This window comes from Mercenaria mercenaria, chromosome 19 (assembly GCF_021730395.1).
Source record: "Mercenaria mercenaria strain notata chromosome 19, MADL_Memer_1, whole genome shotgun sequence".
Lineage (NCBI taxonomy): Eukaryota > Metazoa > Mollusca > Bivalvia > Venerida > Veneridae > Mercenaria > Mercenaria mercenaria.
In genome coordinates, this window is record NC_069379.1 from 30,987,194 (window position 1) to 31,531,185 (window position 543,992).

Sequence of the window (543,992 nt, forward strand, 5' to 3'; positions counted from 1 at the left end):
TGGTATGTGACAGGAGATAGATAGAAGTTACAGTGTATGAAAATATAAGACCTGTTTTATAGCTGTAAAAAGTCTATAAAAGACATGTACTTTGAACTGCTGCGAATGACCTGTACGTGAAAAATTACCAAAAATACATTAGAAATTAAAAATGTATAAAACATGCGTGTCTCAAAAATACAGCTGAATGCGGAGAAATGGTTAGTGTTTTGTTTGAACTCTAATCACACAACGTTGTGATGGTTTTGAACCTTGCTACATCAGAAACAGTCTTCGACTTCAGTGGTCTTAAACTCACAGCCACGCAGACACCTTCGACCTGCATATGATTTAAGTCTGATTGATTCTCTTGAAGTGAAACACCCGATCCCTTTGAATTTGAGATATTAACTTTCAGGGCTAGGTTTCTTTTTTCTGTTAACACGAGAAATATACCTTGGCAGTAAATTCCAGTTGAATCTAAATCATATCCATCTTTGCAGAAGCAAACCGATTTATTGTCTTCTTTGGTGCAACCGTGTGCGTTTGAACACATATTCTTCTCAATGTCAGTACATCTGCCATCTGAACAAAGATATTGACTCATCAATAACGTAAGAAAGATACAGAAACATATATAATTTTCTACTTGAATAAGATGCAAAGCGAGTAGAAAATTACTAGAATAAAATTTAACATTTCTCGCTTGACTTTCAGCCCCACGAATTAACAGTGTGTATCTAAAAGAACTCTTTTCAAGTACATGTAGCACATCAATTCTCGATTCTCCTTAGAAATATTCTTTTCAGTGATATATCTATCGAATTTTAAATATTACCCGACGTCTGTTGACAAGTCTGTGAAGTCGTATTAAATTCATAACCGGCGAAGCATTGACATGTAAAGTCACCTTCTGTATTATTACATATATGGTCGCAATTATGCGTCGCTTCTTCACATTCATTTATATCTGCAAATAAATTCAATTGGTCGAAAATTGTTTATAATATATATCGCGTTGTCGTCCTATGCAGTTAATCGTCAAACATCTTTTTCTTTGCTGTCATACTATAATATCTAATAAAATCTTATAAGTGGCTTTAGTCAAAGTAAAATCTGTTGCAACTAAACATTTCTCATGTACAAAAACTATTATAGATCAAATTGCAAATAATTTATGTTATCTTATATGGTAGGACCTAATCAGTCACACATGATAGATCAGTGGCCGTATTCATAAAGCATCTTAAGTATAAGTTTTGACTTAAGTTGAAGATTTTACTTAAGTTTGTGGTGATTTAAGCTTAAGTTTAAGTAACAAACCTAAGTCCTATTAATAAAACAGCTTAAACTTAAGATACGTATGAAATGACTTAAGTCAGAAAACAAAATGGCGTCGTGAGTACGAGTAAGTGTTGTTTTTCCAGATAAAAGCACTTCAATCATATTTGTGCATGTTGTATTTGTCTGAAATTAATGTTGTCCCTTTTTTAATGTTTTCGTCCACGATAAAAGCAAAAAATTACTTACTAAGTTGTTTTATAAATAACAAATATACTTAAGTAAAATAAATTTCTTACCTAAGTAATACTTAAGTAAATAACCAATTTCTTATACTTATGTTTAGGATGCTTTATTAATACGGCCCCTGAGGGCTTTTTTCTCTGAATTACAATCACTTAAAACGTCTTTATACACACATATATGCTGACATTTCTAGGGTTTAAGTGCACGATACTTTACCTTTACATGCACTACTGTCTCTGCTGTCAACTCTGTATCCACTTTTGCATGTACATTCAAAACTGCCGTCTGTGTTTGTACAATTTTGATCACAGCCACCATTGTTTACTTCACATTCGTCTATATCTAAATAAATGATTCAGCATTTCGTTATGTATATTTCATTTTACTGGTGCATTTTCAAACAACCTCTACGTTCTATTTATTATTTCATCGCAAAACATGTATTTGAAAATTTATTAAAATTATTACAACATTTTATGTTGTAACGTTCTATTCTTTCGAACGTCAAAAGAAGTGAATGTTATTGATTTTTTACTATTACGATGTGTGCCCTCATACCTATACATTCGTCATCGTCGTCATCCTCAAAACCAGTCGGGCACGGGTCACAGACGTACGATCTATTTCGTTGAATTTGTTCCTCAGCCGTTAGAGTTGAACAGTTTCTGTCTAAAGAACAGGGATTTGCCGCACATCCGTCAAACTCATTTTCACAATCAATGCCTGTGTATTTAGATAAAGGAAAATTGTTATCGATATAATTTTACTACCTAAACAAATAAAGTTGTTAGATACGCGAGTCTTTAAAATAAAGAATGTACTATTAGCTTAAAAATATTCGGTTATGTAGACATTACATCTAAATTCAAAAAGATGCAGCAAAATACGATGCAACATGCTAAAAGCCACTTTCAATCAGTTAAATGACATAACCTAAACCTAGTTCACATTTTACTTGCGATGTGTCCGCGGAGCCCGGATACTGCTGCCCGTATTCGGCTTTCCATGCGGACGCTGGATGCAGAAGTGCAATTTTCATACGGATTCACGGACTCCGCAGCCTCTATTATTTTATTTAGCGAAAATGTATAGAAAAAAGTCATAAAAGGGACTCGGGCTTTTAACTCATACACAAGGCAGATATGCGGCTTCTTGTTTCATCTGTTGTTTGACAATCATGACTTCGCGTAAATGCCGTTATTGCCGATTCTCTAACTACGAATGTAAAACAGGCATTCAAACAATTGTACAAGAAATTCTTTCCAATCAATATTTACATAACCATTCAAAAATACATTTATAAAGAATAAATCAGTTATTTACTGCGAAAATGGCAGATTTTAATGTTTCTTAAACAGCATTAATTACTTTATTATACCAATTAATACTGAATACGAAATCAAAAAGTCTATTGGACTTCAAATACCAACTGACGCCAAAAGTGTTACATTCATTTAACGTCAAAAATAAAACAAGGGCACGGAAGCCGTTCGGACGTAACGCAATATACGTGAGAAGTGAGGTACCTGCAGGGCAACTGCACTCAAATTTCACTATAGAGAGTCTATACAAAATATAACACGATGCCCTTAGCCACATACGATGTAAAAACACGTACAAAAAGACAATCGTAGACTAATGAATCGCATGGTGCTAGGGTCAAATATGGATTACGCATCATAGCTTTCCGGAGTTTATCCTTAACAAAAGTCATTAAAATATTTAAATGACTATTTCTAGACCCTGTCGCATTTTCTTACAAGAGAAATTAATAGTGTTTATAGAATCATTGTCATCATAATAGTGCTGATTTATATAAAATATGTAAAACAGATAAAATTGTATTAGCTTGGAAGTCAAGTGTTTGTAATTGTGATGTGGTTGGTGTAACTCATATCCCTGGCCAGTTCCTGGATTCAGTCTTGTTAATTCGCCAGTTCCTTTGAGAACAAAGTTTATATTATGTACCAAAGGGTTAAGATCAAACTTCTTCGCAGCTAGTTTTGCATTTAAACAAAATGAACCAAGAGATAGCATTAAGTTCATGCTAATTGTATTATTATTTAATACGAAAAGGTACGAAATCATTTTTCGTAAACATTGTTTTATGATCTAATTTGTGACTGCAATTGAAATCCATTAAAAAGATTAATTCGAAACAGAATCGTGTCTGACTTTGATAACAGTTAAAAAAATTAGTGTAATCAGAAATTAAACCTTCATATTCAGGGTCGCATTCGCACGCGGAATAGTGAAAGTATTCATTTTCCCGTGGATCGCTTCTTGGAACACCTGTACATACTCCATGCCCGTTACATGCTGTACACAGTAATACACTTACAGCAAAAGTTGGAGAGGATCGGCCATTTTCGTTTTCCGCCATCACACTGTAAAATATAAAACCCTGCACACATTTGTTTAATTTGAAGCTTTTATGGAAAAACTGTAATTTTCATTTCTACATACATATATACTGTAGACACAATAGACATACAGTGCTCAGGCTAGGATTAAAAAAGGGCAGGTTGCTTGCACTGAGAATGGCCCTTCTAGGCGTCCATGAAGCATGCTCCGCCGTGAAATATTGTAACTGGTCTATGCATCCGGTGCATTTCAACATTCTTTAGGCATTGGATTTTGCATAATTTAGGCATAGTATTTGACGCTCTATAGGCATGTTTAGGGCATATAGGCTATGTCTGTCATCTAATACACCTATTAACTAAAATGTTGCTGCTATTTCACTTCGCATTGATTATCAACTTGAAACAATTCTTTTTCAATTGTATATTGATTGTATATTCGTTAAAGAAATAAAAACTTGAAGTTATTTCTGTTGCAATAACATTTTAATAACTTTTTAGGCTTATGATAATTTTTACTATTTTCCATGTACTTGACTATAATTTTATACGTGCAAAACACAGAAGATAAAATTTATCCTCCACTAAAATAAATGAAATAAGGCAAAGCCTTGTACTTACAAAAGTATAAATGCAAGTTTAGCACTTATTATAGAACGTATTCCGGGTATCCAAAATTCTATATCCAGGTATGGTTACACTTTTCTAAAAGTCGTTTATGTTAAGTCAGCATTTTACAGTATCTGACATTAAACTTTACGTTGTCATTACATCTTATTAAACTAAATTCAAAGACATTTTCATGAAAAATCGTCACTTTTACACGGCAGACTACAATCCACTTTCGATTTTTAAAACTTGTAAAACACTAAAGTCTAAATATTTTCCTATTTAAATTTGATTGTGATCGATTCTTATTAATTAGATATAAATGTTTGTTGTCTGTATTTAAGTTTCAATTGTGTAGAAACGGACATTTACGACTATGACTGAAAATGAAAGTACACTTCGACAGGTTAGGCGAAAATGAAGAAAATTTTCAGACTGGTTTGCAAATTGTTTTAAAACTAAGTTCCGGTGATTTTAATGCTAGTGGAGCGGTCTAAAGTATCACAGTCCGCCTCGGGCACGATTACAGCAGCTAATTATTTGTTTACTATGACTAAGCCCCCACTCCATGGCGTGTATCACTCGATATAAAGGGGTCAATAAAGTAGTATATTTTACCCACTGAGGCAAAAAAGTGAAGGTTGGCTAAAAGGAAATTAACTTAACAGTTGTAAAACGGAGAGGCTGTCTGGCGGGGCAACAGGGCGAAACGAAGTTCGGAACGGGCGATGCGCTCTGCTATAAATATTAACATATATATCGCTAATTCTTAAGTAGGATTTTTACATTGTATTTAATATCTTTACCTTATTTTGTTGTGTTAAAAACTCATGAAAACATTAAAAAACGAATTATGAAGATATTTTGATGTCTGATAGTATCAATGACACTTTTCAAACTCTACAGTTCAACTTGTAATTACGAGCATTTTCAATCTTTTATCAGGATTAATTATAATTGTTGTTTTCCTATAGACTTAGATGAAGCTAACCGAAAAATATTTTATGACTTTCATAGAAATGAATACGCTCGAATAATGCTATTTTCATAACATATAGCCTTTACGTTTACAAAGCAAAGAATAGCCAGAACAGTTTACCGAATTGTAACGGGTTCATCTGTTTCAGGTACGAATGTAATTGTTGATGACCCCTGATCAATCTCAGCACTGACGTTACTTGAAACAATCTTTACTGAGTCACCGTCTCCAACATTAAGTTTACATGACGCTTTTTGTCCTTTTGTCACATTAACGGTTGAACATCCTTCAAGTGTTGGCACAATTTCGTCTGATACACAATAATTTTGAAATTATTATGTTTGAAAATAACGCTTGACAACCGATAAAATTTAGAGTTTGCATATAATCATACTTCCTAAGCGTTGGAACTAAAATGGAAACTTCAAGTAAACATTTAGATGTATGCCTAGGTGGCTATGTACATAATGTCTTATGCAAAGCATCAACTTTGTACCTCTAGCGCGAAAACCTCATGCATAATTACTGCAAATGGCATCTCTTTGTAAAGAACAGTAAGTTAATATTAAATCTTTTCATTGCCCAGGAGGACAGTGTGACGTTCTTGTGTGAAATTCGTTAACGAACAGACATTCTTTTTATTTTTTTAAACCCACAGCATTGTAAAGGTAAAACATGTTGAGAACTATGTTGCTGGAAAGAGAATGATCTATTACACCAATATGTTTTCTTTAAAATATGGGAAATATCTAGAGATACGAGAAATCAAAGGAAACAATATTAAACTGTTAGATATATTACTGTGTTATCGTACATAGCAGAAACATAGCTACCTTCTTTTCCCAATACACTGACATAATATGGACAGGATTATAATTGAAAAACGCTGTTCACGTAACATTTCACTTTATAAAGTGGGCAAGTCTTTATATTACCTATATTAATTCTTTTATGAAACATGGTCATTCCAGGTTTATCTGGTTACAAATGTTTAAGTTTAATCATGCAAATTGGATACATAGCCGCTACATAAAAATATTACAAGCGTCATGTTATACATTATCATGATATGTAATAGCTGGTCTACCTGATGTGTTTTCAAGTAAATGTACTTTAGTTTCGTAATTACTTAAATTTTTCATTATTCAAGAACTATCATAATATGTTTGGCAAAACCGTACACAAACTTGATGTGAATATCATATTATTTTAAGAATCAGGTAAGAATTGTTCCCTGTGTAGGCAGGAAAATCATGCGTTGCATTATTGAATTTCTAAGTAAAAGCTGGCTTTATATGTCTTTGAGTATAAACAACTGTTTACCTTTAATCAAATTTATGCTTTGAAAGCAAATTTAATGTCAAATAAAGATTTACACGTAAAGTTCATAGATAATGTTATGCTGGTATATCTTAAAGAACACATAAATTGATAAATATTTCATTTGTTTAAATATCTATAGACAAAATTTACCGATTTCTGCTTTGTCTGCATCTGACTGTCCTCTAACCTTTTTGGTTTCCTCTGCGATATCTGGTTTCTCCGTAAAAACATAGTCAAACACACACTCAGTATTACTGGAACCGTCGCATACTTTTTCAGCTTTCGCAATGAGCTCAGGGTCAGCTTCGTCCAAAAATCTTGGAACGTACGTTTCATTTTGGAAATCGAAATAGGATTTTCCATCGTCATAAACGAATGCCGAGTTGTTCGGATTTATTGCCCCTATTTTTAGAATATTTTTGTTATTTTACTTTGCAATGCATTATTAATGCTTCTTTTTTCAAAAATGAAAAAAAGACAAATACAAATTGTCATTATAACTTTTTTCAGTATATTCCAAAGTTTAAGGAAATGCATGTAACTTTACATTTATTATTTCAAAAAGATCATCTTATTCAAACATATAAGATACTTGCATGTTTGGCCATATGCAAATATTTCTCTTTCGGTAATGTTTTCCTGTAGGACTGTTCCATTTGGCATCGTAAAATCGTCGCTAGAATCTCCGTTGTAGTTTCCAAGAAGTCCGTTTGTTAAATTTTGAAGATTATCAGGGACCAACGTGCGCAAAGTCAACATTTCAACATTGATTGATACGATCAGCGATATGTCTAAAATGCAGCAAATATATATGTATAAACCATAATAACCCCGCTGAAATTAAACTCATGGGTCTACGCACTAACATTATTGTGTTTCATGGATATTCTGTCTTTTTGTTCTAGTAGTGTTTTGTGTGCTCTGTGCTTTTTGGAATTGTATCAAAGCCTTTTGATATTAAAAATACAGATTAATTGTTTAAAAGTATATATTGAAAACCATTGTAACATATGAAAATAACGTCGAGTGGTTCAAAGTAATTTAACCAGTAAAATAATTTTTAGGATCATATTAACATTCCCATCTATTCAATATTTATTTATATGCAAAGGTATATAAAAATGTCAATGATTGAATAATCACATTTCTAAAAATGCAAAACTTAATCTAACTGGATCTGCTTTTGAGGGAAATCTACTACCTAAGTCTGTAGTCAAATGAATTTGATTCTTACTACAAATAGGGAAATATACATCCACACTGCCATTTCGTTTGGTAATGGTCAAGTTATTGTCACTTGAAGACCACACAAAAGGATCAGTTTCATTTGTATTTGAGTTATACTGCTCTGTCAGATCAGCGCCATTTCCATACAAATTGATACCTGCGATCGATATACATTCATCATATTTACTTTGTCAAACAACTAGCTTTATTTTATTAAAATATTGTGCAAAAACTATTTTCATAAGGCAAACAGTGCGGGTTATTTTCAAAAGCAGCAACAGAATTACTACTGTCAAATTATGTTATTTATATGTGAAATTTTACAATTATCCATTGGTATTGATTAGGTATTTTATCAGCAGATTTTCAGGTTTACAAATACTGTTATGTTACCATTTCTCTTTTTGTTGCGCTCTACATGTACCGATGAACTTGTTGAATCTTTGGCGGCGAAAGCAGCAAAGACTGTGGCGTCAGACAAATTACCATCCTCTTTTAAAGCTCGTTCAGTTCTGGCTTGTAGATCAAAATTACACTTGTCTGTATTTATTGTTAGAAGTGTATATTCTCCAAGTCCATTGAATGTGAAATTCATACTATCCAATGTGCTGAAATGCGGGTCTCCCCAGAATGTTCCTTATGTATGAAAAGTATAAAAAATAATCAATCATAATCAAACACGTATCAAACACGTATGTAATTTTAAATGTAGAGAACAGTTAATTTACATTCAATATATCTAAGATAATCGAAATTTAAAGATCAAAATGTGCAGAAAAGGCAGTCAAACTAAATAAAGGCGTATATTGCAACATTGAGGTACCAAATATAGACAATTCTTACATAAAACTCAAAACTGTTTTTAAATTATCACTGAATCTGGGCATTATCAATCGGGGAAACATGGACTGTTAACGCGGTATTGCTGCAATTAGTTTAATGTATGTCTAATATATAATTTAATTAAGAAACAATGCATAGAAAAATCGTGTTTTAACGTTATTAATATACAAACAAGAGGACAATGATGGTCCTGAATCGCTCACCTGTCCAAACATGGCCCAGTTTTGAACTGAGTATTACGTCGTTTTTTATCTATTATTTGACATAGTGACCTAGTTTTTAAGCTCATGTGACCCAGTTTTGAACCTGACCTAGATATCATCAAGATGAACATTCAGACCAACTTTCATACAGATCCCATGAACAATATGGCCTCTAGAGAGGTCACAAGGTTTTTATATTATTTGACCTACAGACCTAGTTATTGATGGCGCGTGACCAAGTTTCAAACTTGACCTAGATATCATCAAGGTGAACATTCTGACCAATTTTAATGAAGATCCATTCAAAAGTATGGCCTCTAGAGAGGTCACAATGTTTTTCTATTTTTAGACCTAATGACCTAGTTTTTGACCGCTACTGACCCAGTTTAGAAACTGACCTAGATATCATCAAGATGAACATTCAGACCAACTTTCATACAGATCCCATGAAAAATATGGCCTCTAGAGAGGTCACAAGGTTTTTATATTATTTGACCTACTGACCTAGTTTTTAATGGCACATAACCCAGTTTCAAAATTGACCTAGATATCATCAAGGTAAACATTCTGACCAATTTTCATGAAGATCCCATGAAAAATGTAGCCTCTAGAGAGGTCACAAGATTTTTCTATTTTTAGACCTACTGACCTAGTTTTTTAACACAGTTGACCCAGTTTCGAACTTTGCCTAGATATCATCAAGATGAAGATTCAGACTAATCTTCATACAGTTCCTATGAAAAATTTGGCCTCTAGAGAGGTCACAAGGTTTTTTTATTATTTGACCTACTGACCTAGTTATTGATGGCACATGATCCAGTTTCGAACTTGACCTAGATATCATCATAGTGAATATTTTGACTAACAGTCATGAAAATCCATTTAAAAGTATCACCTCTAGAGAGGTCATAAGAGTTTTTAATTTTTAGACCTACTGACCTAGTTTTTGATCGAACGTGACCCAGTTTCAAACTTGACCTAGATATCATTAAGATGAACATTCTGACCAACTTTCATAAAGATCCCATGAAAAATGTGACCTCTAGAGAGGTCACAAGCAAAAGTTTACGCACCGACGCACGGACGCACAGACGACGGACGCTGCGCGATCACAAAAGCTCACACTGTCACTTTGTGACATGTGAGCTAAAAAGAGATCAAACGTCCACGAAGGCATAACACGAGTGAATTATCTTTGCATCGTAAAATCGATTTTGAGCACATTTATTGAAGTAAAACACGGGTGTCTTACATTGTGTATACACTATTTTGATTCTAAAATGCCCTTTATCTCAAACAAAGACAAAATATAGTATTCTTGGTCGCAACAAAAGAAATGTCATCGCAAGTGAACCTGACTTCATTTAAACGTACGTGTGGTTTCGAAGAAACAAGAATACTAAAGTTGTATACTTTGTGTTTATCGGTTTTGAAATTTACTTAAAATATTACATATTAATAGTGACTGTCATTTCGTAGTTTATCAGGCTCATTAAGTTATTTCGAAAGAAAAGAGCAAACATAAATAAATGAGCTTACCAAAATTATACGGTGATGTCTTATAACAAAGTCCAGTCGGCCTCAGTTCGTAGTAGAGATCGCAATAATTTGACAATACACAACATTTAGTTTTCGGCTCCACGTCGTTTAATATGTGTTCAGAAGGGTGCCGTGAGTTATACAGGTGAAAATTACCGGCAAGTGGTCTTTCGTATACCCATAGCCAAGTTTTCAAGTCGTAACAACATGTCTAAATAATGCAATAGATGTAATCTATTATTAAGTATTTACTGCAACATCGATTGACAACTTTCCAGGGCTCTGTGTGGCGAGTGGTTAAGGTCACCACAGACTTCCAGTCACTTGTCCCTCGGCGATGTGTGTTGAATTCTCCATTAAAAGAAAAAAGATACTAGAAACTATAATTGTGATTTGTTAATGCGTCGGTGTTACATGTAACCTAACGGAAACAAAACTTGACTAAATAACATATAATGCATATGTTGAAAACAAAGTGTAAATGATTCGGTTACCTGTGATATTTTAAAAGGTTACTGTTATTTAATTTTGGTCTCTATTCGTACTTTCAATTATACAATTCAAACATAAAATCTTGGCTATAAAATAAAATTATGCAGTTTACACTAGTCATTACACAAGTACAAGATAAAAATTCAATGCCTTTCCATAATGTCCGAAATTTCCAACGTGCAGCATATCTACACATTTATAATTCAAATCTCGGCGCCATCTGTAGAGTCCAATCATCCAAAACCAAGGATCAAATCGTGAAAGGCGTATATCACAAGGGCATTTGGGTGCAATACTGGCGATGTAAGCAATGTTCTGTTTCTCTTTGTAGTTCTCATTATACCATTTTATACAGTCAACAGCAGCATTCTCGTGTTTCTTTCCTTGTGTATTTAGTGATCTCACGACTAGTCCCGAAACATCTGAAACAATATATATATATATATATATATATATATATATATATATATATCAGCATGACCGTATGTGACAGTCTTAGAGACTAAAACGAACCGTATTTCTTGAACCCTGGAATTCGGAGCTAATTTGCGTTTAAATGTGATCTGAATAGTATTTCTTCTTTGTTTATTAACTCCACACGTCTAGCGGACTTCAAAATCCGAAACGTTTTTCTTTTCATATAAAGCACTTCCGAATTTTGTTTTATAAAACCTTGCTCAGCTACGTTTAAACTGAGACTACAAATTGTAATGTTCCGAGTAAAATTAATGTTATCAACAATTATGTAAATTCTAATGCATTTAAATTATTGTTATCTTATTATCTCCCTTAAACTGTTGGTGAAATTTATGTATTTAATTTGATATTACCCTTTTCATAATTATCTAGTGGGTTAGGTTAGCATTTGATACTTTGATTTGCAGTATCTATCTATCTATCTATCTATCTATCTAATTGTACGTATAATAACATATATTATATATTATAGATAAATTTATCGCAACATTAAGATTATTCTTAAAGGTAAGTGTACCTCGTTCGGACTTTGAAACGGTCAGTTTAACATCTAGCTTGAAAGCTGCATTAGAAAAAGCTAACGGATGCGAGTAGGTCAATGTATCCACTGTTTCTCCAATCCAGATGGGAGGACGAGTGGAAAGATTATTTACCCAGTTCATCATACCATTTCCGTAAATATAAAAGGCGTACGTGGACTTTCCGTCTGATGCTAAAACAACTTGAAACGTTGCTGTCTGTAAAGAAAATAAGAATACATAGGCAAAATAACAGGTCCGTCCAAAAAGATTAACTAAATAGCGATTTGTCTAGAAGTTTTCTTGTAATACTGTATTGTCTTAACATAGATAGCGCAAAATAAATGTATTCATTTTACAAACAAAAGATATTGCTTTGGCGATTGTATTTGATGGGTTTAAATGAGAACTCATGGCGGCCATTTTACATAAGGAAACAAATCGTATTTCTACTGTCAAGAACGAAACAAATAAGAGAGTAAGGAGTAGGGTGATACCGTTTTTGCATGTGATTGAAGCAGACCTGATCAATGCTTTGTTCATTAATCTATGTTTGTCGAGAAGTATGTAATCGCGTATATGTGTATATAAGTCGATATATAAACGTTGGAAAAGTAAATCCATGCAGTGTCACAGCTACAAAAAATACAAGAAATAACCATTGACCTTAGTTCATATGTTTTATTGAACTAACTCTTTCAAGAATGCGTCAAACAATTAACAAAATACAATTCAATTTTCTTTTGCCTAGTCTCTCATTCTTTGCGTTAATTTAATTTTCTCATCAACGTTTGAAAATATATGTAAAATGGAAAAATATGTCTCTTGACGAACAAAAATTTTTCGTGTTAGAGATAACCTTGTCTATTTATCAACGCGCGCGTTTATAGTAGAACTGTATTAATCGCAAGCAAAACGACTACTAGTTCTCTTCCAGCAGATTAACGTTTTTTCCATGTGTCTTTTTTTTTTTTTTTTTTTTTTTTTTTTTTAGTTCGAACTGAAGATCAATTAATTTTAATAGATATTTGTCATTGTTAGGATTTGTCTAGAAAATCTCAAGGTAATATATGTACTTTATATTGTGATCATATTAAAGACGACATAAGTTTGGGAAACAAAATGCAGTTTAGTTCTTATATTGATATATATTACGTCTGCATATCAAGACAAATCTTATTATATTTCAGTTTAAATAAATATTTGGATTAACCGTTCATTTTTGTACAACTTATCATGTCGTGGAAAAGGGATAGAAGCAAAATACTGATATATTACTTTCACGATAGCAGATTTTATTTTTGGCATGGCATCAAATGATATACAGTATTGCTTAAATTATTGACCGTTTACTTTACAAGTCTCATTATTGTAGAATATGCACACAGTTCTCTGCTATATAAAAACGTGTTCAAGATATACATATTTAAAGTCAACGAGACAGGTCAGAATTAAGACAAAAGTAGTCAAAAAAAACTACAAACCTTTGTTTGGTCAAATCCACGTCTTGCAGGTATTTGCTCATACCAAGTTGCAATCAAAATAAAGCTTGCGTGAAACGAATCAAGATTTCCAAATTTTCTCACGATATTCTCGATGTTCGAAATAATGTTCGTATTGTCAATGAATTCTTTAATATTAAGTATGTGATAAGTTCTATAAAACACCGGCCCCGACTTCATGCGGTCTATTGGTGCATAAAAAGGTGCAAGTAACAATCTCTTCTGACCAAATCTTTTGACTGCCCTCCTGTTACTGGGAGATGTTGGATTGCTGAATTGAGTATCAAAGCTCACATAACCAAACGAGCAAACCTACAAAATATTGAATTTGATATAACATCATTCCCTGAATAATCACTTTACACATCAGAACATTCATTTTACAATCATAAATTAATGTTTTGTCAGACATTTGTTCGCATAAAAGATTAGGAATAGAATATACTCGTTTTTTTTACATTAGCTTCGAAGTAACCCAGCAGCAGTACAAAATCTATTTTACCAACTGTCTGCTATTGCAAGTCAATACAATATTACTTATATCGACATCTAGCTGCATAGAACAAAAAATGCAGAAAATATTTGTCAGTTAAAACAAATACGACTGAGATGGTTTATGGTTCATTTAAAACATATAGTGCTATTCACCTAACAACTGAAAATAATCAATGGCAAATGTTCTGCCCGTAAAGTCAAACACAGTATGGATACAGCAAAATGCTTTAAATAATCCTAGACAAACTTTATATTAAACAAAATATTGATAACTATAATTACTTAAGCATAATACTGCTAAATGATTGTTTCGATATTTCTGGACTGATCATCAGTCTTGGAAATACTTGCTTAGCCCCAACTCAAACCTTTGTTCATATGCTGCGTTCATCTGCGAGAAGAATTAGCATTTACTTACATATAAGTCGGTGTGCATTTTGCCATAAATTGGAAACCCTGCTGCAAATGAAACCTTTGGTCCACAAATAGATCTTGTTTTAGGTATGGTTTTATCACCTACGTCAGTCCCAAATGGCATCAGTGGCACTAAGTGTTTAAATATATATCATGTTATGACTTAGCTAACTGAAGGTAGTACACCAGCTACGTAAAGTCACAAATTCAAATCCACACTTGCGTTAGCTAGCCTGAATGCGTCATCTGATTAGACAAGATTGGTGTTTACATATCATGCATATTATTCATTTACATTCAGTTTGGTTTTCATTATATATATACAGACCTAAGATTTCTTATCTTAGGCTATGATGATTCCGAAATGCAAATATCACCATATAAATGACAAAACATTTCGAGAAATATCAAACGGTTTTGTATAATTAGACTTTAGCACAACTATGTTGGTTGAAATGTGTGTAAAAACAACAGTATATATATTATATAACTGAAGTAAAAAGAATATGCAAATGATTTATATGCAATGTGTATCCTGAAAATTAAAGCACTCACTTGTATCACATTTATTTGTGCGAGTGTCATAAATTCCGGTAATACATGTACAGACAAAGTTGATGCAGTTTGAATCCTCAAGTAAACAATAATCTTTGTTTTGACAATATCCACCTGCAGCAGCTTAAATAAACGAGTCAAAAAGAAAACAATATTAAACTATTGCAACTAAAAATAAGGATTTTTTAGCAGGGTAACATTCTTTTCTTATTTATTCTTCAACACTAACGTTTCATTGGAGAACTTTTTAATAGTACAAACTAAATGTGCGATAGCTGAAAACAAGGTTACATGAAATAAATGAAAAACATACAAGAAAACATTTTGGTCAATTTTGGACATTTTTAGTGTTTACCGTAAGCTTCTTCTTAGTCTTTTGTTTGTTTTGTTTTGGGTTTAACGCCGTTTTTCAACAGTATTCCAGTCATGTAACGGCGGGCAGTTAACCTAATCAGTGTTCCTGGATTCTCTACCAGTACAAACCTGTTCTCCGCAAGTAACTGCCAACTTCCCCACATGAATTATCAGAGGTGGAGGACTAATGATTTCAGACATAATGTCGTTTATCAAATAGTCACGGAGAACATACGCCTCGCCCGAGGATCGAACTCGTGATCCCGCGATCCGTAGACCAACGCTCTTACCTACTGAGCTAAGCGGGCGGGCTTCTTCTTAGTCACTTCTTTATTATGGATTAATAAAGTACAAGTTCTATTTGTACATGAGTTTACGTGATTTGGCGGGAGTGCAACTAGATCAATGTGAAAGAGTTGTGACTGTGATCAAAATTTTACAACTGTGTTACAATCGAGCCAGACGAAACTTGGCTTGTACAATGTAATAACGATGAATACATTTGTCCATATTACAAATCTAAATCTTAGTTTCATTATACTCACATTTAGCCACACATTCCGGAGCGTCATTACTCCAGTCTCCGTTTGCTCCACATACGGAGTATTCTTCGCCAACAAGCAAAAACCCTTCGTCACATTTGAATCTTATTTCAGCATTGTACATTGTGCCCTGAATATCATCAATGTCTCCATTTGCTGGAGCAGTAGGTGGTCCGCAATCTTACCAAAATATCAATTACTAAGTATAATAACATCATAAACAAACACAGCAAACGTATTTGATATATTTCACGTTTTTCGTGTGTTTGATTAATGGGTTAAAACCGACTTACACAATGTAACGTCTTTGCCGAAGGAACACTTGTGTAATAATACTGTTATACCAAAAGAACTTAAAAATTGGAGAATGTATGAACTTTAAACATTATAATAATTGAAACCGTTAACATTAATGAACCAACAACAGTCTTGTAATAGGGTTTAGATTACATGTAAAATTTGGTTCACACTTTACGTTCAATGGTCGGTCACAAGATCAAAATTTAATACACCCATTTTGCCGTAATTTTATCTTAGGCAAAGGGTAGCAAATTTCAAGATGACATGGTCTTTGGAAAATGTAAAATTTCATTTTATAGCAGTTTCCTGGTTAAATGTTAAATGTTTTTTACTGATATAATTTATGTCAATGTATAAATAGTTTGCGTAGTTTAAATTAAAAAAAAGATGTATTTATCAGTTGTTTATTTGCCCGAAGCAAAAAAAAAAAAAAAAAAAAAAAAAAAAAAAAACAGCACGTTTCTAAACATTTATTATATAGAATATTTCCAAGCGTTCGTTCTTAATTGCTATAAAGCTCGGTTGAATTTATAGATTTGTAAAAGTAGCACCTTTGATCAATGTATAAATAAATGAATGAATGAATAAAGTACAACAATAAACTTCATCAAATTATGATATATTTAAAAATGTTTTGAATTATATTCTTTAGAAACATATAAATTAGCCCTACCAAATAAATTACAAGTTGGTTCATCACTCCACAAACCGCCATTATTACATGTAATGAGACTGTCTCCCTTGAGTTCATATCCAGTATTGCATTCTATCTTCGCAGTACTTCCAAAAACATAGCTATTCTTTCCATCAGACTCAGTTGTACGTCCATTGCTGGGCGTGGGATCACTGCATACTTAAAATGTACCGATTATTTCGAATGAAGCGAGCAGTTAATGCGCTCGTAAACAACGCTCGAAAAAAAATTAATATAATTCATTTTTATTCCACTACTTTGTCCTTAAATGTATGAGAATGTTGCTACGTTAGAAAATCACTATCATTTGAATCAGAAGAAATAAAAAACGTGGCAGAGAAACAATTTTACAAAAATAGGAGATGCGGAAGACATGATTATTATAATTACACATATAACGTCATGTTGAAACAGGTCCCGGGAATCCTAAAACTGGTGTAATTGGAGTATTTTAATATTTTCAGCAACAAGACTATCAGTCTACAACGAACAAACCTTAGTTACATGCAAGAAAGTTTGCACAACAAAGTAGAGAGAAAGTTCATCAGGACGTTCTTTTTTAAACGCTATTATATTCAAAAATTGAAACCGTTCGGATATTTCTTTTCATTTTAGAGTCAGTGATCCATATATTCAACGAAGTGGAATGATACGCACACGTTGAAATAAATTTCTATAGATAGATATTGTTTACGTTCTATAGCACGTTTCTGTGCAGATCTTGTTTAAGTAATTTGACTTATAGCAACGCCTGAGCGAAACAAATCGGATCCGTAAGCCGGGTCAATTATTTCACGAAAGGTCTATTATATTGTAATAGTCTGGTAAAACATTCTATGACAAGATATATAGAATATCATTTTGCTGTTCCATCCTTGAAAAAAGTCGTAGCAGAACCGTTGGTGTTGATCTAAATGTTGTAGACAACTTTTTGTGGATATCAAAAAAGACGGCAAACATGACGAATTCTGGACGGTATTTTTTTTATTTTTCTTTTGTATGACTTGAAACATATTCAAGCAAGCAAGTTAAGCACCGTGATATATGTTCTACTCAAAAGCTGTCTGACTTACCTTGCAATTCGCAAACCGAAGAATAGTTCCAGTCAGCACGTTCCCCTGTTCCAGTACAAGTAGCAATTGATGAACCATTTAGATCATACCCGTTATCGCACTCTATAGTGGCAATAGAACCCACTGATGTCCCCTGAGATGTATTCACATTTCCATTTGGTACTGACAGCAAACCACAATCTAAAAGCAATACTTGATTGTGCAAAGCAGTGCTCTATTATGTATATCTTGTTTTTAAGCAAATATCAGTATCAATCAAAACAAGTGAATTAATTATTACCATGCGAAACGAAATCCCCTAAAGACAGATGATGAGTTTTCTTAACTGCAGGATAAACTACTGATGTGATGTCTACCATTTATGTTGTACAATAATATTGTACTGTACTATATATGTACTTTGTTATAAGATACATTGTTTGGGTTTGAAGTGTACATGCATAAAACTCTACATCATTAGCATTTAAGTGTATCACAAAAATGCTGTTCAAGTATTGTAAACATTAAATGGTCATAAATCGGTCAGTTTTTTCTAAGCCCGCGTTGTATTTGTTTGCAAATGTTCTTCAAAATTTAGTATTTGTATTAGTTTCAAAATAAGCTCTTTGAACACATCAAATTACAATTAATATTTAATAAAACTGTAACTTTTACCCGTTGCATCACAGACTGGAATATCGCTCCATGTTCCATCCCCTTGGCAAATTATTGTCGCATTTCCAGAGATATTGTAGCCTGTTTCACAACTTATAAATACCAAAGAACCATATGTTGAATCAGAACTGTTCCTGGATCCTCTTTTGGGAGTCGGGTCTCCACAATCTTCAAATATGACGTTGTTTAAATTGATTAAAATGAGATGTTAAGATATATGCGATGACAGAGTGCATTGCAAATTATAATTTTCATTTCAAGAGACACACTTCTGGATTTATATCACAATTAGGAAGTACTGTCAATTGTGTGTATGAAAAGTAAAAAAAAATCAAATCTAATTTAATGAGTTCAATGCTAAACATATTGATAAAATTCTTAAATAGTCATTTAGTCTGTAAATATGTAGAACATGTATATTCTCAACTGAGTTAAACTTTAGTTTCGTAGTATAAATGTAATAAAATATAACAGTTATTTATCGATATATTTAGATAACAGCTTCATTTTACGTGTTTGAAATTATGACATTTATAAATGTTCTTTTACGCTTAATTGCGATGTCAGACACTTTGAATACACCTATTTTCACAGCTGGCATACGGTTGTTATGATTCTTGTATATATGAAACATTTTTTAATCTTTATATTTTAAATATACTTTCAAATGCGCTACTCTTGTTTCGGTGAATCCTTAGAAAATAAAAATTCTGCTTTTCGATTCTCAACAGTAGGAAGTTCGTCGTTCAATGAGAAAAACGTCTGAACTTCAAAATAAACATCATGTTATAATTTCGTCTAGGTCAATATAATACCGATTAATTCACAGGCAGGCCACTCTTCCCACGTGCTATTTTCCAAACACGATACTGTTACACTTCCGTCTGGAATGTAACCATTGACACAGCTGACAACTGCATTCTCACCAAATGTCGTTTTATTATTGTATAATGTTACAACGGCATTTTCTGGTTCTGGTAGACCACAATCTGCAACAAATAGTTAGTGCAAATGGGATGAAAGTCATGTAAACTAAGACTTAAAATATGAATAAGATAAGTAAGAATAACACACTAAAAGAATTTTTACAGTAAATTTCTCATTCCGATCAAATTTTGAGGTTTTGTAAACTGTAAATATAACAAACTATGAAATTCGTGTCGTCCACTCGCTGAAACTAATCTACCGTTGTTTCTGAAATATTTTAAGACATCTATTATTTAATATATGAACTATTATATAATGATTGATGTAAATGGTAATAATTTCTAATTATGCAGATCATTTAGACTAAATATATCTATTGAGATTAAATTACCAAGTAGTTATAAAAAAGTAAAATAAATAGTCTACAACGAAGTATAGATACATTCGTACCGTTAATTTCACATACTGGGTTGTCAGTCCACGATTCATTTGCCTGACACGTAATGATCGCATCACCAAAAATTGTATACCCTGGTTTGCACCAAATATTTACAACAGCTCCATTAGTTGAATCTGTGTCATTTCGGAACCCATTTTCAGGTGTTGGGTCACCACAGTCTTTGTTGAAAAGAGAAAGTCAGAAATATAATCAACTTTATCCATTACGGAATGTTTGTAAACTTTCTTGCTTTTATAGACACCGAGGTTCTACATGTATTATTTCACATGCTGGAATACCCTTTTCTATTCTGAATGCGTCTGATAATGTTAAATATTAATCAGACATTGCAAACATTCGATCGTCGACATCAATAATTGTACACAATTTTCAAGTGAAACAACCATAAGTATAAAGAAGTATAAATAGGCGAATGGTATCAAGCTCCATTTTTGTATAGCACTTCATTCTGTGCTTGAAATTTATATCGGTATCATGTTTACAAAAGCAACATACTATTTTAAAACACCGCCTTTCAATGAATTAAAATTTGTATGATGTTTTAGGTTTTTTAGTCATATTGACATGAATTTATAGTTTAACTGAATAGCCCAATCTCAGTTTATTGGTAGAAGATAAACCTATGTGAGTTTTTACAGAATAATTCAAGCATAGTGGTTATATTTAATACTACAAGCAAACCAGGCAGATTTCTCAGATAACATGTTCATTTAAATAGGTGGTTAGTGCCTACTAAATTCTGTAAAAAGATCCTTTGGAAGCAAAGAATGCAACCGAGAAGTATAATAACAGACTCGATTTGATTGAGCCTGTTCATGAGAGGTAATGAAATGCGCCTATAAGCACCGACTTAAGGCGAATTATATCACTCATATGTTGAATGAACTCAATGATCCAAACAACACTCATAAAGGGACAAATGATGCAATGTTAGGGACCCCTCGTTTTGTTGAAAGATAATCTTATATACTACATATGACCTGTTTAGGCCACCATATTGTGATACAGTATCAACTGTAAAATGTTTCACTTGAACTCTGATTCTATTATTGTTATCCATCAATCAAACATTCATTGATAGTAAAATTGAAATTACCTATTAATTTACAAGTTGGTTGGTCACTCCATGCGCCATTTTGACATGTTATTATCGAATCACCAATAAGAATGTAATTCTCATTACAATATATTCCTATTACAGCTCCTTCGTTCGACATGGTTGAGTTACTATATCCGTTTGCAGGTATCACATTTCCACAGTCTAAATGTAACAAGCATGTTTAATTTATTATAAATCAACATATTTAATATATTAGAAATTTAAAGATAAAAACAAAACAATCACAAGATATCATACATCCAAATGTTAAGGAAAAAATTCAAATAGAGCTACTCTGTTAAGGTTTTGCTCCGCAGTATAATTTATACTCCCTACCTGTACAAACAACGGATACGTCATTTGAATGATAACAGTTATCATACGTAACGTAAGAGCAATTGCTGATGTGGGTCGCATTTTCATCACAGCTGAGATCATCAACAAAAATAGGGCCTGATCCTTCTCCAAAATGTGCACCAGGATAAAATGCTATCGCACCTCTATATTAAAAATGTCAAAGTAAAAGAGGTTATTAATTATATCTAATTTCTTACCTTAGAAACATCTGTTGCAATATTTGTTTTCAGTGTCGATTTCATTTCAATTTATTTTAACATGATCTTTCGTTAATGTAGTAATTCGTTTGATATTACATGCCTTTTCTTAATAAAAGTATAAACAACTTGCTTTTACCTATTACATAAATATGATACAAAATCTGTGCAAATACTACATTTGAAAACATTCTAGCACATAGCAAATTATATTTTGCAGAGTAGAAAAGGTCAGTTCTCAAAATAAAACACTATTCTGTGTCATTCTTTTTGAGATGTTACATACTTACATGTGCTTATGATTACAATGATGATACAGGCGAGAATATTTTGAAAAAAAATATATGATGTCAATGAAAATTCTCTTTAGCGAAAATAATATAAAGACTTCCTGATGTAGTAGTTTTTGAAATACCAACAATTCAACTTACGCAAAACCAGCCATTGAACAAATTACTTCTGCTTCATTCATTCCAAATGAATGATCACAGACTGTTCCCCATGTATCCATTGAATTGATTTCAACACGTCCACGTGACAAAGATTCCCCGCCAACAAGACGAATGCCGGTTATTGCTAGCGGATAACCTGAGAGAAACATTGAAGTATCAAGAAAGGCTTTGGAAATTAACATGTTTTGACGTGTTCGATGTAATTAATCTTAGGACATAGGATTTAAAGCAGTCTCAAATCTGACCACTGTTTCAACAATGAGGCGATGCTTTTTTCGTAACTGTATCAAGTACGCATACACCTACATGAAAGACAATTCGCTGCTATTGTGACAGGCTCATTTTTATGAGCATGTTCCATAAATCAAGACAATTGCAGATTATGTGTAGCTTGTGCTGATATCTCGTTTTTGTGGTGAATTACTCAATATGTTTACGCTTCGCAAATTTGGCAAACCTTGATGCATTTAGACTTAACATGATTTTGGTCAGTTTTGAAAACAGAAACATTTACATAAAGCTCTCCCTAAAAGGACATTACTCATTATGCTAGAAAATAGTTATTTCATATGAAAGGGAAATAAAATTTCAATCTCAACAAAAATGTTAATTTTTACTGTTGCCAGTTCATACACAATATGGTTTTTTATATGTATCACATGTCACAAAGATATTTTTTCATAAATATGAGTTTCGCTGTTTAGAAGAGATTATTGAAGAAAACTTATTATAAAGTTGCAGTACGTACTGTATTCTCTGCATTCACCTTCTGTTACCCATTGGTTGGTATCATTGTTACACGTCAGTGTAAGGGTACCAACATATGACTTGTAATATGAGCAGTCTGCATATAAGGTGGATCCATTAATAGTAAAGTATCCTACGCCCCAATGTGAGTTGTCCGGTTCGCCACAGTCTAGATATTTAAGCGTAATTTGGTGTTATTCGTAAATAGAAGAAAAAGAATTCTTATTGTAATCGGCTTACTTCAATGTGTCAATGCATGTTTTTTGTAGACAAGTTATATGAATTAGTATTCAGTATTCTCCTGCCTACAAACACAATATAAATGATTGGTGTTTTAAAGGTCATTATCTCTGACACTGCAGGTGAACATAATGCTTTAATCAATCGTTTGAACAAAACGGTCCTTCCAATCATGACTTTTTATATCTAATGTCGTAAGATAAATCAATGGTATCTTATTTGTATCATAAATGTGATTCAAAATAACAGTAAAACGTGTTTTACACATGTTTCCTCATTTCAGTATTTTTTTATGAAAAGAAATATATTCCTTATCATGCTTGTAAATAATGATACAGAGAAGGACGAAATTGATCATTCCATACCGTTGCATACAACAGACGTGTCTTGTTCATGGGTGCACCTGTCCGCTATCTCGTATTGACAGTTACTGATAAAACTACTTGAACAATATACGTAATACACTGGACCACTGCCTTGACCATATCTGGCACCAGTAAAGTATTGTGTGGCCCTAGGATAAACAGGAAAGTGTAATATTAAAATAAGTTTAAACACAAGTTCGAAAGCTGCACATCCCCAGATGTGTGCCCTTTGTTTCAACACATTCAACGGGTTTTCATTAGTTAGTAAATGCTATACAAAAACTTTCCACAGTGTTTCCGTGTGTTGACACTTTTTTTATTTATTACAGCACTCATTTAATCAATGTATGATACGTAGAAAATTTTCAAAAACGTTAGGCATGCATGCTGTTGAACTATATCTTATGCATAATCCAGTGGTTAGAAATCTTTACTTTTATTACTTCATATGAAATTGGATATTGATAGCTTAATGGGAGGTAAACAAAGACAACAGATTCCATAAAACCTTCTTCAATGTTCAATAACACTTAAGCCTTTGTCAAACATTAGAAACACAATGTACATTTAAAACCCTGAAAACCGGACCCCGTCCGGAACAAGTCCCAGTTATGTTTTAAAAGGGTATACAAAGAAATTAACATTTTACGGTGATGACAAAATATGTGACAGCCACATTGTAAACAAAGGCATTATGGGTATTTAACTACTTAAAATACATAGCCAGAAGTAAATATTTAAGTGCTTCATTTGTTTCGACTTGTGAAACTCACCGTTTTCCTAGCATGTCGCAAAAGGCGTTCGCTTGTAAAAGCTCAAAATTGTGGTCACATATAGTACCCCAAGTACCATTTACTTTGATTTCCGCTCGACCATCGAAAGGACCAGTCCCATTTACAAGTCTGGCGTCTGTTACATTAAGATCCTCTGCAAATAATTAAACAGATAATTAAACATTTTACGTGTGGTGTATTAGATTTGACTTTACGGCTAGTTAACACTTTAAAGGTAATTGATTTTGTTATTGTTACTTTTTAGGTAAATTTGTTCTTATTTATTGATAAAAGTTGCTAGTTTTTTTTATCTGTTATCTTAAGCATTTTAAGTAACAAGCAGTTGTTAAACTTAGAAGTAACAATAGATACATACAATGAAATTCTGTCTTGCTAAGTTTCTGTCATTAGAATTGATATTACTTTAACTGGTGTTAATAATTCTTTCTTATATTAGAAACGGTTTCAGCTTGAAATGACAGTTGTTTCACAGTTATATGTATTTTTCTGAAAATGTATGCATTAAATTACTATACAATATGTCTACATACAAACAATTCCGTTTTAAAAATGCAGATGCTAAATCAAAAGCGTAATGCTAATTAAAAGTAATTTACCAAGGCATATAACTGATACGTCTTCAGAATGTCCACAGTTATGGTCAGGTGAATAGTCACATTCATGTAGATGATATTCATCACCATTGCACGCAAGGTCGTCGATAAGTATTTCTCCAGTTCCGCGTCCAAAATAAGCATTATAGAAATAACGAACGTTTCTGCAAAACAAATAAAAACATACTATAATAGTTTTGTGAAAGCTCTTTTCCAAACGTTTTTCAATAAATGTCATCAATGTAACATTTACACCTAGATATTTAAAAACTAACATTTCATTTTTCAATGATAAGTGTTAATATTACTAGTCGGTTTCAAGTCTCATTTAATCCTGTAACTGTACATGATATATATATATATATATATATATATATATATATATATATATATATATATATATATATATATATATATATATATATATACAGTCGAATACCGTTACCTCGATATTCAAGGGACTATAAAATTTGCATCGACGTATCCGAAGTTCGACGTAACGATATCGACTATCTGGGACTATTTTGTACTTGTGTCGGACGTCTATATTGTCATTATATCCAATGCTTTTTTAAGAGGGCTTGACAGGGGAAATGAATAATATAAAACGTAAATACGATTTTAGTTTTATTTACAAATAAAACATCTCAATTAAATACATACATAAAGCATTTTAATTTTTCAAAATATACATTTAAACATTAGCATTTTTGTTCCTTCCCTAAACAAGTCTGAAACGTTCCTAGTTGATTAGTCATTTTGACTGTGCTTCAATAACGAAAATTTGCCAGTTAAATACGCATATTGTTACTCAATCCTAAATAGCAGACTTTACTGCGTCAAACAGAAAATATTTCATCCAAATTAGTTGTTATATTTGAAAACAGTTTTCCTGCTTACTTTATAAAACTAATTATTGAGAATTAAATGCAAACTTCCTGACATTTAAATTGGATTAAAGATTAAATAACAAACAAAACAAGCACACAAACTAACTTGAATATGATTAATACATCGCCGGACAACAATAGATTGATTTTCACACCTTACAAATAACATGGATATTTTTTGTCAAGCTGTGATATCGACGAAACCAGGTGTAAAAACAGTACAGGTAAGTTTACGGGACTGAAAAATCTCATCGAGCTAAACAAAATATCGAGCTAATCATATCGAGGTAATGATAAATAATTACATTAAGATAAATAGAGAAAAATCGGGACCGACTCAAACACATCGTGCTAACCGGAGTATCGAGCTAACCGATATCGAGGTAACGATATTCAACTGTATATATATATATATATATATATATATATATATATATATATATATATATATATATATATATATTCAAGTCAAAAACAGAAAACAGGTAGTCAATATAATTAAAATTACATGAAAAAAGGAACTAATAACTACACACAGGTATATTTAATTCACATGGTCACGGATAGAAACGTAGTAATCCGTATCGATCCGTACATAAGCCGTACGGATTGGTACGGATTGAGACGGATTACTACTTTAAGGTACGGTTCAGGTACGGATCGATACGAATTACTACGTTTCTACCCGTGGCTAAACGTAGCTATCCGCGCCGTATGTGTGACTGTTGTATTACTTACGTTCGGTAAACAGATTTCGTACATAAAAAAGACAGATGCACCAGTCAATAATTATTACTTCTGGTATTCTTCATCCAGATGTAAACAAAAACACAGCTATCAAAATATTTGTTCAGATATCTTTTCTCAATTTCTATAAACAATTAATATGAAATAAATCATACAATGACAAACTCACGAGTACGAGACATTATATCCAAGCATTCGACAAACAACTAATGCATCTGTAGAACCAAAGCTGTCATCACATACTGTTCCCCATTCACCTCCAATTTCTACTTCTACGCGTCCCTGTCGACTACTTATAGTACTATTAAGACGAATGTTGAATGGATATTCTAAAATTCAGACGGAAGTGTCAGTTATCTATATTAAAGCTAGTTAAAAATATTTCACAATGCCAGTTAAAATTATTTGTCTCGCGGACTGATGATTTGATATCACTGTAAAAGCAGAAATTTTCGCGAGAGTTTAATTTTCGCTACAGTTGTGATGCGCTACATATCGTGTCATATATTCACCATTAAGATAGTTCAAAATCAAGTACATGTAGCATACCATTTACAATTTCGCTAATATTTAAACCTCGAGAACATACTCAAAAGTTCAAATTCGCGAAATTTTGACCTAGCGAGAATATGTGCATTTAAGTATGGCGTTGCTTATATCATCAAATAGTCGCATGATGCTTGATACATAAAATTACGACGGAAAAGTTTAAACTCTTTCGTCATATTTTAATAGGCATTGTCGAATAAAAAAAATCAAGACCATCTTGTCGTTTTCTATAATGTCCAACTCCAGGTTGACAAGTCCTAGGACCATGTTCTTAATGCTAAGCGCAAAGCGAGAAAGCTATTGATACAATTTTTCACGCCTTTTGCATGTCTCTGCAAGGGATCGAACTAGGCCTGTCATTGATTTGGTCTTAGGCATATCCACGATACCAATATATCAGAAGACAAATATCGACGATACATCGATATATCGATTATTACGTTAGATTAACAACCTATTTGTTCCTGTAAATGCTATTTTAAGTTTTATTGCCTACTTTTCATATTACTGTTTGATTGTGTTGTACTTGTTTCTATGAAATAAAAGAAATAAATAAAAAATAATAAAATCTTTCATTTTTATTTTACCTTCACTTCTCTTTTACAGTTATCTAACTTTACAACTTTGTGAACTTAATTGTTTTTGAGGGTCTAAGTGTTTATCTGGATAGTTTTGTTCTCTCTGTAAAATATCGATTTTTGAAAATGGGAATCGATAATCAATCGACAAAAATATCGTTGATACATCGTTATCGTTTCTATCGATGACAGCCCTAGATCGAACCCACGACCTCTGCACTGGAAGCTGGCGCTCTACCACTAGTCTACCATTGTGAGAAAAGCAGGACTAAGAGCACGTGAATTATAGAAAACTGGCAATATTTCTAAGGTATATTTAGACTATGAATAAATTGCTTGCAGTTGTCAAAGTTTTAAATAAGACGTGTTAAAAGCAAATTGTAAGATAAAACATCGAACATCGAACTAATATTTTAGATATATCACATTCAGCCAACTTGAAGATGTCTAGGTCAGGAAGGGTTGCAATGTCACTAGAAAATTCGTTCAAAGGGTTGATATTTTAAAAGAACGAGTACATGTAACTGTCTGAGGTAGCTTATAACTGTCAGACTGAGTGAGAGTGAATGCATATACCTGGTAAGTCTGACAGACATTTGTATGAAAGATGGAGGGTTAAGTGCTACAACGTTGTGGTAAAGTTTTTACAACCTAATGACTCTATGGTATATAGACATCCTTATTTTTCGAATATTATATGCATTAGATAAGTTTACATACGTCTGCATATACACTTCTTTGTTATAAAAGTGTAATTATTATATCAATTACATAATACCACGATACTTTACCAGAGCATATAACTGATACGTCTTCATTATGCTTACAAGTATGTACATAGTTACACTCGTTTAGGTGACATTCATCACCATTGCACTCAAGATTATTAAAATATATTTTTCCACTTCCGGGTCCAAAATAAGCTCTACCAAAATACTGAACGTGTCTGTAAAACAAGTAGAAGTATTTTATGAAAATGTTGTCAGAGTAGTTCCTCGAACGTTTATTTTTTCGATGAATCAAGTTTTGCATTAAATCTATTCAGGTATATAGAAATGTTTCCTTTTCCTAAGATAAGCACCAATGTTTACAAGTTTATTAATTTTGGTGTCTTGTTAAACCACTGGTACTGTGGAAAATGATGTTTCCTTATCAATGTCTTGAAAAACAAGAATCCAAAATAATAGAAAACGGGTCGTCATTTGAAAGGAATACGTTATGTGCAAACGTTAATAATTAAATACATGTATTTACAAATCACGCGACCGATTGCTGAAAAACAAAATCCTCGCCTATCAACCAAAAATTGCTCATTTTTCGGATATCTTAGAAATTATACAAAATTACACCTTTGAGTATAGCACTCAAGAAGTAAGTTAAATTGCCCTATGAAAATAGTAATATTTTTTTTTCTACTGGTGTTAATGATGTTATATTTATTACATCTATCCAAGTCAAGGTTAAGGGTCGAAAAGCGATAAAGCATATCATAGAGAGAGAGATATATATCCTTCATGGTATTCTTCAAATTAACGGCATCTATTACAATTTAATATGACATGATATGTTATGTCAAACTCACGAGTACATGTACGAGATATAAAATCAAAGCAGTCGAGATACTTCAAACGCATCTGCAAGACCAATGCAAGTCCATTTATGGAAACAAAAAAAATATGAAATAAAGCATGTTATGTCAAACTTATGAGGCCGAGATATTAAATCCGAGCATTCGGCATACAATTAATGCATCTATATGATCAAAATAGTCATCACATATTGTTCCCCATACACCTCCAACTTCTACTTCCACTCGTCCCTGTCGACTACTTATAGTACCGTTAAGACGGATATCAGTAATAATCAATGGGTATGATACAATTGAAACACAAAAACTAGCTTTATATATTTTTATGTAACCCAATTCAAAGTATCTTATTTTGTATGTAAACAATGTTTGTCTCGCAAACAGGACATTATAGCCACATAAACGCATTATGCCTGATTCATACGACTACGATGAATAAGATTTAAATGATCATTTTCGAATAAAAATTAACGAGAACGTTTGGTTCATTGTCTGAATTACTACGGCTCAACGTTTGATGCTACTGTCGAATCGCACTAATTAACATCAACTTCCTGGTTTAGCTGTGTATCTGCACTTTGAGCCATGGTATATCAGAAATAAACTACAGGAAGGCCTAGATTGTTATAATAATTACCCCACTTATCAGGTTATAATTTATATTATACTGTTACCACGTCAGCTTTTACAAAATGAAATACTTAAAGAGTTTGTGGAAACGAGGATCATCTACACGAACAAAATCAATCCGTAATACCTCTGTATAATACATATTTTGTAAATTGTGTCAAAACATATACTAGTAACAAGCGCGAATTTGGAGTTTGAAACGATATGCTTTCGTTCTTTCCCTTCATACCATTCTTTTGCAATAGCTGCTTTATTTCTATTTACGTTTTCACTATGATATATATTAAGTGGATCGTTTTCAATATTTTTATTGTCTAATATCCATATGTCTGTCAGTCAATTTTTGTACAGGAACAATATGATTAAGATGACAAATTTATTTTGCAATAAACCAATAGTTGATGTATAGATATAAAGTGCTTTTAAAATTATGCACACAAAGGTTCTTAGACTAATAACAGAGGCAATGTATAAGAATTGTCGAATGAAATAGAATTTGATGAAATTCACTTTTATTATAAGTCCACTAGGTGGCGTTCATTCATCGTTTTTTTTTTCTTCTTGTTTTACATGACGCTAAAAGTTCATTCGTAGACGACAATATTCATAAAATTGTTATGCATCCTTCGAGTTGCTAACACACAAATGTTATATTTAACCCAGTTATATTTAAACAGCTCATTTTTCAATACATTTTGCTTCGAAGATATATCGCATCTTTATATACCTGGTATATCTGATCTATAACCTTCAAAGAGACCGTTTGAAGAACAAGAATAAATCATTTTGCTTCATAAAACATGTAGGTAGTGTTTTCTTACTTCTGTTTACACAAATATCAAGAAAAAGGTGGAGTATATTAAAAGAAATTTGGGAGAGTCATCCACGTGCATTTATAGTGAAGCAGCAAATTAGCGTTCAAAAAGTTGACATTGTTGGTCAACTACATATTAAATAAAAAGGTAAATATCTTATTGATCAACATGAGAGGAGAGTTTATGTGGTACGCTTAAAAATTTGATCTCTGGAGATGACGTCATCAATTTAGGATCAGTTGTTGTACCACTTGCAGTGTTTAGATTATAAAAAATGTACATAACATTATTTGTTTTATAAAATTTAAAATTAATAAATTAAATTGATTTTTAACAATCATTCATTATTTTTTAATGCAGGTATTTCATCATAATTAAATCAATAAAATGTCGGCATCTTTCGTAAAAAAGCTTTTCCCCATTTTTGTAGACTGGTCAAGGGTCCTCTTTTTGAACAGTGAATCGATTTATTTGAATTAGTAATGTTTGTGAATTTCACATTTTTATAGAAAAATTAACATAGGTGAAAAATGTAGATATATCTATAAGGGTGTAGGATGTTTTAATTGTTATTCTGCGCGCAATATTAGCTGTTGAACTTTTTACCCTCTTAAAAAAAGTACATGTACGAATGCAAGTCTATTTAGATTGGTTTTCGAATTTATCCGAACAACAATATTATAGAAGAGTAATTACCGGGAACCATTACAAGTGACGCTTTTAAACAGCCAATGACAAGAGTTTTATCACGTGACAAAAAGTACGCGAAATCTTTGCCGCCATATTTTGTTAACAAGCGAGCGCACTAAAGTCAGATAAAATGGTAAGGGGTATTTTGGGGAATTTCTAGTTCTATAAATAAACGTCGGACTTCAATATTTTACGATTTTGACATTTCATATAGTCCGATGTTTTATCGAAATTATAAATTTCCCTTTAGAGCGTTCCGCAAAATATCTTGCGGGAGGTTTTACAAGTTCAATGTGGAACTGACTGAAAAGCGATAACAAAATACCAACAACGGACAAAGAAACCTAGTTTACACACCAATTGAACATACTGTCTTACTGAAAATATTGAAGATATGTCCGCACTCTCAAAGTGAAATTTACATCCATACACTTTCACAACACAACACGAAACTGTCAAATCTTCTGTATTATAAAGAATGATTTTAGACGAAAAAAAAGTCTCATGGTCGGCTTTGAAAAAAAATGCGGCCGGTTACTAACGTATTGTCTATCTAGTATGCATATGTTTATTATCGATGGATGTAACCAGCATTTATTGGTTTTAATTTAATTAGAAGTTATTTCAATAAATTATTAGTTCATATCAAAGCAGTTTGAAAGGCTAGTCCACGTGTATTCGGCGGTACCCATGAGTTAAATAATGGCCGCAGATTTTTCACTAGTGCCGTAGGCTAAACGTTTTTTTCGTCTAAGCATGTACAATTGATTCTATACATTTATTCAGTGTTGTATTGTTCATGATATTTCATTAAATTACGCTAGAAGAATCTATGTAATGTGTCGGGGAAGTGATTGGAGGTGCAGTTTTCATTACGGAAAACCAATATATCACGTGTTGAGAGTTTTCCTACATTACACTTCAATAAAATAAGGTCGAAATCTGTGCTATGCAAATAGCTGTCATTCGATTAAACTTGACACAGGGACAGGTTGAACGTCCAAATATTAAAAGGCGCCCTGTGCAAGTTTAATGTTATTGAACTAGGGAATTTCCACCTGGGATCAGTATCACCAGTCAAATACAAGAGTGAAGGAACACTGCCAGTACGCTGTCTTAGGTTAAAAGACGAAAGTGGGTTTGCAAAGGTTGCTCTTTTTTACCGACCTAGCCGAAAAGCCATACCAGGCCACTTCTGTTGTAGAATTGGCAGGTGTGTATAAGAAAACACACAATCGGAAGCCTCAACTTGCAGCTTCAAGGGATACATCACACCAGATATATAGGTTTATTTTGTATGCAGGTGTAGTGCAATAAGCTAAATGCTTCAGGCAAACGCATGGTTCACATTACCCAGATGTAGCTGAAGAAATCTAAACCTATGAATATAACACACCAAAATAAAAAATGCAACTCATTGAGCCATAAGTAAGCATAAATTGTTGTTTTCTTGTGTTTTTTTATTGTTTTTTATGTAACTTTCCTATTCTTATAAAAGCATGCAACTTGCATATGTCATAGATAAAATGTGTTTACAGACTTGCATGTAGAGTCATAGTCCAACTAATTGTACGTGATCCACGTAGTCCAAAATATTAGACATGTACATGCTCATTTTACCTTCAACTTTCATTATTTTATTATTTTACATTTCATTTTCAATCTGTATTGTAACGTCTAAAAGGGCCCTAATCAGTAGAATGTAGCATTTTCTCACACGTAAAATATACGATGTACGCAGGTTTAAACAGTTTAGCCTACCGTTATTTATCATATTCTAGTATTATATCGTTTAAATTTACCTTTAAAACCCCTTATATCCAATATATGTCAATTGTGTACAGTTTTGAATACACATTCCGCCATTTTTTCAAGCATATTCAGCAGGTTATAATATATATAGAATCGACTTAGACGAAAACAATTTTCCATGTGAACTATTTGCCAGGTGATCTAGAGGGAAACTATTTCGTCTAAAATTGATTCTCAAAATAAACTGTGTTTACACAACATTCGGAATAGACCGGCAATGTTGCACACCATAAAACAGATACACGGCGATACATACAGTGGAAAGAAACAACTCGATATTTATACATGAAAAGTAACTTTTATTTTGTAATTATTCACATATGCAGTTGAAAAAAGGATTATTTTCGGTGTAAGTAGTGTTCTTTCACTTCGGATTGGGTTATGTTGTTCATAATTTGAAGATTAAAGGCGACATGAAGTGTGTTCGCTTCTCACTACATGTTATAAATGGCGATCCGATAAGACCTGACATAACCGATAGACGTCAAAATGTTAAAATATGTTATGTCAGGTCTTATTGATAGGACTAGTGATCCACGATATTGTGATATTTTTTGCATAGGTCAATATCTTTCCTCCACGTACAACATAGAAAGTACATTTTATGTGTTGAGCCTTCCGCGCTGTTTTCTGGCCATTATTATGTAAAAAAAATCATACTATTACTACTCCCTAGACGAGTAGTTATATTAGTATGATTTTTTACAGAATTACATGTATGGCTCTAGGACTCAAAAATAAGCCATTAAACATAATCCATTCATGTGCCGGACCCTTTTGACACAGACAAGGTGATTTTTAAATCGCATTCTATTAAAAAACAAAAATATTAGTGAAATTTAAAGATACCTGGAAAGAATATCCATTTCTTCCTTCTATTCAATTAATGTTTATATGAAAAAACGGCTAAACACGAGTTTGTCACAGTTTTAAACAACACACCCTAAGGTTTACACAAATTTTACATGGCTCCGATTCGTGTCACGCGATCGATAACGACCAACCGCACTGTCAGCGTGTACTGAGTGTAATGGCGGACGTGCAAATACAGCGACTTAGCCAAACTGAAACATATAGTGTTTACGCTTTATTAACGTGTTTTACTGTTATGTTTAAACCGTAAAATGATTCAGTTTTATTATGTTTTATGATTTCATCGTGTAAATATATTGCCTGATCGTGTTTTTACCTAAATCTAATTTCAACACAGGAAAGGTTGTTCTTGGATTTGACGTAAAGAGAGGGATTATGACCTATCTCGAAAATATCTCAGAATCACTTTTGACGTCAAATTAATTAGACTAGTAGAGTGAATACTCTGGGAACAAAACTAAGACTCTGCATATACATTTTCCAGCTTAATTTGATGTCGTATAGCGGGTTTATTCTCCTTGCAAAACATTCTGCGGTTTTCCCCTAAAATGAGAATAGTTCATTTCTGCATATTATTCATTTCTTGCGACCTTTGAGAAAATCAAGAATTAACTTTTGTATTTTGAAGTAAATTCTGTGCATAGAAAATAGCTGCCACTTTTACTACGCCATAATGAAAGATTCAAATGCATATCGTTCTCTTCAGTTAGGTCTTGGTAGCATTATTTAGGTCGGGATTTTGGACAGTGAAGCTGGCGCAGCTGATTTATGTTAAGTGTGATTTCCTTTCACTACAGTACATAATCAAAACTCAGAGTTAAAAATAAATACTGTAGGTCTAGTGCCGGTAATTCATTTTGAAAGACATTTTCATAAAATGTAATAATTTTGGTAGAGAAATTTACAATTTATTTACAAATATATACAAATGCATAGTCAGTTAACAGTCCATTCAGTTACAACAGTTAAACACATCTTAATTAGTTTGTTTGACGATGATAGTTATGACGATGAGCTGTATGCTTACTTTAAAACCCTTGTTACCCGGATAATACAAAATGATGTGATAACTCCAACATGCTATAAAATGGCCGATCAACGATTTTGAAAATTTCACATCACAAGTGTAAACGTTGGTGGGTGTGACGTAAAATGCGTCGATCACGTCAGAGACCTAGGTGTAACTATGACCAATACACTCAACTTTGACCATCACATTCAGAAAAAGTGTCAGATAGCTCATGTACAGTTACGAAACCTTAGGGCTATATGGAAACATCTCACACAGAAGTCAACTGAATCATTAGTGCATGGATTGGTTCATTCTCACATTGACTTCTGCAACAGTTTATTTACAGAAATTCCAGCCTACCAAATCAATAAACTACAGCGAGTCCAAAATCATGCCGCTAGAGTAGTCAAGAATGCTTCCTATGAAAAACCAAGTACCGAACTTCTGAAAGAATTACACTGGCTTCCAGTTAAGGCTAGAGTCATGTTCAAAGTTTTAGTAATAGTCTTCCGTGTCATCAATGGTACAGCTCCAGTATATCTGAGGGAAATGTTTGTACCTACTCGACAACGATACAGACTTCGCTCACAAAGTGACACTAACTTTAACATCCCTAGACGGCGAACAAAACTAGCAGACAGATCTATGGCAGTCGTTGGTCCCAAATGGTGGAACGATCTGCCTAGCTATCTGAAAAACATTCAGTCTGAAGCCAGCTTTAGATCAAAACTGAAAACACATTTATTTAGGCAGTTTTATGAACAATGAGTGTAGTCTTGTTAAAATACAAAATATTCAGAAGTGGTGTAAAATAGTATTTATATATGTCCAAATCTTTAAATCTAAGTTCTAGAATCCTGTTCATATTTTGTATGTATATATGTTAAATGTGTGTTATGTAATTGTAAAGCGCAATAGAATATTTTATAATTTTTGCGCTATATAAATGCCATGTATTTGTATTTGTATAACTATACTAACAACCTATATACAGATATTTTTGTGAGCAAGTGTCATGCGCAAACCTCAGATTCCTATCTCAAAGGTCAATGTCACACAGGTGAAAGGTCAAGTTAAAAAATAACTGTCTGGAGCATTTCTTTTTCATGCATGGAGGGATTTTGATGTAACTTGGCACAATTGTTCACCATCATGAGTTGGAGTGTCATGCACAAGAACTAGGTCTAAGGTCAAGGTCAAACTTGGAGGTCAAAAGTCAGATACAAAAATGACTTTGTTTGCAGCATTTCTTTTTGATGCACAGAGGGATTTTGATGTAACTTGGCACAACTGTTCATCATCATAAGACGGAGTGTCATGCGCAAGATCCTAGAATTACTTCCTTTTGTTGTTACTATAAATAGATATTCGTAACGTTTTTATTACAAGAATGACAACTTTGTCCGGAGCATTTCTTCTTCATGCATGGAGGGGTTTTGATGTAACTTGGCACAAATGTTACCACTATGAGGCAGAGTGTCATGCGCAAGAACCAGGTCCCGAGGTTTTAAGGTCAGGGTCACAATTAGAGGTCAAATGTCAGATACAAAAATGACTTTGTTTGGCACAACTGTTCATCATCATAAGACGGAGTGTCATGCGTAAGATCATAGAATTACTTCCTTTTGTTGTTACTATAAATAGCTTATATTCGTAACTTTTTCATTTCTGGTCATAGGGAAAAATCAAGACCACTTTTCTGTAGTACAACATGCATGTTACATCCCATTTTCAGGTGTATTTTAACCTATCTCTGGTGGTGAGAATTTTTGTTTGAACTTAGAATTGTTTTTTTTTTTTTTTTTTTTTTTTTTTTCTTTTTCTTTTTAAGATTTACTACGTCCCTTTGTTGTTACTTTAAATAACTTATATTGTAACTTTTTGCAATCTCTTTATTATTTGGCATAATGTTTGCCTCAATGAGACAAGGAGTGTCATGTGCAGCTGGCGGGCAAGACCTGTTGCCCGTGGCATCTAGTTTTTCCTTCAGCTCACCTGATCCGAATACTTATGTTGAAGTATTGTAATCACCCTGTGTCCATTGTCCATCCATAGGTCAATTCAATTCATTTGAGTTTAAACGAAATCTCTCAAACCACTAAATAGATTTTGATGAAACTTGGCCATGATGTTCCTTGGGTGATCATCCACCCAAGTTGTTCATACGGTTCTGCTTAGTTGCACATAGGGGCTGTCAAAGCTAAAAATTGCTAAAAAAACTTAATTTCTCCTAAACCATTTTGATTTTAAAATAATTTTATTGCAAATTATTGCCCTAGGTTCAAAAGTGTGTGTGTGACATATAGTAAGTTAACATAGAAGGAACCTTACTCTAAACTTACTCAAACACACTTGAAGCCTTGCACACAGGTGAGTGCTTTAGGATCATTGACCCTCTTGTTTGATTTTGATAAGAATACATGAAAAACTAGCTATTATACCTGAAAGTAAATTTGAAATTATGCTTGAAATACCTCAGAATGTGGTTTTGTTTTTCATATTGCCCTGCTTTGTTTGGCACTGTTTTCATTTTATGAATATTTTTATATATTGTTTGTTAAATACTTCAGTTTATCTCATTATCTACATCTTCTAGTCCATTATTTGCTAATAACAGTTCCAGCTTAATATGAACTCACATGTTCATATGCTTGCATAAGGAAATCCCATCCTTTTTTATATTTATTTGGCTTAATCTTTAATATCAGATCTTTCTTTCATCTACATCTGTGTGTTGAAAAGATCATATAGATGTATTTTGTCCAGAATAGCTAATAATACAACACAGAACTAGCTTATTTAAGCTTAATTAAAAAAAATATAACAACTTAATAGAACAGGTAAATGTTTTAGTTTTGAGGTTTGTGTGTCAATATGTTTGACAGTTTTTTTGTCTAAAAAATGTATATATCTGTCTTACATCAATTTTCTCTTCTCTGTTGCCTTTGTGCTATTGTTGAAGGAATGATCTTGGTTAATATAATTGTTAAACAACTGCCCAAACCTCGATATTTAGTTGTAGTTGATTCAAATACTAAAGGTTGTTACTATACTTTTCTTTCATCATTAAAAGTTTGATTTTTAGCTAGTTTATCGTTGGTCGTTTCTTTTAAGTTCCTGCAGGTAGACATTTTAAAATCGCACTGTCTGTCCTTGTAAACTCTTTTGACTGCAACTCCACTTTCCATGAAAGAATTTTGAAATAACTTTGAATTAATGTTCAACACAGTGTGACATGTCATGATCGCAAGACCCACACCTCTAGGTTAATTTTCGAGGTCACTATTAGAATATAATGTGGAAAGTAGATTATTTGAAAGCACCGGGAACAATGCAAACAGTGAACATTGCAAATTCAGTTCGATTGAGACTGTTCAAGACTCAACGTAAAAACAGTCTGTAGGATGTCGTGCCCAAATCTATGCCATGTAAGAAGGGAATTTGCAGTGTTCATATAAACTTCTTAAAATCAAACGTACTGTGTAAAACCAGACCAATTGCTCCATAGTCAATGTCTCTGGTAAATTCAAAGGTTAATGGTTTGTTTCTTGTTTAGTCTATAACTTTCATCCATCCAGGGAATATAAAACGATTTGGCATCGATATATCCTCGTGCGCAAAACCTGGACTTTCACAGAATGTACGCACAAATTATGACTTTAACATGCATGTAGCAATCTTATTTGTATTTGACCTGAAAATTAACTCCAGTGAACTAGTGTCATAACTTTAACCCCAAAATAGTATCTCAAAAAGTTTAAATCTTGTCTGGACTGTAACATAGCCATGCATTGCTTTTATCTAATTTAAATAAATGTTGGCCTCAATGTGCTGCTTTCGCTTACAATTTCCAGACCAACACTTCACTTAGTGTTATTAATCCCCCGCCACAAGTGGTAGGGGTTATAGGAATGGTCCCCGTCCGTCCTTCCGTCCGTAACACATTCGTGTCCGCTCCATATCTGCTATCTTTGAAGGATTTTCAAGAAACTGGGGTCAAATGATCACCTTATCAAGACGATGTGCAAAACCCACGAGTCAGCCTTGTCGTCTCATTTTGTGTCCGTTCTATATCTCCTAAACCCTTGAAGGATTTTCATTAAACTTGGGTCAAATGATCACCTCATCAAGGTGGTGTGCAGAACTTATGAGTCAGCCATGCCGGCTAAAGGTCAAGGTCACAACTGAAGGTCAAATTTTTGAGCGTTCAATTTTGTGTCTGCTCTGTATCTCCTTATTCCCTTGAAGGATTCATATGAAACTTGGGTCAAATGATCACCTCACCAAAGTGATTTGCAGAACTCATGAGTCAGCCATGCCGGCTGAAGGTCAAGTTCAAAACTCAAGGTCAAAGGGTTTAGCCTTCCATTTCGGTCCGCTCTATATCTCCTAAACCCGTTGAAAGAATTTTATAAAACTTGGATCAAATGATCACTTCATTAAAACGATGGGCAGAACTCATGAGTCAGCCATGCCGGCTCAAAATCAAGGTCACAACTTTGGGTCAAAGGTTTGAGCTTTCCAGTTTGTGTCCACTATTTATCTCCTAAACCCCTTGAAGGATTTTCATCAAAATTGGGTCAAATGATCACTTCATCAAGAACTCATGAGTCAGCCATGTCAACTCAAGGTCAAGGTCACAACTCAATGTCAAAGGTTTGAGCTATGTATCTTTTAAACCCCTTGAAGATTTTCATGAAACTTGGGTCAAATGATCACTTCATCAAGACGTTGTGCAGAATTCATGAGTCAGCCATGTCAGTTCAAGGTCAAGGTCACAGTTTAAGGTCAAAGGTTTACCCTTTCACTATCCATAGCAGTTGCAGGGGATTTAGCTGTCTTTTAGACTGCCTTGTTTTTTCTTTGTCACCTGGTTAACTTGACATGTTGCCCAAAAGAGTCCAGTTTGAGTGTAAAAACAATTTCGAAAATAATACCTTTGATTCCTTGTATTACATAAATGCAGCTAGTATTGTCACCTGTAATGGACAGGTAAAAAGTATAAGTCCAATGATTGGAAGTTAAATCGTCCTTGGCATCCCTGTGACTGATCACAGTTTCACATCGTTCAGTCCTCTAAGCATTTATTCTGCTCAGCATTATATTTCATAGACATCTTTCTTATCTCTATGTCTAACACATTCTAAGGATAAAGAAATCGCGGCTTCTTTGATGCCATGCATCAAAAATTCGTCTTGTTACCAATTCTGATAAGAAACTACCTCCGAAAAGGAGTCCTAAATTAAGCTTTTCTTATCATATAATTGAGCCGTGTCATGAGAAAACCAACATAGTGAGTTTGCGACCAGCATGGATCCAGACCAGCCTGCGCATCCGCACAGTCTGGTCAGGATCCATGCTGTTCGCTTTCAAAGCCTATTGCAATTAGAGAATCTGTTAGCGAACAGCATGGATCCTGACCAGACTGCGCGGATGCGCAGGTTGGTCTGGATCCATGCTGGTCGCAAACCCACTATGTTGGTTTTCTCATGGCACGGCTCAATTTATGTTCACCTTATCCACTTTTTTGATGATTTTTTGGTTGAAGTACGGTTTTTCTGTGTTTTGCCTGATATTTTCAATTGTTTTTTTTTTTTTTTGAAAAGATAACCACTGGGTTTTTTTTCGCTCAAATATCATCAATATTTATATAGTTTAAGTTAGTAATTTACAATTTAAAATCATTAACGATATACTTCATATACATATAAACAGGACTTAACGTCTGTGACATTGACCCATATGTCTTCAATTAGTTTTAAATGAAAAAAAATAATTTGTTTGCATAACTTGATACAGTAAAGGTATGCATTAATTTGCATATGCTGTCTGCAATACGAACAGCTTAAGATTGCTCTCATTTTGAATTCTAAGGGCTTGCTCATGCACAGGTCACTGATCATTTATGCCATGTAGCCTGAATTACATTTCATATATTATGAGATACATAGTTCACATCAGTTATACGTAATGACAAAGACATCAGCATTTTCACCTAATCTGAGTTAATGTCGCCTTAGCGACGTATGCACTTTTCCGGGTAGTATAACTCATATCTTGATTATTTTAAACAAACAAGTGGATTCTATACCTATACAAAATGGCAAACAATTAAAGATATATTAATCATATCAGGATAAATTCACCTAAACCATCTTGTGATGGCGTTTAATCCCAAAATAAGACACCTTTTCGTTTATCGACATCTGCAACACACTGTATATATAGGTTGTTCAGAACTCAGTAGTTTAAAACGTAAAAAAGGAATGAAGCGTAAAATCTCTTTACCCTTCCTGAGGTTATAACACTTGTAATTTAAAGGTTATCGGGACATATTTTGTCGTAAATGGTAACGTTTAATTCTTATTGTTGTTACAACCACTTACCTGTACAGTAAACGCCAGCAACATATCTATGTGTACAACTGTTGAGAACGGTGTAGTTACATTCATTTATGTGTGACTCTGACCCATTACACATCAAATTATCTATGAAGATAAGCCCATTTCCATACCAATAACTTCCGTATGACCTGTACCTTTGATAATTAAAACACACCATTAAGACATTAGGTGTTAGATTACGACCCAGACCTCAATAATAATGTGATATTGAAACATTTCTAGGTAGAAGTATAACGTCTCCAATACAATAGAAACAATGAATGTTAGGACATTCTTAATATAAAGGTCATTTTGTGAGAGGGTACAATATGAAAATGTTACTGTAGCCATGTGTATAATCAGTCATTCATTTAATTACAAGTATCTTGTTAACACAAGACAAAGATTTATAAGGAAAACCAACGTTTCAAAAATGCAATCGAAACGACGCAAACTTTGTTGAGTTATACACTAAATCATATAGACATACAAAAAAACAATAAACAGTCAATGGCAAATCACATCTAAAAACAGGTTTTATGATCTCACTCTTTATCACCACTATGCTCTTTTGTTTCTTTCGTGTCAGTACACTACAGTTACTTTTAAGTTAGCTCTGATCGAGATTCTCCATCTTTAATACTTACTTCAATCCAAACATTTTACAAATAACAGTCGCACCATTCGAATCAAAGCCACCGTAGCATATAGTTCCCCATTCTCCCTTAACCATGATATCTATGCGACTTCCAGCACCTCGAATATCGGTGATATTGAGTGGATAACCTAGGAACAAATCAACATGACTACACCATAATACCTAGCTATTTCAGAATTCAATAAAGCATTTGGCTTAGTTGTTTTAGTAGCACGATATAAGTTCACAGAGAAAAAGTGATAAAAAAAGACAAGGACCATTAATGCATTCCCACAGTTAAGCACTATTAACCTTAATTTGCCGGAACCGATTCTGTTTTCTGGACAATAAGAACATTAATGGCTCAATTTTATCCACTTTAAAATCATCAGGTCAGTAGATTGTAAGTTAGGTCGAGGAGTAACTAATTATAGTGTATAAAAGAATTGAATATGAGCTAGAAATGAGGTAACAGCTGTAAATTGATAGTAAAGTAAATTTTGCGTTGGTAGCTATTGAAATTCGACCTCACTCACAATAATCTGATACTCGTTGAACGAAACCATATAGTGATGTTGAAGGATACTTTAAAATGTAAATATAAACTTTAAGATAATACTTGTTTGTTGTAGTGTAATATTGGAATATATTTCACATGTATGTTTCCTTTATTTTTTCAGTTTTTGTATAAATGGATTAACGGAATTACATCCATCGGCTCAATTTCATAAACTTGTATTTTGATCTGACGTCATAATGTCACGACGTCACGAACCCTATGCAAGAAATTGTTTAAAAAAATTTGAAGCTTCCAAATACCTTACCTTTTATTACGATGGAGTGTATACATTTATGTTCGTGTAAGTATTCATATACATATGTACATCTATATCTTCATTGGAACATATTTTGCAAAAATTCTGATTTAATTTTATTCATATTTTTTACAATGAAGTTTAGTATCGAAACAGTGAGAAATCAAATTGATATTTTCACTGCATTTAAACAGTGAAAGTATCAATTTATATTCCACTGACATACTACATTATTACTTCGAAAATGATAAAACAAACGGAGCAAACGCACATTAAATACAGTCCATAAAATAAAGAGGGACGTATTAACGGAAGGGGAAGAAGCATTTTACAGAGAAATTTCGATGGCTAAATACAATACATACCTGTAGCTCTGACCAATTTATAAACCGGGCAAGTCTATTTTATAAGTACAACAACACTGTTGACCCAGTTAAACGAGCTGTACTTACATGATGTGTATATAAAATATTCATAAGATACAATATTTATAAAGCGATGAAGAAAGCATCTGAGAAACTGAAGTAAATTAAGGTCGTAATCAGTGTAAACAGTTTCTTATTGTTGAAAAGTCCAAGGATGGTAAGACTAGCATTAATAACAGATTAATTATTTTTTCAACATGTTGTCTTGCTTTACCAAAAGAAATATAAATTAACTAGAAACCGAATACTTTGTTTTATATATTTATTAAGCTATGTTCTTTTACAAAATAACATCACGAGCCTTTGGGACTAAACTATCAAATACTGATTTTTTTCCAGATTTTTTTTAATAAATATTTTCAATTACCGATAGAAGGTTTTTATGGATTTTTCTGAACATAACAAAAGTACTCCAATTAATATCCAGTCATAATTGTAAAAAGGTGTTAATAATCTTTTTATCTTTAAAATGTATCAAACCCGAATAGTTTTAATAGTAATAATTCAACATTCCTATTATGATGATTCGTTTAAGTCTATAAAGAGTTTAAAGAATAATACAAAATCACTTCCTGAGATATTTACAATATGACCTGGTAACAGTAACACAACTTGATCGTGTTTCGTCTGGTATGTAAACATGTTGCAATATTGATTGTAAGATTACGTGTATTGTTAAATTAATTGCTTACTATATTTTGATGTGCACACATCCTTGTAGAAAACAGTTCCGTTTTCAAAGCATTGTAGATAAGTTTGTTCCGGTTCATATCCATCGTCACATGTAATAGTAAGATTTGTCCCATTGAAAGCAGTCAAAGAGCCATGTTCAAAATCAAGATTGCACGCTGAAAAAAATAGATGTTAAGAGATTATTTACTGTTACATTTGGCAGTCTACTAAAAGCGCAGTCGAACATTTTGACAAACTTAATTATAACAAAACCATGAAATCACGCGTTGCAAAGAATAGCATGATATTGTGAGTTACTGTAACCCTAGAAACGTTCGTGAACATTACATCAAGGTTTTATCAAAACAGGCGTAAGGTGGTAGTTTCGCGACAATAGAATTTCGCACAATTCACATAACTACTGCGAATGTCGTAAACATAGGTAGCGCTAAAACAATTTCAACGTTAGCAGTAATATAACAAAAAAACCTCGAATATCAATGGTCTAGCATCAATGTTTAAAGTATATAAAACACAATCAATGGTAATCAGAAACTAGATAGGTAGGTTCAAACTAAAAGAGTATTAGTGTAGCTGCACTTACAAAGTACTTACGTAAACAATACAGAGATAAAACATTGCTGTGTGCACAATACTGCTTTCTGGGCGAGTAGTAGTTGCAGTCATTAATATGGTCTTTCACCGGATAACAATCTATGGATCCTATCAACACAGGAGTAGTCTCTTCAGCCAATACAGTCGATTGAAAATATGTACCGAGGCTAAAATTCAGATGAGTATATATTTAAGCAACGGATATCCACACTAGTGAAGTAATATACTCATAACACAAATTAAAGTGATGTCCTATGTGTCAATCGATCATAGAGAAACATTAAAAATTTTCAATCTCAACTTCTGTCAAGTTTGCATCCGCATCCTCGTCACATGCCTTTTATAACTAAACAAGCTTTAAATTTCTTGTAATTAGTTTTTTACATTTTATAAGCTTTTATTTTGTCACAATTATACCCACTGGATGGTCAGAGATTTTGATGATATATAGCAGGCAATCAGGTTTGACATCAAGTGCTCGACCAAATGCTTTCGTATAACATACATAGCTTCTGTATTACAGCAAGTACTTAAGCTCTACCTTTAATTTGTTGAATTATGCCTTATTTAGAGCCTTTCCTGCAAATCGTTGTTTTCATAAAATACATGGCAGGTTTAAGAAAAATACTTGAATTCGGCATTATTATGCTACTGTGCGAGGAATTTTACAAACACCTTTATAAGTGACTAGGTTACTTAGTTACAGTTCTGGTTGTACTTAAAGAGAATTCCTAAAGTTATTTTCCTTTCATACATTTTTTTTTTCAAATTCACATATATGATAGGAACATTTGTACTGAAAACAATGAACAAATAAAAACAATGGGTCACCAGGCGTGTTTTTGTGAAAAATTGTTTAAACACACCCACTGTTGCTGAAACTTCCAGCGATTTTTCAACATTTTCATAATGTTAGGCTTTTTTAAAAGTACCAACCAAAATATACATCAGGACAGCACAGAGTTGATTCCTTTTACAGATTTTATTATATACTTATTAGATATCATAGTCATATATGTAATACTATTTCCTTACAATAATGGGTACAAATGAGAAAAAAAAAATGTTTCCTTTTAACATTTGTGAACCTTTTCTATGAAAAGTACCCATAGTGAAGAATATATTTTTAAATATTGAAATAAAAACTATATCATAGAATATTTTCCTGATTGTTTTTCTTGGGTATGAATAATTGTATTGTGAGCATAAAAATGGCTAACATATATGAGTCACCAGGCTAAATTTTATGTTAAGACTGCTTGAAAACAACACCTGTTCGGACGAAAAATGGCGCGAACCAGACCAAATTTATTACATGTATATCTGCTAGAAGTTAAGTTTTAAAATTTCATAATTCTTTCTATAATTGAATACTAAATAATCTGAATGGTGATATGGTCTTACCAGTACTAAATCAATTGTCTTACATTGTATGAACAACAGTGTCTTTGTACTAAAATGTGATGTGAAAACACAACCACAAAAGTTACAAGATACCTGGCAGGCATGATACTTGTCAATATAACATAAACCAGTATAAACATTTGATAACTGATCAAAACTTATCAAAAATGTTATTTCATTCAAGATTCCTCATATTTAAGGTTGTCTGTCACATGTTTCAACAAATGTTCACTTTATTTCAGTTTTCAATAGAAAGTGTCAGCTGCGCAGAAAGATGCACATAAAAAACTATAGAAATTCTCTTTAACGCTTTTAAACTATTTATAAACCGCCGGAATCATTAAATGGCCATTCTGTGTCAGTCTCTATTTCCGATGAGAATAATTCCAGTGGTAGGTTTGATTATGTAATAACTATAACGTTTGAGACTTATTTTATGTCCAATGCATATTACAAAATATCTAAAAATGCACGGATGGTTGTATTAATAAAGCAAGTTCCCGTGTATTTGTTACCTTTGGTTCATCATACGGCATAATGTACTGGCTTCTTCTTTGCCGATAAATCTAAAGCACAGTGCTCCCCATACACCTTCTGTCAATAGTTCAACACGACCCTCGTATGGTCCAGTGCCATTTACCAAACGTATGTCTGAGATATTAAGAGGGGTATCTGTAATAGGCAGAACTTGTTATACAAAAGTAATGAAGGTAACCTATTTCATTTTTATTAATTTTTTTTATTTGATAAATATGCACTCCCCGAAATGTGATAATTTCATTTACAATCATTATGACACTTTGAAATTTATGACAGATAAAAAACTTTCATGGGTTTTATCTTGTATAAAAGTACATGATAACAGATTTAAGATTAATTTTAGTAATTAAAAAAGTTAAAGTAATCCGGTATGTAAATATTAATTTAAAGAATATGTCATGTTCAGTGGATTTGAGATCATCTAACTGTGCAATGATATCAATTTGAATTCAAGCTTCGTCTATAAATAAAAAATATTATCAGACAAAAGTATTTTATAGGAGCTTTTTCGATTTAATTCGTTTTGGATATTAAACCCCAAAAACATATGCACATGTATTACAATATAGAAGCTGATATCATTATTGCGTTACAATGATAATATCAAAGTGATCATAATGGGCCAATTCGTTTCACTCAACCCGGGGCACGCCGGTCACGTGGGCGGCAAGAAAAAAAATATTGCCGGTTTATTTATAAGCGAACGTTTCGGCGTACGCCGGCCACATGAGCTGCAAATACAAAAAAAAAATAATTTCCAATTTATTATGATTTTCTTTTGCGGCATGTTTCAAATAAGTTAGCAAATAGTTCTTTCAGTATGTTTCTACAGCTACTGGTACTAACCCAAATTTCCAAATGTTTACCCGATTTTATATCGCGAAAATATTTGATTTGCCGCTTTGCCTATATCGCAAGACCGGCGCACATCGGCATACACCGGATATACCCGGGCAGTGCCTAGAAGCCAAACAAACGCATAGCCGGTTGCACGCGGCGAACCGGCGTACGCCGCAAAAGTAAAACGAATTGGCCCTCTATTACTTGTTATCGAACTTCCTTTAAACAGTCATAATTTGTAGTGTACATATATTAGTACAAAATCCTAGCATCATCCATAGAAACACATAAAAAACTTGCACTTACTATTACAGGCAACAGCAACATCTCTATAATGAGTACATGTATTATCAACAAAGTATGTGCAGTTGCTGAAATCAATGGCCTGATAGGGACAATCTAGATAATTTACGAAAATCGGACCAGTCCCTTCTCCATATGTATTTGCATTTGTATGATATGTTCTGTGTTCCCTGTAATATATAACAATTTTATATTTACACCTTTTTGTACAATACGGCGATTATTTGGCAGGAATATGTAAAATAATCCATAGAAAAGCCTTAATCAACTGTACAGAAGTATACAAAAGTCAATGTCACATTATAGAATGTGACAGAACGTGTGCGTGCCTGCCTGCGTGTGGCTGAGCACATAACGTAATAGTATTTTCAATAGATATTTTGTCATGCTATTTATTATTACAAAACACATATAATAAATTGTTTTATAACAAGAGAGATTTGGCAATGTATTTTTTAATATGAAATAATTCGTCTCTAATTTCTGATAAGGGTTTCCCTGTTTAGAGAAAAAAACGCAAAATGAGAGAAAATAAGAGAAAATTGCACCGAAAATAATTATCAATAGATCTCACAAGTTTACAATATAAAACAATAACATAGATTGAAGTTAGTACACTTAGTACATTCGCTAAGCAGTCAGTGATTTCTGAGCAAGTACGGTATTCGTATTATAATTATTCGTCGTGAGTTCGAATTTCAGACCCACTATTTTCATTTCTTTAAAAGTACTAGTTTATTTAATTTCCTTTTCTCAAATACGATTTAATAAAGACAAAAGAGTTAGCAAATCTAGCTTCTAACCGCCATAATACTGTGCACTGCCTAGTTCGAGTTTGAAGTCAGCGAAGTTTTTGTACTTTTAAAAATGGAATGATACGTTGACTAAGTAATGTTTTTCAGAACTATAACGGTTCTTTCCTAAACAAAGGCAACGTAACTTATGCCGACTTCCCTAATCGGTTAACGAATGTATAAACTGAACCTAAAACAGCATGCACAGTTTTTGTTTGCTGCCCACGTAATAATAGGGCCTAAAGATACTGTTGCGTCCCGTTCTATATTTATTATTTTTAACAATAATGAACCGTTACAACAGTTCATAAAAGTTCATGAGAAAATCTCCAAAGGCTCCAATGTTCCCGTAATTCTGGAAACTATAAACTGGCCAACCATTATATTTCATGTACATACATGACAAAGTGACGGTATTTTGCCTTTCAATGATTATTTTAAAAACCGCAAATCACAATGTGTTAGTCGCTTTAACATTAAATTGACAAACGAATGTTTAGTAACTAACTTGTATCCAAGTATACTGCAAATAGCGTTTGCTTCATAATATCCAAAAGAGGTGGAGCAAATAGTCCCCCAGGTGTCGTTAACTAAGATTTCTACTCGACCATCGTATAAACCAATGCCATTTACCAATCTTATTCCAGAAATATTAAGAGGATAACCTTGAAAACAAGAATATATGAAAATAAGTTTATTTGATGTTCTTTTCCTTAGAAAATATCAAATGAGATGCTATTTGCAAATTGTTACCTACTTTACCGAGACAAATCGATCAAACATTTCTCAATGAATAAGCAAATGACTAATAATTATGATAGAAATGCTTAGTAATTGAGTCATACTTTCATATGCAAAATATTTAAATCGACAAGTCTCGTAGATTATGCAAAAAAAATTTGTCAATTACAATTTATTTGATATTACCTATTGGCAAACACGTAACAGGTGTCCATTGTCCATTACTATCACAGACGCTAATATACGTGCTAGATTCGTATCCTGTATCACATCTGGCTGTAATAGTTGTCCCATTAGCAGACACCGTAACGACTTCTCCATTAGGTATTGATACCTCTCCACATTCTGAAAAATAATGATGGTTTCATGTCCATCGTCGCATGTAATAGTAAGATTTGTCCCATTGAAAGAAGTCACAGAGCCATGTACAAAATCAAGATTTCGCGCTGAAATATAGATGGTTAGAGATTATTTACTGTCACTTTTGGCAGTCTACTAAAGGCACAGTCGAAAATGTTGACAAATATAATTATAATAAACCCATGAAATCACACGTTGCAAAGAAAATCATGATACTGTGAGTTACCCTAGAAACGTGCGCGAACTTAACATCGAGGTTTTATTAAAACAGGCGTAACGTTGTTTTGCGACAATAGAATTTCGCATAATTTACATAACTGTCGTCAACATGAGCAGCGATAAAACAATTTTGACGTTGATAGTAATATAACAAAAAAAATCCTCGAATATCAATGGTCTGGCATTTATTTTTAAAGTATATAAAACACAATCAATGGTAATCAGAAACTAGATATGTCGGTTCAAACTGAAAAGTATTAGTGTAGCTGCACTTACAAAGTACTTACGTAAACAATACAGAGATAAAACATTGCTGTGTGAACAATATTGCTTTGAAGGCGAGTAGTAGAAGGAGCAGTCATTAATGTGGTCTTTTACTGAATTACAATATATGGATCCTATCAACACAGGAGTACTCTCTTCAGCCAATACAGTCGATTGAAAATATGCACCGCTGCTAAAATTCAAATGAGTATATATACAAGCAACGGATATCTACACCTGTCCAGTGAGGTAATATACTCATAAAACAAATTACAGTAAAATGCAATGTCCTATGTGACATTTTCAAACTCAACTTTTTTATGTTTGTATCCGCATCCTCATCACAAACCTTTTATTACTAAACAAGCTGTAAAGCTATTATTTTGATACAGTTTGTCTACTGGATGGTCAGAGTTTTTGCTGATACATAGCAGGCAACCAAGTTTGACATCAAGTGCTCGACCAAATGGTTTCGTATAACAAACATGTCTTCTGTATTACAAGGTATACCCTTATGGTAAGTACCGAAGTTTGTTAAATTATGCCTAACTTAAAGCCTGCATAAGCGTTGTTTTCATAGAGTACATGGCAGGTTTATAACAAATGCTTGAATTCTGGACTTCTTGAATTATTATGCTACTGTGCGAGGAGTTTTACCAAAACATTTGTAAGTGAACAGGTATCTTATTTACACTTCTGGTTGTACTTAACGTTTTTCAACTGTTCATAAACCGCCGGAATCATTAAATTGTCATTCTGGGTCAGAAAAAAAATCCTGTGTCAGATCTGATTTTGTAATAACTATAACGTCTGAGGCTTGTTTTATGTCCAACACATATTACAAAATATCTCAAATATACGGATGGTTGTATTCATAAAGCAAGCTCCTGTGTATTTATTACCTTTGATTCATCATACGGCATAATGTGCCGGCTTCCGCTTTACCGATATATCTAGAGCACACTGCTCCCCATACACCTTCAGCCATTAGTTCAACACGACCATCGTATGGTCCAGTGCCATTTACCAAACGTATGTTTGAGATATTTAGAGGGGCATCTGTAATATGTAGAACTTGTAAGATAAAAATAATGGAGGATGAAGGTAGACGCTTTCTTTCCATTTTCTTCTTTCTTTTTTTCGGAAAACATGCGCTCCCCAAAATGCGATCATTTAATTTACAATGCCACTTTGAAATTTATGACAGATAAAGAAAAATGCACGGGTTTTTAATCTTGTATAAAAGTACATAACAACATATTTAAGAATTTAAGATTTAGTAATTAAAAATAATCGTGTACGTAGAATATGTAATGTTCAATGGATTTGAGATCATCCAACTGTACAATGATATCAATTTGAATTCAAACTTCATTTATAAATAAAAATATTATCAGACAAAAGTATTTTATAGGAACTCTTTCGATTTAATTCGTTTTGGATTTTAAACACCAAAAACGTATGCACATGTATTACAATATAGAAGCTAAAGCCATTATTGCGTTACAATGATAATTATTATATCAGTGATCATGATATTACTTGTTATCGAACTTCCTTAAAACAGTCATAATTTGTTGTGTACATATATTAGTACAAAATCCTAGCATCATCCATAGAAACACATAAAATATTTGCACTTACTGTTACAGACAACAGCAACATCTCTATAATGAGTACATGAATTCTCAACTAAGTATGTGCAGTTGTTGAAATCAATGGCCTGATACGGGCAATCTAGTTGATTTACAAAAATCGGACCAGCCCCTTCTCCATATGTATTTGCATTTGTATAATATGTTATGTATTCCCTGTAATATATAACAATTTTATATAAACAAGTTTTTGTACAATACGGCGACTATTTGGCAGAAATATGTAAATATTCCAAAAACCTTAATCAACTGTACAGAAGTACACAAATGTCAATGTTATAGATAGAATGTGTGTGTGTGTGTGTGTGTGTGTGTGTGAGAGAGAGAGAGAGTGTGTGTGTGTGTGTGTGTGTGTGTGTGTGTTTATTTGTGTGTGTCTTAATGAGACTGAGATTGATAACATGCCATAATTTTCAATAGATATTTTGTCATGCTATTTAATATTAAAAAAACATATTTAATGAACTGTTTTATAACAGAACTAAGACACATTTGGCGATATATTTTCTTATTTGATTTTAACGTACTAAGAGACCTTAAAGCGAATATTTCACACATCGTTGTGCCAGATCTGTAAGAAAATATCTCCTATATGCTGCATATTCGATGTTCTAACAATGTATTTTTTCAAATGCTATAGACCCCTAACTATTTTGATATGAAATCATTCGTCTCTAATTTCTGATAAGGATTTCCCGGTTTAAATAGAACGGAATGACAGAAAGTAAGTGAAAATGACACCATACATGATTATCAATAAATCACTGAGTTTATAAATATATAATAATAATACAAAATGAAATTAGTACACTTAGTACATTCGCCGTGCAGTCAGTGATTTGTGAGCCATTACGGTATTCGTAATATTCTTGTTCGTCGTGAGTTCGAATTGCAGACCCGTTATTTTTTTTAAATATTTAAATAATTTTCTTTTCTCAAATATGGTTTAATGAAGACAAAAGTGTTAGTAAATCTAGATGATGCTTTGCGCTGCCTAGTTCGTTTTGAAGTTAGCGAAACTTTTGTACTTTTAATAATTGAAGGATACGTTGATTAAGTAATGTTTTTCAGAACTATAGCGGTTCTTGCCTAAACAAAGGGAATGTATTTCATGCTGACTTCCCAGATCGGTTTACGAATGTATAAACTGAACCTCAAACAGCATACACAGTTTCTGTGTGCTGCCCATGTGATAATAGCGTCTAAAGATACTGTCGCGTCTCGTTCTATTATAATCAATTTGTACAATAACAAACCGTTACAACAGTTCATAAAAGTTCATGAGAAAAACTCCAAAAGCTCGAATGTTCCCGTTATTTTGGAAACTATAAACTCGCAAACCATTATGTTTCATGTACATACATGACACATTTACGGTATTTTGCCTTTCAATGATTATTTAAAAAAGCGCAAATCACAATGGGTTAGTCGCTTTAACATTAAATTTACAAACGAATGGTTTGTTACTTACTTGTATCCAAGTATTCTGCAGATAGCGTTCGCTTCATAATATCCAAAAGAGGAGGAGCAAATAGTCCCCCAAGTGTCGTTTATTAAAATTTCTACTCGACCATCATATAACCCAATGCCATTTACCAATCTTATTCCGGAAATGTTAAGAGGGTAACCTTGAAAACAAGAATATATATGGAAATAAGTTTATTTGATGTTCTTTTCTCTTAGAAAATATCGAATGAGAGGCTTTTTGCAAATTGTTACGCACTTTATCGAGACAAATCGTTCAAACATTTCTCAATGAATAAACAAATGACCAATTATTATAATAGAAATGCTTAATAATTGAGTCATACTTCCATATGCTATATTTAAAATCGACAAGTCTCGTAGATTATGCAAATAAAAAGTTTGTCAATTACAATTTATTTGATAGTACCTATTGGCAAACACGTAATAGGTGTCCATTGTCCATTACTGTCACAGAAGCTAATATTTGTGCTAGATTCGTATCCTGTATAACATCTGGCTGTAATAGTTGTCCCATTAGGAGACACCAAAACGACTTCTCCATAAGGTATTGATAGCTCTCCACATTCTGAAAAATAATGATGGTTTCGTGTCATTCTCAACTTCTTCAACGATATATTTTGAATTTTTAATGTATTTTTAGAATACAAATTTGTTTAAAACTTTTAAAAAGTGTCTAAAAGTGATGGTTACTATTTGAGGAAAGACTGGTAGAGTGTTTTTAGACCTGCAAGAGGATCTGTGCATTACTGTATACACCATTTATTATTCATCGAGTGTGATAACTAATTTACCTACGTGTTCCTCTATTTTAGGTAATTCTGTTTGGTTTCAGGATTTTAAATATTTGTTAATATTTGTATATGTACGTTTATAACAAATAGATGCAAGAGAAAACGACACCACGTGCTAACAATTGTCTGGTACTGTGCAAAATTTAGGGCATTACATTTGCACAAGTATCCTTAGAATGCATACATATCATGGGCTTTACGTCTTTGCTTCGATTTACATAAGCATCAAATGTAAGTATTTAATCTACACAATTTTATTCATATTACAATCTAGAAGTGTCATTGATGCTACACGTTCATTTCAGCGCACAATTAACATTCGGTTGCCATACATAACGTTGGGTAGATTTGATATGTTTAAAATAAACATTTGTTTAAAAAAAATACCTGTACAAGTGATCCCAACGTCTCTTTCATGCGAACATATGAATTCATTTGGAACAAATGTACACTCTTGAAGAGTCGATTCATATCCACGGCAATGGAATTCCCTCGCAAAAACCGGCCCTACACCTTCTCCAAAATGGGATCCAGTATGATAGAATGCCGCCCTGATTCAAAAGTATTTCATTTATTAGATTTAGTATGTGTCACAGCTTTTGAAAATACAATATTAGTTCACCTTGTAATAGTATTATTCGATGTAATTTCAACAAATCTGCTTTAAAATATAAAACGTCTATAATACGTACGAAAGATTCATCATACGGCACATAACAATTGCATCAGCCAAATCAAAAGAGTAATCGCAAACTGTTCCCCACACCCCATCTATGTTTATCTCCACACGTCCTTGATATGTTCCTTCTCCGTCTGCCAGCCTTATGTCATTGATATTCACTGCATTGGTTCCTGTTAATCACGAATGTTCTGTAGTAAGTATTAAGATTGATGCTACTATACTTTTATCTCCCCTAAAGTCCGCACAACTTCTCAAGAAAGATTTTTGTATATATTTTCTTAAACGGTAATAGTCCAAAAATATCAAATTTAAGAATTAATATGCACTTTGGAAAAGGTAACCAAAAAACAGTATTTGATTCTTAATCTTTAACTTAACGTAATACCAAGAGCGATCTGTATTTTCAAAAACTTTCTGTCATATGATGTCAAAAAATTTCTGTTGAATTATAACTTGAAAACATATTGTCACTGAAACAATGACCACCTACCTGAAAATAGATACGCTAATGTGTATAAACATACACATTGAAAGTATGTTTCCATTTTCCTCGTTGTCAGTCCATTGTCCTGCAAAAACAGGGATTGTATTGATGTGATATAAGAAATTAAAGGTAAGTGTATATAACCTGGAAGCATGAAACACACGCTATTGCAGCCAAAAAGTCATGCATTGCACAGTAGGAACGCAACAAAAAGAAACTGTAATAAAACGTCGGCAAGCAAACCCCATTACAAATATACTTTACATTGGGTTTTCATAAAAGTTTGCAAATGATATAAAAGACGTGAAACGGTTAATTTATTAAGAAACTTTGACTATGAGTCAGTCATCGTGCCCGCCTTAATTTTTGCTACGGGCCGTCCTTAGGCGGTGCCCGACTGTTGTTTTTCCTGCCTGCTTATGTGTGTGCGTATGTTGCTTGTGTGTAGGTTTGTCTGTGTGTCTTGGGCGGTGCCCCACAGTATTGTTATATCTTACTTGTCTGTTTGTTAATTTATGTTAGTTATGTGTGTGTGTTTCTCTTTTGTACGTATGTGTCTGCGCTGCTTTGGTTTACGTTGTAGGATAACTGTTTTTAATGAACTTAGCATTCCCTTTTTGAACATTCATCCTTGTTCCACTTTCCCCCTCCACTCACCCCTTTTTCTACCCATACCACTTCCTCCCCTCCCCCTTTTCTGTTTTTGCGTAAAATTAAAATGTACATGTTGGATGTTTCAAGCAATTCATCTATAATATTTTTCAGTTACAGATTATTGTTTGTTGTGGGCCTGCTTTGCAAATGCGTGCCTCTGTAACTGTGTTTTAGGTGCTCTGTGCTTCTAGAAAATCTACCCTTACCTTTTATCTTCTATGTAAGCCGTTGTATACACAGCTCTTTCAATGTTGACACGGAATACTGTCATGTGTTAATAGTAGTATATTATTTTTCCTGTCAATACTATTTGTTTTTGTCATCAATGTTTCACTTATGCTGAATGTTGTAATTGTTTCCTGATTTTGGAACATGAAGTCAACTAAAGTTTATTTCTATTAGTGTTCAGTACAGTAATATAACCAAAAATATAAACAAATGTGTGTGGGCTTGAGGAATATTGCATACACTGTATCACGGTAGTAAAATCAAGCTAAATATATCTACTTAGTTCATGACGATGGTAACCCTGTTAATGTTGTTTACTTGTATTTTAATTATGTTCATGGCAATCCTCAGCAGGACAAGCTCTGTCTATTCAAAACGCTAAGGAAATATCCCCTTTAATTTATTTTTGTTCAGGTCAATCCTACTCTAATTGTGGGAAATTTAATAATCATTTTTCGCCATATAGTTAGCTTTGATATTATTTTAATACGTAAAGAAGGAAATGCAAATCCAAAATACATGTGCAAAAAAAAATGCTAACATGGTTTACAATAATGTATAAGAAGGAAGTAAGAACATAAATTCGAGGGAAAAAGACAAATGTTGTACTTGCTCCAACATGCGGCGTACCCTCAGATATACTGCATGTACCAACTGACTCTCCGGCAATTTAAAATAAGACCTAAAAAGTCCTGTTGTATACGCATAATGATTAATTTTGTCGATCAAATTCGCGCCTAAATATATTTTTAAGTAAGGTTTACCTTAAACATATCAGTAGTGTTGTCTATTACCGAACTACTTGAACATTGTCTTTATTGGGCGTTATGGGTGTCAAGTAAGCATAAATATTCCGTAACATATCCGTCTCAACCAAAAGAAAATACATTGTATATACAACATCGTTTCTTCCCTTTCAAGCAAAATATCTAATGACAATAGAATTTATAGAGCGTACTTTGCAATTCTTAACACATTTGTATATTCTTGTTATAAACATAAAATAGAAAACACAACAAAAATGAAAATGGTTTAGGCTGTTCATTGACGGTGATGGAAATTCATGCTACCATCTACGCTCTCTAGCCCCGGGTTATGCAGAACTCAACATCTACACATGTTACAACTACCAAAAAGCAATTAAGAGGCATTAAATCTATGAAAAGTTTAATAGCCCATTCAGTCCTGAGTTTAAGGCCCTTAATTAATAAAACTTGCGAAAATTTACAGTGTCCGAATAATAACTTTAACACTTCTAATCAATATTACACAAACTTAGTCAGAACGTTTTTTTTTTTTGCATTTTATCTTGGCCATCTTTGATATCCCACAAGAGAATGTTAGTCGCTGCGCAGTAATGACCCTGGAATTAGTCGAAATTCGACAACTAGTCATTTCAGTGAGTAATGTACTAGTATTTTAGAAGTCAAAAGAAAGAGCGTATTTTTCAACGTTTTGTTAGTTATCGGCTTACAAGATTTAGCTCGGCTGATAGAAAGAAAACAAAAAAGAACAACACAACTTCCTTTGGTTTCCGAAAGCAGTTTTTCATAGTGATACCATCAAACATAAGGCGAATAAAAGTTGTTCTAGAACTACAAGTAATACTAATGGTTTCATTAAAATCTTTACAATTACTTTCTTGAATTTTTCTTTATGAAACATTCAGTTAAAGTTTACGTCAAAACAATTTGTAGATTTTTTGTTAATTACTTCTTGGAAAAATATTGAAATTTGGTCGGCCTTCTGTCACCATATTTATCATTATAATACCCCATACGACAACAATTCTTTCTTTGTGCAACTGATGCCGATAGTTATCAAGATGAAACAGTCTGCACTTTGATCACCCGTAATCACCACAACGGTCACATTTGTGCAGGGTGTATCGGACTTAAAATGTTGTATAAATGTAAAAAAATCATTTATTTGGACACCATTAGATAATTGTTAAACATATAATATTAAATCGATTCTTAAAGGCGCTCGCGATAGTTTTTCCGGACGGGTCGATATTTACCCCAACACCTTGCCAATTTGGTCGAGGTAGCATATTGCAGAGTTGGGGCGGTCTTCTGCGCATGCCGGAAGTGATTATCTAATGTCGCGTTCGGCAAAATTGCGCAAATTATTGCATATTCACACGCATTTAGTTTATAATACCTATGATATACTGACTAGAGGTTAGGGTTAGTATCACCAGGGTTACAAAATATATATACGTTTAAAGTACTTTTAGTTCAATCCGGCATATACCCGAGTCTGTAATTTAAACCGGCGCTCCAACTATGCATTGAGTCACAGCCGTACCCATACCGTACATACGTATTCGTAAACTATACGTTTTGGTTGGAGAAAGGCGGACGCTTACATCGTTCTATGACATCAACATACTTCAGAAACACGTTAATAGCCGCTTATTAAGAAATCTGCCGTTTTATATATCTCACAGTCATTTGCTCAAACACTGAAAGTGTTTCCGTGGCATTTGTTGAGAAACCTTTAACCTGTTCTTTTCAAACTTAGTGGGATGATTGGCTAAATGGAGTGGATCATACCTATTGCTTTTAAAGTCAATATGTTAAAGGTAAAGGATGCGGCAGCCGAAATGATAAAATGATTTCTTCCTATATTTAAGAAAAAACAAGTTTCCACAATCACACTTTCAGCGAGTTTATTCCAAATGTTCCTAAGGTTAGCGACCTTGGGCCATTTGATCCCCTTGTAAAACATCTCTGCCTTAAGCTGTGGACAAACACAAAATACTGTCAAGAGTTTGGCTGAATATATGCACTTGTTTGAAATAAAAATTGATTACGTATTTCTTACAAACCTGCGCTGTATAAATGCCCGCCACACATTACCTCGTTGTAATTTGATTAAAGCGAAATCTAATATGGTGACCTATCAATGTTCTTTTTGTTTTAGATTAGGAAGACATAACCAAAGGTATGTGTAGAGTTTGATTTAATTCTATTATGTGAAACTCGATAAAATAGCAGAAGTACCAACTTGAAATTGACAAAAATATGCAAAATAGCCCTTGGGTCTGCTGAACAAGTACTCCTTTCTTTACAAAATCACATGCTTCAAATATATATTCAGTGGAACTTCTGAAAACCGGACCTTCTAAAAACCGGAAACCTTTGAAAACCGCAAGAAACTCAAAGTCCCGAATTTTTTCATTGTTATTTTCATTTTTAACTTCTGAAAACCGGAACTGCTGAATTCTGAAAACCGGACGATTTTTGAAGGACCGTTTACATTTCAAAACTAAAGTTGACTTCTGAAAACCGAACAACAAAATATTTGCCGGATTAAAAATGTCACCTGCCTTTAATCCAAAAACGCCTTGGCAAGTTGTCAACATGTTCTTTGTTTATCTATTAGCGACACATGTTTACCTTAACACGCATTATAATCACAACGATCATTTGATGCAAAAGTAAGGAAATAATAGGCGATTACTTTAATTTGTTTTCAATTTATGAAAACGTGATGAATAAAATATCTTACATGTGGAAAACATTCTTAATGTTTGAATGAATGAAGGATCTTGGTTTTCATTGATTTAGTTACATGGATTTACTATGCATTATCAACATCATTAAAACTTGACACTTCAAAGATGGTAAAATGTAAGTAGAAAATGTTTGAGTAAATAATAATTATTTTTTCATATACAAAACCGGAAATTCATTATTATGTACTTGGTTAACCTTAATGTTTGTAACTAACTAATTAATCACTTTATACAAACTTGTACAATTATAAACAATAATAATCCCCTTCATCCTAAGAGTAAGACAATATAACTATAGTGCACCACGTCCAATTGGCCTGCAAAGTTTCAAAATTCTGAATTCCGGAAACATCTAAATACCGAACTTTTATATATTGTTTTCCGTTATAAATATGCTTAGATATCAGATTTGTGCTGGTTATTGTACTTTACTGAAATATATTTTAGGAGCATAGAAATTTTGAAATTTCATCAACATATATTAATGGGAAAAACATACGAAATTGTAGCGAGCGTCTTTATATCAGACTTATAAGATAAGAAAATTAATATTGCACATTTCTAATGTTTATTTACTCGAAGCAAGTACTAGTATTATTAAACAAACAATAGCTCTGCTACATACATGTAGAAACAGGATGCATCTAAGTGACTTGAAAGTGATTTCCTTCTTTAATAACAAAGAGCGTGTATGTATTAATAGCATGAAACATGATGTAACGAGATTAGCTTCCTAAAGTTTTCCATATTTGAAAAAAGAAATGACGGTGTCGTTTGGAGTATGAATAAACCATAATTCACCTGCGCTTTTTTAAGTCTACCTGTGTACCATTAATCTGCTATCTAACCGAGACAGCATTTATTTCGTGATCAAATTAAACCGGTGATGATTCAGCGGATAAGAGAGGATGTAAACAAAAATACTTATAAACGACCATATGATTTTGAAAAAAAAAAGTTGTGAATCATTTTTAGTTTCTTAAACCATTTTAAAGGCATGTTTTAACTGAAACCAAAACAAATCAAATAGATCAATTGGATTTTGCATAAAATCTTTTATGAATGAAACTGACTTTGAATTCGATGGTATTAAAGATAATTCAATTCCAGATACACCCCAAGGACCCTTATTTCTACAATTCTTTTTGATATGAAAACTTCATTTAGAAAGTCTGAAACAAACCCTGAAATTTTCAAGTCCAAATATCACGAAATCAATTTAACATAAAAGGACTATTTTGCAATTTACACTGACGGTTCAAAAGATGAATCAGAGGTTGGGTGTGCTGCTTTCATTCACCTTCATCAATCAAAATAACGTTTGCCAAAAAATGCAACAATATTTTCAGCCGAGGCAAAAGCTATTGATTTAGCCCAAACCATATATAAAAATATAGTGAAGATTTTTTTGGATCTTTTCCGACTCGCTTTCTGTTTTACAGTCAATTCATAACCGAAATATGAAAAATCCTTTCATTCAAAATATTCTTCGCAGGGTTCATGAACTATCTTCAAAAATGTCTATCATATTTTGTTGGATTCCCAGTCATGTTGGTATTTATGGAAACGAGGATGCAGATACTGCAGCAAAGAAATCCCTTTCATTATCACAATCTAATTTGAAATTACCACATACCGATTTTAGGCCAAATATAAACAAATACATTTATCTAAATGACAATCGTCATGCAACAATGCTTCCTTCAATAAACTTCATGATATTAAACCTTCTCTAGGGGAATGGAACCAAGGGATCTGTTCGCAGGGAGGAAGTTGTTCTTTCTCGTAGTCGAATAGGTCATACCCGTTTGAGTCATTCTTATCTTTTGAATAAAGAAGATCAACCCGAATGTGTACCATGTCAAACACCGCTAACTATTAAACATGTTTTAATCGACTGTGTAGACTTTGCCCCACAACGCAGTACATACTATGATGTTCAATTTTTGAAAGAGTTTTTTGAAAAAAGTTTGATAATATAAAAAATTATTTTATCGTTTTTAAAGCAGATAGGAATTTATAAAAAAAATCTGACATTTCATATTTTTATTCACATCTTTTGCAATATGTTTATGTTTGCAGCTGATATTTTAACACATATGTATATACATTTTTATATAAATGATTTAAGATATGCTTTACATTTTTACGTAATGATTTTAGATATGCTTTACATTTTTACATAATGTGCTTTACATTTTTACATAACTGATTTAAGGTATGCTTTACAGCAGGCGTTTTCAATATAACTTCTTCTCGACGATATATGACAATTTTATGTCGATTTGCCAACCCAACTCACTCACTCACCTAACTGGGAAAAAAAAGCAACAATTATTTATTTTCATTAATCCATATTTAATCTACAAAGGATGGCATATATGCCGCACCCGGATTGAGTTCGCGAACCCCCGACTAAAAGTGAAAACTGATTATTGCATGACTGAGCTATGTCACGAAACAGGTCAGAATTTCCAACAGTCAAAATCGATAGATTATGATTATTAAATGATTGATCTTTCTATTTTCATGAATAAAACAAACAATATATTTGCTACGTAGAAACACGATATAACTAAACGTTTTTCGCAGATATACTTGAAAGAGATTTCGTCCTTCAATAAGGAGCGTCCTTAAATGCATGCTTTAAAAGCCCATTGATGTTTTGATGAAACTAGTTAACGAGGCTAGGTAAAAGTTTTCCTTATTTAACAAAAGAAACGACGGTGTCGCCTTACTTATTCTGAAGTATGAATAAACCGCACATTAAAGCGCGTTTTTTTTTTTTTTTTTTTTTGGTTTTTGTTTTGTCTACCTGTGTACGATATCTTTGTATGTAATCTAACCGAGAAAGCATTCATTTTCGTTAATTTAGTTATGATTCAACGAATGAGACAGGGTGGGAACAGAAATAATTATAAACGACCATGTGATTTTTTTTTAATCTTGTGAATCAAACAATTGCATGATGATTTTCTTGTTTCTTAAACCATTTTACACCACATACTTTCATTGTAGAAACCACTTTTATTAATCCATACTTAACATATGAAGGATGTCATACGCTTTGCATCCGGACCAAACTCGTGGACCTTTAATTCTAAGTCTTTAGTTAAGCCATGAATTTAGTCTATATATTGTATAAATGGAATACACCTAGCTTTGTGGTTGATCATTAATTGTAAAACATTTAGCTTTTTGTTTAAAGAAAAAAACAATAAAACTATGAAAGTGACTCTTATTAGATAAAGAAACTTACTTTTCTTATTTTAATGTTATGAGCTTACTCTTTGCATTTCTTTCGCTATTTCAATATTTTAAAGTTTTCTAAATTTTTAATCATTTAATAATTGTTATTTTTGTTTCATACATTTCTCATTATATTTTATATGAAAATAGTTCACTGTATTACAAAAACAGTGGAATATAAAGTTACAAAAACTGTTGAAATCTATAATAATATTTTTTCTTCATAATGATCTGATATTTTCTCAGAGAAGTCTATATTCTGTGGGGTCATCTCAGAGATAAGACATATTGCATTTGTTTTAGAAAATGAGACGATTATATTTTAGAGATATTTATTTTAAAAGTCTCTAACGAATGATTCCAGACTAAGGCAGATATAATGGAGATATATACAAATGAAGCATTTGAAAACATCATTTTTATACGTAGAAACCGATTATTTCACGATTGAGCTATGCCACGAACTAACGATACGGCCAGAATTTCCAATGGTTACATTCGACAAATTGTGGTTATTAAATAAATGATCTAGCAAAATTCAGTTTCTTAAATATATACTTTTATTTTATTTTATTAAAGTTAACTTTATTTATTTAACCATACAAAATACAAACATGGGTTAAGTCAAAAGAAACAACCGGTAACTGCGGGTCTCGAGCATCATTTTTCGCGAATCTACAATAATGCTAGGCTTCTCTATACAGTACTATTGAAGCTCTCCTTTTAGTGAGATATACATTATATTTTTTTTGTCTTTTTATTGGCTGTGTGTTTTCATTTTATAGTTATCTTAAAAGAATCATTCCGTAAAGTAAATATCGATGCTGTGCTATCAAAGGATATTTAATATTCAAGTGGGTTTTGTTGTTGTTGGTGGTGTTGTTTGTAGGCCTCTTTTTCGGTACAAGGTTGCATCAAATTATGTCTGTCACCCTTTACGATTGGCGGGTTAAAGGTAGTCAAATACGTGACGAAATTAATATCCAGTACGGAATATTCGGGGAGGTACCCTGAGTCACAAGTTGGACTAAGAATTTAATGACGATCATATGGAAGATACCATTAAAAATCAGGAGCATATACGTTAAAGCCCGAGCTGATTTCGAAAGGAAAACAAGGCATCGTTTCGGATCGATGTATATGCGCAAATGGCCTTAAAATAAGTTCATCACTTTCAACACTAAAATGTTAAGCTTGATATGTATGTGCACGTGTCCAACACTTTTTTATAAATAATAGTCTCGTCATAAAACAAAGGTTTATGCATATAGCCAAATGGTTTACACTCGTCAAATATTCGTGTCTTTGCACAGCCATTTATTGCCGTAAATATCTTGAAAAAAAAATGTATTTTCTGATATAAATATTAGAGCTCCGTGGAATCTACCATACCAAATTAGCACACGCATTCATATTTCCAGAGTCTTTTCAGAAAGCATCATTATATACAGAACATTACGATCACCAAAGGAAATTCGAAAGCAAGGGACATGTAATAGGCTGTGTAACAAATACAGAACAACATTTTTCAACATACATGTAAAATACTTTGATTTTCCTGCGAAAACGTGAGAAATGTCTACCTTTTCCGTAATATAAAGTCACGTGATTCCCCGCACTAGATCTGACAAGATTAAAAAAAAACAACAAAAAAACAATCACTTTCTATTACACTAAAACATAAAGGACAAATGCTTGATATAGATATTAGCATTTTCAGAAAATATATTTAGCATAGTACTTTTCATGTTTGAGACCTTAGATTATTCTATATATTTGTTTTTGATACCACAAGTCGACGAATAGTACAACTGACAGAGCGTTGGATTTTAGATTCGATGGTCTGGGTACGATACTAGACCTTGCTGCTTTTTGTAGTATTTAACTTATTTTTTCCTTGTTAAATTAATGATGTAATGAAAGGAAACAATATCTGAAACATGTACACAATAGATTAGTTATGAATTTGATATCACCAGAGACTAGATGAGCAGGGTATCGAACTTATAGATATTAATCTATGCTAGAACATGGGTATACGATTCAAAATACACTAATGGGGCATGTTTGGAGCACACATTGAAAATCAGATACGTGATCACGAATCTCGTTTTATCTTATGAATATTGATTTCACGTCCAATTATAAAATATATATTTTTTTTATTTTGTATTCTTGCTTTTGAAAAAAAAAATGAATATAAAATATGACACCAATTTCTAACAACATTTTCTCACGCACAGCTAATCGAATAAATACACAACCTTTATTCTGATAGTAAAGGCTATGATTTTGTCATGTTTCCTGAACGTATAGAACCAAAAAAAATCTTGATAAAATGGACTAAATTGACATTATAAAAACTTGATCAAATGAATAAACTATTCGTTTTTATATTAAACGAAATTAATAACATTCATACAACTGTAAAAGCAAATATTTTTGCTGGGTCAAAATTTCGCGAATTTGAAATTTTGAGTACATGTGTATGTTCGCGAGGTATAATAATATTTGCGAAATTGTTAAAATGGTATCCTATTTTAATTTGATATATACTAAAGGTAAATATTTACGCGAGGATAAATTTTCGCGAGAGGTAGGGCCTTGGGAATATAGCGAAAATTAAACTTTCACGAAAATTTCTGCTTTTACAGTATTTCAAAATTGTATCTCCTGTTTAAAACTTATTGCAATACACACTGCTGGGAATAATGACATAAAACAACCCACTAAATATTTCTGATTTGCTTACTATGGTAGCATTTTCTGTCACTATTCACAGCAGTGAACAGAAAAAAATACTGTCGAAGTTTCAAATTTGATATTTTTGATATCAGATCTGCAGCTTATTCTTGTATTTAAGCATTAAAGAATATGCAACTTTACCTTGTACAAAATATCCAATTGTATATTTCTTATTACGCACAATATTAACGTATGTCTGAAACGCTTCAATGTGTCTAAAATATTAAGACGCATACAAATTACAAACTAGGAAGAAAAAATATACCGTCGTTATGCATTTAAATGAAATATCGTATACAAGTAACTTGGTAAGATCAGATTTCGTATTATATCTAATACTGACATAAGACTAATGGTCGTAGTATTTGATATTATCTTTTGTTATGTCAGTGCGTTTCAATGCAATTTTACACTTATAATGAAGGAAAAATGTTTAAAGGCACGAAAGTATTGCATAGTATCATATTTAGTAATTATGATTTCGATGATATCAAATTCATTCATGTTCATACTTTAAATTCTTTTTTTTTTCTTATTAGTTGATTAATTAGATTAACTGATGAGGAATTGAATTGTAAATCAGGATATGAGTTTCTCGGTAACATTAAACTTAATCGAAGATCAAAACTATTTGAGCCGCGCCATGAGAAAAACCAACATAGTGGCTTTGCAACCAGCATGGCTCCAGACCAGATAATCTGCGCAGTCTGGTCAGGATCCATGCTGTTCGCTAATGATTTCTCTGATTGCAATAGGCTTTGAAAGCGAACAGCATGGATCCTGACCAGCCTGCGCATGCGCACAGTCTGGTCAGGATGCGCATGCTGGTTTGGATCCAAGCTGGTCGCGAAGCCACTATGTTGGTTTTCTCATGGCGTGACTCATTTGTATGTATACTATTTCTTTCATTATGATATCAACTCCGTTCACAGATATACTTTAATTATTATATAGAATGTACACATTATGTGACGGTGGTTCAAGTAAAATTTTGAAATTTTCTGACAAGTGATTTAAATGTGTTTCACGTCATGAAGGTTTGTAATCAATATAAAAATATCTGTAAAATGATCCTTTTGAAGCATAGAATGTAGCCAAGCAAAATAATAGTAGGATCGGTTTGACTGAGTCTGTTCATGAGAGATGATGAAAAGTGCAACATCCTTCCGTCCTAAACGGAATTCCATTACAGAGACATTGAATGGACTCCATGATCCAAAAGGACAAGCAAATGTAACAACACTGAATCCAAGTATGGTGGAACTTTTAGCTGCCTTCATCCGGCACTTTAAGCTTGTTGTTGTGATAGATGCATGTAACTGACTGAATAGCGAAAAGTGCAGATCTTGATCAGACTGCAAGGATGTACAGGCTGATCATGATCTACACTAGTCGCAAAAGCAGAATAAATAGTGCCCTGAATAATAAGGGTTAAAGGGAATTCCTATAGTTTTTATGCGCATCTTTCTGCGCAGCTGACACTTTCTATGGACAATTGAAGTGAAGTCAACATTTGTTAAAACATGTGATTTAAAAAGCGGCATTCTTTTACACATTAGCAGTGGAGTTTAACTTAGGGTTACGTTTTATGTATACATATGTATGTATATTCCGATTATTATCTTCGGTTTAAACCTATTCAATGTGAGCGATTTATAAAGATTTGAAATTCAATAGAAGGTATCATATTACGTCATATAAGTTGTCTGCTTTGTATGAATTATTGTCAATTAGGCCTAAAAAAAATTATTTGTTTCCGGTAACATGCTAAAAAAAATAGGGTAGGTAGGTCGGAAAAAAATTTTTTTTTTTGGATTTTTTTTTATTAAGGGAGACTTTTCGGAAATTATTTTTGTGTCATAAAATGATTACAAATAAGGGGGTTATGCCTTTAGAGCATCAGTAAGTTGATTTCTAATATCACTGGTCATGTTTAAAGCATAAAAAGTGCAGTTCTGCAACTTTTTGTTAAAAAGTTGAAAAAAGTATTCTCCAAGGCCATAAAAACATTTAGGGTCGGGCCAAAAATTTAGGGTAGGTCGGGATACCGGAAACAAACATTTTTTTTAACGCCTTATTGACTTAAATATTAAAAGGTAGTTTCAAAAGTTTTGTTATTTGATAAATAACATTTTAGACATTTTTTTCTACCATGTCTTATATTTTACATGTAGCTCACCTTGTCCTCAGAATATAAGAAATTATGGTTCTTAAAACGTATGTTTAACGTGCTGTCACACAATTATAAAATCAAAATGCACAAATAAATCGCTTTACTTGTCCGCCATAAGAGACATTAAAATGCTTCATTTAGTCAATATAATAGAATAGTAAATGCAGCAATATTTATATTTTATATTTCAATTATTGTTCAGAAGAGTTTTCCTATTTTTTTATTTTTAAATCATCACCACTTGAATGCTTTCAAATGTATGTTTAACGTCTGCACTTCAGGTAAAATTGTATTTATTCCTGATATAAAGTAAAAATTTAATACCCCATTGCATATATAGGAAATCAACTGTCCGTTTGTCTGTACGTAGGAAGCCGTTTATCTCGTTTCGCCTGCAGTACACCTTAATGACTCGATTTAGTTAATATTCACGCTTTACAAACCTTGAGGCATGACAGTCTTGCATATAATGGCATTGACCATCATTTGACCTTTACTTTCAAACTTAAACTTTAATAAACAACATTTTTGGGTTCTACAGCCCACTTGAATTACCCAATTCAGTTCATACACTCATACTCAACAAACATTGTGACCTACAATCTGACCCATATATAAATGACATTGACAGTCATATGATCTTCAACGTTGAACTTCAACAAAAGAATATTTGAACATAGATCTAGGGAAATAAGTATGAGTTTTGAAAGTTCTAATATCTAATTAAAAGTTCTGATCTGCAAAAAAATGACAATTCGTGCCTTAGGTTATAATTTTTGTTGACTTCCTTTGCAATTACACAATTAAATGAAAAATGAATACGGTTTTATTCCCCAGTCACACATACGGCGCGGAGAGCTACGTCTAGCCACGGATAGAAACGTAGTAATCCGTATCTGAGCCGAACCTTAAAGTAGTAATCCGTACCAATCCGTACGGCTTATGTACGGATCATTACGGATAACTACGTTTCTTTCAGTGGCTAGAAGTAGCTATCCGCGCCGTATGTATGACTGGACTATTAGACACATTATGAAACATTTTTGTTCAACAAAAACTTTCAGGATTTTTTCATTATCATTATTTGATTTACCCATTACAATTGCTTAATATATGTTTTTGTCAGCATCCTATGATAGTACTTGTATCAAAATGTCACAATAGAAAATGTTTTGTGAAATATTTGTTTGTTTAGGGTTTAACGCCGTTTTTCAACAGTATTTAAGTCATGTAACGGCGGGCAGTTAACCTAACCAGTGTTCCTGGATTCTGTACCAGTATAAACCTGTTCTCTGCAAGTAACTGCCAACTTCCCCACATGAATCAGAGGTGGAGGTGTAATGATTTCAGAAACAGTGTCGTTTATTAATAAAATAGTCACGGAGAACATACGCCCCGCTCGAGGATCGAACTCACGACCTCGCGATCCGTAGACCAACGCTCTTACCTACTGAGCTAAGCGGGCGGGCTGTCTGTGAAATAAGACAGGTAAAAGGACCTCGGACATTTTCTTATTCAGATTGCCAATCAAATTAAGTAAAAACTGACCAAGGGCTAGACTTCTGAGATACCATGTTAGCAAAGACATTTAAAGACCATTTCTTGATATCTTCGACTAAGTCTTACCCCTCAGTGACGCAACAAAATATTTCACATGCTTTTGTAAATAATTATTCTATGTTTATTCTGCGAAAATGGTACTTGGTCACAGGGGGGATCGTGTTAAAAATTGAAAACAAAACTACATCTAGGATGTCAGAAAATGAATTTTGCATAAAATATTTTGACATTTATTGCATGGGTTTCGTAAACCTTTCATATAAACAGATTTATTCGTTTTTTGTTTGTTTTTATTTTGTAAATATTTCAAACATAGAAAACACTACAATAAATAAATAATGGACATAGAAAGTCAAGCTTGAAAGCAGACTGATTTTGATAAGTATATCTTATGATTTTTTTTTTAATCAGGTCTGCTGCCTTTTGACAATCTAAGTCGGTCGACTGAGTGTCATCAGGATGAGACAATTGCGTCTGTCGCAAGTCATGGACCAATCAAGTTGCTTAGAAATATACAACCAGATGTATGTGTCTTCAACCTAAACATCACAATGAGATATTAACGAACTTTCGGAATAGTGCCACTGTGGTGCAAATGCCTTTTAATCCTTTGTAGGATACAGTAATGGCACACCTAGAATGTATTTTAAGAATAATCTTTGCTTTAATTCGAACCAGAGAATCACTGGATCCATCACCCTCACAGAACTACACCAGACACAAACTCCTGAACTGACTCTGGTGCCTTCAGAACTAACACTGACACCCCCATAATTAACACCAATTCACCTACACATCTGAAAGTTATTCCAAAGCCGCCGCAGATAATAGTAACGACTTTCAAGGAACTAACACTGACGCCCTAAGAATATTTACATAGATGTTGATTGTTGATACAAGCTAGTGAAGTTCTGTTCCATTGATATATTGGACCAATCAGAATTCTATTACTACATTGTATTATTATGACGTTTTATTCTTTTTTTACATTGGTGTAACAGAAAGCGCATATTTAAGTGTTTGATATGCATTAAAACGTAAAGGCTAAATGTGCATGACTCTGTGGCGTAGCCGCTATTATTTAAGCACAAAAGGACTGTGCCTACAGATAATTTCGGAAACGGAAGAACCAAACACACAAAGGGACCTTGAAAAGAGCTATCGATGCATCTAGAACGTGCCCAGATGGGACATAAAATGCTAAATCCCAGGCACCCCTGAATCGACAGTGACAGCTGTCCCCTATACACCTTCGCTGAAAAAGACAAGCTACTCAAATGTATGTAAAACATTTTGAGGCCAGGTACACCACTGCGTGCATTCAATATATAATCCTCCCCATAATACCCGGTCACTGTTGTACTATCCGACAAGAGATACCTGACAGTGACGTCATATTGTGTCTTTGTGATTTGAAGTCAGCGACCTTAACCACGGAAGCCCGTTACTTTACATTTAGCGTGCATGGATAGGTAGCTCAGAGGATAACGGCACTGCCGTTGTAATCAGAATGTACGGAAATCGTATCCGGTCAATATACTTTTTTCCCCACACGGTATTTATTTAGTTATATTCTTATCCATATTTTCTCATGCTTCACAAAGTACGTGCACAGAATAGATTGTGTAAAAAACGTTTGTCTTCACTGTTTGCTACAGCGACGGGGATACCGACAAAGTGAGTGACACAGGTTGCTTTGACAGTGAGACGGACACAGCTGACTGTGACAGTGAGAAATCACAGCTGACTGTGACAGTGAGACAGAGACAGTGAGACAAACACTATTGACTTACAGTGAGACAGAAACAGTTGACTGACAGCGGAACAGACACATTTGTCTGACGGTGAGACAGACACATGTTGCATAACATTTGGTACATTTCATAATGAAATAAATGACTGATAATAAAACACTAAAAACATAAAAAGATCAACAACAATGCAAAAAAAGACATAAAAAACGTAAAAAAAAAACAAACATTTTCCCCCAAAAAGCAAATATTTCCAACTATCTCAATTACATATTTTGCTGCAAAAATGCATAAATATAACTAGCTTTTCACCAGTTTCGGACAAGCATCACCTGCTTGACAAGCAGCCAACACATCCACTGGGCTTTACCTTACTTGAATCTTCTCAAAAGATAAGGACATATTTCGTTTTATTATAAGTATACATCTGTTTAGGATATACCATGCTTATATTTACCATGTTGACAAAATGACGCCACTGTTAAAAATCGTTGGTGGATTAGTACATGTGTACTGTATGTGTCACTACGGTATAATATTAGGTGTATAGCAAACAAACAATAGGCAATGTCATGGACACTCAGGTGGAAAGAACAGAAGTACAGTTGTGCCATCAAACGTTTTGTTCTACTTATATTTTTTGCTTTTATGTTATTTCTTTTTTCAAATGTTAATAACACTGATATTCGGTAAAAGTTTATTCATTGTTTTAAAACCGTTTATAATAGGCATACGTTAAAATGCATATGTTTATTTCACTAAAATGCACATTTTTATTTTTTTTATAAAATATGACCCTCAGTCACAAACTGTTCGAATTTCAAGACAACAAACATTAAATAAACTTATTTTTGGTGACAGCTTGATAGGTATTTAACTTATTTATGAGTATTTGAAGCTATTTCATAAAACTATCAGATACTGAAATCATGAAATGGCATTGAAATTTGGGCAAAATCCCTAACATTATGTCCGATGTTCTTTGCTAATTTGCAACTGATCTCCGTTTCTTATATATATTGAGCAAATTATCCCTTCATTAAAAAGAAGTGATGAAGCTACTTTAGATTAATTTCTTTTATCAAAAGTAGTTTATGTTATTGTTCCTTCTCAAGGGAAGGAACACTTACTGTGAATATGTCACGCTTGACTGAGCATGTAACGGATACAAGGGTATCGTCAAAGGAATCCAAAATTTCCGTAGGGTGCCGCCATCTTTGACTCATGCACATTCATTACAAATAACCTCTAGCCCATTATGTGTTTACTGCATAATCAATCTTTTTTTCAATCGATAGTGCACTACAACTACGTAAAGTAACAGAACAACAAGACAAAATAATAAAGATTAAATCATGTAACTCCTCAACTGAGTATATCATAGTAAAGAATGGAGATTAATGAAATGAATATGCATCATCCTAAAATAGTAAAATAGACTCCCGCCAAAAATACGTAATGAAATTGCCACTGGTCATGTGATTTTTTTTTAGTTTCTAACATTTTAATATACAAGTTTCAGACTTGCAAGTGCTTTCTCCTTTTGCGTACATTTTTACCCTTATTTATTTTTCGAATCGTAAATGCATGTATGCAATGTCTTTATGTTAAGTGCGCAGGTACTCGCTGGTGTAGTCGCGTTATGGAAATATCAGGAATTGAAATACAGACTGCAAGACAAATGCTTCCAAATAGCATACTATGTACTGCACTTGCTTATATTAAAACAAAAAAAATTGGATTATGATAAAACTGTTAATACTTATATTAGTTCTTAAACAGTTAAGTTTGCACCAAAAATGACAGCTTCTTACATATTTTTCTCATTGCATTATTAAACATTTGTAACATTATGCCAAAACAATATCCCTTAAAAAGAATATTTTATATGCGCTAAAAGGGACCTTTTGGTAAGCTAAATATTGTTACAACTGTTATGTTGTTTCTTATGTATTAATTTACATTTCTTTTAAGGATATAGTTAAAAATATCAATTTAATTACCGTGTTGAAATTATCCCACTGTATCTTTTATGCTAACACTTATTCCTAAACGAGTACGACATACTAATTTGGTTACAATTTTAACCTTATTTTGAGTACTGCAAACTAGGACGATCAATAAGGTTGTCGCTGAGCATATACTTCCTTATTTGATATTTTGTTAAATACGCGCTTGTATAATTTGGCATTTTGGTATCAATAGCCACTGGTATGAAATAACCGTAATTGCAACGATAATAATACCAATGTTACAATAACAAACAATAAAATTAAAATAACATGCTGTATCTGATATGCTGAACAAAGAAAAGTTACTTACTTTAAGTGCAAATACACGTAAATATGAAGACAAAGATACTTCATATGTATAGCAATTTGAAATCGTGTGGAAAATTTAATCGGAAAACTGATGAAATGGTTCATTAAATGGTGTTGGGGACGTACCCTAAAATCACACATTGATAGAGGGTATGGCAACCTTGAGCATCGAGGACTGCCTGGCATCGTTTGCACATAAAACCAACGAATGTGTTGATTTCAGTCTGTAGAACATTATTGTATTTATTTATTTATTTTTTTTTTTTTTTTTGGGTTTATTGTCGCACCGACACAATTTTAGGTCATATGGCGACTTTCCAGCTTTAATGGTGGAGGAAGACCCCAGGTGCCCCTCCGTGCATATTTCATCACGAGCGGGCACCTGGGTAGAACCACCGACCTTCCGTAAGCCAGCTGGATGGCGAACATTATTGTAGGCTACTCCTGAAGGTCATATGAGGTTCTAGGTCATCTGTATATAGATTAGTTTGTAGGTCTTCCTTAAGCTTTGTTGAGTGTTAGTGTAAACTTATTTTAAGTCATTGATCCAAACGGTAAAATCTGTTTCGTACGGACGGACGGAGAGACACACGGACATTTCAGATGCTTGTACCCGGGGATAGAAATGTTCTTTACATTAGGAATTAATATGATTTTGCATGCATAACATACATTAAACATGCATTTAAAATATCTAACTGTCGACAATTGAAAAATTAGAGTAAGGTAGATACTTCTGAAGAACATTTGAAATATAAAAATCGTTGCATTTATGTTACTTTTTATTAACCAAATGTCTTTAATGACCATATCATAGACCTGTATAGCGACTAACTTTTGATTTTATAATTGAGTGACAGCATGTAAATCGTAACTATTTTTTTTCCAAACCATTCTTAAATGTGGATCATTTCTTGGCATCATAGCTGAACTCGAATATAAAACTTAACTTAACAGAATGTTGATGTTTAAAGTGTTATTTATTTATATGCAAATCGTTTGAAAACGTCTTGTTACTATTGAGGTATACAGCCATATTGACAATCGTTAATACAAAGCGGAAAATGTAAATGAGGTAATGCGATACCTCCTATTGATCTTCAAATTTTTATATATCGTTCACTATGAATGATTGGGTTTAAATGTACAAAGATAATGATAGAGATATTGATCAGACTTTACATGCAAATCTATTCATACAACGTAAATCTAAGTTTAAGCAATTATGTTAATGTTAAACAGAATTAAGCTTAATCCGGTACTAGCAAGCATATAACATAAGCTTGTATGCAACTGGGATGTTGAGTGTGCTAGACGTTGTCATATTTATATGAAAATAATTGAAGTTCTAATTGATACTTGGATTTGAGAGTTAAATCGACTTAAAACTCCATTGTTTAATTTTAGCAAAACTGGTATATGAATTTATTATGTCATTTTGAAGATACTTCGTAAGTAGAAACAAATTGTCCTAGTGATTAGCAAAAATAATATTTTTATCTCTTTGGTCATGAGCTCTAAGCGAAACCACATTTTAAATTACAGAGGAGCGTGGAGGGGATGTGGTGTTTCCGTGCAAAATGGTTAAGTTCAATGACTTCAAATAACTTACCCCTCATCGATGTGGGTTAGATCCTCAATCCGGGCGTTGAATTCATTAAGTGAAGACGCTGGTTTTATCCAGGTGCCCGCCCGTAATTAAATAATCTACGGTGGACATATTGGGCTTTACCTCCGCAATCAAAGCAAGAAAGTCGCCACCTATAATTGTGTCATTACCGCATTAAATCAAACAAAATAGATAAGTAAATAATTTGCCAAGGACACTGGCTTCAGTAAATAAAAACACGTGGCCTAGTATTACCTGCAAAACTCTAAAAAAAATCTGAAAATAGAACATATTTGAAGTACATAGCACACGTACCAGCATACGTAACATAGGTACCAGAACTGGCTGCTCAAGAAACTTTTTATCGTATACATTTACACGCAACATCTTTATCAGTTCTTTAGTTAGTGACTAATGCGATATTTGTTGTTGTTTTCCTAACCTCTTTAAGAATATTAATCCTACATTGATCAGAGTCAAACACACATACAAGTATTTCTTCTGCTGTGATTACACCTGGTGAGCTAGTGAAATATCAAGTTCAATTACCACGACAGCCTTATGCCACCCACGGCAATTTGACAGAAGACAACGTGTCTAAAATACAGCCTCCTCGATCACATTTCCTTTTCCTTACATTGTTGATTCAATGAGTTCTGTCTTTAGTAGTGAATGTACATAATAATACGGGAGTTGTATGTACTTGATTACAGGTATTTTCTTAACATACTTTGTAATATCGATTCAATTTAGTTACAATTGTAAAAGTTATCCGAGGTTAAATTACATTCATATACAATGTCTTTATTTGAATGCTATAATTAGACGTGATGAAAAGAAAAGAAAACAGGAATAACATGCATTACATTTCATTATTCTCTGTGGATATCTCCAAAATTCCTAATTGTGTCGCATCCATTATGATAGTTCTGAAGCCACGTTAAGAAAAAAAAATATTTATATATATTTTTTGTTGGGGGTTTGGGGGAGGGGGTTAGGGGTAACATTTCAATGGAGTCAAAATATTGTTCATGAGATTAAAATCCAAGGCAGGCCTGGAGTTGCAAGAAACAAAGAAAAATATTGCAACCGTTCTGGGCATGGTACATGTAGAAAGTGCCATACGTTTTTCCAAGTAGCTCAAACTATAGGCTTTTCAGGAAAGACTGTCGATAAAATTCTGACTGACTGTTTGATTTATGAAAAGAAGAAGCCTTCTTGATGGGTCCCTGTAAAGTCCAATCGTTCAGACTGCGCAAAAGAAAATGCTGAAAACATACAAAAATTGTAACACAAAAATAAAAATAATGTAATCTTTAGAACATTTCTGTGTTGCTCACTGGAGAAGAAACATATTTTGATCCTAAAAAGAAAAATTAAAGCACTAAACAAACAAACAAGCAAATAACACATGTCAGTGTGGGTGTTATTAATATTGTCAAACTCTTTAAAATATTTTTCTGGTTGACAATATCAATAACACCCTCCCTGCCATGTGATATTTATATAATAACTTTTACAGGAATGAAAGAATTGCACAATATCATATTTGATAATAATGATAAGGTATTATAATTTTCATGATTACCCTAAGCTTGACAGAATAAAAGGCAGTATCAAGTATCACGATAATTTGTCTTTTGTCAATATCAGATGTGAAATCTTATCTTTTTAATACATTTTTATTTAAATGCATTAAGAGGATATAAATTGTCTTCCAACTTTCAGATCAAAGAAAGCTGCAGAGCGGATATTGAAAAATATCAAATATTAACAGCAACCAGGATGTCTTTGCAAAACCAGAAATTTTGCAAACTTCACTACCATTTCTAAGTGACTTAGAAACTTCTGCTTTAGCTTAGATGGTAGTTTAGGGGCCAAGGAGCAATAAATGATATAGTTTTGCATTGTTTTTAATTTCCTTATGTACCAAAATGATGATTAAAAACTTTTGTCCAATTGGATTTTTCAAAAATCCAATCGGATATATCCTTTCGACTACCGCTATCGTACACCGATGCACTACCTGAGAAGCCAAATGCAGACTGTATATTTTTGGGGTTCTCCGTTACCGCTACTGTTTTGCAGACGGGCTACCGCAGACGACTAATACGTACCAGAAAAATGGGGATACTCATTTCCATAGCGTATAATGCAGTATTTAGGTAAAAATTGTATATTTTCGCAGTTGAAAATAGAAGGAATTAACAAAAATATACTACATTTTTATGCTGCGGTATTGTTTATGTAAAACGGTTGCTACACTATGGTAGTTATGTCCATTGTGTGGTTATTGGTATAACTACACTGTGGCACAACTTACAGTTTCTTGTTTCCTGCAATAGTCTACTATGGTATATAAATGCAGATAAAACAAACAGTTAATGTTATTTATTAAAAGTCACATATTTAAACGGCCACTGCATCACTGCGGCAGTACATGCTATTTTGTGTGAATATGTATTAATACACTGTGGCACTCCCTTTAGTTTCACATGCCCTGCATTAAACTACTGTGGTAATCGAGGGAATAAATAATGCCTACAGGATAAGCACTGCCTTAAAATTCAAGTTTCTCACAAAAGTCTACTATAGTTCTTAGTAACAGGACGAGTAAAACTACACTGCGGTACTACATTGAAATTCGTTCTTCTTGCAAACGTCTACTATGGTAATAATTTGCAGAGTGGTTTGGTTGCTGTACCACTTCCTCCCTATGTCAGCCACTCTCCCTCCCCAATCCCGTCTAACAAGACATATGCATCCCCACTCCTATACCTAGATCCTCACTCCCTGTAATTACTATTTACTAAGTACTCTTTTCTCCAGGCATCATAGTGCTTAAGAATTCCCTTCCAGTACAACTTTTGCAAGACCCAACCCTGAACCAGTTTAGGCATGGTGTAACCAAACTTGCACACAATGCTTAACATGATAGACCTGTTTCTTTAAACTGCTTTTATCTGTAAGCCCTTCTTGTTTTTAACACTATCAACTGTATTCATGGCTGCAATACACATCGTATATTACTTTTATTCTCCTGTCCATTCTACTTTTAAAATTATTGTACAGGCGCGCAGCTGCACGTAATACTCGTAAAGAGGAGTGATGCAGTATAAAAAGATAAATAGATAAACATTTAGTTAATAGCATGTATTAAAGAGAAGCTTTAAAATATTCGTTTTAGCAGATGCAGTTTCTGCATATCTTTGGAAGTTTAAAGTTTATATTAAAGGAAAAAAAAGAAGTAGAACTAACGAGTAAGGTTGTTGAACATCTGGTTGAACGTATAGTGCTTCTAGACACATTCTACACATCAATCCCTTTGCCAGCTCAACCCATCTTCGTGTGTCTTTTAATAAGGGCGAACATTCTTGCCGTATGGTTTGAAACCACAGAAATTAGTCCGACAGAAGGATGTGTCGGCAGGAATAATGTAATACATGTAATACATTATAATTTCTGGTTTCGGTTATACAATGAACAAAGGACAGCATATGACACGTTAAATTAAAGATGGAAACATGGTAGCTAGAGTATGGAAGGTTACCGTTCAGGAATTAGGAAACCCAAACAAACGCAGGTTGTTGATACCATTGACCGAGAGTTTTCAGACTCACACGAAATTACTTCACTGTCAGGGCGAACAAATGCTTGTCAGTTTTGCAGTATGAAGGAACTAAAGACCGCCGGTGGTCTCCGAACACCAACGTCATCATTTGGTTGTAAGCAGTAAAAAGACAATTTACACAGATATAACAATACTCTTCTTATTAAAAAGTTATATTGATCTAATAAGTAGTTTTACAGATGTCATAGTATTATTGAGTCATTGCTATGTTACGTGAACGTAGTTTCTTTTACTCCATATATATAAATTGGGTCTGAGTCAAGAAGTCGCTCAAATCCAAAAATGTACTCAAATTATCGCTCTGTGTCAAATTTCCCGAAATATTGAAGCATGTCAGAAGAGGAAAAGTATGTTATTGTATTATATATTCGACTGCTCTTAACAGGTTAATCTTCTTAGTACAGGATAAAATGTTTCGAGAAATCCAGCACTTAAGTACAAAAGCCAGTTCCAGAGAAGTTGTGCAATAACTGTAGTTGAAAATCAAAATGTCTTGCTTACATAAAAATATTTGTCATCTATTTTCAGGGTTAATCCCCGTGATCTTTTAAACTTTTAAATAATACTTTCAGGGAATGCTTTCTTTCGTATCATGCGTCCAGAACTGGGATTGGCTAACTAAAGAACAAGTCCATACAGACCTCCAACCCGAAAACGTCCGTAAAACTTATGGCAACAAGACCATAATTGGAAACTCCAGAAAATCGATTTTAGTATATATATAACCATTGCAAATCACTAAATGTTATAATTTGATACGTTTTATTATTGCTCATTATAACTACATTTTAATAAGAAATCCCTTCCTTCGATTTAGCTGCATAACGGTTGCAAAAAAAAAAATCACCCAGGAAGGTAAATATTAAAATAGAAACACCCCGTAAAATGCCAACAAATTATGTTGGAAATCGACGAAGAAGAAATGACTGTCTGACTAGCGGACACTAAGCACAAACTGGAGAAAGAAACAGACAGTGTCTAAGACTAGTGACAACATTACATGGTATACACATTTTTACTATGTGTCGTGTGTATATGTACGTTATGTTTTAGTACAAATGAGAAAGTTTGATTGATTCATCTTTTGATAATTAATTTTCACATGCAATATACTTTTCTAATATGAGCTGTCTCAAGGGAAAAGGTGTTCGGAGTTAAAGTTTTGATATTCAAGAAAAACATGTTTCATAAAGTTTGGTTTCTTGTGAATTTTGATACATTGTAATATGGTATAGAAATAATAATCATACAACCGGGCATATTAAATATAGACACATAACTAATTTATTAAACAGTTTTACCGATGACATGTTTTTCACAGTAAATTTTGGACATTTTATCTTTCTATGCGTCATTAACATTGTTAATTACCCTACCCCCACCCCGTTGCCTTTAGATGGCTATTCAAAAAATACATGTATATATAGATTAACGCTTATTGTCGTAAGTTGTTGACAAAATTGTTTCATTCTTACTCAGTTTAAAAGGACTACAGTACAAATTCAACAAAAAACAGAAATTATTTTCAGTGAACTTTTTGTGTAACATTACGTATGCTCTATGTTACCTTTTGCGATGATTTGTAAGTCATGAATGATCCTCATCTGTTATAGCTTTTACAACGTGCTTTCATTTAAATATATATATATTTTTTTATTTTCTGTCAAATGTTGTTGTTTGCTTTTAATGTTTTACTTTAAGTCTCCTACCTGTTTCTCCGGATCGGAGTATAGGTAGACTGTAAATTTAGTCCAACATACGCTGTTCAGGTTGTGTAGGATTTGATATATGATTCTTCTTACTCATACCCGTTCATAGGAGATGGCCTGTACTGTAGTGTTTTCATTCAGTTGTTAATTTTATTATTATATCTTATTATTTTCTGTTATAAAAATGTTTGTGTTCCATTTTACTTTTAGTCACCTACCAGTTATGTCAGCGGATCGGACCATGTAAACGCGTGAACTATACTTTATTAAGGTTCATTTAAATCTATTCATATTCATATTTTGTTTTTATGGTGTATACGATGCAAGTGCCAAAACAAAACTAAAGATGTCGAATGACACCGTGGTAAAACTTATAATAGTAGCAAAAAGTGCCTTTTTCTTAGTTTGTTATGCCTTACTGAGTTTTAAACAGATTTTAAAATAACTGAATTTATTAATAGCATTATATCTAAATTAGAGCGTATCCCAGTTGCGAGCTGTATTCCATTGATACTTTTCTTTAAAGTCCCAATTAAGGTATCAATTGTTTAATCATATAATGAAGAATTGTATCTCGTTTCACCGAAAGCACATTCATGTACGGTTTTGGAATCATTTTAGAGTCTGTTTTTGTTTGAATTTACGGCCATTTTCAACATTATTCCAGTTATATCAGACAGCCAGTTCAACTAACCAACGTTCCTGGGAAAGACCAGTACTAGACGCCAAAGTTCGTTAGCAACTGCCTACTTTCTCACATAAAAAATCATAGTCAGTAGCACAGCTCGAACCTGCGACCCTCCGTCAGTGAGAGAATTCAGAGATTACAATTGCACGAATGTATCTCCTACATTACGGACCCGGACTATAAATTAATATAATAAGTATACAAAGGCACATGTTAAATACTGAATACTGTACCATTTATTATGGAAAGCCGTAGTTCACTCCCGGAGTACTATTCATTTTTTCTATACAATCATATATAGCTGTTCTTCTACTTCCCTTACTCATTGCCGGAGAAGAAGTATCTAGACTATATCGTGTTCTTCTCCGCCGATTTTATAAAAGGACGAAGAGCAACCAACACCGATATTGTACATCTCCCCATGATTTTCCGACGAAGCATCTAAAATGCTTCTTTTTATTTAACCCTAACTAGACTCGCGTAAAATATAACAGTTCACTCTTATTTAATGAACAAAATTAGCGACGTTTGGTATCAAACGCTCACCAGATATTTACACTTTGGTATTCAAAACTGTTATGAATAAATTTCGACGGTACATGTAATAAATAAAGCAAAGGCGACGGTGATTGGTCAATATAATACGCATTAGTGTTCTGATTGGACACCATGCATTCTGACTGATCATTCATGAAACGTGTAAGTTAAAGTAAATTTCATTCCACAGTCCACTACCATCACCACATCCACCTCCATCACCACATCCACCACCTCCACCACCAGCACCGCTTCCATCCACCACCCCCACCACCACACCTATCATCACCACATCCACTTCCATCATCACATCCACTTCCACCACATCAAGCCCCCAATACCACCACCACCACTACCATCCATCCATCCATCCACCACCACCACCACTTCCATCCACCACCACCACCACTTCCATTACCGCATCCACTTCCATCCACCACCACCACCTTTACCTTAACCACCACCACTCCCACCTTCACTTCCACCATCGCTACCATGCCACTCCACTACCACCACCACTACCTCCCCTTGCACCACCACCACCACCACATCCTATCCACTACCGCCACTTCTGCTATCACCACAAGCACCACAACCACTACATTCGTACTACCACCTCCATTTCCACCAGCAACAAAGTCTGTCTGAAAAGCGTAAGAATGTCTAACAAAAATTGTAAGAAGGTAAACAGCGTCTTTCTGCATGAAAATCATTTAACGTCTGTCACACAAATGAATAAGTGTCCTGATTTGCAGTCATTTTCCAGGCGCGAGGGTCTGTTAAAGACCTAGTGGTAGCAGAAAAACGGATGGACCAGAAAACTGCTCTTATCAAATCTTGTTAGACCTCAGCCTCAACGTATCGTGTGGTGTTAAGGGCAATGCAACCTTGTACGATGAACTTCAGCGCGAAATTCTTAGGGTCGAATTTGTACACGATATTCTGGACTACTTACATGATCCCCAATATATAGATGACAATCGAAGGAACCTGCTGGTCTTTGACGACTTAATGACCGAAGCTAAATGCGATCAAAGAATCATTGACCTCTTTACTAAAGACGGTCACCACGAAAACATATCCGTCGTAACTCTAATGCGACATTTGTTCCCTCAAGGTAAAGCTTGTAGAGATATCGCTTTGAATACGCAGTATCTGGTGTTATTTAATAATCCTATTGACATACAGAAAGTAGCCACAGTGACGAGGAGAATTTATCCTTTCTCAAGTAACATATGTATGAAACGGCTTGAACAAGCGACATGTAGACCACAGGGCTAATATACCTAAAATTGAGTACACCTGAACAACACCGTTTACGCGATGATATTTTTAAGGCAAAACTAACAGATACGGAAAATAAATCAGAAGACTATTTACAGGGCGAAGGAAACTTGTCCAAAAAGAAGGATGATTATAATGATGATGAAATACTAAATAGGAATAATGACACAGAGATACGACCTTTGTTTAAAGGAGTTCATCACAATACTTTGTGCACAGCTCCATCGCGCAGCAAGCGATAACCACTGCAAAGTTCAGGATTCGCCGTCGAAAGTGCATAATTGTCGGATATGCAGTGCACTCGCGCAAAAAAAAAATCGTATGTACTGACATTGTAGGTCGTGCATCCATATTTTACCTTTAAAAGTGATGGTGTTTTATTGGAAGAGTAGTCGTAGGAAGAGTTCGAATCAAATACATTGTGAACAGCCAATTTGAAAGTAAACTATTTCGTCCAGTAATGATGCAGCCGACTCTATGTCAAATAAAATTCCAGAAAATCCTAACGTAGATCTATCTCCTTCAAGTTCAAATGTGACTTCTTAAAAATGTTGATATACTTTTTGTGTGTCCCATCCCGCATTTCACGTAGTAAGACCAGAGTTATAGCCCTTGATAGTCAGATTGTACATAAAGGGTCTAAATATTTGTGTCTCATGTACCTCAAAAGTGTATGTGCCAAGAGACATGAAACCACACAAGAATTAAATACAGCATACGAAGTTGTGCACCAGTGCTTTAATTTGAGGTTTCACTCAGTAAAAACAGATTTATGTCCCTTGACGTGGTCAAATATATACGTAAATGGCATGTGAAAGCTTGTGTAGCACGTATCTCAAAGTATTTGACCTAGAGGCATGCAACCTTAAAGGAGCATTATTCCGCATGCGAGAAAGAAAACTGGTTAAGAAACTGATAATAACATTGTGCAATTTGTTTTGTAAGACAAAAAATGTTCATAATTTTTAGGTGGGTGGGGTAATGAAAAAACACTTGTGGGTGGAGTGAATATTTTTTAATTTTTCTTGAAAAATACCAGATGTTTAAAGCACTGGTATTGGCAATAGGGGTAAAACGACCTCGGGGGTGGGGGTGCGGTCATGGCTGTTTGTTACAATAAGGCTGTAAATATTATCATTGTTCATTTATGATATTGTTGTTATAACTATTATTTTTTATTATTATGTACAATAATATGTCATGTTTTGTTATTTTCCTACATATCTGCGATGTGTCACATGTTTAATTGTAAAGCGCCTTTGAACGTATATTACATATGAAAAGGGCGCTCAACAAATCTGGTATAATAATAATAATAAAAAAACAAGCACGAGTTGATATCATTTTTTTGGTTTAGATTATATTGTCTTAGTTCTAGCTTACGTAAGATAAAATTTGGTAAAATTCTATCCGCTAGAGTTTTCGTATCCTTAAGAAATACTTCGTGTTTTTCTCAGTTTCAAATACATTCGACATCTGTCAAGAGTAATTTTTCTGAGTTAGTACATCTATATGTTGACATTTTATACATAGTTATAGTTGTTTCAATTTGGGTGCATAAACAGTAACATCAGAGTGAAATTTTAAGTAAATAGTTGTTTGCAGTAGTTTTATTACGACATGTATGTATTGTTTCTTCAGACAAAAATACCGATTTCGTGTTTTTAATAAACTTTGAATGTTGAAAAAAGAAGCACGGGTTCCTATCATTTTTATTTTTGATTTTAATTTGTCATACATCAATCTATAAATATGCAAAGTTACAAAAAATTCTGTCCGCTAGAAATAATTGTGAAAAACATCTTTAAGGGAACTCCCGGTAAATGTAGAAAGGTTGAGATCAAATAGAGCGATCACGCCTTGAAATATAGGATAAGCGTTTCCAGGATCCTCTTAGACGATCCATTAAAACACATTTTAAAGCTAAAGTAAACGCCTATACGGAACAAGGACTCTCTTTCCAAGAAGCTTACCGTATCACCGCTATTGACGTGCTGCCTCAGAAAGAAACTCTTGACTTTTATGAGCTACAACAGATCCTACTCAGCAACAGAGTCTACAGTCGGCTAAGAAACTTAGAAGTTACCACGACATGACTGTCAAAGAATCTATTACACTTAGAAAAGACCTATTTGATGAGTTGTGGCCCTATCAAGAAAGCAAAGAAGAATATTCCACGGAGGATAACGATAGAGAATCGGATGATGATGATGAATAAACCTTGTAAGAATGATCGCCTCGCTTTAATTTTCACAACGCTAAAATGGGCTCAATAGAGGTGAACGAATATAAACAACAAAAATGGGTACCGTACGTACCGGAATCGGAAAATGGATACAGCCTTTTAAAGACTTGTGAGACGGGCACGTACGTCCTGATTATAAAGGCCGTTACATTGTGGGTAGCGGCGCAGTTCTAAAAAAACAGGAACAAGAAAAGGAAGGAGAAAAACTTCCCGTAGTAAAACTAGTGACACCCGTACCTCAAGCGGTCGATATCGTTAGGTCGGACATAAGACGGCCACAAAAGCATAGCGATCTAAAGCGACATAGGTCCGAAATGGGCACAACTATATGTTGCGATTTGGTCATTCCCAGACGTAAGAAATATCACGAAAGCGTGACACAAGATATTGTGAATTGGAACACCGATATATTTTAAAATGAATAACTATGACCTCGAGGAAATGTTAAAAGAGTACCCCGTAACTTTATATGCTGCGGACCAACTGCAAATACGTAGGAGGCAATACGCAAATTCAAAGCCAGGGATCGGGAAAGCATTGGGTAGCCTTTTATTTTCCTAAGAGATGACCCTACGAATTTTTCGATTCACTGGGTAAAAAACCGGAGCACTGCAAAGTTCATTTTGACCGAGCGTTAAATAAGCCTTTTTAAATAAACTGCAGTCGGATACAGGATATATATTCAGACACCTGCAATTCTTCAAAAGTGTATCTGGATATCCCCAGATGCACTTTTCTGAAATGCGCTTCATTAATCGATACTTTGTGATGTACTGTGTACGCTTCATTTGAGTTCCACAGTGAATGAATTAACCATTGTCTCGTACATTGTTGTGCTACTTTCCATGATTTGAGTTCTAAATGATATTTTGTCCATTGAAAGCGTTCTTAAATACTTTTCATCGGGGATAATTTTAGTAACGTATGTCATTCCTTTCCTTTTTTGCTTTTGATTGGATACTAAATATAGGAGTACCGGTTTATTCCGGATCATACCTGCTTTCATAGACAGAGGCGTCATTTTCTGTGTGTCCGATGTCATATTAGAATGGATTACGAAAGTGTCAAGTTCAGATGATACATTTGACTTTAAGAAAATAAAAAAATGTAACATCTATAGAAGGCGCCAAGTTTTAAGGCGCTTATATTGATAATTTATAACACAAGGTACTCGGTTGTTTAATTATTTATATTTACGGGAATTATGTTCAAACGAAATCAAGGGAGGCGATACTCTTGCAAATAGTCCATCATCTAGTTGACTTGGTTTCCCTTTATTCTATGTACAGTTTTTCGATAAACTTATTCGGTTCATTATACTCTACAAACTGACTTCATTAGCACGCGAATCAAATAAATACAACATTATAGTTTCGGACTATATCGGTGTACAGTTATCTAAATATAGCTTATCATTCAGTCGAACGTTCGAAATTCAATTATTCTCATACATAGTTAATAATTCGTTGGGTCCTTTTATTAGAATTATGGACACAGCGCGCGTAAATTGCGTCATATAGTAATTAGACATAGTATCCTCTTGAAGGTAGCGTGCTATAAAATTCCATTAGATCAATTTAAAGTACTTATGATGAAAAGAGCCGATCACTTGCAAAAGGATAAAGTTTTTTGTTCGGATTCAATTTTTGTTAGCGCACGTTAACTCTTTGGTCAAATTAGCTCTAAATGATAAATCTGTAGGTTTAAAATGTTTCACCAGAGGGAGTTATGACCCGAAAGATTATTTCGCTAAATATCAGTTAAATGACTAATTTGCTAAAAAAAAACGATTTGTCATTAATAACAAGTGAGATCAAATCGATATAGCAACATTTGATGAACGTCTGGTATTCAATTGGAAACCTTTCATGGATATTGCCAGGTGCTTCACTGAACATATCTTCCAGGATATTAACTTTCCAGAAAATGCTCCTACGTAGAGGTTCGCAAATGCTGTGAAAGTATTAGCTTGGCTAACTTCTTTTATTTCGGGCTTGAGGAGACGTTAAACACATCGTAATCCCATGAGTAGCTGTTTATGCTATTATTCATGTCATCCTAGATCACACTACTGTACTTTTCACCGTAGTCGCCATGATTACGCGTGGAAGGCCGTAATGAGGCACCTGTGGATGTCCGACAATTGTATGAGAAAGAATCAATCAAAATAATAAAACTGTTATTTTTGTAGAAATGGACAGCAATGCAGACTCAAAACAGGTATGATAATATTTTGTATCACTTTTTCATTTCGTTAATACCGTCTATGATATTTATCCATTTTTATGCGTTAAGATATTGGACCCGTAATAGTAATGTTTAAACAATGGCATTTGCTCGGAATATTCTTAAAGTTGACCATATTTTGCACTGCGTGGCATATTTTAAACAACTTGTACCGTGACGTTTTAGGTAAATCTTGAATAATTTCTGATATTTCCTCAAGCTCAAGTAGAGACAAAATTTCAATGTGAAGGCCACTATGTAAAACGTTTGCAGAGAATTCATTACAGCGTTAATTTTGATAAAAGAAACGTCAAACTACTGTTAAACAATTATAAAATACAAAATAAAACTGTAAATATCATTTTTTCTAGGCTTCCTCAAGTAAACAGATTTAACGAGACAGATTTCTAACTCCAACGTTGAAAAAATAAGATCGAATCATGTGGGTCTGTATTGAATTTTGCTCACTTAATTAAGAAATAACATTGAGGCAGAAGTACAATACGTAGTCTAATGAATGAAGGCAAAATAGAGAACCGTTACCGCATATATTTTTAAAGATGTCTAACTCTACCATTCCTGATTCAGAGGTAAACTCACTTTGAACAGCAAGAAATCGCTTATAAAATGAAAATTTTTCACTTTTGAACAAAACATCTATAATAATATCCCCCGAAAATTGCAGTCAAAGTAGGTTTATGGTACGAATTGAATACTCTTCAAAAAGGAGGTACTCTATTACGCGTCCAATACCTTAAATCATGGAGGAATATAATTTTATTTACAAATTAATGGTTAATTCGTGCCATATTTCCAATATCTCAGTTATAGAACAAACACATAAGTTAACAGATAACGGAAAGGTAAATGGTAAAGGCAACAAAACCTCGGCGTATGAAGCAACAACATTAGGTATCGATGTACTCACTTTTCAGCATGTTTTATGTAATTTAATTACTATTACCTGCGTAACATTTTCTGCGTATGTGTTACTGCAGACGTGAAGTGGTCTTCTCCGCATGCAAAGAAAGGTTTATCAGTCAGAACATAATCATATAAAGTTTGTTATTTTTATAAATTTAATCATTATATTCAAGCGTTGTTTTCAAGTCACATGCATATGATATTTCTAATATTTCAGTTACGGAACAAACATATCAGTTACCACATCATGGACGGTAGAAGAAACATTGACTCGTCGGATATGACATCAACACCAGGTACCGGTTAACTCAATACATTTCATCATCTTTATGTAATTGAATAACTTTTACGTGCGTGACAAGTTCTGCATACTTGTTAAGTTACTCACTACAGACATGGAGCTTTCGTCTCCGCATGTCTGGAAGTGATTATCAGTCAGAACATAATAATACAAAGTTTGTCTTTGTAATACAATTAATCACTACCGATATATTCAAGAACTGTTTTCAAGTCATGTGTCAATGATATTTTTAATATTTCAGTTACAGAACAAACACATCAGTTGCCACATCATGGACAGGTAAATGGTAAAAGAAACAATAATTCGCCGCTTAAAGCATCAACACCAGGTACCAATTTACTCATTTTTTCAGCAGGTATTATATAATTAAATAACTTTTAGGTTAGCGTTCTTGTTACCTAATCTACGATCGATGTTACTCCCTGCAGACGTGGAGCGGTCTTCTTCGCATGTCCGGATGTAATTATCAGTCAAAACATATGTATGTAAAGTTTGTTATTTTTTATAATTAATCATTATATTCCAGAGTTGATGGCAAAATAATATTTCAATTACAGAACAAACACATCATGGACAGGTAAATGGTAAAAGAAACAATAATTCGCCGCATACAGCATCAACACCAGGTTCCGATTTACTCAGTACATTTCAGCATGTATTATGTAATCGAATAACTTTTACCTGCGTAACAAGTTCGGCGTTTTAGTTAGCTAATCTATGATCGATATTAATCATTGAAGACTTGAAGCGGTCCTCTGCGCATGTCTGGTAGTGATTATTAGCCAGAACGCATAACAAAAATACGCAAAATATTGCATTTCCACACGCATTTGGTGTAATATATGTATAACATACAGACTTAAGGTTAGAACAAAGATTACGTACCATGATTTTTATTCATTAAAGATACTTGTTAGTCAAATCGCTTGAACCAAGTATATTATAGAGTCTGTAATTTATCACAAGCGTTCCATATCTTTTTAGACACAAGCATGTGCGAAAATGTTCTAAAGATCCAGAAGAAATGTGTCAGAATGAGAGTAATTTTAACTTATGTTCTCATTAACTGTCGCAGTTTATTTAGACACTATGTTTCCTCATAATTTCAGATTCTGTCTATGTGACTACATCATAATGAAGAGTTAACCAGGAGCGTTACGGATTTAATACTTACAATCCTATTGGTTGTAACAATTTCAGTAATTTAAAAGCGGAACATATTTTTGTCGCCTGTAATAGAGTATTTTTTTCAGAGTCAATAATGTTTTCTCTTTGCCATATCCTCGTACTCTTTTTGCACATATTTGTATCACTGATGTGTAATAATTACTGTGAAATATGTAAATAAAGGTCAAAAAATCTGAGTAAATTTACGATTTTGCTTTTTTACAAGACAATAGTGTTAAAAATTAATATTTGTACTGTTACATCAGTCTGTGTTTGTTTATAAATACACTATATCCTATAAGTATGTAGCAATTTGTCTGCCTCAAGCTTTAGAAGTTTTTACAGCTTTACCAAGCAATCTGAGGTATTTTCAGGCAGAAAATTGTGTTTGCATTCACGATAAAATATGCAGAAAAATAAGCACTATTTTGAGCATAACTATTATTGTGGGAGAGTCGTTGCATTCCTTTTGCAAAATACATTATTATTCCAACACTTATCTTGAATAAAACCAAATCTTCATCAATTCAAATGTGCGGTTGAACTCTGCACGTCGGGAGAATACCTCAGAACTGAGATATCCTATATGTTCATTAATTGCAAACGAGCTTAGGAAATATAACTTTTATTACATTTGTTACACGTTTCCAGCAAATATATAATAGAAAACAAATATTTACTGCCTGTTTTATCAAAAGAAATATCAATATAAAAATATTATTTGATACGATTTCTATACGGTTTTGGATACCGAATTCCACTAGAATTAAGACCGTTACTGCACATGTCAGTGTTGTTTTGTAATGTGGTGTATTTGGTCAAAGTTTGCACCAAAATAACTGAAATAATGCAAATTGCCTGATACACTCTGTAGACGTATTTGTTGATAAGATCGACGCTGCTGATGTCTGTAAATGCAGGACAATTGCATATTAGTAGCTACTGTTATATATCTAGACAAACTAACACAGTCCTGAACAGCTTCAGATGATGACAATAGCAAGCAAATGTTTTATATGTCAAAGGATTGTTGTTTTTCTTTTGTTGTGACGTTTTAATAAGCTAGTTGTCTTTTTAAGTCACATCAACATTATACAAGTTCTCCACATACTTTTCGTATTCTCCTATGAACAACTTTTAAGTCGATTCGACATCAATATGCAGCTGCAGAACCACGGGCTCTCCCGAGGACAACTGGATAGTTGTCATAAAGAACAAAGTTCTGTATGTATGACAAATACTAGCACGATCCGCAGCAGTTGCTATATAAACATATAGCAAAATCGCCTATAAATGAATCTACGATACAATATAGCTGTTTTCTGCGATTTGAACATGAGTGCGAGTCCATAATATGGCGAGTAAATACTCGACTTTTACAATAAAAATAGCAGTAATAAAAAGTACATCAAATCTTCTGAAAAAAAAAAGAATTTCTTACTGATGAATTTATTTGTCTATATCTTTACGGTAAAGGAAATGCTTCAGCCACACTTGACACCGGTAAGTTTCAAGTTCAGTATCAGTTTTTCTATATCTGTTCGTGTACGTAGCGTTGTAGGCACCACAAATATCAACTAAATTCTACCTTTACAGTAAATTAATTATAATTCATGCTCCAATCTTCTAGAATTTAGTGTTCATTTGTATATATGCCGTAATGTGCAGGACAGTTCTGGTGTGTATGTTGCACTACTTATTATATCATTTTAACTATTTTTAGAAACTGCATTGATAAACATTGAATAAAGTATTTTCTTCAGATTTCTTTTATATTAAACTTTAGATGTTATTTAAAATCGCCTTTTCACAGCAGTGACTACATAATGCTTTAATCAAAATTTATTGCATATTTGAAAATCTCGTTATGCAACGCTTTCAAATCATGGAGAGGGTTATATAATAGCATACGGTCAGCTGAACGACGTATCGAGCCAAAATTTAGTGATGTAATATGCGAAAAATTTGCGTGGTTACAATCAAAATGATAAATATGCTCCAATAATTTCATCAGTTATTAAGATATGGGCAGTCTTTTGGATGCAAATATTAAATAATTCGTGCTAAACACTCTTGAATTAATTATTACGCATCTGAATTCCTGCCCATATTATATTACCTGATAGCATATGTATTTATTATTTCTGAAATATTATATAAATTCTAGAAGATTTGTTTCTGACAGCGTGTTGATTAGATCATGAATCATGATTTGTATGTGCTATTTAGTTACATTAACAGCCAGTCTGAGAATATCTCAGTAAACAGACCTTGATGATCTTTATGCAAGTTTTGTGTACTTTCCTGTGATCATGAACTTAATCAAATTCTAGTTGCGGATATGCGGAAATGTTAGTTCACCACGACTAAAGTGTTGTTGATGAAGCATTAAGTGTCTCATGGAGAGATTGTCAGACGTTGTCTGTGTGGGTTCACTACTTAAGGTGACCATGTCTTAATAACTTGGAAAGGGACTTGCTACATTCGGTGGACTTGCTACATTTCTCGGACTTGCTGCGCTTCCTTGACTTGCTGCGCTTCTTGGACTTGCTGCGCTTCCTGGACTTGCTGCGTTTCCTAGACTTGCTGCGCTTCTTGGACTTGCCTCGCTTCCTAGACTTGCTGCGCTTCCTTGACTTGCTGCGCTTCCTAGACTTGCTGCGCATTTTGGACTTGCTGCGCTTCTTTGACTTGCTGCACTCCCTGGACTTGTTATGCTCCCTGGACTTGCTGCACTGCTTGGACTTTTTATGCTCCCTGGACTTGCTGCACTGCCTGGACCTGCTGTACTCCCTGGACTTGTTATGCTCCCTGGACTTGCTGCACTGCCTGGACTTGCTGCACTCCCTTGACTTGTTAAGCTCCGTGGACTTGCTGCACTGCCTGGACTTGCTACTCGATGTGAAGACTTGCCCCACACTAGGAGACTTACTTTGCAAATAATGCAAAGCTTCTGACAATACTGAGGAGATATCTTTTTCGGGAACAACTTTGTTTTGTTTTCCCGATATTCTGTCATTAAACATCAGGTTTCTTTATTTCTCTCAAAATATATATAGCAACGGCACGAACCGGATAGAAAACAATTGAGGTTACGTCACAATACAAACGACGTCAAAGTAAATTAAAACAAAAGTGTGCTTCTTTTAGCGCCCCAAAATACTTATAACTTGAGTTTGGAAAATCATATCGACATGAAATAACCTGCAAATAAAAGCTGAGCCAAATTTCTATTAATTGACAAAATAGTTTTATCTGGTTCGTGCTGCCAAAACAAAAAAATTACAATACAATTACAATAAAACAATGAGGTGAAAGTAATCTTGACACAGATTGTGTTCTGTCTTTGTGATTTATGTAAAAAAAACGTTTCAAATGTTTGAGAACTCGTGTAAAAGATTACAATAAATACAATGAAGAAAAATATATACAATGCATATGTAAACTGCATGAAAGTATACAGTAAGAAAATTATAAATTGTTAAACTTCCTAAGAATAATGGTCTTGCTTCCCAAATGTCATGAAAGACTACAATTAATAACACAACATATCTCCAATACAGATGCAATGAAGGAATCTGTTGTGAAGAAGCAATCAAGCCTGTCCGAGCTTGAAGTAAAGCGATGATACAAAATTATCTAAATAGAGTCTGTGTGTTTTAAAGACCAAAAGACAGTCACTATGAACATGATTTCAGGATTTTCAGATTATGCATATTCGGATGAACAACTTCAAGAATATTATGCGAAATGTATGAATATTATTTTTGAAAATTAAACGGTTTAAACATCTTTATCTATGATGACTGCGAATATGTACTTACTCGTCCTACAAACATTTTGGTTTAAAATCGTCAGGGGCGGAGGATAGGGATGTATGTATTGAACCTACGTGTCTTTGTCTGGATCATCTTCAAAAGAGGTTAAAGGAAAGTTGATGAAACGTTATAGAGCAGTTATGTTTGACAAAGATAACTGTCGAATGGAACAGCTTAATAATATTCAGCATGTAGAATATTTTATATCTCCATTGTATAAGCATTTTGAATTGAGATAATTCAGCAGGTAAAGTGTAAACAAGCATTTTGTTTGTTTCATTTAACTTTGAGCAATTCTGTGAAATGCTCAATGTCTGTACTGTATTGATATTGTTTTTCTTATTATTTTAACTATTAATCTTAAATAATATTTTATTACAATGATATTATACAGTATTTCTTTTTTTCAATAGAACAGTTGTTTTCATAATTTTAAGTACATGTAACGGAAATATATTTTAGTTATAAACCGTCGTAAAATTCAGGTAGAGTATAAGAGAAGGGGCCTCCGTGACTTAGTGGGTAAGAATCACTTGCCTGTCAACTGTGTGGGTTCAAGCCTCCCTTGGGTTGTAGAATTATGTAAAATGAGTAATTCAGCTAACTAACGTTAGGTCGGTGGTTCTACCAAGGTGCTCGCCAATGATGAAACAGTGCCCAGAAAGTACACCTGGGATATTTCTCCACTATGAAAAGCTTGGAGGTTGCCATATAACTTTTATTTGTGTCAGTACTACGTTCAGCAAAAAATTAAAGACATGTTTTACAGAAAAAAACAACGACAGAAAACTAACCATATATTTATGACATATATAAATCAAAACCTTTTCCAATGAAAACTGACCCTTTATACCTAAAACCAATGAAAATGTATATATCACAAAACAACAAAAAATAGTAGTAAACAAACAGCATCTTGACAATATTTTTCTAATCTGTCAAATACAGTTTTTACTGTTCTGTCCAATAGAACTGGATACTTCAGAAGGAGTTGTCTCCCTTTAAAAAAGAACTAAATATATATGTATAAAGAACTAAATGTTAACAATTATTATAAAAAAACAATGTTTTACTAAGTTTAAACACTCGTACGTTGTTACAAATGCATCAAAACGAAAACATGTAAACAGCTTTTTAAACTGAACTGTCCGCCCCTCTGGTCCCTTCATGCAATCCATTTCCAGATTTCTATACATATATGAACAAATATTGATAATGCTTTGTAGAAAAATATACATATTTACATGCTGTTTAACTTTCATGTAGAACAATGCTTTTGTTCTGTGATTTGGTGATGTTCAACTTTTTTCTTCGAAGCATGAACATTACTCTTAATAGCAATTGTCAAGGAAATAAGAAAATTGCTTCAAAAATGATCCGTTGATGCATTTTGTCTGGCTAAATACTCTACTGTAAGCATTATTGACCATTACAAATATTTCTTGCAAAGTAAAGACACCAACTATACTATCATATGTACAACGACAAATCTTAAACACTATGGAAAAAAAAACTGATGAAATTATATATCGTTTAAGTAACAGTAACAAATGTAGCTGCAATGTTACATGAGTCAACATCGTAAGAACCACATGTCTCAGAAGGGTCTGGCACCATTATGAGTCTTAAAAGATATCCTCTTTAAAACCAATTTGCACGTGAATTTCTTGAGGCAACAGTTGAATCTGCAAGCGAACTATTAAATGGCCGGTTACTCTGAAAAAAAAGGATCAGAAACAGTTAACAAGTGAATTGTATTGATATTGATTGAGATCATGTATCAAGTATTTAAGTTTGAAATAATATAACAATACACGGCAATCATTATAGTACAGGTTCAAAAGGGCCGATGATATTTCAGTTCGAAGACTGGCAGCGTCAGTACTGTGGGGTATGTTAGTCTTAAGATTTCATAATCAAACACTGGCATACTGTTCCATCCGAAAATAGGAACAAAGTAAAATCAAAATACGTTAAGTAGTGTTTGCCACGTTCTGTCTTTCTTATGTATGTAATGTTAATCTCACACTTTTAAACTTGTTGCAGATTTTAAAACATTTTAAATCTATAGATACAAGAATTAAGGTAGGTGTTTTATAAAATACAGCTAAAAGTTACTGAGAATAGTAAAGAAAACAATTTATAAAATTCAACTATTAGTAAGACTGCAAATCTATCATGGCATTCAAGATTTATCTCAACTTCCGATTGTTTTAAAATACACTTTAATATATAACAGTTTATATTTATTTTCAGAAAATCTCTGTACAACAAAATTATAGTAGTCCATAACACTAAATCAATGCAGCTTTAAAGAAGTGGGATATGCATTTTGGCATAGTTTGTTCTTACTGAAATAGAATAGGAATATTTTTATCAACCATTTCACTCGACTTATGTGTGAAATTTCATTGTGATCCCTAATTATACAGTTATTTAATGCATAAATTTAGTTAAATATATGAAAGAATAGTCCATTTTGACACGTTTATACCTGCAAAAATGGAGAAAAAAAATAGTGTAATCGAAGGTTAGAATTACCAAATTCTGATCGTTAAGGAAACTTGCTGTAGTTTGTTTAAAGAGAGATTTGTTAAAATTTACAAATAATAGACTTTGTTCAAACGTTTTATGTGAACACACAATTCCATGTAAGAAACAGAAAAGTGCAAAAGCAATCACAGATTACCGTGCTTGTTTATGAGTTATCTGCCCTTTAAACTAAGTTTGTCTTCAAATTTGCATATTCAGGGGCAGATAACTCCTGAACAAGCATTGTGACTTTCAAAGTTTACATAATTCTGTTTCTAACATGACACTGTGTTCATAAAAATGTTTGGAAAAGTCTTAGACTATAATTGTTTCTTGTTTTTTTGTTTTGTTTTTTGTTCTTTTTTAGCCAAAAACTGTCGCATGCGTCCTCAAAACAATCGAGTTTTTATTGGTTTCAGACATGTTAAAATAAACAACAATTTACTCTATCATAATGTTTAAGATATAGAGGGAAATGATTTTGCGAAATTAAGACTTACGGGACCTGTTATGTTTACTTACAAAATATATCTGTAAGCATTCCGGAAACGGGACGGGCCAAAGTCACTCCAGTTATAGCCAGTTTGTCCTTGATAAATTTGTTTGGGGACGATAACAAAAGCATTAACAAGACCGGCACAGGAATGTTAATACTTACTCCTCTTAAATTATCAGGTACCGTGAGCCTGGGCAACCGATACCCCATTGCTGGATATCTTAATCCTGCTTTGACCCCCTTATCTGGAAAGAAAGAACATTTATAACAGGAGTAAAGAAGCAGGCAGATAACTGACGTGTTTTCTAAAGATGAAACCTTCATATTTATACAATTCAATTGATACATTTTGTTGTGTTTATTCATGTTTTAAGCGATTTCAAATACACAGTTCTCTGCTTTGATAAGTTACTGAAGTAGGTCTATTGTGTACAATGTCTCCAAAGATGCCGCGGATTCAAATCAAAATGGCGTTCAGTTTTAATTTTATAGCATGATTACGGTAACACAAAAGCTTTCAGTGTACATTTCCGACAAACGTCTATTTGCTAAATTGCCATGACAGAATAAGGTTTAAATATATCTAAACCTACTTTAAAGAGAATTATATTGCTAGAATATTAAATTTCTTGCATTTCTATCCATGAGTAGGAGTAGATAAATCAACGATCACCCCGAAGTGATTTATGTCGCAACTCGTCTCATAAATACCATCAGCAATTCTAAAACCTTAGAATTTTATTCAGTAGTAAGGATAGCAAAATATTTGACGCTTTCAGCGCAATAAACAGGGTTTAGTTCACAACTCCCGTTCCAAACCGATTCCTCAATTTGCTCTTTCAGGTAACCAATACGTTATGGCACTTTACAATTTCCGCGCAATAAGGAAATGCCAATACCGCATAGGGAAAAATCATAATTAAGAAATGAAATAATTTTTCGATGCTCATGCGAAATGAACGTCAGAATAGGATCGGCAAATTCATGAATCAGGTTAACCATCGATGACGTAACTTTGGCGCCTTTCCTTTTGCTGTTCATGCCAAATGAACGTCAAAAGTTTCGATGGAAAAAAGTAGGGCGAATATAAGTATTCAAACGTTAATTGTCAATTACATATTCCAAGTCCGTTGCCTGTATGAGTTAGCTTTTATCTCGTCTGCAATTGTTTTTATTGTTAATTTCCTATGTGTGTATGTGTACAGTTTACACATCCATTCCTGCGCTGCTGTGTGAGTTTGTTTTTGGATACTGCGTTTAGGGAATGGTTATTTCTGTAAGATCATTTTCCTTGTTCAATTCGTTATGTCCTGACCATTTGTCTAAAAGCCCTTCCGGTAATGATACATTTTCATTTCGGGCCTAGTACACTGACTAGTGACATTTCTCTATAACAGGATAATGTTCATTTTATTTACAATTAAAAGGTCACAAACCTTTCAACATTTTAGAAAACTAATGCAGGTTCATGATATGCCAACTTAATGTAACATTTACAGCAGCAACTATCTTGTAACGTACCATCTTTCCAACTGAAATATCTGTTAAATCCAGATGCTTCGTCATCTCTTCTTTGTCCAGTTTGGTCCATACGATCTCTGAAATAGTATCATATCGAAGAATTATTCGATTCATGCAACATGGAGTATTCGTGTGTTTTTCTTTTATTTAGAAAGTTCTAGTTATAAAATATATGTTATCCTACAAAACATGTTGAGGATGTAGTAGCTATATTTTGAATTTGGATCGTTTGATTATATTGGCAAACCTGTTTTCATCGGGATATCCCTGTGAACATGGTTGGCGTGTGAAGGCTAGAGATCTTTCACTTGAGTTATTATGAAAATGTCACATGGGTCCAACGTAAAAAGGAGTCATAATTTAGTGTTCAGAATCGGCTAAGATTATTATAAGAAACTATTTTAAACATAATTATTGATCAACAAACTCAAACTACTCGAGTTATGGGGAAAGTTTTAAAGCAATCATAGAACACGTATGTAAACAAGGGCAAACCCTTGATATGGAAACGCGTTTCATGTCATACTGTATAATCATTTAATTTCGTGGGCATAAGATTTCGTGGTATTTTGGTCAAAACCGCAATGTTTACGGGATATGAATTCATGGATTTCAACTTTTGAAAATTAAATGAATGGGAAGTTTACTTGTTTGTTGGGATTAAATTTCTTGGAATGAAACAACCACGAAATCCACGAAAATTAGTTCCCCACGAATATTAATGATTTCACAGTATTATAATGTTTCCTCACAAATGGTGTTAGACATATGAATAAAATGCACGACAGAATTTGTCCACAATAAGTCAGTCCAGTAGGAATATAGCAAGACAACAAGCAAAAAAGTATTACCCTTCTTACAATAATGGTGACTTTTGTCTTGTGTTGGTATCAAAATGATCAAGTAGTTAATACTTTAGCGTGATATCTTAACTTTCAGGTCATGATTATCCTTACAAAGCTGGACAAGGTTTATAAATTTACAAAACAACAGTAATGATCATATAAATTATATAACTGAAAACAAGTCATTATATAGGATTATGTATTAAAAGCAGCATCTATAAGAATTTTTTAAAAGCATTACTCTCGTTCAAAATAGTTGTTCCCCTTATTTTTTCTACTTCTCCTGAGTCTATGTACAGACACAGCTAACAACGCAGCAACGATCAGAGTAAACAGTCCAGCAGCCGACAGGCCAATGACTAATTGCCACTTTACTGAAAAAATGTAAATGTGGCATGTACTTAACTCAAAATGAGAAAGCTGAATATTTGTTACAATAATTACTTGAAAATTATGTTTCTAGTGAATATGCTCATCATCAGAAGAGTAAAACATTATGTTATGTAGATACGTAAGGGCTATACTATGAATATTTCGAAAAGTTTCAAATCGTATCAAGTTGTTTACCATCTCTGTATACTCTTCATTAATCTTTGTCATAAATATTGGAAAAACTGCTTTCAAAAAAAATTACTTGCTCACACTGGTAAAATCTGAACTATATCGTTCAAACTTACCATTTGACTGATCCGTCTGTAGGCTGAAATAAGAAAATCAAACTTAATCATTATTTTGAATGCCAATCCTTAGTGGATAGTACCAATCTTTTATAAGACACAGAAATACATCTGTTGAAGACACATTCAAAACAGTGACCAACCCTAAAGAACTGCTAAAATGTCATTATATAATAAACGAACGCACTTGTATTGCTATGACGGACTTAACAAAAACAAAAACAAACAGAAATTCAAAAGACTTACTTTACAATCGTATTTAATGGTACAGTGTAGTATTTTAGATTCATAGTTGCATATAAGAAAGATACTATATCTAGGGATAGCGTATTTCATGATGGCATAAGGGAGGGACGGATGTTGGATATCAGAATTTATTTAGAAACTGTCTATCACCAAACTGGATTAAACCAGTTCTCGTTTGATCTTCGTATTTATTTACCTTCAATGAAATGGCAGCTTAAAGGTTTATAATACTTTTATTTAAATTTTTCGCCATGATAATCACAACTAAGAATTTGTTGTTCAATCCTATTTTAAATAATTGTTTTGTTTGTGTTTTTCTAATATTTGTATGAATATTGATGAATATAGAAGAAAGTGAATTTGAATTTATTTGAATTTAAAGCTTTTGGCTACCTCCGTCTATGTCTCTAGAGTAAACTTTCATGGACATATCAAAAGAAGGTATATTTGACCATGTCATTGTGCGTATGTCTATTTCGACAGCTATTTCATTTGTTTTAACATAATATTTTAAGCATTATGGGACTTTAAGGGACATGTGAATATCACACCGCCCAGTATGTGTGCTTGGATTTTGTGTTTATTTCAGAGATATCATTGGGAAAAAAAAATTATAAGACGACTGGACTAGCATCAATGCACCCTGAAACTTGAATGATTACTTACCTACAGACTGGAATATCATTTTCCACATTACATGTATACCCTTCTCCACAACTTCCAATAATCGTGTACAGAATCTCACATGGCGCCATATCTTTATAAGAATCTAAATTAATAATAATTTTACAAGTTGTTTAAGCACAAGTTGAATGTTATTAATAGTAATAGTTTTTCACTGTTACAACGTAAATAGGAAATCTGTTACCATACCATTGAATTCAAGCACGTTTAAAAAATCAATAAATAATAATGAATAATAACAGTCACGCCAAATAAAACCATACTTCATTTCATGCAATACCTCCCAGTATATTCATCAGATGTATGAGACAAACTTTGATCTTGTTGACATTGGTAAGGAACAAACAATATATTCATTTCTTGAAATAAGATATTGGAAAAACAGAAACTCTTCTTTATCTTAATATGATTTTTACTTCTGTTTTGTTTTTCTAATACTTGCTTATTTATGGCAGAAATAAAAATGAATGTTTGATAACTTCAAGCATTCTTATCGCCTAGAGGTTTTTCAGTCCGAATAAAAGTCTGAGAATTCACCTGACGTAGCGTTGGCAGTCCGTCCATCAAATACAAGTTCAGCACCCTTATGCAGTTCGATGATTGCCTGTACTACTTTGATAGCAACATTTTTATCAGCCGTACCATACCGGACAGAATAATTGGCAATGATGCTACCTACACTATTGAAAGATCATAAAATAATATTACAAATGGTGTGCAAAAATATTTTTTAGTAAAGTTAGTTAAGAAATAAAGTGTCTTAAGTTCATAAAGTAAAATTATAAACTTACATCAAAATAATATGAAGCACGGAATCAATCAAAGATAAAAAAAAACCATTTTTAACGCACTAGTTACTACATTTTCTACTTTATTATCATTGATCTTTGTCAGAATGTTTGTCCCTATGAGATCTAGGTCAAGTTTGAATCTGGATTCCTTAGGTTAAAACTAGTTCATTAGCTTAGGTCAATTCATAGAAAGACATTAAAATTCTGAATGGTCAAAGGGCTTCTTGTCTACCTGATCTTCATAAGACTTAAGTTAGATTTGTTTGTCTGTTTGCCTGGGTCAGTTAGGTTAAATGAGCGATACAGGGCTTTCAGGATCCTCTTGTTTTAGTAGATATTTATATTGTCTTTCTGATCAAAATGTATAAATACTATTCAAAAAGCAAAATATGAATTAAAAGTAATATTATACGATCATTACATATAAGCTGCGGGGAAATTATAAAAACGTTGGTTTATAATTCCATTATAATTTATCTGTAAATTTTAGCACACATAAAACAAAACGCTGGTATTCATGACAGATGTATTTTCGCACATAACAGAATCTTCTTGATATTTAGTAAAGTAAAGCGATCAACATATCATTTTATTTGTAACCCAGTTTTGGGCCATTTTTTATTTCACTCATCGCATTGTAACCCAGTTAGGGACCATTATCCATTTCGCACCATCATATCACATGTTCATAAATATGTTTATTTTAATGTTCGTTGTTGTATGTCTGTTAATATTTCTAATTATTGGAGTTAAAAAGTTTTAAAGTGATGTTTTATTTTTCCTTTTGTTTCCTTTTGAACTAGAATTCATACAACTCCAATAATTTTCCGTACTAATAAACCAGCTTCTCGCTTAATATAGATTTCAATTTGTATTTGTTAAGCCCTTAAGGCAATGCATATATATATTAATGTGTGTTACTCATTCAGTTTTCTAATAGTAATAAATCATGATAACAGACTTTCGGTGATTATTCGTATTATATATTACAATCAGGACTTTATATGTAAATTTTTACTAATTCAAAGATCTTACCATTACCATGATTCTTGTTTGAATATCTTCCATTTATTTCTTTTGAGAGGCAGGTTGCACAGCCGCATTACAAAATGTAATTATGGTTAATAAATTCTATTAAAAACAAAAAAAAAAACATGGATGCACGTTGCCTAACCGGTGAAACAAGGAAGTTTCTCGTAATTGTCTATTCATATCATTATCAACGATGTCAGCTGGCAAAAAAACTGAAATCATCAACATTTTGATCAGTTTTGTTGAAATGTGTAGCCACACCACTACTATTAGCAGTATCGTGTTAAATCTATGACTGTTCATGAATACGTTTAGAAGCCTGTTGTTCTGTTTGGCCTACATATTGCATGTTACATATTTTACAAGTTGTGAGATAAATGACATGTGATGATGTGCAGTCTGCATCAAATTTAGGTTTGTACATTGACGAATTTGAAGAACTAACGAATTTGTCAATTTCTACTATCATAGCAAATTGTAAATTTGCGAATTAGTTCAAATTGATAAAAATGTGATAAAAACGACTCAGAGACTTGTTATTATATACCAACCTGTTTATGGTATTCCCGCGGCTTAGATGTTATAATTGTATAACGTTATTTTTAATCTATATACTGACTTATAAGTAATAGTTTTATACTGTGATAAAGACATTATACCCGGGATCCAATTTCTACTGTTTTGATATTTTATTGCCAATCTATAACCTCCTAATAGTATCTAGTATATTTTCCGTCGCTTGACTGCAGGTATTCTTATTAAGTTTATTATCTATTTGTTTGTTTCAGCAATCGATCTTCATAAATTTAAGAACTTTGTTAGAATAATAGCTTATATCATTTGATAATTTTTCACTTTTTCAGCTTGTTCGTAAATTTACGAACTGTATCAGGTTTACATTTGTATCATTTGTTAATTTAACAGTTTAACTGCTTGTTTGAAAATTTATCAACATTGTATGAACATTATGAAATAAATGCTTATAAATGCGAAATTTACACACTAAATGTATGTCCTTTTCTACACTAAATTTTTACAAAGTTTATACACAGACTGAATGAATAAAAGAGCGTAAAATTGGGGGTTTCAAATGAAAAACTAGGGAATTTGGAAACGGATTTCCTTTTAAAAAAGAACAATGCATAAAATAGCATTGCTTAATGTTAGCAGAATATACATAATGAACTTTGTTTATATCTAGTTCATGTGTGTTTTACATATTTGATGTTAAAGTCAAAAAAATGTAGTATAATACGTATGGCCCGATTCGTTAATAATTCGGTTCCATAAAAATTTTTTAAATATAAGTGCTTTTTTTTTTCTTTTTTTTTTCATTTTTAATCCTTTTTTGCATAATTATTTTAAGTTTTGGAAAGTAAAAAAATTTGATATTTATATTTAATCTGCATATTTTCTCATTTTCGGTAATGAAAAACTCTAAAGAGGTCCGAAAAATCTTTAAAATATGCCGCAACTGAAAAAATTTTGTTTTTTATAAATATTAAAATGAAACATTATTAAAAATGAGTTTAAATTTAATTTTGCATAAAAAAAGAAAAAGTAAGTATTGTTTAATGTTCAAATTTAAATGTTCTATTAAAAACTTAAAATCACTTGATTGAAATGATAAGGAACGTGTTTAAAGTGTCCCCCCGAAAGCCGGTTGTTTACTGGATCTTGCGTTCATTCCCGGGGGAGGGTTGCTCCCCCTTTCGATTGTGCGTGAAAACATTCGTCTATACCTCCGTATTTTTGGGAAAATTACAGTTCTACGAAAAAGGTCAGTGCTAATTCAAAAACCAGGGAAAATGTTAAGGGTTTTTGTCACCATTAATTACTGAAATTTTTTAACAAAAGGGGGCTTAAAAAAACAAAACAAAATAAAACAAATGATTGTAGTGAGAATTTCATTTGAACATTTAAAAAAAAGTACTTGTTAACTTACTGTTGTCAAAAAACTTATTTGCAACGCGATGTTTAAACCCGCGGGGTTGGGTTTGTTTCCAACAGGAAGATCTATTCGATTTAAAAACTGTACAATCAGCATGCCCAATCTATGAATTTTGGGGGAATAGCGATTGAATTTTTAGAATTTAGTCAAAGTTTGGGCTGTTATGATTTACAAATATAAGTAAAAACAGGTAAATTCCTTTATATATAGTCATACTTGAAATCAGCTAAATAAATGCAAAAAAATATAAAAAAAAAATGAAATATGGGGACATCCATTTAGCACTCTCTTATGAAATATGTCTTCACGTTTTGAGGAAAAAAAAAAAGATGATTTTCAACACCCTTAAAAAATCTTCAGTTTACCAGTTTACCTATAATAAAGCAGAAATCAATGGAACTGATCAGTATTTGTAGAGAATGTATAGATAAAATATTTACCTGGCTTTAGCGTAGTTGTGGGAATACCTAAAGCAGAAAAGAAAGGTTCAATTTCAAAGACGAAACGATGAGTAAGATAATAATCCTAACTCATACAAAATGTTTAAATATATGAAATAATTATTCTGACAAAATACATTATTTGTGTTTACGTTTTGTTGCTTTCTTTTACAGAAATGTTAATGATATAAAAACGTATTTAAACAATCACTTTCATTTTTTTTACCTGATACACAATTGTCGCCTGTTAGTTTCTCATATCCTCTTTTACAGTCGCATCGATACCACCCTACAGTATTAACAAAAGTTGCATTCTCATCTCACTACAAAGCGTGCCACTTTTTCCATTCGTCAACATCTTCTTCAAAGTGTCACCTTTCCAGTTCGATTTCAATTACAAATTCCTGTTACAATATCGCAGTTTGGACCTCATTTGCTGATTCTTGGCATGGCGTTCCCCGACAGTAAAATTTGTACCTAATATTGCACTGCATTCTAATTGAAAAAAAATAAACTATAAAAAACTTTGTTTAAAAATCACTTTTTTCTGTTATAAACCAAGTACGTATGATTCGACTACTATTTTCCATTACATTTAAATGATACTATATTTTTCTTTAAAATTATGTTTCCGTTTATAAAGCTGACCTGCTAGACTTAAATTGTAGGTCTTCACTTATATTTTACAATGTTAATTATTTTTTTAAAACTATGCATAAATTTTGGAAATAAAGTATCAAATTTGTGAAGCTATCAACACGAACCAAAAATTAATTGCATACGTAAGCACATGTCCTTCTGTTCCCGAAAGCCAGCATTGCATGTGCAATGAAAAGAACCAATGCTGTTTTCACAGGTAGAATTCATTTTCGTATTGCAAGTAGTACTGTCCTCTGTGCATTCGTCAACATCGTCAGAGCAGTCTCTGCCTGACCATCCCTTAAAAGTGAATTATGTTTTGTATTATCAGGCATCAACTTGTTTGACAAGATAAAAGCGTTAACCAATACTTAAAAATCGTTTTGCTTCTAGAAGTAACCATACGAATTTTGTAAGTTTTGTGTTATTGTCATTATTTGATCTGGACACTCATTTTAAGGAGAGGTCAATATATGACTCATGAAGGATTATATTGAATCTTGTAAAATTGGTTTAAATTACATTTAAGTCATTGCTATGCTTTTCTTACTATCACATTTTGTATGAAGAGAACTCGAAGTTGTTCGTTGGGTAATATTGACATAAATACCTGAATGATTTAACAGACGGCCCAAATAGCAGTATTATATTTCAAAGCAAGTTTGAGTAAAAAAAAGAAAAATTATACCTGTGTCTTGATATATTACTCCGTCAATATTATGAAATATCTAAAACCTGTGCGATAACATTTGTTTCTGTATCAGCAAAATTCCTCGACTTAACGTTTTGAAATATAACAGAAATGATGTCATGAATTTACAAAGACGGTTATGTGTAAAAGGTCAAATTTTAACGTAAAGTAAATGATCGTTCACACGTTTTCAAGGATAGTACAATTTGATTTTTAACGAATTTTAACGAATATTTACAAAATATGAAGCATACTTGAAATGTGAAGATGTTACTAATAAATAATATAACCGAAACATACAGTTATGTGGAGACAGTTTGAAAATGCATTTAACTGAATGAATATCTTAAAAATATGAAGTGTTCGAGTATTTGAAATAAGAAGATGTTACTAATATATAATATAACTTTTTATTCAATTAATGTAGGCTCAAAAGTGTACGAGCTTGTTTAATACATGTAGCCATGGAAACCTTCGTTAAGTTTTGGAAATATATTTTAGACAGGTTTTACGAGATTTTTATCATGTTATTTACTTACTCAAACAGAAACTGTTTAAACTATCTAAGGTCATTTTCTTCATAATAAGTAGCTAATGAAGTCCTTACCGGAACACATGAGCAATTGCCTGATACATGATGACAGGTTTTTGTATGATCAAAATTACACATGCATTCTTCGCTGCAGTTGTCACCATAGTGTCGTTCACCACATTCTAAATCAAAATTCTTCCATTAATTATTTGTACGGTTGCAAATTGTGTACATCATAACAATGCAGTAATATTCAATATAATACTGCACTGAAGACGACTAGGTCACAGTGACGTTGTTCTTTACCAAATGTAATTTGTCTTATAAAATTCTATCTACTATTTGAAAGAAAGTACACATTGACGTTACAGCGTTGCAAGTTAAATATATCAGTTTTTAATTTGTAATGCCATGAAACGGTCTTATACAACAGTAAAAAGGTCTAGGATACCTTTACAAGTACCAAGTTCCATGGTAAGATAACCTTTATTGCATCTGCAATTAAAAGTTCCAAGGGAATTTTCGCATGTTGAATTGTCTGGGCAAATATTTTCTTGTTTACATTCATCTATGTCATTTTCACAGTTTACTCCGTTCCTACCAGCTTTACAAGTGCAAACCCCGTTAACTGGGTCACAGTATTCAGATTTTGATATATTACATGTACAATTTGATTTACAATCATGTCCATATTTCCATATATCGCAATCTGAAATAGATACAATCGAAGTAAATATATGATTTTAGGTACTGGACCCTATAATTAATGTTCATAGAACGGCATTTGCTCGATGTATTCTTAAAGTTGACCGTGTTTCGCTCTGTGTTGCAATTTTTAAACATTTTTACCGAGTCGTATGTTTTGATTTTTTTTGTCAATTTTGTTAGTTCGTGATATTTCATCAAGCTCAAGTAAGGCCAAATTTCAAAGTGATGGCCACTATCTAAAACGTTTGCAGAGAATCATTTTACCATCAATTTTGATAAAAGAAACTATTAGTACACAATTATAAAACAAAAAAAAAACTGTCGATATCTTTTTTTCTAGGGTGCCTCAAGTAAACGGATTGAATGAGACAGAATTCTAAGTCAAACATTGAAAATTTAGGGTAGAATCCTGCGGGTCTGTTTTGAAATTGTCTCACTTCATTCAAAAATAGCCATGGGGCAGAAGTGAAACCTACCTACACTTCTTCTACGATATGTAATCTAAAGAGTGACAAATGTATAAAGGGTTACATCAACACACCGCTTTGGACTTGTCAGCGTAAAGATATCATCGGAGATCTTATCTTATCAAAGTCTGAAGCTGTTATAAAGATCTAGCTACCTGTACATATGTTTCCTTGTTCACGTAACCCCTCATTACATCTGCACTTGTATGACCCATTCGTATTCTCGCAAGTTGAGTTTTCTTTGCTCTGACACAAGGTCGAGTTTTCTTCGCATTCATCTATATCTTCAGAACAGATCGAACCAATCCAACCCTACAAATACATATTTGCATTCACGGTCCAGTCAAATCAAAAATCTCTACCACTGCTTACAACAGTTAATTTGTATTGTAAAGCAGCTTTTATTTGCGCATCGTCTAGTATTAACAAGTAATGTTTTAATTGAAACAATCTGTTTATGCTATTCGACAACATTAGCTACACTTAAGTATATACAGTAATGTCGATATAAAAAACACAAATCGAAATTCGTTTAGTGAACCAAAACAATGAACTAACCTCTTTGCAAGTGCAATTCCCAAAGACGTGATTGCAAGATTTCGAATTTAGTTTATGACATTTACAGTCCCTACTGCAATTAAATCCGTATCTTCCTTTTGGACATACTGCAAAGTATATGCATAGGAATACATGTACTTAATATGTGGAATGAGAGTCGAGTAATTCATATTGAAAAACAAAAATGAATGATTCCATGCCTAAATACTTGTGTCTAAAGAATAAATGGTCAGTAGTCTGATACTTTCGATAAAAGCCTACTGCACCACAGACATGTTGTTACATCTACTTTTTATGTATGTTGTAACTATAATTATAAGTACAATATTGCCGAAATTACTAAAATATTTTTTTTGATGGATTGTACTTGTTTGCACAAAAGTACATACTTTCACAGTTTCCATCAAACATCATTCGGTAACCAGTATTGCAAGTACAATTATAGCTTCCATCGGAGTTATTACACATGGAGTGTGTAGGACAAGTTGTTTCATTTTCGCATTCATTTATGTCGTTTTCACAGACGGTTCCATTCCAACCCCCTATACAAACGCATGTTCCTGTCTTAGCATCACATGTTTCTGTGTTTGTTTTGTTACAATTGCAATTATACAGGCAGTTGTCACCAAAAGTCCAGATGGGGCACTCTGAAAGCATAGAGCATTGAATTTCCGTACTGTCTACGTTTAATTAAGAGTCTTTGTTCATATGCAATGGCATTTTGTAAAATTATAAAAGCCAGTGCACTTTGAAAGCAAGAGCACTGATTTTTTTGTTTAGGTTATGTGCTTTTGTTACATAAACATATGTCTCCCTTCTGTGTATACCTTTAGCTCTGGTGGACATATTGAGCAGCGAAGCAGGAAATGTCGGCGATATGCACAACTAGGTTTGGTATTGATCTTTGTTGTGAAGTTTCGTCGATATCTGTCCAAGAGTTTTACCTGTAAAAGCTAGAGAAGTGTTTTCAGGTTTTAGCTCTGGTGGCCTATTTTGTGAAGTGAAGCAGAATATGTCAGCGATATGAACAGCTTGGGTTGGTACTGATTTCTCCTTTGAATATTCGTCGAAATCTAGTCAGCAATCTGACCTGTGAAAGATGTACAAATTTTTATCTTAGCCCTCAGCATTAGTTTTGGAGATAGTAACTTTAACCAGAATTTTCTAAGTCCAAAAGGGGGCATAATTTGCTCAAAATACATGTCAGAGTTATGGGACTTGACCCAGCGAGGTTGGTAATTGATCTAGAAAAAGAAAAAATAAGTTTCAAAGCTATATGCCTTTAAATGATAGCTGTATGTACTTGCATGCAAAAACTTAACCAAGGTGTGACGCCGACGCCGACGCCGACGCCAGGGTGAGTAGAATAGCTAGACTATTCTTCGAATAGTCGAGCTAAAAACGGGCGCAATTTTCTTTTGTACAATACAAATAGAAAACTTAAATACAACTAATTCTTACCGAGTCCTTTTAGCAAGCCATCGATAACGGGGATAACTTTTATTTACACTGTCCTTTAACTTTGGAATATGGTGGGGGTAAAAGTGAGGTTAGGTGCACCATAAACCGGCTTAAGCTCCCCAGCGGTGGTTTTGCCACTGACCGTTTCAAGGCGGTGCCCACACTGTGTTCCAATATTTGTTTGTCTTGTCCTTGTGTGTTTACTTTGTGTGTATTGGACGTGTGCACGTCCGTGCGCTTGGTTTACGTTTGGAGAGGCTGCGTTTTTAGAACTTGGCTTTCCCTGTTGGATATTCATCATTGTTTTTAAGTTTTTATCAATGTGAAAGACAACATGTATGAGAATGCGGCCGGATTTTTAACGTATCACATGAGTAATAAAGTCTTTAAGAAGATAAGATGATTTAGAAGCGCAGAATGCAACCAAGCAAGCACAATAACAGCAGACTCAGTTTGACAGAGTCTGTTCATGCGATGTTATGAAAAGTGCCACATCCTCACGTCCCACTAGCACGGCTTCAGCGGAATTCTATTAAACAGATATTGAATGGGCTCAATGATCCCAAAGGACCAGAAAATGTAACAACACTGACTCCAAGTACGGACAGACTTGCAAACGTCTGACATGTTGAAAATTCTTTATCCAAAGTGTGGCTGATAATTATGAAGAAACACAAGTAACTAAATGTCAATAACAGGAAACTAAGACACGAGACTACTTTTTGAAAAAGTGCATGACCCTTATACTGCTTCATTTGTATGAAAGTGGTAACTATGTAATATCTGGGTAAATGTTTGATCAAATCCATCCTTGAAGGACAAAGTTAAAGATCGGACACGCATTCAATAAAGGGAAATAATTCAAGAAGTAAGATGGTTAGATTATAGTCCATGTACACTGAACGTCATCTAGATGTTCTCTACCAATATGTGCAATTTGCATACATTCCCTAAGTAGTTTTAGAGTTATACCCTAGACAAAATCATTTATACAGGAAAATAACTAAAAATGGAAGAAGGCTAGAGTTATGGTTCTTGCACACGTCATATTATAATGTCATACTGAAGATTGGTGCCAAGTGTTTTGAAATCCATCCATGAATGGCAAAGTTACAGACCGGACAGGAAATCCTGATGAACATTCAATAAAGGGAGAACATTCAGAAAGTAAGAGTTACTGATTAAAGGTTCTTTCATGCGACACATTTTCATGTCATGCTGATCACTGGTGCAAATTTGTTTTCGAAATCCATCCATGAACGACAAAAATACTGAGAGGACACGAAATTGGGATGCGAATTCAATGCAGGGAGATACTTCATAACGTAGGATGGATACAGTCATGGTTCTTGCACTTGCACGCAACACATTGTCATGTTATACTGGTTGTGCTAAGTCTTCTTGAAATCCATCCATGAACGAAAAAACTACAGAGCGGACAAAAGGCCTAGTGTCCCAGCTTAGACAAACTTGGGGGAGGACCTTAAATGTGATGATTCAGACCCCGTTTGAGGAAGATCTGTTAACGGGTTCATGAGAAGATGTCTTTTTTTTCTATTTCAGTTCTAGCGACCCATAAAAGGGACTAAGTGCCTCCGTCGTTTAATGTTGTTTTTTTTTTCATTTGTATTTCCAGAAGCCCTTAAAAGGGGGTTAAATGTCCCTATTTGGACACATTTCAGAGAGGACCTTACATTGATGCTACAGACCAGGTGATGAATATCCTTCTAGCGGTTTATGAGAAGTCGTTTACAGGTATTTCTACTTTAGCTCTAGCAGCACCTAATATGGGCCAACTGCACCATTTTTTAAGAATAAATTTTTCAGAGGACCTTATAACGACGCTATAGACTAGGAGTAATGAAGATCCATCAATTGCATCATGAGTAGAAGTAGTTTAAACGTTGTTCTGTTTTTAGCTGTAGCGGCCTATAAAAGGAGCAATGCAAGCGGCCCTATTTGGATTAATTCGAGGGAGGATCTTACAATGATGCTACATATCGGGTTTGTTGAAAATCAACCAAGCGGATCATGAGAAGAAGTCATTGAAATGAATTTCTATATCTTACTAGAAGATGCTTTTGTAGAAAAGCGCATGTCTCCCCCAATGCATAGGTAAGAAGTCAATAAGGGACAGTAGCAAAAATCCAAGAGACACAGATGGTTGCGTGCAATAGGGATCATCTACTCGGCATGTCATCCCAAGAAGTTTCAACATTCTTGACCTAGTGGTTCTCAAGTTATTGATCGGAAATGGATTTCCATGTTCTGGCCCCTGTGACCTTTACCTTTAATAAGGTAACCCCAAAATCAATAGGGATCATCTACTCTGCAAGTCCAATCATCCTATGAAGTTTCAACATTCTGGGTTAAGTGGTTCTCAAGTTACTGATCGGAAATGGTTTTAAATTGACTTTTGATTTTTAACAAGAGATCATAGAGTGATCTTGGCGCCCACCATTGAGCCATTTTTGAACGTTCCAAATTTCAAGACTAGCTCAAGGTCAAAATCAAGGTCAAAGTTCATTTCGGTACACAAAGCTGTGCATGTGGTCCATGCATGTGGTCCAAATTTGAAAGATGTAGCTTGAGAAATGTGAAAGTAGGTCACTAGATCAATTTCAAGGTCAAAGTTCATTTTGGTACACAAAACTATGCATGTGCTTCAAATTTGAAGGCTGTAGCTTGAGAAATGTGAAAGTAGGTACTAGGTAAAATTCAAGGTCAAATTTCAATTCAGAACATAAAACTATGCAAGTGGTCCAAATTTGAAGCATGTAGCTTCAGAAATGTGAAAGTAGGTCACTAGGTCAATCTCAAGGTCAAAGTTCATTTCGGTACACAAAACTATGCAAGTGGTCAGAATTTGAAGGTTGTAGCTTGAGAAATGTAAAAGTAGGTCACTAGGTCAAAATCAAGGTCAAATTTCATTTCGGAACACAAAACTATGCATGTGGTCCAAATTTGAAGCTTGTACCTTCATAAATGTGAAAGTAAGTCACTAGGTCAATGTCAAGGTCAAAGTTTGTTTCGGTACACAACCCTATGCATGTGGTCCAAATTTGATGGCTGTAGCTACAGAAATTTGAAAGTAGGTCACTAGGTCAAGATCAAGGTTAACTCATGTCAAGGTTCATCTTGCCGCTCAAAACTATACATGTGGTCCAAATTTGAATGTTGTAAGTTATGGACAAGAAGATTTTAAAAGTTTTTCCCTATAAGTCTATATGAACCATGTTACCAACAAAAGGCCACAACTCATTAAAAATTGTTGAACCAGTCTGATTTTCAGGGGGACACAACTTGGGTACCTATACATCATTCTGACAATGTTTGCTAACCTCCCCCCCCCCCCACCAGGTAGTTTCTGAGGAGATGCGATAACGAGAAATTGTTAACGGACGGAAGGACGGACGGACCATGGAGCAGAGTGATTTGAATAGCCCACCACCTGATGATGGTGGGCTAATAAAAATAAATAATCAACCAAATTATAAAAAAAAACAAGAGATCACAGAGTGATCTTGGCGCCCACCATTGAGTCATTTTTGAATGTTCCAGATTTCAAGACTAGCTCAAAATCCTTATAACTAATTATTAAACACATACACTAAACAAGAGAGATGGCACCATTAATGAGTTGTATGCAATTTTTTTTCTTATTATGGAAACAAAGAATGCACATATAATTTCTTATAACTAATAATTAAACCCAAAAGTTTGAGTACTAAACAAATCAATCATCAATCTACCAGGGTAGTCCATTCACTGCTGAGGTGTAATTGGAAAATAATGGACAGCTTGAGTCATTATCTCTTTAGTGTCTGCAGACTTTATGACCCTTCTACAGGTAAGGCCATAAAAACCAATTAACTACTTTGAGGGCCACTGGATATAAAATTATATTAGAAATCAAAATAAACAAAGGGCCATAACTCACTCAAAAATTGTTGAACCAGTCTGATTTCCAGGGGGACACAATAAGAGGGCGAATAAATCATTCTGACAAAGTTTGGTCAAAATCCCCCCAGTAGTTTCTGAGGAGATGCGATAACGAGAAACTGTTAACGGACGGAATGACGGACGGACGACGGACCACGGACGCAGAGTGATTTGAATAGCAAACCATCTGAAGATGGTGGGCTAAAAACGCGTTTTAAGGTATTGGACCCGTAATAGAGTATCTCCTTTTTGAAGAGTATTCAATTCCTACCATAAACCTACTTTGACTACAATTTTCAGGGGGGCGTAGGTTCAAACCCCACTGGGACCAAATTTTTTTTTCCATGTTTTCCATTTTTCTAGCAAGTTTTTGCTTCTTTCAAGACTAATTATGGATGATTTGTACAAAAGTGGAAAATTTTTCATTTTATAAGCAATTTTTTTGCAGTTCAATGTGAACTTACCTCTGAATCAGGAGGGGTAGAGTTAGAAATCTTTAAAAATACAGAGTTACGTGCGGTAAAAGTTCTCTATTTTGCCTTCATTCTTTAGATTACATATTGTGGAAGAAATGCAGGTAGGTTTTACTATTGCCCCAAAGTTATTTTTGAATGAAGTGAGCAAAATTCAAAACAGACCCACAGGATTCGACCTTAATTTTTCAATGTTGGAGTTAGAATTCTGTCTCATTAAATCTGTTTACTTGAGGCACCCTAGACAAAAATTATCTTTACAGTTTTATTTTGTGTTTTATAATTGTTTAACAATAGTTTGATGTTTCTTTTATCAAAATTAATGCTGAAATGAATTCTCTGCAAACGTTTTAGATAGTGGCCATCACATTGAATTTTGTCTCTTCTTGAGCGTGAGGAAATACCATAAATTATACAAAATTAACAAAAAAAACGGCACGGTAAAAGTTGTTTAAAATTTGCAACACAGTGTGAAACATGGTCAACTTTAAGAATATACCAAGCAAATGCCATTTTTAAACATTACTATTAGGGGTCCAATACCTTAAATATAGAAAACCACTAAATGGTAAGGAAAACATTCAACATAAGACTAAATATAGATATGCTTTATTACGTCATATGCTTTATTACGTCATAAGGAGTGAATATTAAACAGTGAAATAATGAAGTATTATACAAATTCAAGTATATTTTTGACATATCTGGCCGTGCCAATACGCCATATAAAATATGTAAAATACTATTGACAAGAACACTAAAACGTTCTGGATAAGTGATACAACATTAAGACTAAAAATAAACTAACGAAACCAATACAGAATGCCCTTTAAAAACAGAGTGCGGTTGAATGGGTAAAAAATTGTGATTCTTTCTCAATAAACATTGACTGATTGCAATCAATATCTTAGCTTACTATAGATTTATAGTTTATTTGCGGATACAAATAAAATTATATATATATATATATAAAAAAGTACTTGATCTTCCTATAAACGAAGATCTAAGGATGACCTATTCACATTTATGGCAAATGTCAAACGTTGCTTAATTATATATGTATGTTATTATTATTGTATGATTGTTATTCTTGCATAAAACCTTTGTTTTTTGCCGATTTTGGGCATGCACAAACAGGGAAAAAACGTGTACAAACAAGGAGATTCTCGTGAGCACGCGCTGTTGGTGAACGTTTTGAATATGCTGTTGTGGGTCCAACGTAAGCAAATTATGGATCCCAAATCAATTTTGGCCGAAGTCGAAAGGTCCGAGATTTATGAAATCTTTTCATCTGCATATTTATTAAAAATATCATTTTTCAACCTAACTTTACTTTAACTTGTAATAAGCGCTACCTCTCTTGATACGCGACTGAATTGACGTTCCTTATTATTGTATTATTACGCGTATTAGACTCAAAGTAAGTTTACACGCCGCGATTTAATCCCTGAAAATGATAGGCAAACAACAATTTACAAAAATACAATTTCGTTTTCCAAATTAATTTGAGTCGAGAAAGTTGACATGCTAACTTTAAATCTACACTAAAACTTTTAAAAAGAAGATCCTTTGGAAGCATAGAATGTAGCCAAGCAAAATATTTACAGAATCAGTTTGATTGAGCCGGTTCATGGGAGATGATGGAAAGTGCAACACCCCTCACGGCCTCTAGCACCAGCTACAGAGACATTGAATGGACGCCATGATCCAAAAGGAAAAGCGAATTTAACAACTCTGTGTATGTGGAAACGTTCAGCAGCCTTCACTCGGCACTTTTAGGTTGTTGTTGTAATAGATACATGTAATAGAATATATAAGATTATCTTTTGGGAGCATAGAATGTGACCATGGCAAGTAATACAATAACATTTGGGTTTGAATGCGTCTGTTAATGAGAGGTAATCGAAACTGCGACGTCCTCGGTGCACACTAGCAGCCTTTAGCGAAATGCTATTAAAGAGATGTTAGATGAACTCCATGACCCTTTACAACGTGTCCATCATTTCAGTTTGGACAGTATCATATCTGCTTAAAAGTTGTGCATACCAAAAATATAATGACTGAGTTGCGAACAGTCGAAAAGGCAGAATATATCGTGCCTAGCATGATAAGGGTTAAGGACCAGAAAATGCACTAATTTGAAATAACCTTATTTGATTGTTGGATTGTTTTGTGTGCGTGCGTGCGTGCGTGTGTGAGTGCGCTTGTTTGTGTTTTTGTTGTGTTTTTTGCTTGTTAGTTTGTTTGTGTACGTTTGTTTACTTTTTCTTTAGTTGTTTTTTGTTTGTTTGCCTGTGTGTATCTGTTTATTATACCACCACAAAACGAACTTTGGAAGAGTGGGGGTGGTGGTGTGTGTGTGGGGGGGGGGGAAGTGGGCGGGTATATAGGAGTGACCTTGTCGGTCGGTCTGTCTGTCTGTCGGTTCGTTGGATTTTCATAATTTCCGGACGATAACTCATGAAAGGCTTGACCAATTTAAATAATTTTTGGTACACAGGTGTAACATCAGAAAATACAGGTCAAGTTCGACTTTGGGGTCAGTAGGTCAAAGGTCAAGGCCACAGTGACTCGGAAGAGTCAAACAGTTTCCGGAAGATAACTTGAGAACATTTGGGTCTAGAATCATATTTTTTGTACACAGGTGTAACATAATAAAATACAGGTCAAGTTCGACTTTGGAGTCAGGTGGTCAAAGGTCAAGGTCACAGTGACCCTGAACAGTAAAACGGTTTCCGGATGATAACTTGAGAACGCTTGGACCTAGGATCATAAAGTTTTGTACATAGGTGTAACAGCATAAAATAAAGGTCAAGTTTGACTTTGAGGTTAGTAGATCAAAGGTCAAGGTCACAGTGACTCGGAACAGTTATACGGTTTCTAGTTGATAACTTGAGAACTCTTGGGTCTAGGATCATAATGTTTTGTACATTGGTGTAACATGATGAAATACAAGTCAAGTTCGACTTTGAAGTTAGTAGGTCAAAGGTCTAGGTCACAATGACACGAAACAGTTAAACAGTTCCCGGATGATAACTTAAGAACACTTGGGCCTAGGATCATGAAAATTGATAGGGAGTTTGGATGTGACCAGCAGATGACCCTTCAGGATTTTGAGGTCAGTAAGTCACCGGTCAAGGTCACAGTGACCTGGAACATTTAAAATGGTTTTCGGACAATAACTTCAGAATACTTTGGACTAGGATCACGAAACTCCATAGTGAGATTGGTCATGACCAGCAGATGACCCCTATTAATTTTGAGTTCCAAAGGTCAAAGGTCAGAATGACCCAGAACATTTAAACCTTTTCCGGACAGTAACTTGAGAACGCTTGGGCCGAGGATCATGAAACTTAATAGGGAGGTTGATCATGACCAGCAGATGACCTGTATTGACAAGGCTATATTGGGGGGATATAATTCGTCACTCCTGTGACAACTCTAGTTTGCTTTTATTGCTGTTGTTGTGGTTCTTACTTGCTTTCTACGAATGACTCAAACCTTTTCCATGTGTATACGAGGGGTGCTCAAAACGTTTTTGTTATTTATCTTCGTAAGTTTGAATTCTCAGTTGGATCAAGAGAATAATTAACTCTTCATCACATCAAGGTAAACTCCCTGCACAGAAACATACGTTTGGAGGAGTCTTGCTGTCTATTAACTGAATGCCGCCCGCAATGTAGTCTCATCCATTCTTTTATTTTTGCTTTTTTTTGGGGGGGGGGGGGGGGGGGGGGGGGGGGGGTTAAAGACGGTTTGTTACTCTTTATTGGATCCCTACACTTTATTGGATCCCTAAACTTCACACAACTCCATATAAAGTTCGATTCATTGCACATTCAACCTTATGCACTACAGAAAACATTTAAACATTTCTCTATTTTTGACTTCTTGTCTGCAATAAAAGACCAGGCAAAGACAGAAATATTGCTCTAAGGTATTTGAGAACTCGGGTGGTAATCTGTTTTGGGCCATCAAGAACTCTGGATATGTTATCAAAAAGCTAAAAAAAAAAAAGCTTCAAATGTTCAAATATAGGTACTTACGACTTGTCTACTCTTTATACTAATTTTCCACATGATCTAATTAAAGACAAACTAGTAGCTTTAATTTAGAAAGCATTTGCAAGAGAAAAGGTCAATTATTTGGCTTGCAAAGAAACTAGAGCATTCTTTTCTAACAGTGCAATTAAGAGATACAACTTGTGAAGCTTTAAGGTTTCTACTAGATAACATATTTATCAAATTTGGCAATAAAGCTTACAGAAAAGTAATCTGTATTCCGATGGGAACCAACTCATTGCTGGCTCATTTTTATACTGTTATGAACGAGATTTCATGCTTAGTTTATCTACTGAGACACAATTTGAAATTATTGAAGCTTTTGATAGAACCTCAAGGTATCTTGATGATATTTTAAATATGGACAACCAATATTTTTCAGAAATAGTAAAACATATTTATCCAAAAGAGTTACCGCTTAACAAGGCTAATACTTCAGATTTAGAAGTGTCATTTTTGGATTTAAATTTAAGAGTTGTGAATAATAATCTAGAAACCAAAATATATGATAAAAGGGACGATTTTAATTTTGAGATTTTCAACTTACCCCGATTGATATTTTTCCTGCTTATATGGGTGCGTTTGTGTGCTTGTGAGTCTAAAGCGGTTCCCTATTGTGTTCTTGTCTCTTACGTGTTTGTTTTTTTATGTTATTTAGCTGGGTGTGGTAGTGTGTTTATCTTTGGTACGTGAGTGTCTGCGCTATTGTGGTTTACGTTGTAGTGTGATCGTGATTAAGGAACGTAGCATTCCCGTTGTATATTCATCCTTGTTCTACTTTCCTCTTCAACTTCCTCTCCCACTCCAACTCCCAACCCCATTTTACCCCTTACCACTTCCCCCCTCTATCTATAGTTGACATAAATTAATATGGACTTGTTAGATTTTTCAAGCAACCCGTCTGTAATATTTTTCAGCTACAGCTTCTTTTTGTTTGGGACTACTTTGCAAATGCGTGGCTCCGAGGCTGTGTTTTTTTGTGCTCTGTGCTTCTGAGAAATCTACCCTTACTTATTATCTTTTGTTTGTGCATTGCTCGGGCTAAAATAGTAAGCATACTATTTCGCCCCCAATGAGCAACTCAGAAATTTCATTGGGATTGCAGTTTTGTATTTTTGTCAGCATTTTATTCTTTGGCACAATCTAAACGCTTGTAATTCTGGGGGACAAATCTTGTCAGCACAAACGTGCTTTAACATTTCAGATGGCCAGTCTGTTTGTTATACACAGTCCCTTCTGAAATGAAGTTTTAGATATTTAGAAAATAGTATACCATCTTGTACTCTTAACGGTGACAATATTTTCATTTTGGCTGCAACAAGAGGCCTGCCCTGACTGTTACTGTCATAAATAAACTTTTTACCCCATTGAAAGGTTAAACCCAACACAAACCTCTTTTAAAGCGGAAAAGGTATTACAATGGATGCGATCAAATTCAGAATTATCTCTTTTGGAAATATCCATAAAGACTGAAATGTAATGCATATAAGTCCTATTTGCTATTTTTTCACGTTTAATCATAGCATTGAAATATAGACACAATGTATAATGGGGTATAATTCAACAGTAGACAACTTTATCAATTCTATCTGATGTAAATTGAATTTTCAAAGTATGTTAAGAAAACAAATCGTTAATTTTAAATGAAATTCCTTAGTTTTTTATGTACAATGATCCTATGGAAGGTGATTGGAAAGACAGAATAATATTGCACCAACTTCGTTAGAAAAGGGAAGCTATTTGAGGAGGATATATTTTAGACGCATTGTCTTCCTACAAATCACAAAGTATAGCATACTTCTCGATTTCAATAGCTCACTTAATCATAGTTAAACGAATATTTGCTTTTATGTGATCAATAAATGATATAGAAGACGTAAAGATAGAGACTTAAAGACCAACAACAAAAAATCGTGTAAGTCACTGAAGCACTGGTAGAGACATTGGTTGTAAATATATATGATTATATTGAGTGGCCTGTGCGGGCAGGTATTGCATGTATTTCAAATATGTTTTAGACTTTTATTTCTGATCCGTAAAGCAGACTGTGCATTACTGTGCCTTATTATTAATGCAAACTGATATCCTCTGCAAATAACTCCAAGATGCTGTTACTTGGAGAAGTATGTGTGATACACAAAAGGCTCTATGAAAATAAAAACTGAGATATTGTTTCTTTCTGCTGTGATCACCAGGATGACCCATTTTTATTGATAAAACATTTTCAAAATGCCATAATAAACGTATTTAACAGTAATTGCTAAAGTTCAATGATGGAGTTTTAAAAAGATGTAACTAGTACTAAAGTTTAAGTATCAGTTATAACTATAATCATTTCATATGCGAACGGCTTACACAATCAACAACACAGTGAATATACAAATTGATTTTGTATTTTGTCCCTACTAAATGAAAAAAAAACAAACACTTCTGTACGATTCATTGTACACTTGATTGTTTACTTGAGTGTCATTGAAATGTTCAACGTTCCTAATATCGTCTTATTTAAAAAGCGGCATTCTTTAATACATTAGCAGTGGAGTTTATGCATACATATGTATGTATATTCTGATTAATATCGTCGGTTTAAACCTATTCAATGTGAGCGATTTATAAAGATTTGAAATTCAATAGAAGGTATCATATTATGTTATATAAGTTGTCCGCTTTGTATGAATTATTGTCAATTATTTACTTTAATATTAACAGGTAGTTTCAAAAGGTTTTATTATTTGATGAATAATATTCTAGACATCTTTTCTACTATGTCTTATATTTAAGCTCACCTTGTCCTCAAAATGTAAGAAATTATGGTTCTTAAAACGTACATTTAACGTGCTGTCACACAATTATAAAATCAAAATGCACAAATAAATCGCTTTACTGGTTCGCCATAAGAGACAATAAAAGCTTCATTTAGTCAATATAATAATAGAATCGTAAATGCAGCAATATTTATTTTTAATATTTTAATTATTATTCAGAAGAGTTTTCCTAGTTTTCTTTTTAAATCATCACCACATGAATATTTTCAAATGTATGTTTAACGTCTGCACTTCAGGTAAAATTGCATTTATTCCTGATATAAAGTAAAAATTTAATACCCCATTGCATATATAGGAATTGAACTGTCCGTTTGTCTGTACGTAGGAAACAGTTTGTCCCGTTTCGCCTACAGTACATCTTAATGACTCGATTTAGTTAATATTCATGATTTAAACCTTAACAAACAACATTTTTGGTTCTACAGCCCACTTGAATTACCCAATTCAGTTCATGCACTAAAACTCAACAAACATTGTGGCAAGACCTACAATCTGACCCATATATAGATGACATAGACAGTCATATGATCTTCAACATTGAACTTCAACAAAAGAATATTTGAACATACATCTAGGGAAATAAGCATGATTTTTGAAAGTTCCAATAGTTTTTGTTAAGTAACAAAAATGGAAATTTTGATATCTAATTAAAAGTTCTGATCTGCAAAAAATGACAATTCATGCCTTAGGTTATAATTCTTGTTCTTCCTTTGCAATTACACAATTAAATGAAAAATGAATACGGTTTTATACCCCAGTCACACATACGGCGCGGAGAGCTACGTCTAGCCACGGATAGAAACGTAGTAATCCGTATCGATTCGTACCTGAGCCGAACCTTAAAGTAGTAATCCGTATCAATCCGTACCAATCCGCACGGCTCAGGTACGGATCATTACGGATAACGACGTTTCTTTCAGTGGCTAGAAGTAGCTATCCGCGCCGTATGTATGACTGGGATATTAGACACATTATGAAACATGTTTGTTCAACAAAAACTTTCAGGATTTTTTCATTATCATTATTTGATTTACCCATTATAATTGCTTAATGTATGTTTTTGTCAGCATCTTATTTTCGGTAGAAAACTGTTAACATGCTAGTAACTTGTATCAAAATGTCACAATAGAAAATGTTTTGTGAATAGAATATTTGTTTGTTTTGGGTTTAATGCCGTTTTTCAACAGTATTTCAGTCATGTAACGGCGGGCAGTTAACCTAACCAGTGTTTCTGGATTCTGTACCAGTACAAACCTGTTCTCAGCAAGTAACTTCCAATTTCCCAACATGAATCAGAGGTGGAGGTCGAATGATTTCAGACACAGTGTCGTTTATTAAATAGTCACGGAGAAAATACGCCCCGCCCGAGGATCGAACTCACGACCCCGCGATCCGTAGACCAACGCTCTTACCTACTGAGCTAAGCGGGTGGGCTGTCTGTGAAATAAGACAGGTTAAAGGACCTCGGACATTTTCTTATTCAGATTGCCTATCAAATTAAGTAAAAACTGGCCAAGGGCTAGACTTCTCAGATACCATGCTAGCAAAGACATTTAAAGACCATTTCTTGATATCTTCGACCAAGTTTTACACGTTTGTTAACAAAAAGGATGACGTTGTAGACATTTCTCATTCTCATTTCTATTGAAATATGAACATTAATCATTTTTACGTTTCAAACATCTTACCCCTCAGTGACGCAACAAAATATTTCACATGCTTTTGTAAATAATTATTCTATGTTTATTCTGCGAAAATGGTACTTGGTCACAGGGGAGAACGTGTTAAAAATTGAAAACAAAACTACATCTAGGATGTTAGCAAATGAATTTTGCATAAAATATTTTGACATTTATTGCATGGGTTTCGTAAACCTTTCATAAAAACAGATTTATTCGTTTTTTTTTGTATATATTTCAAACATAGAAAACACTTCAATAAATAAATAATGGACAATCATAGAAAGTCAAGCTTGAAAGCAGACTGATTTTCATAAGTATATCTTATGATTTTTTTTTCAATCAGGTCTGCTGCCTTTTGACAATCTAAGTCGGTCGACTGAGTGTCATCAGGATTGAGACAACTGCGTCTGTCGCAAGTCATGGACCAATCAAGCTGCTTAGAAATATACAACCAGATGAATGTGTCTTCAACCTAAACATCACAATGAGATATTAACGAACTTTCGGAATAGTGCCACTGTGGTGCAAATGCCTTTTAATCCTTTGTAGGATACAGTAATGGCACACCTAGAATGTATTTTAAGAATAATCTTTGCTTTAATTCGAACCAGAGAATCACTGGATCCATCACCCTCAACCCTCTCAGAACTACACCAGACACAAACTCCTGAACTGACCCTGGTGCCTTCAGAACTAACACTGATACCCCCATAATTAACACCAATTCACCTACACATCTGAAAGTTATTCAAAAGCCGCCGCAGATAATAGTAACGACCATCAAGGAACTAACACTGACGCCCCAAGAATATTTACATAGATGTTGATTGTTGATACAAGCTAGTGAAGTTCTGTTCCATTGATATATTGGACCAATCGGAATTCTGTTACTACATTGTATTATTATGACGTTTTATTCTTTTTTTACATTGGTGTAACAGAAGAAAACGCATATTTAAGTGTTTGATATGCATTAAAACGTAAAGGCTAAATGTGCATGACTCTGTGGCGTAGCCGCTATTATTTAAGCACGAAAGGACTGTGCCTACAGATAATTTCGGAAACGGAAGAACCAAACACACAAAGGGACCTTGAAAAGAGCTATCGATGCATCTAGAACGTGCCCAAATGTGACATAAAATGCTAAATCCCAGGCACCCATGAACCCACAGTGACCTAGGCTGCCCCCTATACACCTTCGCTGAAAACGACAAGCTACTCAAATGTATGTAAAACATTTTGAGGCCAGCTACACCACTGCATGCATTCAATATATAATCCTCCCCATAATACCCGGTCACTGTTGTACTATCCGACCAGGGATACCTGACAGTGACGTCATATTGTGTCTTTGTGATTTGAAGTCAGCGACCTTAACCACTCGGCCACGGAGACCCCTTACTTTACATTTAGCGTGCATGGATAGGTAGCTCAGAGGATAACGGCACTGTCGTTGTAATCAGAATGTACGGAAATCGTATCCGGTCAATATACATTTTTCCCCACACGGTATTTATTCAGTTATATTCTTATCCATATTTTGTCATGCTTCACAAAGTATGTGCACAGAATAGATTGTGTAAAAAACGTTTGTCTTCACTGTTTGCTACAGCGACGGGGATACCTACAAAGTGAGTGACACAGGTTGCTTTGACAGTGAGACGGACACAGCTGACTGTGACAGTGAGAAAATACAGCTGACTGTGACAGTGAGACAGAGACAGCGAACAGTGACAGTGAGACAAACACTATTGACTTACAGTGAGACAGAGACAGTTGACTGACAGCGGAACAGACACAGTTGTCTGACGGTGAGACAGACACATGTTGCATAACAATTGGTATATTTCATAATGAAATAAATGATTGATAATAAAACACTAAAACATAAAAAGATCAACAACAACGCAAAAAAAGACACAAAAAACGTAAAAAAAAAAAAAAAACATTTTCCCCCAAAAAGCAAATATTTCCAACTATCTCAATTACATATTTTGCTGCAAAAATGCATAAATATAACTAGCTTTTCACCAGTTTCGGACAAGCATCACCTTGTAGGTATCACTACGGTATAATAGACATTTACGGATTAAGTCTACGTGGACTGTGAACACCTAAGACGATAGATTTTTCAAGGGGACCGTCTCAACATGATAATTTTAATTCATGTTTGGTAGGAAAACATTCCTATAATGATGGTAAGGTCTGGCTTAATATGTCACTGCACAGGATAATATTTGGATTTGTCTGTCCGTCCGTCTGTTCGCCAGAGAAATGTTTTGTTATACATATCGCAAAAAGTATTTGATCTAGCGTCATAACACTTTCTGAAATGTTCTTCATATTATAAGTTGCGCATCTGCGACAAAGTTGAAAAGATGAGCTAGTCTGATCGCAATGTATCCGTTTTCCATCGTCGTTGTCGTACAGCATGAAAAAATCTAAACTGGATCAGTTGGGATCAAATGTAGGTCAGCAGGTAAAACATTGTGAAAACTGTAGAAAACGTAATATCTTGCTTTCTCCATTCCTTTGTTGTTATTATACGCCCGAAGGGACGTATTTTGGGATACCACAGGTGTTCATCTGTCTGTCTGTCTGTTGTCTGTCCTTTTGTCTGTCTGTCCGTCTGTCCGTTAACAATTCGTGTCGACTCCGCTCCTTGAAGGATTTTAAACAAACTTGACACAAATGTTATCCACATCAAGAGGACGTGCAGAGCGCCTGTATCAGGTGGCTTGCTTTAAGGTCAAGGTCAGACTTAGGGGTCAAGGTCATATGACTTTGTTTCGTGTCCGCTCTGTAACTCTTGATCTGTATGAGGGATTTTTTAAAAAAAAGGCACAAATGTCCACCACATCGAGTCGACGTGCAGAGCGCATGTTTTGGATGGCTAGATACAAGGTCAAGGTCACACTAAGGGGTCAAAGGTCATATAACTTTGTTTCGAGTGCGATGCGTAACTGTTGAACTGCTTGAAGGATTTTAAAGAAACTTGGCACAAATATTCACCACATTGAGACGACGTGCAGAGCGCATGGCTCGCTTCAAGGTCAAGGTCACACCTAGAGGTCAAAGGTCACATGACTTTGTTTTGTGTTTATGTTGCTTTGCATTGCGGTGCTCTTGGTTTTATTTGGCATATCCATTTTTTGTTCACTTACATTTTTTTTATTGAATTACTTCCCTTTTATGTTACTATAAATAGGTTATTTTGTTACATTTTTATTACTGGTCGTAGGGAAAAAACCGATACCACTTTTCTGTGGTACAACATGGATGGTACCTGCCAAAGTTAAGGTGTATTTTGACATATCTGTACCTGGTAATGATTTTAGTGGACTTAGAATTTTTCCGGGAATTTCTTCCCTTTGTTTGTCTTTTTCGTTTGTGCTTCAACAGTAAAGTTCTTTAAATTTTGCTCCCATCCCCTGATATAACCCTTCGGGCGTATATTGCCCCGCTTGGCGGAGCACTTGTTAGTTCTGTATTAGCGTTAAAGGGACTTGTATTCGTATTACTTTATTGTTTTAATTTGTCAGTAGTGGATGGACGAAGAGATGGACAGCTTTTTTACTAGATAAATGAATGGAAGATAGGAAAATAATCAAAATAAAAAAATCTTCCCATTTATACTGTATTATGGCATAAACGTGAATGAAATGAAATTCATTTCTTGTTGACAGTTTTCAGTTTATACAATCAATCCGATATGTTTTCTTCTACACACAAGGGATGCACAGACATGTACGGTTCTTGAAAGTCGCTGTCGTGAGTGCCTCCATACAGAGCTTACGCTCTTGTAACACTTCAATTCTGCGATTAAATTTGTTCTACAGTTATTCTGTAATGACATACATATTTGTTCAATTTAGTACATTTAATTAAAAAGGGGCATAATTCTGTGAAAATCCAATCAGAGTTATGGGGATTGCTTTTCTTGGTGTAGATTTCGATAGTAAATAACTATTTTAAGTTTCAAGTCAATAGCTTTGATAGTAACAGAGATATTTGACTTTATCAAAAACTTTAACCAAAAATTCTAAGTTAAAAGGGGGCATAATTCTATCAAAATTCAATCAGAGTTTTGCGGATAGATTCTCCTGGTAAAGCCTTTGATGGTAATTAACTATTTTAAGTTTCAAGTCAATAGCTTCGATAGTAACAGAGATATTTGCCTTTAACAAAAACTTTAACAAAAAAATCTAAGTTAAAAGGGACATAATTCTAACAAAATTCAAATCAGAGTATGGGGATTATTTCTACGCGTGTAGACTTAAATAGTAAATTAGTATTTTAAGATTCAAGTCAATAGCTTTGATAGTAACAAAGATTTTTGACTTGATCAAAAAAAATTAACAGAAAATTCTTAATTAAAAAGGGGCATAATTTTGTAAAAGTTCAAACCAGAGTTATGGGGATTGTTTTTCCTTGTGTAGACTTCGATAGTAAATAACTATTTTAAGTTTCAAGTCAATAGCTTTGATAGTAACAGAGATATTTGACTTTATCACAAACTTTAACCAAAAATTCTAAGTTAAAAGTGGCATAATTCTATCAAAATTCAATCAAAGTTATGGGGATTATTTTTCCTGGTGTAGACGCCGACGCCGGAGCGAATGCAATAGCTCTACGTTTTCTTCGAAAAGTCGAGCTAAAAACTGGCACATCCAAATTTATATCACCTACCGCATAGTGATGATATAATAACTCAAACCCTATTGCCGTTATAAACTCTTTCATATCGTACATAATATAATTAAACTATGTTGAGACGGTCCCCTTGAAAAAGCTATCGCCTTAGGTGTCCACAGTCCACGTAGACTTAATCCGTAAATGTCTAATATTAGGTGTATAGCAAACAAACAATAGGCTATGATCAATGCATCAGTTATCATGAGCACTCAGGTGGAAAGAACAAAAGTACAGTTGTGCCATCAAACGTTTTGTTCCACTTTATTTTTTGCTTTGAAGTTATTTCTTTTTTCAAATGTTAATAAAACTGATATTCGGTAAAAGTTTAGTCATTGTTTTAAAACCGTTTATAATAGGCATACGTTAAACGCATATGTTTATTTCACTAAAAATGCACATTTTTATTTTTTTATAAAATACGACCCTCAGTCACAAACTGTTTGAATTTCAAGACAACAAACATTAAATAAACTTATTTTTGGTGACAGTTTGATAGTTAAAACTATCAGATACTGAAATCATGAAATGGCATTGAAATTTGGGCAAAATCCCTAACATTATGTCCGATGTTCTTTGTTAATTTGCAACTGATCTCTGTTTCTTATATATATTGAGCAAATTATCCCTTCATTAAAAAGAAGTGATGAAGCTACTTTAGATTCATTTCTTTTATCAAAAGTAGTTTATGTTATTGTTCCTTCTCAAGGGAAGGAACACTTACTGTGAATATGTCACGCTTGACTGAGCATGTAATGGGTACAAGTGTATCGTCAAAGGAATCCAAAATTTCCGTAGGGTGCCGCCATCTTTGACTCATGCACATTCATTACAAATAGCCTCTAGCCCATTATGTGTTTACTGCATAATCAATCTTTTTTTCAATCGATAGTGCACTACAGCTACGTAAAGTAACAGAACAACAAGACAAAATAATAAAGATTAAATCATGTAACTCCTCAACAGAGTATATCATAGTAAAGAATGGAGATTAATGAAATGAATATGCATCATCCTAAAATAGTAAAATAGACTCCCGCCAAAAATACGTAATGAAATTGCCACTGGTCATGTGATTTTTTTTAGTTTGTAACATTTTAATATACAAGTTTCAGACTTGCAAGTGCTTTCTCCTTTTGCGTACATTTTTACCCTTATTTATTTTTCGAATCGTAAATGCATGTATGCAATGTCTTTATGTTAAGTGCGCAGGTACTCGCTGGTGTAGTCGCGTTATGGAAATATCAGGAATTGAAATACAGACTGCAAGACAAATGCTTCCAAATAGCATACTATGTACTGCACTTGCTTATATTAAAACAAAACAAAATAATTGGATTATGATAAAACTGTTAATACTAGTTCTTAAACAGTTAAATTTGCACCAAAAATGACAGCTTCTTACATATTTTTCTCATTGCATTATTAAACATTTGTAACATTATGCCAAAACAATATCCCTTAAAAAGAATATTTTATATGCGCTAAAAGGGACCTTTTGATAAGCTAAATATTGTTACAAAATGTTATGTTTTCTTATGTATTAATTTACATTTCTTTAAGGATATAGTTAAAAAATATCAATTTAATTACCGTGTTGAAATTATCCAACTGTATCTTTTATGCTAACACTTATTCCTAACGAATACGACATACTAATTGGTTACAATTTTTCCTTATTTTGAGTACTGCAAACTAGGACGATCAATAAGGTTGTCGCTGAGCATATACTTCCTTATTTGATATTTTGTTAAATACGCGCTTGTATAATTTGGCATTTTGGTGATCAATAGCCACTGGTATGAAATAACCGTAATTGCAACGATAATAATACCAATGTTACAATAACAAACAATAAAATTAAAATAACATGCTGTATCTGATATGCTGAACAAAGAAAAGTTACTTACTTTAAGTGCAAATACACGTAAATATGAAGACAAAGATACTTCATATGTATAGCAATTTGAAATCGTGTGGAAAATTTAATCGGAAAACTGATGAAATGGTTCATTAAATGGTGTTGGGGACGTACCCTAAAATCGCACATTGATAGAGGGTATGGCAACCTTGAGCGTCGAGGACTGCCTGGCATCATTTGCACATAAAACCAACGAATGTGTTGATTTCAGTCTGTAGAGCATTATTGTATTTATTTATTTTATTTCTTTGGGTTTATTGTCGCACCGACACAATTTTAGGTCATATGGCGACTTTCCAGCTTTAATGGTGGAGGAAGACCCCAGGTGCCCCTCCGTGCACTATTTCATCACGAGCGGGCACCTGGGTAGAACCACCGACCTTCCGTAAGCCAGCTGGATGGCGAACATTATTGTAGGCTACTCCTGAAGGTCATATGAGGTTCTAGGTCATCTGTATATAGATTAGTTTGTAGGTCTTCCTTAAGCTTTGTTGAGTGTTAGTGTAAACTATTTTAAGTCATTGAGCCAAACGGTAAAATCTGTTTCGTACGGACGGAGAGAGACCACGGACATTTCAGATGCTTGTACCCGGGGATAGAATGTTCTTACATTAGGAATTAATATGATTTTGCATGCATAACATACATTTAAACATGCATTTAAAAATATCTAACTGTCGACAATTGAAAAATTAGAGTAAGGTAGATACTTCTGAAGAACATTTGAAATAAAAAAATCGTTGCATTATGTTACTTTTATTAACCAAATGTCTTTAATGACCATTCATAGACCTGATAGCGACTCTTTTGATTTTATAATTGAGTGACAGCATGTAAATCGTAACTATTTTTTTTCCAAACCATTCTTAAATGTGGATCATTTCTTGGCATCATAGCTGAACTCGAATATAAAACTTAACAGAATGTTGATGTTTAAAGTGTTATTTATTTATACGCAAATCGTTTGAAAACGTCTTGTTACTATTGAGGTATACAGCCATATTGACAATCGTTAATACAAAGTGGAAAATGTAAATGAGGTAATGCGATACCTCCTATTGATCTTCAAATTTTTATATATCGTTCACTATGAATGATTGGGTTTAAATGTACAAAGATAATGATAGAGATATTGATCAGACTTTACATGCAAATCTATTCATACAACATAAATCTAAGTTTAAGCAATTATGTTAATGTTAAACAGAATTAAGCTTAATCCGGTACTAGCAAGCATATAGCATAACCTTGTATGCAACTGGGATGTTGAGTGTTGCTAGACGTTGTCATATTTATATGAAAATAATTGAAGTTCTAAATTGATACTTGGATTTGAGAGTTAAATCGACTTAAACTCCATTGTTTATTTTAGCAAACACTGGTATATGAATTTATTAGTCATTTTAAGATACTTCGTAGTAGAAACAATTGTCTAGTGATTAGCAAAATAATATTTTTATCTCTTGGTCATGAGCTCTAAGCGAAACCACATTTTAAATTACAGAGGAGCGGGAGGGATGTGGTGTTTCCGTGCAAAATGGTTAGATTCAATGGACTTCGCGAATAACTACCCCTCATCGATGTGGGTTAGGCTTCGCTCAATCCGGGCGTTGAATTCATTAAGTGAAGACGCTGGTTTTATCCAGGTGCCCGCCGAATAAATAATCTACGGTGGACATATGGGCTTTACCTCCGCAATCAAGCCAGAAAGTCGCCACCTAAATTGTGTTATTGCAGATTAAATCAAACAAAAATAGATAAGTAAATAAATTGCCGGAACTGGCTTCAGTAAATAAAATACACGTGGATAGTATTACCTTGCAAAACTCTAAAAAAAATTGAAAATAGAAACATATTTTGAGTACTAGACACGTCCCAGCCGACGTAATAGGTACCAGAACTGGCTGCTCAAGAACTTTTTATCGTAAATTTACAAGCACATCTTTATCCCCCCCCCCCCCCCCCCCCCCCCCCCCCCCCCCCCCCCCCCCCCCCCCCCCCCCCCCCCCCCCCCCCCCCCCCCCCCCCCCCCCCCCCCCCCCCCCCCCCCGCCCCCCCCCCCCCCCCCCCCCCCCCCCCCCCCCCCCCCCCCCCCCCCCCCCCCCCCCCCCCCCCCCCCCCCCCCCCCCCCCCCCCCCCCCCCCCCCCCCCCCCCCCCCCCCCCCCCCCCCCCCCCCCCCCCCCCCCCCCCCCCCCCCCCCCCCCCCCCCCCCCCCCCCCCCCCCCCCCCCCCCCCCCCCACCTCCCCCCCCCCCCCCCCCCCTCCCCCTCCCCCCCCTCACCTCCCCCCCCCCCCCCCCTCCCCCCCCCCCCCCCCCCCCCCCCCCCCCCCACCCCCCCCCCCCCGGTTCTTTAGTTAGTGACATGAGATATTGTTGTTGTTTTCCTAACCGCTTTAAGAATATTAATCATACATTGATCCAGAGTTCAAAAACAAACATACAAGTAGTTTCTTCTGCTGTGATTAGCACCTGGTGAGCTAGTGAAATACAAGTGCAATTACCACGACAGCCTTATGCCACCCACGGCAATTTGACAGAAGACAACGTGTCTAAAATACAGCCCTACTCGATCACATTTCCTTTTCCTTACATTGTTGATTCATGAGTTCTGTCTTATGGTGAATGTACATATAATACGGGAGTTATGTCTTGATTACAGGTATTTTCTTACCATACTTGTCAATCGATTCAATTTAGTTACCAATTGTCAAAGTTTCCGAGGTTGAAATTACATTATATGACAATGTCTTTATTTGAATGCTATAATTAGGTGATGAAAAGAACAGAAAAACAGGAATAACATTGCATTACATTCATTTTCTCTGTGGATATCTCAACCATTACTCATGTGTCGCATCCATTATGATATTCGGAGCCACGTTCAAGAAAAAAAATATTTATATTATATTTTTTGTTGGGGTTGGGGGAGGGGTTAGGGGTACATTTCATGGAGTCAAAATATTGTTCATGAGATTAAATCCACGGAAGGCTGGAGTTGCCAAGAACAAAGGAAACATATTGCCCCCCGTTCTGGGATGGTACATGAGAAAGGCCATACGTTTTCCAAGTAGCTCACACTATGGCTTTTCAGGAAAGGACTGTCGATAAAATTCTGACGACTGTTTGATTATGAAAAGAAGAAGCCTTTTGAGGGTCCCTGTAAAGTCCAATCGGTCAGACTGCGCAAAAAGAAAATGCTGAAAAAAACATACAAAAATGGTAACACAAAAATCAAATACTTAGATGTCTTTAGAACATTTCTGTTGCTCACTGGAGAAGAAACATAGTTTGATCCTAAAAAGAAAATAAAAGCACTAAACAACAAACAAGAAATAACAAAGGTCGTGGTGGGTGTTATTATATGTCAAACTCGTTAAAATATTTTCTGGTTGACAATATCAAATAACACCCTCCCTGCAATGTGATATTTCTATAATAACTTGTACAGGAATCGAAAGAAGGGCCACAATATATATTTGATCAATAATGATAAGGTATTATAAGTTTCATGATTACCCTAAGCTTGACAGAATAACGGCAGTATCAAGTATCACGATAATTTGTCTTTGTCAAGATCAGTGTGAAATCGTATCTTTTTAATACATTTTTAATTTAATGCATGAAGAGGATTAAATTTTCTCCCAACTTCAGATCAAGAAAGATGCAGAGCGGATATGAAAAAATATCAAATTTAACAGCCACCAGGATGTCGTGCAAAACCAGAAATTTTGGCAAACTTCACTACCATTCTAAGTGACTTAGAAACTTCTGCTTTAGTTTAAGATGGTGTTAGGGGCAAGGGCAATACATGATATAGTTTTGCATTGTTTTAATTCCTTATGTACCAAAATGATGATTAAAAAAACTTTTGTCAATTGGATTTTTCACAAAATCCATCGGATATATCCTTCGACTACCGCTGATCGTACACCGATGCATACTGAGAAGCCAAATGCCAGACTGATATTTTTGGGTTCTCCGTTACCGAAATGTTTTGCAGAAGGGATACCGAAGACGACTAAATACGTACCAGAAAAATGGGATACTCATTTCCATAGCGTAAATGCAGATGTAGGAAAAATTGTATATTTCGCAAATTGAAATTAGCAGGAATTAACAAAAAATACTACCATTTTATGCTGCGAGTATTTTTTATGTAAAACGGTTGCTACATATGGTAGTTAATGTCCATTGTGTGGTTATTGGATAACTACATGTGGCACAACGTACAGTTTCTTGTTTCAGGCAATGTCTACTATGGTATATATTGCAGATAAAACAAACGTTATGTTATTTATAAAAGTCACATATTTAAACGGCACGGCATCACTGGGCAGTACATGCATTTTGTGGGAATATGTATTAAGACACTGCTGGCACTCCCTTATAGTTTAACATGACCTGCATTAAACTACTGTGGTAATCGAGGGATAAATAATGCCTACAGGTAAGCACTGCCTTAAATTCAAGTTTTTAACAAAAGTCTCCTTAGGTTAGTAACAGGACGAGTAAACACTACGCTGCGTACTACATTGGAAATTCGATTCTTCTTGCAACGTCTACTATGTTATAATTTGAGAGTGGTTTGGTTGCTGTACCATTCATCCCTATGCCAGCCACTCCCCCTCCCCATCCGTCGAACAAGGCACATATGCATCCCCACTCCTAACCTAGATCCTCACTCCCTGTAATTACTATTATACTCTTTCTCCAGGAATCATAGTGCTTAAGAATTCCATTCCAGACAACTTTGCAAGACCCACCCTGAACCAGTTTAGGCATGGTGTAACCAAACTTGCACACAATGATTAACAGATAGACTGGTTCTTTAATGCTTTATCTGTAAGCCCTTCTGTTTTGAACACTATCAACTGTTTTCATGGCTGTGCAATACACATGTAAGTACTTTATTCTACTGTAATTCTACTTTTAAAATATTGTACAGGGCGCAGCTGCACGTAGCACTCGTAAAGAGGAGTGATGCAGTATAAAAAGATAATAGATAAAACATTTAGTTAATAGCATTGATTAAAGAGAAGCTTTAAAATATTCGTTTTAGCAGATGCAGTTCTGCATATCTTGGGAGTTTAAAGTTTATATTAGAGGAAAAAAAGAAGTAGAATAACGAGTAAGGTTGTTGAACGTCTGGTTGAACGTATAGTGTCTGCTAGACACATTCTACACATCCAATGCCCTTGCCAGCTCAATCACATCTTGTGGTCTTTTATAAGGCGAACATTTTGCCGTTGATGAAAACCACAGAAATTAGTCCGAAAAGGATGTGTCGGCAGAATAATGTAATACATGTAATACATTATAATTTCTGGTTTCGGTATACAATGAACAAAGGCAGCATATGACACGTTAAAGAAAGATGGAAACATGGTAGATAGAGTAGGGAAGGTTGAAACGTTCAGAATTAGGAAACCCAAAACCCAACGCAGGTTGTTGTACCATTGACCGAGAGTTTTCAGATCTCACACGAAATTACTTTCACTGTAAGGGCGACAATGCTTGTCATTTTGCAGTATGAAGGACTAAAGGACCGCCGGTGGTCTCCGAACCCAACGTCATATTGGTTGTAAAGCAGTATTAAAAGCAATTACAAGATATAACAATACTCTTCTTATTAAAAAAGTTATATTGATCTAATACGTAGTTTACAGAGTATAGTATTATGAGTCATTGCTATGTTACGTGAACGTAGTTTCTTGTATCCTATATATAAATGGGTCTGAGTCAAGAAGTCGCTACAAATCAAAAAAATGTACTCAAATTAGCGCTCTGTGTCAAATTTCACGAAATATTGACGCTGTCAGAGAGGAAAAAAGTATGTTATTGTATTATCTAATTCGAATGCTCTCTAACAGGTTATCTCTTAGTACAGGATAAAATGTTTCGAGAAATCAGCGCTTAAGTACAAAAGCAGTGCCAGAGAAGTTGTGCAATAACGTAGTGAAAAATCAAAATGCTGGCTACATTAAAATATTTGTCATCTATTTTCAGGGTTAATCCCCGTGATCTTTCTAAAACTTTTAAATAATAACTTTCAGGGAATGCTTTCTTTCGTATCAGGTCAGAATGGGATTGCGCTAACTAAAGAACAGTCCATACAGACTCCAACCCGAAAAGTCCGTAAACTTATGCAACAAGGCATAAATTGGAAACTCAGAAAATCGAGTAGTATATATATAACATTGGCAAACACTAAATGTGTAATTTGATACGTTTTTTATTATTGCTCATTATAAACTACATTTTAATAACGACATTACATTTCCGTTAGATTTAGCTGCAAAACGTTGCAAAAAAAAAAAGCACCCAGAGGTAAATATAAAATAGAACACCCCGTAAAATGCCAACCAAATTATGTGGAAATCGACGAAGAAGAAATGACTGTCTGGACTAGAGGACAACTAAGCACAAACTGGAGAAAAGAAAGAAACAACAGTGTCGAAAGACTAGTGACAAAACATTACATGGGTATAAACATTTTTACTATGTGTCGTGTATATGTAACGTTATGTTTTTAGTACAATGAGACAGTTTGATTGATCATCTTTTGACCCTAATTAAATTTCACATGCAATATACTTTTCTAATATGAGCTGTTCAAGGAAAAGGTGTTCGGAGTTAAGTTTTGATATTCCAGAACAATCATGTTTCATAAAGTTTGGTTTATTGTGAATTTTGATACATTGTAATATGGTAAGAAATACTAATCATACAACGGGCATAGTAAAATAGACACATAACTAACTTAAAACAGTTTTACCCGATGACATGTTTTTCACAGTAAATTTTGGACATTTATCTTTCTATGCGTCATTAACAATTGTTCATTACCCTACCCCCACCCCCTTGCTGTAGACGGCAGCGATTCAAAAAATACTGTATATATAGGATTACGCTTATCGTCGTAAGTTGTTGGACAAAATTGTTTCATTCTTACTCAGTTAAAAGGACTACAGTACAAATTAACAAACAACAGAAATTATTTCAGGCACTTTTGTGTAACATTACGTATGCTCTAGGTTAACTTTGCGATGATTTGTAAGTCAGGTTAATGCATCCTCATCTGTTATAGCTTTTACAACGTGATTCATTAATATATATATATTTTTCATTTCTCTGTCAAAGTTGTTGTTGCTTTGAATGTTTTACTTTAAGTTCCTACCTGTTTCTTCCGGATCGGAGTATGTAGACTGTAATTTAGTCCAACATACGCTGTTCAGGTTGGTGTAGGAGTGATAATGATTCTTCTTCACTCATACCGTTCATAGGAGATGGTCTTCTGTAGTGATTTTCATTCAGTTTTAATTTTATTATTATATCTTATTATTTTCTGTTATAAAAGTTGTGTTCCATTTTATTGTAGTCACCTACAGTTATGTCAGTGGATGGACCATGTAAACGCGTGAACGATACGTTATAAGGTATTTAAATATATTCAGATTCATATTTTGGTTTATGGTGTATACGATGCAAGTGCAAAACAACATAAAAATGTCGACTGACACGTGTAAACTTATAATAGTAGCCAAAAGTGCCTTTTTCTAGTTGTTAGCCTTACTGGAGTTTAAAAGATTTTAAAATAACTGAAATTATTAATAGCATTATATCTAAATAGAGCGTATCCCAGTTGTCGACTGTATCGTGATACTTTTCTTAAAGTCCCATTAAGGTATCAATTGTTTAATCATATTAATGAAGGAATTGTATCTCGTTTCAACCGAAAGACACATTCATGTACGGTTTTGGAATCCATTTTAGAGTCTGTTTTTGTTTGAATTACGGCCATTTTCAACATTATTCAGTTATATCAGACAGCCGTTCAACTACCAACGTTCCTGGGAAAGACCAGTACTAGACGCCAAAGTCCGTTAGCAACTGCCTATTCTCACATAAAAAATCATAGTCAGTAGCACAGCTCGAACCTCGACCCTCCGTCAGTGAGAGAATTCAGAGATTACAATTGACGAATGTTCTCTAAATACGGACCCGATATAAATTCATATAATAAGTATACAAAGGCACATGTTAAATACTGAATACTGTTACCATTTATTATTGAAAGCAGTAGTTCACTCCCGGAGTTACTATTATTTTTCTATACAATCAATATAGCTGTTCTTCTCCTTCCCTTACTCATTGCCGGAGAGAAGTATCTAGACTAGTCGTGTCTTCCCCCGATTTATAAAAGGACGAAGATCAACCAACAACGATATTGTACATCTCCCCATGATTTTCCGACGAAGCATCTAAACTATGCTTGTTTTATTTAACCCTAACTAGACCGCGTAAAATATAACAGTTCACTCTAGTAAAAGTGAACAAAATTTAGCGACGGTGGTATTAAACGCTCACAGATATTTACAATTTGGTATTCAAAAAACTGTTATGAATAAATTTCGACGGTACATGTATAAATAAAGCAAAGGCCGACGGTGATGGTCAATATAATACGCATTCGTGTTCTTGACGGACACATGCATTCTGATGAAACATTCATGAAAACGTGTAAGTTAAGTAATTTCATTCCACAGTCCAATAACCATCACCACATCCACCCCGCCATCACAAACATCCACCACCTCCACCACAGCACCGCTCCATCCACCCCCCCACCACCACACCTATCATCACCACATCCACTTCATGATCACATCCACTTCACCACATCAGCCCCCAATACCACCACAACCATACCACAGCCATTCCATCACACCACCACACTCCATCCACCACCCCACCATTCCATTACCGATCACACTTCCATCACCACACACCTTTACCTTAACCACCACCCTCCCACCTCCTCTTTCACCATTCGAACCATGCCACCTCCACTACCACCATCACTACTACCCTTGCACCACACCACCACCACATCCTCTCCACTACCGCCACTTCTGTAAAATCACCACAAGCACCACAACCACTACATTCGTACTACCACCTCCAGTTCCACCAACAACAAAGTCTGTCTGAAAGCGTAGAATGTCTAACAAATTGAAGAAGGTAAAACAGCGTTCTTTTGCTGAAAATCATTTAACGTCTGTAACAAAATGAATAAGTGTCCTGATGCTGCAGTTATTTTCCAGGCGCGACGCCATTCAGCTAATCAATTAGTAAGCATAAGAGCGACGACGATACTGTGAATTATTCGCTATCATTACAAATATCGAACACTTCAAAAGAGATGACGTTTCAACATCCATTTTCGAGGGTCTGTTAAAGACCTAGTGGTAGCAGAAAACGGAGGGACCAGAAAATGCTCTTATTCAAATCTTGAGACCTCAGCCTCACGTATCGTGTGGGGTAAGGCATGCAACCTGGTCGATGAAACTGCAGCGCGAAATTCTAGGGTGAATTTGTACACGATATAGGGACTTTACTTACACGATCCCCAATCATATAGATGGACAATCGAAGGAACTGCTGGTCTTTGACGACTAATGACGAAGCTAAATGCGATCAAAGAATCATGACCTCTTTCTAAGACGTCACCACGAAAACAATCCGTCGTAACTCTAATTGGACATTGGTCCCTCAAGGTAAAGCTTGTAGAGATTATCGCTTTGAATAGCAGTATCTGGGGTTATTTATATCCGATGACATACAGTAAAGTAGCCACCGTGACTGAGGAGAATTTATCCTTCCTCAAGTAACGGATTATGAAACGGCTTTAACAAGCGACATGTAGAACCCACAGGGTAATTACCTAAAATTGAGTACACCTGAACCACACCGTTTACGCGCCATGATATTTGTAAGGCAAAACTAACCATGATACGCGAAATTCAGCTCACACTTTATAACGATAGATATTCATCGATGCGCGTATAGTTCCGTAGCTGTTGATTAGCTTTGTGTCCAAAACTTAGCAATAGTTCCCCGATGACGTGTCGTAATGCCATTGTGATGTTGCTTAAATATCTACACTAGCCGCATTACTTATTTTTGGACACGGCATCTGATTTTGACTTCCTCTTTGTTATTATGAGGCCTATTGTTGCCCCTCTTTGGTGAACACCACTACCCCTTGTGCAAGCACTCCTATATCGCGCAGCAAAGACCCGTAACCCAAGGCATAGTTCAGGATTCGCCGTCGAAAGTGCATAATTGTCGGAACTATGCAGCGCACTCGCGCCAAACAAAAAATGTATGTAATGACATTGTAGGTCGTGGCATCCATATTTTACCTTAAAAGTGATGGTGTTTATTGGAAGAGTAGGAGTAGGAAGAGATTCGAATCAAATAATTGGAACAGCCAATTTGAAAGTAAACATTTCGTCAAGGAATGAGCAGCCGACTTCTATGTCAATAAAATTCCAGAAAATCTAGTAGATCTATCTCCTTCAAGTCAAATGTGAACTTCTAAAAATGTTGAATACTTTTTGTGTCACATCCCGAATTCCGGTAGTAAGACAAGAGTTAGAACCATGATAGTCAGATTGTACATAAAGGAGTCTAAATATTTGTGTAGCATGTACCTCAAAATGTAGTGCCAAGAGCATTGGAAACCCACAAAGAATTAAAACCAGCATACGAAGTGTGCACCAGTGTTTTGATTTCGGTTTCATCAGTAAAACAGATTTATGTTTCCTTGACGTGGTCAAATATATACGTAAATGGCATGTTGAAAGCTTGTGTAGCACGTATCTCAAAGGAGTTGACCTAGAGGCAAGCAACCTTAAAAAGAGCATTATTCCGCATGCCGAGGAAGAAAAATGGTTAAGAAACTGATAAGAACATGGTTGCAATTTGTTTTGTAAGACAAAAAAAATGATTCATAATTTTTTACATGGGTGGGGTGGTAATGAATGAAAAAACATTGTGGGTGGAGGTAGTGAATATTTTTCAATTTTTCTTGAAAAATTACAGATGTTTAAAAGCACTGGTATTGGCAATAGGGCTGGTTAAAACGACCTCGGGGGTGGGGGTGCGTGCGGTCAGGCTGTTGTTACAATAAGGCGTAAATATTATAATGTTAATTTATGATATTGTTGTTATAAATATTATTTTTTATTATTAGGGTACATAATATGCAATCAATGTTTGTTATTCATACAATCGCGTGTGTTCAAATGGTTAATTGTTAAGCGCCTTTGAACGTTATTACATTCTGAAAAGGGCGTCAACAAATCGGGTATAATAATATAATAAAAAAAACAGACGAGTATATCATTTTTTTCGCGTTTAGATTATATTTCTAGTTCATGCCTTACAGTAAGATAAATTTGGTAAAATTCTATCCGCTTAGAGTGTTCGTATCCTCTAAGAAAATATTCGGGGCTTTTCTCAGTTTCAATACATTCGCACATCTGTCAAAGTAATGTTTCGGAGTTACGTACATCTATATTTTGACATTTCTATACATAGTTATAGTTGTTCAATTTGGGTGCATCAAAACAGTAACATCAGAGTGAAATTTAATAAAATTAGTTGTTTGCAGGAGTTTTATTCGACATGTATGTATTGTTCTCAGACCAAATACAGATTTCGTTGTTTTAATAAACTTGAATGTTTGAAAAAGAAGCACGGTTTCCTATTCATTTTTATTTTTGATTTTAGTGTCATACATAAATCTATAAATATGACAAAGGTACAAAAAATTCTGTCCTGCTATAAATAATTGTGAAAAACATCTTTAAGGGAACTACCAGGTAATGTAGAAACAGGTTGCGATCAAATAGAGCGATCACGCCTGACATATTAGGATAAGCGTTTTCCAGGATCTCTTAGACGATCCATTAAAAAATTTAAAGCTAAAGTAACGCTACTAACGGCACAAGGGACTTCTTTCCAAGAAGTTACCGATCACCGCTATTGAAGTGCTTGCCTCAGAAAGAAACTCTTGACTTTTAGAGCTACAAACAGTCCCTAGCAGCACAGAGTTACAGTCGGCTAAGAAAATTGAAGTTACCAGACGACGTCAAAAATCTTTTACACTAGAAAAGCCTATTTGTGATTTGGGCCCTTTCAAGAAAGCAAAGAAATATTCCCGGGGGGTAAAGATAGAGGATCGGAGAGAAATAAACCTTGTAAGAATACGCCTCGCTTTAATTTTTTCAAAACGTAAAATGGGCTCCAAAGGTGAACGAAAAAAAAACAAAAAAAATGGGTTACGAGTCCCGGAATCGGGAAAAGGGGTACAGTTTTTTTAAAGACTGTGAGACGGGCCGTACTCCTGTTTATAAAGGCCTTCATTGGGAGGGCGCAGTTCTAAAAAACAGGAACAAGAAAGGAAGGAGAAAAATTCCCGTAGTAAAACTAGGACCCCCGTACCCAACGGTCGATATCTTTGGGTTTGGACAAAGAGGGCCCAAAAAAAAGCAAGCGATCAAAAGCGAAAAGGTCCAAACTTGTGCTCGTTTGGGGTCTTTCCCAAAACGTAAAAATATACGAAAGCGTGCAAAGTATGGAATTGGAACCCCGATATTTTAAAAAATGAATAACTACGAGTGGGAAAAATGTTAAAAGAGAAACCGTAAAATTGGCTGCGGAAAACTGCAAATACGTAGGGGACAAACGTAATTTCAAATACGGGACACGACCAGGGATGGGAAAACCCTTGGGAGCTTTTATTTTTAAGAGAGGACCGTACAAATTTTTTTGATTACGGGGGAAAAAAAACCGGGAACAAATTTCATTTTGACCGAGCGTAAATAAGCCTTTTTTGCCCTGCAGCGGATGCGGTTACATATTCAGACCCCTGCGGGTTTTATTGTGTTTCTAATCAAAAACGTTGTTCCCGACGAAAAAGAGGAATTGTAAATCCGTTTGATGTAGGTTTAAAAGCGCAATGATGCTTTATTTTTTCTTTTTTTAGTTCATTTATTTTTGCATGTATTGTTATTAAGTAGGCAATAAAAAAATTTTAAAAAAAAATAAATAAACCTTGGATTTAAACCCTACTTTGATTGAATAAAATTTAAACAGAAGCCTGGGGGGTGGTGGGTAAAAATAAAAATTAAAAATTTTTTTTTTTATTCTTAACGAGTTTTTACAAACGATTCATGCTTTTCCAAAAGCGTCTGTGTGTTAATGAACGATATGTACAAATTTGTTTAATTGTTACCAGTTTTATGAATATGGTTTACACAAAAAAACTGTACATCTCGTAAATATTTCGGGCCTTTGGTTCCGATTTTGTTACACGTCATTTGGAATTGGTTCAAGCTTTTTTCACCGCTTAAGTTTTTTTCCGGAGTTTTTTACTCAACATTTTTGGGCATTAGATCCATGTAGGGTAATTTAATCTAACTGAATTTGTTTTAGTTATTCCTTGTAAACAAGTACACCCCCTTTGCTTCCGAAAGTCGCATAAGCACTCTTACATTCCAAATTATATCCGTCTGCAAAAATTCCCATGTCTATTTAAAGCATCGCCGGTGTGGATGATGGGAAAAGTTACATTTTAAAACCGTCCTGTTTTTTTGTGAAAAATTCTACAAAAGGGTACTGGAATCCCCCGATGCACTTTTTGAAAGGCTTTATTAATCGATACTTTGTGAGTCGGGGTACCTTCATTTTATTTTCCCCAGGAAGATTAACCCTTTTCTCGTACATTTTTGTGCTATTTCCCTGATTTGAGTTTAAATGATATTTTGTCTTGAAAAGGGTTTTTAAATCTTTTCACGGGGATTAATTTTGTAAGTAGTCATTTTCCTTTTCCTTTTTTTTCTTTTGATTGGGTCTAAAAAAGGGAGTACGGTTTTTTCCGGTGTACTGCTTTCTTTGACAGGGCTTTTTTTCGTGATCCGATGCCATATTAGAAGGACTACAAAAGTGTTAAGTTAGATGATACATTTTATTAAGGAAAATATAAAAAAAATTAATTTTATAGAAGGCGCTGTTTTAAAGGGGCCCTTTTTCGTAAATTTTTAACACAAGGTAATTTTGGTTTTTAATTATTTATATTTACGGGGAAATTTTGTTCAAACAAATCAAGGGAGGCGTACTCTTGCAAATAGTCCTATCTAGCTGACTTGGTTTCCCCTTTTTCTATGTACAGTTTTTTGATAAAAATTCGGTTAAATTTTATTTAGAGAAAAGTCGATAAACCTTCGCCACTTGACAAAATTAAACTCATTTTTTTAAAACTATTCACCCAAAGGGTTTTAAATTTTAATATTTGAGGGATTAAGTATGACATAAATCTTAGTAAATATGGTAACTTATTATTAAATATCAATCCTTTTAACGAAAAGAATCATTTTAATCCTCATTTTAACTCGTGATTGATCGAATTTATAATTTGTCACGCACAATATAGCGTCCCAACATACTGAAAACCGTTATTGATTCTGTATTAGTGTTGTTTTTTATGATTTCATTCCTATACAATTGTTACATTAAACCGAACATGTAAAGTCATTAATTATAATGTTTATCTCCGAACTGAAATGGATCCTTATCCATATGACTTAATTATCACAAAAATGTCGGATTAAAATTATTCACTTGTCGGTAGAATGAGTCTAAATGACACATTTCGGCCGTAAATTACGGTCTTGTTGAGATAAAATATCACAAAGTACAAAATATCCAATCTGCCTCATTACTGCAGTTAATTACACCCTAGTACAGTCTACGGATTATTCGTTATCATAGATAATAAAAACAAGGAATAACTAACTAAATTACGATGTATGAAGGACCGTGTTAAACAAAATTATCGCGTTATTTTTGACAGACGTGACAGATAAATGAACTGAACGAAATCAAATAAATTTCCTTAAAATGCTTGTCAATAAGACGTTTTACTGTTTTTTGCTACTCTTATCTTTTAAATGAAATATGGACTGAGATAATTAAATTAATCCTGTATTTTATATAATCTATGTGTCAGTCGGAACAAAATGGTTCTCCAAAAATTATTTAGTTTCGCAAACTGACTTCATTAACACTCGAATCAAATAAATACAACATTATAATTTCGGACTATATCGGTATACTGTTATCTAAATTTAGCTTATCATTCAGTCGAACGTTCGAAATTCAATTATTGTCATACATAGTTAATAATTCGTGGGGTCTTTTAATTAGAATTATTGACACAGCGCGCGTAAATTGCTTAAATAGCTTAAATTCTCTTGAAGGTAGCGTGCTATAAAATTCCATTAGATCAATTTAAAGTACTTATGATGAAAAAAGCCGACCACTTTCAAAAGGATAAAGTTCGTTTAATTACCCTTAGCTTTAAAAGTACCTTAACTGGTATACAATAAGTTAATAACGTTACATTTATAATAGATTGTAAACACTTTCTTCTATTATAACTTTAGGCAGAGTAATAACCTGTTCAGTATTCGTATTGAATTTTCGTTTGGGTTCAATTTTTATTAGCGCATGCTAACTCTTTGGTCAAATAGCCCTAAATGATAAATCTGTAGGTTTAAAATTGTTTCACCAGAGGGAGTTATGACCCGAAAGATTATTTCGCTAAAATCAATTAAATGACTAATTTGCTAAAATGAAACGATTTGTCATTAATAACAAGTGAGATCAAATCGATATAGCAACATCTGATGAACGTTTAGTATTCAATTGGAAACCTTTAATGGACATTGCCAGGTGCTTCACTGAACATATCTTCCAGGATATTAACTTTCCAGAAAATGCTCCTACGTAGAGGTTCGCAAATGCTGTCATTTTTTCACGTTGTGAAAGTAGTAGCTTGGCTAACTTCCTTTATTTTGGGCTTGAGGAGACATTAAACACATCGTAATCCCATGAGTAGCTGTTTATGCTACTATTCATGTTATCACACTACTGTACCTTTCACCGTAGTCGCCATGATTACGCGTGGAAAGCCGTAATGAGGCACCTGTGGATGTCCGACAATTGCATGAGAAAGAATCAATCAAAATAATAAAACTATTATTTTTGTAGAAATGGACAGCAATGCAGACTCAAAACAGGTATGATGATATGTTGTATCACTTTTTTATTTCGTTAATACCATCTATGATACTTATCCCTTTTTATGCGTTAAGGTATTGGACCCGTAATAGTAATGTTTAAACAATGGCATTTGCTCGGTATATTCTTAAAGTTGACCATGTTTTGCACTGCGTTGCAAATTTTAAACAACTTTTACCGTGCCGTTTTTTGTAAATCTTGTATAATTTATGATATTTCCTCAAGCTCAAGTAGAGACAAATTTCAATGTGAAGGCCACTATCTAAAACGTTTGCAGAGAATTCATTACAGCATTAATTTTGATAAAAGAAACATCAAACTTGTGTTAAACAATTATAAATCAGAAAATAAAACTGTAAATATCTTTTTTTTTCTAGGGTTCCTCAAGTAAACAGATTTAATGAGACATAATTCTAACTCCAACATTGAAAAAATAAGATCGAATCATGTGGGTCTGTATTGAATTTTGCTCACTTAATTAAAAAATAACCTTGAGGCAGAAGTAAAACCTACCTGCATTTCTTCCACAATATGTAATCTAAAGAATGAAGGTAAATTCACTTTGAACAGCAAGAAATCGCTTATAAAATGAAATTTTTCCACATCCATAATAAGTTTTGAAAAAAAAAAAAACTTACTAGAAAAGGGAAAATATGGTGAAAATATTTGGTCCCAGTGGGGCTTGAACCCTAAGCCCCCCTGAAAATTGCAGTAAAATTAGGTTTATGGTACGAATTGAATACTCTACAAAAAGGAGGTACTCTATTACAGGTCCAATACCTTAAATCATGGAGGAATATAATTTTATTTACAAATTAATGGTTTAAAATTTAAACTTAAGAAATATATTGTAATTAAAACAGTTAACATAATTATATTGTCATTGTTATACAATTAATCATTATATTCATGTCATATTTCCAATATCTCAGTTATAGAACAAACACATAAGTTAACAGATAACGGAAAGGTAAATGGTAACGGCAACAAAACCTCGGCGTATGAAGCAACAACATTAGGTATCGATGTACTCACTTTTCAGCATGTTTTATGTAATTTAATTACTATTACCTGCGTAACAAGTTCTGCGTATCGAGGGCTGACCGGGAAACTATTGTATCTGACATTTTGACCAAAAATGGTTTTATTGCATTTTCTTAAGCCTTTTATTGTCATACATCTACTGCAAAAATATTATAAAAACTTTCCAATAATTTCTTGTTCTTTTTTTAATAATGTGAAAATACTGTATCTGCAACCATCAACTTCTTAAAAGTTCTTTGACCGGGAAACTATTGTATCTGCCTCCTAAGCACATACAATAGTTTCCTGGTAACTTTTCCTGTTACAGTCTCAATTTGAAAAAACATTATTTGTGACATTATGGTCTGTAATTTAAACACCAGACAAGGAGAAAACGTGTTACTGTTGTTCAGGTTTTATGTGAATATTAAAGAACTAAAATAAATAATAGTTTACATTAACATTTTCACATAATGTGATACAGATACAATAGTTTCACGGTAACTGCAAACACACTGGTTATGAAATAAAATGTTGTATGTGCAAACTTGTATGGGGGTGTCAGGTCTTGATTTACATAGAACAAGTGAATCCTTCATGCAAACAGTGAAGTCCCTAATCATACATCACATTCTGTTGCGTCTGAGGTTGGTCTTCAGCGTTTGCCAAAGTCCTCATTCGCAGATTGCTAGGCATGAATTGTTTAAACAAAACCTGTCCAGAAATGTTTGTGAGGTGACCCTCTACCAAGATCTTAAAATCACTTCTTTTACATACACTTATGTAGGAAAAGATTTGAAAATATTATCTAGTCTAAAACCAAGAAGCCAAGAGCTTTAATATACATTTGGTAAATTGGTATCACTGAGGTGGGCGTTTCACGACTCTGTGGATCCTCATGTTATTTTTATTGTTGGAAAATTGTTACTATTTTTTCAGAAAGAACTCGGCTTGTAAGCTTCAAAGCCAGTTTCCCCCTAAAAAATCAATGCTGAATACTATTACATAATTGAGCCATGTCATGCAAAAAAGTGTCTTCATGACTGAGTAAATTTCTGTCAAGACTTACTGTAGATCCAGGCTTTTCTGTGCTTTCAGGTTGTTGAAATAGGATCAGAAAATTGCTTCTTGAAAACGTTTAATAGGTCTTCTGTTACTTAGCAAACACTGTGGGCCCTGATCAGACTGATCTGGGCCCACTGTTTGCAAAGTCCTGAAGATTACCAAAGGCAGTTGTTAGTGTGACGTGGCTCTATTATAACCATGTTAATTCATACAGTCATGGCTTACACTTTAATGGCTATGGACTTAATTTTGTACATACTTTTATGAAAATATAGAAGACGGAGTTAGCCATGTGTCATTCTTTTATGTGACATAATGGCTTATCTTGTTGCTTTTTCTTGTCCTTTACTTTTGAAAATGGCAGCATGACTAAATTAGGTCAATGATGCATTACCTTAGTTTCCTTTGTGACTCCTCTCGGATTATGCTGTTCTGTCACATGGGAGGGTTGTATGCTTCGGAGAGGGTAAGGACATGCCAAAATGCCTAAGTTTTTATTCATTTATCGCACATGCGTGTGGTCATGTGCTTGCTTTCTGGCTTTTCATTTTGCTGTCTGTCATTTTTGAAATTTTAGCCTCAAATATTGATAAAGGTGATTAAGTTATTGTAATAAACTGAAGTTCTGTTAAAAACATTTTGTCGATTTTGTCCTTTTTTATTTGTACTATAACGATTTAAATTTTTGAGTGTATATGAATACCTTTGTCCAAAAAAGAAAAAGAGACAGTGTCATGTAGAAATCTCTGTTTTCAGCAATTTTTTAAAATGATTCTTGATAATATTCTGTCTTTACCAAAGTTTCACTATACTACTGTAGCTGGAACACAGGTGATACAGAGAACAAAATCACATATTAAATTGTTCACATTAAGGTAAATTAGGCCTTAAATTGTTTTTGTTTTCGGTAGCATGCACAAAATAAATTAGGGTAGGTAGGTTGGAAAATGTTTTTTGTTTGTTTAAAATTATTGAGACTTTTCAGAAATTATTTTTATGTCAAGAAATGAATACAAATAAGGAGGTTATGTCTTTAGAGCACCAATAAGTTCCTTTCTAACATCAATGACAATGTTTAAAGCATAAAAAGTGCAGTTCTGCAATTTTTTTATTAAAAATTTGAAAAAAAAATTCGCTAAGGCCATAAAAACATTAAAATTTTAGGGTCGGGCCAACCATTTTGGGTAGGTCGGAATACTGTAAACAAACAATGGAAACAAACAATTTTTTTATGCCTTACACAGTCACTTCAAAAGCAACAGAACTCTGTAACCATGCCACTGCACATCAATATTGGCTATAAGTTAAAACACAGAAGTGCTGTACCATTACTGAAATAATGACAGTGGAATTCACGGACTGTCCTGAAAAATTAAATTCTTGTTGAATATTTGGGAGGGGTGAAACCGGTCCAAATTAAACCAACATAGCTGTGCATCTGCACAGTCTGGTCAGGATCCATACTGCTTACTTTCAAACCCTATTGCAATTAGAGAAACTTACAACAGTTAGCAAGCAGTAAAGATCCTGACCAGACTGCACAGATGAGCAGGCTGGTCTGGATCCACACTGGTCATAAATGCTCTATGTTGGTTTTCTCATGCTGCAGCTCATTTCCCCCTTGTATAGCTTCATTTTAGCATAAATTAATTTCTTGATTTCTTGTATGAAATTAATATCCGGATGTAATGAAATGTGTACAATCAAGTATTAATGCATACGCTTGCAAAAAAAAAAAAAATAATAATAATAATAATAATTTAAGGTAATGATAAACATATTTTTATTTTATTTGACCATTATTACTGGCTTAAGGTATTGTTCAGTTTAATTCATTAGCCAATTAATCAATGGAAATACAAAAATATAAATACAGATAAGCGATAATTCAATGAGATAATAATAAAAAATGAAAAAATAATTCAAGTGCAGATAAAATAGTTTCCCGGTCATCAGACAGAAAATACTGTATCTAACACTATTTTAATTGTATATTTGTAATTTATGTTATTTATATGTAAAACACTAATTCTATGCTTAAAGCAATATGAATTTTATAAATAATATTTAATGAATAATGCAGATACAATAGTTTCACGGTAATTTTTTTAAATTCAATAACGTCATTTTGAACGTGAAACTATTGTATCTGACACTTTTTGCTAAATCTTAAAAATAAATTATTTGAGTACATTTTAAAAGCCAACATATTATTTCTTATTTCAGTTGATAATGATTTACTAAGAATGGTAATACTAAGCTGTGTTTTTTAAGAAAATATTCAGTTTTTTCTTTCTCCTGTAAAATTTACAAAAATGCAGATACAATAGTTTCCCGGTCAGCCCTCGGTATGTGTTACTGCAGACGTGAAGCGGTCTTCTCCGCAAGTAAAGAAATGTTTATCAGTCGGAACATAATCATATAAAGTTTGTTATTTTTATAAATTTAATCATTATATTCAAGCGTTGTTTTCAAGTCACATGCATATGATATTTCTAATATTTCAGTTACGGAACAAACATATCAGTTACCACATCATGGACAGGTAGACGGTAGAAGAAACATTGACGCGTCGGATATGGCATCAACACCAGGTACCGATTCACTCAATACATTTCATCATCTTTATGTAATTGAATAACTTTTACGGGCGTAACAAGTTCTGCATACTTGTTAAGTTACTCACTGCAGACATGGAGCTTTCGTCTCCGCATGTCTGGAAGTGATTATCAGTCAGAACATAATAATACAAAGTTTGTCATTGTAATACAATTAATCACTACCGATATATTCAAGAACTGTTTTCAAGTCATGTGTCAATGATATTTTTAATATTTCAGCTACAGAACAAACACATCAGTTGCCACATCATGGACAGGTAAATGGTAAAAGAAACAATAATTCGCCGCTTAAAGCATCAACACCAGGTACCAATGTACTCATTTTTTTCAGCAGGTATTATATAATTAAATTACTTTTAGGTTAGCGTTCTTGTTACCTAATCTACGATCGATGTTACTCACTGCAGACGTGGAGCGGTCTTCTGCGCATGTCCGTATGTAATTATCAGTCAAAACATATGTATGTAAAGTTTGTTATTTTTTATAATTAATCATTATATTCCAGAGTTGATGGAAAAATAATATTTCAATTACAGAACAAACACATCATGGACAGGTAAATGGTAAAAGAAACAATAATTCGCCGCATACAGCATCAACACCAGGTTCCGATTTACTCAATACATTTCAGCATGTATTATGTAATCGAATAACTTTTACGTGCGTAACAAGTTCGGCGTTTTAGTTAGCTAATCTATGATCGATATTAATCATTGAAGACTTGAAGCGGTCCTCTGCGCATGTCTGGTAGTGATAATTAGCCAGAACGCATAACAAAAATACGCAAAATATTGCATTTCCACACGCATTTGGTGTAATATATGTATAACATACAGACTTAAGGTTAGAACAAAGATTACGTACCATGATTTTTATTCATTAAAGATACTTGTTAGTCAAATCGCTTGAACCAAGTATATTATAGAGTCTGCAATTGATCACAAGCGTTCCATATCTTTTTAGACACAAGCATGTGCGAAAATGTTCTAAAGATCCAGAAGAAATGTGTCAGAATGAGAGTAATTTTAACTTACCTTCTCATTAACTGTCGCAGTTTATTTAGACACTATGTTTCCTCATAATTTCAGATTCTGTCTATGTGACTGCATAATTATGAAGAGTTAACCAGGAGCGTTACGGATTTAATACTTACAATCATATTGGTTGTAACAATTTCAGTAAAGCGGAACATATTTTTGTCGCCTGTAATAGAGTATTTTTTTCAGAGTCAATAATGTTTTCTCTTTGCCATATCCTCATACTCTTTTTGCACATATTTGTGTCACTGATGTGTAATAATTACTGTGAAATATGTAAATAAAGGTAAAAAAATCTGAGTAAATTTACGATTTTGCTTTTTTACAAGACAATAGTGTGAAACATTAATACTTGTACTGTTACATCAGTTTGTGTTTGTTTATAAATACACTATATCCTATAAGTGTGTAGCAATTTGTCTGCCTCAAGCTTTAGAAGTTTTTACGGCTTTACCAAAGCAATCTGAGGTATTTTCAGGCAGAAAATTGTGTTTGCATTCACGATAAAATATGCAGAAAAATAAGCACTATTTTGAGCATAACTATTATTGTGGGAGAGTCGTTTCATTTCTGTTGCTAAATACATAATATTATCCCAACACTTATCTTGAATAAAACCAAATCTTCATCAATTCAAATGTGCGGTTGAACTCTGCACGTCGGGAGAATATCTCAGAACTTAGATATCCTATATGTTCATTAATTGCAAACGAGCTTAGGAAATATAACTTTTATTACATTTGTTACACGTTTCCAGCAAATATATAATAGAAAACAAATATTTACTGCCTGTTTTATCAAAAGAAATATCAATATAAAAGTATTATTTGATACGATTTCTATACGGTTTTGATACCGAATTCCGCTAGAATTAAGACCGTTACTGCACATGTCAGTGTTGTTTTGTAATGTTTGCACCAAACTAACTGAAATAATGCAAATTGCCTGATACACTGTAGACGTATATGTTGATAAGATCGACGCTTCTAATATCTGTAAATGCAGGGCAATGGCATATTAGTAGCTACTGTTATATATCTAGAAAAACTAACACAGTCCTGAACAGCTTTAGATGATGACAATAGCAAGCAAATGTTTTATAGGATTGTTGTTTTTCTTTTGCTTTTGTTGTGATGTTTTAATAAGCAAGTTGTCTTTTTAAGTCACATCAGCATTATACAAGTTCTCCACATACTTTTCGTGTTCTCCTGTGAACAACTTTTAAGTCCATTCGACATCAATATGCAGCTGCAGAACCACGGGCTCTCCCGAGGACAACTGGATAGTTGTCATAAAGAACAAAGTTCTGTATTTATGACATATTCTAGCACGATCCGCAGCAGTTGCTATATAAACATATAGCGAAATCGCCTATAAATGAATCTACGATAAATATAGCCGTTCTTTACGATTTGAACATGAGTGGGAGTCCATAATATGGCGACTTTTACAATAAAAATATCAGTAAGAAAAAATACATCACATCTTCTGAAAAAAAAATCTTCCTAATGAATTGAAATGTTTCAGCCACTCTTGATACCGGTAAGTTTCAAGTTCAGTATCAGTTTATCTATATCTGGCCGTATACGTAGCGTTGTCGGCACCACAAATATCAACTAAGTTCTACATTTTAACTATTAATCTTAAATAATATTTTATTACAATGATATTATACAGTATTTCTTTTTTTCAATAGAACAGTTGTTTTATAATTTTAAGTACATGTAACGGAAATATATTTTAGTTATAAACCGTCGTAAAATTCAGGTAAGTATAAGAGAAGGGGCCGCCGTGACTTAGTGGGTAAGAATCACTTGCCTGTCAACTGTGTGGGTTCAAGCCTCCCTTGGGTTGTAGAATTATGTAAAATGAGTAATTCAGCTAACTGACGTTAGGTCGGTGGTTCTACCATGGTGCTCGCCAATGATGATACAGTGCCCAGAAAGTACACCTGGGATATTTCTCCACTACGAAAAGCTTGGAGGTTGCCATATAACTTTTATTTGTGTCAGTACTACGTTCAGCAAAAAATTAAAGACATGTTTTACAGAAAAATACCAACGACAGAAAACTAACTATATATTTATGACATATATAAATCAAAAGCTTTTTCAATGAAAACTGACCCTTTATACCTAAAACCAATGAAAGGGTATATATCACAAAACAACAAAAATTAGTAGTAAACAAACAGCATCTAGACAATATTTTTCTACTCTGTCAAATAAAATTTTTACTGTTCTGTCCAATAGAACTGGATACTTTAGAAGGAGTTGTCTCCCTTTAAAAAAGAACAAAATATATATGTATAAAAAACTAAATGTAAACAATTATTATAAAAAACAATTTTAACTAAGTTTTGTAAAGTTTAAACACTCGTACGTTGTTACAAATGCATCAAAACGAAGACATGTAAACATCTTTTTAAACTGAACTGTCCGGAACACTGGTCCCTTCATGCAATCCATTTCCAGATTTCTATACATATATGAGCAATTATTGATAATTCCTTTGTAGAAAAAAATACATATTTACATGCTGTTTAATTTTCATGTAGAACAATGCTTTTGTTCTGTGATTTGGTGATGTTCAACTTTTTTCTTCGAAGCATGGACATTACTCTTAATAGCAATTGTCAAGGAAATAAGAAATTGCTTCAAAAATGATCTGTTGATGCATTTTATCTGGCTAAATACTCTACTATAAGCATTATTGACCATTACAAATATTGTTTGCAAAGTAAGGACACTAACGATACTGTCATATGTACAACGACAAATCTTAAACACTATGGAAAAAACTGATGAAATTATATATCGTTTAAGTAACAGTAACAAATGTAACTGCAATGTTACATGAGTCAACATCGTAAGAACCACATGTCTCAGAAGGGTCTGACACCATTATGAGTCTTAAAAGATATCCTCTTTAAAACCAATTTGCACGTGAATTTCTTGAGGCAACAGTTGAATCTGCAAGCGAACTATTAAATCGCCGGTTACTCTGAAAAAAAGATCAGAAACAGTTAACAAGTGAATTGTATTGATATTGATTGAGATCATGTATCAAGTATTTAAGTTTGAAATAATATAACAATACGCGGCAACCATTATAGTGCAGGTTAAAAAGGGCCGATGATATTTCAGTTGGAAGACTGGCAGCGTCAGTACTGTGGGGTATGTTAGCTCTAAGGTTTCATAATCAAACACTAGCATACTGTTCCATCCGAAAAAAGGAACAGGGTAAAATCAAAATACGTTAAGTAGTGTTTGCCACGTTCTGTTTTTTATGTATGTAATGTTAATATTACAGTTTTAAACTTGTTGCAGATTTTAAAACATTTTAAATCTATAGATACAAGAATTAAGGTAGGTGTTTTATAATATGCAGCTAACAGTTACTGAGAATAGTAAAGAAAACAATTTATAAAATTCAACTATTAGTAAGACTGCAAATCTATCATGGCATTCAAGATTTATCTCAACTTCCGATTGTTTTAACAGTCTATATTTATTTTCAGAAAGTCTCTGTACAACAAAATTATAATTGTTCATAACACTAAATCAATGCAGCTTTAAAGAAGTCAAATAAATATGCATTTTGGCATAGTTTGTTCTTACTGAAATAGAATAGGAATATTTTTATCAATCATTTCACTCGACTTTATGTGTGAAATTTCTTTGTGATCCCTGATTATACAGTTATCCAATGCATAAATTTAGTTAAAACATATAAAAGAATAGTCCATTTTGGCACGTTTATACTTGCAAAAATGGAGAAAAAAATAGTGTAATCAAAGGTTAGAATTATCAAATTATGATCCTTAAGGAAACTTGCTGTAGTTTGTTTTAACGTTTTATGTGAACACACAGTTTCATGTAAGAAACAGAAAGGTGCAAAAGCAATTATCACAGATTACCGTGCTTGTTTATGAGTTATCTGCCCTTTAAACTAAGTTTTTCTTCAAATTTGCATATTCAGGGGAAGATAACTCCTGAACAAACATGGTGACCTTCAAATTTTTCATAATTCTGTTTCTAACATGACACTGTGTTCATAAAAATGTTTGGAAAAGTCTATAATTGTTTCTTGTTTTTTGGGGTTTTTTTTGTTGTTGTTGTTTCTTTTTTAGCCAAAAACTGTCGCATGCGTCCGCAAAACAATCGAGTTTTTATTTGTTTCAGACATGTTAAAATGAACAACAATTTACTCTATCATAATGTTGAAGATATAGAGGGAAATGATTTTGCGGAAATAAGACCTACGGGACCTGTTATTTTTACCTACAAAATATATCTATAAGGATTCCGAAAACGGGACGGGCCAAGGTCACTCCAGTTATAGCAAGTTTGTCCTTGAAAAATTTGTTTGGGGACGCTAACAAAAGCATTAACAAGACCGGCACGGGAATGTTAATACTTACTCCTCTTAAATTCTCAGGTACCGTGAGCCTGGGCAACCGATACCCCATTGCTGGATATCTTAATCCTGCATTGACCCCCTTATCTGGAAAGAAAGAACATTTATAACAGGAGAAAAGAAGCAGGCAGATAACTGAGGTGTTTTCTAAAAAGAAACCTTCATAATTATTTATACAATTCAATTGATACATTTTGTTGTGTTTATTCATGTTTTAAGCGATTTCAAATATACACATCTCTGCTTTCATAAGTTACTGAAGCAGGTCTATTGTGTAAAATGTCGCCAAATAAAGATGCCGCGTCTTCAAATCAAAATGGCGTTCAATTTTATAGCATGATTACAGTAACATAAAAGCTTTCAGTATACATTTCCGACACACGTCTATTTGCTGCATTGCCATGACAGAATAAGGTTTAAATATATCTATACCTACTTTAAAGAGAATTATATTGCTAAAATATTAGATTTCTTGCATTTCTATCCATTAGTAGGAACAGATAAATCAACGATCACCCCGAAGTGATTTATGTCGCAACTCGTCTCATTAATACCATCAGCAATTCTAAAACCTTAGAATTTTATTCCGTAGTAAGGATAGCAAAATATTTGACGCTTTCAGCGCAATAAACAGGGTTTAGTTCACAACTGGTTCCTCAATTTGCTCTTTCAGGTAACCGGTCCGTTATGGCACTTCACAATTTCCGCGCGATAAGAAAAATGCCTATACCGCATAGAGAAAAAACATAAAATGAAAATAATTTTTCGTTGCTCATGCGAAATGAACGACAGAATAAGATCGGCAAATTCATGAATCACGTTAAGTATCGATGACGTAACTTTGGCGCCTGTCCTTTTGCTGTTCATACCAAATGAACGTCAAAGGTTTCGATGGAAAAGAGTAGTGCGAATGTAAGTATTCAAACGTTAATTGTCAATTATATATTCCAAGTCCGTTGCCTGTATGAGTTAGCTTTTACCTTGTCTGCAATTGTTTTTATTGTTAATTTCCTATGTGTTTATGTATAGAGTTTACACATCCATTCCTGCGCTGCTGTGTGGGTTTGTTTTTGGATCCTGCGTTTAGGGAATGGTTACTTCTGTAAGATCATTTTCCTTGTTCAATTCGTTATGTCCTGACCATTTGTCTAAAAGCCCCTCCGGTAATGATACATTTGCATTTCGGGCCTAGTACACTGACTAGTGACATTTCTCTATAACAGGATAATGTTCATTTTATTTACAATTAAAAGGTCGCAAACCTTTCAACATTTTAGAAAACTAATGCAGGTTCATGATATGTCAACTTAATGTAACATTTACAGCAGCAACTATCTTGTAACGTACCATCTTTCCAACTGAAATATCTGTTAAATCCAGATGCTTCGCCATCTCTTCTTTGTCCAGTTTGGTCCATACGATCTCTGAAATATTATCGTATCGAAGAATTATTCGATTCATGCAACATGGAGTATTCGTGTGTTTTTCTTTTATCTAGAAAGTTCTAGTTATAAAATATATGTTATCCTACCAAACATGTTGAGGATGTAGTAGCTATATTTTGAATTTGGATAGTTTGATTATATTAGCAAACATGTTTTCATCGAGTTATCTCCGTGAAAATGGTTGGCGTGTGAAAGCTAGAGATCTTTCACTTGAGTTTGATTAAGTTATTATGAAAATGACACATGGGTCCAACGTAAAAAGGAGTCATAATTTAGTGTTCCGAATCGGCTAAGATTATTATAAGAAACTATTTAAACATAATTATTGATCAATAATCTCAAACTACTCGAGCTATGGGGAAAGTTTTAAAGCAATCATAGAAGACGTATGTAAACAAAGGCAAACCCTTAATACGGAAACGCGTTTCATGTCACACTATAATCATTTAATTTCGTGTGCATAAGATTTGGTGGGATTTTGGTCAAAACCGCAATGTATACGGGATATGAATTCATGGATTTCAACTTTTGAACATTAAATGAATGGGAAGTTTACTTGTTTGTTGGGATTAAATTTCTTGGAATGAAACAACCACGAGATCCACGAAAATTAATGATTTCACAGTATTATAATGTTTCCTCACAAATGGTGTTAGACATATGAATAAAATGCACGACAGAATTTGTCCACAATAAGTCAGTCCAGTAGGAATATAGCAAGACAACAAGCAAAAAAGTATTAACTTTCTTACAATAATGGTGACTTTTGTCTTGTGCTGGTATCAAAAATAAGTAGTTAATACCTTAGCGTGATATTTTAACTTTCAGGTCATGATTATCCTAACAAAGCTGGACAAGGTTTATAAATTACAAAACAACAGTAATGATCATATAAAGCATATAACTGAAAACAAGTCATTATATAGGATTATGTATTAAAAGCAGCATCTATAAGAAGTTTTTAAAAGCATTACTCTCGTTCAAAATAGTTGTTCCCCTTATTTTTTCTACTTCTCCTGAGTCTATGTACAGACACAGCTAACAACGCAGCAACGATCAGAGTAAACAGTCCAGCAGCCGACAGGCCAATGACTAATTGCCACTTTACTGAAAAATGTAAATGTGGCATGTACTTAACTGAAAATGAGAAAGCTGAATATTTGTTACAAAAATTACTTGAAAATAATGTTTCTAGCGAATATGCTCATCATCAGAAGAGTAAAACATTATGTTATGTAGATACGTAAGTGCTATACTATGAACATTTCGAAAAAGTTTCAAATCGTATCAAGTTGTTTACCATCTCTGTATACTCTTCATTAAACGTTGTCATAAATATTGGAAAAACTGCTTTCATAAAAAATTACTTGCTCACACTGGTAAAATCTTAACTATATCGTTCAAACTTACCATTTGACTGATCCGTCTGTAGGCTGAAATAACAAAATTAAACTTAATCATTATTTTGAATGCCAATCCTTAGTGGATAGTACCAATCTTTTACCTCAGGGCCATGATTTGAACAATCTTGGTACAGGTCAACTAGATAATGATATACACCAAATATCTAAACTCTAGCCGTTGTAGTTTCAGACAAAAAGATTTTTCAAGATTTCCCTCTATAATTCTATGTAAAACAAGTAGCCCCTGGGGCGGGGCCAATTTTGACTCCAGGGCCATGATTTGAATAATCTTTGTAGAGGTCCACTAGACAATGCTACATACCAAATATCTAAGCTCTAGTCATTGTGGTTTCAGACAAAAAGATTTTTAAAGATTTTCTTATAATTTATAAGTCTATGTAAAAACAAGTAGTCCCCAGGTTGGGGCCAATTTTGACTACAGGGCTACGATTTGTATATTCTTGGTAGAGGTCCACTAGACAATACTACACACCAAATATCTAAACTCTAGGCATTGTAGTTCCAGACAAAAAGATTTTTAAAGATTTTCCTATACAAGTCTATGTAAAAAACAAGTAATCCCTGGGGCGGGCCAATTTTGACTCTGGGGCCATAATTTGAACAAATTTTCTAGAAATTCGGTGAGGTGAGTTAAACAAGTTTGGTGAACATGCAAAAATAAATAAAAGCGCTATCATGAACACAAGGCTAAAATCTACAATTTTAGCCATTTCAGGAGGCATAACTCCAAGACCCATCTTGCAATATGGCTGATTTTCGAAAGGAATCGAGATCTAATAGAGATACAAGTTATGTGCAAGTTTGGTTCAAATCAAATAAGAAATGAAAGCGCTATCGTGAACATAAGCTCAATTGTGCAGATTTTAGCCATTTCAGGGGGCATAACTCCAAGATCCATCGTGCAATATGGCTGGATTTCGAAAGGAATCGAGGTCTAATAGAGATACAAGTTATGTGCAAGTTTGGTTCAAATCAAATAAGAAATGAAAGCGCTATCGTGAACACAAGCTCAATTCTGCAGATTTTAGCCATTTAAGGGGGCATAACTCCAAGAGCCATCGTGTAATATGGCTGATTTTCGAAAGGAACCGAGATCTAATAGAGATACAAGTTATGTGCAAGTTTGGTTTAAATAAAATAGGAAATGAAGGCGCTATCGTGAACACAATCTCAATTGTGCAGATTTTAGCCATTTCAGGGGGCGTAACTCCAAGACCCATCGTGCAATATGGCTGGTTTTCGAAAGGAACCGAGATCTAATAGAGGTACAAGTTATGTGCAAGTTTAGTTCAAATCAAATAAGAAATGAAAGCGCTATCGTGAACACAAGCTCAATTGTGGACAGACGACGGACGACGGACGCCGGACGACGGACAAAAGACCATACTAAAAGCTTCACCAAAAAAAAAAACAGAAATTCAAAAGACTTACTTTACAATCGTATTTAATGGTACATTGTAGTACTTTAGATTCATAGTTGCATACAAGAAAGAAGCTATATCTAGGAACAGCGTATTTCATTTTTTTTTTCTTATATTTGTATGAATATTGATCAATATAGAAGAAAGTGAATTTGAATTTATTTGAATTTAAAGCTTTTGGTTACCTCCGTCTATGTCTCTAGAGTAAACTTTCATGGACATATTAAAAGAAGGTATATTTGACCATGTCGTGCGTATCGTCTATTTTTGACAGCTTTTCATTTGTTTTAACATAATATTTTAAGCATTATGGGACTTTAAGGGACATGTGAATATCACTCCGCCCAGTATGTGTGCTTGGATTTTGTTCTTACTGCAGAGATATTATTTGAAAAAAAAATTATAAGACAACTGGACTAGCATCAATGCACCCTGAAACTTGGATGATTACTTACCTACAGACTGGAATATCATTTTCCACATTACATGTATACCCTTCTCCACAACTTTCAATAATCGTGTACAGGATCTCACATGGCGCCATATCTTTATAAGAATCTAAATTAATAATAATTTTACAAGTTGTTTAAGCACAAGTTGAATGTTATTAATAGTAATAGTTTTTCACTGTTACAACGTAAATAGGTAATCTGTTACCATACCATTGAATTCAATTACGTTTAAGAAATCAATAAATAATAATGAATAATAACAGTCACGCCAAATAAAACCATGCTTCATTTCATGCAGTACCTCCCGGTATATTCATCAGATGTATGAGACAAACTTTGATCTTGTTGACATTGGTAAGGAACAAATAATATATTCATTTCTTGAAATAAGATATTGGAAAAACAGAAACTCTTCTTTTAAAAATTATCTTAATATGATTTTTACTTCTGTTTTGTTTTTCTAATACTTGCTTATTTATGGCAGAAATAAAAATGAATGTTTCATAACTTCAAGCATTCTTATCGCCTAGAGGTTTTTCAGTCCGAATAAAAGTCTGAGAATTCACCTGACGTAGCGCTGACAGTCCGTCCATCAAATACAAGTTCAGTACCCTTATGCAGATCGATGATTGCCTGTACTACTTTGGTAGCAACATTTTTATCAGCCGTACCATACCGGACAGAATAATAGGCAATGATGCTACCTACACTACTGAAAGATCATAAAATAATATTACAAATGGTGTGCAAAAATATTTTTTAGAAAAGTTAGTTAAGAAATAAAGTGTCTTATGTTAATAAAGTAAAATTATAAACTTACATCAAAATAAATATGAAAGCACGGAATCAATTAAAGATAAAAAAAAAAAAAACATTTTTAACGCGCTAGTTACTACATTTTCTACTTTATCATCATTGATCTTTGTCAGAATGTTTGTCCCTATGAGATCTACATTTTTACAAAGTTAATACACAGACTGAATGAATAAAAGAGCGTAAAATTGGGGGTTTCAAATGAAAAACTAGGGAATTTGGAAACGGATTTCCTTTTAAAAAAGAACAATGCATAAAATAGCATTGCTTAATGTTAGCAGAATATACATAATGAACTTTGTTTATATCTAGTTCATGTGTGTTTTACATATTTGATGTTAAAGTCAAAAAATGAAGTATAATACGTATGGACCGATTCAGTTGATAAATTCGGTTCCATAAAAATTGTTAAATATCTAGTGCTTTTTTCTTTTTTTCATTTTTTAATCCTATTTTTGCATAATATATCGTAAGTTATATGGATAAGTAATAAAATTTGATACTTACTAATTTAATCATATTATTCTCACCTTATATCGGTAATGAAAAACTCTAATAGAGCGTCCGTAAATCGTTTAAAATATTCACGCAACTGAAAACAGTAGATATTATAAATATTAAAATTAAAACAAATATTCAAATGAGATTAATATATTGCATAAGAATAAGTAAAGTGAGTAATGAATTAATGTTCAAATTAAATGTTCTATTAAATACTTAAAATCACGTTGATTGAAATGATAAGGAACGTGTTTAAAGTAGTCCGCCCGATAAGCTCGGTACTGTTTACTGGATCATGCGTTCAGTTCCCGGGCGAGGCGTATGCTCCCCTTGACGATTGTGCGTGAATCATTCGTCATATACCTCCGATATTTGTGGGAAAGTTGACAGTTACTTACGAAGAACAGGTCAGTGCTAATACAAAATACAGGGAAACTGTTAAGGTTATTTGCTCACCATTAAATTACTGAAATATTGTTAACAAAAGGCAAAACAAGCATGATTGTAGTGAGAATTTCATTTGAACATTTAAAAAATTTTACATGGTAATAACTCACTGTTGTCAAAAGCTTATTTGCAACGCTGATGTATACGCTAGCGGCGTTGAGGTTAGTTCCAACAGGAAGATCTATCTCGATTGTAACAACTGCTACAATCAGCATCGCCGAATCTATGAATTTGGGACAATAGCGATTGAATTTTTAGAATTTAGTCAAAGTTTGTCTGTTACTGATTCTACAAGTATAAGTAAAAACAGGTAAATTCCTTTATATATAGTCATACTTGAAATCAGCTAAATAAATGCAAAAAAATATAACAAAAATGAAATATGTGACATCCATTTAGCACTCTCTTATGAAATATGTCTATCACGTTTTGAGAAAAGAAAGAGATGATTTTCAACAGCCTTAAAAAATCTTCAGTTTAACAGTTTACCTATAAAATAAAGCAGAAATCACATGGAACTGATCAGTATTTGTAGAGAATGTATAGATAAAATATTTACCTGGCTTTAGCGTAGTTGTGGGAATACCTAAAGCAGAAAAGAAAGGTTTAATGTCAAAGACGATACGATGAGTAAGATAATAACCCTAACCCATATTAATTATGTTTAATTATATGAAATAACTATTCCGACAAAATACATAATTTGTGTTTATGTTGTGTTGCTTTCTTTTACAGAGATGTTAATGATATAATAATGTATTTAAACAATCACTTTCAATTTTTTTTACCTGCTACACAATTGTCGCCTGTTAGTTTCTCATATCCTCTTTTACAGTCGCATCGATACCACCCTACAGTATTAACACAAGTTGCATTCTCATCCTCACTACAAAGCGTGCCATCTTTTTCACATTCGTCAACATCTTCTTCACACGTGTCACCTTTCCAGTTCGATTTACAATTACAAATTCCTGTTACAATATCGCATGTTTGGACCTCATTTGCTGAGTTCTTGGCATGGCAGTTGCATTGACCAGTACAATTTGTACCATAAGTATTGTCACTGCATTCTAATTGATAAAAAATAAACTATAAAAGAAATACTTTGTTTACAAATACACTTTTCTTCTGTTATAAACCAATGCTACGTATGATCTCAGACTACATATCTTCCATTACAGTTAATGATACATATATCTTTCATTACAATATATGATACCGTTTATCAAATGCATGAGCCGTGCTAGACATTAAATTGTAGGTACATTCACATTATATTTTACAATGTTAATTAGTTATACTATGCATTAAATTTGGAATAAAGTTATCAAATTTGTGAAGCTATCAACACGAACCAAACATTAATTGCATACGTAAGCACATGTCCTTCTGTTCCCGAAAGCCAGCATTGCATGTGCAATGAAAAGAACCAATGCTGTTTTCACAGGTAGAATTCATTTTCGTATTGCAAGTAGTACTGTCCTCTGTGCATTCGTCAACATCGTCAGAGCAGTCTCTGCCTGACCATCCCTTAAAAGTGAATTATGTTTTGTATTATCAGGCATCAACTTGTTTGACAAGATAAAAGCGTTAACCAATACTTAAAAATCGTTTTGCTTCTAGAAGTAACCATACGAATTTTGTAAGTTTTGTGTCATTGTCATTATTTGATCTGGACACTCATTTTAAGGAGAGGTCAATATATGACTCATGAAGGACTATATTGAATCTTGTAAAATTGGTTTAAATTACATTTAAGTCATTGCTATGCTTTTCTTACTATCACATTTTGTATGAAGAGAATTCGAAGTTGTTCGTTGGGTAATATTGACATAAATACCTGAATGATTTAACAGACGGCCCAAATAGCAGTATTATATTTCAAAGCAAGTTTGAGTAAAAAAAAGAAAAATTATACCTGTGTCTTGATATATTACTCCGTCAATATTATGAAATATCTAAAACCTGTGCGATAACATTTGTTTCTGTATCAGCAAAATTCCTCGACTTAACGTTTTGAAATATAACAGAAATGATGTCATGAATTTACAAAGACGGATATGTGTAAAAGGTCAAATTTTAACGTAAAGTAAATGATCGTTCACACGTTTTCAAGGATAGTACAATTTGATTTTTAACGAATTTTAACGAATATTTACAAAATATGAAGCATGCTTGAAATGTGAAGATGTTACTAATAAATAATAAAACCGAAACATACAGTTATGTGGAGACAGTTTGAAAATGCATTTAACTGAATGAATATCTTAAAAATATGAAGTGTTCGAGTATTTGAAATAAGAAGATGTTACTAATATATAATATAACTTTTTATTCAATTAATGTAGGCTCAAAAGTGTACGAGCTTGTTTAATACATGTAGCCATGGAAACCTTCGTTAAGTTTTGGAAATATATTTTAGACAGGTTTTACGAGATTTTTATCATGTTATTTACTTACTCAAACAGAAACTGTTTAAACTATCTAAGGTCATTTTCTTCATAATAAGTAGCTAATGAAGTCCTTACCGGAATACATGAGCAATTGCCTGATACATGATGACAGGTTTTTGTATGATAAAAATTACACATGCATTCTTCGCTGCAGTTGTCACCATAGTGTCGTTCACCACATTCTAAATCAAAATTCTTCCATTAATTATTTGTACGGTTGCAAATTGTGTACATCATAACAATGCAGTAATATTCAATATAATACTGCACTGAAGACGACTAGGTCACAGTGACGTATTTCTTTACAAAATGTATTTTGTCTTATAAAATTCTGTCTACTATTTGAAAGAAAGTACACATTGACGTTACAGCGTTGCAAGTTAAATATATCAGTTTTTAATTTGTAATGGAACGGTCTTATACAACAGTAAAAAGGTCTAGGATACCTTTACAAGTACCAAGTTCCATGGTAAGATAACCTTTATTGCATCTGCAGTTAAAAGTTCCAAGGGAATTTTCGCATGTTGAATTGTCTGGGCAAATATTTTCTTGTTTACATTCATCTATGTCATTTTCACAGTTTACTCCGTTCCAACCAGCTTTACAAGTGCAAACCCCGTTAACTGGGTCACAGTATTCAGATTTTGATATATTACATGTACAATTTGATTTACAATCATGTCCATATTTCCATATATCGCAATCTGAAATAGATACAATCGAAGTAAGTATATGATTTTAGGTACTGAACCCTATAATTAATGTTCATAGAACGGCATTTGCTCGATGTATTCTTAAAGTTGACCGTGTTTCGCTCTGTGTTGCAATTTTTAAACATTTTTACCGAGTCGTATGTTTTGATTTTTTTGTCAATTTTGTTAGTTCGTGATATTAAGCTCAAGTAAAGCCAAATTTCAAAGTGATGGCCACTATCTAAAACGTTTTCAGAGAATCATTTTACCATCAATTTTGATAAAAGAAACATCAAACTATTAGTACACAATTATAAAACAAACAAAAAAAAAACTGTCGATATCTTTTTTTCTAGGGTGCCTCAAGTAAACGGATTGAATGAGACAGAATTCTAAGTCAAACATTGAAAAATTAGGGTAGAATCCTGCGGGTCTGTTTTGAAATTGTCTCACTTCATTCAAAAATAGCCATGGGGCAGAAGTGAAACCTACCTACACTTCTTCTACAATATGTAATCTAAAGAGTGACAAATGTATAAAGGGTTACATCAGCACACCGCTTTGGACTTGTCAGCGTAAAGATATCATCGGAGATCTTATCTTATCAAAGTCTGAAGCTGTTATAAAGATCTAGCTACCTGTACATATGTTTCCTTGTTCACGTAACCCCTCATTACATCTGCACATGTATGACCCATTCGTATTCTCGCAAGTTGAGTTTTCTATGCTCTGACACAAGGTCGAGTTTTCTTCGCATTCATCTATATCTTCAGAACAAGACGAACCAATCCAACCCTACAAATACATATTTGCATTCACGGTCCAGTCAAATCAAAAATCTCTACCACTGCTTACAACAGTTAATTTGTATTGTAAAGCAGCTTTTATTTGCGCATCGTCTAGTATTAACAAGTAATGCTTTAACTGAAACAATCTGTTTATGCTATTCGACAACATTAGCTACACTTAAGTATATACAGTAATTTCGATATACAAACACAAATCGATATTCGTTTAGTAAATAAAAGGAAAGAACTAACCTCTTTGCAAGTGCAATTCCCAAAGACGTGATTGCAAGATTTCGAATTTAGTTTATGACATTTACAGTCTCTACTGCAATTAAATCCGTATCTTCCTTTTGGACATACTGCAAAGTATATGCATAGAAATACTTAATATGTGGAATGAGAGTCTAGTAATTCATATTGAAAAAAACAAAAATAAATGATTCCATGCCTAAACACTAGTGTCTAAAGAATAAATGGTCAATAGTCTGATACTTTCCATAAAAGCCTACTGAACCACAACAGACATGTTGTTACATCTACTTTTTAGGTATGTTGCAACTATAATTATAAGTACAATATTGCCGAAATTACTAAAATATTTTTTTTTGATGGATTGTACTAGTTTGCACAAAAGTACATACTTTCACAGTTTCCATCAAACATCATTCGGTAACCAGTATTGCAAGTACAATTATAGCTTCCATCGGAGTTATTACACATGGAGTGTTTAGGACAAGTTGTTTCATTTTCGCATTCATTTATGTCGTTTTCACAGCCGGTTCCATTCCAACCCCCTATACACACGCATGTTCCTGTCTTAGCATCACATGTTTCTGTGTTTGTTTTGTTACAATTGCAATTATACAGGCAGTTGTCACCAAAGGTCCAGATGGGGCACTCTGAAAGCATAGAGCATTGAATTTCCGTACTGTCTACGTTTAATTAAGAGTCTTTGTTCATATGCAATGGCATTTTGTAAAATTATAAAAACCAGTGCACTTTGAAAGCAAGAGCACTTTTTTTGTTTAGTTTATGTGCTTTGTTACATAAACATATGTCTCTCCCTTTTGTGTATACCTTTAGCTTTGACGGCCATATTGAGCAGCGAAGCCGGAAATATCGGCGATATGCACAACTAGGTTTGATATTGATCTTTGTCGTGAAGATTCGTCGATATCTGTCCAAGAGTTTTACCTGTAAAAGCTAGACAAGAGTTTTCTGTTTTTAGCTCTGGTGGCCTCTTTAGTGAAGTGAAGCAGAATATGTCAGCGATATGAAAAGCTTGGGTTGGTACTGATTTCTCCTATGAATTTTCGTCGAAATCCAGTCAGCAATCTGACCTGTGAAAGCTGTACATTTGTTATTTTTAGCCCTCACGACCATTTTATGCAGCGAAGTGGAACATGCAGGTGATATGCACAACTAGGCTTAGTAATGACCATTACCGTGGAGTTTTTTCGAAATGCGGCAGCGGTGTATGCTGTGAAAGCCGGTTTTAGCTCTGCTAGCCATTTTTTGCCGCGCAGCGAAATGCGCCGGCATTATGCATACAAGTGATGGTATTGATTACTCCTGTGATGTTTCGTAAAAATCAAGTCAGTAGTTAAACTTTTGAAAGTCAAACAAGATTTTGTTTTTGTATTCTGAGCTCTTGCGGGCAATTTGTGCAGAGGAACGGACCATGTCGAAGATATGCATAACAATGCTTAGTACTAATCACTCCTGTGAAGCTTCGTCGAACTTTAGCCGGTAGTGTAACCTGTGAAAGCCTGACAGCGGACGAACGGATGGACAGACAGACGGTGAAGGCAAAAACAATATGTCTACTCCTCATACGGGGGAGACATAATTCTCCGTTCATATATGCAATAACATTTTGAAGATTTATTACAGTTAGTGCACTCTCAGAGCATAGAGCGTTAAATGTTTGTAAAGTATATATTGTGTAGATTTCATTTTATTAAGGTTCTCTGTTCACATATGCAATGGCATTTGGAAATATATTACACCATTCTTTTTTGGATTACAAAAATAACCTTCGCGGTCTAAAAATAGTGATAGTATACAAATAATTAGAGCTTAATATTTCTGCTTAATTGTTTACCTTGGCAAGTGATGTTATCGCCGTCTAAGAAATAACCATTTTCGCAGCTACAATCAAAACTTCCGGCTGTATTTAAACAAACTTGGGAACAAGTGTTATTTTTCTCCTCGCATTCGTCGATATCTGTATTGATATAAATCAAACAGACATAATTTACTAAATACAGTTATATCTAGCCAAACAAAGCTCAGTACGCTTTTTGTACCAAGTTTGGATAGACAGATCCCTGGATATATTATAGTGGGTTTGTCCTCACTGGCTGATAATCTGATATCATAATTATCATCAAATCGAACTGAATCTTTCGATCTACGAAATACTAAAAAGCAAGAAAGCTATGATTTGACGTGATTTAATACAAAAGTTTACTTTCCCAAATAGAGACAAACTCTCTCAAGACCATTTAGCATACCATGACATTCTCCTAATTCTGTTTTGTTAAAGCCCTCGTTGCAGACGCAAACAAAACTTCCATTGATGTTATTACAACTCGAGTTGTCTGGACACACAGTACCATTGACACATTCATTTATGTCACTTTCACATTTAGTTCCATTCCATCCAGCCCTGCATGTACAAAATCCTGTCGTCGCATCACACTTCTCGGAGTTTTCAAACTTACAAGTACAATCTGATTCACAGTTTAAGCCAAAATTCCACATGTCACAGGCTGAAATGATTTAGGTACAAAATAAGTTCAGGATTTGAAATTACAGAAAACGAAATCGCAAAATGATGTCGAACGTATGGGAAAATGGGGAAATGTTAGTTGTATACACCTCATACAATTACATTTTTGTAATATTCACTTTCCCGTCAATTCTTATATAGAATTAAACTTCGGTCGGTCATTCTCTTCCTGGCAATTTCTTTTTTCCTTTCTGACTTTCATTCTGAACTAAATAAAATATGCTTTCAGTTCTTTGAGTTTTAATTCACAGAACTTAACATTTTTTCATGAATTAAGTTTTTTTATTATTATTATTTCCGAGTCATGAAATTAGTCATACTACATACTCTTTGACCATATACTCTAAAAATTTCAATATCGTATATGTATATCAATGAACGCTTTGAAATTCAAGAAATATATATAACATGACACTGTTGTAGATTTGAATAGCAGTAATCACTCACGCTCGCATGTTCTCCCGTCCGTGGACAGTTGGAATCCAGTGTCACATAGACACTTGTAGCTACCCAAAGTATTATTGCAACTGTGATCACAAATCCCTTTCTTTTCATCACATTCGTCGATGTCTGAAAGTAGACTATGCATTGATAAAGCAGCTGATAAAAAGTTAATAATATACTGCGATAGCTGTATTTCAGGTTTCAAACATTAAAACCTTATGCACTCTGATAATAACTTGATTCAAAGAACATGTGCCAATAGTAGATCGTTTTACCTATACATTCATCATTTTGCATGTTAAAACCTGTTTTACAATCACACATAAAGCTTCCCGGTGTGTTCAAGCAGACCTGCTGACAAGTGTTCATCTGTTCGTCTAGACATTCATCTATGTCTGAAATTGATAGTTGTTTATTAAAAAAATGAAAACCAATATGTATAAACGTGATGATCCCTGTGTAAATAATTTAAAAGCAAAAATTTCACTGAGACATCTGTAACGATTGTTTATCTGATTTATACTTCTAAAAACAATACAGTTTTTAAGTAATTATGATTATTGCTGTATTTGTCGGGTGATGCATCATTGTTTAAGAAAAATAATTGAATTTCATGTGTTTCTAAATTTCATAGGAGATAACTCTGCTAGGGTTTGGAAACTTTATATATCACCTTCGCATTTATTGTTTTCATCTATAAATCCAAAATTGCATTCGCAAATAAATGAACCAATGGTATTTTTGCATGTGGAATTAGCCTTTTTGTCACATATACTCTGAGTTTCTATGCATTCATTGATATCTTCCGTGCATTCGCCGCCGCTCCATCCCTGAATGTAAAATATTGAATCAATAATGCTATTAGGAGAGGTAATAAGTGTTATACATTGGTATGTAGCTAAACAAGTTAATATTTTTCCTTTGATATTCTATACAAGAAGGCCAAGATGGCCCTAGGTTGCTCACCTGAGAAACACACCATAATACACCATAACAGTGTATTATTATTATTATTATCATTATTATTATTATTATTATACCAGATTTATATAGCGCCCTTTTCATGATCAATTTCACGTTCAAAAGCGCTTTACGTGTAAACATGTTTTTAAACCCAGATGACCCGTATTCAACTTGACCTAGATTTTGTCAAGGCTATCATTCTAACAAAATTTCATGAAGATCAGTTGAAAAGTACAGCTTCTATCGCATACACGAGGTTTTTCTTTGATTCAACCTAGTGACCTACTTTTTGACCCCAGATGACCATATTCAAATTCTACCTAAACCATTCAGGCTTACTTTCAGAAAGATCGATTGAAAAAAAATCAGCCTCTATCGCATACACAATGTTTTCCTTTGATTTAACCTAGTGACCTACTTTTTTACTCCAGTTGACCCATATTTCATCAAGGCAATCATTCGGACTAAATTTTATGAAGATCAATTGAAAACATACAGCCTCTATTGCATACACAAGGTTTTTCTTTGATTTAACTAGCATTGCTCAGGTCAGCTAATAAAACTGACATTTTTAAAGAGCTACAAATCATAGCTAGACCCATTTAAAAGAACAAGTCCTTACCTCATTTCAAAGAGTTATAATAACTGATGTAAACTGAAGAGAAAAGTAGGAGTCATGTACCTTATAATAAAATCTGTAAAAAGATCCTCTGGAAGCAAAGAATGCAACCAAGAAGAATAATAGCAGACTCGGTTTGAATGAGTCTGTTCCTGAGAGGTAATGAAAGTGTGCAACACCTCTCTCGTCCCCTAGCACCGGCTTTAGTGGAACTCTATCACACATATGCTGAATGGACTCCATGATCCCAAAAGGACAAAAAATATAACAACACTGAATCCAAGACATATTTCTTTCTCTTGTAATATTTGCTTTCATTAATACATTGCTGTGACTTGGAAATACTACTCGTACTAAAATTGAGTTTCACTTCACCAAATACAACCTCCTCTCCAATTTTTCCAACTTAAATGTCAAAATTACATACACAATGACTTTCAATCAGATGCTAGCTTTAATGTAGACCTCTGCTGTCATGCAAAGTGAACATTTAGTGTTCAAAAACCTGTCCGCCATTACCAGACCACACTGGTTCCTTTACTATAGTTAGGCATATAGATATCATCAAATCACTTAATGTATTAGTATTCTCGCAATTGCTACGAAAATTTAATGAGATTGGTATTTTCGTAATAACAACATCAAGATATTACTATGTGATTATAAGTCGAATCCTAGAGTCTTTATTTCGTGACATGAATAAAATGAATGATTTCTGCTTAAGGTATTAACTTTCATTACATGTTGCGTTATTTCCTTTTTACATTGTAGCCTTATATGTATCGTTATTGCAATAACATAGTAACTTCTTATTTTTTCAAATATTTTGGTAGTCTTGTAGTTTATTACAATAACACAGTAAATGTTATGATGCAAACTGTACCTGTTTACACATGCATACACCTGTCGTATGATTACAGTCTGCTGTATTCTCAAAGTTGCATGTACAATCGTCAAGGCAATTATCACCGAAATGACGAAAATCACATTCTGAAAAAAAACGGAATATAACTAGAACCAAGGATACCGAATTCGTAGCAGCGTTTGTACCGGATTAGAACCTGATCAATGAGCAGCTCCGGAATAATAGTTGAAAATATAATTATAAAGTGGTAAAACACAGGTCGAGCAACACGGAATAAATGAAGATGCTGCATGTTTGGTTGCAATGAAGTCGAACAAATACGATTTGTAATGAAACAAGTCATTTTACAAACATTTTTAAGAACAAACTTCCGCCTCTGTCAGCTCCTAAAATGTCTCCTTATTTTAACCTACGAATTAATTAGGTGTTAATTTAGATTTGTAATTAAAACATTATCTACTCGGTATTTCATTTCCATTACCTTCACATTCTTTGCTCCCAGTTTTGTAGTAGCCCTTCAGACATTTACAATCGAAACTTCCGTTTGTATTTTTACAAAAAGATTTCTTCGGACAAACCATATCATCGTTACATTCGTCGACGTCCTCATCACACGTGGCTCCGCCCCATCCTGATTTACATGTGCATTTCCCATTTACCGAGTCACATGTTTCTGTATGACGCTGCTTACAAGAGCAAGCTTGGCTACAGTTATCACCAAACTTCCATCTTTCGCATTCTGAAATTTAGCATTTGTAGGTCTAAAATATCTTCACATGATTACCAGACTATTGAATTCTAGATAACATTCACAGTCTGGTCAGGATCCATGCTGTTCGCTAACAATTTCTCTAATTACAACAGGCTTTGAAAGCGAAAAGCATGGATACTGACCAGACTCCGTGGATACGCAGGTTGGTCTGGATCCATGCAGGTCGAAAAGCTATGTTTGTTTTATCATGGCACGGCTCATATATATATACTGTATGTATTTATCGCCATGTACCTACATTAACTTTCATTAACGTTATGAAAGTCGACATACACGAAATTTCTGATAAATAACACAATTGTATTTTGCGAATTCTTAGAAATGATGTAGTCATTTTAACAGGTTATTTAAACGTAGTTTGTAAGAGTTTAACAATAATAAAAACGATTTATTATAGTTTATAACCAATTATTTACCTTTACATGTAACTTTGTCTTCTAGGAGGAAAAATCCAACATCACAGCTGCAAATAAAGCTTCCCTCCGTGTTAAAACAATTGTGCAAACATGTATCTGAAGTGGCCATACACTCGTCTGTATCTGTTAACGAAAATAGAGTATAATAATATATACAGCAAAACAGATTCTTCTAATACATTATAAATAAAAATGCGTTGTAACATTTATGTTTGACGAACGAAAACTGTCTTTTATGTAAAATATGGGGTCAGTAAAGCCAGTCTTATATTTGATTAAATAAAGGAACTTAAGGACTAATTGAAAAGGTAGGAGCAGTTGAGTCGAATGGACACATGTTCTGTGAATTTGCTATACTTAGATCGAATGGGTCCTTGCGAAAATGTACACATCTCCATTTTTGGTTGAAATGGATTTGGGGCATTTGTGGCACCTGATTAACCCCCAAGTAGCGTATTCTTCTGTTTAAGAGTAAAGAAATGGTATTGCATGTACGCAACATTGGGTGTAACTCCATAACGAGTTGACATCAAAGAGTTCAAGGCCTTTATATCTGTTTTGGATAATAAAGGGGACACAAGCCTAATGTAAATAGATTATATCAATAGTTTTAAAGTCAACAGGTATGCGAAATTAATATGTTTCATTGATCTATTTAAGCAAGAGTGATGCACAAATCATGCATAAATGCAGGAATGTTCGTAACACCTTTGTTGCGAAACTCCATGCATTTGGAACCCTTGTTGCGTAAACATCATCGACAAAGCAAGATTTTTGTTGTTATAAAAATATAAAGATAGGTAAAAAACACGAAACTTGGTTTTATGGAACCTGAACGATTACCGCTAATACCCTGTTCACAAGAAGGCTACGAGTTCCGTACAAAAAGGTTTCCAGTTGAATTTTTTACAAATCTGTTGGCGACCGTACCGACATTGGTGACTATCACGAGCGTCTTATGGATTGTTTGAACTCGTAGAGGCCTCAGGATGTCGGTGGAAATGTTTCACCGAGCTCTCAATTTATCTATGAGCTCGAAAAGATTTTCAAAGTAGTAAATAGCTCACAAGAGCCCCGTACGAGAGCCGCACGATATGAAGGACACCGCGCGGAGAACATGCTATGTTCGCATGGGACTCACAGGGCTTTACGATAGCAGTACGGGCTTCGCACGACTTCCTTAATAATTCATGATTGTACAGGAACATATTATAAGTCTGAGTATATTTCAAATTCCTCCAGATACTGTCGAGGCGTGATACTGAATGGACCCACATCGTCTCAGACAGAAAACCTGAACGCTCGGCGACCTTGTAGACGTACATGTTGGGTAAAGCTATGGTTGCAACGGCGCCTCCTGCTAGACCAGTACGATACCCTTATGCAGAAACTAACGCGGGAGTCCCGGTGAGACTTCAAAAGGATAATTCGGATAGAACCTATGATGTCGAGCTCCGGGATATCGTCGATATAAGGGATATCGTGCGAGGTACGGCCGGGATCCTTGCGAGCTCCGCATTACTTGTCTGCGATGTCCGTGCAGATAGCCTACGATTGCATTCTCTAAAGATCGTACGGGGCCCGTACGCACTGTGGCCATACTCTTCAATTGTACAGAGATCGCAAAGGATTCTAAAACTTGTGGACTCATACGATTTTTAAAACCGTACGGACAATTAACAGTCGTGTGCCCAATGTATAAGGTAGAGCATTGGTCTACGGATCGAGGGGCCGTGAGTTCGATCCTCGGGCGGGGAGTATGTTCCACGTGACAATCTGATAAACGACATTCTGTCTGGAATAATTGTTCCTCTACCTCTGATTCATGTGAGGAAGTTGGCATTACACACGAGAACAGTTGTACTGTAACAAATCCAAGAACACTGCACGCCGTATAACACTGTTAAACGGCGTTAACCCAACCAAACAAACAAGGCTCGTCGAACACGAAATGCCCCCATTGATGCATTCGTAATTGCACAAGGAACAGAAATTATGCTCACTGTAACACAAATTCCATTCGGAACACAAACTATGCAAGTGGTCAAATTTGAAGCTGTACCTTCAGAAATGGAAATAGGTCACTAGGTAATCTCAAGATGAAAGTTCATTTCAGTACACAAAACTATGCTGTGGTTCAAATTGAAGGCTGTGCTTGAAAATGAAGTAGGTCACTAGTCAAAATCAAGGTCAACTTTATTTGAACAAAAATATGCATGTGGTCCAAATTGAAGCTGTACCTTCAAAATTGAAAGTAGGTCACTAGGTTCAAGAAAAGGTCAAAGTTTTTTTCAGTACACAAACCTATGCATGTGATCCAATTGAGCTTATACAGAAAGTGAGTAGGTCCAGGTCAAAATCATGTCAACTCATTCAAGTTCATCTTGCACTCAAAAAATATAATGTCCAAATTTGATGATGTATTATGGACATGAAGATTCTAAGTTTTTCCCTGTATAAGTCTATATGATCCATATGACCTCTGGGCGGGCCATATTTGACCCGAGAGGATAACTTGAACAAACTTGGTAAAAGAACCACTAAATGATGCTACATTACAAATTACCAAAGCCATATCTTTGTGGTTTGGACAAGAAGATTTTCAAATTATTTCCTATTAAGTATATGTAAACATGTGACCCCCACGCGAGCCATATTTGATCCTAGGGAATAATTTGAATAATCTAGTAGAGGACCACTAGATGATATCATATACAAATATCAAGCCTAGCCCTGTGGTTTGGACAAGATTTTTCAAAGTTTTTCCTATATAAGTTTATATAAACCATGTGACCCTAGGTGGGCCATATTTGACCCCAGGGAAATAATCTGAACAACCTTGGTAGAGGACCACTAGATTTGCTACATACCAAATATCAAAGCCTAGGCCCTATGGTTTTGGACAAGAAGATCAAAACCATTTAATGTTCCTGCCAATGTAACTTGACTTGACCTATGACTCAAATCAATAGGGGTCATCTGCTGGTCATGGCAACCTAACTACAATTTCCTGTACTAGGCCCAAGCGTTCTTGAGTTATTCGAAACCATTTTACTGTTCCTGTCACTGTGACCTTGACTTTGACATACTGACCTCAAATCAATAGGGTCATCTGCTGGTCATACAAACCTCCTATCAACTTCGTGACCTAGGCCTAAGCATTCTGAGTTATCATCCGGAAACCGTTTTACTGTTCAGTCACTGTGACTGACTTAACATACTGACCTTAATCATAGGGGTCATCTGCTGGTCATTACCAACCTCCTATCAACTTTCTGATCCTAGGCCAAGTGTTCTTGAGTTATCATCCGGAAACCGTTTTGACTGTTCAGGTCACTGTGACCTGACCTTTAACTACTGACCCAAATCAATAGGGATCATCTGCTTGTCATTACAACCCCTATCAACTTCATGATCCTAGGCCAAGTGTTCTCGATTATCATCCGAAACCGTTTTACTATTCAGGGTCACTGTGACCTTGACCTTTGACACACAGACCTCAAAATCAATAGGGGTCATCTGCTGGTGATGACCAACCTCCCTATCAACTTTCATGATCCTAGGCCCAAGCGTTCTTGAGTTATCATCCGGAAACCGTTTTACTGTTCAGGGTCACTGTGACCTTGACCTTTAACATACTGACCTCAAAATCAATAGGGGTCATCTGCTGGTCATTACCAACCTCCCTATCAACTTTCATGATCCTAGGCCCAAGTGTTCTCGAGTTATCATCCGGAAACCGTTTTACTATTCAGGGTCACTGTGACCTTGACCTTTGACATACAGACCTCAAAATCAATAGGGGTCATCTGCTGGTGATGACCAACCTCCCTATCAACTTTCATGATCCTAGGCCCAAGCGTTCTTGAGTTATCATCCGGAAACGGATTGGTCTACATTCCGACCGACCGACCGACCGACAGACCGACCGACCGACATCTGCAAAACAATATACCCCTCCTTTTTCAAAGGGGGGCATAATAATTTGGTTATATTACTGTATACAATATACAGCTGCAATTATTTTGGGAAATATCACCTTTCTCCGTAATTTTACAAAAATGCATTTATCCAACGTTTTACTAAATGGAGGAATTTGCAACATCTGTGTACTTGCATGAGGAAAATAAACCCAAACGAGGTTGCTCCGACAGTTAAGGACAAGCGATTCAAATTCATCGGTCTTAACTACTTGGCCACGGAGAACCCGAGAAAATGTACAGTTAACAAGAGCTGTCCGTAAGACAGCGCGCTTCAGATTTTGCTGATTTGACAGTAAAATTGAATTTATGTCTCAGTATATATGTAATGATATTTTACTCATTTCTTACCATTACAAATATCATCTCCTTGATAGCCTTTCAAACATGTACAATTTACTTCACCATTTTCAACAAAACATGTTGATCGTTTTGGACAAGTCTTGCTTTGATCTTCGCTGCATTCCTGTTCCGCTGAAAGAACAAACGCAGCATAAGAAATATTTAGATGATACACATGAATATCTTGCAATGGAACAGTAGAACAATATGATATTAAGTCCACAATATAATAGTGAGGCCTATATATTTCGTATGGAACACAGTGAATCATATAGAATTTTAATGATATACTTGTATGGATTTGATACCATAAATTGTAAGATGAGCATTTGAAAGCATAGAAGTACAACACCCCTCACGTCCCCTAGCACCAGCATTACCAGCTATTACCCATGTACACTAAATGAAGACCATGATCCTAAAGGACCAGAAAATATAACAACACTGAATTCAAATACGGGGAGATTCGTTATAGCCGCCATACGGCACTTCAAGGTTGCTGTTTTGGTAGTTAAATACTCTGTAAGAATTCATTTTGAATCATAGAATGTAACTAAGAAAAATAATAAAAGACTCGTTTGGATGAGTCTGGTCATTTAATGTAGAGGAAAGTGCAACACCTCTCACGCCCTCCAGAATATGATTAACGGAACCCTATCACCAATAAACAAATTAAAGTAATCATCTAAATGCTAAAATGTACAATAAGAAACAACTCGATCAAATCTTCATCAGTTTTTATACATTGCATAAAATACATTTACGTTTCTGGAAAATTTATACTTGACTTGATTATTATATTTGATAAAAATACAAAGGAATGGACACATAATTTACACATTTGCGCACAAATTGTAAAATATAAAATTATGCTATGACAGAAGCAGTCACAGCTAAACAAATCGGATTAAAAAGTATACTCACGTAAACATGTTTTCCGATCATTTAAGCTAAGCCGGAAACCCCCCTCACACGAACATTTATAGCTTCCCACGGTGTTTTCACAAATTTGATCACAACCATGATTTCCAGCGCATTCATCAATATCTAAGATTAAAACCTTTCAATATATTACATGAAATCAATCACTTATTTGCACACATAAATTGTTATGAAATATATAGTCCCCATTAAATCTATATACTCTGACGGTGGTTGAGAACGTAAAAGGTCTGCATTTCTGCTGATTTTTTTTTTTATAAAATTTTGATACGCTTTTTTAAAACTATATAACTTATATACAGTAATTTGCTTATCTATCTCTTCGACATAATATAAGCTGAATTTGATATTTTGTTAAATTAATACGCATGGTTCAAGAAGACTACTGGTATTTTTCCCATTATTATGTTAAGTACGGTTTGTCACTTGGGTTGATTACAGAGCCGTATGCCAGCTGTACATTAAAAAAAACATGTTCAGATACGTGTTAGACTTACTCAATGATATACTAAGAAACACAAAGTTTAATATGCCTTGAACAACACAATTAAATGAAAGCCATTAAGAACTGATAGCCAGTGCTTATTAAGCAAGATTTCAACCGATACACTTGAAGAATAAACATTTCATTGTGCATAGACTGGTCATTACTTGATCAATATTAGTAGGGGTCCAATAGAAAATGCTACATTCCAAATATCTAAGGTTTGTGCATTGTGGTATAAGACAAGATGATTTTTAAATGTTTTCCTATATAACTCTATGTAAAACTAAGTTTGTCCAGGACTGGGCCAATTTCAGTCCTAATCCTTACCCTAGAGCGAAGTGACTCCGAAAATATCGAATGTGAATAGAAAGTTCATAATTATTCTAGAATCATATGCTGCTCATTTTTGTTATTCATAACAGAAGGACTATTTTTACATGTCCTGATTTTATGTGTGATGCGGTCACATAGAAATAGATGGAAAATTCAAACGACTTAAGATTGAAAATTAGTAGTGGATTTAGAGCTATATCCAGTTGCTAAAGCACTGGCTATAATTATCTCAAAGAAAATTTGCAAGTTTTCCGCCTCTCGTAAAGGCACCAGCTTCTAAGTCTACAGACTAAGGTGTTATAGTCTTAATAGTAAATGGTTATTACCTGAACATTTTCCATCCAGAAAGAAACCACGTTGACAAGAGCACGTGTAGCTCCCTTCTGTGTTGATGCATATTTGGTCACAGTCATTCTTTTTAATTTCATTACACTCATCAATATCTAGAAATACATTACTATTTTTATTGATATAAATAACATAAAATACGAAATACAAAGAGAGCAAAACGTGGATGCATGTGAGGCGTGTATGAAGATTATATAAACATCATGTTCCTAGTGATTAGAACAGGTAAATAGTTTTTGAACATAACCGATAATATGCATTCGTATTTTTTTAAGTTCAGTAGAGCGATGTAAAGATACATTAATTTTTTAAATATCATGATGTAAGTGGTGTAAAGAAAATGCACTCTTACTTGAATAGTAAACCTGTGATCTATTTCATGCACAGGAGATAGGGCTGGCTTTAGTCATGATGGCATATTGCCAACAGAAATTATTTAGATCTCTTGTTTGTGGAAACATATTATTTATTCTTATAAATTCTGAACCATTTATCTTTCCAAAAGCACTGCATAATTAATTGAATATGACAAATACAATTACACGTCTTAATATATATTGTAATATAATCGTGATGCTTTCGTTGCCTAACGCCTTGCACTGATTAAATTAAGGTATTATTGTCTTATTAATAAGCATATGCATAAAACTTGATTCCGTATCGTCAGAACTTCATGAGATCTTGTACAGTAATACAACATCGTAGCGTGATAAAAGGTTGTTTTTGATGAATACTTTGGAGGCTTTAACTTGCATTTTACATATCGCTGATCTAATTAATTTTTATTAGTTGAACAATTTTCTTTATACTCTAAAGTACATTATTATGTTAATAATATCATTGAAACTATAAGCACCTTGGCAAACTCCAGACAGGTTTTGATATCCTGTTCCACAGGAGCAAATGGCGCTTCCAATAACATTTACACAAACGGAATTTTCCTTTAGACATACAACTTGTTCTGTAGAGCATTCATCTATATCGGTGTCACAACGGGTACCCGCCCATCCTGGATTGCAAACACAACCTGTAACAAAAAAATGCGAATTCAAAATGAAGTCATATTTTATCATAAACTGAACATTACAAGATTTTCATATACTATAAATTATACACCTGCCTGTTTATAAGGGCCGTCCATAACACTTCTAACACCTTACTACTTAATCGTTGAATTTTCTTCAGGTGAGATACGACCAAACTAACCAATCGTAAACTGACTTGCATCCGCATAAACTATACTGGGTACAACTTTTTAAAGTGAGAAACCTCTGTTGCTTTCTCTCACATCAACATTATTTAAAAGTTATATGACAATTGTTAGCTTCAGAGGTTGCATGGTTACACTTGTATAAACCAGTCGAAAGCTTTCTATACAGTTTCCTTAATGACTGAAATCTACAACGCGACTAAGACTCCATTTTGCAGCTGCGTGAAACGACTGATTCAAGGCCAGCGACCTTTACCACTCAGCCATTGAGATTCCTATCGATACTCTGAATAATCATTGGTTGTAGTAGAGTCGAGACAATGTCTATGTAGAGATGCGACTGTTTTACATTCAGAGACCAAATTTTCAGTTTGTTTTTTCATTAATTGGGCTAATAAGACAAGTTTTACTGTGTTCTCTTATTTCTCTTGGCGTCATCATCTGATTTATTTTGTTAAATTTAATTATTACTTTTTTCAATAAACAGAAATTGACAAAAGTAGAAATTGAAAAATCAACATATTTTTACTTAACCTGTTCTCTTGTCACAATTTCCATTTAAACAACTACATGTCTGCAAACAGTTCCGTCCATAGTGGTAGTCGTCACATTCTGTAACAAAACGTGTTAATATAGTTATTTGCTTTCTCTATTTAATATAAAACTATATTACGACTTTTCACTGAGTAATTATTTTCGTATTTTATTTAATCTTTACTTTTAGGGGTTGATTCATTCATGATTTTATTTAATTTCCAGCTGTTCTTCAAGGTATAACCAACGTCTTACGGCTCATTGTGACGAAATAATGCACGGAGGGGTATCTAGGGTCTTCCTCCACACTGAAAGCTGGAAAGTAACCATATGACCTAAATTTGTGTAAATATATTTTTTTTATTTAAAACCTGTGCATGTTCGTCCGTCATTCTCCAACTGTTTACCACCTGGACATTCACACAAAAATGATCCGTCTGTATTTGTACATTTAGCGTCTTCGCTGCACTTGTTTTTATCCTCATCGTTGCATTCATCGATATCTAAAAGTAAATGACAGTCATACAGCTCGTCCAAAATCCACACTTAAATACCAAATGTATTTCGTTTATTTTTTTCTGCTTATCATAGTTTTTAATTTCTATCGATTTAAACTGATTTATCAGGAAAAGGTTATATAGTATCATAATGAGATTTTGCATGGAAAGATAATACTATTTAAAATATATCTCGGAACCGATTTATAGAAGGAAGAGTCATCATACAAGTGAAAGACATGTGCGTATGTGTGTGTGTGTGTGTGTGTGTGTGTGCGTGTGCGTGCGTGCGTGTGTGTGTGTGTGTTAAGCTTTAATACTAGAGACTTTACACATTTTGTAAAGAAATAATATTACACAGCAGAACTACATTTAGTGACAATGTATCAGTAAAATGATATTTCTGTTCCTGGTTTGACTCTAATAAACTGGAGTAGTTTGAAGAAATTAACTCAATATACATTTCCATTATATATGTATAAAGAAGAACAATTTCAGTTGTTTTACCAATGCACGATACACTGTCAGGTCCAAGAATGTAGCCACTTCTGCAGCCGCATACTGCATGGTCAACTTCTGGCAGGCAGAAATGCGAACAGGTGAGATTATACATGGACAGGCAAGGGTCTGAACCTAATGTAAAATAAAAAACGACTTCATTAGCCAGGTAGATAACGATGCAAAGACAATATGTACTTTTTGTAGAGAAGGTTACTGCCGTCTTAAAAAGAATGGCCCTATGCAGTGACTTGCTTAGATTTCTGTGTAATTATAAACAATGTCTACCTTCGAAGAACGGATATTCTTTTGATGTTACCTAACTTACATTGTTGATTAGTTTGAAAGACAATGTCTACCTTTATAGATAAGTTTTTACCTTTTGAAGAAGCCGTAAATATAATTTTAACTGAACTGATGAGTTTAGATTATGTACTATTTGGTATTGAATACCACTGTAGAATTTAAGTTTTGCACAATTCTCGAAGAATGTTCTTGACGTGAGAGTGCATCACAATAATAACCCAATACACTCTTTTATCTTTTCATCCTTCATACATGTTTTATTTTAAAACTCAGAGTGTGTTATTTCTGGCTTGTGTCATTGTAAACGCTAAAACAATGATTCATTTTGTTTAACTTACGTTTCCTACATGTTCTTCGATCATCGTTAATGCTATATCCAATGTGACAAAAACAGCTGTAACGGCCTTGGTTATTCACACATCTCTGTTCACAGCCAGATGTACCTAACTCGCATTCGTCTATATCTAAAATAGAATCGAAACTCATACAACAGTATTAAGTAAAATGAGCTTGAGACTAGAAATGCTAAAGCTTAACTTTAATTTAATTGCTCTTTCATTCATAACACATGTATATAGTTTTATATTGAACTCCAATAACAGTAAAAATAAGAATCAAATATTTTTATCTTAACAACTTAACGAGGATGCTATCGTTTCAAGGAAATTTGAAAGGAAAGAAAATGCAACTGGTAACGCACTCAACAACGGAGGTAACCCGAAAGAATCTTTACTAGAAATGTTTACCAGGTGGGCACATTCGAATGGTTATTTCCTGTGTAAAGGGTACGGGAATTTCCAACAAGTTAATTGCTAGACTTCCTCATAGTTATCCTCTATTCGAAATTTTAATCATAATGCTGGTTTGAATAATATGTTGATACAAACAAGTTATATCTTCAAAGGAGGCATTTTGGTAATTTTGACTACAGATTTGGTGAAACTACAGTATTACAATTCTTCGGTACTCCCGTAGAAAAATACAAAATAAATGTATCATTTTGAGGTTATGTTTCTATTAAAGTAATGATATTTAAGTATTTTATTACCCTTGCAAGACCATTTGTCTATTTTCGTGTATCCGTCTCTGCATCCACAAGAATAACCTCCAAGTGTATTTGTGCATTTCTGCATACAATTATTCAGCTGTGGATCTGAACATTCGTCGGTATCTAAAAGTGATAGATTCTATTATTTTGGACTTTCAATATTTTCTATAACATAGTAAACATGTTCCACTGAGCCAAAGTGCCCGTTACGAATATGAGTCTTAACCTTCGCATTTGTGTAGAATTCTTCATTCAGAAAGTCATCAAGCTGGCTTGCAGAATGTCGTTGTTTCAGATTGACGCAAGCACACAATTGAAACAGCGCCAAGATATGCACGCAGGGTTTCTTCAACCATAATAGCTTGGACGTATTCGCCACATGACCTTATTTGTATTTGGGGAACCTTGACCGAACACAAAGAACAAAAACGTTTATATTTCTTACCTGTTTCTGGCTTAGTTTTGAGTCACATTGATTTTTGCCTATAGTGTCTCTTGCAATGAATTAGCTAAGACGATAATGCTCGTGACTCAAAATATATCATCAGCTTAAGACAAAAGTCATGGACCAACCAGTGACTTTTCAGAAAACAATCAGATTTCTTAATCACTTTTGCAAGAAAGTTAATTTAAAATGTGATCATTCTATTCAACTCTTTTTTTAATAATGACTTTTGGTTTTGCATTAACAGTTTAATATTCAAACCAATACTAAGTCAATATTTTTGTTAAGCTACCTTTGCAGTCTCCTTCATCTGTTTTGTGAAATCCAGCTCTACATTCACAGGTGTATGATCCTACGCTATTGACACACATTGTTCTCGAATCATTGCACGCCTGATGGTCCGATTCACATTCGTTTATATCATCATTGCACCTATCGCCATACCAACCATCTTCACATACACATCCTTTAACTGGGTCACATCTATCCGCCCCTTGACCAGTACAAATACAGTCTTGTTCGCAGTTGTCTCCCCAGTGAAGTGCATCACATTCTTGAATTTAAAAGTATTTTATTAAACATTTCATTATCTTTCACAAACACAAACAGTCTGCTATTATTTTGTTTCTTTGCACTCCGTGCTTCCTGGACATTATATCGTATACTTAGAACTTACTTAGAAATGAAATGTCATTCATAAATGTTAATAAATAAAAAAAATATACATTTCCAATAAATCATTCTATAGTGTATGCTTAAAGGTTAACAATTTCTGCAAAGAAACTGTATCTTTACATATTTTTGTTTTTACTCTAACATAGCTTTTACCAGTATTTTAGTTAAGCGACGGCGGGGTGTTAACCTTACTAGTGTTTCTGGATTATGTACCAGTAAAAAAACTTTTCCACTTGAATCAGAAAAGGTGGCCAAATGATTTCAGACACAATGACTTTTATCATATCGTCGTGGAGGACACGCGCCCCGCCCTTCGATCGAACTCGCGACCCCATGATATTTTAATAATTAAGAACATTTTACATAAGAAGCATTAAACCTCGGTATAGAAAGATACTTCAAAACGTATTCGGCGAGGAATGTATTGTACCTGTGCATGTTGCAACCCCTTCCAAACGGTAACCAGTAATACACGTGCATTGAAAACTACCATTTGTATTGACACAACCTTGTGGACATATTCCTCTACCACATTCATCAATATCTGAGAACAAGAAATATATTTGAAACTGTAACGTATTGTCGTGTGCAAAAAAAGAAAAATAACTAGTAACATTTTTTACTGTTTTGTGGTGTAATTCTAATAAGTGAATAATTTGCAACAAATGTAAATTAACACAAAATACTTGCTGGGGTCCTTAAATAATTGTTATGTTTTGTTACAGTACATTTGTTGTTTGTTTTATACAGAACTAAAATGTGATCTGACAAAAGTATATGTTCAGGGATACCTTTGCAGTTTTTCCCAGTTTCGTCTAACTCATACCCGTCTTTGCAGAAGCAAACCGGAACAGTGTCTTTTCTGGTGCAACCATGTGTTTTTGAGCACTCAATCTTTTTCGAATTATCACATACACCGTCTGTAGAAAACAAAACATCAATGAAATTAAGTTCTATGCGAAACTTGTATTATTTCTGTCGAGAAATATACTAAGTTTTCAACGGAAAATTACACTTAGTCTACAACAACCTCAACTGCATGAATATTTGTGTATTTATAATTTTTATCTATAGTTGAATAATCTCGGGTCAGGTAATAGAAAAAGAAGATTTAATAGGAAAACTTAGAGATAGTTTTGCGTAAGTAGATATTTATGAAAGTCGTACCCGATATCTGAATACATGACCATAATGTTGTATTAAATCTATAACCGGCGTAACACTGGCAGATAAAGCCGCCTTGTGTATTATTACATAATTGGTCACAGTTGTGTATCGCCTCCTCACATTCATTTATATCTGCAAGAAAGTTGATGAATAAATCGGTTTGTGGCATGAGGGTAGATGTTTCATTGCTTAAAGATATTGAGTAAACACGCCGTTTGAGACATTCTGTAAATCCTCGACATGCTTTTTTAATCAGAATGTTAAAGAAATGTGATCATAATCACCATTTTTAAAATTGCAAATAATATTCTTCAACAGTAGTAACTTTACTCAATATAATGAAAGTGCAACGGGCATAACTGCTGTACCTTTGCATTTCAACGTGTCTCTGCTGTTAACTCTAAATCCATCTTTACATGTACACTCAAAACTTCCGTCTGTGTTTGTACAGTTATGTTCGCATTTGCCGTTGCTGACAGCACACTCATCTATATCTAAAACAATTACTGAGTGATTACAAGCCGCATTTCAGTAAATAATGAACGTCTTCATACGAACTTTGGATGAACTTTGGAACTTGAATGAAATTGATTATGTGGTTAAAACTTATCAATTTTTCCTGACCGATATCAACAAATAAGACGTTCCTTGATCATGCCCTTAAAGATGGCCATATAGAAATAATGATAATCGTGCTGGAAAATGGTTTTAAGTAACTGAAAGAAGACCGCTCCTAAGTGTGCATTTTGATAAATATTTGCGTACAGCCAGTATCTTTTTCAGCCTTGGAAAAAGAAAAATATCACAGTTACATAATCAGGTGCATATTTAGGGAGATTGATTTTTACCACTTTTTCATATTTCAGAAACTTTTAAACGATGGCACTTTGGTGAGACGCAGAGTTGTCATGGATTAAATGGAGATAGCAGAAGATGACGCATTGTTCGTGTTTTTCGTGTTTTTTTCTTTTTTTTCTTTTTTTAAAATGCTTTTATCTCTATAAAACAGGGACTAACAGTGTAGGAATTTTCAACAGTACGATTTGAGTTAAAGATAGAATTCAAACATACTTTCACTCGTTACATCTTTTTCAGTGACACTGTAGTTCATTGAGTTACTAGTATAACCTTCCAGGTCTGAACTTCTATTGGCTGTGACATTGTGCAAACTTTTATTCTTAAGGACTATTTAAGTGTTGTCATTATTTGGAGAATAGCCCCGAATGTGATTTTCAACATACCAATGCATCCATCCTCGCCGTCGTCCTCAAAGCCATCAGGACATTGCTCACATATATATGATCTATTTTGCATCTTTTGTTGTTCCGCCGTTAAGCTCGTGCAGCTTCTGTCTAATGAGCATGGCTTCGTCGCACAACCGTCAAACACTCGTTCACAATCAGGTCCTGTGCAATAAAATATTCCTATATTTATCACTTTAATCATTTATCCATTGCAGTGACTTAAATACGTGCGCTTTAAATCTAATTTTAAATACATTACGGCTGGATATGATCATTTGTTAAAAGCTGATTAGATATAGTAGGATAAGTTTTTTTAGCAAATTTCCTTTATCTTATGCAGTCCACCCGGACGTTCGTTTTAAAGTCACAATTAAGAGAGTTACAATCCTTTTACATATTATAAGAATACATTTCAACGATAGGTTTTATAAGAATAAAGGTGAAGTAGCTTAATTTGTTCAATCTAACAGAAACTGCGACAAAACCAGTTTTGAAAAACAGCATCAGACGATTTCATTTCAAATAACATGCTATTATATTACTGTCTACAGTATGGAAAATATAATAAGGCATTGTATCTAATCTGTTGTCGATTACAATTTGTTTGATTTAACGTTGCATCGATACAATTATAGGTCATATGGCGATTTTCCAGCTTAATTGTTGGCGGATGACCCCAAGTTCCTTTTCGTGCATTATTCTATCACGATCGAGTACCTTGGAAGAACCACCGACCTTCCGTAAGCCATCTGAATGGCTTCTTCACATCGCTTCCTCACACGAAGAATTCAACGCCCTGAGTGAAGCCTGATCCCACATCGTCGAGGGGCAAGCAATTATGAATCTAGTAATTCAATCGGACATTTAACCAGGTACCTTCATATTCGGGGTCACATTCACATGTGGAATAACGAAAGTACTCGTTTTCTCGTGGATCGTTCCTTGGAACACCAGTACACACACCATGTCCATTACACGCCGTACACAGTAATATACTCACAGAAAAATCCGGAGAAAGTCGACCGTTCTCGTTTTCTGCCGCTACTCTATGTAATGAAAAACATGGTTTACTTTGTTATTCTTTTCTAAAGTCTTTAATTTTGATTGCGTGTATAATAAGTATTGTATAATGTATCTTTCATTGCAATTGTGCTTGTGCTGCATGAAATACTTACGTACTTTTAAAAGTAAGTAATTATATAGTAGTATGTATAGAACATTTAGCCAACGATGAGAAAAAGAGGCTCACCGAATCGAGACAGGCTCATCTGTTTCCGGAACAAATGTAACAGTAGAAGACATCTGGTCAAATTCAGCGCGAACTTTGGTTGAATTAATGTGTACTTTATCACCAGCTTCGAAGCTTATTTTACACGTTGCACTCTGTCCTTTTGTCACATTAACAGTTGAACATCCTTCAAGTAACGGCACAGTCTCCTCTGGTATAGAAAATATCGGCGATGAGTATAAAAATGTTTTTCGTTTTATTTCATTCAGATCTATTATCATTTATATTAGTAGATATACATCCAGATTCATTCATATATTTTCTGACTTTTTCAACATGTTTTTCGTTCCATTTGAATTGAATATGGTACTTATATTGTTGTTAATGTTTATGGTCTCACTTCCAACCCCACTTCCGGTTTTTGTGGCCACCAATTTTCATGCTTATCCCTTTTTGCCTACCCTACCCCTTTCATCCGCTTTTTAACCAATCTCCATCTTTATATATTTCATTAAATCAAACTTTGCGACAATCAGTCTATTGATCATTTAACTTTACGTCTACATGTGTTTTCAAAGTCAAAAAAATCTTGTAAAAAGTTAAGAAATGTGTAGAATTGTAGTTTGAAGGAACATACATCTTGAGCTATTTTATTGGATAAATATGCTGATTAATCCCCTTTTAATGATCAAAAACTAGTTTATAATTCTCTGTAAAGGTAGTTACCAATTTCTTTTTTGTCTTCTTCTGCCTGCCCTTTGACCTGTTTAGTTTTCTCTGCAACGTTTCGATTCTCCGTGGAAACATAGTCAAATACACACTCTGTATTCTCGGGACCATTGCATATTTCGGTTGCTTTTGCTCTGAGCTTAGGGTCAGCTACGTCTAAAAATCTCGGTACGAACGAATTGTTGTGAAAATCAAAATGGGATTTCCCATCATCATAGACAAATGCGGAGTTGTTCGGATTTATTGTCCCTGTATACAAATATCTATTATGGTGATCAGTTTATTCAACAAAAGATCTGATAAAAATGAAACTTATCTTAGATTTAAGTATTCATTAAACTTCTGTTGTATATCATTTCATAGTTATATCATTACGATTTGAGCCACACCATGAGAAAAGTCAATAAAGTGCATGTGCGACCAGCATGGATTCAGACTACAGAAGTCTGGTCAGGATCCATTTCGAAGCCTATTGCAACTAGAGAAACCGTTAGCAAACAGCATGGATCCTGACCAGACTTCGTGGATGCTCAGGCTGGTCTTGAATCCATGCTGCTTGCATTTGCACTAACCTAAACGCTGGTTTTCTCATGGTGCTGCTCATATTCTTTTTGGCCTAGTGTATTACAGAAGGTATATGTATTTCAAATTATTTTTAAGTGATGACTTAAGAACCTCACATGTTTTTCCGTATTCAAAAATTTCTCTTTCCGTAAGGTTTGGCTTTAAGACCGTTCCATTCGGCATTGCAAAGTCATCACTTGGATCACCATTGTAATTTCCGAGAAGTCCTTTCGTTAGATTTTTAAGATTTTCAGGAACAAACGTGCTCAAAGAAAGCATTTCGACACCAATTGATATTATAAGAGATACATCTGGAAAGAATATGAATAATATAATTTTTTACAAGCAAGTTTCTTTCAAGAATATATTCATTTTATCAAAATGTGTACACATGATATATTTATAGAATAAATGTCATTTACAGAAGAAATGAGTATTGTTATTTAATCAAAATATCTGATATTAAGACAAATGCGATACAATACCGACGACCGTTAAATTTTGTCGTTAGATTAACAACAAAAAGGAAAGCGGTAATATTTGTTGCTTGTATCAGCTATATTAGATTTTTGGTATAATGTATCCCTGTCCTGTAAGTATATGTTTAAGTATATGTATTTAAATATGTGAAAATAAGATTATTAAAATGAATGTAATTAATGGGACCTGATACGTTACTCCATAAAAATTGCCCGTGAAAACAAATTCAATCTTACTACAAGCGGGGAAGAAGACGTTTACACTGCCATTTTGTTTAGAAATTGTCAACTTCTCGTCCTGAGAAGACCATGAAAATGGGTCAGTTTCATCTGTATTTGAGTTATACTGGTCTGTCAGATCCACCTTGTTTCCATACAAGTTAACTCCTGCAATCAGATAGCTTATAACAAAATGAATAACGCACATTTTAATATGATATTAAAGTGACATATAATTCAGAATTTATACTATTACTTCAACACTAATAAAAAAAACAGAGCAGGTTAAAATATGCTTCCTCAACCTAATAAAAGCTTGATCAATAGAACTTTATGGAATTAGATCATTTGCCTAAATGCAATGACTGGATCATAGCGCATTCGCCGGTTCACTGCAAGTAAAATGAAACCAATAATTTTACACAGTAGGCACATGCGAGAGAATTCCCAATAATGTTCAAGTCAGTTTAGAGCTTGTCTATAAATAAATGTATATGATATTATATCATGTACCAATACCTATATATACTTATTGCGAAAAATTTATATCTGTAACTTTGAAAAGTGTCATCAAAATGAATATTGTACAAGTTTCAGTACGTGTAAATTACGTTAATTCTCTCTCGTTCGCTGCTCTTATGGACGACTGTTTGAATTAAGAGGTTGCAAACAAGTCTCACAAAACGCCAGACATTGAGTAATTATTTTATTTGTTTAGTAAACCATATATTCCTGAACTTGTATTATTCCTAATTCACCTTATATGAAACAATTGTATGTACCCGTGATTGATTTATATACGGTGAATTAGGAAGAGTTCGAAATATGAGATATTACAATATTACAAAATTCTGGATAAATTTACTGATGCCCTATGTATTAAAAAGGTGTATCTCTCATGTTGAAACAAGATATCATGGATCAACTAACACAGAAAAACTGGGGTTCATTGTTAGAAGACTTTACTCTTGGGTTTCATGAAGAATGGTTATTTCAGACCGTTGGAGATCCTACGATATGTTTGTTTAATGTAGGACAAAGAATAAAAGATCAGTTCTTAGAAAATTTAAGGTATACTAATTATTTGATATTAAAAGGTCGTTAAATTACCTGTTCGTTCGTTATTGCGCTCGACATGTACAGATGTAGTATTTGAATCTTTCGCAGCAAACGCTGTAAAAACTGTGGCATCAGACAAATTTCCATTTCCTTTAATAGCTCTTTCTGTCCTAGCTTGCAGATCAAAAGAGCAATTGCCTGTGTTTATTTGTAAAAGTGTGTACTCTCCAAGCCCATTGAAAGTGAAATTCAATCCATCTAGTGTAGTGAAATGCGGATCTCCCCAGAATGTTCCTAATGAATTGAAAAGGGCAAGGAAAAATAAATTTGAACAGAAGAAAGTATTTACGCTTATGCTAAAACTGATACACTTCTAATAAACTTCATATCAGTACACGATACAAAAAAAATGATTCTTACTTTCTTAATAACCTTCCGCATCCTTATTTGTTGCAAAACTTAGAAACGAAAAAGAAATAATTTAAACTAATATGCCAATATTTACCAAAATTGTATGGTGATGTTCTATAACAGCTTCCAGTCGGTCTTAATTCGTAGTAGAGATTACAATATTTCGACAAAACACAACATTTTTCCTTTGGTTGGACATCATTTACTTTGTGTTCTAAGGGATGGCGTGGGTTATACAGCTGAAAACTGCCTGCCAGTGGTCTTTCGTATACCCAGAGCCAAGTTGTCAAATCGTAACAACAGGACTTAAATGTAAGAAAAAATCAGCGTGAGATAAAAGTACATGCAGCGGCAGATTGCAACTTCTTATCATCAAATCAAATATTTCAATGTCAAATAAACATTTATCAAGGTGAAAAAAAAGCAATCGGTATGTGTATTCAATATAAATTAGCGTTTTACGTACGTGTAATCTATATTTAGAACATATATGATCGGATTTCTCTTTGAAAGGTTGAGAGTAGTACAGTCATATATTTCCGAAATGCCTGAAATCTGATTCCTAACTTTATATGTAAAACGGAACCTTGATATACAATGATGCTTTTGGCACCAAAGGATTTTTCGATGCTGGATCATCGTTGGTGCAGGCGTCTCTTTCGATCCAAGCCTCGCATAATCAATCCGAGCAAAAAGTACTTGCAGATCAACTGTTATAGTAAAAAATTATTAATTTCAATACAAAATCTCAAGGGCATAATTTGTACACATAGACCAAACCAGAATCGAAACATAGCATATTAACCTTCCCATAATGTCCGAAGTTCCCCACGTGTAGCATATCAACACATTTATATCTTAAATCGTGGCGCCATCTAAATAATCCAATCCGCCAAAACCAAGGATCAAAACGTGATAAACGTATATCACACGGACATTCTGGCGTCAAGCTGGCAATGTAATCAAGTCTTTTCTTGTCTTTATGGTTCGCATTATACCATCTAATGCAGTCAACAGCATGATTGTCGTGTTGTTTAACTCGCGAATTCAGTGGAATAAAAATCAGTCCAGCTACATCTAGGTCCGCTAAAAAGAATGCACAGAATGCAACTAAACACAAAAATAGCAGACGCGGTTTGATTAAGTCTTTTAGTGGGGAAAAAAGGAAAAAGCGACACCATTCATAAATAATTCTGGATTATTTTTGAAGGCAAGCAATACGACAATATCGTTTTAGACGACAAGACTAATTCTATTTAACAAAACATTCATTATCTGATTTACAAGAACACTTTTACTCAAAGAAAATAATCCTGTCATATCGTGGGAATAATATCTAAAATTCGCATCAATGAAAATGCCAATATCTACTACACTGTAACTTCGTTATCTTATAAATGATATTTACTCCTTTTATACAAACATATATTGGTAGCAATATATTTCAAATTGACTAAATGTGTGAGAAGTTATAAACATGTTTTTATACAATTATTAAAAACTTTGCAACAAATATTAAGGCGGCATTAATCATTTCATTTAGTATATATCTTCACTCTATAGTATCCTGCATGCTAAATGAGGACAATACTCAAAACAGAATATGCTTAGTCAACAAAATTAATGTCAAACGTGACTTTTACTAACGCTGGATCAACCATGGTTAAAGCCAATTCGAAAAATGCCGTAGGGGAACGATCCCCATTTTAAATATCTGAGCATCAACAACCTGTTTGAATTCAAAATACGGTCACTAAGTACTCATTAGTTACTGCAAAGCCACCGCACACAACTCGTGTCATAACTGAAAATTTTATACTTTATAGATTACCTTTTTTGGCGGATAAAGACGTAAGCTTCGAATCCATCTGCAAAGCTGCATTTGTAAAAGAATAAGGATGCGTTTTGGTGATAGAATTTACGGTATATCCAACCCACACATTAGGACTTGTTGACAAGTTGTTGACCCATTGCATCATACCATTTCCATAAATATAAAATGCATATGTGGACTTCCCATTTGAAGTTAAAACCACTTGAAATGTAGATGTCTAAAACAAACAAAAACAAACGTTTTACAACATTTTAAAATATATTTCAATTTGTTGTTAAGTCACTGAAAGGCTGCGCATTTTTATGTAAATAACTGAAAAAAAATAGGAATCGAGTGTCCGTCCTAAAACATTAACTATTAAGAAATACGAAAGCATATCAACAAAAGGTATATTAAAGTCATATGAAGATCATAGTTTTGCCAAGCATGAAAGCTAGTAAAGTTTGTATATTGCAATGAGAAATGGTATGATATGTCTAAATTTGACTCATGCAACTTATAAAGTGGGCTGTATACAGTTCAACCTTTTTATAAACAGAATCAAAACATAAAAAATATAGTCGCGAACATCGTTCTTAAAAAATGACATTGTGTATTCAACTGGATTAGGTAAAATCAATAAATTGGCAAACGTATAGATAAATAATCTTATTTATTATGACTCAAGGTACCTTTGTTTTGTCATATCCACTTCCTATTGCTTTCATTTTGTACCATGTTGCAATCAAAACAAAACTAGCATCATACGAAGTAAGATTTTCAAATTTTTCGACGATAGTCTCTATGTACAAAATTAGGTCAGAATCCTTTTCCATTTTCTTATGTGAGTTAAGAATGTCATATGATCTGAACCTCAATAGTTCTGACTCCCTTTTATCTCTCGGTCCAAAGAATGGTGCGAGTATGGTCCTCTGTTGGCCAAGACTAACTAAGCTCAGTTTATTGGCAGGAGGTGTCGGGTAGGCAAATGGTGAATCAAAGCTAACAAGTCCAGACGCACAAACCTACCAATAGAACGGACTCTTGTTTATTTTTAAGTCATTTAACTAAATTAATGGTGTTACATATATATACGTATATGAATAAATACAATTATTTGACATTTTACGAATGCCTTCTCGGTCTGATATTTGCATATGTCAAACAGTTGATAAGATATTTTATGTTTGGAAAGATTTTGGAAATTAATTATAACTCTAGATACAAAATGTATTCAAATATTTCGAAGACATATTCATGTTCTTAACGATATGTTAAATACTCACATACAAATCTGTGTGCATCTTGTCAAACACCGGAAGTCCGGGCTCAAATGATACTTTCGGACCACAATGTGCTCTCTTTGATACCAAAATATCGCCCACGTCTTCACCAAATGGCATCAGGGGCACTGAAGTGTTAATCGTTTAGAAATACATTTTTAAACTTATTCATAATTTTGCTGACTAATACAACAATGGCAAAAAATATAAAAATAATTTTTAACCTCGGTATGAAATAGACACCAGTTATTAACATAAATGTCTGATAGCATAGGAGCCGTTCTGATCCAGTTAAACGAAATCAAGAGTACAAAGTGTTGCCATTTTTCAAATAATTGGTAACTTACTTGTGTCACATTTCTTTGTGCGGTCATCATAAATTCCAGTGGTACACGTGCAAACAGAGTTAATGCACTGAGAACCCGCTAGTAGACAATAATCTTCATTAATACAGGAACCACCGACGTCAGCTGAAATCGACAAAACGAATAATGATGTTGAGGTTTACGCATCCCAATGGATTTTCAATGTGTAAATCTAATGTAATAATTTCATGTATCAGTTGCAATTTTACTAGAGGCCTCCGTGGAGAGGACTTAGAACCACTTGCCCCTCACTGATGTGGGTTCGAGCCTCACTCGGGTCGTTGAATTCTTCATTTTGGGGAAGCCAACCCACTAGCTTACGGCAAAATAGTGGTTCTACATAGATGCCCATCCGTGAATACAATAATGCAAGGAAGGACACTTGTGGTCTCCCTTAATCCAAAAGCTAGACTGTATACATACGAGCTATAATTGTGTCGGTGCGATGTTTTAAAAGATTATAATTATTCACAAGATGTAATAAAGTTTTATTTGGATTTGATTTCTTCATCTGAATAAGCAACATATTTTCAAAGCAAACATTAAATGAATGCTAGGATAAACTAATGTCTTTTAAAATATAACGAAGGTCGGTAGCGTGTGCTTCTATAGATCACTGCAAATAGCGTTTGGCGATCACTCACATTTAACAACACATTCTGGGGTATCGTTACTCCATTCTCCTGTTTCTCCACATATGGAATTCTCTTCGCCAACAAGCAAGAATCCTTCATTGCAGCTAAATTTTATTTCATCGTTGTATTTTGTCCCCTGAGAATCCATGGTTCCATTCGTAGGTGCCGAAAGAGATCCACAATCTTAAACAAAAGACATCAAATTTAAAGCAAACATCAATGTGCTGTACAACAATGCTAACTTACCACTTACATATCCTCATTACTTTTTGCTTAAATTAGACATTATATTAAAGTATATGCAGGACTATGACATAAAATATCGAACATTGCTACAACCAGTCGATCGCAAAAACACCTTGAAATCAATTTACTGCGCCAGGTTTAGAGCTAAATGTAACTGTTTTCTTTCATTTAAGATTTAAGCAAATGGGTTTCATTGCCAAATTCTTTTCCGCGAAATTGAATTCGGCTAATGATATCATCAATGATGAATTTCTATCACTTCACTGTTAAGATATTGGTATTTGCTGTTGTCATTTCGAAAAATTCATCTCTTTCAGTCCAAAGTGTGCTAGTTTTATAATTATTATGTAAAAGAAATAACAGGCATGTTAGCTCTTTCAATCAGTATATTTTACTTTTTAAATTCTAGATTATGAATAAGAAGTTCATTTACAAGGCTAAACGTAAAACACAACAAAGTTATTATAGACTTGATACAACTGACTGTGTTGGTGGAACGTAACACACTAACGATTTGTGGCGCATACTGTATGGTAATACTACATCATATGAACATTGGACAGATTTCAAGTTACAAATACTCATCATTAATGATACAATATTTACTTAACTCTGCTCCATTCTGTTCTGTTCAGCTTCACGGCTTTCCACACCGGACAATACTAAACTATATTATGACATGAAACCAAATATAGACCTACCAAATATCATACAAGTTGTATTGTCACTCCACACACCTCCAGCTTCACAAGTAATCACATTGTCACCATAAAGTTTGTACCCGGTGTTGCATTCTATTTCAGCGTAAGTTTCAAACACATAGATATCTGTACCGTCAGTTTTAGATATTTGCCCATTGTCAGGCTTAGGGTTATCACACACTGAATATATAACATATGCAAATATAAACGGTATATATGTTTCCATTTTAAATAAAATCTTCAATTTTCAAACAAAGCTCCGAGTTTGTAGAATAAAAGATGCAATTTATGCAAGTCTAAATCTAACTACACGGCAATTTTTTCTCAATGTTTCGCATAGGCTTATGTTGGGTAATTCAGGATAAAATGCTATTGCTTAAAAGATACTATTGGATGTATTTAAGTGGTACAACTTACCAAAATGGAAACAATTTACACGATCTATCAATTCTTAATTCCTGTATGAGAAACATCAGCCATTCAAAAGCATGAAACTTATAATATAACCCTTTATAACCTTTTTTTGCGGGCGACTGATGCAGACCCGTCCAGTTTAAGCATATCTGAGAAATAAATCCTATCAAGTATAAGAAAGCATACTTGTATTTCGAGAAAGGCCTAATCAAGTTTACGTATCACCTCATAATATACTTACCGTATTGCGTCTGATCAAAGAATAATGTTTACCACGAAATAGAACTCAATGTAATTTAAATCCAAATGGCGCACTAGCAATGAGTCAAAAAAAGTAAGTATTATCAAAAAGATGTTTCACGTGTTTTCTCTCCTTTCATTTATTTGTGTTTCTTTGTTGTTGTTGCTGTTACTGCTGAGAAAATTCAATTCTTCGATCAATATCTATATTTATGGAAAATGTTGATTATTATTCTAGCAGATCAAAATCTTGTTTTACTTATTTGACATGTTCTGGTCCATTAATCAATACATTTTGTTTATTTCAGCAATGCACCAGACGCAAGCAAAACGAGCTATATTATGTTTCCTGCCGTTCAACCTTTTTTACTCTGTTAACTTTCGAGCATCAAAATATCTTTGAAGTATTTCTAAATGTTTAAACTAATTTAGTACAAACTCTTAAATCAAAATCACGTTTCTGTCGCTGAAATAGTATATATGCATTTCAGCGTGTTCCTTGTTAAGCAGAAAAAGAAATAGAAAAATCTCTATGTAGTTATATTTTGAGAAGAACTTGAATACATATTCATATACATCTCCACTTTAAGACAATTTTTCCATAAATAATATACTGGAATGAACCTTTATAAATATTCGGTAACCAATGACCAAGGAATTTCAAAAAATATTTGATTTATTAATTAATAATTTTTAAAATCAACTAATTCAAAATCTAAAGCAACTGTGTCATTATCATTTTTTACATTGAGGACATCATGTATTTACCCTGTATTTCGCATTCAACCGAGTAATTCCACCTAGCACGGGTTCCTGTGTCTAAACATGTGGCAAATTGTGTACCCTTAATATCATAGCCTTCATCACATTCAATTACAGCAACTGATCCTGTCGTAGTCCCTTGGGAATCGTTGACTTTACCATTTGGCACGGACAGCAAACCACAGTCTTAAAATAAAACATTTTACATTCACCAAATAATAACGCAAGTTAATGAAGACTTTAAATGTATACTGAAAAATCACATATTTTCGTGAGGTCACGAACTTGAAACGTTGAGTATGTTCGCGAGTTTTAATATTCGCAAAATTGTACAAATGGTATCCTATTTGAATAAGACATATACTAATAGTGAATATTTACGCGGCGATTCATTTTCGCGAGATGTAGGGTTCCGCGAATTTAGCGAAAAATATACCCTCGCGAAAAATTCTGTTTTTACAGTACTTATTCGTAAGGACGTAGGTAATCTACTACATGTATAGATTTTGGGTATCTACGTACAATGTACCTAAAGTATTGAGTTAATTTCATTACACTTAAAAGACAAATACTCAATATTCTAACTAAGATATTATATAATGTGCTTACTTTTTCATCTGTTCTTACCTGAAGCATCACAGATGGGATAATCAGACCATGTTCCATCATCCTGGCAAATAATTGTTGAGTTTCCTGTGATATCATATCCAGGATCGCAAGATACTTCAACGACTGTGCCAAATTTTGTTTCGTTTTTGTCTACGGAACCTTTGATTGGAGTTGGATCTTCGCAGTCTGCAAGTAATGAATCTCGGCTCGATAATTTGCACAAGTGTATAAAATGCATGTATTGTTTAAAAACCTTCTGGTGTACTTCAAAAGAATGAGTGTACCTTATTTCTTTAGAGGGTGCATACAGTGCGACATAAAACATATATTTTAAGTTTGCTTGCTTTGTCTTTCATACTGCTTTTATCTATCCTATGCTGAATATTATCGAAGTTTTAAATCGATTCACAACGAGACATGCCAAAACCATTAGGAATCGACTTTGGTGTCAGTAGCCTTCAGTGTAAATACAGTTTAAGTGCTGTAATTTGCGACTGGAGGAAACGCACTTTTAGTGTACGTATATGTATTTCTGTGTTGCTAATCAACAGCTAAATTTATTTTTATCTAATTATTTCTGTATAACCCGTAGAATATATATATATATATATATATATATATATATATATATATATATATATATACAGTTGAAACTCGGTATCTCAAACTCGCTTACCTCGAAATTCCGCTTAAGTCGAAGAAATTTTAAAGTCCCGTCAAATTTCCTTCTTTATATATGTAATTCAACTTCGGTTACGTCAAAATTTGACTTACCGAGACTCCGGATGTGTCGAAAGGGATTTTCAGTCCCGTCAATAAAATTCAAGTGCATTGTAAACTCGGTAAGTCGAAGTGAGAAAAATATGCGATAAAATTTCAAACATGTCATTGTGAATGTGGTTGGTTTTTAACATATGTCCATGCTTATTGCCTAACATATCAAAGGTGCGGCGATTATCAATGTGAGATGACATCATACTTGTTTGCACGTGCCATAATGATAATTGTTTGATGTAAACCTTAGATTTTTTTAATCAGCAGTCATTCGTTTTTGAAACGTTACGAAAATTGCTTTTAATTTAAACTAATGAATTAATTAGTTTGAACAGTTGGGATCTTTAATAAGGATTAATTAGAGATAATCGCGATGAGACTGTAAAAAATAACTTCTTTGGGGAAAGCATCATTCGTTCAAATGTCAGACCAAAATGCTGCTAATCCTCCGGGAGAGAAACATAGTACAAAAAGGAAAACTTGACTAAAAACGTATGAGGTTGGTATCATTTTTATTCTTCGAAAAACTGAAAACCTTGATAAACACAAACTGTACGGAATCCTGTACGCGTAAAGTGCCGACAGAGTATACACAGCATTTAGGAAACAGCTTTTATTTTTTATTAAATCTTTTCGAACCGTGTACTCATTTCGTCTATATATACGTCCCTCTTCATAACTCGAATTTCGGTTATCTCGAAATAAAAAGCATGGTCCCTTGAAATTCGAGATACCGAGTTTCGACTGTATATATATATATATATATATATATATATATATATATATTGATATGTGCATGATATAACGCTAATGATATTTGAAAAGAAAATTATACATGCAATAAATTGAATGTCTTAAATAACGACGACAGAAGTGTACTAGGAACAAAAATTAAATTCAAATCATGTAGTCACCAACACATCATTCCATTTTTAAACATGTGGAAAAATGAACTAAATGCAAAACCTTTTTCAAGTAATAATGCCACACAAACATGTATGAAGAGGGAACATTGCAGACATTGTAATGGTTCGTGGCAAGGCTACCACATGATTTTTAGAATTTATTTTTTTGGTGCTTGACCTTATTTTTCAACCTAAACCTTAACCTATGGAACCGTAAGCGTATGAACTCCATGACGTAGTGCAATTCCCACTCTTACACTTACCCACAATAATACATGATGGCATCATTTCCCAGTTTCCGTTTGAAAGGCATGTCACAGTAGGACTTCCAGTGAGAGTATATCCAGTCCAACAACTTATTAAAATTGTCTCACCAAATGTTGTTTTGTTATTTGGTAATGAGACGCTTGTATATGGTACACTAGGATATCCACAATCTGAACAGCAAATATAATTATATGTCATTCATTTCTGTGGAGATGACATCATTATGACGAAATCAATCAAGTAGCACTATTATATTACAACATAGAATGTGGGGAAGCATGCTTTTTATGGAATTGCCCTTGTTCTACTGAACAAAAAAGTAAATTAAATGTAAGGGGAAACACATTAACACTCACCGTTTGGTCAAATAATAAATAATTAAGCATTTTATTAGTAACTATGTTTGCACAATCTCAATAACGTCGGACTGTAATAAATCTATACCATGTTATAGATATTACTTATAAAACTTTGAAATGTTGACTGCAAGTTTTATTTCACTGAAGTGTATTAATGATACCTTTTATTTTGCACACTGGAACAGCCGTCCAAGTCGCATTTTCCTGACAATGTATAATGTCGTCACCAATTATGTCATAACCCTCTTCACACTCGACGGAAACAATCGTTCCATTTATAGTGCTAGTTGCATTACTTGAGCCGTGTTCCGGTGTAGGATCCCCACAATCTATGGACACATATGCAAATTTATCCCGAAAATATGTAAATATTTCATCCATATATATATGGGATCTTATAGTAGTCTCTTGATAGAATGGTCTTTTAATGAATCTTAGTCAGATAAAGAGAAAATGTATTTTAACTCTTAATGTAACTGTATTTATTTTTGATCATACATATATGTATATATATTTCAAAATGTAAACATGAAGATTATGTATTGTCTCTGTTTTATACAATCAAATCATCACCATTATCATCATCAGTCATCACCAACACCAAAACGTACTCGCAAATTACACAGGTGAAGTTATGGCCGGCAGGAATTTGGTACCCGGTTGCTTAATAGATATTTTTACCGAACATTTTACCTGTCGGGACTACATTAATATGGTTGCTAGTCGTTTAATAAAACGTCATTAAATGGAATGAATACATGTACTGAAAACGTTCTGGCTGGATTTTGATAGGTCGTTTTATAATAAAAAGGCTTATTAGAGGTGGTCGCAAGTACGATGACAAAAAAAGAAACAATTTTTTTTTCACACTTTGATATCGTAATCTGGCTTGAAATTTTATTACGATCTTACTATTTCAATGTCATTTTCATTGATTGATTTATATTTACGATAAATAAAAGACGTCTTAACTCCTAGATATGTTGTACCCTGAATTTCTTAATACATTCACTAAAACAAAACAGAAATTTTGTTTGCTTTTAATGACAGAAATTGATAGAATAGTGGCATACCTATGATAGAACATACTGGCATATCGCTCCATGAGCCATCCACCTGGCAGATTATGTCCGAATCGCCGATTAGTTTATGATCTCTGCCGCAGCTAACTTGAACAACTGCACCATAGTGTGTCGCTGCAGAGTTAAGAAATCCATTGTCCACCTTCAGATGTACACATTCTAAAATGAGATATCATGTTAGATGTACACATAAGACGATATTCGATTTTAACTTTCGTATCATTATTAATTTTAAGTAGTTGAAATATAAGTATCTGAAACAATAAATTCATTTACCTGTGCAGTTAACGGATATATCGTTCCCATGGTTGCAGTTGTCATATGTATTGTAGGTGCAGTTGTTAATATGAGATGCATTTTACTTCACAGCTTAGGTCATCCACAAATATTGGTCCAGTACCTTCGCCGTAATGTGCTGATATGTAGAACCCAGCTGCAGGACTATAAATTATTTGATTATTTGATTTAATTGCATTTTTATTGCATGTTTCTCAGTGAATTACTAAAACACAAGTATGCAATACATCAAGTATTTTCACAGTTTGAAATATTATATATATATTTCAGTGGTAAGAAATTTCAAAATGCGGAAATTAAGGAAAACACGATATATATTTTTGTTTAATATGTAAGGTCAAAAATATCTATCAGTCCTGAACACCGTATCTTACATGTACACTCGTGGCTATGCCACTCGAGAGAATATTGCATCAGGCGTTTACTCGTGAAAGATAGCTCTGTCTAACACTGAAATAAATGCATATCCTCACAACATTCAAACTCAAAAATATGAATATACTAATCAGTTTTGTTCTTGTAAGTTTTATATCTATAAATAATCTACAATTTTAAGTTTTAACCACTTATACATTTTTAAGATACTATGTATGCTATCAAGAAACTAGTTTGAAATTTAGATATACACAAGGAGCAAAAGAAAACTAAGACTGACGAATAATAACGGTATGCCTAAACCGAAATACTTTACTGTTTGTAATATTTTGTTTGGTCAATAAAAGCACACAGTCATTTAATGTTTTCAAATTTATGCTAGAAAAAGTACACAACTTGGAAAACATACGGGTAACCAATCATGTTACATATAGTGTTTGCCTCTTCCATTCCGAAAGAATGATCGCATATAGTCCCCCAGGTATCTAAAGACTTTATCTCAACTCTTCCATTTGTTGACCTAGGTCCGTCAACAAGCCTTATTTCAGAAATATCTAAAGGAAAACCTGTGAAATACATATTACACAAATTATCTTCACGCAATCGCGATTCATTATTTGAAATTCAACATGAATCTGTGCTTTTTATAAAAGGATACAAATAAAATTATATAATTAATATTATTTCTGACAATACATATATATGAAAATATATTATTCATCAAATAGTGTGTGTACTTAGGTACTGTTTATTTATCTATGAAGTCAGTCGGAAGCAATTTAGAAACAGGTTAAAGCCAGATCAGCATAAGAGCGAAACAAAGGACGGGTAATTTGAAAAAATAGGGGCACATGAGTAATCTACATACTGTATTCTTGACATTCTCCTTCCTTTATCCAAGTATTGGTGCTATTGTCACATGTAAGTTGTAGTGTGCCTACGTAAGTTCTATAGTAGGAGCAATCCGCATACAAGATAGATCCGTTATAGCTGAAGTAACCAATGTCCCAGTAGTAGATATCTGGCTGTCCACATTCTGCATATATTTTGTAAGTTCATGTAATAATTTGAAAGTTGGAAGTTGTAAACACCAGTAAGGAGTCTTCAAATCTCACAAATGAATGCTTTTCGGGTTATACGATACTTACTTATTTTCACATGGCATTGACAAATCACTTGTACTTTCTGCTCAGGCTTATTAGATGCACGTATATGCAGTATTTCAATATTTACAAACACCAATATTTATTTGACGTGTACATATAGTAATATAAAACGTAACTGAGTAATCAGAATGTTTACGAAAGATGAATAATTGTTCGTTAGGCTAAATAACAATGAACTTATGATTGTGAGATTAAGATTAAAATACAAACCATTGCAAACAACAGAAATATCTCTATCGTGAGTGCACTGATTAAGAAATAAATACTGACAGCTACTTAGATCGGCGTCATATCGATCACAACGTAGCTGGTCTATGAATATTGGTCCACTGCCTTCACCATACAAGGCACCAGTAAAATATCGTGCAGCTCTATCAAAAATAATATATAATACACATTTTGAATCAAATATGAAATTCTGAGTAGAAAGATTTTTATCAGATGTTAATTGAATTTTATGTAGTTCTGCAAACCTGAATAACCTAAATTGACAGATTATCTTGTCTCCACGGTACATTTTGATAATAGGTTGTCTATGGATAAAAAATATTCCAGTTTATAGCAAAAAACAAGTAACAACATAAAGACCCAAACTTATATTGAGCGAAATGCGAAAAAATAGAACCATGCATAAGGACTTATACGTTTTTCTTTTTTGGGTTTTACGTCATAAATACACAATATTATGTTTTTTGAGCTATTTGCGGTGAATGAAGATCCTAGGTGCCCCTTTAGGCACGCGCGGGCACCCTGGTAGAACAATCGGTCTTCGTAGGCAAGCTTGATGGCATCCTTGCATGAAAATGAAGATCTACACTCCAAGAGAGGTTACGTAATAACATCGATGAGTGACAAAATATTTAAAGGCAACAAAAAGGCTGCGGATATGGACTTTACATTTTATCAATCTATATGATTGAAAATAAACAAATTTAAATATTCGACTTCGAAAAGTTTCATAAAATGCACGTTCTTGATCTTTGTAAATGCACACAAATGCCATCAAAGTAAACCAGTGGAAACTATACAAGTCATCCAAAACGATAAAAATGAAAATATTGCAGTTATTCAGCGACTGAGCAAGTTACTGTCCGCATCCTGGTGCTCCGGCTTGTGCAGAACTCAACGCTTCAACATCTTGCAATTATTTGGATACAATTATTAGACAACCGAAATCATATGTATATATACAGCGATATTCATAGAACCTTCACAGAATGCAATTCCATTCGAGCGATGTATGGTCCAATATTATTTAATGGACCAAACCTAGACGAGAAAACAATAGGCAGAACTACAAAAACTTAAATTTAGATAGGAGATCCGAAGTCATGGAGCCTTAATATCGAAGAAAATGTAAAATACAAAATTTAAAAGCAGGCACCATATCCAAATGGTGATTAACAGTATCCATAAGTATGAAAGTGGGATATTGAACCACCAAAGCAAAAAATTCAAGCTGGAAATTATACCAGTATTACAATCACAATGTCCATGGCCTGAACAATCTGAAAAGAGTCTAATTGAATGGAAAAAAAACTATTACGGTAGAACCATGGCACAAACAACTTAAAAACAACCACACAGAGCTTCTAAATATTTGTTATTTCTGATATATCTTTAGGAGGATGTACCTTTACCATATTCCTCTGGATTCGGAATACATATTTTTAAAACAGGTTTATATCAAACAAAAACATCGATTGATAACGGTTGCTTTCAAAGCAATTATCTGGCATTATAAAAGTTCATGAATCAACACAAATGTTTACTGAACTTTGAATAAACTAACAAACTTGAGAGTATGCCAAGGAAAGAAGACATCGTCGTTTGTTTTTTTAAATTGTTAACAATTTCGTTCCTTGCCTGGTGAACGGCGAAAAAGCTAAGAGTTCAGCCCTTTATCAGCGTTATCATTATTAGAAAATACGTAAAGCATATGTATGTATGATTATCTGGAAACGGTATCTCGCATATTATGATGCTATAAGTAAGACTTTACCTGAGTCCCAGCATATTGCAAAATAGGTCTGCCCCATATATATTAAAGTTAGAGTCACAAATAGTTCCCCAGGTGCCATTAACTTTTATTTCGGCTCGTCCATCGTATGAATCAGTTCCATTTACAAGTCTTGCATCCGTGATATTTAGTGGAGGCCCTGAAATGGAAGACAGAATATTCGCAATGCATAAAAAAAATGATATCAACCACCAGGACTTGCTGTTTAGGCTGTTGAAATTTGCGTTGCACCGTTATGATTATAGATTATCTTACAACATTCATGGTGGAGAAAGATCCATATGAGCATTTATTAAAAACGCATTAGCCAATGTATAATAATTATTATCATGCCATAACCTTTGCTGTAACATAAAATAGAGAGGAGAACATGGACAATCTTCAGTTTCCTTAGTGTGTATTGTAACTATGCTATGTAAAATCATACGAATAAATACAATTTAATTATAGGGTTACAGTCACGAGTAATTCAATTTGAATTTCTATGAAATGAATTTCTGTTGCGGTGATAGGGACGTGAGGAGTGTTGCACATTTCTACTCGTCTTATGATCAGATTTGATAAAATAAAGTCTGATATACATTTGCTTAACTCTACTTATAGAGACTGTAAGATATCACAACAGCAGTGTTAAAATGCAGCTTGACGGTCTAAATATCCAGTGCATTGGCTCATTGTTATCATTGATGACTTTAAAATTGTTTACTGTGTTAAATGTTTCATTTAATACATTTCCGTTTACACCGGTTCTTGTGGTCGCAAAAGCGTAACATTTCAGTACCGTCAAAACACAGACTTTAAAATCGAACTGACTTGTTGTCTTGCTTGATCGTGCTATTTTTCTTTCAAAGGCTGCGGTTACATATTGTGATATTGAATATCAAATAGACCTATCGCTCCAAACTTTATAAAGAATCAAATCTGTTAAATTCATTATAACCGGCAACATTTCAATATAAAGGCAGTATATGCTTTAGAAAATTCAATATACCCCAGCATATAACAGAGACATCTTAATTATGTTCCGTGTTAAAACATTATTCTAACACGATCCGATTCATTTTTCCTATTAAACAAAGAAGGCTGAAAAACAGTGAATTATCATACAACAATTCACTGTGCTGACGTCACAATTATTACGTTATAGCGTCAAACGGCATAGCCGCGCGCTTGAAAAGAAACCGATTGCAAACGAGAAAATATTTAATGAATTCCGTCAAAGTTGTACTTTAAAGTCCTAGGTAACGTGTTAGAATCGAAATAATATATCTCATTTAGTGATTTGCTCTTGAATAAAATCATTATTTGTCGTTCAAATGCGTATTGTTATATCATATATATAATTCCTTCGCATCTGAACTCCAAACAATGATTTATTCAGCGACAAATCACTAAATGTGATAAATTATTTCTTAATCCACTGAATATATGCAATGATATATATATGCGTGGCCGAACTTCAGTACCGTCCAAACATAGACGTAGTCGAACAGACTAGTTGTCTTTCATTGATTTTGCTATTTTTTTCTTTCAGAGGCTGCGGTTACAGATTGTGAAATTGAATAATTGATTATCAAATAGACCTATCGCTCCAGACTTTATAAAGAATCAAATTTGTTAAAGATTTTATAACTGGCAACATTTCAATATAAAGGCAATATATAATTTAGAAAATTCCAAATACCCCAGCAAATAACGGAGACATCTTCATTATGTTTTGTATCAAAAACATTATCCACTGAATATCTGCAATGATCTATATGCGTGGCCGAACTTGGACAATACAGCCGATCGACGTGTATAGGTCCTGAGCCTTGTCCATATGCTGCTCCCCTTTTATAATTATAAATTCTGAAATAAATGTTAAGCAGTTTTACTGAATAAGGGATGATAAGTTCTGATATTCCAATATGGATCTCTTTGGCAGAGTGGTTATGGCTGCTGACTTTGAATCACCAGCTCCTCACGGCTGTTGTTTCAAAATGTGTTAGGTTTGTAGAATTCTTTTATTAGGGAAAACATTATCCAGTAGGAATGCCAAAGGTTCAACACGGTCCATGTTTTTAGGTACGCCGGGTGGTACAAACGGTGATTAACTATACCAGCTATAATATTATTGAACAAGAGCTCCGCCAAGCGGGGCAATATACGCCCGAATGGTTACATCAGAGTATTGGAGCAAAATTTAAAGATGTTTACTGTTGTAGCCCAAAGGACTGGAAAAAAACAAAAGGAAAAAATCACTGTCCACAAGAAAATATTCAGAGTCAAAAAAAAAGTCCTTATCAGGTACAGGTATGTAAAAGCACATAAATACTGGAGGTACCATCCATGTTGTACCACAGAAAAGTGGTCTCGGTTTTCCCTACAGCCAATAATAAAAATTTCAAAATAAGCTATTTATAGTAACATTATAGTAACATAAAAGGGAAGTAATTCAAAGAAAAGTTATTATGAGTGAACAAAAAAAGAGATCTGCCAAATAAAAACAAGAGCACTGCAATGCAGAGCAATATACACAAAGAAAAGTCATATCTGATCTTTGACCCTTAAGTGTGACCTTGACCTTGAAGCAAGTCATCCGGAATATGCACTCTGCACGTCGTCTTAGTATGCTGAACATTTATGCCAAGTTTCTTTGAAATCCTTCCAGCCGTTCAAGAGTTACAGAGCGGACACGAAACAAACTTATATGACCTTTGACCCCTAACTGTGACCTTGACCTTGAAGCGAATCATCCGAAAGTGTGTCAAGTTTCTTTGCAATCCTTCAAGGTGCCAAAGAGTTACAGAGCGGACTCTAAGTTGCTAAAGGACGGACGGACAGACACCGGGGTATAACATAATACGTCCCTTCGAGCGTATAATAAATTCTATAATAGTGTCACCGTGACGTCAAACAGAACACAAAAGAGTAGCATTCCAAATTGTCATATACGTATGACATTTTATTACTTCTGACTGATCAGGACAGCAAAATAGCTTGTATTTAACATTATTTAAGAAATGAAGTACGGCCTACTGCAAGTAATACGATTATGTAACACTCTAAGAAATTTCTGTTTTCTGGCCCATTTAAAATTGAATTGAAAGAAAACACTGTTGCTCGGCTTTTACATCTTTTACATTAAATAACTACATTGTAAGAGTTCTGAAAACTATTAACTACACAACTCATAATTTGTCTTGATGACAATTGTGTTATCACGATCCATAATCGGTATGATTTAACTACGACGCGGTTTGTCTTCAATACCTTTTGCATGAAGTAGTATTCCCCGTTGGTTATAAGTAATGAAATAAATGTTTGTCAAAGCTAATAATGAATTGCAAGCCTAACTCCTTTAACTGTATGGTTAATATTGTATATCATACATAATTGTTGCTTGTGGCTTTTAAACAAATTCAATTAAAAGCTAAAATTCAGACTAGTAATGTAACAGAAATTCCTGAGTTCACATATTCACGATTTTCAATTTTCACGCAAAAATTGGGGATTCTTGAAAACGTTATTCTTGAAATCGTGAATTTATGAATTCTTGAAGTTCAATTTTTTCCTAATTCGCGATTTCCAAATTTCACTCAAAATTGTAAAATACTGAATTCGTGAATTATTGAAATAGTGAAATCTTGAAGTTCAATATTTCACAATTTCATAAATTCATGATTTCCAAATTTCAAGCAAAAATCGTGAAATCCTGAAATCGTGAATTCTTGAATCTTAAATTCCCGATTTTAGCGCGAAATTTTGAAAACTTGAATTACTGATCTTCACGATTTCCGAATTCCACGCAAGATTCGTTAATTCTAGATTATTGAAATCGTAAATTCATGAAGTTCAACAATTTACAGATTCACGATTTGCACATTTCACTCAAAAGTCATGCATTTTGAAATCATGAATTCTTGAAATGCAATAATTCACATTTTTTAAGTTTCAATGAAAAGTCGTTAATTCTTTATTTTATGACTTCTTGAATTCCTGAGGTTCAATAATTCGCGATTTCAAAATTCAATATTCCAATTTTTCAATAATTCAGTTTTTCAATAATTCACAGTTTCAAGAATTCAATTTCAATTATTTGAATTTGATTATTTGAATTCAATTTCAATTATTTCAATTACTTGATTTCAATTATTCAGGATTTCAGGAATAATACAGAATTCATAAGTTCAACATTTTAGTTATACAATGACTCAAGATTTCAATTATTCAGTAATAATTCACAAATTCATAAATTCACGAGTTCCATATTTACTGTCAAAATTCAATATTTCAGTGATTCACAATTTCAAAAATAATCACGATTTCAATTATTCAAGATTTCAATAATTTAGAATTTCACATATTCAATATTTCAATAATAAAATACTTCACAACTTCATGAATTCACAATTTCCATATTTCATGTCGAAAATTCAATATTTCAATTTATATATAATAATTCAATATTTCAGTTATTCACAATCTCAAAAAATTCTCGCAGGATTCGGTAGGTTCTAAAACTCAAGAATCATTGACTCTGGGGTCAAGCTTTACCGTTATTAATGCAACTTCCACTGAATTTATCTAAAACAAGTACATTAGTCAATACAGATTTGTTTAAGCAATTTATATTTTAGTTGTCTTATTTTGCACATTACCTAAAATTGGGTGGGGTTTGGTGCCTTTGCATGATTTTATTCTCGACAAATGCTTCAAAATAAAAGTTGATTTTGCAACAATGTTCATATTTTCTTAAATGCAGACGTTTTATTGGCTTTTTATGTAGATAGTACTATAAAAATCTTTTAAGAAATGATATAAATTTTCGAAAATCATGGTCGCGAAAACGAGTGATAAAATTCGAAAATGGAAGTACATGTAAATGATTAAAAATTCTTGATAAAATACTTGTTTAAAATTTCATTTTATTTTACCATACCTGTTCAATACTTATAAGTTTGCTTATTTTAAGCATTTAATTTGTTTTGGCCCAAACAAAACCTCGGCAATGATAATAAATTTACTATAAACCGTAACGGAACACTGGTTCATGTAATCATATCAAGTTCACAAAGTAATGATTTTAATTATCCAATTTTTTGTTCTATTCAGTAATAAGATAAGATAATTTTTACTTTAAGTCGGCAAGCCATATAACAATATAACAATACAACATACGTTGTATACCGCTATTTAACAAGTGGTGCAAACACGATAATCAAAGGCTGCATTGTTTATCAATTAACTTTTACATTGATCAATGAACACCTTTGATAATGACAGGGCATTACTGTACTAAATACAAACCGCGAGATGACCACGTGTCAGTCGGCGCGTGGCATGATTGACATCTGTCAGTAGCCAATTAACATACGACTCTCAGCCTACTGCCATACTTCCGCTTGTGCCGGCAAACAATAATGAAATTCACTTGGATTTTGATTGACAAGGGGCAGAACTTTCGAACTAGAGACGCATCTAAGAAAATTTCCGTGAGTGAAGGTGACGCCCAGGGTATATTCTGCACGGCTCAAATGGGAGTTTTTCACGATTTTCGCGGGTCAAAACCCGGGACCTCGGGTCCACTGAATCCCTGTCTCGTTTTCAATTATTCAAGATTTCAATATTTCAGAATTTCACTAATTCAAGATATCAATTATTAAATATTTCACAACTTCATGAATTCACGATTTCCGTATTTCATGATTCAATTATTCACGATTTCATGATTTCACAAATGGGTGGTTTTCAAAATAATGAACCCTTTTCTTCTCTCTCACCTTACTTTTATTCAGTTCAGTTTTAGAATGTGTTTTCGGGCATGTTATATCCAAATAAATGTAGTCAATAAATGTGTGAAATTTCAGCTTAATGACTTAAGCAGTTTTACAGTTATATTAAATTATACAGCTAATTTTGTCCCCTGTGCTCCCAAAAAAGTGTAACATTTTACATGAAGGATAGTATCCAACTGTGTTTTACTTTTTCAAAGCAAGCCTTATTGTTACAGCTTTGGCTTTTTTATGTAACTTAAACACTGCACATTTTAAGCAAAATAATTTGTTCATTAACTACATGTTATTCTTACCAATATTTCACATCTTGTGATGGAACCCCCTTCACAACAAAATAGTGAAAAAATACCAAATTAAAATGTTGAACTCTACAATTTCATAACCCCATTACTTTTCTTCAGTCCTAATGTTTTTCTAAGACCTTTATCCTTTCAGCTGTGAAGACACAGTGTGATTTTGTTTGTTTAATAATCAACTTTCTACGAATCTTGTTGAATGTCTATACACCCAAAAATGTCCCCTGTGCACCGTTGCAGTTGTTAAGTGTCAGATTTCTTTTATTCCTTAAATAAATGGGTTTTTACTTTATTTTCCTTGAAAGGGAGATAAACGGATACAAAAGCAGCTTTCAACTTCACATATTAAGGACTGTTAAAAATTCACAAAGCCAAAAGTTGTGTACCCTGTGCACTCTTTTTTTACATTCATCAATTATCATAGCATTACTGTAATATGTGGTGGCAGTTCTATATTCTTAGCAGTGTGTACCTAAGATTAAGGCAATACTTGATAATTTAGCATTTAATAAGAAACCCTGGACAACTTAAAATTCACCGTTTGCATTTTTTTCCAAAGTTGCCAATTTTCAAGTTTAAAAGTGGAAACATCAATTGTATAGCTTCTTAAGCTCTTAAGTTTACCTACATATGTAAATGTTCACTGGTGAATACTGTGTAGTTGAAAGAGTTTTACTTACTATGAACATATTCTATGAAAATATATTTGGCTGCAATGTTTCCCCTGTGCACCTTCCTAGTAACATTATAAAGTATGTATGAGTTTTACTATTCCATTTTAACATGCATGACATTTTGTCATTTTCCTAATCTGAATAAGCAGTGCAGGTAAACTAAGTGATTTCAAAGTGTTAGTTATGTTTAAAGTCACTTATTTTTCATTTAAAGCATTACTTGCTGTTGAATTTTCATGTTTTTGTTGTGAAAATTTTCATTTTTGTAGTTATTTTGTGAAATAAACCAATTAGTTGATAGGATTTGTCTTAAGTTGATCGCCATAAGTCTTTTTATGAACAGAAAACTAATAATGAATGAATATTACACTGATTTTCAGTATGTGTCCCCTGTGCATCTGTAAAAAACTCAATTTTGAGTTGACAGTTTTAGAAATTAAAATTACTGGACATTCTTGAAATTCGGCATGTGGTTTATAAACCTGCAAAATGCGAGAAAAAAAATAGGTTTTATAATATTATGTTAATTATTTTTCATTCAGCAACAACTTTTCGAGGTAGAATTTCATTTTTATGTCAGATTTGTGCAGAAAATGTGATTTTAAAAACCAATGTCCACAAACATTTGATTAAATAAGTTTCAAGCCATACACATACACCTACTACTTATCATATATGTTGAAAATAATTACTGTTATACATATTTCCTTGTCATAAAACACTACAACATTTATGACCCATCTTACTGGAAATTCAATGAACTTTCGAATTAAAGGCTGGAATATTTTCTTACTGGTATTTCTCAACACTTTCCCAAAATTATTTCCTTGAAATTTGAAGTATTTGCTATCACAAAAAAGGTGATCACCCAAAAAATAGGTTTGAATTTCCAACCCCTATGTCACACTTTTACTTCATTATTTTGAAAACCATCCAAATGCCACTTCAATAATTCTCGATCTCATTTAAATTCTTCATGATTTCTATTTATCAATAAATCCTACACGATTTTAGTAGATTAACGATTTTAGCATAAGGACTTTAGCGCCACATTAAGATATAAATATGGGACAAGAACCAACCTAAAGGAAGAAGTTACAACGACAACATACTTGATGTGTACTCTTGTTTTGATTTTGATTTGTTAGAAATAGATATGGCTTGAAATATATGAAGTGCTATTTGTCAACATATATAAATGAACGTATAAGAATTACATTTTAGCTGTTACTGTTTATAGTTTTATCTTTCCTCTCAAATCAGACTAGTTATGAGCTACACTTACTCTTCACTAACTCGCCCGCATTTAGAGATCGAAACGATTTTTATGTGTAATGGGGGAAAATGTGTTCCAGTAGGAAGTATGAACAAGATGATCTCTCAGCCACAGCTTGCAGGTAAGCACATTAATTTGATATGTTTGTTAAGTTTTATCTACCTTGTACTTTTTTTTTTCTTTTTTTTTATATTTCACTATGGATTTAAGAGGGAAGGGGTAGGTGCATATTGATAAACTCTAGCTTAAGTATCATGTATTTTTGCAATCATCCTCCTTCTAAATATAATTCTTCTGATGAGGTTAAAGAAGCAAATTTCTTCAGATACAGTCCTCTATATAACGTTCAATGTGCAAGTGCAACATTTTACAAATTGTAAGTAATGAATCAATTTAACTTACTCAAGCCCAAGCATACGACACAAAACCCGTCCTGCGTACCCCTCAAAATAATCATCTCCCACTGTTCCCCAAGTATCATTGACCTCTAATTCAACACGTCCGTGATAAGGCCCCGATGTTCCGGCTAAGCGAATATTTGTAACATTCAGTTGGTATCCTGTGCATTGAAAATGAATCGTCGGTCTAAATGTATAATTTGAAAAAAGTCTGCACTTTTGTCATTTTTAAAAAAAAAATGAATGTTGAACAATTTACTTCGATATAACAAATTGATAAATGAAATTGCAAAATCTCTAGTTTCTGTTCATAAATTTTGGCATTTTTCTATTGTTAATCATTGTTTTGTATCTGCTGTTACACATATAGTCAACCAAATTCCAACACAGTGTTACTTCCAATAAAGTCGAACTATATTGCTTTTTTTGTTCAAATATCTTATCTTAGCAGCTAAATACTACATATTTTGCATGTTAAACGAGCAAAATAAACTAAAATGAAATGCAGTTATGCTAAAATTGCTTCTTTTTCTGGTGTTGTGACGTGCACCTGCTTAAATGTAAGCTGTTAAACTATTAAATAGTTTGAAGGTATCTTGACTAGAGTCAGAGAATTCGACGTATCAAATACTGTAAATACTGTATAGATACTTTCATTATATTCTTATAGGTTGTGACATAAATGTCAATTTGCCCTTAGATTATGGCAAGCATTTGATTTACCAGGTGTTGACTAAACTCCTACACAGTCTCCTGCGGCTACACTCTCATTGATCACTGCCAACGCAACATTCTCGTGACCATTTTTAATTACGTGATGATCGGTTAGTTTACATGGCCAACAGAACTTGAACGAAATGGGTTCCCCTTAATTGTTTTCGTTCTAACAAAAAGCGGTACTATAATTCAAGTGGAAATAAATTGCCAGAATTAATGATTACTTTTCGAAAACATTTAGCAAAACATAACGAAATAAGAATATTAGAAAAGTCCACTAAGCTAAATTTTAGAAACAAAATGAGTTGGTAGTGATAAAAAGAGCGTAGCAGCAAGGCAGATCACTGTGTAGGAGTTTGGGCGTTGCAAAGCGTGCCACCAATTTAGAATCACTTCGTTGAACGTGATTTGCTTTAAGGCAGGAATGACTGTTTCACAATATTCCTGCGCAGAGGTTGACAGTCAATTTAATGAAAATCGCTAGGACGTAAGGATATTCAAACCTTTACCTGTGCATATAACGGACACGTCATCACGATGTGTACACGTGTTTTCGACGTCATAAGTGCAGTTGTTTATGTGTGATTCAAGTCCAGTACAGTTTAAGTTATCTACGTAGACAGGACCACTTCCCTGACCAAAACTGGCAGCATTTGTATAATAATGCTGCACCCTGTTATGTAAATATAGACACATATGCAATAATTGTGGCTTATACAGACAGCCAGCAGTTAATCTAATGTGATTTTACAATGCATGTAAAGGTTAAATATATTTAAAAGAATCAAAGATATTAACTAAGTGAGGGTAATTCAAGAAGAAAGATGAACAGAGTCCTGGTTTATGTAAAGTTAGAGAAACACTGCATATCAATTCAATGTCATCTTGCTTTAAGATAAGTTCCAGCAAACTTTTATGTTTTAGACAAAGTCTTATAATTGCAAAAATGGGAAATCAGAGTGGAATCATGGTTCTTGTTCAGTGCGTTTTCTTTCAATTTTCTCTGTCATTCCATTGAGTCATACTCTTATGCCTTTCATAGGTTCAGACCTCAGCACCGAACTAGAGTGTTATAAATAAACCAAACAGTGAAAGAAAATTAAGTCACTGAGCAAGGTATAGTTATGGATTTATACCAAGCACCTACTTTAATAGCCTTCGTTATTCTATCCTTGAATTATTCTTTAAATAGGTTTGTAATAACAGTGTAAAACGTGTCTTGGACAAATCAAAAAAGTGTCAAAATCCTTGAGGTCGAATACTGGCGAATCTAAATTTTGTAGTAAGCACAGTTAACATTCCATTTATTTCGTACGGCTTTAAACTTTATGGATATAGTAATTTAATGAATGGTCGCTGAAGTGCTTATTGACAGTGCGCATTTGAAATGTCGCTCGATGGAACATTCTAGCCAATCATTGGTCTGATTGCCATTTGTCCCATAGGTTAAGGTTAGTCTCAGCGATGGCTTACAAAGCAAGATCATTAATATCGTATTTGTTTTTGGTTTTAGGGCATACATTGATTTCTTGTCCTGGTCTTGGTTCACTTAGGTGAGGTAAACGGGATAGGGATGAAATTCCATCTAGCATCTTGAAATGTGATGGAAGCGATTTAAGTCCATGGTTCGCTCGAGGAGCTATGCTAGGAGGTAAACCCGTGTATCAACTAATTTTGGCAGACATTGTATAGTGTTTATGATATTAGCGATAAGAACAGTTATTATCATGTGCCCTATGATTATATACGTTGATCATAAACAAATGAGTGCAATGTATTAATGGGAATATTTCAAAGGGGTCCATTATTATAGCGATCATAGACATGCGTTTATGGTAACTGTGATCATAAGCAAATAAGTGCAATGTTGTGGCCATAAGCTCAACGGGTGCAATGTATAGACTGGCATGATCTTTCGATCTTCGGCTGGCTTTGATTTACTTGTGTCTATAATTTGATGACTAAGACAGATTTCTGCGAACACATTTTCACGTTCACTCGAATCCAGCGTTACGTTACAATGAAGTTCAATTCCTGTCGTCTTATATAGAGGTATGCATAATATCAATAATGATAATTGTGACAGATCTTCTGTTGTTCATAAGCAAATATTTTTCATGAAATAAAAAGGGATGACATATTAAAAGATAGCAGTTTAACTTCTAATTCTTTGGCATTGATCTTTCTCTCAATAGTCTCTGTCACAATGGGAAAATATTCCTTTAAAAAGGTTCGAAGTTACGCTCTGGACACCATGGTTATAGGTAAAGCATAGAAAGGGAGATAATGAAAAGATTAAGTTGCGATACGCTTATTTGTCTCTGAACTTCTCCGGAACTACCTAAGTCATTATAGAATTTTTAGTAAATCAGAGTATGGGAGATACGGTATTGAATTAATACAACATGCGACATCAAAGTTATACACACCATACTATATAAATTCGAAAGGTAATCAATAACCCATTCAGTAAAATCTAGAGAAATGGTTACATTTGAGGCGCGAAATGCAAGGTCATACTACATGTCACTGACACGAAATTGTTTACTTACTTTAGTCCAAACATACGGCAAGTTACATTAGCACTTTCAATGTCGAAGTTGTTATCACAGATTGTGCCCCACGTCCCATTTACCATAATTTCAACACGTCCTTCTGCAGGTCTGTGACTATTAGTCAGTCGTGTATTATCAATAATAAGCGGGTATTCTGAAATGTTTCATAAATTATATTTTCAGAAAAATATCAAGCAGATAAAATGAATGCTTAATCAAAATAGTGTATATAAATAACTAATTAAAAAATATAAAAGTGAAAACATTAAACGTTAAATTATTTAGATAGTGTGTTCCTTATAACGTTAAAGGTACTGCATAGTTTATGCCTATAAAATGACTTAAATCTGGTTCTGATTCATAAAGAAGGAAAAGGAACAAATAATCACATTTCAAATTATGAAATATTACGTAGTGCAGGACATTCTATGTAATCTAAGTATCTTTTGCTGCTGAGCGACCTTGTCTGGCATATAGTTTACTAGTCTCAGTATGTAATAAATTACCATATGGTAATGAACAAGTTTCCTCCTGAAGCCATGTTCCATTATTCAAGCACGTTATTATATAACTGCCAGGTTTGTATCCGACATCACATTTTACTATGATATCAGACCCATTGACTGATTCCAGATATCCATATTTGATGTCTTTTTGTCCACAGGCTAACAATATATACAAATAACTTAAATTAACACATGACTTCTTATATATATAGTTTGTGCTATATGACATGACTATGAAACTGGTAACTGAGTTAAAAAGTATAAACTAACACGATGAACGTTAATCTCTGACAGTATTTAATAAAACACTTAATAAATGGCTGGCAAATTGATCAAATTTAGATACAAAGCAAGATCAAATAAAAGATAGTCTGGTGAAAGATGAGCATAGAACGGAACGTCTTTAAAACGTCTGCCGCCCGCTGCGGGGTCAAATATACACAATTATATTGGTATGAACTTCTTAATTGTTCAATTGTTATTTATTGCATATTTCCTAAACAATATCTCCTTTAATATACAGGATGTTTAGCTGTCACACACAGGATATTAACCTTAGGCAATATATATCCACTTTAATATATAGACGTTTTTGTTGTTTGATAAATTTTCAGACTTTCCTTTTTTAAGATCAATGTCCTATTGTTTAAATAAAAAATTGTAAGACTTTCTTGTTAATAATCTGAATCATTTCAGCTTACCGCTTTCTTTCAGCTACAATGGAATATGTCATCAAAACGTGATAACGTGTTTTCATTAGCATATCACGCTATAAAGAACTAAAACAAAAGGTCAACTCACGAGTGCAAGCAAGAGTCAAATCATGGGAATGACTGCAATAATATCTATAAGGAGGATAATACGTGCAGTCGCTGATATGGTCTTCGGCTTTGGCACAATACATATGTCCTACCAGTACAGGGCCACTTCCTTGGCCATACAGAGGAGTATTGAAATGGAATGTAAAACTGAAAATAGAATAGTCTGATTTCAAAAAAGTCTTTATTTCCATGTATTTTGTTTTTGCTTTTTTATGGCTGTACTTTTAACTTTAGAATACTACAGTTAGAACTGATACTTCGTATATTATAGCAAGAGAATCCAAAATTTTTGCGGCTATTGCCTTGTCGCAATTTTTTTTCTTAGTGGCGGTTGTCTGGATAATCTGATCAAGCTAGGGGGGACAGTAATGATCTGTAAAATCTAAATATTGAAAGTGTTGCTAAAATGTAATCTTACTCTTAAATATTGCACTAATGATTATTCTGGTTCCATACATTTTTTTGTTGCTGTTGTTGGTGTGGGTGGGGGGCGGCTATTGTTGTTAATCTCTTCTTCTTTTTAACATATATATCTATACTAGAAAACAACTAGTCTAAGTACAAGTAACTTTGTAACTGTTTTTAAATTGTGAAGAAATTATAGGCATAAGCATGAGAGAATAGTTAAGTCAGTTAAAATATTGATAAAATATGAGCGAACTTATTTTAGTGTCCAGTCGACTGTTGCGACTGCAGCTAGTGAGCGCAAGGTAACTGGTCACATAGACCATTTTTTATTCCAAAAAAAAAGTCTTAAGGATATGATTGGACCCTCCGTTGGCTCGTGATTAAATAACTAACGGAGGAGTATCTAGATTTCCCCACTATTAAAGCTGGAAAGTTGACATATGGCCTTAACTGTGTCGGTGCAACGTTAAATCAACAATTTTGAAAATAGATAAATAAACAAGAAGATTAACGTATTACTTTATTGAGCAACATTAAAATTTTATATTTTAAGCATTCAATAATGACAATTACTAATGGAACAGCAAAATCATACCTTAAATTCATCATTCTACAAAATGTCTCCACTTCCTCAAAGCCGTAATTGTGGTAATCGCAAGCTGTTCCCCATAGACCATTACTGTATATTTCAATACGGCCGTCATATGGTCCAGTTCCCCCTACCATTCGTACATCAGTTACGTTCAGCTTATGTTCTATGGATACAAAGTGCTTTTAACAGTTGTTTGTTAAGCAACTGGGAATCTGTCTAAATTACATTTCTTTTGAGAGTTATTGCTTATTATACCATTGAAAGTAGATCAAGACACCGCGCGGCTATAATGATGCTTCTGACGCAGTATAAAACATTTTTATTCAGCATGTTCAGTTAGAAAAACATATGCTTTCAAATATAATGTCTTGGAATATTTGCTAAGCATTTTAGAATGCCCTATTATGATTAACGTCCCTTATCATATATACATCGTTGAAAATTCGTTCGATATACGGCAAAACAGGCCGTAGAAATGAATGTTTCTCCATCAAAACTTAGGCTTTACTGATGCAGTTAGATGATCTTTTATACGTTTTTTGTAAATTTCGCATACAAGTTCGAATGCATTTTAAACCACCGCTTATATTCTTCTTTTGAATCATAATCAATTCGTGGATTTTCTCACAACTTTTCTGAAAATGATTTCGTATAATTCATATGTTTCTCTTTTACATGTTTATTTGATTACTGTACACTGAAAAATAGTTTAGTGCATTATGCATTATCTTACTGACTCAGTTGTTAATATACAATTATCGACTTTTTCATAGGTTGATATCAGGATTTATCAACCCGAAAAGAGTTATATTCACCGAGCCGAAGGCGAGGTGAATATAACTTTTTGAGGGTTGATAAATCTTGATATCAACCTATGAAAAAGTCAATAATTGTTTTATTACATGAATAAATGTAAAGCCAGTCTTGTTATTACAATTGTAACTTTAATAAAGAAATAAGGAATAAATTTAGACCAAATCAGGTTGATGTTGGTTTTCCAAGCACCTACTTCGATCTATTTTTATTTTCGTACTATTTATAACCCAAGATAAGTTGATATGATATGTATTCATTACTTTTTGAACCGTTTTCAGCCAATCAGAGAAACAATATAATACAGTCATGTAATAATACTATTTTCTTGCATACCAGACGGGGATTTCCAGTATCTTTACCGGTGCTGGAAAAATCCATCTTACACCCCGGGGTGTAAGATGACTCTCGTGCTGTAAATGACGTATAACGAACCACATATATGTAGAAAATTTATGTAGTAATATATATTTTATTTAAAAAACGGAATAAAAATTCAATACCTTGACAGTTCCTATTGGTTCCTGATAGCATATTTATCGATTCAAATCACGTTATTTTATCAAAAACTCATAACGTTACGCTGCAACTGATAAAACAAAACCGGAACTAAACATTGTTATTTATTTTGAAACGTCATGACGTCTTTCCTGTTTACGGACGTTGGTTTCCCGCGCATTGTTTAAATACAGTGCCATATGAAATAGTTCTAAAAAGAAAGCCGTCCGATTGATTTCATTTTTATTATTATTTCTTGAAATCGGTATGCAAGAAAAAGATTCTGTCACTGGTTATAGGTGCAGATGGAAATATCCGGCTCTCGGGTAACTGTTTAAGCGCTAACTCGGCAAGGAGCCTCGTTACCGCCTAAACAATTACCCTCGAGGCCGGATATTCCCATCTGCACCTACAACCAGTGAAAGAATCTTATAAGATTTCATGTACTTAGGACATGCTGGTACATTGTATATATTAACTGAACTTGATTATAAAATACGACGTTCTAAGTTTTGTCTTAAATTCAAGCATAGGAGCGAACATAAAACAACAATTATGATTTTTTATTTTTGTGAAACGTGTTCCTGATCTAAGTACTACAATTAAAATTTAAACAGTAACTTACTACAACTAACTGCGGCACGGTACGTACTGCATGACTGAGTAACATCATATGTACACTGATTGATATGGGATTCTGTTCCATCGCAGTCAAGGTTATTTATGAGTACTGGTCCTTGGCCGTAACCATAGTAGGGGTTATTGTACGAGTAGACATCGCTGTGTGGGTAAGAATATGCAACACATTAACATATTAACGTAATTGTTAATAATTGTTGTTGTGTATTTTTTTCTGTTTTTTTTTTTTTTTTTTTTTTTTTTTTTTTTTTTTTTTTTTGTTTAAATTAAGCATAAAATGCATACCTAACTATACAATAAAAGGGGTCATTTCCTTTAATTTTCAAACAAATCAGTGAAAACAGAAAATACATTAAGTACATTTGATAATTTACAGGAGGAAAGAAAACATCATTCATAAGAATACCTATCAAAGGCTATGTAGCTTACGTGAACCAGTCTTTCTGAAGTCTTCAATATTTCGTTACTTCATTAACAAAGTATTAAGTTAGGTTAGTAAATGGGAGAGGGGCTATTATCTATCACTCAAAGGCACCGTTCTTCAGTGTGTTTGCTTGTTTTATTATCAAGTGTTTACCATAATAAAGTAAACAAATGTGCAATTTCTTTGAGTACTAGAAGCTACTGACAATAAATTTCAACTTTGATGTACTATAAGATCCGAATATTTCAGTTTTTATTTAATTTTAATTACAAGAAAATGTATAGATATCAAATGACTTGACAGTTTTAAATTGTTGTTCATTGTACAGTTTAGTATAGTTACATGACGTTAGGCTTTAAAGCGACCAACCCACATAGCTTCCGCCTATATGCTGTATTTTCCTCATTTTAACCATGTACTGTTATTTCATCAAATTTTGTTTTCCAGACAAATTTAAGATAAAACATTCATCCACAGTTTCTAATAAGGGGTTTCCCGATTTATAAAAAAAAGGCATTCCCGTCAGCAAACATCACGTGATTATCAATAGAGTGCAGGCGTATTGGTATCACACACTATTTTGATGTTTTGAATAAAAACAAACAAGACAATAACATTAAAATGAAGTCAGTAAACTAAGTTCGTTTTACAATGAAGTCAGTGATTTCTCGTTGGCCTAGAGCGGTTACGGTATTCGTATTATACCTTCTTGTCGTGTTAGATTTCCAGACCCAATAATGTTTTCTTCAATACATTTCAAAGAAGACAAAACCAGCAAGTATACGAGGATGGGATCAAAAGTAATGCCACTGGCTGTTGATAACCGCTATTTTAGCGCGAGTACAAAATTCACCCCTTGCACGTGTTCCCCGTTGTAATAGCTTTCAATCGACGTATAAACTATACATGTAGACACAATATCTCGCTCACAATTCACATTTGCACAAACCCTACTCGTAGGCGGTTCGGCAAAATAGTTGGTAAAAGTGTAAAAAATGCGAACGAAATCAGGTCTTGCATTAAGACTTATGTTTCACTCGGAAGAGGTTCAAAGGACATTTATGCTGACGTATGTGCTGTTTATGGTAGCAATGAAATGTCCTTTTCCACAGTTTGCAGATTGGTTAGGAAATTTTGTGCAAGCGTGGAGTCTGTCAAAAATGCGCGTAAACTGGTCGACCTAAGTCTGCAAGTAGTCCAAGGATTGTTGAAAAAATAAAATAAATAGTACTTTCTGACGCAAGATATACTTCTCAGCAGATTGCGGACATAGTTGGCATTTCAAAAGCATCTGTGTTGCGCATTCTGCGAAATATTTTGGAATTGAAGAAGAAAAGTGCTAGGTGGGTCCCGCATTTGCTCACTGATGAGCAAAAACGCAAGCGCGTTAAGATGGCGCGCAAACTTTTGAAAAGGTTTCAAAGATACGATCAAAAAAACATTTATGAATGTAGTAACAGGTGATGAGTCTTGGATACATTTCTTCGAACCGCATCGAAAAATTAGTAACCGAGTATGGCTCACTAAAAATGCCAGAAGGCCTTGCATTGCCAAAAGGATTGCCAGTGTGAAAAAGGTTATGTATGCCATATTTTTCACTACTAAGGGTCTCGCCATCCAGGTTCCTGTACCTAAAGGCAAGTCAATGAATGCCAAGTTTTATAAGAAAAAAGTTCTTAAAAAGCTTCTCAAATATTTCGAGAAACGTCGACCAAAGACGGGTATCCAAGGCATCCATTTGTTACATGACAACGCTTCGAGTCACAAGGCTGGGATTGTGACGTCGTTTATGAATGAACAGAGGGTATATGTTCTAGAACACCCACCCTATTCTCCAGATCTAGCCCCCTGTGATTTTTTCCTTTTCCCTCGTCTCAAGAAAAAGCTTGCGGGCAGAAAATATACATCCCGCCAAAAGTTGGGGGCCGCCATATTTAACCTCCTTAGTGATATACCTGAAAAAAAGACTATCAGAAAGCTTTTAAATATAAGGATTGGATTAAAAGATTGAAACGTTGTGTATCTGTCAAAGGAGATTACTTTGAAGGTTTGAAATAAAGAGTTTCTTAATCCAACCTTCAGTTGTCATTTAACACCATTGGTTGCATTACTTTTGATCCTATCCTCGTATATAGTTCTAACATGCTCACTATAATTATATTTCATAATCGAGACTTATTTATGTCTAAATACATTCTACTGTAGATATGATATTATGTTCAAACTTAAAGTACGTAATTCAAACTGATTAAGAAATTGGGGATTTAACTACTGACGAAAGGGTATAATACGAATACCGTAATTACGGTGTTTTGTTTGGACAATCGTGACTTTTTATTGAATCCTAAACCATGATGTACGATGCCTCGATGAGGAAAGTGTATTTCTCCGATGATGCGATGATGAAAAAATGATATTACAATGATAAAAACGTGGTGGAACAGTGATAAAATAGTAATGCTGCGATGGTTCGCTGTTGATATTTCAATGTAATGTCATGTTTTCATCATCGTACCATCGCGTTTTCAACGTCGTATCATGCGTTTTCAGCATCGTGCTATCACGTTTACAACATTGTTCTATCGCATTATCACCATCGTTCCATCTGATTTTCACCATCGAACCATTGCCCTCCAGTGGTCATGCGCAGTGGCACAGTATATGTGTCACTAAAATAAGGATTGATACAATGTAATTTTCACATAGCACTTCGTACTTTCTACAGCCTTACAAGAAAAATTGGTTTTGAATGATATACCAAGCTTATTATGTACTTTCATCATAGATTCATGCATACATAAAATACAAAGGACGTTGCTTTGAAATCTTTACGCATAGCAGAATTTAAATTCATCTATTGTTGACAATAGACAAAATGCACGGAACTACGCATTTTTAACCGGAAGGCGATGGTACGATGATGAAAACGCGATGGAACAATGGAGAAAACGCGGTGGTACAAAGGTGATACCACGATGGTACGACAGCGAAAACGAGATGGTACGATAATGAAAACGCGATGTAACATCGACATTGTACCGACATCGCGATTTAATCATTTTGCGTTTTCACCATCGTACCATAGTCGTTTCATCATCGTGTCATTGCGCCATCATTTTTTTCGTTATCGTGCCATCGTGCATCTGTTTAATATTGCTTGTCCAAACGAAACACCGTTCGTAACCGCTCGGTCAACGAAGAATCACTGACTCAGTCATAAATGTATTGACTTGATTTTATGTTATTGCTTTGATTTCACTTTTAAACGCCATAATACTATGCGCTACCTATAGTTCGGTTTGGAGTTGTAGCAATAATGGAACGGTCCCTTATTTAGGTAGTATAATTCTGTATGATAGTAGTTGTTACCTAAATAAGGCAAAGTAAACCATGCTGACCTTCCTAATCGATAGACGAGTGTATAAACTGAACCATTAAACTACACTGCTGCCCTCGTGATTGTTCTATATTTATCAATGAAAAGGCGTTGTAACGGTTTATAAAAGTTCATGAGAAAAACTGCAAAAAAATTAAATTTTCCCGTAATTCTGGAATCTATAAACTGGTCAGCCATTCTGTTTCATGTATATATATGAAACAGTGGAAGCATATTGCCTTTCGGTGATATATTATTTTAAAATTACAAATCAAAGTGCGTGGTTTAGTCGCTTAAACCAAACCAACACTGAACTATTAGCTGCTTTATCATTTATGAAACGTCATTTACGGGCGTTGATTGTCCGCAATACCGTCAGCGCCATTATCGAAATTATCCTAATGCCGAAAGCTATTCGTTAACAGGAGAATTTCCGGCATAACTTTGTTATAAAATGTAGGTACTTTTGTAATAAATTTTATTGAAACTTACAGAAATCCAAGCATCCTGCATATAACATTTGCATCATTTTGCGTGAGGTAACTTCTACATATGGTGCCCCAAGTGCCATTCACTAGAATTTCTACTCTTCCATCAGATATTCCAAGACCATTTTCAAGTCGAATGCCGGAGATGTTTAAGGGATATCCTTATGAAAGATATGCATGCCAAATAAATCTAAGTTCTTTAAGATTTGCAATGAGGATTTTCAGGCAAAATAGTAATACATTTCCCTAAAAAGCGTTAGGTTACAGATATACCTAAAAATCCAGTTTCATAAATAGATGATGTTTCAATTGAAAACTTTTTCATGCTGCATTATAATTATACTGTTAGGTGATTATGCAAAATCCGATCAAATATACATATCTTTTATAATTATAATACCCGTGTATGCAAGCAAGTGTAGCAATATCTGGCAATCCTTTCGGAAGAGTTCAGACATTTTTTCTTTCAATTATACCTAATGGAAGATCGAGATTTTTCCAATAATGTTTAAAAAAGATAGTGTCTTCCGCTTGATGCTTTTTGCTAGACTGCTCTCAAACGTTTTGACCTTGCTCATTTTTTATAACAGAAGTCTATCGTAAAATCGCAATATTCATTTCCTATAGTGAAAAGAAATATTTCTACCATTTAGATTTCATAAATAAACTTATAATCTATAATGTTATGAAATAGAACACATAGGTCCGTATGATTATTTTTGAGATACTTGACCATGTTTAAAGTTAACCGCATATTTCAAGCTAATTCTAAAACATTATTTTCCAATATTTACTTCGCAAGAATATATAACTGGTCTCCACATATTTTTAACACTCTCAGGTATTACATATCTGAATGAAAACTCTTTAATTTTTAAGTATTGTCTTTGTTAGGTTTAACTTCAAAGCGTCATTGTTAAAGATTTCATTGATGAGTACCCTGCATATCTCTCATCATTGTCTAAAGCATGGCAATGCAGTTGGATACAGTCATTAGAATTCTGTTTGTGAACTTAATAGCTTCCTCGCGTAAAAAAAAAGTCTATACTGAATTGTATTGAAGAAGACAAGATAATTACTAAATGGTGTTGATGACTGACATTTAAATACAACATACAGGTGCGTTTCAATAATTTCATAGATATTAATATACTACAAATGCCTGTGCAACCCTTTTACCGTAACTTGTGATAATAATGTATTAGATATGAACTTAAACTTTTCAAAGACTTAAAGTCACTCGTGAAATATTTCACTGAAATTCTATGCGATATATTTTTGGTATACAAATTTGCTGTAAATTATGTTTACCTTAAGCAATTTCAAGTGAGACAAAAACTTTTGGAGTGTTGCATGTATTGGACTAAATATGCAACATACCGCAAAGTATTTTCATCTTGACCATATTACGTATTCTTAGCCATATTGTGCGAACACAGATACAAATTGACACAAATATTATTAATTTGTCAACGACTGCAATCATCTTACAAGTCAATAATTAAGCTAATGAAAGTTACTATATTTATTTTGAGCAAGTTATACAATACCGGTTGTTGTACATGCTAGAGAAGAAGCTGACCAACTTCCGTTTTGACAAATACTGGTGTTTGTATCGATTTCATATCCAGTATCACATGCTATTGTGAGAATTGTTCCATCTTCAGATATTGAGACGATTTTGCCATGACTTACACTTATTTCTCCACATTCTGCGTGTTGAAATTAAAATACAGAAATTTTTGATCATAACACTTTTGACACACATGTCGATGTACATGTCTGATATCTTATAAAAGCGGGCATATTCGAGGATAAAAAGTCGGGAATCGCCAGTTAATTACGTTTTGCGAGCCGAAATATTAGCGAATCGCCAAAAATTTAAGTTTATCTTTATTTGACTGTAATGGCGTTTCTGTGAACATAGAAATTGACGCAGATATCAGTTTCGCGAATTTGGCAAATATCTTCATGTCGCAAACTTTTCCATCAAACTGAATACAAACTTTTCTATCAAACTGAATACAGTAAAAATTGAATGGTTTGAAATAAGAACTAGTAAAACTATCCACCTTGACTTGATAAATACGAAAAGGGCATGGTCATAATTTAAAGCCCTGCTCCGAGGTTATTCAAATTCAGTTATGTGTATACAGCCCATGATTACAATAGGTTACCGCTTAGCTCAGTAGGTAGAGCGTCGGTCTACGGATCGCGGGGTCGGGAGTTCGACCCTCGGGCTGGGCGTGTGTTCTCCGTGACTATTTGATAACGACATTGTGTCTGAAATCATTAGTCCTCCACCTCTGCTTCATGTGGGGAAGTTGGCAGTTACTTGCGAAGAACAGGTTTGTACTGGTACAGAATCCAGGAACACTGGTTAGGTTAAATGCCCGCCGTTACATAACTGAACTACTGTTGAAAAACGGCTTTAAACCCAAACCAAACAAACAAACAAAACAATAGGTTACATTTAACGACCACGCACCACACTTTAGCACGCAAAACCACGGTTATTTTATAAGGATTTTTATTAAAAAAAAAACTCTATTCTGACAGGTGTTACTGTTCATAGTAAGGATTTTCATGCCTTATACAGGGACGATTTGAGGTTAATAAGTTTGCAAATGAAGTTGTGAAAACACATTAATTCAGGAAGGGCTAAATTGTCTACCTGTCGTCTTGTAGAATAGCTGTATTATACCAGTAATTTCAGAATGATTTGCATGAAGTCCACGTGTGAGGAAGAAGTAGGTCACTAGGTCGTGCTGGTTCTTTTACAAGTATTTACGAAAATCGCTTGAATGAATTGTGGTCAAAGTATCATCAAACATATAACTGTAATCATCTATATGTCGATATTGATACATATTATAATCGATTAAGAATTAGACTACCCACCAGAGCAGATAATCCCAACGTCTCTTGAATGTGAACAAAATACGTTTGTTTCAAATCGACAATCTCGAAGGTGTGACTCATATCCATAGCAATTAAATTCCTGGGCAAATATAGGTCCAACACCTTGGCCGAAATATGCTCCACTAAGGTATGCAGTAGGGCTAAATAAAATAATTAAGAATGATAGATAAACGTATTGGATTATTTCATGACAAATAACTCTTGAATCGTAATAAGAATTCATTACACAGTTATGAAATCTGTTAAATGATCCTTTGTTAGCATTTTACGTAGTCATTATAACAATGCAAAGTATCAGTGTACCATTAGCTTTTCAAGAACCTGCAAACACATGAGAAAACTCAATCCAAAATACAACAAAAAAATTAAAAAGATTGCAAAGTTAGTAGAATTCACATACAGAAGAGCCATCATTCTGCACATCACTGTGGCATCATTTATGTGGAAGTCCCGATCACACACAGTACCCCAGACTCCATCTATCTGAATCTCTACACGCCCGTCGAAAGTTCCACTTCCATCAGCTAGCCTGATATCATTTACATCAAGGTTATTACTTTCTGTCGGTAAATATAAACAAAATCATACCATTAAACAAAGTAATACACTTTTAAAATTATAACACAGTGAAAACTGTTACTATATAAACTTCTTCGCATCAGTAAATTTAAGCATTTCACAGTGTTTAGAATGTTTCAAAGAATTCAATCAGATATTTAAACATATATTCTCACAATAAGTCACGTTTGACAAAAATTCTGATTTACAAATTCTTTTCTTCCGTATCATAGATACCTGCTTAGATTTCATATGCTTACCTGCAACTCTGGTCGCAATCAGCTGTAGACAAACGACCATAAATAAATACACAGGATTCATGCTGAATGCATTGTTTTCTGAAAGAAAATATGTTGTTCAAACTATAGCGTAGTGTTTTATCATAAATCAAAACCTGTAAACATATTAAGATGTAATTTGGTTCTATATCAACAGGTATTAATTACATCATATACAAAATAAATTTCCAGTTGTATTCGCAGTCTTATTAAAGTAGAAGTATGCAATTTAACGTTGTCAATACGAGTGTGTGTGTGTGTGTGTGTGTGTGTGTGTGTGTGTGTGTGTTTTCAGTACGACGGGGTTTTTGCTGTTTGTTTTTTGTTGTTTATTTTTTTTTCATATAAATATAAATATAAATCTGTAAGAAGACTAAAGAATATGCACAATTGTATATGATCCCTAGTAGTGATAGAAGTGAAACGATTAGAATCAAGTGATCGTCGCTAATGATGTCAGGTCACCGACAATTGTTGGTTAAGCACTTGACTCGTTTTCGAAACCAAACCTATTTTAACTATCGGTTTATTGCTTTTTTGTATCTAATGTCAAAGCATTTAGTGCTGTATTCAATGATAAACAACTTCCTGCAAAGAAACATTCTATTGACATTCAATATAGAAATAACTGGATAGCTGAAAATATCATACGAAAACGCAGAAAATACGATATACATGTATAGTATTGGTATTAAAAGATGACAAATCGTAACCGTAAATATGTTATTTCCCTCCTCGTCCATTCGGTTGCACGTTTTCTCTGATTGAAGATTCCACCCATTACACATGTATGTGCAGCTTACACTCGTTTTTTTCGAGCGGTATACTTACAGAACACCGGTATTAGTCTTAAAAGTACTTGGTACAAGTCGTTTCGTTTATTTTGTTGTCGTAATCTCACACATAATTTACACGACATATACATCCTATGTCATTTTAGACTATATGGCAATTATGTATCCAATTTACCATTAGCTGGTATGTATTAGACTTTGAGAAAGGAAAGCATGTATGCCGCCGGTCAACCTGTTGGCTAAAACTATGTAGGCAGTGTCACACCAATATGAGATGTGTATATTAATCGTCATGTTTAGGTCGGACAAATTTTCATTGAGTAACTTCAGTTAACATTATCGCCATCATTTCTGGAGTATTTTGCACAAAGATTAGACTGGAATTCAGTAAATACTCACAGAAATCTGCAATAGGGCCTTCGAATTCCAGTCGGTTGAATTTTTTTCATACGTTATTGCCCTTTGATTGTCCAACATTTTTAATCTATAGAGCCATCCAAAGTATTCCATAAATACCCCAAGATGAACTTCATAAAACGTTCACAGAAAATTGCTAGAGGGAATGCGCTTTTATGTGCGTGTTTTTTTTTTCAAACTACTTACTTAACTTCTAAGAGACCTCTTCTGAGGTTTATCATCTTAGACGGGGGTATGTGCCTATATCACAGCCATAGGTGTGGTTTTCAAGTGCAAAAATCATATTTCGGGAGTATCCATGGGCTTTTAAAACAATGCCTTAGTTTTCCAGATGTAAGATAGACATAGACTGAGAGGGCCTAAGTTCTATGTTTCATTTTTGGGCATTATGTCATTTTGTATTATGTCCATTTTAAACATTAAGGGGTCAACAGAACATTAAAATGACTAATGTCTTCAAGACCTTCTGTATTTGTTATAAGCGAGTATAAAATTTTGACTTTCAAAACAATCAACATGTCTGCAAAGATTATTTGTTGTTTTTTATATTTATTTTTTTTTTTTTTTTTTTTCTTGTTTTTGTTTCTTTTTTTTTTCTTTTTTAATTTTCGTATATTCATGTTATCCTGTTTGATCTTATCTTATACAATTATTATAATTCAAAATCGTAAACACACATACTTTATCATAGATCACGGTTTATTAGAGTTCAATTTAGCTCTTCAAAACTAATTACAGTATTTCAGCGGTGTTTATCAAGCCTTTTAAATGTAATCACTTTATTAAGATTAAAGGTATCATATTTCACGTATCGTCCGTTTTTCCGTTTTTTTTTTTTTTTTTGTTTTGTTTTTTTTTTTTTTTCCCACGTGTAAATCTATGATTAGAATAAGTTTCAAAAAGAATTTGGGGTTTAAACTGTTGAAATGTTTTTTTATGTTTTTATCCCAAACTTAGTAAGTAAGTATTATATTCAACATAAATAACAGTAAATATGATCGCATTATTCTTCCAGTTTAATAAACGCTTAAAGACGTTAAATCGCAACTGTAACACTTGATATAATTGTAGCTGTAGATTGGGATCTAAAACTCTTCGGTTCAAAAGCACCTGGAGTGCTTGTGTTGTATTGTTACTTGTCTTGCCGACTCAAAATAACATTTGTCTTATCTAATCTTATCTTATCTTATCTTATCACATTCATACCTGAATATAATACGCGTAGTTTACGTCAAAGGTTTCCATTGCTGTTCATTATCTATGAGTCCTATAGCCCCTATATTTCATTGAAACAAGTGTATATCAGGATTTGAATCGCATTGTAGTAAAGCGCGCTGGGTGCATGTCTTTTTCTCTAGTAGTTTTGTTTATGATGTACAGTCTCTTAATTAACCTTCACCCAGCTAAATTTCTAAAATGGACTGGACCATCATTCAATTTAGGTAGTACCATTTGTTATTCGAAGGAATGTTTATTGAAAATTTACTGACTGAATAGCGAACAGTGCAGACCATGATCAGACTGCAAGGATGTGTAGGCTGATCTTGGTCGCACTGGAGGGAACGGCAGAATAACTTGCCGCCAGTAGGCTAAAGGTTAATCATTTGTTTGAGAGCTTATCTAAGATGGAAATTATTTCATTTGCACTGTCTCGTCTAACCAGATGAAAATTGAGAAAAAGAAAGGTTGGCATGCCTCAAACGTTTTTAAACCTCCAGTCACCTTAATAAAGTTTACTAAATGTACAGTTTTTCTTGTGCGAAACAAATTAAATAACTCTCCTCCTACGTCTGACATTTAAATGTTTTTATACTGAAGAAATTATTGTACCTGATTCATAAAATACTGATTTTAGAGTATCTTAATTATGATTTTCCATGTTTTATAATGAAAAAAGAAGATCCATACGGCACAATAGAGTATTTTAATTCTGATTTTCTCTGTTTTTCAATGGAGCAAAGAGATGCATACTGCTTCTGCAAGTATATTTGTCCCAAAGCACAGGCGCGGAAATCTAGTTGAACCTAAAACACATTACTTCTGTTTACTTCTGATACCGAATATATTTAATTTACTTTTACGAAAACAATTTTGAATATATTTTATATTTACCTTGAGCATATTATCCATATTAATATCAAATAAAGCTCCAAATTTGGCACGAATGACGTTAGACGAGGCTTTTATACTTATAAATCAGGAAGAAAAAATAACTGGTTGTTACGTATTTAAAATGTATTTAAATGAATTATCAATACATAAATTAACTGGCACGGACACCCTTAAAAAGAGTTTTAGGTAAAATTTCAATCTTGCTCGATTATGTGATAATAATGCTGTTGATGCTGTTGTTGTTTTTGAGAATGATGATGATGATGATGCTAATGATGATGTTTGTGGCATTGATTCTTATAAATTACGCAAACAGAGATTGCAGAGCTAGCTCTTTAACTTGTATCAAAATTCAATACTTATTACAAATTAAATAGAATCATTTATGGTGAGAAAAATTAACTACAGTGTATTAATTTCAATTTTTTTCAAGCATTCATTAATTTTACTGGTGCAGAAAGCTATGATAAAAAGAGTACGTGTTCAAAACTGAAATGATTAAATTCTACAATAGATAATGCGTAAGATCATAAATATTTTAAATCAATTTGATCAACATTTCAAGTTAGAACAGTGTCAATGATATGCTAATTTGAAGGACTAAATCATTCAATTAAAAGACAATGCAAATAAAGATTATATGACGATAACATCAATCGGTTAAACCAACGGTTCAAGTTAGTATGGCATAAACAATTAAATACTTATAGCTGTCTGCTAAAATGCATTTACAAATTTTATAACTGGGGGGTATATAGTATAGAGACACTAACGTGAAATATACAGTCGCGTTTGGTCTGCTGCTAGTTGGTATACATTCTTTCATATGTAATTACCGCATGTATCCCTTAAAAATTAACTGCACAAAACACAAAATTCGTGTCTCTAAACCTATGTAAAGATTGATAATGCCTATTAAGATGAAGTACGTTAATCTTGTTATTTATGACAATTTCACCTTTCGTTAATATTGTGTGATTTGTTTTCTTCTTTTTTGCAAGTTATGCTAAAAAGACTACATTGATACACCACACCTTTGATATTCAACCATTTACAGTTGGAAACTAAGAAATCGTCATGTTCAATTGTTCATACTCATTGTGAATATTGTTTATAAGGTATGTATCTTCATGTTCAATTGTATTGTCAGTGATTTGTGTATTCATGTTTCATTCTATTATCTGTAATTTGTATCTTCATGTTTAATTGTATTGTCTGTGATTTGTATCTTCATGTTTAATTGTGCTGTCTGTGATTTGTATCTTCATGTTTCGTAGTATTGTCTGTGATTTGTATCTTCATGTTAAATTGTTTTGTCTGTGATTTGTATCTTCATGTTTAATTGTATTGTCTGTGATTTGTATATTCATGTTTCGTAGTATTATCTGTGATTTGTATCTTCATGTTCCATTGTATTGTCTGTGATTTGTATCTTCATATTTCATTGTTTTGTCTGTGATTTGTATCTTCATGTTTCACAGTATTGTCTGTGATTTTTATTTTCATGTTTCATTGTATTGTCTGTGATTTGTATCTTCGTGTTTCATAGTATTGTCTGTGATTTGTATATTCATGTTCGTGTTTCAAAGTATTGTCTGTGATTTGTATCTTCATGCTTAATTGTATTGTCTGTAATTTGTATCTTCATGTTTCGTAGTAATGTCTGTGATTTGTATCTTCATGTTTCATTGCATTGTCTGTGATTTGTATCTTCGTGTTTCATAGTATTGTCTGTGATTTGTATATTCATGTTTGTGTTTCAAAGTATTGTCTGTGATTTGTATCTTCATGTTTCGTAGTATTGTCTGTGATTTGTATCTTCATGTTTAATTGTATTGCCTGTGATTTGTATATTCATGTTTCGTAGTATTGTCTGTGATTTGTATCTTCATGTTTCATTGTATTGCCTGTGATTTGTATCTTCATGTTTAATTGTATTGTCTGTGATTTGTATATTCATGTTTCGTAGTATTGTCTGTGATTTGTATCTTCATGTTTCATTGTATTGTCTGTGATTTGTATCTTCATGTTTCATTGTATTGTCTGTGATTTGTATCCTCATGTTTCACAGTATTGTCTGTGATTTGTATCTTCATGTTTCATTGTATTGTCTGTGATTTTTATCTTCATGTTTCATTGTATTGTCTGTGATTTGTGTCTTCATGTTTCATTGTATTTTCTGGGATATGTATCTTCATGTTTCATAGTATTGTCTGTGATTTGTGCCTTCATGTTACATTGTATTGTATGTGATGTGTGTCTTCATGTTTCATTGTATTGTGTGTAATTTTTATCTTCATGTTTCATTGTAATGTCTGTGATTTGTATATTCATGTTCGTGTTTCAAAGTATTGTCTGTGATTTGTATCTTCATGTTTCATTGTATTGTCTGTGATTTGTATCTTCATGTTTCATTGTATTGTCTGTGATTTGTATCTTCATCTTTTATAATATTGTCTGTGATTTGCATCTTCATGTTTCATTGTTTTTTCTGTGATTTGTATCTTCATGTTTCATTGTATTGTCTGTGATTTGTATCATCATGTTTTATTGTATTGTCTGTGATTTGTATTTTCCTGTTTCGTTGTATCGTCTGTGATTTGTATAATTATACATATTATGTATTTTGTTCATCTCTTCCGTTATAGAGCATTTCAAGAAATACTTTTAATAGATCTCAAATGCTTTATTACAGACAGACATATTAAGGTTTATTTCCGTGCATTATTTCATCGAGGATGGGCACCTTGATAGAACCACCAACCTTCCATAAGCCAGCTTGATGACCATATCACATTTAAAAAAAAATCACGCCCTTGTGAAACTCGAACCTACATCGGTGAAGCTCAAGTGATTTGAAGTCAACGACATTAACCACTCGGCAATCGTAATCTTTGATCAAAATATTTTTGTGTCAATTAAAACCATTATTAAAACCGACTATATTTGTTTTTGTTTACTAGCATGAACTACAGTAAAGTCTTCATAACTACACAAACAATATCTAGCAACGGAGTCATAAAATGAAACTATCTGATACATGTAATACAACAAAAGCGGAAGAGTAATATTAAATTTTTATAAACTTCTGAAAGACTCATTTGATTGGTCGAGAATCCTGCGCAGGTGGCTCATCAAAACCAGACAATGACTGAAAAATAAAACATACCCAAAGCAATTTTCACGACGTAAAATAGCACGATTCCAGTGTCTGATCAAATTTACAAATTGATGAAAGAAAAGCATAAAACGTATGTCTTCCTTAACGTTTCTAAAATCAGTCTTTTATGTTTATGCAAACATAGTGCGTAATAAGATCAATATTGACTTGAATAAAACAGCACTGTTTCAAAACCTGATCATTTAAATTTAAAATGCTTTTCAATGCATTCCTTGTTGAATAAATATAGTTAGTGCTGCCAAAAATCACAAATTACCGTTTTGTTTGTCATATTTGTACCTGACCCTGTATTGTTACAACATGATTCAATATTTGATCATAACTTTACATAGTAAATAAGCAAGGACAAAAGAGATATTCAATGGTTTTATTTTTTCACGAAGTAGATCCGTTAATTAAATATTACTTTTTGCGCAGTTATTGATGTGGCATGTAAAGCTTTCATATTTCAATACTTTTAACCAAAATGTCAAATCTTAAAGTATTTGTGTGTATATATATTTTCTTACAATTAGATAGAAGAAAAACATACTTCAAGGTTTTTTTTCAATCCCTTAAAAGATAGTATGAAGCTGATTATAGTACTTATGTCTACAAAAAGATACATGTATATACATTAATTTCTGAACAAGATTACAGCCTGAGGTGATCCTCTGTGGAGTGTAAACAATGCATTGAGCAGTTATATACATAACTAGCGTGTTATTCTCTACAATGCATCGATTTACAGCGGAGTTTTGACCCCTTGTTTGCTGTATTTTACATTACTTGACGTGTGCCATTAGGCTGAAGTTCACCTAACGTAACGGGTAATCAGTGTGGAGTCCTTGATTTGTCAAAGTCTTTGATGTCCGTTCTACTTTTTCTATACCACTGGTTAGAATACCATCAAATTTTACATGAGCAATCCATGCAAAGTAGACTGGTGTATATCGTTGAAATGTTATGATTCAGTTATGTCCATTTGTGCATTTTATAATGTCTGCGTGTTAAGTGGTAGGAGACATACGTTTTTCGTAAACTACACTCCAGTTACATATTGATTGACGGATCTTTATTAATTCAATTAAACAGTGTTCTTTTAGTAAATTCTTAATGCATTCTGACAAACTACTAATCATCGCAGCATTCTCGCCGATGGGATCAGTTAAAGATCATCTGATATTGAATTGATCTCGTATATATCCTGCCAGCACAGATTTGGTTTCTTTTATTCTACTAGTCTGGCTACCGACTAGATAATCTTTTTTATAATCATTTTTGATATATATTCTGGCCGATCTTTCTTGGCTCTGATTATCTATTGTTTTGTGAAGAAAAGGGAAATAAATGTACAAAATTAGAATAGCCTTAGGATTTATCTCCTGTGAACAAAACACTGGGTCTGAACACAGACTACTATTCTACCTGCGTATAGGAAGATCGGAATCTTTCAAAATTACAAAGAAGGGTAGGAAAGAAACTTTTCATGTTTCTGTTTCATCATGGATTTATGTTGACATTCTGAAAGACAAAATTCAAAGAAAGTGTTGTTTTGTTGATTAGAGGTACAGCTCATTTTCAGTTTGAAAGTTGTATAATATAACATCATTTTTATTTTGATGTAATGATATAGTTACCAGAAGTCGTTCTTAGAAAACACATGCTTTACATATCTGGACAATTTTAAAGCAGTTTTCAATTCATTCTTCAGTTAAGGATATTACAGTATGTGGTAGTCATTTTTAACTTTCTATACAAGTACATTTGAAGTATAGATAAGCAAAACGTCACCATTAGATTGACATTCGAATTATTTTCACTCAGCTAAGCTTTGATATTGAAAAGCTTATTGCTAAGACGGTCAATAAATGATTTACAACATATTCATATTACATGAAGTGCATTTTAGTATTAATAGATGTATTCCTTTTGTTGATCTTTAACAAAAGAACGGAATGACATTCATGGACCGTCTACTTGTTTTTAGCATATTTTTTCACACATTCAGGCTGATTTTGGAACATCGTTTGGAATGAATTAATGTGTCAAACATTTAAATACCATATTCTTCCTCTAGAAATATAGCAACATTGCCGTTTTAATAACTTTACTTACCTGTCGACAATTATTCATAATCCTTTTCCCGACTCGAGGCTTTATTCTACGATATCCTAATAAATGACGGTACGCTATTACTTCCGGTTTTTCAACATTGGAAGAATCCGCACATTCACATTGTAAATTTATATTTTTTAAGCGGTCCGTCAGAAAATTTAACTACATAGCGAGTTGTCTGATAATTTTTCATATACCCTTAAGCTTAATCAATAATACGCTGAAACGATTATAGCAGTTTTGCAAAAGAAACACAATTATGATTTAACAATTAGCGTTATATTGTTTTATACGAGTTAAAGCAGTATATCGTTTTAAAATGATATTTTACGTCACTTCCTTAATAACCGTATCAGATAAAACAAAATCAAATAGCATGAAATATGATATAACAGTTTTGCATATGACAAATGCAAGCCTAACCTAAGTACCTCGTTCTGAGAAATTTATCATATCAAGCAGATAGAAAATGCATTTATTGTACATGTCGAGAAAAATCTAATTAAGTTTTTGTGTTTCCTTTATAGATAACTGTTATGAACGTAAAGTACTCAGCAAGGAATAAAACATTCCACACAAGACAGAGTCCAAAATAGTTTAATTCAAAATCTGGCACCGACACTATATTTGACTCAAGAAAATGCGTCGAATTTCATCGAATATTCTAAAACCTGGTTTCAATTCCATGCGTAGGCTTCACAACAATTATCTTTATATTTGTAGAAAAAAGCAAATTTTTCTTGAAAATCAAAACTAGTTTTAAGTACTTTATATTTTCTCATCCATTGCTCAATTCACGCTTTATATTAGGACTGCATCAGCCGAAGGCCAAACGAGTTATATTATGCCTCCTGCTCTTCAGAATTTTTACATTTTTCGGTTAAAATTGAAAATCAATAGATAATGTTAGATACTAGTAACATTTGAATGATTTTATGATCACTTAAACTCATCTAATACTATCGCTATTAAAGCAAAACCATGATTGTTTTGCAGAATAATATGTGTTTGGTTAGTAATCATTAAATTTTCTAAATTTTTCTAAATTTTTTCTTTTAATATTGTGGCCTTGAGATGATCCCAAGGAAATGACAGTCCGGAAATATTGCAGTTGATCATATATAAAGATTAGAAGAGCTGTCAAGCATCACCAGAGATTACATTTTTAGATACAGACTTTAATGAATAAGTATTAGAAAAAATTGCTGCTACTTTTATCAGTCTTATTACCAGGGTACATGAAACTTATTTAAACTTTTTAACGGGATAAATGAAAATAACTTAAAGAGTACAAAGGTGTAGTTTATTTGTGAATGTACACAGTTGATCTTTGACCTCACATTTTCCCAGTGAGAAACCCTAGACAGCGACAGACCTTTTAAAGTTCATGTATTGTCTTCACACTCCTATGATAACATACAAACATTAACAAAAATACTAGCAAAGGTCACTGGTTACCAAGAAAGCTAAGATTACATAAACATATTTGATTTTTTGAGTTGTAAAATAGGAAACAACTCATGTCATGACTTTTACTATAATTTTTTTTTCCGAGTTTGATAATTAACAAAGTATCTGTAATACCTCAAAATAAATGAAAAATCCTGTTTGTATTCTAAACAATAAGCATAATGCAATATGTATTGTGACATATGACAATTCAAAAATCGTGATAACATAAAATTGGTTGGCATTCAGCTGTACAACCACTTGTCTCTATTCGCTGTGTGTTGGAAACCTCGCTTGGAAAATAGAATTGTTTCATGATAAAACTCTTTAACAAATTTCAAAATATAACAAAAAAGCTTGAAGAGTTATGTTAATGATTTAGAAAAGATATGGGAAAAGTTTATGATTCTGCTTTATATTACATTACTGGACACAATACACAGGTACCCTAAGTGTTAAAAGATTGAGCTGCTTTTGTAAGGATTTGTAAGAATATGTAACGTTTGATTTCTGTTTTAAACTTCCTGCTTGAATATATAATTTCAGTTGGTGGCAACACTTTTTCCACTTGAAAATATCTTCCAATATTTTTGCATAATTTATGTTTTCTATGTAACATATTATAAATGGCACACAACTCACAGATATGATTATATACTATGTATTAACACCCAATGTTAAAATTGAAGGGCTAAAAGATCTTTTCTTATCATTTTAACAGATAGCATTTTTAAATGGAAGACAGAGATATATATTTATACATCTTCTATTCAAGGTAACTAGGCTGATAACAGCCAGGAGATAAAAGAATAAAAAATTGCATGTTGGAGCATTGGACTTATAGACTTGGAATGAGCATATGATTTATGCATAAGATGAAGAAGTCAAAATATCTGTAACATTGACATTAGAATAACAGCTACAGTGCTGAAAGAGTTTTCAATCTTAGTTATGATAAATTGTTGTGGTATTTCTAAACTCTTGTTATTTTTTAGAAATTTACGGGTATTAACTATTTAGAGACCTATTAAATCTATCACTTTCCTACTTATTCATTTCATTTAAATTGTATGTTGCTTTGGTATATATGTTTATATGATAATAAAATTTTGTTTCTATATAAATGAAATTGCTTTTTACATAAAAATGATAATGAAGTAGTCTATGAAAACGATCCGCTAATAAGCTATTACACAAGCAACTGAACAGCTGTAAAGTTATGCTGTAACTTTCCCAAAACTCACGGAAAAGCAAAATACGCATGTATACTGTTTCTGTCATTATAAATGAATTGCTAGATTATCAGTCAAACTTTCTTCAAATTTGGAAGGAACTATTTTGTTTTATTTTTATTCAGCTGAGATAAATAAGAAGGTGCAAACTGAAGAGTTAAATTGAAAGAAACAAATTGGCATATAATAGGGTCAAACCACTGGCAGAATATTAAATATTTTGACATGTACGAATGAACATTTTCTCAAAAGAAAAAGGACAGGTTACACCTAAACAACTAAAATCGGATATCAAGGATTTTGGTCACAAAATTCACCAACTTTAAGTATATAAAAGTATTTCGAAGCTATTGACATGTACTGAACCTCAACATTCGCAATATAAGTCGCGAAATTAAATGACAAATTGACAAATCAACAATCTCTAATAACTATTTACAAAGTATTAAGATGGTAAAATAAACGTGGAGTAACAAAAAAAAAATCGTTAACATTCTAATCTGGTAAACGTAGATCAGATTACTTACACAATAAAAATTTTCATATGAACGTCGTCATAGTGAGAAATAATCTATACATATGATATTTTTGTGTTAATTGTATTAACTAACAAAAAAATGGGAAAAAAAGAGTTTACATAATGTTATCGCACTAAAATGTTTCTACTTTTTTTCTCTCTGAAAAAAAAAGAACATGATATGAATATTTAATAATGTCAAAAACACTCCATATTACTCTATATAGGAACAGTGGTAGAAGATTTCACATCTTAACAATCACAATCGTTGAAATGTCTGGCATAATTATGCATTGACTATAATATACTTTAAAACCGATTTGCACGGGAATTTCTTGAGGATGCTCGGTTACTCTGAAAAAAGAATGAATACTATTAACAAGTAAAATATATGAATAATACTTGAGAGTATATGAAGAATGGTAAAGTTTGAAATCATACATCTATTTTCGAAAAAAAAGCATAGACGTACACGTCCAAAATGGCAAAGAATTTTGCAGCTCTAGTACTGTAGGCAAAGAATTTTGCAGCTCTAGTACTGTAGGCAAAGAATTTTACAGCTCTGATTACTGTCAGATGATGTATTTTAAGATGTATCTCCAAATTATACGGCTTTATAATCAAGTGCTTTAAAACCGTTCTATCCGGCAATTAGAGCACATCTACAATTTCATATTCATCTGAGTTTCCTATGCATCAATTGCAAGTCTTTGCAACTCGAAAATACATTTAGATAAGTTCTTTATCACACCAGTGCTCCGAAATTACAGGAAATTATAAATGAAACAATTAATAGAATTCTTAAATGAGAACAAAAATTAAATATGTCATGACATTCAGATATATCATTCCTTTCCTTTTGATTTCAAAATGCATAAAATGTATAATTGCATAATATATATTTTTAAGAATATTTCTATACAATCTAAAAGTAATGCATCCTGACAAAAATTGTTCTTAATGCAGATGAAATAGGAATACTTTTGTCAAAATAAAATATTTGACCTGATTTGTTGAGTATGATTTCATTATGACCCTAGCCACTGTAATGTTTCAATCCAATGCACATGTATATTGACGTACACATACATTATGATAAAAAAAAACGTTCTGAAGTTCTTTTGCATTTGTTTGATTGATTCTTAAAGCAAAACAATTAAAATGAGGAATAGATCTGACATCTTAAACAGCAATAAGAGTATAAAGGACTTGCTATGTTAACTTATCAACTTAAAACAAATTTCTAAAGTTTTTATCTATATGGTGTACCAAAGCTGGGAGAGGGGACGGGACGGGGCAATGTAATTTAAGTATCGCCCCCTTCCCCAAACAAAGTCTTTTGCGTGATCACATGAACAAAAGAAATAATAATATTGTCAGTTCGGGAACGGAGATATTTTTCCCGCTTGTATTTGCAGAAGGTATTGCGTTCATAAGTAAATTAGATCCAACTGTTGGAAATCTTGTTGCGCATTCACACCATTATCTGAAATGATTTGTAGGTGACTGATAACAAATGATAAATGTGACAATTTCTCCAAAGAATTTTGCATACTGTTTCAATTTCTTCCATGTATTTGCCTTTGCTGTTGCACTTTCAGAATGAATTTAATTTTGAAAACCTTCAAAAATCAGCTTCAGAAGGTCAAATTTGTAAAATTGCGCACTGCACAGACGCCACAGGTTTTAATTCATTGAGGTGTACATTACACATTCTTTAAAAAATCGATATAGTACCTGTTCAATTCAGACATGACGCGCATCAGAGAAAAAAAACACAGACTAGAGCTATTAGTCAACATTTGTGACAATATTTGCTTATAGGACATGACAGAATGAAACCCAAATAATGTTTCCTCTGATAAGCATGCATGTAAACTGCATAGTTAAACTTGAGTTTAGGCTATAACCTTTAAAAAATGTAACAAAAGTAATTCGGACACAATTTATTTCTGTATTTGGTACTAAAAGTATACAACATGGTGTAAAATTTTAGAACGATTAGAACTAAGCCTGACATGTCATAATCTTTGTATAGGTTTTGATAAAGAAATTCTTAAGCCCACATGGACTGTACCGCTTTAGAAGTTGTCATCTGGCCTGTTTCGCCAAGTGCCTTAATGTACTTATCTTATAAACTGAAGGCATAACATACGTGCATTTACTTCTCTAGGTTTTATGTTCTATGTATTATTTCAAGAGCTGTTTCGTATCTTATATATTTTGTCTTCAGCGGACCGAATTCATGTACAGGATTCACCTGGTGGGGATATTAAACATTGTCCGATAACAATGCAACATGATTGGAGGTAAAAGGGGGTGGGGAGAGAGATAGAAAGCATTCGCGCCAGTATCCAGTGTAAGTCCCACCTATGCGTCTTCCGTTTAAAAGCCGTGCTCCTCAATGTGTTAGTGGTCAATTTGTTTTACTTTGTCCATGTTTACATGTATACATGTCCATCTTTTACACAAACAAACTGGTTTTGGAGTTTTGTTTAAAAGGCGGCATTCTCGGAGCGTAGTTTTACTATTATTTATTTTTCACTTTTTTCAACATATCGATACTGACGGATGGGTGAACGGACTGACAAGGTGGCAACAATATGTCCCAATCCTTGCTTTTTTTTCGGGGATCATTACCAATTTTGAAGTCACAAAAAGCATCACAGGTTTCCTTGATTACAAGTTTAACTGTATGACTGTTTAAATTTTTCAAAGAATAGTACCATTTACGTAAATGATCCAAACCTTCAATTTAAACTATTCATTTTTAGACACTCATTAAGTTTTAAAGCAAATATCATAATGCTCATAAACTTAATAGTTGTACGTACGCCATTAAAGGTGAAAATGGTCTTACCCATAACCAATTCCTAAGCAATGCTTCAGTTTGATGGAACCCTCATAATCCTAATGTTTGCTGCATTCTACACATTGTTCCTTGCACAGGAATGTGTTTCAATCTTATGACCACTTTGTATAGTTAGTGATTATCAGTTGTTGCCAATGACCTAGTTACATCAAAATTTTCTCCGAGGTGGAAGCATTGTTCAAAATTTGGTTATATGTAAGATATTGTATTCCATATATTGACCTATAAGTTGCTTGTGATATGTTCTATTTGTTCAGTGATTTAAAAGACCTTTCGAAAATGAATCGTTTAACTTACATTCCAAATACAGTTTGAAGTTACAAAATTGCAAATACAGTTTCATAACATGTTATGCAAAATTTACATCAGTACTAGTCTTTTAACGTACCATCGTTCCCTCGGAAATTTCTGTTAAATCCAGATCCTTCATAGTCCCTTCTTGACGGTCTCTGAAATAGTTTTATATTAAACCATTATTTGATCCATAAAGAATGGCTTTCGTGTAGTTTGTCTTTTATTTAGAAAGTTTTAATTATAAAGAATGCGTAATCCCACAATGTATCTAGAGGCTGTGTTACTTATACTTTGAATTTTTAAAACAATCTAGAATCTTTGATTATATGGGCAGAAAAAAATATATGAGCCGTGCCATGGGAAAACCAACATAGTGGCTTTGCGACCAGCATGGATCCAGACCAGCCTGCGCATCCGCGCAGTCTGGTCAGGATCCATGCTGTTCGCTAACAGTTTCTCCAATTCCAATAGGCTTTAAAAGCGAACAGCATGGATCCTGACCAGACTGCGCGGATGCGCAGGCTGGTCTGGATCCATGCTGGTCGCAAAGCCACTATGTTGGTTTTCTCATGGCGCGGTTCAATATATATTCTTGGAATATCCCTATGAATATGGTTGAAACGCTACAACTGCTATACATTTCATGTTCATAATCGGCTAAACTTTACAGCGGAAATTATCTTTAAGCATAATCTCTTATCAATAAATTCAAAAGAAGTCTAGTTATGGGGACAACTTTAAAAAATATAGAAGACTTATGTAAAATGTTGGTGAAATTTGTGCATATAAAAACCAAGTCCAAATAATTTGACGTCAGAACAGATTCTGAGATATTTTGTGATAGAGCAAATCTCTCTCTTTACGTCAAAAGTAGTAAAGACCTTTTCTGTGGTGAATATTTTTTTAGGTAAAAACACGCTCGGAAAACATACTTGAACGATGAAATCGTTAAACAAAATTTATTGCTTAAACATAACAGCAAAACACGTTAATAAAGCGTAAAAAAATATAAAGTTCCAATTTGGCTACCTTGCCGTACTTGCATGTCCGCCATTACACACGTAGTGCGGTTGGTCGTTATCGATCACGTGACACAATCGGAGCCATGTAAAATTTGCGTAAACTTCATGGTGCGTTGTATAAAACTGCGACAAAACTTGTGATTTGCCGTTTAGTCACATAAACATCAATTAATTGGAAGGATACAATGGATATTTTTTCCAAGCATCTTAAAATTTCACTTATATTTTTGCATTTTTATAGCTAAAATGCGATTTAAAAGTCGCCAAATATCGTTGCGTAGCATTGTCGCAGAAGGCTCAACACAGAGAAGGTTCTCCCCGTGTTGTACGTGGAGGAGAGATATTGACCTGTGCAAAAATTTTCACAATATCGTGACTCACGTACAATTAATTGGACTAATAAATAACTAGTGGTAATGACTATATAGATATAAAGGACAATATTTTAAAATCAGCATATATTATTATTATAACATTTAAAAATCCATCACCCTCGAGGACAGTAGCTGTTCTCCCTATTTCTTCTTCTCAGCCTCAGCCTCAGCCTCAGCCTATGTACAGTGACAGCTAATAACGCTGCTACAATCAGAATGAATAATCCAGCAGCTGACAGGCTGATGACCAACTGCCACTTAACTAAAAAAGTATAAGGTAAGTGTGACATGCATTTAACTGAAAATGTGAACATGACACATTTGTTGTAATAATAACTTGTAAATATGTAGATTTCATCAGGGAAACAAATAGTTGTTATATGACCTTAAAATTAGTAAGCGTTTGATAACCGAGCATTCTAGTTGCCATTTGCTTCAACATTTGTAGGCCAGTTCAATCTTTTTGTAAAATTCAAATGAATTCTGACTTTGCAAGCCTTACCAATTCTGAAGAGCACTGGTTTGCCAATTTTCTTATAGTTTTCTACAAAAGGCTGATTTCTACAACAAAATATGCATCACTGCAAACGCCTTTTATGCGAAAGAAAGGTAATAATTTGAAAAAGATTTCTGCATAGGTAATCAATTTGTATAGTCTGTACACTAAGCGTTCAACTGCCTTGAACATTCATCTTCTATACATATAAGTGGAAGGTGTTGCCCTGTGTAAAAGAAGTTCTACCGACACAACTAAGACCTTTTTGAATTTCGTACACGTGTACAAATCATACAAATACATTTTATAGAAACAGGGAAAGTGTAAAATACGTTAGGGTTTCTATATATTGAAAATTATTTTCATAACAAAAAGCTGTTATATAAAATTGTAATACTTTGTTCCAAATCACACCAAATTGCTTGCCATCTACATTTACTCTTAACTGATCTGAATCTTGACTAATGCATTGGGGATACCTTTTTCAAAAATAGATGTTGAGGGCTTTCAAACTATCATAAGTCATAATACATATAATTTGTTGAAACATTTTCATAACTTTCGAAACAGTAATTATTTAAAATATGAATAACTAGAGGCATGTATGTGACAGTAAAGCTCTGTCAACATTATACAGTTAAAACTGACAGATTATAGACATATGTCTGGTCGTCAAAATCGATGTATTGTCACTGAAAAAAAATGTTGTGTTTTTTCTAAAACTGTTTGTAGCTTGTTATTTGCCAAACACAAATCATTTCAATGACGGTAATGCTGAAATTGAAAAAATAAGATTCTGAAAAACAAATTTCAATTGCCTACGTCTGGGCAGATGGTTATTCATGTGAATTGTACTTGACTCTCCTAACCATACCGAAGATTCTCTGTATTTATAACAATGAATCAATATTAATTCTTGTGACTTATTAACAATAGTCAAAATCCGTTTGAATCAATTCATGCAGGTTACATTGACCGCCGAAAAATGCAGAATTGATATATTTATAAGTGGAAATGGCTTTAAACTTTAAAAAAAATTGATCGATTACTTGTACGTTCAAGGTTGCTTACTCACATTGTTTTCAGCTGCATCGTTCAAACTTACCTTTTGACTGACCCTTCTCTGAGCTGAAATAACGGTATGTTAAATTTTAACATAATATAACATTTCAAAGTTATTTAATTACCGGCTAAACATTCTGTTATCAATATCGCAGAGTATGAAAGCCTGTAATTTATTTAAAGAAATACAAACTTCAGCATCTATTTCTTTATATAATGAATATAATATATATATTTTGACTGCGTGATACCCTAATAAAACAAAAGAACACAAAAGTTCATCAGGGTAAGACATAATAACTATTATAGTACCTTAAGTGCCATATATTTTGGTTAGGATTTTTATATCACCTGAAAATAATAATCAGACAGACTGACAATAAAAAAGGGTGAAACTGGGATGTAATTTTAAAATTTTTAAAAAAAATAACTTCCTACTCTGGTATATTTTATCACTACTTGACTGTATACCCTTCCCCCCAAAATTTTAAAACAATCGTGTGAAGAATCTCACTGGCGCCAAAAACTTTATATGAATCTATATTAAAAATTAAAAGTATGCACAATTAAAAGGGTTTAAAATATGAAAAAGGGGCACGCCCAATCGGAATCGATCAATTTAAACTCACCCTTTTACATTTAAAAAAACCTGTCTACAGGGTTAACGGGCAAATTGTTGGAACCAATGACAGATTTTAAGGGTGATCACACAGCTCACACTGTGCTCGGTGGCAAAAATATAAAAACGAAAAGTTACTAGATTGCAACTCACTGTTAAAAGACTAACAGACAGCACACATCAAAAAAATCTATTTGCCCACCGCAGGTTAAGAGTTCAGTCAGGGGGACATTTACCTTCTTTGCGGGCTTGATTTTTTTCTATTTGTTTTAATGAAATTTCTGAAATTACCAAAAAAAAAAATCCAAATTTTGCTTTTATATACACAAAACAAAGACTTGCATTACACTTTATTTATTGAAAAAAATTTTTTCACATTTAAGGTTTTTCGATACACATTTAAATGACCAATCACAAAATTGTTTTATCCTACAAGAAATAGAGCGAACTGTGAATAACAATTTTAATAACAACGGGTATTTGTCGGGTTTTTAAAATAAGTTTTTGTAAAAATAAAAAAAAATTACTTGCTGTAATCTGTATTCTAAAAGTAAAATTTCTCTTACAACAAAAAAATAAACAAGAGGGCCATGAGGGCCCGTATCGCCCCGGGACATATTGACCTAAAGTCATCAAGATACATTCTGCCAATTTAACTTTAAATATGATCATAAATGTACCCTCTAAAGATTTAACTAGCTTTTCCCTTTTGATTTGATTGTGACCTATTTTTTGACCCCAATGCCCCCAGATTCAAACTGATTTTTAGATCATAAAGATTAACTTTCGTTTAATTTCAAAAGTGCTCAAAAATTGGCCTCTGAGTGTTAAAAATTTTTCCTTTGACTGCCCTATGCCCTTTTTTTAATCCCCCTGACCCAAAATTTAAATTTGGCCATAGCCATCAAATAAAATTCTCCCAAGTTTCATTAAGATTGGTCTAAATGTGGCCACTACAGTGTTAAAAAGTTTTTTCCCCTTTGATTTGGCCTGGTACCAGTTTTTGACCAAATGCCCCAATTTTCAAATGCCCCAAATATTTTATTAAAAAAACTTTTGACCAAGTTTCTTTAAGTTTGGCCAAAATTGTGCCCCTCTAGATGTTAACAAGCTTTTCCCCTTGTTTTAAAACCTGGTCCCCTATTTTTTGAACCCACTTAAGCCAGTTTTTAAATCTGATCTAGGGATCATTAAGTTTAAACATTTTGCCCAAGTTTCATTAAGATAGGTCAAAAAGGGCTTCTAAGTGTAAACAGTTTTTTTTTTTGTTTTGACCTAGTACCTATTTTTTTGACCCACAAAACCAATTCAGACGGGCCCTTGAATCATAAAATAAACTTTCTGCCCCAAGTTTATGAAGAAAAAAATCTTAATTGGACCTCTACATGTTAACCAGCTTTTCCCTTTGATTTGACTTTGCCCTAGTTTTTGACCCCAGATGACCCAATTCAAATTTCCAAATATTTTTTTAAGGTTAACATTCTGACCAAGTTCATAAAGTTTAGGTCGAATTGTGACCTCTAGAGTGTTAACAGTCAAATTGTTGACGACGGACTGAACGGACATGGGAAAAGGGGGATCAAAAAAGCTCCCCTTTGTGAGGGAAAAAGGGGTTTAAATTTTTTCCCCGTCATCCTGATTTTTGGGAACTAAATCAATACAGGTAACTGCGGGCAAGCCCAACCCTTTGTACTAAATTTTTGTTTTCTCACCCCCAAGCACCCTGAAGTTATTGTCCAAAACTGTTTTAAAAACCCCTTATTTTTTTGTTTTAACATCACACCGCACCAAAGGTCAAGGCGTTTTCCATTTTTAATGGTGGGGGAAGCCCCGGTGCCCCCCCCGGGGCATTTTTTTTAAAAGAAGGGTCAGTGGGCCTTTTGACCTTTGACCTCAACATCATCAGGGGTCACCTGCGGTCATAATAAACCTCCCTAAAAATTTTCTGATCCAAACCCAAAGCATTCTCAATTAAAATTGAAAAACATTTCACTGTTTTGCCTTTTTGGACCTGACCTACTGACCTAAAAGTAAAACTTACCGTTTTCATGATGGACCCCTTTGGGTTCAAACTTTATCACCCAGGTCGGTCTCAAGTTATCTTTGGGAAAAAGGGTTCAACTTTTTCAAGGTCATGTGCCCTTTGCCTTTGATCATTGACCTAAAATTTCAAAACCCCCTGTATTTTATCATTTTACCCCTTGTTAAAAAAGCTATGACCCGGGCCCAAAAGGGTTTGCAATTTATCTTGCCTTGACCTATGACCCAAAATTTCATTTTGCCTGTCCCTATTACCAAAAAATATTTAAATGGGTCAATTTTCATGAGTTACATCGGGAACCCATGAAAACCATGACTAAAAGGCAGAAAAGCTTACTATAGGGGGGATAAAAGAACTTCTTTTAAAAATCTCATAAAAAAATATTACTTTACGTAACATTTTAATTTAAAATGTGTAGACTTCTTTACAAAAAAAACCGAAAAAATTTATCTAAAAAAGTTTATAAAACTTTAGTATGTTTTAAGGAACTAGACGCCCAGGGGAATATGTCGAGCCGCCAGCTTTCAAAAGGATGGGAGTTGTACATGACACTCCTTGTCTATGGGGCAAACTTTAGCCAAAAAAAAAAATTGCAAAAATTACAATATAAATTTTTTACAGTAACAACAAAGGAACGAAAATTTAAAAAAAAATTAAAAAAAAAAATAATAAAAAAAATTCTAAGTCCACCCCCAAAAATCCCCCACCAGAGATGGTCAAATACCCCTAAAAATTGGGGGATGTAACATGCATTTTACTACAGAAAAGGGGTTTTGTTTTTTTCCCATCCCAGTAATAAAAAATTTAAAAAAGTAAGCTATTTATAGTAACAAAAAAGGGAAGTAATTCTGGATCTTAAAAATACCCCCGTCGCAGATGATGAAAAATTTGGTGCCAAGTTACTCAAAACCCCTCTATGCATAAAAAGAAATGCTCCAGACAAAGCATTCTGTATCTGATTTTGACCTCAAAAGTGGGGCCCTGATTTGATTAGGGAACGGGTTTTCCGCAGACACCCATCCATGGGGGGAATTTTGGGCCAAGTTACATCAAAATCGCCCCCTGCATAAAAGAAATACTCCGACAAAGTTGTCATTTTTGTATCATTTGACCTCAAAGTGGCCCTTGCCCCTAGACCTAGGGCCCCGGGTTCTTGCGATCCACTCCATCTCATGAGGGTGAAAAATTTCCCAAGTTCATCAAAACCCTCCATGCTGAAGGAAATGCTCCAGACAAAGTCATTTTTAAATTTGCCCTTTTGACCTGAAAGTGGCCGGGCCCTTTGAGATGGGAACCTGGGTTTGTGCATGACACCAATCCACTGGGGTTCATTCATCCCAAAATAAACAAGATTGCCCCATGCATGCCCAATTTGGTCTGGACAAACAATCCACGACGCCCGCACCGCCCCAATACACCAACAGCATTTGGACAACCTGCTTCGTTTCCGCAAGCGGCTCGAAAATAACAAAACCCAAATGGAAAATATTTTCTCTTAAAAGTAACAAGCTTGCAACCCTGCTGCCTCAAAATAAATTTAGTTTCCAAGTAAATCCTAATTTCCTACCTTTAAAATTTTTTTTTTTTTCAAGTTCCCCTTGTAATTCTGTCTTTTCCTATTTTCTGGGTTTTTTCTTCTTTTAAAGTATACGGGATTTGTTGCCCTTTCCCTTTTTGAGCTCCTGCTCTCAAAAAGAAAACCCGTAAAACACAAACAAACAGTAAATTTGAAAAAAGGCCCCCAAACCCCTTTTTAAAAAAGCCCCAAAAAAATTGACCGTAGAGTGGTCACAAGAAAAATTTTTACGGCGCGGCAGGGATGACGGACGCAGCGCCGCAAAAAATTCTGTTTTTACAGTACTTATTCGTAAGGACGTAGGTAATCTACTACATGTATAGATTTTGGGTATCTACTTACAATGTACCTAAAGTATTGAGTTAATTTCATTACACTTAAAAGACAAATACTCAATATTCTAACTAAGATATTATATAATGTGCTTACTTTTTTATCTGTTCTTACCTGAAGCATCACAGACGGGATGATCAGACCATGTTCCATCATCCTGGCAAATAATTGTTGAGTTTCCTGTGATATCATATCCAGGATCGCAAGATACTTCCACGACTGTGCCAAATTTTGTTTCGTTTTTGTCTACGGAACCTTTGATTGGAGTTGGATCTTCGCAGTCTGCAAGTAATGAATCTCTGCTCGATAATTTCCACAAGTGTATAAAATGCATGTATTGTTTAAAAACCTTCTGGTGTACTTCAAAAGAATGAGTGTACCTTATTTCTTTAGAGGGTGCATACAGTGTGACATAAAACATATATTTTAAGTTTGCTTGCTTTGTCTTTCATATTGCTTTTATCTATCCTATGATGAATATTATCGAAGTTTTAAATCGATTCACAACGAGACATGCCAAAACCATTAGGAATCGACTTTGATGTCAGTAGCCTTCAGTGTAAATACAGTTTAAGTGCTGTAATTTTGCGACTGAAGGAAACGCACTTTTAGTGTACGTATATGTATTTCTGTGTTGCTAATCAAACAGCTAAATTTATTTTTATTTAATTATTTCTGTATAACCCGTAGAATATATATATATATTGATATGTGCATGATATAACGCTAATGTTATTTGAAAAGAAAATTATACATGCAATAAATTAAATGTCTTAAATAACGACGACAGAAGTGTACTAGAAACAAAAATCAAATTCAAATCATGTAGTCACCCACACATCATTCCATTTTTAAACATGTGGAAAAATAAACTAAATGCAAAACCTTTTTCAAGTAATAATGCCACACAAACATGTATGAAGAGGGAACATTGCAGACATTGTAATGGTTCGTGGCAAGGCTACCACATGATTTTTAGAATTTATTTTTTGGTGTTTGACCTTATTTTTCAACCTAAACCTTAACCTATGGAACCGTAAGCGTATGAACTCCATGACGTAGTGCAATTCCCACTCTTACACTTACTTACCCACAATAATACATGATGGCATCATTTCCCAGTTTCCGTTTGAAAGGCATGTCACAGTAGGACTTCCAGTGAGAGTATATCCAGTCCAACAACTTATTAAAATTGTCTCACCAAATGTTGTTTTGTTATTTGGTAATGAGACGCTTGTATATGGTACACTAGGATATCCACAATCTGAACAGCAAATATAGTTATATGTCATTCATTTCTGTGGAGATGACATCATTATGACGAAATCAAATCAAGTAGCACGATTATATTACAACATAGACTGTGGGGAAGCATGCTTTTTATGGAATTGCCCTTGTACTACTGAACAATAAGTAAATTAAATGTAAGGGGAAACACATTAACACTCACCGTTTGGTCAAATAATAAATAATTGAGCATTTTATTAGTAACTATGTTTGCACAATCTCAATAACGTCGGACTGTAATAAATCTATACCATGTTATAGATATTACTTATAAAACTTTGAAATGTTGACTGCAAGTTTTATTTCACTGAAGTGTATTAATGATACCTTTTATTTTGCACACTGGAACAGCCGTCCATGAAGCATTTTCCTGACAACTGATAATGTCGTCACCAACCATGTCATAACCCTCTTCACACTCGACGGAAACGATCGTTCCATTTATAGTGCTAGTTGCATTACTTGAGCCGTGTTCCGGTGTAGGATCCCCACAATCTATGGACACATATGCAAATTTATCCCGAAAATATGTAAATATTTTAACCATATATATAAGGGATCTTATAGTAGTCTCTTGATGGAATGGTCTTTTAATGAATCTTAGTCAGGTAAAGAGAAAAAAGTATTTTTACTGTTAATGTAACTGTATTTATTTTTGAACATACATATATGTATATATATTTCAAAATGTAAACATGTAGATTATGTATTGTCTCTGTTTTATACAATGAAATCATCATCATTATCATCATCAGTCATCATCAACACCAAAACGTACTCGCTAATTACACAGGTGAAGTTATGCCCGGCAGGAATTTGGTACCCGGTTGCATAATAGATATTTTTACCGAACATTTTACCTGTCGGGACTACATTAATGCGGTTGCTAGTCGTTTAATAAAACGCCATTAAATGAAATGAATACATGTACTGAAAAAGTTCTGGATGGATTTTGATGGGTCGTTTTATAATAAAAAAAGGCTTATTATCACACTTTGATATCATAATCTGGCTTGAAATTTTATTACGATCTTACTATTTCAATGTCATTTTTATTGATTGATTTATTTTTACGATAAATAAAAGACGTCTTAACTCCTAGATATGTTGTACCCTGAATTTCTTAATACATTCACTAAAACAAAACAAAAACTTTGTTTGCTTTTAATGACAGAAATTGATAGAATAGTGGCATACCTATAATAGAACATACTGGCATATCGCTCCATGAGCCATCCACCTGGCAGATTATGTCCGAATTGCCGATTAGTTTATGATCTCTGTCGCAGCTAACTAGAACAACTGCACCATAGTTTGTCGCTGTAGAGTTAAGAAATCCATTGTCCACCTTCAGATGTACACATTCTAAAAAGAAATATCATGTTAGATGTACACATAAGACGATATTCAATTTTAACTTTCGTATCATTATTAATTTTTAAGTAGTTGAAATATAAGTATCTGAAACAATGAATTCATTTACCTGTGCAGTTAACGGATATATCGTTCCCATGGTTGCAGTTGTCGTATGTATCGTAGGTGCAGTTGTTAATATGAGATGCATTTACTTCACAGCTTAGGTCATCCACAAATATTGGTCCAGTACCTTCGCCGTAATGTGCTGATATGTAGAACCCAGCTGCGGGACTATAAATTATCTTACTATTTGATCTTATTGCAATTTTATTACATGTTTCACAATGAATTACTGAAATATAAGTGTGCAATACAGATACTTTCACAGTTTAAGATAATCTTATATATTAGTGGTTAGATACTGTAGAATACGGAAATTAAGTCAAAAGATGATATATTATTTCTTTGCTGTACTTGTAAGGTCAAATATTTTTCAGTCGTGAACACCATATCTTATATTTGTACTCGTGGCTATGTCACGCTTTGAATATTGAATCTGGTGTTTATGTATACTAGTGAAACACAGTTCAGCCTACAAATGTAACACTGAAATAAATTCATATCCTCTTGATATACAGACTGAAACGATATGGGTATACTAATCTGTTTTGTTGGTACATGTTAAGTTTAAATCAACTTATATATTTTAAGGTAATATGTATGTTATCAAGAAACTAGTAACACGTTTAGAGACAGACAGAGAGCAAAAGAAAATTACGACTAAAAAAATCACAGTAGGCCTAAATTAAAATACTTTATTGCTTGCAATATTATGTTTGGCTATAAAAGTACATATACAGTCAAATAATGTTTTCAAATTTATGCTAGGAAAAGTACAAAACTTGGAAAACATACGGGTAACCAATCATGCTACATATAGTGTTTGCCTCTTCCATTCCGAAATAATGATCGCATATAGTCCCCCAGGTATCTAAAGACTTGATTTCAACTCTTCCATTTGTTGACCTAGGTCCGTCAACAAGCCTTATTTCAGATATATCTAAAGGAAAACCTGTGAAATACATATAATACAAATTACTTTCACGCAATTACTATTCATTACTTAAAATTCAACATTTAACATGATTCTATGCTTTTTATTTAAGGATACAAATTGAATTATATTATACATATTATTTCTGACAATATGTAAATAAATATATAATTATTCATCCAATAATGTGTGTACGTACATACTGTTTATATTTCTATGAATTCAGGTGGAAGCAGTTATGAAAAAGGTTTCAGCCAGACCAGCTAGGGGCGAAACAAAGGACGGGTAATTTCCAAAATAGGGCCACAAGAGTAATCTACATACTATATTCTTCACATTCTCCTTCCTTTATCCACGTGTTTGTGCTGTTGTCACACGTCAGTTGAAGTGTACCGACGTAAGTTCTATAGTAGGAGCAATCAGCATACAAGATAGAGCCGTTATAGCTGAAGTAACCGGTGTCCCAATAGTAGATATCTGGTTGTCCACATTCTGCATATTTTTGTAAGTTCATATAATAATTTGAATGAATATTGTAAGTACTAGTACGGAGTCTTCGGATCTCGAATATGGATTTTTTTCTGGTTATTTATTTCCACATGTCATTGTTTAAGAAATAATATATCTCATCCAGTGATTTGTCGTTGAATAAATCATTGTTTGGAGTTCAGATGCGAAGGAATTATATCACGAGGGCGCAGCCCGAGTGATATAATAATACGCCTCTGAACGACAAGCAATGATTTATTCAAGAGCAAATCACTAAATGAGATATATTATTTCGATTCTAACACGTTACCAAGGAGTTTTAAGTACATCCTTGACGACATTCATTAAATATTTGCCCGTTTTCAATCGGTTTCTTTTCCAGCGCGCCGCTATGCCGTTTGACGCCATGACGTAATAATTGTGACGTCAGAACAGTGATTTGTTGTATAATAATTCATTGTTTTCTGCCTTCTTTGTTTAATAGGAAAATGAATCGGACCGTGTTAGAATAAATCATTTGCACTTTCTCGACAGAATTATTAGATGCCCGTGTATGTAAGATTTTAATATTTCGCCACTATATATTTGAGGTAGACATATAGTAATTACTAAAACGCAATTGAGAAATCAGAAGACTTTCTAACACCGTTAAGAAGTATGAATAAAGTTCGTTAGGTTACACAACAATGATTTTATAACTATGAGATCAAACACATACCATTGCAAACAACAGAAATATCTCTGTCGTGAGTGCACTCATTTAGAAACAAATACTGGCAGCTACTTAAGTCTGCATCATTCTGGTCACAATATAGTTGGTCAATGAATATTGGTCCACTGCCTTCACCATACAATGCCCCAGTAAAATATCGCGCAGCTCTGTCAATAGCATTTATATAACATTTAAATCTGATTTGCATTATCTGTCAAATTTTCATTTCAATTAGTTTAAGGTAGTCGTGCTCGTTTGATTAACCGGAGGAGACGGCGTAACGTCATTGTTTTAAGAAAACCTATAATAATGCCTGGTAGACATTATACGAGTAGCATAAATATGAACAGGAATCTATTATATCCCATGAAATAAATATACATTCAGCGACATTGTATTTGTAAAGATTAATTCTGACGAAGTGAAGAGTTCAAATTTAAATGAAACATAAGATACATCTTTAGGAACTCTATTGCTATTTGGTGAATATAAAAATAATCAAGCGCACGGACGAACTCGGTCCAGTAATATGAATCAAAATAGGTAAATCTTCTGCAACAAGCGTTATTCAGCTTAATGTGCATGTTGAACTTTTTTAACACCAAATATGTCATCTGAAATAAGATTTTTTCTGTAGAAGCCCTTATCATATCGGTCTTAAAAAATCAAGCACACAACCTTATAATTTGATCGGTTGAATTTGAATTTATATTAAAATGATTTGAAAAAAAGCATTGCTTAACAATTCACATAGCGAAACGTGCAGAACTTTCTTAAAAGGTTCTATATATGTTATAGGTTCGATATAACAATTAGCAGGAGTTCGTTTATGATGTTAATTTCAGAATTTTATATGAATTTGTCTGCCCATCAATTAAAGGTCCAATACTAAGGAAAGTGAACATTTTAATTTCTTTTAAAAAGCACAGAAACTATTTCATTTTATTGGAAAATGAAAGTTGGTATGTAGAAATTCGAAATAAATCGCAGTATATGTACAATTATTTTTCTATGAAGTATGAAGAAAGTTAAAAAGACCTGGGGGGTCATTCTGTCGATTCATTGAAATTTCAACATAATACACATACATTTCTTTGAGTTCCAAAGACCTTCTGTAAATTTTGACCTGCCAATCTTCATTATTTAGTGTCTTGCAGAAGTCTATGCACTGGCTATGAAAAAAATTGCCAACTCACTTTCCCTTAGTAATGGACCTTTAAACTTTACCCTGCCAAGTTTCTAAAAAAATGGTCCGTTATTCATTTTGGGCGATACTATTTATTAATAAAAGGGGTGTTCACTGAAAATTTTCTGACTGAACAGTAAACAGCACAGGCCATGATCAGATGGCATGGATGTTCTGGCTGATCTTGGTTTTCACCGGTCGTAAAGGCAGAATCACTTGCCGCAAACAGGCTAAATGTTAGATATTTCAGGAATCAGCAAATCAAATTTAGATACATCCGTATATTTGACTTTCAGGTTGTCAACAGATGCGTTCCTTGCCTGTTCAACGACAGATAACATCAACAATCATTCCTTTTATATTCCTTTATCTGTATAATTCAAAAGCATGTACATGTGCAGCATAAAATGGTACGATTTCATCTGAGAAGAAGGAAAATGATTTGTTTTAGTTGGTTACGTCAAGACGTTTTACCTTAGACCAAGCATGTTACAAAATAAGTCTGCCCCAAACATATCGAAGTTACTGTCACAAATAGTGCCCCACGTGCCATTAACTTTTATTTCGGCACGCCCATCATATTGGTCAGTTCCATTTGCAAGTCTTGCTTCCGTGATATTTAATGGAGGTCCTGAAATGGAGAAAAATATATGCGAAATTTATGAATAAGATGCACTTTTTATAATGTCAAACATAGAAATTGGATGCGTGTATCGTTTAGAATACATACATATTAATGAAACTATATCGCATTTATTCGATATTTTTGAACTTGATCATAACTACAGAATTGTAATCATAACTAAAAGCTGTGGTTTAACAGGATGCGCGATTGTCGCTGAAAGATATAGCTATTTGTACTGGCATATCAGTAGGCAGTGAGCAAACAACTCTGAAAAAAAAAAGCGTTTGGACCTGAGATAGGTTTGTGCCAGGTTAGTACCTCATTTGTTCATTGAGGAGCTAAAGAAACAACGCCTTAAATTTACCCGGGAACATTTGAAAACATACAAAAGTTGTGATTTTTTGAACTAGCTCTAACTTGCTAACATGTCATGAAACCTGTGTGCACATGTTTGAGTCAAAGAAATGGGCTGATAATTAGCAATGGAAGCGAAAATATAAAATACGCCCCTGTATTGCTAAGAGAAGCATATGTTCAGATGTTGTACACAATCCCTTTAATTCTAGTGGGTCAGTGGTTCAAGTGACTTGTCCATCTAATCACACAGTCACTGGATGATTCTACAAGATCCTTGTGTAGAAGTGAAAAAGTTTGCAATAAGAAACGTCCAAGCAAAGTGTGGTCAGGGGTCCATTTTATACACGACAACGCTTCCTCTCTAAGTCCAGGAGTTCTCTTGGCCGCGCAGTTTGTTAGTGTCTCAAACAGATACCAGAACAAGACTATTTATCTTATTTTCGCGGTTGGTAATAAGGTTACTAAAAGGGGGGAATGCTTTGAAGGTTCGTAATATTAAAATAGTTTTGATTAAACGTAGCACTTACGAAATCCGAACACAATGACAGAAAATTTTACAGGACACTCGTACGACAACATTTTAATGTACAGAAAATATGCATGTTTATTTACCCCAGCAAATGACGGAGACATCTTCATTATGTTGGGTGTTATAGTAATTATCTACTGAATATTTGCATTGGTTGATATGCGTTGCAGAACTTGGACAATCTAGCCGATCAACAAGTATAGGTCCAGAACCTTGTCCATAATATGCACCATTTAGCCTAGACCTATATCTGAAATTTAACATAATTACGGACGGTAATGTAGAATAATCCATTTTGCTGAATACTGGTATACAATGATTAGATGCTGAATTCCATATTTACAAGCGTACAAATTATGATTTTTTTCTTTCAAGCTTCAGTCAATTTTTACTATTTACGTGTTGTTATATAGGGTAACTAGCGCTGCTGACGATTTTCAGTTGCATCCAAATTGTGTGATACGAGCTAGCATTTCCCCAAATGCTGTTTTCAATGGTAGATAGCTCTTTTTCTAAACTGGTGACCTATGACTTTTATTTCATTTTTTCTCAGATGATTGTCCTTCAATGTCCAAAGTTTGAAAAAAAATTTTTTTTTAGAAAATGTTCGCCAATCTCACACACAGATATTCCAGCGTACGCCGTGCAGTTATGATTCCATTGCACTTACCCAAGCCCAAGCATGCGACATACTACCCGTGCCTCGTACGTCCCAAAATAATCATCTCCCACTGTTCCCCAAGTACCATTGACCTCTAATTCAACACGTCCGTGGTAAGGCCCCGATGTTCCGGCTAAGCGAATATTTGTTATGTTCAGCTGGTATCCTGTGTATTAAAGATTTACTCCTAGGGCTGAATGTTAATGTAATTAAAGAAGCAGTGTTTTGTCATTATCTATATCAGTGACTGTTTGCTTAAAATTACTATTTCGTATATGAAAATGATTTATTGCTAAATACATTTTCTGTACATGAACTGACGATCTTTTGCTTAAAATTTTGTATGCATGGTGATGTTGAAAATCTGTTGTGATGCTTTGATTTGGTGTTGTTTAGACCATGCCAAAATCTAAGTTAACATTAAATCTTAGAAAGCATTTCCGACGAGTTGTTTTGTGAATGATTCGACAATAGATATTTTGAAAGAAATTTAACTTCCAAACACACACAACCTATATACAAAAAAAAAAAATCCCATACAACTGTTACTTTGTTTTGGGAGTATTTGTAAATTTAAGATTATTCAGGGTAATATTCGGTATAATGAAGCGGTCCTGCACATGTATCCCCACCATATAGTGATCTGTATTTGTGCAAAGGTCTACGACGATTCATCTAAAGTTTACTCTGATACAGAAAGATCCTTGTGTTTTTTACCAGATAAAGGAAAAATACTCTACTTTTATTGGGTCAAGGGGGATTACGTGAGGAAACGTCGTGTGCTAATTACTCATTATGTCAAGTTCAGTGAATTTAGATGAAGTTCTTCATAATTACAAGTTTTTTCTTCTTAATTTCAAACAAATCAAGGGGAAAACTCTGTTTGAACTGAGTGAAAGGAGATGATACTTCTGTGAGGAAATGTTGTTATGCTAATTATTTTCTGTATTAGGTTTGAAAATTGTCTAGGTGAAAAACAATTTTGAATAATGATGACTTTTAATTTTAAAAGAAAAAAAATCAAGTGGAAAACTGACTTTGGCTGGGTCAATAAAGATGACAGTAAGTGTCAGCAAAGGTCATGCGCTGAACAATAATTTTTGACGCTTAGCGACTCCAGCTTATAGTTTGATACTTTGTGAATAAAAGGTGAATACGGTATTGTCATGCAATAAAAATCCCCTGGGGATTCTTGAAGGAACCTTATTTTCTGTACTTCAGAATAACATGATGAAATGATATCTGTCAATATTGTACTACATAATCAAAATATCACGGAAGCAAGACTTGTAAAATGTAACAAAACTTGCATATACAAAAACCTACAGTTGTTGACTGTTTCACAAAAACTGCAAATATAAGCAAGCGTGCTAGTATTCAATTCCTACCATAAACCTTCTTTGACTGCAATTTTCAGGGGTGCGTAGGTTCAAGCCCTACTGGGACCAAACATTTTTCCCTTCTTTTTATTTTCTCTAGTAAGTTTTTACTTCTTTCAAGACTTATTATTGATTTATTGCAAAAAGTTGGAAAACAATTCATTTTATAAGCGATTTCTTGCTGTTCAAAGTGAATTTATCCCTGAAACAGAAGGGGTAGAGTTAGACACCTTTAAAAGTACTGAGTTACATACGGTAAAAGTTCTTTATTTTGCAGTAACTCTTTAGATTAAATATTGTGAAAGAAATGTAGATAGGTTTTACTTCTGCCCCAAGGTTATTTTTGAATGAAGTGAGCAAAATTCAAAACAGACCCGCAGGATTCGACCTTAAATTTTCAATGTTGGAGTTAGAATTCTGTCTCATTAAATCCGTTTACTTATTTTCTCCCTCACTTCGTTCGTCCGAAAAAAAATTATTTCTTTCCTTTACTATATAACTAATACCAAACAAACAACTTAACACAAAATAGGTTTTAAAAGATGGTGGTTTACTACTGTTCATAACAAATCAATAGCACAATAACACAATACAACACTGGAACGCCTTCAAAATATATATACTAGTAGTCAGAAATACCTTAATTCTTTCTAAATATGCATGTACTTAAGCAATCAATATGCCAAAGGGAACTTAACATATACCGGACTATTTATGAACATATGCAATAAGGCAGAATACAGAATGGACAGTTCATATATAATACGACAAATACTTGTCACATTATCTTAATCTTTACACATTTTGTTTTTAATTTCATCTAAAACCTACCCAGAAAGACAGGTTAATCGTATGCTGCGAGCCGGCTGCCCCAACCCTAACTCTTTTCTAATTTTTATAATATTTTAATATATGAGGGGGGAGGTAGGGAGAATCCGAGGCTCTGACCAGCGAAAAGGCTCTCTCCACCCCCTGCTTTCCGAGTATTTACTAACATCAATGTTTGTAGAAGATAAATTAAATGTGCCAAACAGAACAAAAACAATATGAAAAAACTGGGTAATGTCCGTTTTATTTTATTTCGGCTAAACGGCCATGAAACACATTGAATATTTTCGCCATTTTACCCCACCCCTACTACGGATATCTCTTTATTTAAGCATTTTCCAAATGAAATAATTCACAAAATGCAACATGTAAACAAAAACATTGAATTTAGCTATATTCCCGAGTTAAAAAAAAATGTAATAACATTAATTTTAATGCAATTATTACAGAAAAACGGCGTTTTCCCTTGAAAAATACATGTGCCGCTAGGTGGCGCTCTTCAAAGAAAATATGGACTCGGAACGATTTTCTTTTTTCTCCAAATGAAAGACAGGATATGTAAGTACATACAGACTTAATATCAGTCTTATATCTCATACTTCGAAATTTTCGTAGGAACCCCGCGAACCACCTTAAAATTTGCAACACAGTGCGAAGTGCAAAACATGTTCAAGTAGTGGCCCAATACCTTAATCAATTAATAACAGAAGTTAATCCTAAAATATATATATTATAAGTCTACACAAAACTCTTTGTAAAGTACATATAGGTCAAAATACACCTGAACATTGGATGTGATATGCTTGTTGTACCACATATAAGTGGTCTTGATTTTTCCACCCAGCCAGTAATTAAAGGTAACAATATATGCGATTTATAAGGGGAAATAATCAAAAAAGATGATACCTCATGGTGGTGAAAATCTGTGCCAAGTTACATTAAAATACCGGACAAAAAAGGCCTTTTGACCTTTGACCTCCAATTGTGATATTGACCTTTAAGCTAGGGTTCTGGGTATTTCGCTTGACCCATTGTCTCATCGTGGGAAACATTGATGCCAGGTTATATTGTAATTTTTTTTATTATCTTGAGTTCTTGACCAGATAGGAAACAAATTTATTGACCTATGACCTCAATTTAGGAATTTGAATTTGAGCTATAGGTTCGGATTTTGCGCAAGACACATCGCCTCATCATGGGAAACATTTGTTATAAGTACTATTAAAATCCCTGATTGAATGACAGATTTATTTACCGGACACGAAACTGCGGACGAAATGACAGAATGACGGAATGGCGGACGGACGGAAAAGCGCATTCCTATAGTCCTCGAAACTTGTTTTCGACCAGTAGGGAACTAATAATAATTTTCAATTTAGAACGGACGGACGCACAGCTAGACGTACAACACCAAAACAATATCCCTCCGCTTTCGGCTTGGGATACAAATACGTATACAGTATTGAAAATCATTATTTGAGCTTGATATCATCAAAACGTACCTGTACATATAACGGACACGTCATCTCGATGTGTACACTTGTTATCAACGTCATAAGTGCAGTTGTTAATGTGAGATTCAAATCCAGTACAGTTTAAGTTATCTATGTAGACAGGGCCACTACCTTGACCAAACTCGAAAGCATTTGTGTAATAATGTAGGACCCTGTGATGTCGTAGAGATAGAAACAGTGTACATGTATAAACAAATTTAACTAGAACAACATTGGGGATGGCCCTCCGCCCGCAAAGCAGATATAAATTTGAGAGGGCTTTAATAGAAAGAATAAGTAAGCAGATTTACGTATCATATAACTTTCCTCAGTAGCCTCAGTTTTTCTTTGAAGTCCTTAAATAGTTTTTCAACAGATTTGTAGTCTAATTTTGTAAACACACATTATGACCAATTGAAATAAAAAGGGAGAAAATGTGAAAACGCTAGTTATAGTTTTGAATCTTGAATAGTGTTATTACTCTCCATAGCCTGCCTTAGTATGATGTTTCTTTTAAATTTGAATTACCATTCGGACAAAAGGGTTATGAGTAAATGGTAGAAAATGAGATAATCTAAAAAGTACTAGAAAGTAACACAGAGTTACGCTTCTTTCACACTGCGCTTCACCTCAATGGCCACTGTCATAAAACGGTTTTGAGAAAATCGTACAAAAGGGTATACTTAAAAATGTATGCAACATAGAGTTTGAATTAATATGTATTACAACTTTTCTGGATCGGCTCTGTCATTGTGAGAAGAATGAACAAAATCCCATGAATAATTTTAGAATTAAGCGCCGTCCGTCGGATTCGCTGTTGCATGGATCAGCGGGAAAACACAATTTACATAATAAATTTTGTGAATTTTCCTTAATGAAAACCATACTTTTTATTAAACTATACGTTCACCATACTATCTATAAAAGCTAAAAGTAATTGATAATCCAGTCCGTAAAATACAGAAATAGTCAGCCTGTTACTTCAAGATATTTGTCAATATAAACTCATATAGCTATATTAACGCAAACTTCACTTAAATGACACAAAACTGTTTACTTACGTCAGTCCTATCATATGGCAAGTTACATTCGCACTTTTGATGTCAAAGTTGTTATCACATATTGTACCCCATGTCCCATTTACCATGATTTCAACACGTCCTTCTGAGTGTATATAGCTATTAGCCAGTCGTATATTATCGATATTAAGTGGGTATTCTAAAATGTTTTATTAACATATTTACAATTTCAGAAAAAATAACAAGCAGATAATTTAAAAATGATTGCTTGATTGAAATAGTGTATAAAATAATTAAACAACATGATAAATTAGAATAATGGGAAAACATAAAACTTTAAATTATTTAGATATTATGTTCCTGATAACGATAAAGGTGCTGCTGAGTTTACGCATGTCTATAAAAAGATATGCAGACGTTACAACACTTGTCAATGCGCATATATTTGAGAAAATTCATTTTTGGTTTATGAAGCCACCACTTTGTCTAAGCATAAACAAATAATGATGAGCATGAATTTTAATTTGTCCTACGGCTTAGCTCAGTAAGGAGAGGGCAGATCTTCGTATCGCAGATCGTGAGTTTGATCCTCGGGATAAGCGCATGCTTTGTGTGACAATATGAGAAAAGGCGTTGTGTCTGAATTAATTCGTCCTCCACCTCTGATTCATTTTCGGAAGTTGGCAGTTATTTATGGATAGCAAGTTAGTAATGATACAGAACCAAGGACTTACATACCTTTCTAAAAAGTGTTTTATCTTTTTAGTAATTTAAAAGACTTTTCTAAAAGTTTATAAACTTTTATATGCTTTCTTAATATATGTTTCATATATCAATTGATCTTTGAAGATATACAACACATTTATATAATCGAGAAAGCTGGCAATTGTTTCATATACTGTTCTCAACTTTGTCTCAATGTTTGAAAACACAATAGCTTAATTCTGGTCATAACGAATGGAGGAACAAATAATCGAATATAGAATATTAAGTAGTATATTTCACTTATAAACAGGCACCCGACTTGGAAATTCTAGGTGATTGAAATATCATGTCCTGCTGAGCAACATTGCCTGACAACATAATTAACTTGTATATAACAAATTACCATATGGTAATGAACAATTTTCCTCCTGAAGCCATGTTCCATTACTCAAGCACGTTATTATATAACTGTCAGGTTTGTATCCGACATCACATTTTACTATGATATCAGACCCATTCACTGATTCCATGTTTCCATTTGCGATGTCTTTTTGTCCACAAGCTAACAAAATATACAAATAACTAGAATTATAACATGACTCCTTATATATATTACCGGTCCATAGTTTGTAATATATGACCAGTCCACAGTCAAAACATGTTTACTGAGTTTATAAGTAAGATATATAGAAATAATACATGAAAATTAACATCAGACGCTATGTAATAAAACACTTACTGAACGGCTTACCGGCTAACAGCCAAAGGTATTAGCATTCAGCCTTCTGGACTTTGTGCAGTAGTTTTGACTTTTGATCGGCAAGCCAATTAATAAGTGTATAATAACGAATGTTTCTTGTATTTCATTGTCCATTTAAGAAATTGAAACCAACAGCAACAGTGACCTGGTCGTCCGACCGAAGACCCGCACATCAGTTATGTAGCTAGCATTATGCTAAATTCTATAAAATGTGTAAAAATGATACTTATGAAGACGTAAAGAAAAGTTGTGGCATTATTCTGTCAATCAATAGGCGGATACATTTGACTTTTTTGAAAAGCACAATTATTATGTCTTCAAACCGCTTTAAGTAGTAGGTATTGTTCTAGAAAAAGGTCCGTGAACCGAGCGAGCGTAGCGAGCGAAATTTTTTCAAATTTGTTACTTGTCTTCTACACTAAGCAGGTTGTCATGCACATTAACTAATTTGTCTAGTACATTTATTAGTTAATGCTATACATAAAATAATTTGTGCCATCCAGTTAATAGCTCGTCATATGCTTTTCCCTTGCAGATAAGCAGTCTGCGCTGTCCAATTAAAAGTTCGTTATGTGTTTTTCCCATTATGTTCAGTACAAATCTTAATTCGTTATGCAGATAAACAATTTTGTTATGTACATTTACTAGTTTCTTCTGTAGATTTCCTAGTATGTGTTGTGCATTCGCTAGTTTGTGCTGTACAATTAATAGTGGGCATTTTCTAATATATTCGGTACATGTCCTTTTGTTATTTACAGCAAGGGTCTCGTCAGAAACACATGCTTTAGTTAGGCTAAATTCGAAGACACTCGTTGAAAGCCTTTAGAAATGATTAGCCAAATTTGAATGAAGAAAATAATCCTTGGTTAACAAAAAAAAAAGCAGCGGTAAGCATTTGAAATATCAGCTGGATAATAGATTTGAAGTGACATTACTTATGCAATAGAAATAACCCGAGAGAAATTCGCTGTTAAAATGTTGTAATTACAGAATTAAAAAAGTTCTCTTGCGCGATAGCGACCTTCAACGAATGGAATCATTCCTATCACGCGTGAATTGTATGGGACAATGCTTACCGATTAATCAAATGGCATTAGACGCTTCAGCTGGAATTATCGGCGCGTTGTGTATAGTTCAAACCTTCATAGTTGTAGTTTAACATGTCATGTTTGCTAATTGGCGATACGCAAGTCAAGTTCTTTGTTTTTGAGCGAAAATCGCCGGAAATCTGGCCTTTGACCTCTAAGTGTGACACTGGCCTTGAAGCGAGTCATCCAAAACATGCACTCTGCACGTCGTCTCGATGTTGTGTACAGTTGTTAAAGTTTCTTTAAAATATTTCAGACAGTTCAAGAATTACTGAGCGGACACGAAAGTAAGTCATATGACATATGACACCTAAATTTGACCTTGGCTTCGAAGCGAAAAGCCAAAACATGAGCTCTGCATGTCATCTCGATGTGGTGAATATTTGTGTCAAGTTTCTTTGAAATCAAGAGTTACAGAACGGACACGAAATTGCTAACGGACAGAAGGGCAGACAGATCGACACCGGCGTCATAACATAATACGCCCTTTTGAGCGTATTATAAAACAGATCCGAATACGTTATCTTTTAAAAAGGTTTTTAAAATAGATATTTGTCGGAAAAAATAACTGATTTATCACAAGTATTATATTTAAGTATGAGAATCAGTTGGTAAAAACAAAACAGTAACGGTACACGTTCTGTAATTTCACATCAAATCGTACATATTTAAGTAAGAAAAATGAACTTTAGGTAATATTTGGTATTCAAAAACATACATGTCAAAACAATAATGATTAGAGTGATAACATTCCAGCAAACTTTACAGTTTACGCTCAGAAACCGGCACGCACTCTGCACATGTACATGCATCAGAGTATTTATAAAACAAGTGCAGTTATCAAAGTAAGAATTTCATGTTGTTGTTTTTGGTTTTTCTTTTCTTTTCTTTTTTATTGTTTAGTGGTACATCAAATGAATATATCTTGCATTATAATTTAATCAATCATTATTCTTTTCTTGAGGAAGAGGCTGTGGCGTTAACGTCGCATCGACACATATATAGGTCATGCTTTGTAGGAATTTCCCAAGAGCCCTTTCGTGCTTTAGTTTATCATGGGCGGACACTCGGGTAAAACCACCGGCCTTCAAAGCTTCCTCACATCAATCATTTTCTAGAAAACTTCACAAAAAGTATCAAAAGGACTGTCTGAAATCTGAGGGACTTAATGAAGAATTCGAAGCCGCGAAAGGGGACGAAATAACCAAAATGGGAGGACGAGTTGACTATAAATGTCCCTAGAAACCGTCAAGTCTCGTTCCTCTTTTCTTTACTAGTGCAGTGTCAACAATTGACCTGTATAAATAAACCGCCTAACGATTTTTTCTCTACGGCCAGTTATAAGAAATTTACAATATAAGCTATTTATAGTAACAACAAAGGGGAAGTAATTCTAAAAACACGATTGCCTTATGGTGTTGAATGTCATTTTTGTATCTGACATTTGGCCTCTAAGTGTGACCTTGACCTAGGGACCTGGTTCTTGCGCATGACACTCCGTCTCATAAAGGTGAACATTCATGCCAAGTTACATCAGAATCCCACCATACATGAAAAAAAAATACTCCGGTTAAAATTGACCTTTGACCTCCAACTTTGACCTTGACCTTTGAGATAGGATTATGGGGTTTGCGCAAAATACTCCTTCTCATTAAGGTAAACATTCATGCAAAATATAAAAATAAATATGGTCCATGCTATCAAAGTTATGGTCCGGACAAACTTCAATTTCACCTTTGACCTCCAATTGTGACCTTGACTATTGAGATAGGAACATTGAGCTTTCGCATGACACGCCTTCTCGTTGAGGTAAACATTCATGCCAAATATAAGCAAGATTGGTCTTTGCTTGTCACAGCTATGGTCCGGACAAAATCGGACGGACGCACGGACGGACGCACGCACATACACCAAAAGTGACGACTATATTGAGATCACCGCAAGCGGGCTCGACAACAGACGTGAAATTCTCAAAGAGGCGGACACGCCTGTATCTAAATGGACTAATCGGCTCTCTCTCTCCCTCTCCCTCTCCCTCTCCCTCTCCCTCTCTCTCTCCCTCCCCTCTCTCTCTCTCTCTCTCCCTCCCTCCCTCTCTCTCTCTCTCTCTGTTCTGGTTGCTTTGTCTCACTATGTCCCTCCAGAAGATGGTCAAATCAATTTCTCGTAAAACCTCGGTCGCTACTATCTCTTCGTTTACAAACTCCATCTTATGTATGTTAACACCTTATAAGTTTATTCATCGAAAAATAAATACAATATATCAGCTTGATCAGTTAACTGATCAATATAATAAGGTGACGGAATGTGCATTGTATTTCATTAATTATCTTTGTATTTTTGAAAAAAAAGGTACATTTTTGCATTTTTTATATTCTTTCTATTTCAATTATTCATTATGGAACATATGAAATATCAAACTCATACGCAATAATTATCAAATATCGATTAGATGTAATAGAGGATATGTGTTTGTTTTAGTGTAAGATAGAAATATATTTCACCGAGTGAACACTACAATGCAATATTTTCACTCCTGAAAATGTAAATTATGGTGTTCACGAGTGAAATATATTTCGATCTTACACTGAAACAAACAAATTTTCTATTTATTTTATGCATTTTAATGGTTTTAACAAAATTAAATTCAGTTTGTCCGCTCAACGTCATGAGTATCGCATCATAACGTCATAATGTCGTGACGTCAGGATGTCTTTGTAGAAAAACTATAAATAGTTCTATAACGTTTCCGGATTTCTTTGACATTTTATTTTGATTAAATGTAAATATTTGTGATCCTTTTATTATTTCTATACATCTTTACCTTTTGAAGAGTATATGCAAGGAATTTCCTATCATCTATAATTCATATCATTTCGCATTCAAATGTAGTTCCGTCCCAGTGAAAAATAAAAATGATATTTTCACTGTTTAAATTTTTTTTTCACTAATGAATTTCAGTATTTCACAGAAGAGCATAAAAAAAATAGTTGTAAAGATCTTTACTGCTGGCGTAGTTCGTCTCGCATAATAATGATAATTATTATTGGTACTTTGAGATTTCATGAATATTTATTATAACTAGGAGTGAAAAAAAAGAGTTGAATTATATTATGGTCGAAAGGTTGTAGGTTGTTAAAATCAAATACAGGTCAGATATTGATATCAAATTAAATCTTAGATATGACACCAGTACAAAGCATACAATTTAAAAGTATTTAAACCAATTTACAACACGGTATTTATTCATTCGTTTTAATTGGTTATCAGATATGTTAATGACATAATAACTAGGATAAATTGCAACATGAACTACGTAGAAACTAATTCACACTATCATATTTCAGAAGGTCTAAATATTAACTAAATTACGATTCAAGTGTTAAACTTGGTTTTAAATTGTATTCAGGTATATCAATATATATATCTTTATTGCCTCCATTTTCTGAAGATGTACATAGCAAAATACATGTGAAGCAAATAGCAAAATAATACACGTCAATTTACATGTGATAGACAAACAGAAAATATGCACAGTTACAAAATAAGAATGTACGATTGTAACAAAACACATAATAACAGGTACTGCCTAAGACTTTAAACTCAGTTTCTTCGAAAACGAAAAGGAAACTATGTTAATTGAGTCTTAATATTGTACATGAATAGGATTGAAATCTCAGCCACCTAAATTACATTCATGAGACAGTCATACAAGTGCATGATATTATATAGTCCCTACTATTTGTGCACTTGTTTTAGAAGTTCAGCACATAGAATCAAGAATGTTGGGTACAGATCGACAGTTAACACTTCAGTTAAGTTTTCGTCAATTTTACCAAGCATATAGTCAATGAGTTCATGAGTTGAAATTCGACTTAACATTTGACTGAGGGTAATACTCAATGATCTGACATTGGTAAGGAACGTATTTAGCAGTCTTTCACCGTCAGTACAGGGACACTCAAACAATAAGTGCACTGTTTCATTTTTGCTCTTCCGGAAACAGCGGAAACAATCTTCCGGTTGGTAGGTTGGTCGCTTACAACAGATACAAGCAAGAAATTTCATCAAGGAGAGACTAGCTGGACGTAATTTAGCAACGGTCCAAATGCTTGACATACTAAGGTTCGGATGACAACGTTTGAAGTTGTCAAAGTCTTCGGACGAGTCCATTCTAGCACGCCAAGACGACTGTTCGTATGCGTATACAGCTCGATAACACAATTTTTTCCAAGTGATCTTTGGTGGAAAAGTACCATCTGCTTTGAACTGGTTCAGATACGCTGTGAGATTGTATTTGCACAATAAACGCAATAAATCAGGAATAAATCCCAGTTTTTTAGTCTTACACATATCATGCTGACATAATCGCAGCATAAATACCTTTCCACATAGCTCATCGGGAGGTAATCGGCACAGAGTACCGAGGAACAATAGTTTTGAGTGTCGATATGGGCTTGTAGTGAGGTAGCACCCAGCAGACCTGTAACCATATCCGACCGGGTTAGGAACGGGAGACCCTGTATTCTTTTCAAGCAGAAGTGATGGGCAACTTCCAATTGCTGGTAGCTGGTATCGGCTATGTCGTTCCATAATTCGCAACCGAATAGTGCTCGAGGAAGTACACATGTTCTGTAGAGTTTCATGGCAGTACTAGGATTTGATCCTGTACTTCCGGATATCATTCCAGTAACAGACATAAATGTCCCGCGAATTGTTTGTTTAACCGTGTCGATGTTATTTGGGTGTTTCCCTGACGTTGATTGGACTATACCTAAGTGTTTATATACTTCGGTTTCAGGAATGATAGTGTTTCCATATTTTGTAAGCGCTATAGCACGACAGCGCTGTTTTTTCCGGTCTAAGAGAGATGCGGCGCATTTTCTAGGATTATACATGTAGCGCCATTTGTTTGCATATATGTGACACATATCTAAGAGTTTGTTTAAGCCGTTTCGGGATAAGGACAGCAGTACTATATCGTCAGCCTGTGTCGGCGCTGCCAGCATAAGTTTGTCAATGTGTCGACCATGGGGAGATGTCTGTAACGCTTTCAGAAGAGCATCCACGTATACAGTATAGAAGAAAGGAGCACATATGGACCCCTGTCTTGTGCCTTGCTCAATATTGAAGGAACGTGAGAGATGACTATGCAGTAGCACACGGCTCGAGCATCCCTGAAACGAGTTCCAAATTAGGCGAAGCATTTTCCCTCTAATACCTATCCCGTACAATTTATAGATCAGTCCTCGGATCCATACGAGGTCAAACGCAGCTTTCGCGTCCATGTAACATACGTGAAGTGGACTGCCACGCTCACAGCAGTAGTCGCGGGCTTCTTGTAGAATAAAGGATACCATTTTACAACTTTTGTTTTTCTGAAATCCATGCTGTAGATTATTAAGGTTTTTTTGTAAGGTCATTTTCTTCGAGTCTTTTCATCAACAGTTTTTCATATAATTTAGAGATAACAGGAAGTAACGAGATGGCTCGATAGCTATTATGATCCGAGTATGGTTTACCATTGCCTTTATACAAGGTCACCGTAAGTCCAGATTTAAAGTCTGCTGGTAATGGTTCTTTTTGAAAAATGGTATTGAACAGTTTTGTCAAGCATTCAACAAGTTCATCGCCACCATACTTCAAATGTTCATAAGTAATGTTATCACTGGATCCACTTTTGTTGTTTGGTAATGCTTTCATTAAATGGTGAATCTCATCGGCAGACACAGAACTGCATAGATTATCAGCAGAGGGTATGGCACCATTTAATGTGATGTATGAGTCTACTTCGCGATCTACAAATAGTTTATGTTCACTGTCAAAGTTCTCACTGTCTCCAAATTTATATAGATCGTTGAAGTAAGATGACCAACCAGATAACATTCCGTCAAGAGTTGTCTCTCTTTTACCGTTTAACACTAAATCACAGCCTTGTTTTATATTGTGCGATTTCTTGGAGTTCAAAATTTTCCAGAATGAATTTTGATCTACTTCACATAGCTCATCGATAGTTTCTATTTCAGACTGTTCATACGCGTGTGCCGCTGCTCGAAGTGATTTTCTATATTTACGTTTCATTTCCTTATAATTTGCGCATTCACGTGAATTTTTCAATTTGCCAGACCATGTCCATAGTAAGTGAGCGTTTTTTAATTGTTGGTGCAGTTCTTTTAGTGTAGGTGACCAGTATGGTTTTAAGAACTGCTTGAATTCGCGTTTAGAGAGACAACTGTCGGCCGCTGTTGTCAAACAGGAAATTTTAACAGAATATGCACTATCGACGTCGTTATAATCGATGTAGGTTGACTTTAGTAGCTCCGACACTTTGGTTTTATAAGCATTTACTTCATTCGGTTTGTTCCATTTGTACACAATCTTTTTAAATGACGGGGATATCACATTTTCAATACAATTCGCATTAACTTTCAAGTGTAGGAACAACGGGAGATGACGCGAGACGTTCAATGGAGCGTCTGGTGTAATGGAACAGCTGACCAAACTTTGCATAAGAGTCGAATCCAGTAAAAAATGGTCGATGTTTGTTGGATTTGCATCAGTATATGGATAGAAAGAATGAGCTGAGCCAGTACAAAAACTAGTTTCCGTAACAGCAACAAGATTGAGTGTATGGCAAAGGTTAGAGACGTAAACATCACGTGCACGTAAGTTGTTGGTAACCAAGTCCCGAGCAAATTTCGCATTAAAGTACCCCATAATTAGAAGATTGTTGTTTGTAGAATATAATGCACACACGTCGAACAACTGGTCTACAACGTTTTTAAAATATTCCAGACAGTGGTTCGCAGAAGGTAAGTAGACTTGCAATATAACAATCGACAAATTGTGGAGACATAGTTTTATAGCTGCAATTCTATCACTTCCGGTGTCTATAATTTCAATGCATTTATCTAGGCTCCGATGCCACATAATAGCTACCCCGCCCTTGCCAATATAACGTCCATTCAAGCTGCTGGGATTCGCACAAGTGACCACATGTGCATTATAATTCCTATCAATATTATTCAAAATACCAGCGTTGTGATCAAGAAGCCAATGCTCCGATATACCAAATATAGATACCTTTTTGGCGACCAATTCATTAACAATGTACGGTATTGCGGTCATTATTCCAGTGACATTGTAAGAAATAATACGTAGGTCCATATTAATTCAGTTGGGTTCAATTATCCTGTTCATAACTCTGATAACGCTGTATATATTCAGACCTTTTAATCCAAGGACGACATGAAATTCACTCTGGCCATGTTATTTTATCTATGCAAGAGGCTTGTTCATTATCGACCACAATTTGTGCAACTTTACAATCTGTTCGCCCTGTGATTAAGAATTTGGCAGATTTGAAGGTAAGATCCATGTCATATTGTAGAAAGTCCTCAAGACCCTCCTGGTCGCTATCGGTATGGATGTCAGTGATAACGAAAGACTTAAAGCGTTCCGGGCAGCCGCTCTAAAACGCCCCCTGCGCCTACTTTGTTCACGGAAACCGTCGTCAGGGAAATTTGTAACGGACGCATTTTCCTTTTGACGTTCTAACGTATCAGTGTTACAGATTAACGGAGTGTTGGTAACGTCCGTTATAGAACAGTCTGTATTTTCTGTGTTATCAGAAATCTCAATTGTTACATGTGTGGGTTCTCTCTGTATTTTTTCGGCAACGTCAATTTCTGTCAGTTCTTTCGTACGGGTTTTGCAGTTGCGCCGTTCATTAACATCAAAGTCATTTATTCTTTCAATATTCGCAGAGTGATCTCTAACGGACTGATGTAGAACAGACAGATCTTCGGCTATGTTTATTCTCGAATTCTCTAGTTTTGAAACCACTCTAGATATTTCATTTAGACAGGAACTAAGCTTTAACTTCCCATCATCATCTTTAATAGAGCGAATATTTGAAGATATAGCTTTTGAGCACTGTTGCAAATCGGATTTGATATTTTCAACTTCTGAGCTTAAGTTTTTGCAAACACTCTGTAACTTATCTTGATGTTGTGTCACTGTGGCTCTCAGTGACAGTAGATCTGCTTGCATTTTTGCCATATTTTCTCTCAGTAGAGATGTATCATCGGAATCTACTACAGACGTGCGCGGAATATTTTGCGAGGGTGTGGGTTGTACTGTACGATATAACATATGAATATCAGGAATATTATAATTAATGAACTGCTGAATGTCAAAACAGTCTTTTGCATATGTTACAGGCTTTCTACGGCTCCGTAGTATACCAGAAGGTCCGTGCTCTTGTTCCTTGGCCCTCGTAGAAAGAACGTCTGTATACTGGGATAAGACTTCCTCCGAAGAGTTAGCAAGTTGCAGGAGGGTCTGAATATATGTGTCTTTTGGCAAGTCTCTCAATTCGAGATCTAAACGATCTATGAAAACGTCATCTACCCGATATGTTGAGGTTTGCTGACCGCATTGTATGCTGCTATCAAGTTCGAGTTCTATCGAAGAAGTGTAACTCTGGTGTGTATCTTGCATAGGGGTAGCAATGTTACCTCCCTTAGACACTGCTGGCCCGATCTTTTCAGCAGTAAATACAGATTTCAATAAAGTTATATCATCATCTTCTTCGTTGTTGAAGGGATCAGTGCTCAAAATCCCATCATAGTCGTATTCGTCCTGGTTACTTGCCATAGTTTAATTTTGGTTAGTAACAGTGAGTAAATAACCATCACAGTTCTTTCTATTTCGCACAAAGTCGACAATGTATAATGATCCCGTGTCTAAATCGTTTCTCGCCCTCTAGCGACTGTGGTAGTTTGTGCGCACTAATCAAGCGTGACGAGTTGAGAGTCATGAAAGGTGAACACTTGTCAAGTTTTTTCAATGTTTGTACGAAACAAAGGAAAGTTCCAAAGTATCAAGTATCTCTTTTCTTTTCAACGATCTCTCAATATTGAGAAAAATACACACTTAGCTGTCTCTACGTAAACTTTTATCCAAAAATAATTCCTTTAAACCCTGTTTTTATTCCATTTTTATCACTGAAGTTACAATACGTCTTGTTTACACCGAAACCGGAAAACCATTATTTTGTTTGGTTTGAAGCCGAGCAGACAATTTAGTTTATGATTTAGCATTGACCCTGCAGTATCTACCACATACTTATGTAAAATAATTGTATAAACGTTCTGAAAATGACTTTTACACTAGCACTGTGTTCCTTATATCCGATAAACCGCGATAGCTACACAGCTCGTTGTTAAGCGTGAGAACGACGAACGCCCTCACCTGGAACAGATGGAACTATTTCTTTCGAGACGTGCCCATGGCTGATGTCATCTATCTCACTAGCATGCAGTCCAGGGCGATACTGCTGGAAACAATACGAATTTAAGTACATCATCTAGCATTAAATACTAGTTGGGAAAACAGCCAGTACTGGGAATCGAAACCGGGTCACTAGCGTTGTAGTTCAAATTGTCAATTACTGCACCACCGACTAAAGCCATTTTAATTTGCATTAAATAAAGGACGATTAGATCTGGGACTCTTTAAAGGCGAAACTTCGTATATCCATGATCACTTTAATTACATGTTCTGTTCTTTCCATAAGTACGTTTTAAGAAATTCGTCATCCACCTCTGATACACGTGGAGAAGTTGTCAATTGCTTTCGACGGTAAAGTTAATCTGAGTATATAATCCAGGAAACTGATTGTTTTGAATTAATGAAATACTGTTAGATAAACGACATAGACCAAAGAAAACTACTAGCAAAATTTTGTACAGTGAAATAAATGTAATAAAATATATAAGAGGGTCATGATGGCCCTGTATCGCTCACCTGAGTACCATTGATCAAAATGATATGATCAAGTTTTGTCATAGAGCACACAGGCATATACATTTTAACAAGATTTGAATAAATTTTGTAGAGGTCCACTAGGCAATGCTACCTGTCAAATATCTAAGATCTAGGCCTTCTGGTTTATTTTTAGAAACTTTTTGAAGATTTTTCTATCTACAATCAAGAAACCCCATGGGGCGTAGTCAATTTGATCCCGGGGGTCATGATTTGAATAAATTTTGTAGAAGTCTACTAGGCAATGCTACATGTCAAATATCTAAGATCTAGGCCTTCTGGTTTATTTTTAGAAAATTTTTGAAGATTTTCCTATGTAAAATCAAGTGATCCCTGGGGTGGGGTCAATTTTGACCCCGGGGGTCAAGATTTGAACAAATTTTGTAGAGGTCAACTAGGTAGTGCTACCTGTCAAATATCTTAGCTCTAGGCTTTCTGGTCTATTTTTAGAAAATTTTTGAACATTTTCCTATGTAAAATCAAGTGACCCCTGGGACGGGGTCAATCTTGACCCCGGGGTCATGATTTAAAAAAAATTGTAGAGGTCTACTACGCAATGCTACATGTCAAATATCTAAGCTCTAGGCCTTCTGGTTTATTTTTAGAAAATTTTTGAAGATTTTCCTATGTAAAATCAATTGACCCCTGAGGCGGGGTCAATTTTGACCTCGGGGGTCATAATTTGAATAAATTTTGTAGAGGTCCACTAGGCAATGCTACATGTCAAATATCTAAGCTCTAGACCTTCTGGGTTTTTTTTAGAAAATTTTTGAAGATTTTCCTATGTAAAATCAAGTGACCACTGGGGCGGGGTCAATTTTGACTCTGGGGGTCATAATTTGAACAAATTTTGTAGAGGTCCACTACGCAATGCTACATATCAAATATCTAAGCTCTAGGCCTTCTGGTTTATTTTAAGAATTTTTTTGAAAATTTCCTATGTAAAATCAAATGACCCCTGGGACGGGGTCATTTATGGCCCCGGGGATCATATGTAAAAAAAAGTTGTAGAGTTCTACTAGGCAATGCTACATGTGAAATATCTAAGCTCTAGGCCTTCTGGTTTATTTTTAGAAAATTTTTGAAGATTTTCTATGTAAAATCTGGTGACCCCTGGGGCGGGGTCAATTTTGACTCCGAAGGTTATAATTTGAACAAATTTTGTAGAAGTCCACTAGGCAATGCTACATGTCAAGTATCTAAGCTCTAGGCATTCTGGTCTATTTTTAGAAAATTTTTGAAGATTTTCCTATGTAAAATCAAGTGACCCCTGGGGCGGGGTCAATTTTGATCCCATGGGTCATTATTTGAACAACTTTAGTAGAGGTCCACTAGGCAATGCTACATGTCAAATATCTAAGCTCTAGGGCTTCTGGTTTTTTAGAAGAAGATTTTTTAAGATTTTCCTATGTAAAATCAAGTGACCCCTGGGGCGGGGTCAGATTTGACCTCGGGGTCATGATTTGATCAAACTTGTTAGAGGTCTACTAGGCAATGCTTCACACCAAATATCTAAGATATAGGGCTTCTGGTTTTTTAGAAGAAGATTTTTAAAGTTTTTCCTTTCGGTTGCCATGGCAACCAGAGTTCTGTATGGAATTCAATTCTTTGAATAAATTTTAAAGAAGACTATCCAAGGAACATCCCTGTGAAGTTTCATCAAAATTGGCCTGTTGGTTTAGGAGGAGATGTTGTTTAAAGGAAAGTGTGGACGGACGACGGACGGTGAGCGATCACAATACCTCACCCTGAGAACTTTGTGCCCAGGTGAGATAAAAATTGAAAAGTATTGAATATATAACACTCTTAAAGACCTTACATAAGTTATTTATAAAGCTCTTCTAAACAAAGAAGTCGGTAAAAGCTGTTACATCATTCAATATACCGTTGCCCCGAAGTAAACATTTTTCAAAACGTTGGCCTAAAATTAGCCGCAAACTGAATAATTGCTAGATCAAATTGTTAGTATGCAATAGTAAATAGGTTCTTTATTTTTTAATATCATTATAAGAACAGCAGAAGGTCAACTTACGTGTGCAAACAAGGGTCAAATCATAGTAATGACTGCAATAGGTCTTATAAGGAGGATAATACGAGCAGTCGCTGATATCATTTTCGGCTTTGTCACAGTCTACACGTCCTACAAGTATAGGACCATTTCCTTGACCATACACAGGAGTGTTGAAATATAACGTAAAACTGAAAACAAAGCATTCTTATAGTTATAGGTTTCACTCTCTATATACTTTGGTGATTTTAACATACATAACTTCTTGAAATAATAGAAAACTGATTGAGTAAAATAAGGACTTAAACTTTGCACATTGTCTTGCGAATGCTGATGATATATTTTTGCCGTATTTCAAGTAGAAGAAAACAAGTATAAAAAGAAGAACAATTTGTGCAATTGTTAAAACGTTATTTACATGCTACATATTGGATTAATTTTCAAATGGTGTAAATTTACACAAATAATAATCCAGTGATTTATTTTACTGATTCCGTACCGTGTACGCATCTTTTTCTGATACTAAGATGAAAATAAATAGTGTTTCAATACACGTAATAGGATAAATTTTACTAAAGATATAAGTATATTAATAGAAAAAACAATTTTCAAAAGCTTCAGTATAATAATCACAATAAAGATATTTCGACGATTTCAACTACTACGCATCAAGTATGGTTAAAACCACATTTTCGGACAGAAAATGATCTAAGAAATTTAGTGCTCATATTCAATAAAAATGTATCGCCATGTTTCTATCATTTCCAGTGTCTATCATTGATGTCAGTTTTGGCATTCAATGCGCATAAATACATTGCAATGATGAATAAGAGGTTAACCAATACGCAAACGTTTCGAATAGTGGTCAGTCTGTTTAATCAGAGAGTGGAGCTATCTTGTTTTGAAGTATGTAAATGTAGCAAGTCTTTTACACACTGCCCTTGAAATATTTAAAACAAGAGGGCCATGGTGGCCCTATATTGCTCGCCTGGTTAAATGGTTGCTATGGAGTTTTGCATTTAAGCTTAATCCCGGGGTCATGATTTGAACAAACTTGGTAGAGATCCACTAGGCAATGCTACACACCAAATATCTAAGCTCTAGACCTTCAAGTTTATTTCTAGACATTTTTGGAAGATTTTCCTATGTACAATCAAGTAACCCCTGGGGCGGGGCCAATTTGACGCCGGGGGTCATGATTTGAACAAATTTTGTAGAGGTCCTCTAGGCAATGCTACATGTCAAATATCTAAGTTCTAGGCCTTTTGGGTTGTTTTAGAAATTTTTTGAAGATTTTTCTTTTTACAATCAAATAACCCCATGGGGCGGGTTCAATTTGACCCCGGGGGTCATGATTTGAACAAATTTTGTAGAAGTCTACTAGGCAATGCTACATGTCAAATATCTGAGATCTAGACCTGTTTGAAGATCAATTATCAATTTTGACCGCGGGGTTATGATTTGAACATTTTTTATAATGGTCCACTAGGCAATGCTACATGTCAAATATCTAAGCTCTAGGGCTTCTGGTTTTTGACAAGATTTTTTAAGATTTTCCTATGTAAAATCATATGACCCCTCGGGCGGGGTCAAGCTTAACCCGGGGGTCATGATTTGAACAAGTTTGGTAGAGGTCCACTGGGGAATGTTTTATACCAAGTATCTAAGCTCTAGGCTTCTGGTATTTAAGAAGATTTTTAAAGTTTTTCTTTCGGTTTCCATGGCAACCAGAGTTCTGCATGGAATTCAATTTTTTAACCAATTGTAGAGCTTTATCCAAAGAACATTCCTGTGAACTTTGAATGAAACTGGCTTAGCGGTTTATGAAAAAAAGTCGTTTAAAGTTTACGGACGGACGACGGAAGCCGGACGGTGAGTGATCACAATAGCTCACCCTGAGCCTTTGGCTTAGGTGAGGTAAAAAACTAATATGCTTCTGTTGGACATGAGGGTACTAGCATATTTATGCAGTGGAGATATAACGATAATTATTGGTTAATGATTTCTGTATCACTTGAAGATCAAATCTTGTTGTGGAGAAAGCAGCTAGTGACCGTAAGGTCATGAGGCTTAAAGACACTGTTATCCTACACTTTACTTGAGATGGGAATATGATTAACATTTTTATAACCATTAAAAACAGAGGGCTTCAAAATATTACTTTGAATTCAGCATTCTACAAAACGTCTCCACTTCCTCAAAACCGTAGCCATGGCGACGACAAGCAGTTCCCCAGAGACCGTTACTGTATATTTCAACACGGCCGTCGTATGGTCCGGTTCCCTCTACCAACCGTATATCAGTAACGTTTAAAGGATGTTCTGTAGACACAAATGTATCATTTTTACTTGTTCAGTTAACAATAGGCACTCTTTACAAAGGGGTGACACATATAACATTCGAAACACTATAATACATGTTAAACTTTATAATCTATAATTTATCATTTCAGCTTTCACAAGAATTTTGAGATTTAGCATATTTTTGAAGTTTTCAACATTAATTTTTGCGGCTACTTTATTGTGACTGCATTGTCTAATTTATATTTCTTGTGAGAGTTATTGCTTATTACATCAAAACTAAAATAAAAATAACTACTTGAACATATTAAAATGCTATATTTGAATTATTCCTCTTTTCATATATACGTGTTTGCAATTTCAATTGATGTACGACAAAAACTGACTGAAAAAGTAATAGAAAGAGCATTAAAACTCGAGGGTAAACGATTTGTACGAGGGGGCATAGCCCCCGAGTATAAATCGTTTACCCTACAGTTTTAATGTTCTTTCTGTTTTGTATCATAGCCACCCATATATGGTAGTTCAGTAGGCGTTCCACATTGCAATATACAGCAGTTCAGTAAGTACTTAAAATCCTTGCTTTACAAATGTGTAAAGCCCAGGTACAATAAACCAATGCGAGAGCAGAAAATCAATAAAATACACTTTGTTGTATACTGTTCCAGACACGCTGGCATACTTTCCTATCCAACAGTGCGGTAACTAGCGTGCGGGTATTAAATACCTGCACACCTTTAGTTACCGCACCTGTATACGATTTACCCGCACCAAATTTGTTAAGAAAAATACACCGAGCTATGATACAAATAATTGTTTTTCTATTAACACTGAAGCCTGACTAAAAATATTATATTAAGTAGCTAGATGTCTTTAAATGTATTAGTATACTAAAAAAAAACATTCGAACAGATGTACATTAAACCAATGATCATATTCTTATTTGCAATTATTCAAACGTTCTTATGGTCGACTGTCTCACAATTTCTTTCAGAATAAATTGGTTTATACATATGTTAAAGATTTCACTCACTTTAACATGCATATCCAATTGCTTTAGACGGATAAAAAGGTTTCTGCCCTAAGTGTTTTATCGTACAATTCTTTAGAAAATTCTAAAGTTATATATTACATATAACCACTGTTTAAGATACGCATAAACTCTGTGAACCAGTTCGGATTAGAACTAACGACACTGCAAATATTGTCTAAGTTTAATCTTAGGAGTGAATGCAGTAATGACTTTTTCGTTAAACGTGTCCCTGATCTAAGTGCTTCAGTTCCAATCAAAACTTAAACAGTTACTTACTACAACTAATTTCGGCACGGTAATAACGATAAGAACTGCATGCCTGAACAACATCATATGTGCACTGATTGATATGAGACTCCGTTCCATCGCAGACAAGATTATCAATGAGTACTGGGCCTTGGCCGAAACCGTAGTAACCGTATAGACTATACGTGTAGACATCGCTGTGTGGGGAAAAATATGCATATAAAATATTGTAATACATACATATGATTACAGTACTGTGCTGTAAATCTTGCATGGAGATCTATGCATAATTTCACAATAAAGATAATTCTTATCGTTACTTGTTAAAATAAATCATTTGAAAGAAAGAAATCCTGAAGCGTGTCAAACAATGCCAAATCTGTATGCGTAAAAATATTTCACATCATTTCGTGATCTTGACCTTGATCCAAGAGGTCCGGGTCATGAGCAAGACATACATTCTTAATATGGTTAACATTTATTTCAAATAATTTTCAAATCCCGTGAAAAATGGCAGAGTTATGGACCAGACAAGAAAAACCTTTGACTTCTCATGTGACATTGACCTTGTAGCTAGGGATCTTGGTCTTGTGCATGACACCTCGTCTCATTACAGGGAATATTTATGCAAATAAAAAAATAAAAATCCCTTCATCATTGGCAGAGTTATGGACAAGCGGAGAAACAGACCATGTTAAAATTCTACCTCTAGGTGTGACATTGACCTCAGAGCTAGGTGTCTGGATATTGCACGTCGTCACACCATGAGAACATTTATGCCAAGTAACTTCAAAATCCCTTGATGAATGGCCGAGTTATTGGCTAGACACAAAACAGATCGTGTTAACGTTTGACTTCTAAGTGGAACCTCGACATTGGAGCTAGGGGTCTGGATATTGTGCTTGACACGCAACAGACCATGATAACCTTTGACCTCTAAGTGTGACCTTAGATCTCGTCATTACACAAACCATCCCAAATATGCCAAACGGAAACAGCCGAATTTAGAAAAACTGGTTATTTTTAGTGTTTTGATACAACTCTAAGACTTATTTATTTAGTATATTTTGAAGACGTACGGAACAAACCACAGCTGTTTAATTTAGAACGATATGATAACCTCTTGTGCTTGCAGTTTGTTTAATTGGATAAGCATGCATATAAAATATTGTAATACATACATATGATTACAGTACTGTGCTATACTGTCCCTGGATATAGATTATATGTAGGTATAGAGTTTTCATGGTTACAGGTTTAAAAAGACTACACATTTAATAGCAATAGTAATAGCAATAGTACACAGTCTTAAAGGTAACGATATATACATTGCAAAAGCATCAAGTAATATCAAATTGCAGCAAAGGTCTATTAAACAATACTAGTCGATGATAATTGACAAATGAATTGAGTAAAATGTATTTCATAAACTATATGTACCACCATTTGCAGAGGTGCCAAGCCACCAGGAAAGGATCAAATTCAGACTATCTTATTGACAACATCCCGTGTGTTGCTCAGTAAGTAACACATGAGTGTCCCCTACCCCACGGTGTCCACCTGACTTACCAAAAACCCGAAATTAATCAATTAACGTTTTAACGTTTCAACAGTTTAGCTAGAGTAGTAAAATACCTCGCCAACATACACAATATCTAAATTCGCAAGACAAAATATATGATTTTTCAGTATTTTACTTCGTCAAATCAACAGAAAAAAGAAAACACAAGGCCTCAAAGTGTATGAGAAAATTGTGTCAACTTAAAAACGTTGTTTCAAACCAGATACCCACACTGAAATTATGCCGAGCATTTTGTCGATAAATAGAGTTTCAATTTAGATGATGAACGCCTTATTAAAATAAATATAGTTAAGACATTTATATTCTCTTTTTTTTAATTATATTACAAACAATATATTAAACAATGTTAATAAATGGAAAAGTGGTGCCCTTAATTAAAAATTGCCCTGGTAAGGTGATAATAGCCCGAGCACTAAACACCGTTTCTCCATATTTTTGCCTGACTGTTTTGCAGGCAGGTTTATCTACATTTTAGTATAAACAAGAGATGTCTCCATAAGATGACACATGCCCCCGATGGCACTTTAAATGAATAGTTATGGCCGATGTTAGAGTTTAGGACCTTTGACCTACGGAGTTGGGTCTTGCGCGCGACACGTCGTCTTACTGTGTCACATATTCATGCGTAGTTATTTTAAAATCCATGCATGAATGACAAAGATATAGACCGGACAGGCCCATCAATGCACTATCATGAAAAATGACCTTTAACGTCTAAGTGTGACCTTGACCTTTGAGCTACGGACCTGGGTCTTGCGCGCGACACGTCGTCTTACTGTGGTACACATTCATGCCAAGTTATTTGAAAATCCATCCATCGATGACAAAGATATGGACAGGACACGCCCATCAATGCACTATCCCTTTATGTCTAAGTGTGACCTTGACCTTTGAGCTACGGACCTGGGTTATGCGCGCGACACGTCGTCTTACTGTGGTACATATTCATGCCAAGTTATTTGAAAATCCATCCATCGATGACAAATATATGGACCGGACACGTCCACCAATGCACTATCCCTTAATGTCTAAGTGTGACCTTGACCTTTGAGCTACGGACCTGGGTCTTGTGCGCGACACGTCGTCTTACTGTGGTACACATTTATGCCAAGTTATTTGAAAATCCATCCATCGATGACAAAGATATGGACCGGACACGTCCACCAATGCACTATCCCTTAATGTCTAAGTGTGACCTTGACCTTTGAGCTACGGACCTGGGTCTTGCGCGCGACACGTCGTCTTACTGTGGTACACATTCATGTCAAGTTATTTGAAAATCCATCCATCGATGACAAAGATATGGACCGGACACGCCCATCAATGCACTATCCCTTAATGTCTAAGTGAGACCTTGACTTTTGAGCTACGGACCTGGGACTTGTGCGCGACATATCGTCTTACTGTGGTACACATTCATGCCAAGTTATTTCAAAATCCATCTATCGATGACAAAGATATGGACCAGACACGCCCATCAATTCACTATCCTTTAATGTCTAAGTGTGACCTTGACCTTTGAGCTACGGACCTGGGTCTTGCGCGCGACACGTCGTCTTACTGTGGTACACATTCATGCCAAGTTATTTGAAAATCCATCCATCAATGACAAAGATATGGACCGGACACAAAAACGCGGACAGACCGACAGACCGACAGACAGACAGACGGTTCAAAAACTATATGCCTCCCTTCGGGGGCATAAAAATTGGTTTGCCATTTTCATGGTTGCTAGCACATACATCCCATAATGTTCAACTTCTGTAGCCGCGAAGATTCGAATAATTTACTTTTCGTTTCAGTTTTATCACATGCAACTGTATAAATACGACGTTAGTGTTGCTATATGGCAATAGTGAGTCCATTGAACATTATGTGTAAAAGAGCTCCGCTTACGCCGGTGCTATGGGGCTTTAGTGGTGTTGCACGATTCATTACCTGTTATGAACAGACTCAATCGAACCGGGTCTGTTGTTATTCTTCTTGGTTGCAGTCTTTGCTTCCAAAGGATCTTTTTAAAGATTTTATTTACAGGTGTACTAAGTTGCTTATATTTTGGTTTGCTATCTGAAACAATTACTTTTACGAAATATACATGACGTTACGCTTCCCACTAAAACTGATAGGCTCTTTGCTGCGTTTGTCTTATGCAGATTTGTAAGTCATTTTGCTCACGGACGTAAATCTAAACCGGTCTTACGGCCAGTTATATCAATGTAATAATGTCTCAAGCAATACGATATCAGGAGAATTTCCAGCATAAAAACTGTTGCTACTTATTCTTACATAAAAATTACCTTTTTCACTGGATCCATCCAATGTATTAACGTGGGGAAAATCATGTGCAAACATGGCAATTCAGGTGCCTTTTTATTTTTAAAATGCTTTGCCAGGGAAGTATATAATTATGTATTTCTGAGCAGACTGATATTTGGCATCTGCGTCTTGTTTCTGCCATAACAAGCGCTTCTTGTAGCATTAAAGATACAATGTAATGTTTTGCTATATCAGTTTCCTATCCCAAATGTACTATTTACAATGTACGCACTTGCTTTTTCAGTCGGATCAGTTATCATAAATAACCGTGAATGAATATTAAGTATTGCGTATAACATGTGCGAGTCTTCGCTTTTAGGAATCATATTAATGACTTTGGTAATTATAAGTCAAAGCAAATTATGCTTAATGTCTTTTTGTAAAAAGGAGAATATAAAAAAGCTCAAAAACCTTCAAATCTTGCTTTTGGTAGTGTTGTTGATATATTAGCCCCGGAACAACAAATGGTAAATGAAAGAAATGTACTGAAATCGTTAGGTCATCACATATGAAAACAATTTATTTACCATGTTTACTCGTCGTGTCATATTTTTATGCAATAATAGCGACAATACACGTTGGTTTTGTGTACTAACGTCAGCAAAAGCCCTTTGGATATCTTTGTGATCTCGACCTTCAGTCTCAGTCACAAATATTGCCGTGGGCTTTTGCTGACGTTAATACATAAAAAAGGGTGTTATCTCTACACTATTATACTCTAATAGCAATTACTGTATTTACTTACAGAAATCCAAGCATGTTGCAAATGACATTTGCCTCATTACTCGAGAAGTAACTTCTACATATAGTACCCCAAGTACCATTCACAAGAATTTCCACTATTCCATCAGATATGCCAAGACCATTTTCAAGTCGAATTCCGGAGATGTTTAAAGGATACCCTGTATAAATAAATGACATTTAGTTCAGCTTCTTAACAAAATATAAACTTACAATTTTCGGAAGAAACAGACGTATTTCTCAAAAGGTTTAAGTTGTAATGTTTTGAAGATTTAATTAAAAATCATCTAAAACTGAACTGATAAAAATTGTCTGTGAATATAAGTCTGAATGACTTACAGTCAAGACTCGTCTCCTTTAATGACACTTTATATCTAGAACAATTTCCTGTCCTGGGAAATATTTTTATCCGAAAATCAGAGCATTTCAGGAAACGAGGCCATCGTTTGGCTATACGTACTTGTATACGCTTGCAGCGAAATCATAAGATGCACACATTTTGCAAAGCATGCATGGTGGCACGATATTAAATTATTTTCTATTCAAACATCCTTGATTAGAAAACGAAGATATCTTCTCTGACATTTACGAGTATTCCTTGAAATTAAAACGAATCATGCAAATGATAATATCATTAGAATGAAAGAAAAAGACACTTTATGTACATTTTGTTTAGAGTACGCATGAAACAATCATTTGAGTATTCCATAATTATTTAGACCATTTGCAAGCGCAATAATGCTCTTATAGTGTGTATATGCATCACATTACAGCTCAAATACAAACAGATATCGAAAAATACAATTTCGCAAATCAGGTGAAAGCTTTTGACCCCGTGATTTTTATAATATTTTAATGAAATTACAGTCATCCCACATTTACAGTTTGAAACTGCTGATAGCTGCACCAAGGAAATGTTGATAGCTCTTTTCCTTATCATGGTTTTTAATGGTGGTGCTTATGTTTAGTAGCCGTGATTAACACAACGAATTAAGCCATTTCAATAAATTTTGTGTTCTGGCTCCCTGGCCGCATGTTTTCTTTCTTCTTATCTTATACTGCAGACATTATTGTAAGTTAATTTTAAAGGCCTAGATTCACTACTATATGTGTCCCCCCCCCCCCCCCACAAATCCAATATACAACTCCGATCTTATCTGCTGCTTATCAGCGAGTATGTAACAGTAACTGATTAGAGGGCAATTAGCACAGCAGGGACCCCAACTAGACCATGAAGATGTGTGCAGTGGAGTTGAAAGAAATTATTTTTTCTTCAGTGAATGTGGAATGAAAATAATAATAATTATTATTATTATTTTGTTATTATATAGATAATAATAACTACTACTTTAATGTTATAATAATAATAATAATAAAAATAATCATAATCATTATTATTAATTATCATTATTATTATTATTATTATATTACATATAGGATGATAAAAGATACAGTATTAATATTGAAAATAATAATGATAATAAAACACAAGTATAGTGAAAACTTCATGAGTTCTTTGTGTTGCCAAACAATTTTTTTCGAATTGGAAATTGATTTTATTGTATTCATGTAATTAACATTATTTGAATACAAAATTATTGTGTTCCATCTATACTCAATTTTCCTTTTCAGTATGTTACCAAAAGTGACTTTTTTCATGCTTTGCTTTGTAACTTTGAAATGCACATTCTGTTTTCAGTTCTAGACAAATGTTATTTACAGTATTCTGCAAGCTTTAGATGAGTGAAAGTCACATTTTTTAAAATACCACAATTCTCCAGACAGAATTTGAAAAAATAAAAACTTGCATATTTCTTTTAGTAAGTTTCTCATTATTTCATTATTGTGAAAATAAGTTTCTGATGTTTTTATTATTGTGTTTGATCAACAAATACTTTTCTTTACATAGAATTGCCAAAAATAACTAGTATAACTTTAAAACTTATCAATTATTCATTAATTTAAAATAAATTACATAATTTCCCCTTCTCACTAATAGATACACTTGTAAGGTAGACTGGCTCTCCAATAAACAATGACCCTTGTTTATTGGAGCCATACTGTGATGGTCATTAGCCCTCAACTGTGCTGGTGAAGACAAAAAACCCTTGGCCCACTGCCAAAATCTAGGCCTTTAAGCATCTATAAAAGAGTATTTTATCTGAAGACTGAAAATGAAAATGTCAGTATGGAAACAACCTGTTGGAGTTACTTCCTTTGCTAAATTATGACAGGACATTCTAAAGGATAACTTAAGTCTTAAAGGGACGGTCGATACAGCAATCAAAGTTCATATAACTCAAAATATACAGTCAGTGCTTAAAATCGTATTTAAGAAAAAAAAACATAGGGACGGGAGCCAGTCTGTGCATTTTGACAAAAACCTCGGTGCTTTCTTGTATGTGTCAAAAGGTTTATAAAACAGCCCTTAACATAAATGATATGCCCTATTTAAATTCTGTTATCAGATACATGGACTGAAATTGACTTGATATTGAAATATATGACAGCTGAGAGATACATAACAGATTTTAAAGAACCGGTCTAGAAGTGACGAAAAACAATAGGAAATGGGAACATGTTCCTTATGGGATATTTTGGTGCGCTTATATTTATTGTAGATTGCAGTATTAACCATGTTTTATTTTTACAATTCTACTGATCTTAACACCCTACTTACATAGATAAAAGTTTGTAATGAGAGAGATTACTGTGATTAAATTATACAATACCATTTGTTGTACATGCTAACGAAGAAGGTGACCAACTTCCATTTTGACAAATACTCTTGTTTGTATCGATTTCATATCCAGTATCACATGCTATTGTGAGAATAGTTCCATCTCCTGATATTGAGACGATTTTTCCATGACTTACGCTTATTTGTCCACATTCTATACGATAAAAAGCGCTTGCTGTTACATTTCTGGCATACTTGTAGCTAAACATGATAAATATACTGTATAAACGAATATATTCCAGGGTTAAAAAGATAGCGAATTGCCAATTACAGACATTTCGCTGGCGTAAAGATTATATAATCGCTTACAACAGAAGTACTATAGCTAGGTCTGTGGAACTTTACTTGATTGTAATGATGTATTGCAATGAACTTAGAAATTAACGCCACCCATCATTTCGAGAACTTTTTTAATTCTCGAATTCAACATCGTGAACTTTTCCACTTCTACAGTAAACACTGAATGATGATAAATGAGAACAAGTTAAAATTTCTATCCCGATTAAGAGGTACACATATGGCATGATCATTGATAAATCATCACTGACGAAAATATGTTGCTTTAGCAATGTCAACAGTACACTGAATAATCAATACGTTTAGTAACGCTTAACGTACTTTGTGAAATTTCTTACAACATGATAAACACATATGACAATTTCAGCAAAATCAAATAATGCCATAGTATCAGTTCAGCCATATTACAGCCTCAACCTAAATTTTGAAACTCACAAAATACATTAAAAATATATGGTCAAATTATGTTATAAGGCAAAAAACGAGTTGTTAAAATATAATTATAAGAATTTTTTCATCTTTCCTTATCTTTGAACAAGTCAATTTCCACACCTGTTTACATAAATCTCTATGAATGAGTTTATTCGGTATTATTAATAAAAGCATTACATTTATTAACATTTGTGTGACCCTATAAAATGGCTAGTGATCGTAAATTGAATAAAATGATGTATTAACATGGATTTAACAACACGTTTGTTTAATTGTATGAGAAAGTAGGTAAATTTACAGTAAGAATTGCGAACGATCTCGCCAAAATATGTAATGGTCGTTAGAAGATGAGATTAGTAAAAAATTAAACGTGTAATTGTAGAAACGTGTATGTATGTACTGACCTTTATCAGAATTGATAAAGGTTTAAAATACTCACCAGAACAGATTATCCCAACGTCTCTTGAATGTGAAGAACAAAATACGTTGGACTCAAATCCACAGTTTCGAAGATGCGTCTCGTATCCATAGCAATTAAATTCCTGAACAAATACAGGTCCAACACCTCGGCCGAAATATGCTCCACTAAAGTATGCAGTAGGACTAAATAAAAATAATTAAGAATAATAGATAAACTAATAGAATAATGTCAATACATATAATTTATTTAATAATAATAAGTATCAAAATTAGGTTTATCGTAGTTAAACCGAGTTTGGAGAACATATGCGCATGTCTTCGCATAAGAACGGCAAACGAGGGTTGTTCTACGACAAACCTTATTTAGAAACTTGTTATTTCGATTCTAACACGAACTACTTCCTTCGAATAACGTTAGACGAAATCAGGGGAGTAGTTTCATCAAAAGTAAATTACAATTGCGTGCTACGCCGCAGCAAAACTCGATGCACACGCAGCATAGTTCAAAGTCGGTTATTTGCAGAAGAACTCGAAATAGAGTTTCTCTACAAGTATGTAGGTTATGAGCTGGTCGTGTTACAATAAACCGTAATAATAGTTCCTTACGTAATAATAAATCTGTTAAAGGATCCTTTGATAGCATATAACGTAGCCGATGTAATAAGGCAAAGTAACAGTACATCCCGGGGTGTAAGATGAGCTTTTCATGTACCTGTAAACACACAGGTTAATTTTGTCCGGCATGCGTGAAGAAAACAAATGATTTAAAAATTGGTAAAGAGCACATACAGAAGATCCATCATTCTGCACATCACTGTGGCATCATTAATGTGGAAGTCCCTGTCACACACAGTGCCCCAGACTCCATCTATCTGAATCTCTACACGCCCGCCGAAAGGTCCACTGCCATCAGCTAGTCTGATATCACTTACATCCAGGTTATTACTGTCTGTTAGTTAATATAAGCAAGATCATATAATAACTGTTAAAACAAAGTTATACAATTTTGAAAAGATTACTTTAAATGTCACTATAATATAAATTTCTTCGCTCCAGTAAATTGAAGATAAAACTTGGAGTAAATATTTTAGAGCCGTATATACTATTCAGGAATACTATGGTTTCCATCCGTTTTGCTGGTATGTGTTTAAACAACTACGTCATGGCAACAGGGAAAACTACGGTGTTCCGTTTGGACAATCGTGACTTTTTATTTAATACTTAACCGCGATGTGCAATCGTACGATGACGCAAACGCGATGGCATCATGGCAAAAACGCGATGGTACGATGATGAAACCGCGATGGTACGGTGATGATAACGCGATGGTACGATGGTGAAAATGCGACGGTACGATGGTGAAAACGCGATGGCACGATGATGAAAACGCGATTGTACGATGATACGATGGTGAAAACGCCATGGAACGATGATGAAAACGCGATATTACATCGACATTTCACCATCGTACCATCGCACCTCGCGATTTTATCATCATGCCATCGCGTTTTCACCATCGTACCATCGTTGTTTCATCATCGTGCCATCGCGCCATCGCGTTTTCGTCATCGTACCATCGTGCATCGCGGTTTAGTACTAAATAAAAAGTCACGATTGTCCAAACGGAACACCGTAAAAAAAACAGGTTAACTTAGTTAAGAGATAAAGCGCAATGCACAGTGTTTAAAATGTTTCAAAAAATTTCAGTCAGAAATTTAAACATATATTTTCACAATACGATACGTTTGACAAAATTTATGATTTACAAATTTAACTAAAACTATGCACTCGTTCCTTTCTTCCGTATCATAGATACCTATTTAGATTTTATAATTATGCCTACCTACAATTCTGGTCGCAATCAGCTGTAGACAAACGACCATAAATAAATACACAGGTTTCATGCTGAATGCATTGTTTCCTGAAAGAAAATATGTTGTTCAAACTATAGCGTAGAGTTTTATCATAAATCGAAACCTGTAAACATATTAAGATGTAATGTGGTTCTATATCAACAGGTATTAATTACATCATATACAAAATATATTTCCAGTTGTATTCGCAGTCTTATTAAAGTAGAAATATGTAACTAAAACGTTGTCAATACGAGTTGTTGTTAAGCCATTGCGGCCATTTCCGCCGAAACACAGCTTATATTACATGTACTTTCCGTGGAAGCCTGCATTTTTTTCGCACGACGGGATCTTTGCCGTCTTTTTTCATATATTATAAATATAACTAGAGCTATCACTAAAGGTGATGAATGTACACCCCCCCCCCCCCCCCCCCCCACACCCGCGCATGCACTGACACAGTACATTGCAATTTGACGCACACAAGATTGCATAATTATGTGGACTGTATGTATATAGACTGTATGTATACAGTACAGTAACAAAAAACAAAGTCCCATAACTATGCAGAATATTTATCTAAAAGAATGTAACATGCACCATGCACAACTAGGGTTGGTACTGATCACTTGTGTGAAGTTTCATTAACTTGTGTGCAAGGGTTTGGTAGATTAGGCACGCACAAGATTGCATATGCAGACTGTATATACATACTATGTTAACAAGAAACAAAGTCCCATAACTCTGCAATTTTTGTCGCTGAAAGAACGTAACATGACCCATGCACAACTTCTGTTGTTACTGATCACTTGTGTGAAGTGTCATTAAATTGTGTCAAGGGGATGAGGAGAGATGGTGCGCACAAGATTGTGTCTATGTATATAGTATAGTAACAAAAAAACAAAGTCCCATAACTCTGCATTTTTTTTTTCTAAAAGAACCTAACATGCCCCATGCACAACTACTGTTGGTACTGATCACTTGTGTGAAGTTTCATTAAATTCTGTCAAAGGGATAAGGAGAGATGGTGCGCACAAGATTGCCTCTACGGACAGACGGATAGACAGACAGACAGACAACCTGAAACCAGTATACACCCCCCCCCCCCTCTTACAACTTTGTTGTCGGGGGGTACAAATATGTAAGAAGACTAAAAAATATGCACAATTGTATATGATCCCTAGTAGTGATAGTAGTGAAACGATTAGATCAAGTGGTTGTCGCTAATGATGTCAGGTCACCGACAGTTGTTGGTTAAGCACTTGACTCGTTTTCGAAACCAAACTTATTTTAACTTTTGGTTTATTGCTTTTTTACATCTAATATCAAAGCATTCAGTGCTGTATCCAATAATAATAACTTCCTGCAAAGAAACATTCTATTGACATTCTGCTTGTCCAACATAGAGATAACTGGATAGCTGAAAATATCATACGAGAAGGCAGAAAATACGATATACTTGGTATTGGTATTAAAAGATGACCAATCGTAACCGTTAAAATGCTATTTCCCTCCCCCCCCCCCCCCCCCCCCCCCCCCCACGTAAATTCGGTTGCATGTTTTCTCTGATTGAAAATTATTTGCGTGAAGATTCCACCCATTACACATGTACGTGCAGCCTACACTCGGGTTTTCGAGCGGTATACTTAGAGAATGCCGATATTAGACTTAAAGGTACTTGGTACAAGTCGTTTCGTTTATTTTGTTGTCGTAACCTCACACATAAGTCATATTTACACGACATAAACATCCTATATCATTTTAGACTATATGGCAATTATGTACCCAGTTTACCGTCAGCTGGTATGTATTAGACTCTGAGAAGGGAAAGCATATATTATATGTAGCCGGTCAACCTGCTGGGTAAAACTATGTAGACAGTGTCACACCAATATGAGATGTGTATATTAATCGTCATGTTTAGGAAGGACAAAGTTTCACTGAGTAACTTCAGTTAACATTATCGTCGTCATATCTGAAGTATTTTGCACCAACATTTGACTGGAATTTAGTAAATATTCACAGAAATTTGCAATAAGGTCTTCAATTTCAAGTCGGTTGAATTTTTCATAAGTTATTGACCTTTGATTTCCAACATTTTTAATCTATAGAGTCATCCAAAGTATTCCTGAGCTACCCTTAGATGAAATACATAAATCACAGAAACATGCTAGAGGGAATGCGCATATTATGTGCGTGCTTTTTTTCAACAACTACTTAACTTCTAAGAGACCTCTTCTGAGATTTAACATCTTAGACGAGGTATGTGTCCTATATTACAGTCATATTTTTTTTCTTTTTTCTTTCTTTTTTTTCTTCTTTGATTTTCGTATATTCATATTATCCTGTTTGATCTTATCTTATACAATTATTATAATTCAAAATCGTAAACACACATAACTTAAGGTAATATGCGCCACCTAACGAAAGTCAACGGACCGTTATGAAATTTTGCCGAATCAAAATTGACGATATTTCCGATTGACTGGTATTTTTTTCATTTTTCTGTTTTTCTCCATTTTGCTGCTGTAAATCTTCAAACATGGCCACTAACGTCATTTTTTCAGCAGAGCGCAAAATGACGTACTTGACTGGTTTTTCGATTATCGTTTTTATATACAACTAAAAAATGGCAAAAAATCTTTATTTTTCAAGTTTATATTAAAATTATCTCTCCAGTGATATATAATTTGTCATGTTTATTTCAACGTCACATCAGAGGCAAGCGATTTATGAACGCATAATACGAAAAACTGACGTTGAGATTCACCCAAAATTTCGCGTAAAAACGCCTATATCTTAAAAACTGTGAGATAGCTTTTTGAATAAATTTCAACAGAAGTACAAAATTTCAATTGCTATCGATTCCTTAAAAGAAAAATGGGGGTCACCGATTTAGATTTCGCTCTATTTACCGTTGCGCTTCCCCTACCCCCAGTAAAAAATAACGACGTTTTCATACTTATTTCGTAAATTTCCATTAATTCAAATTCAGTGTCTTCTTCTGTTGGTGGATATAATGAAATAATATCAGTTTCTGCTGTTGGATATAATGAAATGATATCACAATAATGATAAAATGAAGACGTTTTTTTTGTTTATTAAATTTTTCAAACAGATGAATGTTTTCTAGAAAATGTTCTATACATGACAAACAGACATGTTTTATTACAGACAATTTTTCCTAAGTGCCTGTGCACTCTATATAGTATTTCGAAGAGTGCGCAGTTAATGATTCCATCTTTACATAGAAACAGTTTACAGAAATTGAGATTACGCATACAGTACTCTAATGAGGAGAGAAAGGAATTTGTCCCATAAGTTTATTTAGGGTGTTAAGAATCACATGTACCTCCAAGACGTTCACACTGCAAAGTTTCGCTCGTGGTACTTTTGATTAATGTTTAGTACTTTAACAAAATACTTGTTTTGTTTATATATCCCGGTAAACAAATGTTACAAACAACACCGAGGATAGTATGCGCCTGATATCAGAAGACGCAGGTTCATACATGTGCTATATATCCCGACAAAATTATAAACGTCTGCTGGAAATTAAGCAGTAAATTGAATAAAATGCTCACAAAACGTGAGCACGGCTTTATGTATTACCCTATTTTATAATTTAATTTTATACTACAGTCTCCATTTTATTTTCTGGCCACATTTGGTTAATTAAACTATCTACCGTGCGCATGCTTTCAATGCCTTTAAAATGAGACATTTAAAATTGTGGCATTTGTATGGTTTGAACCTACGTCTCCTGATATCAGACGCAAACTTTCATCGGTGTAGTCAATCTAGATGACGATCTTAACATTTGAGCCAAGCCATGAGAAAACCATCCAAGTGCGTTTGTGACCAGCATGGACCCAGACCAGCCTGCGCATCCACGCATTCTGGTCATGGTTCATGCTGTTCGCTAACAGTTTCTCTAATTGCAATAGGCTTTGAAAGCCAACAGCATGGATCCTGACCAGACTGCGCGGATGCGCATGCTGGTCGCAAGGCCACTATGTTGGTTTTCTCATGGCGCGGCACATTTATGTTTTGACGTTTAAGTGACAGATATTGGACAGTCACTGTAGTAGCATGAATGACAAAGCAATTAAAATATAAAAAAAGAATGTGTAAGAACAAAGAATCAGTCTTTATATATCCAAACTGCACTTTTAGCCCCGATAATCTATTGTTTTAATAGAACCTATGTAAAAACTGCACTCATTTATCGAAATAACTGCATTTAAAGACCGCACCGTCTTCTGTGTTTTCTTATAAACCATTTTATCTTGTTTACCTCACACGAACCGGCCAACTGAACTTCCGGCGGGATAGTTCGAACTTGTACCTGTTTCCTCTCCAGATAACGGTTTGTGTACACAAGTCACGTGCAGAATTATTTTCTAGAACGGTTCCTTTTGTCCCTATCATGCGTTCGACAGAATACCAAAGTAAGATAAAAATACACTGACATGGAAATATCCAGTACTGGCATGAAGCATACCTGCGTGAACATAAATTTAAAAGTCAACGAAGTCTAAGATGAACACCAAAATATCCGGAAATAGAATCTCTTTAAGATTGACTACACACATTTTGCTTAGAACTTTAACATTTGATGTGCTTCACTTTTCTGCTAAGGTTTTAGCGTTTTGACAAATGTTTTTAATTTTATTAAATTTAAACAAAGTTTGCTTAAGAATTGAAGCTGCAACTACAAATAAAAATCAGCGTATTCTAGGTGAATACAACTTTCGGCTAAAATGCACTTTACCGATACGTATATCCTGTTTCAATAAAAAGGACTCTTTGTGTTTCTGTGTCATGTATAGTAGAGCAATTTCCTGAAATTATTCATTTATTTCAATAATTTCATTTAATCATATCTTCTTTTTATCATTACTGGAATTTAATAGCATTATATCCACTAACAGAAACAGAAACAGAAACGGAATTAAAATCTATGAAAATTTACGAAATATGTATAAAAACGTTGTTATTTTTTACTGGGGATAGGGGTAGCGCCACGGTAAATAGAGCGAAATCTAAATCGTTGACCCCCATTTTTCTTTGAAGAAATCGATAGCGATTGAAATTTTGCACGCTTGCTCAAATTTATTCAAAAAACTATCTGACAATTTCTGAAATATAGGCGTCTTCACGCAAAATTTTGGGTAAAGCTCGACGTCAGTTTTGCGTGTTTTGCGTTCATAAATCGTTTGCCTCTGATGTGACGTCGAAATAAACATGACATATTATATATCATTGGAGAGATAATTTTAATATAAACTAGAAAATAAAGAATTTTTGCCGTATTTTAGTTGTATATAAAAACGATAATCGAAAAACTAGTCAAGTACGTCATTTTGCGCTCTGCTGAAAAAATGACGTTAGTGGTCATGTTTGAAGATTTACAGCAGCAAAATGGAGAATAACAGAAAAATGAAAAAAATACCAGTCAATCGGAAATATCGTCAATTTTGATTCTGCAAAATTTCATAACGGTCCGTTGACTTTCGTTAGGTGGCGCATATTACCTTAATCAAAGATCACGGTTTATTAGAGTTTAATTTAGCTCCGCAAAATAATTACAGTATTTCGGCGGTGTTTATCAAGCCCTTTAAATGTAATCGTTTTATCAAGATAAAAGGTATCATATTGCACATATTGTTCGTTTTTGTTTTGTTTGTTTTGTTTGTTTTGTTTTTTGTTGTTGTTTTGTTTGTTGTTGTTTTTTTTTTTTTTTTTTTTTTTTTTTTTTTTTTTTTTTTTTTTTTTTTTTTTTTGGTGGGAGGTCTTTTTCCACGTGTAAATCTTTGATTAGAATAAGTTTCAAAACGAATTTAGGGTTTAAACTGTTGAAATGTTTTCATGTTTTTATCACAAACTTAGTAAGTAAGTATTATATTCATCATAAATAACAGTAAATATGATCGCATTGTTCTTCCAGTTTAATAAACTCTTAAAGGCGTTAAATCGCAAGGGTAAAATCTGAAAAGTAGATCCCTCGGAAGCACCGAGAACAAAGCAAACAGTGAAAATTGCAGACTCGGTTTGATTGAGTCTGTACATGAGCAGTAATGGAAAATGCAACACTGCCCACGCCCCCTAACACCACACTTGATGTAATTGTAGCTGTAGATTGGGATCTAAAACTATTCGGTTCAAAAGCACCTGGAGTGCTTATGTTGTATTGTTACTTGTCTTGCCTTCTCAAAATAACATTTGTCTTATCTTATCTTATCACATTCATACCTGAATATAATACGCGTAGTTTACGTCAAAGGTTTCCTGTGCTGTTCATTATCTATGAGTCCTATAGTCCTATATTTACATGGAAGCAAGTGTATATCAGGATTTGAATCGCATGCAGTAAAGCGCTCTGGGCGCATGTACTTTTTCTCTAGTATTTTTGTTTATGGTGTACAGTCTCGTAATTAACCTTCACCCAGCTAAATTTCTAAAATGGACTGGACCATCATCAATTTGGGTAGTACCATTTGTTATTCGAAGGAATGTTTATTGAAAATTTACTGACTGAATAGCGAACAGTGCAGACCATGATCAGACTGCAAGGATGTGTAGGCTGATTTTGGTCTGCACTGGACGGAAAGGCAGAATAACTTGCCGCCAGTAGGCTAAAGGTTAATCACTTGTTTGAGAGCTTATCTAATATGGAAATTGTTTCATTTGCACTGTCTTGTTTAACCAGATGAAAATTGAGAAAAAGAAAGGTTGGCATGCCTAAAACGTTTTTAAACCTCCAGTCACCTTAATATAGTTTACTGATCGTGGCGGTGCGACAGTTTTCAACCTGCTTTTAGTTCGTTTCTAATTATATACTAATATGTTGTGTACACTGGAGTGTAAACTCGTGGTGTTACTTCTTATACCTCCCATATTTTATGTTTCCTTACTCAAACTTTACACACACTATACATCCAACTCCTTCCACCACTTATCATTTTTAATGCATTTGATATAATCAATGTATATCTAAGGGCATTCGTCTACCTTGTCTTTCCATTTAAATTTCTATCCGTGGTTGCCCTACCTTGAGGTGTGTGGCCCCGTTTTTGTTGACACACATTTTGACTTAATTAATTTATGGAACTCGCTTGCAAAGGATCGAATAATTGTTTTCATCAATTACCCACGGTGTTTAAACGATTTAAGTATCAGTATAATGTTTTCTTTACATAACGTTTAACTCTTGCGATATTTCAATGGGAAATGAAACTTAACCAAAAACATAATGAAATATTTCATTTTAAACTTTCAATTCTGTTTCTCTTTATGGTAGTTTTGCACGCAGGATTACCGGGGGAAGTTACTGCGTAGTATCATTTATCCGTATAGATAAAATAAAACCAGGATCATTCGGCGTACGGAAATTAATTTTTTTTTCAGAATTAATGGCAACCCGTGAGTAAATTCATTTTAAAGGCTTCTGTGCTTTTTAAATACACTCTTTTTCTATGAAAACTTGCTTGAAGTCAAAGTTTTCTTCAATTCAGTTTCAGACTATCAAGCACACGGCCCAATTTTCATTATTTGCCGAATTTTCTTAGTATATTCTGAAGTTTTGATAAATGAGAGTTTAACAAAATTTTACAATGTGGAAAAATAATGATACAAACGTGCAGAGCTACCTTAAAACTTATACGTTAAACAATATTGTTAATCAATTTGCTATGGGTGTATTCAATTGTTAGATAGCATGACGACAACATATACCCTGAGCAAACCTTTCTTAGAAAGAAATCTGCTTTACATCTAAAGCCTTTAGATCACATGATGAAAGATTTGTTTTTGAGACGGCGCGTCCTGGTGCGAACTTTGCTAAATGTGAATAGCACTGAAGTATTGAATCAAAAGACATTTCTCCTCAGTTTCTTGTAAAGCTCTATTGAGCTGCTGTTTATATTATTAGCTTTTTACTCCTGTTTAAACACTTTTAGAAAAAGGAATAATAACGATTTAATGCGTTTTGAAATACAATGTATCCTAATCATCTAAGTTGCACGTAATACATGACAGTCGTTCAAAAAAGCATAAAAAGGGTTTAATTTTCTTTCATTTACTTAAAACTGTTAAAAGAATAATACTTTATAAAACAGTTTTTCTTGTGCGAAACAAATAAAATAACTCTCATCCTACGTCTGACATTTAAATGTTTTTATACTGAAGAAATTATTGTACCTGATTCATAAAATACTGATTTTAGAGTATCTTATTTATGATTTTCCATGTTTTATAATGAAAAAAGAAGATCCATAGTGCACAACAGAGTATTTTAATTCTGATTTTCTATGTTTTTCAATAGAGCAAAGAGATGCATACTGCTTCTGCAAGTATACTTGTCCCAAAGCACAGGCGCGGAAATCTTGTTCAACCTAAAACACATTACTTCTGTTTACTTCTGACACCGAATATATTTAATTAACATTTACGAAAACAATTTTGAATATATTTTATATTTACCTTGAGCACATGGTCCATATTAATATCAAATGAAGCTCCAAATTTGGCACGAATGACGTTAGACGAGGCTTTTATACTTATGAATCAGGAAGAAAAAATAACTGGTTGTTTCGTATTTAAAATGTATTCAAATGAATTATCAATACATAAATTAACTGGCAAGGATACCCTTAAAAAGAGTTTTAGGTAAAATTTCAATCTTGCTCGATTATGTGATGATAATGCTGTTGTTGCTGTGTTTCTGAAAATGTGGATGATGATGATGATGATGATGAAGCTGTTTGTGGCATTGATTCTTATGAATTAAGCAAACAGAGATTGCAGAGCTAGCTCTTTAACTTGTGTCGAAATTCAATACTTATTACAAATTCAATAGAATAATTTAATGGTGAGAAAAATTAAACTGCAGTTGTATTAATTTCAATTTTTTTCAAGCATACATTAATTTTACTGGTGCAGAAAGCTATTATAAAAAGAGCACGTGTTCAAAACTGAAATGATTAAATTCTGCAATAGATAATGCGTAAGATCATAAATATTTTAAATTAATTTGATCAACATTTCAACTTGGAACAGTGTCAATGATATACTAATGTGAAGGACCAAATCATTCAATTAAAAGACAATGCAAATAAAGATTATATGACGATAACATCAATCGGTTAAACCAACGGTTCCAGTTAGTATGGCATAAACAATTAAATACTTATAGCTGTCTGCTAAAATACATTTACAAATTTTATAACTGGGGGGTATATAGTATAGAGACACTAACGTGAAATATACAGTCGCGTTTGGTCTGCTGTTAGTTGGTATACATTCTTCCATTCGTAATTATCGCATGTATGCCTTAAAAATGAACTGCACAAAACACAAAATTCGTGTCTCTAAACCTATGTAAAGATTGATAATGCCTATTAATCTTGTTATTGATGACAATTTCTCCTTTCGTAAATATTGTGTGTTTTGTTTTCTTCTTCTTTTTTAACAAGTTATGCTAAAAGGACTACATTGATACACCACACCTTTGATATTCAACCATTTACAGTTGGAAACTAAGAAATCGTCATGTTTAATTGTTCATACTCATTGTGAATATTCTTTGTAAGGTATGTATCTTCATGTTCAATTGTATTGTCTGTGATTTTTATATTCATGATTCATTGTATTGTCTGTGATTTCTATCTTCATGTTTCATTGTATTTTCCATGATTTGTATCTTCATGTTTCAGAGTATCGTCTGCGATTTGTATCTTCATGTTTCATTGTACTGTCTGTGATTTGTATCTTCACGTTTCATTGTATTTTCTGTGATTTGTACCTTCATGTTTCATTGTATTGTTTGTGATTTGTATTTTCATGTTTCACAGTATTTTCTACGATTTTTATCTTCATGTTTCATTGTATTGTCTGTGACTTGTATCTTAACGTTTCATTGTATTGTCTGTGATTTGTATCTTCATGTTTCATTGTATTGTCTCTGGTTTGTGTCTTCATCTTTCATAGTATTGTCTGTAATTTGCATCTTCATGTTTCATTGTATTGTCTGTTAATTGTATCTGCATGTTTCATTGTATTGTCTGTGATTTGTATCATCATGTTTCATCGTATTGTCTGTGATTTGTATCTTCACGTTTCATTGTATTGTCTGTGCTTTGTATCTTCATGTGTCATTGTATTGTCTGTGATTTGTGTCTTCACGTTTCATTGTTTCGTCTGTGATTTGTGCCTTCATGTCTTCATGTTTCATTGTATTGTCTGTGATTTGAATTATCATGTTTCATCGTATTGTCTGTGATTTGTATCTTCACGTTTCATTGTATTGTCTGTGCTTTGTATCTTCATGTGTCATTGTACTGTCTGTGATTTGTGTCTTCACGTTTCATTGTTTCGTCTGTGATTTGCATCTTCATGTCTTCATGTTTCATTGTATCGTCTGTGATTTGTATCTTCATGTTTCATAGTATCGTCTGTGATTTGTATCTTCATGTTTGATCGTATTGTCTGTGATTTGTATCTTCAAGTTTCACTGTATTGTCTGTGATTTGTATCTTCGTGTTTCATTGTATTGTTTGTGATATGTATCTTCATAGTTCATAGTATTGTCTGTGATTTCTATATTTATGTTCGTGTTTCAAAGAATTCTCTGCGATTTGTATCTTCATGTTTCATTGTGTTGTCTGTGATTTGTATCTTCATGTTTCATATAATTGTCTGTGATTTGAATATTCATGTTCGTGTTTCAAAGTACTGTGTGCGATTTAAATCTTCATGTTCCATTGCATTGTCTGTGATTTCTATCTTCGTGTTTCAAAGTATTGTCTGTGATATGTACATTCATGATCGTGTTTCAAAGTATTGTCTGCGATTTGTATCTTCATGTTACATTGTATTGTCTGTAATTTGTATCTTCACCTTACATTGTATTGTCTGTGATTTGTATATTTATGTTTCATTGTACTGTCTGTAATTTGCATCTTCAACATTCATTGTATTCTCTGTGATTTGTATCTTCATGTTTCATTGTATTGTCTGTGATTTTTATCTTCATGTTTCATTGTATAGTCTGTGATTTGTATCTTCATGTTTCATTGTATTGTCTGTGATTTGTACCTTCATGTTTCATTGTATTGTCTGTGATTTGTATCTACACGTTTCATTGTATTGTCTGTGATTTGTACCTTCATATTTCATTGTATTGTCTGTGATTTGTGTTTTCACGTTTCATAGTATCGTCTGTGATTTGTATCTTCATGTTTCATCGTATTGTCTGTGATTTGTATCTTCCTGTTTTACAGTATTGTCTGTGATTTGTATCTTCGTGTTTCGTAATATTGTTTGTGATTTGTATTTTTATGTTCTTGTTTCAAAGTAATGTCTGCGATTTGTATATTCATGTTTCGTTGTTTTGTCTGAGACTTTAATCTTCATGTTTCACAGTATTGTCTGTGATTTGTATATTCATGTTCGTGTTTCAAAATATTGTCTGCGATTTGTATCTCTTCATGTTTTATTGTATTGACTGTGATTTGTATCTTTGTGTTTCATATTATTGTCTGGTATTTTTATATTTATGTTCGTGTTTCAAAATATTTTCTGTGATTTGTATCATTGTGTTTCATAGTATTGTCTGCGATTTGTATCTTCATGTTTCATTGTATTATCTGTGATTTGTATCTTCGTGTTTCATAGTATTGTCGCAGATTTGTATATTCATCTTCATGTTTCAAAGTATTGTCTGCGATTTGTATCTTCATGTTCCATTGTCTTGTCTGTGATTTGTATATTCATGTTTCATTGTCTTGTCTGTTAATTGTATCTCCATGTTTCATTGTGTTTTCTGTGATTTGAATCTTCATGTTTCATACTATTGTCTGTGATTTACATCTTCATGTTTCATAGTATTATCTCTGATTTGTATATTAATCTTCCTGTTTCAAAGTATTGTCTGCGATTTGTATCTTCATGTTTCATTGTATTGTCTGTGATTTGTATCTTCGTCTTTCAAAGTATTATCTGTGATTAGTATCTTCATGTTTCATTGTGTTGTCTGTTGTTTGTATCTTCATGTTTCATTGTATTGTCTGTGATTTGTATCTTCATGTTTCAATGGGTTTTCTGTGATTTCTGTCTACATGTTTCATTGTATTGTCTGTAATTTGTCTCTTCATGTTACATTATATTGTCTGTGATTTGTGTCTTCATGTTTCATTCTATTGTATCTGATTTGTATCTTCATGTTTCACAGTATTGTCTACAATTTGTATTTTAATGTTTCATTGTTTTGTTTCATTGTATTTTCTGTGATTTGTGTATTCATGTTTCATTGTATTGTCTGTGATTTGTATCTTCATGTTTTTTAGTATTATCTGTGATTTGTATCTTCATATTACATAGTATTCAATGAGATTTGTATCTGCATTTTTCATAGTATTGTCTGTGATTTGTATCTTCATGTTTCATTGTATTGTCTATGATTTGTATCTTCATGTTACATTGTATTGTCAACGATTTTTATCTTCACTTTTCATTGTATTGTTTGTGATTTCTATCTTCATGTTTAATTTTATTTACTGTGATTTGTATCATCATATTTCATTGTATTGTCTGTAATTTGTTTCTTCATCTTTCATTGTATTTTCTGTGATTTGTATCTTCATGTTACATTGTATTGTCTACGATTTTTATATTCACGTTTCATTGTATTGTCTGTGATTTGTATCTTCATGTTTAATTTTATTTACTGTGATTTGTATCTTCACGTTTCATTGTATGGTCTCTAATTTGTATCTTCATATTTCATTGTATTGTCTGTAGATTTTGTATTCATGTTTCATTGTATTGTTTGTAATTTGCATCTTCATGTTTCATTGTATTGTCTGTGATTTTATATCTTCATTTTTCATTGTATTTACTGTGATTTGTAACTGCAGGTTTCATTGCATTGTCTCTAATTTTTATCTTAATGATTCATTGTATTGTCTATGAATTGGGTATTCATGTTTCATTGTATTGTCTGTAATTTGCATCTTCATGCTTCATTGTATTTTCTGTGATTTGAGTCTTCATGTTTCATTGTATTGTCTGTGATTTTTATCTTCATGTATCATTGTATTGTCTGTGATTTGTATCTTCATGTTTCATTGTATTGTCTGTGATATGTATCTTCATGTTTCATTGTATTGTCTTTGATTTGTATCTTCACGTTTCATTGTATTGTCTGTGATTTGCATCTTCATGTCTTCATATTTCATTGTATTGTCTGTAATTTGTATCTTCATGATTTATTGTATTGTCTGTGCTTTGTATTTTCACGTTTCATAGTATCGTCTGTTATTTGTATCTTCATGTTTCATCGTAGTATCTGTGATTTGTATCTCCATGTTTCACATTATTTTCTGTGATTTGTATCTTCGTGTTTCATAGTATTGTTTGTCATGTGTATATTTATGTTCGTGTTTCAAAGTTTTGTCTGCGATTTGTATATTCATGTTTCATTGTGGTGTCTGTGATTTGTATCTTCATGTTTCATAATATTGTCTGTGATTTGTATATTCATGTTCGTGTTTCAAAGTATTGTCTGCGATTTGTATCTTCATGTTTCATTGTATTCCCTGTGATTTGTATCTTTGTGTTTCATAGTATTATCTGGTATTTGTATATTCATGTTCGTGTTTCAAAGTATTTACTGTGATTTGTATCTTCGTGTTTCATAGTATTGTCTGTGATTTGTATCTTCATGTTTCATTGTTTTGTCTGTGATTTGTATCTTCATGTTTCATTGTACTGTCTGTGATTTGTATCTTCATGTTTCAAAGTATTGTCTGCGATTTGTATCTTCATGTTTCATTGTGTTGTTTGTGATTTGTATCTTCGTGTTTCAAAGTATTGTCTGCGTTTTTTATCTTCATGTTTCAAAGTATTGTCTGCGATTTGTATCTTCATGTTTCATTGTATTGTCTGTGATTTGTATCTTCATGTTTCAAAGTATTTTCTACGATTTGTATCTTCTTGTTTCAAAGTATTGTCTGCGATTTGTATCTTCATGTTTCATTGTATTGTCTGTGATTTGTATCTTTGTGTTTCATAGTATTGTCTCAGATTTGTATATTCATCTTCATGTTTCAAAGTATTGTCTGCGGTTTGTATCTTCATGTTTCATTGTGTTGTCTGTGATTTGTATCTTCGTGTTTCAAAGTATTTTCTGTGATTTGCATCTTCATATCATGTGCATGCTTGTTTCTAACAACTGCTTGCTTAACTTCTAAGAGACCTCTTCTGAGGTTTAACATCATAGACGAGGTATATGTCCTATATTACAGCCATAGGTGTTGTTTTCAAGTGCAAAAGTCATACTTCGAGGAGTATCCATGGGCTTTTAAAACCAATGCCTTAATTTTCCGGATGTAAACTAGACATTAGACTGAGAGGGCCTAAGTTCTATGTTCACTTTTGCATTATGTCATTTTGTATTATGTCCATTTTAACATTAAGGGGTCAACAGAACATTAAAAATGACTAATGTCTTCAAGACCGTCTGCATTTGTTATAAGTGAGTATAAAATTTTGACTTTCAAAACAATCAACATGTCTGCAAATATTATTTGTTGTTTTTTATATTTATTCTTTTTTTCTTATTTGATTTTCGTATATTCATGTTATCCTGTCTGATCTTATCTTATACAATTGTTATAATTCAAAATCGTAAACACACATACTTTATCATAGATCACGGTTTATTAGATTTTAAATTTAGCTCTTCAAAATTAATTACAGTATTTCGGCGGTGTTTATCAAGCCCTTTAAATTAATCGCTTTATCAAAATAAAAGGTATCATATTGCACGTATTGTCCGTTTTTACGGTTTTTTTTTTCTTCTTTTCACAAATAAATCTACGATTAGAATAAGTTTCAAAAAGAATTTAGGGTTTAAACTGTTGAAATGTTTTCATCCCAAACTTAGTAAGTAAGTATTATACAACATAAATAACAGTAAATATGATCGCATTATTCTTCCAGTTTAATAAACTCTTAAAGGCGTTCAATCTCAAGTGTAACACTTGATGTAATTGTAGCTGTAGATTGGGATCTAAAACTATTCGGTTCAAAAACACCTAAAGTGCTTATGTTGTATTGTTACTTGTCTTGCCGACTCAAAATAACATTTGTCTTATCTTATCACATTCATACCTGGATATAATACGCGTAGTTTACGTCAAAGGTTTCCTGTGCTGTTCATTATCTATGAGTCCTCTAGTCCTATATTTACATTGAAGCAAGTGTATATCAGGATTTGAATCGCATGCAGTAAAGCGCTCCGAGCGCATGTACTTTTTCTCTAGTATTTTTGTTTGTGGTGTACAGTCTCGTAATTAACCTTCACCCAGCTAAATTTCTAAAATGGACTGGACCATCATTCAATTTGGGTAGTACCATTTGTTATTCGAAGGAATGTTTATTGAAAATTTACTGACTGAATAGCGAACAGTGCAGACCACGTTCAGACTGCAAGGATGTGTAGGCTGATCTTGGTCTGCACTGGACGGAATGGCAGAATAACTTGCCGCCAGTAGGCTAAAGGTTAATCACTTGTTTGAGAGCTTATCTAAGATGGAAATTATTTTAATTTGCACTGTCTTGTCTAACCAAATTTAAATTGAGAAAAAGAAAGGTTGGCATGCCTCAAACGTTTTTTTAACCTCCAGTCACCTTAATATAGTTTACTGATCGTGGCGGTGCCACAGTTTTCAACTTCGTTTTAGTTCGTTTCTAATTATATGCTAAAATGTTGTGTACACTGGATTGTAAACTCGTGCTGTTACTTTCTATAACTCCCACATTTTATGTTTCCTTACTCAAACTTTACACACACTATTAATCCAACTCCTTCCACCACTTATCATTTTTAATGCATTTGATATAATCAATGTTTATCTAAGGGCATTCGTCTACTATATCTTTCCATTTAAATTTCTATCCATGGTTGCCCTACCTTGAAGTGGGTGGCCCCGGTTTTGTTGACACACATTTTGACTTAATTAATTTATGAAACTCGCTTGCAAAGGATCGAATAATTGTTTTCATCAGTTACCCACGGTGTTTAAACGCATGGAAGCGTCCTGGTGCCAACAGAAAGATTTAAACTTGTCTTACGTACGACTTACTATCTCCTACATAGGAGTTAGTATCTCCTACGTAGGACTTAGTATCTCCTACGTAGTACTTTATATCTCCTACGTAGGACATAGTATCTCCTACGTAGGACATAGTATCTCCTACTTAGGACATATTAAGTACTACGTAGGAGTAAGTATCTCCTACGTAGGACTTAGTATCTCCTACGTAGGAGTTAGTATCTCCTACGTAGGACTTAGTATCTCCTACGTAGGACATAGTATCTCCTACGTACGACATAGTATCTCCCACGTAGGACATATTAAGTACTACGTAGGAGTAAGTATCTCCTACGTAGGAGTAAGTATCTCCTACGTAGGAGTAAGTATCTCCTACGTAGGAGTTAGTATCTCCTACGTAGGAGTTAGTATCTTCTACGTAGGACTTAGTATCTCTTACGTAGGACTTAGTATCTCCTACGTAGGACTTAGTATCTCCTACGTAGGAGTTAGTTACTCGTACGTATGTCAATAACTAAAAGACTTTCAGGCATGCGCAGTGGAACAATATATTCGTGTGTACTATTATTTAGTAAGGAAACGTGTGTAATTTAAAACTACACGGCATGGATGACTTTATAAAAACATAGTCTGCATCTGGTATGATCTATTGTGAAATATTACTTTGTCTTGAAAAAATAAATGGGTTTAAAAATTCTTTACGAAGCCTTAAACTATGGAAGCGTCTTGATGCCAGTAGAGATTTAAATTTGTCTTACGTACGACTTACTATCTCCTACGTAGGACATAGTATTTCTCCTACGTGGGACTTAGTATCTCCTACGTAGGAGTTAGTATCTCCTTTGTAGGACATAATATCTCCTACGTAGGACATACTATCTCCTACGTAGGAGTTACTATCTCTTACGTAGGAGTTAGTATTTCGCACGTAGGACATAGTATCTCCTGCGTAGGACTTAGTATCTCCTATGTAGGTGTTAGTATCTCCTACGTAGGACATAATATATCTTACCAACTTAACAAGGACTTGGAAGCTCCTACGTAGGACTTAGTATCGCCTACGTAGGAGTTAGTACCTCCTACGTAGAACATAGTATCTCCTACGTAGGAGTTAGTATCTCCTACGTAATAGTTAGTATCTCCTACGTAGGACTTATTCCTATGGCTTGAGTAATATATTTGACGATTTTGAACAGTTTTTTGCGAGGTTCTAGAGAATATCTCGCGAAAGTGATGGGAGTTTAGGAGAAAGCTATATTCTTAAAAAAAACTTTCTCTTGTCTGTGACTGAGAGCTATGGAAGCGTCCTGGTGCCAGCAAAGAGATTTAAATTTGCCTTACGTACGACTTACTATCTCCTACGTAGGAGTTAGTATCTCCTACGTAGGACTTAGTATCTCCTACGTAGGACTTACTATCTCCTCCGTAGGAGATATTATGTCCTACATAGGAGATACTAACTCCTACGTAGGAGATACTATGTCCTACGTAGGAGATACTAAGTCCTACGTAGGAGATACTATGTCCTACATAGGAGATACTAACTCTAACGTAGTACTTAATATGTCCTACGTAGGAGATAGTATGTCCTACGTAGGAGATACTATGTCCTACGTAGGACTTAATATCTTCTACGTAGGAGATAGTAAATCTTACGTAGGAGATAGTAAGTCGTACGTAAGACAAATTTAAATCTCTCTACTGGCACCAAGACGCTTCCATACTATTGCGATATTTCAATGGGAAATGAAACTTAACCAAAAACATAATGAAATATTAATATTTCATTTTAAACTTTTAATTCTGTTTCTCTTCATGGTAGTTTTGCACGCTAGATAATCAGGGGAAGTTACTGCGTAGTATCATTTATCAGTATAGATAAAATAAAACCAGGATCATTCGGCGTACGGAAATGAAATTATTTTCACAATTAATGGCAACCCGTGAGTACATTTTTTTAAAGATTTCTGTGCTTTACAAATACACCTTTTCTCTATGAAAACTTGATTGAAGTCCAAGTTTTTCAATTCAGTTTCAAACTATAAAGCACACGGCCCAATTTTCATTATTTGCCGAATTTTTTGGTATATTCTGAAGATTTAATAAATGAGGGTTTAACAAAATTTTACAATGTGAAAAAATAATGATACAAACGTGCAGAGCTACCTTAAAACGTATACGTTAAACAATGTTGTAAATCAATTTGCTCTGGGCGCATTCAATTGTTAGATAACTTGACGACAACATATACCCTCCAGCAAACCTTTCTTAGAAAGAAATCAGCTTTACATCTAAAGCCTTTAGTTCACATGATGAAAGATTAGTTTTTGAGACGGCGCGTCCTGGTGCGAAGTTTGCTAAATGTGAATAGCACTGACGTATTGAATCAAAAGACATTTCACCTCAGTTCCTTGTAAAGCTCTATTGAATTGCTGTTTAGATTATTAGCTTTTTAATCATGTTTAAACACTTTTAGAAAAAGGAATAATAACGATTTAATGCGTTTTAAAATACAATGTATTCTAATCATATAAGTTGCACGTAATACTTAACAGTCGTTTAAAAAAAACAGAAAAAAGAGTTGAATTTTGTTTCATTTACTTAAAACTGTTAAAAGAATGATACTTTTTAAATGTACAGTTTTTCTTGTGCGACAGTCCTCCTACGTCTGACATTTAAATGGTTTTATACTGAAGAAATTATTGTACCTGATTCATAAAATACTGATTTTAGAGTATCTTAATTATGATTTACCATGTTTTATAATGGAAAACGAAGATCCAAAGTGCACAATAGAGTATTTTAATTCTGATTTTCTATTGTCTTTCAATGGAGCAAAGAGATGCATACTGCTTCTGCAAGTATATTTGTCCCAAAGCACAAGCGCGGAAATCTAGTTGATTCTAAAACACATTACTTCTATTTACTTTTAATTTTGAATATATTTTATATTTACCTTGATCATATTATCCATATTAATAACAAATGAAGCTCCAACTCTGGCACGAATGACGTTAGACGAGGCTTTTATACTTATGAATCAGGAAGAGAAAATAACTGGTTGTTACGTATTTAAAATGTATATAAATGAATTATCAATACATAAATTAACTGGCACTGACACCCTTAAAAAGAGTTTAAGGTAAAATTTCAATCTTGCTCGATTATGTGATGATAATGCTGTTGTTGTTGTTTTGTTTTTGAAAATGATGATGATGATGATGATGATGATGATGATGTTTGCGGCATTGATTCTTATAAATTACGCAAACAGAGATTGCAGAGCTAGCTCTTTAACTTGTATTAAAATTCAATACTTATTACAAATTCAACAGAATCATTTAATGGTGAGAAAAATTAAACTACAGTTGTATTAATTTCAATTTTTTTCAAGCATACATTAATTTTACTGGTGCAGAAAGCTATGATAAAAAGAGCACGTGTTCAAAACTGAAATGATTAAATTCTGCAATAGATAATGCGTAAGATCATAAATATTTTAAATTAATTTGATCAACATTTCGACTTGGAACAGTGTCAATGATATACTAATTTGAAGGACCAAATCATTCAATTAAAAGACAATGCAAATAAAGATTATATGACAATAACATCAATCGGTTAAACCAACGGTTACAGTAAGTATGGCATAAACAATTAAATACTTATAGCTCTCTGCTAAAATACATTTACAAATTTTATAACTGGGAGTATATAGTATAGAGACACTAACGTGAAATATACAGTCGCGTTTGGTCTGCTGTTAGTTGGTATACATTCTTTCATACGTAATTATCGCATGTATGCCTTAAAAATAAACTGCACAAAACACAAAATTCGTGTCTGTAAACCTATGTAAAGATTGATAATGCCTATTAATCTTATTATTTATGACAATTTCATCTTTCGTTAATATTGTGTGTTTTGTTTTCTTCTTCTTTTTTGCAAGTGATGCTAAAAAGACTACATTGATACACCACACCTTTGATATTCAACCATTTACAGTTGGAAACTAAGAAATCGTCATGCTTAATTGTTCATACTCATTGTGAATATTGTTTGTAAGGTATGTATCTTCATGTTCAATTGTATTGTCTGTGATTTTTATATTCATGTTTCATTGTATTGTCTGTCATTTGTATCTTCATGTTTCATCGTATTTTCTATGATTCCTATCTTCATGTTTCAAGGTATCGCCTGTGATTTGTATCTTCATGTTCCATTGTATTGTCTGTGATTTGTATCTTCATGTTTCATTGTATTGCCTGTGATTTGTGTCTACATGTTTCATTGTATTGTCTGTGACTTGCATCTTCATGTTTCATTGTATTGTCTGTGATTTGTATCTTCATGTTTCTTTGTTTTGTCTGTGATTTGTAACTTCATGTTTCATTGTATTTTCTGTGATTTGTATCTTCATGTTTCATTGTACTGTCTGTGATTTGTATCTTCACGTTTCATTGTATTGTCTGTGATTTGAATCTTCATGTCTTCATGTTTCATCGTATTATCTGTGATTTGTTTCTTCACGTTTCATTGTATTGTCTGTGATTTGAATCTTCATGTCTTCATGTTTCATTGTATTGTCTGTGATTTGTATCTTCATGTTTCACAGTATTTTCTATAATTTTTATCTTCATGTTCCATAGTATTGTCTGTGACTTGTATCTTCACGTTTCATTGTATTGTCTGTGATTTGTATCTTCATGTTTCATTGTATTGTCTGTGGTTTGTGTCTTCATGATTCATTGTATTGTCTGTAATTTGCATCTTCATGTTTCATTGTATTGTCTGTAAATTGTACCTGCATGTTTCATTGTATGTAAATTGTACCTGCATGTTTCATTGTATTGTGTCTGATTTGTATCTTCATGTTTCATTGTATTGTCTGTGATTTGTATATTCACGTTTCATTGTATTGTCTGTGCTTTGTATCTTCATGTGTCATTGTATTGTCTGTGATTTGCATCTTCCTGTCTTTATGTTTCATTGTATCGTCTGTGATTTGTATCTTCATGTTTCATAGTATCGTCTGTGATTTGTATCTTCATGTTTCATCGTATTGTCTGTGATTTGTATCTTCAAGATTCACTGTATTGTCTGCGATTTGTATCTTCGTGTTTCATTGTATAGTCTGTGATATGTATCTTCATTGTTCAAAGTATTGTCTGTGATTTGTATATTCATGTTCGTATTTCAAAGAATTCTCTGCGATTTGTATATTCATGTTTCATTGTGTTGACTGTGATTTGTATCTTCATGTTTCATAGTATTGTCTGTGATTTGAATATTCATGTTCGTATTTCAAAGAATTCTCTGCGATTTGTATATTCCTGTTTCATTGTGTTGACTGTGATTTCTATCTTCGTGTTTCAAAGTATTGTCTGTAATTTGTATATTCATGATCGTGTTTCAAAGTATTGTCTGCGATTTGTATCTTCGTGTTTCATTGTATTGTCTGTAATTAGTATCTTCACGTTACGTTGTATTTTCTGTGATTTGTATATTCAAGTTTCATTGTATTGTCTGTGATTTGCATATTCATGTTTCATTATATTGTCTGTGATTTGTATCTTCATCTTTCATTGTATTGTCTGTGATTTGTATCTTCATGTTTCATAGTATTGTCTGTGATTTGTATCTTCATGTTTCATAGTATTGTCTGTGATTTGTATCTTCATGTTTCTTTGTATTGTCTGTGATTTGTATCTTCATGTTTCATAGTATTGTCTGTGATTTGTATCTTCATGTTTCATTGTGTTGTCTGTGATTTGTATCTTTATGTTTCATTGTATTATCTGTGATTTGTATCTTCATGTTTCAATCTGTTGTCTGTGATTTATGTGTATATTTTTCATTGTATTGTCTGTAATTTGTGTCTTCCTGTTACATTATATTGTCTGTGATTTGTGTCTCATACTTCGTTCTATTGTATGTGATTTGTATCTTCATATTTCACAGTATTGTCTACGATTTGTATGTTCATGTTTTATTGTATTGTTTCATTGCATTGTCTGTGATTTGTATATTCATGTTTCATTGTTTTGTCTGTGATTTGTATTTTCATGTTTTAAAGTATTGTCTGTGATTTGTATCTTCATGTTTAATAGCATTCTCTGTGATTTGTATCTTCATTTGTCATAGTATTGTCTGTTATTTGTATCTTCATGTTTCATTGTATTGTCTGTGATTTGTATTTTCATGTTACATTGTATTGTTTACGATTTGTATCTTCACGTTTCATTGTATTATCTGTAATTGTATCTTCATGTTTCATTGTATTTACTGTGATTTGTATCTTCACGTTACATTGCATTGTCTCTAATTTGTAACCTCATGTTTCATTGTATTGTCTGTGAATTGTGTATTCATGTTTCATTGTATTGTCTGTAATTTGCATCTTCATGTTTCATTGTGTTGTCTGTGATTTGTATCTTCATGTTTCATTGTATTTACTGTGATTTGTATCTTCACGTTTCATTGCATTGTCTCTAATTTGTATCTTCAAGTTTCATTGTATTGTCTGTGAATTATGTATTCATGTTTCATTGTATTGTCTGTAATTTGCATTTTCATGCTTCATTTTATTCTCTGTGATTTGTATCTTCATGTTTCATTGTATTGTCTGTGATTTGTAGCTTTGTGTTTCATAGTATTGTCTGGTATTTGTATATTCATATTCGTTTTTCAAAGTATTTTCTGTGATTTGTATTTTCGTGTTTCATAATATTGTCTGTGATTTGTATCTTCATGTTTCATTGTGTTGTCTGTGATTTGTGTCTTTATGTTTCATTGTATTGTCTGTGATTTGTATCTTTGTGTTTCATAGTATTGTCTCAGATTTGTATATTCATCTTCTTGTTTCAAAGTATTGTCTGCGATTTGTATCTTCATGTTTCATTATATTGTCTGTGATTTGTATCTTCGTGTTTCAAAGTATTGTCTGTGATTTGCATCTTCATATCATGTGCGTGTTTGTTTCAACAACTACTTGCTTATCTTCTAAGAGACCTCATCTGAGGTTTAAAATCATAGACGAGGTATATGTCCTATATTACAGCCATAGGTGTGGTTTTCAAGTGCAAAAATCATACTTCGAGGAGTATCCATGGGCTTTTAAAACCAATGCCTTAGTTTTCCAGATGTAAGATAGACATTAGACTGAGAGGGCCTAAGTTCACTTTTGCATTATGTCATTTTGTATTATGTCCATTTTAACATTAAGGGGTCAACAGAACATTAAAAATGACTAATGTCTTCAAGACCGTCTGTATTTGTTATAAGCGAGTATAAAATTTTGACTTTCAAAACAATCAACATGTCGGCAAAGATTATTTGTTGTTTTTTATATTTATTTTTTTTTTTTTTGGGGTTGTTTTTTTTTCTTTTTCATTTTTTTTCTTACTTATTTGATTTTCGTATATTCATGGTATCCTGTCTGATCTTATCTTATACAATTATGATAATTCAAAATCGTAAACACACATACTTTATCATAGATCACGGTTTATAAGATTTTAATTTAACTCTTCAAAAGTAATTACAGTATTTCGGCGGTGTTTATCAAGCCCTTTAAATTAATCGCTTTATCATGATAAAAGGTATCATATTGCACGTATTGTCCGTTTTTCCAGTTTTTTGTTGTTGTTGTTTTTTTTTTGGGGGGGGGGGTGTGGGGGCGGGGTTCGTTTTTTTTTTTTTCACGAGTAAATCTATGATTAGAATAAGTTTCAAAAATTTAGGGTTTAAACTGTTGAAATGTTTTCATGTTTTTATCCCAAACTTAGTAAGTAAGTATTATACAACATAAATGACAGTAAATATGATCGCATTGTTCTTCTGGTTTAATTAACTCTTAAAGACTTTAGATCGCAACTGTAACACTTGATATAATTGTAGCTGTAGATTGGGATCTAAAACTATTCGGTTCAAAAGCACCTAGAGTGCTTATGTTGTATTGTTACTTGTCTTGCCGACTCAAAATAACATTTGTCTTATCTTATCTTATCTTATCTTATCACATTCATACCTGAATATAATACGCGTAGTTTACGTCAAAGGTTTCCTGTGCTGTTCATTATCTATGAGTCCTATAGTCCTATATTTACAATGAAGCAAGTGTATATCAGGATTTGAATCGCATGCAGTAAAGCGCTCTGGGTGCATGTACTTTTTCTCTAGTAGTTTTGTTCATGGTGTACAGTCTCGTAATTAATCTTCAATCACCCAGCTAAATTTCTAAAATGGACTGGACCATCATTCAATTTGGGTAGTACCATTTGTTATTCGAAGGAATGTTTATTAAAAATTTAATGACTGAATAACGAACAGTGCAGATCATGATCAGACGGAAATGATGTGTAGGCTGATCCTGGTCTGCACTGGACGGAAAGCAGAATCATTGGCTGCCCCCCAGTAGGCTGAAAGTTAATCACTAGTTTAGGAGCTTATCAAAGATGGAAATTATTTCATTTGGGACTGTCGTGTCTAACCAGATGAAAATTGAGAAAAAGAAAGGTTTTCATGCCTCAAGCGTTTTTAAATCTCCAGTCACCTTGATATAGTTTACTGATCGTGGCGGTGCCACAGTTTTCAACTTGTTTTTAGTTCGTTTCTAATTATATGCTAATATGTTGTGTACACTGGATTGTAAACTCGTGGTGTTACTTCTTATACCTCCCACATTTTATGTTTAATTGCTCAAACTGTACACACACTATTAATCCAACTCATTCCATCACATGTATGGGTCTGTCATTTTTAATATATTTGATATAATCAACGTATATATAAAACCATTCGTATTCTATATCTTTCCATTTAAATTTCTATCCATGGTTGCCCTACCTTGAGATGTGTGACCCCGGCTTTGTTGACAGTAACAGACACATTTTGACTTTAATTAATTTACGAAACTCGCTTGCAAAGGATCGATTCTCATCAATTACCCACGGTGTTTAAATGATTTTGATATCAGTATAATGGTTTTTTTTTTACGTAACGATATTTTTAATGGGAAATGAAACTTAAACTAAAACATGATGAAATATTTAATTTAGAATTTCAAATTTGTTTCTGTTTAAGGCAGTTTTGCCCGCTGGATTATCGGGAAATTAAGGCGAAATGTCATTTATCCCGGTAGCGTTATATAAAATAAAACTAGGATTATTCGGCCTAAGGAAATGAAATTATTTTAAGAATTAATGGCAACCCGTGAGTAAATTTATTTTAAAGGCTTCTGTAATTTTCAAATACACTCAACTTGCTTGAAGTCCAAATTTCAAATTTTTAATTCAGTCAAGTAAACTATAAAGCACACGGCACAATTTTCATTATTTGCCGCATTTTCTTAATATATTCTTACGTTTTGATAAATCGGGGTTTAACAAAATTTTACAATGTAGAAAAAGAATTTGATACAAACGTGCAAAACTGCCTTAAAACTTATACGTTAAACAATATTGTAAATCAGTTTGCTCTGTGTGTACTTAATTGTTAGATAACATGACGAAAACATATACCACGAGCAAAATTATGATTTGTATTTGAGATGGCGTGTCCTGGTGTGAATTTTGCTAATGTGAATAGCACTGATGTCTTGAATTAAAAGACATTTTCTCCTAAGTTTCTTGTTAAGCTCTATTGAACTGCTGTTTAGATTTTTAGCTTTTTTCTCCTCTTCAAACACTTTTAGAAAAAGGAATAATAATGATTTAATGGGTTTTAAAATATTCTAATTATCCAAGTTGCACATAATACACAAAAGTCGTTTAGAAAAGCATAAAAGGGTTTAATTTTGTTTTATTGACTTAAAACTGTTTACGGAATAAAGTTTATAAATGTATAGTTTTTCTCGTGCAAAACAAATCAAATAACACTCCTGATAGTCTGACACTTAAATGTTTTTATGCTGAAGAAAGTATGAATAGAGGATATTACTTGAATGTCTTTTCATATTCAATTTATTAAACGGGTTGAATAAAATGATAAAATGCGAGGCTCTGTCGATCATTTTACCAATTATTGTCAACGAGTTTAATAAATTCAATGTGGAAAGTCACAAATATAATATTCTTTTTTATCACAAGTTAGCTTTTCCTATTGAAACCTCAAAAATCTACATTCCTTTACTATAAAAACAAGTCAATTTGACCAACATTTCCTATACTAAAATCGACGTCAACGTCAAAGCTTTATTACTCTAGTGCATTATTATTTTATTTAATAGCTTTATAACGATCCCGCGACGTCAAACATGTGATAATACCTTATTTATGAAATACTGATTTATGCTTCTTTTTGATAGCCATAAGGTAAAAACATTTATGATATTCAAAGTTTCATAGTAGAGCAAGAGGATCAATAAAGCTTCATACTGTATTTCAATTAGGATTTTCAATGTTTTAAAATAGAGCAAGGAGATCCGTAGTGCAACATATAAAATTTTATTTATGATTTTCCATGTTTTATATTTGAGTAAGAAGATCCAGTAGTATTTTAATAATCGTGATTTTCAATGTTTTGTAATGGAGCAAGAAAAACGGTAGTGCACCATAGAGTATTTTAATTATGATTTTCCATGTTTTATAGTTCAGTTAGAAGATCCAGTAGTATTTTCATTATCGTGATTTTCAATGTTTTATAAAAAAGCAAGAGATCCGTAGTGTACCATAGGATATTTTAATTATGATTTTCCATGTTTTGTATTTGAGTAAGAAGATCCAGTAGTATTTTCATTATCGGGATTTTCAATGTTTTATAATAAAGCAAGAGATCCGTAGTGTACCATAGGGTATTTTAATTATGATTTTTCATGTTTTGTATTTGAGTAAGAAGATCCATTAGTATTTTCATTATCGTGATTTTCAGCAATCTTTTATAATAAAGCAAGAGATCCGTAGTGTACCATAGAGTATTTTAATTATGATTTTCCATGTTTTATATTTTAGTAAGAAGATCCAGTAGTATTTTCATTATCGTGATTTTCTATGTTTTATAATAAAGCAAGAGATCTGTAGTGTACCATAGGGTATTTTAATTATGATTTTCCATGTTTTATCATGTTTATAATGGAGCAAGAAGGTCCGTGGTGCACCATAGACTATTCTAATTATAATTTTCTATGCTTTTCAGTGGAGCAAGGAGATTCATAGTACTGCAAGTATTTTTGCCTCCAAAGCACAGGCGCGAAAATCTAGTTGAACCTCGAAAACATCAAATAACTAGTAACTTCTTTCTTACGACTATTTTCTTCTGATACCGAATAAATATAATTTACTTTTAAGGAAACATTATAAATTAAATTTTATATTTACCTTGAGTATATTATCCCTATCAGTACCTACTGAAGCTCCAAAACTCGCACGAATGACGTTAGACGAGGCTTTTATACCTGTGAATCAGGAAGAGAAAATAGCTAGTTGTTATGTATTGTAAAATGTATTTAAATATTAAATTATCAATACTTAAATTAACTTGTACGGACATACATTAAAATTTGAGTTGCAGGTAAAATTTCAGCCCAGCTTAATTATGTGATAATGATGCAGCTGTTATTGTTGTTGTTGATAAGAATGATGATGATGATGATGATGGTAATGGTGATGATGATGATGATAATAGTGATGATGATTATGATGATGATGATGATGATGATATTTGTAGCGTTGATTCTTATAAGTTACGCATACAGAGATTGCAGAGCTGGCTCTTTAACTTTTATCAAAATTCAATAATTATTACAAATTCAAAAGAAACATTTAATGGTGAGAAAAGTTATACTACGGTTGTATAAATTTCTCTCTCTATATATATTTTTTCAAGCATACATTAATTTTTACTGGTGCAGAAAGCTATGAAAAAAGACTACGTGTTCAAAAAAGAAATGATTAAATTCTACAATAAATTATGCGTAAGATCATAAATATTTCAAATCAATTTGATCAACATTTCAACGTGGAACAGTGTCAATGAGATATTAATTTGAAAGACCAAATCATTCATTTAAAAGACAATGCAAATAAAGATTATATGACGATAACATCAATCGGTTATAAATAAGAAGGTGCAAACTGAAGGGTTAAAAGAAACAAAGTGGCATATAATAGGACTGGCAGAATATTAAACATAAATTTTTGACATGTATGAATGAACATTTTCTCAAAATAAAAAAGATAGTTTACACCAAAACAACTAAAATCAGATATCAAGGATTTTGGTCACAAAATTCATCAACTTTAAGTACTTCGAAGCTATTGACATGTACTGAACCTCAACATTCGCAAAATCAAGTCGCGAAATTAAATGACAAATTGACAAATCAACAATCTCTAATAACTGTTTACAAAGTATTTTGATGGTATAATAAACGTGGAGAAACAAAAATATTCGTTAACGTTCTAATCTGGTTAACGTAGGTCAGATTACTCACACAATAAAAATTTACATATGAACGTCGTCATAGTGAGAAATAATCTATATATATATGACAAGTTTGTGTTAATTGTATTTACTAACAAAAAATGAAAAAAAAAAGTTTACATAATGTTATCGAACTAAAACTGTTTATACTTTTTTCTATCTGAAAAAAACCCAACATGATATGAATATTTAATAATGTCAAAACCACCCCTGCAAATATAGTAACAGTGGTAGAAGATTCCACATCGTAACAATCACAAATCGTTGAAATGTCTGGCATAATTATGCACTGACTACAATATTCTTTAAAACCGATTTGCACGGGAATTTCTTGAGGACGCTCGGTTACTCTGAAAAACGAATGAAAACATTAACAAGTAAAATATATGAATAATAGTTGAGATCATATGATGAATGGTAAAGTTTGAAATCATACATCTATTTTCGAAAAAACATAGAAGTACACGTCCAAAAATGCAAAGAATTTGCAGCTCTTAATACTGTCAGATGATGTATTCTAAGATATATCGACAAGTTAAACGGCTTTATAACCAAGCGCTTTAATACCATTCTATCCGGCAATTACAGGAAATCATGACAGAACACGTTAAGTAGTGTGTTGCACGTCTGTCTTTTCATTCTATGTATGAATTCCTTTTTTTTTTGTTTATTTATTTATTTACAAATGTATTCATTCATTCATTCATTTTAAGTATTTTTGATAATTCATTTCTATAATAGTTTTTCACATTATAAAACATTTTCTATAGCACATCAACAATTTCATATTCTTCTGAGTTCCTTATGCATCAATTGCAAGTCTTTGCTACCTCGAACATTTAGATAAGTTCTTTATCACACCAGTGCTCCGAAATAACAGGAAATTATAAATGAAGCAATTTATAGAATTCTTAAATGAGAACAAAACTAAAATATGTCATGAAATATATCATTCCTTTCTTTTGATTTCAAAATGTATAACTGCATAATATATATTTTTGAGAATATTTCTATACAATCTAAAGTAATGCATCCTGACAAAGATTGTTCTTATTGCAGATGAAATAGGAATTCTTTTGTCAAAATAAAATATTTGACCTGATTTGTTGAGTATGATTTTATCATGACCTTAGCCACCAAATGCACATGCATAATCGACGTACACATAAATTATGATAAGAAACAATCCGTTTTGAAGTTCCGATGCATTTGTTTGATTGACTCTTAAAGCAAAACAATAATTCCGCAGCAATGACTGAATTAAAATGGGGAATATATCTGACATCTAAAACAATAAGAATAGTATAAAGGACTTGCTATGTTAACTTATCTACTTAAAACAAATTTCTAAAGTTTTTATCTATATGGTGTACCAATAATGGGAGAGGTGACGGGACGGGACAATGTCATTTAGGTATCGCCCCCTTCCCCAAACAAAGTCTTTTTCGTGATCACAATACCAAAAGAAATAATAATATTGCCAGTACGGGAACGGAGATATTTTTCCCGCTTGTATTTACAGAAGGTATTGCGTTCATAAGTAAATTAGATCCAATTGTTGGAAATCTTGTTGTCGCATTCACACCATTATCTGGAATGATTTGTAGGTAACTGATAACAAATGATAAATGTGACATTTTCTCCAAAGAATTTTGCATACTGTTTCAATTTCTTCCATATATTTTCCTTTGCTGTTGCACTTTAGAATGAATTTAATTTTGAAAACCTTTCCTCGAATCGAATCAGCTTCAGAAGGTCAAATTTGTAAAATTGCGCATTGCACAGACGCCACAGGTTTTAATTCATTGAGGTGTACATTACACATTCTTTAAAAAATCGATATAGTACCTGTTCAATTCAGACATGACGCGCATCAGAAAAAAAAAAACACAGACTAGAGCTATTAGTTTGTGACAATATTTGCTTATAGGACACGACAGAATGAAAACCAAATCATGTTTCCTCTGATAAGCATGCATGTAAACTGCATAGTTAAACTTGAGTTTACTGAAATACTGTTGAAAAACGGCGTTAAACCCAAAACAAACAAACAAATAAACTTGAGTTTAGGCTATAACCTTCAAAAAATGTAACAAAAGTAATTCGGACACAATTTATTTCTGTATTTGGTACTAAAAGTATACAACATGGTGTAAAATTTTAGAACGATTAGAACTAAGCCTGACATGTCATAATCTTTGTATAGGTTTTGATAAAGAAATTCTTAAGCCCACTGGGACTGTACGCTTTAGAAGTTGTCATCTGGCCTGTTTCGCCAAGTGCCTTTATAAACTGAAGGCATAACATATGTGCATTTTCTTCTCTAGGTTTTATGTTCTATGTATTATTTCAAGAGCTGTTTCGTATCTTACATATTTTGTCTTCAGCGGACCGAATTCATGTACAGGATTCACCTGGTGGGGATATTAAACATTGTCCGATAACAATGCAACATGATTGGAGGTAAAAGGGGGTGGGGAGAGAGATAGAAAGCATTCGCGCCAGTATCCAGTGTAAGTCCCACCTATGCGTCTTCCGTTTAAAAGCCGTGCTCCTCAATGTGTTAGTGGTCAATTTGTTTTACTTTGTCAATGTTTTCATGTATACATATCCATCTTTTACACAAACAAACTAGTTTTGGAGTTTTGTTTAAAAGGCGGCATACTCGGAGCGTAGTTTTTACTATTATTTATTTTTCACTTTTTTCAACATATCGATACTGACGGATGGGTGAACGGACTGACAAGGTTGCAACAATATGTCCCAATCCTTGCTTTTTTTCGGGGATCATTACAAATTTTGAAGTCACAAAAAGCATCACAGATTTCCTTGATTACAAGTTTAACTGTATGACTGTTTAAATTTTTCAAAGGATAGTACCATTTACGTGAATGATCCAAACCTTCAATTTAAACTATTCAATTTTAGACACTCATTAAATTTTAAAGCAAATATCATAATGCTCATAAACTTAATAGTTGTACGTACGCCATTAAAGGTGAAAATGGTCTTACCCATAACCAATTCCTAAGCAATGCTTCAGTTAGATGGAACCCTCATAATCCTAATGTTTGCTGCATTCTATACATTGTTCCCTGCACAGGAATTTGTTTCAATCTTATGACCACTTTGTATAGTTAGTGATTATCAGTTGTTGCCAATGACCTAGTTACATCAAAATTTTCTCCGAGGTGGAAGCATTGTTCAAAATTTGGTTATATGTAAGATATTGTATTCCATATATTGACCTATAAGTTGCTTGTGATATGTTCTATTTCTTCAGTGATTTAAAAGACCTTTCGAAAATGAATCGTTTAACTTACATTCCAAATACAGTTTGAAGTTACAAAGTTGCAAATACAGTTTCATAACATGTTATGCAAAGTTTACATCAGTACTAGTCTTTTAACGTACCATCGTTCCCTCGGAAATTTCTGTTAAATCCAGATCCTTCATAGTCCCTTCTTGACGGTCTCTGAAATAGTTTTATATTAAACCATTATTTGATCCATAAAGAATGGCTTTCGTGTAGTTTGTCTTTTATTTAGAAAGTTTTAATTATAAAGAATGCGTAATCCCACGATGTATCTAGAGGCTGTATTACTTATAATTTGAATTTTTAAAACAATCTAGAATCTTTGATTTTATGGGCAGAAAAAAAATATATATTCTTGGAATATCCCTATGAATATGGTTGAAACCCTGCAACTGCTATACATTTCATGTTCATAATCGGCTAAACTTTACAGCGGAAATTATCTTTGAACATATTCTCTTATCAATAAATTCAAAATAAGTCTAGTTATGGGGACAACTTTAAAAAAAAAAATATAGAAGACTTATGTAAAATGTTGGCGATAATCGTGCATATAAAAACCAAGTCCAAATAATTTGACGTCAGAACAGATTCTGAGATATTTTTGTGATAGGGCAGAATCCCTCTCTTTACGTCAAAAGTAGTGAAGATCTTTTCTGTGGTGAATATATATTTAGGTAAAAACACGCTCGGACAACATACTTGAACGATGAAATCGTAAAACAAAATTTATTGCTTAAACATAACAGCAAAACACGTTAATAAAGCGTAAACAGTATAAAGTTCCATTTTGGCTACCTTGCCGTACTTGCATGTCCGCCATTACACACGTAGTGCGGTTGGTCGTTATCGATCACGTGGCACAATCGGAGCCATGTAAAATTTGCGTAAACTTCATGGTGCGTTGTATAAAACTGCGACAAAACTTGTGATTTGCCGTTTAGTCACATAAACATCAATTAATTGGAAGGATACAATGGATATTTTTTCCAAGCATCTTAAAATTTCACTTATATTTTTGCATTTTAATAGCTAAAATGCGATTTAAAAATCGCCAAATATCGTTGCGTAGAATTGTCGCAGAAGGCTCAACACAGAGAAGGTTCTCCCCGTGTTGTACGTGGAGGAGAGATATTGACCTGTGCAAAATTTTCACAATATCGTGACTCACGTACAATTAATTGGACTAATAAATAACTAGTGGTAATGACTATATAGATATAAAGGACAATATTTTAAAATCAGCATATATTATTATTATAACATTTAAAATTCCATCACCCTCGAGGACAGTAGCTGTTCTCCCTATTTCTTCTTCTCAGCCTCAGCCTCAGCCTCAGCCTATGTACAGTGACAGCTAATAACGCTGCTACAATCAGAATGAATAATCCAGCAGCTGACAGGCTGATGACCAACTGCCACTTAACTAAAAAAGTATAAGGTAAGTGTGACATGCATTTAACTGAAAATGTGAACATGACACATTTGTTGTAATAATAACTTGTAAATATGTAGATTTCATCAGGGAAACAAATAGTTGTTATATGACCTTAAAATTAGTAAGCGTTTGATAACCGAGCATTCTAGTTGCCATTTGCTTCAACATTTGTAGGCCAGTTCAATCTTTTTTTGTAAAATTCAAATGAATTCTGACTTTGCAAGCCTTACTAATTCTGAAGAGCACTGGTTTGCCAATTATCTTATAGTTTTCTACAAAAGGCTGATTTCTACAACAAAATACGCATCACTGCAAACGCCTTTTATGCGAAAGAAATGTAATAATTTGAAAAAGATTTCTGCATAGGTAATCAATTTGTATAGTCTGTACACTAAGCGTACAACTGCCTTGAACATTCATCTTCTATACATATAAGTGGAAGGTGTTGCCCTGTGTAAAAGAAGTTCTACCGACACAACTAAGACCTTTTTGAATTTCGTACACGTGTACAAATCATACAAATACATTTTAGAGAAACAGGGAAAGTGTAAAATACGTTAGGGTTTCTATATATTGAAAATTATTTTCATAACAAAAAGCTGTTATATAAAATTGTAATACTTTGTTCCAAATCACACCTAATTGCTTGCCATCTACATTTACTCTTAACTGATCTGAATCTTGACTAATGCATTGGGGATACCTTTTTCAAAAATAGATGTTGAGGGCTTTCAAACTATCATAAGTTATAATACATATAATTTGTTGAAACATTTTCATAACTTTCGAAACAGTAATTATTTAAAATATGAATAACTGGAGGCATGTATGTGACAGTAAAGCTCTGTCAACATTATACAGTTAAAACTGACAGATTATAGACATATGTCTGGTCGTCAAAATCGATGTATTGTCACTGAAAAAAAATGTTGTTGTTTTTTCTAAAACTGTTTGTAGCTTGTTATTTGCCAAACACAAATCATTTTCAATGACGGTAATGCTGAAATTGAAAAATATAAGATTTCTGAAAAACAAATTTCAATTGCCTACGTCTGGGCAGATGGTTATTCATGTGAATTGTAATTGATTCTCCTAACCATACCGAAGATTCTCTGTATTTATAACAATGAATCAATATTAATTCTTGTGACTTATTAACAATAGTCAAAATCCGTTTGAATCAATTCATGCAGGTTACATTGACCGCCGAAAAATGCAGAATTGATATATTTATAAGTGGAAATGGCTTTAAACTTTAAAAAAAATTGATCGATTACTTGTACGTTCAAGGTTGCTTACTCACATTGTTTTCAGCTGCATCGTTCAAACTTACCTTTTGACTGACCCTTCTCTGAGCTGAAATAACGGTATGTTAAATTTTAACATAATATAACATTTCAAAGTTATTTAATTACCGGCTAAACATTCTGTTATCAATATCGCAGAGTACGAAAGCCTGTAATTTATTTAAAGAAATACAAACTTCATCATCTATTTCTTTATATAATGAATATAATATATATATTTTGACTGCGTGATACCCTAATAAAACAAAAGAACACAAAAGTTCATCAGGGTAAGACATAATAACTATTATAGTACCTTAAGTGCCATATATTTTGGTTAGGATTTTTATATCACCTGAAAATAATAATCAGACAGACTGACAATAAATGAAACGGTGAAACTGGGATGTATATTTTATATTATTAGAAATAACTTACCTACATACTGGTATATTATCATCTACTTGACATGTATATCCTTCTCCACAACTTTCAACAATCGTGTGAAGAATCTCACATGGCGCCATGTCTTTATATGAATCTATATTAATAATGTATAAAGTATGCACAAGTTAAAGGTTATTAAATGAAATAGTTTTTAACTGTTAAGAATATTAAATATACAGTAAATCATATTGCCACTTTGATACCATACCACTGACTTCAATGTCGCTTGAAGAAATCAAGAAACTAATCACTGCAAATAAAGTCATTCTCCATTTCATGTAATAGGTCCTTGTATTTTGAAGGATGTATGTAGAGCTTAACGTCACCTTTTTGCACCTTTTTGCACTGGTTGGCACTAACGAGAAACAAATAGTCTAATTTCTTTATAACCGTTTGGAAAACAGAAATTTGAAAAAAAAATGTGTTTTTCAATATAACAATATTAAATGTTTTGTTTGACGTAGACCTGCGTAGACAAACAAAATGAACTTTTTAATACTTCGGACAATCTTTTACCTGGACTATTTTCAATACAGTTTAATATTTTATAACGATAGCCTTGTTTGCGAATTCACCTGACGAAGCATTGATTGTCTGTCCATCGAATACAAGTTCAACACCCTTTTGAAGTTCGATGATTGCCTGTACTAATTTGGAAGCAACGTCTTTATCAGCCTTACCATACTGGACAGAATAGTTGGCAATTAAAACGCTACCTACACTATTAGAAAATGATAAAATAGTATGTTAGAGCAAAGCATATAAGCAAAAAGGTGTAAATTTAAGTTTGTTTGAAAATAGAAGTGTAAGCTTAAAATATCTTCAGAACCAAAGTTAGTACAAAGTGTTAGAACGAAATAAGCTAAAATAATAAGAAAAACATGCAGATGAATAGAATTAATGTTCATTGTAACTAGTCCGTCTAGAAATCGTTACATCAGAATAAATTACATGCGGGACTTAATAAGTCACTTAAATATTTAGGTTATTCATAATTATATTCGTATCATTCTCACCTTATATCAGTAATAATTAATTCTAACAGAGCGTCCGTAAATCGTTTAAGAAATGTACGCAGCTGAAAACAAAATAGATTGTCAATATAGGAATATAAACCGTTAGGAGTATTTAAACAAGATGATATATACAGTGTACAAGAATAAGTAAATTACACAAATGACAACAGAAAGGTAATATTATATTACTTAATATATGTAATATATAAATCATCAATGTTCAATTAAATAGTTAGAATCATGTTGAATGAAATTGCACAAGATAACACGAAGCTTCAATAAATCGACAATGAAGTTATTTAAGTAATGAACGTTACGTACTGTTGTCACAAGTTTATTTGCAATGCTGATATATATGCTAGTGACGTCGATGTTAGTTCCAGCAGGAAGATCTGTCTCGAATGTAACAACTACCGCGATCAGAATAGCTGAATCTAAAATTTAAAAATCCTGACTTCTTATATTTTATCCCAATTTTGTCTCAAAAATATAAGCTAAAGTTATGCATTAAAAGTAAAATAAGTGGTACAAGATCATCTGACACAAAATAATTTCCAAAATGATCTATAATTTTAACAATTTATCACTAACAAGATCACGAAGATGAGTATTTAGTATTTTACTTGGAAATAGTTATTATTTGTATAAAATTGTTTAAGGTAGCTAATCACGATTGTGCAACATTCTTTGACAATTTTCAGTTTTAATACCTTCTGTAAGAGATGTGTTTAAGGAACAAAAGGACCAATTACATAGAGCTGGATTCCTGTTGGAAATGTATATTTTACTACTTTTCATGAATTCACCAGTTTTCAATCTATCTTGGTTGCGCAACCGAGACAGACAAAAGAGAGTAGTCATAATTTAATAAATTTGAAAATCCGATTCATATTGACAAAATATGTACTTGCCAATGCAAAGCATTGACAACTCTAATACGATAGTGCTTATAATAATACTTTTCCGTAGGCAAAATACGTTTATCTTATCTATACTTATGCTGAAAAATATATCATCTCGGTTGGGCAATCAGTATAGGAAAACCAAATTTTTAAAATACTTCCAGTGAAAATCTGACGTGTATTAAGTACTCAGTGAACATAAATAGATGTAAATGATCAGGCGATTATGTTTTGAATAAATCCAGTCGTTGACCAACATCTGATTCACCACTTTTACATACACTGTTTTTAGATTTTTTATCATTTTTATCATAGAAAACAAGGATAATATACAACATTCAAAATCACGTTCCGAGAACGCAATGTTAAAAACCACAACACACGCACCAACAAACGCACTCTAACTCAACACACAGACAAAGCATACAAATAAAGGAACTTAGAGGGACACCATCTTTGAATGGGCACTACGAAATTTACACCATTAAAGGGTGCGCGCACTCTACCTCAATTTTATCCCACAGTTAGTTCCAATGTCACAGGCCAGTGTAAATAAAAGTTACCTACGCCAGTGAGTAACACTAGCAATGGCAATAAAACGCACGGATTCAAAAGAGGAACGTGCTCTAGTGAATTTATATTTAAAAAGCAAAGATAGGGTTAAAAACGTGTATGGTATATTCTAAAGTTTTCCAGCAGTTATAAGATCAAGCTACCTGTACATATATTGCCTTGCTCACGTAACCCCTCATTACATCTACATTTGTATGACCCATTCGTATTCTCGCATGTTGAGTTTTCTTTGCTCTGACACAAGGTCGGGTTTTCTTCGCATTCATCTATATCTTCAGAACAAGTCGAACCAATCCAACCCTACAAATACATATTTGTAAGTCGTTCTCGTTGAATACATGTTTTTCCAGAAAAAGTCTCATTTATCACAAGCAACATTTTATGTACACTTCTTATTTCTGAGCCTTCATTTACTGGTTTGAGTCGTAAATTCGGCCAGGTCATCACATGCATTTGCGTTAGCAACAAAGTCGGCAAAAAAAAAAAAACAACAAGTTGAAGTGAGTAGGAAGAAATTTGTCCTTCCCTTATTGTGTACTCTAAATAGCAAATATTTTGTCTCTCGGGTCGTGTGACGTCATCGCACGCCCTCGTTTACACTGAGGCCCCTGGCAAGGGTTAACTCAAATCTAAACTTTATAACACGAAAAGAATATGCGCTAACTAGCATGAAACGCGTTAAAACCAAGTAAATGAATATATTGTCCCTCAACATCATTGGATTTCCATGTCTACGTTGTTTTTTTTTCACATTGACGTCATTTCCTTCTGAATTATCCGTTTTGGGACCGTAATACATTTATGCTTTGCCATGGAACGCGCATATCTAAAAAGGTGTTATAACACCACGTGAGCGCGAGAATCTCTTTACTCTCCTGTTAATACACTCCCGAAAAGTGACAAGAAAAGCAGTTTTATGCTAGAATGTGTGATAAACAGTGACGTAAAAATCAAACTACGTCATGCTGGTGTGAGAAGGATGACAGACGCGTTTTAAATCTCTGTTGGCAAATATTTCCCACGAGGGTATGCTATTGAAAATTGATTGCAGTTTGTTGCAAAAAAGAACGATTTTGGCTGTAGCATAGATTTATTTCCAAGACAATGTTGAAAACATAACCAACTTTATGTTTAAAAAGTGGCCGAATATTTACAACCTCTAGAAGGTAAAATGTGGAGGCTTAACCTGTCCGTAATTTGAAGCGTGGTTTTATTGGTAACTATTCTGTAAACGGCATTTAATGATAACAATCAATGTTACTGGTATTAAAGCACATATGGTAGAAATTTTGTATAAATCCGTAGTATAAAGAAAGAAATATTTATGAAAAACCGCAAAAAGTGGCCGAATTTACGACTCGAACCAGTATATGGCCAACCAATATTTAGATTTCACTGTTTAATTTAAGATAATCAGCAGCATTTCAGCAACATTTTATGACATTTTTAATTTTTTTGTACGTACTCGAAGTGAATTACTTTGAGAAAAAAGAATTTAGTATATTTTTAGTATTTCAATGGAATTTCTAGTTTTACATTTGCATTTGATAGATATTAGGGTATTTCAACAATTGAAACAAAATACATTATTTTTAAAACTGTGTTTGTCTTCTGGATTCCTTTATTTTCGATCTATCATGGCAACCAAGACAGAAAGAAAAGGGAGGTCATAATTTTTTAAACATTAATTTCATCTGATTTTCATCTTAATATATATATAATTGTTAATGCAAATAATGAACAAGTATAATAGGGTCATTGTAATAATAACTCAATCTGGTATGCTGTATTCGGCTCGATTGTATTTTACCCAACCGGCTCTTACGAGGCGCGTTAGCGCCATTAGTGGTCCAACTTTGCAAAATCAAGTCATGCATATCAAATGAAAGCAATCCGGTTACATACAATATGAAAGGTAAAATACGAATTATTTTTCCTGTCGGTTCAATTCACTTACGAAAATCAAGCCGTAATTTTGACAGAGTTTATATACGTATATGATAAAATACAATATGTCTTCTGTTTATATCATTCCTGAGGCAAAGTACTTTTATAAAATTTATACTTCTCCATAGATTACCATTATACTTTTTGCAAAAAAGAACAACAGGGAACATATGTCATACGATAAGAGGAAAGAGAACATCAATAAATATAAATGATCAGATGATAAATTTTTGAATAAATCAATTACATGTACATGAAAAAGACTCTGACTGGTATTGGGAAAACTGTTTATGCTGCTCGAAAACATTAGCTAACTTTTAATTCGTTCAAACCAACATTATGAACAAACCTCTTTGCAAGTACAGTTCCCAAAGACGTTATTGCAGGATTCCGAATTTAGTTGATTACATGCACAGTCTTCACTGCAATTAAAACCGTATGTTCCATCTGGGCATGCTGCAAAGTATATACATGGAAATACTTATTTGGAGTGAAAGTTTTCTTTTTCATATTAAAGCGAATTATTCAACGCAAAATAATATTTTAGTGTGTTAAGAATAAAATAAATGTTCTGATACTTGCCTTGTCTTTTTAGAACTGAAAGGTATGTGAAGAACGGCAATTTACAACATATATGCTGTACTATCTGTTCTATATTAGGTTCTGCATTATAGTTTTAATTCAATATTGGAACTACAGATTCTTTGCTTGTTGGGGCTATTGTTCTTAATTTCGTTGCTACTTTTCTGTTTGCCAAAACTGCTCAATGTAAATTTTATATTGTTTGTTCTTGTTTACACAAAAACAACATACTTTCACACTTTCCATCAAACATCAGTCGGTAGCCAGTATTGCAGATACACTCATAGCTTCCATCGGAGTTATAACACATGGAGTGTTTAGGACAAGCTGTTTCATTTGCGCATTCGTTGATGTCGTTTTCACAGATTGTTCCATTCCAGCCCTCCTCACACACACATGTTCCTGTCTTTGCATCACATGTTTCTGTGTTTGTTTTGATACAAATGCAGGTAGACATACAATTATCACCAAATGTCCAGCCAGTACACTCTGTAAGCATAAAGCATTTACATTCTATACTGTACTTGATTTTGCAACCTTCATTTCATTACAAATTCTGTTCATATATGCAATGAATTCACGCATTTCATCATTCTAATTTTAATTATCAATAATTTATTCACGGTATCCTAAAAATAAGTACGGTATAAAATTAAACGAAAATTAAATTTATATAATTCTACTTATTTAAAGCCTGTCCAGTTTGCTCATATTGTGGAACTTTATAAATTCAATACTATTTACTAAACATTTCGTCTAAATAACCTTCACATTCTCTGTTTCCAGTTTTATAGTAGCCCTTTAGACATTTGCAGTTGTAACTTCCGTTTGTATTATTACAAACAGAGTTGTTTGGGCAAACCATGCCATCATCACATTCGTTAACGTCCACGTTACAAGTTGCTCCGCTCCATCCTGATACACATACGCATTTTCCATTAACAGAGTCACATGTTTCAGTGTGATGCTTGTTACAAGAGCAAGCTTTGCTACAGTTATCTCCATACTTCCACATTTCACATTCTGAAGTAAAGTGGATGTATGTATTCAATCTCTTCACGTAGTTATTAGAAGAAAAATGCATGCTAACAAAACGATTGAACATTTTAACGTCTAAGAATTAATGGTATGTTTTTAACTGAATATCTAACTGGTTTTGTCGTTGTAAACTGTCCACAGTGGCCTAGCAACAAATTTCATTTTTGTAAATGAAATGAAAGTTTGCAGACAATGAATATTCTTATAACCACTGCCGTCATATTTTTCAAGTACCTGAACCCCATATTCCTAAATGCACAGCAAATAATATAGCACGTTCTTTTCAACAGGTGAACAAAACGAGCTTTTCGATGTTTCATAATGATAAACGATTTATGAATACATTAATACTGACTTACCTTTACATGTAACTGTGTCTTCTAGTAGGAAAAACCCAACATTACAGCTGCAAATGAAACTGCCCTCAGTGTTCGAACACTTTTGCGAACATAGATGTAAATCAGCCAAACACTCGTCAGTGTCTGTTAAAAAAACGTTATTTGGATATAGTGTTATTAGATTGATTTGATACTTTTCATATACAAATATGTATACGATTTATGCTATGCAAAAGCATAGCTGTCGTTTTTGTTAAAAAAAGAGATCTAGTGAAGTTCGTTGTTAAATTTGATTACATGAACAACACTCTTTAACTAAATAGCTATATTTCATGACATTTCCAAGTGGACCATATTGTTTCCCAGAGATCTCCTGGGTGATGCACTTAACAACAAAATATTTTGAAATTATATTACAATTTATCATTTGTTTAGTATAAATGTTTTACAAACTCATGCTGTTTGAATATTATCGAACCACGAGTTTCACAGACGAAAAGAGATATTGAGCAATTTATTCGCTTCAAATGTAACACACAACAGTGCGCTTCAAAACAGTAAGCTTTGTTGTCTTATAAATGGATTTATTTGATATAATGACAGCCATATAACCTTTTACAGTTTTGGCACGTTGAATTAAATAATTTTTGCCATCGCTAAATTTTTCAACAAAAAAATTGTGCTATAGGATTCGTTTCATTTCTGCAATCTCATAACGGATGGAAGAATCTACTGCCGCACTTCCATGATTAGATTCACATTGCCAATTTTCAGGTTTAAAGCTGGAGGAAGAGTCCAGGCATCCGGACACTTACGTAACCCAGATAGATTGATTCATCACATGAAAATCCTACACACCAAGCGAGGTTCGGAACCTGCCTCGGTAAATGATTCAAAGTCAGTGACCTTAACCATTCGGCAAAGTGTAAATGTAGACGCTCAATACCTGTTATATGGTGTTTAATAATACTTTATTAATTTCTTACCGTTACAAATACCATCTCCTTGATAGCCTTTCAAACATCGACAATTCACTTCACCATTCTCAACAAAACATGATGAATGTTTTGGACAAGTCATGCTTTGATCTTCGCTGCACTCTTGTTCCGCTGACAAATAATAATACAAACATGCATAACTTTAAGCGATGATGCTTTTTAATAAGTTTACGGTCCGGCTTTACAGTCAGTTGAACCAAATACGGCATGCAGCTTTTTGAAAATATATTAATATAGTTCTAAAATAAACCACCACATAATGAAACCTTCAAATACAAAGCGAAATAATTCGATCAATTTCCACCTCACATTTATATTTTCTGTATGAATACTTTTATGACATGAAATATATAGAAATGAATAAACGCATAAAATACTTTTTCTCGTGCAATATATAACTAGAACAGATTACTATAGCGATATGAATAGTATACTCACGCAAACATATTTTCCGATCATTCAAGCTAAGCCTGAAACCTCCCTCACAAGAACATCTATAGCTTCCCACAGTATTTTCACAAATCTGATCACAACCATGATTTCCAGTGCATTCATTTATATCTAGGATGCAAGATATGTTGCTTCAATATATTTTCTATGCAATCAACAAATTGCGCAAGTGCGGTGGTATCCAAAATAGGTCTTCACTATGTTTTTTCTCAGATATATTCAAACGCTGACTTTGAATTATCAAACGAACTATGTTTTTCATTCTATTAAAATGTGTTATTGCTAAACTAAAACGATTAGGTTGCTTTAGTTTTCACATCAATATAATAAAGGCTGAATAGCGATTTTCTAACTAAGAATTTTGTAGGAATAATAGCGCCTTCATCTATATTATTGATCCAAGATGCAAATAAGGTGATTTCCAACGTATGATTTTCACTAATTCTGTTTTCGGATATATACAAATGGCGACTGTGAACGTCTAAAATCGATAATCATTCTTTTTTTTTCTATCAAAATGCGTTATTTTTAAACTAAATTACTTAGTTTGCTTTCTATTTCACATCGCTTTTTAGGTTGAACAGCGAATTTTATTATATACACCGTGAAGAAGAACTCTGATTCCCAATATTTTAGAAACCAAAAAATGTTAATATACGGGTAAGACTTACAAAACCATAAATTAAGTAAATCCTATGTCTTGATGATGAAAATGCCTCGTCCAATTGGAATTGAAAGATATCGCGAAGATATTTACGTATGTTTGAACATTATTTCTGACCGCGTAAAGAAAAAATGTATTTGTAATAAAACCAACTTCTTACACAGTCTAATCCGTTATAGTTTTCATAGCAAATTTATATTACCTGTACATTTTCCATTACGAAAGAAACCATGTTGACAAGAGCAAGTGTAGCTTCCTTCTGTGTTGGTACATATCTGGTCACATTCGTTTGCTGTCACATCATCACACTCGTCAATATCTGGTAATACGTAACCAATAACTGATATTTTATAAATACACGCAGTATGAAAAAAAAAACAATTTGGGAACCAGGTATATAAATGGTGACAAATGTATGATAACTTGTGTTTCTAGTTATTACAACTGGCAAATATTTTCGGACTTGAGATTTTGTATGCATTTGTTAGTACTATTTCATTCAGCAATGTAAAAAAACACACAAATTTCAAAAATATCACAATGTCGATGGTTTAAAGCAAGTATATTTTAATCGGGATAGTAAACTTGTGTACTGCTTCATGTACAGAAAGCATGTACAGTTTTCAGCATATTGCTGGAACAAGTAATTGCTTCATTTCAGATAGTCCTCTTATAGAAAGTATGACTCATTCCGGTACACCTTACTCATTCTCGCATACCAGAAGTCTACCATGGTTCCTCGGAATTTTGACGAACCTCTGATGGATGAGAATGACTTTACTCAGAAACTCTTATTTATTTAAATAAATAGAAATACGTCATTAATTGAACATGACGTTTACATTTTATGCCAGTTCTACCAAAATGGAACTGCAATAAAACACATCCATTTTACTGCAACACGAAACAAAGAACGTTAAATATTGTGTTGTTAACTATGCAAGTTGTCTAACCCCAGTGAAATTTAATTGTCATTTTTCTACAGTGTTACATGAAACTTGTACCGTATGTCATATATCCATCTGTACCTATTCAGTAATAAAACCCCGTAACGTGATCAAATCTAGTCTTTTTGGTGAATACTATGTACCTTTCTAACTGAGTTTTAAATACCAGTAGAATAATAAAGTTGTTCTTACAAGTTAAACAATTTGTTTTGATACTCTCAGATACATTATTACACCAATAAAATCAGGGAAAACTAAGCACCTTGGCAAACTCCAGACTGGTTCTGGTATCCTGTTTCACAAGAACAAACGGCGCTTCCAAGTACATTCACACAAACGGACTTTTCTTTTATACATACAACTTGTTCTGTGGAGCATTCATCTATATCAGCGTCACAAAGTGTGCCGGCCCATCCAGGATTGCAAACACAACCTAAAATAAACACCGGAAACTTACCAAAAATAAATTATATTTTATCAAAATCTAAAAAATACAAGATTTTTCTATAATGTAAAGTATATGCTTGCATTTTATGACACGGTTCGTTCACTACACTTCTAACACCCTACCACTTAATCGGTGAATCACCGTCGTTTATATGACTAAAAAACTGTTGAAAAAAAAACGTTAAACCTGAACACACTTCAGCTTGAGAGGGTGAGGAAAGGCCGAGGTGCAAGCGTGCATTTTGGTATAACCAACGGTCTTTCAAAAGCTGTCAGTGCAGTTTCCTAAACTGACAGAATTCTTCAAGCTTGAACTCCACTGCAGTGTGAGACATATGATTCGAGGCCAGTGATCTTTACCACTGAGTCACCCAGACCTCTGCCAATAGTCTAAATAACCTTTGTAAGATACTGCGTCTATTACGAGAACAGACTATTTGCACCAAGAGTCCAGATTTTGCCCTTCCTATACCGGGTCTTTCAAGGTAAACTTTACTGTATTATTTAGTACCACTTTTTGATTGCATTGATTTACATTTGAATCTGTAAAATGATATGAGTGATATTTTCAAATAACAAGAATGGAAACAGTAGAAAAGTAGAATCCACGACAGCATTGAAAAACAAAATCACTTTACCAGTCCTCTTGTCACAAATTCCATGTAAGCAACTACAGGTCTTCAAACAGTTCCGTCCATAGTGATAATCATCACATTCTGTAATAAAATATTTTCAAATGTATTTCTTTTTGGAGGACTACTTTGGTTTTTTACCGAAAATTGGGATCGTATTCCTTTCAAGGTGTACTAACAAATGTTTATTATCTGTAAACTATAAAAAAAAAATATGAGAAACCTGTATGCGCAACAATTTTCTCCAATTTATACAACTACATGCATTTATCATTTGAAACCTGAGCATGTGCGTCCGTCATTTTCCAAATGTTTTCCATCTGGACATTCACACAAGTATGATCCTTCCGTATTTGTACACGTGGCATCTGCGTCGCATTTGTTTTCATCATCGTCAGTACATTCATTGATATCTAGAAATAAATTATTATTGTTTAAAAGGTCAATATTTTAATACTTGAATACAAATTTTGTTACGTCTTGTTATTCTGTTCTAACATAGCTTGTTATATCTGTCGCTTGAATCGGGTCTAAAATTAGTTGTAATTATATTAGGGAAAAGACATACATTAGTAAAAGACATTTACATTGTACTTGAAAACAGAGTATCCTAGAATAAAATCCGGACTAGTTATACGGAAACAAAAATCATCCTACAAATTAATTGCAATACATGTGTTGATCCACAAGATCGGAAAATTTGCACATGTCTAAAGATCAAATACACTTTTAAAAATGTTACGAATATCTTTAATTCTGTGCAAATATCTTACAAAATATTCGCAAGGCCAATAGAAAATTTCTCCATTCACGACTAAGCTTCATTAAATTCTATTATGTAGTAAAACAGAAATCGTTCCAGATACAGTATGACGATTTGCTCGAGGGCACACGTTCTCAAGGCAGTCCAGCAAAACATGATCCAGTTGTAATGATTATCCGAATTATTTAAGTTATCGTGAGGTTTCAAAATGTAAATTTTCAAACATGCTGATCTACCTGTGACAACTGAATATAAACACTATTTTATTCCTTCTTTCACTTTTAGATAGGGACAGGAGACTTGAAAAAAACTGAAACGATTATATATAACTTGTAACAGTCCCTGGCTCGTGGAGTTTGCTTTTTCCGCGTTACTACCGGCACAAATATTTACCCTGAGTGGAAAATCGCGATGATTTTTCACATTGAATCACTACTGAAGACTGATCAATCGCGATGATTTTGTAAGGCTCCGCGATCTTATATAGATAAAGTGTCCGCGGCGACTCGCGATGAAAAATCTCAGCGGGTCGCGTTGAATTGCGATGGATCTTGGCGAGTCACCGGCAGTCACCGCGAAATCCAGGTAAAGTTTGCTAAGGCGCACACTTCTACACTTAATGAATGATTTTACGAACTATTTGCAACCGCGTTTATTGCAAATATCTAAAAACAAACTTATTAATGTATCTTTATAAAATCTTATTTTAATCAAATACTTTTAATAACTTAAATGCAATAATATTTAAAATGATAATTTTACTTTAATCACGAAAACGTAGACTATAATAGGAATTAAAATAAAGGTGCGCCGTTATTACAAATCTAGTCTTTTAATGATCATTTCATCTCATAATATTCATGTAATTACTTAAAATTTAGTAAATAATAAATCTTTTATTGTGAAATGTAAATATTTTAAAAATTTTGGTTTGGTTTTGTCAAATTAATGTATATTCTGTTTTTGTATTTATACAGGTATCTAGCGGACTGTCACATTACATTCACCGACTTAATCTTAAAAGTGCGTAGACTGTTCGTATTGTTGTTTAAAGCAGCAGCATACATATCATTTATCTAAGAGAGGTTCTTTGATATATATTCAATTTATCAGTTTTGACATTTCTTGTACAGGTGAAACTCAATAATCTCATTTTACCCTGTTGTGTTATATTTCAATAGCTATGCATGATTGTACGTTTATGATAAAACATTTAAACGTTCTTCTGTAAGGTTTTTACGTAAATAAAAATATAATAACACTGATATGACATTTTTTATTATTTTATTATTATGATTCTAAAACAAATCAAGTTTTCACTATATGCAGATATTTACTTTTACATTATACGGCCACATTGAAACACACATTTAATATATTATAAATTGTAATACAAACAATGCATTATTTTACATAAAGAAAGTTGTTATCAAAACTTGTCAGTAGATAAATTTTACATAAATATGAAAATACATGTAACTGAAATAATCTATGCAAAATATGTTTTAAAATATTATTATTATTAAAGGTTAGGATAAGCCATTTACTTTTTATTTTTCCTCCAAATAATTATGTTGAAATTTCTGTCAGTTTATATGCATTCTACACTGTAGCATTAATTTTATATTGTCATTCTCTTACCTGTAAATCGCGGCGATCTGCCGCAATTCACAGCGAACCACCGGCCACTTCACCGCGATGCCCTGTGATATGTCTTCGCAATACACCGCAATCGCGGTGGAAGCTGTAGAATATATAACGGGGATGCAGGAAAAAATGCGCATACCCGCGGCTCATAAACGTGTCCAAGCTAGGGTTCAATCGCGGGGAAGCGCGGACTTTGAAAAATCCGTGAGCCAGGGATTGTATGTAGACAAAAATAAGTATTTGTTGTTTCACCTATACACGTTTCATTGTCAGGTTTGAGCTTATAGCCACTTCTGCAGCCGCACACCGCGTTATCAACATCTGGTAGGCAGAAATGCGAACAGGTGAGATTATAAATGGACAGGCAAAGGTCTGAAACTAATGGAAAACAAACAACTTGATGAGTCAAAGTAATAACATTGTTTTTCCCTAGAACATAATGCATTGCGAAATCAACGTTTTCCTGTTGCAAAGAGAATGGTCCTCTGATGTTACTTTTGCAAATTTTTGTCTAATTTTGAAACAAATACTGCTTTTGTAGATTAGATGTTCCTTTGCTTTACTTTACTAAAAAAATTTATCCTATTTCATACAGACGGTTTTGCTTTGTAGAGTTCCTCTTAAGTTACTTTCGAACGATTTTGTCAAATTTACAAACAACATATGCCTCTATAAAGAAGTGTTGCTTTTTGGAATGTCTTTAACAAACGTTAGACTGTTCTACTGAGTATAGATTATGTATAACTTTAAAATGCTATTATAAATAAACAGGAATATAAATTTGTATTGCATCATGAACTTTGTATTTCAGTTTTACATTTTGTTAAGAAGTGTTCTTGACGTAGGATTTCATCACATCAATGACCGAAAAAGCTTCGCCCGCTTTTCACCAATATAAACGCTTTCATACACTTCATTTTAAACGCTTAAACAGAAAAAAAGTTTCAATTTTGTTTCACTTACGTTTTCTACATGTTCTTCGGTCATCGTTAATACTGTATCCAAAATGACAAAAACAACTGTACTGGCCTTGGTCATTCACACATTTCTGTTCACAGCTAGATGTACCTAACTCGCATTCGTCTATATCTAAAGAAGATTTGATAAATCAACGGAAGGAATAAAGCTTTTCTTCTTGACCTGTGTTTTCGACTATAATAAATAGTTGTTCATTCTAAAGTCATATCTGTCAGAAAAATTTAATAAGGTTGCTGATCTGCATTCATACAAAACCAGAAAATGTACTTTCAATTTCCATGTACCTATGGTGAATTCTACATCAGCAGCAACATTTTACTATAATAGTATAAATGTATAGAATAACCTTCCTGAAGTCATAAAATCCCACAAAAGGTATCATGAATTTAAAGTTGAGGTAAAAAATATTTCCTGGGACTGTAGATCAATAACTACATGTATTTAGTTTTAAGAGATTTTATTATAATATTTTATAGTATTATCAAAGCAGTCCTAAACTCATTGTTTCACCTTATAATTTTCTAAATGTGCCGCCATTCTTGACCTTGTCCTTGACCAGTTTTGTTTTTGTATTTTTTGCACAAGGATCCCATTGGAAATAAGTCTGATGACTTTATGGGCTATCCTTTGCATAACAATTCATACAAAATTTAACATAAATCTGTGGAAAAATGTAATCGGACTGGAATGATTATTTGTGATTACTTAAATGTGATAATTTCAATTTGAACTGTGCTAAATAGAGCAATGTTTGACCAGTGTCAGTCTTATAGTAATGTTTTATACGTAGATATGATATTATGATATTGTTATGCAGCAATAAATATATCTATCTATCTATTTATCTATCTATCTATCTATCTATAAGAAGATCATAGGAAAAAGGGAAATTCTTTGTTTTATTACCAAAAAGAATCATTGAATTTAGGAACTGAATTTATAGGAGCAAACTCAATCGGCAATGAAGATAGCCCGAAAGAGTTGTAGTGTACGTAAACTCAGGTTAACCCTATTTTTTGGCTGGTAAAATAAATCTGTCGGAAAATATATAATTAGTAACTAGAAGGTGTCTTCAGTCAGGACTTTTTCTACTTTGTATACTATTTTATGAATTAATTTAATGACAGTTCTCGCTTGCAATTTCGATGAAACTTCTCGCATTTAAAACAAATTTGCTAATTGGACCTGTGACTAAGTTTGTAAAACCCTTTCCTTTTTATAAAAATAATACTTCAGCTTCGGGAATGCAGTTTTCCGACAAGTAATTAATATTCCCATCGAAAGAAACCGTGCATCCCTTGTCGCACATTTGTTTTCATGCAGTTTTGAAAGAGATTTTAAATTAAGCCTTTCTCCGGAATCGCAGACAGACGTTGTTACTGCATTTAAGAATAAATCATGCTGGATTCTTCATACGGATAATCCGTTTTTTTTTTCTTTTTTCATTAGCCCTAGGGAGCTCCAGTTAAAAAAAATTAACAATTTGGATACTACTGCTTCATTTTAAGATTTGCAATTCTCTATTGATGACATTAGTTCAATTCCAAAATTTGTGACAAGAAAAATAATTTTACTTTTATTATCGTAAATTTCCTCAACTGGGGTGAGGATGTGCCCCAAGTAACATATTTTTGGATACATTTTTCTCAAATAATTGCAAGGGCGTTTAGTAATGTTAAGGATTTCAATGAACGTAATGAATATATATTACAGATAAGCTCCTTCACAGGGCTACCGTTATTTAGGAGAACGTTAATACTGAAGTTTGCTATCGTAATTCAGATTTTGTTTTTAAATTTAATATTACTGTAATTAATAGACACTTCAGCCATAATGTATACCAAAATCCGTTTTATCACGGAAATGCTGTTTACAATAATCGTAAAATTTGCGTCACAAACCGTATGTTTGGTTCTCAACCCTTTTTACGGTGGTTAGACACTACGCTCATCTCTTTGAGTGTGTCTGACAGAACAGACATATGACTCAGTTTGCTTCGTCAGATTCTTAAGGGTGATTCCCTTATTGCTCTGCTTTCTGCTGTCATTTAGTACATACCGGTTTTTTTTTCTCTTTTTTTTTGTTTTGGTTCTTAATGACAGCTATTTATATAAATCTTCAACAACACAATTTTGTTCTTTATGTTTTTCGTTTTGTCTTCTAGTCTGTGCTTCGAGCGTGTGTGTGAGTGTGTATGTTTGTCGTGTGGTCGGTTTCTGGAGGCTGCATGTTTGGAACATGATTTTCCCGGTTGAGTAATTATCCTTTTTTCATTCAAGAACAATAAAACGTGGAGTAAAAAATACATACGGAGCAACACACATCACAAGAAACAGCTTTATCAATTAGCATATTGGAACGGTTCCAAACTGTTAATGGCTTGAAATCCTCATATTTATCCTAAATTCGACATTTCAATCACACGCCTGGTTTGAATAATATTATAACACAATTTGAAAGTAAATTTTTCAAAAGAAACCTTTTGGTAATTTGAACTAAATACATGGTAATATCGTAGAATAATAGCAGTTATTTCTGTCATTAAGTGACAATGTTTTTCTTTAAGTTAGAATATCTTAACGTCTTATTACCCTCACAAGACCATTTGTCTTTTTTCGTGTATCCTTCTCTGCACCCACAGGAATAACCTCCAATTGCATTGATGCATTCTTGCGTACAATTATGCAGCAGCGGGTCTGGACATTCATCGGTATCTAAAAGTGTATCTTGGATTTTCAATATCGTATTTCATAAACAAAAAATGGACCTCTGAGACCGAGTGGTTAAGGTATCTGATTTCTTGACCATTTACAAAGTGTGTTCGGAACTTTGCTTGGGTGAGGAATTCTACATACTTGCGTGCGGAAGGTATATGGTTCTACATAGGTGTCCGCACATGCTTGAAACAATGCCTGGATGAGAACTGATGTCATCATCGACCATCAAAAGCTTGAAAATCTGCGATATATCCTAAATTGTGTGGATGTGACTTTTATCCAAACGAAAATAATACACAAAAAAAAATGTTAATCAGATGACAATTTGCTTATTTGCGTCGGTTTGAGTCACATCCAATGCGGATTTATGGCTTTGTTTGGTGGGAAGATGACGCTAGTGTCTCCAAATATTACATCCGGCTTAAAATCAAATTTCTTGAAAACTTTAAAAAATGCTCGACCTTTTGTAAATTATTTGAATATTGAATAACAAGTGACTAGCAAATAGCAATTGTCACCAAAGGCGGGTCGAAATATTTGACTAACGAGTTTTTTTTAAGCTTTCGGCAAGACTGTTATTAAATTTTGCAGTTATTAAACTATTTTTTAAAGAATAATTTCTAAATCTGCATTAACTAACTAGTATGTAAAATTTTTCATTTACAAGATTATGGTTAGGCTACCTCTGCAGTCTCCTTGATCTGTTTTGTAAAATCCTGCTCTACACTCACAGGTATATGAACCTAGGCTATTGACACAAAATTTCCTCGGGTCATTGCACGCCTGATGTTTCAATTCACATTCGTTAATATCATCATTACATCTGTTACCATGCCATCCGTCTTCACATACACACCCTTTGACTGGGTCACATCTGTCCGCCCCTTGGCCAGTACAAATACAGTCCTGTTCGCAGTTGTCTCCCCAGTGAAGTACATCACATACTTAAATTTGAAAAGGCTTTATCAATTATTTTCTTTTCATCAGATGCATTATATACAACGGGAATGATAATAAGACATTAAACACAGGCGCTTTTTTATATTACCTTGTACTTGGATTCAGTGTTTCCCATTGTGTTATGGAGTACAGTCAGTTTTAATAGGATTAAATTTTGCGTAAACCGATAATGGGGCGTCATGAAGAGACTCAATCAAACCGTGTCTGTTTTTACTCTTTTTTTTTTTTTTTTTTTTGGTTTCGTTCTATGTTTCAAAGAGATTGCTGTATCTCTAAAAATAATTTAACAATAAAATGTCAGGTCAAAAATGTTACTTAGTATTTTTTTACAGTTAATGTATTGTGAATAGTTTACAGTACAATTACAGTATTTTCATAGTATGTGTAAACATGTTAAATATCTTAGCAAATAAATGTTTCTTTTAATATTAAGAACAATGTACATCGAAATTGTTAAAATTGGCATAATATGATGCATAGAACCAACGTATTCAACTATGATAGAATATAAAATAAAATAGAATATGCACCTGTGCATGTTGCGACTCCTTCCAAACGGTAACCAGCAAAACACCTGCACTGAAAACTGCCATTTATATTGATACAGTCCTGTGGACATATCCCTCTACTACATTCATCAATATCTGAGAACAAAAAATGATACAAGCTTTAAGATATTCGAAGCTGAAACATATTATCAAAGACTAAATTTTCAAAAAGACTTAACATTTATAGCATTGCATTTTGATGTATATTTTGCTGTGAAATTCTGATAGAGTGAATAACTTGCAGGAAGAATTAATAGATACTAAATAATTGTACGGGCTTTTAAACAATTGTCATTTCATTTTACAGTCAAAATTACCATCTGTCTTTGCTGTAAATAGAATGAAAGTATTGTAGTTTGGTAAATCTGCATTTTGAGGGATACCTTTGCAGCTTGTCCCAGTCTCATCTAATTCATGACCGTCTTTACAGAAGCAAAGCGGAACATTGTCCTTAGTGGTACAGCCATGTGTGTTTGAGCACTCATCTTTCTTCGTATCATCACATGTACTGTCTACAGTAAAACAGCAATTGAATAAAAGAAGCGGCGAAACATGCATTATTTATTATTACCTAGATAGAAACTAAGCAGATAATACACACAAATCAATGTGTATCTAAAACTTTTCATCCTTCGCAACATCAAAATTAAAAATATTCATGGCAAGTAACAAACAAAAAAAGAGAGACAAAGATCCAATAGGTAAATCTATAAACATTATAAACCTCAGATTTTTTTTTCAAATTCGGCGTGAACAACCTTTTATTAATGTCGTACCCGATATCTGAACACATGACCATGATGTTGTATTAAATCCATAACCGGCGTAGCACTGACAAATAAAGCCACCTTCTGTATTATTACATAATTGGTCACAGTTGTGCATAGCCTCTTCACATTCATTTATATCTGCAGATAAAAATGATCACCATGATCATATAGCTAGGTTGTATTATTCATATGTTGTAAATATGCCATATGAGACGTTAGAAGCGACGAAAGTTGCAAATTGTCGGTCGGCATTCTTTCATTACTCATTGTTATATTAACTATGTTTTGATTTTGTACACTATTTAAGGTGTTTTTTTTTAATACAAATCATGATGGTATTTATAATGCGATATTCAGGAAATTTTATCGACAAGTACAATTTCTACGAATGTAAAAATTGTTTTTCCGCGCCTTCACTAATGATAATAAAAGTGAACGGACATTCTGCATAATTGTTATACCTTTGCACTTCAATTTGTCATTGATGTTAACTCTATATCCATGTTTACATGTACATTCAAAACTTCCCTCTGTGTTTTTGCAGTTGTGTTCACAATTACCTTTGCTAACACTACACTCGTCAATATCTAAAACAATTATTACTTTTTAAGATATTTTTAGCCAATATTCGTTGTATTAACAAACGTCTTCAAACAAACTTTAGTAATTATACACAATGGAATTTATTTAATTCAACTTAAGTAGCACATTACCATATAAAGTTATTAAATGATTCCACATTCTGCCCCCAAAAAACTATAATTATCAAGTTCCAACGCATAATTGTCATCATACCGATGCATCCATCCTCGCCGTCATCCTCAAAGCCATCAGGACATGGCTCACATATATAAGATGTCTTCAGTATCTTTTGTTGTTCTGCCGTTAGGCTTGCACATCCTCTATCTAATGAGCACGGTTTTGCCGCACATCCGTCAAACACACGTTCACAGTCAGGTCCTGTGCATTGAATCATTCATAATGATATGATTTATCCAATATAGCGACAAATACATATGCAGAAAACTTAATTTAAAACATAAAAAGCTGAAACTGATCATCGGAACGGTCAAGACAAAAAGGTTATATGTACAAAAATCTAGATAATTTGAAAGTCGGTAGTTCTTTTTACTTGGACGCCTGTGACTTACACAATACGCCAAGAGGCATTTTGGGTTTTCTTCAGGTACCAAAGTTAGGAAATGTCACCACTATTGTTTTAATCATTTTATATCTTTTATTAAAGATAAACCGATGCAAATGAATGATACAACTTTTTACCAGTGACATGTCATAAGTTGTATTAATTGGTATTGTTTTACGATATCAGTACGAAGTGTTGTTTAAAAGTCAAACGGAAAACTTCGCAAAGTAAACTAGCATTTGATTTTAAACTGCATTAATTGATTAGTTCTTAATAAATCAACATATAAAACTAATTATAAATACTTTATAAAAATTCGTCCGGATATTCGTAATATAGTTTGCAATTTTACCAGGTACCTTCATATTCAAGGTCGCATTCGCACATGGAATAATGAAAATACTCGTTTTCTCGTGGATCATTCCTTGGGACACCTGTACATACACCATGTCCATTACAATCGGTACACAGTAATATACTCAAAGAAAATGTCGGAGAGTATCGACCGTTCTCGTTTGCAGCCGCAACTCTGTGTGAAATAAAACTTGATTTGCTTTGTATATTTTACAAAAGCTTTTATGTCCTTATATGCTTTCATGTCCATAGAACCCTTTCATATGTGTAACAGTTCGTTAGTCCTTTAAATAAATAAATCTAAAATATTTCAAGATATTTGTATGTAAACATTTCATGTTTTAAGATCAAATGAAAAAAAATATACAGAGGCAAGAACAAAGTCTTAAATTTTGATAGTGTTTAGCATTGCTTTTTCGTATAACGATAAGTATTCCGTATGTATGAAAAAGAAGTTGTGCTCTCCCTCCATGGTGTACATTCAAGTTCCTTTATATAAAAATATGTCATTATTATGTCCTTTTGATAGCATTATGTATAGAACGATTGTCTATCAATTATGAGAGAGAAAAGTTCACCGGATCGAGACAGGTTCATCTGTTTCCGGAACGAATGTAACAGTAGAAGACGCCTGGTCAAATTCAGCGCTAACGTTGTTTGAAACAATGTGTACTGTATAGCCGACATCAACGCTTACTTTGCACGATGCACTCTGTCCTTTTGTCACGTTTACAGTTGAACATCCTTCAAGTAACGGAACAGTCTCCTCTGGTATAGAAAATATCAGAAATGACTATGAAAAGATTGTTTCTTTTGTTGTTTTACTTCATTCAGGCCTATTGTTTATATCAGTCGATACATATTACGTTATGAATTAACTACCTTTGGATTCATTTTGTACTTGTTCTATAAAATTCCTAATCATTTTGCGAACCTTTTGAATTTGGTAGAAAAAAAAGGCGCGGTCATCCAAAAATTGGGCATAACATAATGTCTTTATTTTGCCTGTTTACATGTATCTCACTCTCATTCTACTGTTTAAACAACCAGTTTCTTTTATGCATTTCTCTGACATTTCCAACATGTCTTTTTTCGTTCATTTTACATGTGCAATTGTATTTTGTAGGAATATATTGTTTCGTATGTTGGTGGTGTTACTTCAACTCCTCTCCATCACTCACGTGTTTTTGTGGCGCTACCCTTCCCCCTTCACGCCCCAATTTTTACACATTTCATGCGATTAATAAAATCTGTAAAAAGAACGCGATGTGTAGCTCTGAATGTGGTTGTTGCGCTCAGTGTTTTCAATGAGTCTACTCCTTTTTACTTGATGTGAGCCTTTTTTCAAAGTCATAAAAACCTTGAAAGTAATGGTACAGCATTTTGTTACCAAAAAGTGTAGAACTTCAGTCCAAATCTTCTGCTATTTTACTAATAAACATGTTAAATAATGTTTTAAATGTTTATTCTAGTAAACAATTTTCTGTAAAGGTAATTACCAATTTCTATTTTGTCTGTTTCTGCCTGTCCTTTGACCTGTTTAGTTTTCTCTGCAACGTCTGGATTTTCAGTGAAAACATAGTCAAACACACATTCTGTGTTCTCGGGACCATTACATACTTCAATTGCTTTAGCTCTCAGCTCAGGGTCAGCTTCGTCTAAAAATCTTGGTACATACGAATCGTTGTGAAAGTCGAAATGGGATCCCCCATCATCGTATACAAAAGCAGAGTTGTTCGGATTTATTGTCCCTGTATATAAATAAGTTTCCTCAACAACTGATCCGATAAAATGAGATTTGTCTGAATTTAATCATTCCTAACATTTCTATAGGGAATCATCCAATAAGTATAGCATTATAATACTATTTTGTCATAGTGTTTCGAGAAAAATATTCCGGTATTCCGGTTCATCTTTAAATGATGACTTGAGAATTTCTCAGTTAAATTAACTCACATGTTTTCCCGTATTCAAAAATGTCTCTGTCAGTAAGGTTTGGCTTTAAGGCTGTTCCATTCGGCATAGTAAAGTCATCGATTGCATCACCATTGTAATTTCCAAGTAGTCCTTTTGTTTGATTTTTAAACTTTTCAGGGACAAACGTGCTCAAAGAAAGCATTTCGACACCAATTGCTATTATAAGAGATACATCTGGAAAGAATACAAATAATATAAATGCTTTTATAAATGCAAAGACTGTATTTCATACAAAATATATACAAGGAAATTATGGATGGATTGTTGTCATTCGAATAAAAAAAAATTAGATATAACATTCTATCTTTATTTCTTTAATATCTATGATATTAAGGCATACTGATGATGCTTATACTTTCCATTGGTGCTGGGATGGAGATTGACGCGGTTACGAAAATTTGAATGCAGTAAACTTGTTGCTTGTATGCGCTGTATAAGATTTTAGTCTATTGTGTCCATGTAAGGATGTGAATTCGATTGTGAATATTCAAGAATATCATTTTTAAAATGAGTGTAAATAATAGGACCTTATACGTAACTACATGAATATTGTTCCTGAAAACAAGTTCAATCTTACTACATGCTGGGAAGAAGACGTTCACACTGCCATTTTGCTTGGAAATAACCAACTTTCCGTCCTTTGATGACCACGTAAATGGGTCCGTTTCATTTGTATTTGAGTTATACTTGTCTGTCAGATCCACCTTGTTTCCGTATAGATTTATTCCTGAAATTAGATAACATACATTACAATGAATATCTTACATTTTAATATAATATTTACAGTAATATATAAGTCACAGTTAGTTATATTACACAAACACTGAAGAAAGCGAAAGCTGAAGCAATATACTTCTTTAAGCGAAACGTTTGATCAAATGAAATTTATGGAAACAGGTCCTTTGTTCGGATGCAATGACGGGAACATACCTCAAGTAAAATGGACACGGTATTTCTGCACAAAATTCACATGCAAAATAATTCCAATTAATGTCAAATCAGTCTAAAGCTTCCCTTTATCTAAAATAAAACATTTCAGATATCATAATCTGTATTTACACTTTTTTTATAAAAAAAAATAAATCTGTAACTTTTAGAAGTGTCTTCAGATTAAACAGAACTCCCTTACAGGCTGCTTTTATCGAAACCAGTCTGAGGTCAAAAATTCCAAACAAGTCCAAGAAAACGTAATGTAGACTTTCAAATGATCTTATTTGCTGTTGTTTCATATGTCCTATTTTGAATATAAAATTTAGAATCAGAGTTAAATCAATCTTTTGCAGCATTGAATATTTGGATCTGAACACGTACACACTTCTTAGAGTAGATCGGTGGTGTGACATTATTCAACATTTACTAAATATTTGATATAAAAAAGTTGTTGAATTACCAGTTCGTTCCTCATTGCGTTCTATATGAGCTGATGAATTATGTGAATCTTTCGCAGCAAATGCTGTGAAAACTGTGGCATCAGATAAATTGCCATTTCCTTTAATAGCTCTTTCGGTTCTTGCTTGCAGATCAAAAGAGCAGTTTTCTGTTTCAATTTGTAAAAGTGTATACTCTCCAAGTCCATTGAACGTGAAATTCATACCATCTAATGTACTGAAATGCGGATCTCCCCAGAATGTTCCTGACCATATGAAACACAGATAAATTTAGATTAAAAAATAAAATATTAATGCAATGTCCAAGCAGGACATTAATGACATCAAATACGCCCCTTTCCTTCTGCTAAAATAGTTCCTTTTTATCTGAAATAGTTATTTTTTTTATCTGAAATAGTTATTTTTTTTATCTTTTTTTTATCAACTTAAGATGTAGAATATTGACATCAAATAACTTTAACTTAACAAAATATTTATACCAACTATGTTTGCAGAGATCCATTCACATTAAATTGTCTTATTTGCAGTATATATGTATATTTGAATATACATGTATTAGATACGTACTATATAAAACCAAACAAACTAGTGTTCATAAACACATGATAGTTTATTCTATGTATTTTCAAATACCTTGAAGTAAATGTTTAATATTCTCAAACAAAAAATAGTGTTAAGTTTATCTTTAAATTCGAAACCCATGTCTTTTCTTGGGTTGTAGTTTACAGATTGAAACACTTCGCTCAGTACATATATAATAAGGGCGGAACGTTGTTGTTTTTTATTTTGTTTTTTTTTTTATCTCAGAGTTGCCACAGTCGTTTACCGTGATAAATTGTCGTATAACTTGTCGTACAAGTCAAATGTATGCAACATTACAAAATGAGTTATTGTTAAATTTACCATTATCGCCCTAAATTGTGACAAGAACAAATGAAAAGCAAACTGAATAAGATTAAATGATATCTACCAAAATTATACGGCGATGTTCTATAACAGCTTCCAGTCGGTCTTAAATCGTAGTAGAGATTACAATATTTCGACAAAACACAACACTTTGTTTTTGGTTGAACATCGTTTATTTTGTGTTCTAAGGGATGGTGTCGGTTAAAAAGCTGGAAACTGCCAGCCAGTGGTCTTTCGTATACCCAAAGCCAGGTTCTCAAATCATAACAACAGGACTTAAATATAAAAAATGATTGTTATCAATATGAAAGTACATAAAGCCTCAACTAGCAACTTCGTATTATTATAATTATGTTATGTATCTTGCCTATTTTCATGCCACATGGACAGCTTTTTACATGACGTTAAAGCAATCTTATTTCTCTTTGACTTGTTACATGTAGCACAATTACCTGTTTCTGGTTTACCTGAAGTTTCATTCATTACGTTATATCACTATTTATTACATATCTTATAACTGAAATGCTGCAAGTATTTCACATACGAATACAATATTCTATATTCAGTTAACATCGTATACCGAAACAAAGTCTGTGTTGGGACTACTTATTTTAAATGTGTTATCAAATATAACGCCAAAATGACGTATCAATGGCATGTTGGCTGCCAATGCATCAAAAGATTACCATTTAAAACGAGTATCTTTTTATCTATCTTTCGGCCGATATACATATCGTAACTTCATCTAGAATGATGCATTTGGTTCTCGTGGATTGTGCTAGGTTGGATCAAACTCGGCATAGGAACCTCGTGGAAACTAGACCTCGCCAAATCCACCAGGGTTTAATACAACATTGCAAATAATAACCTAATTAATATATTAAAATAAATTTTCAAGGGCATAATTTGTATACAGAATTCAAACTAGAATCAAAACAAAGCTGATAAACCTTCCCATAATGTCCAAGGTTCCCCACGTGCAGCATATCAACACATTGATATTTCAAATCTTGGCGCCATCGGTACAACCCAATTCGCCAAAACCAAGGATCGAATCGTGACAATCGTATATCACATGGACAATCTGGTATAAGGCTTGCAACGTAATCAAGTCGTTTCTTCTCTTTGTAGTTCTCATTGTACCATCTAATGCAGTCAACAGCATGGTTGTCGCGTTGTTTGCCTTGCGAATTCAGTGGTCTGAAGATCAGTCCAGCTACATCTAGTTCAGTTATAAAGTTAGCATTTACATTTTATGTTCATTATGTAAACAAAAGATACAAGGTAAGGGTAGATTTCTTGGAAGTACAGAGCACCACAAACACAGCCATTGAGCCATGCATTTGAAAAGTAGTCCCACTATAAAAAGAAACTGTAACGGAAAAAATATATTATAGACGGGTTGCTTCAAAAATCCAACAAGTACATTTTAATTTTATGCCAAATATAGGAAGAGAGGAGGAAGGGATATGTGGTAGAAAAAGGTTGCGGTTGAAGTGGAAAGTTGAACAAGGATAAATATTCAGAAGGGAATGCTACATTCCTTAATCACAGTAGCCATACAACGTAAACCACGGCAGCGCAGACACTCACGTACAAAAGACAAACACACACACACATAACTAACATAGATAAACAAACAGACAAGTAAGATATAACAACACTGTAGGGCATCACCCAAGACACACTCACACACACACACACACACACATAAACATAAAAAAACAACACTCAAACTCCGCCAAAGGAATCCGGCAGCCAAAATTAAGGTTAAGGTGGGCACGATAACTTACTCATAGTAAAAGGAGAGGAGAAGCAATGCAAAGAGAAAGGGTTGGGAGGCGGTAGGGGGAGCGAGGAGAAAGAGGTAAAAACGCTAACAACAAACAAGTTAACACACGCAACACAAAATACAAGACGAACAGAAAACAAGTTAAAGATAGGGGCACCGCCTTGGAACGGTTTGTAACTTTTATAAAGGAAATTTACATTTTATGATTATACGGCAAGATTTTAGCAACACCTCTCATATGAAAATCAGAGACAGAGAATGCAACTGGAGATTTACATTCATGCTGCAACACTTTTTGCAGACCTTTTCTTACTCATATTTAGTTTAAAAATGTTCATTCTGTAATAAATATATACATTCCCCCTGCATCTTTTTCAAATGAGCATGGACTGAATACCATTAACTTAAATCTTGAACCATGGTTATTTTGATACATATGATTGCTAACTCGTAGATAGGTTACAATTAGCTTTACTCTAGTCTTAATATTTTAACATATACAAGGGCATTTAATTAACATTGACAGTGAAACTCTCCATGAGCATAGGTGGCTCGAGTCCCGTTTTCATTCGAACAATTCCTAGTCTCCCGACGTCTACCTGTCATATATCTATCCTCGGACAGCCAAAACGGCTGGATTTTTTGAACGTACCGCCATTCCCTTATAAGAATATTAAGAGGTAAATATGACAAGCTTAGAGCCTGAACCACAATGTTCTCGAAGTTAATCTGGACATGCTTATCAATAAAAAAACATCGGTAAAACTGAAAATCTGTTAGATTCTGGCCTTATTCCGTTCTGATCTAGTTCTTCATCTGTTACAGATAACACTTCTCCAACCCTATCCATCTGCATTTATGTGATTATTTCAGTGTCTTTTGAACTTTATCCTGCAGTTAAACTTTTTTTGATTTTTGTAATGTTAAACGACGTGTGAAATGAATGTGAAATCCGAAAGCTAAACGCCGATAAAGAAAGGTTTACCAAAGTCGCATATGATTCGCATTTATCGCCGTAAAGAAATCACGTTTGAGTATTTGCAAATCATATATCGAAATAGAGGATACGGACGAAGAGATACGCGTTTCGTTTTGAATATTTTCGCGTACAGGTAACTCATCGTATGGGAACTTACAACATATTTCTCCGTTCATTAATTCATGGCTGCTATATTGACTCTTCAACGTCGTATATTTCTTCTTTCCATAAAAATGTAGGTATTCGGTACGGATAACACACAGTAAAATAAATAAAATAATTCCGCGAAGGTTGAAAGTAACATCATAACGGTGAAACAGGCTTGACCAGCCGCTACATGCCGGCTTGAAATCGTTACTCTGCCATAATTGCTGTTGCTTCTAGCCTAAGGGTCGAACTCACAGTCACCAAGGACATATTTGCTATCGTAAAGAAAACAATAATAATTGATAATCCTGTATATAGGTTACCTTTTTCAGAGGACGAAATCGTAAGCTTCAAATCTAATTGCAACGCCGCATCAGTAAAAGAATAGGGATGTGTGTTGGTAAGAGAATTTACTGTGTATCCGACCCACACATTAAGGTCTGTAGACAAGTTGTTGACCCACTGCATCATACCATTTCCATAAATGTAAAATGCATATGTTGTCTTCCCGTCGGAAGTTAAGACAACTTGGAATGTAGAACTCTAAAACAAACAAAAATGTTAAGTACAAATCCGTCATCTTAACATTTTAAATACTTTACAGCATTCAAAATATTTACATCAAAATAAACAATTAACGACGGATATATATCTACAAAATGTAAGCTAAAGTTATGAGGACGATAGTATTTTCTAAATGTCAAACTAGTGAATTGTATATGATGTGCTGCAATACGTTATTATGAAATGGTACCAGTATGTAAAACATTAACTCATACATATTATACACGTTCCTGCTTTACACTTTTTTTTATAAACTGAGTTTATTGACACGGTAAGAGAATAATATAGTCACGTATATCGCTCTCCAAACAATATTTCAAATCACTTTTCTGGTCATTTTTACATTTCAATTTACCGAAACAGGTATCAATAGACAAGCAGGCAAATATTCAAGTAAGTAATGTAAAACATTAATCAAAATACCTTTGTTTTGTCATATCCACTTCCTACTGCTTTCGCTTGATACCATGTTGCAATCAAAACAAAACTGGCGTTATACGAAGGAAGATCTTCAAATTTTTTGACAATGTTCTCTATATATGAAATCAGGTCAGAATGCTTTTCCATTTTCCGATGAGAATTCAAAATGTTATATGATCTGAACCACACTGGTCCAGACTTCTTATTATCTATCGGTCCATAGAAAGGTGCGAGTATGGTCTTCTGTAAGCCAAGACTAGCCAAGCTCTGTTTGTTTGCAGGAGGTGTCGGATTGGCAAATGGAGTATCAAAGCTAACTAATCCGTACTTGCAAACCTACCAAAAGGATTGACACTTGTTCACTTTTCAAATCATTTAGATACAAAAATAGTATTATACGGACATATGTACATGAGTAACTGCAATTATCTGACATTTGACGAATACCTTTTTAGACTCGTATTTGCATATGCCAAACAGTTTCTTCTATTTGACGAAATGTTTGAGGTTTTGAAAGATATTGAACTTAATCATATAACTATAGATATTCAAATATCTTAAAAACCCTTTAGGAATATTCATGTTTTAGCACTATGTTAAATACTCACATACAAATCTGTGTGCATCTGGTCAAAAATAGGAAATCTGGGCTCAAATGATACTTTGTGACTGCAGTCTGTTCTATTTGAAACCGAAGTATCACCCTCTTTTTCACCAAAAGGCATCAGAGGCACTGAATTGTAAAATATTAATTATTTAAAAAATGAATTTGCTAACTTATATTTTTTACTAATACAATTATTGTATTATCATACAATGTTGGTTTGGTATATAGGCATTTGATATTGTCAACATTTAATTATGTAAATGACAACAATTGCAATGAAACATTTTGACTGCATGAATCTAAAATCTAAAATCAAAAAATTTAAAACGAATTCCCTCCTTCAAAAATGATAAAAACTCACTTGTGTCACATTTCTTTGTGCGACTATCATATATTCCAGTGATACACGTACAAACAGAGTTAATGCACTGAGAATCCGCTAATAAACAATAATCTTTATGTATACAGGTATCTCCAACATCAGCTGAAATAATTAGCATATTAAGTACTAATGTTGAAGTAAAAGCATTATAGAGGATTTTAGTCAAATGTGACAATATGTTTTATTTCTGAATTGCAATTTTGATAATTCATAATTACGATATACTATAATTTGTAACAGGCTTACCAACGTCCCCCGCCTAGGGACATTTTGCGCAAAACATAGTACATGCCAATAGAACATCTTGTATGAGTTACGTCAGTGGTTAAGAATTGCTTGTTGCAGTAAGAAAAATTAACAAGAAAAGAAACAAGCAATTATAAACAATAACCAAATTTCAAATACCTTAAAGAATTGGCCGTAAATGCCAATCTATTTGAAAAAAAGTCTAATTTCTGTCCTAGGCAAATTCAAATCCAATGAGTAATAATTCTTTATATTTCACAGCAGATCAAAACTGAATATAATATATCCAAAATGTATAAATCCTCTCTTCAAAAGTAGTTTTTTAAATCAACAATTTGAAGGTAATTTGTTAAACTTTAAATTTTTACCATTCATCCGCTATTCATCAGGTAAAAACACTTGTCACCTGTATTTTATCACGGTATAATACGGTTAATTACATCTTTTTACTGCATCTGTCGTTTGTTTACCAGTTATCAGATATGCGCCTGCTTTCGAGACAAAATTACAGTAAGGTCATGACATGCGCATATCATCCCATACGGAACGACAGTACGGCAGTATTCAATTGCTTTTGGTATGCGCTTATATTCGAATATTCGCTTATTTACCCAATTTTACAGTATTTTGTTATTATAGAATACAGAAACATGTCCAATAATATCTATAAATCTAAGTTTTGCTCTGTGTTTAAAGAAATCTCTATTTAATGCATTAGGGATTTGTGAACCGAGCGAGCGGAGCGAGCGTGGTTTTCAAATCACCTCACAGGTCTATAAACACTATGCAGACCTATTCCATGAATGATATCTGACCCACCTACATGCTTCTTTGTTTTACAAAGTGCAGATTGGTTTCGGATATGAAGAACGTTTGTAATGTGTATGTATGATTACAAACATTAAGTTAGAAGAAGGAACAAGACAATATGTGCTACAACAAACGCAACTTACTACGTACCTGTAAATATATTTGTCAGCAACAGGGATATGACATTTTGTTTTGCATGAAAAATCCGTGCACCTTATGGGAAATATTCGGAAGATTACAGTCCCTTTCTGAGATCATTAATGTGCGTCTGGTCAATTAGTCACAAATTGACGCGAATGGTATTTTATAAGTTTTTTATGCCCGCAAGAAGGGCATATAAAAATCGCACTGTCCGTCCGTGCGAGTGTGCGTCCGCTAAATTCTTGTCCGGGATGTATGTCTTCCAGCCATAAAGGGATTTTAAATAACTTGGCATAAATGTTTACAAAAATGAGACGACGTGTCATGCGCAACACCCATACCCCTAGCGTCATTGTCAAGGTCGCACTAGGAGGTCAAAAGTTAACAAGGTCTGTTTCCTGTCCGGTCCATAACTCTGCCATCCATGGAGGGATTTTGAAAAATCTTGACATTAATGTTTATCATAATGATCCTGTGTGTCATGCTTAAAACCCTGATCCCTAGCTTCAAAGGTAAAGGTAAAGTTCACACTTTTAAGTCAAAAGTTAGCTGAGTATGTTTCGTATCCGGTTTATCACTCTTTAATTCATTAAAGGGATTTTGAAATTACTTGGCATAAATGTTCCTCATATTAAGACGATGTGTCATGAGCAAGACCGAGACCCCTAGCTAGCTCCAAGGTCAAGGTTACAATTATACGTCAAAGGTTAACATAGTTTGTTTCTTGTCCGGTCAATAACCCTGCTATTGGTGAAGGGATTTCGAAATTACTTGGCATAGATGTTCCATATAATAAAATGAGGAGTCATGCGCGAGATCCAGACCCCTAGCTCCAAGGCCAATGTCAAACTAAGAAGTCAAAGGTGTTTCTTGTCTGGTCCATAAATCTGTCATTTATCAAGGAATTGGAAAATAATTTGACACAAATGGTAACCATATTGAGGAGATGTGTCAGGTTTATGACCGAGGCCTCTTAGGGCATGGTCAAGGTCACAAAATGATATGTAATTTTTTGCCCATACAACTGTGATATTCTGGGCCTACTTCGCGAGGGGGGGGGGGGGGGACATTTGTCACCAATAGCGACATGTCTTGTTTTTCATAATTATTATAAGAAACTTCTAGTTAATTTAGTTCTTTAATTTGTTACCTAAATATACATTGCTATATAAAAAAGTATTGATATTGATTAATCGTTACATTATCACAAGAAATGCTGTCATAATATACCTTGATCAGGCACACGCCAAGAAGACACAACGTAATGTGCTAAAAACCTGCACGCCAGCGAGAATATATCAAAAGCTTCAGTCTTCTTGAAAATGAAAGTAATGAGTTAAACTATTAATTAAGAGGCTTGTAGCTCGAGGTCTCTCCACATCTGATTCACGTGAAGAAGTTGTCAGATACTTGTGAATCCAGGAAACGTTGTACAGTGCAAAATACCTTATGATATTTAACCTTTAGCCTACTGTCGGCAAATGATTTTGCCCTTGTGACCAGCGCAGACCAAGATTAGCCTGCACATCCGTGCAGTCTAATCATGTTCTACACTGTTCACTATCTTGTCAGTTCTGTTCCAGTGAACATATCTTCAAATAATAACTGGCATTGCCCAAATTGTAAAATGGACTAGTCCATTATAGAAATTCAGCAGGCGAAAGATTAAAGACATAAAATGTCAACTGTTAATTTGATATGAATTAACGACATTCAGCAAAATAAGAACATTTTTCAGAAAACAAGAAATGTACTTTGACCAGTTACCCTTCAATTGCCACTACCTAACTTCTGCCTTTAAATATGTTTAAACAGTCTTATTTCAGAAACGTTTGGAGTGCATCACGATCATTAAACAGGACTATTTTCTAAATTTATGTTCAATGTTGATTGTACAGAAAATCGTCACAATTTACAATAGCAGATTAATGATTAACCTGGAGGAAATTTGTGTTGTTTGTATTTTTTGCTATTATATCATTGTCATTATTTTTCATTGTAAAATAAAATATCCTGTTTCATGAAGCATTCTCCTCCTAGACGGACGTTCGCCCGTATCAACTTTCAGAAAAATATCACGACTTTTTTTAGAATTGAATGGTAAAACTTTACTGTAAAGTCATGTTAAGGTCACTTTTCAAAATATACAAAACTGGTTGGAAACTTTTCGCTTAAATGTATTTTTTTAAACAAGTGATACTACATGTACGGAGTCATTCAGGCGTTCACCTTAAATGAAAGACACGGATTTCTCATGATTCTACTGCAATTTTTCGATCGCTTACGCATAACTTTAAATATAATCTCTGGCAAGGCATAAGTGTGTCGACAATTTGGTTCAGTGGTTATCGCATTGGAATATCATCCGAGCGACTCGGGTACGATTCCCGCTACATGCACTTGCGATTTGTCGTCATTTTCGTGTAAACAGTAGAGGCAGGACAGGTCTGGAAATTGCTACAGACTTCTTAAGTGGTCTATAAGGTATGTATAGACATCATCGGAACAAAGAAGCCGGTAGGTAATTATTAATAGCTTTTTATATCTATCAATACCAATCATCTAAAATATAATTTCATCTCTAATCAGTGGGAAACTGATATAAACACATTTATTGTACTAGTTAAATGTTATTTTGGTGTCTGTAACATTGACCTTTGCATATAACTCAATGTCTTGTAATGGTGAATATCTATGCCATGTTTTCTAAATATACACCTATGCATAAAATAGTTAACAAAATAATATTCTCCAATATTGAACTTAACCTTGGACCTAGGGGTCTGACTCTTACACGTGATACATCAACTCATTAAAAGGAACAGTTTTGACAAATAATTTCAAAATCCCCAGATGAATGGTTTAGTTACTGACTGTTAAAAAGACAGGCTCTGTTAACTTTGACTTCTAAGTAGGACTGACTTTGGAGCTAGGGGCCTAGGTCATCTAAATCATTACAGGGAATTTTTTGCCGAACAATTTTAAAATTCCTTGATGAATAGCAGAATTCTGGATCAGAAATGAAACATACCATTTTAACATTTTTAAAAACAACTAAGTGTGACCTCGGCCTTACAGCTAGGGGTCTGAGTCTTCTGCACGGTACGTCCCCTTATCACAGGGAAAATTTGTGCTAAGTACTTTTGAAAACACTTGTTGAATGGCAGAGTTATTGACAGAATACGAAACATACCCTGTTTACATTTGACCTTTAAATTTCACTTTGACCTTAAAGCTAGAGGTATGGGTCTTAAGCATGACACGTTGTCTCATTATGGGAAACATTTAGACAAAGTTGTTTTAAACTCCCTTCATGAATGGCATGCTTATGGACCGGACAGGAAGTATGACAGACGGACGGACGAACGTTCCTACAATTAGGTATTTATGCAGCTATTATTCTTCTCCGTATTGTTCTGTAAGCCACGTAAATGACAAGTAGCAGCACAAAAGCTAACAGAATGAATGACATCGAAGAAAATGTACAGTACCTTTCGTTCCTATAGCCATCTAAATATGCAAACGTTGACTCGGAATGATGGGCGGAAAGAAGCGGCCTAATTCTGTGTCCCCCGGGGGACATTCAAGTGACTTAGTTTTTTGTTCATCTGATTAAGAGTACTAAAATGAAATATTGTTGAAGTCGGAAAAAAAAGAATATTTTATTGAACAGACTAAGCCGGTTCTTGTTTGTTTGATAAATTCAGTACATATTATGTTTTGCTTTGACTCACATTTAGCTACACATGCTGGAGTCTCATTACTCCATTCTCCTGTTTCTTCACATACGGTACTTTCTTCGCCAAGAAGAAGAAAGTCTTCATTGCAGCTAAATCTTATTTCAGCATGGTACTTTGTCCCTTGCAAATCGGCCATAGTTCCATGTAAAGGTGCCGTAAGTGATCCACAGTCTAACGAAAAAAAAGAATGAAAGAAAAAAAAATAAAACTGTAAAAAATATGTAACGTGTACAAAATAGATATGGCTTATTTGTAACATACTGCGCACTTTGTTTCTGCTGGATTAAATGCGATTTCTTTAAGTATAATCATTTTCGTAGCAAACGTTTCGATTGATAATCTGTCATTCAACTATAAAAGTTGTACAACAATATAAGCAAACTCAGTTCATGAGATCAGCTTGAGCATATAAAGGAACAAAGCAAATTTATATCAGACTCAGTGTAATTGAGTCTTTCAGTTGGAAGTATTACCTCGGACAACCCCACGTGCTTGTTTTAGCGACGTCATATGAATAAAAACATCGAACGTAGGGTTTCAGAAATCCATTGTCCGGAGTCCGTGGCTAACAAAACGTCTGTTTCGGCTATTAAATTCTTAAGAGTGTTAACGCCGAGCTAAATAAAAATCCATATTGAGTAGTAATAAAATCAATACATAATTTTGGCAGTCAATTATCCGCTTGTTTATATTTATGTTTAATACCCGCCGGATGCATTAATAATTTTAAGTTTACTTTCGTTTTCGCTGACGTCAATATTTGTCGGATTTTCGAGAGGAAATCGCTGGATCACGGCATTGTTTGATGCTTACATCGTGTTTGTGCTTTTGAATTTAAATGCTTGAATAGCATGCACAAATCGACATCTGCAAGTTCATTTTAGAAACTATGATGTAATTTTGACAATCATAAATTCGGATAAGTGAATACACGGTGCCAATAAAGTGAGGGGCGTAAAATACTCGGTTTTAAATCTTTAATGAATCTATTAATTAAAAAATGTTTAGAAACAGACAAAATTATTTATCGACTTTATATGAATTTGTTTATACAAATAACTTGCAGTTGATACTGAAAGGGGGGATTTGCAAGTTTATAAAATCTGAAAGACCATTCTTTTAATTATATTACCATTTTACATAACCTAACATAAGGGAGACGAATTCCCAATTTAACTTGTTTTACCTGCTAATCCTCGAGAAATTGCTGAGTAATGGCTTTTCCAGAAAACAAAATCTATAACAGCATAATTATAAAACACTATATATTTACGCATTCAATCCAACAGTAGAATACAAACATGAAGCAAATAGAGCTAAATAGAGCTCCTAGACAATAATGTTGCTTGCCAAATGGGCTGCCAGTACAAATTTCTAAAACCCTGTTGAAGGGATTCTATTATCCTTATCCAAACATATCACACATAAAAACTGAAAACAAGGAAACAACTACACTGACAATCAGATTTAAACCCGACTGTACTGTCCTATACTACATTATACTATACAATCAACAAGTCTTACCAAATATCACACAGGTTGTGTTATCACTCCATTCACCATCAGCTTCACACGTTATCACATTGTCTCCATGCACTTTGTACCCAGTGTTGCATTCTATTTCAGCGTAATTTGCAAACACATAGCTGATGTTACCATCAGTTTTAGATATACGCCCATTGTCAGGTGTAGGGTCTTGACAGACTTTAAAAACATCCAATAAATAGGAAATGTAATAAGTGTCATTTAGAATTTGTAGACAACAAGATGCTAACTATTTTGTATCATTAAAGCATAAAACAAGAATATAATATGTAAAGAACTGCCACCCTAAACATGTATTATAAACAAACAGCAATCAGTAAGCAATTAATTGGAATAAAAATAAATTGTTTTCAGGCAGTGACAAGTAAAGCGATATTACATGTATGAGTAAGAATTACTAATTTATATACCCTGTATTTCGCAATCACCCGTGAAGTTCCAATAAGCACGCGTTCCAGTGTCCATACATGTGGCAAATGATGTACCCTTTATATTGTATCCTTCGTCACACGTTATTTTAATTACTGATCCTATTGTAGTCCCTTGAGAATCGTTTACTTTACCGTTTGGCACTGACAGCAAGCCGCAATCTTGAAACGAAACACATCGCATTATAACAAAAAATAAAAAAAAATTAATATCGATCTAATACATCTAACGTGCGAACAAAATTTTATTATCATTGCTAAGAGAACAAATGCGTACTGCGAACAGAAATAGCAGTTTGTTTTCATTTTTATACCTATTGCATCACAGACTGGGTTATCAGACCATGTTCCATCGTCTTGGCAAGTAATTGTCGAGTTCCCGATGATGTTGTTCCCAGGATCGCACGTTACCTTAACGACAGTGCCAAAGGTTGTTTCGTTTTTGTCTGAGGATCCTTTGATCGGAGTAGGATCACCGCAATCTGCAAAATATTAAATAGATTTATTGCGGATTAGTAGTCTCCATTTGTGTATCATGGAAATCAGTCCTGAGCTTGTGTCAGGAAGGTAAAGGCCAACACCTATACCTATCTCACGAACAATATTGCCGCGTGCAGTAGGACTGTGATATAAATAACAGGTAGTGATGCAAGACCAGGCTTGAGTGTCTTCTTTTCCTTTAGGAAATCCTACTTTTATAGAATTTTTTATTTAACTCTTTATTGTTTTGTGTACTCCGTTAATGCTTTGTACACTTATTACTGGACGGATGCTTGGCTGTGTTACGTATCAGTAATGGACGGCCGGACGGACTAAGCGATCACAATTACATCCGATGGACAAAAGCACAGAATAATGAAGGACACAATTAAGTAACTAAGATTCACGAAATACGCGTGTGGTGGAGTGTTGGCGTGTGAAAAAAAACTTAAAACGATTAATAGTACTACTTTTAAGCGACGTATCCATACGTCGTGGTGCCAGATTAAAAAACAATCCAAAGTTTACTTTATTCACCTATTTGCTGCATATTCGATGTTCTAACAATGTATTTTTCATCAAATTCTGTTAATAATTGTTATTTAACTAATAAAGATTTAAGATAAAAACATTCGTCTACAATTTCCGATAAGGGTTTCCCGGTTTATAAAAAATGATATTTCCGTCAGCGAGCACCTTTCAAAAATCACGCGACAGTTAGTACACTTAGTACGTTTACGATGAAGTCTTTGATTTCTCGTTGGCCGAGCGGTTATGGTATTCGTATTTTACTTTTTCTTCGCGAGTTCGATTCCCAGACCCGTTGCATTTATTTTTAGTTTTCTTCAATACGAATCAATTAAGACAAAAACAATTTAATAAATCTAGTTCTTACATGTTCACTAGAATTAAATATATTACGATTGACACGTAATTATGATTAAATACACTTCACCTTTAATATGGTCTAATGTTCTAGCTCGTCTGATTTTGGGAAAAAGAATACGAAGTATTATCGTCATTTGATCGTCGGCGTCGGTGTCGGCGTCGGCTTTGGTTAAATTTTTTGTTGAGGTCAACCTTATCTGTTAAGGCAACAACTTTGAAACGTAGCACAATTGTTTATCATCATTAGGAGACTATGTAGGCCAAGACCCATAACTATGATATGCGTTTTGTTAGTTTTATGGTCATTTTTGTACTCAGAAATTATAACTCTTTTCTTACACATTCCTCAGCACTTGCAGACGAGCAATAGCACCCGTAGGCGATGCTCTTGTTTAAGTTTTCCTGTGATATTTCAAAGCTGTACGGATTAGTTTGATAAGTTGTAAAGCAATCTTACACTTTACTTTAATAAAAGCATTCCACGGGCGATTAATTTAAAAGTACTACTAATAATATACGAAAAAAGAACAATAAAACCGGTGAAAAACAAACTTACATAAAATATGTAATGCAATCTGAGAAAAACGGGAATCGAACTCCCGACGAAAAGGTATAATACGAATACCGAAACCGCTCATTAAAGGAGAAATCCCTGACTAAATCGTTAACTTAATGTATTGACTTAACTTTATTGCTTTGTTTACACTTCTGAACGCCATTATACTGTACGCTACCATAGCTCGGTTTTGAGACCAGAGATGTGTTTGTACTTTTAATATAGGAACGGTCCGTTGTTTAGGCAATGTTATTCAGTTTAATAGTGGTTCTTACCTATATAAGGCAAAGTAAATCATGTTGATTTCCCTAACAGGTAGACGTGTCTATTCTTGAAACCTCAAACTGTATGCGCAGTTTTGGTTTGCTGCCCACGTGATGATCGTGTCTAAACATACTATCGCGTCTCGTTCTATATTTATCAATGTTTACAAAAGAGCGTTGCAACGGTTTATAAAATTTTGTGAGAAAAACTGCAAAAAACTCAAATGTTCCCGAAATTCTGGAAACTACACATTGGTCAACAATTATGTTTCATGTAAATATATGAAACAGCGGTGGCATTTTGCCTTTCGGTGCTAAATTATTTAAAAATCACAAATCAACATGTGTGGGTTAGTCGCTTAAAAAATACTTGTCTATAAAGAGAGTTCCTTTTTGGAATTTCAAAAAAAATATCACATACCAACAATTGTACATGTAGGCATAATTTCCCAACTTCCATTTGATAGGCACGTAACAGCAGGATTACCAGTGAGGGCATATCCAGTCCAGCAACTTAAACGAGCTGTTTCACCGTATGTTGTCTTGTTATCAGGTAAGGTCACTTCTGCATATGATACACTAGGATATCCACAATCTGCATAACAAATACGATAACTCAACATTCACTAACTTGTAACACTTTTATTTTTCATACCTAACAGCATGCTGCGGTTTGTATAGCTTCCAGAGGAAAATTTCTTAATGTGAGAGCAATGATGTTTATATTCGTCGACTGGTTTGATAGAGAATGAGCTTGCAACGTGTGAAAATATCAGATGATATAGAGAATCTGTCATTGGTGTTCGGTTATGATCAGGAAATTCCAACCCGAGGGCGCACCGCTCAAGTCTTAAACGAGGCTGTGCCGAGTTTAAGACTTGAGCGGTGCGCCCGAGGTTTGGGATTTCCGATCTTCACCGAACACCAATGATGGATTCTATTTCTCACTTACCACAACAGAAACAATAAAAACAAGCATGAAAATATGAAACTATTTAAAACGCGGGAAATTCACGTCCGTAAGCAGAAGTGACGTCAGGACATTTCAGTGACGCACAATAACAAAGTTCCGCTTTAGTTTTATCGTTTGTAGCGTAACGGTACGTTCTTATCATAAAGTAATGAATTTTGAATCGAGAAATACACTATAAGGAACGGAGAGAAAAGATAAAGGTACCTGATTTTTAATTATTTTACATAAATAATATGTATAATATGTGCATGAAGTAGTCCGTCACAGGAGTGTGGGATAACCCATGTGAGATAAGATTTTCCAGCATTTCTAAAAATAGAGATTTTTCTGTCCGATACGTGAGAAAATATAATACATATAAAACAATATTGCTTTTAGTAAATATGCTCGGCGGCTGTGCCAGATGGAATGCACAACAAATACAAATTGATCTCTGATCAAATACAAATGTTTTATTGCCATGTATGTCAAATGTAGAAAAACTGAAAATACCTTTAATTTCACATCCTGTTTCATCTGTCCAGGTTTCATTTTCTTGACAACTGATAATATTGTCACCAACTGTACTATATCCCTCGTAACACTCAACAGAAACTACCGTTCCATTTAAAGTGGTAGATGCGTTACTAAACCCGTGATCCGGAGTAGGGTCTCCGCAATCTATGGATAACAATGCAGTCGTCTCATAGTTGTTAAGTAAAAAAAAAAAAATTTAAGCAGACAGTACAATTTTGACAAAAGTAATTGAAAGTATGATCTAGAGACTTCTTTTAAGCTGAACACTGTATGCATATAATGTACTACTAATGAACTCAAAGTGAACCGTTTCGACATTTTTGACACTGATCAACAAGATAATGGCATACCAATGACTGAACATGTTGGGTAATCGCTCCAAGAACCATCACTGTTGCAGATAATGACAGAATTCCCGTTTAGTTTATGATCTCTGGCACAACTGACTTCAACCGCGTCGCCATACCTGTTCACGGTAGAATTAATGAATCCATTGTCTACCTCCAGACCTTCACATTCTAAAAATCAGAAATGCATCTGACTTGTACATGGACTCGAACATTTTTTTTTCATTTTCCATACCAATATCATTATTACAGAGGATTTGAAGCGTCTATATCTGACAACAAAAATTCATTTACCTGAACAAACTACAGATATATCATCCGCATGGCCGCAGCTGTCATATGTATTGTAGGTGCAGTTGTTAATGTGCGACGTGTTTTCTCCACAATTAAGCTCGTCCACAAATATAGGTCCCGTACCTTCACCGTAATATGCTGATGTGTAGTACATAACTGCGGGACTACCAAAAATCCAGTTGTTATATATAATAACATTTATACTCAGAAAAAATCTATAAGATTATACGTTGCTGCTTTGTTCTTGCACTTTAAATACATATTGTTACTAAGTAGTCATGCTAGGTTACACTGAACACCTACATTTTAAAGTAATTTTGTGTTAACTGATATATGAAATTTAGTTAGAAACAAAGGAACAAAAATATGTATAAAAAACTAAATCTAAATGGAAACACATCTCTCTATATAAATGCACAAAGCCTTCACATTGACCCTTCCACTGGTTGACCTTTGTTTGTAAACAAGCTTTATATCATTTAATATATTAAAACAATGGTCAGAGAATATTTATTAGAAAAATAGTCACTATCTTAATGATTGTGAGAGATTGTCTTTGTTTTATCTTACAGATCAAAACCAAAAAGTGTAATAAAATTAATATTTCTTGTGTCTAAATTTTACTTTTCCGGACATAAAAGACCTCTACACAAATATAGCGAGGTTTCCAACTCACATCAGTGAGTAGAAAGTGATTCAAAATAATATACAATACAGAAGATCATAGAATTAACCTTTTCTCATTTTATTCATCAATAGCATATTCATTTAAAATTTGAATTCAAAAGATATGCCATGAGATTTAGTATAACGTAACGTCATCGGATATTTGACGTACTAACTTTACGTGCAGAAAACATACACACATTTTTTGATTTGAAAAAAAAAACTTACGGAAAGCCAACCATTGAACAAATCACATCAGCCTCATTCATTCCGAATGAATGATCACAAATTGTTCCCCATGTATCCATTGAAAGGATCTCCACTCTTCCCCTTGATATAGATTCCCCACCAACAAGGCGGACGCCGGTTATATCAAGCGGGAAGCCTGCAAAAAATGAGATCAAAAAAGAATCATGATATGATTTAAAGCAAATCCATATCCTACAAAAATGGTCGTAAATGCTATTTATAACTTTTATAATCTAAACATTTTCGGACACTGCCTTCAATGGGCCACAACAAGAAAATAAAATCACGTGTGTGTGTCTGTGTGTGTGCGAATGAGCGTGCGTGCGTGAGAAAAAAACCATCGATGGTATTAACTACAACAAATCCGACCACTCTCTAAACTCCGAAGTTTATGATGATATTTACTGACTATGGTGACAGGCAAAGGTAATATGTAAGAAAAATCGCTGTCGACGTGACACGTGTATTTTCAATGCACGTTTCTATAAATCAAAGGTTTCATATTTTATGCTTAGCAAACCCTTAATGCATTTGACTTTAACGTGTACGTTGATAAGTCTGAAAAAATAATGCCCTCTCTTTTTCCACATAAACTGAGACAAAAGTCATTGATATTACTTTTGTAATTCGAATCTCAACAATGTTAGTAATATCATTAAAGATGTAAATTGTTATTGTTGATCGTTTCCTCAAAATTCAGTTTTCTTCTCTATGTAGCATATGCCAAAAAGATATTTTTGTAAAACATTTTTAAAACTGTTTAGAAGCGATCTTCTAAGGTTGTTTGAAAAGAAGCAAACATACTGTATTCTCTGCATGCTCCTACTGTTTCCCATTGATCGGTATCATTGTTACACAACAGTGTTAGGGTACCAACATACGACTTGTAATATGAACAGTCTGCATATAAGGTTGATCCATTATATGTAAAGTAGTCTACGCCCCAGTGTGAGATTTCTGGTTCACCACAATCTAGAAATGTACACATAATATGATGTAATGCGTACATTAGATAACGAATGTCATTTTTAATGGACAGTTCAGTTCAATGTTACAATGTATAGTTACAGTGTAAACATTTACATATTTTACTTTACTAGTGTTGCTTCCAAACATTTCAAGTTTAATTCAGTTACACTCAAAGCGTAGGGCATACAAAACAGGTACGACTGATTAAAGTTCAAAAGGGAAATTATCTCTCTGTACATAATGTTTTAATATTATTGTTGAATAAATAAGTTTACCAAAACAGCATGTTCGATCAATTCTTGTTTTTCTTTTACTGGTGGAAACGTAAAACGCTGATATCTTAAAATAATAGTAAAACATGTTTAACACGGTCATCTATATATTTCAATATTTTATTATAAAAAGAAGAATATTTTTATGATGCTTGTAAGTGCTCATACAGGAAAGGAAAATTTGATGATTTTATACCGTTGCATACAACTGACGCGTCTCTCTCATGGGTACATCTGTCTGCTATCTCGAACCGGCAACTGCTTATTTCCATATCTAAACAGGATACGTCATATATTATACCACTACCTTGACCATACCTGGCACCGGTAAAGCGTTGGGTGGCCCTAGGAATAAATGCGAACTGCTATATCACAATAATTAAGAACAGCAATATCATTCTGAAAGCTGCTGATTTATGTTCATTGTTTCAAAAGATTCACATGGGCTAGAAATTAGTCTAAATTATACTGGAAAAGTGATTCCGCGTTGCCGGGAACAAGACAATTGATAAAATATGTAAAAAAAAAAAAAAACTAAAAGCCTTAGACATGCTAATGAAATTCTATAAAGACTTCAAAGTATTTTGCAGCTCATTGTGTCATACACATCAAAACATACTTGTGAACAATACTAGTTTATTTTTATGTGGCAACTGATGTCAAATGTTACACTGGAGGCATGTCCCGTTCAAAACAGATGTCATACCAATAGTTTCAATGACAAATCATATAATTTGTTTGCAAATATCCAAATACTATAATCTGTATTCATGCACAGGTAAACATAGAAGTATAAAAGTGTACTACCACTAACAACTGGCTGTCTTCTATTAAAACTAAGCTGCTAATACATAACATTAATTACGAATGTAGCTATATATGCAAACTTAATTTATGACTGTTTCGATGTGACGTCGAAAAAGTGTATATCTCTACTCAAAATGTTACGAATGTTACACCCAATTTCTTGTTTTTTACCAATAAACGTCCTCGGTTGTGTTAGATGGATATTACTATGAGGTTACAAGGATGTTCGATGGACGTTACTTATGTTGCATGTGTCTGGGAAGTGGTCCCTATTGCTAGTTCATTTTTTTTTAAATCACCTAGAGGACGGGCCAAGTGGTGCAGTAAAAATATATATTTCACGATCTATAACCATGTTACATAATGTTATTTTATGTTACTTGATGTTATACTTGTAACAAATGCAAAGTATGTCATGAAATTGCTCCAATGTATGCTCTAGTGCAGTAACGACAGATACAAATATTTGTTTATTTACAAGATGTTTCAAGACATTTTTTGGAAACAAAAGCACTTTATTATGACCTAGTTAAATTAAACATTCGGTGAATCGTTTAAACAGCTATTTTTGCATACAAAATGCTATCTTCACTGGATCCGTACGTATTAACGGGAGAATGTATTTACAATGCAATTCCCGTTTGTTGATACATATTTTTATTTTTGAAATCATGCTGAACCAGGGCCGAATGTTTATTCTTGCGCTCATGGGCATGTTGTACCGGCGTTTTCTTTTTTCCATATATTAAACCATTTTTTGTAGCATAAAAGATGCAATCTTATCCAAACTATGTTTTACTGTGTCAGTTACAGCAACGCACCAAAACAAACTGCCGTTTACCCTGTAGCATTCGAGTTCATCGTAAGGAAGAAGTCTATTATTTTTTGGTATTCGCATAAGTCTTGTCAATGATTTTGGGAAAGATCACTCTGTCTGTTTCTACTTAATTTCTAACAAATTTATAATTCATCTTGGAAGCAGATCAAACCCTTCGTACGATAAATTACTGTTTGTACTAATGTAACTCATATGTAATGTAAGATAATATTCTTGAAATTGTGTTTCTGTTTACCTAGTTCTAAGTCACATGCAAAAGTATGGTTAATGTTATAATTGTAATAACAGGAAATAAAAATGATTTTTTACAAACATTAAGTACATGCTGTTGGCAGTAATGTTGATTTGTTCGACCCTGTAATGAATGTTTAAAACATTTTGACCGTTTCCGAGGTAAACACCTTGGAAATTAAAGTTGTACAGGAATCGTTTAGGTATCAATTATAAAAGCAATATACATTTACCCTCCGTGTCAAGTTTTATGCAATAATGAATGTTTGTTTTGAATATTAACTTCTGCAGAAGCTCTTGGGATATATTTGTGACATTGACCTTTTGTCTCGGTCTCTAGCAATCTCTCGGGCTTCTTCCAGACGTACGCACACAAACAAACTTATTATTCCTACAAAAGTGTTAATATCGACCAGAAAACAGAGAAATGCTTTCGATATTTTTGACTTTAGAAACTTACCGTTTTCCGAGAATGCTGCAAAAGGCGTTCGCTTGCAAAAGCTCAAAATTGTGGTCACATATTGTACCCCAAATATCATTTATTTTAATCTCCGCTCGACCATCGAAGGGACCAGTCCCATTTAGAAGTCTAGCGTCCGTAACATTAAGATCCTCTGCAAAATGTAAAATTCATCTTTTCAACATTTAGTACATGTGTCCTATATTGCAAAGGATATACCCGAAGAAGGTCTGAACGTACAACTTTTAGGAAACAATTGACTTACTGCCTTTACTTAGATATTTGATACAACAAATATATACGGCTACAATGACATTTCATATGGCTAAGTTTTCGTCATCTTAACGATTTGTTTTTGTTAGTTATGACATCCCAACGATACAGTTATAATATATGCAATGACTTTCCATCTGTTGACGGTAAAAGTGTGTCACTAGGTGCCCTGCGGGCATTATTTTTCTTCATGGGCGAGCAGCTGGTTTCTGTTTCTGTACAAGTATTTGCCGTTCTCCGTAAGTAACTATCTCTCTACATGTATCAGGGGTGGAGGACGAATGAATTCAGACACAATGCATTCATCAGATCGTCACAGAGGACATACGCTTTGCTCAGGGATCAAACCAACAATCCGCGATCCTTAGAAGTACGTTCTACCTTTTGAGCTACGCGAGCAGGCAAATAATATTTTTTATTATCCTGTCACTTGCAGTATTTTCGACCCGATATCAGGATGCCGTATATCTTTCTTGATATACCGTCAGTTGATCATGTGACCAGTGATATACGGTCAGTTGATCATGTGACCTTATGATCGATATTATTGTCATTATATAAATTTTGCAACGAAACCATCATCATTGTGTTGGAAATGTCCGAACTAAGAAAATGAGTGGTCAAATAATGAGTTTTTATTTAAAAACGAAGAAGTTATTGCGATTTTGCTGGTAATCACGTAATTATATAAGTGACGTCATTACGAATATGATGTCATTAAAGCGGTTGTCGCACAGTTATTTTTGTTAAATAACTTGCCAAATATCGGAAAATGAAGTAATGACAAGATAAATAGAATAATAGGTTAGTGCCAAGGATGGAGAAAGTTTATCTGGCTCGGCTACGGACGTTATCAGGTTCGCCTTCGGCTCACCCGATAGCCTCCTCCGCCTCGCCAGATAAACTGTCTCATCTACGGCACTAACCTATTATTCTCTATTTATATACATACTAATGAAATACTGAAAAATATTATATTCAATAATACATATTTTCGTTGTATTTATTTTTCACTGTAGTGAAACTTTTTTCCCCTATATTTTCACTGCAGTGAAAGATATTTTCTTTATTTTCACTGGTACCCCGGAATTGTTTTAGTATTCTTAAGTATCCATTGGCAGAGACATTGGTATCATTTTAAAAGTGAAAAAAATACACATGGATAGGGAAGCAAACTATTTCAAGTCAAAAAATAGAATTGACAATCATCGCAACACGCCTAAAGTATATTCTAACCCGTTTTTGTATGAATACACGACATTTAACCTTCCGCAAAGGAACATTACTCGGGAAACCGTTTGAAACGCCAGAGAAAAAAATCGCAGTAATATGTTGAAATTATCGGGAACTACGTGTTGTACACAACGTGTGCAACTACAGTTTTATATTTAATATTTTTGCGGATGCTGTAAATGTAACGTTTTCCGTTTACTTCTAAAATAAGACTAGATTTTGGCTGTACGGAAAATGCATTGTTGTTGTTGTCAATTGTTCTTAATGTAAACAAACCACGTTTTAATCATGTGTATATATAATCAACAGAAAATTCAAGTTGTTTGCATGAGGAATGAAAAAATATATATTTCACTCTTGGCTACGAAAATCGTGAAATATTTTATTTTCATACCACTCGATGAAAATAAAATCTATATTCATGCAAAATATTCGAATATCCTCCACTTATATCAGGAACAGTGTTAAGCTTGCCTATTAAATGACAGTTATTGACATATACAAAACCGTAAGTATCACACAGATGATATATGTATTATACCACTTTAACAACTTATTTACACGCTATATTTCTTACTGTGAAACTTCAAATGTTTTATCAATTTGCGTTTAAAGTGACTAACCCACACATTGTGATTTGTGATTCTTAAAATTATTTATCACCGAAAGGCAAAATGCCGCCACTGTTTCATATATTTATATGGAACATAACGGTTGACCAGTTTATAGTTTCCGGAATTACGAGAACATTCAAATTGTTCAGTTTTTCTCATGAACTTATATAAAGCGTTGCAACGCATTATTTTCATAAACATTGATCAATATAGAACAAGGCGCGACAACATTTTTAGACGCTATCATCACGTGGGCAGCAAACCAAAACTGCGCATGCAGTTTGAAGGTTCAATTTATAGACTCGTCTACAGAATAGGGAAATCAGCATGATTTACTATGCCTTATTTAGGTAAGAACCACTATCGTACTGAATAACATTACCTAAACAACAGACCGTTTCATCATTAAAAGTACAAAATCATCGATATCGTTGACCTCAACACCGAACTATAAGTAGCGCACAGCATTATGGCGTTTAGAAGTGAAAACAAAACAACAACATAAGATATAGTCAATATACTAAGTTTATGATTTAGTCAGTGAGTTCTCGTCGGCCGAGCGATTACGGTACTCGTATTCTATTTTCGTCGGGAGTTCGATTCCCATTTTTTTTCAGTTTGCATTACATACTTTGTGTAAGTATGTTTAATCTATTTTTTTGTTTCTTATTTTCATAAAAAGAAAATAGAAGTATCTTTAATCAATCGATCCTGAAATTATGGCCGGGCAATGCTTTTATTAAAGTGAAGTGTAAGATTGCTATAAAACTTATCAGACTTACAAACTTACCCGTACATCTTTAAAAATATCACAGGAAAGCTTAAAACACATAAGATCATATTAAAGGTGGAGTGTATTTTAACATAATTACGTGTCAGTTGTGACATATATAATTTTAGTGAACGTGTTAGAACTAGATTTACTAACTCGTTTTGTCTTCATTGAATCGTATTGATGAAAAAGAAATTAGATACAGTTTTAAAGACAAATTTAACGGATCTGTGAATCAAACTCAAGATGGTATAATACGAATTACGTAACCGCTCGGCCAACGAGAAATCCCTGACTACATTGTAAACGTACCATAAGTGTACTGACTTTATTTCATTTTACGTTATTGTTATATATTTCAAAACGTCATAATATTTTTTGTGTGATAACCATACGTGTGCGCTCTATTTTCACTGTCACGTGATGTTTGCAAGGTGCTCGCTGACGGGAATTTCATTTTATTATTATCCGGGAAACCCTTATCAGAAACTGTAAACGATTTTTTTTATCTTGAAATTATTAGGAAAACAACGATTTTTAATAGAATCTGATGCAAAAAACATTGTTAGAACATCGAATTTGCAGCATATAGGTGAATATAGTAAAAGTTGGATTTCTTAAAATCTGACACCTCGATGTGTGGGTTAGTCGCTTTAAAGTAATACTACTTTACCTAGGCATATTACTGATACGTCCTCGTTATGAGCACAATTATGTTCAGGTAAATAGCTACAATCATTTATGTGATATTCGTCACCACTGCAGGAAAGGTCATCCACAAATATTGTTCCATTTCCAGGTCCATAGTGAGCATTGCCAAAATAATGCGCGTGTCTGCGAAAAAGGTAAATATAAGTTAAATATGATACCATTGTTGTAGTAATTTAGAACCGTTTGTTTTTGCAACAAATGCCAACTATTTGTAAATTTATAAATTATCGTAAAGCAAGTCTTGTTCTATGATATGAATTCGACATTAAATTCTTGAAACATAAATATATAACTATTAAAACCTGGTTTTCGTAGAGCCTCACTATACCACTGAGATATTTCAAGACTTAGTTATACGAACTTACATATATCTTATCATCAGATCTATGCGTTTCGGAATTCTTTTCGACAACGTTCAGAAAATGGTACATTTTAATAATCACATACTTCATGATATTTTTTCAACATTATGTTCAGAGGGATTAGATAGAAATTAGACATATGTAAATTCTTCAAACGAAGTATGACTCGAAATCATCGTTCTGTACCGAAAAAAATCTGGGTATAGTTCTAACTTGGACTGCTTCAACACGGTAGGTTTAAAATCCCGAACAATAAGCAACGAGGCTGAATCTCAATATTGCAACTCAGTCCAGAATATTTGAAATTTAAATTGTGCAACTCAGAGTTTCAATAATTATTTTAACTCACTAGTGGCATTCATTTAACAGTTCTATATCAAATGCAGAAAGGAGCTCTTAGTAATAAAATATATTATCAAAAGATCTATATACCTTATCCGTTAAACATACTTTAAACAATTAATATGAAATAAGACATGCAATGCCAAACTCACGAATACGAGACATTCAATCCAAGCATTCGACATATTACTAAGGCATCATTTCTAGAAAAGTCGTCATCACATACTGTTCCCCACACACCTCCAACTTCTATTTCAACTCGTCCCTGTCGACCACTTACAGTACTGGCAAGCCGAATGTTACTAATATTTAATGGATAGTCTGAAATTGTAATTATACAAGTGCTAGTTTATGTCGTTCCTTGAATCCTACTGGCATAAACAAAATTGATATTTTCACACACAAAGGTTTTGGAAACAGCATTATACTAGTCAACAATAAGAGTGCCAGAATGTCACAATATACGCCCGTCACAGCAAATTTCTTTACTCTAGCTGCTGTATTGCAAATGAAATTTAATTTTGTGGTTGTTTAGTAATCATTGTAAGTCTTTTGTTTTTCTAAGTCCACACAAAAACTCTTTACCAGGTAGAGAGACCTTAAAATACACCTAAAATTTGAAAGTAACATCTATGTTGTACCACAGAAAAGTGGTCTTGGTTTTTCCCTACAGTCAATTATAAAAATGTTACAATAAAAGTTATTTATAGTAACAACTAAGGGAAGTTAATCTTTAAAAAAATAAAAGATAAAAAAAAAAAGTGTAAGTCCAAACAAAAATCTTTACCAGATAGAGATTGGTCAAAATTGAATGTAGCATGCATGTTGTACTACAGAAAAGTGGTCTCGATTTTTCCCTACGACTAGTAATGAAGAAGTTACAATATAAGCTATTTATAGTAACAACAAAGGGAAGTAATTCTTAAGAAAGGAACTGCGCATGACATTTCCTCTCATGATAGGGTATAATTGTGCCAAGTTACATCAAAATCCCTCCATGCATGAAGAAGAAATTCTTCGGACAAAGTCATTCTTGTATCTGACTTTTGTCCTCTAAGTGTGACCTTGACCTTAGATCTAGGGGCCTGGTTCTTGCGCATGACACTTCGTCTCGTGGTGGTGAACATTTGTGCCAAGTTATATCAAAGTCCCTCTATGCATGAAGAAGAAATGCTCCGGACAAGGTTTTCATTCTTGTATCCTTTGACCTCTAAGTGTGACCTTGACCTTAGACCTAGGGACCTGGTTTTAGCGCACGACACTCCGCCTCATGGTGGTGAACATTTGTTACAAGTTATATCAAAATTTCTCTATGCATGAAGAAGAAATGCTCCGGACAAAGTTTTCATTCTTGTATCCTTTGACCTCTAAGCGTGACCTTGACCTTAGACCTAGGGACCTGGTTCTTGCGCCTGACATTCCGTCTTATGATGATGAACAATTGTGCCAACTTTCATCAATATCCCTCTATGCATAAAGAAGATATGCTCCGGACAAAGTTTTCATTCTTGAATTTGACCTTTGACCTCTAAGTGTGACCTTGACCTTAGATCTAGGGACCTGATTATTGCGCATGACACTCCGCCCCATGATGGTGAACAACTGTGCCAAGTTTCATCAAAATCCCTCCATGCATGTAGAAGATATGATCCGGACAAAGTCTGTGGACGCCGCCCGCCCGCCCGCCAGGGGCGTTCCCATAATACGTCCCGTTTTTCAAACGGACGTATAAAAAGCAAGGACAGACATAAAGAGAAACAATCACGTTCCCACAACACAGTTTTCAAATTCGAAAAAAAGTCCAATATTTGAGCATGTACGTATTTGTAAATGATAGAATTATTCATGTATACATAAAGCATAGATTTAAATAAATCAAATAAAAAAACAAGACAAAAACACTCATCAAATAAAAGGGTGAGACTTTTCCTTTAAAGAATCAGTGCCAAAACAACACCGGAGAGCTAAAGTCAAATATAACTCTTACGCAAAAATGTTCAAAAGTGGAAACAAAACTTATCCCCGCGAAGTGAATCACTTAAATACGTAGTTGTAACGAAAGACAAAATTTATAAAACACAAAAATTCTCCTGTACAAATTTATAAGAATCATAACCACATGACATTGTACAAAATGCCTTTGCAGGATGCAGAGCAATAAAACAAACACCATTATGGTCGAGACAAAACGGACCTGAAGATTCAGGTCTTTGTCAGTGGGTTTTGAGAACTGCCTATCACGGAGTCTTTTATCTTTAAGACACAAATAAGGAGTAAAGCGTAATGTACAACTGTAAACGGACTGCACACTAAACATGTGGTCTGTCTCAGTAATGTTACGCCATAATAAATTTATACAAAACTTTTGAGAACCTTCCAAAAACACTTTGAAATATGACCCAGAAACTAGCAAGCTGTGTACATAATTTCCACTTAAAAGTCAGATTTGTTAAACCTTGTCTCTGACATGAGTCAAGATAACTGTGAAAGTTAACGTTAAGCGTTGTAATCCTTTGGATTCCTTTGGGATAATGAACTCTGTTCAAAATTGAATATGTATAACACAGTTCCACTTTGGTTTTGCAAATTGTATTACAATGCATAATTAGACTGCTATAAACGAGACAGCTTTTATTTTACTCGGTTGATGTTTGTGATCTCCAAAAATCTTCTTATTGATTTAATTGACTTTGTTAAATGTAACCACACCATCAATTTTCAAAACGAGTGAATAATGAACAGGTGTAACATTGATCGTTTACAAATTTTAGCCAGACTGTTGTCTAAACTGTTATAATGATATGTGCCTGTAAAGTTAGCAGTATTTTTCTACGTGAATTTCTGTGACGATTCCTTCTTTAAGTACAGATAAAGAACTCTTCAAAAAATTAAGTTTTAAGAATGTCGCCCCGTCGACCGTTGTTATGTCGCCCCGCTGAACGTAGTTATGGCGCCCCAAAGAACGTCGTCGTCGTCCGCCAAATGTCGCTCAACCGAACGTCGCCCCGACGAATGTCGCCCCGCTGAACGTTGTCCCGCCATACGTCGCTTCACTGAACGTCACACTGACCAAACGTCGCCCGCCAAACTCTTCTTTTCGCCTTCCGGGAAAGAGGGGTTTATGCAAGGGTCATGCTCCAAGAACCCGTCATACTTACGCAAGCGTACAATATTTTCCCAATGTAAGAAAAAAAATAGACGGACGGAAGACAGACGAACACACGCATATTGGCCTCTATCTTTCTATATGTCATAAAAACCCTGTAATTTAAAAATATGACTGATTGACTAACTGAGGGATTTAAGGTTGGTCTTGGGGTAAGAGGGTGAAGGTAAGAGTGTGCAATTTCTTCTGTTAATACTTCATTAGGGACTAACAAATTTAGTATTAAAACTGAATAACTTTTATCTCTAATTTAATTCATTAACGTTCGGCGGGGCGACATTCGGCAGGGCGACCTTCGTCGGGGTCACATTTTGCGGGGCGACGTTTAGTGGGCGGTGTTTGGCGGGGCGACGTTCGGCGGGGCCGAATTCGGTGGTGCGAAGTTCGGCGGGGCGCTATAACAACGTTCGACGGGGCCCATAATGACGTTCGGCGGGGCGCAGTAACAGCGTTCGTCGTTCTGTTGCGACAGAACGAAATGCCATAAATCAGCCAGCATAGTCAAGCAAAACAAAACAGAATACAAATATAAAATCAGCTCGGTCACAATGGGTTTTAAGAATTGCCTGGATATTCTCACCTGCTTAGTTAGAAATAACCAAAAATGAAAGAATAACGTCCAGCTGTATAAGAACTGAACACTAGATACACAGCGTGTCTCAAAACTCAAAAAAGTTGGGCTATAACATCTAAATAAAACTTTTATAATCTTCCCTAAACAAGGAATACGGATCTTACATCTCATTACATCAAAATAGAAATAGTGGAAAGGAACTTAAATCTGTAAACCTGTTGGAATCACAGAGATACAGCAAAACAAAGAGTAAAGTCCCATTTTGGTATCTTAAGAGGAAAAACACTTCGAGCGTAATCTATGATTATGCATACGTTTTCGATGAGCAGTATGGCAGCAATGAGTGATGACTTCTACTATGGACAGCAGATATATACGAGAGTGATTCAGTAAATTCTGTCACAAATGGGTTTCCATTTAAGGTAAACATAGCAGCACCGCAGTTTCATGTTCTTGTTGACGGATGTTTGCTCAACATGCCCTATAAATATTGATTTAATCAGTTGACGAAGTTATCCGCTATTGAATTTTACACACTCTTACATGGAGTATGACAGAAGTTTGTCGCTATAAACTCACGTTATAGGCATTTCAGAATGGACCCTTTCATCACATCCTAAGTGACCGTTTAAAATTAAAGAAAAAGATGTGCTAGATGGGTCTTCCATTTGCTGACACCAGACCAATAGTCCAACCATTTAAATTGCGCCGAAAAAAATATTCCAAAAATGTAAAGTTGCTATCCCAAGAAAATTTCTGAGCTGTTTTTTAGTTTTTCTACAATATGAAAAGGACAGATTTTTTCTTTGAGCATAACCTCGTGGACTGAGAGACTTCGAGAAAGTTTTTCTTTGCTGGAAGAATTCTGTGAAGAGATGACGAGAAAGTGTCTTGATCTGAATGATAAGTTTAGAATACGAGGACCGATGACAAAATTGACTGAATCACCCTAGTATATGTTCAGATTATAATTTTGTAGCAAAATTGTCACACAGTCGATACGAAATTTACACGTCTGTTTTAAAAACATTGCATCGTCACTGACTTTAGATTTGATTATGTAAAATTAGTGCGTTGACTTGTAAGAAATTATGTGAATATCAATAGCATCAAACATTCTTAATCTATGAACCTTACCTGTACATACAACTTCTACATCATCTTTGTGTGTACAGTTGTTTGGTACGTTATATGTGCATTCACTTATATGTGATTCTGAACCAGTACACATCAAGTTCTGTATGAAGATAGGCCCATTTCCATCCCCTCCTCTGGTGTGTGACTTGTAGCTTTGATCAAAAGTTAACAACGACAACGTGTTTAAAGGAAAAAGAAACATAATTACATTTTATGTGCCTGACACTAGTTTCCAGAGTTCTTAAAGTGTTTAAACTTAAACCAAATTAAACAGGAAAGGCGATCTTATTAACGCACATTACAGATATGGTGTTAAAAGAAAAACAAAGCAAAGGAAACTTTCATAAACAAACCTTGATGTTTTTAACATGGGACAAAATTGTCGTTATTATGTACCTTAAGGTTCATCAAAAGTGTTTGGAGACCACGCCTATGGTGAATATTTGTATTGGAAATTTTAACCCATGTGACCAACACAATCAATTAAAGTAAAATATATAAAACACATAAACTGTCAGTAGTAAAACTCAACTGGAAAGACGAGACCGGTGAAAACCCTGAACCGATGAAACTCTGCTCAAAAGTCACCATGATTCAAAAGTTACTCTATAAGGTATAAGAAATGAGCATTTAGGTATGTAATGGTCTCCTCGGTCTGCAATTATACTTACTTTTCTCCAAACATTTTACAAATAACGTGCCCGTCATTCGAATCGAAACCGTCGTAGCATATTGTTCCCCATTCTCCTTCAACCATAATTTCAATTCGATTCCCAACCCTACGAAAACTGCTGATATCTAGTGGATAACCTACGAATAAATCAGCATTTGAACATCATTGTGAGCAAGGATCATTCATCAATGTATTTTTCTAGCAATGAGCAAATGTTAATTAAAACAAGAGCATCGCTTTGCGGAGAAATATACACTCGAAGATATGAATAGATTTTCATTTCTTATATTTAGATTACAGTTCATTTTCATTTGTTAACATGTATTTTTTCATAAATTACACACATTTTATTGTACTTAATATTAGAGTCTGCTTCCCATTCTGTTCACCAGACAGAACAACTTCGACGTTTTCTAAGAAACGTTCTTCCTGAATACATGCGGGCATCATCAAATCAGCAGCACGTTATCAAGAAACGGCGTTGTCGTTAAGTTGTTGCCTTAATATGTGTGGTTTATACAAAATGAACGCCATGATTTTCAATGGAGTGAATAGGGAGAACTAACAAAGAAGATGTAAGAGACACTTCACGCCCTTAAAGGTTCTTATTCGTGTTAAGAAATTTACACTAAAAAGAGCTACACAAATTGATCATTTACATGTTTAAAATGAAATATATGTTTGTTTGTTTCGCTTTATTGATTTCGTAATTTACATTCAGTTTATCCATACAATGCAAAGTTGCCCTTAACGGATGTGGGTTCGAGCCTCCCTGGGGGCGTTGAATTTTTCATGTGAGGAAGGCAGTTGGCTAACGGAAGGTCGATGGTTCAGCCCATGTGCCCGCCCGTGAAGTTAAATACACGGAAGGGCACCTGTGGTTTTCCTCCAGCATCAAAGCTGGAAAGTCGCCATATGACCTAAATAAACAAGAGGACCATGATGGTCCTGAATCGCTCACCTATCCCCACATGACCCAGTGTTCAACTGAGTATGACGTCGTTATTTCTATTATTTGACATAGTGACCTAGTTTTTGAGCACATGTGACCTAGATATCATCAAGATAAAAAGTTCTGACCAATTTTCATGAAGATCTATTGAAAAATATGGCCTCTAGAGAGGTCACAAGGTTTTTCTATTATTTGACCTAATGACCTAGTTTTCGAAGGCACGTGACCCACTTTTAAACTTGACCTAGATATCATCAAGGTGAACATTCTCACCAATTTTCATGAAGATCTCGTGAAAAATATGGCCTCTAGAGAGGTCACAAGGTTTTTCTATTTTTCGACCTACTGACCTAGTTTTTGACCGCACATGACCCAGTTACGAACCTGACCTAGATTTCATCAAGCTGAACATTCTCACTAATTTTCATGAAGATCCATTGAGAAATATGGCCTCTAGAGAGGTCACAAGGTTTTTTTCTATTTTTAGACCTACTGACCTAGTTTTTGAACCCACGTGACCCAGTTTCGAATTTAAATTAGATATCATCAAGATGAACATTCTGACCAATATTCATGAAGATCTCATGAAAAATATGGCCTCTAGAGAGGTCACAAGGTTTTTCTATTTTTAGATCTACTGACCTAGTTTTTGACCGCACATGACCCAGTTTCGAACTTGACCTAGATATCTTCAAGGTAAACATTCTGACCAATTTTCATGAAGATCCATTGAAAAATATCGCCTCTAGAGAGGTCACAAGGTTTTTCTATTTTTAGACCTACTGACCTAGTTTTTGACCGCACGTGACCCAGTTTCGAATTTGACCTAGATATCATCAAGATGGACATTCTGACCAATTTTCATGAAAATCCATTGAGAAATATGGCCTCTAGAGAGGTCACAAGGTTTTTCTATTTTTAGATCTACTGACCTAGTTTTTGACCCCACATGACCCAGTTTCGAACCTGACCTAGATATCATCAAGTTGAACATTCTGACCAATATTCATGAAGATCTCATGAAAAATATGGCCTCTAGAGAGGTCACAAGGTTTTTCTATTTTTAGATCTACTGACCTAGTTTTTAACCCCACGTGACCCAGTTTCGAACTTTACCTAGATATCATCAAGATGAACATTCTGACCAATTTTCATGAAGATCCATTGAGAAATATGGTCTCTAGAGAGGTCACAAGGTTTTTCTATTTTTAGACCTAATGACCTAGTTTTTGACCCTACGTGACCCAGTTTCGAACCTGACCTAGATATCATCAAGATAAACATTCTCACCAAAATTCATGAAGATCTCATGAAAAATATGGCCTCTAGAGAGGTCACAAGGTTTTTCTATTTTTAGACCTACTGACCTAGTTTTTGATGGCACGTGACCCAGTTTCGAATTTGAATTAGATATCATCAAGATGAACATTCTGACCAATATTCATGAAGATCTCATGAAAAATATGGCCTCTAGAGAGGTCACAAGGTTTTTCTATTTTTAGATCTACTGACCTAGTTTTTAAACCCACGTGACCCAGTTTCGAACTTGACCTAGATATCTTCAAGGTAAACATTCTGACCAATTTTCATGAAGATCCATTGAAAAATATCGCCTCTAGAGAGGTCACAAGGTTTTTCTATTTTTAGACCTACTGACCTAGTTTTTGACCGCACGTGACCCAGTTTCGAATTTGACCTAGATATCATCAAGATGGACATTCTGACCAATTTTCATGAAAATCCATTGAGAAATATGGCCTCTAGAGAGGTCACAAGGTTTTTCTATTTTTAGATCTACTGACCTAGTTTTTGACCCCACATGACCCAGTTTCGAACCTGACCTAGATATCATCAAGTTGAACATTCTGACCAATATTCATGAAGATCTCATGAAAAATATGGCCTCTAGAGAGGTCACAAGGTTTTTCTATTTTTAGATCTACTGACCTAGTTTTTAACCCCACGTGACCCAGTTTCGAACTTCACCTACATATCATCAAGATGAACATTCTGACCAATTTTCATGAAGATCCATTGAGAAATATGGTCTCTAGAGAGGTCACAAGGTTTTTCTATTTTTAGACCTAATGACCTAGTTTTTGACCCTACGTGACCCAGTTTCGAACTTGACCTAGATATCATCAAGATAAACATTCTCACCAAAATTCATGAAGATCTCATGAAAAATATGGCCTCTAGAGAGGTCACAAGGTTTTTCTATTTTTAGACCTACTGACCTAGTTTTTGACCCCACTTGACCCAGTTTCGAACTTGACCTAGATATCATCAAGGTGAACATTCTGACCAATTTTCATGAAGATCTTTTGAAATATATGGCCTCTAGAGAGGTCACAAGGTTTTTCTATTTTTAGGCCTACTGACCTAGTTTTTGATGGCACGTGACCCAGTTTCGAACTTGACCTAGATATCATCAAGATGAACATTCTGACCAACTTTCATAAAGATCCCATGAAAAATGTGACCTCTAGAGTGGTCACAAGCAAAAGTTTACGGACGCACGGACGCACTGACGCACGGACGGACGACGGACGACGGACACCGCGCGATCACAAAAGCTCACCTTGTCACTTTGTGACAGGTGAGCTAACAAAAAACGGACAGAGTGAACTTATTTACTTACTAAATATTGATGTGCATACTTTATCATAGATAACATGTCCGTTTTCCAAACACTGAACATACGTTTTCTCTGGTTCATATCCATCGTCACAAGTGATTGTAATATTCGTGCCATCAAAAGCAGTGATAGAGCCATGCATAAAATCTAGGCTGCATGCTAAAATAGATTCTTTTATTTTACTGACAGGTGAGTTATTTATCAGGTTAGTTCATTTATAGGGTTCAGAAGTCAAAGTCTGGTTGAATTGTGGATTGGTTAAATTGTTACCGATTGATAAAACCAGTTCGATATTTCGACTAAACGTGGAACATACATAACTTACATATAGATCCATTGTTTACTTGCCTTATGTGTTGACTGAGCCAAAGCCAAAACAATTCAAATTGAAAATGCGTTTGTAATATATTTTTGTCTTAACGACAATCTATTATTTATAAAGGTATCAAAAATGTACTGTACTATAAATTATAGCACATATTCAAGCCAATTCCTCTATGCATTGAGCGTCAGGCTTTCCTCTGCATATATAACGATATTAATTATCGACATAAACAGTCCATGCTAGGAGATTTTAAGGTGATGTCACTTTTTGAATTTCCGGTGAATAACAAAAAACCAAAGAATATTCAGTTCTTTCACAAAACCGTTATATTATGATTCAACCAAATAGTTTCCTTTGTCTACCAGAAAGGAACAATTCTTATATCTTAATATTGAGATTTGATACCTTTATAATAGACAATAAACTAAAACAATAGAATTCATATGTGACGTCGGTGAGCTCAACAAAGCAATTTCAAGCACCAATATTAATGTGGAATCTAAAGTAAATTACACACTACAATATCCGTCCAAGATACTTTCAAAAACAATGCATTTGTAGAATAGAGAGATAAAAATAATTTTGACAGCTCGTGAAAACTAATGACAAATGACAGGTATATGATGACTCATGACCTAATTAATTTTTTTCTGTTATTTCTAACTTCCAGTTTGATTTTCACAAAATGAGTATTCTTTATTGTAGCTTACAACTCATATATTAAAACAATAAAAGAATATATTGTTACCTCACTATCGTTTTGTCTATCCATCTCTCGTACGAATTCCTATTGTTTCAGTCATTTGCCAGTAATTAGAGCAACTCACAGTGTTGCAATCATACAAAACACATCCCTTATTTTCACATAGTTATTAAGGATTTATCTAATGAGCACATGTATTGGAAACACAGTTTCAATACAGACTGTGTATTGTAATAATGCTAAACTATCTCAGCCGTGACGTGTCCTTAAAATACTAAATTTATGACACCTGTTGCCTAGCATCAATATCATTTATGGCGAGGACAGCAATTTAATTGTGTCAAAATGACCTAGCCTTACCATATGCCATTACAACAGATTTACAGTTGTTTACAACTGCATCAAGTCGTTTTGGCATTTACTTTTATTGCTCTGCAACTATTTAAAGAACTAAACAACTGTTTCGTGAATTAACAATAAAACTTGAATTTAAGAGTTGTTGAGATTGTTGCATTTATCTACAACTTAATATTTTTGTAAACCGCGTCAAATCAGCTTTGAAATTATATACATTAACATAACATTCGATCAATATGCATATTTGTCATAGTTAGAGTAAGATTATGTTTATGCTAAGTCAAATAGTCGTTTATTACTAAGAAATATTCTCAGCTAATACGGCTTAAGTGAGAAACGCCTGTAAATCGAATTAAGATTTGATTTCATTTTCAGGATATGCAGGCTTCTTCATACAAGGTGTCAAATTTATTTTATCACTTCTGCGTTTACTTTACGACAAGACTAAAGCGCGCGACATTATCAAATCTATATTTCCTTCGTCCAGAGATTACTTTATATGTACTTAATATTTCGTGTAGTATCTTGTTAGCTTTTACTATATCTGCGTCATAGATCTAAGTTGTTGCATGAAAAACATTTGTATCAACATCCATGCAAATTAATATTATTTTGTTTTGTGTGATATTCTATATAGCACCTGAAGAACGTTTAACGACAGACATTCTTCTGTATTACTATCTCGGCATTCTTGCTCCTTAACCGTACAATTTAAAACTTTGTATTAGAATCATACTATGAAAATGAATTACCTCCCAGATGTTCTGATGAAGTCAAAATGTCAGTGGAATTTAAAATTAATATGTAAAATCAAATTGAACTACTACTTTTTAAAGCTTGTCAGGAAATAGTACTTACGTAAACAAAGCAGAGATAATGCATTGCTCTGTGGACAATACAGTTTGTCCGGGGAGTAGTAAGAGCAGTCGTTAATGTGGTCCTTCCCTGTTGAACAATGCATATTTCCTATCAATACAGGAAGACTCTCTGCTGCCAATACAGTAGATCGGTAATACATACCAAGGCTACAATTTAGAAAAGCATATATGAATGCAGCGTAAATATACATCTGTACATGTAGGTGATGTACTCTTAAAACAATTATTGCAAAATCAAGTTTATATCCTATGTGTCAGTCAATTATAAACAAATAAGTGACAGATATTTTGCTTATAAATTAAGTTTACCTAAAACTTTTAGGAGACTTTGTATCGGAAAACCTCTACATTACACCACAAAAAGCCCAAATATTACAACAAAAATGTTACCTTTGTCATACAATAAGTAGCATATTCACACAAATCTTCAATTTAAATATAATTCACATAAAACTTACATTTAAATTTTTAAGATGTTCTGTCTTTAAAACTAATTAGTTCTTCATATGCCTTCATTAGATTGTTGTGCGTAAATGTTCCATTAACAAAAAAGTAATTCAAGAGTACCTTTCCACTTTAATCACACTTACACAAAGACACGTAACAAAATATATTAAAAAGAACTTTCCTTTTAAGAAAGCTTTAATTTCTGAAAGTTGCTTTGAATGCGATATCATATCTGTTAATGTCTGAAATTCCCAAGAATTCAACTTGTGTTATTCCTTTGCTGTTGTGGTCAAAGCAAACTTAACCTCCTGTTGGCATGTCACTAAATTAGCTTATGTGAACTACAAAGAAAATGCCATTCATCTGTTAAAGACAATAACGGATGCTCAAAATATTTAAAAATAGAGGTGTTTTTTCTGGTATAATTATTATTCATGAGAATTATTTGATAACATTTGCATTTGATAAAGTGTATCTCATGCACATGGGAGTTATATATCACAGCGTTATTTTAGCTGTATTACCTTCTATTCATCATGAGGCAAAATGTTGTAGCTTCTTCCTCGCCGACATATCTAGAGCATACTGTTCCCCAAACACCGTTTGCCATTAGTTCAACACGACCATCATATGATCCATTTCCATTTACCAAACGTATGTTTGTGATATTAAGAGGGGTATCTGCAATAAGCAAAACAAATCTCATCGCATCATGTAGGACGCTGAATTGTTTTATGATAACCATGTACTCCCTGAAATATGTTATAGAAAATAAGATGTGAAATCAATTGACAATGACATATTGAAATAATAATGGACTCCACGATTCCAAAGGACCAGAAAATATAACAACACTGAATCCAAGTACGGGGAGACTTTTTACAAACTCATAAAATAACATATACATGTATATGCTAAACAGATCTCCGACATGTTCATGACAGCATAGTAGTTAGGCGTTTTCAACGTACGACAGCAATATTACCAACAAAAGGTGATGTCCTCCAATAAAACACTTAATGCGTGGTTTGCCAGCTATAAATAGAAAATATAACATGATCCCTTATATAAATCGCCAGTCCATAATTTTTGTGATTGACCGATATTCTATTCAACACAGATTCCCTGTGCTTTAAACAAAACTTGAGGAATAAATCTCTGAAATGTACCATACAGTTACCCTTTACCATTGAACGAGTGTTATCCTACAAAGAGCCCAAAAATACCGACAATACAGATAAGGGATCGTGTAATTGTGCTTACTTTTAACTGATAAGCCATTTATTTAGTGGTTTCAGCATATGTTGTCATTATTTGTCAAGTTTCAGCATATGTTGTCAGGAATATCATTTTACAGATATTTTAACACAAATAATAATGTTTAAAGACAAACACGGGCGAGTGCATTATGACATCTGCTGTTTGTGAGGTCCGAATCCATTTTATATTCCTGACGATGACAGTTTATAAATGACCTAATTTTTTTGAAAGAAAGTACGATTATACAAATATAGAAAAAAAAATAACTAAATAAGCAATGACTACTAGTTAATTAGAAGCAATTGAACAATTCATAATTTTCTGTTACGTTAAGATTACGATTCTTAAGATCTTTATTGTTTTCAATTTTCAGTTTTAGTTCATAGGTGTAATAGATGGCTTGTTCATCAGTCCGTCCGTCTGGAAAATCTGAATCTTATGACAACAACAAAAGTACTCTAGATATCTTCACGAAAATTTGTATGCTGCTAGAAGACATGAAATATATAAATATGTCATTATGCTTCAAAACTGTATTTGCTTTGGCAAAAGACAAACTTAAGGAAAATGTACAAAAAGAGCAATTTGGATATTATTTTGATATGTTTCAGCTTACACTTAGTAATGCGGACGCTACTAACTAGGGTATGGTCATTCCTCCAGAGTCATCAAAATCATCGCGAAAACAATGGTTTCCCGCGCGATTGCTTTGACTTAACTGTTCTATATGGAACCAAATTTTAGCGAGGGGTGTGCGATGGAGAAATGGTAGGCTAAGCTCCATAGCATGATACCAGTATTTCAGCAGCATATTATGTCGTCAAAAAGACTGGGTTCAAACCCCAGTAAATATCTCCATCGGTGCTAATTATTGAGGCGGAGTGCAGAACATGGCACATACGAAAGCTTATGTTGTAAGGAATGTAGACAGTGTAACCCTAATTTAAGTCAAAGTACTCTTATTTGTACATAACCTCGTCTAGAAATTATTCAATTCCAAGTTTCATGTATTTGTGTATCCTTCTTTGTCGGTATAGTTGAATTTCTTATACTGTAAGTAATTGTAAGTAATTGTTTATCATAGTGACATGTGTTACAACGTTTTCATACACACACACGTGAATAAAATGATGTGAATACAAAACAATCGGTCCCACGGGCCTATATGTCACCTACACATGATACGTATTGAACAGAATGTACGGCCAAGATAAATACAATGTACACATATAACAAAAAATGTCAGAACAAATATTACGGTATAAACATTTATCAAAAGCGAAAATTACAGAGATACAAGTAGATTAAACTGTGTGTAAGATATACTGTACCAAGCTCGACTATACAAGAGCTTTAGAACTGCGTGCAGTATTACGACGACTGAATAGGCATTGTCAGTAAAGCAAATAATGTTCTAAAATTAACACAGAATACATTTACTTAATACTATTTTCTTTTTTTTGTTTTTTTTTTTATTATTATTATTATTATTATAATTATTATTATTTCTCATCAACTTATTCATGGTCATTATCGTTTTTTAACAATATGTCATAAAGTTAATGTACATGTTAAAAACAATAATTTGTTATTTAAAATAATAACATATTTGAAACTGGTAAAACTTTTTCCAATTAGTTCTGTTAATACATTTTTACATTTTTAGGGCTTATTCTGCATGCATTAAAAAAAATTGAATAAGATATTTCGGAACCTTATACTTCAGAAAATTTATAACTATGTTGGACACTAAATAAATGCAAAGGATTGTAATGTTCGTGTTGAAAGTCTTACAGTAACTATGGAACACATATCATTGAATTATGAAACTGGCTATGTTTATTTTTTTAACGGTTGAATATATTAACACTCATTTCAAAGAAAAATAATTACAAAATATGGTCATTAAATGATTTTAAAGTTTGCAAATCTCTGTGATTATGGGCAGGTATCATACAAATAAACACATGTACCACTTTATTTGCCATATGATGGCAAATATATAAACTTACAAAATATAGAAGATTTGTTAATGTCATATAAATGGAATGTCATCGACATTGTGAAATTCCAATACCATGTTATTGTGAAAACATTTTTGATGTCAACGTCTTTAATTAAGTTCAGAAACTGTATCAAGAATGACCCTACCTTTTCATCTGCTGAGTCAGACGTTTCCTAGTACATATACAGAACGATTGCTTTGATAATTTAGGATTAGATAGATTTCAAAAAAAGTTGGACAACGGGAAACGTTTTACTCTAGTTTAATTTTCTATTTCCTCACCTGATTTCATTGTATTTGTGTCAGCACTTTGAAATTCTGTGACAATTTTGCTCAAATAAGTACGTTTTCGATTAAGTGCTTCGGATTTGATACACCTGTACCTCATGAAAATCAAAAACATTCAACACATGTATAGGAAGGAGAATTAATTTCATGACCTAATCGGTAAGTAAAATCGGTTACAGGTTGTCCGAATACTTTTCTTTAAAACACTCTACATTTCATGGCAAAAATGTAATCAGTAATAGTTTCGTCTCGTAATTATAACAAAAGCTAATCTCAGTTACATAGTTTCAAAGTAGCTTTTCCACGTGGCTTTTTCTTGGAAGGGGGTTAAATGCTTAAAGCTTCTACAGTTTTCAAACGTTCGTAGATAAAAGATTGAAACTAAACTGTATGCTGACAGTAAAGGTAATGCACACGTCAGTTAAATAAATTTACATTTTTGGAAATTTATATACTATCCAAGCAGTGATTTTGTCGTTAAAGGACATAAAATACTTGAAAATTTATAATATATTGATTTTTCATTTGTGTACACTAAAATTAACTTTGCATCTATTTCATCTCAAAGTAGAGGTCGTAAACGTGTGCATCGCTGACCTCGAGAAATGGGTCACGTAAACTATAAAAACATTGTTGCTTTCTAATCGACTTCCATTACACAAACTCTTGCAACTGCAACAAAAAGAAATATTCACTGAGTTGAATTCATACTACGATCGAATTGTCTAAAAGCTTAACACAAACATTGACTAATACGTGGACTCCAGTTGTCTGAAAACCAATTTTGCCTCAGTGTTTTTTATAATTGGAAAAATACAATATTAACATTTATTGAAACGTTGAATGTGGGCGTTCAATTAAGAAATTATAAAATATCAAAATTATGTTTATCGTAGAATAACCCGAGTTTTGAGTTCGTATGTATATGAATATACCACTCGGCCTTCGTGGTATATTTCTATGCTTAAGAACGACAAATGAGTGTTATTCTACGATAAACCTTATGTAGATACTTACCATTTCGATTCTAACACGACTTACTTCAAATAACGTTACACGAGAATCAGAGGAGTATTCTTATCAAACGTGTTAAGCTGCAGCATTTAGCTTTCGGAATTAGCTCCCGCGTAAGGGGTGACGACGTTATTTTATGGAAAATATACAGGCAGTTATAAATGGAATAGCCTAAACACGGAGCGCGCGCAGCATAGTTCAAGGTCAGTTTATTTCAGAATAACCCGAGATAGATTTTGCTCTACTTGTATGTTAATTATTAGCTGGTCGTGTTAGAATTTTTGATAAACACAGGTTTATTTTTTGCATTTTTTTTCTTTTGTTTAACTGAACTCAAAGGACGTATGCCTTAACATTTTTAATATATCGAGGGAATAGTGTTGTAAAGCTTGCAGAAGTCTATATATTATATGTTTTAAGCGCATTTCATTTAAAACAAACATACTGAATAAAAGGGTAATAAAAGTTCAATGTACAAATGATAGATAATCAAAGAGAGAAGCTAGATGTACGATGTTAAGACGGTGGTTCCTGTGCTTCTTGTCACTGTACAGACTTCCGTCGTCAACTACTTTGAAATACAATTTGCAGATGAAACAGAGTGAAATTAAATGCATTTACCTGAATGAAAAATATATTTTTAGCGGTAAAAGTTTGAGCAGTCATCCGAAGTAACAATTATGTCCAAATACATATACAGTTTTACCCATGCCGATTCCGACCTAAATTAGTAATCCATTGAAATAGATGCAGCGAACGTTACTGGGTTATTCGGCTTAAAGTTCGGAAGTTTTAAACGTTGACCGAATACGGATATTTCTACTTTACAATAACACAGATGTTCTGTTTTATATAATGTATTAAGTTTTATACAATGTATTAAGGATGTAGTACACCATAAAAGCTGAATATTACCTACATCCGAACAAAATAAAAGAGAAAAAACAGAAACATACACAAATAGGAACTTACCAGTACAAGCAACAGCAACATCACTATAATGAGTACATGAGTTATTAACTTTGTATGTGCAGTTGTTGAAATCAGTCGCCCGATACGGGCAATCTAGCTCAGTTACGAAAATCGGACCGACCCCTTCACCATACGTATATGCACTTGTATAATAACGTCTGTATCCCCTATAATATATAACAATTTTCATTTTTTAACATCTTCTGGTACAATACTGTGATTACCTGGCAGGAATAAGTTTTAAACACTTAAGTACACAGAATCACTGTTACATATAAATGCAAGAATAATGTGTGCCTGTGCGTGTGCGTATGCATGTGCGAGTGCTTGAATGTCTGTCTGTCTGTCTGTCTATCTTCCCTAGTGAGAATGGAAGCATGCCGTTAAAGCACTTCTAATACGTTTTGTCATATTGTTTGATTTTATATTTTTGTTTAATACGGAACAGTTTTATCGAAGGACTAAAACACACGTTCTAAATTATTTTTCTTTATTAATTTTAATATAGTAAGGAACATTAACATTAAAAGTCACAGACGAATATTATATTATTTTAGCTACTTACTCGTATCCAAGTATACGGCAAATAGCGCTTGCTTCATTATTTCTGAAGGAGTAGGAACAAACAGTTCCCCAGGTGTTGTTGATTAAAATTTCCACTCGACCATCGAATAAGCCAATGCCATTCACCAACCGTATTCCGGAAATGTTAAGAGGATAACCTTGATAACAAGAATAATATGACAAATAAATGTATTGCATTTTCTGTTTCTTTAAACATTATCAAATGTGTTATGTTTTTGCAAATTATTCCAATCTATTGCCATACACAGGAAGCGTGACTTCAGAGAGTCACAATTTGAATGATCACTATGTTTTTGGGGAAAAAATCAACTTTAAAGAGACAAAACTATTTCAATCATATCTCGTTTTAAATTTCAAACAGTTCTGAGGTAATAAGCAAATGACGATGATAGACATGTTAATGCGATTTCTATATGAAATGCAGCGTATTGTAACATTAGCTCTGTAAATCTTAATTTTTCTCCAGATTGATACCGTCACCCTGGCCTGACCAGTGGACCGAATCGGCAGTGTGACCCCTCAAAATGTAGATCGGAGCAGACACTTTAAAGACATATTGTCCATGGTTGAAAGGGGCAAACACAAAAGCCACAGCAACCGGATATTAAAACATGCTTGTAATGCGATTTCTATATGAAATGCGGCGTATAGTAACTTTAGCTCAGTAAATCTTACATTTTCACCAGATTGATACCGTCACCCTGACCTGACCAGTGAACCGAGTCGGTAGTTTGACCCCTCGAAATGTAGATCAGAGCATGCACTTCGAAGAAATATCTTCCATGATAGAAGTAGCAAACAGAAAAGCCACAGCAGCCGGATATTAAAACATACACGCCTGTTATCTTTTGACGGATAAATACGACATGCGGTACTCGATAAGAGTTAAAATGAACGCATAAATGCAATCTGCGTCCTTAATGAGTTAAGGAAAAGAGTTATACTTTCATAGCAAAATTTATCATCTAAAATTATTGTAAATATTGAAAAAAAAACTAACAACAATTTATTTGATAGTACCTATTGGCAAACATGTAATAGGTGTCCATTTTCCATTACTATCACAGTGGCTTATATAGGTGCCAGATACATATCCTGTATCACATCTTGCTGTAACAGTTGTCCCATTAGCAAAAACCGAAACAACTTGTCCATTAGCTATCGTTATCTCTCCACATTCTGAACGATAATAATGGATAAATGACATTATCATCGTTTTATTTGATGTTTTGAATATATTTTTAGAATACAAATTAGCTTAAAACTTATACAAGTTGTCTATAAGTGATGGTTTTTGTTCCAGGAAAGGCCTGCATAGTGTTTATTGACCTGTTATTGGATCTATGAAATCTCCTCACAATTCTACAACATCATACATTATTTATAATAATTATAACTAACTTATCTGTATGTTCCTTTTTTTAAAAAATAATTCAGTATGGTTTCGGCATTGTAAAAAGTTTGTTTATCCATACTTGAAAAAATAAACGCAAGAAAAAAATGGCACCACATGCTACTGTCAGGTACTGCGAAACTGTACAGATTTCTTAACAATTAGAACATGGCATTTTACATATATATTTTATGGGCTTTACATCTATGCTTCCAATTTAATAAAAATCAAGTGCAAGTATTTAATCTACTCGATTTTATTCATATCTACAATCTAGTAGAATCATTGATGCAATATGGCCATTTCAGTGAACAATTTACATTCAGTCGTCATAACATGTAGTAGATTAAGAATGTTTGCATGAAACACTTCGACTTTTCTGCTTATATACCTGTACATGTGATCCCAACATCTCTTTCATGAGAGCATATGAATTCATTCGGAACAAATGTACACTCTTGCAGGGTTGACTCATATCCTCTGCAATGGAATTCCCTCGCAAAAACCGGTCCCACACCTTCTCCAAAATGGGATCCCGTATGAAAGGATGTCGCCCTGATTCAAATTTATATTATTTATAAGACAATATTAGTGTTAAATCTAAAATAGAATACAAATTGACAAAATGACACATTTATAAAGCAGCTTTTTAATGTAGAAATCGACCAATTGAAATACGTACGAAAAATTCATCATACGGCACATCACGATTGCATCAGCCATGTCAAAATTGTTATCACAGACAGTTCCCCAAACTCCATCAATGCTTATTTCTACACGTCCTTGATAGGTTCCATCTCCGTCTGCCAGCCTAATACCATTGATATTCACGGTATCATATCCTGTAAGTCAACACAGTTTTATAGTGTTTTTTATCGTAAATATACCTTAATATGTTAATTGCTTTTTCTGTTTTATGTTAAATGCTTATTTGTGTTCAACATATAGATCTAATAGTTTTATCAATAAATATACAATTATTTTCATACGTTATTCTAATTTTTATCATTTTCTTCCCTATATCATGCTTAAAACAAATGAAAAAATGACCATCTACCTGAAAATAGATATAATGCCGCGTATAAGCATACAAACTGGAAGAATGTTTTCATTTTTCACGTTATCGATCCATTGTCCTGTAAAGAATAACGTAGAATAAGTACATTTTAGACGCTACGTTAACGTTAGTAACGATAAACCTACATGACCCCTGATCCAATATCTGATGTTACATTCCTCTTAAGATAGAGAGGAGTGAGGGGTGTTGCCTTTTTCTTACCTTTCATTAACGATTCGATCAAAACGAGTCTTGCTTTCGTACTGTGCTTCTTCAGGATTATCTTAAAGATTAAATCAACAATAATATTTAAGTGCAGCGTCCGTAAAATGCTTCCCGTGTTTGGGTTCAGTGTTGTTAGTACTTCTTGTCCATTGAGTGTCAGTTCAAAGTTATTGTATAATACAATTCTTATAAAACTGATGCCAGGGGCCGAAAAGTTGTTTGCACATTGCATTGCCTCTCGCGAACAGATATTGACAAGCTTGGTCTGTTATCTTTGGCTGCATTCCATGATTTCTAAAGATCGTCTTATAGATAAAAGTATCTTGTATTATTATGATTTACTACAACTGCCCCTTTTAAAGTCTGAAACAAACACCATGTGTTGACAATCAACTAACTTTGAAAGTCATAATTTTCCCAATAGTTTAATTGTCCATGTTTATCTGAATTTGATTTTAGATATAAAGTAACTTCTCACACAAGACAATTCCACTCCATAATCTACACATTCTTAATCAACTTCAGTGTCAAGGATAATATGATCTGGTGTCTTTTCAAACAAGGACATCTATATTGATTTTTAAATCCTATTTAACTCACATCTTTCACAGATAGTATCCTAGCTAGCTCTTTTAAATTCACAATATAATCTGTCAACCCTTCAAACAGGCTAACATTCTGTTTCACATTTAGAAAAAAATAGGTAAAAACGTCAATATTTGCGAGTATAAATATACAAAGCAAAACGTTCTTGATCACATACCATTTACCAGTAGGTACTTTATATACTGTTTGACATATGCGTACATGTATACTTTTATTTGTACACTAAAACTGTGTTCAGAAGTTGTTAAACAATTTAAAGCTGCTTTCCACAGTCTAATTAAGTTCCATTATAGAAAAACAACAATTCTACCTGTACTTGGTCAAATAATTCTGGTTTCAGTAGTGAATCATTGATAAATGATGGCGACGACATAGCAGAAGAAAAAAGCATAGCAATTATGACAATAGCACCGTTAACCTTGGCGCATGCGCTTATATGATTCATCATTCAGCGGGGTCAGTATCATACTTTAGACTTTTCCGCACAATACGGAAAACTAATTTATGCTATGTAAACCAAGACATATATGTTACGGTCAATTTATCTTACTGAAATCTCTGAACTACTGCTCGGATTCGCTTATGTTGATTGTTTACATCCGGGTATTTTTTGATGTACTGGAAATTCCGGAAAGAATAATCTACTTTCAATTTCACGTTCTAAAAATAGGTCTCAGTACTCCGAAGTAAATAAGCGATTACAAAGTAACAATATGAAATTCAAATAAAATAATTGTTATTTGCTTAGTTTGAAACCATAAAGAAAATATAGAAAAATGATAAGATTGCTTGCGATTCCATGGAAAGTAGCTTTAAGATTTGTATAGGATATTCAAAACGCCATATTAACGAATGTATAATGTTATTCAAATAAAAATTTGTTAAACAACGTCTTTGTTAAAATATCAATAAGTACCATTTAGTACCTTCATCGAAGATGCTTTGGATATAATTGAAACGACTGACCGTTACTACAGAGTAAATCAGCAATTATCAAAACATAACATTAAATGACTGCGTGATGGATTATATTAAACTATAAACAAAAATGTTCCCACCATTAAAGCTGGAAAGTCGCCATATGAAATATCATGTGTAGGTGCGACGTTCCAAAAAAAAAATATAAAAAATAAACAAAAATGAATAATTCTGTACTTTGATTTGGTCACATCGTCAATGTTGGTCTTTAAATTATCATCAAGCTGATACGTATTACAGCACTTAAGCTATTTATTAATAGATATCGTAAAACTATTTGAATACTAATACCATTATCAATAATGTATAGCTGACACTTGAAAATAAAAGGTGTCAAAAGCAGTAAAACATATGCATAAGCTGGACTGGAATCATCATTTCACATACCTTATCATGATAATAGGTAAGGGTAGATTTCTCGGAAGCACAGAACACCAAAACCACAGCCCCAGAGCCATGCATTTGAAGTTAGTTATTTTTTCAGTCACTATCTCAAATGTTTTAATTAATGTGTATGGTAATGCGTTCATGAATTTTCATTATGGAATCTCAGTATTGTCTGCCGAATATATATTGATGAAAAATTGAAATGCTTACTCTTATTTCAAAATGATAAACAAATAACGCTATATTTACAATATTGATTTCATACCAGATAATATAGATCTATGTTTGTTTGAATACGGGTAGTGTATTCAACCGATCAATACCTACAAAGAAGGCTATATCAGTCCTATGGAGGTATTTCACTAGCACCAGCAATGTATAAATTATACTGATGTATTTCAAATTGTCGTTTATTTAGAGATTTCATATAGACAACACAATAGCCGATGGCCAGAAAGGGTTTCGAAAAGGAAAGAGCACCACTGACCACATTTCTTTTACTTACAAGCTTTATTTCCACTGCAGAACTCGTGTGCATTTCCTGATACAAAGTTGAAAACCTATAATAATTTTTTCGCTGTGACATTAAACCAAAAAAAAAAATTTATTTTATTAGCAGTCTACACATTATATGCAATGCATTTTGTTTGTTTGTTTGTTTGTTTGTTTGTTTTGGGTTTAGCGCCGTTTTACAGCAGTATTTCAGTCATGTAACGGCGGGCAGTTAAGCTGTCCAGTGTTCTTGGATTCTGTACCAGTACAAACATGTTCTCCGCAAGTTACTGCAAACTTTCCCACATGAATCAGAGGTGGAGGGCTATTGATTTCAAACACAATGCAATTAATGGTTGGTGTTTTGTAATAATACGATAATTAATCCTAAAATACCGTGCTACATTCAGTAAATTTCGATGTTGTATAGCACCATTAAAACTTGAAAAGGCCGTTATGAGGGCCTCGAAATTAAAAGGAAAACGTGCCATTGTTTGGGTTGAGATTCATGTGATGTTAAATTGTTCGGTACTTATTAATATAAAGACAGTTACTTTTTAGCAAAGCTGTTTCAGTTTTATTATCTTATTTAAGCATTTTTGTAAATATGTGTGCAATAATCTCAACTGTGATTCGTGGTAAATGTGTATTCATTGTATGTATATCCATGAGAATAAAGTGTACACGCCACTTGAAGTGACAGCTCAACCCAAAACTGTATTTTACTATCCCTGTAATCCCGAAGTTGTGGCAAGTTTCACTTATCAATTACACGAGCTTTATGAAGTGGAACTAATCATAACTGATTTGTAACTAAAGTAAACATGTTGCTAAAGATGAAATTCAAGAGAAAAAAATCATTAAAGAGGATGGAAGTGCCATTTATATGTATCTCGAGGACAATTGCCCATGTGTCACTGAAATATTTAGTAATTTTCTTCAAGAAACCAAGCCCCCATTAAAAAAATATTGAAAATTTGTCGAATTATGCAAGAAATTCCGCGGATTACATTTATCTTGAGAGATAGGTTTTTTTTAATGTATCACCTTCTTCTTACGTCCGATCGTTCTACGAAATACCTTGACCTGCGACGGTGTGATACGGCGCGCAAATTCATATATTAAAGATTTAGTTTCTTAATGTATGATCCTATAATATTAATAATGAATTTGCAAAGAAGAAAAAATAATTAATACGTGTTTTTTAGTTATTTTTTCCAGTAACCCTATACATATAAACAGATACATTTTACCTGAAATGTAAAGACATATACATGATTTTAACCGTTTTTATATGCATGTTTTTAAAATAATTGATATGTTTTGTATTTTAAATGCATAAATAATATGCCTTTTTGTAGGGAAAAAAGGTTTAGTCAGACACATAGACGTACACTGAACAAAACCGAAAATCGCGTATGTCGAATTTTGACTTTAAGGGAGCGGAGGACTATTGACAAGATTAACTTGTTCGAAATACCGAGTTTCAACTCTATTCGAAAAAGTCTACCCGTCCGCAACGATAATTCTTTTTTTCCGAAAGCCTCCAATGTAATTTTCTTATCTTTACTTTATCATTATCAGATCTTTTATTACACAATAAATATAATTTTTCATCTTTTGTTTCGTTTCTATTAATATATGACAAGTTAAAAGAGTTTAACTTTGATCTTTACATAAATATTCACATTAATTAATCGGTGTATATTAAGCCTATTCATTGTAATCGATTTAATAACATTTATATACAAATGAAGGTGTCATATTGCAGAGGTGTCAATTTATATTTTGTCTAATTTGTTTAACATGTATATCTAAAAGAAATCCGCCCGCTTAGTTAAATAGGGAGAGCACCGATCTACGGATCGCGGTGACGTAAGTTCGATCCTCGGGCAGGCCGTATCTTGTCCGTGACGATTTGATAAAAGACATTTTGTCTGCAACCATTCGTCCTCCACCTCTGATGCATAATGGAAAGTTGGCATTTCTTGCGGAGAACAGGTATGTACTGGTACAGAATCCAGGAATGCTGGGTAGGTATATAAACGCACCCCCACCACTCCCCCCCCCCCCCCCCCCCACACACACACACGCACACCCCAAATAAAAAGAAACCTTTTAAACCTTTTCATACATTTGCGTTCATACACAGTCAAACTCGATTGGACAGGCAAAATAAGTTGGAGTTATTAGTAGTTTGAACGTTAAAACAAAATTCATAGGGAGCTGACGATGAGTTTGAGCGAACGGTGGTGTTCATATTATACCAGTTCGAGTAATGTATACATTTTCATCAAAAGCTTTACAGCAAATAAGGAGTCACACCATTGATTTGAATTTACGTGACAATGGATTGGTTTAACGACTAGACCCACAGAGAGAGCAGAAAGTACTCGCAAGCTAGGCGGCTCCAGTTACGTGGTATTTGAGGTGATGGTCCTTGCCAGCGTGCAGTCAATAAAAGCATTAAATCACATGTGCTTTAGCAGTGCTGATAAGCTTTGACCAGATTTTCGTTGATACATGGTTTATTAAATTACAGATATAAACTGTACTGTGTACACTAAAATTCTGAGGTATTATTTGCAACTACATTCTTAAGTAACAACAGTCTTCATGTGCCCAAAATAAAAATAGACTCAATACTTTCTATTTGTGTATTAAAATAGGATTTCAGTGGGGTATTGTCTGTGGAAAAAATGTAGTTAGTGAAAGCAACAGCATTGATATGTGCATATGGTGTAGATTATATCTTTTAAGATTTGTATTCTAATATAACTGTAGTTCTACATTCAAAATACAAAATTTCGTGAATTATTCTAAATTTAGTAAGTTGATATGATAGCTGACCTATTTTCATATCCTTTGTATAAGGGTATACTTATCTGCAGCTGTAACAGTTTTCATCAAAGAGTTTTTAATGAAGGAACTGAGGCATTTACATCAAAATAGGTGCAGGGAGATGTACATATTGTATTTTGCAGCCCAGGAGTATGAGATATATTGAGATATCATATATATCAAAATGCAAACGGGCTAATGCGAGCATTGTGTATTTTTGCGCTTAGTTAAGTCTTGGTGCTAATCACGTTTGCTTCTATGCAGAATTTGCACGTTGTGTATTTTCATCACGTAAACTAACAACTAGATACATCCAGCGTACATTGGTTGATCATTTACTTTTTGATCAGTATTTTAATGCATAAGATTTTTTAAAAAAAGTGAAAATTTTAGTTTCTTTTGACTTAGCATTACGTCACAGCGACATAATTCATAATATATAATATAATATATTATGATTTTCCAAAGTTTTTGGTAGAGCAAGAAATTCCATAGTTCTCCTCAGTATAGTTTTTTTTTTATAATCACGGTTGCGGGTCTTTAGTAGAATCTCAGACGCATAAAATATATATAACTTCTCTCTATAGAATACTTTGCTTTTAATAATGTCAATTAATTGTTTTAACTTACTAAGACGAAAGCATTGTACAATTACCTTGAGCAAATTATCCAAATCAGTTTGTCCTGAAACACAAAACTGGGATAAATAACGTTAGACGGGGCTTTTATACTTATGAAACAGGAAGAGAAAATAGATAGTAGTTATGCATTTTAAAATTGATTTAAACGAATGTTCGATATATGAATGAACATGCATTTCATAGTGGAGCATTGTCAATGAGATACTAATGTTAAATACCAAATCATTCAGTTAGAAGACAATGCATAACAATGATATCGATCGGCTAAACTAAAGGTTTGAATGCAATAATTGACATTAAATTAGCAGCATAAATAGATATATTTATACCTGTAATGAATACATTTACAAATTTTATATATGCAGAAAAGTATAGAGACACAAACGTAAACTTATAAAACATGCATATAAGAGTTGAAAAGTCTGTTAATTCTGAACGTTTAGCATTTGGCGAATAATAAATTGTGCTGCTAAAAATCACATTTTTCTCATTTTCAAGTATGGTGGCTGATTTCTGCCATGTCAGGTTGTCCGGTTGGCGGAATGACAAATCAGCATGGAAACACGACAAATACGGAAGGTGTCGTTCTTTCGCGTTGTTTCTTTGCTTTACCAACACGACAACTCAACATTTCAGAAATCACAATGCTCCTAGTCAGTAAACGAGAAGTTGCGCTTGTGCCGCCCAACACATTTTTAAAACAGTATCTATTCCACCGCAATTATTTTCTAAATCGATCCAAAAACGTAGCAACGTTTCCTGTAGGTAATGCCCTAATCACCCATCAACAAACGGACAAAAGTTTGTCGTTCTAAGGAAAAATAGACGTTACTGCGGAAAGTGTAACTGCTCAAAACAACGTTTCCACTTTCCAAGACTTTCCACAGAGGTTCACACCAACACTGTACGTATAACTGTTTCTAGTCATAAGCACTGTAGTCAGTTTTTTGTTATCTTTTATTATATAAGAAAATAGTTGGTTGTTATACTTAAATACTAAATGTAGTAAAAGAAATACAAGCATTTTAAGATTTAAACGCATAAACATTCAAAGCTTTATAATGACTATGTCAGCTTTATTTAAATGAGCAAAATCATAATTAAATCATGGATATGTTTCACAAATATCAAAACTTGAATACCAATTTTTTAAGGCATAATTAGCATGACAGTTCAATTATAATCAAATATTGAATGACCTTTTTGTGTGTTTAACGAAAATTAGATTTGCAGTTTTTGGCACTGACTGCATTTACTGATTTATATGTAAATCAATTTTGATCAAATTACCCCTCTATTTGTGCACTGTGCACAAATATAATTATAAAGAACTGGTTTGAATAACGTTGAAGCTGACAGACGTTTTATAAGTATCTTATATGATCAGATATTTGAATCGTGTGATTTTACGTCGTGAAAATTACTGTGGGCCAGTTGGTTTCTGTTTTGTTATTTATGTCATTTTAGCGTTTTGCTTACCCACTCGTGCAGCACTCAACCAATGAAAGTATATAGCAACCAGCTAATATCTTTAAAGATAACATTGAACTGATTGTAGTGCTTATGACTAGAAACACTTATACGTACAGCTAGAGTGAACCTCTGTGGAGTTCGTGGAAAGTGGAAACGTTGTTTTGAGCAGTAACTCTTTCCACAGTGCATTGATTTTCTGCGGAGTTTTGCCAAGGATTTGTTGTATTTTACTTGATGTATACCATTGGGCTTAAATTCATCAAATATTACGTGTGATTAGCGAGAAGTACAGTTGTATATATCATCAGCTTGTCCAGTTTGGTGATTTTTAGCGGAGTTATGACCTTTAATTTGTGAAATTCCATGATGTCTGTGCTACTTCTATACCACAGCTTGGAAATCCATAAAAATATCGTTGAAAAGTTATGATTCTGTGATTTTCACCAGAGTTATGGACCATAATTTGTAGCATTTTACAATATCAGTTTAAAAAAAAAATGTATTTCCAACAAATTATTTTGAATGTATTATTAAATCAGTATGAAATTGTTATGATTTTCAAACAATACTGGGAATCGTTTTCACAAGGCAATATCATTACCACACCCACTTTTTCCCATGAAAACAGTACTTGTACCAGTCTAAAGATTGCATAACTTTAGTTCTACAATTAAGATTTTTGAAATAATTTTCGTATTTATTGTGACTCAAAATTGCTTCAAAATAAAAAGTACCAACATTTTAGAATATTGGGGTTGGATGGCATATAAGATACACGTATAAATATTTTCACTCAAAAAACACACCAACACAATATGAACACTGGTGCAAAACATAATTTTAAATAACAAAATAGTTCCAAACTCTTTATATCGACATTTCATCATAAAACATACTTTTGTGTAATATTACCCCACCCACTTTTTTGAAATGAAGTCATGAATTGTATGGCCTTGTTTACACTCTAGCATGAATATTACTATAACAACCTCCGCCAAAGTCAAAAACAATCTGCATGGCTACATAATCTGGAATGAGCTCGATTACGGGGATGATCCGACCAGTATGTGCAGAATAATGTACCCCTGATATAGTAAATAAATGGCAATATTTCACATTGTTTACACTGTAGCTTTTTTTAAAGGAATTTTGATTAAACTTATAGACAATGTATATGGCCGCAAGGTTTTGCAAGAGTTAGATTTTGGGTATTATCAGACCAGTAAGTCCACACTTATATGTTCCTGATATAACAAAAATTGCAATATTTGATATTTTTTATTGTCTAGCTTGAACATTTTTATTGCAATTTTGATCAAACTTGAAGGCAATGTATACGATCACTAGCTCTTAGAAGAACTCGAATATGGGCTTGATCAGACCAGTATGTCTGGAATTATGTGCTCCTGATATAACACAAGAGCTGTCTGCTGACAGCACGCTCGACTATTTGAAGAATTGATTTGTAAATATTTGGTCAACACAGACAAGGATCATGATGGCGGGCAGGTATACACTGTTTCAAAGGCATGTGTGAAACAGTTAACACAAAATGTAGAATGGTATAAAAAGCCTAACCCATAAAAGTGTTCAAAGTTTCAACGCCATATATCAAACAGTTAAGACTAAACATGGAGTGGTTCGAAAAATTTAACTAATTTCTATGTCAAAAGGGTCATAACTGAGCAAAAATCCTTGCCCTAGTTATGTAGTCTAGTATATTAATGGATAGCGATAATTTTATTTTAACGGTACTTAGTTAAATCCAAAAATATGTAAGACAGGTATATTATCCGATAAGATAGATAGATTTATTTCGGTTAAGGAGTGCACATACATGGACAATTAAAAACAACATGTATAGTAAATACAACAAAATAACATAATGCATACATGAAATGATAAATAGCCATGACAGGCACACCGGCACCAAGGAAAGAGAACACTCTTACTTCCATTGTGGTCGTTTGTGTTGGTGGCATGACATAGAGAGGCATAACAGAGTTTACAGAATTATGTGACTAGATGGAAATTGCACAACTATATCAATTAAAGAATTATGTGACTAGATGGAAATTGAAGTATGTGTCTAGATGGAAATTGCACAACTATATCAAAAAGTAAAATGCGAGCTTAAGTTAAAGTGTTCATACATCGAAAGCGAGATGAATAGTTATTAAAACACATTAAATAGTTGTTAAAACACATTAAAGTAATAATGCTGAACTGTCTAGTAAATAATTCTTTACTAATTTTTAAAAACAGGTAATTTCTCAGTCTGTGCTATACTAGCAGGCAACTTATTCCATAGGGAAATACCGGAAAAGAAAAAGGACTTTAACCCAAAACCTTTGACCTTTGGAACAGCAAAAGCACCTTTGTGACTTAACCTTGTCCTATATGAATGCACAGTATCCTGTGGGATAAAATTGTCTCCCATGTATTCCGGCGCTAAGCCATTTTTTATCTTAAAAACATGACACAGGATAATCTGGTCTACACGTTTGTTGACTGGTAACCAGTTGAGAGATTTAAAGTGAGCCAATGTGCGACATAGCATCAAGGTCCAGAACAAACCTCATTAACTTATTCTGTGTGGTTTGGAGCTTGGATTTAAGTAACTGAGTCAGACTATGGTACCATACAGAACAGACGTTATCAAAATCAACATTGGATTAGGACCATGACAAGAAGTTAATAAGTGGTGTTAAATTTGTATATTGTAGTATTCTTAACTCTAAATACGATGCGTTATTCCATAACAGATTTGTAGTCAAGTGGATAGTGTGTTGGACTTCTATTCTTTTTCATGTTTGTATGGTGTATGTTAGAGACCTTGTTTTTTAATTACTTTTACTTGTTCATAATGTTTTAACGATCGCAGCATTGGTTTCATTTTCCTTGCAAGATTTTTCTATGTTAATATATTCGATGTCTATTCTAATACGAGATCCAGAGAAAATGATTACTCTGTATAAGCGACGAGAAAATCATGACACAAATAGTTTTATCTGTATTCTTTCTCCAGGTAAAAACATGCTATTGCTGTTTTCGAACCAGCACCGTCAGTTTACAAATCATACATGCTTACCACTAGACCACGCCGCTACTTACATTGGTTTTGCGAAATACGATATTTTTCATAGAAGTGTACACCTGTTTCCCTATTTCATTGTTATGGGTTGATCCGGTGTTAGTAAATAAAGGCCACAGTTATAAAAAGTATAGTAGTCGCAACTTGACCTCGATGGTTGACCTAAGGCTGATTATTCATATCGATTATTTCATTATAGAAATCAAGGGTTCTTAGGGTTGTGCATATTTATATGGAAATAGTTTGTATACATTGCAGTATCAAAGTTTAATTTCATACTTACATTTGATCAATTAAAGCTTTCCAATACACTAATTTATATTTACACAAATTCAGATTTCCTTTTTCTCGTGCAGCTCGTGTTTTACGTACACTCCTTTTCAATAATAGGTTGTGCCTCATTATGTATTATAATGCAAAGGTCAACCATCGGGGTCAAGTTGCCTCTTTTTATACCGCACAGTATTATGGCGTTTTCATTTTTAGCATCATATAAATAAACAATCAGTACTTAGCAATCTCCTTTAAAAGGAAAGATATTGCAAGTACGATCAATAGTTGGCTTGATGGCGCAGTAGGTTGAGTGGATAGACATGTAATCATTTGTAGTGATAGTCTTGATGGTTCGAACCTTTCATCCGTCATTTTTTTATTTTGTATCTAATTTTTGTACTTTGTGTAAGTTTGTTTTTCTCTGATTTCTAATTGATTCACGAAAGCCTCAAAACATTAAATCATATTAAAGATGAAGCATATATAAACATGAAAACGTGTTAACAATGACATATTTAAGTTAGAGAACAAGTTAGTACTAGATTAACAAATTTTTGCTGTTTTCTTTGAATCTTATTGAAAAAAAAAGAAATTAAATACAGTTTTCAAAATACTTTTCACGGGTCCGGGAATCGAACTCCCGACGAAAAAGCATAAGACGGATACAAATACCGCTCGGCCAACGAGGAATTACTATTCGCAGCGTAAATGTTGTGTATTGAATTAGATTTATGCTATTGTTATGTTTGTTTACATTTTAAAACGCTTTATTACTGTGCAATACCTATATCGCGTTTTGTTAATATAAATATAGAACGATAACGAAAACATTATCGGAAAAGTCGATTATGTCTTTATTTGTAGTTCAGGGGTTACTTCATGGTAAATCTGCGTTTTCTTTATATTCAAAAGTAGTACAACGGATAATGGTTTCACTACCCGATTCCCCTTTTCTCAATAGTAACATTTGTTTTCACAAAATATGGAAAGACTGGTACGAAAAGTGTAACTAATTTCTATGTCCAAAAAAAAAGCCAAAATTCAGCCAAAATCTTAGACAGAGTTACATTCGCTTGATTACAGATGGCGATCATGCAGATGAACAAGTTATAAAAATTTCAAAGCCAAAATGTCAAACAGTTTTGACAAAATGTCACTGGATTTAAACCAATTTTCAATCCAAAAAGGGCCATAATTCAGCCAAAATACTTGACAGAGTTATGTCCGCTTGCCTACCGATAGAGAATATTATATCAAATAAGTGATAAAAGTTCCAAAGCCATATGTCAAACAGCTTCGACAAAATTTGAACTGGTCCGGAGGTAAGTTAAAAGCGGCCATAATTCAGACAAAATTGTTGACAGACTGAATTATGTACTCTTGCCTAAAAATACACCCTAAAGATAAAATATGATAAAAAAACAACATTTAACACGTTAAATAATTCAAAATAATGTCTTAGAATTAGTTTGAAATGTGCGATTTTCTTTAATCATGGTCAAATATATCAAACATATGCGCACGGATCTATACATTTAATTTCACCACATTATAGGCCATATGTTTATTTACAATTGTGAGAAATTTCATTAAAATCTACTTAGTAGAAAAATTTCTATCCGCGAAAATGTTTCTATAGATTTCCATTATGAATAATTGCGTGAGGTCCAAATTTTTCAAATCAGCCTAGCCAAAAAAAAAAAAATCAAGCACACGACCCCATTTTCTTTATTTGCTGAATTTCTAAGTATATTCTGAAGTTTTGAAAAATCAGAGTTTTATCAAATTCAACATTGTAGAAAAAAATTGATTCGAACGTGCTGAACTACCTTAACGAGAAATGAAGTTACGTCAAAACAGGACATGTTTGTATTTTTTAACTGTTTTAGCAGAAAATGAACCGTTTCTCAAACTTAACGTCAGAATATGACTGGCAAACCCATGCAATTTATTGTTGTGAAGTTTTATCCATATCCAACTATATACTTAAAGTTTTACGTGTTAAGGCGTGATAGAAGTAAAGGTACGGGGTCCAGTCACATAATGACGGACTTGTTGCAGAACACTGTTTTGCAGCCGACTGCAAAATGAGGGTGAAGCCCGCTTAGTGTTTTCATATTAATTCAAAACGTCTACTGAGAGCTGCATAGGGAGATGCATATGTTAGAATATTTTAATTCATATAAAAAGGGGGGAATTTTTAACTAGCGTGATGTTGGAGCAGGATTGCCAAAGAATGTGTTGTTCTCAAGAAGTTGATCATAAAGCAATGGCTAATGAGACCCTACGTAATAAATGATAGTTTTCAGATGTAAAAGTCTATGTAAAGTAAACAAGTGTTTGGTCGTCTGGGACTATCTTGGCATTAGTTGTTGAGGAAAACTTCGGGTCACGAAATTGGGTCAAATACGCTTTTTCCATTTACATATGTACATAATTATGTATAAGAAATCTCCTTTTTGGCGCTTCGTTCAGTGCAATGCTTCTCATCAGTTCAATTTCTAAATTCAAAAGATTAAGTGTCGTTGGAAAGAGCGTGTGGTAAGATACAATGCAGTACATTTATACTTCTACCAACCACAATAACAAAGCCCTGGAGAGCCGCATGTGGGAATAGAAATATACAATGATGGAGAAAGTTTCCCCGAAGAAAATTGACAACGAAAGCCGGCGGATCGTTTGTTAAAGCTGTAGAATAGTTAGCTAAACAAATGATGTGTCATCTGGGAACATCCGGGTGTTAATTACCAGTAGAAATTTGAGGTTTTGAAATACGGTTAAAACCAGCTATTTTTACGTATATATGCATCTAATTATTTATAAAATATGTCCGATTTTGGCACTACGTCAACTGACCGTACATTCCCGTCCATTTTATGTCAACCTTTATTTTTCGGTTAAGAAGTTATACTCTAAAATGGGTCTAGTTATGTGTGTAAACTCTCTGTGGATATTGTGATAAATATGGAATATATGGGGACTGTTTTTAGTATATTTGACCTTTAGCTAAAACAGTTCATAGATCACTTAGTGATCTTTTTAATGAAACATTCTGTTGCCCTTCCTTATTACACAGCTTACATACAGTTCATTAATTAAGTTAAAAAAAAAAGATCTATAATATATGCATAGTACTAACAGTATACTGTAAAATGCATTGATGTGCGCATTCCAATTGTTTCTTTTTTTCATGTAATGTGAATTATGCTAATCTTGGGATCCGCTCCCGGTCGCTTTGTTTAACTATGTAGTCTAATTTGCTTATATCTTTTTCATATTTTTTTTGTTGTTAAAAAAAAAAATTAAGTATGTGAAAATATTAAAAGACCGCTTGTGTAAAGAGATTTTTTGTTTGTCCCTGTCCTACGTGGTGTCTTCATGCAAGTTATTCTATAAACCTGTATGTTACTAGTCTGACGTCCAAGTATTTACCGTTTGCCTGCGGCCATCAGTCTAGTGTATCCATAGTTATTCCTTATAATTTTGGTGATGATTTCTATATATATATAAGTGATGAAACTATGGACTGCAACAGATTTTATAACGATCAGGAATATCGTCTTGTAAACATCACGGATGTTTTACGAGTACTTCAGAAATACGCGACATTTTGTTGTTTCTGGGTATGTCTGAAAATAAATCACAATTGAATAAAGCTTGTATGAAAATCTTATATTTGTCCTATGGAATCATGCCCTTTTTAGCCACATTTTACAGTAATTAATTGTCCAATTCCTTCTTAAACTGTTGCATTTTATTTTTTGTAACGGAATAAAATTGTTACGCTTCTTGTCTGATTATCATCATAGTTATGCCTCCCAATTTCATCGGAGACACACTGTGTCCACGTTAGTCGAATGTCTACCTGTCTGTTCATCCACATTTAGCTTGCTCGGGCTTGTTCTCGAACAGCCAAGACCACATTTGAATGAGATATCACAGTAGTGACTTGTATGATGCTTAGTTGTAAATTTCGTTGGTACGTCCCGCTCGGAATAAGTTTGTGGAGATATTGCACTTAAAATATGAATTATCAGTAGCAATTCTTGTCACGCACATATTATTTGATTCGCGATTAAATAATTTAAACGGAGTTATGACCCTTTGATTATGATACAAAAGTATGTATAGAAATTCGTGTCTGGGCTTATTTGGTCGGATTTCAATGAAACTTTGTATATATAGCCTACTTATAAATATAGTGTCTTCACGTTCAGTTTGAACCATTTTTGCGATGCAACGACCGAGTAAAACTGTAAAAGAAATTCTCCTAAAATGTTGATCGGATTTAAATGACATTTCATGGGTCCTATCATGTCGATCGGTCACCATTACCTTAACGCTGTTGTCTCTCCTGATATCGATTTTTCTGTCTTATATCGGACTGGTCGTCAATTCTTCCTGTTGGATGAAAAATTGCAACCATTGTTCTGCATTTTCACTCTGATACAGACGTTTATATATTTTTGATATAACATTCTCATAAAATCTAGCATACAATCTTGAAACAAACATTTTCTCTTCAGGCGTAGCCACTTGTGAAATATGTTTATTCCATACCTTGTGATTAAATGAAACACGTAATATTTTATATATTTTATTTCATTATACTAGTATGTGAAATTGGATGGAAAAGATAGAAAATCAGGTTACTTCTGTAGTCTTGCTAATTTGTTCTTTTTTCCCCTCAAATGATACCGAACTCAGTGCGAACGGATTCATGTACTTAATATATTCTCGGAAGACTTGCGAATCTGTGGAGTAAAACTACAGAAAAAGTGATGATGTTGGAAATTCATAATAAACATTTTCTGTTTATTTATTTTTCTCTACAGAGAAACAATCATATCTATTTTCTGTTGTTTTATTTTCACTGAAGATAAATAAAATGAAAATATGCTTTAAAATTCACAAATATTGCCTATAAAAGACCGATTGTTTTTCTTCATATTGAAACGTATATGCACCTGCATGAAAAATGCATATGTCATGCAGTATAATTGTATATCGGCATAAAATCGGTCACTAATTATTTTATGTAAAAAAACGGACATTTTGTCGTAATATAAATGCATTATACCGTCATAATGTAACACGCTTTTACTACATTCTTTCCATCATGTCACGTAATAAAAGTGTCAAATTAGACGGGTGTGTCTCTTTCTTTAACCTATTGATAGATAAGCAATGCATTTTTTATAATTTATTTTCACATTTTTTCTGCTGTTTTTGATTAACTCACGCTGTAAATTAAACCGTTTATTCTTTCTCAGCTTTAGAATATTTTTGTTATAGTAATAATTATTGCATGACTCCATCTATAAATCGACGGTCAATAGTTTGTTCTTTCTGACAGGTCTTTCCTCGGGGAAGAAAAGTATGGTAAAAATGTGTTTTGGATGAACCTAAGACCTATAATATACACTTTCTGAATGACTTGTTTGTCAAGAGTCTTCTTCTTATTCTTGTCGTTCGCGATTACACTGTCAGACCAGCAGCCTCGATGAAACTTGTGGTTTGCCAACAGTCAAAACTGTAGCTCTAGGTCCCAAGGACTGAGGACCAGCAGCTTTGACTAACGGCCGGCAAATCATTCAATAAATGGATACTTGACATCAGGAACTAATTTTCACAGTTTTATTTCTTGCTTACTTATTAGCATCAGTAAACATGTGTTGGGCATAGCCGTTTCATCTAGAACAAATTATGGATAGGCGACTTATATAAGGAGTCATGTTTTAAGTTTGACTATTGACTAGAAAATCATTCAGATGTGAGGGTAACAAGTTTGAGCCGCGCCATAACAAAACCATCATAGTGGCTTTGCGACCAGCATGGATCCAGACCAGCCTGCGTATCCGCGCAGTCTGGTCAGGATCCATGCTGTTTGCTTTCAAAGCCTATTGCAATTAGAGAAACCGTTAGCGAACGGCATGGATCCTGGCCTGTCTGGATCCATGCTGGTCGCAAAGCCACTATGTTGGTTTTCTCATTATGCGGCTCATTTATTAACTAACAAAAGTCGAGGTTTTATTCAGCTTTTTTGTCAAATTGAACTTAGCGCTTTGTCCATTACGTTACATGTTGTACTAATTAATATTAGATCAGTTTTACAACTTATATAAATCTCTGTTAATTAGTCATTCCTGACGCTAAAAGGATACCAGAGAAGAGAAGTATGTCCCCATTTAATGCTGAGCGGCAAGTAAGAGAACGACATGTACTATTTTTCAAGTCTTTGGTACGACACGGCCAGAGATCACACCGCACGTGAAACTTATGCTCTACCAATTATTGTCTAACGTGGTAGACCCATCCGATCACGTTACAAATAATTCTTTAAACATAATGTCAAGTTAAAGTGACAAAACATTATACACACATATGAACACATTATCTTAGGACTTTTGTTCAGTTTAAAGTCTGATAGATACGGCTTGCAAAACCAATAAGTAGGATAAAAGAAATAAAAACAATAGCACATGATTTGTGTTATTTTATTTTTTACTCTTGTGCTGATATTTTAACAAACATTAAATTTTACATGGATATAGTCAAATTAAAAACAAAATATACGTTCGTTCGTACAATGATCATGTGATATGAGAAATCTTCCCCGAAAAAATATTTATAAGTAAAGTTTAAAGGTCTTAGTGTGATTCAGTTTGCCTGGAATAAGAGAATTTTCCTGTTTATTTTATGCTAACTGATGAAACTGTATTCTATCAGTTAAATATTTTCATATCTCATCACTCACACTGTGAAAATAAGAAATCTATATTTCACACTGTGAGAGATATAGCTCCGCCCTCTCATTACATTGTGTATGAATTTTAAATGATTTGCTTAAAACAGGATGAAAATTGTAGTCGCGCTTTGTTCTTTATAGTATATTTCTCGACTCAAATTATTTTACTTAAAGAGAATTTCATAACGTTATGCAGCAAAAAATAAAATAAAATGGAACTTTATGTTGTATGCGTCTTTATAACGTCACAGCACGTCTGACGTCATGACTGTTTACGCGCGTCTGTTTCCCGCGCTGAGATTAAAATAGTTGCAAAATGCACATCTCAACGTAATTGAGCATAAAATAAAAAGAAAATTTGTTTGTTTTGAGTGAATATGGAATATATCTCACCTCGAAGTGAGAAAATTTTTGTGAGAAAATTTTCACATTTTCACTCGCGCTACGCGCTCGTGAAAATATTTGAAATTTCCTCACTTCTCAGTGAGATATATTCCATATTCACTCAAAACAAACAAATATCCTCTATTTTTTTTCTTTTCCAAGTCAGTTTATAGTGATATAAAAAATTAAAACGTTGCCGTATATACCGAAAGTGTCGGCGGTAATATAAATTGTTTCATCTTTTAAAATATTACCATTTTTATGATGCTGAATCTATTTTTAAACTGCCATATGACTTGCAGAAATGTAAAGTTATCTATGATAAGGAAACAAAAATTAAGAAAAAAAAAACAAGTAAAAATAATGCTCTTATTTTAGCAACTATGTACTAGATGTTAAAATTATTCATACGAAAATGTATCACAATTAAATAAAATATAATCTATAGCAGAAGCATGTTATAATCTAATTTAAACACAACGAAACAGATAACATGCCATTTGATTGGGAGTGTATAGATTCATTTTTTTCTAAATCGCTTCTGCTACATATTATTCCGATTCTAACAAGTTTTATCTAATTATTTCGGTATCGCCGCAAATACTTTGGCCGACATGATGTCACTGTCTGAGTGTATTATTAGCTCACCATATAAACATTTTTTTTTCAATTTCGCTACATAATACCATCACAGTCCCTTGAATTTTTGTTGCCTTTTTTGTTTTTATTTTTACCCACATGTCACTCTTACATGACAATTGCGTTTTCCTTTTCGCTATCTGCATCTCATATAGATGTCGTTTAGTTGATGAAAACGTACAGGTTGCATTTAGCTGTCAAAATGAACGTTTAATTTATCATCTACCTTATGTCTGTTCCGTAATATGTTTTTTTCTACAAGACGATGATGATATTGTTATTATTCGTGTCTGTTTTATAATCGTATTTTTATTTTTCATACATTAGGAGTTATGGGCCTTTCCCTGCCAGTGTAGTAATTAGTAATATGTTTCGCAAAATATGTTGACACGTGTGTTTTAACTTACATATACAGAGAATTTTGTAACTTACAATTTACAAGGAATTATATGTCTTTTAAACAAAATAAAAAGAGCTAAAGATAAAATATGTTGTGTTATATACCCACAGAAAATAAATTTAAAATGAAGAGTTGTTTCAGTACCGTGTTCTTTATGTATGATAATACTGTTAACTAGCTGCGTCTAAAAATATGAAACACCGGATGTGACCAATGCGCATGACATAATTAACGCTTACGAGTTCAAATAATGTCAAAATGGCGTCTAAAAATACCATTGGTTAATTATCTCATGCACAAGGCTTACAAAATCATATTTGCATATGTCACCTCCAATTTTTCGTTGAATATTCACTTAGTTGACACAAAATAATGAACCAATTGGTTTGTAAAGCTACCTTATGAAACATTATGTGAGTCTATACCTAAATATGGAAAATGCTTTATTGACGAGAAAAATACTAAATCGTTATTTTGGGAAAACTGATCGAATAAGCTCTGAACAGATATTTCAGATTTGCAGCCATAAACGTGGAACGAAAAGTCAGCTAAGCTTAATATACGTAGTGTTTACCCTGGTTGTTAATTAATTGCCAACATTTGCTTTGAAACTTCTATATGCACATCAGTACACCATTCTACAATTATGTGCATGTCCATTATATCTTCCTAATATCCTACTTCACTTTTCACGCTACAAGACAAAATCTAAATCATTAAAATGGATAGTTGTTAATACCATATCTCTTCTAAACTGAATGAAAACGTCCGCAGCACATTAAAACGTTCCTCTTGCTTTATACAGACAATTTGTATCACAGCTCCAGTTTTACAATTGTCCTCATTATGCTCACGTTGCCTTTCTATTATTGTGCTTCCTTTCACACTCGTAGAAATGTTCCGCATTGTAAGTAATATCATCATTAATAATTAATAATAATACATATGTGTATATTGCAACGGAATATTTACACCATTTTGTGCAAAGTTATGTGCGACAATAAATATTGCTTTTACAAGTAAAAATAATAAATTCAAATATAACTACAGTTGATGAATAATCTATCTCGCCACTATGAATGTAGCATTTCCGGGTACTTGAAGTCCAGACCCACCTTTTGTCATTTGTACCTGACCACCGGATCCCCCCATTGTAATAACTTGTTTCTTTGCCCCAGTGTCCCCTAACCTTATCACTCTCCCTGATTTCCCCCCACTTTCAACCGTTATTCCATTACCAACAGCAATAATTGGTTCCACAGCGCCACCTGCTGTCGCAGAAGAGGCAGAAACACTTGAACTGCTTGACGAACTGCTGCTTGATGCTTGTGACGAGGCGGAGGACGAACTTGCACTTGCTGATGACGATGCAACCACTCCTCCAGCACCAGCAGTTCCGCTTAGAACCTGTATTACACTGCCTGCACCACTGGTACCACTTCCAGCTGAACTAGTAGCACTAGTTCCCGGCCCTTTGGCTATTACAATACTGCCCCTTCCTGGTTCAGTGAGTTTTAAACTGTTTGTATTTTGATTAGTACCCGCTCCTTTAGCTCCCGCCTCAGGTTCGATTTCTTCGAACTCCGTAAATAATGGAAAAGCATTAGCTCTTTGAATTCCATGTAGAAGCTCTGGTCCAATGGTAATAGTTCCACCTTTACCTCTTATAATGAGTTCACCCTTTGGTGTAACTCCGCCTATTCGTAATCCAGCTAAACCAGGTATAGCGTTCGTGGCAGGGGCCTGAGGTGCCACATTCTGTATGACTGGCGGCTGTGGGTTAACCCCTAATATACTACCTAGCCCAATTTGAGAAACTTGTGGCTGACTCTGAACCAAAGGGTTTGTTATTGTAGGCATACTCTGATGGAGTACAATTTGCCCACCATGTCCCGATAACCTTTGGTTCCTGAGAAACGAAACACCTGGAGGTTGGTGCGAAAAACTGACTGTCCTACGAGATCCTACAGAACTTGGAGCAATGCCTAAAAGTTCCAGTAATGCATTCTGGGAAATCTGGTTCCCTTGGCTAATCCGCCGTGCGATCGGTCTACTAGGCCGCCGGGAAACAACATGGGATCTAGGTCTAACTGATCCGCCAGTATTCACTACAAGCACCGGACGACCTTGCATTCGTGTAATTACTGGCAATCCGCGCCTCCTGGGGGATGTTATTATCCGAGCAGCTGTAAAAAGAAGACGGACACTGTAATGGGATTTCAAAATGAAAACATTGTAGAATATAGTGCAGTTTAGGAAAGACTTACAAACTTGAATATAATGCAAAATCATTAGCTGTTAAGGAAATAAAACTCCACAGCACATGAAACTAAGCTATCTAACAAAACAAAATTAGCTCACACTGATGAAAAAAGACGCAGATATTACTCGAAAAAGTCTAACACTGGAAGTTTTGCCCCTTCAAAAATGGCGTAAAATATAGAAAACTGATTTACCTATTGAAACTGGACGCCCTCCCACTGATACTGGTAATGATAACGACCGTGCTGATCCACTGGAAGACCGTGCTGATCCACTGGAAGATGCTGCTGATGACGATGATGATGAAGCAGACGAGGCCATACCATTTAATGATGACAAAGCGAAAGGGTCAATTGAAAATACAGGATTGCCAACTCTACCGATTCCCGAAGTCTGCAAAGATAATATATATAGTTTAAATAAGCATAATTTCTGTTCACCATTTCACATATTCTTTCTGAAAACTTTGTGATACATAGAATTTGTTACATCTAAAGTATTACTATAGGTTTCAAGATTTAAGTTTTGTACTGTGCCAAGACTTGGTACAAACGTGTGATAAATAAAACAACATTTCATACTCGACTCAACTGCACTCAATTCCACTCATCGGCAACTGTATATGATACGAAATTCTTGCTTACCTAGCGGGGAAAGTATACATTTGTCTGAGCACGCGCCAGGGATAGATATTCCTGTCTTTCCCTAGGGAAAAAACTTGTCTAAAATAACGTGCACTTAGGTGACGTCACATAGTACTAACGTCATAAACAATAAAAATAATGCAAGAAAATACCCAAATCTATTTGTCACTACGATCTGTTTTGAACGTGATAGGCAAGAAAAATGATCTTACATGTCGGCCTGTGTAAGACAGCTGTTTTCCCAACCCTCGGGACAGTTTAGATAAGAAACCTCGCTAACACTCGGTTTTCCTTTCCACGCTGTCCCTCGGGTAGGGAAAACCGGTCTTACACAGGCATGTAAGATCCTTATAGTGAAATATGGCAAAAACAATTTCAGCATATCAAAACATATCACAAAATTCTAAAATCACCGTAAATAGTATAGAATACATTAAACACATATATTGCTACATACGATATACAAGCATATTCATAAGAATGAATAATTAATCATAAATAATACATCATACATATTGAACAGTAGCCAAACACAAATATGACAAAAAAATACAAAACATTCCTATAATCATACATGGAATGTAAAATAGAATATGAAAGGTAAACCCAAGCTGTTACATGCAGTTAAAGAAAATATGCTTTTATACACTCTGTAATACAAATGTGTAACAGTAGAATGAGTGTAACTAAAATGGGATCAAATTTTCTTAAAAAATGAAATCAAGCGTAACAATTGTGCTAAAAAATAGTAACACTGTACGGGACATAATCATATAGCTAAACCTATATTTATAACCACAAGCTTAAATAATAACCGGTTTTCGGAACGCCATGATGTATGATATAAATTTAATGTAAATAATCTCTATTGTCATGTTAAAATATCATTTCTTAAATCATGTTTATTTTCATTAAAACACGGCACTATTTACATCACGCCACATATTATTTGGTGCCATACAGGTGCAAGAAAAGAGTATTACCATATTTGATTTACTGTCTTATATAAAAGGTTATTCTGGAATCAAAATGGTATAACAGAACAGTGTTACACTTAATTAACAGATTCGGAACAATTATAAGAACTTAGATACAACATATTAACAAATATCTATTTATGAGTCATTTTAAAAATGCAAATCAGGTTACCATGTTATAAAACTTGAGTTTGGAATCGAGATTAAATTTGTTTCCAGAAAGTGTTGCTAATTAAGAACATCGAAAGTAATATTTGTTCTGAACACAATAAAATGTATGTTTTTTGAAACTAGAAAAGCTCATGATTATTACATGTACCTCTCTTTGAGTTCTTCGGAATGGTATATGGTATAAATGGAAAATTACATTCTATCTAAAAGAGGCAAAGGAAAATGGCGAGGAAAACTGGGTAAAATGGTCCGGTCTTTTTTTTTATCATAATAAATCGCGGAGATCTATTTAGTATTCTAAACGACTTCTTTATTTTTATGCATAATACAAGTTCAGTCATTCAAATATTTTGACCCGCTTGAAAATCTCTGACCAGTACATTCGGGTGATTGTATCAAATTTGGGTCAGTATATTAAATATATGCGCGAGAATGTAACACGCGTAAACTGTAACACATGTATTATAACCTCAGAGGGACATAAACTGGCTGTCCAACACCTTAAGTGTCTTGTATTTGTCATAAAGGCCATAAATGTGACAGAAGGTATTATAACCTTTGAACATTTTGGACATATGCATTAATTTATATCTTATTTAAGCATGAGTTGCAAAATGTTACAGATTGGTTTTTGGAGTGGTCGTATTTGAGCTTTGTGCTGACCCTAACAATACTTTTATTACGCATGGGGAAAAGAGACGGTAGTATTTTTAAGGTAAGGGACCTGTAATGGTTTTTGTTGAGTTTGCGTTTGATCACGCATCCTCTGTATGCGTTTTCGTTAGTTTTACTCCCTTGCATCTGTTCTGTATTAAACTCTCAATGACTTGTGACTTTAGACAAGTATTGCCTGACCTCATTCAACGATGTCACTTTCTTTTAGTGTAGGTTGCAATGTAGAAGACGCGACAAAAGATGCTACATTTTTATGGTGTCTTGATTACCTGACAATGACCATAATGATAAAATATGACTACAGATTTCAAGGTAGATACTTACTGCATACACCATGATGTTATTTTATCTTCCTTGCAAAAGATTCTTCTGATAAACCTTAATTGCGAGAGGATGTAATATCAGAAACAGTTTTGCCGATTATTTTGCTTTAAAATTGAAAAAAAAGTACTTTACACCTGAGCAAAGCTCTACCTATATTTTTTTCAGACAGAGTATGTTAGACTGTTCTACAGTCTACAAACAGAAAAGTCAAACCATTTTACTGAAATAGATGTTTTTGAATAGGCAGATTATAGTCAAGATATTGCTTGTATTTTTTGTTTTAACACGAGGTTTCAAACACTTGAAAAATTCAGCAATATATTTTGAAACTTGTCATCCGCCAACTTTAAATTATACGGAGAAGATAAAATACAACAAACATAATGGTTGTCAGAAACTGTCAAAAAAAGTGCTAAGGTATCCTCTGTCTGAAAGAATGGACTTTTATACGGAGAAGAAGGTTCATTTATCCCCCATGTGACCTACACTGTTTAGAACAAAATCAAGTAGGCAATAACTGGAACAAAAATGTATACAAGCTTGCTAATAGAACGTTTATCTCCTCCTAAATTTATTTTTGCTAAAGCAGAAATACTATTTTGCCCAAATAATGTTACTTAATTTTGTTTAAATCGCATTATTTTGAGAAAATTGTTGGGGTTTTTTAATGTTTATATCATACGGGAATGGTTTAAGTAGCAATCACAGTCGACGACCACAAAAATATTTTGACCATAGGCCTACATTATTTCACATGAATTGCAGTATTTTTTGGTGGTTTACAGCTGTGTGCAAATTTAAAATTTCGTTTTCCTAATCGGTTAATTAAAAACAAAGTGGTTTCATTTACATCAGATATGTTCTTCAATAATGAATAAATTGCAAAACTATTCCAGAGTTTGCATAGTTTTGTCTGCGAGTCTTTCGGCAAAACTTATGTCCATATGACCTTAATTATATTACAAATACAATGAATCCAAACCATTGCATAATTCGGCCCGTCTAGATGGGTCTGTATTACGATAGGATTTATATTTAATAGGACGGATTACACCAAACCGGAAGTGACTACTCAGTGTTACATGTGAAGTAGTCCAAAATGTAGTTCCATGCTATGGATGAAATCTGGTATAATGAGTGACATGAGGAGGTGACAGTTAAATTTTTGGCTTATGTTTATTGCTTATAGTATTGAGAATAGATCTAGACCATTTTCATTGTAAATTTCTTGGAATAAGTTTTAGTCTTTGCGAAAAATGTCTACCTACGCGTAACTGCTAAACAGCTGTTTTCATGGGGGCATTTTTAGAGGGTGATGTTTCTCAGAACAGATTATTTTTCTTATATTCAACATAACATGTCAATATTTTTCTATTTTTGATAAGAAGACATGTTATACTAAATGACCATATATGGTTTTCATATCATTGAAATGCTCTAAAGTGCTGAAAATGAGGTCTGAATGTTTTGTTATTAATATGAAATAAATAAGGAATTGAATTGGTAGAATGTAACCTATAAGTTGTGCAGGGGTAAAAATTTAAACTTGTTTAGATGTGGCTGTAAACAGGCTAGTTTGGCCAGATTATGATAGAAGATGACAATTTCAGTGCAATTTAGCAGAGAAAAAGAAGAAAAACTAAAAATATTTCAAAAACACTGTTTTGGGTGTATTTTTTTCAAAAAATGCATATTTATTGACTAAATATTGGTATGTTTTAGGTGTCAGGGGTGAGTTTGGGTATATTTTACAGTAACAGTGTGTGATTTGAGTGCAGTTTATGGTAAAACTTGATAAAATATGGCAAAAATAAGCTCAAGCAAGGAAAAGTGGTCAAAAATGATGTCGCGACAGCATTTTTCCAGGAAATTTGGCGCGCTAGCATACGTTACTGAAAAAGCCATAAAACCTTGAAAATTGATTGTATCAAACTGAAACTGGTAGTTTTTTCATGCATTTAGGTTACTGGTACAATTTAAGTGAAAATAACACATTTTGAATATGAAAAATGTTTCTTTAAGGACGGATTACACCAAACCGGAAGTGACTACTCAGTGTTACATGTGAAGTAGTCCAAAATGTAGTTCCATGCTATGGATGAAATCTGGTATAATGAGTGACATGAGGAGGTGACAGTTAAATTTTTGGCTTATGTTTATTGCTTATAGTATTGAGAATAGATCTAGACCATTTTCATTGTAAATTTCTTGGAATAAGTTTTAGTCTTTGCGAAAAATGTCTACCTACGCGTAACTGCTAAACAGCTGTTTTCATGGGGGCATTTTTAGAGGGTGATGTTTCTCAGAACAGATTATTTTTCTTATATTCAACATAACATGTCAATATTTTTCTATTTTTGATAAGAAGACATGTTATACTAAATGACCATATATGGTTTTCATATCATTGAAATGCTCTAAAGTGCTGAAAATGAGGTCTGAATGTTTTGTTATTAATATGAAATAAATAAGGAATTGAATTGGTAGAATGTAACCTAATACAACGAAAATGACCAAAGCTTTCGAATTCCATAGATACTTTTTTACCTGGCTATCTGTGCGAGCAGTTGCAAGTGCATTGACAAGCTTGGAACCAGCTATTGCAATATAAAAACCCAAAAGAGACAGATTCTAAATGAAAGTTGTTTCCATTTTGAGTATCGATCGGATGGTATACCAGTATATGTACTTTGCGGACTTTTCAGTCCTTTTTATGTTGAACACAGCACAATAAATGGGCCACTGATTAGTTTTTTTGCAAAAAGCTGACCTTGTGTCGATAAAATATATAACTGTGTTGTTAGTGATAACGGTGTCAAACCTGTATATCAAGATGGTTTATTGACTTGTTTATTCCAACATTTGCATCAATTTTATGTCAAAGACATAATATCGTGTGGCCAAACATTAACCTATTTAATTGAATGATGATGCAAATAAAAACAAACAGCGGAAGGAATTATCTATGGCCTGAAAGAAGCATATTATACTGTCAGAAATATAGATTTATATTTTTTTCTCAAAAAGTGCAAATGTAAAGGAGTTTGTGTGATACTACTTTTTTCTTTTTTGAGTTAAACATAAATCAAAACGTTTTGATATCATTTACATGTTGTATTAAATATGTTCTTTTATCAGCACATCAATGTATAAAATTGTTTCGTTAAACAGACTTGTTGTTGTTGTTCTTTTGAATATTTTCGGTATGGCGCAATCTTCTTGATATGGGATCGAAAACTTTATAGGAGCGTTGACAATAAGCATTTTAGAGACAAAATATTTTTCCTGACTATCACTAGATTTTTTAAAGAGTTCTATTCATGTCATTATTTTTAGTCACATGTTTTATTTGAAGATGAAAAAGAAAATCTGTTTTGATATAGTTCTCCTAGCGAAATGTAACGAAACTGTTTAGTTTAAGATACGTATGGAGACTTTAGATTTAGAACAAAGGCCGTAATGAAATGAAATCGAAAGTGAATTATTCATTAGCGACTAGATGGACGAAGAACGCTTGACCAGTTCAAAGGTGACGCCGTGACATTTTGTATTGTAATTCTGATTGACGCCACTAGGGTAATAAAATTACACAATCATTAAGAACTTTGTGTAACCTTTCAACGTATGCAGAAAAAGACTATCATTAACCCAGCGTTCCTAAGTATTAACTATAACGGTTCTGAAATTATGTTGTTCTGTGACATATTATACTCTTATTGAATGGTTTGGTGGTCAGTAGTCAGAACTATTGTTCTTAATCAATAGTAAGTGTTTTCCTACTTGGCATTCAGTAAAGAAAAAGAAACATTATTGTTTTCTCCGAGAATTGTCTTTAGCATTAAGTGGTGATTTAAAGACTGGTTAATAGCACAAACTATTGACCAGCAATTTATTTAAGGAATCATGTCATAATTCTTAATATATTATTAATTTTTGTAACATATTTTATCTGCAAGTAATAATAAAACGTCATAGAGAAACAAAATATGGTCAACAAATATATGTAACGTTTTCGATAAAAACTAACAATAGGGGAAAAATGATCACCAGAAGTCGTAAGAGGACTGGTGAAATGCTTGAATTTTTCAGTGTTTCGCTCGGACCATTAACATAGAACATAGCTAGCGGCCACATTAATTGCTGGAGGTAGATCTTGTATTGGAGCCAGCGATATTTGGGCGAGTGTTGTTCCATTCTATTTCATCATTGGTTTATTGATATTACGAGTAGCTCCTTCTAAAAAATTTAGATATCAGCTAAAATTTTTCAAATCTTTTTTATTTAAAAAAAAAATACATTTCTCATGTTTTCCGATGTTAAAAGAATAAATCAACACAGAATACATTATGACATACTCAATGATAAGTTTAAAACTGCTGAAAAACTGACACAGTAACCTCCCTTTTCTTGATTAACATCTGTAAAAAGACATAACTGTCAAAATGAAACAATTATTATTATATACTACATTTAGATGACTAGGTTGACCTAGTGTTGACTTAAATGCACAGAAAACTATGCAACAGCTGTAAGTAGGTTTAGAGTCGTAGGCGGACCCTAAATTGCTTTTCCGTGTTAAATATATAATTACGAAGTGTAAACAAAAGTGCACTATATTTACAACCCGTCTCACTAACACCCACGCATATTTTATATATTTACTGTTGTTCTGCCTCTAAATGTTTTGTAATCCTTAGATGTTAAATATATAACTACGAAGTGTAAAAACGTGCACTATTTGCAAATGTTTTTTTTCCCGTTTCACTAACACCTACGCGTGTTTTATGTATGTACTGCTCTGAATGTTTTGTAATCATTGAATGTAAATTTTAATATTCAGTACATCTGCAAACGGTATAATGTTCGAATTTAATATGCTTATAGTTTGTTATCGTTTTAATTCCTAATGTTACAATTTTTCATAATTTAATATTTTTGTTTCCAACTGATTTATCCTGTGAAAAAGATTGAGCGATTGTTTTCTTTTTATACCTCAGATACTTTTAACTGTATGTTTACGCTCCTTTTTTTGGTCACCAAATAAATATAACTTCTTTATATTAGTTTAAATAACATCTGAGATGATCCTGTGGAAATATAGAATGCAACCAAGCAAAATAATTGCAGCCTCAATTTAAATGAATCTGTTTACGAGAGTTAAAGAAATGAACAACAACACTCACGACCCCCTCCCCCCACCACCACCCCGGCTTACGCGGACTTCTATTACACATTATCTGATAATGAGTGGAATCCAAAAATCCCAAATGAACAGAAAATAAAACAACACTGAAGCATAAGGACACTATTTTGGCCGCAGCAAATCACCAAAAAAAAAAAACAACATTGTGCTGAACTAATCTGGTGTAATGACTGTTTTAGAACTTTCCCTTAACCTTTAGCCTGCTGGTGGCAAGTTATTCTGCCTTTGCGACCAGTGCAGACCAAGATCAGCCTGCACGTCTGTACAGGCGGATCTTGGTCTGCACTCAGTGAATTTTAAGTGAACACCCCTTTGAATAAGAAGTGGTGCTGCCGAAATTGAAAGATGGACCAGTTCATTTTAGAAATTTAGCAGGGTAAAGCTTAATTCAGAGGGTAATGAATGATATTAGTTAATGGCAGTTCTTACTGCAAAACCTATTGTGCAGCGGCCGGTCCGTTACTTAAACATATTTCGTTAAATAGAAAAATGAATTAATTACATTGGGTATCGAACACTTACCCATATTGAAATGAAACAGCCTGTGAACATGTTTTAGCCAGTAAAAAGGAATTGGTCGGTGTCTATTTAAAGGAAAAGCGAAAGAGAGTGTCTCTTTACAAGAAAGATAATGGAAAATAAAGTAAATATAACTTTCGATACTGTAGCCACAAATTAATACAATCACAATTAAATTCTTGTTCTTGTTTTGGCATGTTTAAGTGTTTCATAAGAAACATGGATAAAGGACTTTTGTAAAAAAAAAAAAAAAAACACTCAATAAATGAAACAATGCAAGCAAGCGAATAGTAGAGGCTGTCACCTGACAAAATGAACCACAATTTTAAATTTCGCGGAAAAAATCATAGATACCAATGATTTTATACTTTCTTTCTGATGTACATGATATAACCTTCTTCTACGGTTAACAAGAAAAAGCAGTCCGTTTAAAAAATGTGTAGATTTGTATTTGATTTTAATGCATCCCAGATATTTAATCAAAAATAGAAATTTAAAAGAATTGTTTTCGTATTAATTTTTGGATTTATCCTAAATTATAATTATCTGTGTGTATGACACAGGGGTAAAAATTTAAGAAAATTAAACAAATTTGACAGTCAATACATTTATTTAGTTTGCTTTAGTCTTGGTTCTCATAACTCGATACCAATAATTATTAAAACTGGTCATGCAATTTTCATGTCTAAGACATAAAACGGTCATGGTGATCGATGAAAATGTTAAGGGTACAAATGTAGTAGATATTTGTAAAATATAAAACAATTTTGTCCATAGAATAAAAAAAATCTAAGATAAGTCCTAAAGTCAGGACTAACTTTCGTTTAGATAGGCATTTCAGTGTTGCGGTGTTGTACGTTTTAACTGTGATACTTCTATTAGAAATGGTCTTTCGTTTCTAATATTTAATATGTGACTTTTTGTAATTTAAATGCAAGATTGAACTTTACTAAATTATAAAGATTGTGTCATTGTTACCGAGCGCCTCTAATATGCTTCCAAAGGTGAAAAAAAAAAGTTTCAACTTAGCCAGACAGCGGTCCTTTGAACTCTATCACTGAAAAAATGAGCCGTGCCATGAGAAAATCAACATAGTGGTTTTTCTACCAGCATGGATCCAGACCAGCCTGCACATCCGCGCAGCCTGGTCAGGATCCATGCTGTTCGCTTACAAAGCATATTGCCATTACAGAAACTGTTAGCGAACAGCATGGATCCTGACCAGACTGCGTGGATGCGCAGGTTGGTCTGGATCCATGGTGTTCTCATACCTACTATGTTGGTTTTCACATGGCGCGGCTCAAATATAAATAAGTCGAATATCAATATTGTATTAGCGTGATAGATATATCACGGAAATAAAGAAGAAGTACCTTGTGTATTATATGATAGACCGTCAGTGCCATAAAAATGTCAAAACAAATTGGTCAGTCACTGACTAACGTTTTCTTTGACAAATGGTTTCTATCTCGATCGTCGAAATTGTTATGTATTGTTTTGTTAATCAATAAGAAATTGACAGAAAATATACACAGATATATAGAGTATTTTCCTGGCTCAAAAGCTCAAAAGTTTATTATTACAAATTACTTATGTTCATTTTTTTCTTAACAGTCAGCCGTGACTGGTGAGAGACGTTTAATTTCAATTTACATTTTTGTTATTTTATCATTTATTCTATGACAATTCATAACACTTTAACCCTTACCCTGCTTCATTTCTATAATGAACGTGTCCATCTTTGAATTTTGACAGTACCATTAACTGTTAAAAGGGGTGTTAACCAAAAATATACTGACCGAATAGCGAACAGTGCAGATCATGATCAGGCTGCAAGGAATTGCAGCCTGATCATGATCTACACTGGTCGCAAAGGCAGAATCAATCGTGTCCAGCATGATAAGGGTTAATATAAGTCCAGTGGCTGGTCTGCAAAAATCCGTGCAGTCTGATCTTGGTCTGCACTGGTAGCAAAGGCTGAATCTTTTGCCCCCTGCAGGCTAAAGTTTAATGAATATCTGTTCAGATTTTATACCGCTGCAAAACAAAACCTGAATAAAAAGAAGTCCGAAATGCAAAAAGGAAAATATATTAATTATATCTGCAGCTGTTCCTAGGTTTTGAATGAATACTGCTTAGTTTCTATGTGTACATAGAATAAACATGTGAGTATAAAGAATATGGCATGTTATATTTGTTATTTATTTATTTTGTTGGGTTTAACGTCGCACCGGCAAAATTATAGGTCATATGGAGACTTTCCAGCTTTGATGGTGGAGGAAGACCCCAGGTGCCCCTCCGTGCATTATTTCATCACGAGCGGGAACCTTGGTAGAACCACCGACCTTCCGTAAGCCAGCTGGATGGCTTCCTCACATGAAGAATTCAAAGCCCCGAGTGAAGCTCGATGTTAGATTTGAAATGTTACACATTAATAAATGTGTACTCCGAATATGACACTTCATTGATAATTTTAACATAAAATCTGGACTTCTTACTGTCCAAGACGCATTCAAGTACCTGCCATTTTCCACTTTGACTAACCGAAGCATTTTTAGAAACAAATATATCACTCTATGTTAGAAATCAAAGTCAGATTTTTAATCACACACTCCTTAGACTACAAAATTTCAAAGTTTCATTTTGATATTGATTGGATTTATTATATTGATAAGATTTACTATTTTGCTTTTGATTTATACAGGAAGTCTACGATAAAGTCGGATAAATGTAACTTTTATCCAACTGGAATTAGAATTAGTTCGCAATGTTTCGGACATATTGAATTAAGCCTTTCACTCTATGTCCACAGTAAAGTTTATTTGATGTGGATATTTTTACATTTAAAACTTTGTCTAATAAGATATTTAATCAAAAGCTGAGCATGGTAAATATTTCTTAAAATGCCGTTTTAAATATACGAAATTTTATTCTTTACCCGACAACGCTCAGTATGATTGTTAAACAACACTTGAGCTTTTCTTCAGCTGTGATGAAAAACTGAATTAAATGGTACTGTTTTAAGTCAAATATGCGAGTGCTCTTTAACATTTTAAGGTTGGTTTCCATTAAGCCTTTTTGAAAACATGCCATACAACAGTACCCTAAAATTAAATACTGTTTCAATTTCTAAATTGTAAGATGGATGTATTTTATTATTATATTTTCCGTAGCATAGTAAGATCGCGAAATAATACTTATTCCAGTTGGTTAAAATTTACAGTTTACTTTGACATTATCGTAGACTTCTTGTTTAAAATTTTGACTTTTAATTCAATATGTTTTTACCGTTTTCTACTTACCCTTGTTCTATGGCCGTGATTTCCTTGTGTAATTCCAATAAAAACAAAAATCCAAAATGTGCTGATTTGAAATGTCGCCATTTTGTATGTTGTGTAAAATAATTTTATTAATTTGAGACGGATTTTTTTTCATTTGTAAAAGACAAATTTTGTTATTTATGTCTTCTTACACGAGTTTGAAGGAACGTCTGACGTCACACGGAACATATCATTCGGATGTGCTCCTCTTTCATCGATAATGTCAACGGTGCATCCTAGATAAAGAATAATTATGGTCAGTCATAAATATATATATGAAAATGAACGATGAATGGTTTTGCATGGCTACACAGCACAGTTTATATGTCATTTGCGGTGAATTATTATTTAATTAATAGGTACTACCGGTATTAACACCTTTACGAGGTACAATACGAATATATTACTCTATTCGCAAAATCTAACATATCTGACACATGAAGGCGCGTGGTCAAGGATAAAAATGTCACTTTTAATATGTCAGCATCATCTTTGACCTTTTAGGAAACTTAAAACCTCATCCGTAATAATTTGACAGTTTGGCTAGTATGGATTTATTAGTGAATAGGCGGGAAACAATTTTAAATAAAATAATTTCTAATTTGTCATTTTTTAAATTTCAAATTTCAGATATGGGCTTTGATTAAGACAGATTTTTATCTTTTGCATGTTTTTTTTTTTCTTTTGAAGAGAAATCGGTTATTGATTGTTTTAACTAGAAACATTCCGTCAAATCATTTTGCTGGAGTATAATGCAATAGATTCCCTACCGTTTTTCCACTTTCCATCAGCTGAAAATCACGAAAAACAGACCAGATTCTGCCATTTTGGAATAACCCCAGTTTAATATTAAATTTTGTATCGTTCGAGAAATATCTGTGAATTCAAGAAACATGAAAAGAATGTATTCGAATATGCATATTCATACATGAAATAATTAAATTATCTCAATATTTTGCAAAATTATGACTGTCAAAAATGTAACAAATTAAATAAGCTCAACAATTTGCGAAATTATAATATATACGATTGTCAGAAATGTAATGATTAAATTAGCTCAATATTTGCTTAATTACAACAGTCAGAAATGTAACGATGACAATGGCTAAATAATTTGCGAAATTACATCTGTTAGAAATGTAATGATTACAGTAGCTCAATGTTTTGCGAAATTATGACTGCCAGAAATGTAATGATTAAATTAGCTCAATAATTTAAGAAATTACGACTGTCAGAAATGTAATGATTAAATTAGCTCAATAATTTACGAAATTACGACTGCCAGAAATGTAATGATTACAGTAACTCAATAATTTACGAAATTACGACTGCCAGAAATGTAATGATTAAATTAGCTCAATAATTTACGAAATTACGACTGCCAGAAATGTAATGATTAAATTAGCTCAATAATTTACGAAATTACGACTGCCAGAAATGTAATGATTAAATTAGCTCAATAATTTACGAAATTACGACTGCCAGAAATGTAATGATTACAGTAACTCAATAATTTACGAAATTACGACTGCCAGAAATGTAATGATTAAATTAGCTCAATAATTTACGAAATTACGACTGTCAGAAATGTAATGATTAAATTAGCTCAATAATTTACGAAATTACGACTGCCAGAAATGTAATGATTAAATTAGCTCAATAATTTACGAAATTACGACTGCCAGAAATGTAATTACGACTGCCAAAAATGTAATGATTAAATTAGCTCAATAATTTACAAATTACGACTGCCAGAAATGTAATGATTAAATTAGCTCAATAATTTACGAAATTACGACTGTCAGAAATGTAATGATTAACTTAATTCAACAACAACAACAACAACATTTATTCAGCAATTAAGCATTTATAAATGCTTCTAGCCTAAACAGAGTTGACATGTAGCGAGACATATTTAACATTTAATATAATAATACAAATACTGAGAGAAGCTTTGCATGATTATCATTATTACATCCAGAACATTCTAACATACAATAACTATGTTAAATGGAAAAATGGTGTTGCTTCAAAAATGAAACTAACTTTCAATATCTTGTCTTAGTTTATTCGCAAAATAAATAAATTTTGAGAGATTTAGTAATTCCTTTCTATTTTCCGAAGACATCAAATTATCAAATTTATTTAGAGTGTGTCATCTACAATAATATGGTTTTAAATATTTTCTTCGTAATTCTATATATAACGGACATACAAGAAGAAAGTGATATTCATTTTCTAAAGAATTAAGATTACAAAATTTACATTTTCTATCATTTCGATCCGTGTTGTTATATCTACCTCTTTCTATTTCCAAATTATGTGATGATAACCTAAATCTACTAAGAGCAATTCGAAACTTTTTATCTTCAATTATATTTAAGTACTTTTCAAGATTAAATGAATGTTTAAATCTACTGTAAGAGAGTAATCGTTGAGAATTGTTAATGTTAGCATACCAAGTTTGATAATAATTGTCTAATATTCTCTGTTTTATAGTAGAAAAAGAAATACTGTTACTATCTTGACTTATCCATATATCCGACAATCCCAGGTTTTCTAACAATATCTTTATTTGAAACGCCCAGTTTGAATTATTATATGTAATATTATTATTCGCATCGTTACGCAGCATATGATTAATTCTTTTTTGTAATGAGTTTTCATTCGAATTCAGTAAACGAAACCAGTAGCGTACCATATTTATCTTTCTAATATATTATCATGGGAACTCTTCCTAGTTCTCAATATAGACCAATCAAGTTGGTTGATTTATTAACGCACAAAAGTTTACGACAAAACTTGATGTGAATAATTTCAATGTCTTTCCTACGGTGCCCCTAAAGTGACATGTTACACACATTTTTTCCAATTAGGTAATGTGAGACTTTTTTTTATTTCGTTTAAACGAAATCATTTCGTTTAAACGAAATCATTTCGTTTAAACGAAATAAGTTATTTCGTTTAAACGAAATCATTTCGTTTAAACGAAATAATCATTTCGTTTAAACGAAATCATTTCGTTTAAACGAAATCATTTCGTTTAAACGAAATAAGTTATTTCGTTTAAACGAAATCATTTCGTTTAAACGAAATAATCATTTCGTTTAAACGAAATCATTTCGTTTAAACGAAATCATTTCGTTTAAACGAAATAAGTTATTTCGTTTAAACGAAATCATTTCGTTTAAACGAAATAATCATTTCGTTTAAACGAAATAACTTATTTCGTTTTAACGAAATAACTTATTTCGTTTAAACGAAATGATTTCGTTTAAACGAAATGATTTCGTTTAAACGATATAAGTTATTTCGTTTAAACGAAATGATTTCGTTTAAACGAAATGATTATTTCGTTTAAACGAAATGATTATTTCGTTTAAACGAAATGATTTCGTTTAAACGAAATGATTTCGTTTAAACGAAATAACTATTTCATTTAAACGAAATCATTTCGTTTAAACGAAATAACTTATTTCGTTTAAACGAAATCATTTCGTTTAAACGAAATAACTTATTTCGTTTAAACGAAATAAAAAAAGTCTCACATTACCTAATTGGAAAAAAAGTGTGTAACATGTCACTTTAGGGGCACCGTACTTTCCCATCATTCATACCCCAAATTTCAGAGCTGCAGTAGTTAAGAACAGTAGCAACTAATGAATCAAACAATATACATTTTTCGCTCATTGAAAATTCGTAGCTATTAAAACTTGTAAACAATTTATGCATAGCCTTAGACGCATGCTCTGCTATGCATTTTTGTGTTCTATGTCAACTTCCATTTTTAAAGAAGTATACCCCCAAATATTTAAATGACGTTACAATCTCTAATTTTGTATTATATAATGAAAAGTCATAATGAGTGTGTCTAGTACTTTTTTCAAAAATCATAACCTTAGTCTTCGTAGTATTGATCTTTAATCCCCATGTATTACAATATATTTCAACGTCATGTAACATCGATTGTAAAGTTTCTGGTGAAGTAGCAAAGAGCACTTGGTCGTCTGCATACAAGATGAGAAATAATATTAAGTCTTCGTATGAAAATATTCCATCTAAATCAGAGTTTATATTATCAACAATATCATTTACGAACATCATAAACATCAAAGAAGAGCTAGTGTCCCCCTGTTTTACGCCGAAATTTGAAACAATAGGTTCAGATATTTGATTTTTGTATTTAATACATGAACGCACAATATTATACATAGATATAATTGCTTTGACCATTCTTGAGCTTACTCTTTCTGTTGTTAATTTTTGCCAAAGAAATGACCTATTCAATATCTTGCGAAATTACGACTGTCAGAAATGTAATGATTAAATTAGTTCAATATTTTGCGAAATTACGACTGTCAGAAATGTAATGATTAAATTAGTTCAATATTTTGCGAAATTACGACTGTCAGAAATGTAATGATTAAATTAGTTCAATATTTTGCGAAATTACGACTGTCAGAAATGTAATGATTAAATTAGCTCAAAATTTTGCGAAATTTTGTTCTCATATTTCGCTGCCACACTATAAATTCAAAATTGCCAACGACGTTCACGACGTCATCTAAATGTAACCGTAACATTCTCGAATGTTTACGTTTCTAATATTAGCGCGACGTGGCGTTAATTGAGTAGTAATTGGGAGTCTGTAAATATATAAAAACGCGTGTTTTAGAGATGATATTTTACTGAACTTTTTTATCATTCTTTTGAAAAACAAGTACATAATTCTCATTTTAAAACAGATGGTCAGGGCGAGTTTATAGAAATTTTATTTTAGCTCGATTTGGATGAAAGTTTCAAGCTTATTTGAATCACTTACGGGTCCATTTCCTTGAATAACCAGTACTGGTGCCATATAAGAAGGCATGGTCGTAACCCGTGGGACTCAGACTGACTACCCCCAGGTTGAGCAGCCGGCACTTAAACCATTAGACTATAAGGCACCCCCGTCAGAGTTATGAAGCAATAAATCTTAATAGCCAATATAAAATTTACATCATCATTGAAACACGTGAAGTTTTAGTTTAATAATAGCAGTGATGAATATGTTGCGAGATATACAAATATACATTTAACAATAAAAAGGGAAGTGATTTTTTTTACATTCAACATCTCGAGCAACTTTGTTAAAAACGCTTAATTATTCCCTATGTTTATAAACGTCTTGATTTAATAATATGAAAGACGGTTATTGACGTAGAAAACCATCAAAATCATGAGTGAAATAGAAAAAAATAATAGAAAAAGTGGAAATAGGTCGCTCAACATAACGAAAACGAAAATGTTGCAGGGCCTGTTCATGGACAGTAGTGGAAATGCATGCTACCGTCCAAGCCCTCTAGCCCGGGGTTGAGCAGAACTCAACATTTACACATATTAAGAGTACAAAGAAAAAAAGAGACAAAAGAGAGAAGAAAAAACAAGAAAAATAAGAAAACTCAATGGATGAACCCTGGAACGGAAGCCATACTCAGCATAATCAGTGATGTTTTCATCGTCACTGTAAACGAGTACACACAATAATTCAGTGTATACATGTACAAAGTTTTTCTGCCATACCTTCAAATTTCATTCACTTGGCTTAAAAATTCTATGCCAGAACTACTGATAACTAGGAACGGACGGCAGTGCCGTTGACGCAACCGCAACGTTGCCATAAAATTACGGTGTGAACTGCCAATGAAAAGGTATTAGGTGCCGTACGTAACCAAATACGTTTGCAAAATACTATGTTATCATGATCAGTTTTGGATGAGAGTGTATAATTTAAAGCATATATTTAAGGGACTCATGCTTAAGCAAAAATGGTGGCTTTACGAAAATGGTTGCATTTTATTTATGTAATGTACACTTTCAGGTTCAAGTATACGCAACTATATTAAAAAAAATGAAACAGTTTATCTATACATGTATAATAAAGTGCTTGGCATTCGTAAGTTGACAACATCGCATCACAGTTCGATGAACAGCTAATAATATAAGAACAGGCTAGGAAATTGAATATCATTTGTTTCAAGTGTATTTCATATTGCTATATTACAAAGCACAAAACAAATGCAACAGTACAAAATCTTACACAGGTTGGACGAATAAGTGTTTATATATACAACATTCATTTCGGCCCTACCAAAACGAAAGATATAATTTTTCGTTTGCAAATTTGCATAATTTATGTAATTTATGGAGTTAATATGGGAAAGAGACATGATAAATACTACAATGTCTTGTATACTGCAGTACTCTAAGCTTCGCATCGACTAAACTACTGTTAAGCAAAAATCCGTGAAATTATGTCCGATTTACTTGCTCATATTAAGCATTCATGGAATTTGTCTTCCTTAATTATTATTTTCTATGTAAGGCCGGGACCTGGAAAGTTAATAGATTAATGATGTTGTTGATTCGCGTGCAAGTACATATGCAGTCGGTGACAGTGTGTTCCTGTGGTAAGAAATAGTAAACCTCCACGCATCTATAGCGGTGAGATTTTTCTGCAAACTGTGCACAAGAACCATGTGCGGTGCCGTCGTTCGACCCTACGCTTCTGGCAAACGGTGCCTTCTTCCTGTTAACCTCTCTCCAAGCATTTCATCGCTCCGGTCTGGTTCACAGATGTTCACAAGAAAGCAAATTGACCACTCTTTCGATGAGTTTTAGTCTATTTAATGGACGGTCGTTATTCTCTTTATATGAAATGTAAGCGTTAATAGTAAATCTATGAAGCAGATAAAAAAAGCTTTTCCCTCATTTTAAATATTTTTCGTTGATAAGAATAAAAAATTGAAAGCTAATCATTGGCGTCCACACCACTCATGTATTTATTATACTAGTATTTGGTTATACGATCTAAGACTTCTGGTTATTATCAAAGCTGGCAGCATGGAGAATACTCAACATTTTGACTCATTTTTTCTTCTTTTTGTTTATATTTGTAGGTGGGCCGGTGGTCTAGTGGTAACACGCTTGACTGCCAATCCAGAGGTCCGGGGTTCGAATCCAGGTCCAGGAACCGGAAATTTCTGAGACGCTCTTGAGTGTCTCCCACCTGACTAAGAGGCCTGTACTGGTTCTTCCCAGGAAAGACGGCTTCGCGTATATCGGCGCTATACACCGGGCAAGTTAAAGAACCAGACTGTCTATTCGCAAAGAGCTAGGCTAAGTTAGCCGGACAGACCTGTATCTCTCTCTGTTCTCTGTCTGTTCTGGGGGCTTTATCTCACTCTGTCCCTCTGGTCAGATCGCTCTGTGTCTGTACTAGTAGAGGATGAATTTCGCGCTCCGTGCGTTTGCTAAATGTAAAGCTTTTGAACGTGTTTATCATAATAATATTCTTGAATATCGTGCAAAAACCGGCGCCATTTCTCGTAAATTGTGATCTTTTTTGTAGCTCTACGGTTTTGATTTTATTTGGCATCATGCTATTTGACGTAATATTCCCGTCAAAAATATTTTGAAAATTTCACGGGCTAATCTAATGGATGTGGAAAAAAAAACTGTCACAATACACATGATTAAAACTGTTTAATAAAGTGGCTGGTTCAACTGTTACAAAATGTAGATATTTCAAATCGTTTTGGATTATGGTGCGGACAAACATACATGTATTTCTAAAGGTTATCTCGTATACGCCAGTACTGTTCATTCTTGGCATATTTTCAGGCCCTTGCACCACGGAAATAAATACTTTCAGTTCATTTATTATTAGTTATGTCTACCAATGAACTTCTGAATAGCGCCTCTGTGCTTGAGCCTGGGCATGCGTACGAATGAACTGTGAAGCATACTAGTATAGACAGTATGTTATCACAGGCGTTCAAAAAAGTATATTATATTAGAAAATATGCATTTTAAAACCGTCTGCGTTATATATGTGTCGTTTTTTTATCATTGCGCAAAACCACAACCATTTTAATAAAAATTCAGTATAATTTTGATACACAACGAGTAATTGTGTGTGTTTAGGAAATTTTGTTAAAACATAAAACATTGTGTTTAACTACATTTCAAAGTTTATTTTCCGCTAATTTATATTGTACGTTAGAACTCATTAATTATCTACTAAAACTGTCATTCCTTATTTAAAGAGTTTTCGATGTTACTAAGTTCGCTAATTATAACTTAAAAATCAGCGGACTCAGGGAATGAGAATTCGTTAATAACTGATGTTTCGTTATGCTATAACATATTTTGCCGTATACTGCCCCCTCACCTGTCCCCCACCCCCACACACGCACATCCCATGCGCTGTAAATCGGGGTACTGGCTACTAAACGTAATAGGAGATTCCACTTTGAACTTGGAAAACATAAACATGGAAGTAATGGTTCAGGGGGTATAAACATAACATATGTCATGATAACATACATGCAATTTGTTGTAACAAGTGTATTATCAAGCTCTTCTAAATATCTAACTTTCTAGCTATTTTCAATCTCACTTAGATATGTCACTGCCAAAACTTTGGTAAAAATCGTTCTCTTTCACTGACAGTGCGTCTGTTAATAACAACCGAAAGAGAAGTTAAACAGTAATCGAAGATGGATAGAAATCGGAATAAGTTAATTGTGAAAAATTGTAAATTCCTGGATGGAGAAAAATTACGAGACAACTAACATACAAGTAAAATGCTTTTAGACTGAGCAAATGAAACGTTCACACATGTGAACATTGTAGGGTAGAAATATACCATATTTATACGAACCTCAACGTCCAGATTCAATTAAACTGCACAAATTCATTCAGAACGGAGAGTAAATCGATCGTTTCGTACAATATATATAATAAAATTACATACGTTAACCATTTCGTAATTCATGAAAGACCGTATAAACAAGGGCCAAGTGTACCGAAAGTTTCGTTTTCATGCATTTTTTTATAGAAATACTGTATCAGATTAAACTACACAAACAAGTTCAATTACCAACGTAATTAAAAATTTACGGCGCGTTATAGCACGTATACGACGTCACGGTGGATATGACGTCAATAAGTGTACAAAATAACAACTATTTACATTTCATCAAACCTTAGATTTAGCAATAAAATACTGAATTAAACGTACCAAATCGATCCTAAATTGGTAATCTTAGTGCATTAGTCGGGCCACAAAAGTGGCCCTCTGGCAGTCTTAGGGTTAAACTACATGCATTGTTCACGTGTCAAAACAGCTATAACATATGACACTGCTGGAGTTGCAACTTCAACCGATTACCGATTCTTATCCGAAATCTAGTTTCATTATATTTTATTGTGGGCGTTCGTGTTAATTTGCGGGCAGAAGCAGTCATTGAACGAAATATAGTTTGGATATAACTCCTGTTAGTAGTTCAAGTTCATATAACGTATGACAGTGTAAAAAGGTAAATTACCAATAACGGTGAAATATAACAACTACGACATACGGTCGACTACTACAATTGCTATAAAGTGCAAAAAACGTCAATACAAATTGTAAACATATCGGTCAGGGTCGGGCATGGCCATAATGGTTTTAAGATCTTGATATTGATAATAAGGACGATGAACTTAATATTTGTTTATTTGTTTCCTCCTTTGTTTCTACCTTACTATTTTATTTTGTTAATATATTTTCCTTCCTGCTTTAGTTTAGCCTGAAAACAAAAGCCGAAACCCAACGTTGTTAGCTAAAGACCGCAAAGTGTTTTCCCATAAGACTTCCATTATAACATTATGGCGTGTACAGCCTACCATAAATCTAAACATTCAATAGATCTTATCATATTTTTTTCAAGAAAAATATAAGATCCACCAAATTAACGTACGAAAAAAAAACAACATTTGAATAGTGATACACTGAGTATTTTTCGAGTGACTAATATGAATTTTTGTCATGGCGAGAGAAAAGGATATCATGAATTGTTTTTCAATGCACTTCAAATGAAACAAATAATTTTATAATATAAAAAGTTCGATATGTCGTAAAACAAACCATTTCTTGGAGCTTGAATGTGTTACTGACCTCTTAGAACAGATTAAGCATCACCTTATTTCCAGGTATACGACTGCCTTATTCCAAGTAAGTACCCTGCCTTTTTTGATTGGTGTTCTCTAACCTGTTGTTTGGGTTTGAAACGTCATAACGTCTGTTTTTCATGTAGACGGAAGTGAATTCCAGCCGCGTTTTGTTTAAATACGCTTCTGTTAGAAAATAGTATTATAAAGAAAACCAATCATTTTATTGCATTTTAACAATGCTTTGATGAATATGGCATGCAAGAAAAAAGTTCACCACCCATATAAATGCGGATGGAAAAAAATCTAGCTATCGGATATCTGTTTACGCGGCTGGGATAACTTACTACTGCCAAAATGGTTACCCTCAAGTCACATATCCCCATCTGCACCTACTACCTACAACGAGCGCAAAGAGTCTCCTATACTGTCTTCTTGATAAGCCCACTATCGTTACTTCTAGGTATAAAAACATATTCAGTCCCGGATATATTTTACTGAGTGTCAGGAATATTTTTGTTCCCCGACCGCTTTCTGTTAAACAGTTGAAATATTATTATTATTATTATTATTATTATTATTATTATTATCATCATCATCATCATCATCACTATAATTATGGCTTAAAAATAAACGAAAACTGAAATTCTTTTCGTCAAAGGTTGGTAAAAATATTTTACAACAAAAATAGCTGTTGAGAAACACTCGTTTTTGATATTATATTTTTCTTCAATATTTAGCTCCTTTACTTTCATTTTCCTTTAAGACTGGCTTGGCGAAGCTTAGTATAACAGTTTTTTTTCTATATTTCGTTGCTGTTTTGATATTTAAACATATCTACGTGCGTGTGTTTTAATATCTCCTACATCGTGTAAGGAGCTCGCCTAATTCGTTAACTCTTCTATAATCAGATAAAGTTTAAAAACCGACCGCACATTTGAAAGTCATACAAGACAGTCATGACTATATGTTAAAGATAATGGCTCTAGACGTTGACCTTTCCTTTTGAGTTCCATGTGACTTTAGTCATGACCATATTTTATCAACAACATATTGTAAAATGAAGGACATTTCATCAGTTTTGAAATTTTGGACACTTTCTGTGTGTATTTTGTATGTGTTTGCGAATGGTAAGTGATTTAGAATGAGCTGTGATATTTTTAGAACAACGGCCAGTGTGTTCGTCTTTTTTGTAAACAGATTTATGCTCTATATTTTAAATCATTCATACTTTTCTTTCAATTCGTCAAATATGCATATAATACAAATCGTTTCTGTCAACTTTAGGGTCGCAGGACATAAACTTTATATAGACCCAAAAGAACAATCCTCTGCAACGCAAATTAGGATTAAATCGGGCAAAGAAATGCCAGATAATAAGATTTATATAGGTTAAACAAAGTTTGAAAGTGAATTGTGCGTGTCAGGCATACATATTCATTACAACGCACAGGGTGCAAAAAGTGCGTCTTTGCCGACTTCTATACTGATACGGCCAGCAGCACTGACTGACTTAAGTCTGTTACTCTGTAAATGTAGTCATTTGTTACAAAATTTTATATGGATTATTTTGAAAGGACATTTCCACTTTTCAGGTGAAAATTATTGTCTGTAATGATTGAAAGGACATTTCCACTTTTCAGGTGAAACTTATTGTCTGTAATGATTTTTTTTTCTGTATACACACCTGTTTTAAGCAGCCAACCAGAGTGGTGATTTAATATGGCTGCCAAAAGCAGGTTGTTGCTTAATGGGGGTGGATTTAAGAACGATATTAACAGTTTTGGAAAATAGTCTGCCTGGCTGCTTAAGGTGAGTCGCTGCTTAATACAGCTGGACGTAACGGCAAGTTATGGTAGTCCTGCATGTTTGATAAACCGGAAGTAATGGCATAACGTCATTTATCCGGATAGCATAAAATTAAGCATGGACTTGGAATACGGAAACGAAAATGATTTCACGAATAAACGGCAACTTGCTAGTAAAACTATAAAAACAACAACGTTACTTCCTTTCTAAAGATGCAATATGGTATTAAAATGTTTGTCACCTTAAATAATTACAAATACCGTCTCACAATCAGCATAAAATGTGCGAATCTCTTTAAACATGGTTAAATATCTTAAAAACAAGCACAAGGAAATATACATTTTATCTAACTACATTATAGCCCATATGCTAGTTTAAAATCGTGAGAAATTTCATTAAAATCTCAGTTGTAGAAAAAAATATTATATTCGCGAAAATATCTTCAAAATTTCGATTTTCTCGTAGACTCCCATTATGAAAACTTGTGTGGGGTCCAACATTTTCAAATAAGTGTAGCAGAAAATCACACGCACGACTCACCAAAAGATGTTCACTAAGTCTTGTTAAACAAATACAGTGCCCAACGAGCTCAGTCCATCTACAAATACGCAACATAAAAATCCAGAACTCGTAAATATTAGTTTTATTCGGAGAGTATTTAGAAACTGTGACAGTTGTTTTGTATTTTTCTTCTTTCCAAATTATATAAACTGCCCTATAAACTTGAAAATCTTCATAAGAAAATGTATTTTGTCAGCCTAATAAAGATATCGCTTTTCACCGCAATTAAATTCTGCCATTTTATATAGATAGTTACGTGCAACCGTATGCCTTTATTTAAATAAAGGCAAATAATCACAGAATATTTTCCTGCACAAACGTCATTAGATTATGACATAAAATTTACATAGTTTTCATGTTTTGTTTATAGTACATTTTTATCTCTCTGATTTTCTGTACTTCCTTGTACAGTGCAAATATGTCATTTTCAAATGCGAGTGCATCCGTTGGCATGTTTATCCGTTTTTTATATTCATTTGCCAAAATACAAAGATTTGATTAGTTACTACTTCGCTACACTCAGCAAAAAGATATTTATCATGTCCATGAAAAAGTATAGATATGGAAAGAGGTAATAATTGTTTTGTCCCATATTCACTATTTTAGATTGTCAAACTCAGCACAAAGGTTCATGTGTTAACTACAGATACAGTACGTGTCTAGACGGGGAATATTATACACTAAATGGATGCGGCTTCGAGGAAATGTGTTGTTTTCCTTCAACACAAATACCAATGATTCCAGCGTTTCAGCCGAGTAAGCTATTTTTAGAAATTGGTTTGTTATCTATAAATAGCTCTGAATTAACCTAAGCGCATTGTGAGATAAATTGAAAGTTTAAAAAGTTTAAACGCTTTTTTACGCAATATACTTTCATCAGTCGAAAAATAACGTCCAGGATTTCCAAATGCTATAGCGTTGAAATCCTTTTTTAACACTAAGGTAGATAAGACATTATTATAAATGGTTTAACCCTTAGCCTGCTGGCGGCAGATGATTCTGCCTTGCGACCAGTGTAGACCAAGATCAGCCTGCACATCCGTGCAGTCTGATCATGGTCTGCACTGTTCGCTATTCAGTTAGTAAATTTTCAGTGAACACCCCTTCGAATAATAAATGGTATTGCCCAAACTGAATGATGGAACAGTCCATTTTAGAAATTTAGCAGGTTAATAAAGCTAAATGATACCCGTTGATCTCAATCATACGACATTTTTGAATGATTATATAATGAAGTTGCTTTAGGAAACAGATAAATGTTGTTGTTTATCTTTAGACCAGTGCGGCTTAAGTACACCACAAACAACCCACACAAACAAAATAGTTGGAGGATCTGTGGCTAAACCAGGAGAATTCCCTTGGCAGGTAATATGATTCATGTATTTGTAGAATGTATGGTCCGAGACAGGTCATATTATTCACATATTGGTAGAGCGTATGGTCATAAGAAAAAATATATTTTTTTTTGTAAAATGTATGGTCTGTGTCATGTCGTAATTGCAACTATTTGTGAAATATATGGTCTATGGCAGGTCGTGTGAACAAATAGTTTTCAAATGGATTGATTGTAGTGTAAGGTATCGCCATTTTGAAACATAATCGCTTTATCTGGACGATGTCTTTTGATATTAAAACATATTTAATTTATCATCATTCAATAATACTTGCCTATTGATTTTCTTAATCAAATATCATAAAATCAGTAACATATTTATTACAGACTCAGTTAAAATTTTACGCAAGTCATACATAAAGCTTCAAAATTCCTTTTATTTTATACCTCATTGCAAAAGCGTGACTTAAGCTTTACCGTCTATTTTTTTCAGATTTTACAAACAATACACTTTTGATAAATCTACACAGAACTCGCCGTACAATTACAAAGGAAAGCAATTTCTGAATTTTATTTCGCGAAATTTTACATAAACCCTAACGCGTCTCCCTTTTCTTTACATTTGTGCGTATTATCCTTAAATGTTATTTTCATTTACTATAATAACTTTTGTTGTAGGTATCGTTACGTCTACATGATACACATATTTGTGGGGGTATACTTATTGACAGAAACTGGGTATTGACAGCGGCTCATTGTTTCAGACAGTAAGTACACGTGTATATTTATTAACATTGGAAGTTTACAGTCTCACACTGAAAGTGAGTATATTTGTTGGCATAAAATGGTTTTTGATAGTAGGTCATTTATCAGACAGTAAGTATACTTAGTGGCAGAACCTTGGTGTTGACATCCTTACGTTGTTTCGTACAGTACGTTAGTTATTGACAGAAACTGTTTGTTGTCACAGGCACACTGTCTCACACAGTAAGTACACTTTTGATAGAAACTGTTGGTCGTGTTGATAATTGTTTCATACAATGGGTATACTACTTGACAAAAACTTTTTGATGAAAACAACACATTGTTTCGTACTATAAATACTCTTGTTGACTGAAACTGTGGTTTGGAAGAGCAATATCATTTGATACAGTAAGTATACCTGTGAAAAGAAACTGCGTGTTTTCTTGCAGAAAGTATACTTGTTATACGAAACTGGGTGTTTTCTTGCGGAAAGTATACTTGTCATAAGAAACTGCGTGTTTTCTTGCAAAAAAGTATACTTGTTATAAGAAACTGGGTGTTTTCTTGCGGAAAGTATACTTGTTATAAGAAACTGCGTGTTTTCTTGCAGAAAGTATACTTGTTATAAGAAACTGGGTGCTTTCTTGCAGAAAGTGTACTTGTTATAAAAAACTGGATGTTTTCTTGCAGCAAGTATACTTGTTATAAGAAACTGAGTGTTTTCTTGCGGAAAGTGTACTTGTTATAAGAAACTGCGTGTTTTCTTGCGGAAAGTGTACTTGTTATAAGAAACTGGGTGTTGACAGCAGCACATTACTTAAGACAGTAAGTGTATCAATCGGTACGTATTTGCTAAACGAGGAATGGATTATGTACACCTGTAAAGCAAACTGTTGACAGCGGAAAGTAGGTGTTCAGTAATAATTATACTTATCTAGCCTCCTACAAGTTTCTTGCATTTCTATTGGTCAAAAGACGTCACGTGGAGACAGGAAATACTCCATATCCTGCTTGTACATTACAGATATGAATTTTGATTAAAAAAAATGGCTGCCGCTTTGTTAATTTACAAAATATTAGATTATATTATGTAAGTAAAGGGTAGCCGGCAAGATAAAATCGTTACTCAGCTTGTTGGTGACAGGATACGGATTATATGCTGTCTTGAAAATCCATAGCTTCGCTCTCGCCTGATATGGATTTCCTCGACAGCTTATATCCCGTATCCTGTCACCAACAAGCAGTGTAATTAATATTATCAACAGAAACTGAGTGTTGACATCTGTATATTGTTTGAGACGTTAAAACATAAGCATGTAACACGTGTGTGAAAAATGTTTTGATAAATTGGATCGATTTTCTATATTCCAGAAACTTTTGTCAGAAAGAGTTAGTTCCAAATTTGTAAAAGCTATTCAAAGTATGTATAATACTGTTAAAGCCGCTGTTAAATTCAAAAATGAAGTGTCATCTTATTTTGATTCAAATATAGGTGCAAAACAAGGGGACCCTAGTTCAACATTACTTTTTTTGTTTTTCGTAAACGACATATTAGGCAGTATTAACTCCAATATAGATGGCCTTTTTACTATTGATGACATAAAGGTATTCATGTTATTGTTTGCAGACGATGCCGTGCTATTTGCACATACACCTACAGCTCTTCAGTCAATGCTGAATGACCTAAAGATTTATTGCGAAACTCGGGGCCTAAAAGTAAACACAAATAAAACGAAAGTCATGATATTCGGGCTAGGACCACATACTCAATACAACTTTACATACGGTGATACTATCCTAGAAAACGTGACATCTTTTAAATACCTCGGAATAAACTTATTCAAAAATGGACACTGGCATCGTACACAAAAGAAATTAGCCCAGCATTCATTATTTGCATTACATAATCTATTTATAGTATTTAATCAACTAGAAGTATCTATAACTGATAAATGTAAACTTTTTGATAGCCTAGTCGGATCTATCTTGAATTATGGTGCAGAAGTTTTTGGTTATAATGAAGGGAAAAATATAGAATTCATTCATTGCAAGTTTCTGCGAAAAATTTTGTGCGTTAAAAAATCAACTAATCTAGATGGATTATACGGAGAAACGGGGCGATATCCAATGCGAATTCAACGAAAACTGATTTTAATAAAATATTGGTTAAAAAATTAATATCACTAGATAATAACTGCTTGTTGAAACGTATGTATAGAACACTAAAAACTGATGCTGATAATGATAACTCTTATAGTGGGAAAAACTGGGCCCATCAAATCAAATCCATTTTAAATGAAATCGGAATGACATACTTATGGATTAACCAAGAAAATATCCAGATCAACTTTCAAGTTATTAAAAACAGAATAATTGATATATGAGCCGTGCCATGAGAAAACCAACATAGTGGTTTTGCGACCAGCATGGTTCCAGACCAGCCTGCGCATCCGCGCAGTCTGGTCAGGATCCATGCTGTTCGCTAACAGTTTCTCCAATTCCAATAGGCTTTAAAAGCGAACAGCATGGAGCCTGACCAGACTGCGCGGATGCGCAGGCTGGTCTGGATCCATGCTGGTCGCACACCCACTATGTTTGTTTTCTCATGGCACGGCTCATATATAAACAAGTGTGGTACTCAAACATTAATAATTCTAGCAGACTGGCTTCGTATAGCCTTTACAAACACTCATTTCAACTTGAAGAATACCTTAATCATGTAAATATTAGCAAATATAGAATATCACTGGCAAAATTTAGGCTATCTTCTCATAACCTAGCGGTAGAATCAGGGAGATATGAACAAGTCAGACGGGAAGACAGACTGTGTTTAAACTGCAACATGAATGTAGTAGAAAACGAATATCATTTTCTATTAGTCTGTCCAAAATATTATATGTTACGTAAAAAATTTTTGAAACCATATTTTTGCCACTGGCCAACTGTTCATAAGTTCGAAACATTAATGTCTTCAAAAAATTCTGTGACACTTAATAATTTATCCAAGTACCTTTATTTTGCTAATAAGGAACGAAATAATGTGTAATAGATTCTATTTTGTGCTTTACTTTAAATAGTTTGCATTGTTATTGAAATGCATTTTTTATCTACAAGTATTCTTATTATATTTGTCTTACTTTGTAAATATACTTCATGTTAGGACTTTCTCTGAAAATGTCACATGTTCTACTCCATGCATGCATTGAAATAGTTTGGCTATAAATGTAAATGTGTTTAATGCCAAATAAATGATATGTTATGTTATGTTATGTAATTTTAGGGACCATTCGATTGTTCAAAACATCTGGTTCGTTGATTGCTTTTGGCTGATATATTCGATATTTAATTTCCGCGGAATTTACATAAATTACATAACTGCTTTACTGTGTTGGTTTTTTACTTGTTGATATCTTTTTTGCGAGGGATCAGTATAGGTAAAATGATCGGAAGAGCACAGTGTGGTCGGAAGACATGTACTACATACCTCTTTTCAGCCTAGATATTTTTTTTTAGGTAGAGCAAATCGTAATCAGATTTTTTTTATATTTTATTTAGTAAATTTACCTTTTCAGGAATCATTATCCAATAATGTGGACCGTAGTGGTGGGAGAAAATGACAGGGCATTTATTGAAGGCCAGGAAAAAATAGTAAAGGTAAGTGTCTGTCTCATTTTAAAGATGCCCCCACATTATCCGCCTTATTCAAAACTAATATCCTGTGGAAAACGTCAAATTTAGGCAGTTTCGTGACTGAAAACACTACTCATGCATCAAACATTATTATAACTTTTATCTTGATGTGTATTGAGTAAAACGTTTTAAAAGGGGCTTATATGTACTAAATTATCTTAGTCCGGCTATATTACCAAGATAATGTCAAAACCATAATCTAATTCGAACATATTTTTTTATTTATGATTTGTAATCTTTACAGGAAAAAAAAACCCTCAAAAGAAATCCAAGCCAAACTCAGAAAATTAGGTGATATCTAAGGGCAGCTTCATTTAGATTTTAATTAAACAAAGCATTGCAAATTTATCTAAAATGAATTCAGTAAAACAAAATATTAGTATCATTTCTATATTCACATGCATGTATCACATCATGAAGCAGTCCAAGAAGCATTTGAGCCGCGCCATGAGAAAACACACATAGTGGCTTTGTGACCAGCATAGATCCAGACCAGCCTGCGCATCCATGCTGTTCGCTAATGGTTTCTCTAATTAATTAAAAGCGAACAGCATGGATCCTGACCAGACTGCGCGGATGCACAGCTGGTCTGGATCCATGCTGGTCGCAAAGCCGCTATGTTGGTTTTCTCATGGCACGGCTCATTTTATGAATAACTGCCGTAACTGTTTATAATTTCATTCAAATATTTATGTTATAAAGAACCCCACCCGCCGCAGTGACAGTGTGAATTTTTGTTTTACGAATCCCTTATGAATGTTTCTTGTTTCTGACTTTGAGATATATGTCTGGTGTTCAACGCCTTTTAACTCCAACGCTGATGAGGTTGTTTAGAAATTCTATGTTCTAAATTTTGACACCAATGTTCTGAATTTTGACACCCGGCACTTTTTTGTTTGTTTGTTTGTTGCTTTGGGTTTAACGTCGTTTTCCAACAGGATTTCATTTATGTAACGGCGGGCAGTTAACCTTACCAGTGTTAATGAATTCTGTACCAGTACAAACCTGTTCTCCGCAGATAACTGCCAAATTCCCCTCATGAATCAGTGATGGAAGACGAATGATTTAAGACACAATGTCTTCTATCAAATCGTCACAGAGAACATACGCCCCGCCGTGTTGAGCTAAACGGGCGGGCTACCCGGCACTTTTAGACAAATATGCTAAAATACTAAACGTAGCCTACTAGTACATGCTAGATATCTCATAATATCTTTTTTGTGGTATTAAAACAAACATTTATGCTATAATATACAGTAGTAGACCAATACAGCGTATGGTCCACAACAAAAGTCATAATACGTATTAGAAATTACTTCAGAATTTCAGATGAAATATCTCAAAAAATTACCATGATATTTTTGAGGACTTTTTTCTGTGTTTCGTTTTCTTGCATATTACTTATTCCACACCCAAAAGTTTATGTTGGAATTACTTCAACCCCAAATTTAAAATGATCAGCCTATATGGATGTTTGATATTTTTGTTTTGAATAATGTCGCCAGATATCAAATGTTTTGATGCCTCAATAGTAGAAGTAAATACCCGGATATGACAATCTCGATATAATTCTGACCTTAGTTCAACATGTTTTTAGCTCACCTGTCACGTAGTGACAGGGTGAGCTTTTGTGATCGCATTTTGTCCGTCGTCCGTCCGTCGTCCGTTCACAATTTCTTGTGAACACGATAGAGACCACATTTTGCAATCAATTTTAATCAAACTTGCACACAACTTGATTTGGCATAATACCTCGTTCCTTTCGAAAACTGGCCAGATCCGATCATGGGTTTCAGAGTTATTGCCCCTTAAAGGGCCAAAAAATGCTATTTTTGGCTCGTGAACACGATAGAGACCACATTTTGCAATCAACTTTAATCAAACTTGCACACAATTTGTATTGGCATAATATCTCGGTCCTTTTGAAAACTGGCCAGATTCCATCATGGGTTCTAGTGTTATGGGCCCTTAACGGGTCAACATTTGCTATGTTTGGCTTGTGAACACGATAGAGACGGCATTTTGCAATCAACTTTAATCAAACTTGAACACAACTTGTATTGGCATAATATCTCAGTTACTGTCGAAAACTGGCCAGATTTCCTCACGGGTTCCAGAGTTATGTCCCCTTAAAAGGCCAAAATTTGCTATTTGTGGCTTGTGAACACGATAGAGACGACATTTTGCAATCAACTTTAATCAATCTTGCACACAACTTATATTGGCATAATATCTCGGTTCCTTTCGAAAACTGGTTTTGCAGCCGTATAGAGACTCCATTTATGATTTAATTTGATACAAACTTGCAAAATATCTTCATCAACAATGAATCTTCGATTCCATGATGAAACTTTCAGATCCAATCAAATGTTCCGGAGTTACGGCCCCTGATTGACCCCTGAAAGAGCCAACATTTGTTAATTTTTACCTTGTGAACATGATAGAAGTGACATTTTATATTTGATTATAACCACACTTACACACTTAAGTCACAATAAGATCTCAGTTCCTTTTGAAAACCGGCTAGATTCCATCATTGGTTCTGGAGTTACTGCCCCTGAAAGGGGCAAAATTTTCTAGTTTGGCCCTTTCAGCCATATAGAGGTTTCATTTATGTTTTGATTTGATAAAAACTTGCACAGAATGATTATCTTGATGATTTCTAGGCCTGGATCGAAACTGGGTCATTTCGGGTCAAAAACTAGGTCATCAGGTGAAATCAAAGGAAAAGATTGTTAACAACATAGAGGCCGCATTTATGACTATATCTTCATGAAACTTGTTCAAAATGATCAATTTATCTAGATAATTTCTAGGCCAAATTCGAAACTGGGTTATATGGGGTCAAAAACTAGGTCACCCGGTCAAATCAAAGGACAAGCTTGTTAACACTCTTGAGGCCACATTTATGACTCTATCTTCATGAAACTTGGTCAGAATGTTTATCTTGATGATTCCTAGGCTAAGTTCGAAACTGGGTCATATGGGCTCAAAAACTAGGTCACCCGGTCAAATCAAAGGAAAAGCTTGTTAACACTCTTGTTCATTTGATGTGCATGAAACTTGGTCAGAATGTTTGTGTGCATGAAATATCAGATGAATTTTTATCTGGGTCATGTAGGGTCAAAAACTAGGTCATCAGATCAAATCAAAGAATAAGCAGGTTTACACTCAAGGGGCCATCTTAATGAAAATTGGTCAGAATATATGTCTCCATGAAATCACTAGGTAAAACATGTTTACACTGTTATTGCGTGTTACTCAGGTGAGCGACTTAGGGCCATCTTGTCCCTCTTGTTTGTTCTTCAAACACTTCTGACATCATTGAAAGTCGACACACGTTTTGTTCATTTTATACATTCAGACGTTTTTGACATTAAGCCAACACGCCTTTTGTTCACCCTGACCTGTTTGACATTAGGTCGACTCGCTTTTTGTTCACTCCGGCCTTTCTGGCATTAGGTCTACTCGCTTTTGTTTCACTCTGACCTTTTTGACATTTGGTCGACTCGCTTTTTGTTCACTCACTCATTTTTGACTTAGGTCAATATTATTTTTGCCATGACATTAGTTCTGTACGCTGTTTGTTTCATTCTGACATTTTTGACGTTACGTCGAGACGCTTTCTGTACATTCTGATATTTTCGACATTAGGTGGACACACATTTTGTTTATTTCAACCTTTTAAATATTAGGTCGATACGCTTTTTGTTCACGCCAACTTTAATGCTGACAACTACAAGGACGATATTGCAATGATGAAGTTGGCAGAAGACGTAGAGATCAATGGATTTGTGCGACCAGTATGTCTTCCACAGAAAAATGACAGCTTTCAGATGGAAACCTGCGTAATAACAGGCTGGGGTGCTGCATTCACAGGTATCGTTCTGATAACATTTCTTTAATTTGAAAACTTTGTAACAGGGTGAAATAATTATGATCTCAATCATTTAATTTGGATATCAAAAACCAAACGGATCAGCGTCTAATTAGATAATTGATTGTTAAAATGCGTGTGAATAATTTCATGTGATGAAATATAATGCAATATCACTTTTGTGCTTTCTACAATCCTTTTTCGATATTGTACTAGGAGAATTTCTATCGCACAAATACAAATCTGTGTAGTGTCGGGTTTGTATGAAAACGTTCACACTAAATTATGTACATTCAAGCTATATGTGAAATGCACACATTGCGGAATCACTTAATTTCACGCGCTTGAAATTTCGTGTTATTTTTCCAAACGGCTATTTTGTATGGCTAAGATTTTGCGGATTTCAATTTTAGGTGACAAAAAGAGTGGGAATATGCTTTGTTCATTGATTTTTTGTCACAAATATGTAATGTTGGATGCCTCCATTGCATGCGGCTTTCCCCGTTGGATTTCTGTCCTTGTTGTTTAGGCTATAAAGTGCACAATTTTGTTTACTGCCGAAATAAAACGTGTTGTATTGTGTTTTATTGTGTTGTTAATTGTGCATGTTCCTTTACATTTAGGAGGGCATGGGACGCATGCGCTGTATAAAGCTAACATTCCAGTACTAGCGCAACCTGTATGTACCTTCCTACTGGACAGAACCATTCCGGATACAATGATATGTGCTGGTCTGAAACAGGGCGGGATTGACAGCTGTCAGGTTGGTTATAAAGCTCAGTTTTGTTATACACTTTATTACATGCATGCTGTTTGTACATTTGATTACAAGTAAATGTAAATTTAAGCAATATGGTTTCGTCAACAAGCTCGATAGGACCTGAAAGTCACTGCACTAAAAATAACTACAATATTAAATTTTGTCTTTCATACGATATGATAAAGTAAATTTACAATTGCAACAGTACCATGGGACCCGGTTTAGTTTGGCGGCCGTGAAGTGTCTCCAAGTATTTATGAGTCAGTGTTATTATCAATATATACTCGGCAAAATAGCTGATCCGCCATTTGAATTTAAGGGTAACATTAAATTTACATGTTATCAATAGTAACGCAAATTTAAAAAAAAATGTCAAGTTACGCAAAAGAAATATTTTTTATTAATATTTTTACCACATCCCAGTTTAAAGAAGAAATCAAAATATATTCATCAAAGTTGTGTTATAAGAAAAAGAGTTATTATCATTTAATATGAAAATACAGAGTGGTAAATTTTGACATTTACTAGAAAATGGTTCCATATTACCCACATTTTAAACGCTCTTTTCCGGGAGGGCATGACCCGGATGTTAGTTTGTTTTTGTTGTCGTATTCTTCCCCCATAACCTGTTTCGCTAGTTTGTAAATTGTACTTTTTGAGACTTTTCTAAAATGAATTGAAGTGGTAAAATAAGTAAATATATACGGTGGAGTGGTTTAATGTTATTAAAATTTTGAAATGTTATTAATACTATATTGCTCAGAGGGTACGCGAAATGTCCAAAGCAATAATTAGCAAAATAAAAAAAGATGGCGTTTAAGCTGTTTTGTTCAGTATACATGCATGCTCGTCATTGGCGTCAGTGACGATCTGCTGCAGTTGCGTAACCATCTTTTAGGTTGTGGCTATTTACGCAATTGGTAGAGTGGTCATATATGTTCTTTCTAGGTACTGTCGCTTTATCGATACGGGTTTAAATCCTAGTTCTGATTTTAAGTTATTTAAATCACATAAAATACGCTTCGTATTATTCAATTCAGGGAGACAGCGGTGGACCGCTAGTCTGTGAGAATGGAGGCGTCTACAAAATTGCTGGCATAGTATCCTGGGGATACAGCTGCGCAGCACAATACACGCCAGGGGTGTACACCAATGTACCGAAGTATATCGACTGGATACAATCCGTTTTGAACGCCTACGATCCTTCCTCAAATATTATTGTCGGGAAAAGGTCGACAAATAATGCATTTAACGTGTACAACTCAGTATAAACGGCTGAATATATTCGGTTTTGTTGTGACTTATATTTGTGTTTTATTCTGTTTTTGTTTGGTGTACCGTCACACCAACACGATTTAGATCGAATGCCGGCTTTTGGTAGTTGAGGAAAACCCCAGATGCACCCAAACCCTGAGCATTGTTTCATCTCTTGGCATGCGCCAGGATAGAACCAACGACCTTCCGTTAACCAATTTATAGGCTTCCTCACATGAAGAAATTTACATTCTCAAAATTGTAATTCGACGTCAGATACTGACAGTACAGATGTTTATTGAGGACATCCCGACTTAAAGACCGTTGCAAAACAATATATTACTAAGTTATAATTTACAGGTGTCAGTACTAGTGCGATTCCTGGCTCTGAACGACTGAGAGTGTAAACTAACAGCTGATGAAGCTCGAACCCCTTATTTATGAATAATGAATTTAAAACATTAAGCCATACAAGTTTTTCCTTATTTTATACACATTGTATTGCATTTTATTTTAATAAATTTATTCAACAGTCAAAGAGTAATAATAAATGTAATCGTCAGTGACAACAAGTTCAATAAAACAAATATATGTAATATATAAAAACACTCACAAGCTATATTTTTGTAAAAAGAAATGAACTGAATTACTAAATTGCACTGGAAACGTGATTAGTTGCAATACAATATTCCTGTAACTATTATTACAATGCCACAAATACTGAGCACTGAGGAAGATACTGGTCAAATATCAGACAAAAACACTAATGGATTATATCAAAAGCCAATTCGATACAGTTCGTTATGCAATACGAACGCACACGCTCACACACACGCACATGCACACACACACACACTAAAAATAATGTTGTAACTATGCATTTAAGATTACTAGTTGGCTATGTTTATTTTTTTAAACCTTCACCTACGCAGATCAGGCTAGGATATAAAACAAACATAGCTACACCATTAACAAAACAGTACGCAAATCGTCTTAATAGATTTTCTTACGCAACTGGTGATGGTGATTTGGTATAATCTAGTCTATTTGTCATGGCCTTTATATTGATAAACGGCTCATTTCTGTTCCTTTTAATTAACCAAGGAAATAGTTCGAAATTAACATGTAAAACATACCTGTGCTCAGATTTTTATACCATTTCTACTAAGAGTCGGTTATTATAGGACTTACGAATTCAACCAAACAGACTCAGGGCCGATGAAAGCATTAACTGTTGAGAAAATCTCAGATTTATTACATAAAAATGTTCAAAACATACAACATTATCAACTGACAGGTGACTAAAAATGAAATACAAACTTTGCCAATGAGAATCAGTTAGATACAGAAAATACAATTATTAATACAGTGAACAACTTTAAAAGGCAAAGTTCTGTTTTAATAGAACCTTTTTATAAAAATCAACACAACCGCTCAACATTCTTATCCAACATTTGACGCAAAAATATGATTTTAGTCAGACAGAAGATATATGAGACATTTGTTTATTGTTAAGTTTATCATCGCATAGAAGTAAAGGTATGAACAGTTATTAATCTAGAGTCAAACCTGTGTTAGCGCGATCATCACTATTAATAAATCACTTTTCTTTAGTAGCCACATTAGCTATTTCCCGTCTCTGTTATTTCAGAGCAAATCAACAAGTATTAAACAACAAAAATTTCATTTTTCGTCATTCCCTTTACTTGCTCCTTAAAACAGGTTTGAATTTAACACACAGTGTGCAGCTAGATTTCACAATCCGCTGCTTTGTTTTTAAAATTAACTTAATCAGTCCATTAGTGTTACACATATATATTACAAATGATTGAATGCTAGGTAACACAGCTAGATTTCAATTGACAACCCGATGTAATATAACATATTAATTTGTACTGCAATGTATGATTGCACATTTCTGTTTTTCTGAACAGTACACTCGCGTTACACCATTTGTTATATTCATTGCACATTCAACCTCGCATATTTGATGTTTGAATTAAATAAAAACTACGCTATCCGATAGGGACGTATAATTTCCATATAAAGAGCAACATACAATAATAAACGTAGGAACCAATCCCAATATCAGATTATGTCTCGAGTAGCTATGTTTGTTATTAATGTTTCTCATTGCAGAGTTGGTGCAGCCGTTCTGCGCAAGCGCGGAATTATTATCAAAAGGAACGCACGGCAAAAATACTCATTTTTTTGCATGTCCGCGCGCATTTAGTGTATAATATGCATAATATACTGACTAAAGGTTAGGGTTAGAATCACTATGGTTACAAAATATAAACATTTAAGATATTTTTGTTCAAATTTAGTTAATCCGGTATATACCGGAGTCTGTAATATATCACAGGCGCACCAACTCTGTATTTAGTCACAGCCGTTTGTTATACAAGAAATGTTACGAGTAACGATCCGGATTCAAATGCAAACAAACAAACACCTTAAATATTTTCTTAGAATGGACCATTAGCAATACATTATTCTGATGATAGTATAATTACAAACAACAGGATTTCTATTTTTTAAATGCACAGATGCTCATGCTGTGCAGGTATTGTTATTCTAGCGCTTGAGACTGATTCATTGACAATTTTCCACCCTTGCAATTTTAGCAAATGATGTTTTATCAACAGTATTGGTACGTTACATAAACCGTTTTAACACTATTTATGACATGCAAGTAGTACAGTCGAAAATGTCACTTGGAACATTAGACACAGCCCATTCATGACCTTCTAATGCTACTTCTTAAACGTGTTCTTCTTGTGTCTGAAGCAATGGTCTGCGTTCACCTCTGTCCTTTCTTCTTTGCTGAAGTTTACCAATTGCCCTTCCTGTGGCATAGTCTCTTACTCGCCTAGCAACCATGTCATCCTCTGACACTTTCATGTCCCTAAAGAAGAAATGATAATAATAATTGATAATATCACGGCGTCTAATAAATTTTAAAAAGAGGGTCATGATGACCCTGGATCGCTCAGCTAGGTAATACGAGCTACATGTTTCAAATTTCCAAACTGATGCTAAAATATTAAGAAAGTCAGTAGATGGTCAATGAAATTAAGTTTTACAATCTTTGTGCAAAAGTCTGTATGTCATCCAAGTTTCAAGGCTATCTTATCAGTTTCTTAAAAAACAAGAAAGTAGGTCAGCAGGTCATTGTCACAGTCAAGTGACATTATATTACTTGGGCTCATCAGGTATTTATAATTAAACAGTCTAGGAAATAGGATAAGATAATTGTTTTAAGTATTTTTTCCTCTATTACTCATATCATAACTAAGTGACCCCGAGGCGGTGCCTCTTTTAATTCCCAGTGGCATAATTTGAACAATTTTGGTAGAGGACTACTAGGCAATGCATCATACCAAATATCAAAAGCGTAAGTTTTGTGGTTTCAGACAAGAAGATTTTTAAAGTTTTTTTCCTATACATGTATTATAAGTCTATGTAAAACTTGGGACCCCCAGGGCAGTGCCTCTTTTCTTCCCAGGTGTACAATTTGAACAATTTTGGTTGAGGACCATAAGACAATGCTGCAAACCAAATATCAAAGGCCTATGTCTTGTGGTTTCAGACAAGAAGATTTTTTTTAAAAATTCCTATATAAGTCTATGTAAAACTTGGGACCCCCGGGCCGGGGCATATTTGACCCTAGGGTGATAATTTGAAAAAATAAAACCTTGGTAGAGGACTACTAGATGATGCTACAAACCAAATATCAAAGCCCTAGGCTGTGTTGTTTTGTACGTCAAGAAGATTTTCAAAGTTTTCCCTATATAAGTTTTTAAACCATGTGACCCCCGGGGCGGGGTCATATTGAACCCTAGGGGGATAATTTGAACAATCTTTGTAGAGGACCACTAGATGATGCCACATACCAGATATTAAAGCCCTAGGCCTTGTGGTATCGGATAAGAAGATTTTTAAAGTTTTTCCCTCCGGTTGCCATGACAACCAGAGTTCTGCATGGAATTCAATTCTTTGAACAATTTGAAAGGGGGCCACCCAAGGATCATTCCTGTGAAGTTTGGTGTTATTCTGCCTAGTGGTTTTCAAGAATTTTTTTTTAGAAAATGTTGACGGACGCACGACACACGACACACGAAGGACGACGGGCATTGACCTTTGGCTCAGGTGAGCTAAAAAAACAAGAGCTGTCACTATTGGTGACAAATGCCCCCGAAACATGCCCAAGAATGCTACAGTTGTCTGCGCATAAAAACACACACACACATCATTTCGTGACCTTGACCTTGACCCAAGGGACCCGGGATATGAGCGTGACGCACCTTTTCTATATGGTTAACATTTGTGTCAAATTATTTTCAAATCCGTTGATAAATGGCAGAGCTATTGACCAGACAAGAAGATACCTTTGACTTCTAAGTTTGACTTTGACCATGGAGCTAGGGGTCTGGATCTTGCGCATGATACGTCGTCTCATTGTGGGGAACATTTATGCCAAGTTATTTTAAAATCCCTTAATGGATGGCAGAGTTATGAACGGACACGAAACAGACCCTGTTAAGCTTTAACCTCTAAGTGTGACCTTGACCTTGGAGCTAGGGGTTTGGGTCTTGCGCATGACACGTCGTCTCATTATGGTGAACAGTTATGCAAAGTTATTTCAAAATCTCTGTATGTATGACAGAGTTACAGCCCGGCAAGAATTTACAAGGACGGACGCACGTCCGGACACACGGATGGACGGAATGACGGACATAGCGATTTTAATATGCGCACCCTCTGGGCATAATAGTGTTAAAGTTTATTAACAATTTTCAGTTCTAACATTCGTATTTATGTTAGTTTCAAATGCACACTGCAAACTCGCATGTGCTGCATTTTTTGACCACCCACAATTTTTATTTATCATTACAAAGAAGGAGATATCATACATATTGTCTTCGTTTGAATTACAGTGAATGTAAGTTCGCCCAGAATTTGAATCTGTGACTTGGAACTTCATTAAAAATATTGATTTCCTAGTTATTCAGCTCAATGGGTGGGCTATCATATTTGTCAGAATGCAACTGTAAATCCGTAACGTGTAGCAATTCTCATACCTGTCATTAAATGCCCACGTGGTGTTGTATGTATCTCCGACCCTGTACGGTGCTCTTCCTAGGAAATGAGTGAGTGTTGAAACACGATGTACAATCATTGCTAAGAATTGAATAATAAGCACTAGTCCAAACAAGACCAAGACAACAAGCCCTACAATGGAAAATTGTAAGGAGATACAGACTTAAGTTAGATAAGATCCTATGAGATCATCATGAGATGCCTTTACTACCAAGGCTATTAACAGGACATCTCTTAGCACGTAACGTATGTCGTTTGACTGACTGGGTTTACATTAAGTACATAAATGAGTTACTAAGTGAAGCAGAATTAAATCATTAAACATACTTTTAAATAAAATATATTAATTAAATGTTCGCTGCAAACAAAGGAAGAAACGTGTATTTAGATTAAGTAAAGCAATATTTATACTGAACGGTAATGAAAACACTCCCTAATCGAGATGAAACCACAGCAAGATAGTACAAAAAGAAGTAAACATACCTATAGGATTGCTCCCAAATACACTGAGAATTTGTCCCTTATCAGCCAGTGTATAAATCAGTATCAGCCAAAGCGTGTTTGACACTGCAAATATCATTAACCATGCATTCCTCAGATCACCAAGTTTAGCTGAAACAGAAAAAATAACAGATGAGCTTGAATTCCTAAAATAGACAATATGTGAACAGTCTTCAGGCGGGTTCGCATCAGGCGTAATTTTTTTATGGAAGAGCTATTTAAAATAATTTAACTCTGAGTGACATATATTAACCTGTCACTGCGTTCTAAATTGAATAAATTCTTTCGGACGTATAAAGTTCTCATTAACAAATATATGAATTATACATGAAAATGCAGAAATTTCGAGCAGTACTGAACTTGGAATAAAGCTGTCTAGCACTACTTAAACTAAGACTTTGAACATGGTCCGATTTCTATTAGCCAAAGAAGTGAGTTAAACGTAGCGTATTCTTTCGGAAAATCACCGTAACGGTTCAGCATAATATTTATCATCCTATTTTAATGAACATATTATAACTAAAGGAAAATAAGCGGCTCATCGGTCAGATATTAAGATAGTTCAACCTCAGCTGCACATCTTAACTCTGAACTGAAAACCGGAATTTACTTGTTCATTTAAATAATACCAAGGGGTGGAGGGTACCTGGACAGAAGCAGCCAGACCGGGACTCGAACCCGGGGTCTCGGAATACCGTTCCGATGCTCTACCACTCGAGCCTACACATTTTCTCCCCTTTTTAATATTCAAGTCCTATACCGTGACATACTCCCCCGCTATATGAAAGTCATCATCGATTTTTTAATGGGATAGAGAACAAGACAAACATGACCTCGGAGTATATTCAGTCACGGTATCACGTTGGGTGCCAAATGTCACAGGGCGAGAAAAATGTGCAGCCAGACCGGGACTCGAACCCGGAGCCTCGGAATACCGTTCCGATGTTCTACTGGCCAAGCTTCCCGGCCGTCTACACATGTTCACCCCGTTTAAATATTCAAGTCCTATAACGTGATAATAATAATATACTTCATACAGTTATTTTTTCTCTGAATAAAATCAGTTCCTAGTTCCGATGCGAAAGAATTATATCACTCGACCGAGTGACAGTTATTATACGCACCTGATTGGCATAGCTCTAGAATGCACTTAATCAAATGAAAATCACTGTTGACAAAATCTTTTTGCATTCTTAACAGTATCTACAAAATTGTCTGTTCTCTCATATTTATTTTGTAATTAAACCACGGCAATATTGACGTCAAATCTGCATATTATTTGGCATCGAGATAGAATGCTGTCATGTTTGACCTATTATTTTATAACAAAGACATTCCATAATCGATATGATTTAGCAGAACGACATTCCACAAATCATAAAATGTTTTACCTTTTAAATCGTCCTCCAAACCAAATGCCGTAGATTGCGGCATCAGGCACAAATTTCTTAAATTATCCCAAAATTCATACTCCTCTCCATTTAAAGTTTTAAGTTGATGCGCTTTTGGTACCATCAGCGCTTTCTTCACTTCCATTATACGCATCTCACCTGAAAGAGAACCAGCACGCCCATTCTGATAATTGTACGTTTGTAACGATATATGTACTAGAAACACGCCATACATTCAGCTAAGAACTACAAATCCTGAAAGACTACTTAAATACAAAAAAAGAAAGGTTCATATAAAGCATGTATACAGGAATTTATATCATTTAAAATCATTTTATTCCATTAACAAGAGACATGGAAAATTCCTCGAGAACAAGGCTGTTCAAGGATTTTCAATTTTTAGTAGTAACAGTGATATTGACCGATCAGTGCACCTTGATCATAGCAACAAAAATACTTCCATCCATTTTGTTGGTTTGTTTCGTTAGTTTTACTGTCGCACCGACACATTTTAGGTCATATATCTAGCTTTGATTGTGGAGGAAGACCCCAGGTGTTCCTCTTATGGGTGGGTACCTGGACAGAAGCACCGACCTTCCGTAAGCCAGTTGGATGGCTTCCTCAAATGAAGAATTCAACGCCCCGAGTGGGGCTCGAGCCCACATCGGTGAGAGTCAAGTGGTTTGAAGTCAGGGACCTTACCCATTCGGCAACGGAGCCCCCCCCCCCCCCCCCCACCAACACCAACACGCCTCCTTTTTGTCCTATTAACTATCTATATAGAAAATTTGCTATTCCAAACCTTACGCTAGGCTTTTCTATAAGCTACATTGTGGCCATGTTCAATATTTCGTACATCCTTTTTTTCTATTTCCGTGGCACTGCCCTTAATTCCAACAGCACCATATGTTTTCCCAACCTTACTATAAGCATTAGTTATCTAAAGACCAAGTTTCTTTTTAATTACATACCAAACTTCAGTAATGGAATGGAAATGAAAAACGTGATGCCGTCCATGCATCTACCCAACCGCCTGCCTGCACGTCATCAATCTAATACTTTTCAAATGTAAAAATCAGTTTGACCTATTGCTAAAGATAAGTTGATAATATTACTTACTCTCCGTTGGATTTCTAAGTTTCCTAATTGCATACATCAATCTTTTGATATGTCCTGAAAAAAAATAAAAGAACGGTATACAAATTAGTCTTTCATTTTGTTAGAAAGTTATTCATTGATATAAACTGTTTTTAATATGTACAATAAAAAAAAACCGGATGCATAGCCTGCTTTATCATGTACAGAATAATAATAAGCTTTATAATTTATACTAAATGAAACTCCTCGATTTAATTCAAACAATTGTTTTGTCACATGACTGTCACAATACCTTCGTTTCTTTAGATAAGATGACTTTATTTATAAACAGAACGGAACAAATGAGACATGTCGTATGCCGAAAAACGATATGGTATTTTTACTATTTTAACACTTCAGTTACCTTAAACTTTATGTTCCGATTGAAATAAGACTATAAACAACACCTTTCTATTTAATAACATTATACCTTTAAACCTCTAACAGCACTGCGTGTTTACAGTTTTGAAATACCTGTTTTCTTTATCTTCAACTCTTTTTCGATCTCGGAGCGCCCAAACGATTTTAAAACTTCCATGTCCTTTGATGTTCGTATTTGTTCTTTTATGAAAGTGTTCTTGTACTGCTCCAGACCAACTGTTTTCAACCACTCCTCTAAATTTTCCTTTTATAGTAAAGAATAACCAATGATACATGCATATTAGTGCTCCGTTTAGGTATTTTTATACAGAAATAATATTGTCCAACTGAAAAGGAGCAGTATGTACTTTCTACTTTCTAGTTTTCTTTAAATCAATATCTATATATTTAAACTTGTTTAATTGTAGGGTCTTATTTAATTTGGAAAGTCAACAGTTGGGTCCGATGTCGAGTGTTGGGCCTCGAAGACAAAAAGTGGGTATTTTAGCACCCAACTTTTTTTACCACTTCAACAACAGTCTAGTGGTGCGGGGGATGCCACTATGCAACTAGCCTAATGTGTTGGGAACCGATAAGTTAGTCTCTTTGATTATAATTGATTGATGTATCAAAATTGTCTATAAAAAATTAAAAGGGACCCTTTAATTAACCAAAAACACAAGATCAATATTTAAATAAAAGAAAAACAATCAATAAAAAGTAGTAGTCAATGACTAGTCATGGAAAATACACATCCTACATGTAGGATAGAAAATGCAATATAACAACGAGAGATTTAACTTCCTTGTTCCACAACTACACACGCAGACACTGTAAAATGCCACAACATACGGCCATGTATCCTTTGAAAATCACCGAAGCGTAACATTCCAATAATATACAAAACTAAGTATGGAATTTATTACGCATCTGACGCTTGATGGAATTCCACCCAGAGGAAAAACAGCACATGAATACATCGTAGAATTTAACAATTCAAGGGTCAAAACTACAATAAAAATCATTAACCTGAACGTGTCTATGACATGCAAAACTCCTCTTTAAATTGATCACTCGTAAAGTCTTGTGAACTTCTGTCCGAATGTATACATTGAGTAGTGTAGTCAATGTAAAATTCGACAAAATCAAAGGCCTACATTCTAGGCTGTAACATCCCGACGATATGCACAACTAGCCTTGCAGTGATTACCATTGTGAATGTGAAGTTTATTGTAATTCCACCTGATGATATCAGAACACTTACGTGGAAAATGTAAATTACAACAAATCAAGAGTCATAACTTCACTTAATTTGGACAGTAATATAAGAGAAGAGGCCAAAACGCCATAAAATTGGAAGAATCAAGAGTCAAAACTCCGCTGAAAATTATCGAACCGGACCATGCAGGCGATATGCACAACTAAGCTTGGCAATGAAAACATTTGTAAAGTTTGGTGCAAGTCTAAATGGTGGTGTCTAAGCAGTTGCATAGACAAACTGTGCGACAGAACCTCTACTGACAGTCAAACGCGCAAAAAAAAATTCCATATGCTATTCTATCAATAATCAAACCAACTCAAGTTTATCTAAGAAGTCCACCTCTATATAAAAACACCAGGAATATAACCACCCGTTCATAAGCGCACTTCTATTTTTTTCTTGTTTTCATGTGGTGGATGGGGTGTGAATGTTTTGCATTCCTGGTGTATTTTTATATAGAGGTGGTCTTTTTATATAGACTTGTGTTGGCTTGATTATTGATAGAATTTCAGTTTCCTGTGGCTGGTAGTAATATTGATCTAATGTTATAGCTCAGACAGCCCTAGAATGCAGTCTCTCACACAGTTTTTCACACAGTTTAGTTAAGGAAGATTAAAAAAAACCAGTTCATGCAATGAACTTGTTTATTGGCAAGAGTTTTCGGCTATTCCATGAACCCTTTCTCTTAAACAAGTTACATGAAATACTACCGAATGTTGAAAAAGGGGCATAACTTTATAAAAACGCAAAACTGAACACGGAAACTGAGCACGTGTGTGAAGTTTAAGTATGCGGTATCAGCTTATATAAAAAACTTAATCTGGATGCAGACCGACGCCGACGAACATGAGTGCCATAGCTCTATATTTACTTGGTATAATAAACTAAAACTGAAAAGTCAGGCAGGTTGACACCTGACATTAGAGAGCAAATCTAAACATATGGTTTGTTAACAAAACCTATCAAGTCCTCTTCATAAAATAATTGAACATGTTTGGAAACAATGCCGGTTCCAAACTGAAGAGGAAGAAGCATAGCACCACCTATCTGTGCTCAAAAATAATGACAAAATACAGTTCATATCGTATATCCGTAGCCCGGACCAACCTATAAACCGGGCTAGTCTATTTTCAATCTGACTGAAGTACATCTCCTATTACGCTACGCATAGGATCTGAGAACGACCTATTCATAGCCTCGTTCTGACGACCCTTTCGCTAGCCAATCAGAGCCTAACTTACAACACCTTGCAAATCTACCTTTAGCCTTGACTTTTGATATTTACAATTCTTATGTCGTAATGTATCAGATAGCCGGCTAGCTCAGTCGGTAGGCCACTTGCTTTGTAAGCGAGGGGTCCCGGGTTCGAGCCCTAGAATGACTGCACATTTTTCTTACTCTTTGACATTCGAACAAGTCGTCTGATTGGATAAAATAAAAATAGCAATACTGGAAATCCAAATTATACAGAAGACGAATGTGAATGGGTCGTTCTCAGATCTTCGTTTAGAAGATCACGTACTTTAGTCAGATTGGTCTATTTTATAAGTACAACAACACTGTTGACCCATTTAAACGAGGAGTATATCTGCTTGGTTTGTATATCCAAAAGCTACCTACCGGTACTTCAGCTTGTATTTCGTAGTCTGGTAGCTTTTTTATTTCTTCCAGCAGGTATTTTTTCATTCCTTTTCCTATTAGATATAAAGTATATTTTACAAAAAAAAAATACATTTATTTCGCGATTATATAGTAAAATACTGACTAGATATTATTTACAACTCGCACAAAAAAAGGATTAAATAAATAATTCCTTTACAATTTTTTTATAATCATTATTGAAATAAGTTACTACATACGATATTTTCACATAAAGCATTTTGGACATGTTTTCCTTGACAATAAAAGGCAATTTATAACCAAGACATATGCCATTTCTAGAAAGGCGGTTGTTTTTGTCATTAACAGTTTAAGTTACGCAACAAATTGGTACGCAGTGATACAGTTTTAGATACATCCTTAACTTATTTACTATATACTATATTTAAAGCCAGATGTATTAACTTGAATAAATGTTTGGCCAAATGTACTTACTTTTGATTCCAATGTCTTTTAACTCCTTTTCTGTCATACCAGATATTAGCATGGTATTTTCAAATCCGTTATCAATGAAGTTACGCGCTAGGTTTTTCTGAAAAGAGAAATACAAAGAGTATTTTGATTTCATCTTTTTTTTTGTATTTCAACCTTAATTACAAATGTACAACGATGTACTCTTATATGAACGTCACAAAGAAAAAGTGAATGCCGCACTAATTAAAATAATCAGATAACTCTGTTATATGATTTATATTGACATATCGACAGCAAAACAATTGCAAATTTTACGAAATAAAGACTGTATAACCAGTGTGCCCTCAGCACCCTTGTACTGCCTGTGTTTCATGTAACTATTGTAAGAAATACAGATGTAATACAAAAGCCGTTCGTTTTGTCATCTCTGCTTAGTTAGTACCTATTAGTAAATACTTGCAAATACTGTCAGATACCATCGCTCTAAATTCTCTCTAACACTAAAACAAACACTTTAATCAGGGTACGTTTTAGAACACATAGTCCACGTAACGGGTACCACTTTTTGTGCGCAAAGATGCCGATACATATATTATACACACCATATCTGACGGCAGCCAGTCCTTCACATCAGATATTGTATCATTATCCAAATCGGTGTCCTCATCGTCATAATCCTCTTTTGCATAGATAGCTTAAATTGTATAAAATACAATTAATGCATTTGAATGAGACATGAATAAGATTTTATCATTCTGGGAAAATGACACTGACCAAGCACCTCTTTTTAAAGAACCTTAAAGGCCACATATGTTTTATCGTCAAAATACACGAAACGTTTACTTGTGGAGAAGATTGAAAATAGTATAAGATCTTTCTGAAAGACTTTACAGCATGATAGAACAGTTTTTATTCGTGTTGACACATTCCGACATACCATTTGTTTCCGGAAAATATTGAGCCTCCAACGAAAATGACTGCTTTGACAGGGAATTTCTTTCTTTCCGGTGACATATTTTAGATCTATTTGGCGCTAAAGTTTTCATATGAACAATATCTAGGTGTTTATTCTACTAAAATAAATGCTGACTGCTAGCCATCGTCAACTGTTTTGTCTTCCAATTTCATATTTCATGCGTTCAACATATGTGTCGTGTAAAGCGAATATAAGAGGGAAGTAAGATAACAGCCTAACAGAGTTAAGACTTGGTAAAACTTCTGATTAGATTTTTTTAAACGGAGAAGAGGATGAAGAAGAAGAGAGAGAAAGAGGAAGAGGGAGAGAGTTACAATCTGATGTGGAAATGCTGCTGCTTGTAATTAAAACTGAAGTTATTGATTCCATCTTAATAAATAATACTAAAAAGTGCGTGGATAAGTTATATTTATCCTTTATATCCATTATTCAAAAGTATACATGTATTTACTGTCAATGCAAAAAAATGTCTGCATGACACTGATAACAATGAAACATCTCGAGAATATTATTGCTTCTTTTGAATTTTGGTGAACCCTATTGTAGGTTAGCAGTCTAGGATGTGTGTTTTGAGTAGAGACCGAAGGCAGTAACGCGTCACTTAATACACTTATGCACTTCATACCAAACTAAAAATTGCCTAATCGTAATTAATATCTGATATATCTATCGATCCACCTTCATTTTCTCATATTGATTGAGAGTTATAGATAATTATATGACTGTCGAAAATATACATAACATGCAATTCTTACAAATGCAAAAATGCTCTGACATCGCATTGCGACTCCTTGAACGCTTCGCATTTCCATGATGTCAAAGCAATGCCAGTTCATTAGAAATAAGAAACAGCTTTGTAAATCTATCATTATAAACATAACCAGTGTTTTCCTAAATAGCAGTTATCATAAAGCAGTATGTAAGAATTTCGTTTGATTCTATCCAATATATAAGTTTATAGACATTTACAGACATTTTCTTTGGTTTCTATATAAACAGTATGTTACAAATCAATATATTCTAATACATACATGTTCTAAATGATCTTTCTCCAAGTTTCTCCTCAGGTATCATGCTAAGATACATTTCTCCGTTCACAGACCTGGAATGATGACGCCATATATGGTATTTCTTATAAACAACACTAAGAACTTTTGATTTTAAGAAGCGTTACTGTATATTTAGTATTTAGAAATATAATTATTACATACAGGTTAAAACGTCAATTTGATGTTTTTTCTAACATCTTCAAAATTTCCTACTTAAGGTATAACCATACTGTCAAAACAACATATTGATCAATGTCTAAAAAATAGGAACACATGTTCGACGACAATCACCCCAACAACCCTAAAGAAAGCATAAGGGCATGGATCAAAACAATATTTCTATAGACCATGTAGACAGGTGTTCATATTGTTAGCAGTTGGTCAACGATCTTACGCGCAGTTTTAATCTAAAAACGATGTAGTTGTTTCTTTATTTTAGATAGTTCTAGCGAAAAATAAATAACAAGCTAAGCGTTATTATCAGTGACTGTGAATTAAAACTATAACCTTGAATTCTAGGTTAAAAAGGCGCAATAAATGACATATTGATGCCGTGGTCAAGGACCTTGTGCCACATGATAATGGTGATAATCATGAACAACTATTATAGTTTGAATCAAATAAAGCAAGAAATGAAATTGCATCTAATCTTGTGCCAATCTGTTGGCACCGGCGCTGACTCCGATGCCGCGGCGAGTAGAACAGCTCTTCGTATGCTTCCTATAGACAAACTAAAATCACTTGTTAATGTCTTCCCCTAGGTTGACATTCCCATCGTGAATACCGGCGTCTGTGCCTTCTGACATAGAGGTCGTCCTGGACCCTCTTGTTTTATGTACTGTCTCCGTCTGGATGGCAATTGTTTTTGTTTCTGCTGGTTTGGTAAAACAGCAGCTAAAATGAAAACAACATGTGTTTGGACAAGTGCAAAAAATAAACTGTTAATATACATTGCAATTTTTGCTCTGGCGAACTCCGCTGACAGGAAAACTAAAACATACTTATTCTTTGAAGCCTGTTGCTCTGCATTTATATATATGAACAAGCTTATGTAATTTTGGAAATAAAACGGGTTTTTTTCATGAAGTCTTTTTTTCCGTTTGATGCGTCTTTAGCAGACTGACGAAAACGACTTATGATTAATTTAAACATTTTCATAACTTAAAATGCATAAAATTCATTTTGCGACATCAATAGAACTCACAAGAAAAATGACTTGAAGGAGCTTTTTAACGTGTCTTGCCAGCTTCGTTGCTGAGACAATACAGAATGTGTCTTCACTTCCCTGGTACCTGTTCAAAATACAAACATTACCCATTTAAATTCAAACTGTTTTATATACAAACAAGCGGTTTTATGCTTTACAAGGATAGTTTAATGTTCTGAATTTTTTGTGTGGCTTTTTTCTTCATACTGTATCGCGTATCACCATTTTATTAGAGGTGCTGAATGGCGAACAGTGCAGATCATGATCAGACTGCATGAATGTGCAGGCTATCATGGTCTACACCGGTCGCAAAGGCATAATTAATCGTGCCCAGCATGGCAAGGGTTAAGAACAAGTGTGAAAGATTTTTTAGTAAGGTTGATGTACATTAAAATCTAAAATTTACATCAATAACAGTCAACATTTTTGTTTCATTATCGCAAAGGATGTGCACAGTCATTCTTTGTGTCAATATGACAATAGAGTGTGTCAAAATACAATAATATCTATAGGAAACTTTTTAAACTTATTCATCACATTTGAGCAACATTTTGTGACATTTTGAGTCTTCATGTATTCTGTTAGAGATTTATTTCAAGATCAAAAAGACCCATTACACAGAGACATATCCTTATTGGAAATTTATATTTCAATACCATTTTATGAAATTGTGTAATTATCTCTCTCCATTATAAAAGTTTTTAAAAAGTGGTATATTTCTTTTGATTGCAATATAATTTCTAGTTTTATGTTTGCATTTGATAAATATTAGAATATTTCAACTACATGAAGCAAGGCGCAAGTTATAAAACAATGTGTAGTTTATATAGCATTTCTGATACCTTTCAATGTAAATCATTGACAACTTTAATACAATAATGCTGATTTTCATACTATTCCTTTGGCAAAATATGTTTATTGAATTTATACTAGAAAATATAGGACAATTAAAAAAGGCAGCAAAATCGTCTGCACACCGAGGACATCAAACAATTTCAAGAGAAGACAACTTTTATCTGAAAATCGAAAAGAATATCGACAATTTGCAAAAAAAAAGAATCAAGAAAAAAAATTGTCTGCACACCGAAAGGAGTGTTCGACTTAGGTGAGAAGGAATTTCAAAACATCAGGAGTACTTCATTTTACTTGATATAAAAATACCATGAACAATAGATGGTCGTTCTATCATCATACTACATGCACAACATCATTGAACGAACTTATCGCATGTATATAAAAGACAAGCACATGTGATATATGAATATTATATAACGACTTAAGTCTTTTCTGCTGTTTATCCCTATACCAGTATGATTTATGTGCTTTTTTGCTTAATCTATTAACTGTCAGTTACAATTTTAAAACGGGTAAAATTATCAGACTCAAAAGGCCTAGTAGGCACAATGCACCATGTAGCAAACATACAAACGTCCATATGAAACTCCTGTGACAATACTAAATATTTGTATAATACTAAAAGACGATATGTTATATAATAAGTATTATGAAATGACTAAAAGCATAAATCAGCGGTCCATAGTATGTTCTATTGACAGGTCGATAATTCACCAGAAGCTTGCTAGACTCAAGGCAACAATACTGAAAAGAAATCAATTCTGAAAAAAAATCATTTCTAATGTCTTATTGAATGTTTTGCCGGGCAAAAGACAAAATTATTAGTCCTCGGTCATTCAGACTTCGGACAACAGTTTCAATTATTTACCTACAAGCAATTTAATAAATGTATTCTTCACAACATCATAATTAGATATGAGGAGATAGGCAAATCACAAGAATTTCAATAAAGCAAATATTTAACAAATTATAAGAAAGTAAGTAATATAGTATTTGTTGTTGTATTATTATATTTTTGATATGGTCTTTAGTTAAGAAAACAAATGCTATAATCATCAAGATAACATATCAAGCTGAACAATATATCAAATAATATATGCCATGCAGTCAGAAGAAAATTAGGTCGTATAAATCTATCATTGCAATTAGTTTTCCCATGCAGTGATCAAACAGCTGCTATAAATAACTGGAATTACATATTTGTTGAAATAATCGTGAGGAATTACATACTCTTCATTTATTATTGTATCATAATTAGTCCAAGACCTTTCGTTCTTACGAAGCAAAATCAAATATTCCATGAAGCAAAATAAGAAATTTTCATGAGGAATGTAAATATTATATAACGATTTTACATTCCCCATGACCTGTCAGCGATATCACAAATATTGAAAATCACCAGCATTAAATATCCTGCTGGAAGGCACAGGAGGTACGATACGCAATGATGCAAATTTAGAAATTCTCATGAGGAATATAAATATTGCATATCGATTCTACTTACCCCATGACCTGTCAGTAATCTCACAAATATTGAAAATCACCAGGATTAAATACCCTGCTGCATAGCAAGTTCGATATGCAATGATGCAAATTTAGAAATTCTCATGAGGAATACTAATATTTACATAACAATTCTACTTACCCCATGACCTGTCATTGGTATCACAAATGTTAATCATCAGGATTAGATATCCTGTTGGAAAGCACAACAGGCACGATACGCCATGTAGAAAATACAGAATCACTAATGAAGAATATGAAAATTACGTGATAAATACTTACATATACCTATATGTATTGATTTGTATGCGCCAGGTGTAGTCTGCATTTCATTTCGCTTTCATTGATTTCATAATTACATTGTAACGATTTCATACAGAAGTATGACAGTTGCCAAGCTTGCTGTCAAACTAGTTGAAATGATATTAATATATGTATTTGTGTTAAAAAGCACTTGTTATTGAACTGTGAAGCCTTTTGAGGGCTTCACTCTGTTGACAATTTAAAAATAACATTACACGGGGGTAAGACAAGGCCCTCTCGATAATACTTCAGTCACAGATAAAACTGTTTCGGCCCGATTACTAACGATGCTATTACAAACGTTTATAAATTATACGTTGAGCGATTTATTCACGCGGCCACGAACAGTCGGGAAAAGTTTTCCTGCAAAGACATGCCGGCCAGGTCGATTTCAAGTCTGATAGAGAGGAGAGGTGGCGCCAGTATGGTACTTATAAGAGTCCGGTCATACATATTTGACAGTGAATGGGGCATAAAACTGTGCAGTAAAGTTATCGCGCGGGTTAAAGAAAACCGCTAGCTGCCGGACGGTTATCTTACATCGGGCGGTGCCTGTTAGGACGCTTAAGGATGCTTTGACTTTGCCAATATTGGGACCGGGCGGTACTGAAGGTAATATTAGTATAAATTTGGAACAAAATTTAATTTGTATTGTCACTGTCCTATTTAAGCAGACACCGTCCGAGCCCCTCCCAATAGTAGCACGATGCTCTTGTAATGTGTAAACGAGCCATATAAAGTTAAAAAGAATTCGGTCGCGCCGCAGATTTTTCAGAACGTGTATTGGCGAACTTGAGATATATCTGGATTTTTCACGACCATGTAGCTCGGTACGGTATGACATGAAACGTGAAGGTATTATAGCTCAAACTGTCTCCTACTTCGTTGCGTGACATTCTAACACATAGGATATCAAAGGCAAACAATATTAAGACATGTACTTAAATGTCAATGGATTAGCAGTTCGACTGGAACAGCATCAAAACAAGAACGCGGCCAGAAGCGTCTGTATTTTAGAGGAAGGATGGTCTGCATTTTTTTGTCCGCAATAAAAAGACACATTATCTTTGTAGGAATATATAGTATAACTTGCATCTAGAGACCTCTTCAGTTTTCTCTGAATACAAAGGGTTTCTTAATACATGATAATTTGTTCCTAAACAACACAAAAATGAATTGTAAACATTGTCTCTTACTACAAGTGGTCCCTTAATAGTAGTGGTCTCTCCAGCAAGTCTGGGTGTATTTGTTATTTTAAACTTATCAAATGACCTATCCGTTAAAACAGAATGCTATATATCACCGGCTGAAAAGCATAGCAGATACTATGTGCTGTCAAGAAAGTACAGACCAGTCTTAATATAGTCGTGAAATACTTACCCAATGACCTATCAGTTGTATTGCAAATGCTGTAAATCACCAGAATTAGATAGTTCATGGACAGTATATGAATTACCATACGCTATGAAGTTAGTGAACCAGTCAAGAGGAATGTACATGAAGATTACGTTTAGTCCATAACCTATTACAGTGTTACAAGTGCTATAAATCATCAGAATTAGACAGCTGGCTAAAAGACGCAGGAGAAACTATACGCTATGACCTAAATATTGCCCCAACCATGAAGATTCAAATTAGAATATATATCTGTAATTAAATTATACTCACCCTTATCAGTTGTAAATCATCATAATAAAATGGACACCAAAAGCCATGAAGCAAATATTGCACCAGTCAAGAGGAATATATTTAAAGATTACACTTACCCCATGACCTATCAGTGATGTTACAAATGCTATAAATCATCAGGATCAGATAGCCGGCTGGAAGGCACAGTAAATACCATACACCATGAAGTAAGTACACGAACTCGCTGAGATGAAGCATGCCAGCAAGAAGAAATATCGCCGCCATAACTCCAATATACAGGGTTGTTGTTGAAAATTTTATCTTATCACTGATTACTGCAATAATATACGGTTTCAGTGCAAGTTTAAAATCGTTTTCATCGAACTACATATCTAAAATATAATTATTATAAGATATGGTATTCAAAACATTTTTTCCTTTTATAGTGCATGTATATTAATGGGTTTAACAAAGTTTACTCAATTTGAAGTATACCAGTGAATAATACATTTGATATGTTTCACTCATTGTGAAAACAATTTCCCAAGAAGGTACAGTTTAACATGATGAGATGAAACGTCTGTTTAAAACGTATTTCCTTTCACAAACTTCTTACAAATTTATTGTTTACAGGTTTAATTCAAGAATTTGTTGTCAATAAGGATAATATTTACGGGCTATGGTACAAAACTCTTAGAGTATATCAACACTACGGTATCTTTGCATGCTAATTTACTTAATGATGTATGCCAAATACTTAATGCTCAATGCTGCATACCAAATACTATATGGCATATACCGCTCACTAAAAGGCAAATGCTAGATGACAATAGCTATTGCTCATTGCCAAATGATAATTGATAAATGTTCATCGATAAATACTTTTATTCAATAAATATATAGTTACTGTTCCCTTTTGCTGACGGATCCCCATTGAAATCTGAAGCTATCTGAACTGCGGTGCCAACTACCACAGCCGTCATTATCACAGCGTACAAAAATGTTAGGAGCTTTGCCACCTGAAATTAAGCGAATATTTAACAACCAAGTGCATCATAGTTGCACTTTGCCAATGGCCTTTTAGAGGAAAAAACTGCATGTACACTAATTATTCCGTTGTAAATATGTAGGATGAACTCGATTGTTCTTTCGATTTTCGCAAGTATCTATCGACCTCGCTAGTAATCTATCTTGGTCAGATCATACAGAAACACCCATTCTGTATCAATATGGTTTAGGTTAAATATTATTGAGCTGATAAATCAAGTTAGAGAGCGGCCAACTGTTCCGGAGTCGCCAGCTGGCCAGGGGTGATTCCATATAATATGCACAATCAAGACGGGCGTATACAAATAGAAAATAAAATTCAGTTAAATGTAGACCTTACATATGGTAAAAAATTTTAATGTTTGGTATATTCTAACTTATATGTGATGACATTTTCCAGATATTTTTTTTGCTAAACCTTAACTGCAGTGGAACCGTAATGTCATTCGACAATTTCCATGTTCTATCGTCTGCTTGTCTGTTATTCGGTCATTCTTCTGCCATAACTATGATAGCCCATGTATACGAGAAATGGTTACAGTGACAGTATCGGAATATACCATTATACACGGGTTCACTACCTTGAATCAATTTTTTAAAAATACTTGCATTCAGCTGCGTTTTTGATGACGTCATAAGACATGTCATAGTAAATCCAACACATATAATTAATTGGATCACAAGTGATGAATTTGCACCCCAGTTCCAGCCGTACTTCAGGCCACCTAAAATCAATATTAGCTCGTATTGTTACATTCGATTATATTAAATATATAATTTTACTTTTGTTCAAAAAAGAAGTTCATAATATTCATGTATCATTATAGTCAAATACTTTTTGTGGATATAAAATGAAGCTTTGCATAGTATTAAATTCTAGATATAACCGAGACCTACAAACAATTATTTGTTTTTAAAAATTATTATACAGAAAATGAAAAACAGGCAATGTGTGTCTATTTTACGACACAAAATATTGATTTCGGCTAAATGACACGGTATATTGTATCCCGAACACACTGATTTAAACGTATAATCCCTTGCAAACACGCCACCAGTTGTGAGTAAAAGAAGGACAATGTTAATTCAACAAAACTAACGAAATCATTGTTTCTGTACCTACCTGACACAACAAGTATTACGGAACTTGGCCCTATCAAGGTTGCAAATAGCAGAATCGCTTGATAAATCAGAAAAACAAACGATACACGGTGATTTAATTTCGCAACTGAAATAAGAAAACGTGAATTAAGGTGTATGTTTCCCTATTGATTAATCAGCCGAAAAGAAGTTAGCATGACCACTGAAAACTCTTGAATAAAACCAGGCTTACAGCGTATGATCAAAGGTGGTTTAATGTTCTAACGTGCTAGAATTCATTTTAAGTATTTACTCTGGTTTTTTGGCCAGTTTGATACTAAATGCTCGTGACTGGTCAATTTCTATTTGTCATAATTCTGTATAATCAAATATAATCTCAGAGGCACAAACATGAATGATAATTCTGCCAATGGATTATTGCATTATACTGTAATACGCTTATTTGTTACATCAGCATTCAGCGACGATGGAATCACGTCATGGATATGCTTTACGTTTTGTCGATATGTCGAAGCATCAATATCACACCACTTAAAAGAAGAAGAAGAAATATGTCATACTAATGTGCCATTCTTTGACCAGAAGCATGAGATTTGCTATGGTTGATGCCACCCATCGTCTACGTTGCTTAAAGAATTCATCAAAGTCTTCGGGACAATGAGTACTATTTTCTGACGCGGCACAATATTCTATACGCCAACCGCTCTGTACCTGAAGCAAGTACAAAATGAGACTGTGCTTTATTCATGTAAATCAATTCAATTCAGAAAGTTGAAATCTCTAACCAAAGACGATTTCAGAGGATATCTAAAACACTTGAAATCAAGTCGTTTTTGCAAAAAGGCTATGAAAATTAAAACTCTTTTCGGCCCTGATTTCTAGTAGTTATACTGAACATGAGAACAATGGTTCAAATTACGCAAAGGGTTGTCTACATTTTCAAACCTAGAACAGGAAAACAAAAATGACTGTTAAAACATTGAAATATAGAAAATCAATGTTAATGGAATTCCATGTCAAACATTGGAATGAGATTATTTATACATTTCAAACAAAACGGATGTTCTGAAATACGACCAATATATACCATAAGGGTACAGAACCATCTGTCTTCTCCCATGTCCTTTGTAAGGAAATCGAAGGCATGTTCTACATTGGAAGCATACTGTGGTAGAATGTCTCTTATAGCTTTACATCTGTAAACGCTGAAACATCCTGGAGAACACAACACTGATCCAAGGACATGTTCAGCAGCCTGTCAGATAGAATAGTACATGTATAGTAAACTTTTATTGAATGATTTACTGGTCAATAGTTTTGGCTATTGACAAGTAAGCCATATGGTCTGCAGGTCAATAGTTTTGACCATTGACTGGTACGCCATTCATTAAGTATTTTATTACAATACATCAGAAAATAATGTTTACAGATTGTTTTCAAATTGTTGATATACTAATCTAGAAAACATGCACTGAATACAGACAGGTTATATTATACAATGTACAAACAATGAACTGGTCATTTATATAAATTTTATACGGAAATAGAAAAAGGGGGTGGAAAACAACAGAATTGTTGCAGGCTCGGTTTGAGTCACGTAATAGTGATCAGTACAATATAAGAATTCCAGTGTCTGTTAATTCAAATAATTTGACTGGTTTAACTGAGACGTTCATAAATCGATATTCTCCTTGGTTATCATTTATGTATGTATGCTCATGTTTCAGCGTTGCAACACTGCCAAAACTGACAGTAAAATTCGAAAAACGGCGATAACTTTCTAATTTGTGAACTCCTTTTCTTTGTTAGATCACTTCTTATCTGCGTTTCAAGATAAGACAAAAAGAAACTGTTATTCTCGAAGTTACCTGTTGCAGGGAGTAAAAGTATTAGAAAAAAAGTAAAATCAGTGTAGAACTATGTTTGGTCGGTATAATAATGATTAATCATTTTTACAAATGCGTGTACTCCAGAAACAAACAATTAATTCATATCATTTATTATTTATTATATCTGTTATTCAATGCAATATATGCTTTGAAAGTTTACTTGTCTGAAAAAGTTTAGGGAGATAAGCCGTATAAATTTTCTTTATTTCTGTGCTGTTCTTTCAGCTTCAAATTGTATATATACATTATTATAAACACTTGCACATAAAAAAATATAGTTGAGAGTTATAACCAGAATTTAAATTTAGCTGTAATATGATCTACGGAAAATCTGTTACAAAATAGCGAAAAATAATTATGGGTCTTTGTAACGTAAAACAAAACAAATGAAAATAAATATTTCATGTGAATTCCATAAAGTAAAAAAGGTACCTTTTGAAACCAATGACCAATGGCGTACTCAAAAACCTGGTACCAGAGAAGTGGACCACTACCCAATGGGTGTGTCCTAGCACAAACCGCGCCCACACTATGGTCACGTGTCATAAGATCGAGTAACGCCTCAACTGAATCAGGTGTGAATCTAACGTCAGCATCGGTTGTCAAAATATACGATTCGTCGTCGGTAGCTTGGAAACAAAATGACGTAACGGTGTAAATAGTTTGCAAATTATTTGAACGTTTAAGTTTATTTATAGCCAAAAATATCTTAAATCGAAGACTACTTCAGCAGACTGTAAGTGGAGAAGCAACACAAAGAAGACGATCCATCTCTAGTTTTATTCCCGTTCTGTAGCATGCAGGATGTAAAACATGCATACAATGGACCCTTATCAAAATTATATTAGTTATTTTACATTGAGGAGCTGGGTATCGAACTCGAGAATCCTGACTAATTTTCAAAATTTGGATTTATGCCACTGGAGGTTCCTCCAGCTAAAATAACGAGCATTGCGTGGGAAAAAGTTATCTGTGTTGGTGTTTTACACTTGCCATTCTTCAGAACCAAGGAAGGGTCTGGACACGCAATGCCTTCTGTATTGACACTATCATATATGTAGAGACGCCAATGTAGGTACTCGGAGGTGACTATAGTTAAATTAAGACTGAAATTCTTGTCAGAAATTACGTAGGCAAAATATTAGATATAGTTTACAATTATTGTGACTCATCCTTCAAATCTCACATTTTACCTCCTGGGGTGCATTAGAACTTTTACAGCGAAATGAAATATATGACAGTTATACTTGTCAACCAAATGTTCAGTGAAAAACTTGAGTAATGTCAAGTAATCTCAATGTTTGCCTATATTTCTAATGTTGTAAACATGCAGATCCACAAATAAAGGCAAAGAATATAGCATAAATGAAACCCTGATAACAAAAACACTTACCATCGTCCATTTGACCCATGAGAAAATCCAATACATAGGACATGTACATAACCTGACTCCACCTCTTCTTGTTCTTCACCTACATGAACAAACCCGAAATATTTATTTATATCTTTGATTTCATTTAAAATTTGAATCGAGAGAAATATAAACAAATGAGCCACACCAAGAGAAAACCAACATAGTGCGTTTGCGACCAGCATAGTTCCAGACCAGATTGAGCATCCGCTCAGTCTGGTCAGGATCCATTATGTTCGATCACAGTTTATTTAATTGTAATAGTCTTTGAAAGCGAACAGCATTGGTCCGACCAGACTGCGCGGATGCGCATGCTGGTCGTGATCCATGCTGGTCGCAAAGCCACTATGTTGGTTTTCTCATTGCCCGGCTCATATATATAAATGTATCAATTTCAACACAAAAAAAATATATGTATATACATCCGGAGGATAATCATTCAATTCATGTACTAAAGACTTTTTTTTTATTTTTTAAAGTATACACAAGTATTTGTCCATTACAAAAAAATGTGTGTACTTAAATGGCTAATTTTGCAAGACATTATTGGTGGAAATATATTGAGTATACTTCTAAATCACTCGAAGAAAAAAAACCTTGAATTGATAAAAATACGACTCAGAACTAACAAAGAAGCGATAGAGAAAAAATTGGATAAACATCGTTTATGGTGTTACAGTTTTCAATACCTCACATTAATACATCCAATTAAACCAAGTCTGCTAATATTGGGCTTGGTTGCATGCTTCCAAAGGATCTTCGTACAGATTTCATTAACCGTCATAACAGCAATTTTTAAGTGCAGGGTGGCTACAGTAAAATGTCTCCCCGTACTTGAACTTGGTCTTGGTATATCTTCTGACCCTTTGTAACCATTCAATATCTGTGTAATAAAGTTACGCTGAAGCCATAGCTAGGGGCCGTGAGTGGAGTTTTCCTTCTACTATCTTTCATGAACAGACTCTTTTATAAACCGAGTCTGCTATCATTGTACTTGGCTGTAACTATTCTATGTAGTCTGTAAGTGCCGTGTGACGACAGTAAAATGTCTCTCCGTATTTGGACTCGGTCTTGGTATATTTTCTGATCATTTGCAACCACAGGGTTCATTCAATATCTGTGTAATAAAGTTCTGCTGAAGCCATTGCTAGGCGCCGTGAGTGGAGTTCCCTTTCTACTACCTTTCATGAACAAACTCTGTTATAAACCGAGTCTGCTATCATTGTGCTTGGTTGTATTCTATGCAGTTTTTATCTGCCGTGTGGCGACAGTAAAATGTCTGTAACATGGTATTGGTATATTTTCTCATCATTTGCAACCACAGGGTTCATTCAATATTTGTGTAATAATGTTCCGCTGAAGCCATTGCTAAGCGCCATGAGTGGAGTTTCACATTTACTATCTCTCATTAACAGACTCTGCTATCATTGTGCATGGTTGTTCTATGCTTCCAAAGGACCTTATTATAGATTTTATTATACTAGATAATAGAAAGCAAAATTTCCAGGAGATGCGAGAGTCTGATCACTATTTTAGTTCATTCATACAACACTAGCAATGTAAAACCACAATAAAAAGGACTACCATAGTGTGTACATCTATAATAATATGTTACGCAGATCTTACTTTGAAGTTATCTTTCAAATGGATCTTGAAAATCATTCCAGTTTGACCTGGATCTGCATTCAGTCTCCAGGTCAAGGTCATACCGTATGGTGTCATCGTCTTACTGCATGTTTCTGCTTTCACACCTGAATTATACAACAATTCCCAAACTGTTTCTTTGAAAATGACTTAAAATAGTACAGCCTTATTTTCTTATGAGGTCTCACACTGCTGTATTGAACGAAATGTTTGTTTGCCAAATAAGAATGCTCCTATTACAGACGTTTGAAATAGAAAGAAAAGCTACATATAGCTTATGTAAAACACGTCAATTAAAAGTTTCTGTATATTAACAGTATTGTCTATTAGGTATTAAATAACACACACTTATTAGATGTATCGATAAATTCAGTATAAATGTATATTACTCTGCACTGACAATTATTCTATACATTGTTAAATCTAAATACATTTGATGAGAACTAACTACATTCGACGTTAATATAAAAAGTGCGAAATGGGTATCAAAGGTCTTTAACTAAAGAAAGATTGTTCCCAAAAATAAACAAATATAACAGTATATAAATTCGTTACACTATTCATAAAACCCGTCAAGGTGTGTATATGTAAATATTTCAAGTGCTTAAATATTGATAAAATACTTTATCACAGGTCATACAGGTTATCGGCGATTTGATAAATCATACCAGTTTATGAAATAGAATGATAAATCAACGAGCCTCGGATAAGATAAAAACTGGTGTTGAGTACCTTTCGAGTGGTACTTGTATTGTGATGTAGTGGGCTACGAAATAAATACAAATATATTTATCTTCTATATACATTAGATATATGAGGCCTTATTACATCGTAGTTATATTTTTAACAGTTTTAAAAACAGGAAGTAAAGTTCCATATAAATTAAGTGTTTGGATAAAAGAAGAATGTCAGTTATATTCTATTTTGTATACGCAAATAAATTTGATCAAACATTACAAATAATTTAACCAAAACTTTAAAAAGAAGTAGAAAATATTATCACATTTTTTTTTACTTTTTGTTTCGTTATACATAGTTATACATATGAACTGATTTGAAATAAAAGTTTTCCAAATCAAACAATTGCGAGGCAATTTCTGAAATGTCTATATCATTGAGTAAGAAAACATTTTTTCCCCTGAAGTACTGTATGGTATTTTATTTATTCTTATCTCTGCGGGAGCAATTTTGTATTTTAAATATTTGTGTGTTTTGTCACCAAAACGTATGCAAGAGGTTCAGCTTGTGGGGGATAACTTTTTTTCTTTCATTTACACTGTCCTGTATTTTTGGAACATGGTTTGGATAGTGAGGATTTGTGAGCAAACAACCGATTTACACTCCCAATTAGTGTTCATATTTTACCACTGACAGTTCCAAGGCGGTGCCCCACTGCGTTCCTTTAAGTGTTTGTATGGTCATTTTGTGTAATTGTTTTACGATTTGTTTATGTTATATGCATACGTGTCTATCGTTCATACATACATACATACAACATAGATACATACATGCATACATGCATGCATGCATACAACATACATACATACATACATACATGCACCCATGCATGCATGCATCCATCCATCCATCCATACATAAATGTTTCCCCTAATTTATGTGCATATATACATGTTTGGTAAACAGTTCAATCTAAAACAATACGTTGATTTCGATAACCTGGAACAAAACTTAAATCCGGCAGCAAAAAGATATCCATATTACTGAGCATTATATATCAATATTTACATATGCTCTGAAGAAATCGATGTATTAAAACGCAAGTCATATCGCAAACTAAACCAACTGAAAACATTACCTAAAGTTGATTCTACCAAGGATACTAGTTGCAGAACAAAATCTGTTGGATTCTTATCCTTTACCGCCCCATCAAAGAACACATGAGATTCAAAATGTCTTCCACCGTCACCTTGGGCAAGGTTTATACCTTGTATAGACTCTAGAAGCTGCCGCATTTCATAGTCAGCCTGAGAATTAACAAAAAAAATACTAAAATAATACACGATTAATAACATGTAAAAATACTAAATATATTTTTCTATTGTATCGCAAATAAGTCCCCGCGAAAACGTATTAATTATGCTTACAACATTCGCAGGTTTAAACAACGCTGAATGCAACACATTAAAGAACTTTGATCTCTTAAACACAACACGGGATCAGTTTGTTCAAATTTAACAAACTCTCGATTACACATATTTTTTTCAATAGTGAACAATAACTTTTTGTTTTTATAGTGTTATCCTCAAAACAAACATACAAAAAGAGCAGATATTACATATGAATATTACGGACAAACACTAAATGCACAATGAGGACACTACTTTTGAAAGGTTATTTATTTTAAGGACCTGGGGCCTTTGACAAATCAAATTTCTGGCTGCACAACCACACTCTCACACAGCCATTTTATCCATTATTTCCGAAACACGTTTTTTCTTGATTTCTTTCTTAATACAAGATGAATCAATTGATGTAATACATCATTCTGACGAACCTCGAGGTTGCTAATAGGACAGTTTAATTTTTATGCCCCCGAAGGGAGGCATATAGTTTTTGAACCGTCTGTCAGTCTGTCGGTCTGTCAGTCTGTCTGTCCGCAATTTTCGTGTCCGATCCATATCTTTGTCATCGATGGATGGATTTTCAAATAACTTGGCATGAATGTGAACAACAGTAAGACGACGTGTCGCGCGCAAGACCCAGGTCCGTAGCTCAAAGGTCAAGGTCACACTTAGACGTTAAAGGATAGTGCATTGATGGGCGTGTCCGGTCCATATCTTTGTCATCCATGGATGGATTTTCAAATAACTTGGCATGAATGTGTACCACAGTAAGACGACGTGTCGGGCGCAAGAACCAGGTCCGTAGCTCAAAGGTCAAGGTCACATTTAGACGTTAAAGGATAGTGCATTGATGGGCGTGTCCGGTCCATATCTTTGTCATCCATGGATGGATTTTCAAATAAATTGGCATGAATGTGTACCTCAGAAAGACGACGTGTCGCGCGCAAGATCCAGGTTCGTAGCTCAAAGGTCAAGGTCACACTTAGACGTTAAAGGATAGTGTATTGATGGGCGAGTCCGGTCCATATCTTTGTCATCCATGGATGGATTTTCAAATAACTTGGCATGAATGTGTACCACAGTAAGATGACGTGTCGCGCGCAAGGCCCAGGTCCGTAGCTCAAAGGTCAAGGTCACACTTAGACGTTAAAGGTCATTTTTCATGATAGTGCATTGATGGGCGTGTCCGGTCCATATCTTTGTCATTCATGCATGGATTTTAAAATAACTACGCATGAATGTGTGGCACAGTAAGACGATGTGTCGCGCGCAAGACCCAGCTCCGTAGGTCAAAGGTCCTAAACTCTAACATCGGCCATAACTATTCATTCAAAGTGCCATCGGGGGCATGTGTCATCCTATGGAAACAGCTCTTGTTTCAAAATATATTGGTTGGCTTTGAGTTTATCCCCAAAACCGGTTTTGCGGGCCAGCAGTGTTTTCCATTGCAATTTCAACCATTTTTGACACAGTATTTTTGTTTCTATATATAAAACATAACTTCATTTTATGAATGGATTGTTATAAAACTTTTAGAATATGCTGTTGTGTAGAAGCAACATTTAAATGTATTGCTTTTTTCAGAATTATTATTTTGTCTGATGCAAAATGCATCTGGGCCAATGAAAATGTATTTTTGAAAATATTGCAAAACAAATAAATATGATCCTACTACGACTATCGCAGACCCTCATATTGATGGAAAGTATATACATGAATCTTGCAATTCACGAAAAAACCTTGACAAGGATTAGGTAGACTAAAGAGAAAATTCACTTTCTGGGGCGATACCATACAAATAAAATAATTCCTGTCTAACCGTAACACTGCCTTATTAACACGTTTTACCCTTGGCAATAGTACAAAAACAATGACAACAGGTACGAGACCCATCTCAGAATCAAGTCTTAGATATACTTAACCTTTAGCCTGCTAAATTCCTAAAATGGACTGGTCCATCATTCAGTTTGGGCAGTACCATTTAGTATTTGAAGGGGTGTTCACTGAAAATTTACCAACTGAATAGCGGACAGTGCAGACCATGATTAGCCTGCACGGATGTGCAGGCTAATCTTGGTCTGCACTGGTCGTAAAGGCAGAATAACTCGCCGCCAGCAGGCTAAAGGTTAATGTAACAAAAATCTCCATTTGGAAAATATCATAGTTTCACTAACCTCTCTATACATAGTTGTACAGATGATAATTTTAGATCGTTTCGCTTTTTTCACAGGATCTTCGTGACATTCGTCATTGTGTTCGTTCCTTCTCATTAACATAAACCATTGTTCTAGCAGCGCAGAGTTGTACATTGGTACCCAGAATAACTTTAAAATATCAATCCATTGAAAAAATTAATCATTCAACAAAATCGGTCAAATGTAAAACTTAGCATCATCACATACCATCAGAAAACCTGTAATGCCGATCGGCAATTTCCGATTGATACCGTATTCTCCGAATACAATTTCGACAATTTCCGGTTGTTACGTAAAGCCACGAGCCGGTTGAGCTGCATTTTCAATATGTATCTTAAGTTTAAATATCCTGAAAATTAGCAATCTTAATTAAGTAGCAAAACGTCTGAATATTGCTATTTTCCCCTACAATATGCTTAGTCTAACCTGATCTTCCTTTAGCATCACAATAGATTGACTTCTGAAAATCAACCATCCTGTAGATAAAGCCTGTGCCAGCACCAGACAGCCGGCGGCTACAAGCAGAAGGGTCATATCCGATGACTCTAACTTGGGACAAGCATCCGATATGCCACCATCTGGAAAAGTAACAGTATTACATTCCATTGTACTTACAACAGAAAGTGTGCTTCTAGAGGTTAACAGCCATTTTTAAAGATCCTAACTCATAACAATCTCCTGTTACAAATACACCAAAAACAACCGGCAGCTAGATGCAGAAGTGACATGATTCAGATCCTAATTCATTAAAATCCTTTCCTATAACAGTCAAAACAGTACAATTCCTTGCCACAGTAAACTTAACTAGTTTTATATATGTCAAAGCACTAATTTGTCACATATATATAAGCATAAGTATTGGATATATTAGTAATTTAAATGGAAAATTAAAGATTCATTTTTTTCTGATATTACGTACAGTACCGATATAGTTATTCAAATAAATATAGTCATGAGATTCGAAGGTTGTCTCTTTCTTTTTTGTCATTCGTTTCTGTTGTGAATTAGGAAAATAGAACATTTTGCATACTTTCTCTCCTGATTAAAACACCCTCACAGCTTTTGTTAACAACGAGAAGAACCATAGAAAGGGGCGTGGCCAAAACCAAAGGTACTGAAAACGCCCATCGCTGCATACACGTCGTACATGCGATATATCCAAACATGTAGCCTATCGAGTGAGGAAAAAAAACATTCAATTACATTTTCCTTCATGAAAATTAAATTAATATAGACTTTTAAAAAAGTAAATAAGTTCTATTTTTCTCACTCTGGTTTGAATGTTCAAAGTAGGAAATCTTAAACGACATCTTTTGTCAGAAGACACATTTGAGCATGTCCGTTAGAAAATCATTGGTATGCAATACGATAGTAAATTTTATTGATGAGGCAAACGACCTTCTTAGACGTAAATTTGTAGCTATGGTAAAAGATGTTTTGTACAATTTTTTTTTAAATTCCTAAACTTTTCAAGTTAAGTATAATTTTAAATATATTTGTTTGTATGGATGTATATATATATAAAGTTATATTGTGTCATAAAACTGACCTAATACGCTTGTTGCTATGTTTGCCACAAAATAGTATACTTCCTTTGAGCTTGTACCAGACCAATTCCAGCCACTTTTATAGTTCAGCTTGGACATATCTGTCAAAAGCAGCCAAATTAACAAACATATTCTGAAATAAATTATATTTGCACACACAAGTGCATAAAATTTCGGTAATAAACTGTTTTGTTAATTATGTCAGTTTTTCCTGATTAGATGTAAAGCATATAAATTAATTTACGTTGCCGAGGTGTTGTGGTATCAGTTGAAAGCTCAAACCATGTAATTCAACCAATTTCATTGAATACTATCTAAATGCAGTGCGCATTATACATGTTTCGTCCAGTAATTTATACTGTACAAAATTCAGGATATATGCAATGGAGTTCCGGCTTTACTTTGTCGCCATATTGTTAAAGTTTTTTGCTATTGTGTCAGAAACATGGGCCCTGACGTCACCTTTCGTGTAACGGCCAGTTCTGAATGTTTTCGGCATTTTTCCTTTCACTCTGAATGTCATATCAATGAAAAATTTAAAATATTTGTCACTTTGCATTTAGAAAATGCTACTTTTCTGAATGCAAAGTGAAAATTAGTTTGTATTTTTCATTAATACGACATTTAGAGCGCAGGAAAGGAAAAATGCAAAGAGCATTACGAACTGGGCGTTGCACGAAAAGTGACGTCAGGAGCCATGTTTCTGACACAATAGCAAAAAACTCGAACAATATGGCGACAAAGTAAAACCGGAACTAAATTGCATATATCCTGAATTTTGTACAGTATAAATTTCAGGACAAAATTCGGCAAAAAAAATTTGGGGCGCATTCCACCTTAAGCATAGGTTTCACGTCGTATTTCAACATTGATATTCCAACATAAAAACTATTTAAAGGTCACTTACCAACATTTGACATAGATCTTACATAAAATATCAGCCTAGATATTTCATGTGTAAACATTATTTAAAGTTGTGGCTTACCAACATTTGACAAAGGTTTTCACATGACAACTTTTAGCATAGGTTTTAAACAAAATATCAACATGGATATTCCAAATGTAAAATCTATTTAAACGTCACTTTCCACCAGTTTACACAGATTTTACATAAAAGATCAGCATCGATATTCAAAGTGTAAACGCAATTTAAAGGTCACGTAGCAAGATTTGGCCTAGGGGTTGTTACTTACCAACTTTTGACATAGGTTTTACATAGAATATCATCATGGAAATTCCAAATGTAAACAATATTTTTAGGAAGGACATGTAAATTGTGAGCTTCCATGTTGCTCTTTCATGTTCTGATTCCGAAGTTCTTTCATCTGCATTTGGTGGTGGTCTTGGTATCAGTCTAAAACTTTCATGCATAGATGAACGTCCATTCTGCAAAGGAAATGAAAAATTACTAGAATGTACAAGTTAAAAAGACTCTTTAACAAAATGCACCAACATTACCAAAAAAAAAATATATCAACAGCAGCCATATTGTTGCTTTCCCGTACAAGTAGTAGTTAAATATTCCTAGATGCCAATCTTTACTCTTAAAAAGCAATGATGGTGAAAATGGGAGCAGTTTTCAAACATGCTCAAGTTAGAATAAAACCTATTTTATGATCGCCACATATGCTCAGTACGTGTTTTAACGTGTAAAACAAATGGCTAATTAGTGGCAGGGGTGGTGTAAGATGGGAGATCCTCACTCCGAGTGCCTGTAAGCTGATGTTGCTTTCAGACTTTTTCCGAGATTTATGCTGTCAGTTGTATTGCCATTGCATTTAAATTAAACATTAGAATTTCTGGGGACTGATTAATAAAATACCCATGTTTTCAGAATTTCACTTAATTGTATGAACTATAAATACCTGACTGACTGTCTGGTACCCGGTACTGGTACTTGCGCTAGGAGTACTTGAACCTGTTCCCATAGTATCAATAACGTACGATTCTTCCCCATTTTCCTCTACAATCTCTTCGTATTCACTTCTTATATCAGTTTGTAATAGAAAATTCAAAAGGCCTGGTGTCCAAGATATTGACAGAAATAGTATTGCGACTGGAACCATCCATATTTTGTCAGGATCAATACCTTTCATAAGGTAACCAGTCAGACCAATGCCTATTAATTCGAATACTAAAGCCAAACTAAAAAGGCACTTCCATTTGCTTTCACTGTTATTCCTAAAACTAGTGAAAATGATGGAGCATAAAGGAACAATGAAGACACAATTCATGAGAAGAATGACGTTGTGGGCGCTTGTTATTCCAGGAATGTTGAAAACAAACATGCAGATTCCGAATGATTCCATTAAACTGATGAAGAATCCCTGCAAAAACAAGATTTCAACAGTGGTCATTTATAAAACAAAATAGTTCACGGTTATCTTGAAAATATCAGGCATGCAGAATTCAGAAATAGAATGTACATTTATAAAATAATATTTCATGGTTGTTTTGATTATGTTGAAATAATCTGCTTTTAAATTGAACATTTGGGAAGTAGAAAATCACCTTGTCTACAACTATACATGAACATTTGATTTAAATACCTTATCCTTAGCTATTAACCGTAAACGTACAAACTCCTCATACAATGTATTTAACTTGGCTAAAAAGACTCGGAACACAAAGAGCTGCTTTTACAATTGAATGGCATATTGTTCCAGTTATTTCTTCTGTGGCATACAAATTAATGCTATGGCTAGTTATGTAACGGTGACCGAATATTCGAATACAAAAAAAAATGCTATCTGTTACCATCCCTAATTAAATTGTACATCATTTTCAACCTAACCAAAAATACTGTTTATAAACTTAGTGTAGATTTTTTTGTTTTGGTGTTTATATATTATATGTTGTGTAGTACTTGATATAAGAAGAATCCTTTAATGGAAATGGTGATTTATAATTCGTATTATAACCACATTATGTTGTCACTCTCTTGAGGTGCACTGTTCTCATTGTAACCAAATTACTATATAAAAACAATATTTCTACATTACATATTTCTATTTAAGATTCAATGCCGTGAATTTTCTAAACTCTGTTCTTTCCGAAGTTTTCCTCTTGTTTCATGTACAATAAATTAATGTTTAGTGTCGGGCCATGGAATAAAGTTCCAATTTCGTTTGCGTACAAAAATGAAATCCACAATAACTTGCATCAAAGTTACAAATAAAATCAATTATTAAAATACTTACCACGATAAGCGCTTTCTTTCTTGGCCATGGCAAATCTTGTCGAAATGCCCCAGCCCAAATACCTCGAATAAAATTAATCACATTTGGAATGACTGCTAGAAGCTGGAGCATCACGAACTGTTTTTCCACTACTCCTTCTTTTACCTCTTCTTCGTCTCGATTCATCTTGTTTGATAAAGCTATGATAGATATTTTACTGTCAGTTACACACGCGAGAAGGAGTGCGCCAAGGATGACCGTTGAGATCCATTTTGTTACTATAACTTTAACTGAAGGTCGATGCCGATATGAAATCTTCTTGCTGAATTCTCTGTCAATCTTTGATTGGTTTTGGATTGCCAATTTCTTTTTCGGTTTATTTCCTCCCACAGGCATACTTGAATATCCTGTAAAACATATAAACACAACTTATTTTTTCATTGACTGTTAACGGGTTCTAAAACTTGAAATAACTTAATATAGGAGCGACGAAAGGTAATTACAAAAAAGGCAGAATACATATACCCAACCGAAGCTATATCAGTCTACAATATACTAATTTTTATTGTTTCAAGATAAACAGAAATATAGTTGCACACAGATCTTTATTAAAAGAAATACAGCGATGAAAGACTAAGGTCAAAGTTTGTCACATTTTAGTTGAGATTTTTTCTTTCTAAAACAAAATCTGCAAAATGGGAGTACTGTGAAAATGACATGTTACACACTTTCATATACAATTTTTTACAAGGTATCATAATATAAACAAACAGACTGTGTAAGAATGAGTAAAACATTGAAATAATGGGGGGAAAAACAACTTTCTCCCTGCCTTGTTAACAATATCTTACACTTTATCAAAATAATATTTATAATGGATTAATAAATTCTATACCAGACAATACTGACCAAAATGTCACACAAACTGTGGTGGAGTAGCTGTAAATCTTGTCATAAAGGCGCGTATTGTCAGATAGTGATATTCACTTTTTTAGATCTACTGAATAACACATAATATTTCTGACTGATATAACGTTTTAACATTTAACTGGTTCAATTCATAACATTGATATAGAACTACAAAATATGAAATTGGTTAATCTATAAGAGACTGTTTATTGACATTATACATACCAAATGCATCGGATGGTAGAGGCAAAAGGAACAAGGACAACACTTTGAATGGTGATTGTTATGTGTTTAGTGTTAATCATATACATGCAAGACATGGTACTGACACATTCCCGATAAACACACATGTAAAAATAGCATGCTTGGGTAACTATAGGAAGAACACAGAGCGGACGCTGTGGTCAGGTGGTAAAAATGTCTCACTACGACACCAGAGGACGTAGGACGTGAGTTCGAGCCCACGTTTCTCCACTTCTTACTAACATTGGGATATGAGTTCCGTGTGTGTTGGTTTTACACCTGGCACACTAATGAACCGTGAAGCTTATGGAATTTATGAGCTTCTTCTGTAACTTTCTCTATCCTCAAACTAAATTAGCTAGCCTCTAAACAGTCTTCTGGATGAGTCACACATATGGGTTTTCTGATGGTAATTATAAATAAGCTCACAAACAAACAAAGGAATGGCAGGAAAGTAGAACAATGTACATAAAAGGTCAAAAATGAAGAACCTGGCGTCAACTTTTGCCCATTTACCGTATATTTTCGCTTATAAGACGAATTAACAGGTCATATTTCCAGTTCGGAAAGAAAAAGAAACCTCAGATTGCATGTCCGACTTATGCGAGTGCGTCTTATAAGCAAAAAATATACGGTAATATAAAGTTATCAGGTAAATTGTTGATATTTAAGTTATTTAATGTCAGATTTGCAGACGTGATACCAATAGACTTGCAATCTTTGCAATCTTTGGATGAATCAAGACTTTGACCTTTGATGATACAGACCTACTTTAGAATATGACGCATGCTTTTTGGTTTTACCTGAGGCAACTGTAGAAGTTGTGTTAAGCAGAGATTCTGTATCCATGTTTTAAATATATGAATTGTCTAAAAGAAAGCAACAAGAAATAATCCTTTCGAATACATAAAATCTCTAAAAATGTAAAATCACAATAAAATGCCACACCATTTTTTCTTTACTGTGTTCGTTAACTTTCCTTTCAATGTACAATATTTTTTACAATGCCTGAAAATAAAATATTCACAGTCAAACCGTCCATTCAAGAAGATAAATCAAATCAATACTTACTGGTATTTAAGAAAAGTACCTATTCACTGAAAAAGCTTAATTTCGTTTTTTATACAACTAATATTAAATAAGTATCAACGATATGTCATTTAGAACTTAAGTACAATATATATATGCACCGCAGCTCTGCCCTCAAACAGACATATTGTAATAGTTACAAGGCTCCAGTGTGCCGGAAGTTATGGGCGCTTTTAAATGATTATAACAAACAATGGGTTAAAAAATTTAAACTGATAAAAATTTAACAATAACCTCTACGTGTAATATCAGTTAAATATACTTTAAACAAAATGTGTTAAGGTCTATTTTAAACAATAAATACTGATAATATATGATACAGTAGATAAATAATAAATTTTAACACATATTATCATTGAAATAAACCTAGATTGTTCACGTACCTGTTTGTATTTGTTGTATCTGAAGATTTATTGGTCAGGATTTTTCCAACTTCCGCATGTCTTTCCTACCTTACGAGATCTCTGAATCTGGACCTGGATTTTGTGGTATAAAAAAACCTGCAAGTCAGGATAAAAACACAATAAATGCACGTGCTCAAACTACTAGAAAGAGACATGTTGCATTACGCAATTAATTTTCAATGATGCAACGTTAAAAGTATTATACTGAGCTAGGTCTTAAGGACTACAAGTGTGTGCGGTTCAATTCCTATGCACTTGAACTCTGAACCATGGTAAGTCTGTCAATAAACCATGCAAAGTTCTTGAGTGTTTCATAAATCAAGTAAGGCTATTATAAATTAATTGTTTTAGACTGATTCTAAATATATACATTCACTTTAGAATATACATATGTGATTTTATAACTAATGAATAATCATAAGACAGTGTTGAAATAAAAATCCCCTGATCCTTACTTCCATGTAATAACAATAATATGACACTTGTCAGTCTATCAACTAAAGGATATCTATCTTTATACCATTTTTTATCATTGTGACGTTAAAGTGTTTGTATTGTTTTATGATTATTTTATTCACTATCATTGCAACTCATACTAAAATGATCAACATTCATTACAATGTGAAAATGTTTATTTGCGGTACAAAAAAAAAAGATCATTTTAATATTCACCAAATGATGGCTTATCAGTTAGAACCCTCACCCTCAACCCCCAACCCCTACGCCAATAGTTCGATAATAAAAATACTGGTCAAAGTTTATCATGTATGAATGAAGCAAGGGTCAATCCAGACATATATAGTAAAGCTAGACGGTCGTGCAGGAATTGGTATTTTAGCTTTTATGATGCAAATAATTGTCCCAGTATACCAGTTTCATCAGTCCAATATCTTGCTCTTTCGCACATGATGTTGAGAACAAAACATTATGCCATTGTACAAATAGTTGGTTTACTAGAATAAACACGTGTACCAAAGTAGTAATAGCTATTTTGTAAATTCTTACGTTACATTAGTCTACGTGGACGAGTGGTGAAGATCGCTGAGTTTGAACCACTTGCCGTTTAAAACCACACATGAAGAGTATTACGGTTCGAACCCACATCGGTGAGGATCAAGTGCTTCGGAGTCAGCGACCTTAGCTCCCCCCCCCCCCCCCACACCCCTTCCGACCTCCCCCACTCGAAGTTCGTTAAATGCATACAATATTAAGATAATGAATCATATGAATCATAATAAAAAAGATAATAAAAATCTGTCCATAAGTGTATGCCGACAACTTTTTGCAGTAAAAGATTTCTTTAATTATAAAAGAAATTTTACAGGTACTGAAAAGATGTCTCAGGAAACATTTGTTAAACAAGTGTATGTTATCTCATTTTAGATAGACACGTTAAAATATTTAAAGAGGGCGGCCACGAAATTTTGATGAATAAATCTAGTTGCATTAAGATCTAGATACAAAAAGATTTTCACCTTACGTCACACTCTTTTACATCATTATTGAAAATAAAGTTAATCTACACATGATATCATACATCACAAAAACATACGTAACTTGTTTTGTGTTCGTACAAACAATTTGATAAACTTAGAAAGAGAAAAATCTATTTTTCCTGCACTACGCAAACATGTCTCTTCCGGGTTCAGAAAATAGAACACACTGAGTGCGTGGGAACAAAACCGGTACAATAAAGCGCATATGCACAAGGAAACCGGTGGACAGGCCACGACGTATATACCCCAAGACCCTTTATTCCCCTTATCCCCTATGCTCCTATATCGGGACGATTGCCCATCGGCTTAACCTGACTGAAAACAATACAACTAGAATATAAGGCTTGCATTTCAATTACTTTAAAGTTTTTTTTCTTTTTTCTCTTTTTTTTTCTTTTTTTCTTTATTTATTACAAAAATGAATGTATTTTCTGTCTATTCATGTTTACTTGTGAAAAAAGTCGTATTTTTACAGAATTTATAAATGTGTAAATAAAAGTCCGTCCATGTTTCCTACTATTTAGGACGTAACAGGATTTGTTCTCGATAAATTTGTTTTCTCGCTTGTTTTGTTTTTTGCGCTCCTTCTGTTCAGGATTTAAAAGTGTTAAACATATACATGTAAATGTACCATACGTTTATTTCTCCCAAACAGAAATTTATCACGACAAACACACGTAAACAAAACATGAGACTATTTTGATTTCACCTGGATATTCACCAAAAAAAAAAGTTATCAACGTAATAGGCCTACGTGTTTATTTTACATGTATGTGTACACCCCTCTATCAATATCGTATAATTCTAAACCACAATAAAAATGTCTTAATGATGTAAAAGTATCAGTCGAACAATATTTAAGGGAAAATGATCATAATAAAACTGAATATCTCAGTCAATCAATGTTTTTTCTCATTATTTTATCCATTATTCTGCGTAAAATGTTACTTCACAATTAAATGTTAGATTGAACTCAATTTTAAAAAAAAATGTGTGACTTTGTACGCAAATGTTTGTTAAGAATTAAATGTTGTTTTTTCTGCGTTTAAACGCTTAAAAACTACGTTGTGACTCTTAGAAAATCCAAGAATAGAGCTTTCGATTCTTGGACAAATTGCAAGACGTTTTGCAGTTCAAAAATATGTGGGTAGACTTCCATGTGTTCAACATTTTAATAGAACAGACAGACCAGCCTACGTGAAATTGTAATTCCTGATTTGTGGTTGAATATCCTTAAACCCAGGAAAGAAATCAAAGTCTTGTCAATTCAGTTTTGTACTATCGGAAATAATAAGTTGTGAGTTAATGTAATGTTCTTTTTTGATATTCATTCTGGTGTCAAATTTTGAAAGAGGTTTTGTTCGAACTACGCCGTGTTGTTCACGTATTTATATAAATAACTAGCAATCGCGCGTGCAATCTCGCAGAAAGAGTGGTCGGCTATATTATTACATCAATGATGTTTATATGAAAATAGCCGCTTTTTTTCCATACAAAACATAATTGAGTCGCACCATGAGAAAACCATAGTGCATTTGCGACCAGCACGGATCCAGACCAGCCTGATCCATACTGTTCGCTTTCAAAGCATTTTGCAATTAAAGAAACCGTTAGCGTACAGCATGGATCTTGACCAGACTGCGCGGATGCTCAAGCTGCTCTGGATCCATGCTGGTCGCAAACGGACTATGTTGGTTTTCTCATGGCGCGGCTCATAAACTGAATGTAAATATTTTCAAATAGTCCGGGGTTTCAGCTGAAACAGATCTTTGCGTGTTTGAACGAACGAAGATTATATCTGTCATTACTTGAAAAAAAAACTAATTATCATATAAAAGAACTGTTTTACATTTGATATGTTTGTTCTCATTCAAATTGATAAAGCGGGATAGACCTAAAACGCTATGTAAAAGACATAAATCGAATGAATAATGAAAACCATGTGTAATGAACACTATACATAGACACACTCTCAATGTGGAATGCATGAACTATTTTATGTTTTAAGATTGGTTTCAGATTTCTGACACTTACAGTTACTAAAACCAGCAAGGATTAAACATTTTTGCAACCTGCACCCAAACAGTTTGATGTTTTATTACGTCAGTCTAGTTCAATGATTTATTATGTGCTTTTTGAAGCGTGTTCTTTGGAATCCTTACCTCGTTGAGCTGCTCATACTGTTATTCATGTCAAAAATAGCAACTTACAATAATAACAATAAACTGTCATCTTTATATTCATATTAACTCACGAACACTCAGTTTCTTATATTTTAGCGTCCGCAAGTTATAATCGTTTTCTGTCAACGGTAGGCGTATCTTAAAGGCCTGCTCCCGCCCTAGCTTTTAACCTTAATTTGTCACTAAAAAAGCATGGAAGTCCTGACTATAAACAGTGACGCCTGTCAAAATAGAGTTTATTTCATATAAAATTCTATATACGTGCTAAAGTGTGACATGTGGCCGTTAACTGTTACCTATTGTAATAATAGGTTGCATACACACAATAAAATTTGAATAGCCGCGGAGCAGGGCTTTAAAATCATATCAAACCTGTTATTAAAAAAATGTTGTATTTAAACTTACCGCTAGCTTCTGATGCAGGATTCAGCGAGATAACGGTAGTGTGTATATGCACAATTTGCATGAAAAATGTGAATTATAAACGTAGATCACTTCCCGGTTAAATGTAGACTGAAGAAAATCAGAATGTTTAAAATCGGTAATTTATAAACATACAAAGATATTCATGATAAGTCTGTTTTGGAAAGGTTTCTGAACAAACCTATCTAATACGGAAATCATTTAACATCAGAAAAGAAAATGTAAAAATAGCTGAAGCATAAAGTATTATTTACTCTTTTGTACTCTTTATATTTCATACCAAACAATTTCAAACCAGTTATTTAAATAGCTATCATTATGCTTAAAAGTTAATATTAAAAAAAAGCAAAAAAAAAAAAAAAGAAATTTTATCTTATTTAGATAACTTAGATATCTTTCACTTTGGCCTTTCAACGATTGTGCATTTTTAGTATGTTAAGTTCATAAATATTCACAAAGCAGGTATAGATAAAACGTTACAGAAAGAACAAAAAATCCACCTTGCATGTTGCACCTGTTTGAACTGAATAGATTATTCTACAAAACCAATACATGCAAAGAAAAATTATTGACCTGAGGAGAATAGGATGGACAGACGGACAGAAGGCCGAGAAAAGCGCCAGTCTTAAGTATACAAGCGTGGTTTTCAACCAGTAAGGGACTGAAAATGGTTTCGCGTACACACCAAAGCCGAAACGTCATTTATAACGTTTTGGAATCGGTGTCAACACACATATGCCTATACTGCATCGTATTTGGAGGTGAATATAAACAAAAAAAAACGTCGACGCCGTCGGACAAAAAATGGGTCTAATATTGAGTCTAATAAACAGTTCCACTGATCTGGCTAATACAAGTCAGTATTCTAAAATAACGTTAACGTTCTTAATCAGTTTTTAACCATTTTTGCATATGCAAATTTATTGTCTTTCGAGAACAATATATGTATGTAGATGGGACAGATTCAAACAAGAAGGAGAAATTGTTTTCGTTTCGTTTTCTCTGTCATGCGTGTACATTATGTAAAATTCCTATTTGCAGTGGTAAAAGTCCTTTCACTTTTCGTTTCGGTTTCGGTGAAATGACTTACACAATTATTTAAGAATTAAATCAAATTATGATTTTTAGCTATTTTTATAAAGTGTATTTTTTTCAGGACAAGAGCGGAATACATTCTCTTCAATGAAAATTTATATCTCATTTATCAATCAATAAAAGTGTATGATCTATGTGAAGATACTCGATTATACTTAAGTGCTTTAAGATAAGTTTAAAATTCATGTTAAAGCTACTCGACCACAGGTGGAGCGATTTTTAGGCCATTTCTTTTCCACCAAATTTAGCTTTGAATGTATGTATGAAACACAAAAAAAAAACGATAAAGTGAGCGAGTGATTTGTCCCCAGTATTTAACGGCGTACTGAACAAGAGATATGTGGTAATTTATTAAAGGTGGTACTGGTCACTTTCGTAGCACCAACATTTTATGAATTTTTGAGGAAAAGAATTTTCGCCTGAGATGTGTGAATGGGTCGCTCTGGATAGAATTGATAGAAGTTTTACCGTAATTTTAATTTTTTGAAAAGGATCACTTTAATTTCGAAAACGCTTTAAAGATTACACGTCTATATAGCTTTTTTGTTTTTGTTATAACATATGTCTCTAAACTGTATACTTGGAGACAAGAAAAACATTAACTGCGTGTGTGAGATGAAAGAAGCTTTGAAGTGTCAAAATACCTGTAAACACATGTGTACTACTTTAAAAGTAAATTTAAACTTTTATTTTAAACTGAAACATAATCATGTATGATATACTTACGAGCTGTTCTTGTATTAATGTATCCTTGTTAATCCATTGAAATATTCGAGTTTAAGATACAACAGATTCAACTATTATATATAAATTTACTTAGGTATATTAATATTTATTTACATAATGCAGGTACGGGTACTTCTATTTTCGATTTCTTTGTGTAATGTAATCTCAACATTTTGATAAACCCGATGTTAACCGGGTTTTCCCGATAACAAGTATCCCGAGTGTGATATAGATATCTTATTAGAGAAATATGCAGTTTCATACTTGTACGTGTACGCGTGATAATAAACATAAGCTGACAGTATGATTGAGTTTTTTTGGACTTCAGACATATTGGTATTACACTTACTTTATATTTATTCTAAATACCAAATCAGCAACCAGACATTTTCATTATTGATATACTATCCTAGGTAACAGGGTACTTCTAATGGATTTTGTGAGGGCGGAACAGGGGGGCGAGGTTAGCGCCATTTTCAGCAGTATTTCAGTTATTTATTGGCGGTTAGTTGCCTTGTCTAACCCGTTCGTTTGCTGAGAAACATGAAAACAAAAAAGTTTTCTTTACAACTGATTTATGCTTTCTATATATTTCAAAGTTATGTCCTGGGTAAAACTATTATTGGTACACCGATCACAAATAGGATTCTTATTCATTATTATTATTATTATTATTATTATTATTATCATCATAGTTATTTACTATTTTTGAACTGGTTTCCACAAGTAACAGGCAGCCTGTTCACATGAATCTGTTTACTACAAAAAACTTATATAATTAGAATGTCACTAAATTATAACCTGACATGACTTAGGAGAAAACTGAATATTGCCACCCCAGATACCTGTTTAAATTCTGACGCGTACATTTTCCCGCACATATAACTATGAAATTACAATTTATGTCTTTTTTGTGAAAACGAAATAGCGTATTTTGCCATGCCAAATGAATCTCCTGTTTTAAGTTTTATGCTCATCTGCTCAGCTTTGCTATCAGTTCTGCTGTTCTTAATGAAATGAGAAGTTAACGAAGAAGTCACAAGGTCACTAATAAGAAAAAACACGCCCCACCCATCCCCCAACCCCGCTCCCACCCCACACACACACAAAAGAATCTGGGTGAAAGCTTTCAAGATGTGCTTTCTGGAAAATGGAAAGCTGAAAATATGTTTAAGAATACACGATGTTTTAGATTAAATTATCTCGAGTGCTCAACACATTATCTCGAGTACTTAATGATCGAGATAACCCAAATGATATACATGTATTCCAAACGCCAGAGGCACTATGTCGTGTGCCTGATCACTCAGTATACTTACTCGAAATGAATCAAGAGATGCTATCTCGTCGGCACGACAAAGTTGAGGTAAAACAAATAGCAAGTATGCGATTGTTTTATCTCGTAAGCCACGAGATAAAAATACCAGTTAAAAAAAACAACAACAAAAACAGAAGATTCCATGTCACTTTGCAGCTTCCATAAAATGTAGGTTCATGCAATAAATGACATACAGAATATATGAAAAAGCATTGATTAATGTGTCATTTGCTTTAATTAGGATGCAAGAATAATCAAAACGTGCATCTACTGCGTGTATATGTATAAGGGGAGGTAACTTTACCTTAATTGATACAAAATTTGAATTAAGACTAGTTTCCCTTCCTTGCTAGAGTACGGATATATGTGTCATTTTAGTTATAGCCATTATCGTGTTTATTTATATTAAATAAGCTTAATGTAAAAAAAACAACTTTATCTTATCGGACCGTAACATCTCGCTGTCCAACATAATCACACAAGCATATGCATATTCATTTGCTCACATTTCTAAAAGAATAAGATTTTAATTTGAGAACAAGCGTCAATCGAAGGATCAATCTTTTATTTTCCAAGTAGGGCGTTAATCTCTTATCATGATTTGAGTTTTAAAAAAACAAGTTATATATTGTCAAGCTTTTAGGCCCATATAAAATATGCTACTTCCTGTTTTTTGTTGATTTTTTAGGTTAATTTATTCCAGAAAACAAATATCCCTCCTTTCATGTATACAGTTATTCCTGAGAACAAATATCTAGATGAACTTTTGAATGGAAAAGTCATAGCCATTAAAAATATGTAAAATAAACCTATCAATGGCCTGCAACATAATTCTTGACCACTGGCATGATGTTGGTTAAGCCATATCTCAGATGACGTACATACCATTAATCTAGAAATATTATCTATATTTTTGCAAAAAAGAGATAAATTTTTACCATTGCTTTGGTGAACAAACCACCACCAGCGAATATTATCCTGAAGTCATATAGGCCTACTGTAACGTTAAGTTATCAGGAAAAACTGTAGCAGCAGAATCCAACCTCTGTATTAACATGATATCCTCCACATAACCGAGTCCCGTGTAAAGTCTGTTGTCAGATTTATGGTAAACATTTAATTTTGATCGCACAAGGTAAAATTACATTGTTGGAATATCTTTTAATACGAAAAAAAAGACGCGCAAGAGACGAAGTTGAGGAGGGCGAGATCTCTTATTAAAGGGAGGTAATGCAAGTATATTTAGTTAAGATAGTGGAAGCAATTTCCGCATAATGTTTTATTAAAACATTGATACAAATAAAAATGTTGTTTTTATATAAAATGCATGGTATAATTATGCAAGTTTCTAAAATTTAAGGACCCTTTGAAATGTTTTGTTCAGTAATAAATATAAACAACATTTTTCAATAGGCTTTGTATATTGACTACCTTAAACAAGCGAATAGGCTTTAGTCTGAGATTTTAGTAACCAAAAAATGTTATAATAATACAGAAGTTTCAAACACAGTAAGCACAACTGTGGCAACGTTAAATGTCGCAACGCAGCTAAATGTCGAAACCACCGTTAAATGTCGCAAGGTTGACGTTAGATGTCGCAACCACCGCTAAATGTCGCAAAATCGTCTGCCGCTAAATGTCGCACCTTTAACGTTAAATGTCGCAAATATTTGCCCACCGTTATATGTCGCAAGACCAACGCTAAATGTCGCACTTCCTATTTGACACTATGATTATCAATTCCTTGTGTATATTTACTTTTTTGAGGGAAGAAAAATTAACAGGTTTATGTAATACAAATAATTATCTTAATGATAAGTGTTGTTACGTATAGCAACAAGAGGGCCTTGTTGGCCCTAGATAGTTCACCTGAGTTCCACACCTTGCTTGAACAGTCAAGCAAGAAAAATATTTGTGAAATTATTTTGTAATAGGGCAAATGTTTTAGGACAGAAGTATTCTGAGGTTTCTTCTAACTAAATACGATTTGGTAATGGTGTTGTATGTTTGTGGGGGTTTGGTATGGGTGGGGGAACGGGGTGAATAACGACACAGAAATCTAAGACAAAAACACACAGCACCAAGACAATTAATAGAAAATATAAATATTTACATTTTTGAAGGGGGGGGGGGGGGGGGGGGGGGGGGGGGAGAGAGAGGGGGTTATGTGTGGGTAGGCGGAAAAGTAGGATAATGAGGGGAATGAGACTAAACCAAACAATTTTAAGAGACTAAAAGTAAAATAATATCAAAATGCCCGCTTTACCTGAAAGAATGTACAGAGGGCCACATAGGATCCTTCTCCGCCATTGAAGCTTGATAGTTACCTTATGACTCTAAATGTAAACCTCCAAACAAAGAAATAGAACCCATGGCTGATTAATAGAAAATCTTCGTTTTCTACAGCTGGTACAACACACAGTCTTCGTGTCGCGTAGTTGAACATCCAGTTGCATAACAGGCCTGGATTGTTGCCCGAGTCGATCCCCCCCCCCCCCCCCCCCCCCCCCCCCAAACCCCACCCTTGTTGGCTTACTAGTGACTTATACTCATCAAAGTTGCACCCAACTATTTTGGAAATCATATTTTCTCAAAATGTAGACCCAGAATGCCCCAGAGGCGAACATTTAATACTTATATTTCAAAATTCCCCAGGGGGAAGAACCATTGACCCCTTAAAATGGGGGGAGTACCCCTCCAGTACCTTAAAATTAAGAGAGAAAAAATGCACCAGAAGCAACCATTTTATATCTGTTTTTCAAACTTTCCCGGGGAGAGACCCTGAGCCCTCGAAAATGACAGGGATAACCCCTCCCATACACCGAAAGTTTGAACAAAAAATGCAATTAAAGTCCAGCATTCCATACTTGTATTTCAAAATTGTCAATGGGAAAAGACCGTAACCATCTAAAATAAGGGGAGTGCCCCTCTAGTACGTACCTAAAAATAGACAAAAATGCACCACAGGCCAACATTTCATACCTGTATATAATAAACGTTCCCACATATACGGACAGAGGAACCCCGTACCTACCGCACGTCGCCGGTGACGCTTTTGTTTTAAACTGGTGTCCCCCACATCCCATCCTCCATCAACAATTCCTGACCCCCGGCCTGTTGTGTAACGAAATTCAGGTCGACTAAAGACATGCGATACAACGCGCGACAATACGGAGCGCGAGCTTAATGTCTCATGAGCTAAACAGGACTCCATAGTATTACATAGTTCAGACCTGAAATAAATCTAGTACTGTGGCGAGTACCACGTTAGTGCTCAAACCTTTAGATATGAAATATATAACGTATGTTTGATGCGGAACCACTGAAAAGCAAACGTGCAGATTAGAATGAAAGGTCAATTCAGCCCTTCCCAAATCAAGCATGCATTACCCAGTCTTATCTCTAAGTTGTAAAGACTGTTTAACTTACCTTATTTTGCTGTGCGACATTTAGCGTTGGTGTTGCGACATATAACGGTGGGCAAATTTTTGCGACATTTAACGTTAAAGGTGCGACATTTAGCGGCAGACAATTTTGCGACATTTAGCGGTGGTTGCGACATCTAACGTCAACCTTGCGACAGTTAACGGTAATTGCGACATTTAGCGGCGTTGCGACATTTAACGTTGCCACAACGATCCTTATTTAATATGCATTGTTAAATTAATTAGCATTTACTATTAATACGACAGAAATATATACTTCTAATATTCAAGAGATATGCTGTGTTTTAAAAATATTGGCGGCGGCGTCAAAATTCCAAACAGTATATAGGCTTATTTATATTCATACCAACTTTGATAATGCAAAAAGTGTTTGTGATGACGGAGGTACAACATCCAGGCATTCACTGATTTTTTGCTGTGCAAATGTCTAAAGGAAGACATCAAAACGACAACAAGAAAACTCTAATATGAACTAAGGCAAAGCCTCAAAGCGAGCTCAAAGAAATCGGATTTATCTAAAAATATTATGCATCATTTATTTGTCACAAAGAAACTATTCACTAGTCACAAGAATTCAGGAGAACCTATTCACTTGAAAAAGTCTACATTTAGTGTCACCATGCCTATAACAGTGAATATCATACGTTGCAAAATTTATGGGAAGCCGGTGTCACGGTGACGTCATTACCGCGTTCCCGTTTCTTTCTGCTTATTAATGACATTTTTTCCATTTTCTGGCCGATGCTTTATCTTTTAAATGCAAATACTATTTTTTTTCAAACAACTGGAAATCATTCGTTCATTATTGTTGAGTGATGAATAATTTTTAGCAATTGAATGAAGTTCTGTTTTCACTCCGGAAAGAAGTACTTCCTGTGAGCACCAGTCCGCTAGGGTGCGCTTTTTTAAAACTTCCGACGAAACTTTTCAAATCCATCACCAAGTGTGAAAGTATACTTGCGTTACCGTAAAGCTCGATTCTCGAGCAGGCCCTTCGGGCCAGCTCTTCGAGCTCGCTACAAATAAGATATTTGACATGTTTTCGTGTCGGCGGAGCGAAAACACGTAAACTCTACAAACAGGGTATCTGTTAAGTCTCGTGTGGGCGGGGCTAAATCATGACACCACCACAAAAAAGGGCGCCAACACATTATTCGTACACGTCAACACGAATGACAGATAAATCTGTCGTGCCGGTGCCCTCTAAAGGTAGAGTTTTCTCGTAGAATGTGTCGTGTTTTTGCCCCGCTAACATGTAAACACGAAGACACGAAATCACGACAAATAAGATGTTTGTCGAGTTTTTGTGTCTTCGTGTTTTCGTCGCACCAATACGCCAAACGACATGGCTGAAATCGGCAACCATACAATACTAAAAAGTTATGAAGATATTGAGATATTTTTTTAGCGTCCTCATAACAACATGACACATTTTCACTAACTGAGCATACTCAATGTTGATATTAGTTTTACTTTCATTTTCTGCGTTGCCTTTCGCGCTTATCGCAAACAAATTCTCTCAATACTCATCCAATTTTAAATAGTTTGGCATTTAAAGGCTCATGATGCTTTTGTTTAAAATGTGGCTCCCACATGTTCCGTTATGAAATATAAAATACATTGATTTTTTGCTAAATCCTATTTCTGAACATTTGTTTAAAGGTTTGAATCCACTGAATATAATAAAATATTTTATTGAATCTATTATATTTACAGCTCTAGCTATAACAATTCATACTGTGCAATATTAAAAGTAGTGCCTTTCTAGCCATATATAAGTACGCATACAATCTATTTGCAAAGCTGTTTCATGAACCTGTTTTTTATTTTTTTAATTTTTTAAGACAAAAAATTAAAGATTTATGGACCTTTAGATTGACGACATTAATTAAGGTAGTGCACCCATAGTGACGATCGAAAATGCTCGCGCGAAAATCGAAAATTCGCGTATTCTCCGTATCTTAATTCGGTTTCCTTCGGCTTCATTCGGCCATGAAAGAAAACGTCGGAAACGCACACGGAGAATCATACTTAATCGGCCGGGAAAATACCGATTGCTGAATCCAATACCTTAAGCTGGTCTTTAAAATTGTCGTTGAATAAAGTGCAAGTAATCATTTTTCTGTCCTGCTCAACAAACTATTTACCCAGCTTCAAAGTTCGAAAATATAACCTTTCAGATAAGTAATCAATTATCTTTTCCTCCCATGTGATAAAGGCAGTGTTATCCTTTTCTATTTTTTTTTTTTTTACTTATTTTTTTTTTAAAGGGAAAATATGGCGTGATAAACCCCCAAAAATGGAGATCCAAATCATTAGAATTTCATGATAAGAGGCACAGTATACCAGTTTGCAAGAAAATGTAAACACAGTCAGTGTGACAGAAATATCAGTCCATAACAGCTGCAATTTTAAAAACTACTGATACTTAAATCATTATTAATGTGATGAACACACTTCGACATTATATATATATATAAGTGTTTGTTTGTTTATTATGTCCCTGTTGAAAGGGCTAGCCAAGTTGGCTTATGAGACACATACATACATTGAAAAACATTACTTTTCGATTCCTGTTTTTAAAGCAGGTAGGCAATCAGTTACCACTATTCGCTGGCGGCTCACCAACCAGTCTGTCTTCAGTAACAAGACCGGCCTCTGACAGGGCTCGAACCTTCGACTTCCCGATTGCGGGGCAGTAGCCTTAACCGCTGTATATACAATCTCATTTATTGCATGACACAGTGCATAGTCTATAGTTAAGCACTACTTTTGATAGGGCGCCTGTCAAAACTTGGGTGTGGGGGGAATAGTATTTATAGGTTATTTACTTATTATGTGGATATATGCACGAGTTCTGCAACGTGCGCGTGGACGCCATGGACGTCACGCGATAGAAAATATATTACTGGTGTCATTTAATACAACAGAATGAAACAGTACTATAGTATTATTCGAAAAGACGCTAGTACTAGAGCTTTACAACGGACACGGACAACATAGACTATGTACTTTAGTCAAAATCTGGGGGATTTCTCAAAACATAAAAATTTGAAAGATGCGTTTTATTTCAGTTTAAGACACCAATTTCAAATGTTCTTTTTCTCTTTTTTTTTTGCCTAGTTATCAAGACACAGCAGCATATATTCATAATTCTTGGCAGTGTTATCCTCATCTGAGAATAAATCTAGTGTAAGGAGAACACGGACGAACATATATATCTACATCTTACGAACAATTACCAGGTTCAGTTTAATAGCACGTCACATTTTTTTTTAATTTTACATGTACTCGTTGTGTAAATATATGACATTTAGTTTTTCAGTCTGACAACAATCAACCCAATCAGTAAAACAAATTTTGAACTCTGAACCGTGGTAAATCAGACGATAAACAACTCGAAGGCCTTGATTATTTGTTAAATGAAGTATCCTTCCTCCTGCCCTGTTTTTTCGGTACTTTTTCAACTTTCGTTTTGAACAAGCTCTATTTCACTACTCTCGAAAGTGCTAACTTAAGACAGTAACAATGTTATTTCTGCAAATCGCTATACATTGTACATAATATGTAAGTGAAATCATTTTTTACGGGAATCAATTTCCCATTTAACCGAAATACTATTCTAAATAAAATTGTTACCAAAAATAGTCTTTCTTTATATGGTTATTAGTTACAGAATGTTCAGTGCTATGCGCTTTTATTTATAATGATATATATTCTTAGTACAATAACTTCCTAAAACATGTTTGAAAAAAACAACCCAAAAAAACAACAAAATGAATAAAATGAGCCATGCCATGGGGAAACCAACATAATGGTCAGGATCCATGCTGCTCGCTTTCAAAGTCTATAGCAATTAGAGAAACCGTTAGCGAAAAGCATGGATCCTGACCAGACTGCGCGGATGCATGCTGGTCGCAAATGTTATTTTTCAAAACACGGACTTGTTAAATACTTTTTATACTGAGAGGCTTAGGTCTGTCAGCATGGTCAGTTTATCAGGGACTCCGCGCAGTCTGGTCAGGATCCATGCTGTTCGCTAACAGTTTCTCCAATTCCAATAGGCTTTAAAGGCAAACAGCATGGATCCTGACCAGACTGCGCGGATGCGCAGGCTGGTCTAGCTCCATGCTGGTCGCAAACCCACTATGTTGGTTTTCCCATGGCACGGCTCATTAATGATATTCATCTTCCAAGTTATTACATATTACGCATTTTCAATCTTTCACTGGGATTCCTAATGGTCTTGCCCGTAGAGACCTGCTTCTATTTGCCACCCATGAGATGACACTATTAATCTTACAATTGACTGACAGTTTATCAACCTTGAAATGATCGTCTTGCAAATGCTCAAGTCGATTCTTGTAATCTTTCACGGCAATTCTCTATAAAATTATCTTTTAGTCTTTGATTAACTTTATAAAAGCCAAGATTACATACGGTAACTACCCTCGAGATCTCTTATTAAAGGGAGGTAATACAAAAATAGTTTACTTCAAATAACAGAAGCAATTTTCAGGTAATTATTTACTATGACAGGAAAACTATCAATATTTTGTTTTTGTTTTTAAAAAATAGGTAAAGTTATGCAAAATGATAAAATTTTAGACCCTAAACATGTTTTTTTTTCAATAATAAATATATAGGTTAGTATTTTCCTTATCGAGTTGAAAATTAATCTTTTGTATACAGAAATTTTGACTGCCTGAAATTAGAGGCATCATACTATAAACAGCCATACTCATCTGGCTTATTGGGATGATGTATCTAATTTTCTGATGTATTTTAGTTGCCATCCCTTCCCTTACCCGTATCTGCATTTTACTGTTAGAAAAACGAAGACATTAACAAATCCAAAAAGTCATAATTTACTGGTCAGGCTTACTTGCCATCATAAATTAGACATCTTTTTACAGATTTTATTAATATTCATGTAGAAACTTCAAACGAGTTGAATCTAACTCATACTTTGAAATAAGAGACTTAAATCTTCGAAAATATGAAGTGACGGGTGTGAGGAGATATCTATCCTGACACCGGTTTCAGTACACATCAAACTGCCGATAACACTAATACCGTGTTCACACTAGCAGAACGGTTTTATTTTTATTAGGCACTAATTGGCTATAATTGGTATTTGACATTCAAAACCCATCAAAATATAATCTAGTTTGCGTCCACACTAGGCAAAGAAATGTGGTTTAAATATATATATGCAATGTTGGAAGTTAACAAATATCTTGCGACAAGCAAAAAAGGTTACAAAGAATTGAAGCTAACAGAAACAAGAAGGGGTCATCAATATTATAACTTCTGTGTTCATCTCAGAATTTCTGTTCATTTCATCTATTGTCCATTTTGAGCGTCAGCATGACTCCATATCGCAATTTAATGTTTTTGTTTCAACAACAGTCCAATTACTTTTGCCAGCCACAGCATCAATTGTTTGATATAAAAGAGAAACTTATGGTATTCTTCCTCCAAAAGGTAAGACCTGTGGATTTGGGATTGTAAAACCAGTTATAACCCACATTTGCGTTCACATTTGTAAAATAATGTAGCATTACTTTTTAATGTAGTATTAAAACCACCTCCCGAGGTAGTTTTAATGCTACATTACAGAAACCACTTGACCTTTACAAAATTCACGTTTTACACCACATATAGTGTGGACGCAAACGAGTTTAAAAAATAAACCCAAGTTAATGTAGGATTAAAAACGTAGTCTGAACACGGTATAATAATTTGCATAAACAAAACATAAAATGTCAGAAAGGTAAGTTTATGCTTTAATGTCAACATAAAATCATTATCAGAGCTGTAAACATTGCAAATACTTTGTACATGTACCAGAAAATGTTCCCAACGGATCCCTTACAGAAATATGAAGAATAAGTTTAGACGTGAAGGGACAAAAGTACATGCTGTCCTGAAACGTACTATTATTTGGACTAGCATATGACTTACTGTTCGAGACTGTGGTTACATCAATGTAAACGATAATTAAAAAAAAAAACATTAATATAACTGATTTCACCTCGGTTCGAACAATTATGGCCCGCAGATTTTTAGAATCTCCTACAAAGAGAGGTTTCTCTGCGATGCCTTAATTGTAGACAAATGTCCGTCAACCAAATATCCGCAAAGGTGTGACCACACTAGGTAACCCGATATGTTCGGCGCAGGATGCTATGTTCGGCGCAGGATCGATACATAGATTTGAAAACTTTAGTGGTGTTAGCGTTCTCCTTATTTCGGTCTATAAAAACAATTAACCAGAAAAATCACCTTACTAGTCTTATCACGTAATAAATGAAGTTTCCAAAGCCGATTTAAAATCGTCAAAAGATGACATTTTAAGCAAAAACGGCGAAGTTAAATGTGAAACTTTATGCCAGTTTCAGCAATTTTAAAGTTTATAGCCACATTTCTTTGAAAATATTGCAAAACAAAGTCAATATCTTTATGGACTATATTTATCAACCTTTTCCCTGTCAACCTTCCAAATCATAATGTCTAAATCGGTGTTTTAGTGATGATTTTTAAGTTTGAAACACACCATATACACGAAAAAAGGCGATGTTTGGCGCAGGATAAAAATTTTGCGGCGATGTTCGGGAGCAGGTTATTGTAAACTTCATCACAAATATCGCAATGACCGTTTTTGACACTGTCAAGCAAATTGTTGATATCTAATAGATTTTGCTTTATGTATTTAACGGTTTAGTATACGATGTACTGGTTTTCATTGGAGATGTGTTCAAATAAATACATACATACATACATACATACCTATTTAGCAGATAGAGTGCAGTGATCAATTTGGACACTGTCAAGCAATTGTGTCTATTGTTTTTACCCAATTTTTGTAGGATTTTTTTTTTCATGTATGTGTCTATGTCCATAACTCAATACAAAAAGAGTTGTGTCAGCCAATTAGTAAGACCATTTATTGTTATACAAACTTTAAGATCTCCGCCCTGGCCTTGATTGTTTTCAGACTTCCGAAGCATATAATTATAAAGATTTATCCGGATAATTTTTTATTTTTTAAAAGAAATGTTAAGTTTTAAAAGATATATGCTGATGCAGGAAAATGTTCAGCATTGGCATATATCATTTATGGCGAGAGTAAAAATGTGACTGTCACAGAACGCACATATATAATATTACAACACTTATCCCCTCGTTTTAGATTAACATGTATCTTACCGTCCTCAGAAACCTGTATGGCACGTGATACTAGTTTCACATTCTATTGTCACTTTTCAGGGGTGTTTTAACGGGAGAGAAAACGTGTTAACAGAGAGATTCTTGCGCTCACGTGCTGTTGTAACACCTTTTTATATATTCCGTGGCAAAGCGTAAACGGGCTCGGATACCAATCAGTCCCTCGGGATTCTGCAGATGTTATAACACGAAAAAAACATGGTTATCTCTACATTATCAAATAGTTTTGTCTGGTAACCAAGGTGTCTAGTTTCATTTCCATATTTTAGACAGTCACATTGTGACACTCGCCATAAATTATATGTGCAAATGCTGAACATGTTTCTGCATTAGCGTATTTTTTTTAAACTACACGTTTCTTTTAAAAAATAAAAATTCATCCGGATAAATCTTTACATGCATCGGAAGTCAGAAAACGATCAGGCCAGGTCGGAGATCTTGGCAGACACAACTCTTCTTGTATTGAATTATGGACACAGACACATGCATGAAAAAAAATATCCTAAAGAACTCGGATAAAAACAATAGACACAATGGCTTGACAGTGTCCAAATTGATCACTGCAATCTATCTGCTAAATATGTATGTATGCATGTATGTATGTTATAATATATGTACCGGTATATGAACACGTCTCTAAATAAAAACATGTACATCGTATACTAAACCGTTAAATACATACAGCAAAATCTATAAGATATAAAAAAATTAGCTTGACAGCGTCATAAACGGTCATTGCAATATTTGTAATAAAGTTTACAATAACCTGCTCCCGAACATCGCCGCAAATTTTTCATCCTGCGCCAAACATCGCCTTTTTTCGTGCATAATGTGTATTTCAAACTTAAAAATCTTCACTAAAACACCGATTTAAACTTTGTGATTTGGAAGGTTGACAGGGAAAAGGTTGATGAATACAGTCCATAAAGATGTTGGCTTTGTTTTGCAATATTTTCAAAGAAATGTGGCTATAAACTTTAAAATTGCTGAAACTGGCATAAAGTTTCACATTTAACTTCGCCGTTTTTGCTTAAAATGTCATCTTTTGATGATTTTAAATCGGCTTTGGAAACTTCATTTATTACGTGATAAGACTAGTATGGTGGTTTTATTGGATATTTGTTTTTATAGACCGAAATAATAAGAATACTAACACCACTAAAATTTTCAAATCTATGTATCGATCCTGCGCCGAACATAGCATCCTGCACCGAACATATCGGGTTACCTAGTGTGATCTGCAGAGTTATGAAAGATTGGTTGGTGCCCGATTCCGGCAAGGACCATCCCGAGTGATTCTGAAGATGTTACAACACGAAACGGACATGCGCTAACGGTATTCTAGCACACATTAGGTAACCCGATAACGACTTCATCCTAACAAATTATTCAATTTTACATCTTACTTTTAGAAATACGTGTCTTGTATAATACTGAATGAACTTCTGAAATATGCCTTTTTCTTATTAACCTTCAGCCTGCTAAATTCCTAAAATGATCTGGTTAATCAGACATTCAATTTTTGCAGTACCATTTACTATTTTAAGGGATGTTCAGTGAAAATTCCTTTGGACAAAGTTCACTTAAGCCTGATATTTTCAAATTGGCTAAATTAAAAGAAATATATACAAAAAACTATATATCGTTTGCTTCCAGAATGTTTATCTATTGTAAGGAATTAAGTTTTTTTTTATAAACAGAATTATTATTTTGTTCAACACATATCACTGAATACTGCTGAAATTGTAGATTTTAAGAAAAGGGGGATTTTTTGCCATATTTTAGGTCACATAGGAAGGTTTTTGATAGTGAGCACCCTCAAGGACCACAGAAATATTTTGACCATAAGTCCAGCTTCTTTCACAGAGCTTAATCATTTTTGATTGTGATTGACAGCTGTGCTCATAGTGAAAATTTCAGATTTGTTTAAAAATTCTGTTAAAAACTGAAGTTTTCCGATACCCATAATGGTAAACGTGTTTTCATTTATGTCAAATATTTTCTTTTATAACGAATGTTTTGTAAATTATCATTTCGTGCAATCTGATAAAATAATACTTCTTGATGAAAGAAAACGTGTTCTTTACTCCATTTTTTAGGCCATTTTGAGGCAAAAGTTAACCTTTTTATAAAAAAAACATGTCAGCATTGCACACGCTTTATTGAAGTCAAACTTCATAAAAGACAAGATAACAAAAACGTCTTTTTTTATACGGTGGATGTAGGTTAACAGCCCCCCTATGCACGGAGGGCGAGATCTCTTATTAAAGGGAGGTAATACAAACACATTTTTTAAAAACAGTATCAGCAGTCATCAAGAAATTATTTGTTCATACTTTAAAACAAATAAATATGTTGTTCTTATTTTAGATACTTGGTAAACTTATGCAAAATTATCAATTTTTATGACCTTAGAAATATTCTTTTTTAAGGGGACGCATACTTTGAAATTAGAAAAAAAGTGGGTGGGGTATGATAAAATTTACATGCAAAAAAGTACAAGGTTTTGGTACATGAAATGGATACTGTTTCAACTGTTATAAGTACATAAAGGATTGCTCACTAAAATAAAAATGAGAAAACTGAAACAAGAAAGTTATTGTTGAATTACATAAGACTTCTTGTGTACATTCAAAGTCAACAATTAAGACTTTTTGGTGCGAAAATAATAGTGCTTCACCTTGTCCAAACATTTATCAATGTCCTACAGATTCTAATTTATAGAAAGAATGTGAAATATGGTCACTGTCTTGCTTTTCATTTGGCATATGTAAGCTAAAACACATTATTTAGTTTGTTTACAAAGTAGTGCATAAGAAAAGATACGGTGGTCAAGGAATGCCACATTCCAAAACTAAAAGAGTATATTCCCCTTAATACATTAAACATTTATGGTTACAGAAGTCTAGTAGCTTATAGGAGAGAAATGTTGCCATTATTAATTTTTAACTTGGTATTCATGAACTACACTTAAATATCAAAACACATTCAACAAACTTTTGAAAATGTATTGTCTTAAAAATCCCTAAAATAAGGTATGAAATTTGGTTGAGAGGTCCAATCAATGTGTATATGTGCAAAAGTAACATTCTAATCTTGTTCACAAAAGTTACTAATACACAGCAGGCATGTCAATGATAAAAACTGGACGAATATACAGTTATCCTCACTTTAATGTTATTTATAATTTGTCCTTGAATTCTCCACCATACTTTTCATAACTCTGTTTGCACGAGTTGCACGAGAATGCTGTCATTCACGTAAAAAATGGGGTCAAATAAGTTGTAAATGCAATATCATCTAAACGTAATTAATGGATTATGCAGTTCAAGATAAACTTTATCTCATAACGTAACGAACATGTATAATGTTGTAACAACAACTTTACTTACACTGATTTAAGTAGCAGTCGGTTTATAAGTGACTTTATTGATTCATTTTGTGTTTTGTTATTGTTGTCAAAAGTATAACGGAAGTGCCTCACAACTGAAGCGGAAACCAGTTTGATGCGCAAAGTAGTCCAATGTAAGTAATATTTTTTGACAAATGTCCACAGAAATTAATAATTTTCTAATATTAAAGACGAATATCTGAATAGGATTCATTATTTGATAAGAAATTGTAATCATCGACATGTTTTTTTAGAAATCGTACACGTGCTGACACCTAAGTTGTCTCCCGTTGTTTATTAGAGTTACCTTTCGTCCGGCGCAGTAATACATTTGCAGTGAATCGCCGAGAAGTCGTGGGAAAATTAAAAACCATGTAAATAAACTAAAATTAACCACCTTTTCAAGATGAATTTCAAGTGATCGCCATTATGCATTTAACCCGCCTGACCTGTGTAGCATCTTAGATATCTGTTCTAAGGTATTCATTGTGTAGAATGTCATGTTATGCCCTTGCAATGCTAATCCCACTCTGATATTTTTTGTTTACATTTTTATCAATGAGAAATATGGCGTCCATCCCGAGCTGAAATGACGTGGCGTTAAATTTTTACATGTTTTAGCAAACCTGGTATGTTAGAAAGAAAATCTCATCCCTTCAACATTATTTGGAACACTGTTATTGTAAAAAAACCTGTTTTTTCCTTATAAAAAAGCTTAATATATTGTGTTGAATGTACTTTCACAAAGACCTCTGTTTTCCTATTACATTCATAGTACCACATCCTTATCCACAAAATACTGAATATTACAGGTGTCCATCAGTATTATATCAGTTTAGGAATATGTTTTTTATTTTCCCACCATTGATTTCTTGAATATGCACCCCTTCCACATTTCTGTATGAACTGTGAATGTAGCAATATGCGTCCCCTTAATAATAAATATAGATTACTTTTTCCATTAGAAGCTTAGTTAGAATTTTTAAAAATGCAAACAATTTTTAAAGGCTGATTACTTCGGCTCGAACAATCATATCCCGCAGAATTTTAGATTAAGAAGAGGGGTTTCTTTGCGCTGCCTCAATTGTAGATAAGACAGTGTCTCTTAACAAGGATATCCGTAAAGGTGTGACCATCCATGTTGAAATGTTTAGCTTACAAGCAACAGTTAAATTTGCCCTGTCGGATTTTTACAGCATTTCTGGCTGGTATCTTATCCATTAGGCTACTGCAGCATTAAGTCATTCAAGAGCATGATAGTAAAGTATAGCATCCCAGATCAAGCTACTGATATAATCCAATTAGGTCCATTTGTGGCTCTCAGTGTAAATAATATCGCCCCGAAATGAATCATTTTTTCGTTAAACAAAGACTTATTTCCCTTTTTTTTATCTTATATTATATCATTTATTCATTTATTTATCATTATTTACTTATCCATTTATTTATTTCTTGTAAATATTTTTTATCTTATTTCTATGTTTATTTCCTGCAAGCCAAACAAAACAAAAAAAATGTCATTTTTAAAGGGAGGTAATAGAAATAAACCTGTTTGTAAATAATATATACTATTTTGCCTTACTTTTTCCAATAATGTTAATATTAGGAGTTTTAAACAAAGATATATGAACTGAAAAGGTAATAATTAGAACTACTTTAAAATACTTTCCTTACTCATTTTATTAATTGAATTTATATATAAACGAATGTAGTTACATCACATGCACGTTTGTAAAACACTTTAAGATTATCAATTTATGGTGTGTCTGCATACATAGCAGGCACAAATGAATAACTGAAGGTAAGTGAAAAGGTGATGACAGCGAATTGTACAACAGACAAAAACATATTTAACTTTGCTACAATATTGGTAATTTTCTAGACTGTATTTTTATTACTTTTTTTCCATCAGTTGAACAATTTAAGACATTTTGTAACACTTTCTAGTAACTGTAATGAAAGCACTTTTATTTCGCAGAAACGTTATATTAAAACATGCTGTTCAAAATTGAGTTAGTTGGAACTCGCACGATTCCCTCATTCGTTGAGGGTCCAAATAAATATCATAGGGATTCGACAAAATATCATGAAAATATGTTGAGGTATGGAGTGTCAACACCATCGAATTGAAAAAGAAATAGTTTGATAGCTTACTGGTACAAGAAATGTCTATCAGAGATGATATTTCAATGACGAAAATTATCGATACATGTATTTAAAAGATGCTTTATACAGAAAAGCGGAAAATTATACCTTTTTTTTAATTTATTAATTTATTTTTTTATTAATATTACAGTTGCCAAAATGTCTGGAAAGTGAATAAAATTGCAGAAAATGGTGTTGAAAACATAGTTTGCGAGCGAAGCGAGCAATAAAGATTCTTTAGAAGTTACTTAAGGTCACAAATGTATCCTCGGCGCGCAAGGTACCCAATGTCGTCCCCGCCACACAATCACACGCTCACACACACCGGATGCCGCTAGTTTACACGCAGTATTATACAGATGTATTGGTCTTTATGTGTACTATGTAATATCCTTTTGAAAATATTAATATAACATAACGCAGTCAACATTTCACCATTGAGATCTCTTACAGTTTTTGATAATGTGTACGCGGCCGGGCAGCTCAGTCGGTAGCGCATCGGAACAGTATTCCGAGGCCCCTGGTTCGAGTCCCGGTCTGGCTGCACATTTTTCTCACCCTGTGAACTTTGGCGTACAACATGGGACCGTGACGGCATTACACTGGTTAGTCTCCGACGCTCGTAATTGCATATATATAAAGTGCCCGCTGAAATTCGAGGACGAATTTCAAAATGGTGGGAAAATATGTCATGGTATAGAACTTGAATATTAAAACGGGGAGAAAATGTGTAGGCTGGCCGGATAGCTCTGTCCGTAGAGCATAGGAACGGTATTCCGAGGCCCCGGGTTCTAGTCCCGGTCGGTCTGGCTGCACATTTTTCTCACCGTGTGAAATGTTTTGATGTTGGCAGACACCCAAGACTTGCCATTGATGCCTTCCTGGGGTTACCAAAAGACAACCTATCTGCAACCAAACAGACTGAGTATGGTTTTAAACTTCACGTAAGTCTACAAACTGCATATGCCAAGGCTAAAGACACTGCAGCAAAAACTTAAACAGGAAGCATCAACAAGGAAAGATATGACGAAAAGGCTCGAAGCTCTGTCCTTTACGTCGGTGACATCGTTCTTGTGAGGAACGTCAGCATCCGAGGACGACAGAAACTTGCTGATCGGTGGGAGCAACATCCCTACATAGTTGTAAATCAGCCGAACAAAGAGATTCCGGTGTATGAGGTGGAGTGGGAAGGAGCCAGATATAAGAAGTCTAGGATTCTTCATCGAAAACATACTCCTCCCCTTCACGATCATATCCAGAACATCAGGTCATGATCAAGAACATCAGGCTGAAAAGAACACATCAACAACAGACACTAAACAAAGAAACACCGAAGTACGTCATTCCAATGCGACGAGCTCCTTAAAGCACGGGAATATCACCACCATCGTCCCAAAATGCAACACATGAAGACAGACCCAAACGTCAACGTAAAAGACCAGCATGGTTGGACAGAAAAGATTTTCACATGAGTTGAATAATACGCTATAGATGTACATGTATATTCCTTTATATCGTAAAATGACAGCTTTAAGATATATATATCCTTTACTTATCCATGCTAACCGTGCACTATGCCCTTATGAATCGATGATCTGGACAATGTTTATCCTTCCATAAGGACATACACTTACATCAAATAAATATTATCTTTGATAATCATACTTGCAGCTGCAGTCTTTTATTGGTTTAGTACATTATATATAGTGAGGATGATATTTTTTTGTTTGTTTGTTTTGGGTTTAACGCCATTTTTCAACAGTATTTCAGTCATGCAACGGCCGGCAGTTAACCTAACCAGTGTTCCTGGATTCTGTACCAGTACAAACCTGTTCTCCGCAAGTAACTGCCAACTTCCCCACATAAATCAGAGGTGGAGGACTAATGATTTAAGACACAATCTCGTTTATCAAATAGTCCCGGAGAACATACGCCGCGCCCGAGGATTGAACTCACAACCCCGTGATGTAGACCAACGCTCTACCTATTGAGCTAAGCGGACGGGCTTAAATAAATACAAAGTCACCACTTCGTCATGTATATACTAGCAGAAACTAAGAAATATAGTAAAAGCAGAAATTAAAGGGAGGTAATGTTAAAATGCATTTTCCTTTATATTTATTTTAAACTCCAGAAAATAATTGAAACATTTATAGTTAATATATAATAGTTTAAATAATAAGGGATATTTGTATGTTTTAGGAGAAAAAAAGGTACTCATTTTTCCGAATAACTTTTAGTTTTGGGGCTAATATATAAATGCAGAAATTCAATACATAATGTAGAAAGTTACGAGAAATTTACGAGAAATTATTTTTGACGCCTTCTCATAATGGCAGAACCACCGGCACCAGACCTGAAGTGAAATACGTCTGCACATACCCTAAACTTTTTGGTATTCTGTGAGAACCATGGTCACGAACTGGAAAGTGCACTAACCCAATTCAGTCGTACATTTCTCACCTAAAACGCGCAGTTCGGTGTATGGGTACCTAGTATATTGAACAAGCAATAAAAAAAGCAGGAATTAATGATACAAGAACAATACGGCTGATGATAGCGACAAAGTGAGATGAGTTTTCTAACAGATACACACAAAGATAAAGTTTTGGTTGATATTGGTAATATTCTAGGGCCTGAAAAAAAATCTTTGTTTCCGGTAACATGCTCAAACAAATTAGGGTAGGTAAGTCGGAATTTTTTTTATTTTTGGATTTTTTTTTATTAAAGGACACTTTTCCGATTTTTTTTTTTGTGTGTAAAAAATGAATACAAATAAGGGGGTTATGCCTTTAGAGCATCTTAGTAAATTGATTACTAACATCACTGGCCATGTTTAAAGCATAAAAAGTGCAGTTTTGCAACTTTTTGTTAAAAAGTTGAAAACAATATTCTCCATGGCCATAAAAAAACATTTAGGATCGGGCCAAAAATTTAGGGTAGGTCGGGATACCGGATTTTTTTTTTACACCTAGGCTCTATATATCTATCTTTTATCCATCACTTGTACCACTTAAGATTTCAGTGTGGTGATTGTTTGTTTGTTTTTTGGGGTTTAATGCCGTTTTTCAACAGTATTTCAGTCATGTAACGGCGGGCAGTTAACCTAACCAGTGTTCTTGGATTCTGTACCAGTACAAACCTGTTCTCCGCAAGTAACTGCCAACTTCTCCACATGAATCAGAGGTGGAGGACTAATGATATCAGACACAATGTCGTTTAATAAATAGTCACGGAGAACTTACGCCCCGCCCGAGGATCGAACTCGCGACCACGCGATCCGTAGACCGACGCTCTTACCTACTGAGCTAAGCGGGCGGGTACTTCAGTGTGGTGAAGACACCTTGATTTTGGAGAAACATTATCTTAAAACATGCTATTTAAAACCGCGTTATAGCTGGTTTCAATAAGCTTTTAAAGTTTTCATCACAATCGAGCATAAACAAATTAGTAAAAACTAACTATTGTCCGTAAGTATTGACCTGGCACTCATTATTCTTCGCCAATATTTTCGGGCGTTTTCGTTATTTCACTAGATATTCCTGTCCTGAAAATATCTAGATTTATCAAAATAATCAATTAATAGACCCTACGGCACAGTGGTGTAGTGGTAAGCTCTCCGACTTGAAAACACTTAAGGAGACGTCACGACTGAGATAGTTTAGCATTATTACAATACACAGTCAGTATTGAAATTGTGTTTCCAATACATGTGCTAATTAGATAAATCCTCAATATCTATGTGAAAATAAGGGATGTGTTTTGTATGATTGCAACACTGTGAGTTGCTCTAATTACTGACAAATGACTGAAACAATAGGAATTCGTACGAGAGATGGATAGACAAAACAACAGTGAGGTAACAATATATTCTTTTATTGTTTAAATGTATGAGTTGTAAGCTACAATAAAGAATATCCATTTTATGAAAATCAAACTGGAAGTTAGAAATAACAGAAAAAAATTAATTAGGTCATGAGTCATCATATACCTGCAAAATTTGTCATTAGTTTTCGCGAGCTGTCAAACTTATTTTTACCTCTCTATTCTGCAAATGCATTGTTTTTGAAAGTATCTTGGACGGATATTGTAATGTGCAACTTACTTTATATTCCACATTAATATTTGTGCTTGAAATTGCTTTGTTGAGCTCACCGACGTCACATATGAATGTCTATTGTTTTAGTTTATTGTCTGTTATAAAGGTATCAAATCTCAATATTAAGATATAAGAATTGTTCCTTTCTGGTAGACAAAGGAAACTATTTGGTTGAATCATGATATAACGGTTTTTGGAAAGAACTGAATATTCTTTGGTTTTTTGTTATTCACCGGAAATTCAAAAAGTGACATCACCTTAAAGGCCTAGATTTTGGCAGTGGGCCAAGGGATTTTTGTCTTCACCAGCACAGTTGGGGGCTAATGACCATCACAGTATGGCTCCAATAAACAAGGGTCATTGTTTATTGGAGAGCCAGTCTACCTTACAAGTGTATCTATTAGTGAGAAGAGGAAATTATGTATTTTTTTTTTTAAATTAATGAATAATTGATAACTTTTAAAATTATACTAGTTTTTTTTTGGCATTTCTATGTAAAGAAAAATATTTGTTGATCAAACACAATAATAAAATAATCAGAAACTTATTTTCACAATAACGAAATAATGAGAAACTTACTTAAAGAAACATGCAAGTTTTTATTTTTTCAAATTCTGTCTGGAGAATTGTGATATTTCTGAAAAATGTGACTTTCACTCATCTAACGCTTGCAGAATACTGTAAGTAACATTTGTCTAAATTGAAAACAGAATGTGAATTTCAAAGTTACAAAGCAAAACATGAAAAAAGTCCCTTTTGGCAACATACTAGTACTGAAAATGAAAACTGAGTATAGATGGAACACAATAATTTTATATTCAAATAATGTTGATTACATGAATACATGAAAATCAATTTTCAAATCGAAAAATATTTTTATCAGCACAAAGAAGTTTTCACTATCTTGTGTTTTATTATCATTATTATTTTCAATATTATTACTGTATCTTTTATCATCCTATGTGTAATATAATATTAATAATAATGATAATAATATACTAATGATAATATAATAATGATAATAATAATAATTATGATTATCTTTTATCATTATTATCATTATTATAACATTAAAGTAATAGTTATTATCATCTACATAATATCAAAATAATATTTTTTTTTCATTCCACATTTACTAAAGAAAACTTAATTTCTTTCAACTCCACTGCACACATCTTCATGGTCTAGTTGGGGTCCCTGCTGTGCTAATTGCCCTCTAATCAGTTGCTATTACATAATCGCTGATAAGCAGCAGATAAGATGGGAGTTGTATATTGGATTTGGGGGGGGGGGGGTACACTTATATAGTAGTGAATCTAGGCCTTTAACCACGGGTTCGAATTCTTTTCTAACCATTTTTTAAAATATAATTCCTTGTGTTTGTATTTGTATCTATGATTATATATTTTATGAAACATTGCATTTTGTATCGCTAACAACAGTTCCTTGAATTGTCCATTGAATGAATGAATGAATGAATGAATGAGTGCTTGTCCGGTCCTGAAGATTTTAAACGACATTTTGTAGAACGGTTTTATGTAGTAGAGGAATGGTAATCGATAGTAGAGTATTTCGTTGATAAAACATGATAAGTGTGACAAGTTTCCGTCTTTTACAGATAAAATCATTATTATATATATATAACAATTTGGTCAGACAGAGAACTCGAACACTCAACCCTGAGATTAGTGGCAAAACGCTTTGTCCGCACAGCTATATCTGCACATAAAACAAGATGGTATATAATTGGCTCTTCAATAATTATAATCATTGTTTGGGTTCGGACACCGAAAATTAATTTACGGAAACACACGGAATATTCATGAGTGCCAGGTCAATACTTAGGACAATATAGTGTATATAGTAATCGAACGATAATTTGATATTTGTAAACAAACGCAGTCGACCGTATTATTTACCAGTTTAGGAAAATCACGCATAGACGATATGGATTATAGTATCTCAAACTGAGACTCGATAAACGAAGTACTGTATTACTGCAATGCCATCAGTCAATCTCTTCAGCATAGTTTCAAAAACATAGATGAATAACTATCTTACACCGAGTGTAGAAAAAACTTGTGATTGAAATTTCACTATATACACTGATTTCTGGACATATTGCTACAGTTATTCAATAATTCACCCCTACCTAAACCAGAATCCGCTATTGTATATGTAGGCCTAATAGGAAATGTTGTATTCAGGGGCCTAAGTTTGTACAACTCTTACCCTGCTAATTTTCTAAAATAAACTGGTCCGTCATTCAATTTGGTCAGTGCCACTTATTATTCAAAGGGGTGTTCACTGAAAATTTACTGACTGAGTACCAAAAACGTAGACTATGATCAGCATGCACGGTTGTGCAGGCTGATCTTGGTCTGCACTGGTCGCAAAAGCATAATCACTTGCAGCCAGTAGCCTAAAAGTTAAATTGCCTTTCAGATGACCACGTCGAGATGTTACATGAATTATCCCATTTGTTTTGATCGAGTATTTGATACCACCCAACCCTTGAAATATTTAAATCACCATGCTGCAATAAAGAAATATATTCTGTAATAAATGCATCAAGAAAATAAGTACTTGTTTTTGAAAATTTAGCAAAATGCCAGTATGTGCGTCATTTTTACTTGTCAGGTTTTTCCCATACCTGTCAACAAACATATCATTTGACAACTTTCAGGGGGTGGGGGTGGGGGTGGGGATGACAACACGAGAGAACGTAAGAAGTGGGTGATATAGCTCATATATTGAAAGAGATAAAAATCATAATGCAGCTGGGCCTTACAAGGCGTCTGCAACGGTCTAGCGCTATCCATGAGAGGCAAATGCATCATTGCAGATCAAGGTTTTAACAACCTATTTTAAAGACCTGTTCCAATCCTACCTTTTAACCTTAAATTGTCACTGAAAAAGCATGAAAATCCTGACTCTGAACAGTGACTCCTGTCAAAATAGAGTCTATTTTATATAGAATTATATATAAAATACCTGTGGTTTTGCGTGCTTAAGTGCGGCGCGTGGCCGTCAACTGTTACCTATTGTCATTGGTTGCATACACACAATAGAATTTGAAAAGCCGTGGAGCAAGGCCTTAACATACAGAATGTGGTACTTATTTTTCTAGTGATATATCTGCCCAAAATCGACTATGACCTAACCCTTACGATGCTCAATTTCTATTATGAACTTGCCCATCTGCCAGTTTGGACAATACCATTAGTTGTTATAGGGGGTTCTTACCAAAAAGATACTGGCTGAATAGCGAACAGTGCAGATCATGATCAGACTGCACGGATGTGTATGCTGATCATGATCTACACTGTTCACAAAGGCAAAACCAATCGTGTCCGGCATGGTAAGGGTTAAGATGGACAAATTAGGCAATAAGTGTTTGAAACGGTGATTCTATTGATCCGTGAAATGAGCTGAAAACAGAATTTTGTATTTTGTGTGTGACGGAGTAGGGGTGGGGGTGGTAGGGGGCAGGGGGCTTGATACTGTTTTTTCTTTTTCTTCTTTTTCTTCTTTTTCTTTTTTTTCTTTTATTTATTTTATTTTTTTTTAGATAACTAATCTTAAATTTTCTGACCAGTATTCCTTGGTTTTGATTATCCAATGTTTTAAGAAGAAAAGGGACACAGTTATACAAAATTTGAAAAGACTCGGGTGTTATCTGCTGTGAGCAAAACAGGTAAAAAGTTGTTCCTTGGAATTGCCGCTTGTATAGTTTCAGAAACATACATTTTTTTGTTTGTTTTTGTTTCGTTTTGCTTTTGCGCTCGTCCTATTGAAAAAAATCAAGCCAATTTTTTGCGCTACTTTTATGATTGACGTAACAATGTGCAAATAAGGTATTTACATTATGTGTAAACGTGGTAAGACCTATTTTTCAAACCCAGAATAGAACAAGTAGGCTTCTTTTAAAAAAGAAACCTATGAGAGGACCAGTGTTGCTCCATTTAAAGTTATATCAGAGGCATAGATAACAATTGTTATCTATGTCTCTGGTTATATGATAGGTTGTGTTATAGACGAAAACAGTTTCCCTGTTGCAGGTGACTGTGACCTATTTGGGATCATAGTCACTGTGACCATGACCTAATGACCTCAAAATCAATAAGTCATCTTCAGGTTATGATCAACCTCCGCCAGTCCGAGGACTGTAGGCCTAAGCATTTCCTAGTTTGCTGAATTTCATTTAAAAATGTTCAAAAGCTACCACTGCAATAATTGTACACTGAACTTGGCCCTGGTGAAAGCTGCCAAATTTTTGCGAGAACCTCGCCTGGCTGACTTGTTTGTCAACAGCCCCGCTCGTTTGGATCCAAGAGAATAGCTTTCGAGAAGCTTTAGAAAAGCTTAAGTGGCAGGGGCCAGTTTCGCATTTGGCCCGGGTACGTTTTTTAAATAAAATAGACATCTGTACTTTACAGGCATATATATTCAACTGGTTATTTATGATGTTTATAGAACTAAGGATTCCTGCGTACGAGTGATTATTGTGTAAAATAAATATGTGCATGTATCGATTTTCCTAGCTCCATGTAGACGGCCGGGTCTAAAACTTTACCTGAGGTAACGGAAGTCAGACGAATTGGAAACGGTCCTCCATCCATCCAGCTTCAGCACAAATTTGCGGAAAAAGTAAACGGTTATGAGATAATTTTCTTCCCACCATTATTTTCGTCTGGCCACATGCTTTAAAAATATGCATGTGTTTTAGGTCAGTCATTTGCAGATAATACGGTACAGGTCGCGCAAGGAGTGCATTTTGGGCCATTTTTGTCTAAAAATTTAGTGTCCTGAAACCTGCGTTTTACTCGTTTTTCTCACAGAAGCAACAGAATCGGCAGACTGAAAATGTCACATAATGAAGTGCTATGTCTATGCGAGACATTCGCTCAACAATTGCCTTGCATTTGTCGAAATTGGATTTTTAAAAAAAATGTTCGCACTGGTATCAGCGCAGAGTTGTGGAGTTTTCAAATTTACTGTCCCTTGCCCCCTTAGAAGAAAATTTCAATCGAACGGACGTCTGCCGGAAGTGAAAACTACATCATTTTTTTTTTTCAGAGATTTTTATTGTTATGGTTAATGTGCTATTTGAAAAAGAAATTCTAAACATTTTATTTGTTCTAGTTTATTACTCAGTTTGTAAGGCTTATATGTCGAATTGCCGCCTTGTTTTGATCACGTGATTAACATCTCCGACTATCGGATGGAAGACACAGAGGCTCGGAAGAACTCTTTTTATTCCGGCAGATCTTCCGAACGGGGCAAACGAACCCGCCAGTTAAACAATAAATTCATTTAATTGAACGAAATACATTTTAACGTGATTCATTTCATAAACATATCTTTGAATACTGCGAACAAAGAATTGTAAATATGTATCTATATATATTTCTTGTTAATAACTGAACCGTTTCCAACATGTGTAACTAGTATTACAAGTTATATTTCTTTATCTTAATTTCGTCTTAGAGGATTTCAAAACTTACTTGTGCGCAAGCGCATTGGGCCATTTTAGACTGGTTCACCGTAATTTGTGCTAGAAAGTGAAATCTAACGCCGTAAAATTAGTAGATTAGTCTAAATTCTCCTAGTTTGAAAGCCAACACTATGGAAAGGCCTTTGATAGACCTCTCCAATAATGTTAATGCGCGTTAACCTCCATTTCAGACCTTTATTGAGACTTTGTTTCAACAAATATAATCCTTTAGTAAAGTTCAAAGTAAGAAAAATACTAGATTTCGTTAAATATACAAGTCACATATCTATCTCATCATTATCATGGTTTTGCATTGTTGTATATTACAGATTTTCTGATAGCATTTTCAAACACGTACATTTGATATTTGATTACACCTGTTCTGTAGGTCAATATTATTACCTTTTTTTCAGGAGTTCGCCGAGTTGTGCGCCTGCAGGTTAAAAATTTCTTGTATGAAACCTTATTATGCTATATCTATTTTGTATAAAAAGAGTCATGGCAAAATAGCGTATGTTTAGCAGATTTAAAAGGGAGGTAATTGTAGTATGTTTTTACTTAAAAATTTACTTTGCACTTTGATAAATTATTATAAGACGATCAAATCAATAAAAAATCGTAAAAATTAAGGTTTTTTTTTTTATTTTCGAAAAATTTAAAAATTCTTGTTTTTATGAATATCATGTCGTATATATGTGACTTTATATAATATTTCTATAAATAACAATTAAGTCTTAAAGTTACGAAAAAAATAAGATTATTTTCGAAGCCATGTTGTGTAATGGCATACTAACTCAACTACCTTCAGCAAAAAAAAAAAGTAGTATGTATAGTCTAAGCTGCAACGCATTTTTAGATAATTGTAATGCAAATGTTTTAATCTGTAAAAAAATCAATTTCACCCACGTTCATCCATCGAAGATAATTTCTGTGAAGCGGTAATAGTTTGTGGAGAAATCATCTGTATATATTTTTTGTTGGATTTAACGTCGCATCGGCACATGAAAAGTCATATGGAGACTTTCCAGCTTTAAGAGTGGAGGAGGACCCCAGGTGCCCCTCCGTGCATTATTTCATCACGAGCGGGCACCTGGGTAGAACCACCTACCTTCCGTAAGCCTGCTGGATAGCTTCCTCACATGAAGAATTCAACGCCCCGAGTGAGGATTGAACCCACATCGATGAGGGGCGAGTGATTTGAAGTCAGCCACCTTAACCACTCTGCCACGGAGGCCCCTTCTGTATAATTAAAAGTAACTCTTAATTCTGTGTAAATAAAAGTAACTCCCGTCTATTTGTACAACAACAGTACACCTGTACAATACAAATAACTTTTGTACAAAGTAACAAGACTGGTCCGTCGCAATGCTATCTTCTATATTGGTTTCTTAATAATAGAAATAAATTATTAGGCCTAAAAAAACTTTGTTTCCGGTAACATTCTCAAAAAAAAATAGGGTAGGTAGGTCGGAAAATTATTTATTTATTTTTTTATTTTTTTTATTTGGGGGAAGGGGGAGGGGGGGGGGGTTATTAAGGGAGACTTTTCGGATTTTTTTTATGTCAAAAAAAATGAAAACAAAAAGGGGGTTAGGCCTTTAGAGCATCAGTAAGTTGATTTCTAACATCACTGACCATGTTTAAAGTATAAAAAGTGCAGTTATGCAACTTTTTGACAAAAAGTTGAAAAAAAAATTCTCCAAGGCCATAAAAACATTTAGAGTCGGGCCAAAAATTTAGGGTAGGTCGGGATACCGGAAACAAACAATTTCTTTTTTTACGTCTTATGTTGATTAATAATTTATTGTTTGATATTAAAAGAAAGTTCCCGGAGAAATGGCCGGATTTGGTTAAAATTGTTGGATTTACGTCTGAACATGATTGGATCATGCATGGTAACGTAAATTCGACGCAAATTCAGCCGTAATCTAACGTTTATCCAACGTCTGGATCCGATGTTTAGTGGTCAGATGCTTTACTTAGTTTGAATATAATTAGATCATCCCTCAAAACCACTTTTCATGTGTCGATGCGACGTTAAATCCAACAAAAAATATATACAGATGAGTAGTCGGTTCAAAAGCTCACATGAGCTTATGTTGTACTTGTTCGATGTCTTGCCGACTTTAAATAAATCTTATCTTATCTTATCTTATCTTATCTATACATATTAAAGGGAGGTAGCTCTAATATAAATATTAATTTTGCTTGAAATAATGAGCAAATATTAAATATGTTATGTGATCTTTTAAAAATGATTAAAAGTCATTAAATATGTCGATGCCTCAGAATTAGAAGGGCGTAAGTGGAAAACCATAGTTTTCGGCAAAACGAAAATAACTGTCTATGACAGATACGCCCTTCTAATTCTAAGGGCGTAAGTGGACTTTTCTGGTACAACAATTAAGTGCAGATATGCCCTTCTATTACTAGGATTCTGAAAAACTTTTCACTTACGCCCTTTTATTATTGGTGAATTTAGTCAACACAGCAGTTTGTGACAAAAAGTTTTTTTTACAGAATTATGCCCCTTGGTGTGTAGTTTCAAAAAATGTATGATTCATAAAAGGTCGTAACTAACACTTACGCCCTTCTAATTCTGGGGCGTCGATGTGTCAAAATGATTGCAAAAAAAAGGAAAAAATCATAAAACGAAGAATTTGACAGCTTTTATTTACTGTACAATAAAACTTAAATACATTAGAGGTACGTTAGGCTTGATTTCATTTAGATATATAAATGTACAGTAGCATAAATAGCGACCTTGGTCAAAACAAGCTGATTGCACTTAAGGTATTAGATGTCTAATAGGTAATGTTTTTTTTTTGTTCCTTAATTAATTAAATCTCTAACATAGTTTTAAACCATTGAGCACTACAGTAAGTTACTTCGTGTTTCATTTAAAAGGTGTCATACAGGTGCATAATTAAATATTATAAATCATCTATAAGGTAACGATTGTAATCTTGTCATTCATCAAGAATTCGCATGAAATTGACCAGGTATTTAGTTTGATTTAAAACAAAGGAACCGCGTATGTAGTTTTTTCTACTGAGAATCGTAGTAGTTATTATTAGTCTGTCAATCATTAGGGACTGACCTATTTGATACAGCATGGAAAAATGGAATTGAAAATAATCGAGACCCGTTGCTACGATCTACCTTTAAAGGGAAGTAACATTGTATTGATGTGCAATGCATGAATTACGTCCCTTTATTTGGGCATATTATATTAAATAGCCTATAACTTACCTTTCTTGAAATCTAAATATTATATGCATTTCCATTCAATGATATTGTTTTTGTTTATAAATATGTTTACGGTTCAACAGTATTTAAAATAAACTTTTATAACGTATTTTCATGTTTAAAATACATCGTGTATAAATAAAAATTCTTCTCTAAATTATTAAGACTAGTGGGGTATGGTATGCCCTACATTTGAACTTATACGAAATTTCTGACGCCGGATTAAACGAAGGCTTCATAAAAATCCAATTTAAAACTTAAACGAAAGCTGATGGAGCTAACATATTGTGCTATCGTTTTAACCTGTCAAATTTGCATACATTATATGCTCTGTGCAAATGATATTTTAATATTCGGCCCAACTTCGGTGCTACCGTTTATTCTACGGAATTTAAAATTGGTTTAGTGTCTAAAGATCATTTTTAGTATTGTAAGTGAAACCCGTACTCGTTAGTATCGGTGGCTCAGTGGTTACAACGCATGGCTAGTATGCCGGGAATCGCGCCCTCACAGAACAACATGTAAATAACATAAAAAAAAATCTAAAGCCACTACATACTTCACTTATAACTTTTTTCAGCAAAAAGGAAACGTAGTCTATTGCATTCTTCATTTTTGAATAGGATTAATTTTAGCCCGCTAAAGTTCTGAAATGGGTTCAAGCCAAACCCTTACTATGATAAATATTTGTCTTTATACTCTAAATGAATTGATGTGATCTTTAAGTTGTGGATGTGAGCTGGTTGTCAGTAAGTTCTTGTTGAACAGGTTGAAAAGTAGCCGGACCAGCTAGGGAATTTGCGGGCATGTCCCCTGAGAAAAAAATGTTCTTTTTGTTAATTTACATAAATATTAATTACGTCGGTGTCGTATGTAGCAGCAGCCACATACACTTTGAATGCGGTCCTAATGTTGCATTTTCGATAACCGTTATTTTCTGTCTTTCCTTCTCTCCTTTGTTTAGGATTTTCAAAGGGTGTGGTGTCCGGACCACCAGACCCCACCCCCCACTCCCCCATCCCATCCTCTTTTGATCCGTACATGTCCATAATTCAATCTGGGCAGTACCAATAATTGTTCAAAGGGGTTTTCACGAAAATTTAGTGACTGAATAGCGACCAGTGCAGACCATGATCAGACTGCACGGATGTGCAAGTTGATCTTGGTCTATACTGGCCGCAAGGGCAGAATCACTTGCCGCCAGAAGGCTACTGAAAGGTTAAATATCACACACATTATATTAAATGTATGTTTTTCTTTCTTTCCATTTTCTTGTTCTTACAGGCATGAGTATCGGACCTACTGGGATGAAAAAAAATATGATCAGACAATCAATAAAACATACGTGATGGTTTCAAGATGAGCCCGGGTAAAATAGCCCCTTTCAAACGATTAAGGCCAGAATAAAAGATACGTGCACGTGCGAACAAAGGGTACACTTCCTTACGCCGTTGTGAAATTAATTCTCCAGAAAATTACAACAAGAGGACCATGATGGTCCTGAATCGCTCACCTCTTCCCACATGACCCAGTTTTGAGTATGACGTCGTTTTTTCTATTATTTGACATAGTGACCTAGTTTTTGAGCTCATATGACCCAGTTTTGAACTTGACCTAGATATTATCAAGATAAAAATTCTGACCAATTTTCATGAAGATCCATTGAAAAATATGGTCTCTAGAGAGGTCACAAAGTTTTCTATTATTTGACATATTGACCTAGTTTTTGAAGGTACGTGACCCTGTTTTGAACTTTATCTAGATATCATCAAGGTGAACATTCTCACTAATTTTCATGAAGATCTCTTGAAAAATATGGCCTCTAGAGAGGTCACAAAGTTTTTCTATTTTTATACCTACTGGCCTAGTTTTTGACCGCACGTGACCCAGTTTCAAAACTGACCTAGATATCATCAAGATGAACATTCAGATCAATTTTCATGAAGATCCATTGAAAAATATGACCTCTAGAGAGGTTAAAAGATTTTTCTAATTTTAGACCTACTGACCTAGTTTTTGATCGCAGTTGACCCAGTTTCGAACTTGACCTAGATATCATCGAGATGAATATTCAGACCAACTTTCATACAGATCCCATGAAAATTGTGGCCTGTAGAGAGCTCACAAGGTTTTTATATTATTTGACCTACTGACCTAGTTTTTTAAGGCACGTGACCCAGTTTCAAACTTGACCTAGGTATCATCAAGGTTAACATTCTGACCAATATTTATGGAGATCCATTCACAAGTATGGTCTCTAGAGAGGTCACAAGGTTTTTCTATTTTTAGACCTACTGACCTAGTTTTTGACCGCACATGACCCTATTTCGAAGCTGACCTAGATATCATCAAGATGAACATTCAGACCAATTTTCATAAAGATCCCCTAAAAAATATGGCCTTTAGAGAGGTCACAAGGTTTTTCTATTATTTGACCTACTGACCTAGTTTTTGAGGCACGTGACCCACTTTCGAACTTGACCTAGATATCATCAAGATAAACATTCAGACTAACTTTCATACAGATCCGATGAAAAATATGGCCTCTAGAGAGGTCACAAGGTTTTTCTATTATTTGACCTACTGACCTAGTATTAGACGGCATGTGACCCACTTTCGAACTTGACCTAGATATCATCAAGGTGAACATTCTAACTAATTTTCATGAAGATCTCTTGAAATATATGGCCTCTAGAGAGGTCACAAGGTTTTTCTATTTTTAGACCTACTGACCTAGTTTTTGACCGCACATAACCCAGTTTCGAACTTGACCTAGATATCATCAAGATGAACATTCAGACCAACTTTCATACAGATCGCTTGAAAAATTTGGCCTTTAGAGAGGTCACAAAGTTTTTCTATTATTTGACCTACTGACCTAGTTTTTGAAGGCACGTGACTCAGTTTCGAACTTGACCTAGATATCATCAAGTTGAACGTTCTGACCAATTTTCATGAAGATCTTTTGAAATATGTGGCCTCTAGAGAGGTCACAAGGTTTTTCTATTTTTAGACCTACTGACCTAGTTTTTGACGGCACGTGACCCAGTTTCAAACTTGACCTAGATATCATCAAAGTGAACATTCTGACCAATTTTCATGAAGATCTTGTGAAATACATGGCCTCTAGTGAGGTCACAAGGTTTTTTTTTATTTTTAGACCTACTGACCTAGTTTTTGATGGCACGTGACCCAGTTTCGAACTTGACCTAGATATCATCAAGTTGAACGTTCTGACCAATTTTCATGAAGATCTTTCAAATATGTGGCCTCTAGAGAGGTCACAATGTTTTTCTATTTTTAGACCTACTGACCTAGTTTTTGACGACACGTAACCCAGTTTCGAACTTGACCTAGATATCATCAAGATGAACATTCTGACCAATTTTCATGAAGATCTTGTGAAATACATGGCCTCTTAAGAGGTCACAAGGTTTTTCTATTTTTAGACCTACTGACCTAGTTTTTGATGGCACTTGACCCAGTTTCGAACTTGACCTAGTTATCATCTAGATGAACATTCTGACCAACTTTCATAAAGATCCCATGAAAAATGTGACCTCTAGAGTGGTCACAAGCAAAAGTTTACGGACGGACGCACGGACGACGGACACCGCGCGATCACAAAAGCTCACCTTGTCACTTTGTGACAGGTGAACTAAAAATGTGTCAAAATGATTGCAAAAAAAAATCATAAACGAAGAATTTGGACAGCTTTTATTTAGTGTAGGCCTACTGTAGGTAATGTTTTTTTTTTTTTTTTTTTTTTTTTGTGGGGGGGGGGGGGGGGGGGGGGGTGTTCCTTAATTAATTAAATCTCTAACATAGTTTTAAACCGTAGAGCACTACAGTAAGTTACTTCGTGTTTCATTTAAAAGGTGTCATACAGGTGCATAATTAAATATAAATTAGGATTATTATCATCTATAAGGTAACGATTATGTTATAATCTTGTCATTCAGCTAGAATTCTCATGAAATTGACCAGGTATTTAGTTTGATTTAATTTTTAAAAAAAGGAACCGCGTATGTAGTTTTTTTTCTACTGCGAATCCTAGTAGTTATTATTAGTCTGTCAATCATTAGGGACTGACCTATTTGATACAGCATGGAAAAATGGAAACGAAAATATCGAGACCCGTTGCTACAATCTAGCTATAAAGGGAAGTAACACTGTATTGAAGTTTGCTTCAATGAAGTGCAATGCATAAATTACGTCCCTTTATTTGGTCATATTTTATTAAATAGCCTACAACTTATCTTTATTGAAATCTAAATATTGTATGCATTTCCATTTAGAAATAAATTTTAGTTTATAAAAATGTTTATGATTCAACAGTATTTAAAACCAACTTTTATAACACATCTTCATGTTTGAAATACGTCGTATATAAATAAAAATTCTTCCCCAGTTTATCAAGTCACGTGGGTATACCCCACACTGAAATTTCTGACGCCGGACTTATAAGTACGGCTTTATTAGTACTTAAAGCAAGGGAAAAAGAGAGATTAATGGAGCTAGCATATGAATTTCTTAACTTTGATACTTGCATTTAGAATATTACAGAACAACATGTAAAATAATAACATCGGAAAATCTAAAGCCACTACGTACATCACATATCTAAGTTTTTTCAGCAAAAAAAGAAAAAAAACGCAGTCTATTGCATTCTTCATTTTTTAAACTGAATAATCTTTAGGCCGCTAAAGTTCTGAAATGGGGTCCAGCCAAACCCTTACTAGATCTATGACAAACATTTGTCTCTGTACTATAAATGAATAGATGTGATCTTTTGTGGATGTCAGCCGGTTGTCAGTAAGTTCATTTTGAACATTGAAAAGTAGCCGGACCAGCGAGGGGGTCTGAGGGCATGTCCCCTGAGAAAAAACAATCTTTTTGATAACTTACATAAATCTGAATTTCGTCGGGGTCGTATGTAGCAGCAGCCACATATACTTTGAATGCGTTTGCATTTTCGATAACATTTAGTTCAAGTCTTCCCTTCTTACCTTTGTTTAGGATTTTCAAAGTTTGGGGTGTCCGGACCACCGGACCCCCCCCCCCCCCCCCCACCACCACCACACACACACACACATCCCCCATCCTGATGTGCAGGTTGATCTTGGTCTATAGGGCAGAATCACTTGCCGCCAGCAGGCTACTGAAAGGTTAAATATCACGCACGTACTTTATCTTGTTCTTACAGGCATGAGTTTCGGACCTACTGGGATGAAAAAAAATATGACCAGACAATCAATAAAACATAAGTGATGATTTTAAGATGAGCCCGGGTAACAGAGTCCCTTGCAAACGATCAAGGCCATTCGTGCGTGCGAACAAAGGGTTCACTTCCTAACGTCGTTGTGAAATTAATTCTCCAGAAATTTACAAAAATGCATGTACAGTGCAACCTCTGTAGAACAACACCCTTTGGGAGATACAAATATTGACTGTTACGTAGAGGTTGTTGTTCTTGAGAGGTAAGTTATATAGTATATTTCAGCTTAGGGGAATTTTGATGATGTTGTAGAGAGGTTTTTGGTTAAGAGAAGGCCGCTCTAGAGAGGCTGTACTGTATGTTTCTAGTAAACTGAGTCCCCACCCACCCCACACACACACCCCCGTTACACAAGGAAAACAGCACCAAAGCCGCACTTTTATTCCGGCGATAAAAATTTCAGTGTGGGGTATACCCACGTGACTTAAATGATGCAGCATGGAAATAATCTCCTGTTTATATATGACGTATTTCAAACCCAAAAATTCGTTTATTTTAAATGCTTTTGAGCCATAAATGTTTTGAAAACCTTTTATTCATATCAAATGGAGAATTATATAATACCTATGTTTCCACAGAGATAAGTTTTAGGCCATTTAATAAACAAATGACTTAACGAAAGGGAACAATTCATTCATTTTAAACTGGTTAAATACAGTACTGGTCATCAGAGAAGTGTTTATAATTATACGTGCTAACGGTAACCTATGTAAAGTAGATTTCAATTATAAATAAGTGAATATTTCTGAGTTTTCTGTTTGATGCTGTACAGTGCCTTTAATTAGTATTTTATCTTAACCAATTTCTGTAATTTTAACTGACCACATTTATCATAAGTATGAATTTAAGATTACACATGCATGTTCGAATGCACGTTTATTCCCTTTAAAAGCATTACACTTGTTATCACTAATTACCAACGGTTCACAAATACAAAAAAAAAAAAAATAAATAAATAAATAAAACGCTTTATTTTATGCTAACTAATGAAATACTGTATTCTATCAGTTAAATATTTTCATATCTCATCGCTCACACTGTTAAAATATGAAATCTATATTTTCACACTGTGAGAGATATAGCTCCGCCCCCTCATTACATTGTGTATGAATTTTAAATTATTTGCTTAAAACAGGATGAAAATTGTAGTCGCACTTTGTTCTTTATAGTATATTTCTCGATTCAAATTATATTACTTAAAGAGAATTTCATACCCTTATGCAGCAAAAAATAAAACAAAATGGAACTTTATGTTGCATGCGTCATTATAACGTCACAGTACGTCTGACGTCATGTCTGTTTACGCGCGTCTGTTTCCCGCGCTTAGATTAAAACAATTGCAAAATGCACATCTCAACGTAATTGAGCATAAAATAAAAAGAAAATTTGTTTGTTTTTCGTGAATATGGAATATATCTCACCTCGAAGTGAGAAAATTTTCACATTTTCACTCGCGCTACGCGCTCGTGAAAATATTTGAAATTTTCTCACTTCTCAGTGAGATATATTCCATATTCACGAAAAACAAACAAATATCCTCTATTTACAAAAGGTGCGAATAGATCTAGATCTAGTTATATTCTCCTTGTAACCGGCAGTTGGTGAGCGGTTTGGGAGTGAACTGTAGAAATGTGGTAAACTTGGTTATTTTTGCAACACGTGCTACCGGTATTAGAAACTTCGCTTTTTTCTTATGAATAAAAAAAAAATTGTCTATTATTACATAGAGTTATGTAGCCTATATTTTGTAGATCTAATTTAAACACATGATCTAGAGCGCTGTACTCTGTTATTCAAATCCACACGTATAATGAACTGATATACCGACATGACTGACTTTTAGGCCTAATTAAGAGGCCAGGTGCCTCATTTACTGTATATAATATTGTATTATTAATATATAATGATCCATAAGTCATGTATATAAATTCAATAAAATATGTATTTATAATTAAAAAAAGAAAGACTTAGACTAGTTTTATGAATTACTTCCCTTTACTAAACACCTTTTTATTAAATGAATAAGAATTTCATTTCTGAAAATAATAATATTTGAATAATCTCAAAAAGTCTCAATTTTATATAGTATAAGGTTATTTTTTAAGATTGTTATAAATACTTCATAAAGCAGAAACCTTTCGTTTTGTAGAAAGAAGTTTTGTATAAAAGCTTGAGAAAACAGCTATACACCGTCAGTACATAGTTTTCCACAACTATGATCTTGTAACTTTATGGGACCGGCTTCGATTGAGGGACCGGTACAACGAATGATCCCTCTCTGTGCACGCACGGGACACTCTCTGTGCTAAACAACTAACTCCAACGTCAGTCACCTCGGAAAATCAAATTTTTCGTCCTAAACACATTTTTGTGCATATAAACGTATGGCCCATGGAATGACGTAGCTATATACCATTGTTTTTTTATTTTTACATTTGTTTTATCAGTTGACAAGTCCAAACGAAGATGGAATATAGCCGAAGGTACTGACTTGGATGAACATCGTGCGATGTTTATGAAACTTATACACGACTTTCGTTGAATATAGCAAATATCTAGTACCTTCGATGTGAAGCCGTTGATCCTATCTTATTTGTAAATACACAATATGTGTATATTTTATCATATTTCCTTAAAAACGCTCTACTTTCGATTTCGTTAATGCACGAGATCCCTCTCAGTCGGCTCAGTTTTGCCTCACAGGATCCCCCACGGCACGGGAACCCTCTCGGACACAATTATTTTTCTATCGGCACAGGTGCCCTCTCAATTTACCTTTAATGTTAGAGTTATGAAATGGTGTTCGTATTTAAAAGCAAAACAATAATTATAGGTTATTAACTATGCACAAGTTTTACAGCGGAAATAGATAGTACGACTATAGGAGCGCAATATTCTTCCGCTAAAGAACGATCGAGTGCATATTTACCGATGCAAAGATGATAACCTTTTTACTACATACGCATATGATGTAATGTAAGTGCACTATATTTTTTTCAATAGTCTGAATAAGATTGACAATACTGAACTAAATAAAAAAAGTTAATGCCATGCATCCGATATGAATGTCAGGCGTCAATGTATGTGAGTGAGTTGGGTTTTACGGCGAATTGACACAAAATGGTCATATATCGCCCGATGTTTTTGGTACAGACTTGTGTGCCCGGGCGGACGGGGGTTTGTTATGATAAATACAGATGTGTCGCTGAACCTTTACAGACTAGCTATGCAATTATTGCCCCTCTTTGTATCAAATCAAATTATACAAATTCGCGTTTAAAAGATATTTGTGTATCACTAAGATATCTATGGAAGAGTATTAGTGCCAGGTGCGTTTTTTTTTATTAACTCAAAATTTCAAGTTACTGTCTACCCCTTTTGTCAGCAAAATTTGAGCGTCCGTCCGTCAGTTAAAGGCCAAGAATGTAATGGACGACTTTTGACTCTTCAAAGTGGAATCAACTATATACACATCCATATATTGTACCGAACATATAGGGACTTGAACATATACTACAATACATCAATGTATGACCTACTATAGCATCTAAAGTTACTCCAGATTTAAAACTGTATCCAGGATAATTATATACCCTCATTTACATGTATAATATATTTATGTGTTAGGGGCTCGAACTAGGCCGAAAACCTTCCAGACATGGTCAAAATAGTGAAATATTCTAAGTTTGAATACTTCCCGGTCACCTATGACCTCTCCTCAAAATTAAGGTCTGTCAAGGTACCCAATCTTGGTTGGACTCATAATTACACTTTCATTTAGATATGTATTTATTTCATTGACATATGGGCTCAAACTAGGTCGGAAATTTTCCAGACTTAAGCATGGTTTAGGCACCTGAGGTCTTCCTCCAACATAAAAACTGAGAAGTCGCCTGTGTCGATGCGACGTTACACCCAACAAAATCAATAGATAAAGAAACAATGATTAAATAGAGATATTTTCTATGAGCAAACGCTGCCGTATGACCCTGTGGGGCTACCAAATGACTACACCAGGTACCTAATCTTGGCTAGGACCTATACATCAACGCAATCTGACTAAAGTACATATCCTATTTAGAAGATCGAGTACTTCAGTCAGATTGACATCAACGTAAACAATTGCAGTTAGTGACTCGAATTTTCAAGATAAATAACTCGAAATTTCGAGATAGTAACTCAAATTTTGACTTAGTACTTGAAATCTCAACATAGTAACTCAAAATTTCGACTTAATAACTCGAAATTTTTAGATAATTTTCGAGTTAGTAACTAGAAATTTCTAGTTAATAAATGACATACATCTGGCACTAATGCTCTTCCATAGGTATCAGTAAATTTGATAATAAAATTTAAATATGAATGTTATGTGAAATTGCTGATTTATTTTCAATTTAAAAAGCATATTAAGGGAAGTTGAAACACCATGATCTATACCCTTAGAAACAAATGTTGATTCCAATAAGAATACCGTCTCAAAATTCTAACACTGAAGTTGAGGGTGCCGGTGCCAATAGAAAATTTTGCCGAAGAGGGTTCCTGTGTCAGGTGCAGAGAGTCAAGAGGGATGGATCCTGTGAGGCAAAATTGCACCGACTGAGAGGGATCCCGTGCATCAACGAAATCGAAAGTAGAGCGTTTTTAAGGAAATATGATGAAAATATCCACATAAAGTGTGTTTACAAGTAAGATGGGATCAACGACTTCACATCTAAGGTACCAGATATTTGCTATATTTAAGAAAACCGTATTTAAGTGTCATAAACATCGCACGGTGTTCATCCAAGCCAGTACCCTCCGTCTACATTACATCTTCGTTTGGACTTGTGTGAACTGATAAAACAAATGTAACGATAAAAAAGTAATGGTATACAGCTACGTCATTCCGTGGGCCTTACGTTTTTATGCACAAAAATGTGTTTAGGACGAAAAAAATTGATTTTCCGAGGTGACTGACGTTGGAGTTCATTTCCAAGCACAGAGTGTCCTGTGCGCGAACAGACAGGGGCCGAGTCCGTTTTCTCATTTTCCACAGAGAGGGATTCGATATGGGTATACACCGTGTATAGACTTCTCCAAGAAATAACCGTACCTTGCATTTACAATTACTCCCGTGTGACGAAAATTAAAAGGCAGAATGTTGTGCAGTAACTGTATGGTTAAAAAAGTCATTTCATTTTTAAGATAAATGTCCATTTTCATGGTAAATACTGAAGAGGTTTTTCTTGCTTTTATATATGATGTGTGATATGATAAAAACAACATTATATCTAAATTCCAACTTAAATAGTGGATCTGCATTTATTTTATGAGTCTTAAAACATTTTATGATATCATTTTTCCCCTGCGGCTAATATAAACTCAGATGAGACCGGTGCTAAAATAGTGCTATAGGATCTAAGAATGGGCAGGAGAAAGTTCCACTGAGATGCGGTATACTCAGTATCCAAGGTCTGGTTACCAAAAGTACGAACAAACTTAAAAAAAATAAGTCACCGGAACTACATTTATTTAAATAAATAAGATTTTTAATGAAAATGACATTATTTTATTTTACCGAAACTTGGTGTGACGATTTTTCAGAATTAAGCGTAAATAATTTTGAGTATTATGTCCTTAACAGAACCGAAAATAAGAAATCTAGCAAAAGGTCTTCAGGTGGAATCATTTGTTACATGAGAAACAATTTTGTGTCAAATGAAACATTGGTTTTAGCAATAGTGACGATATTTTGTGTATAAAAATCGGGCGTTCTGTATATTATCACTTAAAACTGTATGCGCATTTTCAATGGTAGACTAGACAAAGACATTGGTGTAAGTAAATACACTTTTGTTGGACATAGAGGTTCACAATGAATTAACTTGTTTCAATATTTCAGTATATTATAACAACGTTGTATTTTAAAAGATATTCCGCCAGGCCATTCTTTGTATCAAACTTCAAAATAAAACCAGTCTACGGGATACCTCATTAGGTGTGCTCCGTAGGCTACGGAGCACACCTAATGAGGTGTCCCGTATTACCTACAAGTTACTGTCCTATGTAATGTATATAGAAGTTGATAAAATGTCATTTAGACATAGAAAAAGGTCTTAAGAATAGTGCCCCAAAACCGCAGTTTATTTATCAGCAAACCAACTTAATTAGGTTATACATGTTCGACTGAACCAAACTGTTAAACTGCCATCTGACGTTTTCATCGAGTTCCCAAAGATCCTTTATTGTAACTATATATAAATTTGGTATGAATATCAACTAAGCACTCAAAAATAACGTTCAAACCTTTATTTAATGGCTACCAATGTAAGATTAATTAATCACAAATGACGTAACATAGGACTTTTGTTTTCACAGAAAGTTCAAAAGCAAGTCAGAAGAGCTCTAATAGCAGTTATATCCGCGTACAGCCTGGATTAATGCACGGCAATGTCTTGTCAGCGGGTTAATATAATTTTGGAACTATCTCGGGGGTGGGTGGGGGGGTGGGGGGGGGGTTGCTGTCAAACTTTTAAAATATGGCGTCTAAGTTCTGCGAGGATCAGCCGCCGTCTGCCTCGACGCAGCACATGCCTATCTGGTCCCAAACGTGTTCTACTGGATTCTGGTTGGGGTTACATGGTGGCCAATAAATAATTCTAACACTTTTCTTTTGTATAAACAATACCTTTTATTGTCTTGCCGATTAGAAAACGTTTCTTCTATACCTCATGTTTTTTCTTCGATGTAAATGAGATGTGGAACCAAAATTTGTAGTCCTGTTTGGCGCCATATAACCTATACTGTGTTGGTGTGCCGTAAAACCCAAATAGATAAATAGAAGACATTTCGCAAAATGAATTTTTTTAGTTATTCCGGTTTACTCCCTCGTATTTAAAAACCGCATTTTATTCCATAATTAGTATCCTATCCAGGTGTAATTTGAACGTGTTAGAATAATGCGTAATTTGTTGGCCTTCGTGATTAGATTAAGGCATAAACAAGTCTTTGTTTACGTTAACATGCTAAAAAAATGGATACTAGGTAGGTCGGAATATTTTCTTAAAAAAATCTTTTTATTAAAGGGGAATATACAACATTTGGCAACATTTCTTATTAGAAAGAACTAGGTGAAACATTAACACTAACGAAATAGGAAACACAACTGGACCAGAAACAAAAAAGAAAAGAAAAAGATATTTAAAGCCTTTTGAATACCATCTATATGTACTCAAATGGCAGTCATTTTGGGCACAGTGACATCATCAATTTTTCCTAATATGGGCATTACCATATGTGGAAAATCAAGGAAAAACAATGAAAAACATATTTTGTAGGCCATAATATAATATGAACCTTAGTATCTGTGTAAAAGTGAATAGAGTCTACCTAAAATTTAAGCTCCATGTTCAACTGTATTTAACAAAATTTTGCCATAAATACAATATTTGGTAATGCCCATACAAGGCCAGGACGATGACGTCACTGTGCCCAAAATGGCTGCCGTTTAATCAATTGACAATATTCAAATTGCCAAATCTTTTTTTTGTTTTGTGTCCGATTTTCATATTTTTTCCACCAGTTTATAGTACTAGTTAAAAGCTTTCTAAATATAGGCATTAAAATAATTGTCAAATGTTGAATATGCCCCTTTAAATGAAACCGTTCGGACATTATTTCTGTCAGAAAAATACAAATAAGGTTATGTCTATAGTGCATCAGTAAATTGATTTCTAACATCATTGACCATGTTTAAAGTTTGCAGCTTTTTGCTAAAACGTTGAAAAACAATCTCTAAGGCAATGAAAACTTATATTGTCGGGCAAAACATTTAAGGTAGTGCGGGATACCGGAAACAAACATGTTTACGCCTTACCATCAGAACGAAAAAAACACCACAAAACAACTCGGCCTTGGTTATTAGATTAAAAGGTTCCCTACCAATGACATCGCATCTTGATAACATCTTTTAGGAGTAAATCGCTGTATAACAATCATGACAATTTATTTTGAGAAAAGAGACATAATAATAAAATAATTATGTCAGTATGTATGAAATCTGTATCATAAAACATCACTAGAAACCATCAACAATATATTTATATACAATGTATAAACATGTAAGCCACGCCATGAGAAAGCCAACATAGTGGCTTTGCGACCAGCATGGATCCAGACCAGCCTGCGCATCCGCGCAGTCTAGTCAGGATCCATGCTGTTCACTAACGGTTGTGTATATAGGCTTTGAAAGCGAACAGCTTGGAACCTGACCAGACTGCGCGGATGTACAGGCTGGTCTGGATCCATGCTGGTCGCAAAGCC

At 33.9% G+C, this 543,992-nt stretch overlaps 6 protein-coding genes across 15 annotated transcripts; 1 reads left to right on the forward strand and 5 right to left on the reverse strand.

Annotated features, from left to right (window-relative positions):
* Positions 1-220: 220 nt before the first annotated feature.
* LOC123542086 (uncharacterized) lies at positions 221-81,871 on the reverse strand. The gene is made up of 44 exons (XM_053531275.1): positions 81,766-81,871; positions 56,050-56,107; positions 55,847-55,886; positions 55,196-55,274; positions 54,716-54,875; positions 54,411-54,574; positions 49,433-49,591; positions 49,014-49,170; positions 47,715-47,881; positions 46,544-46,700; positions 44,625-44,791; positions 44,030-44,185; positions 42,108-42,246; positions 41,464-41,615; positions 26,700-26,859; positions 24,897-25,057; positions 24,280-24,433; positions 23,507-23,655; positions 22,903-23,070; positions 22,134-22,290; positions 21,485-21,648; positions 21,146-21,310; positions 20,040-20,207; positions 19,478-19,651; positions 18,663-18,830; positions 18,009-18,188; positions 16,915-17,094; positions 15,945-16,121; positions 15,046-15,168; positions 14,495-14,622; positions 13,564-13,893; positions 12,079-12,298; positions 11,235-11,506; positions 10,593-10,803; positions 8,401-8,643; positions 8,015-8,164; positions 7,377-7,571; positions 6,931-7,182; positions 5,578-5,767; positions 3,724-3,893; positions 2,065-2,229; positions 1,723-1,848; positions 818-949; positions 221-564 (listed from the first exon to the last, which is right to left on the reverse strand). The coding sequence occupies exons 1-44, from the start codon at positions 81,869-81,871 to the stop codon at positions 221-223; spliced, it is 7,437 nt and encodes a 2,478-aa protein (XP_053387250.1).
* A 12,445-nt stretch (positions 81,872-94,316) lies between these two features.
* Positions 94,317-321,206, reverse strand: LOC123542089 (uncharacterized). Of its 5 annotated transcripts, none has more exons than XM_053530951.1 (78): positions 321,128-321,206; positions 293,685-293,762; positions 292,631-292,790; positions 291,861-292,024; positions 290,685-290,846; positions 287,957-288,113; positions 283,344-283,510; positions 281,896-282,055; positions 279,759-279,925; positions 266,454-266,612; positions 265,388-265,544; positions 264,336-264,499; positions 260,636-260,792; positions 260,049-260,215; positions 258,929-259,085; positions 257,275-257,435; positions 256,392-256,559; positions 255,929-256,085; positions 255,141-255,304; positions 254,855-255,022; positions 253,985-254,152; positions 253,461-253,634; positions 252,485-252,652; positions 198,016-198,195; positions 196,594-196,773; positions 195,656-195,829; positions 194,994-195,116; positions 194,650-194,774; positions 194,056-194,388; positions 193,382-193,601; positions 192,356-192,636; positions 191,645-191,855; positions 191,191-191,433; positions 190,099-190,248; positions 189,499-189,693; positions 188,816-189,067; positions 188,111-188,300; positions 187,738-187,907; positions 186,859-187,023; positions 185,986-186,111; positions 185,618-185,749; positions 185,242-185,370; positions 184,881-184,994; positions 184,068-184,328; positions 183,331-183,453; positions 182,621-182,746; positions 181,986-182,111; positions 181,353-181,484; positions 180,982-181,059; positions 180,094-180,264; positions 179,216-179,332; positions 178,052-178,174; positions 177,137-177,259; positions 172,806-172,928; positions 172,099-172,356; positions 171,636-171,742; positions 169,844-170,000; positions 169,446-169,565; positions 169,174-169,296; positions 168,449-168,706; positions 168,037-168,159; positions 166,574-166,831; positions 166,185-166,291; positions 165,783-165,939; positions 164,899-165,156; positions 164,528-164,634; positions 163,373-163,529; positions 162,788-163,069; positions 162,559-162,585; positions 162,110-162,222; positions 161,582-161,643; positions 101,071-101,213; positions 100,516-100,618; positions 99,604-99,626; positions 99,168-99,300; positions 98,082-98,158; positions 96,723-96,805; positions 94,317-95,248 (listed from the first exon to the last, which is right to left on the reverse strand). In XM_053530951.1, the coding sequence occupies exons 2-78, from the start codon at positions 293,743-293,745 to the stop codon at positions 95,174-95,176; spliced, it is 11,994 nt and encodes a 3,997-aa protein (XP_053386926.1). In that variant the 5' UTR covers positions 293,746-293,762; positions 321,128-321,206; the 3' UTR covers positions 94,317-95,173. The 5 variants fall into 5 exon arrangements, 4 of the variants coding, with proteins under 4 accessions (XP_053386926.1, XP_053386928.1, XP_053386929.1 ...); XM_053530952.1 differs by lacking the exons at positions 94,317-95,248; positions 96,723-96,805; positions 98,082-98,158; ... (2 more) ...; positions 100,516-100,618; positions 101,071-101,213 and adding exons at positions 152,713-154,080; positions 155,501-155,583; positions 156,844-156,920; ... (2 more) ...; positions 160,242-160,344; positions 160,805-160,947; XR_008368553.1 differs by lacking the exons at positions 94,317-95,248; positions 96,723-96,805; positions 98,082-98,158; ... (2 more) ...; positions 100,516-100,618; positions 101,071-101,213 and adding exons at positions 152,713-154,080; positions 155,501-155,583; positions 156,844-156,920; ... (1 more) ...; positions 160,242-160,344; positions 160,805-160,947.
* Positions 226,125-317,507, reverse strand: LOC128550914 (scavenger receptor cysteine-rich type 1 protein M130-like). The gene is made up of 6 exons (XM_053530968.1): positions 312,769-317,507; positions 229,865-229,942; positions 229,447-229,606; positions 229,026-229,186; positions 227,675-227,836; positions 226,125-226,285 (listed from the first exon to the last, which is right to left on the reverse strand). The coding sequence occupies exons 2-6, from the start codon at positions 229,923-229,925 to the stop codon at positions 226,125-226,127; spliced, it is 705 nt and encodes a 234-aa protein (XP_053386943.1). The 5' UTR covers positions 229,926-229,942; positions 312,769-317,507.
* Positions 239,065-405,066, reverse strand: LOC123542087 (uncharacterized). Of its 3 annotated transcripts, XR_008368554.1 has the most exons (67): positions 404,931-405,066; positions 398,747-398,825; positions 398,372-398,531; positions 398,081-398,244; positions 397,317-397,475; positions 396,277-396,433; positions 395,712-395,878; positions 390,697-390,853; positions 389,706-389,872; positions 387,466-387,621; positions 383,871-384,009; positions 383,200-383,351; positions 378,475-378,643; positions 377,581-377,741; positions 374,016-374,169; positions 371,876-372,024; positions 371,243-371,410; positions 370,418-370,574; positions 369,524-369,687; positions 369,233-369,400; positions 368,859-369,026; positions 367,815-367,988; positions 365,521-365,688; positions 365,189-365,368; positions 364,758-364,937; positions 363,228-363,404; positions 358,276-358,398; positions 357,916-358,040; positions 357,311-357,643; positions 356,647-356,866; positions 354,356-354,627; positions 353,470-353,680; positions 352,502-352,744; positions 351,689-351,838; positions 351,091-351,285; positions 350,634-350,885; positions 349,713-349,902; positions 349,140-349,309; positions 348,432-348,596; positions 348,098-348,223; positions 347,643-347,774; positions 347,250-347,378; positions 346,849-346,962; positions 346,042-346,302; positions 345,233-345,355; positions 342,627-342,752; positions 341,916-342,041; positions 339,535-339,666; positions 339,260-339,337; positions 338,437-338,607; positions 337,430-337,546; positions 336,552-336,674; positions 336,102-336,224; positions 335,137-335,259; positions 334,505-334,762; positions 333,971-334,228; positions 333,507-333,613; positions 331,354-331,510; positions 330,057-330,169; positions 329,736-329,797; positions 329,295-329,440; positions 328,711-328,813; positions 328,320-328,342; positions 326,830-326,974; positions 325,647-325,707; positions 322,083-322,582; positions 239,065-241,530 (listed from the first exon to the last, which is right to left on the reverse strand). XR_008368554.1 is itself a non-coding variant. In XM_053530955.1 (66 exons), exons 2-66 carry the CDS (start codon positions 398,799-398,801, stop codon positions 322,538-322,540), a joined length of 10,101 nt encoding a protein of 3,366 aa, XP_053386930.1. In that variant the 5' UTR covers positions 398,802-398,825; positions 404,931-405,066; the 3' UTR covers positions 321,871-322,537. The 3 variants fall into 3 exon arrangements, 1 of the variants encoding a protein (XP_053386930.1); XM_053530955.1 differs by lacking the exon at positions 239,065-241,530 and having other exon boundaries at positions 321,871-322,582; XR_008368555.1 differs by lacking the exons at positions 239,065-241,530; positions 322,083-322,582; positions 325,647-325,707; positions 329,295-329,440 and having other exon boundaries at positions 326,951-326,974.
* A 37,902-nt stretch (positions 405,067-442,968) lies between these two features.
* On the forward strand, positions 442,969-456,055 carry LOC123542968 (serine protease 41-like). The gene is made up of 8 exons (XM_045329023.2): positions 442,969-443,127; positions 444,974-445,123; positions 445,644-445,732; positions 446,379-446,467; positions 450,017-450,098; positions 453,830-454,013; positions 454,635-454,774; positions 455,812-456,055. The coding sequence occupies exons 1-8, from the start codon at positions 443,058-443,060 to the stop codon at positions 456,040-456,042; spliced, it is 1,035 nt and encodes a 344-aa protein (XP_045184958.2). The 5' UTR covers positions 442,969-443,057; the 3' UTR covers positions 456,043-456,055.
* Positions 456,056-456,494: 439 nt separating this feature from the next.
* On the reverse strand, positions 456,495-500,196 carry LOC123542969 (uncharacterized). 4 transcript variants are annotated; one of them, XM_045329024.2, is made up of 32 exons: positions 500,039-500,196; positions 494,095-494,211; positions 493,426-493,491; positions 491,492-491,877; positions 490,157-490,618; positions 489,485-489,677; positions 488,294-488,392; positions 487,775-487,915; positions 487,171-487,322; positions 486,724-486,873; positions 484,282-484,450; positions 482,448-482,572; positions 480,804-480,882; positions 479,843-480,039; positions 478,609-478,776; positions 478,082-478,232; positions 477,544-477,648; positions 477,030-477,145; positions 476,281-476,392; positions 475,511-475,708; positions 471,081-471,168; positions 470,618-470,770; positions 469,859-469,929; positions 468,454-468,545; positions 467,873-467,969; positions 467,399-467,472; positions 464,632-464,782; positions 464,140-464,193; positions 463,021-463,179; positions 461,612-461,740; positions 461,110-461,260; positions 456,495-458,933 (listed from the first exon to the last, which is right to left on the reverse strand). In XM_045329024.2, the coding sequence occupies exons 3-32, from the start codon at positions 493,469-493,471 to the stop codon at positions 458,789-458,791; spliced, it is 4,413 nt and encodes a 1,470-aa protein (XP_045184959.2). In that variant the 5' UTR covers positions 493,472-493,491; positions 494,095-494,211; positions 500,039-500,196; the 3' UTR covers positions 456,495-458,788. The 4 variants fall into 4 exon arrangements, with proteins under 4 accessions (XP_045184959.2, XP_053387388.1, XP_045184961.2 ...); XM_053531413.1 differs by lacking the exon at positions 500,039-500,196 and adding an exon at positions 498,200-498,307; XM_045329026.2 differs by lacking the exon at positions 493,426-493,491.
* Between the last annotated feature and the right edge of the window lie 43,796 nt (positions 500,197-543,992).

Coding starts and splice junctions, on each gene's coding strand:
- LOC123542086 (XM_053531275.1), bottom strand. CDS start 81,871: ATGGAAGTGGATGTGGTGATGATAGGTGTGGTGGTGGGGGTGGTGGAT. Junction 49,592..54,410: donor CGTTGGGATCACTTGTACAG/GTATTTTTTTTA, acceptor ATTATTTTTCAG/AATGTGGAGAGGTATCAATA. Junction 26,860..41,463: donor TGCTGGCGTTTACTGTACAG/GTAAGTGGTTGT, acceptor TCTGAATTTTAG/AATATCCATTCAACATTCGT.
- LOC128550914 (XM_053530968.1), bottom strand. CDS start 229,925: ATGAATCCTGTGTATTTATTTATGGTCGTTTGTCTACAGCTGATTGCG. Junction 229,187..229,446: donor TGCAGAATGATGGCTCTTCT/GTATGTGAATTC, acceptor TATTTTATTTAG/CCCTACTGCATACCTTAGTG. Junction 226,286..227,674: donor TCTAGCATGTACAACAACCG/GTATTGTATAAC, acceptor ATCTTTCATAAG/GATATCCCTTAAACATCTCC.
- LOC123542089 (XM_053530951.1), bottom strand. CDS start 293,745: ATGAAACCTGTGTATTTATTTATGGTCGTTTGTCTACAGCTGATTGCG. Junction 292,025..292,630: donor TGCAGAATGATGGATCTTCT/GTATGTGCTCTT, acceptor ATTTTTATTTAG/TCCTACTGCATACTTTAGTG. Junction 194,389..194,649: donor AGATGCACACAGATTTGTAT/GTGAGTATTTAA, acceptor TTCTATTGGTAG/GTTTGTGCGTCTGGACTTGT.
- LOC123542087 (XM_053530955.1), bottom strand. CDS start 398,801: ATGAAAACATTCTTCCAGTTTGTATGCTTATACGCGGCATTATATCTA. Junction 365,369..365,520: donor CCCAGTCTGTGATGCAATAG/GTATAAAAATGA, acceptor TTTCGTTTCAAG/ATTGCGGCTTGCTGTCAGTG. Junction 364,938..365,188: donor GGGTGATTGCGAAATACAGG/GTATATAAATTA, acceptor ATGTTTTTAAAG/TCTGTCAAGACCCTACACCT.
- LOC123542968 (XM_045329023.2), top strand. CDS start 443,058: ATGAAGGACATTTCATCAGTTTTGAAATTTTGGACACTTTCTGTGTGT. Junction 450,099..453,829: donor GCCAGGAAAAAATAGTAAAG/GTAAGTGTCTGT, acceptor TTTAAATATTAG/GTCGATACGCTTTTTGTTCA. Junction 454,014..454,634: donor CTGGGGTGCTGCATTCACAG/GTATCGTTCTGA, acceptor CTTTACATTTAG/GAGGGCATGGGACGCATGCG.
- LOC123542969 (XM_045329024.2), bottom strand. CDS start 493,471: ATGGATACAGAATCTCTGCTTAACACAACTTCTACAGTTGCCTCAG. Junction 488,393..489,484: donor AAAACCTATGTCAAAAGTTG/GTAAGTAACAAC, acceptor TGCTTTTGACAG/ATATGTCCAAGCTGAACTAT. Junction 480,040..480,803: donor CATGGGTCAAATGGACGATG/GTAAGTGTTTTT, acceptor TTTGTTTCCAAG/CTACCGACGACGAATCGTAT.